Source organism: Micromys minutus (genome assembly GCF_963924665.1).
Source record: "Micromys minutus genome assembly, chromosome: 30".
Classification (NCBI taxonomy): Eukaryota; Metazoa; Chordata; class Mammalia; order Rodentia; family Muridae; genus Micromys; species Micromys minutus.
Window position 1 is genome coordinate 1561053 of NC_137965.1, and position 555949 is coordinate 2117001.

The following is a 555949-nucleotide window of genomic DNA, read 5'->3' on the forward strand; positions in this document are numbered from 1 at the left end:
AGTGTTACTGGAACAGACTAGTAGATCAGACATGGGGTAATGTCAGGAGATATGAAGAAATGAGATCTCTGATTCCTGTAAAATGTGTCATTGAGTCACCCAGAAATCTTTCTGTGGCTCGATGGGCAAGAGTGTAAACAAGAGGGATGCTAACTCAGCCGCCTCGGAGGCTCGGAAGCACATTAGTCCCAGCTTCTAGCCCGCCATTCTTTAAAAAAAAAAAAAGAAGTAAAGGAAGGGCTGAGAGAAAGCCGTACGGAAAGATGCCATCTGTCTTCTGCACCAGGAATGATCTTAGATGGTAGCCACCTAGAGCTCTTTAAAGTCATCCCCTTTAGCTAAAGAAAGTGTAGACAGCACATTGGACCTGCCCTGACTTCACAAATGTCCCCAAGGCTGTGTATAACAAGTGCATGTCTTCTAGAAAATCTAACTACTTCAAACAACCATGTTCATTTTCCAAAGACTACAAAAATACGGAGACTGGGGGTCCTGGGCATGTCACGTGACCAGCCACACCCTACGGAAAGCTTGCTGACACACCCACTTCCCTGGGAGGACCAGAGAACTGGCTTGGCCTGCTTTCTGCTATTTAAATTACATTTAGAAGACTCACTATTGATGTGCTAATTTGCAAATAATGCCTTTGTTCCCCTTATAACATTGAAAATTGTCATCGCCTTTAGAGAAAGAAAATTTTCCCCAGTGCCAAAAGACTAACAGTTTTATACACATCCAACACTCACATAACTTTGGTAGCTACTGCAGCCGCCAAAACGCTCTCAGAACATGGAAAATAAGATCTCGAGCCAGCCAGTTGGCTTCATTATTTGGCCACCTGCTCCTCCCTCCCCACTTCTTTCTTGCCAGGGGCAGGTCACTAGTGAAGTCTCTGTAACAGGATACTGACTGTGGGGTCCACAGGGATTGGAGCAAACAACCATAACTGTCTTGTGACAATCACATGTATGCACACGCAGGCACACACCTGGAGCTATCCACAATGATGGGTGTCTTTATGCAAAGCAACGAGGAACTCCCACCCAGAGATTCCTAATTTTGGCAACAAGTAGATGGAAAGTGGAATATGGAGGCAGAGTAGGAATTCAGCACAGATGCCCACCAATATGTAACTCGCCAACTCAGTATTAACGCTGCCTAAGTCCAATAGCCTATTCCGGAAAAGTTCCCCGGGCCTCATGGGCTTCTTAGAGAGGCTATCATTGCTGATTCTGAATTCCACTAACCCTAGGAGGAGGGGAAAAGGGAGAGAAGGAGGAAGCCACTGTACAGTATCAACAAGGTATTTTTAAAGAGCGCTGGACAATCTGAAAACTCAGCAGAAGGTATAAAAAGAGCTGCTGCTGCTGGTTTGGATGGTTCTTCAGCGCTGGGAATGAAGTGAGGGCCTCAGGCATGAAAGGGGAAACACCCCACCACTAAGGTTCACCCCAGCTCTGGGACTGCTTCTTTTTGCAACAGCACACCCCAAACACTACACTCAACAGCTACTCTCAAAATGAAGAAAAGACATCACAGTGGGTGATGTGGGAGGAAAAGACATCACAGTGGGTCCCTAGACCTTATTCTTGAATAGGCACTGCAGGAGGATGGAAGGGAGCGAGGTAATCACACGGAGGGAGTACTCCCGTCGTTTCTAGTATAACACTAAAAAACAAAAACTCTGAGCACTAAAGGGTTAGATTGTTGTCCACATCAATAGATCCCAGCTCGTGGACACCACCTTGGAGAGACTGGCTGGACTGTCAAACTGCAACACTCCCTGCACAGTCCCTTGTACAGGAATAATTCCAGACCATGAAGCTCTTCCTGTTGCCGCTGGCTCTTCCGCTAACTTGTCAGTGTGGATGTGATAGGACCCAACACAGATGCTCTTTGACCCACAACTGCATCTCCAGGGATTTGACACACAAATCTGCATACAAACCATTATTGGGATGTGGGGATAAATTCTACAGGGATGACCCAACTATCTCCATCAACAGACAACAGGTGGCCACCCAGGGATTGAGTCAATAAAGCTGTCTTTTCTGCTCTACACTATAGAGCCCCATGGGGACATGAACAAGCAAGCTACACCCTGCTGATGCACCCTGCAGCGTGAAGTCGCTGTGGGAAGTGTTCTTGCACAAACCACACAAACCAATACACTCATGATGAATACCCACATACCTGGGAGAATGAAAACATGGCATACACCCACAGAGTGCACAGCAGCTCTGAAAGGAAACATGGGACCTTGTAACCACAGTGACCTTTACAGAGCGCATGGTGAGAGAGGACATGGGGGAAGACTATTTGTTCTTATTGCTGTGTTTATGTGCAGGAATCCAGCATGCTGCATTGTGATCTGATAGGATGTGAGCAGCCGTTCTGGTCCTTCTGCAGTTTCAAAGAGTTGATTGGTGAGATAGGCTGCAGTCTGGTAAAGAAGGTCCACAGGGTGGGGAGAAGAATGTGCATTCTACTTCTGTAGGTGTCCGTCAAATCCATCTGAGGGTGGGGCTTAACTCTGTGGCTTCTCTGACTTGAAAATAGGGTACCATGTCATGAGGAGTTGTGTGGCCTTATTTTATTCCTGTTTCTCAAATAGCTGTGTTGCTGCTTCCTGGTTTAGCTGTGTCTTCTGGTTTGGGGAAATAGATCTTTTTATTGACTAGCCTACTCCATTCAGGTCAATCCCCAGGACCACTCAGGAACTTAAAAATCAAACTGCTATAACAACATAATCAAACCATACAAGATATAGAGATACATTTAAAATCAGTTAAAAGAAATGGAAAGAGGGCTGAGCAGTTAAAGAGCACAGACTACTCTTGCAGAAGATGCAAGTTTAGTTCCCATTCCAGGCATCTCACAACCACCTGTCATTTCAGCTCCTGGGGATCCAACGCCCTCTTGTGGTCTCTGTGAGTAACGTCACTCATGTGCACACACTGACACATAGATACAGACAGATATACACAATTAAAAGTAAACATCTTCCTAAAGATCTACTACTGCACACACGACCATAGAACTAAAGATAGCATGAGTACTGTAGGATAATTGAGAGTTATGCAAGGTGATAGGGAAACAGTGACTACATCAGATAAAGGAAAGGGGAAGGGAGAGAGAGGGAAGCCATTCATTTATGCATTGAGGAGGCAGAGGCAGGTAGACCTCTGTAAATTCAATGTCAGCCTGCTACATGTAGCAAGTTCCAGGACAGCCAGGACTATATAGACTTTGTTTCAAAACAAATAAAACAAAACAAACAACAACAACAAAAAACCCTGCTAAATGTTTAGTCTTTTTATAGTGGGGTGTACCACAAGCAAGTGGCGGGGGAAGGAAATGCCTTCTTTCTGGTTCTTTGGACACTGAGACTGCTGGTTTTCTACTAGAGGGAGGGTCAGAAGAGCTTTGTGCTCTTCCCTATGGTTCATACTGTTGCTAGGTCGATACTGGGAAAGGGTCTGGTGCTCACCAGTTGTCTTCACCACCACATTTCTTTTCTTTGCACAGCAGGGGTCTCTCCTGCCACATTTAGATTTGCAGTGTGTGAGCTGAGCAGGTCCTCTCACCCTTACAAGACCCCAGACCATAAACCCTAGTGGAACTAATGTTTCAGCTGAGGGCTGTCTCCCAAATGTGTTGAGAATACAGGAAGCAGCCACAACACTGAGATAATGACAGACCTGGACGGGAAGCATGGATCCAGTTACAACCCAACTGAGTATATCTTAACTTTGACTAAACACTTGAAAATCACAAGCCAAGCCAAGTGAGCTTTCAAGGTGTTTTACTGTGTGTCTATGACCCAGGTACCTGGAGCATAAGAATCGCAGCTGTAAGTAAAGGTAAGATGGTTCCCTACATGCACACCGCTGACATCTGCATGTGCATCTCAAGTGTGTGCGTGGCAGTGGAGCACCGAGGCATCCGCAAATGCAAAACTACCGAAGAGACGGGGCCAGGCTGGTACCCGGCCACTTTCCCAGCTATGCAGGAGACTTGGGCGGGAGGAGCACAAGTTTGAGGCCAAGCTACACAAGATCTGGTCTTAAAATTAAAAGTCTTCAGATTGTATACATGTAGGTAATATTATATGAACTGAGAAGGTTGTATTTGTTTATTTATGAGAGAGAGAGAGAGAGAGAGAGAGAGAGAGAGAGAGAGAAACAACAATTAAAGGAAAAGAGTCCATGCGTTGGGAAGAGAGTTCATGGGAGGAGTTGGAGGGAGGAAAATGAAGAGGAACAATGACCAAAAGATTTAAAAATTACTCTAAAAATGTTCTACTTGTCAGAGAAGACAGTTCCAGCATCTGCATAGTGTGCACAAGGTCCTGGTGCAAAAGAAACAGACACCGTGGGCACTGGTGTGAAACGCAACTGTTTGATGGTTTTTTGTCCTTGAGGTCATTAATATCCTATGAAGGGCAAAAGAAAATATTTCCAGTATCAAAATAAAAGGAAAAAAAACAGAAGTATCCTCTTGGATTTGTCTATTTAATAAAAGAGGATCAGCACACTGAATCATATATGTGTCTACAAAGAGAAGAGGAGCTGATGAGACATATCAGTGGGTCCAGATGCTGGCCAGCCTGTAAACCCAAGTTTGGTCCCTGAGACCCACACAGTGTAAAGATTAAACCAATTCCCTCCAGCTGACCTCTGCTCTTTATATGAAAACCATGGCGTGCATACCTGCACACACACACACAACAATTCATATAATGTTATATACACATACCTACACAGCTCAGTCATACAGTTTTTATAAGGAAGGAAGTTGTTGAAGACAAAGAACAGTGAACACCTTCGTGATCCGATGACACATTGCATGTGGTTCGATGTAGAGACTGGCTCTCGGACCTCATAGCCATCCAGACTGCCAACTGGCCTCTCCCTGAGACTCCTGAACAGAAGAAACAGCCATAACAAAAGTACATGAGCTCATTTTACTGTTTGCTGTGTGGCACAGTTGTTCTATTTTTTTACGGAGGGTCTTGCTGTAAATTGCAGGCTACCCTTGGTCTCTCGAGCACTGGGACACAGATCATGCACTACCTGTCATGTCAAAATGAGCTCACACTAAAAACAGAAGAACGACAACAAAAACTGCTGTTCTGCCACACGACACAGCATCTGGTGGGAGAAATGTTCAAAGAATGATGAATTCCATAACAGGTTTCATTCACTCCCCACTAGCCAGCAGTAGTGTGAGTAACTTATGAAATCAGAGAGTTCTGGTGCAGACAGTCCATCGATGGCAGAGAAACTAACCTCTATGTACTGTACTTTCCGGCTGCTTCTCTAGTGACCAAATCTGGCCGTAACGTCCAACTTGAATAGAAAACAACAGATGGGTATAAAAGTCTTATGTGCATCTTAAAGTATTGTAGGAGGGCCTGAAAGACAGCCTGTTTGGTTAAAGCATTTGCCACCAAGCCTGATGAACTAAATTCAATTCCTGGAATCCTCACGGTGGAGGGAGAGAGCCAACTCCCATAAGTTCTCTGGCTTCCACAGGTGCACTTACACACACACAATACATAAATACACATACACACACAATATATATATATACATATATATATATACACACACACACACACACACACACACACACACACACACACGTGTGTGTGTGTGTGTGTGTGTGTGTGTGTGTGTGTGTGTGTGTGTGTGTAGTAGGGAAACAAACCTATTTATGATATAACACTAAAATAGCTTTTGGTTTTAAACTTTTGATACAACCAATCAAGAGTATGTTCATCTTTAAAATGTTACCTACCAGCTGCAAACCGTGGGCCCAAACACCTATCCAAGCAACATAAGTTGAACCATATATTGAATGACTTCAAAGGTACTATGAGTGATTTACTGAGATGTGACATAAATGCCCTAATTAATATGAATATTTTGCAAGTGTTACTCTGAGGTAGGGTTCATGCTTAGCAAGGCCCAAAGTTTGACCTCTAACGACACAAATATTAAAATGATGGCTGTACCTGGGTAATAACAGCACTAATATCACTCATGTATTTTTAGACTAAAACATAGTGATAAAAATATTTAGGGGAGTAGTCTTTAGAATTAGAAATGCCTTCAGAAGCAGGGAGTGAAGACTAGAGTTGGCTCAGTACTAGAATATTTACCCAGCAAACATATGGTCTTGGATTTGTTCCCCAGCACAATAAGGGAGCTATAAATGCCTCAGTGTCCAACTATAACACCTGCTTAAAATTAACTAAAAATAAGCCACTCAAAAAATCATGCCCATGGTAACCAAATATACTATCTATCATCCCATTCACTCATTCCTTGGGTTTATCTCTTGCATGGCTATTTTCAAACATCCTCAGAAGCCAAAAAAAAAAAAAAAAAAAAAAAAAAAAAAAAAAAATGACTCTCTTGAAGTTGTTCTCCAGAATGTGAGGAGGCAGTTCTTGGGTACACTCTTCCATGACACAGGAGCAAAAAGAAAAAACCCTGGACTCACTCAGCAGGACTCTGGTCACTAGATCTGGTATGGTGAGCAGTGTTAACCATGACCTCATCCCCTAGGGCCAGCTTGTGTCTCTGGTCACAACCAACAGGCCATCCCATGGTCTACAAGTGAATGATTCCCATAACACTGACAGCCTGAAGGCCTTAGGCAATCCCCGTCTAAATCGTAGCTGGAAAACGCTCACAGATTTGAGCAACTAACTCACATTATATTTTTTACTTCTTCAGATAAAGTCTAGAAATCCTAAGTGTAGTGGGATTTTCTTTCTTTAAGCTTATTTAAGCAACAAGATGCTTGACTTACAGAGAAAGCCAGGATTCGTTTTACACCCCTGCTTAAAAGACATTTCCCTACATGTAATAGCTATATGTAAAAATGTTAGTAATAATAAAAAAAAAGCTCTCCTTGGTTTTACAAAGATGAAAACATTACAATTCTCCAAATAAACATGGTATACAAGGATTTTTGTTTTGTTTTGTGATCTGATTTTGTAGTTAAAACTGTAAGAGTGAAGTGACTGTGAAAAAGCAGAGACACCAAGCCACTGAGAAAGGGGCTATATCAGAAAACCAGCACTTGCCTCCAAATGCTTGCACACATATGCAAACAGGCTATGTGCAACAGACTAAGAATAGGAAAGGACTAAGGAGATGACCCATGGTTGCCAGGACGTGCTAGAACCAAACTGTGTCTTCCTAATGGAGAATGTGTTCTTGGTCTATCACAGCATCCTCACAAGTTTTCCCTTCTGTATCACCTCCTGTCTACTGCTGAAACACATCCACACCTTCACCCTCCTCTTCCAGCTATGTTTCAGTGATTGGCTGCCATCAAACTGAAATCTGATCTGCCTCACTGACAAACCCTGTGGTTCACAATAGGCTTCCATTGTCGAAGTGGTGTCTGCCTCTTAAATTTTTTTTGAACAACTTTATTTTAAAAAACAAAGATAAATGTACAAATTTTAAGCATTTTTGCATAAAAGTATACAAACACATTTTTGTCAGTGCTTGGCTTTTTTTTCCCCAAAGGTTTGGTAGTGTGCATTAAGGTCTTACTAGTTACAATGAGCATAAAGTACATGTAAAACAGAATGTAACCCATAATTAGTCAAAGTTTTCTTGGTGTGTAAGGATTAAGCATAATGGTTTTTAAATTATACCACAGACTCATCTGCCCTGCCACCTTTGGAATAATAAAACCACTGTTCTCAGTCTCCAGTCTTTCCATGGGCTTCCTGTTGGCCATGGCCAGCACAGGATTCTCTTTGGAGGCTGCTTCACAAAAGAACTGTGCCCACACTGAAGGAACACACACCACCAGGAACAGCTGCACAAGGTGGCTGCAGTGTGGACCAAGCAGAGGTTGGGCTGGTTGTGCATACGGTGGTGGTGGTTGTTTCCCCCCCTCCCTCAATACTGAGTTGGACCTAGCTGAGTCTCGAGCATGCTAGGCAAGCACTGAGTTATACCCTCAGCCTTCTTTTCACTTGAGACAGTGTCTAAGTTTCCAAACTGACCCTGGCCTCATTCTGTGGCCCAAGCAGATCTTGAGCCTGTAATTGTTCTGCCTCAGCCTTCCTGGTATCTACAACTAGAGTTCTGGGTCACCAGATCAAGTTTGGGGATTTGCTTGTGAGACAATCTCCTGTAGGTTGAGTTGACCTTAAATGCCTGACCCTCCTGCTGACATCTCTCAAATTCACCACACCCATCCTAGGCCCAGCCCTGATGGTTTTAAATTCACACCAAGTCTATTTTAACAAATGAGATGCCATGTGTCAGAAGAGGTCTCATAGTCTAGGAGTGACACGCACTGATAATCAGGCACTCTGGGCTTAATCCCAGCTGTACAACCTGGTCGGGACTGACCTTAGGTAAGCTGCTTAAGTGATATATATACTCCACTGTTCTCATCTACAGAAGGGGGAGAGCTCTTGAAAAGCTATGCTAAAGGAAGTAAATTATACACCTAACAACTGTTGGACCTAGACGGAAGTAAAATGAATAATGCCCAGTTCCTATCCTTGGAAGAACCTGATGAGACTGTGGAGAGTCAGTCCAGGAAGCAACTACTGCCAACAGATGCAGGAACAGAGAACAGCTCATGGTCCCAGTGAACAGTAGACAATGGCAACATGTACCCAAAGCAGAAATAGGGATCCTCACAAAAAGATATGAGGTTGTACCAGTCTGTCCTTTGGTGGACCGCAAGTTGTGTGCTGCTCTTGGGGCATGATTGGAAGACTAAAGCCACAGGGAATGGCAGAGGCCATGAGGTAAGAGTTTCTGAAAATCAGACTGGAGGCAGACCGCCTGGGGTTTGGGTCCTGGCTCGGCAGCTTACAATGGTATAATCTTGGGTCTAGTACTGACCTCTTCATTCCTCTGGAAAGAAAATGTGATGGTCCCTTTGAGGAAGTTATGTGGAGGATTTCACAAATAAAAGTTAGAGCACACAGTATTATGAAAAATATAAGTGTTAACCAGCTGTTAAGATTAGTCATCTGACTTCAAACAGGATTATGGAAGCAGAAACGGAGGTGCTCAGTCCTTTCCAGAGAAAGCTGGCTATAGCAGGCTTGGCACAGGCCCCTAGCTTCCAGCTGCAGAGAGCAGAGCTAAACTGAAGGGTCCTTGGGGAGGATAGCCAGGCAGGACTGCAGGATGAAGCCCACCAGAGGATAACTCCAACACAGCCGACTCCTTCATCACATAATTCCCTGCTCTGGTGGGTAGGTCTAAATTTGCTGATGCCACAGTGAGGGTTAGGAATAACCCAGATGCTGGACTAACACACCAAGGAACATGATGACCTTTTACACAATTCTGATATATGCGTGCACTATAATGCATGTAAAAACTACTCACTCAGTATATGCCATCACTTTGCTTTGATAAAGCTGAGGAACACTTTACCACATTGCTCACAGTAGCCTGTGGTGCTCTCTAGTAATAAAACAGCTATCCGGTGGCTTCACAGTGGGGAGGATCCTTGTGTAATCTTGAATGCTAACAATGCCTGTTCTTGCTTTAATCATCGACTTTTAACAAACATCTGTTTGTAGGCCTGAAAGATGGCTTCGTGGGTAAAAGCGCTTGCTGTTGAGTCTGACCATTTGAGTAATCTTCCAAAGCCCTTACAATTCTTGACAACTGTCCAATGACCTACCCACTAAATAAATAGTATAATTTAATGAAAACTATGTATTTATTTGAATTACCTTACTGATGAGTTATGTAAGATATGGAAATTTATAATTTATGACTTTATACAAACTGCTTGTGCAATTAATATTCAATCTCACCTTGATTTACCAATGACATCTAAAAAGCTGTCATTTGGCTGTGATTAACAGCTGTTATCAACCTTGATATGTTCGGTATTGGACTTCCCTCTAGTGGTAAATATAGAAAATTACAGCCTTAAGGTGTTTTGACTTTCAATTTGTCAATACACTGCTTTTTTTATGCTATCAGTAAACTGAGAGGCCTTCAGTAATAATGCACAGTTTAAATGGGTGAAAATTGTGTTTCTATGTTAGAACATGGGTTAGAAAATCCATCTGCCTGGCTTCACATCATATCTCACCTGAGCTGCGAGGTCCGGGGAGAGTAGATGGACTAGTGACTCCCTCGCCCAGTTTCCCATCTGCTGAGTGAGGTTACCAAAGGCCTACACCCATGTTACTGATGTGGGGACTGAGTCACTCAAAGTGCTAAGACTAGCCATACGCGCATTCAACGTGGAGACCCTGGTGCACAACGGGTTTTCTAAGTTCTTTACAGTAAAATGATGATAGACACGTTAGACGTCTAGGAAAGCACAGCACCTGGCAGAGTGGGCGGGTGCCGACCCCACTGACAGTCTCCACCTCCCTGCACCCTGGCTGCAGCACAGTTGAGACCAAGCAGGGAAGCTTGCAGACAGATGAGGAGACACTGTTGCTGCAAAGAAATCAGGTGTTCCGTTTGTACCCCAAGAAATTCTAACTACATAACCACCTCTCACAAAGAAACCAGGCTTCATAAAACAGTAATGTAATTTGAATTGTTAAAAACTCAACCAAGTTCAAAAGATCCATTTATTATAAAATCTAACAAATGTGTGTGTGTGTGTGTGTGTGTGTGTGTGAACACAAGAGAGAATAAAGGGAACACTCCAGCCGTCTGTGTGCAAAACCAGTTGGATGTGCGGGTGCCTCACTTTATGTGGGTCTGTGCTACTGACAGTGAAATGTATGCTTCAGTGATTTTCCTGCCCAGGCCCCTTCCAGTCGCGTGGGTTGCTGTGATACAGTGTGCTTGGCCTTCTCAACATGGAGACTTTTAGTGATTTCAGCGTGAGGCTTATCCAGGGTCTGCTTCTACGTGCAGTACTTCACAGCCCAATAATGAATTAGCTCATGGAGTTTTAGAAAGTTCAACCCTACACGACTAAAACTCTGACTATCTTAATGAAAAGCAATCGTCATCTTCTGCTCACTAGAAATCACAAGACTGAAAGGGGCCTCGGTAGGAAGCCATAATTTTAGGAAAATCACTGAAGCATGCATTTCACTTTCAGTAGCAAAGACTCACATAAAGTGAGGACTCCACACATCTAACCCTCTTCAGTAACCAGCAAAATGCCACATCTGCCAAAAGCAGGGCCAGTATTCTTAAATGTCTTCCTCAGGCAGAGATGGGTCCTCGAGTGCCACTTGGTCACTTGGACAGGCAGTGAAGGACACCACACGGCATGCCTGGATCTGCCCTTCCAAGTGTGAGCACGGCGTCCGCTTCTGATACCGTGGTAACTGCTTTTATATTATCAGTCCTTCCCTTAGGTCGCTGACTTTCTGTTGGAGAAATGTGACATCAAAACTGAAACAAAGCAAAAGTTTAACACAAAAATTACTAAAATGTAAAACCAAGAAATGGAGGGAGGGAGGGAGGGATGGCAAGAACTAGCGAAAAACCAGGAAGGCAGGCGAGGACGTAGAGGTGTAATTCATTCAACAGCAAACAAGAGCAAGAATGCAGGAACTGAAGACTCGCAGTGAGCAGAAGGTACGCTTTGGCTCACTGCTGCCGTCCACAACTGGCAGCCATTGAGGGGCACGTATCCCATATCAGGACTGCAAAGAAGCGCAAACTATCACCTTCAAAGCAAGCAGTCAGAAGACATTCAAAAAGGGTCTTGCTTCCCACAATTCCTTTGATAAACATGTCCCCTATGACTTGAGGCCTTTACCACAACCCTCCCCAAGTTGGCACCATGCTGTGAGCACAGTCCTCTGGGGAGTACCATCCACATTCAAACCAAAGCCTTTTTAATCAGCAACAATCCCTACATCCAGCCTGAAACCAAGTGCTACTGAAGTAAATAAAAAGAATGCTTCTGAAATGATCCTGGTGAGTAGTACTAAAGCAGACAGTGACTCAGCGGGTACAGACACCAGCCTCCAGGCATGAGGGTGAGCTGAGTCACCAGGGCCCACAACACAATGTGGGGCACAGATAACTTTCTCAAAACTGAGACATACACATGTAATGTTGTTTTTTTAAAGCACAAGAAACAAGGAGCAAGCATCAAACAGCACATTACAACCCAGTGACGCTTTCACTGATCTACTACCACTCAGAAACAGTCTTCCTGTGTACGCTGTAAATGTTCTGTAAACAGCTTAAGGAAAACACAAACAAACAAATAAACAAAAGATGTTTACTGATGCAGCAAGCATTTCTGATATCGCCTGCTTGTCTTCCAAATATCTCCATCTAATATTTGGTTGACTCACACAGGCAGAACACATGCTACAAGGATATCCTTATCTCGCAAGTAATTAAGTTCGACACAAATGTTAGAACTGAACGCTTACTTCAGACACAGTGGCATACTAAAGATGCAACTCGTGATCCCAAAGAGAACCACGTTTGCTTTCTCTGTTTTGTTTGAAGTGTGGGTATTTTGCTAGTTTGTTTTAGGGTCCTGGGCATGTAACCTACCATTGTGTGCACGCTAAACAGGCTTGCTACCATTTAACTAGATCCCTAGCCCGGCACTGTCACAGATATAAAATACCATTATGAGTCAACACCTGATTAAGTGCACGCAGTGGCCTTCCTGAGAGAAGACACCTCCCATATATTAGGCTTTCTGAGCAGCTGTAGGCATTTCAGTTTTCTAGCCTTTCTCTGCTGATGGCATTCTTGAGGGCTAGCTACTGACTTTAGATGCTGTCCCTCCTGCAGACCTGTTGATCACAAGGCTCATTCTTAGGTCTGACCTCAACTAAATGAAAATGAGATGCACCCCCTAAAGTGTAATACCATCCCATGCACCCATACACACCTGTAAAGATCATTCTGACTCTGGCCAGGCACGATGGCACAAGCCTTCAACCTCAGCACTCAGGGTACAAGAGGCAGGCCTGCTCTACAAAATAAGCTCTGGCCAACCTAAGGGGGGAAAAACTATGATCCTTTTGCTTTTTTAACAAACAAGGTTAACATTCTGCTCAATTAAATAATCCAAACCCTTCATATTTGAAGCAAACACACTAGAGTACTGGAGGCTGAACCTATCACACAGCTCTTCTCTAGTCATCCTAAGATTTTAAATGTCTCATCCGTACTACAGACACCAATGTCAACTCAGCACCTACCTAGCACAAACCATCATCTGTGGTTTTCTTTCCCTTTCTTCTTTTTTGGTTTTCAAGACATGGTTTCTCTGTGTAGCCCTGGCTATCTTGAACTCATTTGTAGCCCAGGCTGGCCTTGAACTCAAATAGATCCACCTGCCTCTGCCTCCTCTGCCGGGCTGCATCTGTGTTTCAAATTGAGTTTTTGTTTCATGCTAAGCTAATATCAAAAATGATAATCCTAAATTGGCAAGAAAAAAGTATTGCCATGAAAACAAAAACAAGCTAACAGATAAAGCTGTCACGGAAACTCACAGTTCTACTCCTGGCACTTGAGAGGCTAATGTAGATCTCCCCAGGTTCCAGGCCAGCCTGGGCTACCATGTAAGATCCCTGCTCAAATGAATAATAGAAAACAATGTCTATCGTCTATAGAGACATCAAGAGAATCTGTATGCAAAGCTCAATCACAAAGAACATACTTGATAGAGTTAATGCTTCAGTATCACAACTCACCCTGGACGTTTCTGGACTAGAAAATGGAGAACACTCCCAAGATCTGTTTTCATTGTCAAAGGAATCATCTTGAAATGCAAACTTCTGTTTCAGTGCATTAGATATTAAAGACACTGGATCCCACTGTGAACTCTGTCTTCTCCTCTTCTGAATGGGTCGACCACCTGGTGACCTATTTGTAAATCAAGAGAACCAAATACATTAGAACTGATGTAATTTTAGCTCTTTGGTCCTAAACACAGCAGGAATGTGAGCATTTAAGAGATTTCTGCCATGAATTAAGAGATCTAAAGAGGGGCTGATGAGATGGCTTAATGGTTAAAAACTCTGGCTGCTCTTCCAGAGGTCCTGAGTTCAAGTCCCAGCAACCACATGGTGGCTCAGGACCACCTGTAAAGGGATCTGATCTCCTACCATGTAGATGTTCATGCAGACAGAGCATTCCTACATTAAAAAATAATAATAATACATAAAGAAAGGAAGGAACAAAGAATCCACATCAGAAAACCAGGAGCCACATGATGGCGCCTCCCACTTCCTGTGAGAGCTTGTGTGATCTGAGTTCCTCATTTTCATTGCTCCCGACCTCAATGTGTAACTTTCTAATTTCCCACTGTAGCATTCTGTAGGTAGACCAAGCTGGCTGGTCTTGAACTTGTGAACCTGCTTCTGCTATCCAAGTATAGGGAATATGGGCGTGGACCATGATGTGCAGCACTGAGAGAATTTACAGAAGTCTTTAGGAATGTTTGAAAGGACTGGATTCATGAAGAAAAAGATCATTAATCTGGTCAGTGAATCCATCTCGCTGAATTCCAACATTTAATCATGCTACTTCTGGAACTTTCCACTAAATGGTAACCAAACTTAGAGAAAGCAAAGTGTTGGGTAGAAGGAACGACTGTATTCCTATCCTCCACAGCACAGAGTAAGTATAATTAACAGATCAAAACCCAGTGACGTACAGTAAGACAACATTCAAAAAAAGACCTAAGGGTGGTTGTCCCCTGAAAGAAGGATGGCCACCATAGGTGAGGAAGAGGAATACATCAACTCCCGTAAACAATTTCTCTGAAAAGCTGATAAAATTTCCTCTCCTCTCCCTAATTGCAGTGACATACCTTTCCACAGGCCGAAGTTCGACCTTACTCATGTCCTTTAGAACATCTAGCATGTTGGGAACATCACTAACTCTCTGGCCGTCATGGGTCTTCTTAATGCCTGAGAACTGCCTTTTCATTTCAGTAGCCAGATTATCTACGTCATGAGCATTAGCAGATCCAGGCTGCATGGTAAGAGAACTTGGAGGCTGAAGGGAAAACTGAGGAGGAAGAGGTGGGGGAGGAGGAGGAGAAAGCACCACACTTAGAACGTGGTCTGGTTCCACACTCAGCCCAGCGGTCGCCAATGATGGTGGCATTTGCTCCATGCTGGGTCCATCACTCAGGTCAATGAAGCCTAAGGAAAGAAAAAAACAAAACCACACACAATCCCCTAGCATAATATACAAAGCCAGCAGAGTCAAGTCAGTAACAATCCTGTGATCCTGCTAAGTACCAACAAGTAGCCAAGATAGCAAGCAGAGCCATGTTAGTCACCCCAAGGAGTATCCACCAGAAGTTTCAGTTCACTTCTAATCCAGTTAGGATGTGTCAGGGTGTACCCTAAAGGGCACATTTTAAAGAGGAAATACTGGTTTCTAGGAATCCATAGAGAATCTCAACTTCGCTCTCCAGTTTTAAAAACAAAACATTAACATGTTAGAAGTTAGTTAGATGTTCTCACATTGACGTGTCTACTCTAAAATGACATTTGAAAAATAGGCCTATGGCTCTACAAAATGAGTAACTTTCTCATAAATCTGCTCCTGAAGAGCTGGGAGTGAACATACTTGCTTAAAAACAAAGAGTGTATTTATGTATGATTGTGTTTCTGTATCTCTATAAAGTATTAGGTGATTTAACTATATAAATTATAGTGCACCTATATGCTGCCTTTTAGTGTACTGTATAAGTTATATGTGCATTATGAATACATAAATATATGTAAAATTGTAGCAATCATACTTCCACATAGCTCCTTACAACCAAATCTGATGTGAACAGTTCTCAGTACCTACATTCCTTAAGTCTCACGGCTTTTAAAAAGATTTGACTTTTACTGCTAATGATGCATGAGAGGTATGTGCATGAAAGCGCGGGCGGTGACTTGGTCACAGAAGAGTCCCCTCAAGCTGGGGTTATAAATAGTTATGAGCTGCCCAACATGAGTACCAAGGACCAAATTCAGGTCCTCTGGAACAGCAACAAGTGCTCTTAACTACTGAGCCAACTCTCCAGACCCTAAAACTTTTATATTTAAAACAAGATACATCTCCAAAAGCTTAGAAAAAGACATCTGGAAAATATTGTTCACCTGAACTCAGTGAGAGTACCATCAAAAACTACAGCCAAGCTGAAGAGCAGGCTCAGCAGGTAAGAGCCCCCCAGGTGGCAGCCCACAACTGTTTTAACTCTAGTTCCTGAGGATCTGATGTTCTGTTCTAGTCTCTGCAGGAACCAGGAATGCATACAGTGCCCATACGTGCAGGAAAACACATACAAGTAAAAGAAAATAATTTTTTAAAAATTACCTAAGACTAGGGGCTGGGGAAACGGTTCAACTACTAAGAGCACTTGTTGTTCCAGCATCAGGATTCAGCTCCCAGTGACCATGTGGTGGCTCACAACCACCTATAACTCCAGTTCCAGGAGATGAAATCCCTTTTCTGACACCTGTGGACACCAAGTTTATACATGGTGCACAGACATACATTACAGGCAAAATATTCACATACTTAATCAAAAACTAGACTATAAATATACATGGTCTCAAACCTATTCTGCTCTTCAAACCATGCTTTCTTTCCTTTTTAAGAATTCTGTATGGGGCCGAAGAGATGGCGCAGTGGTTAAGACCACTAGTTGCGGTTGCTGCCTGGGATTCAAAGGCGAGCACCTCCTCTCAGAGATCTGGTGCGGCCACACTTGCGGAGCTGTCACCATGCCTCTAGCTAGAGACCTATTACACCTTTCCTCAGAAGAAGGTTAGGGTTAGGCTGGTTCAGAGCCCAAATTCTTACTTCATGGATGTGAAATGTCCAGGTTGCTACAAGATTACTACAGTTTTCAGCCATGCCCAGACAGTGGTTCTTTGTGTGGGTTCTTCAACTGTGTTGTGCCAGCCCGCAGGAGAAAAAGGCTGTTCATTTAGAAGAAAGCAACACTAATCATCTATAAAAGTTCCTGAATTTGTGCTTTTCACTGAAAGCCTGATCAACTTCAGTTACTCTACCAAGACAATGTAATGATTGTTTGGTTTTATAAAGTCTACAATAATGATCTCCTATTTTGGTATCAGTTTTTCAATAATTATGGACAAAAAAAAACAAAACACACAAAAAAAAGAAACACTAGTTGCTCTTCCAGGGGACCAGAGTTCAATTCCCAGCACTGATATAGTTCACAACTGTCTAACTCTAGTTTCAGGGAATCTTACAACCTCACAGAGACATTGATGGAGGTAAAACACCAATACACATAAAAAAAAATAAATCATTAAAAACATTTTAATAAAAATTATTTATTAGTTTGAGCTATCTTGTATTAGTTTTTTATTTTGTCTTGTTTTGGCGTTTCTGGGAGAGGTTTTCATCTAGTCCAGGCTAACCTCAAACTCTGCTGCTGCAGATGATCTTGAACTTTTAATTCTCCTGCATCCACCTCCCAATGCTAGAATTAAGGTGTGCCTTTTATGAGACACTGGATTTAACCCCAAAGCACTACATCCCCAGAACTTACCTTTGAGCTATGGTTTCACTCTATAGCCAAGACTGGACTCCAACTCAAGGCGGTATCCCTGCCCCAGCCCCTAAGTGCTGGAGTTACAGCATGAGCAACCACACCTAGCTCTAATTCCCTGCTGAAGACCTGGAAAGCTTACTTAAATGTCATGACTTTTATGATGCGGTCCCTGCAATTTTACTCAATAGCACGCCAGTAGAAACACACTGACTACTTACCAGTCTCTCTGCTGTCTCTCAGGCCCTGCATTGCCACAATCGCGGCAATCTGAGACCGGAGAGTAGTCAGCTCATCTTCAAGGGCCGCTATCTTTCTAATTGCAGCTTCACTCACAGGAAGATCATCGGCTGCTGTTTTGTTCTGTCTTAGAGCAGGTGACAATGGATGAAAAAGAGAAACTTTCGCTTCCTCCTCCTTTTTCCATATATTATGTCTGTGGGTGAAAGGCCAAGTCTCCATTTAAGTATCCTAACATGTAAGTTAGCACTTCCTAAGAGTATAAATATATCCCAAATTTGAAATACAGCCCACTCCAGCATTCATGAAATCGTTTGTTTCAGAAACCCTGTAGACACCAAAAGACAGCGATGCTCAGATTCCTGACATAACCTTTGACCTGTGTATAGTCTTCGCTTTTTATGTATCTCTAAAGTACTTAAGGTGTTCAGTACAAAACTTCTGTCACTTTCACTTACAGACTTGCCATAATACCTGAAATACAGCAAATTCAAGCTTTGCTCCTGGGTAACTTCTTGACTTTTCTCCCTAAATATTTTCTATCATATCTGACTTCATCGTGTGGAACCCGTGTGAGAAGCATACAGTACAAAGCACATGTGGGTACTATGACAAAGAGCTGGATGCATACACCTAACATTTACTTTTAAATGTTTTATTTATAATGCAGAAAAAAATTAATATGACCATGATACCCTTTTGATAACCACTGTCCCCTCGACCAGGTACTAGGTTTACGTGTGCACAAAGCAGCCAAGAGCTCTGCTGACACCTCAGTCTCATCTCACCCTTCCTGGGACACCTTGCCCAACTCCTCACACTCGCCTTCTCCAGCAATTCCGGGACTCCCCACCTGCTCTGAAAACAGCATCAAACACCCACTCAACACAGGGAGGCTACAAAACTTCCATCAGCTTCCCAACCTCTACTCCAGATGCTCAAGACCCCATTGCAAAAACATAAACCATATGAAGAATCGAGACAATATGCCCCGCAAAAGATATCACTGGTCCTATAGTAACATTCCTCAGCAAAAATAATTCAAATGAATCTCAAGACCAAATATTTAAGCGTTCAATGAGTGTTAAGAAGAAAAAAAAAAAAAAAAAAAAAAAAAACCTGAATGCAGTTAAAGAGAACAAGAATAGAGTCCTCACTCAAGTCCAAGAACACAGATGAGAAAGAATTCACAGAGAGTAAAACAGTGAAGAAAATACAAATACAAAAGATAAAAATGAAAAATTCAACCACTCACTCAAAAGACTCAGTGGAAAGCCGACAGAATGGACCACACGATCAAATAGAATGGTGCATTAAGGAAAGAAGCACACGGGACTCTGGGACACCCTGAAAGGAGAGAAGCTGTGATCATGAAAACAACTTCAGCCTAAAGGCACAGATCAGACATTCAATAAAATGACAGGAGAAACTTCCATGTAACTAAGTAACTTCCCCACTGAGAGCCAAGAGGCACACAGAACACCCACTGGACAAAAAGGAATTCCCCATGCAGTAGTATAACCCCAGCACTAGACATTCAGAAAACAGAAAGGACGTGAAGCCCTCAAGAATGAAGTCACAATTTGTGCAAAGGCAAACCCAACAGAATGCCAGCTGACTTCTCAATGGAAGCTTGGAGAGCCAAAGAGAAGCAACGGACTCTTAAGTCCTAAACGCCAGCCTTCCACCGTGTACATGCGGGCAACATTAACTGAACTCAGTACATTTTACACGCCCACACACTCACACACACACACACCCACCACACTCACACACAGCAGTGTGAAATTGGGAAGAAGACAGAGGACGAGTTGGGTGGAAGGGTGAAGAGTGATGATCTGATCAAAATTAAATACATTTATGTACAAAGGGAAAAGCATTTCCAAAAATTAAAATGCAAAAAAGAAAAAAAACTTTTTAAAACAGATACTAAAAAAGGCTAGAAAATGAGATGCCATTAAGCATCCATATTAAGAAAATATCAGGACACAGCAGATCATAAATACAGAACAAAAATGTCCACTCATTAGAAACAAACTTCAACATTTACAAGAATTCAAGCTTTAGGCTATGCCCATGTCCCAAGGCATAAAATTACCGAAATCTGAGACAACTGGCTTCTTCACCATTTGCCACACACAAAACATCAGCCAAAGATGGAACCGTGGATTCATACTCATCAGACTCCTTAGAGTTGACGTGCGGGATCAACTAAAACAAAAACACAAAATAAAGTCAGAAAACCCCATAGAAAATCAGGGAGAACACATGACATGACTCATGTTTCATCATAGTAAATAAGTTAACAGTCCAAAACAGAAAAGGAAAAAAATAAATATTCAAAAAAAAGAAAGAAAAAGCTGGAGAGATGTTATTCTTCCACCTGAAGCACAACAACATCCCCAGCTAATCTCATCCGTCACACAGCCACACAACCAAAATACAAAGTCAGATAAAAGCAAGCCCCAGGCATTCTCTGTACTGTCTTGGAATATAATAAAAAAACACTGTGTCTGTAGAACAAGAGGCCCTTGGCTTACAGGTGCATTTCTTCCAGTGTCCCTGGGAGAACCTAGATTACTTATACACAGGGCTTAAATAATGCATGGTGACTAACCCACCTCAAAACAAGGTCTTCGGCAAGGCTTTAAAGGGAGAATTCTCCCAATAATACGAACAATACTCCGAGCTGACCCATAGTCTTTATTTTGACAAGTCTGCAAATCCTATAAGTAAAGGTTCAAAATAAACTCCAGTTAAGTATGTTTATATATCTAAAAAAAAAATAAAAGAGATGTTAACAGATGTGGTAACCTTTATTTCTACAAAGAAAACATTAATGGCATATACTTAAAAGTATCTTTCTTAAAGAATTAAACCGGCCTTAGTTCTCTTTCCCGTCTTGCAAGATGGCAGGTGAAAAGGCGGAGAAGCCTAATACAAAGGAGAAGAAACCTGCAGCCAAGAAGGCTGGCGGGGATGCTCCTGCCTCCAAGGCTCAGCCCGCTGGTGCAGCCAAAAAGGTTAAAAAGTCCAAGAAGGTGGCGAAGCCCCATTGCAGCCGAAACCCTGTCCTGGTTAGAGGAATTGGCAGGTACTCCCGATCTGCTATGTATTCCAGAAAGGCCTTGTACAAAAGGAAATACTCAGCTGCCAAGACCAAGGTTGAAAAAAAGAAGAAAAAGGAGAAGGTCCTTGCTACTGTCACAAAAAGAGTTGGTGGGGACAAGAACGGTGGCACCCGAGTGGTGAAGCTTCGAAAAATGCCTAGGTATTATCCTACTGAAGATGTGCCTCGGAAGCTACTGAGCCATGGCAAGAAGCCCTTCAGTCAGCACGTGAGAAGGCTGCGCTCCAGCATCACTCCCGGGACTGTCCTAATCATCCTCACCGGGCGCCACAGGGGCAAGAGAGTGGTCTTCCTGAAGCAGCTGGATAGTGGCTTGCTACTTGTGACTGGACCTCTTGCCCTGAACCGAGTTCCTCTGCACAGAACACACCAGAAGTTTGTCATTGCCACCTCTACAAAAGTTGATATCAGCAAGGTTAAAATCCCCAAACACCTGACTGATGCTTACTTCAAGAAGAAGCAGCTGCGAAAGCCCAGGCATCAGGAGGGCGAGATCTTTGACACAGAGAAGGAGAAATACGAGATTACAGAGCAGCGAAAAGCTGATCAGAAAACTGTGGACTCGCAGCTCTTGCCAAAGATTAAAGCCATTCCTCAGCTCCAGGGCTACCTGCGATCTCAGTTCTCCCTGACAAATGGGATATATCCTCACAAACTGGTATTCTAAATTGTTAACAACTCAATTAAACAGCTTCATAGTTTTAAAAAAAAAAATTAAACCTTATCAACATTTCTTGAAGAAACACTAAAGTATGGGGTTAGAAAAATAATTTAGTCAAAGTTTGACGTGGACACATGAGATCCCAAATATAATATCCAGAACCCCTGTAAAAATGCTGCCATGGAGTTACACTCCTGTAATCCCAAAGCTGGGAAACAGAGATCAGTGGATTCCCTCCACTTGGTGGCCTCTCAATTTCTTTTCCAAAGTTTTCAAAAGAAGGTTACTGATACCACTTCCCTCCCTCACCACACATCCTTGACTTTTCCAATCCAATCTCCACCCACAGAAATTCTGTCTACGGGCAGCAGTAAAGCACACCTTTAAATTCAGCTTCCAGGAGGTTGGGGAACAAGAAATCTCTGAGTTCAAGGCCAGCCTGGCCCACAGAGTGCTGATAACTGGCTTGCCCCACCTGCTTTCTTATAAAAATTAGACCCGCCTGCCCAGGGGTGGCACCATCCACAATGGGCTGGGCTCTTCCTCATCAATCACTAATTAAGAAAATGCTCTACACACTTGCCTATAGCCTGACCTTATGGAGGCTAATCAATCAGGGTTCCCTCCTCTCAGATTTTTATAGTTTGTGTCAAATTGAAATAAAACTAGCCAGCACAACTCCTCAGTCACATTTCATCACTGAGGGAAGTCAGGCAGGAATTGAAGCAGAAACCCTGGCTCAGGCTCAAATAGCTTTCTTACAGCTCAGACCTCATTTTCCCAAGAATGATATCCTCCACAGGGCTGGGCCCTACCATATCCATAAACAGTAAGGACAATCAGTATGAGACAGGGTCACAAGTCAACCTACTCTAAGTCATTTCTTGAGGTTCCCTCTTCCCATAGACTCTAATATCAAGTTGACAATAAAAACTAATCAGGGCAGAGAAGACGTTCAAAATGACACACCAAACCCCAACTTATTGGTGCACATCTGTAATCCCAGCCTTTGGCAGGTGGAGAGAGGAGGATCAGGAGCTCAAAGACAGCATGAGCTGCATGACATCTTGGCTCAAAGAATAATAACAAGACCCAAGAATATCAGCAAAATCTAGACTTTTAGCCTAAGCTACACGATACATCTCAAAACAATGACAATAATATGAGACCCAAAAATAAAGTTAGCAAAATTAATAAAAGACATTTACCTGGTCCACAGGAACACCAAAATATGCCAGCACGTTTCTTAATATATTCAGAATGAAAGACATTGGTGAAGCAAGTTCAAGAAAGCAAGTTCGTTGGTACCTTTGAAGAGAAGTTATCAATTATTACTCTTGATAAGTAACTGCCACACAGACCGGACTAAAGAAACCTCAGAGACCTTTCATGACACATTACACTATCAAGTAATGGCTACTGGGGAGTTTTTATTTTAAAGAAAGAGGAAGAGAAAAGACAGTGCACCCAGAGGGGAGGGGTGTTCGCGAGCATTAAGAAACTTTGCTATATTACGTTGCTATCTTGCCCAGTAAGTGTAAAGGGATTCCGACGGACAAATGTGCTACCCTGGAGAGAACCGCCCCGCCTCTCTCTTCACACCGCGAGGAGCGCCGGCGGCCGACCGGAAGCCGAAGCAGGACGGAGCCCGAGCCACTCACCGTCCCGTTGCATTGCAAGCCGCCAGGCGGCCGGGGAGACTCGGGATGCGACGCCGGGCGGCCAGACTGCAAACAGCTGCCAAGCAGCTTCTTCCCGAAACAGCTTGCTACTTCCGCCTCCAGCCTCGACTCTCAAGCTTCGCGGGCCGGAATTCCGGGCCTATCCCCATTGGACGAGGCTAGAGGGCGCCGCCTGAGATTGGAAGTCCGAGAGCCAATAGCCGCACCAGGAAGGCGCATGCGCAGCGTGAGCCCAGCTTTCGTTGCCGAGTTGTGATCTGCTTTTGAAATTTGTGCTTCTCTGGTGCTGGGATTACTCGTGTTGAGCCACAATATCCAATCTAGTTGTTTACACGTATTTAGTGTGTGCACACCACACGGGAACATGCCATAGTACCCGTTTGAAAGTCAAAGGACAATTTGTATAGGATCCAGTGATAGAACTTGAGACTTCAGGTTTGGTAGCAGGATGTTTGAGCCTGCTGGCCCCTAAGGCTTTTTTTACACCTTTACCTTTCAAACTTATGAAAGCTGTTGAAAAGCAAAAAGGTTCTAGTTAATCAAAAAAAAAAAAAAAAAAAAAAAAAAAAAAAAAAGTTTCTTCATGGACAGTAAAGATTATGAGAAGCCGAATGCCGAATTAAACACACTGGCCGTGTATCTATACTCACCATAATTCAAAAATTGATAATTCATTGTAGTAATGTATTTAATTACAAAACCTCACTCAGTTGAATAATTCCAAAGATTCGGCATGCCATGAAGACATGGGCATAGTTTTGAAATTCTTAAATACATTTTTGTGTTTTCTTAGGAATGTTTTCTTAACCATTGTAGTTGTTAACAATAAAGCATCAGGGAGCTAGAGAGATGGCTCAGCAGTTAAGCACTGACTGCTCTTCCAGAGGTCCTGAGTTCAATTCCCAGCAACCACATGGTGGCTCACAACCATCTGTAATGGAACCCAATGCTCTCTTCTGGTGTCTGAAGGTAGCTACAGTGTACTCATAAACAATAAAGCATCTGATGTGTAAGTGAAACTGGCCAAGTAATCTAGAATAAGAAACCCAAACTAGAAAAAGTTCAGAATAAATACAGCACTTCTGAAAAGAAACAACCAAAACTGCATAAACTCTCTGGAGGAATGTGGGGGTTGTCTGTTTGGTTTGGTAGTAACGATGTTTTGGCTTCCTGGGACGTGATCTGAAATTATCAAAAGTTGGCCTTAAAATGCTGCCTTTGCTTCATCTATGGGTCAGATCAATACAGTTCCTCAAGTCTGTTCTAAGGATCTAAGACTGAGGGAGTCTCTTAGATCCAACTGACCAACAACTTGAAGGGAAGTTTCTCATGCCCCGTACTGGATTTTTCTTAGTCTATGGCTCTTATGGGGAACATTATCATTCCAAGTGGCATAATTTCATTTAAACTATATAGGTGTGTATCCATATACTTACTGTATCATATGTAAACTTCATAAATATATCATTCCTTGTGGCTTTTTCAAATGTTTATTATGTATCCCTCCTCCATCCATGTTTCCTATTCCTCCCTTCTGATCACCTCTATCCTGTCATCTCCTAAATTCCGAGGGAAGCAAGCAGCCAAGGAACCAGAATTGGGAGCTGTGTCTGAGCCACTTTTGCTGACTGAGTCCTTGGAAGTGAGGGCTCTGTAGGCTGCAAAGTCCCCCAATAAAAGTAAAAACTATCAGGGTTAGAAAGATGGTTCAGCAGGCACACAGGCTGTTCTTCCAGATGATCTGAATTTACAGCTCATATACAGAGATCTCCATAGAGATCTAATCCCCTCTTCTCTGTAGACACAGAACACATACAGAGCACAGGTGTACATAGCCATGGGGGCAGGGGAGGAATAAAAACCATCTCTGGTGGGTGCAGAAATGGCTCAGTGGTTAAGAACACTGGCTGTTCTTCCAGGACTTGGATTCAATTGCCAGCACCACATGGCAGTTCACAACTATCTATAGCTCCAGTTCCAAGAGATTTCTCTTCCTTCTCCCACGAACCAATGCACATAAACTAAGTGTGATGCATATGCTTGGCCCAGGGAGTGGCACTATTAGGTGTGCCCTTGTTGGAGGAAGTGTGTCACTCTGGGGGTGGGCTTGGAGACACTCCTAGCTGCCTGAGGATGTTCCTGGCTTCCTTTGGATAAAGATGTAGAACTCTCAGCACTTCCTGCACCATGATTGCTTGGATACTCCCATACTCCCACCTTGATGGTACTGGACTGAACCTCTGAACCTTTAAGCCTTCCCCAATTAAATGTTGTCCTTTATAAAACTTGCATTGGTCACGGTGTCTGTTCACAGCAATAAAACCCTAAGACACCATGTTACTTTAAATTTCTCTAGATTTGACAATGTACAAACGCTTTGCATATGTGAATATGTGCCATGAGTATGCCTATTGGATTCCCTGGAATTTAGTTTATTATGAGCTACCTTGTGGGTACTGGGAATTAGAATTCTGGTCGTCTGCAAGAGCAACTGTTATTTAGTGCTGAGCTCTCTCCAGCCCTCACCCCTTACAATGAATTATACCAGCTATGTTCTCAATTACAAGCAGATCTTTTATTTTAGTAGCTAGGTACTAACACAGGCGTATAATTCCAGCATCTGGAGTTAGAAGCAGGAAAGAGATGAAGGCTCTCCTTATGTCACCTGGGGTCCACTCTGGGCTACTGAGTCTGTTTTGTAGTGTATGTACACACCTCACTATGTAGTCCAAGCTGGCCTCAAACTCATGAACTTTTTACTCAACTGTTATCAGCTGTGATTACTTACCAGTCAAAACAGTCAAGGAATGAAGTTCTGAGAATACACCAAAGTCTGTGACCCATTTCTACAGAACACAGATTTGTTTTTACAATGTTTTCATGCTCCTCCCAAGTGTAGCGAATAGATGAGTTTACTTCAGATTATAATCATTATCACTTGCTGCTGTTATTCAAATAAATGTTTGTGCATCTATGGGACACTGTTTTTGGTATGAGTGGTTTCATCCCAGTGGTTGCAGACAGCATAACTGTTGAGAACTTTACTCGTGATTTCTCTTAATCATAGTAAATTTTCTAGTGCTCAGAATAAACTTGGTTATTATGAGACCTTAGTTGGCCTCATTTATAGACCCAATTCTCCCAAGTCCCACTGCCTGAAGAGCAGTGATACCACCTAATGATGGGGACAAAACTGGGCCTCAGTATTCTGTCACTGAGTAAGGAAGAAGTTCGAGATGCCCTGTCTTTCCTTGAGGATTTTATGCAGGCAATTAAAGAGTTACGGGGAAAGAGAAGATTTTCCTCAGTGGAACAGCCAACTGGTATAACTGTCCCAAGCTCCTGTAACATTTTTTAATATTTTGTGTTTATATACACGATACCAAGTGCTTGCAGCAGCCCATGCCAGATGAAACAGATCCTTCAGAAATATAATTACAATGATAAAAAAATTATGGATACACAACTGTGAGTCACCAGATGGACAGTAGGAACCAAACCCCAGTCTAATGCAAGAGCATTAAGCTGTTAACCTGAGCTTTCTCTCCAGTAATTTTAAACCCACTGGGGTACCCTGGGGTATATCAAAATTCCTTCACAGCCTTGAAAATCAACACCCACAGTCACAGTGAAAGTAAACAGCTCAGTAAACATGACAGGGTAGAATGAGAATAAAGTGCCTTCAAAGCCTCAGGCACAGAAAACCCAATATTTCATTCTCTGGAGATTTTTTTTTCTCATACTCAAGGCTCACCCTTCTTCAAAACTTCTGCTAAGACTCAGAGCAAATTTCTATCTTCAGCTCCATGTTTCCCTTCACCAAACATGCAGTTGCCTCCATATTTGAAACTCACCAAAACTATTTACCTGACTTATAAGACACAGTAATGCTGTATTACAAGGAGCCATGCTCTTCCTGCACTGAAAACAGTAGCAAGACAAATTATAACAGATCATCTTATTGCAGACTCAAAGGAATAGACCATGAATTGAGCCAGCCAAGGTGGTAACTTAACTGTACCAAAATCAACTCAACTATGCCAAGTAAGATCATTACCCAATTCCCATTCAAATACAGCATATTAATAAAGTCCCCTTGTATTCTGTGGTAGCCTAAATGAGACATGAGCCCCAAGTCTCAAACATTTGAGTGCTTGGGGAGGCTTGATGGAGGGGCTTGATGGAGGAAGCATGTCACCAGGGTCCGGCATTGAGATGCAAATGCCTCAACCTCTGTTCACTGTTTACTGTGTGTAGCTCAATTTTTAAGCTCTCAGCTCTCTGGTGGTCTCCATGATTCCCTGATGCCAAGCTTCTCCACCTTGAGTGTTAGACTTCCATCCCTCTTGAACTGGAAGCCTCAAATAAGCCCTTCTGTTTGTTCTACAATGCCTTGGCCATGGTGTTTTAGTACAGCAATAGAAAAGTAGCCAATCCAGTACCAAGTGATACTGCTCCCAAGTCTGTAAAGCATGTATCAGTATCTATTATTCAGGAAACTTCAGCTAGTCACACACATATATCCCTGGCAATCAAGTGTGTATTTCCCTTCTCTATTTAGACTTCTTGGAATCAGAAAGCTGGCCAGAAATCTCAGCACCTCAAAGGCTAGGCTACTGAAGTCAGCCTAGGTGACAGAGGCAGCCTCCATCACCTTGGGTTCTACTGTAAGAGCATCTCTAAAGAGCCCAACAAATGGAGCTTGCTCTTGAATAAAACATTCATGTACATAAAAACTACTCAGTTTTAAATTACTAACAATTTTACATAACACTTTACAAATGCAACCAGTTTCTCTGATATTTTAATTTTCCTAAACTAAGCCAGGCATGGCGGCACACATCTCTAACCAAGACCCCCCCCCCAAAAAAAAAGCAAGCACCCAAAAATTTCAAGCCGGCTTGAGATACATAATTAAGACCTGCTTCAAAATTTAAGGCTATAAGTTATTGAAAGTTGTGCATTCCTGAGCCAGCAAGGAGGCAAATGGAGAAAGGTGATTCTGATCAAACTAAAACAACAGGGTGGGACAAAACTGTACCCTCCAAAAGTTGTGCTTGGATCTCCCTCCACACTTGCACATCACACACAACTATACACATAACACACACAAAAAATGGAGAAGTGGTCAGTTCTTCAGAATAGGGAAATGGCTCATGAGTTAAAGGAACAGTTCCCAGGACCCACATAAGGTGGTGCACAACTCTCTGTAACTATAGAGAACCCAATGCGCTCTTCTGGCCTTTGTGGGCACCACCTAACCCACCTCCGTGACCCCCCCACCCCTTCCTCCCCACACAAACTTTCTTTTGCATTTCCAATAACTTAAGAGAAAAATTTCAATTGTGCCGGATCTTAAAGAGAACAACTAACTCTTCAGTTACTGATTAGCTGTACTTTTCAGAGGAGTGCTAGCTAGGGATGTGAATGTTTGCTCAACATGCAAAGCCCCAGGTTCAGCCCCAACACACAGGTGGAAGCAGAAAGATCAGACCTTCAAAATCATCTTAGCTATACACCTGAGTTTAGGGCTAGCCTTGGCTGAATGAGGTTCTGTCTCAAATCAAAAAAGGAGTCCATCAAAACCTTACAAATGACTTTTCTTTTTAAGACATATACAGCTCTGACTGACCTCGAACTGGGCTAGGATTCAAGTTTGGCATCTATTCTTTTCAAGGACCTCTCTTCTTTGAGGACTACCAATCTGGAATTGCTGTGCTTTTACGAATGTATGCATTCTCATCTTCCCAAGAAGTCAAGAAAGCAATAAAAACAGTTTTAAAGAATTAAAAACATCAAACCACATATCAAATATATACAAGTTGATATTCCAAATTCTAGAAACAGGCCATAGAAATCAGCTGGGTAGAGCTGATTCAACCAACAATAGCCTCAAAGTCAGGTAAACAGACACCAGCTATTACCACTTAGGACATTTTATTGGCATGTGACAATTTACAGGGGTCCCTGTTGAAATATACACCACACTGAGGAAGAACTGTTTAGCCATCTACATTCATTCTCATTAGATATTTTTCCCTCAAATTATAATTTAACTCCCAACACTGATTTTAACTGTAACAAAAGGGAACATGACAATTCTTTGAAATGGAGTGCAACTGGGAAAGTCTTTGCTTTTTGTTAATTCCTAAGATGCTGAAGCATACAAACCTAAGAATTGAGTCATGGCCTTCTAAAACTGCTTTCTTAATGTTTTTCTGGGAAAATCCTTTGGTCCGTTTTCTTTTCTCTGGATAAAGGAAGTATGTGTATGCAGCACATAACCCAAGGTGTGCAGGCGTGACACACAGTGTGCAGTATAACAGTTCTTTTTTCCTGGCACTTGTAACCCAGCAGCTTTATTGAGAGGCACTGTTCAGCTTGTGTAACATGTCATCAAACGTGTAGTTAAATGATCATCTCAAAGAGTACATACAGGCTGCTTTGTGCTTGGCTCTGAGAAGGAGAATATTCACAGTGGTATTCTACTGCCATTCTTATAACAATCCCTTGACTAGGATGTAGGACTATAAAATGAAGTAACCACAGGCACAGCACTTAAGTATAGCCTGTTACTCCCTATTTAATAAGTTTCAACAAATATACTTTGTTGTTGGAAAGTAAAGCTAAACAGGTACATATGTGAAGATTCAGTATTTAACCAAGTAACTGTGAAAATAAAAGTTGTGTATTCATATAAATTAGAAATGATAGGAAAATTATTGATGAATTAAACACATGTTGCTTTTACATTTAAGTTAATCTGAACTATTATTTATAATAATTATTGTAACTACTTATGTCCAGATTGAAACAATAAAGTTGCTTTGCAGATATTTTCTCTGATTTACTAATTTCACAGTGACAATTAATGGGGGGAGCATCATGCAATACTGACTCCTGAGTATCTTATGATAAACACTTCACACGTTGACTTTGGTTTTAATTTTGTTGCCAAGTTTTTAGCCAATGCCACCAGCTATTCAAGGTCTAAGACACTGTCAAATCAAACTTAAAAGCTTGCATTATAGAATAAGCATTTTCTTTAAATGCAAAATAAACAACTAATCTGCTGCACTGTGGCTAGTTTTACATTTTCTTTTTATATTAATTCTTAGCACTGAAGTTTACTTTATTCCTTCGAGATGTTAAACATATAGTAAAGAAAGATTATTTACCTAAGAATAGACACCAAGAAAAAGGCCATTTTATGAACTAAAATTGATGGCATGTACACACAATTAGATCAATATGAGCTTCCTGCTAAAATCCACTACTGGCAAGTAAGAAAAAACAAATTAAATACTACTCAACAGCTTATTGCATTTATTTTGTACTTAAATTATGGACTAATCTACAGCTGCTCGAAACATCCAATAAATATGTAATCTATCCAACCAGGTACTAGATAACTGTTCATCACATCATGCTGCAGGATAATCTTCTCTATATGAAAAGGACCCAAGTGTTGTAGGTTTGTTATTGTTATTTTTACTACAATCAGGTCTATGGAATTAGGATTTTACTTACACGAATGTTACAAACCAATTTCTCTCTGGCAGGTAGATGGTATGTAAGACCATGACTCAAACCATGAAATGAGATGGAAGAGAATAATCAGTTTTGAATTCATACTGGAAAGTCCCTTCAAGTGATTTTGTACGCCTTTGTTTGCTTTCAGTAAAAAAAGAAAAAAAAAAAAAAGAAAAAAAAAAAAAAAAAAACCAAAAACACAACTCTCTTAAATCTAACTTAATTTGTACTTTTTAGCTGTTAATACAGCTACTTGTCCTCCTTATATATTTGCTGAAGTGTGAACCTAGTTTACCATAATAGCAACTTTGTCGTCATCTTCAAAAATTAGTCACTCTACTATGTAGGGTTCAAATTTTAAAAGATGTTAAACTGATGTGTACAGTTAAAAAAAAATAATTAGTATGGTCACTATAAACAATTTTTGTTCAAGGATTTGTGTGGACTGGTGTAGAGTTAACCTTCACTTCAGAATCAAACATCAACAGGGAGGTGAGTTAAGAACTATCAGAGATGTAGTTGACCACTTCTTGTAGACAAAGCAGAAATACAATGCATATAACAAAAACAGTCAAAGGTTTTTAAAAGTTGATAGTTACAAATATGATACTGAACATTTTCTACTTTATTTCAATACAATTTCAACATACAGTCTACTATTTTTTCAAGATATTTGAAAACTTAAAGCAAAATTTCTAGACTACTTGCAAACAGTACATTTTAAGTAAAATGCTTACATTCTTATTTGAAAACAAAAATCAGGTTTAAAAAAATTTAAGTGTCAAGTTCTGCTCCCTGATGCAATCTTGAGACTATTCCTAAAAAGGGAAAAAGAAATCAGAGGTCAGTAAAAATCTGTGAGTCGTGAATATTAATAATATTTCTAAAAGATGATCAACTCATTAGCCAATTTCATACTAAAATGTCTACCTTTTCTTCTTTACGTCTGTCCTTCTTCTCTTCATTATTTTCCATGGTCTCTTCTTCGTCCTCAACAATCCCGTCTCCTTGGTATTTGTCATGAGTCCATTTTGGACTGCTACCTGATTTTTTGAAATTAAAGCGCCCTCTGCCTCGTTGAAAAGTACCACGACCTCTTCCTCTTTTGGCCCAATAATCCACACCATCATCTCTGTCATCGTGCTATAAAAAGGATTAAAAAGGAATGCATCAATAAAGCAGCTCTCTTGTAAAGATTTCGATTCTTTAGTCATACAGCTGGTAATAAACTTCAAAAAACTTTGAAGAAAAATCATAAGAATACTGCAAAAGTCACAAACTGTCATTATACTATAAATAATATTTATCACATCATGTAAATCATGCCAAGCATAAGAGATTTAAAATCCTACACTAAAATTTAAATATACATGTGAAAGAAAATACAGTCTACAGGTTAGAAGTTTCAATGGCAAATCGTGACAGCACAGCCTGAAGGCTATTTTCTTTAACAGTAAGTACTGACTGAAACTAATACATTTCAAACTTAATTTCTTAATAAATATACATAAACAGATTACTCCCCAACTTACAAACTATTCTATTAAGTAAAAACCAGCTCCGACGCTGAAATTTGTAAAGTATTCCCATTCCAAAACACAGTACAAAAGGCTTAAAGTCTCCGTTCCATTAACTCATCACATCTGCCCACTGTAAGATAGCAAGTGAGGCAAAGCAATGGCCTCCACAAGGAGACAAACACAGCACACGTGTAAGTAATGCTACATTGCCTTTCAAGTACTTGTAGTGAGCAAAAACTCAGCTCACTATTGTAATGTGTCACAAAGACTTTTCAAAACAGAGTATGTCTTTGTGCATAAACATTTATGCAGATAAACTTCTTATATAATTTAAAAATTACAATTATACAGGCAGGTATTAAGAAGCTATTTGAAAGAAGGAGTTCTCGGCTTTTAATATCTTGTATCTTTTGACACTGTTACCAAACAATGAAGACTGCAGGTGGGATTATGCATGATTCCATAAAGAACGACTTCTGAGAGTACACAGAAAGTACAGACTTCCATACTCAGTTATTGTTTCATGCTTCCTTGTAACATTAACACCCTCTTTTAGAGCTTTGTTTGGTGTTATTTGAATTTTTAGAAAAAGGCAAACAAGTTCTAATAGACAATCTAGAAGTAACACTAAAGATTCAGTAAAATATACTTGGTCCAGTCCCTGTCAAGCAAGAATTCAACAATGCTGTGGATACATGTAATTAATTACTCATCCAATCTTTAGAATCAGGTATACTGTGACTATCCTTAAAACATGGAGAATCAGACAAAACTAAAACTAAAACTCTTACTGACCACTACCTATTTCCCACAAATCCCAAGGGCAGTAAATGAGTTACCATTATCAGGGAACTCAAAATAGAACTGTAAAAAGCCAGTAGCAAAGCTAGTTGCCAGTCAGATTTGTCATTGCTTTTAGATACACATTCATCTGAAATTTTAAGTAAAAAGAAACTAGAACCACAGGAGACTAAGGTAACAGCAACTATGTGAAACGCTGAGTGGGTACTAACAATAGAATTTTTCTCTTCCCATTTTCCTGTATGTGGCATATGTATGGGTGTTTGTACAGGTGTGTGTGCATTCCAGTGGAAGGCAAGACTTAAGGAGACACTCTTGATTGTTCTTCACCTTGTTCAACAGGCTGAAATAACAGGCCACGGAGACCATGAGCCTGCATTTTTGTATGAGGTTCTTGGGAATTCCAGTGTTCTAACCACTGAGGTGGCCTCAGCCATTGGAAAACAGTCTCAAATTTCAAATTCTTACATTCAAATTCTGAGTCTCCTAGTTTTAGGAATTAATTTTCTCACAGATGACAGTTAAATATTTACCTAACAGAATGGCTACTTTTCTTTTTAAAAAGAAATCTATAATGGACTCAAAATCCTCAGCATCTGTCATCTCTCCATTAAACACAATTAAATCAACTTTCTCCATGAATGCAAACCTATAATGCTAACATTCAGCAAATAGGAATCACCCCTTCAGTGTTAGCCTGGCCTATAGAACAAGATCCTGTCTTAATCTCCTCCAGTTAATTAATAAATTTATCAAGTATCGAGTTTCAAACATAATTTTCAAAAGTTAAATTCTGAGTGTTAGTCCCCAAGTCTTAACTCTACACTACTCTACTGTGCTCTGAGAACTTGTTCCAACTCTTCATATTCATTTCTCAAGATCTACCGAATATTGGCATCTTCCTAGAACTCTATTATCACACCCTTCCACGAGGCCAAGGTTTATGAGAAACTGAAGAATGTAACAAACACTCATCATTATTTTTCAGGGTAGAATAGAGATCACAAATCAGAAATTTGGCTTGGAGTGCAGCAGATGGTATTAAGTACGAACCCATTCGTACTAGCTCAACAGTCCAACTACAGTAACTGAATTAATTACTGGTCATCTCAAAAGAAATGAGCTTTGAGTTTTGTTTCTGTTTTTTTAATTTTTTTTTTTTGTTTGAACAAACTATAATACACTAGTATTAGCAAGTTTAACCCAGTAGAATTTAATGTTTAGTAACATTTAAGCTGGCATGTTAGTTTGGCTCCTATCTCTACCTCAATACTATCTAAAGTCAGTATGCACATAAAATGCACGATATGTCTGATAAATGCAAATAGCCACTTCAATTGCTCTTAAGAACAAAAATAATTTAGCCAGTCTGTGATTACCTGTAAACATATATTATACAGACCAAAAATTTAAAATTAAAACCCACAGCCAGTGATGCACAGCTTTAAAAAAATAAATAAATTATTCATTTAATGTATGTGAGTACACTGTAGCTCTTCAGACACACCAGAAGAGGACATCAGATCCTATTACAGATGGTTGTGAGCCACCATGTGGTTGCTGGAATTTGAACTCAGGTCTGAAAGAGCAGTTAGTGCTCTTAACCACTGAGCCATCTCTCCAGCACCAGGTGCCCAGCTTTAATTCCATCACTCTGGGAGGCAGAGGCAGGCAACCTGGACTAAACATAGATACTCTGTCTCAACCCCCCCCCCAAAGAAAAGAGCACACAAAAACAACAAATTATTATTATTACACTTGTTACATAACTAAATTCTTTTGGGGAGGAGTGGAAGGGAAGACAGGTTTTCACTATGGAGTCCTAGAACTCACTCTGTAGACCAGGATGGCCTCAAACTCAAAGATCTCACTAGCTCTGCTGCTCAAGAGTACTAGGATTAAAAGTGTGCATCACAACACCCAGCAAACAACAAAATTCTTAAAATAACACATTAATAAAATTAATGTAAGACAACCTAAAATGTTTTCTATATAAAGATCTATGAAAACAAATCCTGACAACTAACAGAAACTCTGGTCTAAAGTCTATCTCAGGTCTACTGTTGTTCTCTCTCCTAGTCACTTTAAGAAGCATACTGATCCTTTCCAAACAACTTCACTTCAGAATATAACTTTATTCTCTAGTTAAGCAGCCTGTTTTGGACCCTCAATCTGATCACTATTACTATTTACTGCCTTGCTTAAAATTTTCAAACCTAACCTCAGAAACATGACTTTCCTGAAAAGCTCTGATTAAAAACTAATATTCTGGTACATTTGGGTAACTTAATAATCTCCCCCTATAATATAAAACATACAGCCCATTCCCTATGCCCAACTAAACAAGATTACCACCCTATCCAGATCCTTCAAGACCCACAACCTCCCATTTTAACCCTTGCAAAACAATAACAGGAAAAGCATATCCATCACAACCAAGGACCAAAACTAGTGTATCTAGCAATTGCATTTTCAATACCTAGTTTTCCTATTAGTCCAATGAATTTGAAACCTTGAGATCCTTCATAACAAAAACCATGAAGAACATCATTTTCCTTGTCTTTAAATAGCTAGGAAATAAAGTACAATTTAATTAAGAGGTTTCTAATGTCTTCTAGATAGATATGAAAGATGTTAAACTCACTACAGTATGGTTTTTCTCTCTGAATGTGGCAATCAAATCAGGCACTTTTTAATTTACCTTGAGCAGCCCACTATGTGATGTTAAGTTTAGCATATAAACTAACGGGTCCCATAAATCAATTTAAAGTTTCAAACAACTTAAGTAATGATGTTAAAAAAAAGTGTTTGCCCAAGTTACAATGAAAATCTCATAATGGTGAACATCTGTACTGGAATGTATTCACCTAGGATGTTTGGAAAATCAACACAAACCAAATAAAACATTTCTAACACCCACCAAGAAGTACTTCTTGCTCTTTGGGGTATATTCTGGATCCCATTCCTCTTCCTTCGGTCTCTTTTGAAAAGTGGTATTTGAGTTGTTTGGACCAGGGTTTGTCCCAGCAAAACCTCCTCTGGCTCTTCCTCTGCCTCTAATTCGGAACTGATTAACATTAACACAGTTGTTTAGTAATGCAATCAAAGGTGTTTAGTTACATGCAAACTCTAGATCTTACTGCAGTAACAAAAACAAAGTGTGTGCGGTGTGTGGTGTGTCTGTCTGTCTGTCTGTCTTCACAGCCACCGGAAGATGGAACAGGTGGCCATTTTATACCACAAGCCTACTGGAAGTTGAGTAGATGAAGAAAAGTAATATTCTGAAGTATTAAAATATGTACTTTCATGGCCTGAAACTAATATTTTTAAACAGTAATATAGAAAGGTCCCCCTTTTCACTAGCCAAAAGCTATGTAGTTCCTGTAAATTATACCAATAAAGTCTCAAGTGTCCAACCATATCTATTACCCTGAAAGAAAAGCCCTTCTATTCCCCCAAAATGACCTAGTGACTATAGTAATATCCAACTAGATATAGCTAAAGGTTAAAGTATGGACCTGAGAAAATGCACTGCTTTTAAGCCTACAGTTACAGTAACTTTGTAAAAGCATACTACATTCTACGTAGACTTAGAAAAGTTGTGTGACTGGTACACATAAGCAAGAAGCTAAATAGGCAAATAAAAACAGCAATAATAGAAAGATAAGTCAGTTTTAGTATTTTTAAAACAGGTTTTTCAAAATTAGAGAAAATAAAAATTAAATATAAGTGAACTTTTGCTCTTGAAACACTGACCTGAAAATTTTTTTTAAAGTATCCAATTTATATAGATGCTTCAAAATCTCAAATAGAATGGCATTTCATTTTATTGACAAGATAATATTTCAAATACCATTCTACTACTGGAGACTGATTCTTTGGGAAAGATGACTAATAATCTATTAAGGTATATTTGACTTCCCCTTTGCACACTTCTCCAAGATAAAGCCTCGGGAATGATCAAATGTAACTGTTACTTACAAAGGTTCCTCGTGGTCTGCTAACTCCTGCAAATCCTGAGTAGTCTTTCATCTCATGGTGAGTTTTAAACTCTTCTTCTCTTTCTTTCTTACTCTCTTTTTCTTCTCGAGAACTGGGTGAGGAAGGTGATGCTGAAGAGGATGATGACCGAGAATGATCTTGCTCTCTACCTTTATGTTTGCTGAAAAATAAAAGAAATGTGCTATTTTTAAAGATAAAATATTATTTAAAATCTTACGAGGAATGATTTTAAGTTTTAAAAAAAAGCACCCACTTAAAATTATTTAAGTAAAATTGAGTATATACTCTGACACAGTCTGTTTCCAAATGTCTTCATTGACTGTTTTACATAATTAATATACAACATCCTACCAGCTAGAAACTGGTAGTTTGCAAACTTCAATGATGTTCAGTTCTTCATTACTTTAACTTGTACACATTTGTTATTTTAAGGAAAGAAAAGGGAAAAGAGTGGGTTTGTTTTTTTGTTGTGGTGCTGGGGATTGAACCCAAGGCTTTACATGCTAGGTGAGCATGCTACAACTAATCTACAGCCCCGGTCCGAAATGTACTTGAGTCCAAGTTTTAAAAAGACTGCAGTTTATATGCACCCTGAGTGAAAACAGTCTGTTTGGTTTGGGCCACAATATCATGATAGAAATAAAAGGCATGTAACATTATAAATAGCAGTCATAAATTTAAAAGCACAAGTAAAATCCACCATTTACCTAATGAACATCAAGAAAAAAAAACTTCTCTATAATAACATTTTATTCCTACTTATTTGACTCTATAAAGATAAATTTACATCATTCTAATGCAACACCCGAAAAGGTCATACCTGCAGTAACTCTTACCAATGCTAACAGTATCCAGGGAAATATAATTTTCAAAGACTAATGCGCAATAATCCTACTTCCTGGTTTTCCTCCCCCCATCTCTCCCATGTTAAACCACTAGACAACACTGTAACAGTCTTGTACTCTGGGTGTTATGAGTTGAAAAAGTGCGGAATCAAGCATAACGAACCAAAGTTCTTACACAAACTGTTTCTAGAAATGCACTGCATTGAAGTCCAACCTCCTGATGTAGCCTGGATAATAGGACACATTAATTTGTCATTTTTTTTTCAGTGTTAGCTTGCTATTCCAAAGTTTTTGTCCTCATCCACCATAAGCCGTGTAAAAGACAAATACATTTTTGCTGTAAAACAAATAATTTTAATTGTTTAAATTTAAACATTTGATTACATAGTCAAAATTGAAAGCAATTAAGCTGACAATTATTAAAGGCTAATTAGAAGCTAAAGCCTAAGTCAAGACAATTTTAACAATCACCTGTCATCTTTGTAAGATTTGTATTCTTTGTAGTCCTTTGGTGTTTTTTCTTGCTTTCTTGATCCACTAGATTCTCTGGAACCCTTGGAATCTCCCCGCTCTTTACTTCTTTCTTTACGGCGACGGTCAATGTCATGCCGAAGATCAGCCGAATCACACCTTAATTTTTTATCTCCCTGGAAAAACACATGTAAAATACAGATTTCAGGGAAGTAACAGAAATTTATACAAACGTATAGTTATATCCCAGCAGATTCTAAACAGGTATATTAGTATCAAAAAACTACTAAATCATGTACTACCACCACCCTTGGAATTTCTTTTAAAATTACATTTTACTAAGCATATTATGTACATATACTAAAACGTCAAGACACTAATTCTTTTTAGTTTTATGGTATTTATTCAAAGAAATCCATAATAATAAGCTTTCATTCAGCAAAGTGATACATCTTTCTAATCAGTGAATCATTATTAACCCTCATTCTTCCAAGTAGCTTGAGATCCTTAGACAGTGTTAAGTTACAATCTATAGATACAATGTAGTTTTTGCTCTATAATCTCGAGATCCTGGAGTTATGGGTCTCATTAACTAAGCCTCATTAACATCAAGCTCTTCCCAGATAAACTGATAAACTTTAATTTTCATGACATGCAAGTGGAATTAATAAAACTGAGGCTGAACAAAGGTCAAGTCAAACAAAGTCAAATAGGCACTATTCGCAATCCTGTACTCAGTATTTGGGGCTATATATTGCCCTTTTTCAATTCAGGTATTGCAACAGACATTAGTTTAACTGGGTCACAGTTCACCTCCTCCTTGTTCCATTGCTTTTTTCAAATACTATATAATTTAGGAGTTGAAAAGAGGCATCTAGGAATGAAGAGAAATTATACATCAGTAAGATGCTATGCAATGTGGACATCCTTGAAATTATTCAACAGTGAGAACTATTCTGGGACATCTAACTATAATATTCATAAGCATGAACAAAACTGAAATATATGTATCTCTCAATGTTAAGTGTTACTTACCAATTTGGCCCTAGAGTAACAAGTCTAACCATAAACAAAACTTTACTAATCCCCTAGTTATTATTGACTCCATAAGAAACAATGTATCTAAGTGAAATTACTTTGTAAATCTTGCTAAGCATGTAATTTCATATTAACACATTAATTATTCATTAAAGACAAAAAGATAACAAAGCCCAATTTTCATGTCTTCCCAGTCATGACTTCTCTCTCTGACCAAAGACAAAGTGAATTGTTTGAGAAATCAAACACAATTAACCATTATTAATAAGCTTAAGGTATTAAAGGCAAAGTTTTTTTTTTAAGTATTGAACTGTTTACTCCTCAGACTGTTTTCTAAAACTGTTTTCTCCTGTGCATAGGCATCATCTTACCCGACTAAGCTCAGTTAGCAGCACACCCTACTGAAAAATGTGTACATTGGCACTGTCAATTCCTATTTATACAAGTAAAATCCAAACTAGCCCAAATCTTCCACAACTCTAAAAAATACATTTTTATTATTTAAACTAGAAAAGCCAGGGTTCAAGAGTTATTTTCCAAAACCCATAGAACTGAGCCTTGCCACCTCTACTGAGTATTTTACTCAACACTCATAAACAGCCGTGTGAACTAGTGTACTCAGTAAAATACAACTTCAATCACCATGAAGTACCTTATGACTGCACTATAGTCTCACCAAGCCTCTGGCTTCTTCACCTTATCTGTATTATCTAAACAGACTTTCAAAGCCAAATTCCTAAGTAGTACAATAAATATGAAACATGTTTTGTTCCAAAGTTCACTTTGCAAATCAGTTTTTAGAATGCCTATTCTTTTCCTTCTCACAATGTAGCCACATCAGGCCTGGAACTTTTACAGATAGCTCAGGCTGGCCTCTGCCTCCTGGGTACAGGAAATAAAGTTGTACCCAGCCTAAAATGCTTATTTCTTTCCTTTTCTTCTTAATTCAACATAACATATTTTCATACAATATATCCTGATTATATTTCTCCTCCCTCTACTACTCCCAGTTCTCCCCCACCTCCCCTCGTATCTGGATCCACCCTTTCTGTCTCTCTTAGGAAACAGGCATCTAAGGGATAATAAATAGTAAGATATAAAATAAACTGAAATAGTACCAAAGAGAAGGTAAAGATCACAAGTTAAAAAAAATGTCTATTTCTTAAACCACATAAAAATGGGCAATAGGCAGGTATGACGGTGCACTTCTGTAAGCTAGGTACTCAGGAAGCTTAGGCAGGAATATTAGCATGAGTTCATAGACAGTCTAGATTGTCAAAACTTACTCCCTCAAAAGGACAGCACTAAGGTAACTTCTTTGAAGAAGCAGAAACACAATTAACTTGAAAAGACATATTCAAACTCATCTCCAAACCTCATAAAAACCATATAATTTATATGCTATTTATAATCTTTTGTCTACCCACCAACTCCCTATCCTTAGGACTGACATTTACCCCTGACAAGCATTTTCAAAAAGGTATTCTTGGTTTAAATTAAGATACACTACTATAAACATTATGTATCCACAACTTTTAAAAAATGTGATCATTTTGCCTAAGTAAACGATGTTTAGTATAGTATCAAGTTGAGTTTCACATGAAAAACAAGTACATTAAAATAAGTAAAGACTACCTTTTGAATTTCTTCTTTAAAAACTCTCTCCTCTCCTGCTAAACGGGTATGCTTCCTCAGAGCGCTTGGAGAGATGTCAATCCTCCTTAATATAAAATAAAGTGTATTTGTAGTTATATTATTTTCATTCTGATTCAAAAGGAAAACCCATTGTTGAGAAATACTAGACAGTTATGTCTCTCCTGAGAAACCAATCTGGCACAGTTAAGTCTACTGATTTAATTACTAAAAGAAGAAATAAAAATCGTATGCATTAAGAGAATTAATAAAAAACTGGATACGGTGGCAAATGCTTCTAATCCCAGTATGCCACATGTTAAGACGAAAAAAGAAAAAAGGAAAAAGAGGACTGCTTTGAGTTTGATGTCCACATAAGCTATGTAATATGAGGCTTGAGAGAACTTCACAGCAAAATCCTGCCTCAAATACAAAACAAACCAATTAACCAATTAAAATACTTAGGGTAGATCTAAATGAGAAAACAGACCTTTAAACACTAAACTTTAACCATAAAAAAATAATACTTTGTTATTTTAAATATTAAATCACCATGCAACTAAAAGAAATTAACTTAAATAAAATATCTATTTAGTTCATCTTGTGTCTGATTCTGCACCTTTCCATTTCAGGCTTTTAATAGTTAGAAGATCTCACAGCATTCTCAGCAGTCATCAACCACCAGAATACACGAGCAACTAAGCACCAAGTTAGAATGTGAGTCTCACCACTATCCTGTAGAGCAGTCTGCAGATGAAACACTAATGTCTAGGTCTTCATAACTGGTTTCCAGTGCATGCAAGCCAGAGCAGACTGCGACACAGCAGCTGACTTGACTAAATATCTGCCCTCTCTCATGGCAACTCTTCTGGTCCTCACCAAGCATTTTACCTCAGGAATTCATAGTTTTCTTCAGGTAGTCACTCACCAACCCAGGCCCTCAAAACTTACAGCTATTAAATTCCACAATGATTAAAGGTAACATATTGAAGTTCTAACAATTTTAAACTAAGTAAACTAAAAATCGGGGAAAAAATTAAAATTTTACTAAACTTGAAGATACAGTGTTTCAGTCTAGGAGAAAGCGTACAAAGTTTATGTCATGATGACAGCATACTCCTCATAAAACATTAAGCACCTTTCATTAATAACATTTTATATATTATATATATTTTATGCAAACTATATAAATATATAAATAAATATATATATTATGCAAACTCAGTACTATACATACCTGTGTATCTCAGGGCTCTTTTGCCGGGCACTATGTTCTTCAGTAGCTTTCTGGTATGACGTGAACCGCTCATTTAGGGTCACTGCAGGTGACTTGAAGTATTGCTCTGTTGATTTAGGAGAAACACTGTCGAATTAGGGATCTAATTTTAAGAGGGGATTTTCATTTGTGATAGAAGGGCATGTAGCAGGTGAGAGAAAACAAAAATACTCAAGAAACCTAGCAAAAGAGAATCAAGTGTTAAAATAAAAACTCCTACTCTATTACTTCCTTGTACCTCAACACTGATTGCAAAGGTCCTCACAGGACCCTGTCAATAGTAACTATAACCCCAACACAATTAATAATCAAGACTCTAACTCCACGGTAATAAACTACTTCCTCAAAAAGGAAAGCTAGGTGGTATATCCTTAAACCCTGTCAACTAAACAAATGTTCATTTCAACTATCATTTGCGGTGAAACTAAAGAAAATTACAGATAGTTTGAATAAATAATAAAATTACGTTAACTATGATGACACATCAACAGAAATGGCTTTACAAAAAAAGTGAATGCTGCACTTAATTGGGGGGGCACTCTGAAATTGATTTACATTCACTAATTTGTCCAAAAACTCTGGCATCTTGGCAAACCTGACAGCACACATGATACTGTATCTTTCTTTAAGCAAATTTTAAATTAGTAGTAACAATATTGATTAGTTTCTAAACCAGTTTAAGATATGCCGTAAATGTAAAATAGACGTATAAAGTCACGAACTATGAAATGTTACATTATGAAGCGAGCTATCTGCTTAACAGGTCAACATACATCTGTGTCAACTTACCGCCCAGTATCCAGCACATGTCTCATAACCAATCATTAAAACTTGAAACGGCCACTACCAGGGTAGTGCCTCAATCATAATTCCATGAAACCCAGGAATTTGAGCTAGCAACTCAGTTTTTATGCCATTTTTTTGCCAGGAAGACAGAAGATTCAACTTTGCCTGTATCTTTCAACAGCTATTTTACTTTGAAACATGGATTTTGGCATTTCAAAACATATTCCAGGACCTAGTTACAATGAAAAAGAAAACATCACTGGGCATTTTCAGCTCTATATAAAGTAAGAGCTGTTCAGATCGGTTGCACAACACCAATTATGAAACATAACTACAGATCCTCTAAAAAAGGAAAAAAGAAAAGGAAAAAGGAAAAAATGTATCAAAATCTCATCTCAAAATTCAACAATAAACTGTAAAGTGTGGAGACAGGTCAAAAAAAGATTGAAAAAAGTAAGAAAAAATGTTAATGCTTCCTTAATTTTATGTGCCACAATACTATAGCTATGAAAGTCAAGATATGGTTCATAAGCTTCTCTAGAGCCAAATAGCAAAATGCTATTGTTACCATGCTAACTAGAGCCAAAAAAGTTATCCAATGCATAAGAACTGTGACAAATTTCTGCTATGAGTTGTTTGCATAACTATAAAAAAAAAAAAAAAAAAAGACCAACAGCCATTGAGTTTCCTGGGAAAAGAACCTGCTAATCACAAAAATAACCAAAGCAAAACTTTCCTACCTGCCCCAAACAAAATCATACCCCAAAGTATTTGAAAATTATTAGTAGTTTTTAAACTATAACAATATACTGGTGAAAATATGAAATGACTTTAGCTAAAATAATCCATTTATTTCTAGAACCTAAAGACATAACCTATTATTATAAACTCTCAGTAAAGCAGCAGTAACTAGCCTAGAGTTGCTATAAACTCTATGGTTGCTATGAGTAACCAAGTCATAAGCATACAGTAAATTAAATTTTACATGCAATAGGATATTTAAATTTTCAAAATTAAGTAAATCTGTATATTTCTATGTGATACTGATTTCTACACTTTAACTTCAGTCATCTAATCATCATAGTCTTATATTAGTCTCAATGCTATCTCTTACCTTCTCAAAATATTTTCCAAATATTTAATATTTAATAGTACTGATATACCTACCTGCAAGCTCAGTTAATATAGCTATTATTCTTAACTATTTTTTATAGCTTAACTACTATTTTTGCATGCAAGAAAAATTTAATACATGATACTACATTTCAAGCATACCTTTCACATGATGAACCAAGGATACAATGTGTTGTATAAATGACTCTGAAGTGCTTTTGCTGGCCTGAGGCAACTTAATGTGGTCAAAGATGGATCGGAATTCTTGCTCTTTCTTGACAGAATGGACAAGCGTGCTAGCAAGTAGCCTGTCTTTAGTCAAGGAGGCAGGTCTAGAAAATATCAAAAATAAACACACACACACACACACACAAACAAAATACACACCATTGGTTTCAATGTGCAAACTCCATGTTCAGAAGAGTAATGTCATCACTAAGTGCCCCTACATTACTTACTAGGTACCACTATGGAATTACCTGTTGGAATCGTCGAGAGGAACAGGTGCCATTTTGAGTTTGACTTCAGGACGGTGAGAGTCACTGGCTATCATTTTGATCCTCAGCGGGCTCTCCTCTCTGAAGATGGACCTTTCTCGTGCGTCCAGACTCTTGTGTAGAGGTGGACTGTAATCAAAGAGCTCTTTGAGCTTTTCAGACTTTACCTGCTCCGGTGACTGCACTTCTTTCTTCACGGTGATTCTGTCAGAGCCTTTGTCTTCTTCCTTGTGCTTGTCTTTCACAGTGCTAGGTCTTTCCACTATGTATGCAGTCTCTTTCAGTTTGTAATTTTTTTCTTCTCTAAATCCATCACTTTCTCTAGTGCCTTTTAGTGAAACTTTAGACTTGTACTTGGGTCCTTCCTCCTCGGTATTCCGGTGAGATGAAGTAGCAAAGCTCTTCCCCTGATCTGCCAGGACTGATTTCCTAAACTGTCTATAATCCTCTGTCTCCTCTGTGTCATCCCCTTCAGAGTCATGGAATTTTTGTTTTGCAGACTCCTTATCACTAAAGTAATCTAAAACCTCTTGATCATCCCAATCTCCATCTGCCCTGCCTTTCTCTGGCCCCTTCTCCTTCGGAGCCTCTTTATCCCTGACACTACCCCTGTCAAGCAGGAATACTCTAGACTCTTCATCTGTGAACCTGTGAATAAGCAAAGAGGACAGTAACTCTGGATTGCATTCATTCTAGATAACTTGTATTTTTAAATGTATAATCCAAAAAAAAAAAAAAAGTTACTCTACTGAAACCTAACCTTATTTTTAAAACCATTAAAAGCACTCACATAGAATTTATACTTCCTAAAATCATGCTCAAAAACCTACGCTATGCAGTTACCTGCCACAACTTTATACTAATACATTCAGTTTTTAAGAGATCCTGATATACAATACAGCCTAAATTTAACTCTTTTGAGGCTAGAAACCTCTAATAGACAATACAAATACCTACTAAAATTTCAATTTATATTTATGTTCAAATTTTCAGATTTCATTTTTTTGTATTTTGCAGTAAAACTTTCCAGGTTAGCCTCAAACTCTCTAAAGCAGGCATTCTTGAGCCTTCTGACTCCACCCCCCCTAACACTGGGATTAGAGTTATGTGCTAGCATATTTACCTCACAGAAATAGACTTGAATAACATAGCCTTGGTTATTTAATACTCTACCTTATTCACAAAATAGTTCATAAATATCTGCTCTAGAAGACAATGACTTCTGGTAATAAGAGAAGCTAGTCATCAGTTCAGTGGAAAAATTCCAGGTTGCACAGTAGGAACATCCTAATCAGCATACCTGACCACTTACTAACAACCTAATTTTCACCAGCTTGCTAGCATTTCTTTCTGTAATGCTTGAAACTAGAATTTAAACCAAGTATTTAAAACGTCATTAGACTCACTAAGAAATAAAGATGTTTATCCCAAGTCAAAGTCCTACAGCTGGACTATATTACACACCACATGTAACATGATCACAGTTTATGTAAGGTACATTCTAAAGCAAAAGGAAAAAAGTCTCTCTAACACAAAACTGCTCATGTGTTTAATATATAATATTGATTATCTTAGGGTTTTAGTTTTTCCTTGTTTATAACTGCTAGTTGTGAACTGTTTGAAAGTGGTTAATAAAATAAATAGAAACATCAAAACACTTAAATAATTTAAAACAATTTAGAAGTATCAAGCAGGAACAAGTAGAAACAGTTAAGTACATAGAAAAATGTTATTTTAAAATTAATGCTATAATATAAATGCACTACTTTGGATTCTTACCTTTTCAAAAACTTTCCCGTTTTTGCTGTTTCCTGATCTCCTCCATCAGGATAAAAAGATGACCGCCCCCTAGATTCCTCTCTTGGAGCATTCTGTGGTGTGATTGTCTTTGCAGGGCTTCTTCGTGATGGGATATGATGAATTGGACTATTCTGGGAAGGACTATATCTACTAGACCCATTTCCAACAGAACCAGATCCAGACCTCTCAGGACTGTGCTGAATGGAATGTGAATGCTGAGAAGGGGTATTTTTGGCAGAGTGGACTGTACTAAGCATGGGGGCATCTGAGCATGATGAACTCTGACTAGGTGGTGTAGCAATAGGTGAAGGACTATGAGGTGACCTTGGACTATTGTCATAAGCTGAAAGGCCAGGCCATATATCACCAGATGCAGCAGATTTATTAAACTCATCAATAGATTCAGATGGATCATGTTCAAAAGTATCCTTTGGTTCCTCCTGTGATTTGCTTTTCAAAGGACTCTCTTCTTGGGGTTCCCCTTCAGCTTTTTTGGTTTGTTTTTCCTGAGACCCTCGTCTTTTAGAGACAGGAGATTTGCTATATGGGGATGAAGAACGAGATGATGATGATCTTGGAGACCTAGAGGATCTGTATGACCGGCGAGATCTGCTTCGGGATCTTTGAGAAGACACGGATCTTCTTTTTGGACTCCTGGACCGTGACCGACCTCGTCTAGGACTCCTAGAATGCCTTCTATTCCAGACAGGTCTATAGCCACCTCGGTGGTATCTACCTCCTCCTCCTTGATAATACCCTCTACCCCTTCCTCTGTACCCATAAGGTCGTCTCATTCCTCTATTATTCCTGTAATCTCGGCGATAATCTCTAGAATAAATACGATCTCTACTACGAGACCTTGAATATGTTCTGGAACGAGACCTAGAACTAAAAATGAAATAAGTATCAATTTAAAAAAAAACAAAGTATTTCATTTTAACATTTTAGATACATCTGGCTGAATAAAACATATACATCATTTGTTTGAAAAAGTTTACTGTTTCTGATATGTTTAAAGCTTTTTTCCAAGGTAAAACAATGAATGAGAGGCCTTGGGAAAGTAGACACAGGAAATGGGGGAGAGGATATCAACCTATCCAACACAAGACTCTAGCACTAATATTCATAGTAATTTAAATAGCACCATATACTGCTAATAGGGAAAAGTAGTTACATGGAATTACATAGAGCAAAATGCCACTGATATTCAGCAAAGCTGATTATATAAAATACAGAAAAATTACAAACTAGTATTAATTTACAACAGGCTCCTATTCTCTGTGCTATGAACATTATTATTTAAAGAAAAAAAAATCATTTGTTAAACAAAAAAGGAATGGAATTATCCCTGAAAGAACCAGACTCAGTAAAAACCAGAAAATAATATGACTCAGTGCCAAAGAAAATCTTATAATATTCAGTTTATCTCTTAAGATGGAAAGAAACAAAGAAATTCATCATGTATTAACACAATACAGTAAATCTCAGATCGTGAGTCGCAGTTGATAACTAGATTACACCTTAAACAATTCTTAATTTCAATTCTAAATGATGACAACAAATCCAAGTCATGGAGTTTATTGAGAATGGTACACTAATGATGAGTACAGTACACTATATATATATATTTGTATACACAGACACTAATAATTATTAACTACTATTTCACTATTAAAAGCACCAGAAATACATTAATTCACCTGTATCTCTTCTTTCTAGAATGTGATCTTGATCTTGATCTAGAACTAGACTGGGATCTAGACTTGGATCTTGAAGAATGGGATCTAGAATTGGAGCGGCCCATTTCTTTTCTCCTAATCAAATAAAAGCAACACCAATTAAATTAATACAAAAAGATATTTTAAAATTTACTTATTTCCAGATATAAGCTGGTTTTACAAGTCATTCTTTTCAAAGTAATACTTATAAAACAGACCTATTACCCCTTAAAAAAAATCTATTTTCACCTGTGTAAGATACTAAATACTTAAGATAAAACATTTCTATGGACTTAACACCTATGTGCCTCAATCCAAAGGCACCGACCAACTACAAAAGTTAGAACAACTTCTGTGTTAGATGTTTTTCTGTGCCCAATACAAAAGCCTATTTAGCTTGCCGGTAAAAAGATGTAAGTACTACAGAAAAACCTGAAGAAAAGAACATTATCAAGAGGCATAACACAAACTAGAGATGGTTTGGTGGTTTAAGAGCACTCTCTCAGATGGGGTCCCAACACTAAGAAGGAAGTACACAAAGTTCCACCCTAGCCAAGAAGCTATCTGTAAGTGATAGCAGGAAAAGTCAATTTTCTCCAACAGAATCGCAATAGCACACCCCGTTCAGTGCATGCCCCATACACACAGAGTACTTAGCCAACACAGCATGAACTCAGTGGTATTTCTGTAAAGTCTAGTGTAGACTTTTTGTCTCATTTAGCATTGTCTGGCTAATTTTTTTTTTTGGCTTAGTAGTTTCTTTGCTTGTTTGATTTGTGTTTTTATGGAAGTGTTTTGTGTTTGTTTGGTCTTGTTTTTAAAAGCAATAAGAAATATAAGTTAGAAAAGTATAAAGGATCTAAAAGAAATTAAGAAAGAAGAAAACCATAATATGCTATAAGAAAAATTTCAATTGAAAAAAAAGCAAAAGGCACTGGTTGTTCTTCTAGATGACTGGGGTTCAATTTCCAGCACCCATGTGGTAGCTAACAATTCAGAATTCCTGTTAACAGGATCCAACAAACATGCAAACAAACACCCATACACGCAACATTTAAAAACTGGCACAATGCTTAAAAATAAACTGAAAAGGAGCCTTCACAGCTGCTATCACCGTGCTGTATAGATTCAAGGCACTAACCTGTTCCTCCCGAATAAAGCCTCAATGTGAACTACACAGTCTCCTACAGGTAAAGTGACTAAAAGCCTCCCAAAAGTGGAATTGCAGGGCAATGCCAAGCTCACCCAACAACAGATAAAGGATTAAAGAGGTCAGATGAAATATCAGAACTACAAGGAAAAGTTGGCACTTTTCTAGACTCTGATATAGTTAGATCTCACTAGGTGCTGATAGTAATAACAGTACTGATTTATAAAATGTGCTTCTCCTGAAAAAAATCTAAATATGATAAATCATTTCATGTACACACTAAATGTCACACTTTTAATTTTTTAGTGATTCAAAAGAAAAATAATATGGGGGGAGGGGAGGGTACAAAATAAATAATGCTTTCTTTTGCCATATAAGTTGAATCATTAACAATAGGCATCACGAACAATAACCAACATGTGGTCAAATTTATATACAACCAACCTCTGACTGTTCCAAACTTAAATACTATACCTCAGTGCTGACCAAAAAAGCCTTACTGATAAAATTGGCACATTTTTTATAGTTATGCTGTATGCTGCCCACACTCCCAAAAAGCAACGCAAAATTGATGAATTTAAACGGTTCACATGAGGTTATCAGCATTACATTAAGTGGCTGCTCACCACACACACTTATAATAGCAACAGAAAGTAATTGTGAATTATAGTATATACCAAAGTTAATGAAGTCACTATTTAACGCAGTATCTCTGTATGCTTTTATTTTTCTATAGCAAATGAACCAGTGTGTTGCATTCATAAAATTTAACTAGTGTATATTTTATGGTGTTAAATTATTTATGTATTTACATGCAAGTGGCTTTTTAATTTTTTCAATCATTTCTTATGGTCTACAAATTTTTTCAAACTGCTAAAAAAATGTTCAAGTCACCCACATAGCTAGCCCAGATGGCTGACGAGCACTTACTCAGACGACTGAAATAAAAGTATCTCAAGTTCAAAACCTACAAAGGCTAACATGAGTTCAAGAGCAGCCTGAGCTTCTTAGTAAGACCTAGCTAGTATACAGAAGGAAAAAGGAGACAGAGGGTTAGTGATACATGCAGCAGCTCTGTAGCATAAGTTCATTTCTCACAGTAAAATAAATAAGAACTAAGCATGGAATTGCTCCCCATGTATCAGGTACAGAGTTTGTTTTCCAGCACTGAGAGGGAGTAGAGAAACTGAAAACTAAAAGTCTTTAAATTTTTATTTTATGTAGTGAATGATTTGCCTGCATGTGTGGCCACACACATGCCTGGTACATGCTAAGGCCAGAAATGTGTGTGAGGTCTCCTAGGACTAGAGTCAAGGTTGCTGTGAGCTGCAGTGCAGATGCTGGGAGTCAAACCCCATGTCCTCTGGAAAAGCAGTAAGAGTACTTTTAATGGGTGCTAGAGAAAGGGCTCAGCAGGTAAGAGCACTGACTGCTCTTCCAGAAGTCCTGAGTTCAAATCCCAGCAACCACATCTGTAATGAATCCTGATGCCCTCTTCTGGTGTGTCTAAAGACAGTTACAGTGTACTTATATAATAAATCTTTAAAAAAAAAAAAGGGGGGGAGTACTTTGAACTGCTTTTTTTTTTTTTTTGAACCATCTCTTCAGCCCAATTTATTTTCTAGTGTGGTTATATGTGTTTAGATGCAAAAAAGCCAGTCTACATGTGAAAACTCAGACTATAAAGTCTATGAAGAGTTGGCTCCTCCTCCTCTTCAGGAGAATGGAGGCTGTGAGGTTTTGCACAACAAGTGTTTTTAATGCTAAGCCCTGTTGTCAGCCTCAGTTCAATGTTAGGCAAGAGCCAATTGTGGAATTTTCCAAATTTCTAACTTATTAGTCAAAATAAGTAACCATGTCTGTAAGACTCAATTTATTAATTTTGTGAAGACCCGTGTTTCTCACTAAGTAATTCTGAAGGTACTTATTTATTTAAAGTTTGAGGTTATATTATAAAGTAGTACTAAAGTACTTTAGGGAAGATAAAAAGTTAAGCCAAGAGTGATGGCACAAGCCTTTAACCTAATACTTGAAACACAGAAGAAGCAGGTGAATCCCTGGGAGTTCAAGGAGAGCCTGGGCTACACAGGGAGTTCTAGGACAGTCAGGTGTATAGCCCCAAAAACCGAAAATAAGTGACTGACCTGGACACAATGAGAAAGGACAACAATCCCAGTACTAGGTATTCATTAGGGCTACACATCAAGACCTTGTCCCAAAGGATGGCAGCTATGGTTGTTTTGTTTCTAAATGGGATTTTGTGTCCTGAGTCTTACCTTTATACAAGTGGGGAAAAGGCAATGTACAATGGAGAAACGGGAAGAAATCTTTAAAACTAACTCAAAATCCTAGTTTAGAGAAGGTAACACACTCCCCACCAAAAAGAAAAAGAGAAAAGTTCCAGGCAACTTTATTAGTACTAGAGGCTGAGCTTAGGGCCTTGTGCATCTTAGGCAAGCACCCTACTTCTTGGGCTATACCTCTAAGGCCAGTTTATAACACTCTTAATCACTTCATGTGATTTAGGTGGAAGTCAATTTCCTCAATTTAGTCAAATGTAAAATCTAGAGAACATAAAAGTCTTTTACCTTGGGCTTTATGCAGGATCCAGAAGTCAGTGATGTCTTTAAAATACTGCCAAGATTCTTCTTGTAGAGAATGTTATGGGAAATTAAATTCTAAATTCAAATTCCTAGCAAAAATTAAATAAAAACGAGTTTGAGTTTATGGTAAACCAGATATACACTGGTCATAATACATATATTGGGTATACCAATAAATTATGTAGCCCAAACTGACTTCTTCCACTCTGACCTCTCCAATACTGAAATTAGGAGCATGTTCCTTGCCTGACTTGAGGAACAATAAATGTTTGATCATAACAATTCAACTAAGGTGATCACAGCAGCAAACAATCCTAGCTAAACAGGAGGATAGTAATTTTGAGTTTAGCCTAATTTAAGCTATGATGTAGCAACAGTCTATGCGACAGAAGAGGCCAGAGATATGCCTCATCAGTTAAGTGCACTAGTTGCTATTCTCTCCTGAAACTGGTCAATTCCCAGAACCCAGACAGTCATTCACAGCCCCCTGGATCTCCAGTTCTAAGGGATCTGACATCCTCTTCTGACCTCCAAAAGCACCAAGCAAGAACCTGGTACAGACCCACATGCAGATAAACATAAAATAAAATAAGCAATCCACAATAACACCAATAATTGACTATTTAGGGCAAGAAGGCAGAGAATCAGTTTAAGTTCATCCTCAGCTATACAGTGAGTTCAGAATTCCTAGGCTATTGGGCTGGAGAGATAGATGGCTCAGTGGTTAAGAACATTGACTGCTTTTCCAGAGGTCCTGAGTTCATATCCTAGCAACCACATAGTGGCTCACAACCATCTGTGATGAGATCTGATGCCCTCGTCAGGTGTCTGAAGACAGCTACAGTGGTGTACTTATATATAATAATTTTTTTTTTTTAAATCTTTAAAAAAAAAAAAAAAGAATTCCTAGGCTACAAGAGATCCCACACAAATGTCAAAATAAATAAAAACATTCTAGTCACAACACAGCTGAGTATCATGTAACTCATACCTGAATTTTAACTGCAGTCACCTGACCTTAAAAGAACAAATGTCATTCCAACCTACAGTCAAAATTCGTAATGCTATATTTGTAACATCTACAACAGCTTAATACTCAGCTCATTTTCTTGAAACTTCCTTTTATCTAAAACCAATTTTTAAGAATTCCTTCAACTGCAACCACAGCTAACAAAAACAGTCTTACAAAAGTATCTGGTTAACCATCTAAGAAAAAGGCAGTAATGAAAAGTCTATAGGGAGTTAATGCTCCTAAGTTAATTGGCCATTACTATGTAAAAGAAAGTCAATACTATGCAATTATCAACACTGAAAAGGTTATATTGCAAATAATATTCAGAGATTATCAGTTACAGGCAAAGATAAAAAACAGAACAGAAATTAAACTTAAGACTATATAGCTGAAATAAATAAATATATATATATATATATATTTCTCCGGTTGGTGGAGAAAGAGAAAAACCAAAACCAAAATCAAGACTCCAGCTGTAAACAGAGAATAAGTTGCCTCAAGGAACTCAGAACAAAAGAAGCCATGCTTTGTCTTTAAAAATAAAGCCCATGCAGGGTTGGGTGGTGGTGCTCACCTTTTATGCCACCACTTGGGAATCAGAGGCAGGCTGACCTCTGAGTTGGAAACCAGCCTGGTAAGAGTTCCAGGACAACCAGGCTACACAGAGAAACCCTGTCTCAAAAAGCCAAATAATAAATGAATGAATCCATAAATACCTTAGAACCTGTTTTTGGAATAATATGTAAGCGTAGCTAGAAAACAAATGAGTAAAGAAAATGTCCTTCAAGCTTGGTGACACAGGCTTCTTCTAATCACAGCATTTGCGAGGCAGAAAAAATAATCAGCCTCAAAAAAATTAAGAAAAAAAAATTAAGGCATTTTATCACATCTATAAATCCAGTCTTCTGTCCCAGGACTCAAAAGGCAGAGACAAGAGCATTTCAGCAAGTTCAGGCCAGCTCAGTCTATATAGCAGGTTCTGAGTTACTTGGAGCTATCAATTAGACAAGTCTTTATTTAGCAATATTAGGACCCAAGTTTAAAGCAAACTACCATATCTTTTAAAATAGAAAGAAGATACACTGTAACTAATACTCAATTAAATTAGGTTCACATCTGGGCTCACTCATTAAATGACAACTCAACATTAGGTATGTTAGTCTCAATCTTTAATTTCTTAGGTATTTACAAGTTTATGGTTAGATAATAAATAGAAAAGGCTAAGCTGGCACATGGTGTGTGCTCTGAAATTAGTTATTTCTGGTTAGCCTTGTTACAGATTTTCTACAGGCTATCCATAAATTTAAGCTTACTCCTATGTTTATTTATTCATTGTATGTGAGTACACTGTAGCTGTCTTCAGACACACCAGAAGAGGGCATCAGATCTCATTACAGATGGTTGTGAGCCACCATGTGGTTGCTGGGAATTGAACTCAGGACCCCAGGGAAAGCAGTCAGTGCTCTCAACCACTGAGCCATCTATCTCTCCAGCCCACTCCTGTTTTCAATACAGAATTAACAAGTATTCTATAAGTCATTCCAGGAATATTTAATAAAATGTTTGCAAGTTTGCTTTAAAATGTATCACAGAATGAAAAAAACAGCAAAACACAAAGTTATGAAAATAAATGAGCAGATATGGGAATCCACCTAATTATCTTAGCTGCTCGTTTATTTGTTTTTTTGAGACAGGGTTTCTCTATGTAGTATCCCTGGCTGTCCTGAATTCTCTATATGGACAGACTGGCTTCAAATTCACAAAGACCTTCCTGTCTGCCTCTGAGTGCTTGAGATTAGAGGTTAGAGCTGGCTACTTTACTTCTGTACCAAAAACTTTCCACAATGAAAAGCAAAATAGATTAGTCATACACTTTTAGTTTGGTCCAGCTACTTATCACCCTGTTTTTCTTCTCTTTTCTTTTTTTTTAAAGAATGAACTAAGAACCACTGCACACTCTAAAGCAAGCTATGCCACTCCCTGGCTTATTCGGTGTAAAAACCTTTTGGGGCTCTACCTACAAAAATAGAGAAATGATGAATTGAGTAAAATTGATGTTAGAAAGCCCTAAAATAGGCTGGAGAGATGGCTCCACAGTTAAGGGCACTCACTGACTGCTCTTCCAGAGGACCTGAGTTCAATTCCCAGAACTCACATAATGGCTCACAACAATCTGTAAGGGATCCCATGCCTTCTTTTGGTGTCTGAAGACAAACAGCGTACTCATATACATAAAATAAATAAATCTTAAAAAAAAAAAAAAAAAAGAGAGAGAAAGCTCTAAAACATTAAACAACTCCAAGTTAGTACTATTACTTATAAAGTTCACAGACTGAGTTTCAATCTTGAGTCAAAAATATTAAATGCCTATAACTAAAATAGGCAGTCACTTTTAAAATTAAGAAGCTAGATACCAATAAGGCACAAACCATAACCACTTAAAATTACTACCCAGAGATACACTGATCTTCTAGATTTTCTTATTAACCATTACAATTACTACCCAGAGATACACTGGACTTCAAGATTCTCTCATTAACCAATCATGAAAATTATACAGATTTCAGATAGTGGATAGTATTCCATCAATGATTTCAAATACAGTTCCTGAGAATTATCAATCCAAAGATCTATAAACAACTGGAAAAAGCTCTCTCCACTTCTTTCACATCAGAGATAATATTATGCATCTTTCAGTTTGCTCCCCAGTTAAGTCTTTCAACAAACTCAACTAGATACTAATCACTGAGCAGTGATTTTTTTCAGATATCTTTCAAGTCCTAAAATTAACTATTGTTTTCTAAGACAAAGTCAACTTTAGGGCTTCTAGGGCAGGAGGTATGCTCAGCTGACAGCTTTCCTTCCAGCAGGCATAAAGCCCAGGTCTGATTCTCCACACCACTTAAACTGGATATAGTGGCCGGAGCCTGTTATTCCAACACTGGACATCTCAGTTGTTTACTATTAACTACTTTAGAGACATACTTCCCCCATTACACTACCCTGAATTTGGTTAGAATCACTCACAAAAATGCAAATAAACTGGTAAGTCTTTTAAGGGTCTTTACTGTCTATCAGTACAAACTATTCCAGTTAGGACTAACCTAGAATGCAAACTCATAGTGAGAACATTTTGTTCTGCGTTTCCCTTTTAATATAAAACAAAGATAGATGTGCTGTACCAACAGAATATATGTGTGAAGTGACTAACGATTTTCATCACTCAAGTAAAAAAAAAAAAATGTAAAAAGTACTGATCCTCGACTTTGACCGTATAAACCTAAAATTTGTTAGGCATGAGTTTGCACATCTATAACCCAAACAAGTACATACATGGAGAACCCGTAGTTCGTCTGGAATACAGAAATCCAACATTCTGATCACTCTCCAGACCAAGAAAACAAATCTTAAAACTCAGCAGGGGTCCAAAGTAGTGACGAAAAACTATTATCCCACTACTCCCGAAGCTAAGCAGAAGATTAACTGGGAGTTCGAGGACAGCGCTGAATAGCAGAACTATAGCTTCAACTTACCTTCCTCACCCATTTACCCCACCAATCACCGCTGCCAATATCCTGAACTTCTAAGGGGTGCCAACTCTTACTGAAAATAGGTGTGTCAGAGCTTGGATTACTGAGAAAGGGTCCTGCTCAGACGCACTGGTAAAGACCCAATTCCCGCTAGAAACAGTAACTACGCACCGACTGATTGTCTAGAACAGAGTGAGTTGATAGGGAGCCAAAAGGAAATACTTTGGCGCCCAACACCCAGGTGCTGGCCGGTCAGCTACAAGCAACAGATTTAAAGCTTCCATCTGATTAAACGGGGCCTAAACCCACATATGTACCCTGTTGAGGCGAGGAAGGCAGCTTAACCGCCACACACTAAGTGGGTGATCCGCTCGCCTAACTTTGTCGCAGGTCGCCGTTATCTCATCCAAGCCCCAAAGGCTAGGCCAGGAAGTAAGACACCTCCCGTAGGGCCAGCGACAAGCGGACTCGGAAGCCAACACACGCGGCAGCGTTGCCATGGGCAAGGAAGAAAGGAAAAAAGCACGCCTGCGCAGAGCCCCATATCGGGCGCGCGCAGGAGTCTCCACAGAAGCCGTGGGGGGGAAGGGTGGGAGGGAGGTTTGCGCACGCGCACGCGAAGGCCTCAGGGTCTCCGGACCAGAGCCAGGTTCGCAGCCCTGCCCGCTGTACGCGCGGCTCCCCATCCCCCCAACCCTGCGGCCCGCGGCGCCTTCCAAACCCGAGGAAGTGATGATGAAAACGCACAAGTAACGGCTCGGGGGTCTCCCTTCTCGCCGCCGATCCGTCACCACGCACGAGAGCTGTCAATCCCCAACCGTCCTGTCTCATCGAATTTTTTTCTTTTGAGTGCAGCGCAAGGCCTACCTGACACGCCGAAGCACAATTTTCGGGATTTACCTCCGTTGTAACTACACAGCGGCCATTTCCCGACTCCAGAAGGAGAGGAAGACCATAGAGGTGGCCTCGTCGCGCTAGCTCGGCTCCGTCACTTCCGACTTGGGGCGTGGCCTTCAGTGCCGCTAAATATCTAGGCAGGCCCCTCCCACCCTCTGGCCCAGGCGCGGCCCTAGAACTACTGTTGAGATGTAGCCCAAGGGTTTCTGGGAAGTCACGTGGCCGATCTCGCGAGAAGATGCCGTCGATGGGCCCCGCCCCGAGTAGCGTTTTCGTCCACTGGCGGCTGGGCCTTGTCCTAAGGAGAGTAGAATTTTAAGTGTCGCCCTACTTTTGAACTGCAAGTAGCGAGCCTAGGTCATTCTGAGAGGGCGGCCCAGAGCACGTCAGAAGCACTCTCACTGAGGAAAAGACCAGAAAACCAACGACGCAGCTGCGTCCGCCCGGAAACGCCGCGTTCCTCCCACACTTAACCCGACTGGTAAAGGACTAAACGCCCTGGACCCATTCGGCCGAGTCCCGAGTCGCATCGTGTTAACTCGGCCTCCGGACCGGTCGTGAGACTTAAGTCATCTGCGTCATGGGTGGCTCCTAACTTCCCGGACGCTGAAGCCATGGGCTTTCCCAAGGTTGGCACCGATCCGGGAACTTCACGCCCTAACTGGATCTACCAGAATCAGGCTATAAATAAGCAAGGATTGAAACAAATTGCAGACCTTCAAGCATTTTTACTTGCTGTTCTTATCACAGCGGAATTACTTAAGGGACAAAAAAACGTTATTACTGTTTGATATTTTAGGACAACGTTAAGTTCCTCGAAGGATTTCAAAGTTGTAATTAGCAACCTGTCAGTTAAGTTCAGCATTAGAGTTTGATTCTGATCTTTAACCCCGCTCAGGGCAGTCTGACCTCAGAATCCAAATCACCACACAGTGGAAGTACCTGACTTTCTTTGCAGTGAATCCTGGTTTTGATAGCATTTTAATTGGGCAATCTGCTCCACACCCAGCTCCCACTCTCAAAGTGAAAGCCATGATCTATGCTGTATGCTGGACCCGGGTAGGTCTAAACCACTGAGTAAGTAGGAGCTCAGAAAATATTTGCCAAGTAGGTGAGCTGCATTTTAATGAGGCAAAAGGCATCACAACACTCCTGTTTTATATTGAGACAGGTACCAGTAGCTCTTAATCTATTCAAAACACCTAAACCTAATCACTTTACAGCAATTAAGACCTGTGCAATTCTAGTATATGTTGTAAAGTGATCTTTTCATCTAAGACAATATAATTTTTCAGGGCATCGAATCCCCAGAGATGGGAACTTAACCGGGGCCTGCCTGGTACATGCTACACAATTGCTTAACCACAGAAGTGCACCTTCCTATCCTAACTTTGACCTCAAGTAAATCAGTGTGCTACCAAAGAAGTAAGACATTGAAACAAATAAAAGAGTGTCTCACAAACAAGTTGGGGCCCCATAAGGAGCTCAGCCAGTAAAGGAACTTGCTGCCAAACCTGATGGAACCTGAGTTTAATCCCTGGGAACCATATGGTAGAAGTGTAATAGGGCCCAAGACAACTGACTTCATGATGGAAGTTCCACTCAGGCTGTAAACCCAGCATGCAGGCAGAACCATGCCAAAATGAAAACAAAGACCTAGTTCATCAAGGTCTATAAGTATACGTGTCCTAAGCTTGCGTTCTGGCTTCTGTAGTCCACTTCTAGTTAACTTCTTTTGTTAAATGAAGTATGTCAACCCAGAACATGTTTTTTTGTGATTAAAAGCTCACCCTTCAAAAAGCCGAGGACTACACATTCAGATGTGGAATGCCCAGCCAGCTAATAAAGACTCCCACTAGCCTAACCCTGTGTCCAAGCTTTCTTCAGCAAAAATTCCACAGCAGAAGGAGAGAACAGATTCCGAAAGGTTGTTGTTTGAACTCTACAGGGAGTTGTAGGATATAACCAACCACTCCACACACTTTGTAGGATATAACCACTCCACACACTTTGTAGGATATAACCACTCCATACACTTATGCAAACAATAAGCGAACCATTTTTTTAAAGAAAAAAAGGATGAGCTAGATTTGTTTGATATGTGATACATTTCATTTAACCATGTTTCAAGGTTCTTGTTTAATATAGACTATAAAGTTGTCAACCTTACTAATACACCAAAGAATGCTGCAGTAATGTTTTATGACTAACAAGTTAGTGAATTTTTGTTTATAGTGTCTGCTCATTAGCTACACAAGTTTGTAGATAACCTGAGTCCCATGAGACCCTGTCTCAAAATTTTCAGCCTAGTCCATGAAGTGACCATTGATATTAACAAACCCTGATAATTTTAATTAGAATATGATACACCTCAAGATTAACCTTAAGAGAATAACCCTATTATTTTTAAAGGCCACTGGAAATGGAATGTAACTCAATGGTAGAACATATATGCCTAGCATGTTCTAGGCCCCAGCACAGAGATGGGCATGTGTTAGCCTCTCTCCACACAGACACAAAATTTGTAGGGGTTAGCATAAACACTTAAGAACCAGTGATTTACTGAAACCTATTATCTGGGTGTTAGAAGTATATTAGTCAGGGTTCTGTAGAGTGGCAGAACTTATTAAATAAATATATTTACATATATTAAGGGAATTTATTATAATGGCTTACAGGCTGTGTGGTACCACCTAGTTCAGCAGTGGCTGGCAATGAACATAACATCCCAGAATCCAGAAGTTGGTCAGTCTACAAGACTGGATGTCTCAGCTGGCCTCCAGTAGATGCTGGAATCCTGAAGAAGTAGGCCCTAATGCCAGGGAAGGAATGGGCTTGCTAGCAAGGCAAAAGAAAGCAGGCATAGAGCAAAAGCTTCCCTCTTCCAGGTCCTTATTAAGGCTTCTAGCAGAAGGTGTGGCCCAGTTTAAAGGCATGTATCTTCCTACTTCACGCTCTGGGTCAGAAGTAGATCCTCCTACTTCAAAGTAAGCAAGAACCCCTCAGAGGTGTGCCACCAGTTCCGAATCTCAGTCCAGATGTAACCAAGTTGACAACCAAGAATAACCCACATGAGGGTTAGAAAACAAAGCATTCCTACTTTTGAAACTCAAAATCTAGCTTGCAGAGATGAGTGTGGCTTCCAGAACAAAGGGTGGGAGACAGGCAACGGTGCCAGAGCAAGTGCCACTGGTAGAGGAGGCAAGAACGAGCTGGTAGAAGGAAGTATAAAGTTGACACAAACCACCCATTGCAACTACTTACGCTGGGAAGGGAAACCAAGCTCCCAGACCCACATCACAGCGGTGAGAAACACACATTTGCAGAAGGGTGTGAGTGAAATGAAAGTGTATGGTAAGGTCTCAGGCCCCATGTCTTATTCTTATAACAAACATCTCTGAGCATGGTGGTCCATTCCTATACTCTAGTTCTCAGGAGGAGGAGGCCGGAGTATCCCATGAACTCAAGGCCAGCCTGGCCTAAATAGCAAATAAGACGTTAGTCAGGGATTCAAACAAATCATGAGTTTGCTTCAATTTGTTTGTCTTGATTTAAGACAAATTTTCATTGTAAATTAAAATATAGAGACCTTCCCAATTAACTCATAATCCTTTGGTAAGCATTACTTAAAGAAGAAATAAAAAATTAAATACAATCAAAGAAAAACTCCCATGAACCATAAAAATAAATATCAAAGTAGAAAAAAAATCTTAAAATAGAATAATCAGAAAATCATGAACTCATTCTATACCTTGAGAATAGTTAAAAGTGGAAAACATAAAACATACAAGGCATACTTAACCAGTAGTAATATGACAAGCCTTTAGTTCCAGCAATCAAGAGGCAGAGGCAAACAGATCTCTGTGAGTTCAAGGCCAGCCTGGTCTGCAGAGTGAGTTCCAGGACAGTCAGAGCTTCTCAGTGAGACTGTTTCAAAAACAAACAAACTCAACAGTAAAACTTGTTGTATCGGTATCTGGCTAATCAATATTTTAATTCTGTTGTACATTTTATTAAATTTCCAAACTTGTTTTTGTAAAACATGTACAGTGATTCATTTTTGAGACAGAGTTTCTTGCATTCTAGCCCGGACCTCACTGTGGAGCCAACACAGCTTTGAGTGTCATTCCTGCCACACCCCGTTAGTGTTAGAGATTGAACCCAGGGTTTTGTATATGCTAGGCACACACCCAACCAATTGAATTCTCCCACCAGCCTTAGGCCACTGTGCTCGTAAATATGAAAGAAAGTGTAACTTTGCAGCAGTATGTCTTCCTGCTCCGATGCAAAAGAATCCTGAGACTCTGGAGCCAAGGAACCACACTCTGAGAGGAAGTCTCAGCAGAGGCTTTGCAGCGCTCAGAGAGGGATCCTCAGCCCTGCTTCTTCTTTGCTTCTTGGCTACTTCCAATGAGAAAGTCACACCAGGCAGCAAATCTCACAAAAGAGACTTATTGGAGAGACCGATCCAGGAGGAAGAGGGATGAATCCAGGAATGGCTGCCTCTGCTCCTTTGAGTGAACAACGGGGAAGTGGACAAAGACAGGGCTTATGTATGATTTCTTTGGAGGCTGAACTTTTCAGGGCAGAGATGAACAGAGAGCTTTTCTGTTCAGTGATTGTTGGGAGTTTTGTGGGAAGCTCAGAGACCGATGGGTTTTTCTGCTCAAGGATTGGTGGGTTTTTTCACCCCCTCTTTCCTGCATTGGGTTCATGGGTTAGAATGGTAAGACCTGGGGGGTCGGTGAAGTATCCCAAGATGGCTGGGCGTAAACTTGCTCTAAAAACCATTGATTGGTTATCTTTTGTGGAGATCATACCCCAAAACCAGAAGACAATTGGAAATGCCCTAAAGTCCTGGAGTGAGACCCTCCACACCAGGTTGGCTAGTCTGCCTGAGAAGCCACCAGCAATTGACTGGGCTTACTACAAGGCCAATGTGGCCAAGGCCGGCTTGGTGGATGATTTTGAAAAGAAGTATAATGCCCTGAAGATACCTGTGCCTGAGGATAAATACACAGCCCTGGTGGACAACGAGGAGAAGGAGGATGCGAGGAACTGTGCTGAGTTCGTGTCTGGATCTCAGGCCAGGATCCAGGAATATGAGAATCAGCTGGAAAAAATGAGGAACATAATTCCCTTTGACCAGATGACCATTGATGACTTGAATGAGATCTTCCCAGAAACCAAGCTAGACAAGAAGAAGTACCCGTACTGGCCCCACCAGCCCATCGAGAACCTATGAAGCAGCTCAGGGGGGAGCCCTGGCTGACATGAAATAAAACATTTACATTGTGAAAAAAAAAAAAAAAAAAAAAAAAAAAAAGAATGGTAAGACCTTCCTGGCTGCAGGCAACTTTGGCTGAGGCTCCATCACTGAGCTGCTTGGAGAGGCTGGAGAGGAGGCGCTGGCGCAGAGGATAGCTCCTGCAGTGGTACCTCAAGACTGAAAAGGAGTTGTGGCTGCATTTTGACAGCTCCTTCGCCATGCCACATTCTGTGCATTTGTTCTCATCAGGAAGATGCTCTGCCAGTGGCACATGAGTCGCTGTGTTGCCCACAAAGATGCTCATGGCTGGGAAACAAGTCCGCTTACATGCCTAAAGTTTGTCCCGAAACAGGAGCTGCACAAATACTTAATTTTGGTCATTTATGATTTAGTTATACAGATCCAACTGGCAACTGTCTGGTACATATGCTGAAAATTTGAAAGCAGAAAGTAAAAGTCACTGGGAGAAACATAATTTAGTTCCCATGTGTCTCTGGTATAAATTAAGACCAGCTCATTACCTACTGGAGACATGACATATTTCTCTTTTTTTTTTAATAAATTATTTCTTTTATATATTCGAGTATACTGTAGCTGTCTTCAGACACACCAGAAGAGGACATCAGATCCCATTACAGATGGTTATAAGCCACCATGTAGTTGCTGGGAATTGAACAGGACCTCTGGAAGAGCAGTCGGTGCTCTTAACTGCTGAGCCATCTCTCCAGCCTACATGACATGTTTTTTAATGCCAGCTACACACTTATGGAATCTTAACAAAACATGTAAGTTGGAATTTTACTTTAAAGCATTTATTAAAGCCAAGTTTGGTGACTCATGTCTGTGATTCCAGCACTAAGAAAGCTGAGGCAGAAGGATGGGTAAAAGGCCCACTTGAGTTACATAGCAAGACCATGGATCAACATACATGTACACATACACTCAAGGGGAGGGGGCTACTAACAAAGATCAGAAAATAAGTAATCAGATACTAATCAGTTGGTAAACATATACAGTATTGGGAAACTCTGATATAACAGATGAACACAAATATTATCCATGTGGAATAAAACCCTTTTCTCTCTCACTCATTCCAAGGTACAGGTACTAGTTTGATAAGTATTTTCTTCACACAGTGATTTGTACCCTAAGCCATCTTGTGATCCTTCATCTCACAGAGTCCATGGACAGAGTTTAAAAGTTCATCTACTGCTAAAGTATCCACAGATATACAATGATGTCCACCTGGTTATCAATTTGCATCCTTGATAACAAGCCTAAATTTGTGGCATGCATGGGACTATATAGTTTTATGTAGTAGACCCAAGTGTCAAGCATGCATGCTAGCAAAACATCCCACCAAGCAAGCCACATCCCAGACTCAAAGCCAAAGTTGTGTTTAGGTTGGAGGGGAGAGGCGTTTGCTTGTTTGTTAGTGTGTTTGTGTGTGTGTTTGTTTGTTTGTTTGTTTTTCAAGACAGTGTTTCTTTGTGTAGCCTCTGGCTGTTCTGGAACTCACTCTACAGACCACGCTGGCCTGAAATCCAGATCTTCTTGCCTTTACCTCCCAAATATAGGATCAAAGGTATGCACCAACACTGCCCAGACCCAATGTTTTAATAAATACATAATTACTATATTTATAGCTCAATCACAGAATTATTTATAATGCAATATTTCATTGTGCACACATGTAATTCCAGTCTTTGGGAGGCTGAAGCAGGAAGATCATGAGTTCAGTACCAGCCTACGTTATACTGAGGTCCTGTATCACAAAGCAAAAGAGAGATAGACCGTCTTCATAGGACAGTTCTATCATCACAGCCCTTGAGAGGTTGAGCCAGGAAGATTGCCAAGAGTTTGAAGTAAAGTTTGCCTACATAAGTTCCAGGCCAGCCTAGGCTACAAAGTAAGACCTCCCCTACCTTAGATGAAATAAAACAAAACAAAACAAAAGAAACCGAAATAAAAAGAATTAACTATGCTCAGCATTTTTCATCCATATGTATTTTTTTTGTCTCCCTGTATGTATAAACACCTGTGGGTGCATGTCTGGGGGGGGGGGAATACCTGCAGAGACAAGAAGAGGGTATCAGATCCCCTGGAGCTGGAGTTACAGGCAGCTGTGAGTTGTTCACTGTGAACGCTGGGAACCAAACTCAGGACCTATAGAAAACAAGTTTCTTTAACCCCTGAGCTGTGCTCTAGCTCCCGATGCTTAGCATTCTTTCAGTCCTATTCAGTCCACATCAGCCTCTAGATCTCATTCTCACACCTACATAGTAGTCGCTTCTGGCCGGCCCCTGTCATTGCAAACCCCTGGCACTCATGGCCTTGTATCTCCCCTTCCAGTGAACAGAACGTTGCAGAAGCGACCAGATGTTGTTTACAGACAGGATTATAAAGTTCTGTGGGTTCTGTGCCTTCACCGTTACCCTGCTCAACACTGAGTGAGAGTTTCTATCCAAAACTACCTAGGTACACCTATTTTAGACTCCTTTTAAAAATATATATTTATGTATGACTATACTGTAGCTCTTCAGACACACCAGAAGAGGGCATCAGATCCCATTGCAGATGGTTGTGAGCCACTTTGTGGTTGCTGGGAATTGAACTCAGGACCTCTGTGAGAGCAGTCAGTGCTCCTAACCACTGAGCCATCTCTCCAGCCCCCAGTGTTTAGACTCCTAGGGCTGCTGTGTTTGGGGGGTCATTTGTGATGAAGCTATAAAGCCCAGCATATTGTATCACTAACTTGCTGTGATACTCTAAATAAGAAATGTTCCCTCCATAGACTGGAGTATTTGAACACTTGGGTCCAAGTTGGTGGTTGTCTTATGGTTTCTATTACTGTAACAAAACACCGTGACCAAAAAGCAAGTCAGGGAGTAAAGGGTTTATTTGACTTACATTTCTACATCATAGCCTATCATTGGAGGAAGTTGGGACAGGGTTGGAACCTGGAGGCAGGAGCTAATGCAGAGGCCATGGAGGGATGCTGCTTACTGGGTTGCTCTTTGTGGCTTGCTCAGCCTGTTTTCTTACAGAACCCAGGAACTGCAGTCCAGAGACAGCACCACCTTCAATAGGTTGGCCCCTTACCTTTGATCACTAGTTAAGAAAATGCCTTACAGGGCTGGAGAGATGGCTCAGTGGTTAAAAGCACTCACTGCTCTTCCAGGGGTCCTGAGTTCAATTCCCAGCAACCACATGGTGGCTCACAACCATCTGAAATAAAATCTGATGCCCTCTTCTGGTATGTCTAAAGACAGCTACAGTACAATAAATAAATCTTAAAAGAAAAAAAGAAAGAAAGAAAAGAAAATGCCTTACAGCTGGATCTCATAGAGGCAATTTCTCAGCTGAGGCTCTTTCCTCTCTGATGACTCTAACTTGTGTCAAGTTGACACATAAAGCCACTGGTCCCTTGTCAACTTGACACACAAACACTAAGCTACAACCCTTTCTTCCTTATTCACCACCAAGATCTCACATTAAAAACATGAATAACTTTAAAAGTCCCATGGTCTTTACAGACTCAAACACAGTAAAATTTTAGTCCCTGCAAAATATCCTTTAGTATGAATTTTGGGTTATTTTGAAAAATTATTATATGTTCTCATTTTAATCCCAGGGGCTGCTTCAGATTGCCCACAGCAGCGGACTATGACTTGCCTTGTGCTCTGGCAGGGGCACGATTTTTCCAGCTGCAGATAGTTTCTGTGATTGTGTGACATTTGGAATTCAAAGGACTTTTGAGAGGGCATATAAAATGCTAGGACACTGAGAGGCGTTGTAGTGGAGGTGGGGTAAGGGGGCGTCTGATGCTAACCCTGTTCCCCAATTGGTCCTTGATTTGTCAATAAAGAAGGCCGGGGACCAATTGCTGGGCAGAGAGGTGGGATTTCTGGATCCTAGGAAGTTTGCTGTGTAACAGGTATCATGCTGTAGGTACTAAAGAATAGAAGACAGCCAAAAACAAGACAAGATTACTGCAATCAACAACAGACGTGTGTCTCCCATAAATTCTCATGGTAATGTAATGATATATTCCATTCGCTGCTTCAGGGTAGAGATTAGCTCTTGAGAGAGGCTCGTTCATGAGTGGAACTCATGTCTTTAGAAGGAAAGTCCAGAGAGCTAGTGACTTCTTTTCGTATGTGGGGCACAAGAAAGCAGCAGTCTAGAAATCCGAAGGGGAGCACACGGGAACCCCCTTCTCAGACACGCCCGCTCCAGAACTGAGCAATGCGTGCCTTCCGTTTAAAAGGATTGCAGCATATAGTTTTTCTAGCAGTCCAAACTGACAAAGCCAACTTACGTTCTCAGAGATTTAAAACTGAGAGAAATTGGTTAGTTACGTAAATCCATAGTGATCACCCCCACAGAATATCGCAACATACGTAATTACAGGGAGTAATTAAAAATAATATGCTAACAGCAAAATAAATCACGATTATTATTTTTTTAATGGCAACATGCCTTGGGCTAAAAACATGAAGTTAAACTGGAATGTCAGGCTTTAGTTGGTAAATAGGGTAGGAGTCCTGCAGGGGTCGCATACTAAGCCTTCCCAGCATCCTTGCATCCACAAAGTAAAGATGTCCCTTAAGGTACCACAGGAAGTCTTTAGGGAAGAAGCTGGAGGGGGAGGGGAGAGTGACAACAATTATTCCTCTTCTGTTGAGAGAACTCTTGAAAGTCTGTCATAGGGTTCCCTACACACGGCACCACCCCTCCCGTGTTTACAGGAAAACGTCCATCCCCTAAGCTTCCAAGGCAAAGGTAATGGGGAAAAAATGCATACCAGGAAGTCCTCCAGCATCTCAGACCGAGATCATTTAGGCTGTCTGAATCTCAGAGGTCTTTGAGAAGTAGGCAGATATGTGGTCTTCGGCAGCTCCATCGTCAGTGATGTGGCCATGAGCAGGCAGCCAGAGTACAGGCTGGATCATGTCTCCATGAGTCCCAGGCTACAGATCCTGGTGAAGTATGTCATCTCCATGGGCTCCCTCCTGAACACCTGTCACCCTTCCTTAGAACTTGAAACATTTTTAGCTGACAAGATTATACAGAGAAACTGTCAATTTCAGAACATTCAATACCCATTATTTTACAAAATTTTCTAGACAGGGTCTCACTGGGTAACCCTGGGTCATCTCAAGTAGCCTTTGTACTCTATCTTTCGCTGAAATATCCTACGTTCCTTGTCTCAAAAAATGTAAATAGTTACCCAGGTCCTATTTAAAGAAATGGGGGAGGGGGGCTGGAGAGATAGCTCAGTGGTTAAGAGCACTGACTGCTTTCCCAGAGGTCCTGAGTTCAATTCCCAGCAACCACATGGTGGCTCACAATCTGTAATGTGTTCCGATGCCCTCTTCTGGTGTGTCTGAAGACAGCTACAGTGTACTCACATATATAAAATAAATAAATAAATCTAAAAGGATAAAAAGAAATAGGATTTTTTTTTTTTTGAGTTGGTCTTCAAAAGAATATGGTTGACTTTAGGAGAAGATAATGCTGCTGCTTCTAACTACAATATTTTGTTCTGTGATAGGGAATCACTTCCTCTCTCTCTCCGCCAATGTTATTAGAAACAGTCCTCAAGCCTGGCATTTTAACAGACACTCTGCTGAGTCCTATTCGGAACGCAAGTGTTAGCGATGTAACACGCTATACTGAGGAGCTTCCCTCCTCTTTACCCCGCCAGCAGCAGCCTCATCTGGGAACTAAGAAGCCCAGGTTCCTGGTTCTGCCATTGAATTATTGAATCAGAAACCCTGAAAGGCTGGGGAGTGTTTGCCTAGTCCACAGAAAACCCAATAAATTAGAAACCTCAAACACTGAAGGCTGTTCTGTCTACCCATAAATCCCACAAATCCCCACTGCAGCAAGAAAACAAATTCTGGGGAAAAGCCTGGGTGTGCTTGATTTAATAGATCCTATAAGTGGTTGTAAAGCATCCTCATTTTAGAGGACCTCTGAAATAGACCCGGTTCTCTCTGGTCACTGGGCAGCGCAGATTTTCTTAGGGCTAAAATAAAATAAAGGGCATTGGGAAATCCACGAGAATATTCACATAAAAGGTCAATTCCAGGCTCTGGATGCTGCCTTTACTGAGTAGACAGATAACACCTCAAGGGCCAAACCAGCGGGCAGCCTGCTTTTGTAAATAAAGTTTTATCATAACACAGTTAGGCTTATTCATTTGTGTATAGTCTACTTCCTGGTCCTGCAGCCTCAGTATTAGTTCCTTTGGCACTTTGAATAAGAATGGTCCCCGGGAAGCTTCAAGTATTTGAATGCTCAACGAGGGATTAGGAAGGGATTGGGAGTGATCAGGAAGTGTGGCTTTGTTGGAGGAAGTGTGTGTGTGTGTGTGGGGGGGGGGGTTGAGGTTTCAAAAGGCCAAGCCAGGCCTAGTGTCTTTCCCTTCCTGCTGCCTGTGGATCCAGATGTAGAACCCCTAGCTACCAAGTCTGCCAGCATGCCAGCGTGCTCCCCACCATGAGGATAACGGGCTAAACCTCCGAAACTACAATACAAGCCTCAATTAAGTGCTTTCTTTTGATTAGAGTAACCAAGGTCACGGTGTCTCTTTACCGCCACAGAGCACTGACTAAGACACTGGCCTTTACAGAAACAATTTGTTTGCCCTTGCCTCATAGTATGCTCTTAACTCTTGGTTTTGGAAGCCACCGTAGTTCCACCATTCTCAGAGCTGTTCTCTCAGCACAAGGATCCTGGTTACACTAGGGTTAGCTTCTGGAGCACCCTGAAGCCCTAGATTCCCTAGGAGGCGGAGCTTTAGGTAAAAGGAGGATTCTGTGGGAGCAGGCTCTAGTGCCCCAACCCCTTCCTGTCCCACTCTTCCCTTCCTGGCTACCAGGAAGTAAGCAGCTTTGCTCCACTGTATTTTCTCCGACTAACCTTAGGCCTCAGTTGACAAAACCAACTGACCATGGGCTTTGGTTTCAGATCCCAGGACAAGGGACTGAGGTGTATATTTTACACACCAAAGCAGACCTGGCCTCCAGGTTTTCCCAGCATCCTCTAGTTCCTACCTGGCATGTCCTGCTCCTGACCCTGAACTTTCTAGACCAGGGGCTGAACTGCCCTTTCCCCAGAGACTCTTCCATATATAATCCAGACATTTTGGTCTTTCTGCTCTCTTCCTCTTTGCCTCTCTTTCTCTGTCTCTGTCTGTCTCTCCCTCTCTCTTCTCCTGACCACATGCTTTTTCTCTCTCTCTTCCCCCTGTTCTATCTCTTCCTTCCCACAGTGACTTCTCTGGCCTCCTTCTTGGGGGATATTGAATTTGCTTGAGAGCAACTTCCCAATAAACCTGCGTGTGTGTTTGTGTGTGTGTGTGTGTTAAATTTGGCTTGTTTTACCTCGAAGAATGACTTATCATGTAGATTAAAACCTATGGGGCTGGGGAGATGGCTCAGTGGTTAAGAGCACTGACTGCTCCTCCAAAGGCCCTGAGTTCAATTCCCAGCAACCACATGGTGGCTCACAACCATCTATTATGGGATCTGATGCCCACTTCTGGTATGTCTGAAGACAGTTACAATGTATTCATATACATAAATAAATAGATTTAAAAAAAAAAAAACCTATGAAACATGAACCCAAGTAAATCTCCCTCCTTCCAAGCTGATTATCTCAACTGTATTTCTTGTTTGGTCCACACAGAAGGCTAACTCATACCCACTAGTTAAGTCCCTGTTTCCACCAGGTGAAGTGCCTGCCTCTCCTTGCCTAGGTTCTTTCATTACATTAAACTCCACTTGAGATGCTGGAGTGATGGCTCAGAAGCTATGAGCACTTGCCCTTGAAGACCCGCTCTGTTCCTAGAAACACTATGGTGGCTTACAGCCACCCTTCACTCCAATTCCTGGGCATCTGATGATGCCCTTTTCTGACCCCCACACCCACCAGGGATACGTGTGGTTCACATGAGTACATTTAAGTAAAACTCTTGTAAAACAAATACGTCTTGCAAACTGATTTAAATCCCACTTGGTGTTCACTTTGATTGCGAGAGGAGAAGCACCAAGCAGCTGACCCATGTTCTGCATCCCTAGCCACTGGCAGTAACAATACAGACGGCCTTGTTACGGTGTGAGTACAAAGCATTCCTCATAGGCTCGTGTTCCCAATGCTGGGAGCATTTTTTTCAGAAAGTGGATCCCACCTGGAGGAAGTAAGGTCACACAGGATGTGCCTTTGAAGGACATCCTGGGTCCCTAAACCTCCTCCTTCTTACTTCCTCTTGTCCAGAATGAGGTGTAAGGTGTTCCTCTGGCACAAGACCCTGCACGTGGAGCTTGACACTTACAAACCGGGCACAGCAAGGCAAAAGTCACCCACCCAGCGGGATAGTTCAGTTCAGCCTACTCTCTTTTTTTTTTTTTTTTTTAATGATGTCATAGGAACAGTACCATTTAGTAGGAAGCCGTGCTTCAATCTTAAGTCCATCAGTGACGGATGTCTCACCCTTTCTTTCGATGCTGGCTAACAGCAGTCAGCCACAGTCCCACTCTGACCTGTTGTCACAGGAAGAGGAGATGTTCTACAGTATATAATGTGGCCAGTCTCCTTTTGGATGCAGAGAGCCAATAAATTACATGAGATAATACTTTATCTAAAATGGGCTCTGCATCAGAGGCTGATACTGTAAACGAATAAGCATATTCGGTGCAGGTTTAAAGTCCGTGGGTAGGCCAAACTATATGATGTTTGGTACATTATACAAATTAAATGTATATTTTGCCTGTATATATGGCTGTGTAGCATGTACATGCATGACCCACTGAGGTCAGAAGAAGGCACTGGATCCTCTGGAACTGGAGTCAGAGACGGTTGTGAGCTGCCATGTGGGTACTGAGAATTGAACCTGGGTCCTCTAGAAGAGCAACAAGTGCTCTTACCCACTGAGCCATCTCTCCAGCCCCCTGTAGCTTGTTTGCTTTTGCTTTTGTTTTTGTTTGTTTTAAAGGCAACAACCACACACTAACCACAGTAAAAAGCTGAATTCCCTCTACCTCACCTCTCACCTTTCAAACTGACCCTACTTTGCACACACACATAAGCCTGACTTTATACACCTTTTGCTCTATGCGATGGTTTGAATACAGTTTGTATTTCCCACCAAATGCACACAGGAACTTAATCTCCAAAGTCACACATTAATAGTATGAAAGGGTAGAAACTTAACCCAGCAGTGGCTAAATAAACTCTATTCTGTACTATAACATCCTGTGGCTGGTGCCTCAGGGGAAGGGATTCCCAACATGGGCCCCCCAGAGGCATCTCCCTTACCCCCAGGCCTCACCGCACCTCCATGGGCCATATGCCCCCCAGTCTCTTCATCCTTTTCCCTACCGTTGGTGCCGAAACCCAGGATGTCATCTTCTCACAACATTGGTGCCCCGTCATCTTTTCCTTACAGTGGCACTAAGTGGTCAGATCTCTGAAAAGTGGTTAAATTTAGGTTAGTTCATAGGGATAAAGCCTCCTTGATTGAATCTGAATGACTTTTTATGAATTGAGAGAAACTAGGCACTTAAACTAGACAGGCATGCTCCCTGACTCTTGGCCTTGTGACACCATATGCTGTTTTAGGACTCAGACAGCAAGAAGAACATTGCAAGAGCTAAGCCAGTGTGAGCAACATGCCCTGGACGTCTAAAACTGTGAGCTAAGACACTGTTTTGTTTTCCTCCCATAAGCAATGTTCTTCTGGTATATCTGTCGTGGTCACAAACAAGGCTAATGAATCATATAGACACATTTATGCAATTCTGCATAACTGCATGACTTGTGTGAGGTAGACATATTCATTCAATGTAAAATCTGTTCTATTGCTCCACATTTGTAGAAACTCAAACTCTTTTTAGGGTGGAACATTCTGAAAGTCCTAAATTCTTGTCCTCTTCTGAAAATATTTCAGAGAACCATTTGTTTTCTTCTGCTTAAACCTGTAAGACAACCATGTAAGTAGACTGGGTTTTCATTAATTTTTATATCCCAAATTATGTATGAGGTATTTGGAGTATTATGTGATTTTTAGGAATGATTGGAATGGGTTGGACTGATGCTGCTTATTCTAACTCAAATACCGGCCCCAAGACTTGGCTGTTCCAGAGAGAGTCTGTACTTAGACACAAGTGACAATGTGTGACCTTGCCTCCAAGTTACTTCTGATTGCTAAATAAAGACGCCAACAGCCAATCGTTGAGTAGAAGAGACATAGGCAGGTTTTAAGATTCTCAGGCTTGGGGTTAAAGGAGAACCACGAGGGAGAGAGAAAAAGGTTAAGGGAGGAAGGAGCTGCCATGGGTTAGGTGAGTCGTGAGGACTGGCCAATTGGAGTTAAGAGCAGCCAAGATGAAACAGTAATAATTCGGGGTTATCAACAGGAAAGTAGGTTCTAACAGCCTAGAAGGTAGATATCTGTCCAGCCCTTGTGCTATTTAAGGCTTATTGTCAATATAAGGGTGTGTGTGTGTGTTATCTGGGAACAGAATGGTCAAAGGCAGGATAGAAACTCCAGGTCAAGATTAAAAATTCCTACAAGTGATGTCAGATTTTGTTTTGTTTGGTGAGGTTCTAGGGTTTGGACTCATGGACTCACGCTAGGTTCGTTTGTTTGTTTGTTTTTAAAAGATTTATTATTTATTTTATGTGTGAGTACACTGTCGCTGTCTTCAGACACACCAGAAGAGGGCATCAGATCTCATTACAGATGGTTGTGAGTCACCGTGTGGTTGCTGGGAATTGAACTCAGTGTAGAACGGTGCTGAAGTGAAAGATTCCAGCACATTGCCTTCTGAGAGGAATTAACATCTGAGAGAAATACTTACTGCTCTTCTTTTCATCTCTTTTTTCCTGTCCTCTTCTCTCCCCCTCTCAACTTTTCCTTCCATCTCTCCTCATCTTCCTCCTCTTTCCTGTGATCATACCAAAGCTGTTTGTTCATCAAACGTGTGTCACATGTGAGGCTGTTACACATCAGTGACTATGTGTGTCACATGTGAGGCTGTTACACATCCATGACTATGTGTGTCTGTGCTTCTGCACATGCTTTTTTCATGTCCTTCTCTTCCACTTTAAATTTTTTTTAAATATTAGGGATACTGGACCTTCTGACATATATCATAAATGGAGACTTGGACTCTGTAAGGGATTTGTGCTATGCAAATGGTTTTGTACTCATAACATTTCTGATCTTTAAAGTGGACTTCCAGTCAGTGTCAGAAGCCCTACGGCTGCACCAAGGTAACAATAGACCCAGTCAAGTTTTTTCTGTGATCACATATATGATGTGAAACATAAATCAAAATTTAATCCTTTTTTCTAGATGACTAAGCAGTTGTCTCATTATTGTTTATTAAAATCCACTATTGGTCTCCATGTTTTAAATATCACCTCTCATAGTTAGAGTTTTATTGCTGTGAAGAGACATCATGACCGTGGCATCTCTTATAAAGAACATTTAATTGGGGCTGGCTTACATTATCATCATGGTGGGAAGCATGGCAGCATCCAGCTGTGAGTTCTATGTCTTGATCCATAGGCAGCAGGAGAGACTGGCACTGGCCAGACTTGAGCTTTTAAGACCTCAAAGTGCACCTCCCCCTTGACTCAAGCCACGCCCACTGCAAGGCCATACCTCCTGTTAGTGTTGCTGTCAGTGTCAAGCATTCACACACCAGTCTACGAGGGCCAAACCTAGTCACCACAATCAGGGAGGTCTCTTGGTGTTTGGATTTTTCTTTTACATTTTATATCTTCTTGACTGGTGTGTCTGTATATTCATATGTCAACACAGCATTGCTTTAATTAAAAAGACTCTACAGTACATTTTTCATCTGAGTAGACAAACAAGCTCCTCTCTCTAACCCCCCTTTTCTCTCTCTCTCCCTCTGTCTCGCTCCCACCACCTCTCCATATATGTTTGTGTTTCTATGATTTATTCTTGCACGTTTATTTTCCACATGAATTCGTTTGTCTAGCTTCATATAAAAGCTTGGGGGGATTTGGGGGGGGGCTGGAGAGATGGCTCAGCGGTTAAAAGCACTGACTGCTCTTCCAGAGATCCTGAGTTCAAATCCCAGCAACCACATGGTGGCTCACAGCTATCTGTAATACTGATGTCCTCTTCTGGTGTGTCTGAAGACAGCAACAGTGTACATATATATATATATATATATATATATATATATATATATATATATATATATATATATATATATAATAAATCTTTTTTAAAAAGCTAGGATTTGGTATATGAGAAAATAAATTACAAATTAGAGAGAGCCAGTGTGTTTTTGAGGACAAGTCATTCAAGTAAAAAAGACATCCTTTCTTTCATTAACATTGCCTCTTTCGGCAGACTTTTGAGGTCTCCCTCAATATGTCTAGCTGGTTACTTTGTGAATATATTCTTTTTGCAGAGGTCAAGACAACTAGTGGGAGTTAATTTCTCCTCAACTATATGAGCTCTGGGGTTGAAATTCAGATGTCAGGCTCCCCAGTGAGTGTCCCCACCCATGCAGACAACTTACCATCCCCCTTCCCTTCTAATACAGCCCAGGTCCACAGTTCTGCTCCAGCCTCTCCAGTGCTAGGGTTATGTGCACGGTCATTGAACCTGGCATTATATCCTGTTTGTTATATTGAATCACTGCTAGTTTTATCTTTGTTCTCCAGGGTTTACTTGTATACTTCCGTATCGCAAATGTTTAGTTGTGTTCATGTGTAAATTCTCAAGTAGATTTTAACTTTTGTTTGAAAATGTAGTTAACCCAGGAGAGCCTGAACAAAGAAGAAAATGAATGCAGTGGGGTTCATTCTACTTACGTGTCCTTCCTTCCTTCCTTTCCTTTTTTTCTTTCTTTCTTCTCTGAGACAGTGTTTCTCTGCCCTGGAACTCACTCTGTAGACCAGGCTGGTCTCAAACTCACAGAGCATTTAGTCTTGCTATGAACTAAAGTTTATGCTTAAGTGTGTTAATTATTTAAGTATCGACAAGTAGTTCCCTAACCAGAATAGCTAGCCTAGAGATTGTCCCATGCATGTAGGATCAAGAGACTTCTGTCTGACTAAGTTGGCGGACAATTAAATGGGGAAAGTAGACGGAAATGTTCTGAGCACATAGTGCTGTCTACCAGGATCACTGTGTCCTGGTTAGTTTTTACATCAACTTGACACCAGCTAATGTCATGTGAGAGGAGGGAACCTCAACTGAGACGTGCCTCTATAAAATCAGGCTGTAGGGACACCGATAGAGCATTTTTATCTCAAACCTCATCTGAGATCATTTAGGACAGTAACCTGTGTGATTTACTACAGTTATGCATTTCATTGTAAATGTGTCAATTTGTCATAAGTGGTTGCTTGGAGCCTCCTGATGTGGTTTATATTTTAAACAATATGTATCCCTTTATTATGGGCACTTAAAAGGAATCAATCAGCTGTGTATGGGGCTCATGTTTATAACTCCAGAACTTGGGAGGCTGAGGCCAGCCTAGGCTACACAGTCCTAGACCGTGCAGGGGCACATATGCAGACCCAGTCACAAAACACTAACAAAGGAGGTATTAAAGCAATTGGCATGACAGAGGTATAATGTTCAGTGTCCATTGGCGGCTCAGGTCTGCCCAGCATTTACAGGGGGTGTTTGTTTGCTTGTTTTAACATTTACTGCAATCACTGATGATTCACAGAGATACCTGTGAGGAAACCACGAGACAAGGCCCAGGGCTTGTCGGGAAGCTTGCCTTGCTTCTCAGGAGGACAAGAACTAAAGGCTTTGTGTATCAGAAGGTGAACAACCTCCTGTAATACAGGAAGGGAGTCCGACCTTAATCCTGCCTTCCTCCCCCCCCAGAAACTGCTGCCATTTAAGCCACAGCAGCTAAAAGAGGTGAAGATAATTGGACAGTTTGTACCAGCATTTGTCTGTTCATGCATTACAGGCTGTGAGTTCAGTCCTTTGAAATGAACCCTATTGTTACTGTGGGAAGCTAAAGATCCCCTCTGGGTAAATTGAGTGGATTCTCTCTGAGCGTTGTAGCTTAGATCAGAATTAGAGACGCAGAAGCCCTTACACTAGGCAGCTTTAGTGAGGACTGTGTCTACTGGAAAGGGTTGTAAGCTGGTTCTGGGAGTGAGGATAAAACTACCAGACTCAGCTGCTGAAAACGCTCCTCCTAGTGGCTCACTCGCACCCTCTGCTGGAGATGCAGGGACATAGCTGTGCTGTCTGATTTGGTGTTTATTAATAAATCCTACAGCCATTCTCATAACTGGCAATTAATACTTTGATACAAACAATAACAATTACCATGTTAAAATATCTGGCGGTTAAAAATACTAGGTTCTTTTTTTATGTCATTGTTTTAGAAAGCCAGTTAATACCCAGAGTCCCATTCTGCTCCCCCAACTTCTGTAGTTTAACAAGATTTTTCATATAAGATAAATTACAAGGAAAAAAAAAGCAACATTTCTACTAACTAGAAACTAATTATTATAATGTATGCTGTAGGGTTCTATTTGGTGTTGTTTTTTATTTGTTTTTGAGATAAATTCTTACTATTCAGCCCAGAATGGATTCAAACTCTAGGTCCCCCTTTCTCAACCTCCTGAATGCTGGATTATAGGTCTATGTCACCATTCCCAACAGAAAAGAAAACCTTCTGGTTGTTGGCTCTAAGTGTGTGTGTGTTCACGAATGCACATGCATGTTTTGGTACCATGTGCATGTATGTGCACATAGAGGCCCAAAGTTGATGTCAATGTCTTCTGTGCCATTCTCCACTTTTCACTGAGACAGGTTTCAAACTGAGCCCGGAGCTTGCCCATTCTAGCTAGGCAGCTTGCTCTAGGCAAGTGCTTTATCCACGGAGCCATCTGCCCAACCCTGGTTTTACTTATTTGAAACAGTGTGGTTCAGACTGACTTCAAACTCACTGTGCAGGCCAAGGATAACCTCAAAGTTGATTTTCCAGCCTCCACCATGCCCAGCTAAAGAAATAAACATTAAAAAGAAACCATTTGGGGCTGGAGAGATGGCTCAGCAATTAAGTGCACTGACTGCTCTTCCAGAGGTCCTGAGTTCAATTCCTAGCAACCACATGGTGGCTCACAACCATCTGTAATGGGATCTGATGCCCTCTTCTGGTGTGTCTGAAGACAGCTACAGTGTACTTGTATATAATAAATAAATGAGTCTAAAAAGAAAAAGAAATGGTACTTTTTGTGAACTGGAAGATACAGGGTTGTAAATGTATCAATTCTTTCCAAGTTTGTGTTCAATGTCAACAAATAGTGTATTTTTATTTACGCAGTAATACAGAAAGGAGTAAAAAAGGATTTTGTTGTCTATGAGCATTATGGTTTGGCACCTAAATCCAACAACCTGTAACTACAGCTCCAGGGTAACCTTACATGTGTAGCCTTCACAAGCATATGCATTCACATGCACTCCCCCCCCCCCACAGAACTACGAGTAATGAGAATAAATCTTTTAAAAAGTAAAACAAAGTGCCATAGAGATGGCTCAGTGGTTAAGAACATTGGCCGCTTTTCTAAAAGACCTGGTTTGGTTCCCAGCACTCACGTGGCAGCTCACAACCACCTGTAACTTCAGCTCCAGGGGATCTGATGCCCTCTTCTGGTCTCCTGGGGCACCAGGAAAACCACACACACACACACACACACACACACACACACACACACACACACAATGTAATTCTATATATTTAGGCAAAACATAAGACAGACATAAAGTAATATTAATAAAAATTCTTAGATAATAAAGAAAAGAAAATACACACACACACACAAAATGTACTTCTATATATTTAGGCAAAACATAAAATAGACATAAAGTAATATTAATAAAAATTCTTAGATAATAAAGAAAAGAAAATACACACACACACACAAAATGTACTTCTATGTATTTAGGCAAAACATAAAATAGACATAAAGTAATATTAATAAAAATTCTTAGATAATAAAGAAAAGAAAACACACACTAAGTGCCAACCAACTTGCCTTACAGAACTGCTAAGAAGTGACTCTGTGGTATTCCTTGACCCCTACTGCCAGGATACCTCTCCAAGGAGAGCTACAATACCTTTTGCTTGAGAAACCTCCTCCTGTTGGAAGACCTGCATCACTTCTGTAACAGACGGAACCTCCCATGTTGGGCTGGACCCTCCCCCATCCCATCAATCGATCACCAATTAAGAACATGCCAGCACAGCTGACCTTATGGAGTTGTTTTCTCAGTTGAGGCTTCCTTATCTCGATGGACTCCAGCTGTGTCAAGTTAGCCTAGAACCAGCCAGGACACCTGAGCAGGACTGTGGGGCCCTAAGGAAACCGGCAATCCACACTTGTGGATTCTAAAGCTGGCTCTGGCTGTGATCTGTAGTGACACTCCAGGTTCCTGACAAATTTCACTTAAAAATAGTGAAAATTCAATGAGAAATGAGAAAGATAAACGAAGGGCTTATGGGGTGGGTTTATGGTAGAACACTTGACATGTATTTATACTACATTTAATTTTCCTATTCGGTAAGATATTTATATGTATGAAAGGAGCCCTAAACTTTGAGGTCTGCTCTATTTCCAATGTTACTGTAATTTTTATTTTTGGCAAAGCTAAGAGCAGGTAGAAATGTGATTAAGAGTTAGAGATTTTAAATTCTTTGCACTCAGCGTGTGTCTGTAATCTTGGGATCTGGACGTTTGACACAAAGATTCTGAGTTTGATACCAATCTGGGCAACATAGTGAGGACCCATCTCAAAAAAACAAACAAACAAACAAAACAACAACAACAACAAAAACCAACAAAAAAAGAAGCAAAACTGGGAGAAAAGGTCATCTTTATAAATATACTTACAGAGTTAGGGGAAAAAAGAAAAAGACATTAGTGACTTTTATGGAAGGTTTTGTTGTGATTTCATGATAATTAAGTTTATTACTATTAATATACTTTGCTTCTGGTGCTATCTGCCATTAAATTTCCTGTGAAAAGTGTTTTCATATGTATAGCAATACTTCAATAGACATTGGAGCTCAGAATTCTATTACTGAGTGTGTGTATGTGAACCTGTGAAAGTAATGTAGGAGCAGTTGTGGAGGTCAGAGGGTAACAGGAGGGATTCCGTTCATTCCTTCTACCAGGGATCTCAGGGACTGAGCTCAGGTGCCTTCAGGCTTGGCACTTGTCTGCACACATTGGCTGACATGGAGGTCCCACCATGAACTAAAGCTTTGGTTTTTTGTTGTTGCTGTCCTTTTAAAAGAACAACACAAAAACACCTAAGAGACAAGGAAGGAAGGGAGGCCACTGGGCATATTGGTACACAGTACTTGGGGGCACATTAAAGAGCTGTGCTTTCTATAAGTGTGATTTCTGTTTTTAAGCATCTTTGCTGTGTATAGGAGACAGAACTATATCTCAATGTAAAGTATAACCATACAGATATAAATTAGTCAGGTAAAGTGGCTTATTTCTCTAATCTCAACCCCTAGGAAGCTGATGCAAATGGATTGCTATGAGTTAGAGGCAGCTTGGGCTACGTTCGATGTGGTGTCTAATTAGTCCCAGTGGGGATGGGTGATTTCTGCCAGGTCTGTAGATGGTTCCCAGTCAGAATTGCTCTGAATGAGGTAGTGGATACTCCATCACTGCAGAAGTTTCTTCCTTTCAAACAGACAACACTTGCAAACGGAGAGACTTTTGTATGAAATTTGCACCTCACGGCAAGGGTCCACAGCATTTAGCTTCTAAGGAACAGTGGGTGTGAAAGGGAGAGCCAGGGGAAGAGAGAGAGAGAGAGAGAGAGAGAGAGAGAGAGAGAGAGAGAGAGGACACTGGACAGGGCCTGAGGCTTTTGCAGTGTCTGCCTCTATCTGCTGGGCCTCTCTCAAAGTTTGCACAGTCATATCCCCTGGGTGGTTTGAATTCCAGATAAATTGAGGAGCTGTGTCTCCATGGTAACAGCGGGGGGGGGGGGAGAAAATGGGGAAACAAGTTAATATTTATAACCCATGACCGTTGATGTCTGTGCTGGCTTTATTCATTATGCCGTCACAGGGCTAAGGTAGGAACAGCCATCCAACTTTCCTGGGTGCTTTAGTTCTCGAAACAATTTTTATACGATCTCCTTTCAGCAGGGTAGTGACATTAGTGACAGGGCTTTGTGGCACTGTCCTTTGCTGTGTCTGGTAAAAGGAACACAGGTTCCAGAGCAAATTCCAGCACTGACCTCACATGGTTATCTAAAGTCCCCAATTTCTTCATCTCTGAATAATACCTACCTTTACCAGGGAGGATTCAATCAATGCCCACAGCTTGCCCGGAGTATGCTCTTAACAGAGGCGGCCATTGTGCGTACTGCTGCTGACTCTGCTTAAACACAATCATTCTTGTTTTGGTTGACAGAAAACAACCTGAAGATGTGCATCTGAAGCAAGGGTTGGCATGGCAGCACACACCTTTAAATTAGCACTCAGGAGGCAGAGGTGGAGGCCAGACACCATGGCTACATAAATCCTGCCTCAGAACCTCTCTCAATTACTGCCCCAATCCCCCTCCCAAGGGGGGAAAAGAGAAAGAAACACAGATTTTTTTAAAAGCAGGGTTTAGTGTTATCAATGTGGTTTAAGTCTAGAATTAGATGCCTTCTGGATTATTTGGCTTTAAGAGGCATAATATAGGCTCCTGTTTTCACGGCCTTATTGTACTGCTGTCTGTTTTAAAATATTTTGTCAGGTTGCCGAGCCTTCCCGATTTTACTATTATTTCCAGGCTGTCAGGCATGTGGGTCGTAAGCTTTGAGAGTCACAGCTCAGAATTCACACACACCCACACAAAAGGCCTGGCCAGCTCAGCCTGTTTGCTTTGTTATGGGAACCCTGTCACTTCCATCTGGAGAGTGAGTAATTATGTCATACCAAGAGGGGACTGGGGAACCCTGGGAATCAGGGCGGTGGGAAACTGCATTGTCAGAAGTGGAGGGAGGGAGAGGAGCCCTCAGCATCCGGCCCTCAGCCTGCCTTTGACAAGGAAAGAACTGAAGAACATTATCTCTGTGACTTTAGGAAAGAATGCCCGAAGAGACTTCAGCCTGCAGTAGTCCCTGCTGGTGCTCAGTGAGGCCACAAATGGCTCTCACGGTCTGGTGGCTCTTTTAAGTCCTGGGGACAAAGTGTATCGTGGTCTGGACAAAGATCTGCTGACTAGAGATATGGAAAGATCAGGGCTGTGGGAACCAGGCAGGGGCTCTGGACGCTTGAAGATCTAATCCGTATCCAGAGGCCTTTGAAGAGTAATTGGGTCCTATTAATGTTTGCCCCAAGGGACAGGCATAACTGGGGCTCACTTCAGGTACTCCAGGTGAATACGGTCACTATTAGAGACAGAAGTAAGCACTTCCTAGTTTCTTTCTTCAGGAGGGTTACCATGGATCAAACACAGGGAATATTTGGGTCAAAGTATGAGGTAAAGGTCTTTATGTCAATTTCAACACATCAGCCCTGGTGGAGGTTTCTCTCTCTCTCACGCACACACACACACACACATTCATATACCACACACATTCACACATACACACACCACATATATATATACAATACCACACACATACATCACATTCATATACCATATACATGCCCTCTGACTCCCCAGGCAGACCCAGACACATATACCACACACATACACTGCAGAGAGAGAGAGGCTGGGTTTTAGGAAACACTTGGGATGATTGCTCATACATAACAACTTGAGGTCAACCTTTGCACCATACTAAATGAATGTTTCCAGAAAAGCAGTTGAGAAACTCATCCTGCAGAATCCCAGTGCCAGAGGCGGGGCATTCAGATCAATTTCCTCTCTAAACTGCATTAGCAGAGTGGCCACCAGCCCGAGTGGGTAAGGATTCATAGGCCTCCACTGCCCCCTCACAGTTTCATGTTTCTAGGGACAGTACTTGGCTCTCAAGACTCTCAGTGTACTGGGCCAAGGCTACACAGAGAAACCCTGTCAATGCCCAGCTCTTATCTTCCGAATCCCCTTTCCTGGCATCTCCTGTTAAGGAAAGTCCTCGTAGGGAGGAAAAACCATTGCTAAATCAAGCCAGAACTCGACTTGCTCCACCCTCCCTCACCGAGTGCCCTAGAATTCACTTGCTTCTCCAGCTTCCGCCTGGAGCCTCCTGTGGCCAAGGCTGATGGAGAAAAGCAGTTAGCATCCCTGGTGTCAACAGGATAAGTGGGTGGAAGGACGTCAGGAAATGCCCCAAATATATACTGAAATAACAAGTCATTGTAATTCTTGGGGGAGCCCAAGGGAAGGGTGAAGATTAAATACAATAGTACAATGGTTCCTTTCTGTTTAGCTCACTTGGCATCACGCACATGACAGACATTTCAGTTAAATGCTTATGCCATCAGGGTACTGTAAGAAACAATGCAAGTGGTGACATTTCTGCCCAACTACATTTCCCGATAATCTGCCTTTCCAAAGCCATCTTTCTCATGCATATCAAAACATTGTATCATTTGTTGTACAATTACTCACATGCTTAAGACTTTATCATTTGGGGCTGGAGAGATGGCTCAGCAGTTAAGAGCACTGACTGCTCTCCCAGAGGTACTGAGTTCAATTTCCAGCAACCACATGGTGGCTCGAAACCATTTGTAATGGGACCCAATAATGTGTCTTTAAAAAAATTCATTAAAAAAAAAAAAAACTTATCCAACTCTAGTTACTATGGTAACCATGAGACCATGAGATGGGCATTAGTTTCCTATTTAGAGAGGGAGCACCATTGTCTTCGGTTGCCCTGCAAATCATCCGAGAGCCAGTCAAGTGGGATTTCCTGGCTGCTACTTTTAGTGTATACGTTTAAACAGCAATTTAAATCCATGCTAAATTGCAATTTAAAATTCTTAACTTTCTAAATCTTGACACTAATTGCTAAGTGACTTTATCACTCACTGTATGACCGAGGTCATATCTGTTAAACGTAAAACCAGAGTCTTCAAGGAAATAATTAACAAGGTAATTTACCTGCAATCAACATGAAATATCCCTTCTGGTCACATGATGTGCTTCTCTCCCACTTTCCACTCAATGAGCTTTCTTTGTGTGTGTGTGTGTGCCAGTTACCTTGTTTTTTTTTTTTTTTTTTTTTTTTTTTCAGAGCTGAGAACCAAACCCAGGGCCTCGAGCTTGCTAGGCAAGCGCTCTACCACTGAGCTAAATCCCCAACCCCTTCTCTCCCACTTTCCCCAAGGCTTCAAGGTGTCTCCTCCAAACCAATGAGGTCTCAACCAGGTGTAAGAAGATGACAACCTAACAAGTTCCTTTTTTTTTTTTGGCTATGAACCTAGCCTTTAATGGCTGAGCCACCTTCCCACCTTAGCCTATAGTATTTCTAAGTATGCTTTAGTTTTCATAGTAGAATAAACTCTGAGATCAAGGTTAGCCTGGTCTACAGAGTTCATCCCAGGACAGGCTGGGCTACACAGAGAAACTGTCTTGTGTATGTGTGGATGGGGGCACGGGTGGGGAGGGAGCAGAGACAGGAAAATGGCAAATTTGAGACTAGCTAAATCTTGTCTCACAGAAAGCAATCACAAGAGTGGACTGGAGAGATGGCTCAGTGGCTAAGAGCACTGGCTGCTCTTCCAGAGATCCTGGGTTCAATTCCCAGCAACCACATGGTAGCTCACAACCATCTTTATGCAGATGTGATGCCGTCTTCTGGCCTGGGGACATATATGCAGTAGAACATTCATATGAATTTATTAGTGACTATTAAATGTACTATGCAATAGTTTGAGTTGTGGTGGTTGAGCCTGTAATCGCAGGCTGAGGCTGGACTTGCCATGAGCTCAAGGCCATCCGGAGCTAAATATTAAGACCACTTTAAGGAAACACATTTAACAGTTGGAATTCCAAATTTTGGATGTATGCTGGGTGTGGTAATAACAGGATCAAGAGGCTGAGACATGAGGGTAGGTTTGAGTCTGGGTTACAGTAGGACACCCCATCTCAACAGCACCCCAACTGGAAAACTCTTGTACTAGAGACACATGTAACTTCACATTTCTCTTGCCCCGAGTTTGGCAGAGGAATATTATATTTCTCCTCAGTGAATACTGCTTGAAGGGGAAGCAGTTGCCAAGAAGAATTTGCAATGAAGTCTAAGAATCCAGCAGATCTGGTAAGCTAATGACTTAATGAGAAACTTGCAACCCTCTTCCAACCTCTACTCAGGTTTAAGATGCTGTTGCCTGCTTCAACCAGGGTATCTAATTCACTGACAGTCTTACAGTCAAGATGCTGGTGGGGGCATTTACGTAAGTAGAGGGGACTTTGTTCAGCTCCCAGAGGCTCTGCTTGCTACTATGTATCCATATGAGAAATTCAGTTTGTTTTCAGTAGTGCCAATATGCAGGAGAAACAAAGGTTTACCTTTCTGTAGTAACCAGAGGCTCCTTTTTAAGTGACCCTCTGATTGGGCAATGACCAAAGTAGCCTACACACTGTGCAGTGGTCTATACCAAAAGGCACTCAAACCTCCTGCTGAGGGCCACATTTGATCCCCAACCACTCTATCTAAATGCAGTACGTGCTGAAGGCTTCCTGGGGGCAAGTGACCACAGACTTCAAGGGCTGAACAGAAAAGCAACCGGGTCCTTGTAGAGCTCAAACTCACTGTCTGGCAATGTGGCTCTTGACAAAATATAACAAAGCATTTACACCATTTTCAATGAAACTTGATTTTTTAGAAAGGTTTTAGTTGTTTATGAGCATATCAGCTCCAATATATAAACATAAAAAAAAGACAACTTAGCCAAAATACAGTGATTACTTTGTATTTTAAATAAACCCATTCCATATACGAGAATTTCCACATTCTTGAAAGACGGCAATGAAGTTAAATGGAAAGTAATCTGAAGACTGGGACTCAGTCAGGGGACAGAAGTGATGAGCCTCGTGGCTGAAGGAGACCCTCTGTGCAGACAGATGTGTGTGTGACTGCGTGTATTTACCTGAAGAAGTCAAACCACATGAAACCCTAAGGTAAAACTATGTCAAACATTTTATTTGTATTTTATATTTTTGTAGATTTAAATAAATAGAACAAATTTGTTGAACAGATTTTTTAATACAATAGCTAGATGTACATGGAAAACCAAATAGGGAAACCCCGCAAACTGATGTTTTAACAATGTTTTACAAGCTGTTGGTTAAGATTGTATGCTCAGATTTAAAAGAACCCCAATAGATGAATGGTTTCACATTACATCTTACAGATCAACCAATAGCTCTTTGTATAAAACCAGTATATCATAGTGGGAGGGATACATCGTGGCCCTTGGTGTTCCCGTTTCCATTTCTCATTGGTCGTCTCAGGTGGGAAAATAAAGCTGAATTTATATTTATATTAGCAAATGAAAGTGCAAGTTTGCACAGCTGGGCTGAGCAGCAAGAGTGAGAAGTGACAAGACAGGAAAACTGGTGGTCCTTAGACACCAAGGACAAGTGTGATGGCCCTTGTCCCCCAAGGCCGACATGCCGTCATTTTTCTTCACTGCCCTGAAATGAGCAGAACCAAATTCTTTGATCTAAAGGAATATTAAATATTTATTCCCCCCATATCATTTGTGATCACATAAGGCAAGAGAGAGAGAAGCCCCACCATCACTGGGGGCGGCAGCAGCGTACAGACTTCAGAGAGAGCCCCACAGCGGCAGGTGGAGTGCATCTACCAGAGCGTGTCTGCATCCTGTCAAGTTCTAGTTTATCTATCTGAAGAAAAGCTTTTTTAAATACACCACTTAGGTCGACCGCTGAGCCAGGCGGGGTTGGCACACGCCTTTGATCTCAGCACTCGGGAGGCAGAGGCAGGTGGATCTCTGTGAGTTCGAGGTCAGTTTGGTCTACAGATGAGTTCTAGGACAGCCAGGGCTGCAAAGAGAAACGCCATTCTTCAAGAAGTAAGGGGAAAAAAAAAAGACAGAAAACAAAAAGAGGACAGCAAATTATTTTCTTGTCCTAAAAGAAATGTCTTCACATTTTCGAACTTGTCAGTGTAGTTCTGCAGAAGGGTCTCATGAAGACTGGCAGCTGGTCCGCAGCATGTCGTGGTGAGCTGTTTACCAGAACCAGGTGGCCACCTTCTGCTCCACAAGCTACTTTTGCAGTACTATTTAAACAGTTTTGTTTAAGTGCCCTCCACTCACTCGGTCTGGAGGGCAAGGAGGTACTCACTGTCAAGTATTATGTTGTAAAAGGTGTTTTATTTTTGCCAATCTTATATATTGACGTTTAAAAATGAAAACAAAACAAAACAAAACAAAACAAAAAAAAAAAAAACCCAACCAGATCTCTGTGATATCCAATCCTTGCCAGCCCGTTTCTTTTTATAATTTTAAAATTTCTTTCTTTTTTTTTTTAAAAAGAACACAGAAAAATATTGATTCACTGAGAAGGAACATTCTGAAAAGTGCCATCTCAGGGTGTCAGATGAAGAAGCATTTCTTTCTATTGGTGAAAACGATTAAAAAAACTACTGAGTCTGTTGTCTTTAGCTGGCTTTAATGCGTCTTTTAAAAATGTTCAAGAACTCTTTAGAAAACTGGAGGGAGGTGCTCCTTTGGAGCCTGAAATTCCATTCTTTGTAGAAAATGTTTGCTTTGGTTCTTCAGAAGAAATGCTCATATAACTTCTACATGAGGAGACAGAAAAGAAAACAGATTAGTATGGCCCACCTAAAATGGAATACCACGGCAACATCTTATATTTCTAAAGAGAAGAAACCCCACCCTGCCTGTGTGTATGTTTCATATACGAGTGAGCACTTGGAAAAGTACAGCTCGGCGGCACAGTGCTCGCCTAGGATGCATCAGGCTCTGGGTTAGATCCTCAGCACCACACAAACATAAAACCAGGAGACTGTTGGGGCTCATAAGCATATTTAAGGAGAAATGTACACCTTTCCATTTAGCTTAGGGAGTTATCACTTAGAAACGCCATGATTAGATAACCCAAATCCATAACCTCTAAGAAAACTACATTCATTGGTCCTCAGTATTCATGTATCCTCAGTGTTCAACGCTCAAGGCTCCAAACTCCAAGGGAGGACGAAGAAAAGGATGACTTAAAACACGGTTAGTGAGGTAGGACTCGGGCGGAGGTTTCTTCCTCCCTGCAAATATGGAACATGATAAACCAGGCAGCAGCAGACGCTGCTTTCCCACCAGCAGAGCATGAAGCAGGCTGCTTTGAAGGCGTAGCAATCACCACGAGGCCAGGCCACAGGGGCTGTCTGCTCAGTGTTACAGCCTAGAAGGTGGACTTCACTAAGGCCAATAATACCCTAGAGGAGAAGAGACTGGCTCCCAGGGACGTCTTCTCTAAAAGTTGTTATGGCTTCACCGACAAAACTGTTTCAGTATCGGGAATGTGGCCAGTATGAGGAAATGCTGATGAATGTGATCTGTGGGAAGGCAGGCTTGCTGAGAGCGCGTGAGCGAGCCGGGCCTCTTACCTAGCCCTGACATAGCCGAGATTGTCACAGAGCTGAGTTAGTATGACTGAGTTAGTAAAATTTGATATGGCTCTTTATTTTGCTTCCTAGTAGAGCTACGGTTCTTTGTGCATGAAGACTTCAGGTCAGCTTGTCTTGAGGACTATGTAAGAGGCACAGGCAGGCTCAGCCATCCTGAACAAGAACCGCAGGCTCAGTGAAATCCTGGAGCTCGGTTCTTACTATTGCTGTTCTGTGTTCTTTTGTATTTTAAAAAAGCACTAGTGACACGTGGACCAAGGCTGCCAAACCTAAAATGGGAGAAAGATGGCCAGAGAACCCAAGGCCCAGGGAAGAGGGACAAAGCCCGGTTTTATTTCCAGTGAAGCTGGCCCGGAGGAGTCTATTCCACCATGGGGCCTCTGGTGCTCAGCATGAGTGCGGCTGGACAGGGCTGGCAGGTGTTTGAGACTGAGTGAGAGGACAAGGGAAGGGCTGAGTGCTGCTGGACAGGGCTGGTGGGTGTTTGAGACTGAGTGAGAGGACAAGGGAAGGGCTGAGTGCTGCTGGACAGGGCTGGCGGGTGTTTGAGACTGAGTGAGAGGACAAGGGAAGGGCTGAGTGCTGCTGGACAGGGCTGGCGGGTGTTTGAGACTGAGTGAGAGGACAAGGGAAGGGCTGAGTGCTGCTGGACAGGGCTGGTGGGTGTTTGAGACTGAGTGAGAGGACAAGGGAAGGGCTGAGTGCTGCTGGACATGGCTGGTGGGTGTTTGAGACTGAGTGAGAGGACAAGGGAAGGGCCTACAAGTTGCCCAGAGCATCTTAAAATTCACCTTCCATGATCATGCAAAATATTTCTACGGTGGCTTACTTGTTCCCTCAAAGAACAAAGCATCTTCTCCTGGGCATCAGTTCTGATGATCAAAGAAAGCCGTTGACGACTAGCTCACCTGCGGTCTGTTGTGTCTGCACGCCATCTACCGGAGGTAGGGGCCCAAGTGTCCCTTCGTCATTAAAGGCCAAAATTGGTTTCAAAGGAATTTCTGGGCTCTCATTGGTGACATCTAATCTAGATGCCTTTGATCCAACAGGTAAGTTTATAATTTCTTCAAAATTTTCATTTTGTATGGACATTCCATTTTCATTTGGCTGTTTTTCCAAATCTGGAGAACTGGGGATGTAAAAGATCAAAAATGGGATGAATTAAAATTAAGCTACCTTTAGAACAATTATTTTAAAATAACTTTATGGCTTTGAAGTAAAACAGGAACTCGGGGCTGTAACGATGGTTCAGGAGGTGCCTGCCAGATTATGCCAGTCCTGATAACCTGATTGGTTCCCAGAATTCATACAAAAGTGAAAGGGGAGAGCATTACAAGACTGTCCCCTAGCCTGCACATGTGTGCCCTGGCATGCGTGGCCTCCAATAATAATGATGATAAAGATTATTAGCAAATATGGATGGGGAGCTGCAGCGAATTTGCATCTTAGATTCTAAAAACTTATAATACTTATCAAGGTTTCTCCACACAGCCTGGCTGTTCTGGAACTGACTGGTTGTGCAGAGCAGAATGGCCTTCAGCTCATGCACCTGCCTCTGCCTGGGATGAACTCATGCAGCCACGCCTGATTTTCAATTCTTGAAGAGAAATTAAATTGCATTGGTTTATTTGTGTGTGTGTGTGCATTGACATGGTGTGCAAGAGGAGGTCAGAGGGCAACCTGAGGAGACAGTTTTCTCCTTTCACCATGAGGGGCCTGGAGATGGAACTCAAGTCATCGGGATTGGTGACACTTCTCCCTGCTGAGCCATTCTGCTGGCCCCACCTTTCCAGTCCTGTGTGAATCTGGGCATTGTGGCAGACACCTCTAGTTCTAACACTCAGGAGACAGAGGCAGGAGGATCTCTGCAAATAAGGCTAGCCTGGTCTACACAGGGAGTCACAGGTCAACCAGTGTGAGAACTTGATGCCCATAAAATTCTCTATGGTTTTAGTGGGGAATAGGTCATGTGTAAAGAATATGGGTGAGGAGAGGGCTTAGGGCTTGAACAAGAATCCTGGCAAGGATGCAACGGGCAGGGAGGAATCTTATACATTGTCGGTGAGGATATAACTGAGTTCTCATTGTCTCTGTATGAAGATGGTCTCAATCTGCAGGTCAGGCTAGACTCAATGAAACATAGCCAAGGATAACCTTTAGTTTTGGACATTCTTGTCTTAATATTCCAAGTTCTGGGATTACAAGTGTGTGCCACCGAGTTCCACTTTGTTTTTGTTTTATGTGTTTTTCCTTGTTGTTGAGTTGATGGGGGGAGGGGTCTCAATCTTTAGCTCAGGTTGGCCTCAAATCCAACTTCTGTAATCTCCTATGTGCTGGAATTAGTCACAAACCAACCATCTTATCTGTTTTGGTTTTTAAACAGTCTTGCCATGTATGCTGACCAGTCTCAAGTCTCCAACAATCTCCTGCCTCAGTTTCCTTAAGTCCTGGGGTTACTGTACCCAGCTTTTTCGATGGCCTTTGAAGCACTCAGTACGAGGATGAGCCGACGCCCTTCCTCTCCATCTCGGTTCTAAGCAGACCCTTCTGCTTTGAGCTCTCTGTAGCCCAAGCTTGCGTTTTATATTCTACTTCGGATTCCAAGCCTGCACCAACGAGGCTGTAATTTTCCTTAATATGCACTCAAACCTCACCATGAAGAGTAAGGAAAAAGTGACTTCCCTTTTCTTATTTAGAGTTACAAGTTCTACAAAAAATTAAGAAGACACATTAAAAATAAACCTTCCTGTTAAAACTCTGGCATTCTACCTGGGGTGAACACAGCAGTACTCAGTGACACACACACACACACACACACACACACACACACACACACACACACACACCCCTCAATGAGAAAGGCCTCAGTTGCAGAACTCACCTCTCTGTGGTCACGTTTGATTGCTGTAAAGCGACTCCATGTGGGCTGTCTGCAGCCTCTCCATTTCCTGGAGAGTTCATATGTGGCAGTACAGAGATCTCTGCACACAGCAAGGAGAGCAAACAGTTACTAACAATGAGCCTACCCGCTAGGAACCAGAACTTGGATGTATGACTGTACAGCTTTCTGCCTGTGGGATGTTGGGCAAGTCAAATCCTAATCCTTCCTGGATAACAGTACCTGCCTGACAGGCTACTGAATGTGTTACCACAGCAACATTTTCACTGCTCAGCCAGTTGAAGGGCAGAAATAACTGTTACTGTTGTTCTTGTTTGTTGGACAGATACACTGAAATGAAACCAGCTGAAGATGTGGCTAGCTGACTTGACTGGCTGACACAGAACATGTTACTGAAGGATTCAGAGCAAATCACTGTAGAAGGAGGAAGCCATGTTTATAAACTTAGCCCAGTTCAGTCACACTAAGAAGGATGTGATTTCACAAATGGAGGCCCCCAGTGTGTGCCCCTAGCTTTGCCACCTAAGTTGCTACTCAACATTGGGAGTCCAGCTTAAGGCAACCTTAAGCTGACTCAAACCTAGGGTGGACTATATTGGAAAGTTTTATAGTCCTTGATAGCCAGTATCAGCAGTAACATTCTTGGAAATACGTTATTCAATGGCGCTGGGGGACCTGCTGTACTTGAATTGGTTCAATTCTTAGCAAAGCAAACCAAAACAGAACTGTGACAGGGTTGATGCAGGAGTGTTCTCCAGACAAACACAACTGGAGCACCAGCAACTAAGCAGGAGACTGCCCCTGTTGGAGCCTTACACAGAAACAAAACTATTTCTAGGCGGGACTACAGAAAAGGTTGGTTCCACTTTTATTTAAGCTACTTTTGCTTTCAAGTCTCCAGGAAACAGTAATTTGCCCAGATACCACAGTTAGGAGTTAAAGAGCAAGTTACGATGAAGTCGTGTTTTACAGTGCACTTCTCTTTTGAAGTTGGATTAAGAGAGAGAATCCTTACATCTTTTACTCTAAGACTTGTCATAAATACGAGTGATGAATGTGTAAACTTAAGCTGGGGTAGTAATGCAGGCCTGTAACACTAGCACTTGGGAGGCAGAGGGAGGAGGAGAAGGAGTTCAAGGTTTTCCTCAGGCATGTCCAGAGTTCAAATCTAGGCTGCACTGTAGAATGAGACTCTAGCTCAAGCCAATTCCCCGACAAAATCCTATCAAGATCTGTACATTTGAAGTCATCCATGAGACCAGTGGTTCTCAGCCCTTCTAACGCCGCAACCCTTTCATACAGTAAAACATGCTACTTCATAACTGTAAGTTTGCTGCTGTTACGTACGAATCATAACGTAGATATCTGCTATTTGACCCCTAGAAGGTTGAGAGCCATTTCGTTAGGGGCTGGAGAGATGATGGCTCAGCAGTTAAAATCAGGTGTGCCTGGCAGTATGCCACCAGCTGTGACTGCAGGAGATTCCACACCCTCTCCTGGCCCCGTGCACGGATAGAAAAAAATACCTGTTTCTCCAGAGAGAATTCCTTTGGCTACATCACCATTTCTTTGCTCAGTGGTTTTCTAGAAAAAGAAACCAACACAGAATTTTACATTGAACTTCCTAATGGCAGCTGTAAGGACCTGGGTTTGATTTCTAAGGCGCGGGAGGGGGTGGGGGTGTTAACTGAAGGCCTGGAGCTAGCAGGGCACAGGCCTGCAGTCCCCAGCGTGGGAAGCAAGGAGGAGTTGCAGGATGTTCAAGGTCATATTCTGTGGTCAGCCTGAGGGACACCAGACTGCCTCCCAGAACAAAAGAGTAGCTACAAAAGGCCAAGCCAGCACCTTATCCGCTGTCTCAGTCCTCCTGGTTCTTCTCATAATCTCTTCAAGCCGCTGCAAGAAAGAACACGGAAGAGCGGATGAGACACAGGAAGCACATTCCGGTGATACAAAGTAGCTGATTACTAAAATGTACAAAAGATACAATTCAGTTCTTCATCCCAATTGTAGTTACTAATAGAGGTAGAAACCATTTTAGCTCCTGTGGTAGAATAACTTGCTTTGGGGAAGACGGAAATTCTGGAGGTTTTCTTGGAATTAACACTGAGAGCCGTCTGTTGGCCAAGGGCAGAACATTTTGTTCCTAACCAAAGCACCAATCTCTTGGCTTCAGGCAACTTGAGACCCAGGAAGGAAGCAGAACCCTGCCGGTTCCAGGCACCAGGACCCAGCCCTACCTTCTTCCTCTCCAGGCGCTCCTGCTCTTCTTTCTGGAAATGTTTCTCTCGTTCCTGCCGAGCCCTCTCTGCCTCTTCCCGGGCTCGGGCTTCTTCTTCTTTCTGAAAATATACTGTTGCTACTGCTTATCCCTAGTACGGCAATCCGGCTCCCCACACTGGGCGGGAGGTGGGGGGATGGGGGGGTGGGGGGGTGGGGGGGTGGGGTGGGGTGGGGTGGGGGGGTGGGGGGGTGGGGGGGTGGGGTGGGGGGGTGGGGGGGTGGGGGGGTGGGTGGGGGAAGGCATGCAGAGACTATGAATAGGGTACACAGCACCCTATTCATCTTGGAGCACTCCTCCCCCCCCCCCCCCCAGCCCCTTTGTAAACCCTTTCTGGCCCTCACCTGCTTAGCAGCCCTGTTGGTCTGGGAGCAAACCCCTGTGGAGCAGCTACCAGCTTAGGCTTTGCAGCGCCCCCCTGACGTGCAGACACCCCGTCTGCTTTGCACCTCGCTCCTCTTGTAAGCCCCCCCCCCCCCAACGTCTGGGGCAGGGCCCACACCTGCTTCTGCGCACGCTCCACCTCCTCCCTCTCCCACCGCTCCCGCTCCTCCTCAGCCAGACGCAGCGCTAGCTCCTCTTTCTCGCGCGCCTGCTCTGCTTCCAGCCTGCGGGCTGCTTCTTCCCTGCGACCTCGCTCTTCAGCCACCCGTCGAGCCAGTTCTTCTATCTTTTGTCTGGGAAAATAGGAGAAAGAAGGCACTTCTTTGAAGAGACGCCAGGGGTGGCAAGGTCAGCAGTTGGAAAGCCTGGAGGAAAGCTCCCCACTCTGGGTACTTTTCTACTGTGGACATGGAACAAGCCTTGCTCATCCTCAGCATATAGCCAATGACATTTGGTGGGTGGCTTGCTTTTTCAGAGGGTCTACAATTCATCTTTGAAGGGGAAGACTTGAATATCTGAACATAGATGATTTTTAGTAATTACTATTAATTTTAAGGAATTACACCTTAATAAGAGACCTAACAAACAATAACATGTGAATGGGAATTTTGCCTGTTTATCCCCATATTCAGGCTCTATATGTCTGCTCGATGCCTGCACAGTCCAGCTCAGATCCTCTGGAAGAACAGTCAATGCTCTTAACTGATAAGCCCAGACCCTGGGAAACCCTTTAGAATGAGATTAACAATGTTTCACATCAGGTCAGGAGGAAGGATGGCCCTCACCAAGCCTTAGGTCCTCCCCAGATGTGTCAAGAACAACTGTTACCATTCGCCCTATTAGCCAGGTGGTGTCTAGCTTTAACTACCAATTTGACAGTCTGCAAACCAGAGTCTCTGGGTTGAGGAACCGTCCAGATCAGACTGTAGTGTGGGCATGTGTGTGGGGCACTGCCTTGGCTGCTAACTGTGTAGCAGAGCCTAGTCCACGGCTGGCAATGCGAAAGCCTGTGAGTGAGTCAGAGGGCAGCATTCCTCAGTGGTTTCTGCTTCAAGCAGCTTCTTGAGTTGCTACCCTGGCTTTCCTCACAAATGGGTTCCTGTGTAAGCCAAATGAGCCGCTTCAGGTCAGAGTGTTATATCACAGCAACAGAATGAAACCTGGACAGCGTCCATGCACGGCTGTGGTGTTCTGAGCAGGAATGGCCCCCACAGGCTCATACATTTGAATGCGTAGTCACTGGGGAGTGGCATTACTTGGGAGAGATTATGAGGAGTGACCTCCGTGGAGGAGGTGTGTCACTGGGGGCTTTGGTGTTTCAGAAGCCCAAGCCAGGCGCAGTGGCTCTCTCTTTTTGCTGCCTGTGGGTTTTGAACTCTAAACTACTTCTCCGGCACCACATCTGCCTGTGTGTCGCCATGTTGAGACTCAATCTCTCAACTGTAAGCCAGCCCCAATCAAATGTTCTCCTTCATCAGAGTTGCTGTGGTCATGGTGTCTCTATTTTTTTTTTTTAATTTTATTTATATGAGTACACAGTAGGTGTCTTTGGACAAGACCAAAATAGGGCATCATATCTCATTATAGATGGTTGTGAGCCACCATGTGGTTGTTGGGAATTGAACTCAGGACCTCTGGAAAAGCAGTCAGTGCTCTTAACCACTGAGCCACCTCTCCAGCAGTCATGGTGTCTCTTAACAGTAGCAGAACAATAACCAAGACAGAAGCTGTATTAGGGTATGCAGAGATATTCTTTCTAAGGTGAAGAAATAAGTTATTGCACGTGGCCCCTCCCATCACCAAGAAAGTAGTACAATGTTTAGTGAGCCTATTTGGCTTCTGGAGACAGCACATTCCTCACGTGGGTGTATTACTCTGACCCATATACCAAGTGACTCAGAAAGCTGCTAGCTCTGTGTGGGGCCTGGAACGGGGGAGGCTCTACAACAGGTCCAGGCTGCTGTGCAGGCTGCTCTACCTCTTGGCCATATAATCTAGCAGACATGATGGCACTTGAGGTGTTGGTGGCTGTTTGGAGGCCCTAGTAGGTGGATCACAGAAGAGACCTTTGGTATTTTGGAGGAAGGTGCTATCACCATCAACAGACAACTATTCCCCTTTTGAAAGACAGTTCTTGGCTTGCTATTGGGCCATAGTGGAAACTGAACGTTTGACAATAGGCCACCATGAGACCTGAGCTGCTCATCATGAGCTGCGTGTTATCTCAGCCACCAAGTCATAAAGTAGGTTGTGCACAGTAGCGGCCTATTATCAAATTCGAATGGTACATGCCTAAGCAGATTCTGAAGGCACAAGCAAGTTACATGAAGAAGAAGTTGCTCCAATGCCAATAGTTTCTACTCCTGTTACGATGCCGCCTGCTGCCAAGCATGTGCCTATAGCTTCATGGGGTGTTCCTCATGATCGGCTGACTGAGGAAGGATAGACTAGGACCTGGTTTATTGACAGCTCTGCACATTTTGCAGGCACCACCCAGAAGTAGACAGCTGCAGCATTACGGAGGACAAGTCTGAAAGGCACTGGTGGCGGAACTTCAGGTAGTACACATTTTGTTTAGAAGGAGAAATGGCCAGATACTCAACTACTCACTGACTCATCAGCTGTAGCCAATGGACTGGCAGGAAGGCAAGGGACTTGGGAAAAGCACAATTGGAAAATTGGTTAGAAAGACTGGGCAAGAAGTATGTAGAGGGATGTCTTCAAATGGGCAAAAGACATGAAGATATTGTGTCCCATATGAAGGTAACTTCAGCTGAGGAGGAGCTCAGTAACCAAGTAGATAAGACCTATTCTGTGGACAGACAGCCTCTTTCCCCAGCCATCCCTGTCATTGTTCAATGGGCGCATGAACAAAGTGGCCATGGTAGTGGAAATGGGGGTTCCCATGGGCTCAACAGCATGGGTGTCCACTCACAGTGTGTGCTAGGTCTGCAAACAGCAGACACCAGGCACTTAACCCCAGACATGGCGCTATTCCCTGGGGCGACTAGCCAGTGACATTATATTGGACCACTTCCTTCATGGAAAGGACAATGCTTTGTCCTTCCTAGAGTAAAATCTTATTCTGGGTATGAATCTGCCTTTCCTGCATAGCAGTTCTGGGGTAAATGTCTGTCTTACCTGAAAGAACACATGTATTGGTTTTGCGGCTTTTACTCTGAAGTGTTAGCTGCAAAAGCAGACCTGACAGCTGTACCTTCACTGTGCGTGTGGATCTGGGTGTGTGGCTACACATACATCCTCTAAGCAATCAGAGAACAGAAAAGGCTACTTAAAATGTATGCAACTACTTGAATTAGATATTACACCCCCCTTACCTCTCCAGCTCTTCCTTTTCCTTCCTCTCCCTTTCTTCCCTCTCCCTTTGCTCTCTGGCTAGACGCCTCTTCTCAGCCAGTAGCCTTGTAGCCTCTTCTGGGTCAGTGGTGCCTGCCGAAGTCTTAGGAGCTACAGCTACAGTCACAGTGGATGATGGGGCTGGGGCTGGGGCTGGGTCCGTAGCTGGAGCAGGGGCCAGGGCTGGAGTGGGAGCCGGGGCTGGAACAGCTGTACAAACAGGTACAAGGAGAAAACCAAGTGGAATGAAAACCCAAGGAACAAGACCCGGCATTCCCCACGCCCCGGGCTTGGGACTCATGGTTCTCAAAGAGAAGGGAACATGCACCACTGTGTGTTCTCACGGTTTCACCATATTGTCTGTCTGTAGCTGAGCAACTTAAAACAAAGCTGCATGTGTGAGACATCCAACAAAGCTCACACTCCGTATACATAAATAAAAGTCTCATTTATACAGCAGTTAAATCAGCAACAACTACCGTGTACCAAGGGCCTGTGTCAGGGTCTGTGGGATGCTCTTCTCTGAGCAGAATGAAGGTGAGGTTCTCCATTTGCCTTTTATTACAAGTATCTCTGTTTTGGTGACTTCATTACCACAGTGAAAGCCTTTTAATGGGCATCTTTAGCACTGAGGCCACACCCAGAACTCAGGCTGGGCAGGAGGCACCCAATGAAGAGGCTTTTATTTATTTTGACTAAGGTTTAAAATACCCCCAGCCCTCATTTTTGGACACAGGATTTTTGTGTAGTTAGGGCTTGTTCGGAGCCAGTTCATGCCTGGCTTGGGATCACAAGAGTGCACCGTTCTACTTTGCTAAGTGACCTCTTTTCTCGAAGATGTGGTGGCACACACCTTTGATCCCAGCACTTGGGAGACAGCCTGGGATACAGATGAGACTGCGTCTCAGAAGAATCTACTCAGAGCCATCTTGAGACCTTAGACACGAGGAAGCACTGGCCTTGTTGGGGACAGCCACACTAGTTGCCACACGTCTGGTCCCAAGAGTACTCTGGGAAAATGTTCTTCAGCTGTGCTTAGGTTTAGGAAGATGACCGAGAATGGTACGTGAGAGGTCTTGCCATGACTGTATATGGCAGGTGATACCCGACTCCACTTCGAAACCCTCCCTTTCAAGAATACAGTCGGGTTCAGTCCACAGCTTTCTCCCCCTCTCTCCTTTCCCTTTGGGACTGAACCTACAACCTCATGCATGCTGAGCAAGCACTCTACCACAGCCATGTGAGCAAGCAACACACCCAGCCCTTTGTACACTTCTATTTAGTCTCACTAGGCTGCTCATCTCAGACAGGCCTTGAGATCCATGAACTTCGGCCTCCATTGTCGCTAGGATCACCAGTAAGAAATACAGGCCCAGCCTTTCATTGCATTTTGCTGTTTTGGTTCCTTATCTTGGTTGGCATGAAGCCAACACTGGCTTTCATTCCAACACTGTAATTTGTTCTTGGTTCCCACCCTCAAACCTCAAATTGTATTTTCTACGAAAATAATTTTCAGCAAGAAAATATTGAATTCCTAGTTCCAGGGGACTCCAAACAATACTGACTTATTTTACAGAACATGACCAACTGCTAGGCCTTCGGATCTCTGTTGAGCACTACGCTAAACCAGGGGTCCTCAAATCCATGTGGACATGGTTTTGCCTTTGAGTATATATTCTAATCCAGTAGATCTGAGGTGAGGCCAGGGATTTGCAGTTTGAACAATTCTGGAGGTATCAGTTAATATTTTTAGAAATCCTTTGAAAAAATCTTTTCAAAGACACTGATTAGGCTGGGGAAGTAGCTTGGAGCGCTCGCCTGGCATGCGTAATCAAGTCTAGCACCAAGGGCCACATGGTGCCATCAAACCAGGCCTGAGACATACGCCTGTCATCCTTGGCCACACAGTGCATTCATAACAGAGTGGTCTGGGAAAGAGAAGGGGAGGAGAGAAAAAGAGCGAGAACATGAGTGTCTAATCCCCAGCAGTGGACAAGGAGTTAAACAGAACCATGCATGAACAGGGCAAGCACAGAGAGACAGAGAGCACCAGCCGGTCCATTCTTACCAGGCTCAGGTGGCTTCATGGGTGTCCCCTCTTCAACCGTGACCTCCTCTACCTTCACCAGTGGCACCCTGCCCTTTACTGTGGGCTCGTTGGTTACTTTCTTCTCGGGGTCTTTTTTCTCAGGCTCCACTTTCGCTTCTCTCTTGACAGGGCGCATGTTGCCAGGAGATGAGGAGTGGGCCTGAGAGGACGCAGCTTTGACTGAGCCAGGGGGCAAGGAGGATGAGGGTCGGGGTGCACCAGGCAGGTGAGGCATGGACTTGGATGGGAGCCTGGGCCACAGAAGAAAGACAATCGTGTCAGAACCGGAACTTACCGGAACCCAGAATACCCACACGTGTAAAGCCAAGCAGACATTCAGGGAAGAGCATTTCTCTGTTTGTGGTAAATGCAGAAAAGGAGCCTTTTTCTCCTTTTGCTAAAAGTTAGCTTGCTGTCCCCCAAGTCAAAGGCAAAGGGTGAGGACGGAAGCTAATTCTCCGATGTGGACACTGCCATCCACCTCTTCCACCACACTCACCAAAGGCGGGCCGGAGCTGGTGATCTTGCTTTGAGATTAGATGGAGACAGAGTCCTGCGGCCAGGGGACACGTGGAAGGGGATGTGTTCTCTTTCTCGCTCTCTCTTATGGCTCTGGATTCAGAGAAACTCACTAATTAGCATTTTTATCTTAATGATATCCAACGACAAACTACAGAGCATCTAGTGGTTTTAAGAATGTACGACAATTTCTAAACGATGTCACAGTGATCCACTGCAGGCCGAGGCCCCTGTCAGCTAGCAACTGAACAGGAGATAATCGGGTCACCACAGATGACACGAATAAAGCAGATGTGATGGATGCTTTCATCTGTTTTATCAAAAAGGGTTTGAAGGAAGTAAAGGGAAGGGGAAGTGATGTAATTATAATCTCAAAACAATAAATAAATGACAAAAAAGGTGTACATTTTAAAAAAGCGTCTATGCTTTCTGTCTCACATTACTGGGAATTACTTTACCTTGTCTCACACATCTGTTCCTTTTGTTTTAAATTTTGTAATTTTTCTTTTTGCATAACTGAGGATTAAACCCCAGGCATCATACAAGGCAAGTGCACTACCACTGAGCCACACTACCAGCCCCATTTAAAAAAACCTTGAGGCGCATTTTCTATCTTTCTATTCTTTAGCAGTTTTCTTCTGCTTTGGAAAATGTCATCGCTCAGTCACCTGTTTAAATGTCTGTTATTTCAGACACATGGTCCCCTTTTATGTGGCTTTTGTAGACAAGTCCTTACACAAGGGTCCCTCTTCTCCCCAAGGAAAGTGGGGCTAGGGTAAGGAAGGGTAGGTTATTCTTTCCTAGAAAGGGTTCCAACAGTGGCAGAGACACCAGCCCCCCCCCCCCCCCCCCCCCCCCCCCCCCCCGGCTCCCTAGCGTGCTCAGCCGGAGATCTGGCTGAAGGTATGAAGAGGTCAATAGGGAAGGGTGGGGAGGGAGGGGAAAGGAGCAAGAGGAAACCTGGGTGTCTGAAGAATCTCAAGTGGGGGGAGGGGTCTCAGGAGGGGGAGAAGGAGTGAGGAGGGAACAGAGGCCAGAAAAAGAGAAATTAGAAAGATCTGAGTCTCTGACCTGTTATGGGTGGCAGGGAGGCTGGCCAGGCACCTCTGCTTAATTCAGTACAAGGGAACAAGGGACAGGCAGACAGCACTTAGCAGGGCTGCCAGTGAACAACCATGGTGCTCCCTCCTTCTCTCAAGTTGCTTCTCCCAGCTTCTGGAGCAGTACTGGCTGACTGGGTTCAAGTGGAGGAAACACCTAATGTCTCCACGGTCTTTGCAGAGTTCCTACCACAGAAGTGCTGGGGGCAAAGGGGATCTTTCCATGGTGTGGGGCCAGGTCTGTACCCATCCAGCTGCATGGCCACCCTCTGCCCCACCTGGCTCTTCAAACGCAAGTAGGACCTTGAAGAACAGGGGCCGCCTCTGTGTGATATAAGCTGCAGCCACCAGATAGATGGGTTCCCTCCTGAGAGGTATACAGAGAAGTTCCTATGCCTCGGGAGAACTAGGGTGGAGAGCCTGCCTTTCTTCCTAAGAGAGATACTAAAGTACCAAAGTAAATCCTTTTTTATTGCTTTAAAAATGTTTTAAAACATACATTTATTTATTTCATTATTTGTTTATTCCTTTGTGAGTGTATGGCTGTGTTGAGTCAAAGGACAACTTGTGAAAGTCAGATTTGTTTTTCTCCCTCTAGCACGTAGGCTCTGGGGATGGGAGTGGGATCATCATGCTTGCCAGCAAATATGTATGTATGTGTGTATGTATGTGTGTGTGTGTATGTGAGTGTGTGTGTGTGATTGTGTGTGTGTGTATATATGTGTGAGTGTGTGTGTGTGTGTGTGTGTGTGTGTGTGTGTAGACAGGGTCTCTAGCTAGAGGGTGGCCTTGAACTCAGAGATCCACCTACCTCTGTCTCACAAGTGTTGGGATTAAAGGTGTGTGCCACCACTTGTAGCTTGTAAAAATATTTGTCGTGGCTTAGATAAGATCAAGGACAGCAGAGTAGGAAAGTCGGGAAGAGAAGCACAATGTGAGGCACCTGGGCCTAACTGGGTTTCCTTCTTCATCAAGGTGACAGTGAACTGGTGATGGCTGTGAGAGCCCACATCAGGCCTCCGTCCGTCTCGTACATCCAGCCACCTGTCCGGGCACCGCACATACAGCGCTCTTGTGGTTCCCACCCTGGTGTGAGTTAATAGGTAGCAGCTGCTACAGTCGCCTTTCCTCTAAACCTTTTCGTCGGCACTGAGAGCACACAAGAGCTGCAAGTCAACCGGCTGCCCACCAACATGCAGGGACTTTACAGGGGCTGAAAAAGAACCAACTGGACCACTCAGAGTTCCCACTCTTAAAATCTATTTTAAAGCAGTAACAGTTCAACCAGCACGGTCCCAGCACGTAGACGCAGGCCTGCAGGCCAGTCCAATAGAACGAAGTCTAGAAACTGTAGAGTCTGGGACCAGCCAGCAAGGGAAGGGCGGCCTCAGCACACGGTACCGAGGAAGAAGCACAGTCACACGGTAGCCAGTACACAACAAACGGGCAGTAAAGGGGCTAACATCCAGAAAAGCTTCCTATCATGGGACCTGCTGCTAATTTATAGACCCAGAGCACATGATACCTCAACAAAACAGACACATGAACCTCAAACAAAAATTTCTACAGGTCAAAAGCCACAAAAGACTGAACAGGAAACCTATGCCTATCTGGCCGGGAGCCATTAACTAGAATAAACACATAACTCCGACAATTTGTTATCTGACATAAAACCTTCCTGGGCTGGTGACAGGTTCAGTGTAAAAGCACTTGCGAGTGCAAGGCCCAGACTGGATCATCAGCAACACAAAGGTACAGACACAAAAGCCCTTAGTAAACATCTCTCCAAACACTTTTACCAACTGCCATAGTCTATGAAAAACTGTGCCATGCTACTGGGATGCACATTAAAATCATGAGATATCTCTTGTTTACTGAACTGCCCATTACAAAAACAAATGCAGAAAACTGCGAGTGTGGGTGTGAAGAAACTGGAATCCTATGATTAGACAGGGCCAGTCTTGGGTGTGCATGTATACATGTGTGTGCTGTGTCTATGCATGGATGGAAGTTGTAGGCCACCAAGCCTGTCTACACGCCAATGCTGAAGTCACAGCCATGAGCCCACACTTGTCTTTGATGTTCATGGCTGAACTCCTCACTCTTACACATCAAGCACTTTGTGCACTGAGCCACATCCCCAGCCTGTACGCACTTTAAAAAAGTTAAATCTTCAGTTCATCTAGCTACTCTCCACAGTACAGATCTAACATTATCTTTCTAGATACTTGATCGCAATGGAAAGTCTCGCTGGTCACACACAGGAAGGCATCAATAGAACAACCAAAGCTCAAAGGATGACAGGCTTTCTCTTGGCTACAGTCATCCTTCTACCTTACTTTCCCCTGCTGCGCATGCACCCAAGTGCACATGGTCACTTTTTGCAAAACCTTTGAAAGCAGACATCAGCTTTAGGCACAGCATTGCTCTTTCTGGTACAACTTTGTTTTTAAGGCTCTAGCTTCTACAACCAGGGTCACATTACCATCCCTGCCAGGCAAGCATAGACGTGTTGAAATGGGAACATCATAACTGAAGTCCAGGGTTCAAAGCCACGGAACAAGTGTCTGCATCTTCCAAACACAGCACAGAAGCCCACAGTTTAAAGGATGAAGGATTCTAAGAGACACACAAATGACCTCGCTGCATCTACAGCATGATCAGGGTACAAATACTATCTCCCCTTCACTTTAAACACTTGGGGTATATAGCTCAAGAGAGGACCTACCGAATAAAAATTGCTTCCAAATCCTTCACTGTATTTTAAACATGGGCTGTGGCAAATATACTTGGTTGAGTATGAACCACCTTCAGAGTTTGGCCAGCTTTATGGTTGGGGTAAAAAGGTCAGGGCAGCAAGCTGGGTCTATTTTCCTTCAAAGGCAACCTAGTTTCTGAACTTGAAAGTATTTCCTACTACTTATTTGTAATAAAGGTGCCAGCGGAATAGGCCTGCTGCTCATTTGTGCTTGAGTGAACAGTTTCAAATGTTTAGCAAGAGCAAAACCCCCAGGTGAGAGGCCGTGAGAGGCGGGAGCACACAGCCAGCTGGGTTTACAATGGGTGGGGTGGGGTAGAGCAGTCACCTGACCTTGTACCCAGCGTCCACCTTAGGGCAGAGCCCACTCTGCAGAGACACCACTGGTTCCCACACACCGGCTTCTCCAGACACTACTCACCGCTGTGCCGTGAATGGTCCTTCTTCGAGCTGAGCCCTCAGGTGGTGTTACAAAGAGTTTTGGTCGGTCCACTGGGTTTCTAGAGTGTGCAGCTTTGAAGGGCATGATGATGGGGCTGCAAGATGCTGAACGAGGACAAATGGGGATAACTAGAGCGCAGGTGATTGGTTTTACACACAAGAGAGCCAGAGCAGCAGAGCAAGTGAAGAGAGCCAGAGGAGCAGGCGAGGACAGAAAGAAAAGTGGGGAGAAGATGTTATTACCTAAAGCGCCCAGCCAGAGATCTTAAACCTGCAAACTTGTAAATGCCGGCCGACAGACCTGGAATGTAATACTACTTGTTGGTTTCAGTTATGACTAAAGACTTGTTTATGACATAGAAACTGATTGTGGACAGTCTCGGCCTTGTGTGATTACAGATCAATGGTTTTGAGAAAACACTGTATCCGTGATGCCCTTTTCAAATGAAGACTGGCTTATGGACAGATCTTTCCTAATCACCTCTACAACAGAACTAAAGGTAGAACCAAGAAGCACGTGAGCAGGCAAGTAAGGCCTATGACTGTCTCAAGAGCCAAGCTTAGGAGCCAGTGGGGAGAGGCAGCCGATATATAATGCATCCACTGACCAAGTCTTACCACATGTTTCGGGGACAGCTTAAAAACAGCTGGAAAGGATCCCTGCTTTGTTTGAAGGCAAGCAGATGTAGACTTCTGCCCCCCACAAAGCCAAGCAATAGAAAATATAGGGAGACAGGTTGTAATTATTTAAAATGGCGAGAAGAACATCAGTTGTGTTAGGACTACCACTGTGGCTGGGTCTCAGGGAGCGATGACAGTCTCACTAAGGACAGAGCTTTGAGTCTCAGACCACCCATCTTCAAAGGAACACTGACATATTCTCAAGTCACTGCACAACAACGGGTTTAAGGAAATTTATTTAACATTGCATGGGTGCCAGAATTTCAGATCTCATTAAAAAAAATAATCTTGGTTTTCCATAAAAATATGATGAAGGAAACAGTTGCATGTGCCTGTGAGAGGTGGTAAGATTACTTTATGCAATTCTGGTTCCTGTAGCAGTTCTGAACTTTTATAAGCAAGTTTGCATAGCTCAGGCTAGTCTTGAACTCATTCTGTAGACCAGGGCTGACCATGATGTGGCAATTCCCCCACCTCAGCATCTGGAGGAAGACTGGGATTATGAGTGTGCACTACCACACCCAACTCTGAGGCAAGCCTTTAAAGAAACTTTTATGTAGGTAATTTTTTTTAAAAGATTTATTATGTCTATAGCATTTTGCCTGCATGTACGCCTGTAGGGCCAGAAGAGGGCACCGGATCTCACTATACATGGTTATGAACTACCATGTGGTTGCTGTGAATTGAACTCAGGACCTCTGTAAGAGCAGACAGTGCTCTAAACCTCTGAGCCATCTCTTCAGCCCTATGTGGGCAAACTTAAAAGTACTAATAAAAACTCAAAAATCACTAAGTTTATGGCAATCTTGACTTTTAAAATCATAAATTAAAAAAATCTGTTATTTACAGACAGCTGCATCAGCTTGTATCTCTCTGGGGTCTCTCTGCTGGGGATGGAATCTGGGACCTTGGCTGAGCTGCACCCCATCTCCAAATGCGTAAGTAACAGTCTCACCAAATATCCACAGGGATCTCTGGCTCATAGTCAAGAGGAAGGAAGCTTATGTCTGAATAAAATACCCTTCTTTACAGTGAAGCCAAACCCTGCTGCTTCCTCTGGCCTCCTTATAAGGACATGGGAGTGGCTTCTTTACAGTGAAGCCAAACCCTGCTGCTTCCTCTGCTCTCCTTCTAAGGACATGGGAGTGGCTTCTTTACAGTGAAACCAAACCCTGCTGCTTTCTCTGCTCTCCTTCTAAGGACATGGGAGTGGCTTCTTTACAGTGAAGCCAAACCCTGCTGCTTCCTCTGCTCTCCCTATAAGGACATGGGAGTGGCTTCTTTACAGTGAAGTCAAACCCTGATGCTTCCTCTGGCCTCCTTATAAAGACATGGGAGTGGATGCAGAATTTTTCTTCTGGTCTTTAATGATGGACGGTAGATTTGTACTTTGAGGTAGGAGGGTCTCTTATCTTTACTAGTGGTGACCACTAAGGGAAATAATTGGAAATTAAGTCTTTCCCTTAAGTTTCAAACAAGGTGCTTTCACTTCCCAGACAAGGAAATGGTTCATGAATGCAAAACTCTTCAAAGTTAATCAAATATACGACAGAAGCCGTACCCTGCAAGTTAATAATCAGGAAAAGTGGTGCATAGTGTCCAGGCAAAGCCAGAGGCCATTAATCTTGCCTAAAGACCAAGGAGCCCTGGAAAGCAGGCCCGCTCTGAGACCAAGGCTCACACCGAGAATGGAAGGAGATAGAAATATGATTTCATTTTCCTTTAGTGCAAAGTGAATAATAAATATTTCTGAGACCATCCTGGATGCAATCTAATTTATTCTTTATTGCGGTGCTGAGAAAAGCATTAAGTACAGACATCCTCTTCTCACTCTGTGGCCCTGGCTACACTGGAATTTGCTGTGAAAACCAGGATTGTGAACTCTCTACCTGCCTCTGCTTCCTGGGTACTGGGATTAAAGGTGTGTGCCTCAGTATCTAGTTTAAGAATATCCTTATCTCTATTTAAAAATCCTCAGCTTTAATTCTTCCGAAACCACTTTCTGGCTGAAATAAACATTAAAAACTTCAAAGGTACTAAATTTTGAACATCTAGCATCAAAAACCTGAAACTTACAAACCGAACGCCATTCTTCTGAAGAAACAGTAACAGTGACGTCCGTGTGTCCTCCACCCCTGTCGCACACTCTGTGTCCGCATAGTTTAACTAAAGAGAATGAGAAGTCCCTCGCCACTCCTGGCCGTCGACGATGCAGCTTGAATGATGGGCTCAGAATAGAATGGCAGGGTAGAATGCTAACGTTTATCAAAGGCCGGATGCACACATCTGATTTGTGCGTTCCGACTTGCCTAACCCTGACCTCTGATACTCACACACACGTTCTGCAGGCTCGGGGGGACCATGGCAAGCAATGACCCCACAGTGGTGATGGGACACTCAGAGCCCTACTGCTTGCTCGGGGCTGTGGTGGGTGGGGAAGGATCCTGCAATCTCTGAGCACCTTAAGGGGCAAGGGTCTTAACTGCTATTGTAATCTTGGCTATGGATACAGGTCCCTCTTCTGCCAGTGGCAATTGGGAATAAGAGGAAGAAAGAAAGAAAACTAAAGAGAAACTAATAATTCAGAAGGTACCCCGAAAAATATAGATAGCATATGTCCTGAAAGACAACTAAGATGCATTTACATTAGTAAGTCCACTTGGAAATCTTTATAAAAACCAGGAGTCTTTAATCTCATTAAATATAAGCCATGCCAACGGAATAGGTAGCAATAACCCAGAGAATGCAGCGCAGACTCAAACTCTATGTGCAGTTTTTCATTAGCCTCAGTTGTACCCCAACTAAGCACAACAGGGAAGGGATGGCAGACGGTGAAGGAAAGGAAGGGCAGCGAATAAATGGTGTGGGAAGGACAAAGGTCAAAGCAGAGAAACAGCAGAGAAAGACATGTTCCTAGCTTTGGAACAAGACAACACACATCACAGGAGTCAGGTGTGTGATGGCCACGTCGAAGTATCCACAAGACAGGGTGGACAAGCAGCTTGGAGGATTCAACACGCAGAAGACTGCTCTTATCACTTGCGAAGAAGTATGAAGTTCTCGACAGAAAACGGTACTTTTTCCTTCAGAAAAATCCCAGATGACGTGCTGAGAGGGACAGGTGAGCACCTTAAAATTCTCTAAGGGGCCTGGGGTCAGCACTTACTGCTGTGCTGCTCATCTCCAGAGAGAGAGAGAGGTGTTGAAGATGCCGTGACCTCGACTGCCTCACGCCTGGGTACCACAGAGGGAAGTCCATAAAACTACCGAGAGGTTTGTTTGTGCAGCCGAGTAATGAGCATGAAGAAACAAGGCCTTTTAAAAGGGAACCTTTCAAAGAGGGTGGTTTTCTAAGTGCAGAGTGAGGGGTGGCTATGGTGCTTCCACAGACAGACAGGCCAACTGTGCCCCGAGAGAGCTGGGAAATCCAACCGTGACATCAATACAGAGATGTCACTCAAAGCCTTACCAGCTGGATACATACAGTTACTTTCAGTTTACTCCGTTGGTTCATTCAGGTACATTTGACATTGAAAAAGTTTCAATGTAACAGCTAAGATTAGGTATGTTTTATGTTTTCGGTGAATGTAACAAATGCATGTATTTCAAGTAACCTCAGCGCTTCAGACCTTATTAGGTTCCAGGTTATATAGGGAAGCCTGGCTCTGGAGGGGGAAGCTGCCAGGGTAGAAAACTACATGCTTAAGTCAGAGGAGTGTGATGACTTATTTCCAAGTCTGCTTAGTGGTATTAAATTACATTCAAGACCCTTGGTCATTTGCTGACATGGGATAGAAAGAAAAGTAGGTTTAAATGATACTTTTTTATTTTCTTCTCGTATTCTAACAGATGGACAGAGGCCATCTGATCAGGTGAGGGATGTCATCCGTCTGCCTGGCATCTGGTGTCCAGGTAAGATGTTAGGGTGGATATAAAGAGGAAACAATGCCAAGAGTATAAAGCCAACGCAGACAGAGAAGCACGTGCCAGGATGAATGGAGGCGGGGTTAGACGAAGGTGGGGAGAGCAGACAGGCTTCAAAAGGAGGGCTTTGCCTCACCAGAGCTCCGTCTGGACGGCTTTACCTGTGTCTCCAGACAAGGCGGCCGCACTTTTGCTTCTGGCCAGGAACGAGTGTGTGGGCGTCAGAAGTCTGTTAACCACGCTGCTCTCCCAGGGGCTGAGCTGCAGGCGGCGAGCTAAATGTCACCACATAAGCAAGATGTTAGGGGCATTCTCTCCCGGGCCAAGAGGGTGCTGATCATCACTATACCCAATACCTCTGCATTCTGGACAGACCTTTGAGACCGCTCAGACTCGGGGGGGGGGGGGAACATGTGGCCATAAGTCAGGGCAACCAGATCCCCACCAAGGGAGCAGCTACTCCACAGACTGCCTCTCCGTGAGCTATGCTTACAGCAGGCTCTAGAGGGGCAGCTGGAATGCATTTTTTTTTTTTTTTTTTTTTTTTTTTTTTTGCTGCTCTGCACTTGTTAAGCAAACAGCAGGTCTTGAAATGGAAATACCATTTTAATTACAGAATACTATTATCGGTAGCTCCAGGGTGTACCTCTCAGATGGGCATCACCTGTATATCTTTACCAATCAGCCTCATTGGGGCTCACACATGAAGGCTAGATTAACAGAGAACTGCAAAAGCTTTGTTAAACTCAAGGATCTCCACGGATGGTTCAGGAGAACTGGAGGGAAGAGCCACAGAAATCCACGGAGGACCCGTGCAAAGGTCACTTGGCGAGCTAGGCTCTTTCAGGTCCCTGTTTGGCACAGTATAAAACTTTCAGCTGAGGATCAAGGCTAAAGCTGAGGGAAGACAAAATTAAGCAGAAATGCCAAAGTGCAGCTATAAACCTGAAAATGATCAGTGGTGTCCGAAGATCTGCAAACAAACTCCACACAATGACATATGGGTCCCAAACTACTGCGATTTGGCAAGGCCGTGATTAGAAAATGTATGCCAGTTAGGAATTTGTGTTTTAAGCATCTGGCGATGGTGCACCAAACAGAAGTGAGTGAAGAGGCTCTGTCATACACACAGGTCATACGCCACCTGGTAAGCGTTCCCACATCACCCAGAGCCTTTGAAAACTATCTAAACCTGACCAAGCCACCTCTGGTCTGCACTCATCAGGTGTAACTTACGCTGGTCCTATAGCCATCATTTCTTAGAGGAACATAAAACTGAAAATGACTGGCCCCTGTGCAGGGAGAACAGATTTCCAGGAAGCCCTTCAACGACATGACTATCTTAAAAGTGATCAACACTTTAGTTAATTTAAGAATTGATGAATTTCCCATAGATTTTCTGTTCATTAGGGAGATCTCTACAGTTTATCATCATCATCACCACCACCACCATCATGGTAATTGACGTGACAAGGTTGCACGCTGAGGTTGGCCTCATACTGGTGGCAATCCAAGTGCTGAGATTACAGGTTACAGGCTTGGACTACTGTCCGTGGCTTCCATGGCTAAATATTTCCCAGCATTAGGACTTACTCAAGCACGGAGGCAGCAGTGAGCGCTGTTGGGCAGCATCAGCATGAGCAGCTGCTATGCACACGGGCCACGCAGTGTGGCTGCCTAAGGTAGTAATGTAGCACTCAGTGTGGCTGCCTAAGGTAGTAACGTAGCACACAGTGTGGCTGCCTAAGGTAGTAACGCAGCACACAGTGTGGCTGCCTAAGGTAGTAACATAGCACACAGTGTGGCTGCCTAAGGTAGTAACGTTGCACAGCCTGCACCGGAGCATACTGCTCAACAGAACAGTCTGGTCAAACCACCAAGGGAGCGAAACAGAGCTGTGTGGTGGCTGGGCCTCAGGACTGCAGAGCCCTACAGCCTGTGTAACAGAGACCTGGCTGTCCCCAGCTCATGCTGCAGACCAGCTGGCATGGGACTCACAGAGACCCAGCTGCCTACTTCTGCCTCCCAAATGGTGGGACTAAAGGTATGTGTGCCACCACACCTGGCCTTAAGCCCCCCAACACCCCCCCCAGGAAGTTCAATTCTTTCGAGTCGTCAGGGCGTCAGTTAGAGAAGCTGCTTCACAGGCAGATTGTTTACCAACCCCAGATAGTCCCACTTCTATCCCATTCCTGACTATGTGAGAGGGGGATGGAGAGACTGAGCATCTGCTGTAGACAACAACCTTTTCCTTCTTGTTTAATGTACTGTTCTTCATCTGAAACGCTGAGGGAGCTTGACGTGAAATGCTGAACATGGTGAGCAGAGACCACTCTGATCATCATAGGCAATCTCAAAACAAATTCCGGCCCATGGCTAGTCACTCACTGCCACTGTGGTCTCAGGGTAACTGAACTGAACGATCTGGGCTAAAACAATGCTATATAAATCACCTTACCACACGCCACCTATGAGCACAAAGTCAACTGCTGAGCACAAGGTTTCAGGGTCACGGGTGCCAGGCAGAACTTAGATGTTGCTAGATCTTGACCGTTGGCAGGAGAATACCTAAGTGCTACCTGGAACCATCCATAGACATGTTCATTAATGCAAATTACAGCGAGAATGAAAACGTATGAGTTTAGGCTACAAAGTGATTCTGGGCAGAACTCAGCTGATATCTATCACTATGTCCTATGATACAGACTGAAGGTGAGAATGTATAGACTCATTTGTATTTACTTTAGAGACAAGGGCTCACTACTTACTACACAGGCCAAGGAGCCCTAGGTGAGCACGCCTGGGCTGTCTAGACTAACTCTAAGATAAGAGTAGACAATCCCATGCTTCCTCTTTTAAAGTCCCTTTGTTCCTTCTTGAGGAAAATCTGCTTATGTGGATGGCTTTAAAGATGAGAATATACGCTAGAGAGAGAGCTCAGTGGTTAAGGACACAGTCTACTCTTCCAGAGGTTCTGAGTTCAAATCCCAGCAATCACATGGTGGTTCACAACCATCTGTAATGGGATCTGATGCCCTCTTCCTGGTGTGCCTGAAGACAGTGTACTCACATACATGAAACAAATCCTTAAAGAAAATGAGGATATGCACCTTTAATGTAAATTCCCAAATGGCAATGGTATCAGCTGTAGCACTTACAGGAACAATCAATGAAAAATTATGCACTTCTGGGTAATTTTATTAGTCTGTGAATAATAAAGCCTGGCTTTCTTTTTTTAATTTTTAATTAGTCTGTTACACAATTCAGGTGTACAAATAAAAGTATTTTTTCCTCTGTGTTCCTGTTTTGTGGATGTGTAACACACACACACGGTTATGTATATATTTATGTATGTAGGTGTAATTACATGTTTATATGTGCGCGCACGTGGAGGCCACAGGTTAGTATCTTCATCAACTGTGGTCCATCTTAATGGTTTTTATTATTATTTTTTACTTAAGTGTATATGTGTAGGTCTGTGAATGAATGCTGTGTGTGTGTGTGTGTGTGTGTGTGTGTGTCTGTCTGTCTGTCTCTGGGCTAGAGGAGCTGAAGCTACAGGAGCATCAGGCCATTTGACATGAGTTCTGGGAGCTGAACTCGTCTGCTCTGGAAGAGAACAAGTGCTCTGAACTGCTGTATCTGTTGAGATGTGGTCTTCTGTCTGAACTTAGAACTCACTGATTAAGCCACATAGGTTCAGGGAGCCTGAAGAATCTCGTCTCTGACCCTCCAGTGCTGGCATTGTCATGCCTGGCTTTCTTTTTTAACTTTTAATTTATTTATTTTTAATTGCTTATTTTCTGAGACAGGGTCTCACTGTATAGCACTGGCTGTCCTGGAACTCACTCTGTAGACCAGGCTGGCCTTGAACTCACAGCTATCTACCTGCCTCTGTCTCCTAAGGGCTAGGGTTAAAATCGCTGTGCCTGATTTCTTTAAGTAGGCTCTGAAGGCGCTAACCCATGTGGTACTCACAGAGCCATTTCCCAATCCTTAAATCACAAGCGTTTGAAGAAGGTGGGTCACAGTAGTTGTGGCAGGCTCCCTTTGCAGCGGCTGGGGAGCACACTGGGAGAGGTGGCTGTTTACTAAGTGACCTGACGACATTTCAGTTCATTATATAACCAGTAGAACTGTTCAGATGCATTCCAGCCATGAGGAGTTTCAGTTTAAATCAGCTTTAAGGAATTACTGCCACAGGTGGGAGAAATCTCAACTTAACACCGAGTAGTGTTTATATATATTTGTTTATTTTCTAGTTTATTTTGATAAGAACTCTCCCTATGGAGACAATAAGGTGTGACTAGTGTTCAGAATAGATGGCAGCAGAGTTCTCTTACAGAAAATTGTGCTTAACCAAAACAAATGAGCAGACAAAGCCTTCTGTAGCACCGGAGCCCCTTCCAGGCTCCTCGGTGTTAGATGCTCCTTTGACAGGGGCAGGGGAGTGGAACTGACTTCAGGGCTGGCCCTCTCATGCTGCCAGTTAACGTCAGTCTGTGAAGTCGCAGACTCAAACTCCTTAGTGCTATGCCAAGGGGCAGTTTCCTGGCTCCAGCTACAAACTAGTTACTGAGATTCTACTGGTCTTCCAGCTCCTAACTCCACTCCTGATTCAGCCAAGAATGCATAGCCCATGGCAGCAGTGCGCACTGTAATCTCAGCTCTGATAGGCAGAAGGCCAATTTTGTCTGCACACCCAAACCCAGACCAGTCAGGGTTACAAAGAGTGAGACTCCCTGTCTTAGAACAAGAACAGAGATAGCCCATGTACACAGCTGGGCGACTGGGGGGAGAGGGGCCGCTACCCCAGCTCCCAGTTCATCACCGTTCGGGCCTCTGAGGGGCTAACTAAATCACTAAATAGAATAGGTGGGCTAACAATAGATATTATTCCCAAACCATGTTACCCTAAGAAATCCAATCAGATACTTCATACAAAGGGTTTAAATGTACTTTTATTTCTAACTGACAGTGAATTCAGCATGTTCAATCCTCAGAGACTGGTGAGGGCATCAGCTGGTTTACAACCCGTCTCCTTATCCTCATCTTTACCTGGGACTGTAGTAGGCAGAAAAGCAAGGCTTAACATAAGAGCATTATAAGTCCTTAACTATGGTTTGTCTCAGACCCAGGCTCTCAGAAGTATGACATTAAAATTCTAGGTAAGTGATCACTTTAAAAGGAAGAGGAAGGGAACAGAGAGCTGTAGGAACAACATTCACACCACATCTATATTTTATGTTCAGTAAAGGAAGGGGCTTGAAGCACAGGTTTTCCCTTCCCCCGAATGTACTCCATCTAGTCTGCAACAAAGCCTATTTATGAAGGAAAATGTAATAAATTAACATGAAAAACCTCTAAAACTTGATTACGTTCTAGTATCAATACTTTAGGCAAATTTAGCTTAAAAGAGAACAGTGTGGGTAAGCAGACAGTAAAAACTGTTCAAACATTTACCACTTTATAGAATTTACAATGGTACCACAATATAAAGTACAAGACATATAAACTGACACACACAGAACATGCGTCCATTACAGTCTCATTACAGATTATAACATGACACTTTCTAATTTCTTAGAAACATACACAAGGACACCATAACTTGTTATTTTTAAAAAGTGTGTGCTTTGCATTACATGATAACTCTTTGGTTTTATTTAAAAGTCATCATAGTTATTAAAACAAGTAGCTTTTCTGAAAAGCTTGATTGTTTCATCCATGGTATAAAACAAGACTTCCACTTGTGAATAACTAAATATTCATGTACTGTAAATCCATAGGATACATAAATCAAAACTCCATTAAGACTTTAGTTGGAGGACATGGTGAAGAAAGTCTTACGTGAGGCCAATCCCTCAGGACTGAAATGAATAGACACCAAGCAGCATCACACACAGAAAGGCCATGAGAGATGTCTGACCAAGTGAGAAGCAGTTGGTAGAATTAAACTGCCATCGCAAGTCATTTAAGGTTCTCTTTGGAAAGCTGGGCCTGGAACTCCCAGCATGTGGACGACCAAGAGACAGGACGGTCCAGAGCAAGTTTATGTGCATTCTGGTGGATAAGGGGTGACTTCGTCGCTAACCGGCTGAGGGAAGCACCGTGTGCTAAGTGCACCGTGTGCTAAGTGCATTCTAACACGAGAAACGCTCTCGTCCCAAGGCAAGTGGTGCTCAGCGCTTACACTTTTTTACTCTCAGGCTTTCTTTTCTTCCTATTTAAGAAACGTAGGGAGAGCAGCTTCAGATGCTTTTCCCATCCGTACACATCCAGGAAAGCAAACATTAGTGAGGCAAGAGAACAGGCTTTGTTTTCCTTTTGACTGTACCTCTATCTGGAGAGTTTAGCAAAGTTGCAGATGAGGACGAGAGCCGCTTGCTAATGACGGGATCAACATGTTTCGAAAGATTCATGGTGGAAACTGACCGCCTGTCTGGATCTAAAACAAACGGAGAGAATGCTAATTGACAGCGGCATGCAGGGTCGCAATTCCTAGTTCAGTGGTGGGACAAGCAGGACTGGAGGCCATTGACAGTGTCTACATCTTCCACAACAGCACAGTTCTCTAAGTGGATGCACTAGAGGAACTTAAAGGTTAGAAATAAAACTCGTTCTTCTTAAGAAACAATATAAACATTTAGTTCACCAGTTTAAACTCAAGCCTGTTATGATACAAGCAGATGAAGACAAACCTAGGAGCAGAGAAAGGCTCCTGGGCTGATGCAGACCAACTGTGAAGCAAAGAGAAGCTTGGGACAGTGGGTATGGTACTGAGAAGCTGCAGTGAAGTGCACACCTGGGGGTGGGGGGAAGGGAGGGAGAGAGAGGGAGAGGGAGAGGGAGGGAGGGAAAGAGAGAGGGGGAGAGAGAGAGGAGGGGGAGAGAGGGAGAGAGGGAGGGAGGGAGAGAGGGAGGGAGGGAGGAAGGAAGAGAAGGAGAGAGGGAGAGTGAGGGAAGGAGGGGAAGAGAGAGGGGGAGAGAGAGGAGGAAGAGAGAGGGAGAGGGAGAGAGAGGGAGGGAGGGAGGAAGGGAAGGAGAGAGGGGGAAGGAGAGAAGAGAGGGAGGGGAAGAGAGAGGGGGAGAGGGGGAGAGGGGGAGAGAGGGAGGAGGGAGAGAGAGAGAGAGAGAGAGAGAGAGAGAGAGAGAGAGAGAGAGAGAGAGAGGGGGGCAGGCTCTGAATCTCAGTGGATTCAGTCCATAAACTTGCTTAGCAGAACTGACAGCAATATAAACCAGAATTCAGCCAAAGCCAATGAGTGTTACTGTTCAACTTATCCTGAAGACAAATGTTAAGGAAGACTTAGGAGTTCAGAGTCTTGCTCACCAGTAAGTTCATGATGCCTGAACAAACTACATGCAATAAAAACTACCAGTCTCACTGCGTATCTGACCATGATGGCTGGGGTTAAAGATGTAGGAGATGTCCTCCATTATTGGCTGATGAGAGTACAACTTGAAATGCTCTCCACAGTGACAACTGCCTTTGCACATTTTCCAACATGCTGAATAACTTTGTCAGTCAGCATTTTTGGTGAATTTTTCCCTGAAGTACAGCCATTTTGACTATTATCTACACCCGGCTGGTAATAAGTCTCATTAATGAGAAATGGATCTTCAACTGGAAACTTTTAGAGCTGACATTTAACTATGTTTTCAAAAAGAAAAACCAATGACCCAGTGTGATTCCTGTGACTTCCATTTACATTTATCTGGTGAGGTTTGGGCAATGAGAAAAAAATACAAGTCCCGAGGGAAACAGTACCAGGAGCACCCCAATGCTGACTGTGGGCGGGTGCATAAGGGAGGCTGGCAAAAGCCGTGGCCACGAGGTTCTACGGTGACACATTTCCTGACATTGCTCATGTACTAAGATTTAGCTAGGAGCACCATGTCTATATTAAGCCTATCTGCAGGTTTTTGTCAATAGGTTACTAAAAACACTTAGATCTATTTCCACCAAAGTAGTGTGAATGGCAAAGTCTACATTTCTGTGATGGGCAGTTGAATCCATGGAGGCAAGCCATGGTGTGCGGTGCTGTCTGAGACAACTTTCCTCCAGTTTTTCTCACTGAACAAAAAACAATTTCGCAAAAGGACTGGTGGGCTTACAAATAAAATGGTTTCCATGGTAACACTAGCTAATGTACCAGCAAGTCAGACAACTTTAATGGGACTGTTTCTAGGCTGGGAGGTCTTAGATTAACAGGGTTAGGTCAGGGCTCCGGTGAAGGAAGGTTCCAGGGAGCAGAATGGTTGTCTCTCTCAAGCCCGCAGCAGTCATTTCCTAGTCTTTGAGAACTTGGACCAATTCCAACAGTTTCTCACAAATGCCTCTTTTTTAGTGGACCAGTAGTTTGCTACAACCCAGTCACTGGATTTTATTTAACGGCTCATAAATGCATCCCTGGCTTTACTGCTCTGAATAGCAAAGTGGAAAGCAAGAATTAAGGCTAAGTAAAGTTATTGTTTCTCCAAGGTGCTAGACACTGTATGGTTATAAAGACATTTACCGCGGCCATTTTTCTTCACAGAGCACCCATGGAAACTATCCGATGAAGTGCACCATGTCTTTGTGGTGGCAGATTTGGTGTGCATGCCATCACAGGTGGTAGAGGGCCATGGGCTCAGTGTCACAGGGAAATAAGCTGCTTTTACTTGCTTAACTTAAAAAGGGGGGAAGGGACGCTGTAGAAAAACAGTAATGAGGGGCTGGAGAGGTGGCTCAGTGGTTAGAGCACTGGCTGCTCTCCCAGAGGTTCTGAGTTCAATTCCCAGCAACCACATGGTGGCTCACAACCATCTGTAATGAGATCTGATGCCCTCCTCTGGCATATAGCATACATGCAGATAGAGCGTTCATATACATTTTAAAAGAATCAGAAAATATAATTAAAAGTAATAAAAACACACAGCAAACATGCAAAGAAAAATTCAGCTGTAAAAGCTGATTCCGAGTAGTACTGGCGGCCATGGGGGCTGCCAACCTGGACGCACTCTGTTAGGTAATTCTTAGCTGAAAGACACTTAAGTGGGTTTTATTAAAAATTAAAAATTACTTAAAGAGAAAGCTAATGTGCCAGTCACCTGACCTTAAGAACACTTAAGGAACACGGTGCTCGGTCCAGGCTATGCAGCAGCAGCGGTGACTGGGCTGGTGATGCTTCAGCAAACCATGGCCTGGTCCTATGTCTGGGGTGCTAGCTACAAAGCAGGCAGTCGGCAATGGCAAGGATGTACGCACCACATTTGCTGTGATGTGGCGGTCCACGCCTGCTAAACCAAGGACAGTGATGACGCAGCAAAAACACCTGAGACATGAGTTTTCAAAAAGAAAAATGTGCAGCTGACATACCGTGTCAGCACTGAGCTATACTGAATTCACAGTACACACACACACACACACACACACACACACACACACACACACACCTCCTGCTAACGTCCCATGTCAAGGTAACTTCATGTCCATTCAAGGAGAGAGAAGTGGCCTGGACGGTTTCCGCTGTTTCTAGTCTGAGAACAACATGGCCGTTTGGTCAGAGCACACAGCTCATGGGACAGACTGTGACCCAGCTGTACGGCTGAGGTCCTTCCAGAGCAGAGAGTGACCCGGGATCACATATCCCATAAGCCACGCAAACCTTATGCAAATAGATCCATAAAACAGTGAGGCTGTTGGGTTCAGAGATGCTGCATTGGTTTCTCTCTAGGGAAAGGAGCTCATGCAGAGGCAAAGAGCAGACCATGGGCCTTTCCTTCCCTCCATTACCCTCTGGTCCTCAAATCGTGGAAGCATCATTTAATTATAGTTTAGTGATTTCAGAGAGATTTCTATTTTGCAACCAGAAATTTAGGGGAAAAAAACAGAAACAAAAACCAAATGCATTCTTACTGTCCAGCAAAAACTACAACCAAGCTCAAAGGACGGGCTTGAAAGAGGGGTCTGTACTTACCTGCACTGTGGATGCTAGGGCTCCTGTGGAGAGGGCTTCCCCACGACCACCGGTTATACTTCTGCTTTGGCTTCTGGCTCCTTTCCATCGTCCGTCGGACAACAGCCTCATGGCGCTCCTTATGTAGGACAGAAGAGCTGGAGGTTAGGTTTCGATGTTTGAAGGTTCTGCAGCTTAAGCCAGAGTACAGTGGACTACCTAATTTTTCGCCCTACTATACTGGTGTTCTAAACCATTTCCTAACTTCTGTGCTGTAAGATGGGAACAGCGACAGTCTCGGGTTGTTTCTGCAACCATTAGTTCCCAGTTCAAAAGTCCTTGAGTACAACAGATAAATAAGTGCTTCCCTCCTGGGTGGGACGCCTCCCCCAACACTAGTACAGCCCTCACGCAGTAAACTGATGCTCAGCACGTGCTTTGTTTATAGTTAGACATGTTATGTGTCTCAATAACCTCAAACTTGTGATCCTAGGAACTAGGTGTGTATCATTATGCCTCACTTAACTGATCCACATGTGCATGTGCAAGGGAAAGGGGGTGGTGGTGCCAGGACCTCATGCAAGCTAGCAAGCACTTGCCTATAAACCAGCCTCATTTAGTCATATTTTAAAAATAAAAATCACAAAGTGAGAACACAATATTTTTTCTGTCCCCCAAGCAGAGGACATATTAAGGAAAAGTGAGAAAGAACGCTCAAGAATGGTACAGGGTCTAAGAGAGAAAAACTTTTCTTTGAGGTTTGGTCTTCATTGACTATCCTTGAACTTGTGACAATCCTACCTCACCTGTTTTCTGAGTGTTAGGATTACAAGCACACTCCACCCTCCTCGCAGGGACACTCACAGCTTACTACTGTATTACCTTACTATTTCGAGTATAGCTGCCCCTCCATCTTACATAACACTTAACTGCTGAGTGTGAATGAAGTAAATATGCAGAAATATTTACCTACATGGAAATGTTCACATATGGTGAGGCCCTACGGAAGCCCCCTGGGTGACTTTAGCCCTTCAGTACAGCTGAGTAAAAGCAGTAACGAGAGACATGGGGACATGGGGACTCAACGTTCCAGCATCACCACTAAGAGCCAGTCAACTTCTTTGACCCCCAGCCTGTGCCCAACACCTGCAGCTGTCTGCACCCCAGGATGGAACACGGGAGCACTCCCCACACCTTGTCCTCCTCCAGCCTCTGTCTCCGCTTTTCCTCCACCGCAGCCCTCCTCCGCTCTTCCTTCAGACGCTGGTCCTCCAGCTTCTTCTTCCGCGCCTCCAGGTGCCTCTCATAGTGCTGCCGGGCTCGCTCTTCTCTCTCCAGCCAGACGCTTTCTCGCGCAGCTTTGGGGAAACACAGGGAGATCCAGCACAGGCCAGCTTAGCACTTGAATTGCTCAATGAGGAAAGGCCTTTCCCATTTCAGGAGGCAAACTTACCTTCAGAGCTACTTTAATATATGGAGTTTCCTCCAACCACAATAACTAAAAACCCATGTATTATTAACACTGTATGTGAGAATGTCCAAAATTTGGACCATAAAATCTTTAGATTTTTTCAGCTAAAATCTTATGTAGTCCTTAAACTTGCTATGTATTTTAGGATGGCCTTGAATTCCTAGTCCTGCCTGTACTCATAAGTACCACCATTACAGGTGTGCCCCACCACACTTGGGTCACCATTACAGGTGGGCACCACCACACTTGGGTCACCATTACAGGTGTGCCCCACCACACTTGGGTCACCATTACAGGTGGGCACCACCACACTTGGGTCATCATTACAGGTGGGCACCACCACACTTGGGTCACCATTACAGGTGTGCCCCACCACACTTGGGTCACCATTACAGGTGGGCACCACCACACTTGGGTCATCATTACAGGTGGGCACCACCACACTTGGGTCACCATTACAGGTGGGCACGACCACACTTGGGTCACCATTACAGGTGGGCACGACCACACTTGGGTCACCATTATAGGTGTGCACCATCACACATGGGTTACTATTACTGGTGTGCACCACCACACTTGGGTCAATGCTATCTGCAGCATTACCTATATCTAAAGTTAGTATCCAGTTTGCCTGAACTCCTTGCTCCACTTTCCAACAATGTTTTCCCTCTCTACTCCTGTGCGGTCTCTAGCTAATCCACTTTAGAAGGCAGTGACCTCACGATTGTCATGCATACCACCATAACCTAAGTCTGGGGGTTAAAGGGCAAAAGCATCTAGTTAGAATCAAATCCATGGGCTCCAATCCTCACGTTCCAGGCTACTAGTAACAGTGGGATGCTTGGTTTTTAGTTTTTGTGGTCTTGGCATAAGTAATTTCTATTTCTAACAAACCTGCAGGTAGAGCTGAGCTAAGTGTTTACAGAGCCCTGCCACACTGGTCTTCTGCAGTCACTTTTTGACATCCGACACGTTAGCATTTCCTAAGCTCTGCTTTCTATGTAGGGAAAAAGGTTGTTTCCCCATCTGCCAGAGTTGCAACCACTTGAACACATCCAAACATCTTAATAATGAATACTTCCTGGTCCACTGTGAACTACTGATGGCCGACTGGTCTTGGTTAAACTACCTGGAATGAGCTCTAAACCAGACCAAGTTGTGGGGAAACATAGGACCGGTCATGCTATTCTGAGGATTAAGCCGTAATTGTACATCAAGCAGTGAGAACAGATCTCTGGATACAATTTCCACCTCTGTCACCAACGTCTTAACTAGGAAAATTAAAGGCTCTCTTGGGGTTGTGTATAAACCACATGATTTACATTATTTAAGTGGTTAATTTTTTACAACAAATATCCCTTGAAGACCCTTTCTTTGAGGAAATTGGGGCTCCTGGGGATGGCCTGTAACCCTGCATACCCATGTCAGCTAAGCACCCCCTAAGGAGCTACAATCATGTCTCCACATCTGTCTTTAACAGGAAGAGGAGATTCTAATGCATGGTGTTCCCCCTCAAAGTACAGCAAATATCTGTAAATACTCACACAGAACAGGCAAACAGTGTTGGAAAAACAAATACTACTTTTTGGTCATTGTAGCACCTGCTGGTGAGCCCTCAGAAGAGCTGCTCAGCATAATTCCTGTGACCTTCTAAAATATTTTAAGAATTGAAAGTTTATTTATTATGAACTTTAGTAATTTAAACTATTAACCCAGTTTTGAGGCCAATTTTTTTTTTTCCGGCAAGAATTCTGAACATGAAACAAACTGAAAAACAGAAAACCAGCCATTGCTAAAGACTAAAGGATGTCCCCTGACTCCAAATTCCCATGTTAAAGCTCTAACCCCCATGACTGTATTTGGGAGCAAATCCTTTAGAAGGTAATCAAGCTTGAAGTAGCCAGGCATGGTGGTGCATGCCCACAGCCTCAGCACTGAAGCTAAGGTAGGGAAGACCCACTGTTCCAGGCCACTGGGCCAAGCAGAAGACCCTGTTTCAAAAGGCAAAACTATAAAACATAAGAAAAAGATCAAATGGGTCCCTAAAAGGTGGGAGGGTCTCATTAGATAGGATAAGTGTTTTGTTTTTAAAAAGATACAACAGTGTGTGCGCTCTTTCTTCCTGCCTCTCTCTTACACTGTGTGCATGATGCTTGTGCACCACAGTGTACACATGGAGGCCAAAAACAACTGTTCTTCCGTCTTTCTCTGGCTATGTGGAATTAGGTGCAGGTCTCCTGGCTTGCAGCAAGTGCGTTTACCTGCTGAGCCGTCTTCACGGACCCATTCTCTCTGGATGCCTTTGCTCTGAGGAAAGCCCTAAGCAGCCGTGAGACCAAACACTAGTCTGGGGGCTTCCCTGACTCCAAAGTGTGAGAAAATGTAGTTCTGATGCTGAAGCCACCCAGTCCATGAAATTCTGTGAGGGCAGTGGCCCTAGATGGCCAATAAAACTGGCTACATCTTTAAGTCCTCATTAAATTTCATGAAGATGTACCTATGTAAGAGAAGAGCGTGTCCAGACAAATCATGAAACACTGGGAATGTTAACCTTCCATCCTTTGAAGTTAATTCATGCCTAGTTCATAGGTTCTTAAAAAAAGACATGGACGCCACCCCCTGAGATTCGGTGACAGACATGAGCAAGTAAATCAGGCTCATCTGCCACCAGGACGTTCTCATGGAACAGTAACGGTAACACGCTGGTGCTGTACAACACTGAAATGTGCTATCAAACTGGATTCTGTATAGAAACACAGTGCCTGTTTGTCAGGGGAACTTGGAATGAAAAGCAGGTACTGGGGTAGACACACAGCTGCACAGGAACTCGAGCCTACAGACCAGCTATGGGCCAGTGAACAAGTCACGCCGTGTGTGGATCTTCTTGAAATCACTACAGCACTGACTTCCTGTCAGGACTGTCGGTGAGCTCACGGTAACACCCACAACACTTGGTACAGTGCCACGCTCTTCTGTGGGGGCAGCACATGGAATAATGGGCTGTGTGTTAATCCTGGTGACTCCTGTTCTACGGCCAGACAGAAGTCAGCTAATAGAAGGTGCAGGTAGGACAGAGAACTCGGAGTGTTCGCTCGCGGGCTGGGTGGACACCCACCTACACCCGTCCCAGTCCGTGCCTGTCCTGGTCCCGACTGTGTCTACACAGGTGGAGGGCGTATTCCACTGCTGGAGTAGAATAAGTAGAGAACACACGGATGCCATCAACTTCTGAAAAAGTACAGTTTTGCCCCCTTTTGTTCGTTTGTTTTTCTTATAACCTTATAATCTGCCACTAGGCTAAAACTTCAAAGTAAGGCACTGAAGCATCTCTAGCAGCACCGAGTACCAGAATAGATAGTACCACCACCAAGAGTCTATACGGTGGTCCCTGGGAGGCTGAGCAAGTGTTTGAGTTCAAGACCAGCCTGCTCAACATCCTGAGACTTGTTTCAATCCCTACCATATCCTCACCCTTCCCCCAATGGTAGAAGGACTAAAATCAATCCTATCATAAGACTGAGTTGACTTATGTTGACTACCCAGTGCCAGGTGTGCTGTTTAAAAGTCAGAGTCTAATTACCACTGACATGCTTGCCTAGCATTGAGGCCTGGGAGTTGACCTCCACCATAGGAAGCAACAGCAACCAGAGCCATGAGAATAATGAATAGACCCCATGGTGTGTCACTCTGTAGACCAAGCTGGTTTTGAGCTCTGGGTAATCCTTCTGTCTCAGTGTCCCAAGTGCTGGGTGAACAGTCTTTCCCTTTAACTATAATTAGAGTTCTGTAGAGCTGTTTGGCCTGGCCTTGTAGGACACCCACACTGCCTCCTGTCTAAGAGGCCTTCTTACTTCCCTGTGCCTGAAGGCTAATGGAACTGGGATGCTGGGACAGAGATTTACACATATAGAAGCCCTGTGGTACCCCTTATGTGTGGGGAGGTCTTGAAATAAGAAAGCAAGACCTTGGAAGAGATAGAAACTTCCCAGAATTCTATGTGAACAGAGTCACTGCTAAAGCAGTGGAGTCTGGCTTGACCAGTGAGTGGGCTCTTTTCATGGCTGACCTCCCTAGAAGCCTCCCAGCCCCCAACTGCTATTTCTCAGCTCAGAATTATCAGGCCTAGAGTTCCAGGCACTTAGTCACCTGACTGGCCACATGCTCCTGTATTATCACCTGGAAAGAGTCTCGGCTCACACTGCATGCTGACCCCAGTCATGGACAGGCCTGAGAGACAGGGAAGTGAGGTGACTTCTCTACATCTCAGGACATGTGAGTGGCAGAGCTGGAGCTTAGACTCCGGACTGTCTGACTCTGGAAGCACAAAGAACCATTCTGTTAAAACATCTGGGCTGGAACCCTTCCCAGTGACTAATGTTCCTCTTCCACATGGGGGAGAGGTAGGGAAGGTCCTCATTACTCAGTGCCATGCCCACAGGATTCTTACTGTTGAGGGTTAGAATCTTTATTTTCACACTTACAGGCAAAGTACGTTTAGAAGTAAAAAGATAGTGAGTTTGCCACTTATTCATCTGATCCTAAGACTTCATTCAGACCCTTCTTACCTAAACCACCCACAAACACATTCAGTCTTCCAACTGGCTGACTCATGACACAGCGGCTCTGGTGTGTGCCCACAGGATCCAGAGCTGCCTCTTCCCTACCCGAGGATCTAGGAACTTCGTTAGTGTGATGTCCCAAGTGCCTGAGCAGGGAGGGCAGGGCTAAGACTGGTCACAGACCTCAATCTGGATGAGATGTTAAAGTTTCCAAACTTTTCCTCAAAAGAAAACCGTATGTAATCAAAGTATGAAATGGGAGGAGCTTCACTCACAGCGAGGGCCAGACCATCGCTGGTTGTTACACTGACTTGAGATGAACATCCAATACCAGGTTGAAATGGTTACTTCTCTCTTTATTATACTCACCAATACCACTGTCCCTGAATCTATAACACATTAAAATTAGAATGGAAAAAAAAGGCAAAGCAATAAAGCTACAGCTGGAGGGGCCGAGTCTGATATAATCACCTCAACTAATTTAACAGAAATTTATTCCAAGGCCAAAGTCCTTTTCATATTATTGTGTTATTTTGAAAAAAACATTCTGAGAGATCTCTAGAACAGCTTTAAACTTAGCTATGAAAGCCAACACAAGCTATTAAAGATTTAGAACGTAATGAGATCTGTATCAATTACATCTACAAATATATATACACTGTAATGATCTTTCACCACTAACATTTTAAATTACATTTTTGTTTTCTCTGTTCATATATGTGTAAGTATGTGTGGGTGTCAGGTGCCTTGACACACTAAGCTGTCTACATCCCTCTCCCATGATTTTATAGAACCCAGAAAAGCCCAGACAGTCCTAACTGGGAGTAGAAACACAGTCACAGAGATTTGGTCTCAGAGGGCTGGGAGTGCAGCTCAGTGCTACACTGTTACTACAGCATGTGTGGCCCTGCAGAAACCAGGAACAACAGCAACAGCAACAACAGCACACATGCATGCACGAATAACACAAGACTTTGTATTTGAAAAAGATAAAATAAGTAGGCATTTACCAAAAGTATGCTGAAACATTTGGAAAAGTAAACATAACACTTTAAATTATTTCTATATTCTTAAATCGATATTATTTACCAAAAGAAAAGAAACGAAAAGAAACAAAACTATCTCCTGAAATGTGGAGGACTTTTAAAATTGTTGTTACATATTCCTTAAACATTCTCTTGAACTTTGTCAAAGTATTGCAGGAGTAGTAACGGCCATGAGGTCGGTAAGACTCAAATGTTCTACAGATTCTCTGTCTTTCTCATCTGAGCCTCTGGAGAAGCTTTAAGATTTTAGCACCATGTGACAGAGCTACAGTCAAATCAGGCACTGCACACCGGCCTGCAATACCTGCTGCTTAACCTGAATTAAAATACATAAGACTTACTTAATATTCAACAATGAACTGCTGAATATTTACTATGCACAAGGCTATTCTAGGTTTTTCTGTGGGCTTTGGAAATTGAAAAACCCTTTTCCTTTGTGTAATGTGCATCCTAGTGAAGGCTGACTAACAGGAGATAATTTAGGTATATACCTGTTTACATGAGGGGGGAGTTCTGACTTGAGGGAGTTGCAAACCTGAGTAGTCAGGAAATACCCCACTAAAGAGGCAGTATTTCAGTAATTTGAAGGGGGACATGAGCCATGTAGGTTTCTCAGGCTGTGTGTTCTATTTGAAGCCAACAGCAACTAGTAAGGTTCTGACTCAAGGATGTGTCCAGTGAGTTTAAGGGACAGGAGGCAAACCACAGAATTCTGGCTTCTACTGGGTGAGATAGAAAGCCACCTAGAGGTCTGAAGCAGAGGTGTGCTATGGTAGCCATACTCTATCTGGGTGGTGTTGACAGCTTTGTACAGAAGACAATCTGGCAGAAAGTCCAGGAAGTATGTTCCAGGTAGGGCATTTACTGACACAGATGCTACCAAGGTGAGTCAGTTTTGGTGACAGATGGCAATGTATCTGTACAGAAGCCGAGTTTATAACTGAGTGTGGTGTCTTTCCCTTGTGATCCTGGCACTCAGAGGGCTGACACTGGGGAAGAGCTATGAATGAGACCAGCCTAGGCTACAGGGAAGAGACCTATGTTAAAAACTCTAAAGCAAAACAAGTTCTATCTCAGACAATAGGGAGCCACCTGCTGCCTTAGGACTAGCTGGAGAAGTGAGAACTGCCAACAGCACCCAAGGGACAGAGTGTCGGGACAAATGGTCAGGACAGAAAAGAAAATTTCCCAGGGTAAAGAACAAAACCCAAAGTTAAAGCTTGGAAGTCAGCAACGGGGAGGAGGTGGGCGGCAGCCTGGACTGGTCTGCGTGGAGTGAAGGGGAGAGACCACTTGGAAAGCTTCTAAGACAGAAACAAAAGCTTTTAGATAACATATGCCCTTTGTCCAACCAATCCAGAGAACAGTCTCACACAGAAGAATTAGGCTGGATTTATATGAAAAAAAACTGGAGGAAAATATGGGAAGAACATCCACATGACACACCACAATCTGACCACCAAAGCACGACTCAGATTAATAATAACAGAAAATAACAGACCAGGCCGATCTGCTCAGCAGTACAAGCACACGATACTGCCAGATGAAATGCTCACTTCAAACTACACTCAACAGAAAAAAACCACAATCACTGGCCATTACTTTTTAAAGTTTGCTAATAGTTGAAACGTTTCCACACGTGTAGCTCAACAAAGTTTGAAATCAAGCACAGCAGCAGTTGACACTCCCAACTGCTTCTTGTTTTTATACTGTACATATTTTAAAGGTTTCCTATTCATTAGCCCCTCTCCTTTTTTTTAATACTCCAGTGCTGGCCACCGCTCTAACCAATATTATGATGAGGGCACATTGTTCACAGGAGGAGGTCAAGGCCCCAAGGCCACAGCCAGCATGCTTTCCAGGAAACGCCTGTCTGCAGGAAGCCTGGCAGAAGCAGGAATCATTGGTTCTAGGAGGAAAGGGCAGGCTCAGCAAACAGCAGTTTCATTATTTCCCACCAAGTTAGTGAAAATGTGTTTAAAACGTCAGCCGCACCAGGTACAGTGCACCATGCCTGTAACCCCAGCACCAAGAAGGCAGATGATCCCAAACTTGAGGCCAGATTGGGTATGTCAGTAAAAGTAAAATCAACAAAAGTGGCTGAGGAGATGGCTCAGTGGATGAAGTGATTTCTTAGCAGAAAGGGTTTGCAGCCCCATGGGAAGAACAACATTATCAACCAACCAAACCCTCCACACAGCTCCCAGGGACTAAAACACCAACCAATGAGTAACATGGAGAGACCCATGGCTCCTCTGCATATGCAGCAGAGGATGGTATTGTCTGGCATCAATGGGAGGAGAGGCTTTTGGTCCAGTGAAGGCTTGTTTTCCCAGTGTAGGGGAACGCCAAGGCGCTGAGGTGGGAAGGGTAGTTGGGAGAGGGAGCATCTTCATGGAGGCAATGGGAGGGGGAGGAGGGGGGATGGGATTGGTGAAAAGGGGATAACACTGAAATGTCAATACAGAGAATATCCAATAAAATTTTTTAAAAAATGATGAGCAATTCACAGCACACTGCTGGTACTGTGTTTAGAGAGCATCCTGTCTGAACACTGGAGGGATTCTAACTATCTGCCTTCTGCTTTTTAATTGTGGGAGCTCAACAACCTGCCAGGCATTGTACACTTGCCAGTCCTATGGAATTCTGAATTAGTCCTCAGTAAACCACAACCACTTATTGTGAAGCACCATCAGTTCATGCTGAGGGCCCAGGACACATTTAGGAGGCCACAAAACTGCATTCTCTTCATCGAGTAAGAAGGGAATAAAATGAATGAATAATAATTAAAAAAAAAGAAGACCTAAATTTGATTCTCAAAATCTACGTAACAGTAGGAACAGTGAACCAACTTGTTCTCTGGCCTACACACACACACACACACACACACACACACACACAATGGCATGGGGACCCACATATATAAATCACATACATATACACACACATATACACACATACATACATATATACACACACTCACACACATATGTACACATACATATATAACATATATAAACACACACACAAAGAAACATTTAGGTAAAAAAATGAATGAAGGCACAGCAGAAAACACAAATGACATCTTGCTAACGAAATGGAGTCACCTCGGTACTGTAGCAAGGAAGGGAAACAGGCCTGTGCAAATGTCACTCGTGCCACACAGTTGGGATCTTGACAGGAACAGTAAAGGAATAGGGTAGAGAGGCTGGGTCGTCCCACGGATGAACTAACTCTTCTAGACTGGCAACTTCAGCAAAGCATGGGCCGCTTCCTGCAAAAACCTCAGGTCCCAGCCTGTCTTGGTTTCAAAACATCTGAATACTTCAGACATGCTAAGCGTTCAGTGTACGAAGGACCCGTGTAGCGACCTGACTTGGATCTCCTGGTGAACTGTACTGATGGACTCTGAGGGAGGGGCAGACACTGTCTTTAGTTATGTACCCACTGAGGAGCTGACTGTGCACAGAGAACTGAACTTGTACACTTGAGTGGTTTTATGGCTTCAACTGAACAAGCATGTTCTGCTTTACTTTTATGTTGGGCAGTTTCATATAGAGAACACTTTGGTTACTCTCACCCTCATTCTCATGTGTCTCACACCACTGTTGTTGGACAAACAAAAGACCGTGGACAGAAGAGGGCTGGGCACTGCGTCCTAGCCAATGTTCTAGAACAGGGAAACTGCTCACCACTTCCTGGTAGGCCAGTCTTGTGACTCAGCTTGCCAGGTGGCTTCGGCAAACACTGGAGGGAGCTGCTGACCTTTCACAAGGGCCTCTGGTGACAAGGGAAAAGCAGGGACCTTGGCATCAGGTCTCTGCCTTTCCTGTCTGTAGAGCAGGAAGTGCAGCAGTGTGGAGTCTCAGGCCTTTGTGCTTAAGAGCAGGGACTGTGTTTACTCTCCTTATGCTCTCTCTCCTTTCGTTTTGTACACGGTCATTCACTGCTGGTTTTGCTTGGATCACACACAAGGCTGCTTCACCAACCACCAGCCAAATACACAAACACACAAGAGTGGATGTCACAGTGCTGCCTACTGAGAGTGATAAGTGTCTCTGTCTGAGAGCTGACAAATTAGCCTTTCAACAAGGCGGTCACTGAATGACCAGACACAGGCAGTGCAGGGCTTGGACTACCTAGCTGTTTTTCTCGTTCCTCCCGGCGCTCTCTGGCCAGACGCTGCCGGTCATCAACCCGCAGCACAGGTGGGGGATCTGAAAAGAGACAGAACACAGCAGAAGAGTTGATTTAAGAAAGGCATACATTGGTATATCTTTTGTTTAAAATGTTTGAGTGAGGTGCTGAAGCAATGGCTCAGTGGTCAAGAACGACTATTTATTCTTGCAGAGGACCCAAGATTGCTTCCCAGCCAATCATCAGGGGGTTCACAACTACCTGCACTTAAGCCCTAGGGATCCTACGAGATCTTCTGGCCCCATGTTCATACCCCATACAGACACACACATGCACATATGCACACGTACACATACCCCATACACACATGCAGATTTGTAAAGATTTGATTGAAATATTACTATTCTTATGGAACTGCTGTGTCTGCACTCAGTGCTTTGCTTTGTTAGTACGCTGCTGAGAGCTCCCAAGTGTTTTCCTTCTACTATCAGAGGACAGGAGAATGCTGCTCAGTGGCAGGGCTTGGCTAGCACATGTGAGTCCCTGGTTTTGATTCCCTGTATTGTGAGAAAAAAATCGATAAAAATAACGAGGTAAGTACGAGTGGCAGGGCAGAGCCAAACACTCCTAAACTCTTCTTTTAGTCTGCCATCAGCATGGGAATGAAGTAACCTCCCCCTTCGCAGGTAACTGCCGGTGTCATACCTGGTTTATTTCCTGAGGGATTGCTAGTTTGTCCTGAAACTGTCGAAGTGGGGCGGCTGGGGGCAGTTCGCTTTTCTTGTACTTTGCAGCCATCAGATGCTACAGAACGAGACAAAAAGACATTTCAGTTGTGTAAAATGTATCCCCAGGCACTCAGTGGTTCAACATTCACTGTATAGCAGGGGTATAATACACAGTAGCAGTAATGACTCCCACGTCCGAGGAGGGCGCAGCTCAGCAGTGACTGGTCCTGTGTGAGCGGCTTGCTCCAGGGCCCAGAAGATTACTCACCTTTCTGTTAGAGTTCACAGAAAACTAAGTCTTTTTGTTGTTCTTTTGAGACAGAGTCTTGGTAGTAGGTATTGGGCTACCCTGGTGCTTACCATGTAGCTCAGGATGGCCTCCAACTCACAGAAAAAGTACCTTCCGCCTAAACTCCTGAGAACTAAGATTATAGCAAACAGTCCCTGAGCCCAGTTCTTAGACAGTCCAAATGTTAGGAATTTTAAGAATCCCACAAATGGAACCATTTGATCACCAAAAGGGAACCGAGAGAAAAAATGCCAGGAGGAAGGCCCAGGTGCAATGATTCATTATTCAGGGCTGGGCACTGCTCACACCCGTGGGCAGTGGGCTAGTCGCTGGCACTGATCACTCACACCCGTGGGCAGTGGGCTAGCCAGCTGCACCCTCAGTGCAGCAGAGATGCTCAGATGCACAGAACTGTATCTGTCTTTCCAGCTAAACAGGCCCAAGCCCACAAAGTCATCACTGGCTTCTCTCTTTACTCCCTGCATTTAATTCACTAGACTTTCTGTTCTGCCGTAAAAGGCACCTGACCACCACTTCTGATCATCCCTCCTCCAAGTCTTCGGTCACGTAACTAATCTCCCTGACCGCCAGGCCCCCTTCCGTCTGTTCTCACATCTGTGACCTCATAAGAATGCCTCATGCCCTCCCTCTACTCAAAACTCTGTAGCGGCACCTCCCATCACAACCAGAGGGAAACCTAAGGTCTCTACCCAAGTCCAGAGAGTAGAGTGAGTTTAGTTCTTCACGGGGCTCAACTTCCCACTCGTCTTTGCTCCAGGAGAACCAGCTTCCTCCAGACTCCATCCTAGACACTGAGCCCATACCCAAAGGCTCTTGTTCCAGATGGCAGTGGGGTCTCTGCTCAATTGTGACATCAGAGTTCTCCTGAACTATTTACAAATGGCACTCACCTCTCTCTCTAGCCTACACCACTTAAGTGGTAGTCCTTACCCACAGACCTTAAGATTATTTCCTTTTCTAAGGTGACAGATGGGATATTATTATTTATTATTATCATCATCATCATCACTATTATTTAGAGAAGAGGGCTCCATCTGGTAACATGCAGAAAGACAACCCTGTTGTCTTGCACTCAGGTAAACTGGCTTTCCCTCTCCTCAGAGCTTTTGGGGGAAGGAAAACCTAGACTACCTTGGGGGCAGTATTATTGGTGAGCAAGCAACGGATGTGGCAGAAAAAAGACTGGGGTTCTCAAGCCCCAATCATAATAATATAAAAATAAATTGTTAATTTTTAGTTTAATAATACAGGGAATTTCGCCAGATAAGGACATCATGGGGTTGGAGAGGTAGTCCAGGAGTAGGGTGCCCTACCTGCCATGCATGAGACCCTAGCTTTGGTTTCAGCATCCTCCCACCAAAACAAAACAAAAAACCAAGCAAAACACTCTCACCAAACAACAAAAACCAAAAATTTATCTTTAGCTTTCCAAAATTAAAAAAATTTAAACTCTTAGGAAATTTGTAGCTAGGGCTACATATATCATCTTTAAATTTGTCAGTAGAAAAAAGAAAACATTTAAAATGATATTCCAATATTGTTTACTCGAATCTTTTCCTTGTGCTCAAATAGAACTAAGACATACGCCGTGATGCTAAGTTTTTGCTCGCCCTAAGAAACCCTGAGTGATCTTCCTGCTCCCGTAAAAGCACTGTTCCATTAGTGTCTAAATGAGCACCCTGGAATAAGGCCAAAAGGAAGCACACAGACAGATGCCTCCTGGGCAGCCCGGGGACAGTTTTTCTGAGGCACTTAGAGTCAAAATACAGAGGCAGCACTGGAGGCTGCCTGCTAACTGCTCTGCTCCAGACAGCTGAGAGTGAGCTGTTCCTGGTCCACACGGCTGTGACCTCCACCATCCTTGCTGTGGTTTCCCTTCAGAGGTCCTGGGGTCCCCACTGTATTACTTGGGTACAAGATGGGCGTGCTGCCCCATGTCCCCAGTGCTGACAGAACTGCTCTAACTGCTCATTCGGTCAGAACTCCTTGTCTACGGCACGTTGAAAATGAGCTGGAGAACGAACCTAGGGTCTGGTGTTTGTTAGTCAAGATCTCCACCACTGAGATAAATCTAGACCTGTCAATGGAACTGGGTGTCAGGCTAGCTTTGAACTCCCAATCCTCCCGCTTTATCCTCCCTACTCATGGGATTATAGGAGTAGAGCATTATGGGTTTAGTTAGGGTTTTAATATAATACAGGTTATGAGCTGGGTGGCAGCCAAAGCTTAGGAGTCAGTTCCTCTTTCTGCACAGACATCCCTGCCCACCACTTGGTTGGTGTTGTAGACATACAGCTTTGGGGTATAGCTGAGAACACATGACATCACGTTTTATCATAGTTGGATATTAGCAGGTCTTGTTTAATCTGACAGTTTCAATACACCTGTTGAAAAAGTGAATTAACACACCAGACACTGTTTGCCTCATTTACATATAATTGTTCCTCATAACCATTCACTCAATTTCGCCGTCCATGATTATTTAATGTTTTAATCATAAACACCAAGTACCTAATTTTAGTTATGAAACCTGCATTACATGGAGAAATAAAGCAATAATACCTACTGTCTTGACTATTGAGAACCTTTCCTTTGTTTAACTTTTGAATCACAATCATCATGAGTTTGTGTAGCAACAACAAAGGTTATAGGAGTGGACACCAGATAATTACACACTTCATCCCACCCAGCCTCAGTTCTCGTCCTCCTTCAAACTGTTCACAGCGCCCCACTAAAACAGGACACCAGAGGCTGGCTGTCACAAGCAGCACCATAGGTTGAGGAGCCCTCGGAGCTTCGAGGGAAAAGCAGCCTAGGCTCACATGGTGACAGTTTTCCCAGGGAGCAAGCAACAGATGCAATATTGTGTAAATATAGCACGGTATTATTACATTTATTCTGTACTGTGACAGTCCATTCTCTAGTAACTGTCGTCTCTGAGGCTTATCTCCTCAGTTGGCTAACCTAGGCCTAGTCCTGGAGGCTTCAGCCTCTGTACAATCTAATCCAGGCCTGGAATGTTTTCAGCCTCTGAGACTTGCTGCTGAATAAACTCACTCCTTCCTAGTTCTTCCTGAGCTCTGGCTGCCTGGTCAATTCAGCTGTTCTGGCTCCGATTCCTCATTACACAAATCAATTCAAATGGCTTCTTTCAGCCTCTGCATTGCTCTGCTTTGGCTCAAACTAACCTTTGGCAATGACTCTATTATATCTTTTGGCTCCTTCTCGTTCTCTGGCTCGTTCTGTCTTCACCAGTGTCAAGCTTGTTCTCTCTTTAGCCTGTCTCTGTAAAACTGTCACCTTCTCTTTCTCTCTTTCTGATCTCTTACATAGCTTTCCTTTTCCCCTCTCTTCTCATGAGAGTTGGGAACACCCTATTCTGTCCAGTCTTTCTCGGATGTCACGTTGCCATTCAGACATCACTTTCAAAGTACAGGTGCTTCCTTCTACAAACCAATGTTACCTCCATTGTTTGGGATTAAGAGTGTGTACTAAGGGTGTGTGTGTGTATTCCAACTACAGGGATTAAAGGTCTGAACCACACCACAACTAGAAACACATTTTATTCAGTAAAGAACCATGCTGGGGTTCACAGTGTGATTAAATATCCTGCAACAAGAATGTTTCAGATTTGGGCATTTTGGGGGATTTCAGGACATTTGCACATACACAATTACATACCAGGGGGTTATGATGCACACCTCAACAGGATATACACGTACATCTATCCTGAAAGTAATTTAACATTTTTTTTTATGTATACCTATTTTGACTGAAATGTGTCATCTGCGGCCAGATGTGGAATTTTCTACTTGTGGTATTATAAGCTCAATATTTTAGCAGACAAGACTCAAAACCAAACAGCCAAGCAAGTATGTGAGGAATCACAGAGCCGTTGTTCTGTGTGGGGGGAGTCACGTGACTGTTAGTTTCAGCTGACAGCACAGGTAAGAACAGAGACAGGCCTTTCAGCCTCAGAATTTGCAAATCTCATCCTCCCCTGAAAATTTATCAAATGTGTTTTGATAATCTGTTCTAAAACAGCCCAAGAAATTGCCACTTTAGTTGAACAGGAAGGGGAGCTTATCTTAAAACGTGTATCCAGCATATTAAGAACACTAAATCACCCGCTAAGCTGCTTGGTTTACTGAAAGCACCCCCTTGTTCATCTTACAGCTCTCAAGCACAGAAGCAACAGGACTTTGTACACTTTACATTTAATCAAGAAAACTTGGGAGTTGTTTGCTTGAGACAGGGCTCATGTATCACAGGCTGGCCTTGAGCTTGCCAGGAGACAAGGATGGCCTTGAACTTCTAATCTTTCTGTCTTCCTTTCTCAAGCTCTGCAAAGTGCTGGGACTAAAGGTGTGCACAACCACACACTGCGTCGAGAGGGTTTTTTAAAAGGTTACTTTAAAATTGTGTGTCTGTGTCCATGGACATGAACGCAGGTGCCTGCCGTCCAGGGTGCTGGCTTCCCTAGAGCAGCGGTGAGCCACCCGATGCAGGCGTCAGGAGAGAACCTAGATTCCCTGCGAGACAAATACTAACCACTCAGCCGTTTTCCCAGCTCTCAAAAATGCTTTTATCTTAAAACAAACAAAAGGAAAACTTTTCTTCAGTAGAGGACAATCCTCTAAGTAGAAAATGTCGTATTTTCTCCCGATTGTACCATACACCGTCACAGTGTTGGTGGCCACACACAATATCCCTGTCCCTTAGGAAGTGTGTTTGACTAAGCACAGTACAGAGTACACAGAGAGGAGGGAAGTCTTATCAATGCAAATGGTTTTCAGTTTTCCTGAGAAATGGTAAATCAGAGATTGTAATTACTACCCAGCTAAACGTCAACAGCTGGGCAGTTATAAAATTAGATTTAATCAATTAAGCTCAGTCTGTAATTAGAAGAAACTAAATAACTTGGAAAAGAAAAATTAGAATTCAAGTTCATTAGATTTTGCTTAATTAAAGTAAAGGGAAAGATTGTTTTCACTCCAGCAAGACAACAGATTACTTCATGGAAAATTAACATAAATAGTGTTACTGCTTTACAGACTCATGTTCTGTAACTGCAGAACAGAAAAGCCCCCACACTTAAACGTGAAAGTTTAATCAAAGTGAAAAGTGTGTAACTCCTGGAATACCCTAAGTAAATAGTAGATGGGGTTTAAAACATTAGTTGGAAAAAATAGAGCAATGTCATTTTAATGCTGAGTGCTAGCTGAAAGCGTTTAATCAGTGAGAGAATGGTTGCTCACCACCAATAATTGTTCCTTTTCTACAGTAAGTCAGTAAAATATTGTAGAAATTCTCAAATTCCACATAAACGTCCCTGAGTGACTGGTATGCACTGAAAGACAAATTTCATCCCAATTCATGTTGGTAAGCTTTGAACTTAGGCTGTGAAATTATATGCCAGCCATTCCTGTGCCTGCCACCCTGCTCTTTCTGCTCTCACGGGATCCTCAGCCTCAACATTACCCCATTAGCCACATTTTTTTTTTTTTTTTTTAATGGCAGGATCTCAACTAGGCAGAGAGCATGCCTTACCCATGTTCCGCACTCCCACACTAAAGTGATAAGTCTTCAGCAAACCTCCAGGGACGTCACCAGCATCTCACATCCACACTTTACACTGTGGCTCACTGTTGGCACAGACTCACAGTCTTTGTAAATGTGATTTGTATGGACTACTGCAGCCACACACAGAACCCCATCCGTTTACCACAGTTCAGCTCCATCCTCTCATAAAACTGCTCACGCTCTTAACACTACCACTTTTGACTTTTACAACACGGCTGTCTTGCCAATACCACCTGATATTTTAAAATAATGTGTTGTATTGATTCTTTGAGGATATGATAATGTTTTGTATTGATTTGTTGAGGATATCATAATGCCTTGTGTTGAATCTTTGAGGATATCATAATGCCTTGTGTTGATTCTTTCAGGATATAATAGTGGTTTTGTATTGATTCATTGAGGATATAAATCATGCAATGTTTTTTAATCATGTTCATCTTCTCCCAACTTTTCTGAGATCCATAACTTCCTACCTACCTACTTTCATGTTCATTGCCTAACCCCACTAACACAGAGTCTTACTATGTAGCCCAGGGTATACTGGAATTTACACTGCTGGTTAAGGCAGAAATAACAGAAGAAACATTCGGTTACCTTCAGTTTTGATGCATAATTGCCTCCTGGTTCCTTTCCCGTCCCACTGGCCTACACTGTGCATTCTGTGACTTAGCATTTCTGCTTTCTTCCAGAGTCAACACCCAGGAGCACTGCCCTGGGTACCGAGCTGGATGCGCTGTGAGGCTCATTCAGGCTCCTGTGGACACCACGCAGGACAAGAAACAGACTTCTACATGGGACGTGAAAAGGTGGGGCCATGAATGGCCAGTGCTTTCCTTTAACAATGGCTCTTGTAGACCCAGGCTGACCTCACTATGTAATTGAGGATAACCTCAAACCACATTCTGGGATTGCATGTATATCCTTCTGTGCTGGGTACCATAATGTTTACTTTTGAGACTTTCTAGAAGACAACAGGCCTCAGGTTCAAAGGCCAGAGAGAAGACACACTGTCTGGGTTTTGTCTTCAGGTTTTTAGAGACAGGCCTTCACTACTGAGCAAAGCCAGACTGGAGCATTCTTGCTGCCTCTGCCTCCCAAGGGCTGGGCTTACAATTATGTGGTTGCACATCTGCTGCTTTGCTTTTTCTGGTAAGAGAAACAGGACTTGAGTTTTGATGCTCTGTCCTGTTGACAACTTCCCTCATTTGAAAGGCTTCATTCACTCATAGTATTCACCTTGTTCACTGATGAACACATAATAAAGTCACATTTAACTAAGAACCAGAGAGGTCTAGATTTCTGTGGGTCAGGCGATAGAAGCTAGGGTGTCATTAAAATAATGAAAACCCACTAAGAATGGATGCTCTCTCTCTTTACCCTTTCACCTTTGCCCCTGTCAATTATAAGAATCAAGATGGAGGGAGAACAACAAAAGATTATCCCAGCAAGTCGAGAAGCCACTTTGACTACCAACATTCAGGCCACGTGCATAGCTGTTCAAGCCTGTGGCAACATGCTTGTCAGTCTTGAACTCTGTTGACTTCTGTGTTTAGTCAAAACGAGTCACAGTGACTCAAATTCCTAAAACGTATACACGGTGCATGAAGTGCACCAGAAGCCCCCAGCTCTTTGGGTAGCCACACCAATGCCTCTGCCCTCGAAACTCACTTGGTTGTCATGAAGTTTCACTGGGAATTCAGGAGAGCTTGGGCTACTTAGTGAGTTCCAGCCAGTCTGGGCTAGAGTGTGAGAGACCCTGTTTCCTCTTGCTACCAAGAACAAATTGGGGGTGGGAAGCAAGGGAATGAAGGAAGGAGAGAGAAGAAGAGGGAGAGAAGGAAGGAGGGGAGAGAAAAGACAGCTTCTGCGGTGGACTTAAGATACTATTATGCTAATAACTGAGTAGACTTAAGCAGACCCTTCCGCTCTCTCCAGCCTTCATATCACAGACCTGAACACTGCAGTCTTGGTACAATGTAAGCTTGGGGAGCAGAGCTGACAGAGAGTTGTGGGGAGTGGTCAGCTCAGTGGTCACTCTGAAGGGTGGTATCAGGCTGGTGGCTCAAGGAACAGCATTCAGTCACTTAGTAAACTCTGTTAGGATGGCCTGTGAATCAGGCTGGGCAGCTCAGCTCAATTGGCTAGCATAGGAGCTGGAAGGCCAAAGCTCATGTTCCATGCTGCCTGGCCAGCTGTCCTGTCTGGGAAGCATACAGAGAACAGTGACAGAGGGGAGGAGAGAGCAGTGCAGTGAGCATGTATGTACACAGTAAGAAGTGCAGTGAGCATGTATGTACACAGCAAGGTGTGCAGTGAACATGTATGTACACAGTAAGAAGTACAGTGAGCATGTATGTACACAGTAAGAAGTGCAGTGAGCATGTATGTACACAGTAAGAAGTGCAGTGAGCATGTATGTACACAGCAAGGTGTGCAGTGAGCATGTATGTACACAGTAAGGTGTGCAGTGAGCATGTATGTACACAGTAAGAAGTGCAGTGAGCATGTATGTACACAGTAAGAAGTGCAGTGAGCATGTATGTACATATAAGCAGCTGAGGCTTGGCACTGTGAGAGGTTATGGAAGGGCTATTTGTGAAGGTGCTACCTCAGATGTAAAGGATTTGAGACTTGGCACCATGGAGAGGGTCTATTGGTAAAGTCTAGTTGCAGTGGAAGATGCCAGCATATTGGAGATGCCAGTACCAAGGGATGGCCACCAAGAACAGCAGCGGCAGTGAGTGGATCAACCTGAGCTTAGAGTGCTACAGAGGGCAGAGCTGGAGAAGTGACGTCAGCCCTTTGGAGGAGCCCAGATGATCATGTGTGGATCCCAGATATTGAAACAAGAAAGTGTAACACTGAAGTTGTCTTGGATACCCCAAGGTCTTCTCGATGCCAGAGCTGTGGGCCATCTGCTGAGGAAAGCTGCTAACAGGGAGTGGAACAAGCCCAGGAGAAAAAAGGTTTGTTGCAGCCAACAAAGATAAAAAAGGAGTTGGAGACCTGAAGTTGGCTTTGACATCAGACATGGAGATGCAAAGTTTGAAGTTTTCCCAGAGCTGGTTTCCTGTCTTGCTTTGAGGATTACAGCTAAATGATTAGATGGATCTCAGAAGAGACTTTGAACTTTGCACTTTTAACATTGTTGAGACTGCTATAGACTACAAGAACTTTTGAAGTTGGATTACATGTATCTTTCATTATGCTATGCTTAGGTATGGCCCCATAGACTCTTATGTTTGAACAAGCATATGGGGGCCAGGGAGTGGAATGTGAAAGTCTGTATATGCTTGGGCCAGGGAGTGGCACTATTAGGGGCTATGGCCTTGTTGGAGTAGGCGTTGTCACTTAATACCCTAATACTAGCCGCCTGGAAACCAGTCTTCCACTAGCAGCCTTCAGAACTCTCAGCTCCTCCTGCACCATGGCTGCCTGGAAGCTACCATGACAATAATGGACCAAACCTCTGAACCCATCCCACAACCACAGCTGCCCTCCTTCATGCTCAACACCATTCCATCCATGGAAATCAAACCCAAGACTGCATGATCTGACCGCCATCTCATTGCCATCCAACAGAGGAACCATTCTTCACGCAGTTGTTGAAGCCGCAAACCTGAGGATCCTTGATGTTTCTCCACCCTAATTGGCATCTTAAACCACACTGGGATTCCAGAAGAAAGAGCGCCCTCTGGCAATCAGGGATGCACTGAGGACGCCTATGAGCCACGGAAACACCGACAGTGATGGAAGGGGCAGAGCCAACTACATGAAACTGTCTTTCCTTCAGCCTCCCTTCAGCGGTGCGCCAGAGTGAAGAAGGCCTGCCCGGGGGCTGGGCTGCTGTCAGCCTGGAAACACGAAGCCCACCAGTGTAGCGATAGGATAGGCCCTAAGAAGATAAAAAGTTCCTGGGATATCGATGGGAGAGCCTCTAAAAGAAGGAAAAAATCAGGGGATCTTAAGGAAGCCAAGTTACAGCTAGAAATGCTGAGAGGTCAACAGCCAGTGCTACCAGTCTGAGCCATGTCCTGTGCATCACGAGTGACAGTGGGGACAGAATCTGTGCTGTGAGGCCTCTGTCAGTGATATAGATGGTCGCCTTCCTCCAGCAGAGAGCCACTCCAGCCCCGAGGTACACCACCTACTCTGAGCCCCTCTCTGCTCCAGACACTCGAGAAAATCCCGAGCTGGCCAATCCCAGAGCCAGCCAGCCCGTGTCCCTGACAGGGTAGCCAGGCTGGAGTCTGAGTGCCTGGAGCACCAGGGCCAGCTTGTCATGGAATAACAGCTGCCAGAACGTAGCAGGGTGTTGCTCACAAACAGTTCTTAGGCCAGTGACAAAACTGAAGAGGGCTCTGCAGACACACCCGGCACTCAGATGCACCCCTGGCTGCCAGTGTCTGTGGGTGAAGGACCCTCTGCAACTGAGCATCATCCTGCAGGGGAGCAGGCTGGGATGGTACTTCTCAGGGCTGTCCCTCTTTGCCAGCAGATGTGAGCTTCCACACTGACAGCAGAGAATTAGAGCCAGGTCAGCAAACAGCTGTGGAAAGCTGTAGCTGGGATGATATAGAAATGGCAGAGGAATTTGACGAGTTGCCCACAGAAGCTGTCAGTTGTATTAAGTAGAAAGGTTCAAGCTCTCACAAACACAATCCTGAGCAGAGACAAGAACCTCTGTGCATCAGCATCACTGTGTGCACAGTAGAGAAAGCACAACCATCTGCTTTAGACTCCCTTGAAGAGCCTCTTCCCGGGATGCTGGTCTTCCCGTCACCCGGACAGGACCAGCAAGAGCACCCCAAGCTGAGTCACCCAGCACCATCGGCATCACAGGCCAGCAGTGCATGTGAGGAGAAAGGTGCCTCTGTGGGAGGGAGCACCTTACAGCTGCTCGAAGCAGCCACTTGTAAGAAGCAGGTATCTCAGGACTTCCTGGAGACCAGGTTTAAAATCCAGCTACGTCTGGAACCTCAGCAGTCCATGGCATGCCTGCCTCACCACATCATGGTGAAAGTCTTTAGGTTGCTCCTTACCCCGAGCTTAGCAATTTTTAAATGTACCTGCTGCTGCTTCAGGTCCATTATTGGATATTACAGCATCAGGCCCCTAGATTCTCGGTGGGTCCGAGACCCCCGCTGTAGAGAAGACCCTTGCAAGCCGTGCAAGAAAGAATGTGAAAGGGGATGTGTCCATGTGCCGGTTGCACCCAAAACCCTATTGCCAGGCATTGCCTTATGGGCCTAGGCCTTGGATGTGCGGCCACCAGTCTCAGAAGGGGTTTCCTTCATGACAATCACTGGTCACCTGCCTGCCACAGCTTCAATTGGGCAATCCATAAGAAACAAGTGGGAGTGACCGGAAGAGGAGGACTGAAGTCCACAGAGAGGTGACAGGACTGTGAAGCACCTGGTCAACCTTCAGCGGTGCGACCTTGCTGGGCCCCTCTGGATCTCTGCTCAGATCGACTGCCATTGCTCAGGCATTTCAAACTGTTTCCCAGCGGCAAAAGAAGTAAGCGGCATGATTTGCTATAGTGGTGCCTTACATTTAACCTATGCAGCTGTGAAGAGCTCAGGCAGTTTTCCTCCATCAAGGACATTCAGGGGTCGACAGTCTCCAAAGGGACCTGAAGTTGTCCAGCACTGGTTCTGTATTTGGAGTGAGTGAGGAGAGCTAACCTTTGAGAATTGTGCCTCAAAAAGAAAAGCCAGGCACCTTACCCTAGCCCTAGTATGCTTGTTCCTGTGAGAACGGTGCCTGAGACGGGTGTGCCCTGTGGTGTTTGCGGTGTATATAATGGCTGTGTTTGCATCGGGCTGGGAACCTGCACGTTCAGCCCGAGCGCCTTTACCTGGGGATGAGTGCTTTAGCCCCTCTGTAAATAACGTGATTAAAATTCAGTATTGCATATTATGAACGGCTGACTAAACATAATCACCACAGAATAAGACAATATCATATAATAGGTTAGAATATTCTACATCCTTTTGTATGGTTAAATTTTTTTTAAACCTTCAATAAAAATAAACATTTTAAATGAAAAAAAATGAAAGGTTATTGCCTTTCCCCGTTCTTTTGTTAAAATATTGATCTTTTTTACTTGCTTTAAGAAGGAAGCTATACAATTTATGTATTACACACTTGCTGCTTTTCAATGTTAGGATATGAGAAAAAAAAAATCTTCAAGTTAAGATCCATGAAGCATTACTGTGGTGAGTCAGGGCAGAGACCCAAGAGACCCTTTCTGTTACATGCAAAAAAGGAAGCTCAAAATAACAAGCATTGATCTGAAAAGTTTTTAATTTCATTAGAACAATTAGGAAGAAGTTATATACCTGCTTCACAGGGTAGGGAGGAAGGGGAAGTAGGTAACTTGATGGGCAGTCAGTGATTTCGGGTAAGACGTTTAAGGACCTCAAAAGAAAGCTGCCCACCTGTGACAGCATCTGGGTATGGCACCAGCTCCTGGTTAGTCTTCCCTCCTTTATCAGAAACCCATTTTGAAGGCACAGGCCCCAGAGGCCTGCTGGGGGAGGTCCGGACACTGTCAGCGGCCTCCCTGTGGATATTAAACCTAGAGAACTCTACCCGCTCTCCCGGCCCTTCAAGGCTATCAAGGGCCCAGATCAAGACAGCCTGTTGGTTTTGTCATCTTTGACGGCCGGGCTGGAGCAGAAGCAACCAAAAAAAAAAAAAAAAAAAAAAAAAAACAAAACAAAAAAACTGCATTGTATGGTATTCGCTTTGATCTGAAGAGTCCACAGACCTCAAGGCTCAAGTTTGCCAAAGCCAACACCAAGATGGCCAAGAGCAAATCCCACCAGTGTCCACCATGCCCTAGGAGCACACTTGATCACTCGGGACCCTTACGACCTGATGGGGGCTGCTCCGATTCCTGCATCCCCAGAGGCCTGGGCTCCCTACCCTCTCTGCACCAGAGCTGACCCCAGCCATGTCACCTACCACGTTCACATACCTAGCTGCCGCCCTGCAGGCTCAGGTGTCCCTCCTCTGATACCACCCAGCAAGAATGGGAGTGTCACCAGTCCTGTTAGTATATGCCCCAACTGCCACCTAGGCCTGTGCAGAACAGCTGCTTCCCTCTAGACACCGTGAATCTGAAGCCTGACTCAGTGGATGGCTCTTGTTTCCCTCCTTCAGAAGGACCCGAGGCCTTGGATGCCCAGGTCCAGCTTGCAGACCTCACTGGGACCCAGAGCGGCTTGACCTTCTGCTCAAACGTATCGTCAGATCCCCACCAAGGAGCAGGGACGTTTAATTTTGCATGTTTATGAATTGTGACACTTGTGCATAGGTGTGTTCAGTTTGTTCCCACACTGTTGCTATAGCAACAGGTCTTGGCACTGGAGGCTGATCTAGCCTACTCCTCTCCACTCCTAACTCATGCACCCACCCTGCTTTAGGGGGTCCTGAGCCTGTGGTCATTTACACACACACACACACACACACACACACACACACACACACACACACACTCCGTTCTCATCCAGCAGTAGATCCACAGCCTTGAATTGAACTTCAGATCAGAGTCCTGCATGGTCTTCTCCAGGCCTATCTAAGAAGACTTCCTTGCACCTTCCGTGTTCCCCACTCAGCTGCTCATTCTTCCTGAACTGGGAAACCAACCAAACGGGAAAAGTGTCTCTGTACCTGGGTGACAACATATTCATGGACCATAAAGGGTTCTTCATGTGTTTACCATTCATTATTGACGAGACCCTGTTCAGCCTGTCAGATATGTTTCATGTTTAGTTTGGAGCATGAAGAAGAAAAGGGTTTCCATTCGTTAGCTGTCAGCCTTTGTAAGAAGAATGAGATGAAGGATGCCTTGTGCAATTTAGTTTTATTTTACGAGCATGTCTGTGTTTTACCTTTAAAGCTCAGCTTGGGTGTCTGGCTACTTCAGAAGATGATGTTTGGAGGTGGCTGTTGTAATGAGAGACCCTGTGAGCATGTGAAATGCAAACGAAAACCTGAAGTGACAAAAAAACCCAGGAAAACAAAAATACAAAAACAACTTGTTGGCAGGCAGCAAACAACCGAGAAAAGCCACCAAACCCCTAATGTAGGCTGGGCCTACAGATGCCTTGGAGTCTCTGCACAGCTGGAAGCCGTGATCCAGTGTGGACAGTTATCAGATCGGGATGTCAGTCGTCAGGAAGAGAAGTTCCGTGAGATAGCCAGGAAGCTGTGTGGTCATGGGGGGGACACTGGCCAGTTGAGCAGATGCTGGAAAATGACCTTGCCTTCTCAACAGAAGGAGGCAAGTGCAGTGGAGCCCAACTGGCCTATGAATGGTCCAGAAACATTTCTTCTGCTTCTGTTTGTTTGAACAATAGGATGAGAATGGCAAAGGAGAGGAAGAGAAGCAGTTAAGTCTAACAGCAAACTCTTACCACCTCAGAAGCCACCCTTGTTCACTTCCAGAAGGATTTTTTAAAAATTATTTTTGATGAAGGGCTTTATGATTTTGTCCCTTTCAAGTTCTAAAGGAAACAGGAATACATTCTAATCATCTGTGAAACACAGCTGTGAAGGACCTCACTTCCTGCAGAGAAGGGGCTCTGATGACAGAGTTACTATCATTTACAACATCAAGGGTGACACCCTAGATGTGCCTAGAGTGCTACATGCTGTCTAGCTCTGGTCTCTCTGGCTGTACTGAGAAGCATCCCGGGTCAGCAGTTAGATCCGGATTCTTTCTCACAGTCTTCCTCACATTTCCTTCTGCCACACTACCTGAAAGGGACCGATTAAACAACAGTCTCATTGACCTTGGGCAAACACAGGAGCCATGTTGCTCTTGGGCCGGAGGCAGACGCCCTTCATCATCTGTCTACTGGAGCTGGAGTCCTGGGGTGAGACAGTGCTACTCCATACATCAGTGAGCTAAAGTAAAGTCTTCCAAACAAAAACCAAAACTGTATGTATCAGTATTGTGTGTGGGCTTATGTGTGCAGGATCTATGACTGCTGGTACACGTTCTGCACTACACATGTGGAGGTCAGAGGGCAGTTCAGTGGGGTAGCTTCTCTCTTAACATGGGCTCCAGGGATCAGACAGTAGGCTTGGTGGCAACTGTGTAGCCCACTGAGCCATCTCCTCAGCTGTCCAGGATCTTTCTTAAGTAACAACATATAGCTAGCTTTGTGATACTAAAATACAGTGACAGCAAAATGCTGGCCTCTCCCCGAAAAGCAAGCCTGGGAGTCAGAAGCAAGTGGCTATTTGAGCCTACCAAGGAGTAAACTGGTTCTGGGAATTAGGTAACAATGCTCTGTGGTTCCAGGAAAAGCACAGCACATGAACCTAGCTTGAAGTGAGATCCTTTCAACAACATGGTTATATAAATGTCTTCACAGTGACTCCTGCTTCTTAAAGAGGCTATAATTATTTAAGGATTGGGCAATCTTATGAAGGGTTCCCACTCTACAACACAGTATCATAGCAACACTTGACAGATACATGACCCAAGGTAAAGAAGAAAGAAAACAACAAGCCTTTTATTAGTGGCCAATAAAAAGAGTTATAATCTTTGAGAAAGCTCCATGTATTGAAGGGCGACTACAGGAACCCTCCTCATAGCCATCTACTCGAAGAGCACTTAGACGCCACATGGAAGGTGTGGGCCACGGTGGTGAGCGGAAGCAGGCAGTAGTGTTCTCACAGGGCGCCGTGACGACAGGACACAGGCTCTGATGCCACGAGCATCCACCCTACAAAGGGGCTTCCCACCTTGGCTGATGAGTACAGCTCTACAGAAGACCAACAGAACAACCAAGCATACGGTGCTACTGGAAGCCTGTTACCATGCCAGGGCTTTTGCCCTTCTCAGAGACACATGCTAACCAGAAACAACTCACAACCCAGTATTTATTTCATGGAGCTCTTCACGTTCTTAAACTAGGCAGAAATTTCCCTTTATGATATCATAAGTATATATTGAAAACAATGTAATTTCTACAATTAAGCAACTTCTACCTATCTGGTCAAAACACTAAACGTTTACTAATACTGAACAAATTGAATATTTTAAATATTATTGTCATCTCAGTCATCATGACCACCACCACCTTCATCACCATCTGCAGTAGGGTCTTCCTAAGCTGTTGAGACTGGCCTCAAACTCTTGGGCTCAAGGAATCTCCCCTGGGTAGCTGGCACTGCAGCCCCTTTGGCCAGCTTCTAAGTCATCTGTAAGAAGGACTTTTTGATATATACTATACTGTTTCAAAACAGTGGCTTAATTTTCTGAGAAGAGGAGACATCTAATACTATAAACCAATATCCCATGTTCTGAAGGTGGCTGATGACAGCATTTAGGACACTCCAAGCCAAACTCTGTCAGAAGTAAGAATATACATTCCCATGTTTGCCTTTTTGGCATTATGGTTATTAGAGGTAAGATTATGCAGTCCCGGGTCTGCCTTTTTGGCATCATGATTACATTGAACTGATACTTTTGGTTAGTAGACCCAGAAAAGCTCTAGAAATAGGGGAGTTTCCTTTTAACAAGAGATTACCCTCTGAAGGAAAGCCGCACACTTAGGTGACTCTTCTCTGAGCTGGAGATGCACCTCCTGACAGTCCAGCCTCTGCCTTCCCACTGTCCCTCAGCTGAGGTCCTCAAACTACTGCTTAGAGCATAATGTTTGATTTGCAGTTCACCTAGGGATCATCCATGCACATGAGCTGTATGTGTTAGAAATGCCTTATTTCCTGTTTAATCTCTTTTGTTATAATGAACTCAGAAAGGGAGAACAAACTACATTTCTTTTCCTGTATTGCCACGGTAACAAACAGCTCAAAATTCATGGAGGTAAAAACCTCTCTCTCTCTCTCTCTCTCTCTCTCTCTCTCTCTCTCTCTCTCTCTCTCTCTCGGGTGTAATTTCCAGCCATCCTGATGACAGCTATTGGCAGTCAAACCCGTGTAAAACATTTAGCATATTTCAACAATGTTAATAATTAATGAACATCCTATGTCATTAATTTATAATAAATCCAAGCTGCTTCTGCGTTTTTAAATGCTTTGCTTAGATTCTACCCTACGGTCATTAGTCGAAGCTGACAGACTTCGGATGCCTGGGTTTGCACTGTCATGGCACACCTTCTGAGAACAATGGCTGCTGTTTGGTGAGAGTCTGGGGTCTTAGGAGACCTAAGTACTTTCCATAATGTGTAAACAGCTTTTCTCACCCTTAGAATTCATGCTGGAATAAGGAGGCTGCTTTTGGCAAGTGACAGGACAGCAACATGTCGTTATAATGACATATAATGACTGGGCATTCCCGATGCATGTTAGTGAGCAAGTTTGCTCTTCCTTATGCTGGCTTAGAGGTACTGGGTACTTAAATTATTTTGATAATTAGTTAAATACTATGAACTTAAAAAAAAGCAACTAACATTAAAGAAATAATTTCCAAGTGCTCACTCTGTTTATTACTAGTTCTTACACTAACAAATACAGAACAAACTTAAGTTTTGGTTTGTTTGTGTCCTGAGACAGCGTCTTGTGACATTCTCTCCTTGCACCCAGTATACAGTTTAGGCTGGCTTCAAACTCAATCCTCCTGCCTCAGCTGCTAGAGTGACAGGATTATAGGTCTATGCTATGTCTCCATACTCAGCTCAGATAAGAGATTTTGTTTTATGGAGAGAACTCCCTCTTCTTTTTGATCTGTAATGTGTAAACATGTACGTCCTGTTCATTGTTTAGAACTTTGGAGATGAGCAAAACTGTTACTTTTCAATATTTTACCTGTGTATTTGTGCAGCAGCTTCGGGTAGTTCTCTGTCTACCTCGCGCAGAGATCTGAGGCTCTTCCAAAACTGCCAGAGGCTCTGTCAACAGGTCCTCTGGTCTACCTAGTTCTAATTCTCAACTACAAATGTTTAGCCATTTTCCACCTGTCAAAAGCCACCCTTGGTTTGATCAATTAAGCCCACCACAAACAACTGTTGATACAGAAAACTCGACCTTATTCACACATCTATTCACAACTTGGAAGATCATTCCTTAGTCACTATTCAAAGAACCACTTACAAGAATTACAGATATGAAATTTGGCACAAGGTTGGCATGATGGCTCAGGCAGAAGTGGTACTGGGAGTTGTAGTTCAGCCTGGGCTAAAGTGTAAACTCTTGTATCAAACACACAAACAAATGCAAAAGATAACTGGTCTGTGGGAGAGATGTGACTTATATGCCAAAGGCACAAATGTTGGAGGCCTGGTCCCTACACAGCATTAATGACAAAAAAAAAAAAAAAAAAAAAGACATTTTGTGTATGTTCAGTGAAAATGTATTTGGTTGAATCCTCACACGCAGAATCCACAAATACGGAAGGTCAAGTATCTATGAAGTAATTCCTCCAAGCCACACGGAGATGTATTAAAACCGTGGTTTGATAGCATCCCATACTCAGGACTTTGTTTTTAAAATAAAAATATCAAAAATGGTCATAAAGATGGAGAAAAACTAGAACCCTTGGTTACCACTACTGCTGGGAAAAATTGAAAAGACAAAGACCAAAACCAAAACCAAACCAAACTAACAACAAAACCTAAGCAAGCAAGTGCTAGGGCCAGAATTATGGTTCAGAGGAGTTGAATCAGGACCTCAGAGAGCGCCTCTTGATCAATTCTCACTACATACATGCACGTGCACACGTGCACACGCACATATCCACACACAGACACACACAAGGGTACACCTCAAACATCCAGTTAGTGCTGAATGGACAAAGAAAAGGTGTATGTAGCATACACACAAAAGTCTTAAAATAACACTCCTGTTAGAAGGAAGCAACAGCTCGGGTAAGCTCGGAAGAGATTCCATGAAAAATGTTTGAGTCACAGGCCAAGCTGCAGTTTGTGGTGTAGCAAACTCACAGAAGCACACCTGCTTCCGGGGACCGGGACCAGGTGGGGAAGGAAGAGCTGCTATTCATCTGCAGGGACCCACGGCTATTCAACATGAAGAGCACTAACACGGCATTACACTGCAAAGCATCAGGGGCAGATCTTATGTTAAATGTTCATTCCACAGTTTAAAAACACTGGCTGAGAAAGGCCATGGTGGCAAATTTACCTTGGACTAGGTTCATCATCAGCACAACAAATAAGCAATAATCAAAATTACAGTATGTTAATAAACAGAATTTAGTAATATCTATCCAGACTCTAAAAAGTTCAAAATTAGACTCTACAACTCCTCTTCTAACATGTTAATGTAAACTAACCTGAAGATAGAACATGTTTTTATATCTGAAGATGATGTAGTCAATGGGGACTATCCCGCCGTGGATTATTTAAAGCACACAGAGGCAGCACTGTGGCTCGGCAGTCACAGCTGTGCACATCAACGCTGAAGTAAGTACATGAAGGCTATGCCTTGGGGTGACAGCGTTGTGGGCAATGTTTCTTTTGTGTTTCTGTCAAGTAATAATACTTGTGTAGTACTAAAGTATATTTTCATAACCTAAAATAAATCTGAGTAGTGCTTTAAAGACAATGGAAAAATAAATTCACCTTTGCCTCTTAATAAACTTAGCTCCTTCATTTCATATCTAAAACTCACTCAGACCATAAAAGGCAAAACTACCCTCGTGGCTGTGGGAAGTTTTGTTTTGAGACAGATCTTGCTAAAAAGCACAGTCTGGCTTTGAACTCATGATCTCCCTGCTGCTGCAGTACAGCCCAGTACTGGGATTGCAGGGGACAGTATGTCACCTCACCCCTCTGCCGTTTGTCATTTGGAAGGACTGTCCAATCTCCTGTAGGTTAGAGGGATCTTTTGTGCCGCCCTCCACTATAGAAGAAGCAAGGTTACAACCTGCTTGGTAGTAAGATGTAGAATCTGGTCTCACCCACAGTCACGGAAGAATTTAGATCATCTATTGCTACTGGCTATGAAATTGCTGAGTAGATATAAAGACACACCCCAGATCTGTTTGGGGATTTAAATTTAAAAGGATTAACTGCTGTAAGCCGGAAGCACACTTAACATAATGAGGAATACAATCCAATGCACTGAGAACGCATTACTGATTTCACACCCAAGGTGAACGTGACACGTAGGCTCTCCTAGAGGACTTGGATCAGCTCAAAAGCAAAGTCCATATATATGAAAAGTCTAAAACACTATGTTCGTGTGACAACTACTCAAGGACATGAGACCCCTCTGGTCACTAACACTCATTTGACCCTCAGCTCCATCCCTGAGACAGGGTTTCTCTGTGTAGATGTATCTGTAGACCAGGCTGGCATCGAACTCAGACATCTGCCTGCCTCTGCCTCCCTAGTACTGGTATTAAAGGCATGTGCCACCACTGTCCAGCCATTAATACCTATTGTATACCTTTAAACATATTAAATATGTCTTTATGAATCTGTGACGAATTCTCAAGACTCCTAGCTCCACACTTGGTGAGGAAGAAATCCCACATCTAGAAAACGCACATAAAACTTTCTAGTTCTCAGTGATGTCATTTCACTGTGATGTAGCTAACATCTCTGGATGGAATATTTATTTGGCTTTTTATATTGACTATGATTGACATCACACTTTTCCTTGGGTTTGGGTAACAAAGGTTTCATGTAACCCAGGCTGGCATTGAATTCTCTCTCATCAAGGATGACCCTGACCTCCTGATCATCTTGTTCCCATCTTAGGTTGGGAATTTTGATTATCAGGAAAATACTACAAAATCAAACGACTCAAAATAAGAGGCTTCCTTACTGGTTCCAGGGATCAAATCCAGGGCTACCCACATGCAAAGTATGTGCTAGACCCTAGCCTTAAGACATCTTAAAATGTTCCATAAAAATGTTAATCTTTAACCTTTTAAGGGCTGTTACAGAAAACCACGAAACCTTTGCATTGTTAATGTTAGATCAAATCAAGTAAGCAGAAAGATTAAATATTAACTTTTACTGTCTTGGCTATTTGTCATTTATTTGCTCTTTGGTCATGTATTTTATTCTGTTTTGAAGACATCAAAAACATACTTGTATAACCTAACAGGTTACAGTGCAGATATGGTTTGTGGAATCACCCTTTAAAACTGAATAGGAAAAAAAAAGAAAGAAAGAAAACTGAATAGGACTGAAGAAAAGCAATTTCTCATTAATCCTGATTTTTTTTTTTTTTGAATCCCTGTGGATCTTTCAAATTAAGATATAAACCAACAAACCTAATTTGTGTCACGGAATCTATACACATGCACTGTTCTAATACATGATCAAACATTTTAGATTTCACTGAGCAAAATGTCTTTGGATTAAAAAAAGCACAACTCACTCATGCTGAGTTGTCACGTGCTCGCTGTTCATGAGTGTTAAAAATCTGAAGGGCTGACAGTCCTGTCAGTTTACTTTCAGTAAAACCTTCGTGCTTCATGACACTCTGATATGAGACACAGTACAGAGTCAAGATCTTACCGCACTGGGGCCTGAGATTTAATGCTACAATTTCATTTGAGAGAATAACTACTAAATACCAACTCAGTAAAATGACACTGGAATATTTTAGTGGGTTTAATTGAGTGTATGATTTGTACCTTAGAAGACATATGTTAATTAAGTCTTGTAATGAAACATATCATATAACTTCAGTTTATGTGACAACCCGTGTTATTAAGTCTCTGTCCCTTTCCTTTTATGCGATCTCATTTGCAGAACACACTCAGAGTTTTTGGTTAAGTCCAACATCTGTGGCTGGAAAGTTGGAGGACTGATTCAGGGGCAGCACCCTTCCCCCTCCCGGTCATTACTTCCACTGAATATTTGGGTATTTGTTTAGGAGAAGCTAGTTAAATTACAGTTAATCTAGCATACTCTGAAGTCTTGGAAGATACAGGTCAGTGGATGTTGAGGTCAAACTCAGGACAGTAAGCACAGTGGACAGTGTTCTCCTCCGGAACGCCACCCTCCACACCTCAAATACACTGTGTGTGGAGACCTACATAAAACATGCTCCAGGGCAAAAAGAACCTGGAAATTAGTTAAGTTAGCAAATCATACAGGAGAAATTTTAATCTGAGATGATCCCATTGAACAACACTGACAGAATACACATTTTTCTGTCTTTCTCACTGCATTAGTAAATTATTCATCCCAGAGTAAAGTCAGAGTTAAAAGGCAAACAAAAAACAAACCTAAAAGCTACTTGAAATATGCTGTCCCAATTTTGTACTTCTTAAACCATAAAATATAAATAACAATTACTCAAACTGTGAGTCCTAGTAGTTACTAGAAATTGATAACTATATAAAATTAAAGTCTTTCCCATAGCAAGTGTTTTATAGTAAATATAAATAATACCCATTAACTATATTTAAAGGAAAACAAGTTATTACTGCAAAACTTACGCTCAATGAATGTCTACCAAAGAAACTACTAGAGAAGAAAACAAGGTGACAGAAATAACTCTTCAAAAGTAGCAGCTAAGAGCTTATGCATGAAGTTTTCTCTGTAGAAAAACATGTAGATTTTTGTATGACATCAGTGTTTGCAGGTCAAGACAAGGAAAGCATTCCAGTAGGAAAAGATGAGAGGGAAATGCAGGTTGTGTTTCTGAAATTAATGGAAAGAAAAAAGGGAGGAAGAGAAGGAGGGAGGGAAGGAAGGAAGGAGGGAAGGAGGGAAGGAAGGAGGGAGGGAAGGAGGGAGGGAAGGAAGGAGAGAGGGAGGGAAGGGAGGGAAGGAAGGAAGGAGGGAAGGAGGGAAGGAAGGAGGGAGGGAAGGAAGGAGAGAGGGAGGGAAGGGAGGGAAGGAAGAAAGGAGGGAAGGAGGGAAGGAAGGAGGGAGGGAAGGAAGGAGAGAGGGAGGGAAGGGAGGGAAGGAAGGAGGGAGGGAAGGGAGGGAAGGAAGGAGGGAGGGAGGAAAGGAGGGAGGGAAGGAAGGAGGGAGGGAGAGGAGGGAGGGAAGGAGGGAAGGAGGGAGAGGAGGGAGGGAAGGAGGGAAGGAGGGAAGGAAGGAGGGAGGGAGGGAAGGAGGGAAGGAAGGAGGGAGGGAGGGAAGGAGGGAGGGAGGGAAGGAGGGAAGGAGGGAGGGAGGGAAGGAGGGAAGGAAGGAGGGAGGGAAGGGAGGGAAGGAAGGAGGGAGGGAGGGAAGGAGGGAAGGAAGGAGGGAGGGAGGGAAGGAGGGAGGGAAGGAAGGAGAGAGGGAGGGAAGGGAGGGAAGGAAGGAGGGAGGGAAGGGAGGGAAGGAAGGAGGGAGGGAGGGAAGGGAGGGAAGGAAGGAGGGAGGGAAGAAGGGAAGGAGGGAAGGAAGGAGGGAAAGGAGGAGGGAGGGAAGGAAGGAGGGAAGGGAGGGAAGGAAGGAGGGAGGGAAGGGAGGGAAGGAGGGAGGGAAGGAGGGAGGGAAGGAGGGAAGGAGGGAGGGAAGGAGGGAAGGAGGGAGAGGTGCAGGGGAGGCAGACAAATACCTTCTGCAAACTACTTTTCATAGAAACGCTGTCATCTCCACGTCCACAGGCTGAGCAAGATGAAGGTGGAATTATTAGGAGTAGTAAGAAATCATCAACAAATTACATGGCAAACTTTTCTTTGTACAACAGCTTAACTGCATGTGTGGCCCGCTGTGGGCATGCAGTCTTCAGGAGACACTATGAGTAGTTCGGGTCTTCTTTGTGTTTGTCACAAGCAAGCAGCAGTGGCGTGGACACGGATGACAATGCCACACGCTCTAGGACACGCCAATCACACTTCCATACAGCACAGTAAAGATAACGTAAATCCTGCTCTGCCTTCTAAAAAAACAGAACTAAAAGGTTTGTTCTCCTTTTAGCAAACACATCTAGTAAGAACTTGGTGACTCTCTTCCACCTGTAAGAATGTCATTGTGTCAAGCTGGCTGAGCAAGCACTAAATTCCTATCTGAAGTTCTCACAACACGCTTGCTTGGTTAACTTACATTCCATTTCAGCATCTTCCATGCTAAAATCCCTTCTTGAGTGTTCGACATATCTGCATGTCTCCTTGCTCTGTGTCCCTCAGTCAGGCACACACCAAGTGGCTAACGAGAGCATACCGTCAGGCTAAGATTCTTCAGCTTCAGGTACACTCGGGAGAAAGCAAAGGGGTGACAGATTTCTACGCAACCCCACAGCCTGTTTTGAAATGGAAGCCCTGATCACTGAACCAAGTAAAACTTCTGTTCAAAAGAGTCAGTGAAGCTTGAAGGAGTGTGGGCTGCAGGCTGGGAGGGGTTAAAAAGATGCCTGTGAAAACAGGGATTCACCGGCCAGGGCCTCCAAACAGGCTGCGAATGAAGCACACACTGAAAACTTAAACTGTTGTCTCTCCAGGCTCTTTTACCTTTAGGGGGTCCAACAACAATGTATTTTCGTCCTCCAAGCTCCGACTGACTCCTCCTGAAGCAGAAGCCACCACAGGCACTCACTTGGACTCATGCAGAGGGACCTCAGTTCTTTCTCTCCTCTGCGGCTGAGGACAGCCATTGAGAAGCTGCAGTTAGTAAAGCTTAGAGGCTTTGTTCACCAACGTGCTTTAGCAGGTTCTGAGAAATGGTAAAAAGTCTTCAAGAGGGAACACAAGGGCCACGTTGAAGCTCCAGAAATCACTTCTGCACTGGTTATGTACAGGTTCCGAGAATTTACCACTTTGTTAGTGGGAGTCACAGGGAACTCTGGGCTCAGTGTTAGGAGGGTCACATGGGACTCTGGGGCCAGTGTTGGGGGGTCACACGGAACTCTGGGGCCAGTGTTGGGGGAGTCACAGGGAACTCTGGGCTCAGTGTTAGGAGGATCACACAGGACTCTGGGGCTAGTGTTGGGGGATCACACAGGACTCTGGGGCCAGTGTTGGGGGATCACACAGGACTCTGGGGCCAGTGTTGGGGGGTCACACGGGACTCTGGGGCCAGTGTTGGGGGGTCACACAGGACTCTGGGGCCAGTGTTAGTGGGGGTCACACGGAACTCTGGGGGCCAGTGTTTGGGGGTCACACGGAACTCTGGGGCCAGTGTTGGAGGGTCACACGGGACTCTGGGGCCAGTGTTGGGGGGTCACACGGAACTCTGGGGCCAGTGTTGGAGGGTCACACGGGACTCTGGGCTGTGTCTCTGCCATCATGTTGCTTTACCTTTAAAAGGGGTTCCCCCACTTTTCTTTTTTCAAAAGATGGTACTGTAATTTCAACACTTCCCCTGTCTCCCTCCCTGCTCCCCTTTAAGTCGATGGCCTCTTTATTACCTGGCACTGGGCACATAAATGTTACCTGTTTGTATATTCCCAGAGCTGACCATTGGCACGCTGTCCTGCTCATTTCTGGGGAGGGCCACCTCTCTTTCTCTTTTACGTGTGTGTGCGTGTGAGTTAGTGTGTACTGCCTGTGGGCAGACTGTCTACAGAGCAGCTGGAACTCAGTCCTCTGCAAGGGCGGTATGCACTCAACGCTCACTACGTAGCCAAGGCTGGATTGGACTGACTTGCTGTATAGCCCAGACTCACCTTAAACTCACGAAATCCCTACTTCTGTTGACCCAGTGCTGGTCATAGATTTGAACCATGCTTCTGTTCTCTAAAGGGCTTTTGTGTAGATTCACAATAGAAGTCTTTCTTACACATTAGGTGTGAGGCCCAGAAATCTTTGATTAAAGCCAATTAATCTAATGAATTTCCACTAGCTACAGGCCCAGCTTCAAATAGAAGATTCAGGATTTAGAAGAAAATATTTGAAGTGTCCTTGAATGACATGGCTGGCCCCAGGAAGAGGTTGGGCACCATAGTTTCTACAATGGTGGATGTTCAAGCACACACTGAATCCTTTCTAAAGCTCTTGGGAGGAGCGAATGGAGTGTGAGCTTCAGCTGGTGCACCCCAACACCCTCAGAACTCACCACCACAGCTGCTGGGCCACCCTTCCCCAGCTTCTTACACTATCCAAACAGCTTGCATGATAGAGACACGCTGTCTGATGTAGGGTTTTACAACCCTGCTGCCATTGATCTTTAGCCTGGAAAAATCCTGTTATAAGTAGCAGTTCAGATTTAATGATAATTTATTTGGGGTCAATGCTATTCTGAGAACTTTGCACAGTGGGTTGATCTGATATCATAGTAACTTTATGATGCTGATTCTGTGGATGGGGTTCCCGGGCAGCGCAGAGGTGGACACCCATTGAAGTTAGGTTTCTTTTTTCTTCTTCTTCTTAAGTTTGTACTTTGCAAAAAGTCCTTGAGGGAGAGGTGTGGAGATGGTAAGAGGAAAAGGGGACGAGGAAGAAGCTTGCTCATGGGCATCAGGCAGATGCTAGGTCCAGGTAAGCGCAGTAAGGCCCCAACATAGCAGCTGCACAAAGCTCAGCTGAGTGGCCTGAGAGCGTTTCAGCCCTGAGACTGTTGTCACCTGATAGGCAGCTTCTAGCCAAGGTTTCAAAGGAAGTGGACTTCGGCCAAGCCAGGGAGATGGCCAGCAGTGGTAAGGCTACTGGTCTAGGAGCTTCAGGATGCTTTCCTGCTCCCTTGGGTTCCTTCTTGGTGGGGGTGCGCTTTTTCTGCCGGGCAGCCATGATCTTATGGAGGGCATCCATGACCTCACTGTCTGCCATGCGGACTCGCTGCCGTAGCTCCTGCCGGCTCACCTCCTCTTTTGCCCACCTCAGCAGGTCATGCTTCTTGGTGTGGTTGTGTGCACACAGTGCCTTCAGCTCAGCATGCCGTTTGCGCAGCTCAGCAAGGACCTCATCCTCTGGGTCCTCAGACTTCAGCAGGCCCTGGGCAATCATTGTGAGGTCCTATGAGGCCTTTCTTCTTGTCAGCCCCAATCTTCTGCTTCTCTAGCAGATGCTTCTGGGCCCAGCGCTGGGAGCAGTGTTTCCCTAGTGGGGGAATCTTATAATGTTCAGCTTCATCTTCTGGGGGCTTCAGGAGCTCCTCTAGTGTTCGTACCTTCTCACTGGTGATGTCGGCACAACAGGACTCCACAGAGGCCGAGAGCCCGTGGGGAGCACCATTCTTGGGGATCTGAGGCACATCAACTGGGTCATCAGTAAATTCATATTCCTGGATCTTGGGCTGAACACTTTTGGATTTGGGTCATTCTGAGCCAGGGCCTGGCCCATGTCCTGTCTTCCCTTCCAGTTCCTTCTTCTTGGGCTCCCATGTTTGGGGGAGTACCAAGCTCATGGTCTCGACCGAGCTTCAGGAATCACCTGTCACCTTTCTTATCCTGCCAGTCAGTCAGCATCTGGGTTTCAGCTTCCAGCACATGCTGTCACCTGCTGGCAGAGGACAGCAGGGCCTCAAGCTCCATCAGGGTGTCCAGCTCCTCAATACCAATGCCATCGTCCTCAGAGCGGGCCAGCACTGTCGTGTACGGGGGAGGGGAGCAGACCTTCAGGTGGTCCGCAGACTTGAGCTCACTCGGGACCCTCCTGGAGTTTCTGAGGATTAAGTGATGCTTGTTAAGTGCCCAGTTCAATGCCTGGCACAGAAGTGGCGAAGTTAGTCTTAAATCCACAGATTTAACCAATTTCTGGTCAAGCATACCATGGAACAATTGTATCTGCACTGAACAGTGCTGCTCAGCAGTGCAATCTGACAGCTGTTCATTGCATTGGGTATTGCAAGAAGGGGAGAAAGGATTTGGAGCACACGGAAAAGTGTGCATGGAGATTGTGCGAATGGCTACTAAGGAAACGGGCTGAAGTATTCAAATGTGGGAGCACTAGGGCTCTCCCGGGGCTGGGGGGAAGGTTCTCTGTAACACTCAGTCTCTACACCATGCTCTGGTGCAACAGGTGCTCTCCAAGGAGAGAGGCAGAGCACCTGGGAAGCATTTAGGCAGAAGGGGCTGCTGCTCAGACATGACTGGTACCACAGGGAGGGATGAAAGGGAAGGACAGCGAGGACATTGTGTGGACACAGCGCTCCACTCTTTCCTGAGAACAACAGTTTTAACCGAACGGCGATGCATTCATGCAGGACAGCTGACGACTGACAAGAACAACGACAAAGGGTTTCTATAAGACATGTGGCTCAGAAGATGTCTGTGCCCAGCACACAGGCGAGGGGTGCTGACTCATCCTAAGCTTCGGGACACAGAAACTCTCAGGACGAGGCGCAGTCCTGGCTGCAGCTATCTTCCTTGTTATCCTCACAAGCTCAAAGCCCTGGCTTTTCATTCCGTATTTGCTTCAATTTTGAATGTTATTGCAAAGCTATATTAATGAATGATACTGGCAGCTTACTATCTAAATGAATGCAAATCATTAAGTGAGATTAAACGCACACAAATCCCAAAAAGCTGTGAGGAAATAAAGGTGGGTCGTAGGTAAACACCACTTGATAATCCCTGAAGCATAGCAGCAGCTGATGGACGAGAAGTGACTACAGAGCAGACGCCAGGAAGAAAATCTAAGGCGCTTATGTGCTTCCTTTCTATGCACATCCTTTCTATGTGCTCACCATTTCCTGCCCACTGCCTACCTGCTCTCCCTCAGCTGTAACTGGTCTCAAGGTCAGGACCGACAGAGCTCTTCTCAGTCCCCAGCCTGCATGCTTACATCGCTGTGAGAAGAAATGGTGAGCTGTGAGCACAGCCTCGTTTCCCCACCTTAACCTTTGGCTACTGCTATACTGGTTTTTATGCAGCAGGAATTCCAAGTGATCACGAGACATCCACCAGCATTTGTTATCCCCACCCCTGGCTTTCCTGTTGTGTAATTGAGAGGCAAATTTGTACGTTTCAGGTGTATAACATAATAGCATGCTTATGCACACACTAGAAAATGATTACCACAATCAAGTTAATTAGCATCTCCATCGACACCGAGGGAGTCTCCTATCGAGCTTCCAGTGCAGTATCCTTGGTCTTTTGGGATCTCACTGGATGGCAGGTTCCCAGAACTAACTCAGTCTGTTCCTCTGACAAACCTCTCCCCATTTCCCTGCCCTCTGCTTGTTTGTAACTAAGTTTCACGTCTCAGAGACTTGAGGGGATCCTGCATCCATAGAACAGAAATGAGAGGGGTTCAGGGACAGGAACAGCTAAGAAACATGTAAAAAAAAAGAAGACAAAGACCTGGTTGTCTTCCTAAGTGTCTAGGTACTGGGTTTTGTGTGTGTGTGTGTGTGTGTGTGTGTGTGTGTGTGTGTGTGTGTGTGTGTGTTAGAGGCCAGAATGTAGGTAGGTCCAACTCCATGGCTGCATTCTTTAGAAAGGGAGCTGTGACATGCTTGGTTTTTGAAATCCACACACACATTATTCTGGACTCCTACATGCAGACTTCAAATTCAAAATCCAATTTCCTTCATGTCTGTACTTGACAGTAGCGATCAAAGCTAGCCTTTCTTTCTATGAAACAATCAGCTGTTTTTAGGATACCTTTCTACCATGTCTCATGCCTCTCAGTCTTCTCACCGAGGTTGCAGACTTACCATGACCTCCAACGAGCGGTTTTAAGGTGCGTGTGAGCCTTACAGCGGTCTAGGTATAATTACACTGGAATAACTTAGAATGTGTATGCATTATACAGACTAAGGAGGTTATATTTGGGTATATATACACAAATGTTCATGTAACAATTAATGAAAAAAAAAACAGCCATGGACTTGAAGCAAAGATGGGTATATGGGAGGGTTTGGTGACAGAAAGGGGGATGGAAAATAATGTAATGATAATCCAAAGAGTAAGAGAAAAAATTTCAAAAAACGTGTACTCTGGAAGCCAAGCAGCTTACAGAAGAACTGAGGAAGGCAAACTGCTGAGTCAGCGAGCACTAAGTTGTAACGGAAAGACTTCAGCACCTCCATCCCTTCTCGCACGCACCTCTGTGGGTGTGAACAGGATATTATGCTGGAGAGCTCTACTTTGGTGTCCACTCTTTCAGGTTAATTGTGCTGTATTTCAGAGGGGATTTTGCAGAGGATTAGTTGGCAGTGCCTGACAGCTGGAGTCCCATGTTAGCCCAGACACAGAAATGAGGACCATGACCTACTTTTTGTTTTAAACAACATGTCCATTTTTAATATTTGTACAGTTTTATCTTTATATTCTTGTCTGGGAAAATATGAACAAACCCAGGTTTACCATGCTGAAATAATGGTTTAGCCAACTGCCATAAAAGTGGCTCATACAGATTACAGAGCTGACTCCTGTCCTTACATCCATGATTACTGAGAGGCCTGCCCCTGCCCTTTGTGTTTTATTGTATATCTTAGAATACAGGAGCAGCTCATCACAAGTCTCACTAGCGCATTAGTGATGGACTCCGAACGCAGCAGGCTCAGGATGAGAGGCCTCAGAAGTCTGTTTTATGCTTCCTGCTCTGGATAATTTAGGATTTTGCAGTATGCCTGATGTAAACATTGCTGCTGTTTGAAATAAACCTTAAATGCTCCTTTGAAGACAGCAAAAGCCATTCCACCCAAGATTGTCCTCTGTAAATTTGAGTTAACACTACTAAACTTAAGAATAGTTTAGCAACTTTTGTCGCAAGAGTAGGAAAGACAAGGGCTCCACACGAAATTCTAGTAGCAGAGACATAATCTGCTAAAGGGTTAGCTTCAGCTGGAATTCAAGGAATAGGACAACCAATCCCTGGAAATACACTGTTCAACATTTGTAGTTTATTTGAGTATTTGCACCATAATCCGAGCGCAGTCCTCCCAGGAGTCATTTTGTCCTGTATCAGCATGGCACGAAGTCCGATCACAAGAAATAAAGGGTCAGCTGGTTCTATAACATCCAACCCTTCTTTATCTCCCACAACCTGTCCGGCATCTGTGGGGGCTTGGTCTGGCATCTTCTGAGCAGCCCCGCTCAGGGCCAGGCCACAGGACAGTAGCATCAAGAGGGGGCCACCAGGGAGAGAGGAGGAGCCGCCCAGGGTTCCGGTCCATGGCCGGTCGGGGTGATGGATTGCTGCTGGCGGAGGAGCTACCTCTGTCCATGACCTACTTTCAAAAGCGCTGGCTATTCGTTAATTTCTTCAAACACCAGATTTTCCCTTCTGTACAGCTGTCCCATCCTGTGCTTCATGATTCTTTCCATGATACTTTCTCCCCAGCCATCTCTTTAATCACCATGTTAAACCTTCTGGATGCTTCCAGTGCTCAGCTATGGCAATCTCCCTGCAGGACACCTACCTCGAAAAGCAGCAAAGGTTCTCCCTCCTTTGCAAACCCAGAAACACAGCCATTAATCCTCCCTAAGAGCCTCAGCGTGGAAAAGCTTTACTCCAAATTGCAAAGGCCTATTATCCAGTGTATCTGTCAATTTCTAGTAATATGGAGATTTATCCAAAAAAAAAAAAAAAAAAAAAAAATCAAGCAGTAAATGTAGTATCAAAAATAGAAAATGTAAGTGAGCACATAGCTTACAGTTTCAGTTTAAGAACAAACACCACAAGCATTTTAGTCTATGCTCTTACAGAGCTTTTTCAAAGACTACATTCCTGTATATGAAACAAAATCCAGAATCTTTATGTAATAGTATCTTGAAATCTACTATTTGGATATCTTCTGTGTAAAATAATGTTCCCTTTACTAGTGGCTCCACAATACTGAACTGTGGAGCATCTCGTTTCTATAGGACACACCGTAATTTTATATTTGTGATTTTATAAATTGCATGTTGTAGACAAGGTTGCCTGTTGAGCTGTGAAAATTTGAAAGCGGCTCACTAATCAAATGAGAGAACCTTGGCATAAGATTACATAATTAAAAAGAACTAAGAGGAGAAAATCTTCATCAGTGCATACTGATAAAAATGAAAATTGAAGGGGAGGCAGGTCTTATGGCAGAAAGCCAACTAGTAAATGTAGAAGGAATGGTGGGTTAGAAAATCTATTTGGCATCTAACAGAACAGTAATTGCTTCAGAATAATTGAAGCTAAAACTCACGGGTAAGCATAAGAGGAAAGTGAGCACATTTACGAAGTTTCAAAGAATCTTCCCACAATACAAAATATAAAATCAAAACAAGATCTAGCCAGTATGCCCTAAGCTGGTGAAGATGGTTACTGTCACCTGGGCTGGCACAAATTCTGCCTCCTGATATAGCACATGCAAAATCATCGCTTCTGCAGCACTCCTGTCCAAAATACAAAACCTAGATTTAACTGTCCATTAGTCAAACCCCAAACAGAGATGCTACCACAGAAAAACTGGCTTAAATGCTTCCAGAAGGTTAGTGTTAGTAACTACACAGGGATCTGTCATTCCTGTGATTCTTCAGCTTTTCCTGAGACCTGAAATGATATGAACTAAGCTCAAGGCAGGGCTACCGAGTCCCTATTGCTGATCTTAAAAACATGAATGCAACCGTGGGGCTCCTTCATGTATATACAGGAAAGCTAATGAAAATAGAAATAACTAAATGCAAAACTCTCAAATCAACTTTGTTCTAAGACAGGCTAGAACAACTCCAAAAGACAGAAGAGGAATTAAAGTTTCTCATGTGTTCCTTTCATTTCAATTCCGAGCAACTTGTTATAACTTCCAGAGAAAAGGATACAATCTTTTCTTATATACATAGTAGATCCTTTTCACAGGTTTAACTTTTTCCTTTACCAAAAAAAAAAAAAAAAAAAAAAAAAAAAAAAAAAAAAAAAATCAGATGAGAAAGTTGTGCTTCTTAATTTCAAGCTATCCAAGATTAAGTATGAAAAGTAAGCAAAAAGCTACAGGAGTGGGGACTGCCCGGCCTGAGGGAAGGTGGGCCCGTCCAGTGAGGACGGGGCACAGGGGCTGGAGAAGTTCCAAAGGGCAATTCCCCCATGAGGCATCAACTGACTGGAGAATCTTATTCTATCTCAGACTAAACCCTGGGAAGACACGCCTCTAGAAAGGTCAGTTTGCTCTCCTAGAAGCAGGATGGATCCCATGGTAAATCCTTGAGCCAAGTGAAAGTCTGGCACTGTTCTAACACAAAAGCAAAATATATATAATGCCTTTTTTTCTGTAGAGTAAGATAAAAGCTGATAAAATGTTCTTACTGAAGAACAGTAATCCTCAGAACTGGGAAACAAGCGACTGCTGGCACTGGAGTCGCACATCACCATGTTATGAACTTCAATCTCATTGTTTTTGCCTGATTTTTTTCCTTCTTTTCCCAAATAACTATTCCAGTTTGATGTGACTAGATGGTGCATTAGCTGCCTTCTTTACTAAGTTATTAAGCTGTCTAATAACTGCTGAATTCCTTAGCTTCCCCACCATCTAGTACTAAAGATCCGATCCAGTTCCCTGAGCCATAAGACAGGCAAGCCTCGGCTTTCTTGCCAGTGTTTGCACAAAGAACCATATTAGGCTATGTTTTTCATATGTGTCTTTATTATGGAAGAAATCTAACCAAGAGCAATGATTCCTGAACTGTGAGCGTAACAAAATGCACTGACTTATCATCTACCAAGCATGTGCTCTGCTCCTAAGGGGAAAATGGTCCTACTCATTTCTCCTCTCTTAAACGTGACAACTAAATATCAAAACTTGGACAGTCCTTACGGCAGGTAGTTTTATGACTTATTCAACTGAGCTCTTTTCTCCCTAGTACTGGCTTGACTGTCCTGAGTAGTTATAGCAATCCGATGATGATGATTTCGAGTCGGGGCCTCCTGAGACCATCCTGGTTTTGATGGCCCTATGTACTGCTGGCTGGCCTGAAACTCTTAACTTTCCTCCCACCTTTATTTCCTAAGTGCACTGTTTACAGACATGCACCGCACCCACTTTAAAATATATCTTAAATTATATCATTTACGAGAGTCCCTTTTAAAACTCCATTTACATTATATAGTTCCAACATGATTTCCCATAAAATCAACACAACACAGCAGTAAATTCTCTTCCCTACTCAAATGCATCAGCAGAAAGCACAGTGATTGAAAATTTAGGGGAAATCTAATATAGAGAGTCACCAAATGAAGGTAACTACATTTGATGACTTAATCAATTCCTCTTGCTTTTTTGGGCCTTAAATATAAATCCATAATGCATTTTTAAAGATGGCAAAAATAGATATTAAACTCCATTAACAGGCTCCATAAGTCTGATGTGGACCAACAGTTTTTCCATCTTCCTAGAACTTTACGAGGCAGAGTAGGTCTAATGGATCAATTAGGGTGGGAAGCCATCACTGTCTGCCCCCCTGTGCCTAAACACACTGTTGTAAAAACATGTTCTTACAGCAAAAGCAGATGCTCTCTATGCAGACGTGCACACAGCATCTGCTGTCTGCACAATGGAAAAAAGTCTGCAAAGGCACATAAAAAAATCAAGGTCTTTAACTTAAATAGATTAGCATGGAGAGAGGAAAGAAGGGAACCCACTGGAAGCTTCAGAAAGAACTTGCACCTCAGTCAACAGGAGGTGGGCAAACCCCAGAGGGGCAGGAAGCTCCCAGAAGAGCTGGAAGCTCCTGCAGACAGGAGCTTGCTGAAGTCTCCTATTTACTGTCTAATCTTAGATGTTCTGCACATAATTTTACTAACAGCAGCCATATGGAACACATCTGTAGGTTTTCTCAATTCTAAATTTTCATAAGCAGAATAAAAGCTGATAAAAAAAACAGCGCAGAGCCTGGCAGCGATGTTGCTGCAGACTGACCCCATTGGGACTGGCGGGCGGGTGGGTGGGGGCAGCGCATCTGAGCTGGGGTAATCCTGCCCCAGCTCCCAGGCTTTAGGGCTTACCAGCTCTTAGCAGTTTACAGTTTATTAAAGGTCATTTGCTGTTTGGCCAGACCACCGAGAGCCATCCCAAATCAACTCAGATGACAAACACGGAAACAAAACTAACAGTAATGCATAGCTAGAGAACTATTCATTGAGGAGAAATGGACAACACATGTCTCAAAAGGAAATGGCAAAGGGGCTGGGGTGCAGTTCAGTGGTAGCGCTCTTGCTCAGCAAGTCAGACTCAATGTGCTTGACCCCAGCACTGGCAGAAAAACAAACACCAGAAGAGAGAAACAGTTGTGGAAGATGGAAAATGCCAACAAGCATATAAAGTTCTTATATTGCATTATGACTTTAACAAGAATAGATTTTAAGTTAAGGCCTTATCTCCAGTTTCCAAGGGCAGACTATCATGTTTTATAAGATGAAATTTCAGAATTTATATTACTCTCCCAGGAAGGGGGAAGAGAAAGGGAAGAGTAGAAAGATATCAAAGCATCCTGCATTGTCAGGTAAACATATGTTTACCCATAAACTGAAAAGCAACTCAGAGACAGGGAGGGGGAGAAGGGGATGGAGGGGAAGGAGGGAGGGGGAAGGAGAAGGGGGAGGGGAAAGGAGAGGGGGAAGGAAAGAGAACAGGGAAGATTGGGGAAGGGGAGGGAGGAAGGAAGAACAGAGAGGGGGAAGGGAGAGGGGAAGAGGGAGAAGAGAGAGGGAAAAGGGGAAGAGGGGGAAGGGAAAGGGAGGGGGGGAAACGATGAGGGGAGGGAGAAAGGGATGAGGGGAAGTGGGGAGGAGAGAGTCAACATCAGATGTCTTCCTTGTTTGCTTTCCACCTTACTTTTGGACAGTGTACTCATATAAATAAAATACATAAATCTTTAAAAAAATGAAAGCTCACAACCCATTCACTGGTCACACCTACCTGGGGTGGATATACCCATGGGGCAGCGCACGCACAAACTGTATGTGTGTAATAAGGAATAAGTTTGGTACATATAAAATGCCTTTAGAAACAAAGTGCTGTTTATAGACAGCCATGTACATGTGTCCATCAACTGGAATGTATTAATGTGATAGAATTTGACCTCAATTCTGATCAAAGATTCCAATTTATTAACATAGTTAATAAAATTCATTAACATAAAGCAAGGAATGTGAAAATCACCTAGAATAGAAAAGTAAGGCTTCAGTCAATTTGGAAAAAGCTCCCAACAAACATAAATTCCAGTGTTTTCAGCAACTTCTCTGGTCAGCTCAGCTGAAGAACCTGAGTGGACTGTAACGGTACAGGAAAGGGGGTCTGAACTGCTTGTCCTGACGCACAGATAAGGGCCAGTCTGTCTGTTACACACCTTAGAAAGTTGCACAGAAATAAGCACATCTGAGCAGAGATCGATCTGCAGCAAGAGCACTGGCTGCTCTTCCAGGGGACTGAGTTCGCTTCCCAGGCTCCACATGGAAGCTCACAATAGTCCCAAACCCAAGTTTCCTGGGACCAATGCTCTGTCTGAGGGTATGTAAATGGTGCACATACATACATAATACATATATATATATACACATACACATACATGTACACATAAAGAAAAAAATACATCTCCGGATAGGAGAAAAAGGTATGTGCTCATCATACTGGCTCACAGGTCTGAGATAGTTCCCACCAGTGTCCCACGAATCACAACTGTGATATGCGTTCGGTCATGTTCATTAACAGCTGTGAAAAATGGTCCCAGTCACAGATTCTGCTGAGTCACCGCCTTCTCTGAATTGGACTGGCCACCCTTCCTACCAGGACCTCTTTTACTTCCTTAATCAGTACTGGAATCAACACACTTGACCCTGTACTGTTCAGGTCAAAGGTAACCAGGAGCAACTTCCAAGGATAGGCCTCAAGGAAGCACCGGCTGGCTGCCACTCTTCTGGAATGTTTGTTTCCCTGAGGGGACAGAGGTCAGAAGGCCTTGAGGAGGAGGCTGACTGTTAGCAGGAACTGCCAGGCAGGTAAGACCACCACACTCAGATGGCACAGGCCGACTAGGTAGAGAAGCAATGCCCCAACGGACAGACTGTGACACGCCTGGGTTTTGGTGCATAGCAATAGTTAGCTGATGTGGCTGGCACTGGCAGAATTTGCAGCCAGTGTTAGGTGGAGAAGCTGTGTTTCCTCTAGGCCTCCTGATGTGTCACCTGATGATGTGTCACCTGAATGGCACTGAACCAGTGGAAGAAACCCTCCAGGTTGGCCAAGTGATGGACACCTCCTTGTGGCTCAAGAGATGACTTACAGACGGACTTCCTGAGTTTGCAATTCTAAAAACATACTCATTTTTTAAAAAACATGTGACACATTAGGAGTTAAAAAAAAGTTCTCTGACCCTGTTCCTCCCTTCTTCCCCTCATTTATTTTGAGCCAGGGTCTCACTCTGTTGCTTAAGCTGGCCTTGAGTTGTAACCCAAGCTGGCCTAACTTTCAAAGAAAACCACCTGCCTCGGCCTCTGGGGTGTGGCTATTACAAGTATGCACTATTATGTACAGCTGTGAATTTATCTTTTAAGAACATTTATACCAGGAGGGGTGGTGCAGGTGCAGTGAAGACTTGCAAAGGTCTCAAAAAAACTAAAATTATATCTGTAACTCTCCTCCCTCCACTTCCTGGTTCATACACCGACAGCCATGTGCCAGGGATGTCGAGCACTTAGCCAGCCAGACAAAATGTGCAAAAACCTTGTTGTTTGTGATTTTCTCTATTCAAATCCAAGTGAAGGTACTAATGGGACTAAACCAATTTACTGTACATCTCCTTAAAAAGCCGATTTATACACAGAGAACTAAAAAAAACAAATCAGGATTCGCAGGGACTATGAGCTAAAATCTTACTTCCCAGTACCCTGGGGCCTGACTATAATTAGAAACAGTATTTCAAAGAATTAAGGTCAAATAAGGTCCTATGGGCATATCTGTTGTCCTTATCAGGGGACATGACACAGAGATGAGCAGGGCAGAGACCACCACTGGCACATCACCAAACAGGCTTCCATAGAGGACATCTCTGCAGACTTGGCAGACTTCTAAGCCTCTAGATGAAGGAAACAAGTTCCTGTTACAGCCGACTGGTATTTTGTTAGGGCAACCCCAGAGCAGAATTCATCCACAGATATGCCGCCACACCTGGACAGCATTCCCATCAGATCTCCGAGTAGGAAAGACCTGAGGGCGCCCTCTCTGCCTCATACCTGCTCTCCTCCTCTGTGTAGACCAGCAGGGGCCAAGCTCACACCCTTCCCTCCTCAGTCTCCCTAGTGCCAGGACCACAGGTACCTAAAGCCAAGCCATGTGTGTTGTGACATTTTCTTGGCTCTGGTCTCCTCAGCTCTTCTGGGTCTTTCACTTCTAAAGAGACGGAAGTCCCTGCATTGTCTGAACACACACATGCCATTTACATCAGTTTACTTGCCCTAACGTGTGTAGATTCACACTTGTCCCTTTGTTTAACTGAAGATAGTGCTGTTATCACCATCTGACAGGGTTTGAGGGAAACAGGTTCAGAGGTCACATGACTAAAGTTACAAGAGCAACAGAACCAGAAATGAGCCCAGTGTGTCCTCGCTCATTACGCTCGATGATCTTTCCATCTACATGGAAGACCGGGCAAGGCTTAGTGGGCCTGGGCTGTAGGGACTGGGCAGTATGTTATATGTCAGGCCTGGGCTGTAGGGGCTGGGCAGTATGTTATATGTCAGGCCTGGGCTCTCAAATAGTCCATAGATGCTCCTCTATACTCTGACTTTCAAATGTAAAAAGCCATATGTGGATTTAATGCTACTCAGCTGCACACTCTTCCCCTTGGATGCAAAACCAGAAACATCGGATGTGGCTGCACAGGTAACCTCTATCACTGAGAAATTCTTATTAGCCAAGGCTCCCATGATTTAGCCAAAAGACACAGTCACCTTTGCATGGCTGTTGAGAGTCAGAAGGCTACTCCAACTGACAGAGAAAGGTGAGGCCTGCTGTGGCTTCAGACTTACTCCTGGCAAGAGGAAGAATTTGTCCCTCTTCTCTTGGGCCTTTACGTCTAAGGCCTGGTGTCAGTAGCAAAGGGGAAGGTGTCCTGAAGTCCTCCTGTGCTACTGTGGCTTGTGAGATAAGCCCACCCCAGGGCCTTCCTCTTTCTTTTTAGGGATGATGGGAAAGGACATTCCACACATGCTGACTGAAGCACAGGCCTACCAAGAAGCTGAAAATGAGTTGTAGTTCAAAAGATAAGATAGTTAAAGAATGCTTCAAAGATAACCTAGTCTCTTTGTTGTAACAGAAGCTAACTCGCCAGTCTGGAAACAGATGGAATCAGCCTCTTTCGTGTCTCTATAACAAATTACCCAGGGTAGGGTACTTCATAGAGAAAATGGTTATTTGATTATCTGGGGGCTGCAGCATCCACACAGCATACTGCTATTAGCTATATAAAGGATGTGTTACTTCGTAAGAGTTTGGTCAGGCATTGCAAGCCCCGCCGAAAAACTGCTCTGATGACAGTTCTAAACTCAGCTTCCACAGGTGTTCTGGGAGAGGAAAATTATCCCTCACAGCCCTGCACTGTTTCCTCAAAACATCTTTTAAACCCTGCTTCACGGAACACTGTTACCATCGAATGGCTTAGTCTCTCACACATTTATATAAGGAGCGAGCACGGTGTCATGTAAATACCCTTTGGTTGACATGGAATCACTCTGCAAACCATCTTACAAACAGTAAACTCCTCTTAGGTCATTCAGTAGTTAGAGATACCACCTTCTTGGGAGTGCACATCACCCCAGTATTCTGGAGGTTCACACAGGACTGTGATGTCTGGGCCAAACCACATCTGGCTACACAGCGAGACACTTTCCAAAGGGGAAGGGACACACACCACAGTATAGTGCACACACTACAGGACACACACGACAGGACAGGACACACACTACAGGACACACATTACAGCAGCACAGCTCTGCGTGGGTCGGTAGTGTCCTGATGCCGGCACCGACTCTCCTCCCTTCTCTGATAAATGAACTTGATTTTGCTTCTTTTTTACTGGCTCTGAAAGTCTCTTCTGTATCCCAGGAGCAACCCCCTTCAGACTCCTGAAGCTCTGGGGGAGTCTGGGAAACTCGGCCTCACAGCAGAAGTGGTGGAGCAGCCTTGAGCGTCACAGGGAAGGTGGCTTATGGACGAGACTATACACCAGGACAACAGTAAGGGACCATTCAGGGTTTTTACAAACAGCACAATGGAGCAAATTTCCGGGATATTATTTCATAAACACAGTGCAGAGGGAGCAACCTAACCGAGCAGACTTCCAACAGGTTCTGCTGGTTCTGTGCGTATTTCTAAACATTCAGAAAAGTGCTGCTTCGACCTCTTCTATCTTCTTTGGGGTTCTGGACAGAAGTTAAGACTTTTCAGGTACTTTGGGCTTCCTTGCTCTCTAATCTGCAATGCCTGTCATGTCAGATCTGCACGCTGGCGCTCTAGCATTTCTGCAGAAAGAGTGCCCTGGAGAATCCAGCAAGGAATGCAGCAGATCTCAGAGATTTAGTGGTGGTGGTCAAGAGAGACAGAGACAGACAGAGAGAGAGAGAGAGAGAGAGAGAGAGAGAGAGAGAGAGAGAGAGAGGCCATGATGTCAGGAACTCTTTAAAGGGTGTGCATGCAGCATTTGGAGGCTAGCCCTGAGGAGACCCAAGGCAGGCTGTGGAGCCCTGGCTGCTAATAAGTACTTAAAGCGACGTGCCTACTTTCTTCTCTTTTCCTCCTATGGACTGCTGATAAGATTTACACTGTTAGTGCCCTGGAGCCTTTGAAGACTGGTAAGATTATCCTAGAACCTCTGTTCAAGTCAATTCTTAAATTATTTTATGAATGAGACTAAGACTCAGTATCATCTGGCACCCAGATGGGTCACCCAGACGGGACACCCCAAAACTCACAGTAACAATGTGCACTCATTAGATATCCCTAAGGAACACCCAAACTTTGGGGCCAGTAGTTTGCAGAGCAAGAATCAAGGTGACTTAAAACTATAAAGCACGCGGCCATTATCCTTGGTCTGCCATGGTTATGCTTAGCACAGCTCCATTCCAGGAATTCAGATTGTATCTTACTGATACAGAGACCACAGAACATTGATCCCCCCACCCCTCCGGCAAAGCAACTTTCTTTTTCCAGGAAAGTAAGGCAGTCAGTCAGACATGTGTCTCTGGACTGAGAGGGAGGAACATTGAGGCCTTCAGACTAGCTGTCTACACATCTATGCTTCCTCTTGGTTACTAAAATAGCCACCATAATAATAAAGAAACCCTCAGTCCCACAGAGCTACCTCCCGGCTGTTTAATTATTCATGTTAATGCTTGGCATTGGTAGAGTTTATACTTTACACATGCTAATCAAGCCCCAGGACTGCATGAATAATGGAACCCCACCAATGATCAGCAAATCTGATTTTAAGCACTGTTTTCAACACATGCTCTCCAGAGATCTCCAAAGGCTTTTCTCCTCCTTTCCACTTAACATCCTTCACTCTGAATGAGATTTTGGTACACGTAATTTGATCAAAGCCTGGCTTAATCTGCCTACTTTGCAGCTTCTCTGCTCACCTAGTAACAGTGAGCTGAACTCAAACAGGAAGAAGTATCGGACAGAAGTTAAAAAGGCCCAGGTCCACATTCTGGTTCCGGTGGCACTATTTGGAGCAGTGACCTGAAGTCAGCTCTGACCAAAGCCACCAAGGAACTGCTGTGAAAACTGCCCCTCCAAGTCCCCCACACCTCTCAAAACCAGCAAGCCTGAAAGGCAGTACCAGTGCAGTGGCTTCTCTTGCCTTCTTCAGAAGGAAAAACATCAAGGGCCCTGCCATTTCTGTTACTAAAAAGAATTTACAGGAGTTAACGCCTCCTACCACCTGATTCCTGAAAATCAAAGCGTCTTACTACATCAAGTAAGAGGATGTGGGGAGATGACTCCTCTCCTCATGCCCAGACACCCCTGACGGCTGCTGCATGGAGATTTATAGCAGCGGCAAACCTCTTCAACTGCAGGACTGCAGACATTAGACATTACAGCCCGCCACATTACAGAGCTCCAGGCAGCGCTCAACACTCTAGACCAGACACTTTAAAACCTGGAGGATGTGGGAGGAAGCACAAAACTTCAAATGGATAAATATGGTATTTATAGATATGTGCACATATCGAAGACACAGAAACAGCCAGGAAGGGTACATATTATCCCTCCCTGGGAAAAGGAATTGGGGGCGGTGGAGGCAGATAGAAGTCCTCTATGGAAGGATACAGGGGCAACTATGACACTAGCCATCAGGTAATATGTACACACATGTGTACACATCACCCCCACAGTTCTACTATAAAATGTTTTAAGTGTGTTTAGTGGCCGAGACCATGTATACGTGGGCATTTATTACATTATCTTTTCTAGTGTTTTCTTAATTCTTCTAAGACTCCTTCCCCTCTGAGCATCCCTAACCTCCAAAGGTTGAAATTTGAAATGCACACAGATGTGGATTCCCAGGGGATGAGGCTCTAGGCCTGCCTGCAGGAATGGCACTCACATACATGGCCACATGTAGCACATAGCACAGGACAGACACACCAGTCTATGGCCTCAGTGATTGGACAGGCTCAGGACATTGTAGGTGGAGTGGAAACAACCCTGAACTGCTGAGCGCCTGCTGAACTGTGTGGGGCTGAGGCTGTGCAGCTTTGAACATGTCACTGTATCTCTCTGTGCCGTGGGGAGGGGCGTGGAACTAATGGGGTCGAGAGAAAATATTACCAAGCTGGTTGTTGTGTCAAAGTGTGATAAGTGGCTATTCTGGAGTTCTGTTCATAGCTTAAGCTACTATTACTATCACAGCATTCCAAACTGGGTAAACTGCAGGTCAGTGAGTACCATCACATGCAGCAGAGTCACAGACAAAATCAGCTGTGATAAATTCATAAAAGACAACGGTGGCTCTCCAAGCAAGCCTAGGGTAAATACTCCATTGCTGAGCGTTTGAAACCGAAGGTTTCAGCAGCCACCTCATGTCTTTATAATGCTGACGAAAGGTCTCCCCACTAAGAAACCTGTTTTTCTAGGTCTAAAAGAAAACCTGAGGCAGAGAGGGCTTTACAGGGAGAAGCATAAAAGCAAACTTCTGAGGGCGGCTTAGTGAGATGCCCTGCTGTGTGTGGGTGGGGACAGTGGGAGAGCAACTGGGTGTCAGCTGGGTTTTACTAATTTAGCAGCAGCCCCAGGTCTCTAAGATAATTTCTGATGCACAGGAGTGGGGGAGGGGGGCTAAATTACTATGGATTTCTTATGTAACTTTTCTCACTAGCTTACACTTAGGCTTTACAAACTTAACAGTGAATTTCAGTTAGAAAAGGAAGGCATACGCTAACAATAATTCAAACCTGGTCACAAGGACTACACTTCATAATTAGCTCTGGTCCTTGGATATGATGGCAAGAGTCTTGAGGCCACAATGCTCTCCAGTTTAACCGGAGTTTCGCGTTCACATGAAGGGTAATGGGCAAAGGTCTTTCATACAGAGCCCCGGTTGTGACAATGCTTAGGGTAATGATCTATCTAAGGATTCTGTCTTTTGCCAGGTTCAGAACAAAGTCCCAGCCCGGAAGGTTCGAACATTCAGAACTGACTTCCTTGGCTGCCCTCCCTCATCCTTTCTGGCTTGCAGGGCTCCCGAGAAGCTAATCTTGTACTTCTACACCCAAAACCACCACAGACCAACAAGGCCAGAACTCTGACGTTTTCCTGAAGGCCTTAAAGGAAAAGGAATGTGTATTAACTGGGAAACCGAAGGACATATGATCTGGAGCTATTGATGATAAATGTAAAAGTCTGCTGGATACAACCCTGTTAGCTCTATAATCTTGTATTCCATACCTGCTCACAAAACCGGTATTTAGGGAGCCTCAACTGCACTAAAGCGTCTGTATTAGGGAGCTGGACTGCAGTGTGAACTGAACACAGAATGTCCTCCCCATGCTAGATCTAGTTAGAGGAGGAGACATTGACAATGAGTCAGCAAACAAACGTGTCATTTATAACTTGGCTGGGACAAAAGGAGACAGATTCATGCCAATCAAACCCCAAACCTGTGTTGGGGACATCCTGACGGAAATTACCTCAGGTCCAGTAGGAGAGGGTCAGGAATAGCAGGAGGTACAGCAGATATCTGTGCAGCAGAGGGGAGAACTCTAAGGATAAGACAGATGGTACCTGGTGTCCCCGCTTCAGGATACAAGACTGACTTGTACAGAGCACATGGCATCTAGCTGGTGCTTGACTGTGCGTGTCCAGTACTTCCACTGCTGACTAATGAAAGAGAAGACTGCGACAGAAAAAGAAGTTCTGAAATACAGACTGGTACTGACCACAGAACAAGCCTCTAACCAAACTGGGAGAAACCTGCCCACAGTCCTAGAACGTCCTCAAGTGACAGACACGTGACCATGCCATCATCTGGGTAAGAGGGGTTTGATTTTAAGAAACAAATTCCTTTTGAACACTCCAAGATGAATCACTGATATTGTTCCCTAGTTAAGAGAATCAAGAGTTTGTCACTACTTTTAAGGAATAGAGTATACTCCCTTAATTGTATTTGAAACAGCAAGCAAGGTGATCTGACCTAATGTTGTAATTTACTTCTTTCACTAACACAAGGAAATTACAGGTTATTTCATGAGTAACCTATATGACACCTAATGCTTTTGATCTACATGAATAAACACAGAACAAGGATCCAGTCACATGAGACCATTACAGAGAAATTACTAAAATAGGCCTCAAGGCTGGGTGTGGTGGCAAGTGTCTGAATCCTGGCACTTTAGGACAGAGGCAGAGGGATCTCCGGGTTCAATGCCAGCCTGGTCTACATAACAAGTTTCAGAGCACCCTGGGCTACACAGCAAGATCCAACCAAAAAGAAAAGTGAGAAAAAGAAGGAAGCAGGCAGCACTCCTAGACACACCAAGCAAAGTTGTGAAACAGGCAAGCACAGCAGTATTCCTGTGAAACCAATCAACACAACAGGTCAGAAGTGAAGAGAGGCCAGGAGAGACAGCTCAGTAGATGAGTACACACCACTCTTGTAATGGGCTCAAGTTTAATCCTCAGCATAACGTCAGGCAGCTCACAATGGCCTGTAACTCTGACTTGAGGATTGGAGACTCTCCTCCAGCCTCTGTAGAAACCTACATGAATTTGTGCTTATTCACACAGAGACAGACACACACACATCTACACACAATTAAAACTGAAATAAACCTTACAAAACAGAAGGGAACGGAAAATATTGGCCATATGGTAATGTGATTACAGATCACATTACCATCCATTGTTCTGAGAGCTCAGCTTCATCCATAAGCATGTGAGGTATAAGGTCTCTCTAGTCCCCACATACCTGAGCAGGAATCGGTTCACATCACAGGTGAGAAAAGGCTGATGAGTAAAGTAGGCGCTCGCTTCCTAGGCAGCACCTTTCCTGTTACACCACAGTCTTTTGCAGAAACCTGGCCTGAATTCTAACAACAGTTCACTTTACCTGTGGCCGGCCGCTCAATACTTGTCAGCCTGGCTAAACTATTCCCAGCCATAAACTGTATGTCCCTGAGAGAGGCAGGCCTTGAAACTGCATAGTTCTATACAAGGAACACTTAGGGCATCTACATGAAAACCTTGTTTTAATAGTGCACTTTCTTTTTTTGACTGTGAGCCTAGCCTTTAGCAGCTGAGCCATCTCTCCAGCCCTAATGGTGGATTTTAAAGAGAATATGTGCTAGACTGTTCAGAAAGATCTTTAAAGGGTCTGATAAGTCTCAATTCTCCAGTCTCATTTTAAGCCCTCTCTTAACGCTTGACTCTTGATGTTGGAGATAATTCTGCTAACCATGCATAGGAGGCACTGGTCTGCAGTGTTGTTCCCAGTGGTTTCACAACAGGTACTGTTGCCGAACGCTGGTACTGTAATACTTACTCATACTGAAAAAGACCAGGATCTTATCACTGTAGCCCCTCAAACCATACATACTAACTACATAGGACCGAACCTGAATTTCCATCATTCGTACCCCTAATCTACTTCCACCCCTCATCCCACATCAGCTCCACACTGGACTTATGTTTGCAAACTCTTTGGGATCTCAAAATAACTTACATTTTCACTAACCAACCCATGCTGGAATGAGCCTCAAAAACAGGACTTGAATTCTGTAGTTAGCATTCATGGACTGATGTCCTAGCAAATGCTTCAAGCACACTGTCCTCCGATCCTCTGTGACACACTCCAGGCCTCTGCACTGGGGTTGTTACTTGCCTTCAGTAGTTAAGACAGAGAATATCAAATAAGTTGGGCTCTTTCTAGATATCCAGAGGATCTGAGATCTGAGTTTAGCCTGGGCTACGTAAGGTCTTGGCTCAATAAACAAACTAGCGCACAAACAAAAACCACAAAACCAAATAAACGTGAGGAAGGTGTCAGCAACTCACCTGGAATACTTCCTGGGACAGATTAAAGTTACCCCGGAAGCACTGTTGTTGCCAGACACGAGCGGCTCCGTTCACACAGGCTGTAGCCTACAACCGATAAGCCAGGGCTTAATCCTGCTTGGTTCCTATGATTTGAACCGTTATCTTTTAGCCACTGTTTAAGCCTGTTAGTTTCCCATTGCAAGCCACTTCATTTTATCTGTCTGTAAAATATATTGATTATACATACATGCTGAGCACATCCTCCTGTATGTGATGATGTGTAGTGGCCTCCCCATAACACAGGAAGCCTGGGAGACAGCTCAAGTCATTTGAAAAAGATATAGATAAGACTGTTATATATAATATTGTCTGCTTGTGCCACTTTTTTTTTATTGCTTCATTTTTATTGGATATTTTGTTTATTTACATTTCAAATGTTATTCCCTTTCCTGGTTTCCCTCTGGAAATCCTCTGTCCAATCTTCCTTCCCCCTGCTTCTACGATTGTGCTCCCCTCCCCACCCCCCACCCATCCACATCCCTGCCCTGGCATTTCTCTATACTGGAGTATCAAGCCTCCACAGGACTAAGTCCTTTCCTCCCACTGATGTCCCACAAGGCCATTCTCTGCTACATATGAAGCTGGAACCATGGGTCCATCCATGTGTAGTCTTTTGTTAGTGGTTTATTCCTGGAAGCTTTGAGGGTCTAGTTGGTTGATACTGTTGTTCTTCCTATGGGCTGCAAACACCTTCAGTTCCTTCAGTCCTTTCTCTAACTCATGCATTTGGACCCTGTGCTCAGTCCAGTGGTTGGCTATTAGCATCCACCTCTGTATTTGTCAGCCTCTGGCAGAACCTCTCAGGAGACGGCCTTATCAGGCTCTTGTCAGCATGCACTTCTTGGCATATGGGATGTGCCAACACTTTTTATCAAGTATTTTGAATAAAGATTACATTTAGGGTCTCTTAAGTAGAGGAAGGTGACAAGGTGGCACCAATCAAGACCGACAGTTCTTCCTTCTCTAAAACCCACGTACTGTTTTCCAAAATGGCAAAGGAAGTACCTTGGAAAATAGTCAGTGGTCACGTCCTCCAGATCAAAGGATGAGGGAAGCTGGCGGGGGTTGGGGGGGAGTGCAAGGCACAGACTGGTGCTCACACACCAGGTCCCAGGCCTCTAGCAAAAACACTCACCACAGGGCACAGTGAAGGGCAGGTCACACCCATTGGCAGAGCTTCCCGTGAGGGGCTCTCCCTCTACCGTGTGTGCAGGAAGAGTTCTGTAAAAGGCTCAACAACAGGGGTGGAAGGTCAGCAGGAGGTCAGAACCACTACGTCATGATTTCAAGGGGAGAATTTATTTTACTACAACTTAATCTGAGCAGCTAAAAAAGGGACTGAAGGTATTAACAGAGCAGCGGCTACCCCAGGCAAGTATATGCCTCCATTTCTTACACAGAATCAGAAAACAGCACAGCGGAGCAAAATCCTGGGCTATTATTACATAAACTTAGTGTGGAGCAACCTCTTGAGAGCAGATACTCTCAAGAGTGAGCTTGAAGGGCAGCTCTAATGCTCCTACCCTTTCTTAGAATTCCTATCAGACTTTAGTGCCTGCAGAAGTTACTTTCTATATACTCTGCCCAGATGCAGTATAGAAAGGAAGCATTCAGGCCCTAAGGTCTTCAGTCTAGTGAAGGGCCAAGTGAGGCATGCAGAGTATTTCACTGAGCTGTGAGTCAGGAGAGAAGGAAAATGAGGAACATAGTGGAAGGTTGTCCTTCTGCACCAGGACAGGGAGGCTGGCGGTGACAGGGCGGAGTCACCATGAGAAGGACACAGAATGAGGGGGCAGGGACATGCTGGATTTTGGTGAGCTAAAGCAGAGAGTTTGAAGAATAGAACAGAAGGGGATGAAGAAACTCATGTCCCAGTGTGAGGAGTTTGGGACTTACTAGTTTTTTTATGTCAGGGGTTTTAAAAACAAGTGGCCTTGGCAATGTAGCAACTGAGGTAGACCAGTTGGTGCACATTCTCTTCCAGAAGATGGCTACTGGACGCATGACTGAGCTGTATGGCAGCTGCCAATTAGCTCTTGCTAATTACTGAGGAAGAGATATGGGCAGGTGTGGCCTGCCTTCTAATTGTTAATCAACTTGACAGGCGCCAGGGACATCATCTGAGGAAACGCTCCATCAGACTGGCCAGCTTCATGGTAGGTACTTCTCCCACATTTGTTACTCTTCGCTTTCTTCCAAGTTCCCTCATTCCCTTTTAAATCCCTAGGTTCCTGGCCATATTTGTCTTTCTCTCCTAGACAGACAACACCTCCGAGAGCAAAAACACTCGCTTCTCTCTGCATTGCAGCCCCAAATGACTAAAGCCACAGTGGATATCCAATGAATGTTGGCTTAGAGAGAAAAATGTCTCATTACTTAAGAACATGCCATCCTTAGAAAAACTCAGACGGCACGTCTCAGAACATAGCAAAGGCATTTACTTACAGAAGTGCCTACGAAACCCAAGGTCAGCATCACACAGAGGCTTGGCGTTTGAAGGTAGACAAGCGGCAGTATCAGCCTCATTTGCTCTGATATTATTTAAATAGCAACAGTGAAGCATATGACACACGTGCACTCCAATTTCAATCCCGTGGACACTTGCTTTAACAACTGATCTTGTCTATTAACTAACCAGACTCCAGTCTCACTCCAAGTAACTCAGAGGCCACACCACCTAGGAGTCTAGATGGTGGGTGGCCCATTCATCCCTGTGAGTGCCCGGTGATGGTTACTCAACAGTATGCACACCCGAGAATACAGTACTCATCACTAACCCTGCCTAAGCCTTGCCAGAAGCACTCCACTTAATGAAGTCAGACGGCCAGGTTCTTTCCTACCGATGACAGGAAAAAACCTATTAGGCATGCAAACCAGCACTGTGCACCAAGTTCAGACACGGCTGGCTGATTAGGCCATGGAATGGGAAGAAAACCAAATTTGATTGCTTATCTTAAGTCACACATAAAAGGCAACCTGTATCATCAGGTTCTGTTTTGGAAATAGAAGCTCTGTTAAAAGTTGCAAGAGATGATTTAATACAACAATAGTGACTGTAAGAACACCTGGAGGAGGAGAAGAAGGAGGAGAAGGAGGGGGAAGAGGAGGAGGAGGAGGAGGAGGAGGAGGAGAAATGGACTCTCTGCCCAGGCTACCGTGCATGGACCAGGCTTGGTCATGATCGGCTTTTAAATTTTGTTTTCTGAGACAGGGACTCATGCAGCCTAGGCTTGCTTCAAACTCCCTATGTAGCCAAAGATAACCTTGAACTACTGCTTCTGTAGATTACATGTCATGGGCCACCACACTCAGTTTACAATGTGCTGGGGACTGAACTCAGGACTTCATGCACTCTAAGCAAGTACTCTGCAAACAGAGCAGCACTCCCAGCAACCACTGCTGCCTTTTCTTGTTACATAGCTGGGCCTGGCCTGAACTCCTTGTCCCCGTTTCTACCGCAAGGCCTAACCATGTCTGGCACCAGGAGGTGGTGAGAATGAAGCAGAGACAATACAAACCCATGTCACAGTTCTACAGGCCAGAAATATGCAAGTCTAGAAAGTAGTCCCACGTGGCAACTTGACTTCAGTAAACTAAATGGATCATCCTCTCCATTGTTCTAGCTTTATTTCAAGTGTTCTGCAGCTGCATGTGGCTAACGGCTATCACCCCGGACAGAGAAGAGATGGAACATGGCTGCCTTTTCTATTAGACAGAGCTGGACTAGAAAGTGGGTATCCCTGTTGCTCAGCTGCTTGAAAAACTTAGAATCAAAGCCATAGTACTTCTATTCATTAAGCATAACTGGAGATATCAGCATTATTCATCAGCTCCTTTTGTTTCCTATGTCATAAGTTAGAGACATATAGGGCTGTAAAGAAACTCTGGTCATCCTGATTAGAATGAAATCCTTCCCACACATCCCTACCATCAGGTGTGTATGTGCTGTGTGTGTGTACACACAGACACAAAAAGAGATAAACAGCAGGGGATCAGAACTCCTTGATTGAAGACTCCTGGTACACACCCAAACATCTTTAGAATTACTGACTTTCCCTCCTTTTCTTTAAAGGAACTATCCAATGGCAGCTTTTATTTGGAAGGAAAATTAAAAACAAAGAAGCCAGGAAGGAAAAGTCATGAAAACAAAGAACAAAATGGGTAACTTTCCTAAATGATAATTGCAGGACATTCAAGGAAAGACAAATGCACCACGGTAAGGCGTCAGCAAACTAGCATTAACTTAAAAAAAAAAAGGTTACCAACTCCGCAGAGAACAAGAGTGAGTAGCTGCTAACCAGAGGGGTTCACGGAGAGCAGATCAGACTCGGCTGTCAGCTCAGGAGCAAACTAAGAAGTACCTCCCCTCTACGGCATCGGTGAATTTCTGAGCTCATCTGTTATTCAGACAGAAGCCCCACAACAAATAGAAATAGTCTACAGTGATCAGATTCTTTTCAGGAACGGAAGCAAAACGCACTCCGGAGTTTAGAGAGTTTCCATCAATTTTAGCAAAAGCAACACGACGCATTTTGGAGACAGGAACAATAAAGCACCAGTGAGTGGAAAATCTGATAATGTCAGTGACAGAATATCTTGCCAGTGACAGAATTTAAGCTACAACTCAATCAGCTCATAGACTAGCGAGATTGGTACCTGTCTGCTACAGAACAGCTAGCAGGGAGATGGGAATGCTAGGAAATCCCAGCTAGCAGAATGCTGGGAAACCCGAGTGCGGTCCTGAAAACCCGTCTCCAAAGATGCAAGAGTGGCCGTGAGACACCTCAGAAGGCACAGACCGTAGGACCGAAGCCTGACCAGATGATGCCTGTCACCAGCACAAGGGACACTCCAGCCTCAGACCTCGCTTTCTGTACAGAGTACTCCGCAGCAGTCAGAAGCTATTAGACCCACGGTGCTCCCTTCTCCTCGCCTCCAAGTTTGCCTTCCTTTCCTTCTCCCTCAGCATCTACTTAAATCTGAAAGCATCTGCATCCCCTGTCCATGGACAGTGTGCTTAATAAATCACTTTACCTAATCCATCCTTTTACAGAGAAACTCATTTCATTGAAGTAAATAGAAATGATCTGACGTGCTTACAGGAAAGTGAGGGTACTGTTTCTTTAAACCTCTTGAAACCAAATTTCTTCTCCCTGATGAGGTCAGTCACTGGCCCCTGTTTATACGAAGAAGAGGACATTAAAGACCTTTATACTAGAAGAGCAGTTCAGGTCTTTTAAAAGTGTCTGACCTAAACAGAACAAACCTACAACAATGACTTCCACTCGCTCCATCATCCTCCACACCCTGAGGGTGTGTACGAGTGACCAGCAAGCTCCGTTAGGCTGTGAGTACTCCGAGAAGCAGGCGTTGCGAGCGCAGTTCGGAACCCGTGCAATAAGCAATGTAAGAACAGTGCGGGACCTGGCTCCAGCGGAAGGGCAGGTCTAATCGTACCTTTGGGTCTTCTGGAATTTCCAGTCTTCTGCAGCTCATCTTCCTCATTAATGGTGAACAGAGCAAGGGGAATTGTCCTTGCATGGATCTTCTTCAGTCTCTCTGGTCGGATAGTTGTGGCTGATCCAGGCATAACGCTGCTACTTGTTCCACAGTTATATTAAATATATATGCTTATGTAATTGCAGCTCCCAGGAAGCTGCTAGTACCTAAGCTGCCTGTTCATTTGAGCACTTGTAATAGATCCCCTATGTAAACAGTGTGCGAACAGCTGACAGATACTACCAGCTACTTGGCAACTGAGGTCCTGTGGCTCCCCCTCACCTAGCAGCAGCCCCCTCCCACTTACTCCCCCCAATAGGCACAGGCGCTGGTGAGTAAACACTCTCGCACATGAGCGCACGCGCACGCGCGCACACACCCATTCCAGAAGGCCTCTATTAAAGGCATGCAGGTTCAGATGCCTCCCTCCGACTGCCTAACCTGTTCAATCAGATCCCAGCTTCTTCCGGCCGTGGCACTTTCCTGGTCGCCTTTCTGCAACTGCACAGCAAAACGTTCGGTACATGGCAGAGGGCAAAGGATGACTTGGCGCCTGCTGTGAGCAGTTGCCCTGACAACCCTGACACAGTCTAATGAAGAAGCTCCAGCTGCCCAGGATGCAGAGTCCCTGGAACCCACCAGCAGAGGCTGAACTGCACAGGCAGCTCCTTCCTCCTCTGGGTGGAGCAGGAGAGACAGATAGGGAGAGGGACGTGTGGCAGGAGGGGCTTTGCTTCTTTCCATCCCTAGGTGGTCTATTATAGTGAGTAAAGTGCATGTTTGTATAGCGAAACCTTGGTGGCATCTGCTGTGATGCAGTGCTTCGAATTCGTGTCCAATGTGCCCCAACTCAAGTACAAACTCTCTCAAGACACTGTTCGCTTCACGAGACCCTCCAAGGAGACCTAAGATCAGAGGGGCACTGCCTCTTCCCACTAGAAAAACGATTCCTCTGCAGGCCAGGCTTAAAGGACAGAAACCCATCTGCCTGCTACTGCAGACTGCTGCTTTCCCCGGTGGCCAGCTGTAGTCACTGCAGAGCAGGTGAGCAGGTCCAGGTCTCTGGGGCCGTTCTCTCAGAAGCAATGCAGCCGTATGGGTTCTGTTCTGTTTGCTCATTTTAAGACTTTCCATTTTTATGTTGCTTCAAATTTGTACTTTTTTAAAAAGCCAATAGTTTTTTATAATAACAAATAACATCTCAAAAATGTCAATTGCTAAATGAAGGGAAAAGTTATTTTCTTTTGGCTTTTAGTCAAAATTAAGTCTATTTATAAAGTCAAAGGCAATCCTTCCACCCTTAAATGACTCTCCTACAGTTTCTCACATTAGCCTAGATTCTAAGGCCAGTCTCATTATAAAACATAACACAGCATATGTGCGGCCCATGCCAAGGTGCCCCCCTGAGAAATCACACCAGGTGACAGACCTTTAGGGAAAGGGAGGGGTGTGAGGGTCTGGAGAAGGGGTGGAGGCAGCCAGACTAGAGCAAAGTCATGAGGCAGAGAAATGGGGGACAGAGGACAGAAGAGCCTCCAGCAGGCCTGCTGGGGGGGGTCAAAGAGCTCTTTTTAGAAACGTCACCTGGTGGGCCACCTGCACTTGGCAGCAGGTGATGAAGTAAGTCATTGCTGGCCCCTGGGAGGAGTCTAGTGACATCACCTATAAGTGAACACATCTTTCATAGGAAGCAAACGTTGGCTAGTGAACTTTACTCTTAGTGGCCCAGTTTTCTCTGGACAGCTGGGGTGATGACTATTGTATCAGGTTGGGGGTAAAGGTTAAATGAAGACTGTACTATCACAGGAGGTGGCTGAAGCACACTGTCACTACATCTACGGCACACCCATCGTAACCAGCACAGTGGTTTGCATCTACCTTCAAGGTGTTTTCTTCTCAACTATAAGCCCTCTTGAGACACACCATTCCTTTGCACTGCTGGTATAGTGGGAGCAAATCCCACTGAAATAGAAACATCCACTTTGCCCATGTCCGTGGGCTATCCCCCAATGACAGAGTGGATTCTTCACTCTCTAGCCTGAGAGAGACCATAATATCTGATCTATATCTGTGTGAAAATCGCCTAAGTGATGGCTTTTGCTAACACTATAAACCATTTTTGACAACCTTTACTGGAAGGGTTTTCTGACTGAAGAGGTCAGAAGTCACCTCCAAAGAAACTCTGAGTCTAAGTGTCCAACGACAGAGCAAGAACCTCGCTGGGAACCAGCTTCAGGTTTACCACAGCAGAGGTTGTGCACTAGGCCCTCCGGAAATGTCACAGTGGCAGAACAGCATCAAAACACCACCACCTGACTGACACAGAAAGGCCAAAGTCAAACAGCCAGCTGGGGCACCTGACTCAGGACGCAGGATGCATTTGTCCTGGGGCCTTATGAATCCTGACAGATGCCAAGTTACAGGTCTGTCAAGCTGTAGTCATCACAGGGAAGGAAACAGCCCAATATCACATAATAATAAAACAGTTTCCCTGCCCATGAAGCACACAGTTTCCTATTTTCCTATTATTGACCACTGCCGTGCCACCGCCCATCCTGAGATCAATTTCTTAGATGCTTCAGTTCAATCTTTGATATGGGCGTTTGCTCTTACACAGACCTAAGAATACTGAGACGTAGTCACCTTTCATTTAGGACATACATACATTTGATTCCAGTTTTCTTTCTGGAGTATGTGGGGTGTGGTACATTTATACGTTCATTAGTGTGGAGACTCAAGGTTGACATGAAAACACCTTCATCAATTACCCTCCACCTCATGTTTGAGACGGTCTCGCTGAGCCTGGAACTCACTATTTCAGTTAGTCAGCTACTCACTGGGATCTGCCTGTCTCCATCCTCTCACTGATGGGGTTAAAGACATGGCCGGCTCTTACGTGTCCGCTGGGGTCTGAACTCAGGTCCTCACGCTCTGGTGAGTCATCTCTCCAGCCTGAGATCAGTTTCCTAAGTGTTTCAATCCAGTGTTTAGTGGATGGAATATAGTAGTTTACTCTTTATGTTTATTATTTTTAGTAGATTACTCTTATACAGTTTCAGGGTCCATCTCTCCAGGGCAGGAGGTAACTAACATTTAGTTTTGGACCTGGACAAGAGACTGAGGCGCATACTCTACATATCAAAGCAGACCTGGCACCCAGGTTCTCCCAGCATCCCTCAGTTCCTACCTGGCACACCCTGCCCCCAACCCTATCCTAAGAGACTCTTCTCTATACAATCCACACATTTTGGTCTCCTTTCTATCTCCCCTTCTCCTCTCCCTTTCCCTGGCCTCCTCCTTTGGGGTCAGTGAGTTCACCCACCACTTGAGAGTAGCTACACCAAAACCCTGCATTTACTACGGCCTCATCGGTCTTGAACTGACTCATCACTTTCACTCCAACCCCTTCAGCTTTCAAACCCTGATTCTCAGCAAAGGCAAATATGAGAAGGGGGATGGGCAAGGCCTTACATTTAAATATTCCTTGAAGTAAAATGAGTACCACTTTGAACTCCTGAGCCTCCTCCTCAGCCTGTGTCCCTTTTAAGTAGAGACAGGATCTTGCTCTGTAGCTGTGGCTGGTCTGGTGCTTGCTTGCAGCACAAGTTGGCCTAGATCTCTAAACTCCTCCTGCACACCAGTTGCCCAATGCTGAGCATGTGTACCCAGCACACGTGCACACATGGCCACACAAGGATCACATCCACGCTTCCCAGGCTTCTGTGATGCAAGCAGGTAAGTAGAAAGCAGCCGAGCCACGAATGCACTGGAGAGATCTGCCTAACTGGTAAGAAGTGTAGCTACAATTTTCTTTCTAAAAGCCCAACGAGCTTCATAAAACCGTGCTGCAGACAGAGAAAGCCTAATGTGGGCCATTCAAGGACTGTAGTTAAAAACAGAAATTAAGACTACTGGGCTGAGTGGCCGCCACTGGTAAATTACAAGTTCTATGTGTATGCTATTTACTTTCCAATAGAGCCCAAAAATGTCAAAAATTCTTTCTAATATTTTTACTATTAAATGACATAATTAATCTTTGAATACTACCAGACTTAGTGATTTTTAAAAATATTTGATATTCCCCAAAGTAAGCAGCAATTTCCTTCCAGCAGGGGTTCTTAGAAATCCACACTTGAATGCAAGTATAAAACCTCACATGGCCAGCTAGAGCCTGCAACACGGGATTAAGTCACCTCTGAGGAACAAAGGGGCCTGGTTGGTTCTTTGCCTTTTCATCCTTGAAGTTAAGGGGCTCCCTTGGTTTCCTAGGATGCTTGATGGTGGTTTCTGTGGTAACAAAGGCACAACATTCTGCCACCTTGTATCATCAGAGCTTCTAAGAGGCACAAAGAACACCACATAAAGCTGCTGCCCCCTTGGAAGGAGAATCAAAGGGCAGGTTTTGCTCTGTTCTCTATGTGACCACCTTTTGTTAATGGACATATGAGAGAAGAAGTACTACAGTAGTGGTGGCCAAGCCAACAGCCCAAAGTCAGAGCCCCACAGTGCCTTTTATAACATTTCTATAAATCTTCAGTACACATTATGCACTTCAGTACCAAGAGTGCATTCCCCCATGCCTGTTCTGCCATAGCCGAAGGGTACAGCTGTAATGTATATACTAAGCTGTCTATAATGTATATACCAAAACCTTCCTAAGCCTGAGTATCACTAGGTAGCCTGGGAATATTATCAAATACTGCACTGAACTTTAGCCCACTAACATGAGGCTAGAATGCTTCCTGCCCTCTTGCTCATGACGGTCACAGGTGATACCTCGTGAACACAAATTACATGGACTTCTGAACGTGATAAGAGCTGTGGATCTGGGCCTCTCCTCTCACAGTATCCTCTTCTTAGGACAGATATCCACTTCGGAGGGCTGGTGAGAGGCACTGACGGGTTTATACTGCTATTGCAGTGCATGTAGCTTTGATTCCCAACACTAACATCAGGAGCTCACAACTACCTCTAACTCCAGTTCCAGGGAATCTGATGCAAACACACTCATGTGCACATACTCAAATGCAGATGCACACATCATCATCATCATCATCATCATCATCATCATCATCATCATCAGCAGCAGCAGCAGCAGCAGCAATAGTAATAGTAAATCCTTAAAGGGGTCAACTTCACAGACAAAATGGAGCTGCCATAGCATATCGATGGCCAACAGACTCACTACACATCAACATGAGACAGTAAAAATCTGCACAGTAGCAAAGGTGTCAGCAAGTGTCCAGCATGAAGAATAGCATCGTCTTTATGCTGGTCTTTGTACTACATGGCTCTGAACATGCTTCAGAGTAACAGCACACTTAAGAACTGAGAGGCTTACAAACATCCCAGGCCACAGTGGAGCTGTGGAGGCTTATTGACAGCACTTTCTCTGAGCATGGACAATTCAGGGGTAACAGAACCAGGGTTAATAGATGGAGCGATTTCTAACTCATCTCCCCCTCTTTGGAGACAGGCTCCCACTTTGTAGCCCAGGCTGGATTATTAGCTCATGAGCCCCTTACTTTATACCTACAGTTCTAGGATCACAGGCACACTACTATGCCAGGCAGAGTTCCTACTTCTAATGTAGTTCTGGCAGACAGAACCAATGGAATGTAGCAAGGTATTTTCTTATCACTGAGGGTGGCCATGCACACACGCTGATCTGGGTGCTGATGTTAGAGTAATGTGTTGTGTAAGGGCTGGGCTTTTAAGGCCTCTCAGCCCTTTTCTGACTTGGGCTTCCTACTTGGTGAAGATGAAACCTAGAATTATGTAACCAGGAGGAAATGGCTGAAGAAAAGAACCAAGATCCAAGATCAGCTAAGCCCTCCCTTTGTTGTCACAATCTCTGTGCTATCCATAAAAATGAACCTCACAAGGTTTCCATTTTGCAAGTGGCAGTCCAGTGATTACGCTAACTGAACAACAGAACACTTACTCTCCTCTGGTTAGGAGACAGCTGTACTATGCTCATTTCTGCCCCTGTGATGCACAGATGCTCTCACTCTCTTACTCCATAAAAAAAGGAGGAAGATTCACAGCTCTTCCCTCATTGAGACAATTATTAGGAGTGGATTACTGTAACTCTGTGATGAAGAGGCTAAGGGGTGAAGGGCAATACAAACATTAGCAAACTAGCCCACTTAATTATTTTAAGGACAAGGCCACCTTGTCTTTAGATCAGTGAAGAACTGAGCATACAATGCACCCAACGTTCATTTCAGAACGTGCTGAAACTTCCCCTCAGCACCAAACTCTGCTGCCTCATCACCCTTCCCCATCTTTCTCCTTAAACTCCCTACAATCAAAACAAGCAACAGAAAAGACACTGTTTTCCTAAGACAGTCTTAAGAGCTGAGGATATAGGAAGACCCAGGTTTAGTTTCCATGAAAAGAAGTTTAATGTTCTTTAACCTAACAAATCAGAATGAATTTTCAAAAATTCAAATTTCTCACTTAAAAGATTTGCACAAATGTTGGGGAAAACTTGATTTTCTGAGGGCCAGTGCATCATCCCAAACAAGTAGAAATACAAGTATCTTTGGTTCAACACACAATAATGAACTTATGTAATATATGTACAAAGATCAGTTTAAAGAGAAGTTTAGAAGCTTCAAGACTGCAGCTTGTCAGGCAGGGCTTCTCTGCTGCATTTTTGAGACAGAATTCCTTTCTCAATAAATGTTTTGTTTTGTTTTTGTTTTTGTTTTTGTTTTTTATGCTAAGGCTTACAGTAGAGTAGCAGGTCACGCCTACCCACACATCCAGGGATATCTGTTTAAAGTCAGATGACTGCAAAGGTCTATCATGCCCTACAATGCAGCCAACATGTCAAAGGTCTATGTGTCAGTGGTCATAATCATCACTGAGTAGGATGGCTGCTAGTCACTTAGATGCTTTCCCGATGCAACACTGCTTAAATGATCATTACAATTGAGATCAGAGAGACCTATCAAATCCCCCTTTATCTTTATAAATGCTCTCCATTGAGAAGTCAATGGTAAGCTTAAAAAGATCAACAAAAATCATTTCTGTTATTTGAGAGGAAAGCAGACTGGTTATTTTTCAATATTAAATGGAATACAGAGTATACACACGTGTTCTCTGTCTCTCTCTTTCCTACTACAATGCAAACCCACTGTCTCATTTAGAAACTGAAGCATGCAATTTTGTGGATAGGGTACAGAACAGTCACATTGACAGCGTGTTTTTCACGAAAACATAAAATGTCTATGAAGGGTGTAGTTGGTGAGTGAGCAAGGAGTTTGTACATTGCCATTCTAGCACTTGGGAAGCCAGGGCAGGATGGTCTGAGTTTGAAGCCCTGCCTCAAAGATGAAAAGCAAAAAACAGCACGTGAAGGTTTGAATTCTAAATGTGAACACTTAATGATTTGACAGCTAGAACCATTTCTGACAACCCTGGCAGGGTGAGTCTAGGGCTTGGTCTGCTCTCCTTCCATCAAAGCATCAGTGAGAACCGTGGGCAAGCATAATTATCAGCAGCTACCTGGGACATAAAAAGCCTTACATTGAACTGTAAGAGCTAAGTATGTGTAGAATCAAATCAAAAGCCTAAATACTTTAAAAAATTGCAAATGTAAAGCAAAAAAATATTCTGAATATAATAACTGATCTCAATCAAAGCAAGACATGAAGAATAAAATTCCTACCAACTAGCCACTACCACCAAACCTACCAACTAACTAGCCATTACTACCAAAACCTACCAACTAACTAGACACTAGCACCAGACCTACCAACTAACTAGCCACTACCACCAAACCTACCAACTAACTAGCCATTACTACCAAAACCTACCAACTAACTAGCCATTACCATCAGACCTACCAACTAACTAGCCATTACCACCAGACCTACCAACTAACTAGCCATTACTACCAAAACCTACCAACTAACTAGACACTAGCACCAGACCTACCAACTAACTAGCCACTACCACCAAACCTACCAACTAACTAGCCATTACTACCAAAACCTACCAACTAACTAGCCATTACCATCAGACCTACCAACTAACTAGCCATTACCACCAGACCTACCAACTAACTAGCCATTACTACCAAAACCTACCAACTAAATAGCCACTAGCACCAAACCTACCAACTAGCCACTACAGTCAAACCTACAAACCAACTAGACACTACTGCCAAACCTACCAAGTTGTCACTACTACTAACCAAACCTACCAACTAGTCATTACCGCCTTGGCGGTAGTTTGTTGTTTAATAAACACTCTCTTCGGTTTGACTGAGCATCCGGGTTTTAGGGGGCCTATGTGGGAAGAAGTAACTCCTCAGAAAGAGGCATACGTTGACGACCACTCACTGGGCTCCACTTCATCTCTCAAGTGCTCTCGCCTTTCACAGTCACCATCTAAGTCCAAGCAATGTAACTTTTATTTGGCAAACTTCCTTTTTAAACACCCTAATTGTCCTATTATTCTTTTCATCATAAGGCTAACGGCTACACTGTTAAATCAACTAACTCTTTGAAGTGCGTTGACAACTGTTACACTCCAGCGCCTGTCTGTACAGAGGCCTGGAAGGAACACTGCTTCCTCTCCCCACACCCTTGAAACCAGTCCCTTCAGAACCAGAGAAAGGCTTTATCCAGCTCTTTGGAAATAAGATATTGCTTATAAACAAAGCAGAGGTGTTTACATAACTAAAAGGTGTTTGTTTTAAAATTTTGCAACACTGAAACCTGTTCTGGAATGTGTTTCCGGACAGATACATCTAACACAGGAAATAGAGACCTGGGTACTGAGGACATAGACGGCTCCCTGTAGCACCTGACATGCAAGTGTGAGGTCCTGAGACCAGACAGCTTGCTCTCCTGCTTCTCGGTATATCCGAATACCTCTAATGGCCGAGCCGTACTTTCTCTTGGGTTCTTAATGGTGTCTGTGTTTGACAGTCCCTTACAGAGCACGGGGTACATAGAAGGACTGTATGTTCATACTCTTGGGTTCTTCATGGTGTCTGTGTTTGACAGTCCCTTGCAGAGCACGGGGTACATAGAAGGACTGTATGTTCATAAGGGGGCTTGAAATTACAAAGTCATCAGAAAAAAAAATTCCGGATTTATTTTTGTGCTGAATATATCAGGACATGATAGTCTTCCATTTCCTATAACATACCTTTATTGAAGAATGATACATTTTAATACTTCAAACTATCATGAAGCTTACTTGTCCATCAGTCATTGTCTTGCCATACATAAACAATAAAGGAAATATTCAGAGACGCCAAGACCTCCTTTGAGGAGGCGACATTTTATCTTTGTTAAGTTTTTTGTTGTTATTACCACCAAGTCTGGGTTGCATAAATCATTTCCTAAGGGAAAAATGTGACGACCAGGGCTTTTGCAACTTAAGGATGTTTCTTCTAAAACTGGTGACTTTGAGAAGAAATGAAATCACTTTCTGAAATATTCTGCTTCATTTTGTCTGAAGAAGCCAAACTGTCTCCTGCTTCCCCTGAAGGCCGTAAGATATGAGCTACACAGGTTTCCTATTTTCCTCATACAGGGGGTACTTGAACTCAAATGGGTCTGAGAAGCCCATCCCCATGGTCCAAAGGGAATGCAAGTTTAGCTTCATGGCTTAAACCAGAGTAACTTCTTTAGCAATAATATTTCAAATCACTGTGTAAGATTAAAAGTAAAATAAAAATGAGGTGCTGATGTTGGTGCCTACTTCAAGGACACAACATTCTCTAAGCATCCCATAGACCCACACAGAGTGACCTTCTAATGAACACTGGGTAACATTTTGACAGGTGAAAAGCTACCTTAATGACACCTTTTATCCTGTCTTACCTGGGACAGTGAGATCACACAGCTACAATTAGTTCTGAATCAGCACTGCGTTCCAACGCCCTCACTGTGGTGAGCTCACCAATTTGAGCAGAACCTTGCTTAAGGGAGAGACTCGGCATGTCAGCGTATGCCCATCTTTGCACGGTGACGCAGTGTTAATCCTTTACAATCAACAGTTCCTACTTCACCGTGTCAGGGATTGTTCTCTCTATTAACTCATGTCTTCCTTGAGAAGCTGCTGCTGCCGTGTCTTCATTTTTAAATGGTTGCTTATGTGACTTGTAGAGATCCCACAAGCAGTAAAAGGTAGAGGTTCCAGTGCTCTTGTACCAAAAAAAGCAATTAGTATTATTCCTGAGCAGCTTTACTCTCAAGAGCAAAGCCTTGCTTCATCCTTGCAAGATCAGGCACCACATTAAATTATTTCCAGTAAAAATCTAAGGAGAAAAAAAAATCAAAAACTTAATTTTAGGGGCCGATTTTTGTTATTCTGGTCCTAGATCTATCGTAACATGCACGAGGTTAATCTACCAAGAGAACCATGGAAATCCAGGATGCTGAAGGCTGGCCCTCACTTCAGATTGCACCGGACGGCTTTGCAGATATACAGAAGCAGATACACGGCACAGAGCCCTCTGGGCACTTCAGCACATGAAGTGTTGTGGCGTCAGATATTAATTGAAGGTAGTTTCTGGAGTGTAAAGCATCCTGCAGAGAAAGGGAGGGCACATTGGCCTGATGGCCTCAGCATCCAGTCTCACAGGAGGATCAAAGGGAGCAGATGGAGGTCAAACCCTGTCAGCTATTTTTAGATGAAGAGCCCAGGTCCTTCAAGGCCGCAGGGTCACCAGCAACTTCTTCAGGAACAAGTAAAAAACAACTTTTAACAAAATGTCATCTACTCATGCCGAATTAACTGTTCCTGGTTTTGAGGGGGAGAAGGAAAGCAGAGCACTAAAGAAGTAGAAAAAAGGCTCGTTGTGTTTCATTTTTGTCTAGCTTCACACTTTTATAGATCAGGTATATGAGTGTGCCACAGAGACTGTCCACACAAATGTACCCACACCAATTTTTATATCCATATTCCCTTCAAAAGGTCTTGAGGAGAGAAGTGAAGCAAAGTCTACAAAACTGAGGGTAACAGTGTAAGACTGTCCATGTGGTTACTGTAAGGGAGGTCTACCTGGCACCTCCAAATTAAACCTACCCAGACAGTCAAATGAAGAGCTCATGGTGGAAAGTGGATGAAACCAGCTTTCAGCATGGTCTGCACACAGAGTCACCGGGAGGGTTTTAAGCACACTGCCACCACCTGGTCCCACCTCCAAGACCCTCCCTTGGATAACTGCCTGGGAACCACAGGGGTTCTAGGTCCCCACAGGATTTTAACTCTTTTGCCAAGACTGAGAACCACTGATCTGAACTAACGGTGTCCTAGCAGGTGACGTCAGTAATGGCGTCGACAACATGACCTCTGCCCACGGAGTAAACCCCTCAGACAAGCACATGAGGGCTGTGGGCTAATTTAGAACCTTGTTTGGGAAACCAATCAGCTGGGATGCTGAAGGCAGGCAGTCCGGGCCTGCCTGTCCAGTCTGCCACATGGAAGACTCAGGTCAGGAGCATCCGAGAACCGCCCATCCAGATTAAAATCTTGAGAAGCAGCCAAGCTTCCTGCACTAGGAACCGATCTTGTTCATAACCGATCTTGTTCATATGCAGGTCAGAGCCATCCAGCATGGCTTAAAGGAACAGGGTTCTTTCTAGAATTTCACCTTGAAATGTGAGCTTACCCTAGAGTCTAGCTTCTTTATATATTCAATGTGGTGTCGGCGACCACATTTTACAACTCAAGGTTATGGCATGGTATAGGATGAGTCCATTACCAGAAAGTCAACTTTTAAAAGGAGTTTTTGCTGGCAATTGTTAAAAAGCCAGAGAATTTCAAGACCCCCTCATACAGTAATGTTTTAAACTTAGAACCAGGATTTTTACTAACTGCTTGCGAAGTGCAGTTCACATAGGGCCACCTACTCCCAAGTTCCCACTCCGAATTCTTTAGGTTGCTGTGCCCACCTGCACTATCTGGTTAGCTCTGCCAATCCTGGGCTTTTCCTCGTGCAACCGGGTATTAATACTAACTTAGCACAAGGTAACCGGTTTCATTGTGGCCTTTCCCTATGTATATTACTGTCTTTCTTCATCTTCTGTGCTTGATCCCCTACCCACCCCCACGTGGCTGGTTCCCCACCCCCCACAAATCCCCCTGCTCAGATTGCAGGCTGCGCCCCAGGAATTCAATTACTCCCCATGCCCTCTAGATTTCTTCACATTCACTCTTGGTCTCCTCCCCAATTTCTTGAAATAGGATTTCCAGTAGCCAAGGCTGGCCTTGAACTTCTAACCCTCCAGCTTCCATCTTCCAAGTACTAGGACTGCAGGGGTACATGTAGGCCATGCTTTCATTTTCATGCACACGCTCTTAAATCTAAATTCAATATGAGAGAAAAATATACTTGTCTGAAAATATACTTTTAACAATACTCTATAGTCCCATCCATTTTCCTGCATGTGTTATTTCATTTTTCTTTGTGGCTGGGGGTGGGGGGGATATTGTATACTAGGCTGCATTTCTTTTTTGAGACAGGATTTCTTCAGTGTAACTCTGGCTGTCCTGGAACTCACTGTGTAGACCAGGCTGGCCTTGAACTCAGAGACACACCTGCCTCTGCCTCCCAAGTGCTAGAATTAAAGGTGTATGCCACCATCTCCACTAGGCCATGTTTCAATATCCTTTCACCCACGGATGGACATGTAGGCCAGCTTCATTTCTTAGCTATTTTAAATAGTGCAGCAATAAACATGGATCTCATAACTAGCTCTGTAGGAACATTTAAGAGGAGAAAATATTGAATGTAGTTGAGCCTTGGCTTGTTTTAATGTAGTTATTTTCATGTTGTCAAAAGCATGTGTATTTTCAAATTAACATTTATAAAGTCATTAGCATGGGGTGCAGCTCAGTTTAGAGCATTTGCCTAACATGCAAAACGCCCTGAGTCTGATCCTTTGTAGCTCTACATAAAAAAGAAAGGGTTGGAGAGATGGCTCAGTGAATAAGAGAATTGTGAGGCATTGTGACACCCCAGTTAAATCTCAAGTATCTGTGCAGAAAACCCATGTTGTGAGCACAGCCATGAATGTGTGCTCCTATTCTATATGAGTGTGTGCACCTATTCTATATGACTGTGTGCTCCTATTCTATATGACTGTGTGCTCCTATTCTATATGAGTGTGTGCACCTATTCTATATGACTGTGTGCTCCTATTCTATATGACTGTGTGCTCCTATTCTATATGACTGTGTGCACCTATTCTATATGACTGTGTGCTCCTATTCTATATGAGTGTGTGCACCTATTCTATATGAGTGTGTGCACCTATTCTATATGAGTGTGTGCACCTATTCTATATGACTGTGTGCTCCTATTCTATATGAGTGTGTGTACCTATTCTATATGAGTGTGTGTACCTATTCTATATGACTGTGTGCTCCTATTCTATATGACTGTGTGCTCCTATTCTATATGAGTGTGTGTGCCTATTCTATATGAACATGTGCACCCATTATTCCAGAGCTGTGGGGGTGGAGACAGAAGGATTATAGGAGGGCCTTAATGGTAGTCAGTTTACCTCATCTTTTCTTTTTCTTTAGAATTATTTTATTAAATTAACATGAATATACAATAGTTTAACTCTATACACACGCACTTAATATTTTAAAGAAAAAAATGTTATGTCTTATTACACCATGATCCTGGGTAATAGCTTTTCAAAATTTGAGAAAAATCTTTAAAAAGGTTCCACATGTCACCTGAAACTCACAACTTTAACATTATCAAAGAAGGAATGCTTCTACACTCTTACAAAGACCATTAGAAAGTAACAACAATTAAAAAGCTAAGAAACTGTCTCAAAGGCATTTTTTTTTTTTTTAACAATTCTTCCTCCATAGTAAGGTATTAAATAATCCAGTCCATTCACAAAATGGCTGTGTCTGCTCTGGTGCCCTCTGCCATATCACTGCGTATTAATGCATAACTGAGACAAGAGTTTCTTCAACACTGTTATTCCCATAACCTGAAACTGTTCTGTCACCTTGGGCTCTCATCCTCTGTTTACACAGGGAAGCCCATGGTAAGTGGGAAGAAGCTCCGTATTGCTCCTCCCACCATACCCCCCACTTCCTCCAGGACCACAGTCCCCCCCCCACCATATGCTCCTCCAATGTTCCTGCTACCACCAAAGTTTCCACTCCTCATAGGACCATAGTTAGAAGGCTGTTGGTTATAATTTCCAAAATCACCGATTTCTACTTCCATAATTCCCCCCCATAGCTGTCATATCTACCTCCGTAGTCCCCACCTGATGCCATATCCAGGTCCCCCACCGTAATATCCCCCTCTTCCTTCTCCATAACCAGGGCTGCCCCTAAAACTGCCACCTCCAGGTTCTTCATACCCATCATAGCCACCCCCAAACCCACGGCCACCTCCGTATCCATCAGATCCCCCCCCCAAAGTTGCTTCCTGGTCCAAAATTCCCACCGCCACCACAAGAATCCACAAAACCAAAGTTTCCTCTTCCGCTCCTAGAATTTTGGACTTCCTGTATCTCTTACCTAGACAACACCTTTCTCACTTTTGTATTGTGACCATTTATGGTACCATACTTTTGCAAGACAATGTTATCCACAGGGTCACGGTTCTCAAAAGTAACAAAGCCAAAGACAGGCCAGACCGCCTGTCAGTAACTATTCCAATGGTATCAACTTTTCCATATTCTCTAAGTAATCTCTAAGGTGGTGCTCCTCAGTATCTCCCTTAATTCCACCAACAAACATCTTCACAGTCGCATGGGCCCCTGGCTTTCCAGACTCCTCTCTTCGTATAGCACGTTTCTGCCATCGATGGGATGAGGCCTTGAAGCCACGGCAATGCCAACCTCAGCCGTGGATGAGAAAGTTACAAAGCCAAATCCTCTTGATCTTTGGCTTGCAGGATCCCTCATGGCCACACAGTGTGTGAGCCTTCCCCATTGCATTTCTCAAACTTTCTTCTGTGGTTTCAAAGCTTAAGCCACCAAAAAAGAGCGTATAGAAACGTTCCTTTTCTCTCTCCCTCTGTCGGGGGCTTAGTGGCTCGATTTCTCGAAGCCAAGCGAGATGAGAAAGACCTCCATGGATGAACATACATGGGACTCGTCTGCCGCTGTGGTGAGAGCAGCTGATGGCCGAGAAACTGCAGTGTACGGAGCTCCTGCACACGGAGCACACGGGGCACACGGGGCACACGGGGCCCCTGCACACGGGGCCCCTGCACACGGGGCTCCTACACACGGGGCCCCTGCACACGGAGCACACGGAGCTCCTGCACACGGGGCTCCTGCACACGGGGCTCCTGCACACGGGGCTCCTGCACACGGGGCTCCTGCACACGGGGCTCCTGCACACGGGGCACACGGGGCTCCTGCACACGGGGCACACGGGGCTCCTGCTCACGGGGCACACGGGGCTCCTGCTCACGGGGCTCCTGCACACGAGGCTCCTGCTCACGGGGCTCCTGCACACAGGACTCCTGCACACGGAGCACACGGGGCTCCTGCACACGGGACCAGCGCTGCTGCTACTCCAGTTTACCTCCTTAATCAGTGAGTCCCTATCTCAGGAATAAGGCGTACAGGTGATGGAGCATTATAACCACTGCCCTGTGGCCCCCGCATTCAGAAGCACAGGTAGATGGACCTTACACACTCATATACACCCGAATTATACACGCTATACTTGAGCATATACGTAAATGACGAAAAAGTAAAGTGAAGTAACACCTGATTAAAAAATCTAATTCGTCAACTAATTCTCTAATGTAAATATATATATTTATGAATATATATATGAATAAACCTTAGCAGGAAAAAGCAGTGAAATGCCATTTAAGTTACATTGCAAACAATTAAGCATTAAAGGAAAGTTATAAATCTTAATTTATAATAATGAACGGTGACAGGAGGCACCATCACTAGAGAGCAGAGTCTGAAACTAGAGAACAGACTGCAGGCATGAGGACACTGCATAAACTGAGATTAGCACACAGTATTCATCCTAAACACAGTGAGCCCCGAGAAACAGGATCAGAAGACAAGACTCGGAACCAGTATTTCCAGACGGCTTTTTCTGTTGTCTAGATCCGGGGTCTCGTTCTGCAGCCCTGACCGGTCTGGTACATAGTGCAGACCCATGGAGACCAGCCTGCCCCGGCCTCCCGAGTTCGAGCGTTAGACCAACATCATTGTGCCAGCTATTTACAACTTCCTAACACGCTCCTTCTCAGGGCCGGGGATGAGGGTACAGACGCACCAGAGAGGAGGGGGAAGGGAACAGGCTGCACAGGAAGTGAGAAAGCCCTTGAGGATAAGAGAAAAGGAGACGAAGCCAAGATGAGAGTCAAATAAAGACTCTAGGGCTGGGAATGTAGCCGGTGATCAAGAACTCATCTGGCACGAACCTGGCTCTGGGCCCATTTCCCAGAATCACAGAACAGCAAGACAAACAGAAACTCCATATTATACTGGGTTCTGGGCTCAATGTGACCTCATTCAAGAGACTGCATTTGCACCAAGAATAAAGACATCTCATTGAAGCGACTACAACTTAAACAAACAAACAAAAAAAAAACTGGTGGAATGGCTAAAACCAAAACCATCCAATCAACAAAATCTATGAGGGCTGAAAAGGATGAGAGCAATTACTTCACGTGACGCTCACAGAAAAAGTACAGCCACCCTAGAAGTGGCAACAACTTTACGTGATCACAGCGGAGACACAACAATGTACGCATCTGCCTTAATTGACAACCAGTGAAACCAGCATACGGATATAGTTGACAGTTGTTTCTCCTACCCAGACCTAGGAGTGACCCGTGTCCTTTAGCGGGTGGGCAGGAAAGCACTATGGTGGAGAGCAGGAGCTACCAATGCACGGCACAGTGTGCTCGAATCTCAAATACATCAGTGGAGGGCGGCGACCCCTGCAGGAATTGAAGGGTATGCTTCCACTTAAGACTGGGAAAAGTCAAGGTGGTGAACAGATCAGTGGGTGGGAGTGAGCCTAAGGGAGTTCTAGGAGTCAGGACGCTAAGTCCTGTTGATGGTGATGGTTAAACATCTAACAACACTAACTATCTACTGAAACAACACTTTAAAAAAACCCTCTACTTTGAGGATTTCCAATCTTTTTTTTTTCTGGCAACTTTCATGGAAAGGTCTACTGGGCTATCTCGTCTTCCCAATGCTTGACCTATTAATCAATTGTGACAGGATGCACCCCAACTCTTGGACCAATAACTGAAATTCCTCTGCTATGAGAGACCAGCGGACACCCGAATCCAAAGCAATGGCTTTAATTGACCTTTTTGTCCCTCTTGGGCATCCCTTACTTCTCTGGCTTGGCTATCTCCCCCCACCCCCTCCATTTTGAATGGCCATCTATTCATTCTGTGGTTTTTCTTTCTGACCTCTCCTGGAGTGGCCCTCAGACCTGACCTCGTCTGTTCCTGCGGGTTCACCCTTCCAGTTAACTATTTGGTGTCACTACTGACAGGTCCCCTTTGTTGCATGATTTTTCATGTATAAGTCAACCCACCATTTCTTTTACTAAGTTGTATCCATTAGTATGTTCATGTGGAGTGTGTAAACCAATGAACCAAATTCAGAGTGGAACATCCTGTGTCAACCTTTTCACCTGCGATCCTGACATATGTCTGAGAGTCTCGAACCATTCCCCTTTGCATGCTGGCCGACGGGCCAGTGCCTACGCTAGCTCTTCCAGGGACCTCAAAGTTGAGTTTGCAGACCAAACCCTCTCCTTTCTCTCTCCATCTGATCTACACAGCTGCTCTGAAAAGAAGTCCTCCTTTCCGGTTCCAGAGCAAACAGGTTCCCCTCAGACACGGCTGCCATTGACACAGCTGTCCCAAACGGGCAGGGTAGGGTGGAAAAGGACGTTCCCAGGAGAGTCTGTGTTTGTGTTAAAGGTACAGAGGAGCTGTGAGAACAGGCAATCTAGAGTCACAATTCACTGCAAAGGACATTAATCTGATTAACAACACTTTAATCAAGACACTACCTTCCTGTCCACACAATACTGTTGGCTTGACCTTTGGCCTCACCGAATCCATCATTCCAAACATATTTCCCTGGGCACTTTGAGCCTTTCACATTCGTCTTGTCAAGATGACTGAGCTCCTCTCCACGTGTGCCTTTATTTCCCCTCCTTCTCCACATTAAGCACACATCACTCACCTGCTGTTTTAGGTGCTGTCTGCAGTGTGTGCTCTGGGATGACCACGGCGTGCGTTCCTCCACTGAAGTCCTCACAACCTGCACAAATGCACACACAAAATAAGTGGAATTAAAATGTGCTAAGAGCCAGGTATATTAATGGCTTACACCTGTACTCCCAGTAGAGGTAGGATTTTGAGTTTGAGGTGAAGCTGGGCTATATCTAGTTAAAGCCTAGACTGTACCTAAGACTACAGACTGTCTCAAAAAAACAAAAAACAAAATAAAAAAACCCAAACAAACAAACAAACAAAAAAACAAACCAAAAATGTACTTCACACTTCCTTTCTTTAGCATCCACTGGCCCAGGTGTTGAATGCTAAAAGCAAAAACGGGGGAAAAATGCAGGACCAGAAACGTATGACACACACACATGTGATATATATGTTGGTCATATATAAAACATGTTTATTGGAAATTTAAATTTCTAGGCAAAGATGTGGAGGAATTGTTTACTAGCAGAAAATAATAGCCAATAAATTCTACTTTTAATGGAAAAGAGGACTTCAGGCTGGTGATACGAGTCAATGTTTGCCTAAAGGCACTTGCTCCCAAACCTATGTTTTATTCTCAGAACCCACTCAATGAGTTGCCTTCTGATCTCCCCACACACATGCTGTGGCATGCACACCCCCCCCACAACAAAGTAAATAAATATGAAATCTAAGACGACTTAAGAACACATGGTTGACTTTGCATCCTAACTGGTAAAACACTTGGATCGTTCATTCCTTAACATGATCAGGCACGGGATATACTCCTGTTGCAAGTTCGTTTATGTCTGGACAAGTACCAATGCAGATCTACAAAGCATTCAAGGACAAACCGATGCCTATCAAATCGCTAACATTTTACCCCCAGAAGCTATTACTTCCGTATCCTTGCCTTAGTCACAACCAAGAATGTCCGGGATTGGGGAGCCTGGACAGCTCCCAGCTCAAGTTCCCTAAACTCGGGCATTGCTTCTCCACCCAGACCAAAATAATGATCACCGATCTTTCAAACGCAGCAGACAAAAACAAAATCAACCACTTTTCAGGATGTAGCCTGTCATGGAAATAAATTCAGGACGCGGTCAGGTGTAAATCATTAGAGTTTAGTAGGTACAATCGCAGAGACATATTAGCAAACACTAAGCTCCGAGGGCCTTGCGCGTTAAAAATAAGCACGCCCTCTAAACGAGTGCGTCGTGGTGGGGGTGGGAGGTGGAGCGGGTGGAGCGAGTTTTGCATTTAGAAAACAATCACTTCAGGTTGTGGGCGTACAGAGAGGCAGTAACAGCTTGCAACTGCGGGGTCTGCAACTTAACATTTCTTTAAAATAACAGAAGCACCTCCCGCCCCCACGCCAAGTGTAGGAAGGTACAGGAGCTGCTTACTCGGCCCGGATTAGAACAGGGGGTTAGGAGGGAGGGTATGACTTGCAATACATTCCGCGGAGAACAACAAAATCACGCGGAGGGGAGTGTGTGTGTGGGGGGAATGTGTGTGTGGGGGGGGAGCTGGCTTCACGTTACGGCGAGATGGGTACGGGTGGGAAGACCTTCCGAGGGTGTGAGCTACGTCCCCGCGTGTCCCCGGTGGCCGTGCTGGCGGCAGACTGTCAACACCGAGCCTGAGGGCCGAGCCAACGCTCCAGCCCTGTGGCGTTAGTGGCACAGGAAGAGTCGGGCTCACCGCGCTCGGTGCTCTGGGTGAAGGCCGGGGTGGCGACGGCTCACCCACCGGCCGGATACTTCGGCTCGCACCCCGCTCTCCCGCTCTGAGGCTCCGATTCTCACTCTTTCCCGGACCCCCGACAGCCCCCGGCTCGTCCCCGACTCCCCGGCGCGCTCCCGACAGCGCCCGGCTCGCCCCCGACCACCCCGCGCGTCCCCGTCCTCCCTCCGGCGCGCGCCCAGGCCTGCTTCCACCTGTTGTGGCCCCACGGGCGCTCGGCGGTGGCCGGTAGCGCGGACTCCCGGGGTCGCTTGCTCGGGGGGCCGCGCCCCCGCCCACTCCCGCGACCCCCGCGTCCCCCTCCCGTCCCGGCCGCGCCGTCACCTGGGTCGCTCTGCGTAGCGCCGTCGCCGCCCCTGTGGCCGTCGCCGCCAGCTCCCTGCTCCGCCATGGTGCTCCGATGACGCGCCCGGAGAGCCGCTCCGCCCTCTCCGTCGGCTTCGCTCCCGCCGGGCCCCCGCCCCCCGGGCCCGCGGCCCAGCCAGGTGAGCGGCGGCCTGCGCGGGCGTGGGGCGGCGACTGCGAGGGCTGGCCCGACGCCGCCGGGGCCCGGCGCGCCCCCTGGCGGGCAGGTGCGGCGTGGCAGGCGGCCGGAGCTAGAGTCCCGGGCGGTGAGCCCCAGCCACCGGCGCGCCCGGGCGAGTCAGACGAGCGTCCGCCGGCAGCCCCGGTGCGGCGGGGACGTTAGAGCGCGCTGTTCCCCTTTGAACTCCGAAGCCGCCCAGTCAGTTTCGGCTCCGGCTGACTGGAGTTGGCGGCGACAGTCGCCCAAGGAGCCGATGCCACGTGGAGAGCTGAAGCACACCGGCTGGGATCCGCGCTGGAATCCGGGCCCCGCCTGCGCTTTGGGGAGCCTTCGCCCGTGACCCTAGCTTTTCCGTGTCTGATGGCCCAGCACGCACGTCAGTGAACCCTGCGCGGACTGGCGTGGCGTATCTTACTCTTGGCTTCCGATTAGTAGAACTGTCTTGTGACTATCGTGTTTGGAGGGACCAGAGGCGTGGGGAAGGCAGTTTAAAAAGAAACATTAGCAACTGAGAAACGGATTTCTGCCGGGAGCAGGCAAAATAAACGATAAAGCAACAAAATGCTGAGGGGGTGGTTAAGTAACCTACAGAAATGGAAGCAGACGAACAGAGCAGCCTACCAATTCCGCCTGCTCACAGGCACGTGCACACCCTCGGTTAGCCGGAACAGATCCAACGAGCTCTTCGGATCTGTTTGATACCCCACATAATGTGCTGGGGACAAGAAAAGGGTATCAGAACACAATCCTTATTTACAAGAGCTGTCACTCCAAGCCCAGATTGGAGTGTATCACTTCACTTACAGGTTTTCTGGTTTGTCACGGATTCTCCCAAAAGCACCATGCCGACAGTGGACGTGGCAAACAGATCTTTGATAGTAAGATAGTTCTTCATTATATTCCAACCAATCTTACCACGCTTCTGGTCAATAAATATAAAGCCCCAGGTAAGCTGAGAACGTGTTGTTGGCCTCAGCTTAAGCTCCAGGAAGGATGTTTTACTTTGTGAAATCGGAAGAGTTCAGGACACCTTAACTCACTTAGCTAACAGAAGACTTTCTTAACTGAATGTAGTTAGTTTGACTATTTGGCAGAGCCCTGGAAAAGGAAGGCAATTTGTTTCATCTACCACTGACCCTTATTCCACCCCCATCCCTTCCAGATCTCTACACTAAGGACAGGAGAGGAATGTGAGAGAGGAAAGAGTATATACTTCCATAGGCCACTTGATGCTGATTGGGACGCTGGGTTTCTTGAGGGCAAGTCCAGTCGTAGTCAGAACATCTGGTGAAATAGCTATAACGAAAGCAGCCAGACAGAACAACAGCCACCACATGCCCACTCCCGACTTTCTCATTTATACCTCTCCAGAGTGCTCAGAATTAAACCATCTGCAGCTGGAAAAGATCACACCCCTGCTAGTGCAAGAGGTAGATTCTAATCACCTGCTGAGAAGCATCCTCTTATCCCACACCTGGGATTAAAACACACACACACACACACTCACATAATATAACAGGGTTTTTAAAGAAACCTAAATTCTTACTACATCAACCCACCTAACTCCCTGAGGCAGGAAGATCATCAAGAGTTTGAGGCCAGCCTAGGCTAAATAGTGAGACCCTGTCTCATAAGATGGATGGATGGATGGATGGATGGATAGATGGATGGATGGATAGATGGATGAATGGATAGATGGATGAATGGATGGATGGATAGATAAAGAAAGAAAGAAAGAAAGAAGAAAGAAAGAAAAAGAAAAAGGCATTGATGAGTGCTTGTCCCCCTATTTTTTTAATTATTTGTGTTTCGGCACTCCAAGTTAAATGCAGTAAACCACCCTTGGACAGACTCCTCCTTCCAAACCTAATTTGCAGTGTCTGCTCTACAGTAGATGGTTAGCTGAGGGAGTGAACATCTGATAAATGCCAGATGCCACCTTACTGGCCTTTAGGCTGTAGTTCTTTTTTAAAGATTTGTTTATTTTATGTATATGAGTACACTGTAGCTGTCTTCAGACACACCAGAAGAAGCATCAGCTCTCATTACAGGTGGTTGTGAGCCACCATGTGGTTGCTGGGATTTGAACTCGGGACCTCTGGAAGAGCAGTCAGTGCTCTCAACCTGTGAGCCATCTTTCCAGCCTTAGGCTGTGCTTTTTACTAGGTACAGAGAAGCCATTTGCCTTGAGTTCACACCAAGTTCTCTTGATCCCCCACTTTTCCTTCCCAGGGGTAGAACGGAGCCTCTGGCACCCTGTTTCCTTTCTGCCTCCTTTTCTTCCTATCCCCTGGATGCCTCTCTACCCAAGGTCATTTATAACGTATAGTTTTTCTTGCTCATCCATAGTAGCTTTCCAAGTCACAATAAAAGTTGCTAAGTGCTTTTCTGTCAGTGGCCTCATTTCCTGTCTACGCTGGCTGGCCAGCAAGCCCCCAGGGATCTACCTCCCCGGTGCTGGGATTGCAAACATGCAGGCCACCATGTCAGACTTTTGGTTTTGTTTCTGTTTGTTTTTCCGGGAGTTGGACCCAGGCCCTCGGCTTACAAGGCGCTTTACTGAGTGAAGTACCTTCCCAGCCTATTCTCAAAGTTCTTTGTACAATTCTGTGAGGACATTCTGCTACGAATTCAACGTATCCAGAACATCCAGGCTGAGTTTCTGCCTCCGACTCTTTCTCACCCACCCAGGCTCAGCATTTATCCTGTCTTCTCCCTTGTCTTCACTGCCGATAGTTCCCAAATCTTTACAAGTCTTTCCTAATGATGCCCACACTTCCCATTATCCTGACTCATGCTGGACTCTCTTTCAGGTCGGAGACAGGCTCAGAACCGCCCCATTCAGTTCAGTTCCCCTTATACTGTGTTAGCAGTTTAGTCCTTATGAAACACACGGCCACTTTACACAGCTGTTCTGGTTCAAACCCCTTTTAATAGATTCCCTATGTCCACATAATGTGATGTTAACCTTCCTCCCTCCCTATCCCTACTGCCTGAGAGGTCCTTGGGCCCCCTCCCCCCTTCTAACGTGTGCCACAATCATTTGAATTTCTGCCCAATGGATTTTACTCATTTTCCTCAAAATGTTTCAGATCCCCCTCTGGCCTTTGGTCTGCCCATGTTTTGCCCTTTTCCTGACTTAGTATCACCCCTGAAAGGCCCAGGTTAAGATTCTTGTACACGGATGATGTCTGCCTGCCCTGGCTCTGGGGGTTACCCTCTGAACTTCACTAGTAGCAGCTGGGTAACACTTGTAAAGACTGGAATGTGGGAAGATGTACTGCAAACCCGGCTCTTCAAGCTGATGCACATTTCCGACAGCAGAGGCTTTGTCACCGCTAAGGATTTCCATAAAGTCTGGAACGGTGAGTTATTTGTCCACAGGTTGAAATGTCCTTCCTGACGTCACGTGCCGTATCTACACTTGGTGGGCAGCATTTATTTCTCTTCTATGGTTGCTGCAGCATTTCATCAGAGCCATTTAAATGGGGTTCTGGTAAACCCATTCTCTCTTAAAATAGAGGCACCACCATCCCCACTTAACTCTCTATTCTGAACTATCTTCCCAGGCTCGACTCAGCCTTGAAAGACTTGTCATGATCCCTTTCTGGCTTTTGTATCCACAACCCTTCCTACACTCTTGACGCCTCTCTGACAGTGGAGCCTGGGTAGTAAGAACTACCTCTTACTCATATACCACAGTCTGCATGTACCGGGTTGTGTGTTGGTATGTGTGGAATTTGGCTTGCACACTCATGGGGGCCAGAGGACAACTGTGGAATTGCATCCGTCCTCCCACTCTCGTGTGAACTCTGGGGATTGACAGGTAACCACAGACTTCCAGGCCTGCGTGGCGAACACTTCTACCCACCGACGCAGTCCTCTCATTTCCCACAGTCAGTATTTAATAAGTGCTTCTGAGTGGCGGCGAGCCCAAGATGGGTAGCACCTGAGCTTACTGTAGGCCTTGCTGTCCTCGGTTAACTCGTAGACCCTTTGAGGAAGGCATAGCATTTCTCCACTTCACAGAGGAAGGAACTGAGACAGAGAGGCAATTAATTTGCCAAAGTTAGACAAGATCTCTGGGCTAATGAATGGTCCCAGTCTCCACACTCAATAGTGAGGTAGCCACCTACTATCTCCACCCCACCCCCTTATGAGAGGGGCCATTTCCCACTTTGCTCTTCACAGGAATTAGAAATGAGGTGTGATTTGATCATGTTAAATCACTGGTGGGGGGTTTAAAAGGTGTGTGTGGTGCTCTTTAAGATTTGCTTTAAATGACGCATATGTATGTATGACTCTGTGTGGGTATGTGCATATGAGGTTGGGTACCTGTGGAGGCTGAGGCAGATTCCCCTGAGGCTGGAGTTGCTGGCAGCTATAAGCTGCCTGATGTGGGGAGTGAACTTGGATCCTCGAAGCAGGAAACAATCTTAACCACTGAGCCATTTCTCCCAGCGCAGGGTGCCTTAAGGTGGCAGGCCTTTTTGTTGTTACGTGTAGTGTTGTTGGATTGAACCTGCATTCTCACACAGGGCAGAGCGAGTGCTTGGTGATATTACTAAAGTATCTAGGTCATCGGAACAGGAATCTAGGTTGAGAAGCCCTGGCATACTGATGCTAAAGGCCTTCCTACTACGGACCTTTCGTGAACTTTAATCCACAATGGGATGACGTTCTTGTGTGACCTGGGAAGATAGAGTGGGTTAAAACAGCTCAGAGACAATGGGAACAGACTGTGTGTTATCAAGGCTCAGAGACAAGGAGAGAGAAGCAGAGTGGGGAGGGAGGCAGGCAGACAGACAGACAGACACTGGAGGTGGGGAGACCGAAGGATAAACGATATGAAGAGACGGTTGCCTGCTGCTATGTACATATGATATAAAAGAAGCACATACAACTTTAGAATTAATGAAATGACCCGAGTCTTAATGCAGAGGCAACCGACTGTCTTCAAGACTTCTGCAGAGGATTGAAGAAGCTAATGATCTGACCTCAGAAAAGATCAACCCTGTTACTGTCAAATGAGAAAAATTTCAAAAGAATATTTTATATACTCAGGTGCAGTGTGATACATTATACTTTTATTTTCATGTAGAAATAAAGGCCATTTCTAATTTATTGGAGATTTTTTTTCCTATGGGTCAAATCGACACTCGAATACCTCTACCTTGTTTCCACCCTATGTAGTGCACACTCCTGTGTGTATAGGAAATTAATTTTATTTATCCATCTAGGAGCTTCAGACCTCATCCTGGTCACATAGGAAGGCTCATAAAAGTATAATATTTGGCTCAAAAAAATTTCACCAGATGTGAGAACCACATTAAGGAGACAGAAAAGACTGTGATGGCCGTTAGGATCCTCTTGCAAACCACTTGAGGTATGGTACGGTGTCTTACTTTTTCAAGGTAACTTGGAGTCATGGGGAAAAGACATGGAGTTTAAAACATTCACCACTCTCTTGTGCCCCCCTCCCCCACTGTCCCCAAGAAACCATCTGGACCCTAGCTGTCTTTTCATTGCTTGAATAGAGATGTGTTCTATTTGATGTCATAGCTGAAAACAAAACTAAAAACAGAAAGCAAAATTTAGCCCAGTCATTTAGCGCACCACCACAAAGTAAGAATTCTCTGGACTCTGTCAAAGTAGCACGCCGGCAATCTCTTTACTTCTCTGTAAATATGACACATGGCTAGCTTTAGAACAAGCTAACATCACATGATCCAGGCATGTGCAGTGTACCGGTCAGTAGTACATAAACCCCTCCAACAAACACACCCTAGGCCAGAAACTTAAGTTACACAATACAATCAATATTACAGTGAGTACAGAGTAGAGACCGTCGTTCTCAGATTCTGCACACGTTAAAAAAACAACTCTATACAAGGACTGAAATCTTGAATTTCTGCTCAGACACGCTCAGGCACACTACATACAGAGAACCCGAAGAAGACACGGTCACATTTTGGTTTTGTTCCAGTGGTATGCAGTTCACACGAAGCGGTCTGCTGTCCCCATGGTAAACACTGGGTTGAAATGAATAGCTGCTGACTTAAAAAAACCTCTGCATCAAGATGTGTAGACTAAAACAACCCTCCACATCGCAACTCTGATCAGGATGATTCTGAAAGCCTTTCACGAAGAGTCCGGAGGAATTTTGTAGAAATAGAAGTTAGGAAATTTCAGTGTGTTTTGTCTCTTCCTTCCTTCCTTCCTTCCTTCACACGAGTAAACAAATACTGGATTTAAAGTGCAGCTTCTTCCTCTCCTCCCTTCGACTCCCCCTCCCACAAGGAGGGCAGTTCTATAGTCTCCAGCCAAGGTCACCCTGGTAGCAGTCAGGCACCATTGTTACGAAAGTCAAGGATGGCCTTCCACAGCGTACACAGCATCCCTCCTCTGTGGAAAGACAGAAGAGCGAGCTGAAAAACACTCTGACTCGGAAGTAAGCTTGAGATGGAAAGAGGACTTCTTAGCGGTCTGTTCCCTTGGTGAGAACGTGAGGATCCCAGCCCTATGTGTTACGTGTGCGTAGTATGTTCCCACCACCCTTCACTCCTTTCCCTTCCACTACTAAAACTATCAAGGACAAAACATTGTACATTTTGAGCATTTTTCAAATGTGATGTGATGTGATGTGATGTGATGTGTGTGTGTGTGTGTGTGTGTGTGTGTGTGTGTAGTTTGTTTTGTTTTTCTGTGTAGCTCTGACTGTCCTAGAACTTACTCTGTAGACCCAGCTGGCCTCTGACTCACAGAGATTTGCCTGCCTCTGCCTCCCAAGTGCTGGGATTAAGGGCATGTGCCACCCCCACCCAGCAAATGTGTCTTTATACAGGCGGTTGGTTAAGTTACAGATCTACCTGGACCAGGAGAGAAAACGGAGACAAGAAATCGCACCAGATATTGTTCCGACTATTAAGTAAGAACCATATCTACTGTTTTACCAGAGGACTATGGGCTACATGAACGTTCTTCACGGCAGCTTTAAGAGGATGTGCATGGCTTTGGTCGAAGTCTTTTTTTAAACGACTTTATTTTACAAAACAAGGATAAATGTACAGATTTTAAACATTTTTTGCTTAAAATTATACATTTTTGTCAGTACTGTTTTTTCAGATATTAAAATAATTTTTACATAAAACTATATGAATATTGGTCAAAGTCTTATTTAAGAAATCTCTTCCCATTGATTGTCCCACACTTAGACAGAAATACTGGTTATTAAGTGTTTCCCCAGATAGCCTCGCCCAACTAATTTAGTTTAGTCTGAGGGCTGAAAACCAGACACAGGCTAGAGGCCCTGCAGGGCAGGGGAACCCGGACTTCCTGTTCTAAACCTAGGGTTCTTTCCCTCATGATTAGCAAACACAGAGGAAGAAAGCAATACCTTAGTCTGAGGCACTTCAAATCATCACGCGTGACATAGTCAAGAACATCCATTAGTGTGTAATCCTCAGCCAGAAACTGCAGAGAGAGCAAGGCAGGCACATGGTAAGATCCTGAATATACCACGAGTAAATACAACCTGCCCACAAGGCAAGCGTTGCTAATAATTAAGAATGAACCTAAAAGGAAAGCCATAAAGAAACACAACCACCTTCTGGATTAGCAGAGGAAGCCTTCTGATTACAGACTTAGAAAGGAACATGTCGATGTGACCCCACTGCTTACCGATTAGAAGTGACGCAGGCTTAATCCTGCTTGTTACCACTCCTGCAGGCCACTCACAGCTAGTACCTGCACAGAACAGGCTTAGTTCTCTGTGGCTTTGTTCCCAAGTAGACAGACACTTTTCTTGGGACATTACTGCCTCTGTGTAGTCTCTAAACTTACTTTCCAGTAACAGAGACCTTCCTGTAATTCCCTAAAAGGTGAGTCCTGGGTAGAAATAAAGCCTTTAATTTTAAAGCAAGTGAAAGGGAAGATGATTTAGGGGACTGTGACTTACCCCCCTTGATTGTAATTTGAGCCCAAGAGGATAAAATATTTTGGAGAACTTGGTTGGGTATATTGTTTTCCTTTAGCAAGAGAGTTATTTTAACTGAGGTAGCAGTAAATTATTAAATGTATATTTTTAAGGAGACCCTAAATTTTATGTTGTCCTTATATTGTAAAAAGAAGTGTATTTTAGTTCATTTAAATTTGTATATATAAATCTAAAGACAGTATAGTATTAAGAGGTCCTTTCTAGTACATGGAAAATACATCTTTTTGAAAAGGGGGGAGGTGTTTCTAGCTATGTATAAAGACGTGTATTTGCATATGTGTATGTGCACAGAGTGCAGGCATGTCTGGACTCCAGAAGAGAGCATTGGAGCCTCTGGAGCCACCAGATGTGGGTGTTGGGAGCCAGACCCCAGTGTTCTATAAGAACAGAACACACTCTTGTCTGCAGAGACCTCTCTCCCACTCTCAATTAGCACATCTTAATGTGTAAATATGTGTTACACATGTGCTATTAGGTCAAATGCTTTACACACTAACTGTAAGTCCATGGTGGTGAGAGAAATTCACTTTAATAGACATAATATGGTTTGCATAGCGAGTTTCTGACATAAATTCCAGCCACATCTACTTTTTTCAAGTAGCAATGAATAGCCACTGCTTAGCAGCATTAGTAACATTGCAAAAGCATTAACATGTTAAGACACAGCAGCATTTTCCTCCTAGTTCTGTTTGTTCCTTGCTCTTTACTTTCTGTCTGTAAACAACAGAATCCTTAGAGGTCATGGACAGTCTGGTAGTGTCCACTTCCTTACCTTTGTGCATCTCCTTCCCCATGGAGAACCAACTTCCTTTCCTTGTCTGCCCTGTCCTGGTATACACAGTCGGCCTACGTTACAGTGCATACTCCTTTAGAGTCATTCAGTGCCTCCCAGGAGAACCTTACACATGCACACATGCACCACACATACCACACCCCACATACACCACACACATGCACATACAAACCACACAAAGAGAGCATACCACATATACCAACAAACACACACAGACACACATACATGCATATATACACTACACACATACATGCATATACACACTACACACATACACACATATGCAAACATATACCATATACCACACACCTATACCATACACCACACACCTATACATACACACCACATACAGACAAGCACACCATACATACACAGACACATGTGCACAAATATACACACCACACACATACACACAGACCCCTGAAAACTCTGTCAGAATTTGCTAATGTAAGACATTTTTTTCTTAAATTGGGGGAATTATCTGTCTCTCCTCATGTATGAGTCTCTGTAGGACTGGCTCTGACTTGCTGAGACGCTTGTCTCCTGAGCCTCAGGCACCAGGCAGCTCGTCTGTATGCCGAGAACTGACACCACAGATTGTTCCTCTTTACCCGACTTATAGTGTCCTCGTCAGCCCCATTTTTCCTCAGCCATCCAGCAAGTTCAGAATCTTCAGTGGTCCTGCCAGGAGAGTTCGGGTGGCACACGGGAAACCCAGGGATATCTACAACCAAAAGAGGAGAATCTTTGGTTTCACAGAAGTAATAATGTGGAGCCCTCAGGATCCGTGGGAATTTCTTACTCATCTAAAATTATTAAAGACCGTCAGGGACTAATCGAAAAAACAGATTCGTTATATAAATGACAATATAAATAAAACGCAGGCAAGCTACTCTACTAGTACACGGGAAGTCAGAAGTAGCAGTGTAATGAAATTCACGTTCATATAATTTCCTAGGATTAACTTTGCGAGCACAAACCATGCCTTTTATTTTTCCCTGCAACTGAGAGCAATGGTTAGCAGAGCACTATTCAATTATAGCGTCTTCCTTGACTATTTGTAATAACACAGAAGAGCCAGATGGCTGAACAAGTACCTGTGGATGCTTAGCAAATAAGACTCAGCTGTAAGTTCTCACAACACTCATTCCTTCCTTGTCTCAGTCTATGGACTTGGTTCTTACTGTACACTTGTCCTATTTAAGTCTCTCCAAACTGGACGGGAGAGAAGCTGGAGTGTGCCGAATGCGAACAGAAGAGGTGACACAGCCCTGTCTGATCCTGGCCCCCTCACGGTGAAATCTGCTTCTGTTTGGTTTTGGGTTTTGTTTTCCAGACAGGGTTTCTCTGGCCAGCCATGGCTGTCCTCAAACTTAGAGATTCCCCCCTGCGTCTGCCTCCTGAGTGCTGGGATTAAAGGTGTACTCTCCTACCACCGATGCCACCACCGCCGCCGCCACCACTACCGCCACCACTGTGAAATCTTTACTAGGACTAAAAGAGTGGAGATTCTCGTTTACTTTGATAATGCATGATCTCCGGAAGAGTAACCATGAACATGCCTTTTTGTTGTGCTCACAGGAGATGATCAGTTACTAAAGTTAATAAGGGGATCTTTGGGCTGGAGAGATGGCTCGGTGGTTAGAGCACTGACTGCTCTCCCAGAGGTCCTCAGTTCAAACCCCAGCAACCACATGGTGGCTCACAGCCATCTGTAATGGGATCTGATGCCCTCTTCTGGTGTGTCTGAAGACAGCGACAGTGCTGCCTGCTAGCCTCCCCAGCTTCCTGTGGCATCCTGGCTGAGCAGGCCAGCTGTGAAGTCCTCTGCTGCTTACCAATGGGCTGGGACTTGAGCTTCAGGTGCTTTATTTCCTGGTCCTTTTCTTCAATTGCTTGATGAAGGAGTGCTTGCAACTCTCTCTCTTTCCGAACTAGCTCTTCAAGTAATCTGTGGGAGAGACTCTGGTTGGTTGAGGGGATAATAAAGCAGGAGGTTAACGCGATTTTCCTAAGCGTGGGCTTCTTTCCCAAGCTGTAGCAAGCACTGGGACTTTATACAAATAAAAGACGTGGTCGGTGCCAGGCTACGGTCTGAAGTCGGGGAGTGCGTGCACATGCAATGAGCTGTCGGTAGACAGCCATGTGGCACATCTGTGGAGAACCGTGATCATCCTTCTTAAGCTATGAAAATTTGAGGAATTACCTAGGTGAGGCTACCTTTTATATCTGGCTCAATAAAAGTTAATGATTACTGTTACAACTGAAGTCATTACTGCTATTTTCTTTCTCCCTTCTTGGGATGGGTTAGGTCAGCGAAGCATTTAAAAAGGACAGCCATGTTCCTGGTACATCCGGTTCCTAAGGTGGATCCGGTGTGCTCCCAAGATGCAATGATAAATTCTGATATTCTAACATAATTTTTGCCCGTGGAAAGCCCACTAGCAACTGAGCACCAACCAGTGACCAGCTCATACTGTCCGGTGTGTCTGAGAGGAAACACTGCAGCTCATGGAAGCTGGTGTTCTGGTACTTTAGAAAACTACCAAGTAATTCTGATTCACAGTTCTGCAAGTTTAAAGTACATAACCATTGGGGCTGGAAAGATGCCTGAGCTTTTAGGAGCACAATGTTTCTTGCAGAGGACCCAGGTTCGATTCCCAACACCTACACAGCAGCCCACAACCATACATAACTCCAGTTCCAGGAAATCTAATATGCTCTTCTGCCCTACAAGGGCACCAGGCACATACGAAGTACATGGGTATTCGTGTGACCAAAACACTTATTATGCAAACCTAAAAAATGAAATACATAATTATTAATAAGACCTTTGAGACCAATTACTATATAACCCATAGCTCTCAGCAAGCCAGCTCTGTTTTGTTTTATGACCATCGATAGATTTACTTCAGGACCATCCACAGCCAAGTGTTTGTTTCCGTTGACATGCCGAGCAGGCAGCATGCTGTCACTGAGCGATAAACCTGGACTTGTGGCCTGGCTCAGCCACACACTTCCTGTGTTCATCTTAGACACACCTCCCAGTGCCTCTGCGCTTCAGTTTTCTCCTTTGTTAAGATGAAACGCAAAACGTCTAGGAAGGATTACTGCAAGAATTCCATGAGACGACATATAAAAGTCGGGGGCTCCTGACTTGAGCCCCAAGATCTCCATGCAGGATTAAAGATAAGGCCCTCTCGAAGGAGAAGTAGGCACAGAGGTGGGACAAAAGCGAGGTAGAGTAAGAGAGAGACGTGGGCTGAAGACACCGAAGCAAAGATTCCTGCAGAGAAAATACTGTGCAGGGTTTGACGGCTGGAGCCGGGACTGAAAGCAAAGCCCTGGAGGGAAACTTTGTATCAACCCCTGCACAGTGGAGTCCCAGAATGCAAAGCCAGCTCAGGATAGATTTTCATCTGGTGATTTTTGGTCTGGAATGTGTCTCTGTCTACCCTGCTGATTAACAGACCTATAGAAAATCTCTATTGCCCCCTCAAGGGCACAGTCCCCTTTGGACTTTCAAAGTCAGAACTTTACACTGGAAGCACAGGCTACCTCAACTGTTCCAAGGCTAGCTCAAGTGTTCCAAGGCTAGCTTCCAGACCACTCAGCCCTGTGCAGTTAGTCCATGGGCGTAGTGTCGGCACACGCTCGGTAGGAGGGAAGTAATGAGTAAGGATGACATTGTCTTCCTTCTGTTTCAGAACAGAGTGACATGTCTTCTACCACAGGTACGCACGGCCATTCGGTGGGCAGATAGGGAATTCTAGAATTGCAGTGTGGAGGAGCTGGATCACAAGCTGGCGACATCTGAGTTTAAGAATCCTTGCAAGAATGAGTTTTGAGAACACTTTATTAAGTATCTAGTTAAATATAGGTGACCTGTATGTTAAAGCCATCTGCTTCTCTTCCTGTTACTTAGAATTACAATCAGGAGCTGGGTATAGCTGACTTAGCTCCACCAGCAATTCTAATAATTATAAGTTTAAGATTTCATGCATTGGTATGTATCTCTCTGTGTGTGTGTGTTTGTATGTGTATGTATGTGTGAGTGTGTGTGTTCATGAGTAGTGTGTGTGTATGTGTGAGTGTGTGTGTTCATGAGTAGTGTGTGTGTATGTGTGTGTGTGTATTCATGGGTAGTTAGTGTGTGTATGTGTTTGTGTGTGTGTTCATGAATAGTGTGTGTGTATCTGTAAGTGAGTGTGTGTTCATGAGTAGTTAGTGTGTATGCTTGTGTGTGTATGTTCATGAGTAGTGTGTGTGTGTGTGTGTGTGTGTGTGAATTCAATGTCATGTGTCTTTCTCAGTTGATCAATCTTATCTTTTGTGTCAGAGTTGCTCACTGAACTTGGAACTCACAGATTCTGCTAGATTGGCTGGGCACCAAACCCCAAGGGTCCTCCCCAGTGCTGGGGTTACACACATATGACACTGTGTCCAGCTTTATGTGGCTGCTGGGGACTGGCTCATTCTTGCACAGCCAGCCATCTATCTCTTGTGCTCCTTAGCTGAAGATTTTTAACACCAAATACACCCACATTTCCTACACACACACACATACACACACACTCCGGGTGGGGGGGTAGAGCTTGAAACTCAGGTCTTGTATATGCTAGGCAAGCATTCTGTCACCAAGCTACATGCCCATACAACGTTCAACTAAAGATAAGTACAGGTAATAGTCTCTGTACTTGGGAAGTAGGGACAGGAAGGTCAGGAGTTCAAGGGCATCCTCAGCCACATACCGAGTTCAAGGCCAGCCTGGACTACATGAGACCCGGATATAAAAGGTTTGAAATGTTTTAAATCTTAAGAAATAACATTCACTTGAACATACAAAAGCACTAAGACAGACATGATCAGTCCCTGCTTCATGCTGCTCACTGCTTTTAGTAAACTGTCTGCTCTTCTTCAAATCATGTGTAAAGAAAACACTGACTCCCACTTACTTTTCTGATGGTTAGGGGGATCTGGGGGAGAAATCTAGAAAGGAAAGAGGAGGCCAGTGGTCCTTAGACTTCACAGATTCAATTGATAGTGTGCAGAGAAAACATAAACGTGTAGATTACTACAAAGGGGTAGCTATGTCTGAGCGTAATACGGAAACATGGCCAAACCCTCTCTATAGAGATGGGTAGATTTCAGAAAGCAAGACTAAGGTTGAGCCAAGAGGACCTCAGAAAACACCTGTGAAGGAGACAGCTGGGACCTTGGCTCCTGGAAACTGCACATGTCATAAACATGGTGCTGGAGAGTGAGCTCAAGGCAAAGCAAACGGGCCAAGGAGAGAAGGGAACCACACGTGCTTCTAAGATGTTTAGAGATGTAGGTCCGTGCCCAGGTGGGCTGGCAGAGGTTTGATGGACAGATAAGCAGACAGAGCAGCTCTTTGGTAGCTTTCCTGTAGAACTGTTCTGACCAGAAACTGTGACAGGTAGGGTTGGAACAGCACAGTAATTCAGGAGGCTTCCCCCTCCAGAGACCAGAGCAGGGGTTCCAAAATCAAGAGTGGTCGGACTGAGTGGCCAGGCAAAGCAAAGTGATTGTGTCAGCAGGTGAGATTTAACTTTTAAAACCTTGAACTTATAACAAGAAACAAGTCACCTTTGTCACCATGGTGGACAACTGTCTAAGGTCTCTAAATATTTGAACATCTTTTATTGATTCTCTAAAAAGTTTTCATTGTAGACTCAGAGTCATAAAGTCAGTTTCCCATAAGTCAGCGGGGCCAGGGCAGGAAGCTATAAATCACAAGCATTCAGCCTTTGGACCGTGCCGCCAGCTTCGAAGAACACGAAGCACTCACTGCTTGTTTGATAACTGGATCAAACAGGTTCAGTGGTACCCAATTCTCAGCGACAAACCCAATGTATCACGACGCAATCACAAATGTGGCCAGGAACCTTTAAGCTAGGACAAGGGTTAAAAGAACTGGACATCCCGAGTCACAGGCGAGCTCTGCTCACCAGAAGGAACAGACTGCCTGAGTCTGTTTTCAAGATCAGTCCATGAGGTTCCAACTCAGTTATTATGGAAATCCCAGGGCACTTGGGACAAAGTGGTAGGTAAGTGCTCCACCTGCGAGAGGCAGAAAGCACCATTTTACAAGAGGGCTAAAATCAGTCTCTATTGTTTTATACAGAAAAGCAGTTACCTTTGAGTGAACCATCACATATGGTCTGAGGGTCAGAATTTTATTTGTTTGTTTGTTTTTATACACAGGTTCCTCTGTGGCCTGGTTGTCATGGAATTCACTCTGTGGACCAGGGTGACCTTGAACTCATCAAGATCTGCCTGCCTCTGCCTTGTAAATGGTGGGATTAAAGGCACATACCACTAAACCCAGCCCCGTGGGTCAGACTTTTAAAGCAGACCCACATTCTTCATCTTTATAAAAACAAGGAAAAAGAAAGCAACCCACACCCCCACATTACCTATTAGTTTCGATTTTCATCCTTCCCAGCTGCACGTTCAGCGACCGGTGTGCGTTCTGGGAATCGTGGGACACCGTGGAGCTGAGTGTGCTCACCCCTGAGGTAGCCACAGCATCCTCAATGACAGCCTGAGGCCTCCGCACCGTTTGGTTTGAAGGTGATTCCTCATGCTCGTCCTCAACATCCAAGTCCTCCGGATCCGCCGTGTCGCTTTCTGACGCAAGGCTAAAATGCGGCCTCAACTCTATGTGGCAAAATACAATATTAATAAACGCAACCCGCCGACTGTTCATCTTCACGCCATTAGGATGTGTCAGCATCCCCATGCAATCTGCCCGAGCTGCTCTTTCAAGGGAAGGAGAATCTCCGCATTTGTTCAGCTTTGTTCTTTCAGTGGGAACAGTAAGCACTCACAGGCCTCTAAAGATCATTCTCAGGGCAAGAAGCACCGAACCACCAGTTCTAACGTCCCAAGGCCACCCTTGCTTCCACGCTGAGCATTTCTGCGCCTGCACCACACTTTGAGAAGCAACAAGAAATGCTCAGTGTTCCCTGTGATCTTCAGGACAGCCTGAGGAACTCCTCGGGGTCTCACTCCCACGGCATTCTGTTCTGTGCCATGGAACGGGAGGCTGAACATTTCCTACACTTTCCTTTGGAAACAATTCCACAGTAGCAGAGAAGCTCAGCAATACAGAGTTCTCTTGTCCCCGTCAGAAGCTCACCCTAAGCTTAGCATCTTACATGACTTTCAGAACTACTGTCCGAACCAGGAAATCAACATTGACAGCTAACTCACTCCCCCTTTTTCTTCTCCCTCCCCCTCTCTCTTTTTTCTCCCCCTCTCTCTTTTTCTCCCTCCCCTCTCCCCCTTCACTGTTAAGAACAGGATCCTTGTGGCTCTCAGCATCCTGCCTCATCCTCCCACAGGCCAGGGAGACAGACCCACACAACAGCATGCTCTGACAGAGTGCCCGGGCTCCCCGTAAGGTCTGTCTGTTTCCTGATTGATGTTCCCTCACTGGAGTGAGGCTCCAGCTTTCCTGGCCTCTCCCATTCTGTGACTACTATTCCCGGGCTAACTCTCATGACCTTTGCCCTAGCCTGCCATAATCAGGGCTGCTAGTGCTTGTGTGGTGGAGACTCTTTTACGTCCCCCACCCCTCTACACTTGGCAAATAGAACTTCATTGTAGCCAAGGGCTGACTCTGCTGTATATTTACTTACTCCATTCTTGATCTCACGCTGGACACATCAAGCCTGCTAGAGTTTGGGTCTTGGGTTTTCCCCAGAGGAGAAAAAGGCTCAGTTTTTAGTGCGGCACCACGGGAAGGTGGTGGGACCTTCAGGAGCTGGGGTCATTAAGGGGCATATGTCACAGTGGAGCCTGGTCTCCTGCTTCCCAGCCATGAGCTAAGAGGCTTAGCCCTACCAAATGCTCTCACTAGGACATGTCCCCACAGGCCCAAAGCCCAATCATGGCCAAAATCAACCGTGTCTCTTAAAAACTGATTATCTGAGGACTTTTCTGTGGTGAAAGAAGGGCCAGCACAGGCCTATGATCCGATACTATTTCTGTTTCCTTCCTTTTTGCTGTCTAAATTGTGGTCGCACAGACCCCATGGGAATTTCTTCACGTTGATGCGGCGTCCTTACCCCTGTGCTTCTCGAGGTCCCTCTTGCCTCTTATCACCACAAGATGTCTCAAGCCTGCTTTATATTTCTCCTAAGGCACACCTGAAACCAACCACTACAGCAGGAGCCCAAATCCCACCTGTCAGAGGATGGGGTCTAGGTCCAGACACACTTGGGAATTTAGAGGTAGCAAAGATACTATGTCCACAGCTGCAAACCAAACAAGGTAAACAGAGAGGGAATTCCACAATTTTGAAGGACTCCCATTACTTAAAAACTGGTGAGGTTCTAAGATATTTCATAGTGGTCCTTTTAGGTTTCTATGCCCTACCTTTAAGATGTAGGTACAAAAAGATTAGCATCAGCGCATGCGCCTAACCCATGCACGTGTGTCTCCCTATGGATAGGCGTATAGATGTCTGTCTATGACATCTTCACATACAAGCTAGGCGTAAGAGCTCTGCTTACAAGTCTTGAATACTGAATAAACCTCAGGTAGTTGAGGGGTTTGTCTTGGGGCAGGAAGACACTCCTCACTCGTGTCTCACTGCTGATAGCGAGAGGGTAGAGTTAGGCCAGCGATTTCCAAAGCCAGCCGTGCATTCAAGTGGCCAGAGAGCTGTGCTCAAGTTGAATTTCTACAGCTAGAGTATAGAGGATTTTTTTTTCAGAGCCATAAGAATATTCTCTGTGATATCTAACTGTGGGGAGACGTCTTAGTGAGGGTTTTACTGCCGTGAACAGACGTCATGACCAAGGCAAGTCTTATAAATGACAACATTTAGTTGGGGCTGGCTTATACGTTCAGAGGTTCAGTCCATTATCATCAGGGTGAGAACCTGGCAGCATCCAGGCATGGTGAAGGAGGAGCTGAGAGTTCTACATCTTCACCAGAAGGAAGCCAGGAACAGACGGAGCATCGTCAGGCAGCTAGGAGGTGGGTCGCCAAGACCACCATCATCAGCGACACACTTCCTCCAACCAGGCCACACCTTCTAAAAGTGCCACTGCCTGGGCCAAGCATGTGCAAATGATCACAGGAGATATCATTCATTCATCCAGACCCACAGATTCGACAGCTCTGATGAAGTCTACGTGACTATCATGTGCTTGCATCAACTGTGACCAATGTATCTTTCAGCTGGAACATGCTCATACTGGAACAGGTCACATGCATGTTAGAGCAGAAAACATACAGGAAACTGCACCTTTCCTCTCAATTTTGTGATTAATCTAAAACTTTAAAAAATGTAATTCCAGAAAACTATTGCCGATTGGTTCGAGGTTGGGAGAGGAGCTGTGATTTTTCTTGCTGAACTTGTCAAAGAGTTGGCATTCACTGGTTAAAAACAGTGACAAGGAAACGTACCTACGGGCACAGATACCTACACACTGAAATTCATAACTATCCGGGACATCTTACAGCTTCTAGTTTTTCTCCATGTCCTACTAAGCCGCCTAAAGCAAATCTTCCCCACTAATGGCGAATGTTTTGTTCGGTGTATCCTTGTGTAGACTGGCTGTACTAAATGAACGCTATTTGGTGACTGTGGTGGTTAAAATGAGAATAAAACACACACATCCCCCCATAAGTTCACGTATTTGAGCACCTGGTCTCTACTGGTGAACTCAAGGCTTAGGAGGTGTGGTGGCCTTGTTGGAGGTGTGGCCACTGGGAGCAGGCTTTGAGAGTTTAAAGACCCGAGCTGCTTCAAGTGTTCTGTTTCTGCTTCATGCTTGTGATTTAAGATGAGGCGGCCCAGCTTTCTGTTCCAGCCGTCACGCCTCCCCACCGCGGTGGTGGCGGTGGTGGCAGTGGTGGTGGGCTACTATTGCCCTGGAGCTGAAAGCTCAGATAAACCCTTCCTTCTCTAAGCCACCTTGGTCATAGCGTTATCAGAGCAAACAAAAAGTAAGACAGCAAGTGGTTTTTAAAAAAGCAACAAGTGCTCTCGAAAGCACCGAAGAAAACCGGAAATGAAAAGGCAGAGGCAGACAGCCCAGAATGCACAAGCACCAATTATCTTTATATAGTCAGTAAACAGCTCTGACCTGGGACCAGAATGGTAATGGCTGTCTGCACAGCCTTTCGGATGATACTGTCCAAGGCAAACATCCAGTGTGGCTTGATGTTATGATTCCGAAGAACTTTGTTGACCTGGAAAGACAGTGACCTTTTAGTCTATGTTCATTTCTTATGTTATTCTCCTCCCCCAAGGGTGTGTGTGTGTGTGTGTGTGTGTGTGTGTGTGTGTGTGTGTGTATGTGTATGTATGTGTGTGCATGTGTGTATATATGTGTGTATGTGCATGTGTGTGTGTGTGTGTGTACGAGTGTGTTTTGGTGTGTGGGAATATGCATGAGAAAGAGGAAGGCTATGGTTTTGGAACTCGGCACAGCTGGTGGAAGGCGTAAAAGCAGGAGAGTTAAAGGGTTGTCAATAAAGACAATTCCCTACCCTGCAATGTCTTGACTGCTATTAAACACAGACAAAAGCTTGAGCGCATTCATGATTTAGAAAACTCGAGGGAAGAGAGTACACATTAGCACTGCCACAATCCTGATCTCCTTTTCCTTGCAACTGTTTCGGATGCCTGTCTATACAGGGGAATAATCTGCTAGAATATGCCAGAAAGCCTGGTGTCTGTCTGTCTGTCTGTCTGTCTGTCTCTGTCTCTCTCTCTGTCTCTCTCTGTCTCTCTGTCTCTCTGTCTCTCTCTCTCACTGTCTCTCTCTCTCTCTCTCTCACACACACACACACACATTACTGTGTCACTGCTGTAAAGATAACTTTTTACAGTGACTGGTAAATGTTCTACCCATTTAAGTAGACACACACCCGGACACTCTGTCCTTTTAAAAAACCATTGTGAAGCATGCATAATATAAGACTTCCAATGTTAATCATTTTTATTTGCTCAGGTGAGTTTTAATAATATGAAGTTAACAATTTCAACCACCAGAGGCACTACGTACCCCCATATTATGTGGAGGTCTTCAACAACCATCCTTAGGGCTCTTTCTCACACAGGCCTGGAACTTGGGGCTCACTCAGATCTAAGCTCTTACCCAAGAGTCCTGCATGCCTGACCCTCTTCCATCCCTGTGAACTGTGCTCCAGGGACCTCCCCTAAGCCAGAGGATGAATTGTTCGGCTGTTTTGAGAGACCATCCTTTTTGACTTAGCATGATATTCTTAGGATTCATCCACATTTACAACCTGTGTCAGAATTTCTTTTTTTTTAAAGATTGAACAGTATTCCCTTAACATCTGGATTGAGTCTATTACTTCCCGGTTCCCAATGGCAGGGCTCTGGGCAGAGAACCAGGTGGAAGCAGAGAAATGGTGGCTGAGCTGCAAACCGTGCCAAGAGTCAACAACAGCTGCTCAGTCATTCCCTTGGTCCAGACTCATCGCAACCACCCGGTTTAGAGGAGAGCCAGCCTAAGGACTTTCTCATAACCACTGCTCCTAAGGAAATGAACTACTTCTTGGATTTGACTTGTTCCAGGAAATTCTTTCAGAATGGTTTTGCAGTACTCCCATTTAAAAAAAAATAAATTTAATGTATATGAGTACAATGCAGCTCTGTTTTCAGGCACACCCGAAGAGGGTATCAGATTGCATTACAGATGGTTGTGATCCACCATGTGGTTGCTGGGAATTGAACTCAGGACCTCTTAACCACTGAGCACTAGCCCCCCCATTTCTTAAATGGATCAGCCTGCTTATGTGTCTGGCCAGTCTATCACTGAAGTATTCCAAGTGTGAATCCTTTACAACCATGACCTGGTTCAGCCCCTCATGACGGAGCGCACTGCTCAAACCCTCATCACGCAGCGTAAGAGGACTGGACAGGGCAGGAGTGAAGCGGGGTGAGCGAGGCCCGAGGCCCGGGATTACAGCTAAACAACCCCTACTCTGCACTTTCCAACCAATTCCCTTCCTAACCCCCTGCCCAGAAGCCAAGGTGTGGGCAAGCACAAGCCAGAGACCTCACTTCACTCGATGGCAGACGGCTGGGGTTCCAAGGTTGCAGTGTAAGTGTTTCATAGTGTAAGCAGGCCTTAGCATTTAACATTAGTGACAGGCGCTGCCAGCTGCTTTGATTCTCTATGACCTCAGTCCAGTCAGGAATCTTGTTCCTGTTCCTGATACAACAGAAAGACTGAGCAGTTTCCACTCAGAACACCAGTGCCCGTTGAAGGATAAAGATTTAGTTTGGAATGGAGGATCATTTCTTATTCCAAATACAAATGTCAAGAAACACAGGAGTAATTAACGAGTTAATTTTAAATTTTTAAATAAAACCATATAGTGTGATTTCATATTCACCTAACAGGTACCATCTAGATGCTTTCTTTTTCCTGCCTCCAGAGCCTTGTAAGGGTGTCTGAGGGTGGCTTACAAAGGTGTACAGAAAAGCCTTACTCAAGAAGAGGAAAGGTTTTGAATCACACTTGCAGACTAGCTTCTTGTTTGTGCAGCCTAAGACTGTCAGCGATCTCTCATCAGATCACGATTAATTTCCACTCACCAACAGTCTGTTCTCTGAACTATATTTCTGGTGGGAAAATAGTGGATACTTATGAAATGAAGCTGTTAACTATGCTCTACATGGAAACCAGAGGAAAGGCATGGAGCAGATTCAGCAGTGAGCATTCCCAGGCGTAACAGTGCATTTCTCTCAGGGGCCACTAGATGGCACCTCTTGAACAGCATTTCAAAACAGGACTAAAGGGCACTGTGCTTCAGAGGTCAAAGAGCAACCCCCAACATGGAGAGAAACCCAGCCTTGGGGAATGTCTGTAAGTCTTGCTGTTTCCCTTGGTGGTTCAGGTGTGTGTGTCTCTTATCTTTGAGAAAACTCAATAAATACCTCCCATCTGTCATCCGAAGAGAATGCAGTTTATCCAGTAAGTGAAAGGGAAAGAGAAGTTAAATTGCATCCCGTTTCTACGAGCAGGGTTTGTGGGGTGAGCCTGGCACGCGCTTACCGCATCCTGGAAGCTGAAGAGGACCACCTGCACCTGGTTGATCCCGTGGCTGTCGAAGTCCAGCTCCAGCTTGAGCTTAGACAGCGTAGTGGCTATGATTTTCCGGTCGGTGGACCTCACAAACTCTCTGAGGCTTGAGATGAGGGTTGTGATGTGTTCCCATTTTAGTTTAGGCTCTTCGGCACCCTGAAAATAAAACCCCACAAGGCCTCCGTCACTCTGCACCCCACTCGAGATCACCATACTCAGGGAGCTCCAAGAGGCCTCCTGCTCATGATGAGAACCAGCCTTTGTGGAACCAGCCTTACGCCCACACTGGTCCGTAGCAAGGACACATTTGGGTTGAGGTGATGAGAATCCTGCTCTCGGAGATTTTAATTGGACACTAAGGAGAGACGGAGGCACTGAGCCGCAGAATCTTAATCTCAGAGTCTGCCCACAGAAAGGTCAGGACCCAGGACTGGGGATGCACCCAAGGACACGGGAGTAGATACAGGGGAGTTGAGAATGACAGTGGGTAGGGAAAGGAAGGAGAAGGAGATAGAACAGCACGCAAGACCAGCAGCAGCCAAGCAAGAGCAAAGATGGAAGGAAACCCTGGAGCTGTGTTTCCCACTGGACTCACACAGCAAGGTTCCTCTCTGCCAGGCTCAGCCGGGCACCAACAGACTCCCTCTCTCCTAGCTGTGTCTATCAAGGTGTGCCTGGCGCTACCACTGCCTTTAAAGTCAGTTCCTTGTCATAAAAAGGGGCCAGCTCAGCCACCACCATTGGAAACCTGCCTTAACAATAACTGGGTAATCAGTTATATATATATATATATATATATATATATATATATATAAAATGAACCAAGGAAACTTTTTACATATATAAACATACCTCTCTTTCAAAGTGATTTTTATTTTGTTTTAATGGGAGCAAGGCACACTGAGCCGGTAAAGAAAACCTAATTTAAAGATGTTGTTTATCTTCGTTTAACTTCAAGAACCAACAGAATTTTTATTAAGCTCCTTTTTATTCCATATTGTGATTTCTTACTGTATTATTCAAATTAAGTTCCTCCACTGGGTCAATAAAAGTCTAATCATTAGAATTCCATGAAAAATTTCAAAAACACCCTCACCTTCTTTCTGTACATAAATTCTTGATTGGGAGCTTGGTCCCACGTTTAAGTTCTCGTGAGAAAAGTCTAAACTGAAAGACCTAACGGCTGTCATTAAAGAAACATTTTAAAATTACACTGAGAACAATTACATGCTTTGTGTTTTTCTCACCACGAACTAAATGACAGCCAGAGGGAAAATTCACAGGCAACTTTACAACACCAGGAAAGTACCAGGAGGGTAAACTGAGTCACTCTATTGGCAGGACAGCAAACACTCATTTTTGACAGCAGGTTTGTTTTTAAAACAGCAGCAGCAGCAGCAACAACACGGTGCCTTTGACTTTTGGATGTGCGAGTTGCTGTCCTACACAAGGTCAGTCTCGACCCTGGGAAATGCTTCCTGTCCAGGCCACTCCATCCGCTTAGTCATCAGTATTTCTGTCCTGACTGCAGTCCCTCTGTCCTAACTCAGTAGAGGGCTTTCCTTTCTGAGCAAGCATGTTCTGCAGAGTAAAAGAGCCTCAGAACAATGGCAGCATTTGACGACAAGCCTTTCCCATGAATTCAGCATTCACAGGTCTTACAGCAAAAGTCTTGTGTGCACAGGTATGTGTGTGTGTTATATGCATATCTGCATATATGTGAAGGCCGAAAGCACATATTGGGATCACCTTTCTCCATTACTCCTTGCCTTATTACATCAATACAAGGTCTCTCAACGAACTTAGAACTCAAAACCTCCAAGGGTCTTCCATCCCCTGCCACCCCGTTTTTATATGGGTGCTGAGGATTTGGATGTGAACTCTGCTCCTCGTCTTCACAGAAAGTGCTCTTGCCCACTGAGCCCCCATTTTTTACTCCTTCAGCGGTCAGTGAATTCTGTAGGAGGCGATACAGTTTAAAGGAGTGCCTGGGGCCGAAGAGATGGCTCTGTGGTTAAGAACGCTCTCTTGAAAGTATGAGGACCTGAACTCAAATCCCCAACACACACGTAAAGGTGAGTCCTGTCTTCACCTGCCTGTAACCCCAGTACCGTGAGGCAGAGACCGGTGAAACCTGAGAGCTCGCTGGTGAGCCAGTGTAGCTGAAAGAGCAAGCTTCTGGTTCAGCGAGAGATGCTGTCTTAAGGTTAATGAGTTGGAGGATAATAGAGGAAGACAAAGACCAATCTTCTCTGACCTCCACACAAGCATGCACCTGCAGGCTCACGTGCACGTACCCGCACACTTGCACACTTGTGCGCATGCAGCATACACATCCTTATCTCCACCCCATAACACACTTCATAACACAACACACACACATACAAGATACACACACCCCAAGATTAAAAGAAAAAAAGAGCCTTTCATGGGTTAATATACTAAGGGCCTGACCAATAATCCCCTTCGAATTTGTTCTGTAGTGTAGACTGACATGTAAATAATTCTCTAGAAAAGTTTTAAAACATTAAGAAAATAGTTTCTACCTTGAAGGGATTGTGATCAAGGTGCATGATGTGAAAATCTCAGCAAATCAGTAAAAACATTATGTGGGAGGAAAAGTAAGAAAGTTATTTCTGTCCGGTTGTAGGATAAAAAAAGAAACTAGGTAACTATTATTAGGTTGGCTGGCGGTAGCATTTGTACAGTGCTTTTTATTATGACCTAAATATTCCATGACTCAGTGGCTACTGTTAGCAATCCGATGAGACTCTAACAGGTGAAGCAGCCCAGGTCCTGAGGAGGTCAGAACCAGATGGCACGGTCTTTAAATGATGAAGCCAGGACTCTGACCAAGGCAAATCCAAACTTAATCCAAGCTCCTAACTATGTATCTCCTGGCCACAAGCTGGAACATCGGCCATAGACTGGAGTCAAGACCTGCTCTGCCACCAAGTCACCACGTGGTGTGACAGATGGATGTCCCTCTAAGGAATTCACACTGTCCTGAACAGTGTGGCCCACCAATGTCCTCTGACCATTTGGGTGTGATTCTGGCTGGCAGTGCCTGGTACTCCAGGAGCTTCTTGGTGTCCAAGGCTGACCTGGACGTGGTTCCTCTATCTTTTCTCTCACAGGAAACATTTCAATGGGCAGATATGCTAATCCACCGAAAATAATTTAGGAAAAAAAAAACCCTTTTTAGGGATTTCATAATAAACTATAGCCCAGAGGTAGAACAGGTAGGTGCTTGAGATATTCCAGGCCTGTGTTTAATCCCACAAGTGTATTCAGTGAATCAATTAGCCAGTTATTCAGAAGTTCGGCAGTCACAGGAAGGACTGTTCTGGAGATTGGAGCTTTAGTGAGGACTCAGGTGGTGGAGTGAATGGTCCAACAGGAGGCAAAGAAACAAAACAAAAACTCACAAGACGTCTTCTGTGCTGGAAAACCACACCTCTTTGGAATGTGGATCATCTAGACAACTCCTGACATAAAAGTAAACATCATAAACTTGTGGCCATTGGTGAAGCCTTCATTCCAGCATGGATAACAGTGACCTTCCACTCCCTGCTTTTCCACCATTTGCCAGGGAGCCAGGGCAGTGTGCATCAAACCCCAACTCCATCTTTTGAGGGTGCCTGACTTTGGAAGCTACACAAACCCTCTACGTATTGCTTTCTTCATCTGGAAAAGATGGTTGCTAAAAGGAATACACTCTAGTTCTGGTGTCCCGGGGGCAGAATGAGTACACACAGGATAGTGGCCCCAGGGACTGTTTGCTGTGGTTCAATGTATCTAATAGCTATGAGTTGTTGTTGTTGGGTGGTTATTGTTGTTGTTGTTGGGTGGTTGTTGTTGTTGTTGGGTGGTTGTTGTTGTTGTTGTTGTTGTTGGGTGGTTGTTGTTGTTGTTGTTGTTGGGTGGTTGTTGTTGTTCTCCTTCTCTTCCTCCTTTTCTTCTTCCTTCGTCTTCCTCTTTGTCTTCTCTCCTCCTCTTTCTTATCCTTTTTCTTCTCCTGCTTCTCTTCCTCCACTTCCTCTTAGAATGTCAGCTTTGGAGACACAGAGTTATATTTTGTTCACTATTGTATCCCCTGTGTGCGTGGAACAGACCTGGTGTGATGGTTTATATTTGCTCAGCCCAGGGAGCGGCACTATTAGAAGGTATGGCCCTGTTGGAGGAGGTGTGTCACTGTGCTTGTGGGCTATAAAACCCTCAACCCTAGGTGCCTGGAAGTAGTCTCCTCATAGCAGCCTTCAGGAAGACACAGAACTCTCAATTCTGCCTGCACCATGGCTGCCTGGATGCTGCCATGCTCCCACCTTGATGATACTGGACTGAACCTCTGAATCTGTAAGCCAGCCCCAATTAAATGTTGTCCTTTGTAAGACTTGTATTGGTCACGGTTGTCTGTTCACAGCAGTAAAGCCCTAACTAAAACACCTGACATTCATCAGATGTGCAGTGTTTGCTGAATGACTGAATGAACTGCAAGTCACGCAGCTGCTCCATCCATCCAACCCTGGTCCCTCATATCTCAATTTGTCCTATTCTCAGTTCCTGAGTGACCCCCATGTGCACACACAGCCTCCCTGACAACTACCCTGTTCCCTTACCTAGAGGCTTGCTTGCCTTCTCAGGCCAGAACACCCATTTCTTGGGCCTCACGTTCACTGTGGTCCCTGTTTGAGACAGCTTTCTATCGGGACCAGAAAGTACGGATGGCATTCTCGAAGTTCTCCCGCAGCCCGAGCCTTTCCTGGCACACACACTGCCTTACTTATAAGATCTAAAAGGCAGATCCTTAGGGGACTCCTCTGGTGACAGTGTTCAGGCTCAGGCAACAGCACAGAAGCCTAGTGGGGCTGACAAGATACAGATCAGCTCAACAGTAAGAGCCGAGAGAGAACTTCCCGATGGCCTGATGGAAGACAAGGTCAGGCCAGCTGTTGGAATATTAACACTCTGGTCTACCCGTCCACTCTCCTTGCAGACATTTCCCCAGGAGCAAGAGAAGAGCAAAGCTATATGCAGTCTACACCGCCACAGCCATGAACCGTTCACGGTGATTTGGGGGCACTTATGTCCACAGGGCTAGCAGAGGATGGCAGACACCATGATGACGATTTGCTATGTCTAAGGGAAGAAAGTGAGCTCTGGCCTATCTGCTGGAGCCTATTACCTCAGACATAAACAAGGATGGAGTCTAATCCACCTGGACTCGAGCCTTCATAAGATGTGCAGGAGACACCGAGGTGCTCACGCACAGAGAGCAGGGCATCCTGGGATACCGGGAGGAGACGCTCATCAGATCCCAGAAGACAGTAAATGTGCTGACGCCTTGGCCTTGGACTGTAAGCTTCCGGAACTTCAAGGAAACACATTTCTGCAGAGTGACACACCCAGTTTGTGGCATTTTGTCCTAGAAAGCTAACGTGCCGGAGAAAATGGTTTCTTTGGCAAGGTGTTTGGTTGGCTGGGTTGGTTGTTCTTCGCACAGGAAGTCTAATGCTACCCAGTTGCTCACAGGTGTGTCCCTCCCCCACCTCCTGTGTGAATTTAGTGACCTCATAAGCTAGGGTTCCACCTGCTGGTGCTTCCAGTGATTAGAGAAGCAGCTGACAGGTGGCCTTGTGCTAACATCAGAATCAGCAGCTCATGTGTCTTAGTCCTTGTTTATGGATCCCGTGAATGAACAGCAGACTTGTGTAGGAACTTGAGAGCCTGCATGTGCCACCCAGTACTGTTTGCGTGTATGGGCACTAATTAAGTCACCCTCGCTAACTTGTTAATGAAACAGAACATCCAGGATTGCCACTGAGGTCTATCGGAGGCAAGATTCTATTTCAAGGACTGTAAACACCTGCATCCCATTGGTTCTTCTAAACATACAAGAACAGGAAGTGGGGGGAGCGAAGGGGGAAGCATGGAGAAAGGTATGAAGGATGGATGGATGATGGACAGATGGACAGAGGAAAGAAGGGAGAGGAGGGGGGATGGAGAGCAACAAGTGAGGAAAAAAGTGTACAACTATTTGCATTCACAAACAGTTTCACACTTAAGGTTTTTTTGTTTGTTTGTTTGTTTGTTTGTTTGTCTGTCCCAATGGAGGAGAGTCATTATTATTATTATTATCATTATTATTATTTTGCAAAATAAGGTCTCCCTATATAGCCCAGGATGGCCTAGAACTCATCATCCCCCTGCCTCAGCTTCTCAGGTGCTAAGACAGCCAGCATGTAGGTTTGTCTTATCACTCGGAGTACTACAGCTTCCTCGCACTTCCAGATCTCCCGACAACTCCACATTGTACACACACAGGCAAAAGTCTGTAGCATTTGGCCGGGGTATGGTGGGGGCGGACCTCTGCCCCACTTCGTGGGGGGCATGGTATAAAGATAGTTTCAGCCCAGCCTGGGTAGCATAATGGAAATCGATCTTTAAGAGATTAAACGAGGGCTGGTGAGATGGCTCAGTGGTTAAGAGCATTGACTGTCCTTCCAGAGGTCCTGAGTTCAAATCTCAGCAACCACATGGTGGCTCACAACCATCTGTAATGAGATCTGATGCCCTCTTCTGGTGTGTCTGAGGACAGCTACAGTGTACTCATACATTAAATAAATAAATCTTCTCTTAAAAAAAAAAAAAAGAAATTAAACTAGCCAGGAGGTGGTGGAGGTAGTAGCAGCAGCTGCACATGCCTTTAGTCCCAGCACTAGGGAGGCAGAGGCAAGCCAAGCTTTGTGAGTTCAAAGACAGCCTGCTATACAGAGAGTTCCAGGACAGCCAGGACTACAATAGAGCCCCTGTCTTGAAAAAACAAAAAAAAAAAAAAACAAAATAACGAAAATAAAAAGATTAAATAAAATTTACAAAAGGAAACAACAATAACCACAAAAACTATGTCAATCTTCAGGAAGGGAAGTGCCCAGGAGGCTTTACCTGGGCCAGAGATTCCATCAGGTTCCTTACAACCTTGTCCTGGTCTTCGGTCAGGATCCTGTGAAGGGTAGCCCGCCTCTCGCTATCCTTTCTCAGCATAAAAAAGCCAGAGTCTTTCTCTTCAGGGGACGGGGGCGCACTGTGATCTTCAAAGTTTTCATCTGGAATGCTGTAATGAGTACAACATAAATCAGGGTCTCCTTCACAGAGTGACATCCCACAGGATATGTCTTTCGGCACAAACAAGTCAGCTCTTTACCCCAGGAACAATGTCCGGATCCCTTTCCCATCCTTTTCTCCGCAGGATTTAGCTCTGGTTTTGAAGGAGAAGGGGTCAGCCTTCAGCTCTGTATCAGGAGAAACAGAGCCATACTCGCTACTGCTACTGGTGTCTTCTACCAGGACGGGGACTGGCAGGGAGATGCTTCTAAGGTACTCTGATAGGGGGAGAGAGAGAAGGTCAGAAACACTTGAACTTTACACATACAGGCACATGGGTGAGAGAGACCAGTATCCTTTGTCATGACTGGACACATGCTGATCATGTGATCACTGACCCTGCCTCACTCAACATAACAGAGGTAGGTGGGCAAGGGTTCAGTCAGGAAAGGTTCCCTTGGACCCCGTACGAAGCATCTCCCAGGACAGAAGAACCAGGCTGCAGGCTCAACAGGTCCCGGGGTTTCCATTTTAACGGGTGACATAAATTGACATTCACAGGTCTTACTTCCCACATCTAGAAACAATTTTACATTTTAAAGCTATGTCCTCATGGGTGTGAAGTTTCACCTTAGTATCTGTGGCTGCCTTGGAAGTAGGAAGGAATGGGATGTTGTGGATCTAAGCAACAGGTTCTAACCCCGCTTCACCTAAGACAAACATGCTGAACGCCACATCATGGCACCAGGAGGCACACAAGCAAGCACTCTTTGCTAAGAAAAATAAAGTTTTGGAAACCAAGAGACCTACGAGGCACCCCCGAGTTGCCAGGCACGACTCCCACTGCAAACACAGGAATCTGCTCTGCTTTGATTGGAACTCCCTACATTTCATTCCAAACTGTTTTAAAGACAGTAAAATTTGCCAGAAACATCTTTAATGTCTCAACATTACAGACATCTCTTACTAAAAATAAGGCAAGTGCAAAGTTATAAAAACAAAGAAAGGATGCATGGTTGCTTGGAAACCTCTTTTTATTTAAGTTCTGTTGAGCTGGATTGAGCTGAACTCCCCGGAGTCTCAAAGACAGTGGATAATCAGTTACCAGCGGCTCCTCATCTCCCGTTCCTCACTACAGCAAGTTCATTGTTACAGGGATGCTGGCCACTGGCCACTAGACTAATACCCACAGTGTGATCATCCACTCCCTTCTCTGGTTTGCAAACACCCAAAAGCAGGATGGTCATCCTAGCTTCCCTTCTGTTATGAGAGATATCCCATCAGAAGCTGCCCAGGTGAGAAAGGGTTTACCTTAGTCCACAGTTCTAGGTAAAAATCTATTCCTTCAAGGACCTAGTAAGGACCCAAGCCAGGGCATGGTGATGCTCACGTGGTTGGGTCCTCATACCAGTTGAGGCAGCCTCCTGCAGATGCGCCCAATGGCCAACCTGACCTGACAATTCCTCACTAACACATTCTTCCCGGGAGATTTTAGACTGTGTTAAGTTGACAAGTAAAACCAACAATGGGCCTTGTAGTTTTCCTTTGGCTCCTCCAGGTACTTTTAGGTTGTAGACTTTTACGTGAGTGTGTGTGTGTGTGTGTGTGTGTGTGTGTGTGTGTATGTAAATGTTGTATACTGTGCATGCAACTAAAGAAAATATTTAAAAGCTATAATATTAATGGTAGTTCTTTCTAGAAGATATGATTTAGGGTAAAAACATTTTCCAAATTTTCTACCATAAGCAAATATTTTGTACATGCGTACTGGTATATATGTGTTTGCAGATGTGTGTACATGTGTCTGTGCATATGTGTAAGGCCCAAAGGCAAACACCAGCATTGTTTCCCAAGTACTATATGTTTATATTAAACATAAACATATATTTATATATTAAATATATTATATGAACATATATATTTATGTGTATATGCATACACATATACACTGCCATGCTCCCACCTTGATGATAATGGACTGAACTTTTGAACCTAAGCCAGCCCCATTTAAAAGTTGTCTTTTACAAGAGTTGCCTTGGTCATGGTGTCTGTTCACAGCAGTGAAACCCTCACTAAGACAGGTAGCAAAAGGGCTTCAGTAAGAACCTGATTGAGCTATGCACAGGCTGTACTCTCAGCACTTGGGATACCGAGGCAGGAGGAGGCCAAAACCCGGCAAGGTAGGGCAGGTGTTACCTTATAAATCAGTAAGACTCTACGTTCCCCAATAAAGAAGGAATCAGCACCATGATCAATCAACTTCAAAAGCAGGACAGGTATCTTGGGAACGAAGAGATCGATACTGTTCGCACTGTCAGCTAAGGTTTTGCCTGTGCTTCTGTAAATGCATGCGTGTGGCATGTATGTATGCACGCATGTCTACAGAGAGGGAGCAAGGCCTTAAGTTTTCCTGCTTTTTACCTCTCTGATCTCATTAGGTGGTTTGAGTAACCAGCAATGAGAAAGCATATGTCTGTGAGTTTCAAGGTTGCTATGGATACTGAATGCCTAAAAGGAGGCCTGGGGGGGTAAAAGTCTCACGTTTAAAGGTGGAACTGTCAATCATTTTTAAATGAAAAGGATTTCTGTGGACACTATGGTCCTGGCTCATCTGCAGCCTGAGGAGGAATCAACCCGTGGACACGGTTCTAAATTGCTGCTCTTGTTAAGCCCAGTCTCATGAAAAACCAAAATGCCTCCAAGGTTTCTTTGTTCTCTAAAAATTAGTGTGTGTGTGTGTGTGTGTGTGTGTGTTTACATTTTATGTAATATGTATACACATGTAATACATATTACATAAATACATAACTATTTACATATTATGATGAGAAAGAATACAAGCTGGAGGGGAAAGTCTTTTTAGTAGACAGGGGGTGTTACTTGATTATTTTACCCGCAAAGTGAACAATTGGGTTTGAGTCTGGAGCTCAGAAGACGTTTGGGTCAGAGGTGTGACTTCAGTCATTCAAGATTTCAATGCAGCTTAAAGCAAGGAATGCCATAGTTTAGGGAAAGGTAACACACCCTTTCAGAATACCAAAACTGTACAGAAAGAGGAGAAAAAAAGCATCAGCAATGGGAATGATGAGGCTCAGCCATGGGTCAAGAGGACAGATAAGATGAGGCGTCAGAGAGGCCCACACACGGCAGGGCTGAAACAAGACAAAACAGGCTTTCAGGCAAGAAGGCTCTGAGAACTGGGGAGCTGAGAACATTCTTGTCAGATTTACCTCCACAGGCCCTCCTGGCAAGTTTAGTTAGAGGGTTCAGAGGTCAAGCGGAAGGACAAATAGGGAACAGAACGCAGAGGAGACCTGGGAATACTGAACATGAATGAATCTGTGGCGGCAGAGAAGGCAAGAGCACAGTGCCAGGCAAGGGGATGCCTGAGAAGGATCAGGCCATGACAGAAGCCACCAGAAGCAAGCATGAATGACTTAGACCAGAAGGAGAGGGTGGGCAGAAAGGACCCCTTTGGGCTCCTGGCCTTCAATGCATGCTGTTTGTCATTAGGGCTAGGAAGAAGAAAACGGGTGCTTGGGTGTCCACTTACATACTTATGGGGGATCTATTCTAGATGGCTCAGCCTGCTTTCTCTTGTTCTGGAGCTCTGCTTCCCCAGGGACAAGCTGGCAGGCCTTGAGCAGCACAGATACCCGGTTCCCAGCTCAGGCCGGGACACTTCTAGTCGCTGGCAACCTGACTACCAATGCCCTGCCAAGTCCTACGAAGCCTGCAGCAATCTGAAGAGGCAGAGTGAGCCAGGTCAAAGTCTTAGGGGCTGGTGGAAAAGAGCGTGAGTCCAAAATCCTCTAAAGGAAAGCTTTATCAGAAGGCCACCAAAAGTGGGGATTTGTTAGATGCAACAGCCGTTAACCAGCAAACAGCCATTAGTCCAGGCAGAAGGATCTCAGTCTGAGTCACTTCTACATGCTGAGTATCCAGCACTAACTCCCCTTGTGTTAACTGAATAGACATTAAATAAATAAACTATCCTCCACCCCGCTACGAGGATGATGACCAGTATCCTCCTCCAATATGGTAGCTGGACACCTCAGACGATTATTTACATTAACTAGCATTTAAGTAAAAGACCAGCGCCTTGGCCATAAGCGCCATTTTTGAGACAACCAGTTAGGGTCTGGTGGCTGATGTACCGGATGGTGCTGACGTACAGGACATCTCTGTTATTAGAAAATTATAGACTCAGTGCTGGTGAGTGACACCATTCCAGATCAAGCCCCCTTCCTTCTCTCTGCCCCTCTTTTCTAATTCTTTAGTATTTAGTGACGAGCCCCTTGGTGTCCAAGCCTGAACATGTTGTCCAGCTCTGTCCTCTGCACACATGCTAACCACCGGTAGTGCTAAGCCGCCATGTTCCTGGTAGGGGAGTGTCTGTGCTCTACCCAGAAATAGGGATATGACCTATGAAATACACCCAAGGAAAGGGGATAAAGAAAGGATTTCTGTCACTTAGATGCTCCAGTCATGGTCACAGCTGTAATGGATTGGAGGCACAAAGGTCACAGAAACCCCGAGAACAAGGAGATGGTACTTTTGCTACTGGTTCAGGTGAGAGTGTCTTACTTGCTACTTGGGGATGTAGGGGATGCCCTTCCTTTGAAGGCAACCTTGTTCAGGTAGTGGGGAGATCAGGGAGGGCGAAACTCAACAGAAACCAGGAGGGCTGAGAGAGTTCTAACAGGAGAATCCTGAGGGTCCCAAGGAAAAGAGCAGTGACCTGCAGGGTATGGGAGCTGCTGCAAACAGCCTCTGGGGAAGCAGGTGCTGAGTGTAGGAGGCCTGCTGCAGCAAGGATGGTGTCAAAGCACTTGCATTTGTCACCGTGGTCTCATCTCCTCATGGGCAGGTGTCTAGGCCCCTCCCCTGGAGAGTAAGTCAGGTTGGATGTCACTCAGTCCACAGGGTCTGAGCTTAACACCCATCCACTGACTCTCTAAAAATCTTTTTTTAAAAAAAGATTTATTTGTTTAATGTAAGTACACTATACACTGTCATTATCTTAAGACACACCAGGTGAGGGCTTCAAATTCCATTACAGATGGCTGTGAGCCACCATGTGGTTGCTGGGAGTTGAACTCAGGACCTCTGGAGGAATAGTCAGTGCTCTTAACCTCTGAGCCATCTCTCCAGCCCAAATTCTTAAGATCTTATAATAGCTCACCTAGAGTTAGGTTATAAAGCTAGGTTGGAGTCTACCCCGAGAAGAAGGGGCTGCTTTCTACACCCCGGGATGCCTGAGGAGAAAGGCATCCACATCCCAATCCTGTCTCTCCAGCATCTTAGAGCCAGCCCCCAATTCAGAATCTCAGAAGGAAAACCCTGTAGTGACAGTGACTAGAGAGAGCCCGGTGAACGGTGAACGGGCCTCTACTCTAGGCTCCCTGGCTCTGAGGCGCCTCGGCAGCCTGCTGAGACCTGCTGGCACTAACCTCCTGCTACAAAGGACATTAAAGAGCTCACACTCCCACCAGCCACCCATTTACAGCCATGCACCTCTCCCCATGACTCTTTGAAATGCTTTAGTTGACTTGAGAGGAAACTTCTCGGTCATAATTTTCAAAAGCTAACCCAACGAGACAAAACCACAACTCTCTGCCCACTAGAGAACAGTGTACTTACTGACCTAAGATGCCCAAAGAAGGTGTATGATATTGACATTCCTCCCCCACCCCCAAACGCCCTAAGTAGCCAACTGGCTCCTAGAAAGAAGACACAGATTTCATCCAACCGATGATTTAAAAAAAACGGTCACCACCCTGCACCCGGGGGACAGTCATTCGGGATGTTTGTACAGGAGGGAAACTGAGCCAGGCTCACAGCTGTGGGAATCCTTAGTGCTCACGCCTCCCGGGTAAGCTTTGGGTGAGGAGGAGGAAGAGGTCACTATGGAAAGCATCACATGTACCACACTTGGCCAGTTCTCAGGTCAGTGGGCAAAGGTAAGCCCCAACTCACCATTCGATCCAGTCGAGAGAGCTGTGGGGAAGAAAAGCAAAGGGCAAGTGTTAGCTTTGTGGTGACCAAAACCTGAGCACTTGAAAGGGGTCAATGCCATTTCCTGCTGTTCATCTGCCCATCCATGTCCAAGGTAAACACCCACATGCCAAGGACAAACGGATCTTCCACCCCATCTTTCTTTCTGAAATAAATTATGCAATCGCTGACAAAAATTCTCTTATAATTTACACTTCCATTTTATTTGCTGCTAGCAACCAGACCACCTGTATCCCTTCCTTCTTTTCTCCTTTCTTTCCTCCCATCTTTGGCAACTGTTGGGAAATAGAGAGGTGGCAGACATTTTCTGCAGCTGCCAGTTAAAAGGTTTCATCAACCAGATGTTTGGAAATGTAACAGTTTTGTTACAGCCAGTGGCCTATTTGTGTTTCAACCCTGAAGGCTTTTACACTGTAGCCTTTATGTCCTAGTGTGACAAAGCAGGAGAGAATGATAAAGTAACTATAATCTATGTGCTGGAAGATCATTAGGGAGGAGGCCCCAGTATTTGTGAAGGTAACAGGACTTCCTGACACAGAACCAGATGCCTGAGAGCAATGGCTGCTTACACCGACTCATCACCAGGGACACAGCAAACGGAATCTCGCTCATGGGAACGTCTTCCCGTTTAAATGCTCAAGATTTAGAAGCCGACCCACATCCTCTTTGTGTAACCACATACCTGAAAGTTTGGGTTGTGTCTTCTTCTTTTTGCTGGAAACTTTTAGGAACTCATCAATAAGCAGGTCATTAGCACAGGCTCTCTTGTCAGGGTCTGGTTCAAAACACTTCAGTATGAACGCCTTGGCCTCAGCGGACATGGACTCTGGGATCTCTGGGTGGACCTTAAACATCCCCACCTAAAGCAAAATCAGAAGCACGCTGAGTCTCCGAACGTTCTCCGCCCTCGAATTCCCTCACCTCGCCCCTTTTTCTTTCTCTCCTCTCAGTGGTTCCCGAGGCTTCTCGTGCATCAAGTGCCCTGTCACTGAGCTGTATCCCCAGCCTGCCTGTGGCGTTTCTCCAGCTCATCAGAGATGTGCTTCCTGCAGATGACAGGAAACTTAGACTGTTTTGTAGCTTTAGCGGTGCTGTGGGAAGAGCAACTAGCTGAAGGCACACACGGTGCAGAGCAGTAAGGCATTCTTTCAACTGCCAACTCTTTAGCGTCCACTGCTCCTAACAAAGGAGAGTTTGCTGAGATCATTTTGCTGCTCAGCACAGCTATGTGGAGGCACCGGGCTGGAGTCTGTCCATTTACAGACGTCACGGAACCCTCTCAGCAACCCGATGAACAAACTAACATCCTCCTTACCCCCATGAGGAAAGTAGGCTTCAGAGAGAAGCATCTTGATTTGTCCTGCTGAAGGTCTGTGCTCTTTCCCCTGTTGCATAACTTGTAAGTATGTCCACATCTCAAATCACCCACGTTCAGAAATATTTGAGAGTACTTTGAAATTAAATCGTATTTTATAGTCCAGTTAGACTTCTATTACTATTCCAAAGGGCGGGTGGCATGGCTCATTTATAAGCACATGACAGGCAAGCCTGAGAACCTGATGTTTGGTCCCTGGAGACAAGCTGTCCTCCGGTTTTCACATGCATAACAGCAAGTGTGCACACACACACTCACAATCTCTCTCACACACACTGTACAACTCAATGTTGTTTTCATGTTTTGTTAGATAACAATGTATCCTAATAAATAATAATACATTTGTAATAACCATATTACCCTTCATGTTAAAAATAATTCTAGGTGTTTTGCATATATCATCTCTCATATTCCTCAAAAAAAAAAAAAAGATTTCTGTGAGAGAAACTGCTTTTCTCCTCATTCTGTACCTACTGATAGGGAGGTTCAATAATTTGCCCAATGTGCCAAATATCCTGACCATGCTGGAGCCTGTATCAGAACATGGTCAATCGGTGTCAGAGGCTATGTGATCTAGCCTGAGACCATGAACATCAGAGGCTGCCTTCCAGGGCAGAAGGTGTGCCAGCCTGTTACCGACAAGACCACATTATGGATAAAGAAACAGCATTTCCCGAAGAGCGCTGGTGGTGGAGCTTAGAGTGACGAGAGAACTCAGAGCCTCTATGGGGACTCTTCATTTTCCTATCTTCTTTTCAGCACGTGTCAAGCAGACACACTTGTACAAACCTGGGCAGTACTTAAGTACCACAGGCGCCCTGGCAAGAAGCCGTCTGCAGAGGGGCGAGGGCTGAGCGACAGGCTGAGGCTAACAGTTGTGCTTAGCAGACCCTGTGGTGCAGAGCAGGAACAGGAGCTTCATGGCTGACAGGCAGCCTGGCTGGGAGGGCTGTAGGGCCCCTGCCTTGTCCAGACCTCTGCTGTCCAAATCTCAGGCCTATCTAATCCTGTATCGTTACCCTCTGGACTGAGGTGAGGTAGGGGCGTGTTCTCACTTCCCAGAATCACTTATGGGAAAGCAGACTGAAGGAACAGGCCTGAGAAAATAAAGTTGGTTTACTTAAGATGGTAATTATACCTTTATAAGAATGGATTCCTTAAACATTGGCAGTAGGAAAATGAGGAAAGTAATTTGGTTTTTAAGTAGATTTAAATGCTGCTTTGGGAGTTGTTTGTTTGGTTGGTGGTGTTCTTGAGTGCTTCACACTGTGACAGATAAATCCCCAGCCCCTCAAAATGCTCTTATAACTTTCTTACATGGAAACATCCACACCAGTCCCCAGAGTTTAGAGCCCTCTGTCGTTTATACTGGGCTGTAAGATGCTTGCATGGAATCTTGGCTTAGAATGAAGAAAACTAAGGTGGAGGAGCAGGGGTGGACTGCAGAGGGGGAGAGGGGTCTCTTTGACCTTGACTGGGACTCAAGGTCTCAAGGTTTCCGGAAGCTTCTCTCCTAACAAACTCTGATATTCATTCACGCACAAAGCACCCATTAGCTTTCGTGTGACCTTGAACATGGCTGCTTGTGGCTCTCCTAGTTCATAAAATGGTGGCTTTCCAGTGGCCATCTCAATGATGGTGCAGCCCAGTGACCAGATGTCGGCGGCCTTTCCGTAGCCTCGCGGTCCTTTATCGATGATTTCTGGTGCCATATACTGAAGGGTACCTGGGAATGAAGCAAACGCATTTCCACTTAGAAAGGCAAAGAATGATACCTAATGACCATTTCGAATTTTTCACATAGATACAACAATTTAGAAAATAGGGTTCAGGTCCTGACGCCTCATCTTTCTCTGAGATCCGGCTTTCTCTGCAGTTAGTTGAAGTAGACACGTAAGTGTTCGTAATGGATTTTATCCCCACTACAGAACAGTTTATCAACAGCATCTGGTTACGGGTGGTTTAAGGCTCATGTGCCCCTCTAAGGGATGTGTTAGAGAGTTCTGACTATAACTGGTTTGTTTCTGTTGTTGTTCAGAACAGTAGGAAATACAGCATATATTTCTGCATTCATGTCGGGGGTGGGGGGAGGGGGAGAGACCCATAAGGGCAGAGCCATGGCTCAGGGGCACAGGGCTTACTGAACATGCACATGGGCCTTGACGCGGACAAAAGTAACTATCGCCAGGATCCTGAGAGCTATGACGAAAAAAATAATTCAAAGACTTCTGGTGCATGCAATTCTGTATACAAAATATATGCACTTGCTGTGGTGGATCATCGTAAATGATTTTAATGTAGTGGTTCTCAATCCGTGGGTCGTGACCCCTCCTGGAGCCCAACAGCCCTTTCCTAGGCGTCACACCGCCAATTCTGCCTATCGGATGTTTACATTATGACTCATGACAGTAGCGAAACTGCAGTTACAAAGTAGCAATGAGAGCTGTATGGCTGGGGGGGGGGGTCACCACAACATGCATAACTGTGTTAAAGGGGTTACTGCTTTAAGAAGGTTAAGAACAACTGATTAATAGATCAAGGCCAGGTCATGACCCCCGATTAGAGGCAAGTGATTAGAGTGAACAGGAGTAAACTGAGCAGGAGAGAGGAGGGGGATGCAGAGCCAGGGTGTGGTGTGGTGTGAAGGGGGTGGAGGGAGCCTTGGGGAAATTCAGGGAAGTCTCTGCTCCTGGCTCTCTCCTCAGCGAGAGAGAAGCAGGGTCTGAAAGGCAGTGGGCTCGCAGGAAGGCAGGTCACACCTTTAGCTTTGTTGACTCTGCATGGAAGTCACTGAGGACCCTGGCTGACATTCTGGCTGCAACGTTGAGGGTGGACAGGAGGGGGCAGAAGTGGAATCGAAGAAGCTGTGACAGGGGAGCTGTGGCACCGGGAGGGTGACAGCCCACCCCACTTCCGGACGGGCATGCTTGCTTGATGGTTGGACTGCAGTGTGAGAAAAGGCGTCACTGACAGCCAATGTCTCGAGTGGCCCTCAGTGGAGATAGGGAAGAGTGTGGGTGGGAAAGGTTTGAGGAGAAGGTAATTAATTCCACTTAGCATGTTAAGTCTAGTTCAAACCTCAGAACTATTACTAAACAGTTTTGTGACCTTGGGCAAGTTATTTAAACTCTTTGAACCTTAATGTTCTCACCGTAAACCGGGATAATGATACCTCATAATTAGGGTTTATGTACAAATTTCAGTGTGTATAATGTACTATGCACCCAAGCGAAGTATGCAGTCAGAACACTATAAATGATGACTAACTCCACCTTGCCCCTCACCCCAATCACCAGGGGCTGAAAGAGCACCAGGTCTTTCCATTACATTCACTAGAGGAGATGAGGCCTCTGACCTCTAGACAGTCAGGACTATAAAGCCCACTATGTTGAAAGGACCAAGGCCTGCATGAAAGAGAGATCTGAGTGCATTAGTCATACATTGTACATGTCATCTTCATGTGTGGCCAGCAGGAGAATTACAGGCCCCGGTGAGGATTCCTTCCCTGCAATGCCTTGGGGATTAAAGACAAACTTTTGAGATGAAAAGAAGGCATTAAATCAACATCCTGCTCCCAAACATCGCAAGAAGTAGGAATTATCATCTCCCTGCCAAGCTGAGAGAGGATAAGAAAAGAAACGTAAACGCGGGGGTTGCTAGTAGGTTTGAGTTTAGTTTAAAGTCCATAAATATGGGCAATCCTGTGCCTGAGATCCACTGCGTGGCGTGTGGGCGGTGGCATAGACGGGAGGATCTGAGACATATAGGATCTCTCCCTCCTCCTCCCCACCTCCGAGGCCACCAGCACAGATGTAAGGTGGAGAGGAAGATGGACTGAGGTCTGCAGGCCAATGACAAGAGCAAAGGGAGGGAGGAAACTCTGAGCTCTGCCACAGACAAACCGCCATGACCACTGGGAGATGTCTCCCACCTCTTCCCACCAATGTCTCCATCTGCAAAATGGAGGCATTTCTGTCTACCACAGGGGATTCGGAAATGGGGACATCTGGTCATTTTGCTTTACATTGATTTAATGTAAATCTCTAAATCTCTTGCCCTGCCCTCCTCCTCTAAGAATAACAGAGTTTAAGGCTCCTGGAGCTTAAGAACATGGAACAGAGATACTTTGCAGGCTCAGTATCTAATGGGCAGCCATCCATCTGTTGAGCTCTATTTTCCTCTTGGCCTCGTTCACCTTTTTTGGAAACGTCTCCACCCTCCCAGGACTTTGGATCGGAGGCAGCTCAGTCACCGCGTTGCCTAATTCCTCATCTCCACCTCTTCCGAGTGGATGAGTCACTTCCTCTTTGCCGGATTGAAATCTTAGGGTTATTTATATTGTGGAGCAGAATTGATTCCTGGAGAAAACAGACTAAGAAGGAGGGGAATTGGAGCCCAGATGGGAAGTGGTTTGAATATGAGTAAGAACCAGAGAGGCTAGGATAGGGTATGTTTGTAAACCATCTCGTGAGGGTCAGAGTGGCTGTAAGCCAAGGAAAAAACAGGCTAGGAAACAAAAGCCAGTAGGTTGAGCGTGGAAAGCAGTCTTCAGTGGTTTGCTCACAGGCTGAGCCACTCAGAAACTCAAGAAGACAGAAGGGCAAGTCAGACCCGGTATACCATTTCCCAGTGAACATCAGACAATCTCAGCATCAGCGTTTGTGCGAAACCTGACTTAGTTTATCTCTCACCCAATGCCGGAGCTCCACAATTACATTTTTAATTATCCAAGATCTGTATCATTAGTGGAAAACGTACCTGTGAAGGTTTCGGTACATGGGTTTATGCCAGCAAGCCTCTTGGATGTCCCGAAGTCAGAGATCTTGAGCACGCCGCTGTAGGTATTAATCAATACATTATCACCCTGGGGAAAGAATATTCCAATCAGAACGTTATCTTCTTCCTGCTGCTGTTTGTGGTTGACTTAAGCCTGATAAATGTGCCCTTAGAACAAACAATGGCATTCATACTGCGTTTCTTCATTAACAGTTTATCTCAGCACAGAATTCTTTTCAATACAGAGTTCTTTATTATTTTATTTGCTTTATATATGTGAGTACACTGTCACTGTCTTCAGACACACCTGAAGAGAACATCAGATCTATTATAGATGGTTGTGAGCCACCATGTAGGTGCTGGGATTTGAACTCAGGACCTCTGGAAGAGCCATCTCCCCAGCCCCCTCAATACAGAGTTCTTGATATAATTCTTATCTATATGTTATCAGATATTTAGCATCTTCTCTTCAGGTCACAGGTGTCACCACAGTTTACAGTTAGCCTGGATGACCTGTGGGGTATCTATATAATGACTTCCACTTTCTTCTTTGTGTTGTTTCTTTCTTTCCGTGGATTACGTAGGACATTAAGCTGGCTCTAGCTGCGTGAGCCATAGCAGGTGCACTGGGAACACACCCACTGCACACAGAGTGCTGCTCCCTGTTTAAAAGACACCCCACCAGTTGTTTTTCTTTGTTTGGGCTGACACTCTTGGAGACGTATTTAAGGACAAACAGCCAAACGATCACTCCTGTCCTTCTAGGTGCCGGAAGTAATCTTCACTCATCACCCTTCCACGTTCAACATTTATCCCTCTGCCCCCAAAGTGATCACAGGGCAGACACCTTAAAATCACACGTGCCTAGGCACGTGCACCTTCCAATATGAGTACGTATGGCCAGGCTCCACAGAGTAAAGAAAGAAAGAAAGAAAGAAAGAAACCCTCTGCTTGCTTGCCCTAAACACTGCCCTTCTCTTCATCTCCTGCTGGTACTGCTTTGGCTTTCACCAAAAAGGTGAACTTGTTCTGTTTGCTTACAAAAGGGACAACACTTTAAGAAAGCCAGGCTCTGAAAACGTAGTGAATTTTTGCTAGTAGAAAAACAAAGGCAGTGCCCTCCTTGCAAGATACAGGGATAGAAACAGACTTTCCTGAACAGGACTTCATTTGCCCAGGAGGTAAGCCAAACAATCAACATGTGGCACCTCATAAACTAAAAAGTTTATGTACAGCTAAGAAACAATCAAATCAGGAGGAAACCCACAGATGAGGATGCAGTCTTTGCCAGCTATATATCTGCTAGAGGATTAATATTCAGACTATATAAAGAACTCAAAAACCAGAGTCCAAAAACAAAAACTCAAAAACACAAAGGACCATAAATGGGCTTGGGATCTGAACAGAGTTCTCCAAAAAAGAAATAAAAATGACTAAGAAATACCTAAAATAAATAAATAAGTAAAAATAAATAAATAAAAATTCCTTGTCACCAGTGATTAAGGAAATTCAAATTGAAATAACTTTCAGATTTCATATTACCCCAGTCAAAATGGCAAAAATCAACAAAACAACCAACAACAAATGTTCGAGGGGCCTGGGGAAGCCCCACTGGCTGCTGGGACTGTACACTGGTGTGGAGAATCCTTGGAGAGGTAAACATCTACCATGTGACACAGCCCTGTTGCTCCTAGGCGTATGCCCAAAAGACCTGACACCCTGCCCCACAGACACTCGCTCAGCCATGATTGTCACTTTGTCGCTGCTCTGTTCACAACTGCTAGGAAACAAAACAATCTAAACATCCTTCAAATGACACACGGATGACGAATGTGTGGTCCATACGCATCATGGAACACTACTCGGCTGTAAAGAAAAGTGAAATCATCAACTTTTCAGGTACGTGGACAGAGCTAGAAAAGCTCACATTGCGTGAGGTAATCCAAACCCAGAAAGACAAACGTCTCATGGTCTTATTCATCTGAGTAACCACAGAAACCAGGATGGCTTGGAACTATGGGGCATGGTGGGGAGCAACGGGGGAAGTATCTGGGTGACTGGCTTGCAGGGGAAAAGAGCAGGGGGTGCTTTCTATTGAGACAGGGTTTATCTGTGTACCTGTGGCTGTCCTGATAGTTAGGGACATGGAAGGAGATTAATGAAGCAGGAGAGAAGAGGGTAAAGTAACAGTAAGAGTGTCTAAAACAGTCATAAATAATCACAATTATTATCTAGGTACCGAATTACATATAAGGCATGTAAGCCTATACATATATATACATACAAACACATAACTATACATACATACACACATACATATACATACATATATACGTACATATGTATACGCATACATACATATATATGTATACAGGTACATAAACACACACATATACATATATATATACATACATACATATATACGTACACACACACACACACACACACACACACACACAAAATTTCCCATCTGGGCTGACAATGCTCTCCCCAAAAGCCATACACAAGTTAACAGAAGCCCATACATCAGGCATGAGAATTCTTTTGAGCTAGGTCAGAGCTGTTGAAGAGACTCCCCATGCATGGCTATTGCCTTGGGTGCCTCCCAGAGGCTGAACCTAAGTCTCGATTGCTGCACACAGCATACACTTTAGACACAGACATAAGGGATCCCAGCTAGTTCTGATTTTAGAGCCTCCTCCATGAGGCCAAGCTTCTGTTGTACAGGAAGATTCAATGTAAGCTTCCAAGGGAAGGAAGGACCAGCTATGCCGCCTAGGAACCAAAACCAGCACTGCACAATGTCCTCAAGAGTGAGTAGTGGATGGGCTGGAGAGATGGCTCAGTGGTTAAGAGCACTGACTGCTCTTTCAGAGGTCCTGAGTTCAAATCCCAGCAACCATGTGGTGGCTCACAGCCATGTGTAACGAGATCTGATGCCCTCTTCTGATGTCTGAAGATAGCTATAGTGTGTGTGTGTATGTGTCTGTGTATGAAATAATTAAATCTTAAAAATGAGTGAATATGGTAAGCATATTTACTGGTAGCCAGACAGTTCTCTAATTAGACTTAGGGCCCACTCAACAAGAGGGAAATCAATTGTAAGAGACTATAAAGTCACGAACCTTGAAGGAGAACCACTGTCTACCACTCTACTAAACCAGCATGATTCCATTCTAAACATTAAAACATTCAAAACATATCCTTATGCCCACAGAGAGGTGTAGTTATCATTTTTCATCAAAGCAAACTTCTCCTTGCAATAGACAGAGACCATTAAAGAAAAGTAAACTGATCAAAATGCAGAGACCAGTTACAGTATGACATCCATGCCCATGATACACCTACAACACAACTCCTTCACCAAAGACCCCATGATACACCTACAACACAGCTTCTTCACCAACGGCCCCATGATACACCTACAACACAGCTCCTTCACCAACGGCCCCATGATACACCTACAACACAGCTTCTTCACCAACGGCTCCATGATACACCTATAACACAGCTCCTTCACCAACAGCCACATGATACACCTACAACACAGCTTCTTCACCAACGGCCCCATGATACACCTACAACACTGTTCCCTCACCAATGACCCCATGATACACTACAACACAACTCCTTCACCAACAGCCACATGATAACACCCAAAACACAGCTCCTTCACCAACGGCTCCATGATACACCTATTACACAGCTCCTTCACCAATGGCCCCATGATACACCTACAACACACCTCCCTCACCAATGGCCCCATGATACACCTAAAACACAGGTCCTTCACCAATGGCCCCATGATACACCTATAACACAACTCTGTCACCAAAGACCCCATGATACACTACAACATAGCTCCTTCACCAATGACCCCATGATACACCTACAACACTGTTCCCTCACCAATGACCCCATGATACACTACAACACAGCTCCTTCACCAACAGCCCCATGATACACCTACAAGACAGCTCCTTCACCAACAGCCCCATGATACACCTACAACACACCTCCTTCACCAATGGCCCTATGATACACCTACAACACAGCTCCTTCACCAACAGCCCCATGATACACCTACAACACACCTCCTTCACCAATGGCCCTATGATACACCTACAACACAGCTCCTTCACCAGCAGCCCCATGATATATCTACAACACAGATTCTTTACCAATGTCTCAAGTGTCTTAGCAGAAGAGAGGACAGAAAGACTGTAAGATCCAGAAAGTAACAGGAAGTTTGCTGTGGGGATTCTTCTCCTACACCCAGGAAGTCTCACGAACTTGGTTGCTTCAAGAAGACCCAGACAAGGATGGCATCAATAAACACACTAACATGAAACAGGAAATCTCATGGGGGATTTCTCTAGACAAAGAACTACAGGCAGCTAAGGAATGTGGAGAGTGGAAGAAATAGAAATCTTCTTCAGGGAAGAGTCCCCAAATTGGGTATCTAATATCAAGAGGTCAGCCCTGAAACCAAGTAACATTTTACACACTGAGCAGATTGTATTTACATATGTAGGAATATACATCTCCACAATTAAAGAAATGGAGGTCATAAATTTGAGAGAAAGCAAGGGAGGGTCCAGGGGAAGGGCGAGAGGGGGGGGGTATTGGGGGGGGAACAGAAGGGAAATGATGTAATTATACTTTAATTTTAAAAAAGCCAAGGTTTATTAATTTTGAACTTTCTTTTTCAAAAGAAGCTGATGTTTTTACTTTAGGAATTTGTTAAGTATTAATAGGCCTGACATCTCCTCAGGAACAGGCCATGTCCTGTTTAGCATGGGACTGTAAAATCCACCCTACAGAGCTCCTAGAAAACCCCACAGACTGGCAGCGATGTCTCCCAGCTTCGGCAGGTAAGGAAGCTATAAGACTCTGACATGAACGTAACTGTGGACAGTGGACAGGAACTGGTGGCCCTGTTACTGTTCACAGCTCTTTATTTCCCACTCACAATGGACACTCAGAACACAACCCGACATCTTCAGATAAAATAACTCCCCAGAGAGGACCGCAGGAGGACAAGTCATAGAGCATCCTACCTTTATATCCCTGTGGACTATCTGATTGTCATGAAGGTATTTTAATCCTTCCAATATTTGCTTTGTATAGAAGCCGATTGTTTGCTCGTTGTCTTTTAATGGGCCCCATTTTGAACGAAGGAGAGCAGAGAGACTTCCTGTAAGGTAAGAGAAACGGTGGGTAAAACTCATCCAAGCTCTTCAAAGCATATACATGATGTGGCAGTAAATTAAGCCAGAATGCACTGGCTCGTCACAACAGGCCAGAATCTACTGGATGCCTGGGCTCAAACGAGAATATGAAAATATCCCTGTTCTGAGGGCGGTCATTATCAACAGTCTAAGTACCAGGATGTTATCTTCAACCCAAGTCACAAGGACTGAAGCTAAATAGGTTTCAAAATGTCAGTGCTGTCTGCTGGGCCATGTCACCCATCTAACTGTTGTTGCAACTAGATAAATCAAGACCAAGACTCTTAACAAATTCCATTCAGTCTAGTTCTTCTTCTGGTCTTAGAAATTCACACTTCTGAAAGTAAGGCAGGCACCCCTTACCTCCTGGGACTTGCTCCATGAAGATTTTGATGAAGCCATTCTCACTGAAGGAGCCCAGATACTGGACAATGTTTTTGTGTTTCAGGTGCTTGTGCAAGGCAATTTCTTCATGCAGGGGTTGAGAGTATCTGGAAGGCACGCAAATGTCAGTATGCTAAGCATTTAGCCAGACTTTAGAGTGTTAACTCAAGCAATGCACACTGAAAATGCCAGTTAACCCATGCCCACACATAAAATCAATGGCCATCTGAGGCCTTTCTTTATCATAAATCCTGAGACACTGTAGCTACGGCAGGAACGGGGGAAGGTGTTTGATACTGTTCAAAGCTTTTTGCTTATATCAACTCATTTCTTTTAACTAAATGTACTATTAGGGACACCCATTTTACAGACAGGAGAGAAATGATTAATAGAATGATAACCCAAGATCACAGAGCTAGTGACCGATTCAAGACTTGACCTAGGAGATTAGACCCAATTCAACTCACAGCACTGCTCATATTAGCATCTCGGCCAACTCCACTGGCTTCACCATCATAACCAGGGGTCTCTTGTTCAGGCAGGCAAATATTCCCAACATCTTAACTGATGCTCATCCACACCTTCCCAAAGGTTCTTCAATGCTTTAGTAGGAACCACAAGACTGTTCATGTTCCAATTCTTTTCCATCCACTTATTCAAACCTCTCATCTTCTGAATCCACAAAGTCTGCCATATTCTGATTTCTACCTGACCCTAAAAAACCTCTACACCGAAAGGCCGGCTGTACTCCAGAGTTCAAAATCACGTGCTGAGCGTGTGCAGCCAAAATAAATCATCAAAGTGCTTTATATTTCCGAACTATCGGAACGCTTCATTACGTGGGGTCTTGGAAAGCTTATGCTCCGAAGAACAGCAAGACCCATGAGTACTTAGCAGACACTGCACAGCCTGTCAAATAATAACATTTCAACAAATCAACGTTTAATGATTTAATGGGCTTTCACTGGTGATTCATGACAGCATCTGGTCCAAAGAGACAAGGAGTCAGGACAGGACAGCTTGGGCTTAATGTAGTTTAAGCAGGAATAGATGAGAAAACAACATAGTCAAAAGGAAACTGGATGGCTTCAGGTTATTATTTCTGCATGTATCAAAGCAGGAAGGACCTCTTTATTATGATGGCTTAGACTGTGTGGGCCCCTTTGACTGGACACTATAAATCTTGATTTAAGGAAAGGTCAGACCTTATGAATAAGATTATGTGTAGGTGACATCAAACCTGAACATAAATAATTCCTTTTTGGATTGATCCATTGCAACCTAGAGTGGACAGTTCAAATCAACATTCTTCTATAAGCATTATTTAATAAACTAAAGATTCAATGGTAGTTAATAAACACCCCTCCCACACACACCCTCACTAAGGCTATAGGTATGAAAGGCTCTAACTAAACTAAGGCATATTAAATGAAAACTTGATCTCCCGCTCTTATTTCAGACATACCCTTAAGGAATGTTCAGATCTTTCAATGACAAACCCAACTGAAGAGCTGGGTGCTTTTTAGAAGGACAATAACAAAGAGAAAAATTCAGTGTTAAATAGCAGTGTTTTTGTGAAGCAGTGCAGGATGCTTACTTACTTCACTAGCACTTACTTTATGAAGATCTAAATTCACTTAACTGAAACTTTTATAATCTGTATAATACTCCCCAGAAAGCAGGCAAGGGGAAAAAAAAGAAAATTCCTCTATGTCTCAGACATATTTATTTCTCCCTTTAGAAGTGCTATAGGAATTCAAGAGCAGGTATTAATAGTTTGTTAGTGAGAGACAGCAAGAGAGCACATTGATGCCATTGGTATGATTTGAAACAGAACGAACACACATTAGTACCATAAGACCCTAGGTAATGAATGACTCTCAGCTGTGAAGACAAAGTTACTTCTGGAGGGATGGAAGATACTTAGAGACTAGTTCATGATTACTCTTGATATACAGTAGAGGCACACACTGTCTCCATTCTATAGACTAAGATACAAGCAACTAACTTACTTTATCACCAACTGACCCTCTATACTGGCTGGTTTTGTGTCAATTTCACATAAGCTGGAGTTGTCACAGAGAAAGGAGCCTCAATTGAGAAGATGCCTCCAAGAGATCCAGCTGTAAGGCATTTTCTCAATTAGTGATCAAGGGGGGGAGGGCCCAGCCCATTGTGGGTGGAGCCATCCCTGGCCCAGGCCATTGTGGGTGGTGCCATCCCTGGGCTGGTAGACCTGGGTTCTATAAGAAAGCAAGCTGAGCAAGCCAGGGGCAGCAATCCAGCAAGTAACATCCCTCCATGGCCTCTGCATCAGCTCCTGCTTCCTGACCTGCTTGAGTTCCAGTCCTGACTTCCTTTGGTGATGAACAGCAATATGGAAGTGTAAGCTGAATAAACCCTTTCCTCCCCAACTTGCTTCTTGGTCATGATATTTTGTGCAGGAATAGAAACCCTGACTAAGACTCCCTCTACTGAAAAATCAAATCATAAATGTCTACATGTAAGATTAAAAGATGCATTAGCATCCCATTACATAAGCCAGGGCTAGTTCAAAATGTACCAAACTAATCAAGAGTGCAGCTGAGCTGAGGGTAAGCACTCCTATCCAGTACAGAAAAGGTTATCAGCAATTTTCACCGGTGTGAGTGCCAAGATCTAACTGAGTATGGGCTACGTGAGGGAAAACTGCAAGAGAATGGAATTTGTTTGACCAGCTATAAAAATAGAAAAAATGGTGGCATTTGAGATGCCACATAGACTTAGCTTGCAAAAATTACTCACCTATAAGTCTTCTCAGGCTCAACTATCTACTGTTAATCATCTAGGCTACAATTTTCCAGCAGTTTTTTTTTTTTTTTTTTTTTGAGAAGGGGGGTCTCAATACATAGCCCCAGGTAGCTGTCTTATTAAGCATGGCTGGAATAAATGTTTCTTCAAATATTCCTCCTTTTGTCTTTGGTGACCCATTCATTAGGTACATCTATTTTGTAGCTGACACACAGTTCTTAGATTTTCCTGTTTTCCACTTCCTTTTAATGCCCCTCCACCCCTTTTCAGTTCTGAAAGTTCTTCTCAACACGTCGACCACTCTCCATGCACATGCTATGCCGGGAAAGCGTCTCAGCCGTGTGCCGGAAGCTGTGCTGACGCTTCTGACCTCTAGCAGCTTCTCTCATAGAATCCCCACCTTGGAGCTGCACACAGTGTCTGCTCGCTCAGTCAGAAGACTCAGCATCTCAAATCCCCCATCTGCTAGTTCCAACTAGCCCAGTGTGGCTCTGGTTCTGACGCTATTAACGATCTCCCATGCCTCTGCCATCTAGCATGCCTTAAGATAGTTTTTGAGAGGTCAGTGTGATGTTCTGGGCAGGTGAATCACAGTGGACAGGCCTTTCCTATGGGTAGTGGCGGGCTGTAGTAAATAGGTGAGAATGCGCTCTAGTCTCCTGTCCCAGTCACGGAGGCTGCTGAGCTTCCGAAGTTCCCCTAGTCTCCCACCTCAGTGAGAGAGGGTGCTGGGTTGGAGTCTTCCATGTTCTTTCACCTCATGAGAGGTCAGGCTCTCTGAGAAGGCTTTGATAAAAGAACAAAATCCTCTGATGTGTTTTAAAGTGATCTCCTCTCCTCTCCCTGCCACAAACTCAACGGGGATTTTTCTCTTATATTTATAATGAAGGTGTGGTAGAACTTTCAAAGTAAAATTCACGCAAGTGTGGGGCTGCTCATGTGGGTCCCCTGGAATTTAAAAAAAAATTTTTTTTAAAGATTTATCTATTCATTTTATGTATATGAGTATACTGTAGCTGTCAGACACACCAGAAGAGGGCATCAGATCCCATTACAGATAGTTGTGAGCCACCATGTAGTGGCTGGGATTTGAACTCAGGATCTCTAGAAGAGCAATCAGTGCTCTTAACTACTGAGCTGTCTCTCCAGCCTCCCCTGGAATTCTTTACCCTCTAGACTCCTCAGCCCTGTGCCTCCAGCAGCCTGCTAGTCAGAGTTCAGGTTCGCTAGCCGAAGGTGTTCCCCCGGTGGTTTCTGTTCCAGTGAGTTATGATTGTCTGCATTTGCCTCTCTCTTTCTAGCTCAGGACCAGTCTCCTGTCTTCCTGATGGAGCCAAAGGGGCTGCTGGCTTCTCGGTGTGGTCAGTGATCTGCTTGCTGGAGGAGCAAGCTGTTGCAGCTCCTCATAGCAGACAGGAAAAGCGTGACAGTTGCTTCTCCACCTCTGTTACCAACACACACTCGGCCATTCAGCCTTCTGATCTTTGGAAGCCGTGGTTTTCCCAGCTAGAGTCTTGTACTGAGTTGGAATTAACACGATGGAGTTTCCAGACAGTTCCAACAATTAGACTGCCACCAAGTATTTTCTGCCATGGGGCTAACAACCCAAGCACCTTAGGATACAGCTTTTATTAGCCAGAGTTACCATACCTGCTGTCTCTCTCGGGGATCTCCTTAATGGCGATTCTGACCTGGTTGCTCAGGTCTCGCCCTGCGTAGACTATCCCGTAAGTGCCCTTTCCTAAGGCGACTCTGCCTCCGTTCTCGTCATATTCGTAGTCATACTGTGGGGGAGGGGAGGGGACGAGACAGAAGATCAAAGCATGAGATGAAAGGGACATTTTAAAATACCAGCTTTTAAATGTGTTCGTTCTAGGTAGGGTCTTATAGCCCGAGGTGACCCAGATTTCCCCATCCTCCTGCCTCTGCTTCCCAAGGGTTGGGATTTCTGGTACTACCAAGCAAGCATTAGGTCTTTTCACAAACATCTTCCTTATTTTAACAATGGCTTTACAAATGAAAAAGTAAAGACAAGCGTCTTAGGGGATCAAGAGTAAGAAACATATATATTAAAGAATATATTATATATTATATATAATACATTACATATTATATATAGTACACTATGCAGTATATATGTTATAAATGTTATACACTATATTATATATAATGCACTGTGTAATATATATTATATGTTATAAATGTTTTACATTATATATTATATATGTGTGTATGTGTATATGTGTATGTTTGTGTGTATGTGTGTATATGTATGTCTATGTGTGCATATGTGTGTATGTGTATATATGTATGTGTGTGTATGTGTGTATATGTATGTCTATGTGTGTATATGTGTGTATGTGTATATGTGTATGTGTGTGTATATATGTGTGTGTGTGTATGTGTGTGTGTATATGTGTATGTGTGTGTGTATGTGTGTGTGTATGTGTATGTGTGTGTGTGTGTGTGTGTATGAAAATAGAAGAACCACTAGTGAAGTGGGGGTGGGACCAGTACGTGGGAAGATGAGAGATCGGATTATCCATAAACAAAGTATTAAGTATCTAGATGGTGAAAAATACCACAATGACATCCATTATTTTGTATGCTAACTAAAAATGAATAAACAAAATAGAAAAGCTCCAAAATTATTTTAAGAATTAAAAAACAGACTCTGCCCACACAAGGCAGGCAGGCAGCGTGTTCTTGTTTGATATCACATGTGGCAAATACCACATAGTGAAGCTGCTCCCTCGGGAAACCTCACAGTCCTTCCCTGACTTCCCGTCCACCTGGCGGGACATCTGTCTTTTCTCCCACCTCTAGCTCTGCCCCCCTCTACTTCTCAGCTTTGGGTGCTACCGAAGTGCTTCCCAGCTTCCAGGACAATAAAACCATGGCAGAGCTCGAAGACAAGCAAAGTTGGAGGTCTGAGTAGGTGATGGATAAATAAGGATTATTTATATTTTACCCTCAGTCTTAGAGATGGATCAAAACGAGACGATTTTTAAGGAAGAGAGAGAAGCACTCCCAGGAATGACTATGAACCTGGGAGGAAAGAAAGACTCAAAAGTCCCCAAAGGATCCTTAAAATAGAAAAAGAAAGTTTTTGATCTTTTATGTAAAAAGAAAACATTTATAGTCCTGAGCCTCCAAGGGTCAAGGATTTGGTCAGAACCGCATCCAAGTCATCGGGAACGGAGAACACTTCATGGAAGCCACCTCAGCCCTGGAGGCTGCACATCAAAAGGTGTAGCACACAGGACCAGGAGACTCAAGTCCTGGACAGGAACTTCTAATGATCAAGCTGTGTCCCTGGAGGAAGCCAGTTAATGAGTGAGACAGGAGTGGCCCTGAGGACAGCCCCTGTCCCCAGTCCCGCACTGTCCACAGCTGTCTGGAGTGCAGCTCAGGCAACAGATTTGCCTCAGGGAATGATCTCCACCATTTGCTTTGGAAAAGGAAATGACGTCTTATCCCGAAAAGCCAGAACATTTAACATTAAATATGCTGATGTGTCAGGAGGAAGACCGTGTTTCAAGGACTTGTATGTTTGTTAAGAAAATGATTTTGCAATGTAGCAAACCAGATCACAAATCAGGTTTTCACAGAACAGATTTTTTCCTTCTGAGACAGTCTTGCTGTGTAGCACACATGCCTGCTGCAGCCTCATAATTCCCTCCCTCTGCTTCATGCATGTTGGGATATAGAGCACAGGCAATGTACCGCCGCACCGGCGAATCCTAGCAAAACAAATCCAAAGAAGAAACTCCAGACACAGAAATGGAAAAAAATGTGTACATAAATATACAAGCTGAGAAAATTTTAAAAAGAGGAAAGAATAAAACAGACTGTAAATATTTGGAACAACCAAATGCAGTTTCCAGAAACTGGGCCCTAAATAGGAGATAAAAATAAACTCAAACTCAGATGTTATACAAGGAAAATGGTAAGATACCAAACAAAACACCAAGATCAAGATCATGAAAGATCTTAAAATAAGATAAAAATTATCATTTCCATTAATTTCTAATAATATTAATTATTAATTACTGATTAATTCATTAATTTAATTTAAAATTAATTAAATCAAATTAAATAATTTAATAAAATTTATTATTTTAATTAAAATTAATTAAATAAATTAATTAATACTGTTAATATAATTTCTATCATCAAAAAGAAGCATGAGCTCAGCAGTATGGTAGATGACATAGGGAGTGGTGGGAGCCCAAAGGACCCGAGTTCAGTCCCACATGGAAGAAAGAGAGAACAGACTCGTGAGTTGTTCTATGATCTCCACTCATGTGTGCTTCCATGTATCCTTGGACACACACGCACACTGTCCTGGCTAGTTTTATGTCAATGTGACGAAAGCTGATGTCATCTGAATGGAGGGAACCTCAATTAAGAAAACGCTTTCATTAGGTCAGGCCGTAGGCAAGCTGGCAGGGCATTTTCTTAATTAGTGACTGATGGGGGAGGGTCCAGCCCATTATGGGTGGAGCCATCACTGCACTGATAGTCTTGGGTTCTAAGAAAACAGGCTGGGCCAGCCCTGGGGAGCAAGCCAGTAAGCAGCACCCCTCCGTGACATCTGCCTCCAAGTTCCAGCTCTGACTCAGTTCCATTCTGACTTCCTTCAGTGATTTGAAAGTGTGAGGCTAACACACACTTCCCCATCAAGCTAGAGATGCTCCTAGAGAGACATAAACATGTGCTTCCATCTTTGTTCCTCCTCAAATCTCCTCTTCCCTCTCCATTTTCCTAGCCTTCCCCCCCCTCCCGCAACCTCTCCACTGTCCAATCACGTATCACCTTAACATCAAGTAGAGTTTCTACTAATCCTGGTCCCCTCCCCTCTTGCTGCTTTCTTCTCTCGGAAGATGGTACCCACCTTTGCAACATCCAAAATTCCAAAGCACTGCCACCCCTGTGCTCCCTGCTCCCTGTTTTTAGGGTCAGATGCAGACTCCTTGGCACAGTGTGAATATCCATCAGGTCTCCTCTACCTACTTCCTCCCCTTTCTCCTCCGTCTCTTGGGGGGGGGGGGTGATTCTAGATGCTGCTTTACCCAGGCACAAAATTCTACCTTGTGCTGCAGGAACAGGCGCCTCAACCTGTTGACTTCTCAAGATGAACTGATGTGTTCCGAGATGTTCTGTTCTCTCTTGGTGACTGTGACCACTGTTTTACGAGGACTGACCCCGAGGAGTGTTGTGTGCCAACACTGCTCTACCGAGGAGCTACACTTTGAGCCTCTGCTCACACAGACCCAGTCTTGCCCACTTGTTTGCACCATCATCCCTTGTCTTAGCCCGGTAACTATTTGCTTGATAAGTTAGAATACAGTATAAGAATTTTTAAAAGCAGGTAACAAATCATTTGAAGCCAGTATCAGGCAGGAAGGTTGAGGCAGGAGGGTCAGAGGTTAAAGAGCTGCCTTGCATATAATTTGAGGCCAGCTTGGGCTATAAGATCATGTGTAGGGGGAAAAAAGTCTCATTATCAGTTTAAATTTGGTTGAAAGTATATTTGCCACAGGAATACTGATTTAGCCTGGAAAGAGCATGTATGCTGATGGGGTTAATCGGCTTTCAGTTTCCCGCAGGAATCTAGGCATCCCAGGACGGTTTTTGCTAAACTATGTGTTAGGTATAGAAGTTGACTCCTACTGAAGATGGCAGTCATCAACAAAACACAAAAGATCTTGTAATGAAACCAGAATGATCCAAATAAAAACCATCTCAATGGCAGTTAATGCTTTGACGCTTTACTGCTTATTTTTCTATCACAGAATAAAGACATCAATTAAAAAGGTAACTGGAGGGGGACTGAGATAGGAAGGTGGATGCTGTAAGGACAAGAAATTAGCGACGTGGTGGACAGAAAACTGAGTGCAGAATGGAGCTGAGTGCCCAGGAGGCAAGGGGACGTCTGTTTACTTAATGGCAGCAATGAACATCCACTCCAAGTGCCCAGAGTACCCATATATTAAGAGTGGTGTATATTAGACCACTCTCCTATGCTAGGTGCTTAATTAATCTAAGGATGAAGATGTCCTGGCCAGGGAAGTCTGCCCGAGAGACAGGCATGTGAATGTGGGGAGACAAACAAGAGGGACAATCTTAGCATCTGTTACGCCACAAAAAAGAAGAAAAAAGTGGGTGGAGAAAGATGGGAGGTCTTTTAAAGGTACCACCCTGCTTACGAATCTTGTGTTCTATTTCTATGGCAATAGGTTAGCAAGTCAGGTTGTTGCTAAGGGAGACAGCAGTTGCATTTCAAAGCAGTGACAGGAATATGTGTGGAATCATTCTTTTCTGTTGTCCAGAAGATAGAAGCTGGGCCTGGGAAGAGAGATGGAGCAGAGAATAGGTGTGACAGGGCAAATCACAGATCTGTGATCTCCCACACAGATCCCTAATTCTCCAACAGCAGATGCAGATTCTCCCAAACAGATCCAGATTCTCTCACAACAGATCCATGATCTCCTAAACAGATCTGTGGTCTCCCAAACAGATCCCTGATTTTCCACAACAGAGCCAGATTCTCTCACAACAGATCCATGATCTCCCACAACAGATCCAGATTCTCCCACAACAAATCCAGATTCTCTCACAACAGATCCCTGATTCTCTCAGTCCTTGCGTTGGCAAACGACCCAAGGTGAAAGAACCACCCTGTAAAGTCCTCTGGGACTAAATCGTGTTATGTAAGCAGTCACGGACCTAAACGTATGTTTTATTATTACTCAGTCTATCTTGCCCCTTAAGTGTGAAAATACATTAATAACCATCAATACCACACACAGAGTATCAAATACAATAGGTACAGACATGAGGAATGAAACCTCGAGTCTCCCACATGTCAGGCAAGTGTTCTACCCATGAAGCTATTTTTCAAGAAACTTCCTTATCCCTGGCACCCTATAGCCCACCCCCCTCCAGTCTTGCTTCATTTGTACTTAACACTGAGCACTATCTATTATATATTTTATTTATTTGTGTTATTTCCTGTTTCTTCTTGAAATACTGGCTCAATGACAGCCAGGATCTACTTGTGTTTCAGGTTCTCCGGATTCCGCAGAACTGTATAGTAGGTGACCGCTTTTTTCTGGATGGACAGGTTGGAATCCACTTGGTCCTGACAATGTAGGTGAAGATAAGACAAACAGCAGCCTTAGGGTATGGGTGGAGGAGGCTTTTGTTGACATAGCAAAACCTCCTTTGAAATGGGGGGGGCAAGGGGATAGCATTTTAAATGTAAATACAGAGAATATCCAATAAAAATTAAAAAACAAAACAAAACAAAACAGCTGCTGCAGCTTCCTCCTAAGGGAGTATGAAGTATTCCAATGTAGACAAGAAACTGTATGTCATTATGCTCTGTCCCTTGAGGTCCTAACCCTTCTGGTGCAAAGGCCTACGGCTGCTTTTATGCTAATGCTGAGACAAAAGTGTCTGTAGACCCAAGTGATGCTATGCAACATTGCCCAGAAGCTTTTTCTAAATGGTGAATAAAGACGCTGACATCCATAGCTTGGCAGAAGAGACTTAGGTGGGTTTAAGATTCCCAGGATGGAGGTTATAAGAGCCACAAGGAGGGGAGAAGGCACACACACACACACACCATGGGTTAGAAGTCAAGAGAACATGGCCCTGAGGGCTGGCCCATTGGAGTTAGAAGCAGCCCAGATGAAACACAGAAAGTAATAACTCAGGGTTATAGAAAGGAAAGTTGATTCTAATAACAGAGGATAAATCTTCTCAGCTCTTGTGCTGTTTAAGGCTCATTGTAAATAATAAAAGTTGTCTATCTTTTATTCAGGAAATGAATGATCAAAGGTGGGGTAGAAGCCCCGGATTAGGATTGAACATGTCTACAACAATGATGTACATCATTAATTAACTGATTAATTAGTTAATCAGTAATTAACCCTGGCTGGCTTGGAAGCCACTTCTGGGTATTTTATATCTCCTCCACTGATTAACATTAAAGCTCCATGTCTTTTCCTGTCTACCTTTTCTTTGTCAGTTAACGTGCAGGCCCCTAAGTGCAGAACCTAAATTGGTAGAGGATAAAAGATCAGCAAAATGAGTATACAGAAAGTTGAAGTTGATCTTACACAGCATCTCAGCAATACTAAGGGACATTTTTTTTTTTTTTTTAGATATCTACTGTCGAATTTCAGATAGGTACAGAAATAGAAACAGCATCTTAAAGAAAACAAACCAGTGTGTCACTTGGTTGTTCCAAATCGATTTAAAGTCTCTGTGTACAAGTGTTTGAGAGGCAAGTCAACAAAGGGGTGGTAAGGTCTTTCGTCACACTGCAGGTCTGAGTCAAAGGAAAGTGTCCTTTCTGTGGTACTTGTCCTCACTCCACCACAAGGGCCCAACTTTCTCTTCCTGTTCACTGAGGACAGTGTAGAGACAAGTCCACAGAGCATGCAGCAGGGATGCCTCAGGCCTGTGCCAGTTAATACACAAAAGAGGGCTGCGAAGATGTGAGTGTATGTGTGGGGGGGAGTGAGGGAGAGGAGGAGGGAAAGGGGAGGGGAAGAGGAGAAGGGGAGAGGTAGGAGGGAAAGAGGGAGAGAGAGGGAGGAGGAAAGGGAAGGGGAAGAGGGAGAGAGGGAGGGGAGAGGGATACAGGAGGGGGCATGGGGAGAGGAAGAGGGGAGGAGGGAGAGGGAGAGGAAGTAGGGAGAGGAAAAGGAGAAGAGGGGGAGAGGGAGAGAGGGGGAGAGAGAAGGGGGAGGGGGGAGGGGGAGAGAAAGAGAGGAGGGGAAAGGGGAGAAAAGAGGGGAGGGAAGAGGAAAAGGGGAGGGGGAGGGGGAGAGGAAGGGTGCTATGCTAGCTATTAACAGTCCACAGCACACTGCTGAATAACAGATAATACAGTGGGCAAAGTTATGGCTGAAAAGGTAAACAACAACAACAAAACAGTATGAACACAGAAAACATGAGAAGCAGGAGATGTTAAAAATAATTAAAAAAAATAAAAGGCACCTGAGATCTCAAGAACTGAAGATATGGTCACCCAGTATGATGACTACAACACTTGTCAAGTCTAACCAAGGGGAAGCACAGCACACAGGAAAGACATAGCATTGCTGGACTACAGGGCAGAAAGCGAAGGTTTATAGCTGCAAGAGAGTAGGGTACTGGGCCTGATCTCCCCACTGTGGTTTGAACATGAAGTCATGCCCACTGGCTCGTACATTTGAACACTGGGTCCCCAATTCATAGCAGTGTTTTTGTAAGATTGTGGAACCGTTAGTAACCTGCTGGAGGAAGCAGGTCATTGCTCCAGCCTGGCGGTTTAACAACCCATCATCACTTCCTGTCTACTCTCTGCCTCTTGCTCCCATGGCCGCGTCGTCCTCGCCATGTTGGACTGCATCCCCTGCAGCTGTATGCCCAAATAAACCTTCCTTCCTTTGAGCCTGTCACATCTTTGAGCACAGCAACAGAAACACTGCTAATGCACTCCTTCAAGGAGCTGTAAAAAAGTGTGTAACACCCTCCTTACAGCTTCCCCCTCCCACTGAGGGTCTTACGGCTCCCATTGAAAGGACGGAAAATATAGCCTAACCCCTCCAATGACCCCAAGCTATTTACTCTAAAGGAGTCCTAACTCCTGGTCCTAAGAAGCCCTAAATACCTCAAATTCCAGACCCTGCTCTCTGCCAGCAAATAGGGAAAAGGTCACACTTCTTGCTGTTCCAAGGCCTGCTTTCTGTATGAAAGTGGGTTAAAGGGAGTAGGACAGGCCCTTGGATACTGATCCTGACCTAATAAGTTAGCAGGAAATAAGCTGACTAACTGCTTATCTGGCTTCTGTAAACTGCTCTCACCATAGAAACCCCCCTGCCCTAGTGACCTATCTTAACTGCCATGTGTCACCGCACCCAGGAGCTTGCGCAAATGCAGACCTCCGAGACTATAGGGAACTGATTGGTCCGTGGAGCATGGGCTTTGCTATGATTGGTTCGTAACTCGCGGGCTTTTACTATGAAATGATTGGTTTGTGACTTGCGGGCTTTGCCATGATTGGTTTGTGATTTGCGGGCTTTCTTGTGAACCCTATAAAAGCTGTCCCAATTCTGTACTCAAGGTCTGCAGTCCTCTACCCTGCGTGGCATACGACTGTGGGCCCCAGCATGCTTGGAATAAAAATCCTTTTGCTGTTTGCATCAAGACCGTTTCTCGTGAGTGATTTGGGGTGTCGCCTCTCCTGAGACGGAGTGTGGGGGTCCTCACTTTGAGGGTCTTTCACCATCTCCCACTAACGGTTTTTGTGGTCCCACACTCTCCAAGAAAGAGTGCTTCAACCTTACCTGAGTAGCCCTGGAATGTAGGGCATAGGCCCTTAGATGCAACCCTCGTTGGCAGCAACCAATTTATTTAAAGTCAACTAACCCCACCGTTGCTTACATACCTAGTCACTATCCCTGTGGCCAACCCATTATTAAGTGTATCAGAAATTTTACAAATGGATAGCAGAGGTTGTCTCGCCTCTAGACATAGGCTACCCCAGTGCACTAGACTAATAAACCTCTTGCTTTTGCATTGATCCCTGATCTCTCAACTCATTCATGGGAACCTCAAATAGATAAGACTCAATTTGGGTCTTAACATCATAAAAAACACAGCCTTGAATCAAATGAAAGCAAGATCTTTTTTCCCCCACCCCTCAAGGTCTTCTTGTTCAATTCTAAGGGACGGAATTACCTTTGGTAAGCAAAAGTATAAAACTAAAGCTGTTCACTGGCAAAATTAGGACTGTAGTCCAGGGCTCTGGTCTGCAGTTCAGAGCTCTCAGAGGGTTAGAGCTGACAGAACAGGAGAGGTCTGGTCATGAGGGGCTGTATTCCTCATTACTGGAATCAGAAAGATTTTAACTCCAGCTTCTAGGAAGTTTTTCAAATGCCAGGAAATCTAGGGTTGGCTATGAACTTGAAGCTTATGGAACCACAGTAACATTATCTGTTAAATGCTGACAATATCCTAATTGAAGATAAAAAGCATTAAGGCACATCTCCCGGTCAGCCGTCTTTCCCAATATTTTCATTCTGTAGGACAAAGGAACCAAAAGGCTTTACAAATTGTTCCGTATATTGAAACAATCTGAACTCCAGCTGAAGTATAGACAAAATAACTAAGCATATAAATCCCAACCACCGTTTAAGAGGATCTAATAAAACTCTTCTTATACAGGATAGAGGTTGAGTAGGAAAGGAGTTTAGTTTTGATTTATCATATATGGGCTGAAGTTTGATTTGGTCAGGAAGTGAAGCTATTCATTTTAATCCAGTAGCATGCTAATAAAATAGGAAATGTTGAAAATAATCACCATCAGATAAATATCAGAAAGTTATACACCATGCAAAATGTGAGTCAAGGCTTAATGATTTAGGCACAGTTATGAAAAGACACTGAGAGGAAGGAGCTGGGTGGGCCCTGACATCTAGATTATTGTAACCATTCATGAATGCTATGCTAATGGAACAGCTGTAACATAGTGTCAGATAGGCACTTTTCACAGACTGGAAGACACTTAAGTGAAATGTGTCTGCAGCATACTGCATTCTAAATGGTAATGTTGCTTTGTTGCTACTACTGTTAATTGAAAACAAAATTATCAATAGTTGAGGCACCATGGCAAGTAGAATCCAAACTCATAAACATAAGGTGCTTGAATTCTTGGATGAGGCTGTAAAGCCCACTGAAAATAGCACAGACATCATTCTGTGTCAGAGAGTTTAAACTTTTCCCAAGAGATGCAAAGGTAGACATGTAAGAAAGTTCCCTACCACGGAAGTGTGGCATTCCCATCTTTATTGAGGAATGTGCAGGAAGGCTTTGATGGGTCAGAGAGTTATCGAACAAGCCTACCAGGTTTTGAAAGGACAGCTGATTTAACAGAACCCTCTAGATGTTCCCAGAAAAAGACATTTGCACCCTCTTCTTTATTTAATTGGTCTTGAAGCTTCTGATAGACCTGCTCAGCCAGGAAGGGCCTCTCCCAACACCCACACAAAATGCTAAACAGAGCTCTTTGCAAAGTGAGCTACTGCCCTTACACAAGAGACTGAGGCCAGACAGATTAATCACAAACACTGGAAAAATAAACTTATACCATGCAGTCCATATACTGAAATTAATTTCCAGTCCCCAACTGGTGGTCCAATCCCCAAACCAACCTTGTCTATCTATGGTTATACCATAAACTGGATTCAATACATGCATATTTTTGTCAAAATGTATGTAGTTCCTCAAAGGAAAAAATAAAATAAAAGGTAGATGCTGATGGTTAAAGAAAGAAAGAAAAGCAAGGAACATGTGGGATTGTGAGAGATTTTATGAATTTTCCTGCCTAAGCCTTTATAATTTTACTTTAGTGATGGTTCTTGTTGTTATTTTTACCCTGACAATGGATTTTTATTAAGTAACACTACGTTTAACACACATAAAACATAGATACACTGAAATAGGAGTTCAGAGACCTGGTTCCAACAAAATCCTCTGATCCAAATATATAAAAGTACAGAACGTCAAATGCACACAGTAAGTATTATTTTCTGCTACTCCTGTGACCAGCAAGCTCACTCAGTGAGAACTGTTTTTTTAAAATTACATCTACCATCTTCTTATGCCTTCAAAAGACATAGGCTTCCTTTTCAATATAAAACTTATATAGCCATTAAATAATAACAGAATCTAACTATAGGTGATAAAAGTAATGACTGGTTAGTATATTTAAATTTTTCCTTCAACTGCTACCTCTAAAGAGTAACAGTTAAATTTTGCATTTTCTGTTTATTTCTGAGAATGGAAGGGAATTACTAAAACAATATAAAATTTATATATAATGATTGTGATGGTTTGTATATGCTTGGCCCAGGGAGTGGCACTGTTGGGAGGTATGGCCTTGTTGGAGTGGGTGTGGCCTTATGGGTGTGGGCTTTAAGACCATCATCCTAGCTGCTTGGAAGCAAGTATTTTGCTAGCAGCCTTCAGATGAAGATGTAGAACTCTCAGCTCCTCCTGAACCATGGCTGCCTGGATGCTGCCATGCTCCTTTCTTGAAGATAATGGACTGAACCTCTGAACCTATAAGCCAGCCCCAAGTAAATATTGTCCTTTATAAGACTTGCCTTGGTCATGGTATCTGTCCGCATCATAGGTATTAGTTTATAGTTATATAACCATTAAATAATTACAGAATCTAACTATAGTTGATAACGGTAATGATCATTTAGTATATTTAAATTTTTCCTTCAACTATTACCTCCACCGAGTAACAGTTAAATTTGTTTGTTTGTCACTTTAACACTAGCATGTACATTTCAAAATGGTGGTAGTGTGGCACACCTGTAACCCCAGCACTTAGGAGGCAGAGGCAGGAATCGAGAACTCAAGGTAGCCTTGACTGCATAGAAAGTTCAAGGCCGAATTCATGCAGAAGGCCAGAGAGATTTGATCATCTGGAGCTTTCACTGAGTTTTTTGTTCAACATAGCCAAGGGGAGACTAGGGGGGAAAAAAGAACACTGTGGCCCACACATTGAGGTTAGTTAACACCTCCATAGACAAGGAATAGTTAGTCACTATTAGGTAATTAAAATATGCCAGCTCAGTTCCTCTGAGAACAGTGGTTCTCAACCCTCTTACCACTCCGCCCCTTTAATAAATATAGTTCCTCATGTTTCGGTAACCCCCAAACATAAAATTAGTTTTGTTGCTACTTTAAAACTGTATTGCTATTGTTGTGAACTGTAATGTGTTTTCTAAGGATCTTAGGTGACCCCCGTGAAAGGGGTCATTGAACCCCAAAGGACTCACAGCCCACAGGTTGAGAACCATTGCTCTGAGGAGAACTCCATCAGTGTTTAAATCCATTTTTACTTATTTGTTTCTGTAGGAGCAAATGCCATGTGTCTGCAGAGGCCAGAGGATGGGTGGGAACTCCCGGAGCTGCAGTTACAGGCAGTTGTGAGCTGTTGGACGAGGGCGCTGGGAACTGAAGCCAGGTCCTTTGGGAGAACAGAGTGGGCTTGCTCGTAACTGCCAAGCCACCGGTCCAGTCCTCTCATTACAGAAAACGTAGACTCTGATTGGGTGCCTCCATGCTTCACCCGACCACTCAGAGATGGACTTTCCTTTCCTATCCCCCTCGAGGCCTGCTTTCAATCACTCCTTCGTAGAATGCATGCTTACTTAATTCAGTCATTACCTCCAGGGAGTCACCTTCACAGTCTCCTTCCTCTGTGCCTCTTCCCTTCTCTTCGGTGATGGTATTCACCATTTCAAAGAACCTACAATGAGAGTTGGTATTCATGGCACATTTGTGATGCTGAGGTGCACACATTTGTGCACCGTGTCGGCAAACCCACCACAAGTAGACAATACCTTAGGTGGAAAATTCATTTGGACACTGAACAGCCTGCCTTGGTCTGGCCTGCCTCCAGTGTGCCGGGAGTTTCTGTATCAGTTAATAACTGGGCAGTCACGGAACACAAGCCTGATTTATGAAGAATCAAATCATCCAAGGATCTTAGTGGATACAGTACCTGCATCTGACTGATAGTCCAGCACAGAGTAGCATGTTGTTTGGCCACCCGCTGAGAAGCTACCCGGAACGTGAGGTTTCCTGTGAGTATCACACTCTTAGCTTTTGCTCAAGTTGAAAGATCCTAAGCCCAACCACTGTAAATAAATCTATCCGAAATCGACTTCGGAGCAAAAACGGAGAACCAAGAGTCTTTAGGCAAATAAACCGTCAGGATCAGTGTTATGCGTGTTGGAGTTGTGAGGGGTGGGGGTGGGAATGTGAAAGGAAACCTCAGGTTCATTGGGTTTTCTAGAAATTTCCGACTGCAAATAATATGGAACTAGAACACTGAAGGTAGACAGAGTCAGAAATGCTGAGAATGTGCACTACCCAAGATTACTGGTATCTACGTGACCTCAGGCAAACTCTTCCAGCTCCCCGGGCGCATAATTGTAAAGCAGGAGATAAAGAGTCCCTTGGGCTGGAAGATTCTTAGAGTAATACTTGCAAAGTGTGCACTCGGCACACTGCCTTTGTATTCCAGAATGGATAGCATCTGTAATGTGATCTGTTACCACAACTTTTGCCTGAATACTCCAACACTGTACATACAGATCCTTTAAGTGCTGACTAAGACGCTGATGTGAACCAGGGCGGATGCTTACGTGTGCACAAGCGACAGAGTCACCTCTTTTGATGACACGTTTTAGATGCTATGTGTTATTTCTGAGGTTAGTTTCAGCACCAAGCAAGGTATCTGAGAAATAAATTTGTCCTCTGCCCTCTGAGTAAACTTGAGGCCATTGATTCATATATGATGTATGGAAATTACTCTATACAATGCTAATGGTTTCATAGGCTGCTCTGTGGAAGGCCGACTGCATGGGCAGAGCAGGTTATCATGTGACAAGTTTTTCTATACAACTCAAAACAATTTCTGTACCTCGTTTTATCTGTCCAACCATTACCACTTCACCCATTCAACAATTACTCCTTGAACGTCTAGGGTCCCAAACTGTTCTGCCTAATGGGAACCAACGAACAACCTATTTACAGATTTCCTTTGTGCCCACTGTCTTTTGTTACTGAAAACAATTTTTTTCATACAATAGAGTTTGATGGTGTTTTTCTCCTTCCCCAATTCTCACCCCCCACCCCATCCAAAACTAGGCTGACCTTGAACTCAGAAATCTGACTACTGCCTCCTACGGGTTGGGACTAAAGGTGTGCACCGCCATGCCTGGTTCTCCTCTCCAGTTCCTAGCCCACATTCCTTAGAGGTCAAGGAAATGAAAACAAAGCAAAAATCCCATGACTGAGGAGGATCATGGTAAACTCCGAGTAAGGTTAAAGTTCACGATGAGTTAGAAACAAAAGTAAAATCACTCAAGAACGAAATGTAAGCAAAAGGGCTTTAAAAAAAAAAAAAAAACGCTTTAAAGTTAAACATTAAGACCCAAAATGAAGACACACACCAGGCATTGATGGAAAATGTTTCAGTATGACCATCTTACCAGAATATATGGCACAGATGGTGGCCCACTGTGTATGTCAGGAGCACGGGTACAGGTTCGAATGTGCCTGGGTCAAGGCCCCAATTTTATCTTTATTGGCCATCTGATTTTAGGGTGGTTGCCTCTCAAAAAGTTTTATTTATTTTTCTTCTTTCACTGAAGATGGTAATCATACGTATCTACTGGGATGCGGCTAGAGATTAAAACAGGAATGGATGCTGTGTTGGGGATGAGCATCAAGATCAAAGCAAACCGCTATCTCCCGAGTCAGGATTTCCGTCATTTACTATGGAGGTTATTTGAAAAGCGGGCCTTCCTCAATATTAAAATCCAGACTTGCTTTCATCTGCACTCTGTCTTCTCAATGGTCATCAATCTCCTACCTCACTGCCCATTACTGTGTCCTAAGGGGATATGAAATATTTAACAGAGTAATAGACCCGGGGAGAAGGAGGCAAACATATAGTGAAGTTCACTGACTTGGGGGTGGGTGGGTTATCTCTCCCTGGTACAGATCAGACCCCAGGCTGTGTGACTACCAGGGAATCCAGTGGGGCTCAGGTACGACTTAATCATGGTCACCAGCAAGTCCAACAGGAGGCAGGGTCACAGCTGCAGACAGTAGAGAGTTTACGCTAAAGAATTTGATCGTGGAAAGTTGGGCGCTCATTTCTAATAAGTAAGTATTTTAAGAAATGAGGCACAGTATGGAACAGTTGAGTGGCTGGGTGATGTTGTGTGTAAAATACACCGTGACTAGGAAAAGGCCTGATTTGATAAACAGAAGCTTCAAATCCAATACCACATGTTTACAAAAGAGAATTCAAATAAAGTGTGTGTACAATTGCCTTGCCATATGGGTGTGTATGTGTGTGTGTGTGTTTGTGTGAGTGTGTGTGGGGGTATGTGTGAGTGTGTGTGGGTTTGTGTATGTGTGTGTATGTGTGTGCATGTGTGTGTATGTGGGGTGTGAGTGTTTTTTTGTGTGTGAGAGTATGTGTGTGTTTGTGTGAGTGTGTGTGTTTGTGTGAGTGTGTGTGTTTGTGTGGGCGTGTGTGGAGTGTGTGTATATGAATGTGTCTGTATGTGTGTTTGTGTGTGAGTGCACGTGCATGTGTGTGTAACAGCCTTCCCATTCAGAAGCCACCTGTTTCATTTTACCCGAAAGCATCAATCAAGTAAAAATAGTCCCTTTCACACACAATGACAAACACATACCTTTTACAGTGAAGTTCTGTGCAGAAGTAGATTTGGAAGTCATCAGAATTGTGAAGTACATAAAGGAAACAGCATCGTTCTTCAAACTTGGAGATGCTGAAACAAACAAATAAAACCCCCACATTATTCAGACAAACATCATCACTCCCACTTCTGTTCCATGGAAAATAAACACTTTTTATATCTAACCTGCCACGGCATCTCTGCCATGTTAGAAACAGCACTTTCAAGACCGATAGTCCCCATCCCATGACTCAAACATTATGTATTATTCCTACTCATCTCTGCGGAACAGGGCTGTTGAAACACACTTGAGCCACATGTTGCGTTGGGTATGGCAGTGAGTCCTACTTGACCTGAGAGGGAAGCATACTTCCCAGCTAGCTTGTGATTCTAGGCCTACAGAGATGCTTCCAGAGCTAGGAAGATAGTTCATACAAGTAGCAAAAGCGCTGCACTCCCTGTAGAGAGTTTAACAGAGGGAAGTGAGGTGGACAGCGCTTGAATCAGACATGGCAAGTGCTTTACTTTAGAAAAACACGGAGAGTTTTGAGTTTGGTAAGTCAGGCCATGGTGGTTTACGCTAACAGTTGTCTGTTTTCTGTAATGGGCCTGATAATAAAATATTGTAGGTTCCACAGGCCAAACCACTCAGCTCTGCTGATGAAGTATGGGACCCTTAGCTATATAGAGATTGGCTATTGTCCAACAAAACGTTATTATAAAACGAGCAAAGGCCCCAATTGGCCCATGAATGTAACTTTATCAGACTGCATTCAATCACCTTTGGATTTCTTTATTTTGGAACGCACAGTTTCACCTGGTTTCTGAGAGATGGTCTTCCTATGTGCCTTAAGGTGACCTCACGCTCACTACAGCATCCAGACTGACCCTTGCCCTGACCTCCAGAGTACAAGGATTACAGGTATGTGTGGCCATGCCTAGATCGTATTATTTTCCAGATGTAAAAATAGACTCTTAGTCATCTCTAAGACCGGTTGAGCCTCTTGCTACACTATTTCTGCTCCAGATGGAAGGACACTGGGCTTCTCTTCTCTAACTGTATTTCTGGCACGTCACTGTTCCTCTCACACCGCACTGCTTCTGGTTGTGAAACCGCCTGTCACCCCCTCCCACCCGACTGCAAATGATTCCAGAGGATTTCCTCTCTTGACACCTTTATATCTTCAGCAGAACAGGACTCAATATGGTACACAGCTGGTGCTCAAAAAATGCCACTGACTTGAGCTGGGTTGTTCCTTAGTTTGTCACCCTTTCTTTATAGAGGAAGAAGCCAGGCAGAGGTGGTCCATCTTTGAAGTCACAGAGCAGAACTCAAGTTTCCCAACAGGCAAACCAGCGATCATCGGATGGAGGCCTGCTATATACATGTCATGAGTCACAGGAACTGCAAGGGCTGCCAGGCCTAATTAACAAGGGCCAACTCGTTGTAAAACAGATCTGATTATGCAAAACGCATAGCAACTACCCTGAACATATTGTTGAAGAAGGCGGCAGTAAGGAAGGAGTACCTCGCTAACGAGTGGTTTAGGGATTGAATAGTAAGAGTGTAAAGCTTTGAGAAGGTATTGATTGGAAGGCCATGAATCAGCCGCTTAAGCTCGCTTGCTTCTATTCGATCACCCATGAGGTAACAGGTAGTTCCACCGGGAGAAACTAAAATTATCCGTGACTCACTGTTCCACCGGTTCGGTTCGTGTTCTGACAAGGCCAGCCACAGTCCTTGCAAAAGCAACAGGATGTTGCATAAGCAGCCTGCAGAAGCCTGTTGTCTCCCAGCTCCACCATGTGGGGGGCAAACAGTCATAAACAGAATTTGGTTTGGACACTCAGTGAGTCTAGAAGCCCAGGCTTCTAGACAGCAAAGTTTCAAACACTTAACCTCCAACAACAGATTCTGACCAATAACCTTATTTCTAGTTCCCAGGAGAGAGCTTTTTTTTTTTTCTTTTTCCTGAGCCACTGGCCATTATGACAAGGTTTTAGAACTGAACTGGTTTGTCACAGTGACCTCACAAACGTAATTGCATCAACAGTGACCTTGGGGGAAAATTAAAAGAATTTCCTATTTGTATGTCATCATTAATCCGAGTTGAGTTCCAGGACCAGGGTGTAGCCTGGTAGATGATGTCCTGCAGAGCTTAGGTCAGGAAGCCATCTTACAGCCTTAACCAAGAGGTCAGGCAGCAGGAGAGGACCTCCACACAGCTCCCTTTTAGCCACATGTTGAGTCCAGGCCACAGTTCACATTCACCCCCATTGGTCAGAGAGGCTGCGGAAGAGGCTGAGTCTTTACAACAAAGCAGGATTCCTGCAATGTTTTTCAAATTTAAATGATGACTTAATTGAATAAAATATGCTATGAAAATCTCAGAAGCCTAAGTACACCAGATGGACCAGGGAAACTTACCTCACTCCTCTGACAGAGGAGGCGCTGAAGTCCCACTCATGGATACCTTTCTGAAACACAAGAAGATGAGCAACAATGTGTGGGGGAAAAACCCATCATAAAATCATTTAGCTTTATTATTGTTAATAACAAAGTCATTTTCCTGATGTGTAAATCATCTGACTGAGGCAGCAATTCATTCTCAGCCCGAGAGGATGATGCTTTACTTAACAACACCTGTTCTTCCAGACAACAGCTTCCAAAAAGCCTGGAAGAATCGCTGTCATTAAACTCGAAAATCTTAATTTTAGTTGTAACTACAGTGCTTTAATTTTAAGTGTAAAAACCGGAACAAAATAAAACCACCACCACCAATGATCAAGGTAGACCAACTGCTGTAATGAGCAAGCTCATTTCCTTCTGGTCTAACTCCAGTTATTTTCCATGCAGTCGTGTGTTTGAGCATACATGCCTGGGGTTTGTAATCACATATGTGTGATCACATGTAGAGGCCACAGGACAACCTCACATGTCCTTCCTTGATTTCTCCATTGGCACCTTGTCTTTTGAGCCCCATGGGTAGCTGTTTCTACCTCCCCAGGTTTGGGAGTGCGGACGCACACTACTCTCCTGTTTGTCTGTTTGTCTTTTAAATGTTGGTTCTGAGGATGGAACTCAACCCCTGAGCTTGTACGGAGCATGGTACTGACCGAGCTGTCTCCCCAGACCTGGAATATATTTTCCGAGCAAGAAAAGCAATCAATCTGAATAAGGTCTCTGTAATTATTTCTGAATTACTTTTCCTGTTTGAAACACGGGCCTTATTTGTATAGCTCAGGCTGGACATAAACTTGCCTTTGTCTCAGCTTCTTGAGTGCTAGGATTCCAGAAGTGTACTGCCACAGCCAGCTTGGAACTAACTTCAGGTAAAAATTCCAACCAAACCCCTCTGTCTTTTTATTGTTCAGAAATGTGTGTGTGTGTGTGTGTGTGTGTGAGAGAGAGAGAGAGAGAGAGAGTATGCATGTAGAGGGCCCATTAGAGCTCAAAGGGATTATTAGCTAACTTATGCAAAACTTAATATGCTAATAATGGTTGGACATAAAAATTTGATTTTATGTGATTATTATGTAATACATGGGTGATTCATAAAGTTCATGTTTTAAAAACTTAAAATTTATCTCTCAATCATGACTAAAATATCATAATTATCACATAATTGTTCTTAGATTATTTTCCATATACAAAGATTTAGAAATTTCAACATCTCCCAAACTGACACGTATGTGCAGGATGACCTCTTTACCTTAGCCTACCTAACTGGTCCGGTATGGGACCTCATGCTAGTGCAGCTGGGCATACCATTTACCCTGCCTTCCAACTGCTCCTCTAAGCAAATGCTCCCAGACTGAAGACGGCTGTCAGATACTCTCATCAACATCAGTTTGGGATTTTATTTGGTTTTAAATCAGCTTTATTCAGAACATCCACACTTTTTTTTTTTTTTTTAAATAAAGGCTTTGCTAGACAGGCCTATGAAAATGAGCGGACAGGATTCCGGTTTTTCTTTTAAATTGTCCATCAGATGCTGAGTCTGACTGACTTCCTTTACAAAGCTCCAGGTGACTGTTCTTTATTCAGGAGTCTGACAGCTGCTTGAAGTTGACTTATCCATCTACAGAACTCTGTCTGTCACGGTGGATGATTCTGAACTTACCGAATGCAATGAAAAATGTCTCAAGTTCATCTACCAAACCAGTGGCCTTCCATCTTGTGACTGCCAACAGTGACAACAATCATTTGTCTCGTTAACACCCATGCCAGAGCCTGGCTGTGATTTTTTTCTATGTCTCCCCTGCTTGGTCTCTTGCCCCAATAAGGACATAACTACTCCAATTATTTTCTTAATCATTCCCTCTGTAAAAATTATAATAGACAATGAAAGACCCCCGAATGTTCAGCCATGACATACAATTAACAGCATAATATATTAAACAGCCATGAAAGGAACCCCTTTTCCACTGCTATGAGGCTGCGGTCTCAGCCTGGACCTGAGCTGAGGTTTGTGGCTTTGAGGTGGTCTAGGACTCTTCTGGCAAAAAAAACAAAACAAAAAACAAATAAACAAACAAACAAACAAACAAAAAAACAACCAAGAAAACCAAAACCCTACAATTTCTATTTACAGCTCCATTTTTTTTTCTAGGTCCATGCAACCAAGAGTGTGGACAGTTCCTCTCAAGTGTGATGTAAAACTACTCAAACAAACAGTGTTTGCAAAGTGCACCTTACTGGGATCTGAGCAAATTCTATTATCATGCGATCCAGGGAGGGAGGAAAGTATAGAAAGACCTGATGGATGGCTGAGGGGCTGAAGGGCTGACTGGATCACTGAAGCACGTACCTTGTCTGACTCCTTAGAGCCCATATAAAAATGCCAGGGAGTGGTAGGTCCCATGAAATCCCATCACCGAGGAGACAGAGGCAGGAGGATTCCCTGAGCCCTAGAAATCAACTACTGTCCTACCTGTTGAATGCAAGGTTATTCAGAGACCCTGCCTCAAGAGAGGTGGCCAACACTCATGAAGATGCCACTTGAGATTGTCCTCAGCCTTTACACCCATGCATATATGCATGTGCACCTTCACACATATATGCCTGTATGTGCACACATGTTTGCACGCAAATGTGAGCCATAAACCCATGAAAATGTGTGTATACATTTATATTTTTAAAAAATCAGAAAGGCCACATATAAAGTAACCGAGTACTAGGCAGGAGCAAATTAAAACAGCAGTCTGGAGCCTCTGCTCCCAATCTGATATTGGCTTCTAACATCCGGCAACCTGGGGTCAAAATGTCTACATTGCTATGTGACCCAGAGGCTTTGCTGCAGACCTACATCTAACTCACACACGATGCAGCCTTTCCTCTGCAGTCTGCTACTGAGCTGGGGACCAAGGCCATGGTCTGGTATAAGAGGCTGTGTGGTATGCAGAGCAGCCACTGAGAGGAACCAGAGAGGCGTTCCTGAATAGATGGGGCTGGTTTGGTAGAAAAGAGCAGAGTGCTTCCTGATTATCAGGTTCCCACAGGCTGCTCTGCCTGGACACTTCCCACCACATTGCTCCACAGTGCTCTTCTGCACTGGAGGAGGCCTGACCGTCACCACAGGGAGGCAGAGGTGAGCTGCAAAGTAAAGAACCAGGGTCCGGGATACAGTGGGGGACTGATTAACCCCAGCAGAGCCCACAGCATGGGTACCCATTTGAACCAGCAGGAAGCACCATTCTCTAGGGACTGGTGGTCCACCCGAAATGCTGTGCTCTGGCCAGGGCAGGGACAAGAAGTGTGAGTTAGCTACAAAAGTGATAGTAATAGTTTAATAATCAGATAGTCAGGCCTTATTGCTTACCTGAGGTGACAGCATTCCTCCCTAGCTAACAGTAATGACAGAGGGTTTTTGGCGTTGTGTTGTTCTTGTTGTTGTTGCTGTTATTTGGGTTCTGCTGGGGCAGTGAACTTAGTCTAAAGTGACCACGGTAAGTTCAAGTTCCTTACAGGTGTCTGGCTTTTGTTATGAAGGTTTGGGCTGGATTCTCCTTTCTGGGATGCTGTCTGTGTGAGGCAGCCTTTAGTAGCTGTTTATGAGCATGAGAAGACAGCCAACCACTCACAGAGAACTCAGCTCAGAGCTCTGACACAAAATCCCCCTCAGAAAGAACCCATCTCCAAAATTTCTCAGCATAGGAAATACCATTTCCTTTTTGGTTGAGCTGTTTCACTTGGGAGTTATAACCAAACATATCAAACGTGAGAGACTGACTACCTGGAACTGGAAAAGAATCGTCGCACACTTTACTTGGCCTTTCTACACAGCCACTGGCTAAGAGCTGGGGGGAGAGAGGGCAGGCTGAAGGGTTCCTGCCAGCCACGCTCGCAATTGAGGAGCCATAGCCAAGAACACAGGTTGCTTAAATTCCAATCCTAAAAGGGAGGGAGGGACTTCAAATAACCACACAAAATGTCTTGCATGTGGCTCCTCTCAATCTAGATTTTTCTTCCATGGTACATGTGCAGATTTTCTCCAGGTACTGACTGTAAATAGCCAAGGATATGGAATAGGTACAGGCTGGGATTCATTGTGCCCACTAAGTAAAGAAATTCTTCAAGAGTCCTGGGATTTGGACTGACAGAATGTTTACAGAGAATCAGCTTATAGCCAGAGGGACACTGGTTTGAAAAAGCTTACCTTTTTGAACGTGGACAATTTTACTATTAAGATTGTGGGAAATGGGATACCACAGGCACAGTCCACCCATGTCAAAAGCCACTGGGAGATCTGGCGAGGTAGCTTAGGAGTCAGAGCACTTGCAGAGAACCCAGGCTCCGTTCCCAGCACCTACGGGATGTCTCACGGACATCTATAATCCTAGTTCCGAGGGATCCGGGATCCTCTTCTGATCTTTGTGGGTACCAAAAAACCCGCATATGTTGCACATACATGCGTGCAAGCAAAAATAGATATTTTTAAAAAGACCACAGAGGTAGATGGTGGATAACTCACAGCCTAAACCAGTAACCCTTCCTCATGTACTCATGTGTGCTTTAACATGTGTATCCTTAGCATGCTGTCAAAATTGCCAGAGAGAACACCCTTGCTAGACCCACTTTGCCTAACAGAGAACCCTTCCGAAAGAGCAAGCCAAACATCTAGTTGGAAACAGTTCTCTTTCCAAAAATCTCTGGCTCACCGCCTGCTCTCTTCCTGTTTCCCACAATCCATTGGCCCTGCTCTCATCCTCGGGACTGTGCTCATCCCTAATTCCTTTAGCTGCATCCGGTTCCAAGTGTCCCTGGGTAACCTTGCTCTCTCCGGTTAAGCCTCTGAAGATCTCTCCGTCCGATGTGAGAACATGTCTACATCTACTTTAGAGTGTTGTAAATAAGGCACTGCACTTCAAAGCAATATGATTAGAACACGCAGAATCACACTGATTATGCCCGGTGTTGTCTCGGAACCAATCGCGTCTCGGTAGGTGTTTACATGTCATCAGCTCCAAGTGCCGAGGCCCAAAATGAGGGTCCTCCAGAATTCACCCTTCTAAGCAGCCTGCTGATGTCATCCCTCTCAGACTTTGAACCTCTGACTCTTACTATCTCCACTTAGTTTCTCTAATGAACGACTGGGTCATAGGTTACCCACCCCCCCGACTTTTCTTTTCAAATGACCTGCTACTCAGTAGCTGCCACCCTCCCCCTTCCTGCTCTAAGTTCGCTAACTACTTCATTTCTGGTTCTTTCCTTTAGCAGCCTTTTCCGTTGCCTCTCCAGGATCCAAGATTTCCAAACCCTGATGTCAAGGTAAGACACTTGTTACGGTTACAGCAGAAACGTGATCGACACACGTTCTGTGTGTTTAGTCCTGTGCAGGGGGATTCCTGCACAGGTAATTATCTTATGTACTCTCCTATAAGGTTGTCTTTTCTTCATATAAAAAGGGCTACAGGAAGAGCTACCCAGACTGCCCAGGCCACTCAGCAAGCCACGGGTAGCACCAGCCTTCCCAGCTTCGCAGCTGCACCCTGACCCTGGCTACTCTATGCTGCCCTCTCTCTAGCTCTTAGACTTGAAGTAGCTTCAATGACAGCACATGTCTAAACCTCCTCACTCACGTTGTGGTTTTAAACCACCCTGCCTACCAATACCTTCCCACTGTTCTCACCACCTCTCCCTGGAAAGCCAGGAAGGCTCCTTCACACCCCTGAACACCTCAGGCTCACACTGGACTCTGCTCTATTCCTCTGATCAGAGGTCATTCCTTTCCCCTTTTTCTTCTAGTCCTGCCTACAGCTAAATCCCAGACTCCACGTCCTTTCGAAAACTTCCCAAAGACACCACACTCTGTTCATTGTTCCTCGCCACAGACCAAAGGTCCACAAAGTCTTCCCCACAAGCCAGCGCTCCCACAAGCCACAGAACTCCTCAGAGGGAGGAAGCAGGGAGTTTCACTGCTCATCACAGGCCTCTTCAGGAACACTCCAAGGGAGGACTCACTTCTACACTAGAAACATTGCTGACGTGGTGTGGGCCGTTCTCTCCTTACGAATAGCACAGAGAATGCCTTCGCTGTCATGAAGTTCCTTATCAAGGCAGGTTTTCTTTATGGGTAAGTTAGTACTATAAAAAAGGCAATAGCACCTTCTGGAATGTTCTCCTTAAAGGCTGGATAACTAGGCCTCATCCAAATAACACTCCTAGTGGCCAATTCTAACGTGTACAAGGTGTGTTTTGTCACGTGAAGATCCTTTAGTTATCACAACCCATTAGTGGGCAAACAATAAAATTCCAGTGAAGGGCTGGAGAGGTGGCTCAGAGGTTAAGAGCACTGACTGCTCTTCCAGAGGTCCTGATTTCAAATCCCAGCAACCACACGGAGGCTCACTACCATCTATAATGGGACCACACCTTCTTCTGGTGTGTCTGAAGACAGCTACAGTGCACTCATGTAAAATAAAATAAGTAAATCTTTAAAAAAATATATCAGAAGAAAGAGAATCAGGGTGCTTCAGGATATAGCTGTCCGGTCTCTGGGACAGGTGACTTGCTGATGTTTTGATAGGGGTTTCAGGGCCCAGGCATGATGGACACCCCAGCGCATGAGTTATTCTCCCTGCATTGTAAACGTGCTGTGTGGCTGGGCCTGCTTAGCTTCCGACACTGCTGGCCCACACACATGAGTTCTGACAAGTCGGTGGTACACACAGAGCAGAAATCCAGATTTCAATCCAGTTCTTGTCACCCAAGTACCAAAGGTCCAAGGTACCACCCTTCAAATCCCTAGGAGCCTATCTTAGTCACAAAGTCGAGGAAATACTGGTTCTTAATCAGTGGCTACAACTGAGACAGTTGGTATGTCCACAGCCCTTTATTAAACTTGTTCTCAACTGAGACAGTTGGTATGTCCACAGCCCTTTATTAAACTTGTTCTCAACCACGGCCTCACATCAGAGTCATACAGCGATTTTCCTTCCAATGTATGTGTGTGCGCTAGGACTCACTCTGACTGCCGCACAAAAGATCCCAACTTATAGTTATCCCGCAGGCTCACACAACAGGTAGCTCAATTTGTGTCCTAACGGGTGCTTACAATCTCCCAGATGATACATTTCACATTGTTAAGAGAATAAAACAAGGCTAAATTCTCGGTTCTTAAAAATAAGGACTGGCCCTAATTAAAAATAAAAAGCAGTCGATTTCTATTTACTGTTATTATCCTTAAACCATTCATGTGTTCATTAGAGCAGAGGGCTCTGTGAAACATACTATCTACATCATTTCGTATAATCCTCAGAACAAAGGTGGCAGAGGGAAGGGTTTCTTTTAGCTCTGGTAGGACTGGAGTTCACCACGGAGCTGAAGGTGGCCTTGAATTTATGATCTTTCTGCCTACAACTCCCAAGTGCTGGGATTACAGACACAGCAATAATGTCTCTCACAACAATCTTTGGAGGTGTATGATGCTGTAATAACAACAACAATAATAAATTATAACTTAAAATAATAATAATAATTAAAAATACTTTATCATTTCCATCTGCCCTTATATAGATAAGGACAATTCAGCTTAGGAAATCCATGTTGCATAAGGACAGTGATAAAAATCTAAACATATTCAAGTCTATTAAATTACACTGTTGCAAACTCATACACAGCTTGAGCATTGGTTTAGTTGTCACCACTGTATACACCTGCAGTTGTCCCTCATTGGTTTAGTTGTCACCACTGTATACGTCTGCAGATCTCCAATACTGGCTTAGTTGACACCACTGTATACACCTGCAGGTGTCCCTCATTGGTTTAGTTGTCACCACTGTATACGTCTGCAGATCTCCCACACTGGCTTAGTTGACACCACTGTATATGCCTGCAGGTTGCCCTCATTGGTTTAGTTGTCACCACTGTATACGTCTGCAGATCTCCCACACTGGCTTAGTTGACACCACTGTATATGCCTGCAGGTTGCCCTCATTGGATCATCACCACTGTATACACCTGTAGGTTGCCCTCACTGACTTTTTTGTGATACAGTGCTTACCGAGGACCCTGGTTGGCCTGGTACAGAGCAAGTGCACAGCAAACATCTGTTCAGGGAACAGATGAAGGAGTCACGCTTAAAGGAAATCAAAAGAGTAGCTTGGAAAACAATTATAACACACACACAAATCCCTCAAATAATCTTTCTCCTAAGGCTGCTTCGATTTCTGTTCTTTCCGCTGTTGCTTGGGCAGCTCCTGCACATTTCTGTTTTTGAAGAGTAGTTGTATGAGCTTGAGAGCCGATAAAGTCACTGCAAATTCGCTGTTTGACGCTGAAGCAGGAGGATTGAAATGTAGAGGTCAGCCTCGCCTACATACCGAGACTCTATCTCAAAACAAAACCAAATCTGAATGAACTTCCAACGTGCAAAGGTCGGTCACATGCTGCCAGAGGCAGATATAAGGGGATCTGAGAGAACCTTCTGGAACCAAATGGAAGTGTATCTCCTACCTTATTTTATCCAAACAATGCCAACTCAATGCTAATGTGAAATTTAGCAGCTACTTAGATAACATGCTTTGGACACAGTGGTAATTATAATGGTCCTGGTGTAAGCCTACAAGTAGCTTTAGACAAGCAGAACATGACATTTATAACATACAATTTTAAAGTATTATTTATTTGGCATAATTTTGAAAATTTACCCCTTCCGGCATAACTTGGTTTACAGTATGAAGTCCTATAAACAAAGAAATATCCCAATTTTTGGCACACTTGAAATGGTTATACTTTCTATTCTAAAGGTCTGAATGATGCCAAATTTATCCTGCTAATTGATGAAGTTCATAACTCCAAATTAGCAATGTTGATCTTACAGTATGCACTTCTGCCAAGATAAAGAGTCAAGCTATCTTTTTGCTCATGAACACACTTACGGGGGTGAGAAAGAAGGGCATAAGGTCTTATTTTAATTGCGCATCTTACCCTGTCATCAGGGAGAACATGCCAGATAGATATCGTCTTCTCCTCGACTTCATTGTTGATTGACAGGTAAGAAGGCTGATAGATTTTGGTTGGCTCTAATATTAATACCTGGAAATCATAAGGCAGAGAGACTTGCATTAGAGACAACTGCTCCATGAACCCAATACCATGTGGACGAGGTCATAGGTTCAACTGTTGTAGAAATCATTTTAACTTTGAATGAAGGCCCTAGGATCTTCTGAGTATTTTGTGATATACACTTATCCCAAGGCCCAGCTTTTACTGCTGATGGAAGGTAAGTCATATCTCAAGTTCCACCATTCAGCTAGAACAGGTCCCACGGTGTAAAGGTTAGCACTCTGGACTTCAAATCCAGCAATCTGAGTTCAAATCTCGGTGGGACCTCACTGAACCATAGTTCAGCTATTCTAGGAGAACATAGTAACTGTAAAAAGCTTCATGCTTATAACTATGGTTCTCATGAGGCAAATGATTGTTGCAAGTTCAAAGCCGGTCTAGGTTACACAGTGAGCCCCAGGTCAGCTTAGGCTATAACCCACGACACCTCATTCCCAAGACTCAGATTAATCACCATGTAGTACATATGTTATTTCTATTAAAGTATGTCACAAACGGTAGTGACAATGGTAAAGCATTTCTGGACACCTTAAAGGTCCTATTTCTAGAGCAGGAACTCGAGATCCTCTGCCGACACACTCTGTCAGAGGGGGTGGGAGGGTGGTTCTTGTAGCCATGAAAATGTACTTATAAATAATTTGAGATTTTTGTCAGAAGAGGTTTATATATAAATCGAGATATAGCTATGTGAAATAAAAAAAACAAAACCTTTGCCTCCGAGATAAAGCTGGATTCTTCAATAAGAGATATAAAATTTTCTCATATTTCAGAGATGTCCGAAGGGCATGTGATAAGGGAGTTGAGAAACTATATTGAAAAGTTACACAAAAGAATTTTATTATTATGCATTCTTCATGCCAAGAGAGAATGACACCAAAATACCATGCACTGCCTAATTTTAAAGTTGTGGTAGTTATTTTTGTATAGATCCTTAAAGTTAATTTAAAAAAAATTGAGATAGGGTTGTGGGTGTCCCAGGCTGACCTTCAGCTTGCTAGACTTTGACCCCCTGATCATCTGACCCCGCCTTCCCAGAGAGCCCATGGCTGCACCTTGTTTGAGGTGCTGCTGGGGACGGAACCTGGAACTCATGCACGCTAGGCAGGCATTTTACCTACTGGGCTTCATCTCTAGCCCCAAGACCTATGTTTTTTTTCCAGGCAGTGGAGAATGTTTGAGAAGAAGAAAGAAAAGGCATGACTTCAGGACAGAGAAACTGGAACGGCTCTTTGTAATCTTCTGGATAAAGTCACTTCCAAAGGTAATCCTGAATCCAGCAGGTTTGTCAGATAAAACTGGAGACATGTCCTTCCTAGAGCTGTGTCACCAGAAATAACAGGTTTCTGAATGCATTAAAATGTGCAGCCTGAACAAGGAGGGACAAGGATATGGGTCAGAAAACTGGTTCCTGGCCACATACCAGAAATTCAAAATAGTCTTTTTCCTCTAAATTTACCATCACAGAATGCTTATGTAACTTTATGTACATAGAAAGGGGGCATGAAAACCTTCAGATTTTCCTTTACCCTGAGTACAAAGCAAAAAATCAAAAAAGACCACCTCTACCAACAACAACAACAAAACCAAACCAAAAACAAACCTCACAACGATGCCCAAGTTCTCACTCAGGACTTCAGCGGGTAAACCAAGTCTCCAGTTCCATTCAGTCAAGCTCAGTGCTACCAAGACTGAAGATCGGTGTTCAACCACCAGGATAGAAATGGTGCAGCCTGGGATCTGGGTGGAAGAGAGGAGGAGGGAGGGGGGTAGGATCGAGTATGGGGAGAGGCAGAAGAGATGCCCAGAGGGTAGGAAATGAATTGAAATCTGCAGCTGCTGGGGTGGGGCTGGGGTGGGATTGGGTGTGGTTGGGTTGGATTAGGGGTGGGGTGGGGTTGGGGTGGGATTTGGTGTGGTTGGGTTGGATTAGGGGTGGGGTAGGGTTGGAGTAAAGAGAATCTTTAGGAAGTCCCAGAGACCTGGGATGGGGGAGGCTCATAGGAATCAATGTGGGTGACTTTGACTGAAATGACCAAAGTTGGGGATATGGAACCTGAAGAGACAGACCACCTCCAGTAGCCAGAGAGGACCCCAATGGAGGGATAAGGACACCAACCCACCTATAAAACTTTCTACCCCCAATTTTTCTGGTTTAAAAGAAATGCAGGGACAAAGATGGAGCAGAGACTGAAGGAACAGCTGACCAGTGGTCTTGGGATCTGTCCCATGGCTGAGCAACAATCCCTGACACTATTACTGATGCTATGTTGTGTTTGCAGACATGGCTGTGCTCTGAGAGGCTCTACCCGACAGATGACTGAGACAAACTCACAGCCAATCACTGGACAGATGTCGGGTACCCCTAACAAAGAGTTAGAGAAAGGATTGAAGGAATTGAAGGGGACGGCAAACCCATAGGGAGACAGATAGTGTCAACTGAGCCACCAACCGAGTGTACACAGGCTAGTCACCCCCCAGCACATATGTAGCAGAGGGTTGTTTGTCTGGTTTCAGTGGGAAAGGATGTGCTGCATCCTGGAGAGAGTTGATGCCCTGGGGTGGGGGAACACCCAGGGAAGGGGCCAACCTCTCAAAGGCAAAAAGGAAGGATGGGGGGAAAACTCAGTGAGGGGGGACCAGAAGGGAGGGCTGCATTTGGGATCTTAATTAATAATAATAATAATAATAACAATAATAATAACAGTGCTGTCATTATCTGAATAACCCGGTGTCTAAGATACTTAAACACGTAATACATGACAAAAGACGGGGATTCCCAAAGACCTTCCAAGGTTTCTTCACCAACAAACGAGAATCCTTTGCTCTCTGAATCTACGTGTACAATATTTCAGAAGAGCACAGGCTTGGATCAGCTCTCTCTCCCATCGGACTATGCCTTTATTGTCACTGCTTCCAATAGATAAACTCTGAACTGTGTGTTCTCAACCGGGGACAGGGAACAAAACAAGGTTATCGCTGTCCAAAGTTCCTGGAGCCCTGTGATCTGCCCTTGAAATGACAAGAGGCAGCAGTCAGAAAACCACAGAGGGGATGAGGAATGAGGGGGGAGGAAGGGAGGGGAGGGGAAGGAGGGAGGAGGGAAGGGAGGGAACAGAGACGAGGAGAGAGGGAAGGGGTAAGGAGGAGACAGGAGGAAGAGAAGGATCAACCAAGAAAAGGGAGGCAGCTGAACAGAGTCTGGCACCTGACCCAGCTCACGGGAGGCATACACTCTGGCTTTCACTCTAGCCAACAGTACAAGGACCACAGACTTCACCTATCTGAGCCAGGAGAGCAGGGCAAGGTCAGCAGGATTGCCGTTAGCAACCAGTGCAAATTGACATCTCTAGAGATTCTCAGAGCACCGGGACCCTTCTCCTGACACTAGTTGATGGTCTCCAGGCTTTGCAAGGTGCAAAGCAAACCTCTTCCAACCCCAAGAGGAGGCAAAGAAAGGAGATAAACCAGACTGAGCATAAGTAAACAGGGCCACCCAAACTGTTTCCCAAATCTTCCCCCATCTTTGCCCATGTCTGGTTTTGTACTTTGATCCTTGGATGACAAAGGAGAGGTTCTGAGAAGGAGGTAAACAGAAAAAAGTCCAGTACACAGCTTCTCATGTGGCCTCGCTTGGGTTTTAGTCTTTATAAATGGACATGTGATTGACCATCCGAATCAAGACCACCAAAGCCCCCAAGCACGAGCCACTGAGGATGCTACCCTGAGGACAAGATATTACAGTGAGCAACACAGCACCAGAAGGCCGTTAAAATAGAAAAACTGATTAAAAAGGGGAAAAAAAGTCTTTTAAACCAAGAGTTTATCATCTTACAACTTCTCACGGTTTCCTGGGTTTTGTTTCTTTATTCACTCACAACAGACTAACTTACACCAAACTCATTTAAGTGAGTTGGAAATGGTGGCTCTGTGGGTCTCCTCTCCTGAGGCTTTCTAGCTCATCAGAGCAGCAGCAGACCCTCTTCTTCCCCCACATTTACTGCAACTCACAGAGCACCGGCAAGCCGCCAGCTCACTCACAGGCTTTTGTGTGGTACACAGAGCTCAAGGCTTCACGAGGAAGTCAGGGCAAAGCACATTCACTCCAGCACTGGACTTACCTAATGAAGCACAGGATCCTAGAACTAGAAAACGGGGTTCATAAGAGGAACGGAGAACTGCCACTTCCCACGAGCATAGAATACTGAGATTAGAGAGCGCAAACAAGAGATGTATCACGAGGAGTAATTTGTACACAGAGCCAGCTGCTACCAAGTCTTGGATCGGAAGCCACCCCACTACCTTATGACTTTGAAGATGGTACACTCCACGTGCTGTAGAAAGGGGATGTGTTAACTGTGAACATGAACCACGCATCCTTTAGGATGTGTGAGTGTGTGTGAGTGTGTGTGTGTGTGTGTGTGTGTGTGTGTGTAAGTGTGTGAGTATGTGTGTGTATGTGTGTAAGTGTGTGAGTATGTGTGTGTGAGTATGTGTGTGTAGCTTAGACAGTAAAGTGTTTGCTCTGAGACTGAGTTTAACCCCAGTAACCATGAACAGAGTCCTGCTTGGTGGAATGAGCTCATAGAATCCCAGTGTTAAAGAGCTGGGGACAAATGAATCCCTGGAACTTGTTGGTCAGCCATGCTAAGCTAATCCTAGTGATGGACCTTGTTTCAAAACACAAGTGGATCTCTTGAGAAATTATACTGAGGATGATCAATGGCCACAAACACACACACACACACACACACACACACATGCATACATATGTGTCTATGTTCATTTCTCTGTATCCATGCATGTACACATACACAGATGTGTATGCACAATATTGATGTATGTGTGTAGAGAGACATATATATGCATATATGTTTATGACTATGTCTATGTATCCATGCACACACACATATACACATACAGATATATATATGTACAATATGTATATGTATATAGAGACATACATTTATATATATTTACACACATATACATGTGTCTATGCCTATCTCTGTATGTATCCATGCACACACACACACACAAAGATGTATGTGTACAATATGTATATGTGTGTATAGAGATAGAGACATATATTATGCGTGTGTGTGTGTGTGTGTGTGTGTGTGTGTGTGTACATACACACACATCTGCAAGAAACCAGACATATGGAACTGAAGACCAAACTGCAAGTCACCATTTTCTAGAGTTGAGCCCTGGAAGGGATTGCTACATGGGTGTATATGTGACCACACAGCAACTTTGACCCACCTGGCTTCCAGGGGTTGAGACAGAATTGCAAAACAAGTGAGCTGATAGTTTGGCCATAACAATGCTGATAAGCCTTATGACAAAGTAACAAAACGGCAGCATCCGAGGACATCCATCTGTTTGTGCTCAAGGGCCGCCTTGACCTGACCAAAGCACAATCTCTTCACTGCCTTCTAAGTGTGCTTCAGAGCACACCATAAGGAGCAACTCCGACCCTTGCCCAAGATGTATCCCATTTCTCTGGTTTGGAGAATCCTTGTAGATAAAACAGGCATGGTGGATGTAACTGTAATCCCAGCACTCAGGCTAAGGTAGGGACTCAAGACTAGCTTGGGCTACTTACCCAGACCCTGTCTCAAAACCTATAGCAATAACAAAGCACTGAGAAATAAAAAGCCAACACGACTCAGTCTGTAGAAAATAAATAAGTCCACCAAGCTACACATGCACGCTAGGACACAGGGTCTGAGATTCACACATAACGCCAGACGTTTCATAACAACAGGAAGTAATGGACGGCTGAATGTGCGTTAGAGTACTCACTGGGAATCTAACGACAGTAACATCTGTTTTCGTGGCCTCCACCAGGAAATCCATCCAGAAGTCCACGAGCTCCTGCTTGGCCGTGGTCTGCTCCGTGGTCAGTTTCACAAAGTGCTTATAGATCAAAATGGTTTCCACTATAGACTTGAGGTACCTGAGAGTCAGGGCACAAAAACAGCCAGATTTAGGGCTACCTGCTCCCCTTAGCTCCAGTTTATCCTATAGGCATATTTGCACACTCTAAGGGCACTTGCACTTACCACTGGGCCTCCGTGTTTATCAAACATGCTTTGCTTTATGCTGTGAATCAGGTACTTTCACATGTTTAAATTTCACAAGGATTCAACAGCATAGGTATTTGAAAGATGGGAAAACTCGGGTTTAGAAAGCTTAAGTAAATTGGACCTGGAGCCAAACATCTCCCTAAAATGTTGTTTGTCATGCTGGGGAACAAGCTAGGCCTTGAACACGCTAGGTAAATACTTCAAAACTGAGCTACACCCCCAACAACACTTTAAAAGTGTGTGTGTGTGTGTGTGTGTGTGTGTGTGTGTGTGTGAGAGAGAGAGAGAGAGAGAGAGAGAGAGAGAGAGAGAGAGAGAGAGAGAGATATGAAAGTTTTAAATGCCTATATTAAATTTGAAGACAAGGCAGAACACATTTATAAAAATAAAAATACGCCTCTTCTAAGAAGCTCTCTGGACTAGATCCTTCAGGAGAGATTATTTTCCTTTGAGCTTAAGTATTAAACAAATGTCCTCAAGCTAAAGAAGATGGTGCCTCAAGAGAAAAAGTTAAGAAAAACGAGGAAGGATATAATTATGCAAGACGGGGGCTACACAGGCACTTTGCAGGCCACAGATGCGGAGGTTGACATTACATAATGGCACCTGCTTTCTTGTTAACAGACTCCAGGGTGCCCAAAGCTAGAGCTCTCTGGGCCCATACTTCAATCTCCACTTCTGCCATCACAAGTGTCAAAAAGTTGTCAACAAAGAAACAGCACGTGTGGCTGAACGTAGCACATGCGTTTCCTGGTTCATTTAGCTCATGCCATTTACACGCATGAGATGTCAGCTCAGCCCCTGTCCTCGAGTTGCACACAGTGCCGTGGAGACACATATAAAAAGGTAATAACAAGAGGAATGAAATCAGTGGGGATAAACTGTAAGGAAAGACATCAACATCAACAGGGCCATACTGAAGAATGTCAGAAACAGGAAAGCAGGTGGTGGTCCAGGGTGGCGGTGTCAGGGGCGGCAGCAGTGGCGGTGGTGATAGTGGGGGGTCAGGGGTGGCCATCGAGGAAGTCTGAAGTCAGCATTGGAGTGAAGATGTGATGTGTGAGCGTCCCCCAGGTAGATGGACCAGGAGGATGCACAGGACATCTCTAGGCAAGTGCTGAATGTGAGCACTTAAAAGGACTTGCTGCTCATTGAGCAGCGTGAACCACAGGGCAAAGCAGGAGTCTGGGAAGGCTGAGGGTAAACCTTGCTTGCCGAACCAAGATGGACTTCACCCCTCAGCGGTGATGACTATTAAACCGGACTGATGTAAGGGTTTCTACAGGAAGCAAAGGTCAGACTTGTTTTTTCACAAAGATCAGTGTGGAGATGCCGTGGTGGAGGAATGGGCACTGAAACCATGAACGTGAAGCCCTGTTAGAGGCCACGAGGGTCTTCACATGGCAGGCGGCTCCTGGGATGTGGACAGTGAGAGAGCCTCAGGAAGGGACTTTCTCTTCCTGGCTGCAAACCTTTCACGTGGGTGACCACACGTGACGCAGAATAGAATCAGCATCATTTAAAAAAAAAAAAAAAACGTCTCAAAGGCAGCAATCTTATCTCTCCCATACTGCAGAGACAATAATGAGTCTTGGATATCTTCCAAAGACAGCCCGGGATTTACAAAACACACACATGGAGACACGCCAATGTGTCTACTACACCAGGAGTGAATGGTGGTGAATCCCAAGAATAAGAATTCCCAGGCAGAGACTGGATCATGAAGGAAACAAAGCATGTGGCTTTAGACTGGGGTCCAGAGGGGCTGAGATGAGCATGTGTCTCAGATCCAGGGTTGGGTCAGATGTGAAGGCACAGAGTGTGGCCTATGCAGTTTATGTGGGTGATGCTGGGTGGGCTGGCCAATGTGTAGGAAAAGCTTAAGTGACTTCATCGAAGTCATCAAACTTTTAATTCAATAGTTCTATGAAAATCCTGTTTTTCCCCCCATAGGATGTTAGCCTAAAAATAAACAAATTTCCTATAAGCTGTAAAATTCAAGACTAGTATGAGGCTCTTTATTGAGCTGCACAAGCACAGGAGAGTTGATTACCACGCTGGTGTCTTCAGCCTGAACAGCTTCTCAGATGCCTGAATAACCCTCAGATGGTCATTGGCCAGGACACTGGCTCCCAGAAAAAATCCAACTTCCCAATAGCTCTGGAGTTTCTCCAAGTTCCCCTTTTTACCCAGAAGGCTGCTCAGCTTCACTCCTAGACGATGAACAGAAAGCAGAGAATTATATACAAGGCAGAGCTGACCTTCCACTCAGATACACAATTAAGTTTTCTTTGTCCTTAAAGATCAAAATAGCCTTATGTTTCTGATGACGGATGTGGTTCAAACTCGCAATAAGGACAGTAAGGAGTGGCACTATTAGGCCATGTGGTCTTGTTGGAGGACGTTTGTCACTGTTGAGGTGGGTTTTGAGGCCCTCCTCCTAGCTGCCTAGAAGCCAGTCTTCTAGCTGCCTTCAGATCAAGATGTAGAACTCTTGGCTCCTCCAGCACCATGTCTGCCTACGTGCTTCCTGCCATGATGATCGTGGACTGAATCTCAGAAAGTACAAGCCAGCTCCAATTAAATGTTGTCCACTCTAAGAGTTGCCTTGGTCATGGTGTCTCTTCACAGCATGAATAAGGCAGACACATTTATTGTCTTACTAAACAAAATGTACACACAAGGTTTAAAAATTCTCTCTTAAAACTTGTATTCGTTTTTATGTGTCTGAGTGGCTTTTGGCCACATGAATGTATGTGCATGTCTGATGCCCTGGGAGGTCATAAGAAGGTGGTGGATGCTCTGGGACTAGCGTTTCGGATGGTCATAGTCCACAGTGTGAGTGCAGAGACAGCCTGGCTTCATACTTGGGGTAGAGTGTTTATACTGCTACCAGGTCTTCATCCTGACATATTGTCACCTGCCATGGCTGGACTCCCTATGAGTCGATTGATTATTGATCATTCTGCCAATAACTCAGCAAGGGATTTACTGAGCCATATCCACTAGGTACTTAGTGGGCGTTGGCCTCTGCCTGCTGGCCAAGAAGCATTGGCTGAAAGGCTAGTCATCATGATACAGCATAACAGCAGAAACGGTGTCCCTTACGGTGCACTCGGCTGTGTTCTAGATACCAAACATGTGCTAACTTGCTGCCTCCCCGCCCCCTCTGTTTCAGCTTTGTCTCTCTCTAGCTCCAGCCTTGAGTTCCCAACACCTACCTGCCCAACTCGGTGTTTCATATTTCACACCCATGATGTTCTCTTGTCCAGAGCACCCTGTACACCTTATTCAGCAGACTCGTTCTCAGATGTCCACTGAGGGGCCACCTCCTCAGGAAACCCACTAGAGCCCTAGCCTGAGCTCAGTGTGCCTTGTGCCCGTTCTCAACAACAGCAGGCTGAGAGGACACCCTGAGTCCTCTACAAGAAAGTGTTCTTAACTGCTGAGCCACCTCTCCCACCCCAGAAAAAATGACCTTTAACTGAAAAATCCAACAGTCATCTATATACCACAGTCTGGAACGTTCACGTATCTATTATGTGTATAGATCATAAGATGAGAAAATCCGGGATATTGTTGCATAAACCCCTTTCTTCTCTTGTTATATGCTGGATTATGAAATAATTTGAAAGGGGATTTTCTTGCTATTTAGCATGGAAAATATGTGACTAAACTAAAACATAAGTGTATATTCCTATGTAATGTATAGGCTACTTCTGTATGTGTAGTGTGCACATATACTTACAAACATTATGCACCGCTCAGCTACATCTCCAGCCCGTTACTGTCACTGTCTGACAAGGCACAATAGCATGATTTGTATTCGCCAACTGTTTTATTATAACTGTCTTGTATTATTTTGTACTTTATATTGATTTGCTTAAAATATGTCCCCGTGAAACTGCTTAATTCTACCAGTATCCATTACGACAATTTTTCGAGGCCAGACCTTGTTGCACGTGCCTACAGACTGAATTCAAGACCAGCCTGGAAACTTGCTGAGACTGTCAGAGAGACGAGGATTAAGGGGAGGCTGAGGCACAGAGCTCACTGGGGAGTCCACATGTAGTATGTGTGTGGCTCCGAGTTTAATTCCCAGGACCACAAAAAAAAAAAAAAAAAAAAAAAAAAAAAAAAAAAAAAAACAAAATAAAACTGTTCTTAAAACTTAAAAAGGTAGGTCATAGCATTGTGACAGGCCACGGGGCCATAAGGCTGTTCAAGGAAAATGTAATTACTACTTATTTAAGGTTCATTAATAGGAGTTTACTTATTAACGTGTAAGTATTAATCTGTCTAACATTTAAGTAATTTGTCTCACAAAACATATAAACTCTAAGATTTGTGGCCTGTTGGAACATAAACAGCTTCAAATTCAATCAAGTGTAGATCTCCTTACCCGAATACTTCTTGTTAAATCTTTATTGCTGCCTAAACGGTCTTTGACTCAGACATATAATCTTATTTAGGGTTTTCACATTAAAATGATTTATATCGGTGTCTATTTCATATTTTCTGAGAGTAATAATTTTACCCTTTTGAAAATTGTAACTAAAACAAAATAACCTTTACCTTTTAAAGGTTACTTTTTATTATGTAACTTACTTAAACCATAAATACTTTTGGGGAAAATGGACATTTGAACATTCTTCACATTTTGAGGATAAATTAAAAAGATAAAAGCTTTGCCACCAGACAATTTCTAGAGCTGGGAACAGGTGCACCTGCACATGCAGACATATCACAGATCTTCCATGGATGTGCAAAACAAAATGTTTACAAATTGTGCAGGAAAAACAAGATGCTACAAATGTGTGTACTAGCCTTAGTTGAAAATAAACAACTTTTCATGATGTCACTTTTGTATAAAGACAGTGGTGCCCAGATGAAGTGTGAGAGTCTTACTGCTTAGAAGGAAAGCTGCAACAGGTACAATAAAATTTCAACACTTTTTGTCGTAGGATAGTGATATTTGGCTACATGGCAGAAACTTATCAAATGATCATGACACCAGCCTTTCAACACTTGGAAAAATGTTCTTAAAATTATTTTTACATTTATTTACATGTGTGTGTATGTATGTGTATGTTTGTGTGTATGTATGTATGTGTTTATATGTGTATGTGCATGTGTATATGTGTGTATGTGTGTGTAGTTTGTGTATGTATGTTTATGTGTGTATATATGTATGAATATGTATATGTTCACATGTGTGTGTGTTCTCACTTGTGTGTGTCCACCATCACAGTCAAGCTTATACCATAGTATGCATGTAGATGTCAGAGGACAATGTGAGAGACTTGGCTGTTTAATTCAACCATGTGATTTCAGATCAAATCCAGGTCATAAGGCTTTGTAGCAAGTACTCTCACCTACTGCCATCTTACCAGCCTCAAAATGTATTATTATCCTTAATAAGAAACAGTATTTTAACACATGGGTACGTCGTAAATTACTTACCCAAAACAGATGGGCAGCCATGTTTTATTACGTTTTCGTATACTTAGTTTTGCCTACCCACTCAGTTCCCTCTGAATCACAACGTTCTAAGTGCTGAGTTTTTCTAAGGAGATGAGCGATTACTCCTTCTGTGTTTGCTCTGCACTAAGGCAACACAGCACAGTTCTTCCCCTTGCCAGTTGTGAGAATTTCATATCCATTCAGCATTTCCAATCTTGTTTTATTTTACTGACACATGATCTTATTGTGTACCCTAGACTGGCCTCAAATTCATAATCTTCCTGCCTTTACTTACTGCTGCTGGCACCATAGGTATGTGGATTAGAACACTGCCCCCAACCCCTTTTAAAGCCCTTGTGATTATCGATCTTTTCTTGTTTATTTTACACATGAACTTGTTTGTCCTTCAAATATGATGCGTGTTAAAATATTGGTGTTAAAATATACAGAAGGATTACAAGAACATTCCACCAGTTCATCTTTGATCCTTTTTTGTTTCATTTACATATTGGTTGGTTGGTTTTTTGAGACAAGGGTTTCTCTGTATAGACCAGGCTGGTCTCAGACACAGAGATCCACCTACCCCTTCTTACCAAGTGCTGGGATTAAAGGTGTGTGCCACAACTGTCCAGCTTATTTTGACTTTCACTTTTTATTGCTTCGTGCTGCTGATATTTGAACTCAGGTCCTTGTGCTTGCACGGTGAGTACTTTATGAGCCGAGCGCCTCCCAGCTCCTCCAATGTTTTTATGTTTGTGAGGATTTTCTTTTTCATATACGTTTAATATATTATGGAACTAAAGATCTTAGTATATAAAATTGTACCTATACTTAGGATCTTTCCACAGAAGCTCTCTTTAGAAGTATTTATACTGGGTTCTAGGCCACAATATTTTCCTTCCTAAATGCTAGGATCATGTGTGCCCCGGAACACTTTTAAAGGTACTTATGCATGATTCCTGAGGTAACTACACCGATTATAATTTACCAAGTCCTTACCAGTAGAGTAAAATTTTTTCTATGTTCTATTTTTTTTTTTTTTTTTGGCTAATGTTATAAGCAATGAATGTTGTGTCCTTGCTATTTTGAATAATTTCCCACTATTTCTTTCACTGAATTGCCTGCTTACGTGGTTTGGATTTTAGCACACAGCTCTCATTAGAACTGGCTGACTTGTAAGCGCTGCGTTTTCAATAGTGTACTTTTCATCACAGCGTTTTCAGCTACTGCCTGCTTCTAAATTCAAGGCTATTCTAATGGACAAAGGAGGACACAGAGCTCCGACCAAACACTCACTAGTTGCCTAGCACTGAGCACATTAAAACTGCTGACTCTTCCAATCCACACAGCACAATGAGCGCCTCCTTTTCAAACAAGTCCTGAGAGGCCCGGTAGCTCCCTAAAAGGCAGATTGCAGTCTTTCACTTTGGCTTCCTATTATGAAGAGTTTCAAAGGTACATGAGTATAAAATATTCTATAGTAAGGGAGGGGGGAGCCAATGCTCAGGGGTAGAACACTGACCTAGCAAACGTCCAACACGTGTGTATGCACTCATACACACACATGTACCACTATAAATGACCGGTTTTGTGACTAATGTTAACGTGTTATTATTCCAGCTCCTTGATTATTTTTGCTGAACCTTTTCAAACTAAATTGCAGATATAATATTTCATGTTTACAGATTATCAGGAATCTTTAAAATTCCCCTATGACTATCTTCCCATTAAAATTGTAATTCCCTAATGTTATATACTAGCTTGTCCTGATTAAATCCTCTGCTACCTAAATGGCCCCCTTTGTTTGTCTTTTCATAACCAAGGTCATTTCATTCCATTTGGCATTTGTCACTCGGAATATCTTCCAATCTACCTAATTCAACCATGCTTTTCTTCCTATGACGCAGATGTCCCCTCTTCCCCCACCCAAAGTAGAGGCGCCTTCTTACAGAATGTCCTTGTACTCTGGATCTGTCCACTGGAATTTCCTAGCAGTCCCTAACTTGTTTCATTAGATCTCTGGATTCCTACTAAATGTATATTGGACTTTAAGTTTAGTTAAACATTTCTGGTGAGGATACTTCACAAGGGCACTATATTCCTCTTGAAATGAAGGAAAAAATGTAACAAGGTAACCACTTAAAACAGTGACCTGAGTTTGGTCACTTTGTAGACTCTTTTTCTTCTACAGACACATCTGTACTTCATCTTTGAAGATTTGTTAATGTAATTATTTGTTATGTGTATGGGCATTATATACATGTATATCTGTGTACCATGTGTGTGCGCACGCACACACGTGTGCACACACACACACATATATTGTGATGAGAGTTTCACCAGGGAACAGCTCAAGTACCATGTGAGTACGGCAAGATGCCCACTTTTTAAATAAGGCTCTTCATGTTTTGGCTCTCACTGAAAATCCTCGCCACGGTAACTATTATCATGACACCCTCAGCGGCAGCAGCTTTATCTGCTTCCTACTTTATTAATCAGGAGTCTCCAGGAGAACGTGTCCTCCTTGGGAGCAAACACACATGTAACAATCTTCAAGTGCATCAGGACAGGTAAGCCACAATGTCCTCCTAACAGGAAGGGAAAGAATCTGACCTTTCCCTTCTGAGCTCTGGTTTTCTGAGACAGTGGCCACCTTCATAAGCAGCAGAGGGAGTTCCTCATGGTAGGTAATAAATTGCTTCTGTCTTAATTTTTTCTTATCTTTAGGGACACATGGATCTTCATATTCAGTACTAATTATAATTCATCATTTTTGCTGTTTGAAAGCTTTGTTTGTTCTAGTTTGGTTTGAGGGGTTTTTTTTTGTTTGTTTTGGGTTTTTTCTTTTCTTTTCTTGCTTAATTTTTTAGGGGAAATTGTACAGCCAAGGTTGTCACTGACCTTCTAATTCCCCTGCCTCCTCCATTCCTGGGTTCTGGGATTACAGGTGTGACCACCATGCCACTTAGATGGTGCTCGGGATGGAACCAGAGTTTCCTGTATGTCAGACAAGCACTCTCCCAACATGAGCATTTTAATGTTCAGAAAACATGGGATTAAAATAGTAACTCATCTCATTTCCAGACTCAAGGTTCTTTTTCCTTCATCACCATTACTGATACAGATGCAAACAGTAATTCCGACTCTCCATAAAATGTACCAAAGTCTAAAATTCCCACAGAGGACATGAGAAACTACTTTTTACTTGGCTGATGTTAAAATATATTAATTTTCAAGGCCGTGAAGCTGGAGACAGGCAGAGAATTTAAGATGCGATCCTGTGTTTTAAATGCTAGCTCTAAGTACTTGAACCATCAATTTTTGTTTTTGTTTTTTTTTTTTTTTTTTTTTTTTTTTTTAAAGAAGACCTATGAAGCAATTAGTATAACCTTAAACAAGACCATAACTATAATTGAGAGTCTGTGATGGTTTGGACTGGATTGTGTATGAGACACTTGAGGCTTAGAATAGAGGTACTGGGCAGTATCTCTACCTTTAATAAGCAAAGACTTGTGGGAGGAGGTTAGCTCATGGGAGTGAGCTGTTACACAAGAGCAAGCAAGTCCTCTCACCGATAATACCCGCATTCCTGCACCATCACGAAACTGTTCCCTCTTGACAGCCACCACAATGGGATACAGCCAAGAGGCCCCCAAGGAACTAAACCAATGGGTTCCTAGACCTTGAACTTTCAGCCTGTCAACCTGTGGTTTAAGTAAACTATTCATCCTCTGATATTTTGTTATAGTAGAAGAAAATGGACTTCAGATCCATTTTGGCTACAGATCATAACCCTTAAGAATTATTTCTTAGAGACTTGAAATCTTCAGATTTAGTGATTTTCTTGTCAGACTTTGTTTAAATTTTTTCCTTCATAGAAAGAAAACTAAGAAGATATCATAAAAATGAAAATGATTATTATGATGGTTTATTAATTCAGACTAAATCATGTTTTAAGATGCCAACACAATGAATGGAAGAAGTTATAAATTTAAATTTTTGATTAGAAATTTAAATAAAATAATATATTTAAATATGCCAGGCATAACCATTAGCCTTTTCTTTATGTAATATTTAATACTGTTATATAAGCTTATTAATTTATTTGCCTAAACCATTTTGTTTTTAATACATATAATCTAAACTTTATAAAAATTAGTTTTAGGTCAGCTCAGTTTTGATTGGCATAATTTATGACTAAATACAGTATAACCTAGAAAGCTAAATATCATCGCATGGGTGTGTAGAAATTATAGTATACATGGTAGCATTGTGTAAGCCTGTGTAAGTCTTCATATACATTGAAACTTACACATTTAAATTATTTAATTTTGTGTGTGTGCATGTGTCTTGTGTGTAAGGAGGGTGCACATGTGTGTGTGTAGGGGGATAGTGAGCAAGCTCCTGTGTGGTCCTTCAGCTGCCAAGCATCTTAGCAGTTGTTTACTTTTGAGGTAGCATCTCTCGCTGGCCTAGGCTCACCAAGTGGACTGAGCTGTCTAAACTGGAAGGCCCAGGAAAGATGCCTGACTGTGCCCACCTTCCCAATGCAGAGGACTCCAAGTGGTCCATCACACCTAGCTCTGTGTGATTCGAGCTGAGGGGAATGATGGGTCAAAGTCACATTTCCCTAACTGCACAGCATGCGCTTTTACCAACAGAGTTATGTCCCCAGCCCACTTCTCAAAAATTTTAGTTAACTTGGTTTTTGAATGCTCATTTAACATGTGTTGTGAGTTCTTCTTGGGATAAAATGCAGTATTTACTTGGCGAAGTTACATTACAGTTCTCCCAACCTCAGAGCACTGACTGGTCTCATCTACACGACACTTAAAAACGAGACCAGGAACAAGTACATTTCCAAACCGCTACGACAGCTCAACCTACAGATACACATCGGCGTCAAATCCCACGAGGACTAAAAGGCTCCCATAAAGCTTCACTTTTGTGTTCTAGGGCACAGCAACGAAAATGTCTGGACCACCGGTAGAGCTTTTAAAATTGAGATAGACTGTTTTAATATCATTTCTAAAATGCCCAAGTTGATGTTTATTTTTACTTTCTGATTTTCAGTTATGAACTGAAAACTTATTTCACTTGATTTTAGAAGAAAGGGTGGAAGAAGTGATCTAATTAACCAACATGTGACATCAGGTGGAGCTTGGAGTGTTAAACAGAAAAGTCTGGTGTGTTTATTGTTAGTGTTTGGAGTTGGGCTTCCATCAGTCCTTCAGCCTGGGACTCTATCTACCCTCAAAAATGTCTTAGAACGGTGCAGGATAAAACCTTCAGAGCCCTTCTCAGATGATGTCTTTTTTAAAAGCATAGGATTTATTTTTTTCTTAGAGACACCTAAATCATTTTCAACTTTAAAATATTTTTTAAAAATTATTTTACAATGAATAATTTAATTAATAAGTGGTTTTTTTTTCTCCCTTGCAAAAATAAGGCCAAAAACTTCTGTGGCTGTGGTAATAATTCCTCCAAGAGCTGGGAAGGTCTATAAGGAGGTGTTTAGCCATTCACTGGGACAAAATCTGGGTTACCACTGAAGAAAGGCCAGGATCTGGAAGTGAGTAAGAAGAATGCTATCAAATCCTAAATTACCGCAAACAGATTCGAAAAAAGGTGAACAGGAAGAGAGAAGGGCATGTTCTATCAAGGGAAATACTTCAGGAACACTGGGGGAACAGGTTACCACCAAGAGTGTCACCCAAGTTACTGCTCTTCTAGGGACTTTGCAGACTTCACCCACCACCAAGAAATCACAGGGGCAGTTGTGTTTGAGGCAAAAACAAAACAACCCCTCCCAAATTCCCCAAAACCAAAAAGAACAGAAGTGAGCTAGTCAGCTAGCCTGCCTGTGGTCCATCCATCCTTCCTTTCCCTTTCTCCCTCCTCCTTTCCCTCTCTCCCTGCTCCTTCCTCCCCCACCCTTCACTTCCTTTCCTTCCATTTTAGTTTTGTTCTTGGGTTGAGACTCAGTCCCACACAGCCCAGGCAATTCTCAAACTCACCACGTAGCTGAGGGATGACCTCAAACTGTTCTTGGAACTCTTGCCTCCACCTTCTGAGTGCTGGGCTTACAGGTTTGCACCACACACCCAGCTGTCGACTGATTTTGGTTTCTCTTGAAGGCACCAGGAACCCACAACCTTAAACACGCCTTGTATTCCACAAAGCTAACTGCACCCGGGGACTGAACAAAGAAGCTGTATCATCAACGTGAGTTTGAGTTGTAACAATATGAACCAAGGACTTTAGAAAACGTAAAAGTGTGAGCTATATCCCGATACTAGAATTCTGTACAAAGGTATGAAATTCTGATCCAGGGACCTTAGTAAAACACCCTGTCACACACAAATTTAGCCGAGATATAATAAAAAATGCAAGGCTCATCTCCTTTGTACCACCAATTCTGGGTCCAGTTTCTTGATTTTCTTTAAAAATGTTAAGCTGCAGTTACCAACTTTCCGAAGCTCAAAGGAAGATTCAAACTGGTGCCCGGCGGCCAGCAAGAGGACTGCGTAATTAATTCCTGACTGTAGTGTTGGCTCAGACTCAAATGCCTTTTTGAACCTAAGGGGAAAAAATACAAGTTTACTTTTTTAATCATGAAACCCTGGGTATGCAGTAACTTCTGTTTGCATAAGTTCCATGCCCAAGCAAAAATTATTCCATTGGCTTTCGCCCCAGAATCCAGTGTGCTATTAAAATTTAATGCTTACGTAACTGCATGCCCATGACTCCACAGCTCTACTGGATCTGATACTTAACTCATCCCCAACCTACTGACCCTATCTTTTAAAAACTTTCTTATTTTCAACCAATTACCAGAAACATAGGAATGTGTATGACTGATGCTTTAAAAACGAAAACACATGGCATTTTCATTTTGTTTTGTCCAGGAATACACAAAGCTTTCATTGAGCAGTGTCCAGGCTATGCCCTGAAAGGATGGGGGACCCAGCAAGTGGTAGGACAAGGACAGAAGGCCAATTACAGGAAGAAACTAAGAGTCCAGGGTTGGGCTGCTGCATGAGTTTTGACTGCAAGCGCACAAAGCCGGTTTCTGGATGCAGATGAGCCTGCGCTCCAAGCTTAAAAGGCACACGCAAAAGGACCGGGGTTTGGATATCTACTACAGGGCTTTTTGTTTTAACAGCACTGTGCAGCTTATTAACCATTCAAGTACAGCATCAAAAAGAGCAAAACACTCTCAGTTTCTCCCCTTGAGCATCTCACGGTCTGGATCTACCTATACATCAGCTTTTAGAATATTTGTCAAGAGGGGAAAAGTAACTGACAATGGCCAGTACAGTCTTTGGATATTTAGGAAGGGGTCGGGGAGAAAGTCAGTTCTCAGGACAACTTAGCCTCGGTCTCGTCCGCAGGGTCTTTGGCTTCTTTGTTCTTCCATACCTCTTCCATGTGCTAATCCTTCTCTCACAAACGCTCCAGCTGGGCAGCCATTTGCCCCTCCTGGTTCTCTGTTAGCCTCCACATTGTGGGTCAGTTTCTCCTCTGCCATTTTGCTGAAGTTCTTGTTCTCCTCGGTGGCTTTCTGGAACACTTCTTCTTCATGCTCCCGATTCTCAGCAAGCTGCTTCAAGACATCCACTTCCTGAGGCTTGCATCTTTCTTCTGCAGCTTCTAATTTCTTCTGAATTTCCTCCAGGGAAAGATCCTTCTTCTTTGAAGGGGAAAGGGGGAAATCGGGGACAGAGTCTTTTGACCGAGGGCTGAGAATCAGCTCAAAAGCCTGGCCTGAAGCACGCTTCTCCAGCTCTTTCACCTGAGTATGGGAAGATGCCACGTCGAACAGAAGACAAGAGGCTGGCCGTACACTCCACACAACCCACTGGTGAGGAAAGCCCTGCTCGGCCCAGCTGCCTGGCCGTACTCTCTTCTACAGGTTTTAAGGTAACACAGGCTAGGGGCAAATTGAGGGATTCCACACATGCACTAAGCAGGAAATTATATCAATAATTATTTCCTTTGAACACATGAAGAAAAAAAGGGAAAATATAAACATTCTGGTCCCCAACAGAATCTGCTTGAGATGAGCACATGAGAAAAGGGAATCTCTATTCAAAAAGAAAATCAGAATGAAGAAAACATAGACTAAATTCCTAGTAATGACCATTTGAGGTTATATTAAAAGAAGATTACAAAAGGAAAAACATCATAGATTTCATTTAAATCATAATTTAAAATTTACATCATAAATATATGATTTTATTTAAATCATAGCTAAAACATAAGAAAAGCAAATCTGTGGTGGAAGGCAGACTATTCTATTTATATTCTTGGCTTTCATATGTACTTGATATACCTCATAATTCAAAGTTAGTTAGACATTAAGCAAAAACACATCTCTCTGGATATTGGCTCTCTTAGATAAATTTGCCGATTACTAAAGGAAATCCCAACTAAACAAAATATTTGTACCTCTTTGAGAAATATGGGTATTTCCATTCTTAATGGAAAACCAAAGTCATACCAAGGACGTCATAACTTTATGTCTTAAGGATCTTTTTGTTCACGGGCAAGTGGATGCTTCCGATAACAAAGCATGGGAAATGAAACTTTCTTTCCTCACATCATTTCAAACTACACAATACTGTTCAACAAGAAGCCAATGAGCATGGAGTATCTCTCCCATGATGGACTGCAACCCTCCAAACCGTGAGCCCACACAAGCCCTTTTCCTAAGTTGTTTCTGTCACGCATTTCTTTCACAGCAACAAGGGAAGTAACCAACACAAGAGGGAAGTGTGTACAAGCTGAACTTTATATACGCCTGGAGACTGATGTACGGCAGCACCACCACTGAACTAAAATGCTAGAGAAAAGACAAATACTGCATGTTTTCCCTTCTTTGTGGAAGCTAGCATTCAAGCGCTTACGAAGGTGAGGCACAACGCATAAACCACAGAGGACAGCTACACAGTAAGAGGCTATCGGGCAGGGGAAGTAGATGATAGTTATGAAGAGACAGGCGGTGGGTACTGGAGTGGGCACACTAAACAGGGAGAAGGGAGAGAAGCAACTAACACTAAGGGCCATTTGAGGGGTCATATAGAAGCTTACAACTGGAGAAGCTTCTTAAAATACATACATAGATGAAAGAAACGTAAATAAAGCCACCCATGGACAGTGAAGCTTTAACTACACACCTTTTGCCAAGTGAGACTTTCAGTGTCAGGAACTGATTGCATTGAGCTGTTGCAAAGGGCCAACAAGGAAACCCCCAAACATCTCAGGGTAATGCCAAGGCTATTGTATGCTCTCCACAAATGGATGGTGAGGCCCTACTGCTGAAGACATTTATCCATCTCATTCATCACAGAAGTCAGCTGGTACCTACCAAGAACTTTCACTCCTACGGACTAATGCTCACAGTCCTGGAAGGTACTGTGTGTGTTACCAGAGGAGAAAGGTAAACACTACTGCAGCTTTGAACTCTACCATATACAATAGTAACCTGCATGCATGGTGTGCTGGTGCGTAAGTGCTGTGGGAGCAAATAAGGTGGGTGGGTGAGGAAGTTGGCAGGGGGGATCTGAAAGAAGTTGAGGGAGGGGGAACTGCAATTGGAATATACTGTGTGGAAAAAAAGTAATTTTTTCAATTAAAAATGATGCCACTCCAAAAATCGTGAAATTTGCCTATCTCTAAAGTAAAATAAAATTCTAGAGACAGAAATGTTCTTCTAAAAAGAGTTGGCTTCTTGTTGATCATAAGATCAGGTTCTCTCCCTGATATAAACAGAGAGATTCTGCCTGTTTGGAGGTCTGTTTGGGAGAACTGAAACTCATGAAGTACTTGATAACTGCATAGGTTGGAAATTTAAAAGAGCCTCAGACAATACGGCTGACCTTTTCCCCATAGGATGTGTTGAAGAACCGTCTGGGTTCTACAGCAGTCTGGGATGGGGAATGCTTGGATGGCGGAGAGAAAATGTACGCCTCGTAATGTTCAAGTCCCACTAAGTTAACATCTCCTTAGGCAAAAGAACCTGGACACAAAGGTCTCAGTCAAAGGCATTTCTGACGTTGGGGAGATGCGTCAGCAAACATGAAAGCTGAGTTTGGTTCTGCACCATCCGTGTGAAACTCTGGGCACCACAGCACACACTTATAACTGGAGTACTGGGTAGTAGAGACAAGTGGCTACCTGGACCTCATTAGCCAGGCAGGATGGCTGAGGCAGCAAGTTCATTGAGAGAGTCTGTCTAAAAACAAATAAGCTGGAGAAAGATTGAGGAAAACACCCCATGGTGACCTCTAGGCTTCGTAATTCGTACATTATAATGCACGTGAAAGAACTCATACAGACACATGAACATGCAAATACACCCCACACATAAACACTGAAAGAAGAGAGAAGAAATTATGGTTTAGAGCTGAAGAATAAAAATGCTTGATCCCAAACCCCAAAACGTGGACAAGAAATCTCCCAGTGTTCAAGGGATCAAGAGGGGAACCTTCCAGGCTCTCTGTCAAAAGTCAAAGATGGTCACAGCCCAGACATGGACAAAACAGACAGATCGGCTCCACCCAAGCTGAACTCGGACACAGTTCAACTCTGCTGCACTGGCTGACCTCAGCAGCCTTCTGACCTATGTGCTCTATGAGAGAAAGCACTAATTTTACTACTAATATAACTCTGAAATGCAAAATGCTTTGAGTACAATGAATTATGAAGCACGGAAAGGGGTGACCCGAGAGAACCACTAGAGAAGAAAGAGTCAGCTCGGGCAAGAAAGGCGGAGGCGCACGTTTATCTAGAAGATAGAGTCTTTAGATGCAGCCTTTAAAATACACAAAGGGAAAGAAAACGGGAGAAGATAAAGAAAATGAATGAAAGGAACAACTTTAACACAGAGTTGGAGTCTTAACAACATCGAATTATCTGAACCGAACACACACCATATCGAAAAAGCAAAGAGGGCTTAAAGGCTAAACACAGGAGAAGATATTTTTGGCAAAGTAAAAGCAAAGCAAAACAAAAAAATAGTAAGAGAAAGAGATAAGACAAATGAACACAGTGGCCGTCCTCCTCCGTCTCTCTACAGGTATGTATCACCCAACCTAGTCTAGGAGAGAAATCTTGACCTTGGCCAGAGGGAGCTACAGCAGTCCTTAGTGTAAGAGCCATTATCAAATACGGCTAGAGCCCGGAGTCTAACCATCAGCCCCGAGAGAGGAAGAAAGGGGCAAAGGGTCAGAAAAGGAAGATAGAAAAGAGAGGAAAGTCAGCCAGAGGAGGATAAAGGCATAGCACCCTCAAAAAGAATCAATAAAACTGAGTTGGTGTTGGAATACAAACAATGGAAGACAGGAGAAATATGACTTCATCTTTAAGGTAATAAAACATGTTTTGAGACAAACAAACCCTGACACCCATGGCCAGTTGTTCCACACCACAAATACCACACCACAAATACCACCACAAAGAGCATTTTCAGAGGCAGGAAGACTGATTTGAGTTGGTGCTGAATTGCCCGGAGACAAACATCAAAATGGTGGGTATAGGACTACATATAAAGTCAATTAACTATAGCGTTTTCAATCTATTGACTATTTAAATTAGGTTTCCTGATACAATTTAAGATACTACACATAATTCGAGGACACTCTTGTGATTACTGATCTTGGTTATTAATTTTACTATCTCTGGAACCTATGAGGAACTGACTGACTCCTTCCGTCCCTCCCTCCCCCACCTCTCTTTGAGACATGTTTTCCCTCTGTAGCTCCTGCTGTTGCTATGTAGCCAGAACTGGCACAGTAGAGCAGGCTAGTCTCTAACTCAGAGTGCAGCCTGTATTTGCCTCCTGGGTGTTGGGATTAAAGATGTGCACCACCATGCCTGCCCTGTGAAAGATTTTCTTGATCTAGTTATCTGAAAGTCAAGACCCACCCAACCTTTGCCACACCTTCTAACAACAACAACAACCTTCATAAAAGGACAGGGAAAAATAGAAGCGCGCTTGCGCGCGCGCGCGTGTGTGTGTATGTGTGTGTGTGTGTGTGTGTGTGTGTGTGTGACAATTTCATGCACATATAGATTGAACTAACCACTATAATCCTATCCCCTCTAGTTTCTTTACACCCTTATAAATCACCCTCCTGTTTCCTCCCAAGCCTTGTAAGCTTCTCCCTACGATTTCCTTCCCAAACATTCATTCTTTTTAAGATCTATGGAGTTCTCTTTTGAGATTCACACCTGATAAAAAAGGAACCACAGACGCTGAAAAACCAACTCTCTGCACACTGCTTCACGGTCCTAACTCAGCATGAGCCACATTTCCACGTGGTGCACTCAGCAGATGGTCTGGTCTGTCCTGCTCTGTTCTGCTACCTGAGGTCAGCCTAAAGGAGCAGCCGCTGGTGGAATGACCAGGAAAAAGAAATGCTCACACTAAATCACAAATGATCTTACAGCATAGAATGCACATCTACCAAGACATGTACCCAGCTTAGGGGCCAGAGGTAGAAATGTGCGATCTTCCTACAGAGAACGTCTCTGTCATCCACGAGAGAAACCCGTGCTTGCTGGAAAATGCTAAGAGTACAAAAGCAGCCATCTCTGATTATTGGGTTCTTAGGCAGTGACAACTCTATGTTACTCATGGGGGCCAGTACTTATAAACCTGACAACTGTTAAAACCAGGGGGCTTTCTAACAATATGAAAACGGAAGCACAGAAAAGGTAGCCGTGTGCCGTGAGATAGGCAAGAAGGGACCTGACTTTGCTCCCTGGATTCCAAAGAGTGAGCCTTCTCTATCTCTATCACTCTCTACTCCTGGTTTGTTAAAAAGTATTTTATTTGCTTTTTTTTTTTTTTTTTTTTTTTTTTTGGTCACAGGTGTGTGTGTGCTCGCATGTGGGTGCACATCTGGAGTCCAGAGGTCAATGTCAAATGTCTCTAACCGACTTCATAAAATGGCAGATCTCCCTGGATTAATTCCCAGCCCCCATGTTTGCCTTCCATCTGCCACTGTGTCTGCTCCCCAGAAGGGCCCTGGGGACTCGAATTCAGGTTCTCTTGCTTATGTAGCAAGCGCCACGTTCAGTTCCTGCCTCAGGTTTCCCTTTGACTTCCTAACTTGGCTTCCTTCCATAATGGACCCCTTGATCCTTTAAGTCACCCTTGGTCACACTGTATCACAGCAATAAAAGAAAAAAAATCAAGACAAGTTTATTTGGGGGGGGGAAACCTTAGCAAAAGAAATAAATGTTCATGTATAAAGAAAATTCCAACAATATTTGAGTAATAGCATGGCGCTGCTTCCATTCCTGCCATTTTTGCTTTGGCACTAAATAAATCTCTGTCGAAAGGAGCTTGTAGGGTGTACTACACTCGACTCAATGTCAGGTTTGAGAAATGGTATTCTGCATCTAAATGCAGTTATATTGTGATTACATTCAGAACAAATCGCTTCTCATTCAAACTTCCAGAGTAATAAATTTTGTTCAAGAACGTTTGTTCATTAGCACCGTTTTCTGACATACTGTGAAAGAGCAAGGCCTCCCGGGTAAAGTGAGTGGTGTGTTCACAATAATGACCGTGTGCACACTTTCACCCTGGTGAAGACAGCTTTCCATCCTGGAGAAACTGGGCTCAAGCTCCATTTTGCTGTTCCTTCCCTTTGTTTGCGTCCTAACGGCTGTGGTTCTCCCAGTGACAAGGGTGATTAACTCAGAATTTCATGCCCCTTAGTGCCTCTACAGACTCCTGAAAATATCACCCATGAAAATTTCAAAGGCAAAGCAGAGAAGCATTTTTAAAAAGTAGAAAATGAGCGTGGGGTTACTTCCTGATGTGATCTGGTGACCAGGGACAGCTCTTCTCTAATTCCAATCATGTATATGCTGGCTCCTCATGTTAATAATAAAAAATATCAGAGCAGGAATTGTCAAAGTCCCGAACGCAATTTATTCCATCCTCCATTTCTACAAAATCTTTTTTGGAGAGAAAAACCATGCTGTTTTATGATCTGCCTTTAAATTTGATATATCATGATACATCACCAGAAACATTTCCCCCCAGTGCCACAAATGTCTCCCGAAAAAAATGAAATTGAGATCTCTAAAGAGATCTCTATACGGCCATATTCACAGCAGTTCCTTTATAAGATGCCAAAGATGGAAGCACCAACATGTCTGTGGGTGAATGCAGGGATGAGCAAACTGTATATACACAAAAATGTGGTGTACACACAAAATGCGGTATACACACAAAATGCAGTATATACACAAAGTGTGGTGTATACACAAAATGTGGTATACACACAAAGTGCGGTATATACACAAAGTATGGTATACACACAACATGTAGTACACATACAAAGTGTGGTATATACACAAAGTGTGGTATATAACAACATGTAGTATATATACAAAGTGTGGTATATATACACAAAGTGTGGTATATACACAAAGTGTTGTATATACACAACATGTAGTATACACACAAAATGTTATATACACACAACGTGAGGTATACACACATAAAGGACCGGTGCTCACCCTTTAGAGGAGAATGGTGCTGACACGGGCTATCATATTTCTAAACTTTGAAAATATGGTGTGAAGTCAGTTAATATAACCACAAAGCAAATGTACCTGCAACAGAGTGACAGAAACAAGGAGGAGGATTGCAAATCCCAGGGGCTATGGGACAAAGGCTAGTTATTTTAATGGGTAGAGAAATTCAGGGCTACAGGATGGAGAGAGGCCTGTGCATGGAAGGTAGTGACAGACAGACAGACAGACACCTGTATGGATGTGCTTGAAGCTACTGAACTGTCCTCTCAAACTTGGTTACCATGGTAAACTACTCTTGAGGTATATTTTGCACCATGATTGTCCAGACAAACAACACAAAGAAACCAGCCCCACAACTTTGAATGACTGATACTCCATCTTGTGAAGATGCTATCCTTTATTTTTTTTTTTAAAATTAACATTTAGGTTTCTTATTTCTTGTTAGCACAAGTCCAGTGCGGTGACTGTCATTGTAAACAAACCTTTGATTTGTAGCTGCTATTTCTTTAGGATAGGCTCCAAATGGCTTGATTCCAAAGAACATGAATTATTTCAGAGCTCTGGGTGCACAATGCCAAACAGTGTCCCAGACAGATCCAGCCGATTCATAGCCCCAAGATCACTGTGGAGACACTTTCACAAGCACCCAAGCCCAACTGTTCTCATCTCTTTCCCCCTTTGCCAAGAGATAATGAGAACAAAAAGATGTCCTGATCCTCTGACAATTACTGAAACCGAGCGGCCGCTGTTATTAGCCGGTTAGCACAGCAATTGCACCTGGTTATGGCAAACACCTGCCTCTGCTCGGCCAGTTGACATCGAGAAACAGCAAAACACTTCTACCAGGTACCGGGGCTTCAGGCAGAGAAACGATTGTACTGGCCTGTATGAACTGCACATGCCAATCCAGCACATCCAAGTTCCACTTGAGCGTGGCAATTTCACTGGAGAATATATAGCTCATCCAAAAAAAAAAAAAAAAAAAAAAAAAAAAATACACCAAGCAAAGAACTCACAGCAGATGCATACCTCCCTTTAGAATCACACGAGAAACACGAAACTATGGAACTATGGCAACACACGTGCTCCAAAAATTACCAGCCCACTAGCAGATCATCTAGTGAGGCTGAATTAAGGAAGTCCCAGAGAGCTCAGATAATCAAAGACACAGACAAGACAGTGCCCCAAGTCAGTTGTGCCAGGTGAAAGTTAAGTGTAACAGTTTTATAGTCTCTTCATAGATAAGGTCTTACAAGAGGCACAATGACAACCCTATTAATCCAAATTTCTGTGGCTTTCAAGTGATCTGCCCTTATTCACCACGCCAGAGGTCCTCTAGCCAGCATGGCACCCTGCCTGCCTCCCCAGACTTATTTAGCATCTGTGATTTTTAAAAAAGGCATACTGTTTTCATTGAACCACAGTCTAATCACATAAAGGTGAAAGAGAGTTATTTGGAGGGATTGGTCCATGAAATGTGTGGCTTGGAAACATGGAGACCCGAGTTTGCCGTCAGGAACCTATGAAGAGAAGCCCTTGGCAGCAAGCACTTGCAGTTGGCACTTCGGAGATAGATTCAGGCAGATCCCTGAAGCTCACTGGCGAGCCAAACTCCAGTACTGGATGAGGTCCAGGCCAATAGAAGGGAGGGAGGGAGAAAGGGAAGGAAGGAGGGAAGAAGAGGAAGGGGAAGGAAGGGACAGGAAGAAAGGAAAAGAGCTAGGGAGGGAAGAGAAAGAAGAGGAAAGGGGGAGGGAAAGTAGAGGGGAAGGGGGAGGGAAGGGAAAAGGGAGGGGGAGGGGAAGGGAGGGAAGAGAAAAGAGGAAGGGGAAGTAGAGGGGAAGGGAGTGAGGAAAAGAAAAAGAGAGGAAGGGAGGAAGACAGAGGGAGGGAGGAAGAGGGAAGGAAGAAAGGAAAAAGAGAAAGAGGAAAGAGAAAAGGGGGAAGAAGGAGAAAAGAGGGAGAGGGAGGGAGGGAAGAAGAGAGGAATAGAGGGAAGAAAGGAGGGAGGGAAACAGGAAGTCATGGTACCCGAAGAATGAGACCCAACGTTGTCCTCTGACTTCTACATGCATATACATGAATCAAAGTGTGATTTGCACACACGTGCGCTCGCGCACACACACAATTCTGCAATCTCAACCTAAACTATAAAGATCTCAGTACAGAAATGCAACTGGACTTCCATATCTGTGGGCTCCCCATCACAACATTCAACACGTGATAGGTTGAACATTAGGAAAATATTGTGTATATACTGAATTAGTGCAGGCACTCTCTTGCCATTATTCAATAAACAGTGTAACAGTTCTGAACACAGAGTTTACTGTGTATGAGGTACCATAAGAAGTGTGGGTGTGCTGGGTACATGCAATCACTGCTTCCATGGGTTAGGTGCAATTACCATCCACTTTATCTAAGGATTTGAGTTCCCATGGATTTGATCCTTGGGTGTCTTATAACTAACTCCCCATGGATACCAAGGGATGAATGTGGTGAATGTGGTAACATTACTCTAGCCAACCTCAAGAGCTTCAATGCACAAAATACCTAAGCCAATGACCACGGCCAGCATGTTCAATAACTGTTCTTTTCTAATGCTTCAGTCAGCGTTGGAATGAACTCGTGTATTCAGTCCAACCTTACCTTCTGTGTCCCATCAGATTCAAAACTAAAAGTCTGTCGTAACAACGGATAATAGGGAAAGCTACAGGCAAACACGTGAGTGTGAGTGTCCGCAGGACAGTCAGAGGATGCCCTGCATAGCCTGTATCAGTGGCATAGAGGAGCAGGGACTTTCACTGCCCACCCTGGGGCAGGAACACTGGACTTATTAGCAGTATTTAAAAGGGGACTTGTAAAAAGGGCTACATGAGCCATGACATCACAACCACTGTGTTTTATAAAATGGTGGTGTGGTGGTCTTGGCCAGCCCTGCCGAGACCTCACCCTGAACAATCAAGGCATGCGACAGGCCTAATAGAGAAGAAAGTTTATTTGGGACCTGGAGGAGGGGGATAGGGGCAGAGGAAAGAGGGGGACAGAGAAAGAGAGGAGAGAGGAAGAAAGAAGGGAAAAGGCTGGCTGGGGGACACAAGGGGAAGAGAAGGGGAGAGTTGAAGGAGAAAGGAAAGATGGAAAGAGAGAATAGGGAGAGAGAGAGAGAGACAGAGACAGAGAGAGACAGAGAGAGACAGAGACAGAGACAGTGAGACAGAGAGTCAGAGAGACAGAAACACACACACACACACACACACACACACGGGGGGGGGGCGAGGGAATGAAGAGGCCTTTTTAAATATGTAAGCCAGGCTCTTCCTGGTACCCCACAGTTGCTAGATCACTGTGGGCAGAGCCCAGGGATAATGCTAACAACTGCCTGGGGTGTCTTTTCTGTTGAATTGAAGCTTCTGTCTCTAAACTTTCAGTGGTGCATGGATCATAGTTTCCTCAAACACTAAATGATCCCACACTATGACTCAGGCTCTGGGGACTGTTTGCTGCGACACTGCATTTTGTTTTTCTTATCCCAGCACCTGATGTTGACAAGCAAAGACTCCAATGACTATGCCTCAGAAGAGAAGGTCAGTTGAGACAGCAGGTTGGGATGGAGGCCCCGGGCAGATATGAATGCCGGGCATGTTTGTCAGATGAGGTACTTGGGAAACTCAGAAGTGCCCTTCGACATCAGCACCCCAGTGGGGCAGCTTTATTCTCTCATGTAACAGAAAGCTAGGCGAGGGTCAATGCTAGTGAGAATAGGGCATGCCCTACAGGATGGGCTGAAACAGTAAGGAGAATGCAACAGCTAAATTAAGTAATTACAATTAACTTACATAAATTAATTAGAATAAATTAATTAAGATGACAAGCATTAAAAACAATGCATTTAAAATGGGGCCAGGCTTAGTGGCTGGCAGGACAAACAGACGCGACAACTGTAAAGTTATAGGCAGGCACTCTCTGGTGAAGTGACATTTGTCCACTGCTAAATAAGTCAGGAAATGATAGGAGATCCATTCCAAGTTCTCCCGTGGAGTCTGCTGATAGGCTTTCCTATCACTAGAAAACTCAGAGCTATCTTGGAATGGAATCATAACAACACGAGATGTCAAGACCTGGATCATAAAGCTTTTCTGAAGACAGTTAATCTTGAACTGAACAGAAAACATGATAAAGGAACCAGTAAATGAAACCAAGCCAGAAAAAGACAGAAGAATCTCTGCTTTCCTTAAATAGACCCAACACAACCGTGGTCTCTCTTGCCATGGTCCAAACTCCTGTTCTCAAAAGAGGAAACACATCTATTCTACACACATGCCCAATGCACGTGACCTTTGCCAGCACATTTTCCACTTGAATTCACAGACTTTGAAAGTCAGGTGTCTGGGGCATGACCAGCCCACTATCTCCACCCTGTCCACAAACAACCTATTCTAATCCCCTACAATGAAGAATAAATAGTCTAATGTGCAAACCTCATTATAATAAACATGCTGTGTCATTATACTACTCTTTTGTAACAGGAGAGAGGGAAAGAAATTTACTGTGTTAAGAGACACAACAAGACTCATTGGAGGAATAATTTGAGGTACAAACTCAAATTTTGAACCGAAGCTTCCTATGAAGGACACAGGAAGTCACTGTCCGTAGTCTTACCCAGGCTCTCCACGATTGCTGTGTTTCTGGTCTTCCTCTAAGCTACTAGGATAACACAAATTGTAAATATGATCATTTCAGCTCACTTATAAACAATGTGTTATCACCTATCAGGAACTCCTGAAGAGTCACTTTCTTTCTTTCTTTTTTTAAGATTTATTTATTTATTTATTTATTTATTTATTTATTTATTTTTGGTAAGGAAATTTTTTTAACAACTTTATTTTACAAAACAAGAAAAAATGTACAGATTTAAAACATTTTTTGCTTAAAATTATACATTTTTTGTCAGTACTTTTTTCAGATTTTAACATAATTTTTACATAAAACTATATGAATATATTTTTTAGTCAGTACTTGATTTTTTTCAAGGTTTGATTGTATGCCTTGAAAACTTAATAGTTACAATGAGCTAAAGTACATGTAAAACAAAATGTAACATGGAAATAGTTAAAGTTTTCTTGTTTTGTAAATATTTTTTTTGTTTTGTTTTGTTTTCTTTATTTCTTGGACTTCATACAGTCTGTGAGTTGTTTCTGGGGGAGTACAAGCCTCTGGGGTTAGCATCCCACTATCAGTGACTGCATATTATGTCTGTTCTTTTGTGACTGGGTTATCTCACTCAGGATGATATTCTCTAGATGAAGATTTATATTTTTGATATACAGAGTTCTGTCTGCATATATACTTGCACACCAGAAGAGGGCATCGGATCCCATTATAGATGGCTGTGAGCCACCATGTGGTTGCTGGGATTTGAACTCAGTATGTCTAGAAGATCTTAACCGTTGAGCCATCTCTCCAGCCCGAGTCACTTTCTCTAATAAACAGACAGACACATACCAACATAGCTGTACACAGGCAACTATACATTAATTGGTCAATATTTCGGGGCTAGTAAGACATGCAAAAGGACAATGTAAACAGTGCTCTGATACAGGCAACATCCAGAGGTAGGATGAAGAATATAAAATATAATTAAACTGCAATGTGAATCATATGACTTCTTCCCCTCTACTCCATTACACCGATTTGGGGATTATGGTACCCACCCATGCTTCGATACCAACACTTTACACAGGATACCTAAAAACCCTATAAATAACATAGGAAATTTCTGCCTGTTTATGTAGGCTGAGGTCAAGGTGATACATGTTTGGACAGTAGAGAGAGGGTAGGAACAAAGTTTTGTAAAGCAGAAGAGGAGGAAGCATAGATTTAAGATGGAAGACATGGATGACCCATCTCCCTCTGCATGGCTCTGAGTAGCCATGGGTAAACGTGTATACTTTCTAGGGATAGATTTCCATGGGCCAATTTATTTTATCTAGGTGGGAGGGTTTATAGCTTTATCAACTGGCTGTAAGCCTAATGTGTGGAGAGATTGTGGATGGAGAATTTAACATATAAACATATTTGATAAGTTGTTGATTGTTGAGTTGTGTTTTTACCAGGCTGTGGAGGACAGTATGTGAAAGCAATGGCTGAGAGCAGTTCCAGCTCTGTTGCCCACCCGAGGTGAGGGCGTATGGGAACCATGGAACGCGAAGGGTACCAGGCTTGGTAATTAACCGCCAAAGAGACTGTGCCTGGCTCCACACTGGAGTGGCTCCCCAGTGGGTGGCTTACTCAGCTCTCTGAACTTGTGGGGTCAGGATGCACAGAATCAAGCTGGGGTGGCTCTCAGCCATTACTATGCCTCAAATTTCTCTTCTTGAACTTTAAATTAAAAGTTGTGTCAGATGCAGCACACAGATCGCTGAGATGATTCATTTCTTTTTCAATCTTTTTCTTCCCTCTGCTCCAATCTCATTCTGAATTACCTCTGCTCAAGGTGACCTTTGCCTATATTATATCTGACCTATGTGCGATCAGCCCCACCCTATGGTATTTAACTTCTAACATGGTATTTTCTTTTAGCTCTAGAATCTTTGTTGTTCTTTTTCAGATCTTTCCATCCCATAATCCCTCACACTACTATTCATCATACCCATCTTTTCAAGTGTATTTTTAACATCCTTCCTCCCTCTCGCTCTCCCTCCATCCTCCCTCCTTCTCTCATCCCCTCTCTCTTTTCCTTTGTCTGAAATGGGAGTCTCATGGAGCCTAAGCAGGTCCCGACCTCACTGTGTAGCTGAGACTTCCACTGAATTCCTGGATCCCCTCCCCCGTCTCAACCTCCCAAGGGTTGGGATTATAGGCAGACACACATATACCACATGACCAACCCCACGGATGTGTCTCCATGCCTGACTTTTCTCTTGATCATGGATCACACTTTTTCATACCTTCAGTAACTTTTCATGGAGTGACAGACACAGAAAATATGTTGCAGGGTCTGGATTCTCTTTTTTTAAATTACGAGTTTGGCCACTGTTCTATTGCTGTCAAGAGACATCATGGCCAAGGCAACCCTTATAAAAGAAAGCACTTAACTGAGACCTTACTTACAGGTTAATACGTGATCATCATGGTGGGAAGTAGACAGGTATCGTGATGGTGCAGTGACTGAGACCTTGACACGCTAATCCATAAACAGAAGGTAGGGGTCGGGTGGGGTGAGTGAGCAGCCAGACCTGGCCTAGCCCAGCGACAGACTTCCTCCAACAAAGTCACATCTCTCAGCCCTTCTAATCGTTCTGAGATAGTTCCACCCCTGGTGACTAAGCTTTTTAAATATCCGAGTCTCCGAAGGCCATTATTCTTCAAGCCACCTCATTCCATCACCTCACCCCATCGGCTTTGACCCATATCGCAATGCAAGATCCATTTCTTTCAACTTCCAGACTCTCCAGAGTCTTTCACGGCATCGATGGTGTCCAAAAGTCTCTCAACTGCGACCCATTGTAAAGTCAATGGATAGAAAAGCAGATCGCACACTTCAAACACACAACAGCACAGGATAGACATTAGCACTACAAAAGGGGATAAAGGGAGCAACAAGAAGAGATACAGGACCAAAGCCAAGCATGAAACCCAGCAGAGCATGCTCCAAATTCTGTTATTAGACTCTTCCAATCTCCTTCCAGGTTTGTTGACTGCAACACATTCCTCTCTTTTGGGCTGGTTCCACACCATCTTCGCCATCTTGGGATCTCCAACACAATCCAGGCTTTCCGCTCCCAGCCCCACACAATGGCCTCTCCAAGCACCCATGCAGGGCTCCCCTGAGCTCTGCGCCTCAGTGGCTTTCCTCAACAAGCATTTTACTCCTGTATCCTTATAAACCCTAAAGTCAGATTAACATGGCCAAAGCTGCCAAATTCTTCTGTTTGCTAGGGCTGGAACCTGCCTCCTCCTTGAATTACAGCAGCACAAGTGTTTAGGCCTAGGAGATCCCTCAGAGCTTGGCCTCCTACAGGTTGCAGGGCTGGTTGGGCGTGGTGTTGCCCTGAGGTTACTTTGTTACTTTATTCCATTTAGCATCAGCCTTGGCCCCACGGCGGCATTCCCTGGTGCTCCTTTTTCTCTTCTTTTGTATTTCTCTTTGCTTTACTTGTTGCTTCTCAATGTAGAGACCATGGGACACAGTCGATGCTAGGCTGTCTTGAAATCTCCTCTGCCAGCCCCATTAAATTCAAAGCTCTTGAGTTTAGTCGAGGGCATATCTTTAGGGAGGGGTGAAAGGTAGCCATATTCTTAGCCAAAATGTCATAAGAGTGGTCTTCAGGTGAGCTGCTAATACTCATCCCCTCTGAAGCCTCTCAAGCTGGGCCTGCATAGTCCAAATGGTCCCCAAAACCACTGCTGTCTACATCCATACAAGGACGGCCCAGTAAGCCCCACTTAGAGAACTCAACCTCTTTGATAGTCCAAATTCCCTAAGTCTTCCATATTCTTCTAACAAACAACATGGTCAGACCTGTTATGGCAATATCTCTATCCCTAGTACCAACTTCTGTCTTGGCTACTGTCTGCCCTATTGCTCTGAGTAGACACCATCACAAATGCAAACATAAGAGAAAGCAATTTAAATCTGAGGGGGGGGGGCTTGCTTACAATTTTGGAGATTTAGTCCACAATCATCATGGCAAGAGCCAGATAGGTACAGCACTGGAGTAGCTAAGAGTTTTATATACTGATCCACAGATGGTGGGCAGAGACAGAGAGACAGACAGACAGACACTTGTCCTAGTGTGGGGCTTTGGAAATGTCAAAGCACACCCTCAGTGACACAATTCCTCCATCAAGGCCACCTTTACCCCAACGAAGCCATATCACCTAATCCTCCTCAACAGTTCTTCTCCCCGGCGATTAAACATTCAAATACGGGAGCCTAACAAGGCCATTCTTATTCAAATCAACACAAGTTATATATAAGAGGCAAACAGAGCATCAGCCATTTGTCTCAGCATATGGAGGCTGGTTTTTATTTTGGTTTAGCACAGTTCTGAGATGGTTGTAACTTACTGTACTCCCTTTACCCTAAGGCTTGGCCTTTTAGAGTTTGAGTTAAAGGTTTAAGAGTCTCTAAGTCAATGACTTCAGACTGAAAACTGTGTCCTCTGCAGTGGGCAGCGGATGAAACTTCTGCGCTGCGCTACAGCCTTCCAGCTGCCATTTTACTTGGAGGTTCCTTTACCCAGGAGGAGTTCATGTGCAGGTCCTTTGTCTCCTCCCCCTCACCCCCGCCGTGGCCAGTTCATAACTCAAGGGTTATTACTAAGAACTCTGTTCACCTAGCACCAGCAACTTAGGTCATTAAGATTGTGACTTTTTTTCCTTTCTTTCTTTTAAAGATTTATTTATTACATATAAGTACACTGTAGCTGTCCTCAGACACACCAGAAGAGGGCATCAGGTCCCATTACAGATGGTTGTGAGCACCATGTGGTTGCTGGGATTTGAACTCAGGACCTCTGGAAGAGCAGTCAGTGCTCTAACCACTGAGCCATCTCTCCAGCCCAAGACTGTGACTTTCTACTTGAGTCCAGAGAGAGATCTGGGGCGTTAACTCCATGTTCTTCTCTTATCCAAGCCCACAAACCTCCCCAGGTTCTGATTATCTACGACTCAACCCTACTCTCTAACTCTTCCCAACAGTTGTAATTGTCATCAGCAGGAAAAATCAGCACAACCAAAGCCCCTCTCTCTCACCAAAAGCCAGAAACTTAAGGAGCACCAGCACATTTTAACAAAATCCATTCTTGAAAATCTTTTGGTTTGTTTGTTTGTTGTTGCTTAGGATTTTCTTGCTTGTTTCATATTTATAGGCCTCGTTTAAAAAGATTCACCCCTAACCCAAAGCCATAAACATAATTTTTCAGATTTTATGCTAAAATATTTTCCTTAACATATTTTTTATTTTCATGTTTGGATCTTTCAACTCACTTAAAGTTAAACTTTTGCATGAAGCTTAAGTAAGAGATCTGGGGCTGGAGCTGGGGTTGCAGCTTAGGCTTGGCCTGGTATAAACAAGACCTGGATCTAATACTTACCTCCAGAGAAAAGTAGCAAACTTAAATAAGTAAAATAGAGATTCAACTTAATATTTACTTTTCTGAGGAGACAAATCCATTTCCTAGTACCACTGCTAAAGCGCCAAACCTTCCTTTGGCTAATCTCTTCTCTAATCACTACCCGTACCCTGTCATATAAACAGTCTGGTGAGGAGAAAATATTGTGCTACAATGTTTCATTTGCCCAAGCCAGACTACAACCTCCTGAGCTTCCTCTGTAGAGCAAGTTCCTCCACCTTTTCCTCAAAACCGCATTGCCTATTCTGCACCCTTTAGTCTTTCAAATAAACTTTAGAAATCAAATCACATGAAAAGCCTTTCTGGAACAATTAAAATAAAAGCTTGGGTTATCCACAAGCTTGTGTATTTTCTGACTTCTTGAAATCTGTCGATAGTCTTTCTATATTTTTTTCCCCTCACAAAATTGTACTTTGCTTTTCACGGTGCACATTTCAAATCAAATTACATTCATAACTTTTCTATCTAATTTATGGAAATGTACCCTTCCGTGTTAAATGAATCTTATCAAGTTACATACTAAAGTTAGAAAAATCAAAATTTGGCTCAAGATACACAAAGGAACAGACACAGTCTGAACGCTTGCATCCCTTCTCTGGTCCACACAGTCTTATGCGTCACGGGCTTTGGGAGAGAGGACACTTCCCATCCTCCAGTCTTACCAAGATGCTCCATGGTCCCTGCTTTCAGTGTCAGTGAAATTTGAATCCAAAAACATATCTTTGTAGATTCGGCCAACGAGACAGTACATATCGGAAGCAACCTGTTCTTCACTTTGTACCATGGGGATCATGATGTCAAGAGCCTTGGCTCTGTCTCCAGGGAGATTTCTCCTAAAGTAGAAAGCACCGTTTTCATATAGATCACAAAGTCCATTATAAGCCAATCGCCTATTTCATGTATTTGATTTGCATCAGTAAAGTTTGGCAGAATAAAAATAACTGGATTCTGAGATTCCTCTATGGACTCCGTCCTAAGCTTTCTTATCCTGATGTATGTCCACTGAGTCTGTCAAGGATCTCTTGTGAGGTGTGAGTGGTCAAGGTGATCTCCCTGCTGCCTAGGAACAGGCTCAAGATGGTGGAATTCTATGGATTATGCACCCTGTGATCTTGAATGGTGCAGAATCTACTATTATAACACTATGATATTATAATACTATGATGTTAGTTTTCGATGGCTTTTGTTGCAAAACAATGAAAAAATTATCTCATAGATAATTCCAAAATTAAAATCCATCCTAGAGTTGGCTGGTTTCTCCGTGTGGCTAAGCATCTACAGAAGTAGTCTCGTGTAGTTCTTACGGTACAGGTCTCAAAGATGAGACCTCGGCAGGGCATGTTAGGCAAGTGCTGTACCACTGACCTGAATTCCTGCTATTTTTCTCGACTTGAACTTCAAGACAGGAACTCACTGAGTTATCAGGACTGGCCTTGAACTCCGTGTAGCTTGTTATTATTAAGTGATAGGTGTGGGTGGTTCTCAAAATCATACTTTATGTTTCCCCAATGATGAAAATGTTATGCTAAGTGAAAAAAAATAAAATCACGAAAGAGGCTGCCAACAGTATGATTTCCCCTTATGGGAAATATTTAAAACAGAACAGTCAATACAGACAGAAGCACATTCGTGTTCGGCAGGAACAGGAGGATCTGTGTGGAACAGTGACTGTTAATGGATAGAAGGGTTCCTTACAAGGCAAAAATTTACTCTGTAATTTGTGGGGATGACAGCTATATAACTCAATGTACTAAAATTGAGGATACATGATATTTTAAATGAATGAGAGATGTGAGATATATTTCAAATAAAACTTTTTAAAGTTACGTGTATTGTCATATTCTCAACTATTATTTCACATTTTTTGTTCATAAGTTCTATCTCTACCTAAATGTCTTGGGTTCAGAATATTGCTTTACACAAATGTGCTTTTCATTCGATCATATGCTACTTTTGGAAAGAGAGACAAGACACACGAAGTAAAATTCTAAGAGATTCATAGGCTTTTTCTCAGTTTGTTCCAAAAGACATTTTACTTAAGGGAGGGGGGATGTGTTTTACAAAGAGCAGGTAAGCTCTGGAGGTCTTATCCAGATCTAGCAGATATAAAGGATGCTTAATCAACAAAAGACAAAATGGCCTTCTGTCTACAGCCTACATCTGTTGGTAAAGTGGGCAAGTTCTCCAGCTCTGCTGGGTAGGGGAGGAAACACATCGGTTCTAGCGGAACACCATGCTGGATTTCTAGGACAGCACAGGTCCACTGGAGTCTTCAGGGACAACCACTCAGCCTGTCCAATGTGCAGAAGCTTCAGCTATAAAATGAGGGAAATTATGACACCCAGCGAGTTCTAGATAAATTAGGTGTCTTTTCCTTTCCTTAAAACAAGTAGTTTTCTTCTGCAGCAACCTGTCTGCGTACCCATCTTACTGCGAAGGAAAGAGTGGCACAGGTAAGTATTTGGACCACTGAGGACTCTGGTCCCACCTGGGGTCAGAACACAAATGAATGTAGTGGGAGGCCGCCCTGACGTGTGCTGTGATGTAGACAGAAGGCACAGTGGGGACTCAGACAGGCTCACGGGCACGCGATGTAAGATGTCACCGGCAGAGTTCTGGTCATAACTAATCGTGCTCACAGCAGTTCTGGGAAGACTGTCTTTGGATGAGAAAACACAGTCACTTCCTCAGAACTGTCCTCACACTTCAGTGAATCAGCATGTGAAGGGCCAAATAATACTGAGGTTGTGAATTCTCAGTCAGGGTTCAGTCAAATATGCACTGAAAATATTTAGGGAAATGTCTATACTAGGCATGCACAGATTTTTCCCCGAACAGTTAAAAATGACAACCATCTACATAGCATTGTATTATATTAGATATCATGGCTATCTAGACAGTGCTCTAAATGTAGAGAGAATGCTTGATTATTATAGGAAATCCTGAATCATTATATAAGGACTTGAACATCCTCAGATCTGGGTACCTTTAAAGAGTTTGGAACAAATTTTTAACAAACACCCAAGGACAACTATATCTGCTTAAAAGCATCACACTGATAAAATATTGGATGTTATAAAATATAAACACCAAACACAAGCTCTGTCACAGAAACAGAAGAATTATAAAAAATTATAGCCACATATAACATTAGGCTTTTACTAACAGAGAGACAGAGGGCTGGCACACACACACACACACATGCTAATAATAATAACAGCCATCAAAAGACAGATGTAGGAGAATCAAAAACTCAAGTCTGCATGACTTATACAGCAAGACCCTGTCCCCAAACAAACAAAAGCCAGAGAGAAATGAGAAGGCATGCTTATGGTACTTCCTGTGGGCTGGGGTAGATACTGTGCATTTGGGAGCTGCTGGGAAGCCTATAGGGGAGTTGGTCAGAGTTGAATCATCAAGTCAGAACACCCCCGGAGGGAACCTCTTACCTGTTCAGTGCAAACGCATAATGAAACTTCACGTGGTGGTGCGAGGCCAAATCGAAGGTTGGAAGTTTTTCTAAAGTCTCTACCAGCTTCACTATGGAGTCATAGTCCTTTCAGCAAAACAAGCAGCACAGAATTAAACCCTGAGGAGAAATCTCCAACAAGACAGCCCCGAATCTAACACCGAAGAAGGGATTAACAGCAAAGTTAGAATTGTTGAGGGACATAAATCGTGTCTGTAGAAATTCTCCCCAACACACATGCACTTACATGCACACTCGCAGAGAGAGAGAGAGAGAGAGAGAGAGAGAGAGAGAGAGAGAGAGAGAGAGAGAGAGAGAGAGAGCGCCATTGAAAAAAACTCTTTAAGAGTTGTGATAAGGATGCTGAAGTGCAGCTCTTCACAGCTGATGGCTTCTGGTAGGGGTGGGGGTGGGGAAGACTCAGTTTTCTTTAAGGGACTGGCCACTGGGAGTTTGACCATGCTCCAGTGAGTATGTGGGTACTACAAATTGGACTTAGTATATTTCTTTTCTTCTTTTTTGGAGGGGGGAGATCACAAGGGCCGGACCTGGAAGGGCTAGGAAGTGACTGTGGTGTATTTCATAAAATTCACAAATATTCAATAAAAGTATTACCTTAGGGGGAAAAAAAACCTGTTGAGACCTTTGGAAAAGCCCTAGAAGCAACAGCCGTGTTTCTCCTAAATTCCTATTACATGGATTAAGGCATGAAAAATCAAGTTACAGTATTTGACAAAAACCCAAAGAAGCAAAACAAGCAAACCACAGACACATGACTGGGCTCTTTTCACATAGTTCCTGGTCTGCAGGCTTCCATCAAGAACCTTAAAATGATTCTGCCCAAGGACATTAAAAGTTTGAAGGTCACGGAGCAGCTGACTGAAATTCTGTCCTAAGTATCAAGGTGATTTCATACCACGTTAAGTGGGTTTCCTCTCACCACCGGCTGCTACCGTGGCTCTTTGTGCAAGGAGTCTCTCTCATGGGCGAAGTTTTACAGGGTCAAGAGGCTGGTACAGGAACAAGAAGCCAGGAGTTCCCCAGATTTATGATAAAACTCTAACTCCACACCCCTCACTGAGAGGTTTTATTCTACTTGCTGGATCTTCAAACGGCTAAGACCTGGCAGTAGTACCGCTCAGTAAGCCATGGGTCCACCACTGCTTTACGAGGAAACGGTGGCACGTTTCTTGCTCCACCAGTGTCAGCGGTATAATTTCAGGAAGTCAAAGTTACATCCAGAAAGATCTAAGAATCTCTGCTGTTTGCCAAAACAAAGCTCTCATTGGCTGACTGACAGATGTGCCCGAGGTTGGCTGAGCAAATCAGCCCTCCAAGAGCTTGAGCATGTAAGTAGTTCTTGAGGAAGAGTAAATGTGTCTCTCTGTGTGTGTGTGTGTGTGTGTGTGTGTTTGTGTGTGTGATAATCCTGACAGTTACGCCTGTGAGCCTCTTCCGTTCACCATGAAGTCAGAGTGGAAAGGAAGCAGGCAATTCCAGGCAGCACCAAGGATTACTTCTTCCCTGGCTGAAATTCAATACCCTCGTCCCTCCCTCCCCTCACCTGGATATCTCTGTAGGAAAGCAACAGGTTGATAACAATGTCTGCTGTCAGAACTTCAATATTGTCTACGCGCTGCCGGATCCTCGCCAGCTCAGCCGCCAGCTCTTTACCAGTGTATAGATTCCGAGCTTTCCTGATATCATTGAGGATAGATTCCCGGAAGTACTGGCTAGTGAAAAACCACACATTTCAAAGAGTTAGCTCTAGAGAAATGATTCATTGAAATATGGCACTTTTATGAAGAAATGCATGACATTTGTCCACAAGGAGTTTTTGACCCATTAAGATACACTGAAGGATATCTGGCATTGTTAAGAAATTTGGGGGGTGCGGTGGGGCTGGAGAGATAGCTCAGTGGTTAAGAGCACTGACTGTTCTTCCAGAGGTTCTGAGTTCAAATCCCAGTAACAACATGGTGGCTCACAGCCATCTGTAGTGGGATCTGATGCCCTCCTTCTTCTGGTGTGTCTGAAGACAGCTATAGTATACTTATATATAATAAATAAATCTTTTTTTAAAAAAAAAGAAAAAGGAAATTAGGGAGTCCACGAATTTCTTTTAGATTTCTGCCATATTTTAGAAAAAAATCCAAACTTTATTTTTCATCTTACTAGTTTGAGTGCAAATTATTTCAAATAATTTAGATAGGCCCATGATCTGACTACAGTACAACCTTAACTCTCTAGCTCAGTACCATTGCCCACCAACATAAACAACTGATCATTGCTTTTAAAGTAACTGTACTTGCTGGTCACGTGCTTTTAAAGTAACTACACTTGTTGGTCACATGCTCATCATCCCAGCATCCAGGAGGCAGAGGCAGGCGAACCTCTGAGTATTGGAAGCCCACCTCCAAAAAGACTTGGAGAATGCATAGAAAGTTCCAGGCCATCGAAAGCTACTCGAATCAAGAGTGTTATTTTACACATCTGACTTTGTGTGTGTGTGTGTGTGTGCATGCTTCTGCGTGTGCCAGTGGTGGGTATGACGATTGAAGGCCAGCTCTATAGGGTTCACTCTTCTTCTGCAGTGTGAATCGGGGACTGAACTCAGGGTCTCAGCATCCAGTAAGTACTTGCCACCGAGTGATTTCGCTGGCCCAGGGATTATTCTTAACTATGTTCTTAGCAAATTTTGTGAAGTTTTAGCCCTTACACTAAAAGTCCGTGGACATTTATTCTGATGTAGCCATAACTGCTTGTGTGTGTGTGCATATATTCATATATATTTATTTATTTATAAGTATATATGTTTATAAACAATAAGATTATATATAAATTTACTTAAAAATAAGTAAAAGAAATATACATATAAACATACATATACATACATACATACATATGTGTGTGTGTGTGTATATATATATATATATATATATATCCATCCTTGTTATTCTTATAACAGAATTAATAGATTGGCGTCATTTTTTAGTAAACCAAGTGAATGAGGTTTAACTTATGAACTAAAATCACACACATACACACACACACACACACACACACACACACACACTGACTCAGAAGGTACTGCAAATCGTTCCCTGGCTGGTAGGTAGGAACATGTGAGGAGATACACAAATAACACAGAACAGCACTGCACGCTCATCACCCACTGGTGCCAAGTGTTACCTGGAACTCGCTTGTGCCACCTTCAGAAGCTGAACGAAACGGTCCACCAGAGGCAAGCAGATGGGACCCAGCAGGAGCTCCAAGTTGGGCTGCATGAGCTCAGTCAGGCCCTTCATGAAGCTGCTGTCACAGCAGTAGACCTTGTTGTGTGGCGTCACCATGTAAGGGATGAAGGTGTAGTTCCCAGTGCACACCTGTGGGGACAGGAGGCACCAGACAGTAGGGAGCTTGCCTAAGGGACACCACAACACACTGACAAAAAAACAAAACAAAACCCTGCCGGGTCGCGGTTCAGCGACTCAAGTTATTATTTTCCATAATAATCCAGAGTGCAAAAGGGGAACAGGAGAGATTCATTTCTTATTGATGACCCATGAAAACGGAATTTTCCAATTTCCTTAATCGCTTACTTTAGCACAGTAAGGGCTGGCCCGGGATAAAGCATCCGATCGGCCGTTAAATATGTATGCGCTGTCACAATACTAGGGCATGTGCTAACTCGGGAATAATTTCATCATAACGTCCAGCCTCTGGGGAATCAGGAATCCAGTCAGGCCCAACAGAAGGAGGACAAAGTACTAAGAGCCTCAGAGCTTCCCTGGGAGTTAAAGGGCTTCCCCAGGAAGAACACGGCTGTTTCCCTCCAGACCCACACTACACGTGTCCCATTCAGTAAAACCTGAGACTATCACTGCCTTAGCTCTTCCTGCTCTACATCTTGGATTTACATCCCTCCTCTCTGCTAGCAGTGAGGTCCCTACCCCTGCCTGCGTCCCTGCGATGGTCCTGTTCTACTCTCACCTCCACACTGACCACCGGCCATCCTCTCTCTACCCAGCCCCCAGACAGTCTTTACCATCTGCGGATATGAGTTCCTACGGCTGCACGAAGCTCCACAGGAGAGCCTGTGGCAACTCGGAAGCTTACGCTGCGGTCCACAGGCTCCTGACCCCTGCCCATCCTGTCCTTTGCTAGCTGCAGCCGGTGCCCTCTCACTTTAGCCAGACCAGGGTTGGCTGACCTAGCAGTTTCCAGATCGTGCCAAAGGAGGGGATATTTGTGCCAACAAAAGCACCGTTGGGGAGATGACAAAGGGAACTGGCATGGAGACCGCCGGGGGAAGCAAATCTGACTGCAGTCTGGGGCCCAACGAAGAGACCAGAAGGCAAACTAAAGATTTTCAACTACAGAATCCAGAGCGGGGAAGACAAAACAACCATGGCTGTGCACTTTGGCATTCTGGGTAGACAACAGGATAGACTGCAAGAGCAAGAGCCAAGATTTAAGGAAATGAGGCAGAAAGCTATGTGGCACAACCAGACCAGCGTTGTGGCAATGCGAAACAGTAAGTAGCTATGAGCTCAGCACCCAAAGCAGAATCACCCGAGTCTGGGAGACAGTCGCATGCACGGGACGAAGGAGAAGGAGCTGGAGGTGAGTTCAAGTGGGGCTTCTTTAAAAGGAACATCAACACAAAAGCAAGAATTCAGCCTGCAAGTCCAGCCTCACTGTAGCCATGCTAGGAGGAACTGCAGTCAACAAACCCCACACAGAACCCCATCTCCAGCTAAACTATGCGAAGACCTTCAAGAGACGAAGACCTTCAAGAGACTGAAACTTGAAGTGGGTGGGAACGGAATGCTTACTTGGAAGGAGTATAGATTTCCTTCAAAAGGCTGGGAGGGATTTGGGGTGTGTGGGAATGTAAACACAGATCAGGGTGTGATTTGGTATGACTGAATGAAATGTCAGGGACCTCTAGGGACCTCTAAGAGGAAACCCATAAAGAAAAACATGCAAATGGCTGAGCAGCAGACTGGACATGTGCCTTCTGGAGGCACTAGGAGGCCCAGCCTCAGGAGTACAGGAGTGTATGTGCTCTCTTATGGTTCTGTCCTGACGGGCAAGAGCAAACATTAACTCAGTACTTGCACGGAAGAAGAGAAGCAGGGCTTTACTGTCACCGAAACCTTGGTGCTCCTCCTGGTACCACTTTACAGGCTTGGTGACAGCAACCTTAGATCAAGCACCTGGCTTTCTAGCCCAGTGCTTTCTCTGCAGAGCATGTCGTTGCTGCTAGGGATGAATTAACCGTCTCACATGACTTTTGCAGAGAGCTATACTTGCTCTCCTACCCAATATCACCTTCACAGGAATCTGCATGAACTACAGACAGCTCACTGCGAGCATGAGATTTTACGGTCAGGTATAATTATTTATGAGCATGTTATGCTTCGAAGCACCTGGGTGTCAGCACTGAGCAGGAGTAGGAGAAGGACTTCCACAGGTAGAGGTATGGGTTTTAATCAAACCAAGTTGCCCTTCACAAAGTGATGGGGGGACCAATCAGGAAGATTGACAAGGAACTTGTTCTTCTATGATGCCACCTGGATCTCAGAGCATCAATGACCTAACTTAATCCTTGCATGTTGTCTATCTGTCTGTCTGTCTGTCTGCCTCCCTCCCTCCCGCCTCTCTCTGTCTTATGTATGTGTAAAATCCCGAAGCTCAGAACCTAAAACCTATGCTTGATCACACCCAGAGCACAGAAAAGCCTCCAACATCTAGTCCTAATCTATTAAATTATATCTTTGCTGTTTTAAATATCAATAATGCTGACCTTGCTTTTCAGTCCGTAAGAACTATGTGAAGGAACAAAAGTCTATGTGGAGAAGGAATCAAACATCTGGAAGGGAATGGCCACCGTGTTCAAACATGCTGAAGGAGGGATGCACAAGTCAGGGTTTTTAAAGGGCACCCAGTCCCCAGATCACAGCAGAAGCTAAATCAATATCCCAAAGCATGAGGCTCCTCTTACCCTTCCCATCCTTCAGGCCTAGGGAATGCTACCTCCTTTGGTGGACTTTGATATAATGATGGCCACCATCTCCGCAGCAGGTCATGTGCCTTAGCTTCCTAAAAATGTGTCTAATTATTTGTTTACTTGTCCTGATACACAGCTGCATACAAAGCACCCTCACCTTTCATCTCACACAAACAGTTATGGACATCACCATTTTTGTTCTCAAGCACCAGTGTGAGTTTCCTTGGTGGGCGCCAAGCCCAGGTCCTGGCACACAGCTCACGTCCAACTAACACCCGCTGAATAAAATGTGTTATACTGCACTGAAGCATGGGATGGAAGTGTGCATTTCCCGATGAAATGGGAGTGAAATCTCAAACCTACCGACAATGTTAATCTCCCCATCTCCTGTGGAATCACTCATGGCCTTTTATCATATTTTATCACTCTGAATTGTAGATGTATCTCTGTTTTAGGGCTCTTAAACACTGCCCTACTTCCCAAGATAAAATATACCACCGACCCATAGGGCTGTTCCCATTTCTCCGGTAATAGTTCAACATTTTTCATGCAGTCTTTTAAAACTGAAAATATTAAATATCTCTCTGGTTTCCACATTAATCTAATTTCGTATGAGGGGTTAGTGTTCTGTAGTGTGATCTCAAAGAAGGATTTCAGTGCTTCGAGAAAGGGCTTGTGGATTTAGCTCAGTAGCAGGACACTTGCCTAACAAATCCATGTTCATGAGTTCAGTCCCCAGCACCACTGAAAACATAAACAGTCAATCTAAGAATTTGACTGAATGCCTCAAAATAGTAGATAATAATAAACAGAAACACAAACAATATATATTTATCTATTGTATACATATACATATATGTATATATCCGTATATATCGACATGTTATAAATTATATATTATATACGTATATGTATATGTCCACATATATTATAAATTATATGTTATATACATATATAATATATGTGCATTATATATTGTATACATATATAATGTGTGTATTATATTATATACATATATACATATATATTTATAGTGATAGATATTGACAAATATGTGGATAATATACATACATACATATATTACTTGGTTATATGCTTTGATATTGCCAATTAAAGTTCTATAACATTGAATGTACTATGAAAGATTTTTTCTAAGACACAATTATATATTTGAAAAGTAGGTATTAGTGTTATCTTCCATTGTTATAATATTTCACTATGATGAGTTAGTTAGAGAACATAATTGTGTTTATACAGACACATGGAAAGCCCTGAAAAGGAGCAAAATAAATAAAAATTGACAATCTGTACAGATTTAAAAATAACAGATTAATTAACGAAAAAGAAAAGAGTTCAAAAAAATTTGGAAAGTTAAGTCAAATACTCACAGTATTCTTCTGGCAAATGATTTCCTAAAAAGAAAAAAAAAAGAGGAAAAGCAGTCTTAGCAAATGTTATAACAAAAGCCTGTGGCCCTTACTAACCACTTAACCACTGTATGCAGGTAAATTTGTATTAGCAATTTATATTAGCAATCAGAAATGTCAGAGGAACATTGTAAAAGCATTTATGTTTGCAGTCAGAAATATACATTTAACTTTCTGCATACGAGAAGTGTGTAAGAGAACACAAAAGTGTAGAGTTCAATAGTAACAACATAAGTATGCACAACAACACAAGCATACACAACAACATAAGCACACACAACACAAACACATACAACACAAGCATGCACAACAACACAAGCACCACAACACAAGCATGCACAACAACACAAGCACCACAACAACACAAGCATGCACAACAACACAAGCACCACAACAACACAAGCACACACAAGCACACACAACACAAGCACACACAACACAAGCATGCACAACAACACAAGCATGCACAACAACACAAGCACACACAACACAAGCACAACACAAGCACACACAACACAAGCACACACAACACAAGCATGCACAACAACACAAGCATGCACAACAACACAAGCACACACAACACAAGCACACACAAGCACACACAACACAAGCATGCACAACAACACAAGCACCACAACAACACAAGCACGCACAACAACACAGGCACCACAACAACACAAGCATGCACAACAACACAAGCACCACAACAACACAAGCACACACAACACAAGCACCACAACAACACAAGCACACACAACACAAGCACACACAACACAAGCATGCACAACAATACAAACACCATACAACACAAGCACACACAACAACACAAGCACACACAACACAAGCACGCACAACAACACAAGCACGCACAACACAGGCACCACAACAACACAAGCATGCACAACAACACAAGCACCACAACAACACAAGCACACACAACACAAGCACACACAACAACTCAAGCACCACAACACAAACATGCACAATAATACAAACACCATACAACACAAGCACACACAACAACACAAGCACACACAACACAAGCACGCACAACAACACAAGCACGCACAACACAGGCACCACAACAACACAAGCATGCACAACAACACAACACCACAACAACACAAGCACACACAACACAAGCACACACAACAACTCAAGCACCACAACACAAACATGCACAATAATACAAACACCATACAACACAAGCAAGCCTGTACAAATCCCGAAACAGAGTGCCTGAAACGCACTCTAGAGAGAGCAGTTGCTCCCTAAGCACGGGCTCTCACAGCCTGGGATAAGGAGCGGGCACAGCTGCCGATAATTGAGAGCATGCTGACCAACGGCAGCCTCACACATAGATAAGACCATCTGACAATAAAAGTGGGTGTCATTTAGATGTTTTTTATGAGACGTGTAATGGGATAAATACACCACATGGACAATATCCCTGTTCCCTAGATTGTAAGGAATGAGCTCAGGAAAATGAGATCCGAAGCTTCCCATACCAAAGTTCTTATTAAAACGTATCTGCTGCAACTCCTATTACTACCAGACATTAGAATAACCAGAGGCGCTGGGGAGAGAGACGATGTGCAAAAGCTGTGGTGTACCAGCTTCACTGGTTGCTGAGGGGATCGTAATTGAGAAAATAGAAAATGAGACTGCATATTAGGGAAGATGGTGTGTATGTTGCCATGGAAACAGGAAATGTAAGGCATTTGTGGAGTCTTTCTGGAGAGTCCATCTGGCTAAGGGGAGCAGCCAGATCCAGCAAGGTGAGAGCAGAGACACAGAACCCAGCGGAGACCAACACCCGACTGCTAAATGGACCCAGGGGGAGCACAGAGATTTGCCATACATTTGGGATAGCCTGAGACACACAGCAAGTTCCTGACTATCCTGGGCATGAATTAAGACTTTGAAGCAAACAAACATGTTTACAGTTTTAAAAGAGCACACGTCTGTGTGAACATGGAGGCACATACGTATCTGGTTATGGTTTGAGTGTGAAGTGGCCCCTACTAGCTCCTATGTTTAAACACTTGGTCTTTGGGGATGGTAGTGCTTCAAGAGGTCTTAGGAGACAGGGACTAGATGGAAGAAGTCAGTCATTGGAAAGTGAGTCTTGGGGGCTACATCCTACTCTACTCTCTGGTATCTATCCACCCACCTGTTTGTCTAACATCTTCATCTTCATCATAATCTACCTACCTACCTACCTACCTACCTACCTACCTACCTATCTATCTATCTATCTATCTATCTATCTATCTATCTATCTATCTATCACCTATCTGTGTTTCTATTTTTCTATCCCTCTCTGCCCTTGCTGTGAGACTTCCCAGCCCCACACTCCTACCACCATGAACTTCAGCAATGATGGGCCATCCCCTCAAATCACAAGCTTACCTAAGTCTTTTCTCCCACAATTTGCTTCTTGTTAGATTTTTTTTATCACAGCAACAAGGGCACGAACAACTATAAATCGACTCACATACATGTTATAAGGCAGGGGGAAGATACAGATGGTGTGAGCTACAGTTTCTCTGAGATGATATTCTTATAGAATTGGAGGTCAGCTACGAGGGTGGGTCAACAGCTGAGCCGGGCAGAACAGAAACTACAAAGGTGGTATGGGAGGTGGGTGGGTATTCTGCCTGGAGACAGACGGAAAGGAGGGGCTCACAAAAAAATCAACGAATGCTACCTCTGGGAACCAAGGAAGGCAGTTTGCTTAGAGCCATATAGAGAGAAGAGAACCAAAGAGCTATTTGAAAAAGAGCTTCAATACCATCCCTGATCTAAAGCAAAAAGTTCATTTTGACCCAGAAATAAGGAGAGAATGTTATTTTGGGCCTTAGTGGAAAGCCTTTGAGCGACAAAGAACCATGTTCTGTGACCACTTAATGGTCAAGTGTAGTTTGTTTCTGTCTTTTCGGACAGAATCTCGATGTAACCCAAACTGGTCTCAGATTGACTATATAACTAAGGATGGCCTTGAACTTCCGGTCCTCCAGCCTGCACTTCTGGACTGTGCTACCACGTCCAGTGTGTGTGGCGCTGCTTGTACGTGTGGATAACTGCTCACTCTGCTGACTTAGCTACACTCCCAGCCCCTTCAAGAGTTGTCATGCTGAGAGATTTTGGGACACATTGGTGTGTAGGAGGAACAGCAGTAGCCACCTCTGCATAAACATGGGGACCGAGCGGCCACAAAGGCATCTCCTGCATGAGGACCTAATTGAAGACTAACCGAGAGACTAAGGATTGTTGACATAGACAATGCCAGCCAATCAGGAACTGCTGCTTGAAGAGATGCTTGCTTGGGACCAATGGGACGTGGGTGGAGGGTACAAAGGGCACCTCCCCCACCAAGGATTAATAAAGGAGCTTGTGGCAGCCTTCTTACAAGCTCGCTGCAGCAGCGCTTTCTTACCTGCTCCTCAAGTATGAGCCATTGATTCCAAGCCATTCACTTCCAACCCCCAAGGGCAAGCAAGGTCGGTCAGTGGGTGTTCCAGGGCAGAAGCAACATTGGTACAGTACGAAAGCAGAGGCAGGGAACACCTTAGCTGTCTATCACTTAGAAACTGGCTGAGTGAACCATGATACATCCTCACTTCCCTAAAATAGGAGTGGCTATTGTCCCAGCTCAGGTATACCAGATACAGAAATGGAGGGAATGGGGGAGAGGAGGGATAGGAAGAACAGAGGAGCCAAGGTTCTGTGGCATCACCACAGCCTCGGGCGACTGGAGCCACCGTGCTTTCTTCCTGCAGAACTGTTCTTACACGTCTTCTGTAACCACTCAACACCACACAAGCACTGCCATAAACTATGAACTATTCACCCTGACCCTCACTAGCTGTGTGCCCTAAATCATGGACCCCTGCACTAATTTCTCAACCCTAAGGAAATCTTTTCTATCTAACCCCCAGAAAGTGAGTACCTAACTTGTTTGCCTCACTAGATCATACATTAAAACTAACATAAATGTGTGATGTCAACTCAAAGCCATGTGCCATCTGAGGTATTGACCACCCCAAAGCAAACAACTTAAACCAGGTCTGTGGACACGGTGCATCTGTGTTGTTCATGGTTAGGAATAAAGCAATAGGAGAAAAGTTTTAACTTCCACTTAAAATAATGTGGCTCAAAACTCCAGTTCTATTACACCAAAGCTAGAATCAATCATAAAACACATTCTGTGCTTTCTTTCCTCCTCCTCCTCCTTCCTCCTCTTCTTCTTTTTCCCTATCATTTGTTTCATGTTTAAAAAATAACCCTTGGTGGGAAAACTCTGCTGTTGGTAGATGCACTCTTTCCGTTGGGTCTCACGAGTAAGGTCTGACCCCCACAGCACCTACAGCCTCTCCACACCAACTTCCAGTTGTACTGTGTTACTATCACTAAGTTTCTTTCTTTTGCCACTAAGAATCTCTTCCAGTAACAATTAAACCAAATTATTCTGGTGGACATTTTCTTTAAAAGATATAGTGTTAAAAGTTATAGGTAGATGATTTTTTGTACAGAGAGTCACCCCTGACATAGGAAATCGCAGGTTATTTCAAAGATGAGGAACCCAAAGATGAAGGGTTGGATTGTCATAATGATCCGATTCCACAGGAAGTGCCATCATATAATGAAATACAACTGTTAATATCAAATATAACTAATGACAGTGACGGTGTCAACCCAGGGATATAATGGCACCTTCCAGGTCCTGTGCAGCCTGCCTTTCCTTTTCCCATTGACAAATGCCAATCAGAGGCTAGACGGAGTGGGTGGGTAGGTGGGGTGGGAGGGGATGTTACGAGAGTCTGTTTCATTCACTCTGCAGCTAAAGCTTTACAAGATGCAACATTGCCGATTTCCTATCGATATGAGATTCTTAGAAAAAAAAAATACTCCATAAAACCCTGGCATGCATGTGGTCTCTCTGCTCCTCCCCCAAATTGCTTTTCCCCAGTTTGATAAGGAATGATTACAACTCAGATGCAAGTAATTCTGAAATAAGTAAAATGACACCCATCACAAGCATATGACACAGAGAACTTCTGTGACATCCATTTTAAGTGTTTGGTATGGAGAACTTCCTGTGCCATACGTTAAGTGCTTGACCCAAACCAGGTCCAAAAGATAAATCTTAAAACTGCTGGTCCTAGGTAAGAGCTGGTGAACATGTTAGAATATATTTGAAAGGTCCACAGGCAGTGCTGTTTAAAGGGGTGGGGCTCATGCTTCCGGCTTACTAATTGCAAGAGGATTTTACAGGGTCATATTTTAAGTGGCTTTAAAGAGGTTTTAATGAGTGAGTACTTTGTGCCCTCCACAGGGTTGATTAATTTAAAGGGCTGGGGGGGATCCATTAGTAAAGCTAAAGAGTCATATGCTTTGGAAAAATTAAAATTTGGTTTTAAGTATAAACTGAATTTTTAATTAAATTCCAGAAAGGCAAAGCTTTAAGAGAAGGAGGAAGTATTGCAGGACTGTGGTAAGGGTGGGGCACGGGGGGGGGTGGGCCTGGGGGTGGGGAGGATGTTTTTATAAATTTAAAAGCATCTTGAAATCTGAGTAGCTCTACATAGCACAGGTAGATTTCAGTTTAAATCTAAAAATACTTGTAACAAAAATTACTCTGATCTTCTAATTTACTACAAAGTAGCATAAATACTGAAATGTTTAATATGGATACCATAACTCCAAATAATGTCTATTTGCTTCACTTATATAAAAGCATGTTCTGAAAACCAGATTTAACGTCCAACTTCCTATATAAGGTTTAAAGGAGATGAAGTCTGTTTTAATTTCGAAGAACAGAGTCACAGGTCAAGGACAGCACAAAATGGCTTGGAAGAAGAATCACAGTAACTGACCAAAAATCATCCATATTGCAGCATGTGGCAGCATCTCCTTCATGACTGACTAATATTCCATCATTTGTACGGAACCCCCCCCCCCCACTCTCCATCAACATTCCTCTTCGTCATTCCCACATCTCGGCTATCCACGTTTCCTAGAAACACGGGCACACAATTATCTCCTTCGTGTCTTGCTCTTAGTCCTTTTGTGTACACAGCTAGAAGGAAGAATGCTGGATCCTGCTGGGAATCTATTTTTAATGTCCTGAGGAAATGCTCTGCCATTTTTTATAGAGATGACTTAAGGACACTGTTACAAATCTGGGTTTGTGCACATGAGATTTCTAGTGATGCTGATCAGATGCCGACCAGAAGGAGACGGTATTCGGGGCCAATGCACATCCTCCGTATCTAGGGCGTGGTAAATGCAGACAAGCTGCCTCAGACAACGGTCTGTGAAGAGAGGCCCATCTGCAGACTGCCTTCAGGGCAACAGCTTAAGAGAAAAACACAACCGATTTCTCAGCTGAGGAAGAATCAACATCACCATCACGTGTGGCACGCACTGCTTTGCCGCCGGCCACGTGCACGCTCATCTCTGGAGCTGCGTTTCCTCTGCAGTGGAGCAGACGGGAGAACAGCAGATGCTCATTCGGAAAGCCGGAGAGATGCATCTGAGACTCTCAGTCACAGCCAGAACTCGAGCGAAAAGAAACTAACACGATTTGGGAGATGTATGGCCCGGAGACGTATGCAAATGTATGCAAATGTACACAGCTATCCTGGCGTACAGAGGCATATACAATCATTTCCTTCAGAAAACGTCAATTATCAAGTAGTTTAAGTATATAAGATGTCTAAAATATCAGCATGTATCTCAACTATATGCCACTTAAACTTACATTAGAGATCACCACTCCTAAAGGTGATTATTCTGAATGTTGTTTGTAATTCCCAAGCACAGGTCTATCCGTCCCTAATGCAAATGTGTATGGTGCGTAGTCATGCACATCACATTTTATATAGCTGGTGTGATACCTTAAACATATGCCGTGATTCCACATTATGTCCGTAAACTATGCTGTACATCCGTAACATTCCCGTTGTTCTTCCCAAAGAGCTTTATAGTACTTCACTAAACAACTACCAAAGGCATTTAGTCTCCTACCAGGTATTTACTATTTGCTCTACAGAGAGGGGGAATTATAAACTACATTACATAAAACGTCTTGATGTCCTTAGCCATGTGAACCATGTTTTCTACGACACATACCCAGGGTCAAAACTGTCCCATCTCAGGATCTGTCACTGCCAAACTGCTGTTGTAAAAGTTGTGCCAATATATCTCCCCGCCAGGAGTATGTTCATGTCCCAGTTCCCACAGCGCTGCCTGGATTACCAGTGGTTTTCTGGGTTTCAGTTTTGGTTCTGGTGCAGGGCTGCAGAGGCAGCTCGAGGTAAGTGGTCCACACCCCAGGCATCCACACGCTCCTTTAGCTCCTAAGCATCTGATGTTGCTCAGCAGCATTTATTTCTTCATTCTACTCTGTGGTGTGAGCAGATCAGATGTGGGTGGGAGGGGTCCTCTGATGGAGGGAGGGAGCAGGAGAAAGTCAGCAAGCACAGGAGCTACGGGTTCGGGTTTTACCTTCACAGAACTGCTCCTGATGAAAGCAACGGTGGTTGGGACTCAGAGAAACAATGTCACAGAGCAGTACTGCCACACTGGAAACTAAAAGGTAGTCTCAGGACCAGGGCCTCTCTGGCCTGTGGGTGTGTGTGTGTGTGTGTGTGTGTGTGTGTGTGTGTGTGCATTTCTGTGTCTGTCTGTCTCTCCCCACCCCCATCCCCACTGTCCTTATCTATCTAAAGACCTGATCCGCTACACGACCAGGTTAGTTTAGTGATCAGGAAGAAAGTATAGAACTGAAGCCACATGCCACGTTCAGAGCCCCGGTGAACTATGGCCCAGGTTAATGTCTGTTCTTGGACCTATTTATCACCCCTAAAAACCTGTTTCATTCAATGCCCAGGATGTAGCCCAGTGATAGAATATTTGCATGGCATCTGGCCCCGGGTTGAATGTCTTGCACCTAAAACAAAACACTAACAACCGCTCCATGTAGAGGAGAGGTTAAGGGTTAAAGCGCTTGCTGTGTAAGTGTGAGGACCCAAGGTGGGATTCCCCCAGGATCCTACGTATGTGCCAGGTGAGTGCGGCAGCCCACCCGTAACTAGTCTCTAACTAGTAAGACTGAGTCTCACCGAGACACCCTACCTACCACAATGACAAAGGTATACATCATCAACTTTGGGATTCTATGTGCTCACTGTACCTATATGTAAGCACCCAAATACACGTGCACAATGTAAAGATATGTCTACATACCCAAGCATCAGCATCACACACACACACACACACACACACACACACACACACACACAAGCATGGAAAACACAAGCCCATAAAAGCACAAAATTGGAGCCCACAACGTATAAGCAAAAGTCTAGTGAGAGGAAAAGAAAAGTCCAAAAACACCCACATGGGACAAAAAGTCTACACAAATACCACTGAGTTCATTTTGTTCTGATTGTCTATGGCTGGGCGCCGGGCCTGCACTTGAGTGTGGTTATTATACCCATGAGAAATAAACTATTTTTAAAAAAATCCTTTTCACTTTGAGAAAGGGAAGTTGACATTCTCTGGGACAGGAACAGCATTTTCACAGTTTTCTTTAAATACCATGTGAACTTCTAAGTACTGACTAATACTTACAGGCAAGACTCTATGCTGAGAGTTACATTTTGTCAAAAATCGGAACGCTAAAAGCCATTAGCTTCTGATGTATCTCCTGCATTTAAGATGGTCTGGGATCACTCAGTGTGTGGAGGAGGCCAGGATGCCACTGGCTGACTGACTCTGGTACCTCAGAAGAAGTCCCTACTCCTCCCCAACAGAGTGGTAACTGAGTCTTCCAAAAGAGAGAAAGAGGCAGAGAAAGATTGCAAGAAGAGCCATACACATCTGATAGCGTGCAACCACTCAGGATCACACAGAACGTAAAGTCAGAGAGTGTTAAGAGATGAAACTTAAATACTTCCTTTATGGGAGAGAGGGGAGGAGGGGGACATTTTTAGTTCTAGAGGTGGAGTGGACGGGTTTTGTCTTTTGCTCTTTTCCGTGTGTGTGTGTGTGTGTGTGTGTGTGTGTGTGTGTGTGTGTTTCTAGTTTGTTTTGTTTGCCTGTCTTCTACAGTGAGAAGGAAAGGGTATGGAGGTGGGTGGGTGGGGAGGTAGGGAGGTATAGATTTATGTTAAGTTGATACGTGATTGGACAGTGAAGAGGTAGGTGGAGAAAAGGTAGGAAAACGAAGAGGAACAGAGATTGGGAGAAATCAAGATGGAGCCAGGGAAAGCAGACTTAGATCCTGGTGGCTGTAATTGGACATAGGTAGATATAAATATTTAAAGGGATTCTATAGGTCTTTATCTCATATGGAAGGGCAGTTAGTATCTTTGTCTATTGGATGTGATCTTATTGTGTAGAGGGTTTGTGAACTGAGAATCTATTATATAAGCCTGTTTGAAAAGTGAGCAGGTTTTGAAGTGTTTGTGATGAGAGGTGGAAGAAAGAAGGCACTGGGGTGGTAATTCCACCTGGAATTAAGGCAGTCAGGCAGGCGGAGTGAACGGCCTGGGAGTGGGCGGCTAAAGGACAGAGTGACAGAGTCTGTGCACACAGCTCCAGACCAAAAGTGGTGTCTGCGGAGTCAAACCTCGGGGGAGGGGGGCGAGATAAAGAGATAAGCTTTTTTATATTTAATATTTACTGCAACAGGGAGGAGCTAGAAGGACTTAGGGGGAGGAAACAGAGATCAGGTATACTGTATAAAAACATTATTTTCAATAAACATATAATTATAAATTGCCCACAAACACATGACATGATTAAAACAATTCAGCTGTTGATTTTAAAGGATTTTTGCAGTTTCAATGCAGGAGTAAGAAAAGATGAAGCAGGCTCAGCTGCGCTGTCCTTGGTGTTCAAGGCACGCACAAGTCTAAGTGAAGGTCGGGCAAGGGGACCGTGTCTCGTTTGTTTTATGTGCCTGTCTATGACGTGCTGTTGTAAACGGCTGCTTTTGTTCACCTTGGCTCTCCTTTCTGGTGGGAGACAGTGGGACTAGCCAAGTGACGCTTATTACAAACTACAACATAAAGAAATAAAATTAGGCTGCAATCAGCCCCTGCACAGGCACCAGCTTTCCTCTGTAGCACAGAGCTCGGGAAACCGAGGCCACGGAAACTGCTCTGCGCTATTTCCACCCTTTGCAAGTGAACGACCTGACTAGAAACAGTCGGAGTAAGAAATCTGCGTTGTCATGGTCACAGTTCAAGCCCCAGAACTCATGAAAAAGAAAAAGAACAAAGCCAGGCGTGATGTTGTGCTATTGTAATCTCAGCACTTAGGGAAGACAGGCTCATTCCTGAGGCTTGCTGGAGAGCCAGCCTAGGCTACTTGGCAAGCTGTAGGCCAGTGAGAGATTGTCTTGTCGTGTGTGTGTGGGGGGGTTGTGTGTGGGATGATGTTTGTATGTGTGTGGTGTTTGGTGTGTGTGTGTATGTGTGGGAGGAGGTTGTGTGTGGGAGGGTGTTTGTATGTGTGTGGTGTTTAGTGTGTGTGTGGTGTTTGGTGTGTGTGTATCTGCCTTCCTCCCTCCCTCTTTCTTTAAGGTAAGCATTCCCTGAGGGTACACTGTCCTCCACAGCAATGGTAGCCATCAGATACTTGTCAAAAATGTCAAAACACACTGAGGAAAATACTACAAGTATTAACAAATGTTAAAAAACAAAAAACAAACAAACAAAAAAAAAACTGAGTGTCCACAGGTAGAAAAAATAAATTCAGTTCCTATCTACCACACTCCGACAAAAAAAGTAAATCCCAATCGCCCAAAGTGCTCAGTTTAAACCCCACGAGGGTTTGATCCAAAGACGAATGAACACCGAGGGTGAATGAGACTATCCGAGGACTAGAGAAGCGCAGGTGCCGATCAGCACGCACCCGTTCAAAGCCAGCCTGGAAGAAAACCGAGAGAGGTTTAGCGAAGGACTAGTGGGGTGAAAGTAGAGCTCGCCAAGAAGGTGAGAGTGTCTTAGGGCTGAGCTGGGCTATGCCTCTCAAGTCCAGAACGGTCTTCTGGCAGGAAGTGAGATGTGTTTGCTCGGTGAAGCTGCAGGCCATCCAGAGGAAGGCACATCACGCATGCCTCAGTGCTCAGATAGAGGCAAAAGGAGCTAAGATGTTTGCGTGGATTTCTGGCTGGAGACTTTCACAGAGCTGCTAAGCCGTGTTGGGTGCTAAGGCCCTAAGCCCCAAGGCTGACTCTGATTTGGAAAGTGGAAGATGGAAAGGATTTTGAAAAGACCTCCTGAAGCTCGATGCCAGTTTCATGAAGGAAATGAGTGATATCAGACACCACACTGGCTTTTTACATACTCCTTTCGAAGAACTGTCCGGTGCAAAATCACTCGCCTGACAAGTACCCCTTGTTAGTCTTTTTTCCTGTTGTTTTTGAAACCAGCCCTCGATATGTAGTGTCCTGGGGATGTATATATAGCCCAGGCTAGCCTAGAGCTCAAAGAGAACCAACTGCCTGTGCTCCAGAGTGCGGAGATTAAAGTTGTGTGCCACCACACACTCACGGCAAGAACCTTTCAGTCAACCATGTTGGATGGAGGAAATGCCTGTATATCGGTAGTTGCCTAGTAACAGAGAAAACGATATTATAGTACTTTGGATTTTACAGGGAAAAAAAAGTTTCTGTTGCCTTCTGCCATCTTAGTTGAAATTATGTGCATTTTCCTGGGGATGTGCAGTGAGAACCTCCACTGAAAGCACTTTCAAGAAGCAAGCAAACATTTAGCTGGAGTTCTGAGAAGTCCCCGGTGGCCCAGCTAGGCCTAGCATATCTCATGTGGGCTTTCTTTCTAAGGGGTATGGACCAAAGGCTTCCTGTTGTGAGCTTTGTTACTCTAGGATGCTTGTTTTGATTTTGGAGTTTTGAGACAGGAGCCCATGCTGACCTAGAACTCACAATCCTCCTGCCTCAAGATGTTACTAGCTGAGATTCAGGTACATGCAAGGACCCCTTAGTAACAGTCTTATGGGCTGACCTGGAAATCAGACATTAACACTAAGTGTTTCTACTTGGGTATGATGGTAGGTCATTTCTCTGCCAGTGAGATGAACTAATTCAAGCCAGATTAGAACACATTAAAGGTAGGTTTACTGAGAAGCTGCTCTCAGGAGAGCCCACTGGCTCCGAGGAAGGAGGCCAAGGAGTAGGGTGCGGTAGACAGAGATAGAAAGGGGATAGGCGGGGGAGGGGGGGAGGCAGAGGGAGAGGGGAGGAGGAGGAGAAGAAGGGGATGGTCTGGAGGAGCCTCTGGGGAAGGGCAACCCAGTGCCTGGGCTGGAAAGTCCAGGGTTGGGGGCAGGTTAGCCAGGTAGGAACTGAGGGATGCTGGGAGAACCTGGGTGCCAGGTCTGCTTTGATATGTAAAGTATGCGCCTCAGTCTCTTGTCCCTGGGTCTGAAACCAAACCATTCATAGTTTTTTATTCAATTAGACCTCACAAGGTGAACGGTCTTCCCTGCCCAACTATCCTATTGACCAAAGCGACTTTTCGCAAATGTAAGCTGCACGTCAAATGTTCTGGAGGACTCTAGTGTGGCCTCACTGCTCCTGTGGAGGGAAAGCCATGGGGAGCAGGGCATTACCTTCAGGGACTGGAGTGAGTCGGAATTGGTGTCACAGTAAAGGATGATGTTGTTGGCCATGCTGAAGCTCTCTCTCACTCCAAGATGGTAAAACAAGGAGGGCTGCCGGAAGGCGTCGTTCATCTCCACCACGGCGATGTCTGCAAGCAGAAAACGAAGTCACCCAAAGTCAACGCCATACCTGGGGTTTCGGTAACTCAGTGCTCAAACGGGGAGAGGAAAGGGATTGTCCCTCTCTGTTTACCGCCGAACTTAGAATGCAAGTGGTTTTTTAAAACTCAACTTTTTTTTTCTTTTTTTTAAAGAGAGAAATCAAACAAATACAGCAGAACAAGGGGAGGCTGCAATGATTAGAAGCCGCAGCTGGGGCTCTGTTAAATGTTAGTGTTACAATTCGGTAAGTTTACAAGGCAAAATCAAAAAGTTTAAAAGATCCATAGACTATTACAGTCATAAACATAGCTTTTAAAAAATATATAAATTCATTAGTCTGTAACTATCTCTAATATTAATTATTAATTACTATACAGCTACCTTGTGGAAAATTATGATCAAGGAAAAAAAATGAGGCATAGAACAATATGACTGTGAAGAATAATATATTCACAGATGCAAATATTCCAAAACTCCATGACACCTCATATCAAAACCCCCACGCCAGAATTGGAAAACACAGCACAGGAATAAAACTGAAAATTACTCTCCAACTCATTCATACATGTAAAAAAATGTGTAAGAGAAACTAACTTGATGTACTGAACATGTACAAAGGGAGTGGTGAGGGGGAGGGAGAGGGGGAGAGGGGAGGGGAAGGGTGGATGAGGAGGGGAGACACAGCGATGAATCTAGTCTGAGGTGGGAGGCTGCAGAAGGTGGGAGGGTTGAAGGTCACATGTGACATAAAACAGTAAAGGCAGTTATGGGGTCGAGGCAAGGGAAAGGAGGAAGGGATGGGAGTCCTGCAGGCAGAGAAGACATGGGGATGATAAGCAACAGGAACAAAGTTCATTTGAAAACTGCTGTAACAAAGCCTAATGTTTTATGTGCTAACAGAAAGTCAATTTAAAAGTGGCTAGATGGGTCCTTACAGAACAACAAAGTTGCCTATCACACACATATGTTGACAATTTCAAGCACATGTAGCCACCAAAAACCGAAGACAGAAAACTGCTTAGAGGTGGGGAACATCCCAGTTTTAACATTCTACAGGTGTATTCATGTAGATGGAAAAGTAGTCAACGTATACCCCGCAATGTAAACCATGGTAAAACCTTCTGCGTTTCACGTTCCCCATCACTGTTTACCGTCTTATGACCACCAACTCGTAAGTTAGAAATTCACCGAGACTGGATGTGAAGACAGGAAATAAAACTAAGGTTCTCTTTCTCTTTTCTGCGGTGCTGGGGATAGAACCCAGGGCCTCAAGCATGCAGACTGACTTACCTAGTGAGTTGAAAGATGCATATTTTACCATTTAAAAAGCTTTAAAGCCTCCTCCTTCAAAGCTAATGCTGGATGCAAGAACAGTAAACCATGTCTTTCCTTTGGGGGTTCCTACGTAAAAATCAGCCCAAGAAATAAATGGATCATCAGATTCCATCACACACACATCTTCCTCCTGACCAAACAAGACTTCTGCCTCCCCTAGGTACCTGCACTCAACAGTCAGTCACACGCGGAGCCTACAGTGGCAGTAGGGCTGAGGGAAGCCAGACAGAATAATGGGTGATGGAGAAAATAAGAAATTTGAAAAGAAAACAGAATAAAAAACTAACATAATATAAGCAGAGGGGAGCTTCCAGACAAAGACTCTGGAGTTTGGCGCTAAAATGAGATCACTGCAGTAGGTTTTCAGATGAAGACGAGAACTAGATATCAAAGATAAATGATGTAAGTAAAATGGGGCCTATTTATTAGATCCCAACACCAAGGAATGAAGAGATCCATCTGGAGAAGCTATCCAAGACATTAAGAAGTTCTTACTGGATTTCAAAATCCAGTAATACTAATAAATCCTTCCCTCCAGCTTCTCTCAGTTTGTCCCTTTGCAGTTAGTGCTCCAAGCCAGTGGCATCTCCTGGTGACTGACATCTGATTACTGACCCTACAATGTTCCCTTTTCCAGAAGAGAATCGAGATGAATCAGACAGCTCATACCATTTGGGTTTGGCTCCCTTCACCTAGCAAGATGCATCTGAGATTCATCTCTAGACGTCTGGTCACTGGTTAGAAGGCATTTGGATTGTCTCCAGGTGGGAAACATTGAACAAAGCTGCTATTCTTGTACTATAAGACTTTCTACAGTTGTGCTTCTATTTGTCTTGGACAAACACCCAGAAATTTGGGCCATATGGTAACTATGTGTTAACTAAGTAAGGAAGTGCCAAACCTTCCCCCAAAGTATTCTTTGGAGGCAAACAGGTCACAAGTTACAGCAGACTGCCCCAGTCTCCAATACTCCAACCCTAACTGCCCAAAGACTGTTCAGTGACTTCCAACGCCTTGTGCAAGCGTTAGAGCCGAATCCCTATGACTTGACACTTCAAATGGCCAGTCTTTAGAAAGACAAGCAGTGATATGAAATTTACTTCTGAACAAGATAGTGAGCCCCACACCGCTTATCTTTAAACACTGACCTCAAACTAATGACCCATGAGGTAAGACTGACGGTAGTCTGATTCAGGATGGTCCCCATAAGCTCATGTTTGAATGTTTGGTGTCACAATTAGTGGAACTACTTGGGAAGGATTAGGAGGTGTGGCTTGACTGAAGGAGGTGTGTCAAGCCAGGCCAGGTCTGTTTTTCTCTCTGCCTGCTGCTGTAGATCAGTATATAAGCTTTCAGGTGCTACTCCAGTTAGTTCCATGCCCACTGCCATGCTCCCCATCAGAATAAACATGGCCTAACCCTCTGAAACTGTAAGCAAGCTTCCCATTAAATGCTTCCTTCTACAAGTCACCCTGACCATTGTTTTAGTTACTGCTCTGTTGCTGTGAAGAGACACCAAGTCCACAGCAGCTCTTGAGAAGAAAACCTTTCCTGGGGGCTCACTTACGGTGTCAGAGGTTTAGCCTACATTGTTATAGATCATCACAGGGAGGCTGGTGTTAGAACGAGAGCTTAGACTTTTACATCCAGTGGTGTATTTCTCCAACAAGACTACAATCTCCTAATTTTCCCAGTGACTGGGCATTCAAGGGCTCCTAAGAGACCATTCTTATTCAGACCACCTCAGTCAGGGTATTTTATGACATTAGTAGAACAGTAACTGAGTTCTAACTGCTAAATCTCCTATTTCCTTGCAGGAGGGGGAGTCCCCTTTTCTTTGAGAATTCACCTACTATAGTTTCTACCTCTCCTACTATGTGTTTTTTAAGAATCTCTGTACCCAAATTTATGAGTGCCTACATTGTCGGTGCATATGTAGAAGACTGGGGCAAAGCTGGGTGCTGGTCCTCACCTTCTATCTTGCTGAAGAGTCTCTTGTTCAGCAGTGACTACTCCTGCCAGGCTGACCTGTAAGCTTCCACGGAGTCTCCTGGTTCTATTCCCATCCCACTGAAAGAACACTGGGACCATAGATTTGTATCCCCCCCCCCCCAGCATGTCTGGCATTACATCAGTTCTGGGGAAAGGAAACTCAGGTCCTTAGACGTGTGTGGCATATGTACCTCCCACTGAGTCATTTCACCAGCTCCATCCAGGCTTCATTAAAACTTTGTATCAATCCTAGTCTGGTAAATACATTTGCCACCATGCCTTGAGCTCCTTCCCAGCACATATTTTTGTTGGCCTCTCTTCATCTCCCTTGACCTCCCTACATTCTGGTGCTTCTAGCTGTCTGTTGAGCAGAAGCAAGACAATCTCTGGCTGGGACATCTCAGTAAGATCAAAAGTCCCTGGAGCTATGAGTCGCCTATAATCTTATGAGATACCAAGTTCTCTGAAGGAAAGCCTTACTTCCCGGAAGGTCCCTCGCAAAGACAGGGCCTGAAGGTACTAGAGAAAGGAAGGCTGCCCAATATAGTCAGCAGGTTAAGGAAACACCTTTCCTTCTGGGAGCCTCCCCCACTCTCTGCATGAGGCATTGAGACAGCCACAGCTCATTCGGGTGAATCTGCACATATCTGAGGCCCTTGCCCCTCCCCCAACTCGCTGTCAGACACTTTCTATGCTCTCCATGGCTGCAAGATGCACAACACTTGGCTCTGGTGGAGCTTGTTATCTGCAGCTCTCCTTGCCTTGCCAGACTCCTGATTCCAGGGACCAAGTACCTGGGCTTCCTGCAGGTCGATGAGTCGTCTTTCCCTCACAACTGACTGGAAGCCAGTTTCAGTCTGTAGCCTCAAGGTTCACCCAAGACGTCCAACCAACCAGACTTCAGTCTGTACCCTCATGGTTCACGCAACATGTCCACCCAACTAGACAGGTTGAACTCTGCAATGAAATGAGGTTTCGCCTTCACAGGATGGAAGGGCCCTTCTCCCTCTGGGTTCTCCCAGAAAGGAGGAGAATGGGTTTCATTACAAACAGGGAATTCTTGTCGCCTACTGTCAGGTTAAACACTGCATCTCAAAGAGGACCCACAATGAGACCTCTGCCCTTTAGCTCACCTCGGGATGTATTTTTAAGAAAAATCCATTTAGGTTTGATCTCCAGACTAGATCATCAAGTATCACCATAAACATGATTGTTTCCTAGTAGCACTAACCAGCTTCTCTTTAGCCTCTGTCTACATAGGAAGCCCTGATCTTTTGTCTTGCTAAACTTTCTCAATGTTTAAGAAAAGACTGTGTTGTTGAAACAGAAGATCCAAGGGGAGTTCAGGTGGAACAGAACCAGAGGCCTTGAACCAGATCATGACTCATGGCAATGAACATTTGCAAGAGATGGGGACAAAGGGGTGTACTGTGGGACACACTGGGACACACTGTAACTTCCAGAGTTTTTTTGGGGGGGGCGGGGGGTGTGAGGGTGAATACAAAGGGACAAGGACATGAATGGGACTGGGGTGCAAAGTGCCAGATTTACAAAGAATTGTAAAAAGTTTTTTTTTAAAAATTGTGTTGCTGAGATACATGTTATGCCTTGTTTGTACTAAGAGTGCCTTTTGATTAAATGCAACTATATTTCACGTTCCTTGAGTTTCCTTCTAGGGCCCTCTGGACAGTTAACCCCATTTAATCCCGTGCGTCATTCTGCCCCTACAGGTCTAGTGTTAGCCTGTGTCTGTGAGTTGGCATTTTTGTTTATGAAAGTTTCTGTCTGTTACCTGTAGGTATTTGTTATGTGAGGTGCTCACATAAAAATATCCCCCTAAGTGCCCTAAAAATCAACTGGTGTACACGCACGCTTGGCCTAAAGTCCTTTTAGTGTGTATGACTGACAGATGATTTGTTTGAAAGTTTTGAAACAAAGGTTTACTTGGCCTTTGTGAACAGTGACACCAAACACGTATAGGAAGGGTAGTTTGTCACCTGTATGCTAACATGCCTAGTTATTTACTATGCATCAAACACAAGATGCTTTCAAATATGAACTTGCTTCCCCTTCAGAATGGCCTCTGGCTGTAATTAATATTAATATGTCAGGGCGCAGGGCAGAGACTCTGTCTGCCACTTCTGGCTAAAACATGGATGCAGCGGAATTCGGCCTCGTGAATGTGGCTCCAGAATTCATGCTCTGAGGTTTTCCCTGAGCCAGATCATGACCTGCAGGAGAGGGAATTCTGTAAGCTTAGAACACAAATGATGTAATTATGGCTGAAAGAGACTGGAGGAGCAAACTATACTCCTGACATGTGACTCTAGAACAGAAGCAAGCCCCCCATCTCTTTCCCTCTCTGCTTCCTTCCTTCCCTTTCCCTCCCTCCCTCTCTCCTTCCTTACCTCCCTCCCTCTGTTCTCCCTCCCTCCAACCCTATTCCCCCACCCCCAGCCCCCAGATGGACTCTCACTGTATATATAGCCCTGGCTAGCCTGGAACTCTTAATATAGACCAGATTGGCCTTGAACCCAGGGAGATCAATGTGCCTCTACTTCCTGAGTGCTGGCATTAAAGGCCTGAGCTACTGGGCATGAGGTGCTTTCAGTCACTGTCCTGTTGAGTTCTAGGGTAAAACAGGAAGTAAAGCTGTCTTGTTAAGTAGCCCAGGACCAAGCCAGTCATGTTAAGTTTAGATGGAAACATAAAAATCTACATGATTTTTACTGAAAGCATACTTTGTTTCCTTGTCCTAACTGAGTTAATGTTAAATGGAGCATAAAATTAGGTTTAGTGGTAGACTATTTGAGTATAATGAAGTTCAGAGCAACAACAAATCCGTTAAGGCCAATTGCACTTTGATCAACATCATTCAGAGTATTCGAGATTTGCCTTTCTCTTCTTTAACTGAATTTTCCTCTCATGACACAGTATCTGTTAGTTAAATATCCAATGAGTCACTGCTGTTTCTAAAAGCCAGAGCAGAATATAAAACAAAACATTAACCCATCATTACTTTTTATCTATTCAATGGAACATATATTATACATTATATATGTTTATTACACACACACACACACACACACACACACACACACACATATATATATATGATCATCAGTCATGACAAAGCCAGAGCCCAAGGACCAATGTTTCTAGTAGGATACAGTCTAGAGGTTGCTGTCCCCCTCCGAAACGCAACAAAGAGAGATTCCCCACCTCCCTATCCTATCACAATGGGTTAATTCCCAAGGCTGAGGTATTAGCATCAATTTAATTTGATAAACATCCTGAGTGCGTATCACATACAGGGCCCTATTACCTGTGATACACTATGGGAGTTAAACAAGAAACATAATTTTGCCTCCTTTGGGAGGGGTTGGGAACACATTGGCAAGGGCTGGTAAAAAGCTGAAGGGCAGCTGCGGCTGTGGAAAAATAAACAGGGGTGCTCACTCAGAGGTTAGAGCATCTGGAGCCGTGTGGATACATGCAGCATGCCTTTGTGAACAGGGCATTATTTGCCTGGGGATTGGAGAATGGTCGGTCACAGAGCGGAGAAAATATCGCAGTCTCGGCCCATGAAAGGCAGGATAGGAGATGGCATGGTCAGAGAGAAATACAGAAAAAACAGCATCCTGGGCCAACCTTTTTCAACGGATGAAGTAAGAAGGTTACTCTAAAGTATTTACCACTCTCCCAATACTTGTTTGATTGACAGAAATATCACCTGCATTCCTTGGCTTTCCGATTTTATGAGCAATCTGAAACAAGTTACAACCTAAACGATCTTATGGGAATTTGTAAAACGTTACTCATGACCTTCAGCCAGCGTCCTACAAGTACTATGAAGAAGACTTCCTGAGGTCCCTCCCAAAGGTGACAAGCATATGATATTGGGAAGCTACACAACTCCTGTTGTCCATGGAGAACATTGGAATCGAGAAGGATCAAAGATGAACGTCAGTCGATGTTCTGGTAAAGTCTCAGCTATGGGTAGTAACGGAAGTAGTGGGTGTAGAAGAGAATGTCAATCCAGTTCTGAACAAAGTGTGAAGGGTTCTAAGACCTGGGACTTCCCCCTCCTTGTTATGTACCCAGTGGAAACACAGATCTTGGTCAATAAAAGACAGGTAAGGGATGTTCAAAGCAGCCCTGTGTGTAAGCCATCAACAGTAGAAGTAAAAAGAGTGGACTATAAACACATGGGGTGACAGTTTAAAGTCATAATAGTGAACACTGTAAAACAACTTTATGTCATGAAACAACAGAAACGTTATTCTGTATTTTAAAGGTCAAAAGTCTAAAATCAAAGTGTCAGGAGAGCCAGGGCTTGTGTTGTATGTTCATGTGACATCAGCCTGCCCTCTACATCTCCTATCAGGATATGTATTTTGGTGGCATTTGGGAGCCACCAAGACACTCCAAGAGAGCTTATCTCATAATCCTTAGCACGATTTCATCTGCAAAAACCCCCTTTCCAAATAAATTAGCATAAGAGGTTCTCAAAGTTTGCTGTAGATAATGCGGCAGGTCAGGAACAATTTCTGTTGGTACGAGCCTTGCAGAGGAGCCTCAAGATGAAGAACTAGAACTCTAGAAAACTCAAGGTGCTGAATGAAATGAGAAGAACACAGAGGAGACTCCAAAGAACAAGGGTCATTTGCCAAGATCTTTGGAAAGAATGTTTAGTAAGAAAATGAAGAGATCTGGCAGCCTTTACGGCAGAAGGAATTTAGCATTGGAATAGTACATCTGAACGCCAGCTAAAGATTCGTAAGTCCAAGAGGGCTAGTGAATGCAGACAGATTATCTGTGTTCTCAGACAAGATAGTTAGGTTCTGTGACAGAGGGAAAAAGTTAATAACAAAGAAAGAATATTTTAAGGGCAGAAAGAGAAATGCTATGGCAAAGGGAAAACTATGAAACGGGAGGAAGGATTCTGAGGCCTTTGACTTCAGCTGATGATTCTTGTTGGGCAGAGAGCTGGGGGGTCCTTCCACAGAGAGATGTAGTCCCCTGAATCCTGGGGGCCTGACTGGAAATCTGGGCAGTGGTGACCTGCTTCCAAGCATTCCATCTGCACTCAGAGGAACCTATCAGTGTTTCTGCCACTTGTGGGGGTGACAACGGTGCCATAGCAACCCCTATACTTTATAGAGTCTGTCTTTCTCTCTCTCTCCCTCCACCCCCCCCCCCCGCACACAGTGAAGTTGTGTAAAAGAGCAAAGGGTGCAATTGAGAAGCTACAGACTAAGCAATCGTGAAGAGCTCGGCGGCCAGAGACAACAGTCCGATCCAGGCATAAAAAGTTCAACCTCACCAATAATCATTCTTAGTTACAGGTGGATTGGGTTGGCGAGGGGAATCCTTCCCTTCCAGCAAAGACGAACCTTGAACACGCAGCTTTTGATGGTAAATGCTGTACCCAAATTCTGTCTTCAAGGACTCCCTCACTCTGGCTCATAAAGAAGCTAATATACTCATCTTTATCTTCTGGTGTGCAGCAAGTAATTTAAGATGGAATGTTTTCTGTGGGTGTGCATGCTTGTGTGTGTGTGGGGGGGTGCATGTTCACATGTGTGCAGACTCATGGAAAGAAGACAGTTCTATATTTAATATGATTTCTTGTCTTAGTTAGGGTTTCCATTGCTATGAAGAGACTCCCATAAAGGACAACATTTAATTGTGGCTGGCTTATAGTTTCAGAGGTTAGGTTCATTATCATCACAACAAGAAGCATGTGAGCATGCAGGTCCATGGTGCTGGAGAAGGAGCTGAGAGTTCTACATCTTAATCCGAAGGCAGCCTGGAGCAAGAAAGTTCTCTTCTGCAATGGGCGGAGGCTGAGCATTGGTGGAGACCTCCAAAGCCCGCCCCCACAGTGACACACTTCCTCCAGCAAGGCCACACCTCCTCACAGCATATTCAACCATCCCACTTAGACAGCCCCATACTGGCCTCAAACGTTCCTCCTTCCTAAGCCTCTTGGATACTTACATCACAAGTTATGAGTCATTGCATCTGGCAAAGAATTTATTTCTTAAAATTATGTTAACAACAATAAACTGAGGAATGGTGTGTAAAATAGACGTGGTGGAACTGCCTATAATCCTAATGCAGGAAGATGGCCATGAGTTCAAGTGTATGTGTTGGAAGGGTGTCAAAATCCTAAAATCCATTATGAGACAGAATCCCTGCTGAGGTTTGGTCTATTGCTGTGTCTTATAACGCCGAATTCTGTATCCAAAGGTCTGGGACTATGAGTGAATTCTCACGTTTATAAGCTTTGGTTTTTCAAACCTTGTTTCTTGATTTAAAACGATTTATTTAAACTTGGGTAAATAAAATTGGCTACAGCCAATTAATTACTGGAGGGATTAGGGGTGGGGGGGCAGGTTGGAGGGACCTGGGGTGGAGAGCTGAGGAGAGAAGAGATGATAAGGTAGAGTTGAAGGAGGAGGAGAAAGAGGAGGGGAGGGGGGTAGTTATTTTATTTGGCCAGGCCAGCAGTAGAAGACTAGATTAGTGATTACAACCCAGTAACTGTCAAAGTCAAATAAAATAACCACTGTCACAATCTCATTTATTTGTAAGCTAGTCAGGGATAAGCTTAAAGTGGTTGTACAACAAACACCATATGCATTAGAGGTGGAAACAGGGTAGAGAGCTTTAACCCTGGTATAAATGTCTACATTAACACCACAAAGTGCTGCTTCATCAGAACTGCTACATTTCCTGAAGGTCTTCTGGGCTTGAATCATCATAAATTCAGCACTCTATAAACTCGATTCTTGTGGTGTATTGCAGCCCTATGTAATTAATCTAACGTAAGACACTGAAAAGTCTAGACAGGCTATTTTAGGAGTTCTGTGTGCTTTTGAGATTGTAGCTAAAGTGTATGTTATTTGTTTCTTGTCTTTCCTCTCCAGTTTTAATTAAATCATCAAATCCCCATCTTCAGCCTCGCTTCAGTGAGGTCTCAAGTGCACAGCGGAGTCTGTAGTTTTAAGAATCTTATGAAAGTACACCCACTCCCCACCAAACCAGGTATTGGCCTCAGTGAATTAGCAGCTGCCTAGGTTAGAGTCATCTGGGAAGATCTGATTGTTTTTCATAGATGTGTTTCTTGAGTAGAATATTATTCTCCATAATCCAAGATGTTAATAACTTATTCACAGAAGGCAGCAGAGAGCAGCTAGGAAGAACTTCCACATCCCTGGACAGTGTTTCTTCAGAAAAAAATAACCACAGCAATTCCGTTATGATTGACTGTTTTGATTGAAATATATTCCAATCCTTGGCAAGGGAAAAAAATTCTCACTGTCATATATGTGTGTTATGTTTACACAACACAGTGATCCAGTGACCACCATTCAGATGCCAGAAAAATATGTGGGAAAAGTGATCTGGTTTTATTTTGTTAAAAAATAAAAAAGACTATGAGGGAGCAGAGAAAGAAATCAGAATTAAAATTTTGAAAATAGAATATTTCATGACATTAAAAATATAATTGTTTTAATGGAGCTGGACCGATGCTCAATGCTCAACAGCACTGGCTGTTCTTCCAAGGACCCAATTCAAATACCAGCACCCACAGGGCCGCTCACAATCATCTGGAACTGTAGCCCCAACGCCCTCTCTGGCCACCAAAGGCATTGTGTGTTTTGGTTCACAGACACAGATATCAGTAAAACACCCATTACACATAAAATAAAATAGAAGAAGAAAAAAAGAATTATTCTAAGTGTTACAAGGTACTGTGGCAGTAAACATTATCTTCCAGAATATAAATATGTAACGTGATAATTAAGCTATATGCATGCAAAAAATGTAAGGCGGCATCTAGGGTGTAGCTCAGTACTAGAGGAATAGAGTCTGGCACACTTGATACAAGTGGAGAGCGAATGAAGCCAAGATGTACACTAGCCGTGTGGCTGAGAACGCTGCTCACCCTGGTCAGCAGGCCAGCGTGGAGGGCTCCCCCTGGGCTTCCAAGCCTAGGATCTCAGAGGTGTGAGTAATCCCTAGCAGCTCCAGACTGTTTCAGGATTCCTAAGGTTTCTCCAGGGTTTCACCTGGTCACACTTCCTTTCCACACCTCATCAATGAATGACTGACACCTAGTCAGATTTACAAAACTTCTCCTAATGGTTCTGTGATTCTCACACCACAGAGGTGTGAACAGGACCCTGCCAGTCAGACTCCATTCCTAGTGTAGTGTTGACATTCCATTTGAGTTTGGATTCTCCGAGGGAGGGTGATAAATGTCTTTCCTGAGTGTCACAGATTAGGCAAATGAATGGAGGAAGGCTCTTCATTGCCAAATAATCTCTTCGTTTTGTTTATTTTGCTAACAGACTGACCTTCCTCGACTGTAACACATTAGTCTTTTTACTCCAAATGTCAAGTAAAATTAAATTGTTTTAAGAAACTCGCTTTCCAAGAAATCTGATATGGTTTTAATTAGAAAGAAGAACACATTCACAGAAGTGTCACTTGAGAAAAAAACCAGCCACATGATGACTAACTGGGAGGAAGAGACCCTTGGTCTATCTCCAGAAGGGCAAAGGGCACGGGTCTATACAACAGACACCAGTCCTGCCAGGGGACCTTTCAAGGCTTTCATGTCACACTCAGAGGGGGCTCTGTAGCAGCCCCGACCACCCCAGTCTGCAAATGCTCCATTCGGCTCTTGACCACCTTGCTTATTAACAAGTTTTTTCCTTTGTTCCGTGAAAGATACTGGGGGGGGGGGGGCCAGTGGTCAAAGGAATCGGTAGCAGCTATTGGTTGGCTGAGTCCCGGGTCTTCACATGAGATGAGACAGAAGGACACATGAGCACAGGGCTAGGGTCAAAGGGCACAGAGCAAGAAGTGACCGGACACAGGGTTAAGTCACGGGAAGGAAGGATGGGTCTCACTGCTCTGTGACCGCATGATCCAGCGTCTTTCTCCACCACCTGGGAATGTGTACACACATCACCCCCAGCTGCTCCAACTACAGACAGTTTGGGGGATTTCTTCCCAGTATGACCCATTTCTCTTAGGAGGGAAGACGCTGACTTTTGCTCACGTTTGAACTTGGTGTTAAGATATATTCTCTCCCTAGACCCATCACCCATATACTCACAGTTCACAAGGAGTTTGTGCTGCTTTCTCTTGCAAAAATCCCTCCCACTGCATGCTACAGAAGTGTCTGCGTGTCTTCACTGGGGGTGAGGGTGGGAAGGCGTAATTACCCGTCTAATCAAAAAACCTTGGAGAAATAGCATTTGCTAGTAAGAGGACAGTTTTTGCTTCACGCTCCCCAAATGAGAGAAACAAACAAAACCACCAACTCCTAGAACCAAAGAAATTCTCCCAGATTTACCCAAAGGCAAGGCCCACACAACACCACCGCACCCACAGAAGGCCTTTGGGGAACAAACTGTAAGTTTTCCAAGGGTATTAACCAGATTAATTCATTTGAAAGAGTTACATGTCTCCGGAACTCTCAGCATTTGTTTCTATCTGCCTAACTAACCATTGAAAACAAAGCAGCTAACAAACAAAAACAAACTGTTGGCATCACTGAGGTGCTAGCTGCGCCCGCATTGGGAGCATTGTGCTCCCACGATGAGCGACACATGTGGACCTGTGTAATCATTTGTTCAACTCATGCTCATTAAATCCCTACTACATGCTGGGCACTGGGATTCAAAATAAACCAAATAAGTGTGTATACACACACACACACACACACACACACACACACACACACACACGCACACACGCACATGCACAGACATACTCGTGCATATATACATGTGCACACATGCACGCACGTGCGTTCCGACCTGTAAGCACAGATCTGGTTAGTTGATGGGGGCTCCCTTGACAATGCCATCATATCTTAAGGAGTTGCAGAAACAAAGTCGTGGAAAGCAATGTGCCTCATGAGTGGGCAGAACTCGCAGGCATTACAGTGGCTAAGGTGCACCTCCTGAAGGGAGGGATGTGTAAGGGAGGTATCAATTCCCTAATTGGTTCTTGATTGCGTCAATAAAGACGGCTGAAGCCAATTGCTAGGTGAAGGAGAAAAGGTGGGACTTCTGGTGGGCAGGAGAAAGGGCACAGCCTGGACCTTTGGCAGTTTGAGGTTGAGGGAACTCTGAATGAGCTCTCAAGAAAGCAACCTTATGAAAATTACCTGCAACAGGGGTTGGAGATTCACTGCAACTTTGTTGCATTTTCCTTGAATGGGCTTATTGGGGTTGGAGATTTACCACAATCGGGGTACAACTGCCTGAAGTCTCGCTGTCTAAGCCCACACTAGCAAGCAATGCCAGGAGCTCTGGTCTTAGACCCTCAAGCTCATACTTTCGTCAGTCATGTAAGAGTAAGGACAGTCCCTCTTGTGGGGAGAGATTATTAACAACTGTCCCTTAGTGACTATTAGTCACTGCCACAGAGTGAACCATGGGTTGGGAGGCACAGGCATACTTTACTGCCTCCACAGGGACCTGTCAACCACAGGTCATAGATGGATTTCTAGCCTCCTCCTGATTACAGGAGCTGTATAATTGGCAATTTCAGCTTCATTCTTCTCGCAAGAACTGGGTGTTCTGAAGAAATCTGTAAAGAACATCTTCCAGAGACTCTAAGTCAGAGACGCAGCCAGCAGTGCAGGTAGGCCTCAGGTCTGGAGAGCAACTAGTTTAAAGAGCCCAGGAAAATGTGAGGATGGCCAACTGAAATACATGTTAGTCTCCTGGGTATGGCTCCAGACGTCTGGGACCCCTTTATGTCAAGCTAGCCACTAACATCTCTAGTTGAGTCTCTCTTCCCTCCCCACCATCCCTGCCAGGTTCTGAGCAATGAGGGCAGAGGCTGCATGGTAAATGCTCCTCCAAGGGGCAGTGGCAAAAGATGCCCACAGAGGCCTAAAGTCTCAGTGAGAGTGCTTTGAGACACTTGTCAGCCACATGCTGGTCACATTTCTCTCAATGACAATCTCCCAGGCCCGTGTAAGAAAGAATATTTCAAAAAACAGTATAGAATGACCTCCGCCGGCTTTTAAATGTCAGGCCTCATGTGCCTTGGGGTAAAAATGCTTTTTGTTTGGTGCAGGCTTTCAACTTGGCCTTGGTCAGTGTCCTCAAGTGGACAGAGGTGGTGTGAAAAGATGCCTGCCCCCTTCTCTTTAATATTCCTTTCCTTTCTTGGACCCTTTGTTGGTCTTCCCCCAAGAGTTTACCTCTGCTCTCTCAGGTTTGCTTATTTTCATCTCTTATTGGAAACACCATGCCAAAGCTAAGGTGTGTGTGTCTGTGTGTGTGTGTGTGTGTGTGTGTGTGTGTCTGTGTGTGTGTGTGTGTGAGAGAGAGAGAGACATCCAGGAGACAAAGTGATTTTATAAGTCAGGCCATGTGTTCCTTGAGTCCTGAACTAAAAGTTCAAAATATTCTTGGGGAACTGGTTTAATCCAGATGGCCAGATCCAGACTGCACTCTCCCCAGCTCTTTCTACTCTTTGTGATTTATTTCAGAGGAACACAGGCAAAGAGAGAAAATAAGGGAACCTGAAATTCCACCACCCATAACCCCATTGCTAACCAAATGGTGTGTTTACTAGGGTTCCTGAGTGTCTTAGTCAGGGTTTCTATTCCTGCACAAAACATCATGACCAAGAATCAAGTTGGGGAGGAAAGGGTTTATTCAGCTTACACTTCCTCATTGCTGTTCATCACCAAAGGATGTCAGGACTGGAACCCAAGCAGGGCAGGAAGCAGGAGCTGATGCAGAGGCCATGGGGGGATGTCACTTACTGGCTTGCTTCCCCTGGCTTGCTCAGCCTGCTTTCTTATAGAACCCAGGTCTTCCAGCCCAGGGATGGCTCCACCCACAATGGGCTGGGCCAGGGATGGCTCCACCCACAATGGGCTGGGCCCTCCCCTTTGATCACTAGTTGAGAACATGCCTTACAGCTGAATCTCATGGAGGCCTTTCCTCAGCTGAGGCTCCTTTCTCTGTGATTAACTCCAGCTTGTGTCAAGTTGACACAAAACCAACCTGACACTGAATTACTCTGTCTCACTTTAGAAGAAGTGTTAAACAAATTGCTTTAAAAAAAAAAAAAAGGTCTGTTCCATACCATTCCTTTGAGCATATCATACACAAGCCAGACCATGAACATGAGCCTGAGTACTAAACAACTGAGTGATTTTCCACCATTTACTTGGATTATTTTAAGTCAGTCCAGGTGCTGAGCTCCTATATTATTATTATTGGAATAGGTACTGTGGTGTAGTTTTCACTCTTAGAACCACTCACTGCTCCGTGGTGATGCTGGGTTTCCAGTAACCCCTTCCCATCTCACTACGGTGTTGCATGTGTGTTCCTGTCAACAACGTGGCTTAGTTCCATATGGAACTTAGTTCCATCATGATGACTGTAGCAATGTGACTACTAAATGCACAATAAGTAAAGCTATATTCAGGCAGATGATTAAAATATAATGGTTTTATGATTAATAAATAGTTCTTAAAATATATATAATACAATGAGTATATTTAAAGATGTGTGATCTTTGACTTAGAATCCTATCACTCAGGAGGCTGAGACAGGAGGATTGCAGTGAGTTCAAAGCCAGCCTCAGCATAGTGAGGTGTGTCTTAAACACACACACTCACACATCACGTCACATATTATGATAGTTTGTTTATGCTTGGCCCAGGGAGTGGCACTATCAGAAGGTGTGGCCTTGGTGGAGTAAGTGTGTCACCCTGTGTGGGTGTGGACTTTAGGACCCTCATCCTAACTGTCTGGTGGCCAACCTGCTTTCTTACACACTCGGGACCCCTGCTAAGGGATGGCACTATCCAGAGCAGTCTGACCATCTCACGTGAATCACCAATCAAGACAGTGCCCCCCGCAGCCATGCCCAAGCCAATCTGACGAAACTCTCCACCCAAGGTCCCTTCTTTCAGGTGTGAAGTTAGCAAGTGAGACCTTAACCACTGCACTGGTGTTATTCAAACTCACAACTTACTGTGAGCCACTGAAACCAAACCAGCACGATGCCAGTGGGAAAAAGCAAACAAAAGCAGATGAATTGGTGAGCGAAAGAAAGCAGAGAGCCAGAAATGAGTTCACACTGAGTGAGCAAAAGGCATTCAACGGAACAAAGGTAGTCTTTCCAATAAAGGAGGGTGTGGCAACTCCAATTTCACATAGGAAAAGAAAATGAATCTAGATACAGACCTTAGCTCTTCAGAAAAACTAACCCAAACAGATCATAGACTTGAATGTAAAATGTAAACCTTGAATCCCCTGGGAAATGCCACAAGGGGATAACCTGGCAGATAGGGTGGTCACCAAAAGCAGGGGCCACAAAAGAAAAAAACTGTTAGCCTGGATTTGAGGGCTGCTGCTTTGACCAGACATGGTGGCGCACACCTTTAATCCAGCACCTTGGGAAGCAGAAGTAGGTGAATCTCTGAGTTCTAGACCAGCCTGGTCTAAACCGTAAGTTTCAGGCCAGACAATATAGTAAGACCCTCTCCACCCACCCTCAAAAAAAGCCTTCTGTTGCCAATAATCAGGCATGAGTCACAGAGTAGGAGATATATTTTCAAGAAACAAATCTGACAACAGAAGTTACGCAAAAATGTAAAATGAAAAAAGCTGTTAAAACCCCCAATGAAACCAACCAGACTGAAAAGTAAAGCAAATGCTTGAACACCTTTAGCAAAGAAGATAAACAGATGGCAAAAAAAAAAAAAAAAAAATTGCATGAAAATGTAATCAATAGCTCCTGCCCCGAGGGACTTGAAAAAGAGACAAAAGGGAGGCAGTGGATGGGCCCCAGCATCAACAGTAAGGAAGCTCAGGATGGACAGCCAGCAGCAACCACACAAACACTCCTGACAGGGAGGGCAAGATGGCACAGCCAGTCTGGCAGGGCCTCACAAAGCATCATTTGTCCCTGTTATCTGGAAATCGTATTCCTATTCATTGATCCAATGCGTTGAAACTTACACTGGCAAAAGAGTAAGCCTGCACACTATGTCCATAACCAACTGTCAGAACTTAAGCAGCCTGAGGAGGTACCTTAAGTGGATGGGTAAACTGAGGCACATGAGAACTGAGTTGTCAGGCTATGAAAAAGATACGACGGAAACTAACGTACGTTACTAAGTGCAAGAAGCTGGCGTACCATACGGTTCAGTGATGAGACCAAAATGCAAAAGGACCGGTGCTCGCCGGTGGCTAAAGGGCAGAGAGATGCGTAGGTAGTATGTAGGACATTTTAGGAGGGTGAAACTTTCCTGTGTGGTGTAGTCATAGTGGATATATGATGTCACGTATCTATCCAAACATGCAGCATTTACACCAAGAATAACTCCTACTGTAAGTAACGGATTTGGGACGATAATAATAAGGCAGTGAAAGGTCTTCGGTTGTAATTAATGTATTATTCTGGTAAGGAAGTTGATAGAGAGGCTGTGTTCGTGCAGGAATAGGGACTCTAAAATGTAATGTATACATTATATTCTAAAAAGATAATCATATATATGTATGTATACTAAAAGCACACATGCACACACACACACACACCACTCCTTCCTGCCTGTCTCCAAATCTCTGATCACTGTGTCAGGGTTACAAGGAAGTCTGATGACAATTTAGCAAAAGCCCAGGACACATCAAGAATGGGCTGAGACCCAGCCAGGCCACCAAGCCAATAGAAGGAAGCTTACTGGTACTTTTCCCCATGCACTCCCGTGTGTAGATGCCCACACCTGGGACTCCTGGTTAGACACGGTACAGTTGCAAGCATGACTCAAGCACAGCCTCATGTGCACACTTCAGTCAGAGAAGCTTGAAAACAGTGAGCTCAGTTCTCACACAGGCGAGCCTGGTTTACTAGGGTGTGTGTGTGTGTGTGTGTGTGTGTGTGTGTGTGTGTGTTGGTTCGTTTTTGTTTTTCAGAATCAGATGACTCTAACTTCCATCAAGGCTGGAAAACACTACAAACCACTGATTTCGCTGATTTGGAATCTGCCTTGAAAATGCCAACTCCCCCAGCAACCACGGGAAAAGCAGGCTGCCTACTTCAGCATTTGGATCCATTATCTTGCTCCTTAGAAATTTTGTTGACAAGTATTCACTTTCATATTAATGGAAATAAATCACTGTCCTTCTAATGAATGCCAGGGTCAGCAGGACCAGGGTGGGGCCTAGTTCTTCCCGTTCACAAGGCTGGCAGGACGGCAACTGCATGCGCTTGCCCGTCACTAACTGGCTTTTTGAGCAATTTAATTGTATCGTCTGCATTTGTCTATTGTGTCCTGTTTTGGAAAAGTCCCTCCAAGTTGGCTGAACAAATGACAACTTTTCTCTCTTTTATACGGATGCATTTTATCTTCACACAAATTTGGGGGAAGGAAAGTGGCTTCCCTGACTTTTCAGTTTTCCCACATAAATACAGTGGTAATTCTGATGGTGCTCTAGAGCTAATGCGGCCTCAGAAGTCTTCCCTGGGGAACACAGTGCTAAGTGAGAAGGCAGCAGGCTCTGGCTGCTTCTGGGTCAAGTGGCTGTTGGGACCTTTTCCCTGGAATGACTTCCTCTCTTTTGTTTGAGCAGAGGACGCAGGAAGGAGTGCCAAAGCGCCCAGCACACCTACAATCCTGACCATGCAAACCACAAAACCTGTTCACCAAGTACACTTTGAAAGAAAAACCTCTTTATTCACAAGCTTGGCTCTTGTTATTGCCCATACCTCATTCTTCTCTTCAAGAGTCCTACATGTTTTGTGCCTCACTCAGAGCTACATGCAGAGAAGACACATAGGAGAGTTCAAATCCACATGTGCTATTGGATAATAAAAACACATATAACCTGTCCTTTCTGTAGCCAGTAATATATATATATATATATATATATATATATATATATGTGTGTGTGTGTGTGTGTGTGTGTGTGTGTATACACACACACAATTTAATATACACACATATATACAACTATATATATATATATATATATATATATATATATATATATATATATATATATATATATATATATATATGGGCTCCCTAGAAAAAGTGAACCTTTCTTCTTTTGTGTGTGTGTGTGCATGTATGTATGTATATGTGTGTATGTATGCACAGGTGCACATACGTACTGCATATGTAGGTGTATGGAAGCCAAATGCCAACCTTCAGGACCGAAAGTATTAACTCAAGAAAACCTGAGGGGAATGTGTGCTAGCCACATGAAGGTCCAGAAGTGCCCAATTACTGAGCTAGGTAAGACATATTAAAATATAAAGACAGTGTGTGTGTGTGTGTGTGTGTGTGTGCGTGTGCGCGCGCGCGCGCTTCTTTAATTTTTGGAGTGATGGATTGTCCCGAATCTGTCATGCTCACACTCGTCCTCCTCCTGAAAAGAGCTGTACCAAGTCTAAGACATGCAGCATGTTTACCCAACTGTCTCCATTTCCTGAGACTCGGCTGAAGAATGTAAAGCTCCTCACTGTTGTTCTTTCAAGAATGATTTACTAATATACATGAGGAATTGTTGAAGTTTCAGATTCTCATGCTATAACTGTTCAACTATGCTTGTCAGAATGATGGCCTGGAATGTTCCTCTCATCTGGGACCCCTGGTGGTTAGAATTGTCTCATAGTTTCTAACTCCAGTGTGTGGCCACCCTTCTATCATGATTTATATCTGACTCCACCTCCTGCATGCCCTTTTCCTATCTTATTGTTTACCATCCCCATCTCTGTCTGTCTGTCTGTCTGTCTGTCTGTATGTGTGTGTTTTCTACTGAAGAAACCAATTCTCCTTTGGTCTGTTTGTTCTTCTGGCTAATGATCCGACAACCCTCATTTAGGCCACCAAAAGACCTATCATCCTGAATTCCTATATATGTTAAATGTTTATTTTGGGATTACAGCATCATCTTTCTGAAGATGAAATTACATACTAGTCAAAAGAACTGAATTCCAGGCTGCCTTGCTACACCCATAAGGAATTTATCAAATTTGGGATGTATTAGCATGGAGTAACCCCTCGAGAAATTATGTAGGCATCTAAAGACAGTCATGAGAACTCAGGTCAAAGCTAGTAATGACTTTTTAACAAGGAAAAAAATACATTCATTTGGTGTGTGCGTGCGCGCACGTGTGCATGCATGCACTCCCACTTGTTCACTCACATGTCAAGGTCAAAGGACAACTTGCATTAGCTGGTTCTTTCCTTCTGTGTGAACTCACAGATCACTTCAGGTTATCAGGCACAGCAGCAAGCACTGTCATCCACAGAGCCATCTCTCCAGCCTCTGTAATGGCTCTTAAAGAAGGGATATAGAGGGACCAGGGGGAGGGCTCAACAGGTATTCACTGCAAAAGCATGAGGACCAAGTTCCGATGCCCAGCCCCCATGCAAAAAAATCTTTACGTGAGCCTATAATCCCAGGTCTGGGGAAGCAGCAACAACTGGATCCAAATGAAGCTCTTTAGCTGGCCAGTCTAGCTGATTCATCAGGTTCAAGGGTCAGTAAGAGACTGTCTCAAAAACATCAAATGCAGAGCAATTAAAGAGATACTCAACATTCACATCTGGCTCCCATTCATACTTGTGTACAAGTGTGCAACTGAACACACACGTACATATACCATAAACACAGACTGAAAGAAATATCCTATAAAGATCTATTTCTTCCTTTGGTCCAGTGAACAGGAAATTACCAAAATGCCCCCAGATAGAAGCAATCAGCCGGCAGTTATAGCCCACAAGTACAAACCGAACATGTCCTTTCTCTTTCACTAAACAATCAAACTGTGATGTGTCATGAAGTCCAAAGATACGGACTCAGCCTAGAAGAGAGAAGAGCAAACTGTCAAGTGTCTTGTCTTCTGGCCTGCACTGTATTTTCCAGCCAGGGCTGGAAGGGATGTGGTTATACAGAAAGTAGATTCAGGCGTGCATTCTTGTAATCTAACCCACTAAATATGTAAAGCATTGAAAACATGCTGACTTCAAAAAGGCAATGCCAACCCACTCCGACTTCCAGGAGGTTGCCACCCTAGAAATGTAGGTGAGTTTTCAGTTTCATGCAATCAATGTGACTATGGCAATCAGCTGGCTGCTAGCTAACTTTAGGGAAGAATCTCTGGAGTCTTTTTTCAAAATCTCTGGTGTCGACGTTTTCAAAAAAGAACTTTACATGTTTCCTTCCTTCCCTCACACATGCCTTCCTCCTTCTCCTCGTTCCTTCAAGCCTTCAACAACAATTTAATAGTTCTCCTGGCCTGAGCAAGGTTCTAAGGACTGTTATACCTGAGATGACCAGACCCTGTGCTCTGTCCTCTGGCCCCAGCTCCACCCAGACCTCTCTGCTCTGAAAGCTCCAGTTCGTCTACTACACCCCTTACTCTTGCTGACCTTAGCACCCTCTTGTTAAGGTCTGTATTCGTGAGCTGTCTGCCGAGGCTCACACGTTTAAATGCTTGACGGCACCTTTTCTTAGAGAGGACGGGGAATTTCAAAGTAACCCCCCCACCCCGTGATTTAAATCGAAAGGGGCCTTTTGAGAAACGTCTACAGCTCACTGGAAGCAATGGAAGGAGAGACGTACACCTCCCTGAAGAAGACTGATGGGAGGTGGGAGGTGAGAGAGTGGGTAGCCAGGAGCTGGTAGCGCATGTTCCAGCTAGGTTCTGGGAGTGTGACTACACTCAGGCAAGAAAAGGAAGGATGCTCCCGGCTTAGGAAAACAGAAAAGCAGAGTTGAAAGGTGCAGGCTTTCAGGGGGCTAGAACAGCAGACCAGAAGACAAGGGGGAGGGAGGGAGGTGAAATGCACAGATGGGGCTTCAGAAGTGGAGCTCTGCTCTCTCTGTCTGGTCCAAGCTCTACCGAGGCACCTGAACTCCACATGCTCATGTGTTTAAACACTTGATCCCCAGATGATGGCGCTGTTTGGGGGAGTCTGTGGAACATTCTGGACATGGGGTCTAGATGGTAGACATCAAGCCATAGGGGCAACTTTTAGAGTTATAGACCAACACAACTTCCAGTCTGGTTCTCTGCGTTTTTGATCTTCTCCATGTGAACACACTATTGCTGCAAACTCCTGCCACCACAGACTGTCCAGGGGCCACCAACCTGCCCTCTCCACTGTGATGGAGAAGTCTGTGACTAAAGTGTTAAATTCACCACAATGTTAGTCACCATGGATTTGCTATCCATCAATCAATCAATCCTTGAAAGGGACCGTTGATGGAACTTGGTGCTAGAGCACCTGACCAGCATGTATGAAGCTCTGGAGATGATTCATTATAGTGATAACTTTCATTAACATCTAATTAACATTAATTGGTAAGGACGATTGCCCAGGGTTGTAAGGATCTTCCACTGAGTCAGTATCATGATCTGAAACTCACTCTTCAGTGCTACAGAAGAAATGGGTAGAAAGGAACCTCAGTTTGCTCTTCCCTAAAGCATGCAGGCCTCACAGTCCAGAGATTTTGAGAATTCTGGCCTGGTTCAGCAGTGTTCTCCACAGGACTTGGAGGCAGAAAAATCGAACAGCCTTGTCTTGCTTCATTTTCTAACTATGTACCTATGACTTAGACCTCTCGCTAAGACTGTGGTGTTCCTTAGCAACCTAGACAAATACAACTTAAACAACCTATCAATTTCAACACAGTTTACAGGAAGAATTTCAGGGTTCCAGAGAAGCGAGGTCAAAGAGATGTCTCAGTCATAGGAAGCAAGAATTCAGAGCAGTATCCTCTGACAGGTCAAGTGTAAGTATCATCTTAGACTGGCGGTTGCTACTGGGTCTACCTATTAGAAATATCAGAGTTCCAATGGACATTAACCAGAAAACCCACTGTACAATTTGGGTAACTGTTTTCATATGTTGCAATATGTGAATGAATTCATTTCAGGTATAAAATGGGGACACGAAAAAGGAAAGCATTAAAAGTGATAAAATGCTGGCATGAATGTTATATAAAGCATCAGAATTAAAGAAACAGTCTTTCTATCTTAAACCAGCAGCCAATGTATGATTTTTGTGAAAAGCCCTTGAGTACATTAGGTTCTTTAGTAATTTAGTAACAAATACTATCTTCATTTCCCTTTCACTTAAACACTGCAATTTAATGTCATTATATCGTAATAAAATCATCTTCAACATTTTTTCTTAGTTAATAATTTTAGAGCACTACAAAAAGTTATTATATAACAAACGCTTGCAGTTTTTCGGCCACTTCCATTATTTTCACCAGTTTTTATTCTTTATGATGCCCCACAACATGTATGTTAATGTCTCAGAACTTCACATGTGTGAAAATCTCACAAAATAAAAACTGTCTTGGAATTTACAATGCCTCAGTGGCTCTCTGAGACGTTTCTAGGACCCTATCTTAACAACAGGAATACCTTTCTTTTTTGTTGACATGGGGGATTAGAGAAAGAGTTTCGCGTAGCTCAGGCTAGCCTCAAGCTTGTTGTGTGGTAGATATCCTGAACCCCTGTATTTCGATCTTCCCCTTCCTACTGTAAGGAGCTGCACCACCATGCCTGATACACAGGGCAGGATCAAACCCAGGGCTTTGGGAAGAACAGGCAAGTAGGTATGCACTCTTCTAATGAGCTGTAGTCACAGTACACAGTAATCACTCTTTAAGAGCTACAGAGATGGTTCGCAGCTAAGAACACTCGCTGCTCCTACGGAGGAACCAAGCTTAATTCTTAGCACGTACTGTGGGTCTCACACAACTGCATCTAACTCCAGCTCCTGGAAAGGTAAACATCTCTTGAGACCTCTGTGGGCATTCACAGAGGCATGTGCATGAATATTCACAGACATACATGAATACAGGTAAATAAAAATGAAACTTTTATTAAAAACTAATACCTATTTCTTATTTTTAAACAGTTATAGGGTTCACCCACCTACTCAATATTTCTAATTGTCATACCAAATAATTTACACTTCGGGCCATCAATCTGGATGCTTAGGTCCTAGAAACAATATAACCCCCCCACCTCCCTTGTCTATGTATCAGAGCACTCAATAAAATAAGAGAGACAATCACAATGGAAAAATTAAAAATATAAGGACTTTGTTTAAATAACCAATTATTAGATTTAAGTGTTCTATCTTTTTTAAAAGATTTACTTATTTTTTTGATGTGAGTACACTGTTGCTCTCCTCAGACACACCAGAAAAAGGCAACGGATCCTATTACAGATGGTTGTGAGCCACCATGTGGTTGCTGGGATTTGAACTCAGGACCTCTGGAAGAGCAGTGAGTGCTCTTAAGCACTGAGCCATCTCTCCAGCCCAACTGTATTCTGTCTTAAGGAGTGAAAATGTGGCAGGCATAGTGGCTCATGTGTTTAATCCCAGCACTTAGGAGGCAGAGATAGGTAGATCTCTGTGAGTTTGGGGCCAGCCTTGTCTACATATTGTCCACAGGGCAGCCAGAGCTATCTCAAAGGAAAATAAGAACTGAAGGAAGAAAAAGAGGAAGAAAATAAAACTGTGATTTGAGAAGGGCTTGGTGAGAAGTCACCAAGGGTAACATCATAAGAACCTGTCCACATGCCAAAAAGTGTTTTGAGCTTTTGGGCTTTAAACATTCACAGCAGGGATCCTGTTTCTGTGTTCCTACTTGCTGCACACAGGCTGGTGAAAGCAAATGGTTGCTCTGTGCAACTACATTTCCTCACTCATTTGATAAACATTTACTGGATAAATATTGTGCACCAGGTATTCCTCTAAACGACAAGAAACAAAAGTGAGCAAGAAGCTACCCACATTTCCATTGTGGGTAAAACGCAGAGGCTGGTGACCAAAACCACAGTAACCAAGAATAATGCCATCCTGGAAAACTCTTGGAAAAAGTTTCATGAAATAATCTTTACCTTAAAACTATGCATAAAGTCCATTTAAAATTCTGGAGACAAAAAAAAAGGAGAAGAAGGAAGAGGAGGAGGAGGAGGAAGAAGAAGAAGGAGAAAAACACACTCTACACAAATTGTCCCCTATTTCTCAAGAACACGTCTGTCTACAATTCTCAAAGGAAATTCATGGAGAACTCAGGCTGGGAATGTGGCTTAGTTGTTAGCAGAGAAGGGGCCTTTGGTTCAATCCTCACCACTAAATAAAGTGGGTTTGTTGATATAAACAGTACTTAGGAGGTAGATGGAGGGAGATCTGAAGAGTTGGAGGCCAGCCTAGGTTGCTGGACCCTTTCTATAAAAAAAAAAAAAAAAAAAAAAAAAATACATGGAGGGAGGTAGAGGGGGAAAGAGGAGGGAGGAAAGGGAAGGAGGTCTTTGCCTAATTTTTCAATAGGCTATCTGAAAGTGCCAAGCAATATAGTAAGTATGTTTCCTAAAGAGTAAGCCCATTGCTTGACTTTTGAATTCTGTTCTTACAGACACAACAGAATACACACAGTACTATTCTATCAGTCCACATGAGTCCTGTCATCCTGTGTAAGAGCAGAACAGAGCCTTTTATTTATGTTCCACATGCACTAAGATACTCAGCAAAAACTAGCTTGCAGTCAATGGCATTTCATTGTTGTGAGTCTGGATTTTTCTTTCTTCCAGAAACAATAAAAGACTTAAAAGTGGTTACAATCTGTAATTGTGCACTAAGCTGAAAGGCACCGTCAGTTCCTATATTGATTAACTTCCCCTTTTCTGGCCACAGCAACGAAAAGAACAAACGGGAAAATATTTCCTGGGTTCTTACATAATACACTGCTGATAGAAAAATCACATCTGCTCGAGGAATTTAATTAACAGTATTATTTGTTAATGTTTACTCAGCACATTACACAATCCCTCATAAACAGAATAAGTGCCCTTATAAAAGGCATACCAGAGAGATACTGTGTCTCCTTTGCTACCTGTGGCTATAATTAGCAGACTGTCTGTGAGGAAGTGGCTCTCATCAGACACCAAATCTTCCAGTGCCTTGCTTGATCTCAGACTTCCCAGTCTGTAGACCGTGAGAAAATCTTATCAGTTTATAAACCACACAGCCTACAGTGTTTTCCTACAGAAGCCCGAACACACTATGACAAATGCTTCAGAGAATCGGGTGAACAAGGACACACGAAGGAACGAGATGGCCCTAACCTAAAAGCACAAGTCAGCATTACGAAACACTGTACTAGGTCCAGGCAGAAAAGGACCCTTTCCAGGCTGCTGTGCCAGAGGCTCATACAATGCTGACCAGCAGGAGGCCACTTGGTCCAGAGACTGCAGATTCTAGGGAGGAAGGAAGGACCAAAGCATCAAGAAAGAACCCTGCTGTTCCCTAAATCATTGGTCTCAGCAAATGCTAGCACAGTAAAACTGCAGGCCCATAAGAGGGGTGGTGAGGGATAGAAAGAACGTGCAGAAGATTTGGGAGCAGGATTGGAGAGACCCGGGAGAGCCATCTGCTCAGGGAAAGGATAAGGCTGGGCTAACCTCCAGGGACCTGTGTGGTGGGCCAGCAAGTGTCCTTTCCATTGGTGGGGAGCCAAGGAGGGAAGCTCAAAGCAGGGTACTTCTTAGAAGGCCCTTTAAGAGTAACAGGAAGTGCTAGGGGAGAAAGGTAAGAAAGGTAGCCACCAAGAGCCCCCCAAGGCTTGATGCACCAGAAAAAAAAGTCTGCAGTGTCTTTGAACCAGCCAACAAATGTACCCAAAATTCAAGACAATTAAAGTCACACAAATACCTTTTGTCTGTCTGTCTGTCTGAGGTGAGGCTCTCTGCCTCATTTGTAACGATTGACAAACATAAGAAAGGAAAATATAGATTGACAACCAGTCTGAAGAAAGAGCAGGGAGTGGGGGGGCGGAGGTGGGCAGAAGGGAACAGCAAAGCCCAGCTCTGACTTTGTGCAGTTCCAGCTGGAAACATCCAGTTCACTAAAGAGAAGAACCCATGCCTTTTCCAAGTGTCAACAGTGCTCTCGATAAGACAGGCAGCCAAGAACTGTCCAGTGTTTGCACATGACTCTCAGGTGTGCCCCAGCCAAAGATTAAGGGGGGGTTGGCTCCCGTTCCTAACTTCTCCAGCCTGCCACTGGGTTGTACCAGGAATAAGGTAGCAAGTGTGTGAGATTGAGGCTTGTGGAGAATTCAGATTAGGAAAAATACTAAAAGGAAAAGAAACTCCTATGTTTCTAAAGCCAAGTGGGCTGAAGCAGGGTTGGCCCTGAGGAACTGCCCAGACTCCATCTTTATCTGGAGACTGATGCTGGCTGCAAACTCCTCTGGGAATTCAGTCTATGGACACACACTTCCGTCTGCACTTGACCCTCAGGGAAGGCCTCTCCTCACTCCCAGACTCCCGAAGTTTCTATCACCATATCTATCCCAAGTCTCTGGAAACCTACACCACCACGTTCACTTTGCCTTTTTCATAGGGAAAGGATAAAGGATAAAAGCTTAGCCCGTCCCCCCCCCCCCCCCCCGGGAAATAAAACAGTATAGCAAAGACACTTCCTAAAGGGGCAATAATCCCCATTCTTCTGCATAATTAGGGAGTTTAAAGCAGTCATTCTCAAGCTGTGGGTCTCGACTCCTTTGAGGGTCAAAAGTCCTTTTCATGAGGGTTGCCTAAGAGTATCAGAAAATACAAATATCCCTATGATTACAATTCATAACAGTAGCAAAAGTACAGTTATGAAGTAGCAATGACCTCGCACATCAGCCAAGGCATGTCACCCAGCACGCTCAACCATAGGGAGGAAGGTCAGCATATAAACCAATGCTCTCCCGGCTTGAAAAAGTCTCACAGGTTTCGATTCCGGCAGCTTGATGGTTACTTTTAACTGTCCATTTGACACAGCCTGAGTTTAGAATCTTCCGGGTGCAGATTTGCAAAGAGAGGTTGTCTACATTGGGTTTGTCTGTGGACAGTCTGTGAGAAACGGCCGTAATTAACTTAATGGATGTGGGAAGACCCAGCCCACTGTGGAAGCAAGGGGTGCTGAACAGTGAGAAGTTGCTAGCTGTGGTGGTGCATACCTTTAATCCTGGTACCTGGAGACAGAGGCCCGTGGATCTCTGTGAGTTTAAGAGCAGCTTGTTTACTGTACTAAGTCCCAGGCTGGCATGGTGGCCTAGTGAGACTCCGTCTGTTGTTACTGTTATTTTGTTTCAGAGGAGAAGCTGGAAAGGGGCAAACAGGCAAACAGGAATCATTTCTCCCTCCCCCGACTGTGGAAGTGATGAGACTGACATTTTTTTTACCCTGGGACTGTAAACCAAAACAAACCCCTTCCCCCACCCCCCAAGTTTCCCTTTTGCCAGGGTATTTTATAACAACAGAAAGGAATCAAGGCTTGATGATAACTTTCTACCAGGCCTACCTACAGACACTGAAAATCCATAGCGGGGAAACAATTTTCCATATTCTGTGACTGTCCTCGGTCTGTTTTCTGAAAATGCAGTGCCTGTTCTAAAAGCCATAACCTCAGACTCTCTCCAAGACACAACAATGAGATGGCCAAGACGGATGCAGAAAAGGGTGGAAGCCATCGACCTGCTGATGAGCCAGTTACATCTGTGCACATCTGGATGACACATGCAAGAACTTCAGAGTGGGGCAAGTGCTTCCAAAGATGGCCACCATCAGTTTCCAAGCCCTCTGTGTACATATGCCCTCTCGCCCACTGAAGCATTTCCCTTCCTTCCTCCAGGTTGGCAATGTGACTGCTCTGGCCAAGGGAAATGCAGCAAAGGAACACTCTTAAAAGGCTGAGATCAACTTCAGATAACTGACAGCTTCTTAATTCCTTTTCCTTAGCACACTCACAGAATGGCTCTTCTCAGAAGCCAGCCTTGTATAAAGCCAGTTGTATAAAGGGCCATATGGCAGAGGTAGGAGGGGTACATCTGAGGCCAGCAGACAGCTGTGTCAACACCCAGTCATTGGAATGACCTCTCTTGGACACTGTAGCCCAGCTAAGTCTCCAGGTGATTACAGACCCAACCAAGTGGGGACACACCCAGGAACCTACTCAACCCATTAGGCTGTGACAGATAACAGGCTGCTGTTGGAAGCCAGAAGGTTTTGTGCAATGACACAACAGGAAAGTGGAACACAGACCTCTCAAAATCATAAACCCACACTAAAAAGTAAATGCCGGGCAAGACGACAGTGGCTTGTCTTTCTTTCCCCAGTTTCTCTCCCTAGGTGTTAGGATGCAGCCTTCCTTGCTGTCAAAAGGCTACAGAAGAGGCTAAACAGGAACTCAGAGAGAGCCCCCTGGTTCTAGACAGCAGGATTCCCCTCACGGAGGGGCAGATGCTGTGATTCTCAATGAAAGAGATCACAATCTGCTTTGAGATCACTATAACAATGTCGGGTCCCTGTGGGACATCCCGCTACCGAATGCTACCTAAAGTTTAAATCTTGAATGTCCTTTGGAGACCCAGGTTTGGAAATCTGGTTCTCAAGCTGTGGCTCTTTTGGGATCTGGTAGAATCTTTAGGAGATGGGCCTACGGGGAGGCAGTTAGGCCACTAGAGGTAGGGTACTAGAACCCTGGACCCTTCCACAGCTCGTCTCTTATTTCCCAGCCACCATCTGGTAAATAGGCTTCCTCTGTGATATGCTGCCTTGCAACAGGTCCCAAAGCAACGGGGCCAATCAACCATGCACTAAAACTCTAAAATGGGCTCAAAACAAACCTCTCTCTTTGCATTGATTATCTCGGCTTTGGGTATCTTTATTTACATAGCACATTAATAAAAATTAGAAATTTGAAATCTGATCCCCCGCAAGAATAATCTTTTTATTTTATTTAATTTGTTATTTAAATTAAAGATGATTTTATTTCATTTTCAGTAGTGAAGGTGCATCAAAAGAAAAAAGAAAAGAAAAGAAAAGAAAAGAAAAAGCTGAAGAGATTGCTCAGTGGTTAAGAGCACCAACTGTGCTTCCAGAGGTCTTGAATTCAAGTCCCAGCAACCACATGGTGGCTTCACAACCATCTGTAATGGGATCTGATGCCCTCTTCTAGTGTGTCTGAAGATAGCTACAATGTACTTAAAATAAGTAAATCTTAAAAAAAAGAAAGAAAGAAAGGAAGGAAGGAAGGAAGGAAGGAAGGAAGAAAAGAAAACCTCCAGGCAGATTACAGATGAGGTAAATTGCTAGATTATAGTCTCAAAATCCTTACTACCTTGGTGGTCCATGTTCTCCAAGATGGCAGGAAAACTCCAAGATGGCACGATCACATTTAACTTCTCAGCTAGCCTGCAGAGTTGTAACTGAATCTCCATACAGTAGAGGAGGAAACTTGGAGATCTGGGACTGAACTCAGTGCCAAGCACTTGCCCAGCATGTGCAAGGCCTTAAGTCTAATCCCTAGCAAAACACAAAGCAGCAAATAGAAACTCAGTGGCTGCGAGAATCAGGAGCACAGAATCAGAAACGGGCAAGGCCAAGGTTCAAAAACCTTCCAAATCCAGCCCCAGAGTTGGTCATTATAGTCTATAACTTCAATTCCTCTACCAACAAGGCTGGTTGGTTGGTTTGCTTGTTTTTTCTGACCACTGGGAATACCTGAGTACACACATTTCAAGAAATAATCTCTGTCCCCAGAGAGCCATTTTGGCCACACTACAGGACACGAGGCAAGCATCTTGATATAGCCCCAAGGCATGGAGACACCTACAACCAACTCCCTACCCTACCCCAGAGAGCAGAGACTCTCTGAACGCCTCGCCTGCTGTAGACAAATACTGTACTATTTTATGTACAGGACTTGGGTGTCCTTGAATTTCAGTGTTCCTAAATGTGGAGGGCTACTCGAACATCACCATGAAGCTGTATTTAAATTTATAATGTTTTCCCACTTTGTAAAAAAGCAGAAGACCTAGTCCCTGCTAAAGTCATCCTGAGGATAGAAGAAACCTTGAGTATTTCTGTACAGCCTCCACCTTCCCTGTGATGACAACAGCATAGAAGACAATGAAGAGCATCTTCAGAAACATCTGTCATGGTTTATAAAAGCTTGGTCCAGGGAGATGCACTATCAGGAGGTGTGGCCTTGTTAAAGTAGGTGTGGCCTTATTGGAGTAGGTGTGGCCTTGTTAAGGTGGGTGTGGCCTTGTTAAAGTAGGTGTGGCCTTGTTGGAGAAATTGTGCCACTATGGAGGTGGGCTTTGAGACCCTCTTCCTAGCTGCCCAAGGACAGTCTGCTCCCAGCTTCCTTTGGATGAAGGTGTAGAACTCTCAGCTCCTCCAGCACCATGCCTGCCTAGACACTGCCATGATAATGGAGTGAACCTCTGAACCTGTAAGCCAGACCCAATTAAATGTGGCTTCTATAAGAGTTACCTTGGTCACTGTGTCTGATGTCAGCCATAAAACCCTGAGGCAAGACAGTGCATCTTTCTTGGTCCCATATGTGAAAAGGGTAAGGATGTTGATCCCAAAAACTACTGAAGAACATGAGAAGCCTGGCTTCTAGGAGCAGATGAAGATAAAACTTACCAAGTGTCTTAGTCAGGGTTTCTATTCCTGCACAAACATCATGACCAAGAAGCAAGTTGGGGAGGAAAGGGTTTATTCAGCTTACACTTCCACAGTGCTGTTCATCACCAAAGTAAGTCAGGACTGGAACCCAAGCAGGTCAGGAAGCAGGAGCTGATGCAGAGGCCATGGAGGGATGTCACTTACTGGCTTGCTTCCTGTGGATTGCTCAGCCTGCTTTCTTATAGAACCCAGGTCTACCAGCCCAGGGATGGCTCCACCCACAATGGGCTGGGCCAGGGATGGCTCCACCCACAATGGGCTGGGCCCTCCACCTTAATCACTAGTTGAGAAAATGCCTTACAGCTGGATCTCATGGAGGCATTTCCTCAACTGAGGCTCCTTTCTCTGTGATAACTCCAGCTTGTGTCAAGTTGACAGACAAAACCAGCCAGTACACCTGCTTAGATATCTCTTTCTTCACCTCCTGAACAAGGCCTACACGTCTATAAACTGAGTCCCAGCTGCAATGAAACCCCAAGCTCAAGGCATCTCATGGTGACTTCAACTATACCAAACAGCACCAGAAAAGCGACTCTATTTTAAACCAATTAACGCTGGAACTAAGTACTCAGGGGGTGTAGCTCAAAGGCAGAATATCTGTGTCATATGAATGGCACCCTAGGGTCAATCCTCCCAATCAAATCAAATCAAGTAAGGGAAGCAGTGACTCTTGGTTGTGCTTGCTACACTTGACAAAATAAAATTAGTAGATTTTATTTAATTTTAAGTAAATTTTAAATAATAATACATTTAATCTGGTTTGTGTACAATTACTACTCTCTTAACCTTGCTCCAAAGTTCTTCCCATGATAAAGTCCTTGGAAATGTGTGTTCTACACTCTGACCAAGCCGGGCACGCTGACCCTGCCCTGTCTCTCAGGCAAACCAGTGTGCTCTCCGCTGGTAGCAGTTTCTGCTGCTCTTGCTAGACCACCTCCCTCCCTCCCCTCTCGGTTCCTTTCATACGTGTCCTTTAATTTTTATATTGCTACTGTCTTCAGTATTGCTCTGTGTGTGAACAGGAAGCATGGGGACAATGGCACAGCACAGTGTTCAGGGCAGAGGTAACTTCTAGGAGTTGTTTCCTCCTTCCATTGTTGGGTCTGAGCACAGAACTCAGGTGGCCAGACCTGCACAGCAGGGGGTGATTTTCCCAGCTGAGTCATCTCTGGGGCTGAAAGACACACTTCTCAAAAGACACACTTACCAGCAGTCCTCAGACGCCTCTAGCTGACATCCAACACTGCTCACTTTCCGGAAATTTCCCTGACCAAAGTTACTTAAAACCCTGTTACGTATAACTCTTCAATTCCAGTTACTTCTTTTAAACATCCATATGGGGCTGGTAGGATGATGGCTCAGCAGGTAAAGGCATTTTGCTGCCAAACACACACAGAGACAGTCAGACACACAGACACAAACCCACTAAATAGTATGCAACAAAAATTACATATATGTAAAAAGAAAAATCCATCTATTAGTCCTCTGCATTAGCCTGACTGTGACTGTATCGGCCCAGAGAGCCACTGCCTTCGGTGCATGACTGGGTTCAGTAACTGTAGAGCCTTTAAGAGGTGGGGCCGAGGGGGGTGTTTTTAGGTCACCACTGCCTTGTGCCTTGAGGACTGTGGGAATCAGCGTTTCTCTCACTTACTCTGAAGCGTATGATATGGACAGTTCTGTTCAGCTTTGAACCGGCCAAAAAGCAGTGGGGCCATTTCATATAGCCTGAAACCCCCCAAATGTGAAGCAAGGCACAAATGGTCCCTCCTATGTGAAGTCTTAACCCCTGCCACAGAATCCTTCACCATCATTTCCTCTCTCAAATCACTTTAAATAATCTTCCAGTGCCACGGTTAAAAGTCTCAGGGACTGAACCCAGGGCATCAGGCATACATAGAAGGCACCTGCTAAGCCATCTCCTTGGCCCTTGTTTTGCTTTTTAAGACAGGGTCTTAAGTAGCTCAGGTTGGGTTTGAACCCCTGCCTCCACTTGCCAAGTGCTGGAATCACTGACCTGTGTCACCAGACTCTGCTAAACAGCTATTTTTAACATCTCACAACACATCAGCTCTAGCGTCTTTAGGGAAGCTAGGGTTTAGAGGGAGTAAAGGCTACTCATTAAAAATGCAACTTAAAGTTACACGACCCTTAAAGGGAAGAACAAACCTAAGACCACAGGGAGTTCTGTGATTATTATTCTTAACTTAAATGGAAGTGGGTGTTAAGGTCACATTCATAAATAGCTTGGTGATCTGCAGGATTCAGGAATTTCCCAAGACCACACACCAGACCTACATTGTAGTTCAAAAGCTGGTTCAGGGGCTTTTCTGTGGGTCAACGAGGGGCTGCAAAGAACAAGTGCTGAAAAGGAAAGTCTCATAGAGAAAAGGTAAGGACATTGGGAGCTTCTACCTTAGCCCAAGCCTCCAGTCAATGTCCCCAAGCTTAGCTCACGTAACTCAAGGGTGGACACACATGAGGCCTTAGAGTCTTAAGATATAGCTTAAGCCGAAGCCTCTTTCAGGGTCTTGGAAAATCTTCTCCAGTAAGATGTGGCTCATCCACTGGCACAGAACTCTCTTTGGAAAACGCATGCCTAACTGTCTGACAAATAAACCAAGAACAATCCGAAGAGCATGGGGTTTATAAACAGAAAAGAGAGGATTGCTTCATGTGTCTGCCTTGCCAGCTAACCCCAGTGTGCCGAGTGGTATTTTTAGGGGAAAGCATGATCAGAATTAGCCGTACTCTGGGAAAATGAAGGAACGCCAATGAACAAGTAACACAGCACAAGCTTGCGTCGATGTTCCCAACACAATGGTAGCTTTTAGGTACAACGTCCTGCCTTCTGGGGCCTCTCCAAGATGACAGCCAAGTGCAGCGGGACATCCCTAGAATCCCAGTACTTCAAGGATGCAGCAGAATTAAACCAGACTGAGTCATTCAGCCTGAAGCTAAGTAATGAGAAGGGCTGATTTAATATCAGAGGGTAACCATCAAGAGCAATGTTCACTAGTATTTGACAAGATCAGCACTACTTGATAATAAAAAGCTTCCCTATACAGAGCCCTGTAAGACTTGGAAACTGAGTGGGGGTGGGGGTGGGTGCGCTCTCTGTTACTAGGTATATGTCAAGCCTTAAGAATAAGTAACAGTACTGCAGGCGACTCGGAGGAAGGTCAGCACTTCATGTTAGTTCTGAATGGATGTAAAATTTTGCTGAAGTAGTCTTAGGCAAAGCTTAATCTTTTAAAACATGCCATGAGTACCCAAGGGCCCCAGGTGATGGCGGTTGCAAATAATACTCCATGCAGGTTTTGTAGCCGGACTCTGAGGCCTACTAATTCATCCGCTGCTTGCTTGGCTTCTGGTGCTTTACCATAGAATTACAGATGGACTCAGCCTGAACCTCTAAAGAGACGCAGGTAAGCCCATCTCTAACCGGGACATTAAAGAACACCGAGGACTCAGTTGCCAACTTTTAAATGCAACTTCCCTTCTTAATTAGTGTGTCGTTTGCAGCTAATTTGTTTCTTCAAAAGAATGTTTAAAGAATTTAATAAACTATGCGTGCACCGTATGTTCCTGACAGTCTGGATTTCTGTCGTTTAAAAAGTTGGTCTGAGGGATTTGCATGATGGAGAAGCAAGTGAGGAATCTCAGCACCTGAATTCTCAAGCCTGGACGCCTGCGCTCAACCCCAGTAACTCATGCAAAGGTGGAGGCCACACTTGTCCTCTGACCTCCATAAGTGAACCATGACACAGACTTTCCCAGCCTCCCTTCTCCTCCCCCATTAATAATAATGATAAATTTAAATGTTTGATTCGATAAAAGCAAGATTAATACTGACGAGGCAAATGTGCTACTCACTTCAGTATACGGTAAATGGACTGGTAAGTATTAGCATGAGTTTTCTACAAATTGACAGTAATAAAATCAGAAGCCTAAGTGTCTGTGAAGTCTTTTAATAATGCTGACAACCCACATATTGGACTTCAAAGGCAGTGAAAAGAGATCTGCTGAACAACATTATGATAAATTCAGAAGGATCAGTGGTTGGGTAACACACACACATACACACACTCACACACATCATATGTTCCGGTTAAATGAATTTCCTACATTGGTAATCTTATAAGACAATGGTTCTCAACCGTCCTAATGCTGTGATCCTTTAATACAGTTCCTCACGCTGTGGTGACCCCCAACCATAAAATTATTTTCATTTCTACTTGGAATTTTGCTATTGTGATGATTCCCAACATAAATACGCCTATTTTCAGATGGTATTAGGCAACCCCTGTGAAAGGGTCCTTTGACCCCCAAAGGGGTCATGACCCCCAGCTGAGAACTGCTGTTATAAGACAAGGAAAGATCTAGAACTCTGCTAGGAACTTAGGCTGGCATTTCCTTTCAGGTTTTATTTCAGACTTCCCGACAGCCAAGTGTACTTTAAGCACAGAAAATATTGGCAGCTTTGCTTGGCAAGAAGAGGTAAGGCAACTATCCTGCCATAGCTCACAGACAAGCAGAACACTGGGCCATGCCAAGTGACTTGTACCCCATCCCTGCTTTACCCACACCTGCCTCCATTAAGAAATGCTTCCTGCTCAGGTAGATGGTCTATAAGCCTTTTTCTTACTCTAAACACTAAGTAAGCCTCAGAAGTTAGGGACTCTTCAAAGAGTCAAATTCTATTGTCTAGAACTGAAGACTGAAATTTTCACTCGATCAACCAAAATTAGTTTCCCAAGACAAATTCTTCCAAACCTTGGCTTTGTCATAGTGAGATCAACACATGTTTACTCTATGCATGTGGTCCCCAAGCAACTACAAATGGTACCAAGTGAATATATCCATAAAGTTGTCCCGGAGACACCCTCCCCCAACTGTGTAAGCTATTCCTGTCCCTCTTGGTTCTCCCCCAGAATTCTACTGCTGAACACACCATGCCAGCAGGTAGTGCTGGAAGGGGCTATATAAGCTTCCAGAGAAGTTCCAGGGTCACCACCAGGCACCATGTTGTGGAGAGCCTTCAGAGGAGTGCTCATTTCCACCTCATTAAAAAGTCTTTATGTGTGTGGTGCATTTGGTTGAACGCACGGCAAGGTCCCTGTGTGAGGGCCAGAGAACAATTCTGAAGAATTAGCTCTTTCCTTTCCCCTTTCTACAGGTTCCAAACTCAGGTCAGGCTTGTGCAGCAAGTGCTTTTACCTGCTAAGCCATCCCACAGGCCCTCGGCCTCATCTTTATGCATAAAATCCTAACTTAGCTGTGACCCAGCATCAATAATACCTCTAATCTGCATTTATGTTTTATTATGTAAAAGGAATTTTATTTGTTTACTACTCTCACTCTGGCCCAGCCATTCAGTAACTTGGCATTCAACTGATACTATCTGCCTCCTAGAGCTTTTCTTTTTAAAAAAGATTTATTTATTTTATTTTATATGAATACACTGTAGCTGTCTTCAGACACACCAGGAGAGGGCATCAGATCCCATTACAGATGGTTGTGAGCCACCATGTGGTTGCTGGGAATTGAACTCAGAACCTCTGGAAGAGCAGTCAGTACTCTTAACCACTGAGCCATCTCTCCAGCCCCCGAGTTTTTTTTTTTTTTTTTTTTTTTTTTTTAAATTGGGTAAGATCTCACATGTAGAGTTCCAGGCACAGCACCCAGCACACAACAATCATATTATTTATTTAGGTATGACTTGCCTAAACTGTAATATGAATTATGAGACTATAATATGAAATTCCAAGGCCAAAGCCATGTCTTTGGCATGTAGAACTTTACAGAAGTTTCAGGCCCTCTGAGTCAGGTTTATTTTCAATCTGCAAAATAAGTCTATCTAAAGCCATGTAGCAGACGAAGGCCATTTGCCGAGGTCTGATCTTCTGAGCATACTGTAATGACAAATCTTTGTCCCCAAGGCCTGGATGGTCCCAAGAATGAGAGAATCCACACGGTACAAAGTAACTTTGCTCCTTAATTTAAAACTATCGGTTAAATAAAGATGCTGACAGCCAGAAGCTAGGTAGGAGAGACATAGGTTTGGGGTTCCTGAGCTTGGGGTCTGAGGAGACCGTGAGGAGAGGAGAGGAAGATGGAAAGAAGATGCCATGGGGTAAGAATACCTTAAAATAATAACCATGAAGGACGGCTAACTGGAGCTAGGAGCATCCCAGACATAACATGTCGAATCGGACAGTGGGGTCACCAACAGGGACACAGGCATAATGACATAGAGGACAGACATCTGCCCAGCTCTGCTGCTGATAAAGGCCTGTTATAAATTAAAGGTCATGTATTTTTTTTTTATTCCGGAGCCAAATACACCAAAGGAGGAGTAGAAGCCCCTTAATTGAGATTAAATCTATCCCACCACAGCCACTGGTTAACTACAGTGGTTTCCCAGCATAATAATGAAGCTGGGTCTGATTTCAGGCTACACAGACCTCATCCTGACACACCCACGGTGGGTTTCTGCCCACCTTTACCTCTTACTATCTCATTAAAACCGTGGGGACTGATATCTTGCTATTCAAATGATACCATGATGCCAATCATGAGGATGAAGATCCTGTTTCACAGCATGGTGTTCTGAAGCCTTATCCTGGCAGGAACGGCTTCAGACAGCAGGGTCAGCAGACAGAAGGAAGCCAACAGTCACTTTAAGTCAGACAGAGCTCCTGCAAGTCAGGTCTATGGATGCAGAGACTGACCAACCTTTAGCCCTGGAAACTCGAAGACATTCTGTGGGCAAGAGGGAGGAATGGACCCTTTCACTGGAGAGCTGGGCCTTATGTCATCTGGGTGTTAATTAACCAGTCTGAAAGGTGAATGTTCCTTATATTGTCCCTCTATTGATTTGGTTATCAGGCAGTTTCAGTGGGTAATGTGCACACCTAACAGAAATACAAATGTTTCCTCTCTATAGAAATACATATGAGTGTCTCTCATACAGATTGATTTCTATCTTATAGGAAAAAATGACCCCAATATTTATACCTACAGACCTGTCTTACATAGTAATAGCCAGTGATTCACCTATTTCCACATTTACCTCTACTTTTCTGATTATATGTGTATCAAGATCTCCTATAATTTCTCATTGATCACTTATATACATATTACATCATTTGGTTTTTCAATTAAATAATGAGTTAGTTGGTCAGGTACGGTGACTCTAGAGACTGAGACAAGAGGATTACAAGTTGGAAGATTTTCTTGGAGTAACACAACAAAACCATGTATCATTAAAAAAACCAAACAAAACAAAACAAAGCAAGAATTAGGAAGATGGCTCAGTCAGTAAAATGCCTGCCAAGCAAGCATGAAGACCTGAGTTCAATGCCTACCACTCACTTGAAAAGCTAGGCCACGTTTATAATCCCAGTGTTGGAGAGATGAAGACAGAAAGACAGGAAGGACCAGCCAGAGGAGCCATCAGCAAACCCAGGTACCAAGGAGAGACTGACCTCCACACACTCCCCCGGCCCAAAAAATGGGAACAGCTCCAGAGGAACAATTCTGGAGACCAATCTGAGGCCTCTCCATACACACACACACACACACACACACACACACACACACACACACGATCTTAACTAAATATTTGATGTACATGTGTAGCTTTGTGGCTTTGTGAGTTTAAAAGCATTAGTTTACAAGAGAACAATGTAGCACTTCCAGAGAAGAAAGGGCTTTTCCAGGAAGGGAGACTGACAAAGGAGGAAGGAGATTGTAGTTTTCCTCCAGAATGGCTCCAAGAGAAATGACACACTCTACCCACAGGTGTAACAGGGGCTTCGTGGATGTCTGAATGGCTACCACACTTTTCTGATGATCTTTTTATTACTGAAACAGTTTGAGTTACATTTCAAGATTGTTTGTTTTGGTGGTGCTGGGGCCCTATCCTGGGCCAAGGCCATGGCACATGGTGGCTCTCCTACTGAGACAGCTCCTGAGGTTGTTTTTTGCTGCTACTGTTGTATCTTGTTGGTTGGATAGGAAGGAATGTGGAATATAGGGAATTCTTGACTTCTTCGCCTCAGTTGTTCCCATGGAAACAGACACATAAACCTTTTTATTCCCAAAGACTTACGCCTCCTGTTTCAAAGTTCTCTGTGTATCTACTGCCTAATGTCATCAATCAGCCTATCCGAACTGAAGGACTAGACATGTGCTATCATTTTAGCGGTAAGCAAATGAGACTTAGGCAGAACTGCTCAGGGAAGTGACAGCGGGCTGTGATCTGCCTCTGTGCATCTTTCCACAAAGAGGCTTCTTCGGTCCATCATCATTCATGATCCATTTGACTCCCTGACTCAGAATCTGACTCAAGGCTTCCCTGGAAACAAAGCGTGAGTCCGAGCAACTGCCAATCAGCATTCGTCTCCTTTGATGGTATTGATTGGAAAATGCCAATTGCTGTTCATAAGTCACTGAAATGTGTTAGCAAGAAGAGACCAGAGTCACTGCTATGGCCACTCTCACAGTAGCTACCATCACGGGCCAGATGTCAGACCTGTGGTTGAAGTGCTGGTCATTGCAGAGAACACGTGCAGTACTTTGGGACACTGCACAACCCCGGTGATTTGGTTGCTTGACTAATACTATGACATGTATATCCTACTTGGATTCTGAACTGGCCATGTGACACCATTTGTGTACCAGTGTGACCAAGACACACGCAGAAATGCCAAGATAGAGGTGAAAGCAGCAAGTGGTGGAAACAGGAACAGCTCTGCTGGTCCTGGCTCTGCAGGTCTGGCTCCTGGTCTCCTGGATCCTGGCTCTAAACTATACTTTTCACAATAAACAAGTTAGAAAGCTTGAATATGACATCAAGAGGCATTTGAGCTGGGTATAATGGTATATACTAATAATTCCAACACTGAGCTGAGACAGGAGGATTGCTGGGGTGAGAAGGGTTACAAAGGAGACCCTTCTCAAACAGCAAAGCTGTGTAATAGCAACCAGTGCTCTTAACTGCATACATGTCAGCGGGCATGTGTGTGTGTGCTGGGGAGGGCGCACATGCAGCAATACATGTGGAGGGCCAAGGTTAATGGGCATCTTCCTTCTACCACTATTTTTGAGTTCTGAAATATGGTCTCTCACTAAACTTGAATTTAATGGTTTGGCAGACTGGTTGGCCAATAAGCTGCAGGGATCTATCTTCTCCCACAAATTCACCCTCTAGCATTAGAGTTATAGAGATCAGCTATCACACCTGGCTCTTCCCTTCCTCCCTCCACCTCCCTCCCTCCTTTCTTTCCATCCTTTCTTCCTTTCCTTAATGTGGGTTCTCAGTATCTGAACCCAGCCAGGCCCTTGTGATTGCACCGTAGGCACCTTACATAAACTGAGTCATCTCCCAACCTCCAGTGAAATCGAGATTTTTTTTTTTTTTTTTAATGAGGAAGGGTTTTCTGGCCTGGGCAGTACTTGGTTTCATATAGTTTGTGGTCAGTGAGCAGATGGACAGGTATTCCCCTATACTCACCAGGGCAGCCCTCCCAAATGTCTGCTGAGCAAGAAGTTCACAGGTATGAAGAGAGCCAAGGTGCTGGAAAGTTCTGAGCGGTCAGAGACGTTTTCAGACCCCCTGTGTAAAGGGATCCATCGTTCTGAACGAGTGGATCATGTACCCAAGGGCAGTAGCTTTTCCCCATTATTGATTACCTACTCTAAGAGAAAACATTTGTTTGGAAGGACTATGTCCTGACACCCTGAGTCTCAGGAGCCTGCCCTGCTACACAGGAAATGGTCTCTACATTTATATCTCTCAATTGCCTCGTGTCTCCCCTAAGACAATCACCACAATGTACTTGGATTTTGTCTCTTAGCTTTTGTGCTTTTATTTTTCTTTTTAAATTACTATAAAAATGAAGGGGATGGAAAAGAAGGAAAAGAAAGGGAAGAGAGTCTTGAGGACACAGGCTGGGTGAAGCACTGTAAAGCATGCAGCTTTGGTTCCGTGCTTTGCGAAAACTTGTATATTCACTGGACTTTAGGCTTGTCAATTTCCCACTGCACCACAAAGAAACTATGAACCAAATGAGCCCCAAACAAGAACCACACAGGGCTCAAACCAGGCCTCTGAAACAGGAAGCAGGGCCTAGTCCCTGTGGCTAGCGCAGAGGAACTGACCTGTGTCGGCAAACTCCCACCAAGACCTCTGGTGAGAAAACACAGTGCAATGCTTTACACATGGGTCGCACCTAGAGAGGGAACCAGTCCTGGCTATCAGATGACAATGTCTCAAACAGGCCAAGCCAGCTACGTTTAGGAAAGAAACCACAACCATAGGAACAGGAAGGAAGGCCAGTCGTGACTATCTGTGCTTGGCTATTTTGGGTAAGGAATGGCAGCTCTAAAAAGGAATCTATTTTTTTATACTGAGAACTTTTCTTTTTAGATTCCTCTTCCCCATACTTTTTTTTTTCCCTTGCAGGGTTTCTATTAAACTTTGTTTAGGAAAATCATACTTCGTTTCCGTTAGCCAGAAGCCAAGAGAGCAGGGGGCAGCACTGTGCTCCGTGTTTAGATGGGGCAGCCAGGGCTGACCCAACAGTAAGCCAGGACATGGAGCAAGCACGTGTGGGTGATCACAGGGGCTAGTCTCTATTTTTGAAGTCTAACTAGACAGAGGTTCTTGGGTTTCAATGAACTTACCAGTTTCTTCTCTTTACTAACATGCTATACTGATTGACAAAGCTTTCACCCGAGGTATTACAGGAAAATAAGTAATACAGACTTTTTTCTATACATTTACTATATACAAAGGCCTATCCTTTATCCCATTCTTCGATTTGTTTGCTTTCCATCCCCACCCCACCCCCTCTCTTGGCCGGGGTCTTACATAGTCCAGGCTGACTTCAAAATTACCATATAGCCGAATGTGGCCTTGAACTCCTGATCCCCCTTCCTCCACCTCTTGGTAAGAGTGCCGGCTTGGGCACACTTAAAGAGGTTTCTTGTCATTGTCCTCCTTTGGTTGTGGTTGTTGGTGTTGTTTGTAGTGCTGGAGACCAAACTCAGATTCTTGTAGATGCTAGGCAAGTCTTCTAGCATTAAGTTAAGCTCCTCAGTGCCTAAATTACCTAAAAATTTAAGTGTGTGTGTGGTGTGTGTTTACCTGTGCTTAGACATGTAGAGGACAGAGGTCATCATCGGAAGTCTTTCTTCATGGGGTCCCTCACTGAACCTGAACATGTCATTTCAGCAAGACTGGCTAGCCAGCAAGCCCCTACAGCCTTCCTGTCCCCAACACTAGGCTAGCAGACTCCTTTGGCCAAACACAGCTTTCATGTGGACTCTGAGGATCTGAACTCGGGCCCTCATGTTTGTAAAGCATGTACTTTACCCAGTGGGCCATTCTGCCCATCTCTTACAAGCTAATTTTTAGTATAAAATATCTTTCCTTTTTAAGAACATTGTATCAAGTTTTTCTTTTTTGCTCTATGTTATAATATCCCTAGTTATAGAAATAAAGTATTGGCAAATACATTTCCATTTCAATTCTGTTGAGTTTTTTGGGCCTTTTTGTTGTTTGTTTTTTTAAACTGGTTCACAGGAACAAACAGTTCATTAGGAATATATACTCCATCACTCAAAGCAAATGATGATCCTTACAAGATCCGGGCTGGACTTGAAAGCAGAAATGCAGAAGTCAGCATCAAGACTTTCAAGAACACAGTCTAGGGCAGACAGGATTTTTAAAAAGGCCATGTTTTATTTTACCAAACAACACTGGAAGTCCTAAGAAGGTGGGGTACAGGCAAATGAGGCAAAGCAGAGGCAGGTCAGATGCCACCCTGGCAATGCCGCGTAAGGACCACTCTCAGCACAAACTCTACACCGCTGAAAGCACAACTTGGATGAAAACTTCAACTAGCACACGCTTCCTTCCGGCTCCTCGCTGTTGCCACGGCATAAAGACCGAGTCAGAGATTGCAATCTGCAGTGAGTCAGCCTAAGAGGAAGGCCCCGAAGACGCAATCATGGCTGGTGGCAAGGAAAGGGGAAGTGGGCAGTGCCATCTAATCCAGTGCCCACCAAGAGGAAGGTAGGTGGCTTTGAGCCAAGCAAGGTCCCTAAGTCTTACATCAGCAGGGAGTGGAAGGCTTTGAGTAGGTAAGGCTGACCGAGATCAAAGTGTTTTGATATCTTGCTGGCTCCTCCTCTTTCTTTCTCAGCACCCTCTCTCTTGGCTGCTACCCCTAATCCAAGTTGATGCTCTCTCCTACCAACGCCCAAGATGCAACCAAAATCTGCATCAGAGCAAAAGCCACTGATACCATCCAAAAAGTGTATCAAAACCCCAGTGTAAGAGGATCAGAAACACTTCCTGAATGCTTAAAGTCTCAAGTGGGTTCTACATACTTGGGTTACCAAGGATTCCTGCAGGTGAGCTCCAGGATCTGCTACCTGTGATACTTGGTTCTGTGGAAGACTATGAAGCTAATCTTAAATCACAAGTTGACACACAGAATTACGGTCCAGTGTTGTTCATATGCAAAGTGCAGAGACAATAAAGGCCATTCTAGCAACGCACATAAAGCTAGTGTCCACTAAGTATTTATTTATTCGTTTACTATATGAGTGCACTGTCGCTGTCTTCAGACACACCAGAAAAGGGCGTCAGATCCCATTACAGATGGTTGTGAGCCACCATGTGGTTGCTGGGATCTGAACTCAGGACCTCTGGGAGAGCAGTCAGTGCTCTTAACCACTGAGCCATCTCTCCAGACGCCCACCAAGTATTTTTAAAAGCTGGAGATGTTGCTCAGTTGGTAGAGTGCTGGTCAATCTCCGGTGCTTCATAAATGGACGACTGTAAACCCAGCACTCGATAGAAGGTAGAGGATCGGACATTCGGGGTCACCTTCCATTGCACAGTAACCCCACAAAGGCAGCGCCCTGCATCAACACCCTCGGCCTTACAGAATACGGCTGCCTACCATGCAAGGAGTGATACTCTCTACTACATAAAGCCATAACCCTCTTTGACGTTTTTTTCATAGCAGCATTTGACAGAATAGGAGAAAGGATGGAAAAAGAAACGAGCCAGCATAAATAATGATAAAATCCACAATTTGGTGAACTCTAACTCTGCCGTATTCTTCAAAAGACATCTGTACCCAAAACAGGCGGAGTTCTAACAATACCAATGCTCTTTCTCCTGTTACTTGCTCTAAGCTGGGCTACTCGGGCTCTGCCCTCCCTTTCATCCAGGCCCTGGGCTGCAGCTGACTGGCAGAGCTCTTGTCTGGCATGCACAAGGCCTCCGGGTGGGATTCCAAGCACAGAGAAGAAATAACTAAACAAGCTCCAGGTTGGGCCATTCTTGCTCCCACCTGGCTTCTCTTATCGCCTTTGAAGCTACCCAGAGTGCTGGAGATCTCCGGCTCTCACAGGCCCTGTGTCACGGGTTCCCACCCCTGATCTCCTCAGGACCGAGGGAATGCCATAAAGGAGCAGTTAAGGATCTCTATGGAATGCAGTGAGTCACCTGCAGGGATAATACTGAGATTTTTTAAAGAACAGAGCACTCCATCTTCTCCTCTAAAAGTCTGAACTAACTCACTCAGCATTACAGAAGAGACTGGACCGGAACCCAGAACCCAAAGCTCTTGCTACAGTCGATGTTCATGCTTCCTCGCCTTCACAGATCCATAAGGGATTCACGGGAATCTCAGATTCAGGTCCCCCTCCCTTTCTGCCCAGGCGAATGTTTCAGATAAAGAAAACTGTACCGCAAGGTACAAAAAACTTTTCTCAGGAGTCTATGGCCCAGAGCAGAACTGGACAAACACTCTGTTCCACCAGGAGGGGCGGTGCCTTTCCAACTGTGTCACAAGGATTCGATCTCCAGATGAGGAAGAGAAGAAAAGAAAGGACCAGCATGGCCCAGGGACTTGCAGTTTATAAGCTAACACCAGCTACTAGTACAGTTTTATTATCCACAGCCACTCTCTCTCTCTTGCTTGATTTAGTTGTTCTTTCTGAAAAGGAGTCCCATTGTGTGGCTCCGTGTGGCCCTTGACTCCCTGACTAGCCCGGGCTGACCTCAGACTATCAACGTACAATCATCTCCTTAGAGACTGTTCGCAGCAGAGTTGGAAACCTGCGGCAGAAACCTGAAAGACTTCAGAGTCTCAAATACTTAACTATCTGGCTTCTTGACAGAAAACAAAACAAAACAAAAAAGCAAAACGTTCGTGATGAGCTTTTGATCAACAGTTGGCCAGCAGTTGGTGGAAGAAGAGCAGTTACTCTCTTAGACTTTAGGGGAAAACCCAAATTGCTCTACTATCAAAACCCAGTTTAGAAAGACAACGGGTTAGAGCAAGTGGTGACATCTTCACCCCCTCACTGCTTAAGCTGAATAAGAGATCTTCCAGCTGGGCAGAGATTAGAACCAATCAATGTGTTGGGCGGATGGCCCTCCACAGGGCACATCCTTCATACTGTTCCTCCCTGTACCTAAATGTCCCTGAAGACCTTTGCCAGCTCTAGATCTCAGGAGCTGAAAGCAGAGAGCCCGTCCTCCATTCTAAAAGCAAATCCGCCCTGCACAAAGGCAGCCAGAGCCCCCTGTGGACTTTTGATGTCTGCACTGTGCCCTGACAGTCACTGCCTATAATCCCAAGGCCAGTACTCTCGTCCTAGGCCTGGTCACAGGACCGAGTGAGATAGAGTTCAAATGTCTGCTCTCTTCTAACCTTTCTCCCCTTTGCAGCCGTGGTGTTTGGAGAGTAACAGAGGGAAGCCTTGTTAGGAAACTTTCCTTCATATTAGCTGAGGGTTTCAGATTTTTTTTTTCATTCTGGACTCCTAAGAAAAATAAGCTTACTCTATCATTGCAATAAAAATAAGCTCAAGTTTTTTATTTGGCTTTTTTCCTCTCATATCATTTGGTTCTTTGAAGCTTCTTCCAAATTATAATCCAAAAATAAGAGTGCTATAATTTTTTGAAAAGTTATGTTTATGTAACTTTTATAGCTAGCCACCCCAAGAATCAAGCTATAATATATTATGTTCATGTTCAGTTATGAAGACACAGACTGTTTAAAAAATACCCACACCAGAAAGTCTTGGTTTATTTAGTCTGGCTTCCTTAACATGAAGTTCTTCTTGTTCTTAAAATATTCAGCTTTGGCTGAATTCCAAAGCCGACATAAGCCTACTTCAGGTGTTCTGAAGAGGCTGGAGGAGAATTAGATTGAAATATAAAACCTTGTGATCACAAATGTAAGAAGCTCACTGTAGTTGAAGACAAAAAACAGGTTTCCCACCACCTTGATTATAAAAATTAGCATGTCAATTTACTTGATCCCATCTGACCACAGTAGCACACTGCCATTCCCAACATTTGCCAACAGATGGCTAATTGCTTCTCTAACAGTTTTTAAAATCTGAAATGGACTACAAGGGGAGGCATCCCTCCTCTGGCAGCCACATTAGTGGCCAACCAAATCCGTCATTAAAATTGCATAGGAACTTTAAAACGATGTTAAATTATAATAAACTTTTCCACCCACCGCAGTATTTGAGGTAATTAAAAAAAGAAAAAGAAAAAAGAAACAGGTTCTTTTGGCAGGATTCTAACAAAGACCACGCACATTTGCTGTATTTCACTTTTGCTCTAGCATGCAGTTATTTGATCGTTTGAGGTGGTAAGAGGACAGGAAATTGAAGCCACCAAAACTCGAAGGTGAAATGAGTTGGGGAAGGTCAAGCCACGCTTTGTAAACTCAAAGGAAACTCTGCCTGCAGCTGGCTGGTTAGCATAAGGCGTTTCTGTGCTCCCAAGACTGCGCGGAACAGAACTTCACCTCAAAGGGCCACAGGTGTGTGCGAAAGCAAAACCTAACTATACACCAAGAAGAGAAGTGATTGAAGCAATGGTGGGAAGTGCTTTTTTCCGAGCCTTGTACTTGGGTCCAGGGGCTTCGCTGCCGGATAGCGAATCAATCAGCGCATCTCGCGCACAAATACTGTCTCTTGCACAAGCAGCCCCTCTGCTAGGAGCAGCCAGCCTGAATAGTCCTGCAACCCTTCTCGCCGCTCCCAAGGTGGGGCGTGATGTAAATAGGAAGCTTGCTTCCCGCCCACGAAAAACAAAACAAAACAAAAAAAAAAAAATCCCCCCCACGAAGACAGCCAGGGGAAACCCGGTGGGCACTCACCAGCGTTGTAAAAACGGTCCAGCACCGCAGTTTCCCCGAAGTCCAGCTTCCCGAAATGCAGGGTCTCCAGAGTGGCGCCCACCGCCTCGCACGCCTCCCGCAGGCTCTGCAGGGCCTCGCTCTCCGCCACCACTAGCTGCCCCTGGCTCGCTTCGTTGATCACATACGCCACGGTGGTACGCCGGCCGCCCCCGCTGCCAGAGTTGCCCCGGCCTCGGGTGGCGCTGCTCCCGGGGGCGTTGGTGGGGCAGCTGGTGCCAGGAGCCGCCGCGCTCTCCACGTTCCAGAAACTGCCCGGCGGTGGCGGCGGCGGCGGCGGCGGTACAAGCAAGGGCTGCAGGCTCGGCTCGCCCTCCGCCGCCGCTCCTCCTCCCCTCCGGCAGCTGCCGCCCTCCGGGATGGTGCAGAAGCCCGCGGACGCAGAGGGCGGCACGGAGAAAGTGATGCCCTCGCCGGCTTCGGTGCCCATCTCTGCCTGCCGGGCTGCCACGGCGGCGACCCTGGGGTCCCCAGCCCAGACGCACCGTCTGGCCAGCCACAGCTCCGGGCTGCTCCGCGCGCGCCGGGCTAGGCAGCTGCCATCGCGCGCCGCGCCTTCGCCGCCCCGCCGCCGCCTCCGCTCCGGAGCCCTGTCCCCCGGGGCCACGCCGCTGCCCGGCGGCGGCTCGCCCCTCCTTGGCGCCTCCGTAGCCACGCCGCTCGCCCGCTGCAGGGTGGAGAGTCCACGGGGTGGGGACGCGGGGCCGCGGCGAGCGGGAAGGGACAAGAGCTTCCTCCTCTTGGCGGGCGGACCAGTCGGCGGCCAACCTGCGCAGCCGGGCGGCTCAAGGGCGCCGCGCTGGGGGAGTCGCGAGCTGTCGCCTGCCGAGCGCGGCCAGGGCGAGGGCGCCCTCTGGGTGCTGCGCTACCTGGAGAACACCTTACGCGCGGTGGGCGGGCTGCCCCGGGCCGCGTCCCGGAACCGCGGTGGCCGCTCCCGAAAGGACCCGCCTCTCTGCTCCGCAACAGCTCCCTTGCACCGACTCGGTCTCCTCCTTCCTTCCCTTCCTTTTTCACCGCTTTACCGCGCCCTCCGAGTCCCAGCGACCGTCTCGCCGCCGCCCGTCCTCTCGGCTGCCCGCCTCTGGCCACCCACTCGTTGCAGCGCGGAGAGCCAGGGCCCGCCCCTGGAGAGGGCGCTGCTGGGAAGCTGCAGCCTGGACCGAACCCACTGCTCAGGGACCTCGGAGAACCGGGAAAGAGGGTTAAAGCCCCGACGGCGCAAAAGAAACGTCTCTATCCGCGCTGTCCGGGTCAGCCCGCCGGGCGTTTGCAGCGCTGGGCGCAGCCACCGTGCCTCGCTCGCACGGGTCCGCTCGTGGGCTGCGCGCACTCGGGCGGTGCGTGGCGCTGGAAGCTCCCTGGTGACCCGCGTGGCGTGCCGAGACGCGGGAGGGATCCAACGAGCGTCCTACAGCCCAGGCCTCAAGTGGAAAATGGTTTATAAGTGGCAGGGGCGCTAAATTTAGAAGTGGTCTGCTAAATTTATCGTGGCAGCCGCTGGTACTTTTTCATTGTAAAATTTCCAGTTGCTTACGCTGTTATCGTTAATGAGTAATTGATTGGCTCCAGTGCTGAATGATTTAATATTCTCATAGATCATGTTAAAGACACCCCTCCCGCAAAATGCCAGATGCCTAAGATAGAAAATACATGGGAAAAACTTATCATCCAGAGTTGAAAGAATGAAATTGATTTATTTCATTTTTTAAAAGTGAATCATATACGAAAGAAATGGGTGAATTGTTTGAGTGTATAAAAAAAAAAACTCCTACTTATTTTGGGGGAAGCAAAATCAGATGTGCAAATTCCCAGAGAACTCTCCCAGAATGCTGTAGGTCATGTTAGGAAAGCCAAAGCAAGCAAGGATCTGGATTTCCTAACGCGGTTAGTACGTCAAATGCAAATTGGATGTCAAGCTCCCCAAAGCCTTACTTAAGACAACATTAAGTAAGGGGAGTCTAGGGGGAAGGGACACATTCAGACCAGAACAATGCCTAATTCTTAAATTGTTAGGGTATGTTATTGATAGTTTCCAAATAATAGCGTCCCTTTTTTTCTTTATTGTACTCTCCTTTAAAATAGTCGCCAAGTTCATTTTCTAGTGACTGGCATGGTAACTTCCCTTTTATAAGTAAGCACACATCACCAGACTTCTTACATCTCCCTGATTAGATGAATCTAGAGGGGGAAAAAACACCCGGGGTCAACACGGACAGAGTCTTTCCCCACCCCCATTACACAAGGTGAATTTTATATCTGTTAAAAATGGAACTGAGTACATAATGCATGTAAGGGCAAGTATACAACATAGGAATGCAAATAACCTCAGGATGAGAATTCAGAAATCTAAAGGAAAGGGGCTGGAGAGAGGGCTCAGTGTTTGCAAGCAGAGCACTGGCTACTCTTCCAGGGGTCCTGAGTTCAATTCCCAGTAAACACATGGTAGCTCACAACCATCTGTAATAGGATCCGATGCCCTCTTCCAGTGTGTCTGAAGAGAGCGACAGTGTGCTCACATACAGAAAGTAAATAAATTTTTTTTAAAAAATCTAAAAGGAAAAATTACAAAGTCAGTAAAATCTTTCCATGGCAAATGTAGTATAGACAAATAAAGTGTTATCTCATACTGATATATCACAATCATGAGTTTCTAAAAATAGGGAAAGGATTAAAAAATTTTTCTATTTTAAGCTGTGTTTCATTTGTCTGTTTGTAGGCATTTGCCTGTGAGTACAGGTGACCTCAAAGAGCAGTGGCTGTCAGTTCCCCTGTAGCTGGAGTTACAGATTGTTGGTAACTAAATTCTGGTCATCTACAAGAGCAGTATGTATGCTTCACTAATGAGCCGTCTCTCCTGCCCCTAAAATATTTTCATTAGAAAGAAACATAAAATCATATACAATTCATGATCATGGGCATATAAGTAACTCTTACCTGTATAGAAAAAAAACTATTGATAATAGAATAAGAAGTACACATTAAATTGTACACTGATATAATCACATTCGCTAAATGTATTGGAAAAATCCTGAAGTCTTCCAACACTTTTTGAGACTGGATGTAAGAAAATAGGCACTCTTATTTGAAGGATTATATTTTTTTTAAACCTACTTTAATGAGGGTTCTTAAACCTTCCACCTCCCGTATAGCCCACCAGTCGGAGGCGGGGGAGGAAGATAGTTAATAGGACAAACGGGGACATGGACCTGCTCAGAAGTAGCTCTTCAGAGTGATTCCACTCTTCCGTATCATCAGTCCACTCAATGGCTCCATCCAGAAGAAATGTTCCACCAACAGGCAAGAGTTTGTTAAATTAGCAAGAAGCAGCTTGAGGGCTGGAGAGATGGCTCAGTGGTTAGAGCACTGGCTGCTCTTCCAGAGGTCCTGAGTTCAAATCCCAGCAACCACATGATGGCTCACAGCCATCTGTAATGGGATCTGATGCCCTCTTCTGGTGTGTCTGAAGACAGCTACAGTGTGCGTGTGTGTGTGTGTGTGTGTGTGTGTGTGTGTGTGTGTGTCTGAGTGTGTGTGTGTGTCTGTGTCTGTGTGTGTGTACATATGCATATACATATGCATATGAAGAAGAAGCTTGACCTCCTCCAAATGTTCCTTGGTGCATTTCTCTCTACAAAGTCACCACAAGCGAAGATCTGTGCAGAAAGCCAGGTGAACCAATGCCAGGTTCTCATCAACATTATGCCAGAGCGTCATCCACTGTCTGTCTGATGGGTTATACTTACTCTTTCCAAACATCACATGTCCACTCAAGCTTCTGCTCCAGCAAAACAGAACATTCCCTTTCACCTGACAGCTTCCAGAAAACCACATGTCTGCTCTCAACAATACAGCCTTTCCTTTCTTTTAATTTTTTGGGATAATTTATGTATTTACATTTCAAATGTTATCCCCTTTCCCTGTTTTCCCCTCTCCCATCTCTCTCCCTCTGCTTCTATGAGGGTGCTCCCCTCCCACTCACCCACTCCACCTCACCACCCTGACATTTCCCAACACTGGGGAAAGCCTTCACAGGACCAAGAGCTTCCTCTCTTGATGCCAGACAGTGCCATCCTCTGCTACATATGTGACTGGAGACATGAGCCCCTCCACGTGTGCTCTTAGGTTGGTGGTTTAGTCCCTGGGAGCTCTGGGGGGTCTGGTTGGTTGATATTGTTGTTCCTCCTATGGGGTTGCAAATCCCTTCAGCTCCTTCAGTCCTTCCTCTAACTCCTCCATTGGGGACCCCCTGCTCAGTCTGCTCTTACATGGAGGCACACACAGGGAAATTTCCTGAACAGAACACCAATGGCTTATGCTCTAAGATCAAGAATCAACAAATGGGACCCCATAAAATTGCAAAGCTTCTATAAGGCAAAGGACACTGTTAATAGGACAAAATGGCAACAAACAGATTGGGAAAAGATCCTTACCAATCCTACATCTGATAGAGGACTAAGATCTAATATATAAGAAGAGCTCAAGAAGTTAGACTCAGGAGAACGAAATATTTCTATTAAAAATGGGGTACAGAGCTAAACAAAGAATTCTAATGTGAATATCAAGTGGCTAAGAAGCACCTAAAAAAATGTTCAACATTCTTAGTCATCAGGGAAATGCAAATCAAAACAACCCTGAGATTCCACCTCACACCAGTCAGAATGGCTAAGATCAAAAACTCAGATGACAGCAGATGCTGGTGAGGATGTGGAGAAAGATGAACACTTCTCCATTGTTGGTGGGATTGCAAGCTGGTACAACCACTCTGGAAATCAGTCTGATGGTTCCTCAGAAAATTGAACATAGTACTACCTGAGGACCCAGCTATACCATTCCTGGGCATATACTTTAAAAATGCTTCAACATACAACAAGGACACATGCTCCACCATGTTCATAGAAGCCTTATTTATAATAGCCAGAAGCTGTAAAGAACAAAAATGTCCTTCAACAGAGGAATGGATACAGAAATTATGGTACATTTACACAATGGAGTACTACTCAGCTATTAAAAACAATGACTTCATGAAATTCCTAGGCAAATGGATGGAACTGGAAGCTATCATCCTGAGTGAGGTAGCCCAGTCACAAAAGAACACCCATGATATGCACTCACTGATAAGTGGATATTAGCCCCAAAGCTCAGAATACCCAAGATACAATTCACAGACCATATGAAGCTCAAGAAAAAGGAAGACCAAAGAGTGGATGCTTCAGTCCTTCTTAGGGAAACAAAATACTCACTGGAGGAAATACAGGGACAAAGAGTGGAGCAGAGACTGAAGGAAAGGCCATCCAGAGACTGTCCCACCTGGGATCCATCCCATATGCAGCCAGCAAACCCAGCCACTATTGCTGATACCAAGAAGTGCTTGCTGACAGGAGCCTGATATGGATGTCTCCTGAGAGGCTCTGCCAGGGCCTCACTGATACAGATAAGGATGCTTTCAGCTCAGACATCCTCTCCTAAGACAGCTTTGAGAAAAACATCACATGACACAACCGAGTCTCCAATGAAACCAGAAATTCCCACTTCACTCATTTCTGGTGGAATGGAAAATGATGAAAACCATGGGAGGGTTGGCACATTCCTGAATTCTTAGCACTTGGAGAGTTGAGCAAAAAAGATCACAGATTTGAAGCCAGTCTAGGCTACCACGTAAGAACTTGTCCTAACAAAACTTACCTACCTACCTTTATACATACATACAACTGTAAAGAGAAATGGTTAATATCTAGCAAATGGAGCTGGAGAGATGGCTCAGCTGTTAAAAAACACTGACTGCTCTTCCAGAGTTCAATTCAACCACATGGTGGCTCACAACCATCTGTAATGGGATCTGATGCCCTCTTCTGGTGTGTGTGAAGACAGCTACAGTGTACTCATATAATAAGCACATCTTAAAATATCTAGCAAAATACATATACATTTATACTTATTAAAATGTATCTCGAGCTGGGGACATACAAGCACCATAACCTGAGTTAGGAGACCCTCTTCTACCCCCAGAACTTGAAGAGTCAGGCACACAGTTTGTATCTGCAATGGCATCACTGGGAGCCAGGAGAAGGCAGAGACTGGTGGATCACTGAAGCTTATTGGCTGGCAGCCCTGGAGAAATTGAAGAGCTCCAGGTCTAACAAGAGACCCTGTCTCAAAAAATAAAATGGGGTGTGGTTGAGGAAAACCCTCAGTGTTGACCTCTGGCTTCTGTATATACTTGCAGATGTGCCTGAACAGACATAAACACATACCATGTGCTCCCATGCACGCATGTGCACGTGTGTTTTCAAATGAGTAGAAACCAAAGCTGTGTCTCCCTTCCTTAAGCAAATGGCAGCATATTGTCTCCATTTTGATCTTTTGAAATATTGTTTTAATTCCGTGACAGTTTCGTACAACCATTTTACATTGTATTCATCCCCTTTGTATTTTTTTTTTTTTAAATATTGCTCTATCAGTAGTGAAGGACAAAGGGAAAGGGGGGAATGAAAGAGACGCACCTCCTGATAAGGAGGACTTTCTAGATAATGATAGGACAAACAGAGGCCAGGGGTCCTTGGGAGAGCTCAGAATGATTAGAATTCCTCTAGGCAGAGGCAGTTAGATTCCAAGAGCAGGAAGCAGAGAGGAATTTCGGGAATGTGTGTACAGGACTCTTAAGTCTTTTGTTGAAGGCCAGTCAGCACATCTATAGGATGAACAAACAAAAAAACCTCTTCAATTAAGGCAAAAGTCACTTCTGAGTGTGGCATTAAGTATCAGGGAGGTCTAAAATGGACCCTTTCCTCAGCTAACACGGAGTCAGGGATAACTAATGTTCCACCCCACCCTGCCTTGGTCAGGGTTGAGACCTTACAGAATGCATGGAACTTTTGAAAGAGATTCCAAAATACCACACCTTAAAAGTGAAACCAGCTCATTCTAAAGAATATTTTAGCTGTAGCCTAGATTAGCTTAAAAACCAGAAAGTTCACCCATAAGTAACTATTTGCTAATCAGAAAAAACAAAAACAAAAACAAAAACCAAAAAACAAATCAGAAAACCTAAACTTTTAAAAAGCTATAACGAGTATTCAGTGGGTAAAACACACATGGCAGGTACCAATCTTACCGGACAACAACAACAACAAACAAATCATGACTCACAACAAGAAGAAAAACTAGTAAAACACGGTCACAGAAATGACCAGATGATGCAGTGAAGACTTTGGTTCAGTTATTAGTTATTGAAAATACGGGATGCGAATGAGGACGTGTGCATATTGAAAAACAAGACCAAAAGGAGGCAATTGGAATGGTGTGGAAACAGTGTCTAAAATGTGTTTGGTTTTGTTTTTTGAGACAGGGTTTCTCTGTGTACCATTTGCTGTCTTTGAACTCACTCTGTAGACCGAGCTAGTCCTAAACTCTGAGACCTGCCTGTCTCCCAGGTGTTGGGACTAAAAGTGTGTACTGCCTTGTCCAAGTTAAAATTTATTTTTAATTAGATACATTAACAACAGATTAGACACCACGGAAGACACCTATGAACTTGAGTGGTAGGAGTAATACATAGATACATATACTTTTACAATGTAACATTTTTACCTGAAGCTCTCTCCTAAGTACAAGATCCACTCAGAGGACTTAAATAGCTCCTCATGTGGTTCTTTCTTATGTCCAGAGGCAATCAGGCACAGACTTCTTGCTAGGAGTTTTTCCAGTGGCACCATGAAAGACAGGATCCCCTCGGCATCAAGTAGTAGTAATGCCTGTGAAGTATCAATGACCCAGAAAGCTCAGAGACTGGGAACCCAGGAGTTCACAAAGATTCAGCACTCCATAAGAAAAAGAGGTGCCCTGCACGAATTGTGCAATTGTGCTCTGTGCACAGTTTAGGCACAGCAAGCTATTTTTAGCAGGGGATGAAGGAAATGCTCAGAAATCCAACCTTGAACACTGACCTTTCTAAAAATAGTAGCCTCAAGTCTGCTATGTTGACTCTTCTCTGAATATTTCCAAGCGGTGCAGCATGAATGTGTGTAGTTTACTGAAGTCACATGGGATTTAATGAAGCTGTTTGTGTCATAAAAGTTGTATGAATAATAATAAAAGCAATAACTGGGCAATTAAAAAACCTTATGCCAGACAAAACATAAGAATAACAGTAATGCACAGAGCCATAGTTTAAAACTTACAGAGACAGAAAAATGGGTTAGTTCTCTATAGTTCTCTAGAGGGCAGGTTTGCCCCAGGATGTGTATAAAGGACTTGTTAATGTGCAGAATTGTCAGATGACTTCACTGAAGTTGTTACGTGGGTGCATTCCCATTTTGCCTATTTGCTGGAGTATACAGTGAGCTGGGCATAGTGATAGAGGTCCCAGCATTCAAGTAGAAGCAGTGGTGTAGAATCACATGTTCAAGGCCAGCTTGTGCTACAATAGTGAGTTCTGGGCAACAGTGAGAACTTGGCTCAAAGTTAATTAATGGAAGTTTGTATCATTCATAGCATGCAAAAATTCAAAACAGTGGGAAGGTTGGAAATCAAGAAGACATTATTATTATTATTAAAACACTATTAAGGCATTAATAATTAACATTTAATTTTATTTTAATAATCTTTAATAATTTAATAACTTAACAAATAGTAAATTAATATTGTTTACTTGTCACTGTTATATTGTTACATTAATATGACAATGATGTTTAATTGTCATACAATTACTATTTTATAATATCAATTATTAATATTTGATAATTAAATAATTATTGCTAAATATTATTAAAGCATAGTCATTACTAAAACATTTCTTATTCTGTATATTTTGGCTTTGGAAATATGATATGTTATACATAGTTTTAATAATAAAAGTTAGAAAAGGATGCTCTAAAAATAAAACAATACTATTAATTTAGGATGTGTCCCATTGATAGGTTGTATCACAAGTCAGTCTGTATAATCATGAATTCAAGACCTTCCAGGTCTACACAGTAAACCCTGTCTCAAAAAGAAAAATAAGAAACGCATGCATATCCCAGTTGTTTCTGAGAGTACCCACATAAAGTTTCTCTTCACGAATGTAGCCTAACAAATAAAGAAAGAACAAATTATCAAATTAAAATATGAACACAGATAGTTTTAAGTCTCTTGTAGAAGGTCATACCACTATTGGCCTATGAAATAGTTTCACTTAAATCGAATAAGAATCCAACAGGTGTCTGGATCAAAATAATTTTAATAGAGGACACAGGAACATGGAAAAGTAATTATATAACAAGGATGCAAGTAAAATTCAAATTTCAACAAAAAGACACATGCCTTAGTTTATTCTGATTTTTGTTATAAAATATTATAATTGGGCCACTAAATTATAAAAATTTATTTATATGTGCATATGCTCTACATACTTATACACTACAGTAAGTAAAAACGTAAATGAAACCAGAAGGAAAATAAAATTGTGTTGAGTATAAACATGAAACAAGATGGCAGGTATTAGAGAACCTAATCTCTAACTAACCAGGAAATGTCTTCCTTGGTGGCTTGCTTTCACAGTGCCAAGAGGCTGTTGGGGTGGGGGGGGACCATCTTAGTTAGGGTTCTACTGCTATGAACAGACACCATGACCAAAGCAAGTCTTATAAAGGACAACATTTAACTGGGGCTGGCTCACAGGTTCAGAGGTTCAGTCCATTATCATCAAGGTGAGAGCATGGCAGTATCCAGGCAGGCCTGGTGCAGGAGGAGCTGAGAGTTCTACATCTTCATCTGAAGGCTGCTAGCAGAATACCAGCTTGCAGGCAGCTAGGATGAGAATCTTAAAGCCCACACCCACAGTGACACACCCACGCCACCAAGGCCACACCTTCTAATAGTGCCATTCTCTGAGCCAAGCATATACAAGCCATTACAAACATCAATAGTCTTACTCTGCCTGGCAAGATCTGTTCAGTGGGGCTATAAAGGCATGGCAGTTATGGGGTAATCAATCACTCTCTGCTCAAATTTGAGGACTGCTCCATAGGAAAGAACTTCATTACTGGTTCTTGAGTCCTAGCCAAAAGCCCATCACTGCGGCTGGAAACAGTTATTGCTACTTTGTAAAATGGTCATGTTATCAACTCACCTTCTAAACAGTTATATTTATAGCTTTAGACAAGGGCTTCTCTCAACCTTGGTTGAAAAAACATCTTTCGGGAGTGGGCAGCAGCCAATGAGGACACACACAACAGTCAAAAGGCTAAAAATAAGAGACTCTGTGTTCAGCCCTAACTGGGCCATCTACAAAGAATCCCGCCCCCGCCAGAAGGAATGTGGGAGCTGTGGGATAGGACGGAATGCTGTAGGATTCTGTCTTCTGGATGGAACACAGATTCTGCAATCATGAACTCTCAGCAGCATCGACTACCCACCTGAGACCTGAGCAAAAGCAAGTCAGCCAAAACCCCAGTGTGGATCAGGTGGGTAGTCTCCAGGCCCCTACGCCTTATCGAGGAGCTGCAGGTAATGGCTGGTTACTGGGAGAATCGTTCTTTGTTGAAAATGTGGTTACTAGAAGATCTTCCATGTCCCAGGAGACGGCTCCACACTCAGGCCCACATGGGCAGCACTAACTGGTCTAGTGGGTTCTTAGAAACAAAAGCAAAGGCATGAAGTTGCAAGGAACATATTTTAAGGCAGTTGGGATGGGATGAAGTAGATATTGATATATATCATATTTCATCGTATACATGTAAGAAAGTCTCAAGAATAAAGACGAATTTTAAAAAAAATAGAAGAAAAGAAAAAGAAATAGCGTTACGTAGAGAAACTCTTTGCTGACATTTGGGTGTATGTCAGGGAGGAGTTAACATACTAGTAGTCTCTCTACTTTTATTCTTGTTTAAATTCCTCCACTCTAAGAAACAAACAAAAATATATAATATCTCTCTGTCTCTCTGTCTCTCTGTCTCTCTGTCTCTCTCTCTCTCTGAGAAAAGCCACTTGACATCTTATGAATTGCCATACGGGAAGCCCTATGTGGTGAGCATCTGGGGACATCTCTGGCCATTAGTCAGAGGGAATCCAGCCAGCAATGATGTGCATGAACCAGGGCATCTCGTCGAGTTTTCAGGTGAGAGCAGAGCCCTGCTTCACCCCTTAATGGCAGCCTTGTGACAGATGGGTTTGTAAGCCAGAGACCCAGCGAGATAACACATGGTTGTTTTCACCTGTTAAGATTGGGGAAACTTGTTACATGGCAACATTTAACTATTGAAATAATCAAACAGCTATTGCTTTAGAGTCTCCTGGGTGCGTTTAAGAGCAATACACGGGTTTTCTTTTTCTTTCTTTTTTTGAATGACATTAATTTTCAATAAACTTGAACTTACGTCCTTTTGCAACAGTTGAAATGTCTTGAGATAATATTTCAAGGGGCAGTGATGTGTGCTGGGGGTAAGAATTTTCGTATATCAGTGTAAGTAAAACTTAGCAAAGAGAATCCTCATTCTGAGTGACAGTAAAAGAGGCTCTGAGAGAACGTGTTCTACAAGGTTCCCTTTCTGTATGAATTAAGGATTAAGATAACCTAGAAAGCACATAGATCCTTCCCATATGCAGCCACTAAACCCACGCATTATTGCAGATGCCAAGTAGTGTCTACTGGCAGGAATCCGATATGGATGCCTCCTCAGAGGCTCTGCCAGAGCCATACTGATACAGAGGATGATGCTTGCAGCTAACCATCGGACTGAACATGGGGACCCCAGTGAAGGAGCTAGAGAAAGGACTGAAGGAGCTGGAAGGGTCTGCAACCTCAGGAAGAACAAAATGATCAACTAACCAAACTCACCACAGCTTCCAGGGACTAATACACTAACCAATAAGTTCTTATTGAGAGACCCATGGCTCCAGCTGCATATGCAGCAGAGGATGGCATTGTCTGGCATCAATGAGAGGAGAGAGGCCTTTGGTCCAGTGAAGGCTTGTTTTCCCAGTGTAGGGGAATGCCAAGGTGCTGAGGTGGGAGAGGAAGGTTGGGAGAGAGAACCTTCATGGAGGCAATGGGGGTGGGGATTGGGGAAAAGAGATAACACCTGAATTGTAAATACAGAGAATATCTAATAAAAAATGAAGGAAGGAAAAAAAGGAAGGAAGGAAGCAAGCACACAGCTAACACAACCTCTGCCGCCTGAGAACTCAGTTACTTACTCCTGCCATGCACTTGACCCTCCCCACCTTTTGAGGTGAGATGCTATCAGGACAGAGCCTCAGGGGAGTGCGTCCTGACTTTGTGCTTCCTTGGAGTTCAGCTCGCAGAGGAGGTGGCTATTGCAGAGGAGGTGGCTACTCAGCATCTCTCCTGCCACCCAGACAAGGCTGGGCATCGTCACATAGGATCAATGGCTGAAAGGAGACCTGGAGATGTCAGACTCTCAATCATAGGACTTGGGCTCAGTCTCAGGTCTGTGACTTAAGCCTTGTTCGCTTGATGCCTTCTTTCTGTAAAGCAAAGGGAAAAATAAATGTATGTTCTGATACACTCACATCGTATCACATACTTGAAACAGTTTGCAACCCCATAGGAAGAACAACAATATCAATTAACCAGATCCCCCACCCAGAGCACCCAGGGACTAAACCACCATCCAAAGAGTACACATGGAGGGACCCATGGCTCCAGCTGCATATGTAGCAGAGGATGGCCTTGTCTGACTTCAGTGGGATGGGATGTACTTGGTCCTGTGAGGACCTCTGAGGCTTGATGCCCCAGAGAAGGGGGATGGTAGAGGGATGAGGTGGGAGGGGGTGGGTAGGTGGAGGAACTCTCTCTTAGAGGTGAAGTGGATGGGGGATGGGATGGGGGCTCATAGATGGGGGACCGGGAAGGGGGACAACATTTGAAATGTAAATAAATAAAATAATAATAAAAAATATCCTTTGCCTTAAGTATAAATAGTACCACACAATTATATACTTATATTTCATTTATAATGTTATTTCCTGTCATAACTGTATTATAGCAAAGTCATAAGAAGGTAGTTTATAAACAACAGATATTAGTTCTCATTCCCCTGGAGTCTGTGATCAAGACACCAGCCCTTGTGTCTTGCCACCATATGGCAGGTGGTGAGAGCTCACTTTTTTGGTTCACAGCAGGTAAAACCTTCTTGTTGTGTTCTCTTAGGATGGAATGGGGAAAGCCGCTCTCTCTGTCTGTCTCTCTCAAATAATGTATATCTATGTTGGGAGGAAGGCCCATGCCACAGAGCACATAGATATCACGGGACAATCGTGTGAGTTCTAAGCATGGAATTCAAGTCATCATGCTTGCATGTTAAGTCCTCCCTCCCCCCTCCCCCCAGTGGTGCTACCTCCTAGGTTCCTCCATCATATTGTTAGCCACATTCAGTATATGGACTCAGGCTGTAACAAAATCATCCAGACCACATCATCTGTCAGTAGTTACTTGGGTGGCTTCTGCCTCTCTGCTCTTGTGAGCAACACAGTCCTAGACTTTAAAGTATCTGAGTTTCTACTTTCAGTTTTAAACATATATCCCAAAGTGGACGTCTTGGATTATGTGGTAATTCTATGTTAATACTTTTTCTTCTAAAGACATTTTCTCACTATGTATCACAGGCTGGTCACCAACTTGTAATCCTCCTGCCTCAGCCTCTAAGTGCCTAGGTGACAGAAGTGTACTGTCATGCCCAGATCTATGTTGAATTCCTTTGAGGAACTGCCATTTTTCTCACTGGCTGTACCATCTCCCATTCCACATGTTCAAAGTCTTCTAATGAGGAAGGACAATGGAAAAGCAAGTGGGGAACGATATAAAAAAATCAATGTAGATAATTATCTCCTAATTACGGAGTCTTGGAGCCTGAAGAGCCTCTGCAGCCCTTTGCCAGTTGAAATGCTCATTATGAATTTGTAGATCATACTCGTTGGGCCAAGATGATGATGGAATCCCCTCTATCAAACATCCATTGAAGGTTCATTCCATACCTAGGACAATGCTGGCCAGGGCTCACAGGAAGAAAAAAATCATCCATTCGGTTTTTACATTTTTATCCTATAATTACCACAGGCAGCTGTAAACATGACTAATTTACTCATGATCATGAGTCACCTGGCTGGGAGCGCAACACTTTTTGATTGTTTTACGTCTAGTCAATCTCTATGGGAGGAATAAACAAGCTCTATCAAAACTACGAGGCTTGGTAAATGTTTGCAATTAGAACGTTTATGAGGTCGCTGTAGAAAAGCAAAACAACTTTAATATGATCGAGTATCTTTTACAGAAACCTGATATGTAGCCATGCCCACCTTCATTTTTTTTTTTTAATTGTTAATTGCTTTCCACAGTGTTGCCCAATTTTGGAAGTTATTCTTGAAGAGGCAATGAATGTTGTTTACACAAAATAGCTGCTATTTCAGGTCAGAAATGCTGAGAACCCTAAACAATAACAAGGAAAGACAGCATATGGCACAGTCTAACCATAAAGGGGATTCCGTCTAAGTGCAGCTGAGGGGTTTGGTTGGAGTCTGGGTTACAGTGGATAGAGGAGAGAGTTAAGTACCCTGATGCGTTTCCTCCTGGTGTGACTTGTGATGAGAATCCCAGTAAGGTATGCAAGAAGACAAACATCTTAGTGTTCTTGGCTCTCTAGAGACGTGGAGACCGACCTAATACCAAGAAACCTTTCCAAATTGTTAGAGCTTGAGTCTGAAATCTCTTGTGGGCTCATGTGTTTGAATCCTGGGTCCCCAGCTGGTACTGTTCTTTGGGAGGACTGTGGAACCTTTGGCCCATGGGATCTAACTAACAAAATGGTCACTGGAGGCTGGAGTTTCAAAGTTATACTGGATTCTGGTTCTGGCTTGAGCACTCTTCTTTTGGGTTGGGCTGTCACAAAAAGCCTCCCAGGAACACTCCATCTTGATTCCCTTGCTGTGACGGATGGTACTTGTCGAAGCCATGAGTCAGAGTGAGCCACTGCCACCAGGAGCCACTCCGACCAGACCGTACCCATGCCGTTTGTCCCTAAAAAGAAAATAAAATAGATACGCCTTCACACTACAGCATTGGGAATGTGTGATTCTTATCCTACACACTTGGAATAGTTTGTCTAACTCTTTTATTAAACTTCAAGATGATTAGATCAGGTTACACTTACTATTTTCAAAGGAAGAAACCAAAGCTGGGATCGGGAAGCAAAGGCAGAGCTGAGGGGTGTAGAGTACAGTGAGACTGAGCTCTGCAAAAGTTACAGCCTTGGTGACTCTCAACAGGATGTGTAAGCATCTGTGTGCCTCCATAGATGACAGACAGACAGACAGACAATAGACAGGTGAAGAGATAGATAATATATAGGCAGACAGATAATAGGCAGATAGATGATAGACAGATGATAGGTAGACAGGTAGACAGACAGATAGATGTACTGTGCAGGAAGAGAGTTAAGATAGCTCGGGGAAATTTTTTTTTTCAAGACAGGGTTTCTCTGTATAGACTTGGCTGTCCTAGAACTCTCTCTGTACACCAGGCTGGCCTCAAACTCAATGATCTGCCTGCCTCTGCCTCCTGAGTGCTGGAATTAAAGGAATGTGCTACCACCCAGCTCAGTATGTGTGTATGTATGCATGCATGTATGCATGTATGTATGCATGTATGTATGCATGTATATATGCATGTATGTATGCATGTATGTATGTATATGTGTATGTATGCATGTATGCATGCATGTATGCATGTATGTATGCATGTATGCATGTATGTATGCATGCATGTATGTATGCATGTATGTATGCATGTATGCGTGTATGTATGCATGCATGTATGCATGTATGTATGCATGTATGCATGTATGTATGCATATATGCATGTATGTATGCATGTATGTATGTATGCATGTATGTATGCATGCATGTACGTATGCATGTATGTATGTATGCATGTATGTATGTATGTGTGTATGTATGCATGTACATATGTATGTATGTATGCATGTGTGTAGGTATGCATGTATGTAGGTATGCATGCTTGTTTGTATTATGTATGTACTTACCGATTTAAGCAGGGTATTATCTATGTCAAGTTGTCCTCTAATGCACTATATAGTCTAGGGTGGGTCCCAGCTCCAACTCCCAGTCTCCGTCTGAGATTTCTAAGTGATCAGATTATAAGCACACATAATAAGAGCAATCCTTTGGGGTGCAGTTATAAATGCACCGGGAACACTTTTGTAGTTGTGAGCTTTAGGTAGTCCTTTCCTTCCTCAGAAACCCTAGCCTCCCAGGACTCCCCTCAGGAAATGCAGCTGGAGGAGAGGGTGGGAAGCACGAGAAGGCAAGAGGCTGAAGGAACGTATTTCCTAACTTTCTAGTTCAATCCAAGTTGTCCAACATGTATCATGTGTTTACCACATAATGGATATTCTTCAAAGTGTCAGACACACACAGACACACACACACACACACACGCACACACACACACGCGCACACACAAAACCTAGAAGCACGCAACTTTGCTTCAAAGTGCCTGGAACCCAGTGTGGGAGGTGGGTTTTAATAGCTATGTGTTTAATTGTACATACTTTAGAAAATCTCTTGGGTAAAATGGATTATTTCTCAATACTATAATTATGCATCCCACATCGAGGGGCAGGTAACATCTTGGAGTGCCAACCCCACTCCACCCAACCTGACTACTTTTATGGCCAGGATTACTGTAAATAGTTTACTCCAGCTGGCCCAGCCTCTGTCCTTCCCAGGCAGACCACGCTAATTTTAGCTTAGATTGGATAAATCTTCCCATACCTCTCTTTGCCAAAGTTCCAGCTATTTCATGCTTGCGTACTTCAATATTTTATTAACCCCTGTAGAGCAAATTCAAAAAGGTCTACAAATTTTCCAGTTTATCCTGTAAAACTGTAGCAAAGCCTTTCAGTGTTGCATCAGGCTATGATCCTTCCTGAAGGCATAAGGCTATTAATCCTTTACATGTCAGGATTTGGTGAGTCCTGGCCGCCGCTGACCTAGCTCACCACGGTTCCTTCATTACTCCTCTTTTCTCAGCCCCATTTCATAGATTACACCCAGAGTCACCTCGTGACTGTAAATGATTGGTTATCTAGTGACTGCGCCCACATTCTGGCTGCTTCGTTATTCCCCTTGTTGATGTGATCTGCTTAGGAGCTATTTAAGGGAAGAGGGATGTAGTGGTGATGTAAAAAAAAAAAAAAAAAAAAGATTTTGGGGGGCTCTGAGACTTTTCCAAAACACCCCACTCTTAGAATGTGAGACCCTAAAGACACAAAGTCAGACTCAGAGATTTTCCTGTCATCCCAAGGCTATGAGATTCCACCTGTGCCTGACAAATAAAAACAGTGGCCCAGAGTAATTCTCAGAAAAAACCCACAGAATATACTGACTGATAGCCAGACATCTGGCCCTCTAGAAAGCCCTAGATAGGGTCCTGACGCATGTCATAGTTAGCTCATGCTCTAATCACCCAATTCTGAGAAACAAAACAAGGACAAAACCCCTCAAAGTTTTGAAATATATAAACAAGGTTCTGAAAATGTAAAAACAAAGTTTTAAATGACTGCTTTAGGAACAGCTCCCCAACCCCTCCCTGTACTGAATTTCAAGGAGAATGCAAATTGTCAACAACCTTACTGCCAAAGTTTCTCTCTCCTTCCCTCCCCCTTCCTCTCCTCTTAAAATTATACTGCTGACCAATGGTAAAATAGTAGTTCACCCCCCTCACAAAAAAGTATAAAAGATGTGTACTTTCTGAGTTCGGGGTTGAGCAACCCCATGTCTAATTGTGTTCTGTGGGTCGAGCTCCTGAGCTAAAACTCCTCAGGGTCTTACAACGGTGGTGGTTTCTGGCTGTCAACTTGACTATATCTGGAATGAACCACAATCCAGAATTGGAAGGCTCACCTGTGATCCTGATCTTGAGGCTGGGAGATACAAGTTTCTGACCTGATCTTGGCATGGAGATCTTGAGGCATCATGGCTATGAACACCAGGAGAGTAAGGCAAGATCTCTGAGTTCAAGATCATCTGGGACAAAGCAAGTCCCAGATCTAGCTGTGGTGGTACACACCTTTAATCTGGGACACACCTTCTGCTGGAGACCTACATAAGGACTTTGGAAGAAGGAAGACACTTTCTCTTTACCTGCTTGCCTTGTGGGATTGAGCAACTAGGTCCTTGGACTTCCATTCACACTGCTGCTGGACTACAGACTGGAAGTCATCGACAAACTTTCTTACTATATAGAGACTACCCATAAGTTCTGTGACTCTAGAGAACCCCGACTAATACGAGGTGTTTACATGGGCTCACAGTTCTAAGGGAGCATTTCCTTGTGGTAGGAAGACATGTCTGAAGGGACAGGGGAGTAGCTGCTCACACTGCATCTAACCTAAGAGTCATGAAGTTTGCCGAGGCTATACAACCTGACCCCAGTGGTCCACTGATTCCAGCAAGCCACTTGAAGCTTCTGTGGCCTTCCAAAACAGAACCAACAGTCAGAAACCAGGTGTTTGAACACATTGGCTGATGATGGATAGCCTACATCACTAGGCACAGGCAAGTGAGGTGGAAGAAAAAGACAGAACATCTGGGGGACATGAGGGGAAAACGAGCCCCTTCTCTCTGGAATCTGATTGGTACTTTTGCCAGAAGCATCACAGGAATTCCTGCCCATAAACCGACTGCTGGGGGAGTGTGTGTGGGGGGGCACTTTCCCCTTTCTATCCACCAATCCAGTTTGCTAGGAATCTCACCAGAAACCTGATTTATATGGAAAGAACATGTACTAAACTCCCTATTCAGCCCGTGGCTTTTGGTTTTCTTTACCCTATCACAATTCTATCACGGTATCTCTGAATACCCCACCCCTGCCACAGATCAAGCAATAGAGAGAAGAAAAGAGGTTTTTCTTAGCAACATTTTGAGACATAACCTGAGAGTCATTGAAGGCTAATGTCAAGATGATTGCTTTCTCTAGATCAGTACTTCTCATCCTCCTAACAACGTGACTATAGGTGACCCATAGCCGTAGAATGGTTTCTGTTGCTACTTCATAACTGCAATTTTGCTACAGTTATGGATTCTAACATAAATATCTGATATGCAAAGGGTCGTTCAACCCTCAAAGGGGCTGTGTAGGTAGTGAGAACTTTAGTTTCTGTAAAAACACAGAAGCGTTATATGAATATGTTTTATCTTGATCCCAGGTGTGGGATTGTCCACAGCAGCTGACTATGATTTGTCTTGTGCTCTGGCGAGGGGTGTGATTTTGGCAGCTGAAAATAGTTTACCTTTGGAATCCTGGGGACTCTTGAAGATGATCTAAAACTACCCAAGCACAGAGAGGCTGTGCCATTTCCTCTCCTGCTGCGCTGATTTTCCAGTTTTCCCGAAGATCAAATTTGCTCCGGAAAGGAAACTCGATGCCCTTAATCGGCAGTAGATTAACAATATTGATGCTTCCCTTCCTCTCTAGCCTTCCTTCTCTTCTACCTAGTGTTGGGGGATTGGGAAGGAAAAGGGTTGGAAGGGTAGTAGGAAAAGGAACTCAATGAAGTAGCCAAAAGTGCAGTTGCAGGGTTGTGACCCACACACAGGTTGAGAACTGCTTACTATACTTGGGTGGGCCTTACTTCCTCAGTCTCCCTTGGGAAGCACACACTGGAGTATGTTTTATGTTTTCTAAGTGCCTCTTTTTCTTAACTCTCAACGTATGCTTAAGATATGTAAAATATATTCCCTTTTTTGTTTTCTTTCTTTCTTTTTCCCTTCCTTCCTATATTTTTCTCTCTCTTTCTTCATTTTTACATCAATTTTGCCCCTAGCCCCCATAGTTCCTTTCCTCCCAGCCCCACCCTTACAAATCCGCCCCCACTTCCTCTTCCCTTCTCCTCGAAGATGCATTAAAATGTATTTTTTACAACCATCAGCTCTGCTTCATAAACTGGTTAGTCTGGAAATTCTTTTTAGTACTCAAAGTCCAAACCTTGGATGGCCTGGGTAGAAGTCTCTAAAAGTGCAGGGTAATTCCTTCAGGCTGCTGAGGATGGCAGTGTGGGGCTGTCTCTGAATCCTGCTGGCTGACAAGAGAGAAGCATCAGAAATCTCCCTCCCTCCCTCTCCCTCCTCTTCCTCTCCCTCTCCTCCCCTCCCCCTGCACCCTCCACCCCCATCTCTGTCTCTGTCTGCATGCTGAGTCAGCTCCTTAACAGTAGATATTCCCAAATCCATATCCAACCATGTCTCCTTACAAAAGGGATGTTGGTAAGATGGTCTGGGAATATAGTTTTAAACCTGGGCATGGGTATAAAAATGAACAATTTTGGGGGGAGGGGTTCTTCATGGGAATGAACAGGAGAGTGGACATTGCACAGACAACAGTTTTTGTCACTGTAATCTTAATTTCAACATTATTTGGTAGCCACGTGTATGTCTTTACATTTAGACAGGCAGTCTGAAGACAAGATTTTAGGAAAACACACTGTGGAAGGACAAGTTTAAGGCAATGTATACAACAATTACTGTACGTATAAAGTGCTTTTTGGTGGTGGTGTGTCTTTTGAAAAAAGAATCATATCCATAAACCCTAACTTTAAATATTAGAACCCATACTGATATTTTTGTTACTGTTTTTGTTCATTTGTTATCAAGACAGGGTCTCACTATGTAGCTCTGGTTGTCATGGAACTCAGTAGGTAGACCAGGCTGGCCTTGAACTCAGTAGGTAGACCAGGCTGGCCTTGAACTCATTGAGAACCCCTGCATCTGCCTCCTAAGTGCTGGGATTAAAAGCTTGTGCCACCACACTGGCTTATTCATTTTAGATTCCGAGTGCTGATTAGCTCTTCTAGAGAACTGTTTAGAACATGTGACTCTCTCTCCCCTCCCAGTTTCTCCTTGGAAATCTCACTCTTAAAGGAGAGAATAAGGATTTCTTGGGAAGGGCTTGTTTTGGGGTCCCACACAGCAGAGTCCCTGAGTTTGGTGACATCAGAATGCCTTTAATTCCTGTCATCTACTCTTTGCCAAAGCAAAAGCAATGGGGATAAAGCAGCTAAGCCAAAGCCCGAGAGCTCGGAGCATCTAAACTAAAGCCAACTCTCAGTTTTCTAATTTATACAACAACGGGTGGAGTATATTCCAGTATTAGCAGCAGCTAACCAGTTAACCGTCAACTTTTTGTAAGTTTTCTGAATCTTTAGTCAGCCAATTTATCTATCTTTGTCCCAGAAATAACAGCATTAAGAATGAGATCCAAATACAAATGAAAGCCTCATTACCTTTCTTCCTTAACTGTACTACTAACAGAAGGGAAATTCCTTTAGCAGTGAATTAGTCAGTTCAGCTACCATAAGAAAGCATCCCAGACTGAGTGGCTTAACAAAAGAGACATGTGCTGTGGCTCAATCCTCTGAGACGTTTCTTCTTGCAATAGATGGTATTTAACGTAGAGATGCACAACTGGACAACGTGGAGATAGCGAGAGGCCTTGACCACCGTCTTATGTAGCACGTCTCTATCAAACCTTCCCCTCCAGGCTCAGGGGTCTGTGCTAAAGAAAGAGATTGATCATAAGGGCCAGAGGTGGTGGATGAGTCAAGGGAACTTTGTCATCCAGACACACTGGACTAATGCACATATGAACTCAGAGACTGTATCAAACATACATGTGACTTGCACAGGTTCAAACCAGACAAACACCCACTACGAAAAGAGAAGGGGAAGTGGACACAAAGTTCCACCCCAGGAAGCTATTTGCAACTGATACCCACTGGGAAAGAGAAAATTAAGTTTCCTCCAATGGAGTGTTACTGAGTGTATTAATCAATCATTCTCCTGGACAGCCTCTAGGCCCAGGAATAGTTAGCTAACACAAGACAGAATCCATGTTTTTTAAAAAGATTTATTTATTCATTATGTATAAGTACACTGTTGCTGTCTTCAGACACACCAGAAGAGGGCCTCAGATCCCATTACAGATGGCTGTGAGCCACCATGTGGTGGTTGTTGGGATTTGAACTCAGGTCTAGAACAGTCAGTGCTCTTAACCACTGAGCCATCTCTCCAGTCCAGAATCCATGTTTTTAAAGCACATTGTGTATGTGTGTATGTGTGTGTTTGTCTCATTGTTTTGTTAGCTTATCTTGATTATCCTTTTTGAAAAGAATGGACAGGAAATTGGGTAGAGAGGCAGGGAGGATCTAGAAGAAAGTGGGGGAGGGGAAAGAATATGATCAAAATGTATCCAACATTAACAAAAATAAGATTTAATTAAAAAAACCCAGGCATTTATTTTTTCACATTTCTGGTAGATTTCCATCACAGTGCCTGCAAATTTGGTCTCCGGTGAAAGGACCCCCTCCTCTGGCTCTGTGGTTGCCTTTGCAAGCCTTTGAAGACAAAACTTCCCCTACAAGAAAAGGAAGACTTTTCTGACAATTCTTTCTCTTGTAATATGGCACCAGTCCTGCTGCATATGGACTGTACTCTCATGATATCACCTAGCTTTAATTAGTGCCACGAAGGCTCCATCTCTAAATACAACTACATGAAGAAGTCAGAGCTTTAATATATTAATTTCATGTAGGGGACAGGGACAGAGTCTGGTGTACGGCAAGTTATGACAATGTATCACTAGTCCATAATAAGTTATGATAATGTATCCCTAGTCCACAATAAGTTATGACAATGTATCCCTAGTCCACAATAAGTTATGACAATGTATCACTAGTCCACAATAAGTTATGACAATGTATCCCTAGTCCACAATAAGTTATGACAATGTAGCACAATGTTCTGTGCCAGGCATAATCTCAGGTTCTTTGCATCTTTGCTTTAGGAACTAATTATTAAATCCATGTCCAGATAAGGAAGTTGAAGGGGAATACTTGACCACATTGTCCTGATGACCAGTGGTTGATCCCACTTTTAAACCCAAATCTGCTTAACCACAAAGTCTGCCCCATAGCAATATTATTTGGGGTAAAAATATGCACATATCCCTTCAAGTACATTTGGAACCTTCTGGGTTGCTAAGAATATATTTGATAAAAATGAGTTGATATGGAATAATACCCAAGATGTATTATAGTTGCTGTGGTGCACAATTAAAAAGTAATAAGAGAAAACAGGGAGTAGTAAGTCTTGTTCAGTTCTGACTTTCATTGTCTCCATTATTCCTACGTGACAATTCACTATTTCCTTCTCAGAAACATTTTATGATTTTAATTTACCAGTAGAACGCACACACACACACACACTCATACACAAACACACAATCATACACACACACACACACACATACACATACACACACACACACACACACACACACACACACACACACACACACACACTTTTTCCCCCCTTGGAAAGCAACTTTTTAAAAGTTTGAAACAAGGTCTCACATAGCCCAGGCTGGCCTCCAACTCCCTGTGTATCAGAGAAGATAGTCACCTAGGTAGGCCACAGTCAGGAGGTGCTCCATCTGCTTAGCCATACTCTCTGAGAGTTTTATATGGTGCTCAGGCTGATATTGGGTCAGATACAGATACTGATAATAAAGGGTTACTGAACAAAAGCTAGCAAAGATGACTTTGACTGTTGGTGTGGACTATTCCATTGCTCTTCAAATCCTGATGTTTTAGACACCCAGTGTCTGCCTGCTGGTTCTGCAACATAGATTTAAGTCTTCAGAGAATTTCCTGCCACACATTGTATTGTCTGGAGAAAGAGACAAGAAGAAAAACATGGCTACATGGTTGGTAACATAATTTGTTCCTCAAATATTTTCCATAGATTGGTTAAATCTTCAAGTTCGGAACACGTGGATATAAAAAAGTTTTTTTTTTTTTTTTTAGAAAATTGGAACTCAAATGTAAAGAATCTGGGAAAGGAAGACTTCTCATTATTTACTGACCATGTATGTGCATTTTTCCTAAAATACATATATGCAAAAATATATACCCTGAATATTTGAATGAATATCTCAAAAACAAGTACTAATTTTTAAAAAAGAAACTGAATGTAGGTCAACATACTTTTCTTTTCTCTTTATTTTTTTTTTTTTTTTTTGTTTTGTAATTCTCAAGGAGCATGGCTTTCAACAATGTTTGCTTTATTGATTAAGTTCCCAATATCACTTCCCTACTGTCAGGAAATGTCACACTGTTATCATGGAGACATAGGATAAAGCTTGGCCACCCTCTGGTGGACTTAGTATGAGTAAAAATATCTTTCCATTTTTTGCTGAATTTTCCTTATAAGAAGCCTTAAAGTTATAATAAAATTTTAGAAAAAAACTTTATACACCACCATCCTTATTTTATAAGTAGGAAAAGACAACCCCAAATGTCCAAGTGTCTTTTGTCAGGACACAGGGTCTTCTTCTATTCGGCTGCACTTTCTCCACTATAAAGCTGTCTTTATGTTACAAACAGTTTTTTAATCCATCAATTTTGCTACAAAGAGGAGATGGTCTATGGTTTGAAAAAAAAAAGATGAAAAATAAGAAAAGCAATTGTAATTCTTACCGATGCATGATGAACGCTTTTTTAAAAAATTAGAAATTCAATTTTAGAGTTGGCTGGAACTTCTGGAAGCATTCAGCCTCAATGGAAAAGCCAGGAGGACAGAGTTTTCTTGTGAGATAGAAAGGTGAGACCACTCCTGGGTGGAGTGAGGAGTAGGTTTAAAAACAAACCAGCAAAAACCACAGTTAAAAACTGTGGCTGCAGAGGCAGAAGAAATTTGTGGGCAAACTGTCTTAGGGAAATGGAGAAAGGGAAATGAATTTTGCTTTTGAGCTTCTTGTATGTTTTCTCTCTGAAAGCTGACAGGAATACCAGTCTCGGGAGAAGTTGGTATATGTCGACGCCAACTTTTCAGTTAACCTAACACTGCCATCAAAAGTTTCATTTTAATGCATCATACTTTCTAAAAATACTGTTCTCCGTTGGGTGGTGCTGGTGCATGCTTTTAATCCCTGCACTCTGGAGGCAGAGGCAGGTGGTTGGTTCTCTGTGAGTTTGAGGCCAGCCTGATCTACAGAGAGAGTTCTAGGACAGTCAGGAATACACAGAGAAAAACAAAGCAAAATTGTTCTGTAAGTCATTATTTTTGAAAAGTAGGGGCAAGTTGCTCTTTTACTCATGAGTTCAGATGGCCTTTTATCTAGTCAGAATAATAATTTAATTTGGAATTGGACTTACATCTGCAAACATGAGTGACAGATATCTTCCTGTTGACACCGATTCAGGATTCTGTAAGCCATCTGTGTCACCTTTGATAAAAGCACACAGGGAGTATAGCTGAAGGGAAGCCACATGCATGGGACCTCGGATTTCCCTGAGTGCAGAGTTCTTAGAACGAACAGGCGTACAGATATGTCCCATGCATGTAAACTTCCAAGATGGCTCAAGTATTACCTGTAGCACACTCATTGTCTAATACAAATGAAATACCACTGCAATTCAAATTTGAATTTTGAGCAGTAAGGCTGATAATTAGTAACTGAAAACGAGCCGACTGCCTCTGAAGCCTGAACTCATACTACGTTACCATGTGAGGGATTCAGGTCTGGTGGTATCCTCTGGTGTAAGCAGGAAGATACCTGTCTTAGTCATGGTTTCTATTTCTGCACAAACATCATGACCAAGAAGCATGTTGGGGAGGAAAGGGTTTATTCAGCTTACACTTCCTCGTTGCTGTTCATCACTAAAGGAAGTCAGGACTGGGATTCAAGCAGGTCAGGAAGCAGGAGCTGATGCAGAGGCCATGGAGGGATGTTACTTACTGGCTTGCTTCCCTTGGCTTGCTCAGCCTGCTTTCTTATAGAACCCAGGTCTACCAGCCTAGGGATGGCACCACCCACAATGGGCTGGGCCAGGGATGGCTCCACCCACAATGGGCTGGGCCCTCCCCTCTTTATCACTAGTTGAGAAAATGCCTTACAGCTGGATCTCATGGAGGCATTTTCTCAACTGAGGCTCCTTTCTCTGTGATAACTCCAGCTTGTGTCAAGTTGACACAAAACCAGCCAGTACAAAATCACATAATGCCCAGGCCTTCAGTTGCACATGAGATACCCTGCATGGGCTATTTTAACAATCTCAGCCTCAGATGTGGATTGTTGCTCTTGGTAGTGTGTTTGCAGAGGGTGTGTGAGGGCATGCTCCTGCTGCCTTCCCAAAACAGAATCTTAGATTGCTTTGGAGCACACCATCCCTTTAGTAGGCCCAGCGTCTGCTTCCACCTTCCAAGTTGCTGACAGAGCTGAACACTTCCCTCTAAATGTGCTTTTATTCTCTGTGATGTAGTTAGCATATGAGAATAGATCAGAGTAGTGTGTGTGCGTGAGTGTGTGTGTGTGTGTGCGAGCGCGCGCTTGAGCGCGCGCTTGAGCGCGCACATTTATGTGTAGGTAGCCATCCTGGTGCACACACAGAGGCCAGAGAAGGATGTCAGATGTCCTTCTCTATCTTTCTCCACCTTATTCTTCTGAGACAAGACCTACCCAAAGTTAGACTGGTAACTAGTTAAGTACCAGTGACCCCCCACTTTCCACCCACATTAAGTTTTAATTAGTATAGCTAGTTGAATGGTAGAACATTTGCATAGCTTGAGAAGGTCTGGGTTGATTCTTCAGCACTAAACAAACAAACCCAACTTCTAAGTTCATCCTTTGAGACTTTGAATAGACATACGCTGACTGTGTCCCAAAAATCTGCTTTGGGAAAGTCACCCCACAAGATTCCTAGGCAGTAGAGAATAAGATTTGGGGGTTTGGAGGCTTGTCTGGTTTATAATTGAGAGGCAGTATGGGCACCAGTCTGTCTGTCTGTATATATTTATTATTACAATGTAATGAATTATAATTGGTCAATATCCTCTAATATTATACATTAATGGAACCGTATGACAATTAGCATACTGTGTTTGCCTATAGTTTCCCCCTCCCCATTCAATTAATTACCCAGAGCCTTTATGGTTATTGGCTCCAGGTACTTGAAGGACTAGCCACAAAGCAGGCAGGGCCTTTGGTGAATAAGAGCATGAGCTGTCCTTGTGGAGGGAGTAATTAAGAGATGACCATATGAGGACAGTGACAGAGGTTGAAAGGAGGTAGTCTGAAGTATGACAAGGGACAGTGATGTTGACTCATGGAGAGCTCAGGTGAGTGGGAGTGCATCTCCTTAACGGCAGGCTGACTGCCTGTGTCCAGCACGGCATGCACATCTGCCTGTCCACCCAGACTCACAGGGGAGCTGTCTGAGAGACCGTTAACCATTTTCCAGGTCCTGTTTTAGTTACTGCAGAGTGAACACCACTCTGACCCTGCCTTTATGAACTCTGTATTCTCGGTGAGACTCTAACTGGTCCCTTTGGGATGCCAAGAAGCCTCAAGCAAGTTGAGATAGAATTCTCTCAAGTTCAGGGGCAGATGCCTGGGTCTAAGGGCAGTAGGGATGCAGAAAGAACAGACACACATCAGGTAGATGGTGATCGCTTTGCTGAAATGACTTAGCCTCAACTTAGAGCCTCAGCATGATTATTACACACAGCACAGGAAGGGAAGTCAGTTTGTCTCTGTAGGGCAGTGAGACAAGGTTTTCTTTGGAAGGAATCTTAGGCACTAAGCACCAGAGAGGCTGAAGCTGCAGCTGCTGGGTTTTTAATTCACTGGTCCAGCATTTATAAACACCCATACTTGCACACACCATCAACATTCACATCAGGCCAGAGGAAGGCTGTGCTATCCACCCTCTGAGCCTCACTCTGGTAAGGCCTAGAAAAAAAACAAAACAAACACAAAAACCTGAGTCATGTTGAACCTTCTGGGAGACATCCAGGATGAAGTGTGAAGCACTGTGGGCCAGCTTTAACTACCACAGATTTCCCGTAAAATAACTGTCACCATATGTACCAAAGGTTTAAAAGTTACCTAGTATGCTTGTTACTGAATATCCAACTTACCGTCTGGCCTGACAGGAATCTGAACACCAGTCTGTGGGAAATGCATCAGAGTACAAATTCAAACCAGGCCAGGTGCTAGGCACACAAACCTTCCAAGTTGGAGCTAACATCTCTAATAACAGAAGATAAGGAAGGCTCATGCTTCCAGACTCCCAAGGCTGTGTGATACATGTGAAACACATTGATTACAGCATCTTAAGACAAAGTATGTGTGGAAATACCATATACTTTTGGATCAAGTGCTGAAAACAGGATTAATATCAATTACTTTCTACCAGTAATGGGTTGTTTTTGCTAAAAGACTGATGTCTCCTTTTCTCCCCCATCTCACACTCTATTAACATCTGGTCAAAGTGAATCTGCGCCTGAACTTCGCAAGGTAAGATGATTAATTACTAAGCTCGCAAGCATACACAACTGTTACTAGAGCTCTAAAGAATTATGCTTTGGGTTTCGGTGATCAGTGACGCGTGCAAAGTGTTAGAGATCTTTCACTTAAACATAACCGTTGGAATAAAAAATAAACTCGAGCCAGAGAGATGAATGATCCCTCACAAGTACAAGACCTAGTTTCTAGTCCCAGCACCCACTTGGCAGCTGACAACCATCAGTTATGGATCCAACACCCTCTTTGAACCTCCTCTTCTGACCGTTAGCAGGCAGTGGGCATGCTGTGGTTCACAGACATACATACAAGCCAGTTCCCACGGGTCTGAGAAACTGATGGTTTTGACCTGGCTGTGCTTCATTTGGAGCTTCCTTAGCTCCCCCACAGGGATAGATATTTAAATTCTTTTGGAAAAAATATAGAAATGCTCTACTTCTTAAACATCTGAGTTCACGGTAGGCCATCCTTACTGGAATGATTTCTATATTTTTATCTAGTCTGTACTTAGCACTGTTATGCACAGATACCAGGCACCTAAACAGATGCTTACATAAGAACTCTGCTGTGTCACTGCCTAATGCAGATCTACTCACTAAGCACCCAAATCTACATCAGAAGATAGTGTGCAAATCCTCCCAGCTTGAGAAATGTTCTTCTTTGTTTTTGGAGACAGGGTTTCTCTCTGTAGCCCTGGTTGTCCCCATGAGAGTCACTCTGTAGGCTATGCTAGCCTCAAACTCAGAGATCCACCTGCCTCTGCCCCAAAATTCTGGGCTTAAACAGTGCTCTTCACCACTGAGTCATCTCTCTAGCTCTAGCTTCTTAAACCAAGTAATAAAAGAGTCTAGAATTCCCATCTTGTGCACCTCTCTCACCTTCCATAGCTTCTCCATGTGGCTGTGTTTCCCCAACTTCTGTCTTTGTCTTCTCATCCCACCATTCTCTCCCTAAATAAAAAATCATTTCCATGGCTTAAATATTATCTACATGCAACCAAGAAAGCTTGCCTAAACTCCATTCTGCTGTATTCAAGTATTATGCACAGTACACACTCAACACATAAAACTAGGGTTTGTTCTTGTCCCAAATTTGCCCCTCCCCACTGGACATGTTTCAATACACAATTCCTGAGCCTATCTAAGCACTCTACTAAGAGTTGGAAACCACTTAAGCTTTGTGTCTTTATTTGACCCTTAATCTCACCTTCTCCACACCTTACCATAATTCTCAACCAAACACTACCACCCCGTCATGGCATCTTTTGCTTGAGCTGTTGCTAAAGTCTGTAACTGGTACTCTACTGCCAGCCTCTAGTCTCCAGTTTGTGTTGCTTGGGAATGATAACTCACTTAAAGATCCATATCTGAAAACGTGTTCAGATCTCTTATTTAAACTGCAGCACAGTTCCTTAGGCAACAATACAAGATATCATGTTGGAACATTTGACTTCCTCTAACCAGGTGAAATCTACCCAGAACGTTCTTTCTCTGACTGAGTCCTGGCAGCTACCATTCCTTATGGTCTTAGGTTTCCTGGGTTCTTCAACCCCCTGATCCCACCATGGCTTCCAACTTTTAACTTAAAGAACATTTATTTGTATGAATTCACCCTAGATTATCTCCTTTCTAAAGCTTTCCCTGCTACCCCACCCTTAAAGACACCCACGTACATTTATCATAACATTAATAGCATGTGATTACACTTAACAGCTTTCATGACTTGTGATCTCTTGAGCTCAACTATGTACTGCAGTGGATCTTTTGAAAGCAAAAGTCTAGCACCGTGCTTGGTATATGACTCGGTCTATGGAGGATGACTGGTTTAATGATTAAAACAATCTCCTTCACTGTTCACTGTTGGGTTTGGCAAACTGCACATTCATCTCTGCACTGCATGTTTGGCAACTGTTTGAACGAATTAACATGCCCAAGTTTTCCTTAATTACCGAAATTTATCTTCACAGTGCAACTAACTACCTAACACCTAGAGACAGCTAATTGCACATAATAGTCCTATCCTTTAACTTCATTGTTGTCTGGATTCAAAATACTTTGGGCCACACAGCACTCCTTTCGTTGCCTCTGGACTCACTAGCTGCTTTCAGAGTTTATTGTGGCTTTTATTTCGTAATCATCAGGAAAATGTCAGAATAGCAAATTTTTGAAAGTTCAAGCAATTAATAAAAGTACAAGATGCCCCGCCATAGAGGCTGCGATGACACGTGGACAGCTGTCAGAAGTGACGCCTACCTTGTATCTTCTCTCTTAGGTCTGAAATAATATCTGGAAGACCAGATGATTTTAGCCAGAACAAATCAGTGAGGCTTTTTGCCCAAAAGAAAAATGGTCTTCGCGGCGTCAACGCCCTTTCTATGTGGACCAATCATAATCTAGGATTCCGGACGTCGGTGTCGTCACTTCCGCCCGGCCTTCGGGGCCTCCTAAGTTCTCCCAAGGAACCGCGGTGGTGCACTTCTGCCTCGAGACCGTTTCCGCGCCCGGGAGGGGTGGCCGAGTGGCGGCGGGCGGGCGGGATGAGCGCGGCGCGGACGCTGCGGGTGCCGGGCCGCCACGGCTATGCCGTCGAGTTCTCTCCGTACCTGCCGGGCCGCCTGGCCTGTGCCGCGGCGCAGCACTACGGCATCGCGGGTGAGCGCGGGCCGCGCCTACTGGGCGGGCGTAGGACGCGCTGCTGAGCGCGCGGTGCCTCCCGCCACCGCCAGAGGGAGGCAGAGCTTGGCCCTCGCTCCTCGGTCCCCCTGTCTGCGTAGTTGGCATTGGAGCCCAGGGGAAGTCTGCAGCCTGTCCTTTCCCTTCTGTAGGAAGGATGCATTTCTCAGCACTTGCAAGGTGGAGCCAACAGATCACGAGTTCAAAGCTATCCTCAACTGAAACGTAGGGAGACGCCGGCCCTTTCTCGAAAAAAAAAAAAAAAAAAAAAAAAAAAAACTAGAAAATTCTGTGCTCGCTTTTTGTTGTCTCATGGAAAATGGATACATGTGCAGAGATGTCTGTGTGCTCCAGCTATTTATTTTACCTTATACTCTATCTTGTTAAAGCACAGGAGCAATATGTGGCAAACCATTGCATAATGTCAGCGATCTGTAGTATTTGTTTTGTTTGCTCCAGAAAAAAAAATAAGATTTCTGAAAAATAGTGGTAAAAAAACTTACTTCCTTTTGACCATTTGTGTTTAGTGCTTGCACGGTTAGGTTTACATTTCTTGGCTACCAGTTGGGGGGGGGGACTTATGTCTTTCATAAAGTTTTCTTATAAATACATTGGTATATTTAGGAATTATTTTCTAGAGATATTTTTTGTGTCTTGAGTTTTTGGCTTGTATGGATGTCTGTGAACCACAGCATGCCCACTGCCTGCTAACGGTCAGAAGAGGAGGTTCAAAGAGGGTGTTGGATCCATAACTGATGGTTGTCAGCTGCCAAGTGGGTGCTGGGACTAGAAACTAGGTCTTGTACTTGTGAGGGATCATTCATCTCTCTGGCTCGAGTTTATTTTTTATTCCAACGGTTATGTTTAAGTGAAAGATCTCTAACACTTTGCACGCGTCACTGATCACCGAAACCCAAAGCATAATTCTTTAGAGCTCTAGTAACAGTTGTGTATGCTTGCGAGCTTAGTAATTAATCATCTTACCTTGCGAAGTTCAGGCGCAGATTCACTTTGACCAGATGTTAATAGAGTGTGAGATGGGGGAGAAAAGGAGACATCAGTCTTTTAGCAAAAACAACCCATTACTGGTAGAAAGTAATTGATATTAATCCTGTTTTCAGCACTTGATCCAAAAGTATATGGTATTTCCACACATACTTTGTCTTAAGATGCTGTAATCAATGTGTTTCACATGTATCACACAGCCTTGGGAGTCTGGAAGCATGAGCCTTCCTTATCTTCTGTTATTAGAGATGTTAGCTCCAACTTGGAAGGTTTGTGTGCCTAGCACCTGGCCTGGTTTGAATTTGTACTCTGATGCATTTCCCACAGACTGGTGTTCAGATTCCTGTCAGGCCAGACGGTAAGTTGGATATTCAGTAACAAGCATACTAGGTAACTTTTAAACCTTTGGTACATATGGTGACAGTTATTTTACGGGAAATCTGTGGTAGTTAAAGCTGGCCCACAGTGCTTCACACTTCATCCTGGATGTCTCCCAGAAGGTTCAACATGACTCAGGTTTTTGTGTTTGTTTTGTTTTTTTTCTAGGCTGTGGAACCCTATTGGTATTGGATCAAAATGAATCTGGACTCCAGATTTTCAGAAGGTAAGGTGACTGACATTTCTGTTGCTGTGATAAGACACCATGGTTAAGGCAACTTATAAAAGAAAGTATTTAATTTAGGCTTATGGTCTTAGGGGGCTAAGAGCTTACATCTTGAGCCATACATGGGAGGCAGAGAGATGCACACTAGGAATCTTTTGAAATCCCAGCCCCCAGTGACACACTTCTTCCCACACTACCCCATCTCCGAAGCACACATGTACTCAGCCACTGTCGGGGTCTTAATGCACTTACATTTTGAATATTTGGAACTAATAGGTTTTTAATTTATGATGTAAAGTAGACGTTTACATGGGTATAGTATAGAAATTATTTTTGCCAATTATGATTACGCCATGTTGTCAGTTAGGTGTCCACTTGTAGGTTATATATATTTAAACTTAAAACGGTGAGCTAATTGGAGTACTTTCTGACATTGGCCCGCTTTTCTGTTTTAATATAATTTAGCTTTCCTGAGGCAAGAGCCAATGCTATTCTGTGGATTTCCCAGTGTTTCGCTTCATACCTGTCTTCCAGGTTGATTGATGGATGCATGATACTTCTATCAGGATTAGTCAAAGGCAGAGGAAAGAGGTTCTGTTAGGCAGCTACTACCAGGCCGGAGAGATGGCTCAGCTGTTAAGAGCACTAGAGGTCCTGAGTTCAATTCCCAGTAACCACATGGTGGCTCACAGCCATCTGTAATGGGATCTGATGTCCTCTTCTGGTGTGTCTGAAGACAGCTACAGTATGCTTACATATAATAAATGAATAAGTCTTAAAAAAAAAAAGAAAGAAAGAAAGCTACTACCTGCCCAGATGAAAGGTTTATGCAGTGAGCATCATACAGCCCAGATGAAGGATTGACTCATGGGAGTATTTGAAATTACTGGTCTCCGTACCTTGAAAGGCTCGCTAGAGCTTGCTTCAAGTCACAGGCTCACTGCAGTCAGCAGCAGGTGACCAGCAGCCCTTCGGTGTGTACCGTGGATGCCGTCTCATCTCACTAGTGGTTGGGAACCTTTCAGTTTTAGCTTTCCAGTTATCTGCCTGCACTTCCTGGAGTACCTGCTGTTTCTCTCTGAGAATGCTGCAGGTCATCTGTGGCGCTGATGTGTTCGGAAAAACTAAGGGAAATAAACCCCAGAAACTATACAATGAGGATTGCTCATTCGCTCCTCATCGAGTGCGTGTGTTTTCCTTTCTGCTATAGCTTTGACTGGAATGATGCCTTGTTTGATGTCACCTGGAGTGAGAACAATGAACATGTCCTTGTCACCTGTAGCGGTGATGGCTCACTGCAGCTCTGGGACACCGCCAAAGCCACAGGCCCTCTCCAAGTCTACAAGGAGCACACGCAGGAGGTAAGAAGGTGATCACTGTGAGATGGCTGCTTTTCTTTCTTACTCTCGGCTCGAAGCCTCTTCCGGGATGAACGTGGGGAAATGCTTTCAGCAGGGTTAGGCTTTAGTGTTTCTTGTGCGTAGTAGATGTCACTTATTATTTCGTTATTCAGACAGACAGTGCTTCTTAGCCTAAGAGAAAGAAAGCAAAGGTCGGGCCTCTCATCTGGTAGTCACAGTGCCTCTAGCAGGCACCTCAGCGTCATTCCCCCAGAGGGCCCCACAAACACGCCTACATGCAGCGCCTTAAGCAAGGGTGGGTGGGCTGTTCACAGACTATCTCAAGATTGTCCTCAGGCCTCAGTAAGACTCAATATATTCCAACAATGTCATCAAGGACCCACTAGGAGGGAAATAAAGGCATACTGTCTTTCAGTTTTTGTGTGTGACTGTGTGTGTGTGTACAGGAGTGGGTGCAGACACTCATGCAAGATAGAGGACTAGGTGTCCCCAGAGAATTAGAGTTGCAGACGTTTGTAAGCTGCCCGCTGTGGGTATTGGGAACTGAGCTAAGGTTCTGCAGTAGTAGGATGCACTCCTAGTTACTGAGCAAGTACTCAAGCCCCCTTAAGCAAATTTAAACATGCATCTAAATAATGACTTTTGTGTGGTCTGGACTCTGTGTGTGTGTGTGTGTGTGTGTGTGTGAGATGAGGTACAAGAACTAGTTTATACTTTGGAAGTACCAAAATGCATTCATACATTTTAAGGAGTGTGATGAAGTCTTCCTGGTTTCTTTACCTTAGCAGTAGAGCCTTCCCATCAAGACTTTCAAATGTGCTTTCAAGCTTTTACCTACCCTAACCCTGCCTCATCTTAGGCCTTTGACAAGTATTTACTACATGTTTTCAAGTGTTTAAAACATCATTACTGGTTTGTGAAGAAAAAACAAAACTGAGTTACATGAACATCCTAGATAACATTGTATAATTATAACTATTTTTAAAAACCCAGTAGTTCTATAATTAGTCTAAAAAATAAAATTACTTTCCTGTGTTGGGATAGCTCCTTGGATGATACGGTTGTAAATTACCGTGTTTTTGGAAAATCACTGGGTAATGGCAGCTTTGGTAAAGAGGGACTTAGATTGTTTGATGAAGGAATCCCTTCAGAGCAGCAAGTCAGAATTCAGATGGTGTGGCACCCCATCATTCTTGCTGACTTGTTGTTCCTGTGATGTAGGGGCTCTTGTATCCCAGGCCGGCCTGGGGACCACTGTGTATTGAAAATGAAGTTGGACAGTGGCTCTCCTGCCTCAGTGTCCCAAGTGCGAGGGTTGCAGGTGTGAACTACCAGTCTTTGTTTACAGTCTATGATACCAGAGCTTATTTTCGCTGCTTCGGTTTACTAGGGTACAGGGAAAACACTGCATGTTTACTCTCCTTACTGAACAGCAAGGCTTCTCCATTGGTAGAATCTGTCTCTTCCACTTCTTTTTCTTGCTCTCTCTTCTTTCTGACAGTTTGGCCCTGACTAGTTCCTAATGTAGCCGAGGATGGTCTTGAACTTCCTGTCCTGCTTGTAACTCCCGAGGGCTAGGGTCACAGGTCTCTCTGGGCCTAGCCTATGTGCTGCTGGACATGGTGCTCATGTCCCAGAGCCTCCTGCATACTAGTCAGACACACGCCACCAGCTGAAAATTGGATTCCACCCAGCTTGGAATTTTTTTCTTTGTCCAAGATGTGTAGTTTTCAAGTTTCAGGTGCTTATAAGAACCAATCTTTGAGTAGAGCATGCTGCTATTCATATTCCGTCACAGAGGAATTGTATTTATTTATTTTATAGTAATAACATGCTGAATGATTTATGTTTTTACTTTAAAATTCGAGTTAATAATGTATTCTTTGATAAGGATAGAAGCTGATACATCTGTATCAATGAATACCAATAAAATATTACTATAGAATGATAGTCATGTATGTGACATTAGTATGGTCCCTTTAGATACACAATTATACCTAAAATACCATGAAAGATTTCTCTACTAAAGGGGTTTTTCTTTTTGTCCTCTTTTGGTGATGCTTGTGATAGAGCCAATACCTTCCGTGTTAGGGAAACTCTGCTCTGAGCCATACTCCAGCCTCTCTGTTTCTGTTAAAGGGTTGTAATAATTATAGGAAAAAATCAGCACAACATACTTCCTTCTGCATATTTAGTCGCAGTCAGCCATTTATTTTAGAGTAGATGACTGCAGGCATATTGTAGTATACTTTAAAATGGCAGCTTAAAACTCTGTGACTATGCAGAAGACAGTCTTCTACTTAGCAGTGAACTCATTGATTTCCTTTGTTTGAATTTTACTGCCAGTAGGTTGTACTATCTGCCACCACTGTTAAAGGAGTACCATGTAATATTTTTAAATCTGAGTTTGTATTAAGAGCACTAGTCCTGCTGATGCTGCTAGCACAGCTGCTAGCACATGCTATGCACCAGGCATGCATGAGACTTGTATGCCGATCTCCAGTATTCCGGGACATGCAGACAAACAGAATCACTTGGAATGATTGGAGCATACAGTATGTGTGCTACTTTGTTGGGAGAGGGAAACCGTAAGGGTCATTTCCCACCTGCCTGCCGGCTACCAGCTGCAGAAGCTGATGAACAGTTCTCAGTTAACTGCCTCAGGTGGTGGCTGTTAGGAATACTCTACAGCGCAGACATTTGGAATCTCCACATTTAAGATGGGAAAGAATGCATGCTACCTGTTTCATCTCAGTGTTCTCTGACTTTGCTGAACGCTAAGCATTGTCTAGGATGCATTAAACTTTCTTTGTACTTAGGTTACACTGTCTGAGGCTTGGGTAAGTTGTCAGGGTTATCTGCAGTCCTAGAGGACTCCAGTGTATAGCATCGTGTGGAAAACCATTGCTTTAACTTCATAGGCATTTAGTTCCAGTTGTCTTGATGTATTTGCTGTCTAATGTTTTGGAGATTATAACAGTCACTATGTAAATTTAGAGAATTTTTAATGTCTGTGCTGGTTAGTTTTAACTATCGTCCTATTCGTGAGGAATTCTGTAGATCAGGTGGGCTGTTGAGGATTATAGAGAATCCAGCCCTGTGGGCAGTGCTGTTCCTCAGGAAGGGGGTGCTGAGGGATGTCAGCAAGGAGAGCCGCAAGCCCCGCACCACGCATCGTTTGCTCTTTGCTCCTGACTGTGCCTGTGAACTGAGGAGCTGCTTGAGCTGACTGCACCCTGCACCTTAGGGTGACAGACTTTGCAACCGTGTTGCTTTTTGTCAGAGCAACAGAGACAAAACCAGAACAATAGCTTTACCTTGGGTAGTTGTTATTCAAACCCAAACTCTAAATGGTGGTTTGAAATGTGTAGAAATACAGTGTTTACTTAGAGAAGGATTTTCATGCATGATCGTTGCTACTGTATCTGTCATCTTGGTGTGGGTGTCAAGACTGTGGCTGAGAAAATGGTCACTTTGTGCAGGGGGGACATTGTCATTCTTTCAGCAGATAGGTGTCATTGGAAGGTGGAGAGAAACAGCCAAGTGGGAAGGGGCATATCAGCCTAGAAGGGACTCAACAGGCACAACTAGCTGCAAGTGACATTGTTGTGGCAGTCAGACAAATATATATTACTAGGTACCCTTAGGGAAGCCATTCTTAATATTCAAGGGATGGATATGATCTGCACTAATGATAAAGGAAGTCCTTGTCTGCTAGGTGCTTAGGAGTGAGATGATCCGCTAGAGCCAGTGCAGGCAACAGCTAGTGACAGGGAACAGTGGGAGGAACAAAATGGCAGCTACTCTGCATCTTCATGAATACTTTCAAATCTCCATAGTGAAAAAGGTTTACAAGTTTTTCTACAGTGAAAGAAATAGCCCTTTTTAATCACTGAGATTAAAGATCGCTGTGCATTTCTTTTGTATTCATGCAGGTTAAGTGGAAATTATTAGCAAGTTTCTATTTGACCATTTTTTAATTAAGTAGGTCACTTTACAAAAGGGCACCACTTTAGGGCAGATTAACACAAGCTCTTTGGGAATTGGTTTGTGTTATCAAATGCGTCTTCTCAAACTGGTTCTGATGAAGTACAGCTTTGCTAAAGTGGCATAGATACTGCCAATGTTGATTTGTTCTCTCCTCTATTTTTCTAGTTAATTTTATTCAGTGCCAAGAGTAACCTCATCATGGCACCCTGCCTTGGAAACTAGCCAGGTACTGCACATTGTTTCTTTGTATTCAGTCTGACAGTTTGAGTGTCCATTCTTTCAGTGGTCCTGGGCGGGGGTACTGGAAATAGAAATGATCAGCACACGAAGATCGAGATGTGTTTTCCATCTAGTTTGTTGTGTGTTCCTCTTACCTCTGCTGTGGTGCTACTGAGCAGGTCTGCAGTGAAGGAGCCATGGCAAGGGCTGAGAGTGGACACAGTTCTTCAGTGAGGAGACTCTTGGCTGGCATGGGACAGGAGGAGCATCTTTGATTCTGAGGCAGAGTATGAATGCAGAATGAGGCCAGAAAGTCAGCAGTGTGAGGTGAAGCAGAGTACCAGGAAGGCAAGGGCAGGAGGAAACATGGAGATCTGTGGAAAGGCATTGCTGATTTGTAGGATTGTTAGGAAATATTTTATACATATACGTGTAAGAGGTAAAAGTGGTACATTGGACACTCTAATATTTACCATGTAGCATAAGAAACAAAGCATTACATGCTCTGGAGTCTCCTTCTATCTCCCCTTTGTCTTTCCTTCTTCAGCTTTCTGTTTACACTTTCTTTGCTTGCATATGTATGTGCTCCAAAGGCATGCATAGTTTTGCATGATCTTGACCTTTGGGCAGTACAAATCATTATGGATGAATCTCGTATAACGCAGAGCGAAGCTGAAAAGCTGCAGAAGCCACATCATGTTGAAAGGCTTTGAACAGGGCAGTGATATTAATCTGTATTTACAAATAAGCTTTCGTTCCAGCTGGAGAGAGGCCATATTGCATAAGAACAAGCAGGGGTGGATGGGGAGGGTGGTCAGGTTGATGGCAGTGATCTGAGAGGAATCACAGCAAACTTTAGGCATTGCCTGTTTCTTTTCTTAATTTTGGCTCTTGTGTTCCCCGGTAGAGGGCAAGCTTGTCCCTTGCTTCAAGTCTTTCCTTGTTCTCTCTCCCCAAAGGCTAATATTTTATAATGCACGCTTTCTCCTGAATGTATGGAGAAGTAACTGGCTGTCCTTGTTAAGTCTTGTTCTTTTGTTTTCCTTTTCTTCATAGATTGAAAGGGCAAAGCTATGAGCGCTGGTCTGTCTGCCATTCCAAACATTTCACCTTCATGCCCTTGCTACTAAGTATTCAGTTAGAGTCTGGTCCCATGGAGCCCTGGCTTCTCTTTCCATCCCTGTCCCCAGGCTGTGAATTGTTTTTCAGTTTCTAAAGTGTGGAATTCTGAACTGTGAAATGTTTAGAATTTGGAGTAGTTGCCCATTTGTTCTAGCCACTCAGAAAGTGTATTGTGTCATAGTATCTTCTTTCCTCCAGCCTCCCACTTTTTTTTTTTTTTTTAAGATTGTAATGATCTGACTATATTTTACACTAGGTAGAAAGCACAAAGCAATCCTCTTTAATCAAGCTGACAATTAGCTTCACTTAGAGCATTTTAATAATGCACATTAAAAATGAATACCGCCCTCACTCACAGTTGCCTGAAATCTTGCATGTTCCCAGCCCCAACCCCTGGGTACTGAATCTCCCTTTATATTTTTCCCCCATATTCACCTTAGGCTGATACACCTGCCCCACACTCTTGAGTACTGGTTCGCAGGCATGTGCTACCACACGGAACCTCGTCTGTGTCTCTGGTCACTGACTCCCTCTGCTTCGTAAGCCTGCTAACATTTTGGTTAGTTTCAAGTCCTGCAGGAACATGGTCTTCCAGCATAATGATCCTTTCCTACTTATGTCTGTTTTAAACTTAAACTTGGTTTAATGTGTGTGTGTGTGTGTGTGTGTGTGTGTGTGTGTGTGTGTGTGTGTGTGAGCTCATGTCAGACTGATTGCACATTCACTTAGAGCCAGAGAACAATCTCTGGTGTCCGTCACTTTCTTGTTGTTGGTTTGTTTTCTGCTTATTGGATGTGGGCAGCAGTGGGAGGGCAGGATTGGGGTGGAGTCTGAAGCACTGGGAATAGTCTTTAGATACAATCTGTTTGTTGGGAATCTGAGATGTAGTCGCATGTAACCTTGGCTGACCTTGACATCACTCTATTCACCAAGTTGGCCTCCTTTCCACCTCCTAAGTGTGACATCACACTTAGCACAATGGACATTTTAACAGATAAAAATATAAAAACATCCTTGATGTACAAAACATAAAATATCTATTAGCTTGTTTCTGGAACTTTAATAATTTACACCCACCAATTTCATTAATGTGTAGGTAAAAATTTTTTTAAAAATTGTATTTAACACAGAAACAGTGTTTGTGAGTTTTACCATGGTCCACTGATTAAGTGCTTAGTTATGATTCCACAATAAAGCTGATTAACTCTATCATCACTTAATATCTTGTGTGTGTGTGGAGCACATTTAAGATCTACTTCCTTAGCACCTTTCAGGCAAATGTAATTATTAACCTCATATCTCTAGAACGTATTGATCTTATAACTAAAAATTTGTACCATTTGGCCAAAGTCACTTCTGCCTCTACCTGCGGTTGCTACTGTTCTAAGTTTGATTTTTTATTTGTTTTGGATTCCATGTCTGTCTTAGTCACTGTTCTTTACTGTGAAAAGACACCATGACCTAGGCAACACTTATAAAAGAAAGCTTTTATTTGGGGGCTGGTTTATAGTTTCAGAGGTTTAGTTCATCACCATCATGGTGAAGAGCATGGTAACATGCAGGCAGACACTGAGTCAATGGCCGAGAGCTAAGTCTAGGGTCTCTGGGCCCAGATACCTCAAAGCCCACCCTCAGGGACATACTTCTTCCAACAAGGCTGATCCCACTCCCCGGTAAATACGCATTCAAATATACGAGCCTAATGCATGTCTAGACTGCTCCCATAAAGGATAATCAGGCACAAATATCACCGGATGCAAGTTATGGTCGGGATGTATATATGACTGTTGTAGAGTGGTAGAATAATGGTGTAAGCTCTCAGACGGCTTCCCTGAACTGGTGTGCTGAGACAGGGGAGTGTGCACTGCTTCCTATAAACTCTTCTAAGGAAGGCCAGGCGGGATATTAACTGAATTTTAATGCTTTCTGATGAACACGGAGGAAGCAAGTTTTTAAAGATGACAGTCTTGTCTGCTTTGACATTTCTCTGTGGCGCTGTAGTAGTGATCAGCTAGTAGATTTAAAAGTATGTGTAACTTGTCTTGGTGAAGGAGGTTTGGAAACTGCAGGGATAGAGAGGGTCACCTTTCTGCCCTTTAGACATGTAGAACGGACATGCTTCGTGTTTTTGTAGAGTGCATTAGTTACTGGCCGTCCACCCTGTTATAAAGAGCAGAAGTGTAGTGTTTAACTTGGTGCTGTTTGCTTCTTAAACATTAAGAATTTATTTTTTCAGGTGTATAGTGTTGATTGGAGCCAAACCAGAAGTGAACAACTTGTAGTATCTGGCTCGTGGGATCAAACTGTCAAAGTGGTATGTAGTCCCACTGCGTTTAAAGCAGTTTCCTTACAAGCTTCCATTGAATTTTTCTAAAATATTATGTAGCATTAAGTGTGATCAATTAGTTTTCTTTTCAAATGTGTATATTAAAATGTTTATCAGAATTTTTAAAAAAGTAGTTTAAACCTAACCAGAATTTAAACCTAATAATTATTTTGTTCCTTAAAGACCACCTTATTTTATGTAGAAATAAACCTTAAAATATTTTTTAAAAATATACACCCTATATCTATATATAAATAAATGTGTATGGTATTTGGGAGAAATATGTGTTTTTTATATATATAGTGCTACAGAGTATACATAAAAGTGTACATTTATGTTTACCTTTGTTGATTAATTGATCCCATTTGTTTTCAGTGGGATCCAACTGTTGGAAATTCTCTGTGTACCTTTAGAGACCACGAGAGTGTCATTTACAGCACAATCTGGTCTCCCCACATCCCTGGTTGTTTTGCTTCAGCCTCAGGTAAATAACTTTGGAGTTCCCAAAAGCCTTACTTGTAGTGAAGGGTGACCTACGTTTTTACCATTAGGTGGCGCCCTGTACTCTAGATTCAGAGAAAATGGGGGAGTGTACATATTTTGTGCTCTTAGGATATTTAATTTTTCCTCCTAACCCATGCTGGAGGATGAAACCAGAATCTGTACTCTCCCACTGAGCTAAAGTCACAGCCCTCAGGACCTTTCCTTTTCTTCCCTGCCTGTCAGCCTGTTGGCAGACATGTTCAGAGGACTGAGTCCCAGACTGTGTCTCAGTAAATGTAGCCCTTTTAACAATAAATGTTAGGGCTTTTTTCCCCCTTTGGTATGGACAGATTTTTGATTTATAATGTCATAACATGATTAAAAATGCATTTTAAAGAGATTTGCTTTTATTCTTGTTTTGCTCAACGACACTACTGAACCTATGAGGCACAGTGGGTCTTCCAGTGAGTAGGTTGAGATTCATGACTTGGTGAATAAAGTTGTGTCTTTGGCTCACAGTTGCTTAGCTGAGACTGTTTCCATTAAGCAGAGCGTCCTGGGAAGACTGCAGAACACACAGGTGGAAACGCCACAGCCCTGAGAGCCACATGACTCACAGGCAGGTCTTGTGAATAATGTTCTGTTGGAACACAGCCCCATCAACTCATCTTACAAATCAGCCGTGGCTGCTTTTATACGGTCCTAACAAAGTTAAGTAGCTGCTGGTACAAAAACCTGATAGCCCTCCAGGCCAAAAAATTTACTTCTGGCCTTTTATGATGTTTGTTGATCCTGAGAACTTTGGGGAGACACAGAGAATTAGAAGTTCTTTTGCCCTGTTCAGAGGCAGAGGCAGCAGCCAGAGAAGAGGCAGTGAGTTTTCTAATCACTGTCTCCTTATTTAACAATCCAGCCAAAGACTGCAGCGTCTAGGCAGGGCCGGTGTCACTTTCTCGGTAAGTTGTATCCTGAGCTGCTGAATTATATTCATATACTTAAGTGGGTCATAGTAAAAATTAGAAATCCTTTGCTAGTTTCTTATGTTTTAATTCTGAAAATGAAGAACTAGTCATTTCCTCTAAATCTTCAGTTGTTGGTTGATGGAAGACAACTCAAAACCTTTAGGTAATTTGTACACAGAGTCCATTTAGATTATGCAATTTTTTAGATTCTAATAGTATTGGTAATACCTATGTGAGAAATTATTAAGCAAGAAATGCTTTTCTTTCCCTGATGAAGATTACCAGTATTCTTTTCTGAAATGAATGCTGCCAGCTTATCAAATTATCTGTAAAATTATCTCTAAAACTTCTGAGCTTTAATCCTAGCTATTTGAAAGTCTGTGATTGGAATTAAATCTTTTCCAAACCATCTTTTTTTTTTTTTTTTTTTTTTTGTAATGAGTTAGTAATACATTTTTTCCCTGGCTCCACTTTCTTCCCAGGGCTGCACAGTCACTAGGCAAGCAGTCTGCCATTAAGCTACGCCCCCAGCGTCTTTCCTTTTTCTTCTTTTAAAAGGCAGAGTTTAGTGTAAGCCCAGCTGGCCCTGCACTGATTCTCCTCACGGTGCCAGGTTTTACGTGGTGCTGAGGATCAAGCCCAGGACTCCTTGCATGCTAGAGCTGTCGTATGGAGGACAAGCTCAGCTCTTCAGTTTCCTTCTGGTCACCTGAGTATGGGTTTTTATCTCTCTGTGGCTTGGTGTATGTGCAAAGTAAACGGTAGCAATTATAACGCACTCACTGTGCAGTCGAACGTATAGCCATGCATATAGCTTGTTCCCTTTGTACTTAATGTAAATGTTACAGGTTCATGCTTTCTGTGAAACAAGTTGTAAGCTGACCACAGTTCATCACCATTGTTGACAAGTCCTGCCATGGAGGAAGTTAAAACTCTTGTCAGGATGGAAGTTGGGTTGGAACTGGCATGTTTTCCCTCTAAGAAGGACTTCTCTTGGCCGTACATTCTGTGGTTTTAAATCCGGAATGAATTAGTGACACAGACTATACCTTTCTCAGAATGACCTGAAACATGCCTCCCTTCCACTGATTATGGGGATGTTATTAATGCTCTAATTGTGTGTGTGTGTGTGTGTGTGTGTGTGAGAGAGAGAGAGAGAGAGAGAGAGGGAGGGAGAGAGGGAGAGAGGGAGAGAGGGTGTGTTTTTGAGTCAGAAAGTCTTACTATGTAGCCCAAACTGGCGTTGAGCTTGCACTCTGCCTTAGTGTTGGGATTACATGGGTGTGCCACCAAATATGACTACTTGTTTTTATGTTTCCTACAGCATCTGTGCATTTTTTATAGCTAAATGCCTTTTTTATAGCTAAATGGCTAAACACTAACATTTTTATTATTCGTACATGAAATATGGACTCTCATTTATTAGAATTTAAAAACTGTATTTAGGATTCATTTTTGATTTTTGAAACATTGTTAGCGAATCCATAAGATAGCAATTGAATGTCCACTGTTGATGGGCACTGGGGATTCAGTGATGGCGGATGGCGCTCTCTTGTCCTCCCTGAGCTCTCTTTAGTAGGAAAATTGCTAAGAAAAAAGAAGGAAGGAGAAGGAGGAGAAAGAGATGGAGGAGGAGGAGGAGGAAGAGAGGGAGGAGGAGAAGAGGGAGGAGGAAGAGAGGGAGGAGGAGAAGAGGGAGGAGGAGAAGGAGAAGAGGGAGGAAGAGAAGAGGGAGGAAGAGGAGACAATAATAACATGGGATGGTAAACAGTGTGACATTCCTTTGAGTATCAGGAACACGGACTCTGGAGCATGGCTGCCTGGCGCCCAGTTCTGTTTCTTCACTTTGACATGGCTGTCTTTGGCTACGCTGTTTAACCTGTATCAATCTCTCCATGAGTTCTGAAACAGTGGTGATGATGGTAAACGTGTCATGAGGTTGTTACGATGGCTAAGTTAATGTGCCTCAGACTTAGACACTGCCTGTCTGGATGCAGAGCGAGGACCCTGGGAGTGAGAGCTCACACTCTGGAGACAGCATGACTCCTGGGTTGGCAGATCTGGTAAGGGTGCTCTCCTGAGGAAGTGGTGTCTGAGCCACTGCCTTATAACATGAGTGAGGCGATGGAGGTGATAGGACATGCAGGGCCAGGACTACCTGAAGAGCATCACCTCAGCCTTTGTTGTTCATAGCTGCTACCACTGAGCAGCCAGCACCCATCTGACAACAGTGTTTAAAGTAGCTGGCTCTAGAATTTGAGTGTACTGTTGGGTGACAACTTGCTAGCCTAGCGATTCCAAATCTGCTATCATCAGAATCATTGGGGAAGCTTAAGTCCTTAGGGAGGAATGAGTTTGGGGTGTTTTGTAGCTGAATCAGGTGTTTAACCTGATTTTAGAAGTACTTCCTAGTCTTGGAACTGCTCTGTTGGAACTGCTGAATTAATGGTCTATTTCTGATGATGTATTGGGAGTGGCCATGGAGATGTTTCTGATGATGTAATAGAAATGACCATGGGTCTATTTTTGATGATGTAACGGGACTGGCTGTGCTGCTGTTCATAGACATGCATCTATCTATCTGCATGTTACATGCCCACAGAGCAGCTTCAGTACTGAATCCAGAGAGAACATTTTTAGTCTGAAACCCCTTAAGTTATCTCCTTTTCGTTTGTGAGTTGTGTTATAGTGTTTAACAAGTTGCTTTGTTATCTGGCTCACAGATAAAGCCTTGCTAAAACAAAGCAAAATCTCTCATAAAAATCATCTCAATCACAAAGCTTAGGCAGTGAAACCCTAAGTGATGAAATATTTTTTAGTTGGAAGGTGATAAGGTGATTTCCTATCGTGTATACGATAATCAATCATGGTTATTTATATCTAATTCTGGCACACAAATAGATCATTCAAGTGTTCAAAATAGCATGTTTTAAGATAGTATATAAAAACACAGCATTTAGGGAGGGTATTCTAAGAATTTAGTCACCTTGAGACTTGGGAGATGTCTTAGTGGATATGATGTTTTGCATATGCTTGGCCCACGGAGTGGCACTATTTGAAGGTGTGGCCTTGTTAGAAGAAGTGTGTCTCTCTGGGAGTGGGCTTGGAGACATTCCTCCTAGCTGCCTGAGGATGCTCAGTCTGTCCCTGGCTTCCTTTGGATGAAGATATAGAACTCTCAGCTCCTCCTGCACCATGTCTGCCTGGATGCTGCCGTGCTCTCACCTTGATGATAATGGACTGAACCTCTGAACCTGTAAATGATGTCTTTATAAAACTGGCATTGGTCATGGTGTCTGTCCACAGCAATAAAACCCTAACTAAGACAGTGTGTAAGAACACTTGTGCATGCATGAGAAACTAAATTTGAATTCCCAGCACTTATGTAAAAGAACAGGATTGGCTGAGCCCGACCATAGCCACAGCACTGGGAGAGTGGAGATCAGTGGTCAGTGAGGGATGATGTCTTCAGTCAGTAAGTCACTGCTCCGACCTCTGCGTGGGTGTGCACTGGTAGTACACCTGCATACTAATGTGTGTCCACTACCCTCCCCCCCACACACAGGGTGTGTTGGAAGACTAGTCACCTTCAAAGTTGTGGAGTATTTGTAAATATAAAAATTTCTTGCTATTAGCTAAGTTAATACCAAAAGGGAAGAATTATGAGAAAGCTTTTGTCCCATAGCAGAGTTCTTCTCTAAGGATGTTATTTTTTTGTGTGGTTTGTGATAGTTATACTAACACAGAATTCATGTTTATAAACTATGTGGAACAGAGAGGAAGTTGCAGGATATTTGCACTATCTATATAAAAAGGATTCATATGAAGTAAACTTTCTTTTGAACCATGAAAACTAAATTATTGTTATTGCAGACTCCATATAATTGCATAAGTCATAGCCAGGCCTGAATGTGTGGGTTCCAGCTGGTTGGTAGATAAGCCTCATTTTACTTTAAGGAAAAGTCATATTACATTTGACAGGCATCTGGTGTTTCAATTAAATTAATTTATTTGGGGTCCAAAGTACTCTTTTCATGCTCTGTTCACCTCATACCACACTTTCAGACCGTTTGCAGCCTCTCACAACGCCCCCATACTTCCTGCAATGTAACAACACCTCCCCTTCTCCTGGGCCTGCAGTCAGTGCTGGCCCACAACTAGGAGGTACTGGGACTCGTCTCCTGTGGCACCACCTTAACATCCTCATAAATGGTACTGAAAGACCAACTGTCTGAAAATACCATTTTTAAAAGTCAACCAAACGAAAGCCCAGTATATGTCCCGATGGCTGGAAGACTTGGGCATGTCATTGCACCTTTTGGCTAGGAGGCCCTTCTCTTACCCAGAAGCACAGTGACAAGGACAGAGTGCCAACTATCCAGCAACTACCCAGCAGTGGTGCAGGGCAAGTAAGGAGAAGCCTACCATCTACAGAGCAGCCTTCTAACTGCAGAGAGGTTCCTGGGATAGAGGAATTTATGCAAAGGGGCCATTTCTACAGCCTTTGTTGTTTTCAGTCTTTTTTTCTTTGGAAATTGTGTAACCTTAAGCCTGCAACTTGATACTCTTCATAGCACATCTTTGTAAGCAGCATTAGTATCAAGAAATAGAATTGCACCAGAGGACCCTTGCTTTAGGCACTGCTCCTCCCCTCCTGCCCCAGGGTGACCATATTTGCCTTCTCAGGACAAATACTCCTAATGTGCAGGCTAATGACTTCTTCCCTGTGCTAAAGTCACTTCATCTACTCCGCACTCATTGTAACGTGCTGGTCCTTGAAGTCATTTTACACGTGCAGATAAAGTAATTATCCAGGGAATACAAGCCCATAGGACTTCAGACAGTCTTACTCACGAGGTAGTGAATGTATGGTTTCCAGCCTCAGTGGTAGATAGTTTGCAGAAGCTAGTGAGCATCACCTGGCATGTCATATGATGCAGTAAAAGCCTTGAGCTGAATCAAATGTTTTCCTCTGGGACTTCACATTTGTAGAGGCAGAAATTTTGGGGAGAATCCATTTTACTGTGTCTGTAGTGCTGTATTTTCTTTCCTGCACTTATAGAATATAGCTGTCCCGGGTCTTTGTGAAAGCTGCTGACAGCTTCCCTCAGAATGAGAACTGACTCTCAGACCATACGTTTGTGGTGATCTTTTCCCTGCTTCATAATTTCACTCCATAGCCAAGCTTTGTACATGTGGTGAGATGCTTGGTTACCAGGAGCTTCCAGATGTTATGCTTGGTAAACTCTGTTTTAAGGCAGAGGATTGTGAAAAACTTGTAAAATAATATTGTATGCTTGTGGTCAGAACAAGGAGAGGGGAGGAGGGCTGGCTGTTTTCTCTTTATCCTATAGGTTTTTTGTCTGTTTTGTTTTGCTGTAAGTCGTCGGTTGGTATGGAGGGGAGGGACCTACTGTTCTTGGAAGAAGGTGTGGGTAAAGTCCAGACACTGGACTACTGTAGACACTGAATGCTGAGAGGCCACAAGAGATTGTTTCATCCTGGCTGTTCAAGATTCCGAAACAAATTCTACTGGCTGGTGATTATTTCTAGGGCCATTGAAGATAGCTCCGTCATGTACCAGAACTATTCCTATTTGGTACGTTTAAATTTATTCTTTTATCTCTACCATTCTTAGATCCCAAAATATTACTTACTTTCATCTAACAACATGACTGTTCATTTAAACAATGCCAATCTTATTTTAATAATGAAAAATATAATCTTTATAATTTTTTTATTTATTGTGAGACAGGGTTTCTCTGTGTAGCTCTGGCTATCCTGGAACTTACTCTATAGACCAGGCTGGCATCAAACTCAGAGCTCTGCTTGCCTCTGCCTCCCAAGTGCTGGAATTAAAGGCCTGCACCACCACCCAGCTATTCTCTAAAATTTTGAACTTGTTTTTCCAACAAGAAAAATTTCCTTCAACCATCTCATAAAAGCTGTAGTACAGTGTGTGAGTCTCCTGCTTGAGGCCCTGAGTTCTCTCTTTAGTACTAATGCACACAACAAACAGGTACTCCGAAGGGTTAAAACGTCTCCAATTTTGACATCTCATCATGAGAGTCAAGTTTTCCTCTTTGATGTAAAACCACTATTACGGTTTTACTCTCTGTTGCTCATCTCTGTGAGTAGTTCTTAGGCTTTACTCTCTGTTGCTCATCTCTGTGAGTAGTTCTTAGGCATTGTGATGGTTAGTAAATGTCAAGGTGGGCATCCTGACATGTTTCCACTTGACTTGCCATGAGCATGCTCCTGCACTGAGCACCCAGGTAGGGTGTGGGGCTGACCAAGCCATTCTTTTCTATCAGGTGACCAGACTCTGAGGATTTGGGATGTGAAGACCACAGGCGTCCGGATTGTGATCCCAGCACATCAGACAGAAATCCTGAGCTGTGACTGGTGTAAATACAATGAGGTACGGCATGTGGTCTCATGGAGAGAGCTCTTCTGAGTGTGAACACGCCCTTCATCTCTCTGTGGATGCTCACTGTGGTGGTGGCTCTGGACCAAGGGTTAAACTCAGCCCCTGCCACTTGTGAATAAACGACTGACCCGCATTAGCGTTAATTGGACTTAAGTGCTCCTAGAACAGGCAAAGTAAGGACCAGGCATTCTTAGAAGTTCAGCAGTGCAGCCTTTCTTGTTTGTTTTGGGAAACTGCTTTACAATATTTGTAATTTGTGTGACATTGCTCCTAACCCCACTACACCATGTCATCGTTTGCTTTGATTTCTTCCTTGTGTGGCTGGTCTGGCAGCTGAACTACTTGTAACTCAGTTTTCAGTTTAACAGTCCACCTGTTTTAAGAATTTTGTTTTATCTTCCTTTTTAAACTGAACTAATTTTCATACTTCTATAAGATGGTGGTGCCCATGTGAAACTTTTTGTAAAGCTTCAGCTAAAACATCTGAGTGTAAGAATTAAGAACAGGAATAAATAATAGATTAAGTGTTTTAATATGCTGTCTATATGCCTCAGCAGGCTTCTAGCTGAAAACTAAAGTACCTACCTTGTTTTCCTTTTCCTAATTTTAAATTAACTTGTTAAAGTTAAAAGAAAACCACATTGGCTGAACTCTTTAAATAAAAAGAAAGAAAATATGTATATTCAATAGAAATATTTAGGCTTAGAAAAACTAACAAAACTTAACTAACACTCTGCTTTTTCAAATAACTATGAATCATCTTGCAAGGGGTTCCCCCACCTACGTACATATGTGTGCCTGCCTGCATGTGTGTGTGTATGTGTGTGTGCGCGTGTGTGCTTGTGTGTGTGCGTGCCCGTGTGTGCTTGTTTCCTGAGTATTGGACTCAAATGCATTCATACTTGTTAAGCAAGCACTCTTTTACTGAGTGATATTTCCAGCCCAGCAACCTGCTTTTTAATGTCTGGTAAGACCTCAGCGGGTTTTAAGCCTTTTAAAAAGAAAGATCAGCTGATTTGTCCAAAATGTTTTAATCTCTCTGTGTGTGTTAATATTTGCAAAGTTAAGTTAGCAAATCTGAAATGCTGTTTGAGGCTTTGCATTTCCCTGTGTAGTGCTCTGTCATATACATTGAACATAGTGAGTGTCTTTCCTCTGGAGTTACGTGTTGCTTTGCTATGAAGTGACTATTTTGGTTCCTTTCTAAGCTTATTATGCAAGTTTTAAAAATAGATCCTGGGTATATATTTCATTACTAAAGTGTGTCATGGTTTCTAGTGAGAGATTGCAAACATGTCACATTTTTGTTTTGCTTTTTTCTGAATTGTTTTCAGAACTTGTTGGTGACAGGTGCGGTTGACTGCAGCCTCAGAGGCTGGGACTTGAGGAATGTGCGACAGCCTGTCTTTGAGCTTCTCGGTCACACGTATGCTATCAGGAGGGTGAAAGTAAGTCTTTGTCTTTATTGTTTATACCCAGAGTGAAAACAAACACTAGTTGGTGAAACATGGACTGAGGTTTTATAGTGCTGGGGGTTGAGACCGGGTACTGCTCATCCTAGGTGAGCACCCACCACTGAGATACACTGTCACCCACCACTGGGATACACCTTCACTCACCACTGAGCTACACCCTCACCTACTACTGGGCTACACCCTCAGTCAGCTCTTGGGTTTTTGAGACAAGTTCTCATTGTATACGCCAGGGGACTTTAAAATTATAGTGTGCCTGCCTCGGCCTCCCAAGTGCTGGCATTATTGATTCTTATATATGCTTTTATTATCTAATTAATAATGCTATCAGAAGCTAAAATTAGGTTATATAGTTGAATAAGCTGGAATGATAGAAAATTTCACTACTTGTTAACTAAAAACAACTTTCTCATCTTATTATCAGTTGATTATTTCTTTTAACATTATTTTTAGGTATGTTAGTTTATACTTAAGGTTTTTTATTTCATAATGGCCCATTCGATGAGAGCGTGTGTATGGAGAGATAGTAATTTTTATCTCTAACATGACAATGTATATAAAAGCTAAAAATGTGCAGGATGTAGAAATATCTTAGTCTGTGAACAGAAGGTGAGCTGAGTTTTTAACAGTGCCTCCAATAGGTTTGCCTCCATTGAAGGGAGCTTAATTTATCCCCTCAGCTTCTAGTCAGGTGACTCAGCCGTGTCACTAAAAACCTCCCTACACAGTGACAGTTCCTGACTGTCAGTTTGTACATTAACAGCTATAAAGTACTTACCAGTGTTTCTGATATGATAGTTGTGCATTATCCCTATGTACATATTTCAGGTAGCATTAAATTAACATCTTACATTTTAGTACTCAATATAAGTTTAACTATGTGGCACATAGTAGATTTAACTTTTACTTCTTTGAGAATTTCATACATGCATGCAGAGTACTTGCTCATAGCTCCTCTTTCCTCGACTTCACCAAGATCCTGGCACATCCCTCCCAGCTTCATGTCCTCTTTCCTTTTTCTTTCTTTCCTTCTTAATAATCCCTGAGCCCAGTTAGAGCTCCCTTGCACATGGCTGTGGAAGCACCCACTGGAGCCTGGGTGTCCTGACAGGGGAAACTGACTCCCCCTCCCTTGTGGCCACTAACTGTCCTCAGAAGGCAGCCGTAGCTGTCCCACAGCAGTCATCCCACAGCCCGCTCTTACAGTCCTCCATTGTCCTCCTGTGTCCCTTTGTGGAGGGCCTGAGCATCCTCAGTTACAGGTCTCCTCACCCCAGTTGTTGGTTTCTGTGAAAACCACCATCTTCTACAAAGAGAAAAACAAGCTTGTATGTTTTTAATAATGGTCTTATAAGGACAGGTTTCAGTAGTAGACAGGTTTTTTTTTTTTTTTTTTTTTTTTTTTGTGGGAACAAATTAAGGTGATATACGATACAAAGTACTTTGTAAACTGTGTGAAGTGCTGTTCAGATGTGGCTAGTGGCGTGGGCATGTGACTTAGCCATAGGTTGCTTGCTTAGCATAGAGGCCTGGGTTTGATTCCCATTAGCACATAAAACTGGGTGGTCCATGTCTGGAATCCCAGCACTTGGAATGTAGAAGCTGGAGGATCAGAGTTAAAATGACCCTCAGCAAGGCTGAGGCTGGCCTAGGCTTCCTGAGACCCTCCTCCGTTGAATGTATGCTTTTGGAATCTGATAAAGCCTCTGATTAACCTCAGAGCAGAGTGCTTCACAGAGTTCATGAGGCCCTGATCAGTCCCTAAATGTGAATGATATAAGTAAACACATATACACAAAGTGCGACTGAGACAAACACCGTCAAATGCAATTGCAAAACAGTCAGTCGGCCGTCTATCATTTATGTTGACAATGTTACTGGATATACTGATTATATTTCTTTCCACTAAGACAAAACATAGCTGCAGAACTTACTTAGGGAAAGCAGATGTACTTCACAGAACTCTGGTTGCAAGGCAGGTGGCTTGGACTAGCTTGGTCTTGGACTGTGTGGGAGCAGCTTGCCCACATCACCTAGAGTGGCATCAGGTAAACTAGTTCATAGTCCCCATGTCTCTGTTATACCCCAAAACAGACAGTGAAACCCATTGTCCAAAAGATCACACAACCCCCCAAAACAGTCCTGCTGACTAGGCACCAGCTCTTCCAATGCATGAGGCCAGAAGGGACACTTCACATTTAAATTGGGACACTGGCTTAACATTTGCATTTTTATCCTTGATATGACTTTTCATGAGCTTTATATAATAAGTAGCATTAAATTATTTAAAAATTTGTCTGTAACAATTAAGTGATTATTTTCCTGAAAATGTATGACAGTCAAATGTATTCTGATAGTCAGCAAACTCTGTAATTGTTGCCTATCTATAGATAGCAGGCTTTATTTCCTTGTATTTATAGTCCTGCTTAGGTAGCTAGTGTGTATTTAATTTTTTAAAATAGCAACATTTAGGAATACATGTTATAAATCATCTCTATGAAGCTTGAGGGATTTTCTTTGGAGAATGTAAAAATAAAAGATTTTCCTATAAATGGCTACTTGAAAGGTCAAAATAAGTATGTGAGGCCCAGGAAGGCACAGTTGTAAGTGATCATGGTTGTGTTTAGAGTGCCGTGGAGTGGCAGCCCGTGACAACTCTGACTTTTCTCTCCCACAGTTCTCACCATTTCATGCCTCTGTGCTGGCCTCTTGTTCCTATGATTTCACTGTAAGGTACAGAGATTGTTTTAAATCATTTTGTGTGCAATACCTCATAGCATTTGTATGTGTGACTTTGCTGAGACTTAAGGGATTGTTTTACTAACAATATGTACCGTTCCTACCTTTAACTCTTCTTTCCTCCTAACTGGTAACTTGGAAGCCACACCCTTCTGTCCTTTGTGCTTGACTGGTTGTCCTTGTCTGTGTGAGGACACCAAGTGTTGAGCCTACATTGTCTCATTGCGTTAGCTACCCAGAGCTCTCCTTCTCAGAGTCTGGTCTGGCAAAATGTCTATGACTTTTTTTGTGTAATGTTTTCTTCTGGCAGAACAGATTTGAAGTGATGTCTTAAGAGGAGATACATGTCTCTGACTTGCTTTTCTGGAGTGAGTCCATGTAAGAATGCAGACAATTGGGGAATAAACTCACAGAACAGCCAGGTTGCGGCTGAGGGTGACTTTGGACTCCTGATGCTCCTACTCTCCCTCCCTAACACTGGGATTGAAGGCATATCCAGCCACGTTTTGTTTTTACAATACTGTGTATACAGTAAGGAATGACAGGAGTGTTTTTAGTCTGCAGTGGTACTGGAGTTTTTAGAAGACAGCTCTCAGGAGTGGAAAACTTGTAGCTTGCCGTCCACCCAGACATTTCCAGGCTGGGATGCGGAGCTGTAGGTTATCTGCTGGCCATAAGAGTTTCGTGTATTAATTTATTGGTGATCAAGTGTGCAAGAGTGAATACACTAAGTGGAGATGAGTGTGAAGAGAGCTGAGCAGGATGTATTTTTATAGACAATGTTGGTGGGACCACAGTGCTCTCCACCAAAAGCAGGGGCAAAACCCAGAGCAGTGTGCCACAGAAGCTGCTAGGAAAGGGTGGCGGAGTGCGTCCGGTTCCCCAGCTGTGCTGAGCGGGTGTGGAGGAGACAGAGGGTCTTCTGTGCACACTCTTACCGCTGTGTGACTCAGAGGCCAGATGATCTGGACGGTGGCTTTCCAAAGTTTTCTGCTTCTGAACTGATCACTTGTAGATGGTTGTAGGATACCGTTAGTATTTTAACGTTAATTCCACTTCCCCAAGAAGTGCTGTCTAGTCACGTCTCAGGACTTCATCAGAACTTTCCCGTTTTAATTAGTAAAACAAAGACGAGAGCCGGTGATTGGGCAGGGGAAGGGAGGTGGAGAGAGGGTCAGAGGTCAGAGGACAAGGGAGGACCAAGAGTTAGTTCCAAGATGGCCATTGGGAAGGATGAACTGGATCCAGGTGGGCTTTATTGGTGTTAGGTAGCTATAAACATTTTAAGGATTTTATAGGTCATTTATCTCATATGGAAGGGTAGTTTGTATCTTTGTCCATTTGATGTAATCTTACTGTGTAGAGGGTTTGTGGGTTGAGAATTTGATATATAAACCTATATGAAAAGCTCTCAGGCCTTAGAGTCATGTTTATGCTGGGCAGGGTGGTAATTTTACCCGGGTTGAAGAGAGTCGTGTGCGGAGTGAGATGGGGGCGGCGCCCTCGGAGTGAGACCTCGGGTCGAGATAAGCCTTTTCCCTTTTTAATAATTACTGCAACATTCACTTTACCGGCTGAGGCTGCATGCTGATCTTTTGCTGACCTTGTTACTGTCCATTATGTTGGAACTGATGATGTGTGGTACTTTAGTATGTAAAATGTCGTATTTAAGTATGTGTACCTCATATCTAACAGGAGCTATAAGTCTTACTTGTACAGTACATCATGTTTGAGTAAGTAATACAAATTCTAAAGTGAATCTATAATCTCATATTGTAGACTATTTGCTGCTTGTTTTGGTGCCTTAAAATTTGTTATTACATTTATTCATTTATACTTGGGGGAGGATATGGATGCAGAGGTTAGAAGCCGCTTGGGGTTCCTAGGAAGACCAAGGGGTCAAACTCAGGTCAGCTCATCAGGCTTGGCAGCAAGAGTCATCTCAGCAGCTCTGCCTTGTTGTGAATTACTGAATAAAGCTGAAGTTGAGTAAAGCCTTAGGATCTTATTTTAACAGTGGTTGAGCTCCCTTTAGTGAATAAACAGTGTTTTTCATAGAGATGTGCCTTGACTTACGCTGGTTCTGCTTAAGACTTTGATTATGTATGAAAGCAATGGGTCTTCAACAAAAACTGTAATTTGCATTTTGATCTTTCCCTGGGCTAGCAGTATGATCTAATACTGTTTTTAAAAATACTGTCTTTTTAAAAACTTAATTAAAAATTAATTTTAGCAGCAATCATTTTTTAATTAAAAATTTCTTAAATTAAAATATTTTTATTTTAATTTAAATAAATTTAAATCACCACTACCTCCTGGTGATAAAGACTTGTTTAACTTACCGTTGTGATGGGTTTGCCAGGTTGTTATCCCATTGTGATGTCATCTCTTTACACTGATTCTACATTTCACTCAAGATAACACCAAGTCTAAAGAACTGATAACAGGACTGGTGGGATGGCTCAGCAGGTAACACTTCCACCGAGCCTGATGCCCTGAGTCCTGCCTCTGGGACCAGAGGGTAGAGTGAGAAACCTGTCCTTTGACCTCTTCTCACAAGCCATTCCCAACAAATAAATTAATTAATATGAAGTGAAATGTTTCATAGTGCATTCTTGTGCTCTATGCGTGTTAGCATGGCAGACTGCAGCACGTTACCTTTTCCCATAATACTCTACTCTGCATGTTACCATCGAAGACTGCAGCACGTTACCTTTTCCCATAATACTCTGCTCTGCATGTTACCATCGAAGATTGCAGCACGTTACCTTTTCCCATAATACTCTACTCTGCATGTTACCATCGAAGATTGCAGCACGTTACCTTTTCCCATAATACTCTGCTAGGCTAGTTCCTTATCCTGCTAAGCCATGTTTGCTGTGCTAACAATGTATAAATGTGGTTTGAGTTGCAAGTGCTTATTTTTTGTTTCATACCGAATATATCAGACATCTCATTAATAAATTGAGCAAATTAAATGTGTAGTATGTGTGGCAACCTTAAAAAAGCTATTCAGTAATAATTGTTATTAGAAAGATCAATATGCTGCCTTTTATGTTGTAGCAAATATGTTTCAAGTAGTACAGATAAAATTTTCATAGTTGATAAAGCTAAAAATGATCATTTTAGCTTCAGTTAACACTTCAGAGTCTTGATATTTTTCATAGATATTGTAACCTTTATAATGTTTTTATACGTGGCCGTTGGTAGTAACAAAGCAACCCAGAACCTAATTTTTTAAGATACATATTTTGGCAAGAAGAATATGGTAAGAATTTAATGCTATTGATACCAAACTGCGTGTGTCCATGTTCTACATGAAGTCTCTCTTAACCTAGCTGTACCAATGTTTCAAGTCTATTCAGTTACAAAATTATATGGATGGTGTGAATGGTTCACATTGTGTCTACCTACAGTCCAAAGCTGAGACAGTACAGGAAGTTCCTGGGGCTAAGAAATGGTAAGGCCCTAGCAACCCTCTTACTCCAGTGAGGTCCTACTTCAAGACCCACCCGGTGTTAGGGTCCAAATGTTCAAACATAGGCACCTACAGGGGACAGTTTACATCCAGACCATGGCAGGGAGTGTTAAAAAGGAAGACTGGAGAATCCTCTCAGTTTTGTTGGTTTAGCAAGGGATGCATACAGGTAGAGAACCATTAAAGACACTCATTAGAGTCATTAGGGCCAGCATTGGATGCCTCAACGGAGGCAGGGTGCGTACTGTTACTAGCCCTGTCAACTCGAGCAAGTTACCTGCAAACTGTGTGGCTCGTATTCTATTGGTAAAGCAGAGATGCTTGAGCACACAGCATGAGATTGTTGTGATGACCCAGTGAGCAGATACACAAATGCTGGCACACTGGGTGCTAAGTGTCCTGTTATTGTCTGCCGTAAAGGCGGAATTGGCGGTAACTGAAGACCTTGTCTTTGGAATCTTCTAGGATGAAGTAGTCACTTTTATTTTAGAGCAAGAAAAGCAGTCAGCCTGCACTTGGCCTTTGTTGCTCTCTTCCTCTTTGAGTTGGGAGAGAAGTGAAACTAGGGGCAGGAAGGCACCGGGACGAGACCTGTTCCTCCACATCCCTTACTCGTTAGAGAAATTTGGGAGCATTCTCTGGGCTGGACATATCTGAATGCTTCGAATATGTGGACCTTTTAGTCAGTTGACTGGAAGTGAAAGGCTGCCCTTCTACTTGCTAGCCATGGGTAAATGGAGATGGTGCCTCCTTTGAGGATGTTCAGAGGTTTCAGTGAAGTAGCACCCAAAATGGTCTTGGCTCATAATTAGTGTCTGAAAAATAGCAGATGCTCTAAAATAGATGCTAATTGTAATGTTTTCCTTTTAAAAATGAAAGTACTTCAGGGAGACTTGAGGTGTTAATCATTCTTGCTTTACCTAGCATTACATTAATAAGATAATTATGTTGCTCAAAGCCACTGAGGAGCTGTGTGAGTAGGAATTCGTATTGCCCTGTGAAGGTGAGGTAGAAGTGAACCGAGCAGAACAGGCCACCGCAGCTGTGGATATGGGCAGCGTGTTGTTCATATCCACAGCTAAGTGACCCTGTCTGTGTGTCATAGTTTGTACTTAGTAATATTTATCGCATATTTAATATTTATTTGTGTATTTAAACTACATACTCAGTTATTTAATCAAGTTACTTTAATCTCTTGTGTCATGTATCTCATTTAGCCTTTTTTCCTACATAATTTCTATGACATTTAAATGTAATTAAATAGAAGTGTTCACATCTTTTCTGGCACTATAAGATATTCAATACATTTTAGTTTTCTTTTTAAAATTTTGTACTTAGGTACTATTTCACAATAAATTATATCTAATATTTATGATTAAAATTTATAAAACCTAGAAAAATCACAGACAATGCAAAATGTCTAAAATGTATTTTTAAGTGATTTAGCAAAAGTATTATAATACATGTATGTAAAGAAGGAAGCTAAGAAAATATTGTAAATTTTTAATGGTGAAATAGAAGAAGGATATCTGGTATTATTTCAGTCTTTGAATTTTTGCATGTTTGCATGGATTGATAATTTCAAAATAAAATTGTCATGAAATAGTAAAATATTTAGTCATGCTAAATATGATACTAAAATGTTTCTTAGTAAGGCCTTTTAATGGTGTGACTTGATATTTAATTTGAAGTAAGATAAGGATCAGTTATTTTATTGCAAAGTAGGAGGATGATTTTTAATTGGATTTTGCTAACTTAGAGTCTGGACAAATGGATTGTCAATAAAATACCTTCATCACTGTCACATTTCCCCATGGGATCTGCCTGTCTCGTGTCTTAGCTCTGCTGGGGTTGATGAGCTTTTGATCCGTGTGCTTATTAACAGAGATTTCCACAGGCAGATCCTTCTTCTTCTTCCCCTTCCCCTAAAAAAAGGTCAGCCAAAGTAAACATATAGTACAGCTGGGTATGTACTTTGTCTCACAAGCCTTCATTTCCATGGTACCTAGCCCCTTCCCCACAGAAAGGTCAGTGAGAGTAAACAGACAACAGAATGGCTGAGCTGCAGCCACGCAGCCTCTCATCACTGTCTTTTAAGACAGTCTCTGTTCCTCTGCGGCTTTCTTCCTGTGCCCAATGGTATGATGCTAATTGTTAACCTTTTCAAGACCTGCAACCGAATTAGTAAAATGAATGATCAAAGATGCATCCAAAAGCTACACCTTTGAAATATATTAAACACAAGCATCTTTGTCAGCCAGGCATATTTTTGTATGCTGCTGCACAGTTTGAAAATATCTCTGATATTAGGAGGGTATCTCAGTGTAGTTGTCTTTGGCTTTCTTTTTAAGAAGGGTATTTGTTCCCATATTTGTTTAATTCTTTCAAGGACACTTAATTTCAAATTGTTTTATGTTAACAGAGCACATCATTTGGTCCCAGGATAGAACTTGTGTATTTCATTGTTTGTCTCTATCCACTGGGGTCTGCTAAATTGATGTTTACAAATGTAAGTAAAATTACATTACATGGGAAATTATGACAACTTTGGTTATTCTAACTATAAAAGCTCAAAAACATAATTTCACTTTAGATATGTTTGAAGTAGGCATTAAAAACCTGAATTTAATGCATCCTGCTCGAATGAGAAACTGTTTTTAAGAAGAAATTGGTCTATTTTGATGAGTAGAATAGCCTGAAACCCTTGGGGAAGTTGTCCTGGGGTCCCCATCAATAAGTGGGTCACATGTAGATATTTTCAGTTTGTTTTTCAATTAGTAACATGTAAATGCTGTAAATTGTTAACTGTTTCCCAGATGACACGTGTAAATCCTGTATCAGTTACTGCTATATTGGAGAGATCTTTTCATGAAGGGAACTATAACTTTGTAAGTTAAATGCCATGTTAAAACAATCAAAATAATTTCCCACAAACTGAGAGAACATTCATTAGTTAAAGAAGAACTTGTGAGGCTTACTGATTTTAAGTACAGAACATTTTCAGAATTCTTCAGTGAAACAGTTTTCTGTAAGAATCCACCGGAGTGCTCTGTCGTGGAGTCTAACGCGTGGAGAATGGGTGGAGAGGGGGTGGGGCTGAAGCCTTGGTTCAGTGCAGTGTGAAGCTGCTTTGAACTCTGAACTGTGCTGATTAGTTCCAGGGCAAAAGTTACCGATTTTGACAGCTAATTTGCATTATATTTTTGAGAATTCTATTTTGTTGTGTGTTTCTTTTTTCTTAAGGAGATGTTGGGAGTAAAAGGCGTATCTGAAAATCAAAGATGGTTCAGTAAATTCTGAGTGTATTATTTAGGAAGGGAGAGTAGTAAAGTCAGAAGCAACAATGAGAAGATTCTGAGAGTGACTACCAAGAACCAGGCTGTGGAGAGCTGCACTGGAGACTGCGCTCCCTTAGGGACCGCGTCTGTGGTTACACTTTTTAAGAGCTACTGAGGGAGTTGAGCAGAAAACCTTGGTCTTTCCTCCTGTTCGCTATTTGCACAAGAGTGAGCCTGTTGACTCAGATCAGCTGGGTTCTACAAGTCAGCTGGTCATCGTTTAATATGCTCCAAAAACTCAGGGGTAAATAGTTCACAGTTGAGGTCTATCCTGAAATTCCTGCCTAGAGTGTGGATTCAGTTAATGGAACGGATTAACGGATTATACCGAGCGTATAAACAATGATTTTATCTGTTTTTATTTTACACTCAACAGTTTCTTTTCTTTTTATTGTTTAGGCATGCATGTGTCTGCATGTGCACATGTGTGTAAAACAGAAACCCTTTGCAGTTAGTTTAAAGGGGAGACGTTTCTCAGGGAGGAACTGAGCTTTACCCTGGGTGCACACTGCTGCTTTCAGCGCCTCCTGGGGGCTGGTTCCTTTCTTCTCATCACACTTTCATGCCTGTCACAAGAAAAGGAGCAGCGTTGTTGGTCTGCTTTTTCTGTGTTTCTCTCTCCATCTGTCTGGCTCCTCATGTCTCTTTCCTTATCCTCTGACCGTCTCCTATCTCTGTGCCCAGTGCCTGCTGAGTAGGAAGTTAAGGTAGGAGAGGGACTGGCTATAAGCTCTACAGTCTGCCACCAAACAGCCCTGGTGGATGAATTCATGGACATTCAGCTTCAGAATGAGGACATTAACTGTTTCGTGTGCTATAGCTAAGAAGCAGTCAGAGCACAGCTGGGCAGTGGTTGTAAATTTAATGGGTTTTACTATTTAGACATGATGCTTTAAAGCACACTCGCTGGAGAGTAGCATCTACTTGTCTTCTGCAAAGTTCTCATTAGCTCTGGGTTCCACTGTCCCATGGTAATTACCACTCAAATGTGCATAGGCTGTTCTTAAGACATTATTGATGAAGATACTGATAGTGATACTATTTCATAAGTGGGCCCATGACGTCACCATGAGCCTTTCTGTTGGATTTTATGTACCATTAAGCAATGAACTTCTTTTGTTACCACAGGCATGTCCAATTTCTTGAAATTCACTTGAAAAATAAAATTTTTCCTTTTTTTTTTACTAAAACATTTATTTAAACTTGGATTGCAAAAAGGTTTCATGACCCTTTGTGCTAGTAAACAATGAGCTTCATTGGAGTATTCCCCTTACCGCCTCTTGTTGAGATGGGTGTTCTTTAGACATCATCCTGTGTGCCTGTGGACCGTAGCCATGAGCGCTCCCAGAGCCAGCCTGCCATCAACCTAATGGTTTTCTCTCATTCATCACGGGCTCTAGGCTCGATGCTTGCTATGATGAATTCAAGCTTGCCTCTTGAAAATATTGATCTGATTAAGGTTTTAATTGAAATATTATAATTAATTCATCTTGACAGAGAAGCTAAGTCTAGAATTTTTATTATTTCACCCTGAATATTTGTAAGCAGGGAGTCACTTCTGAATGTTTGTAAAAGTCATCTTCCAAAACTGTCCAGTAGTTTCCCAGAATTAACCATTAATTTGTTTTATATTATCAGACAATTAGAGCTTTTCAGTTTTAAACTTAATTTTTGTTACAGTTATTAGCTCCAGAATCAAAACAAAACAAAACAAAACAAAAAAAAAACCCAAATAGCTTTCCATTTGTGCAAATCAACAAGCATTAGATACTGATAAATATGGATGAATCTTAGCTCTTTGTAAAATTGTTTTACTAGGCTATGATTTTTATTTTTAAGCTCCTCTAAGACTGGTAAGAATTAAACAGTGGGCTCATGATGTCATTGTGAGTCTTAGTGTTGGATTTTATGTGCCATTAAACAATTGACTTCTTTTGTAACCACAGGCCTGTCCAGTTTCTTGAAATTCACTGCAAAAAAAAAAAAAAAAAAAAAAAAAAAAAAACAGTGTTTGGTGTCAGAAGGAGCTGAGCAGTTAGCTGAGCTGATGCCAGTTAGGAAGAGACAGTGCAGCAGCCAAGAGGACCAACTGTCATGGAAGTTCACATTTATGTTGGCTCATCATTTCCTTAGGGTGTTGGCTTTGAATGTAAGTTATTTGACTAATGGAGTTTTGGCATGGGCTTTAGCGTATGGAATTTTCTATGTTGGAGAAGGTAGGGAACTGAGTTGGTGCAAGCCTGTTAGAACCCCCAGAGTGTTCATCAAAGCCAGCGGAGAATCACAGATGGTGCCTGCACACGATCTCCAGCTTCCGTGAGTGAGCGCAGAGGCAGTGGGCGCATGGTGTCAGTAGACTACTTTTGAAGCTGCTGCTTGCTCAGCAGGCATGGTGCGCAGGATTGCAAGATTTTCTCTAGCCTCGTCCCTAAGCTGAGAAACAGACTTATACATCTGTATGTACCAAAAACAGATTTGTGCGTGTTCACCAGTGTGCGTGCACATGTGTCTTGAGACGCATGTTCTCAGTGGAACCTGGTTCTCTGAAATAGGTTAGCATGGCTGCCATTGAGCCCCCTGTCTTTATCCCCTTGGGGGATGGGTTGCAAGCACACACCACCATACCATGTCTGTCTGTTTACATGGGTACTGGGGATAGAACTCAGGTCCTTATGTTTGTATGGCAGACACAAGAATGATGAAGCTACCTCCCCAGACCCTCAAAAGCAAGTTTACAAAACAACATGAAAGCAGCATCCACTGTGTTGCATGAGCAATCTTGCTGACGATAAAATGGACACTCAGTCTTGGGTCATTCTTATTGTTTATTACTGGGAAGAAGGAGTTGACATTGTAAACATTGCTTTCTGTTAATAATGTATGAGAAAGCAGCCTGAGGGGAAGATAATTCACATGAACTAACAGTTACTTGACCTCTGGGACTCTGTCTCTAACATATTTGTCCCTCTGCAGAGTTTTGCTGGAGTCACGAGTGTGAATAAATTCTCACCTGGGGCAGTGATTCCCACAGGACTGTCCTAGGACATCCGCCAACCAGCGCGTAGGACCCGTTTCTTCCAAAACTTCTTGGGCAATTCCAGAACTTTTGAATTTGTTTGTAGTGAGTCCTCCAGGTGATTCTGATGCGAGTTTAAGTTTGAAAACTAAGAATCAGTGGTTCAGTTGTTGGGTAATGGCCTCTACAACCGGGACTCAGACATTGAATCTTTTTACATTTCTTCTCAGTTGATTTCAGTGTAGCCAGGGTTAAGAACCACTGCACTATTAACTTCGTAAGCTTTTTCTTTCTGCCTGAAAGTGCTATTGGTCTACGTGGAGAATATTAACTCTGTGTCTGTTGAAATCTACTTAAGAAGCATTGCTTTAGATGGTGGGCTCAGCTCACAGGGCACCAGCGTTTCCTGAGATCAGCTTTCCCAGGCCTGCCTCCCAGTTGGAATTTTCAGGCACAGATTTGAGGGATCTGTTTGTTTTGTTTTGTTTTCTGGATGAGTCCATGGTCCTTTATTTAGGGATCTGTGTGTGAGGCTGGCTTTCGTTTTCTGGCACACGCTCAGTGCGGTCATTTACTTTTCCATCCACACCTGGGCATTCTCTGGTGGGCTTCGGAGCAGACACTTTGTTTTCTCAGTGCTAGGGATTAAACCCAGGGCCTTTCCCATGCTAGTCTAGCGCTCTCACTGAACCACATGTCCAGCCCATGTCAGACACCCTTATACATGTGAAAATACAAAGAATAAGACTCTGTCCCTCAATTCAAGGGGCTTAGAGGCCACCGGAGGAGGACAGACTGTAAATTAATCCACAGAACTGGAAACATGAGCTCATTCTGAGTTTCTTTGTTCATTAATCTTCCCACTTATTCAACTTAAATACATCTCCAACCCATTGCGTCTTTCATCACTGCTCCCCCCAAATGAACCCTGCACGGTGAGTTCAGTGTCAGCCTAGGCTCGAGAGACGGCCAGACCATTGGCTTCTCATACACCACCTTTCTTGTCCCTGAATCAGAAAAAAGTGACATTTTCTGCTCTTTGTTCTAGAGACTTAGCAACACAAGTGGAGGAGGCTATGGTGGTGACATGTATTTCAAACTGTGAAAACACAGCCCCACCTGACACTCTCGCAACACACTGAAAATAGCCAAAGCAGGCAGAGTTGTGAATAGATGGCTAACTCATAGGGAAAGGATGGGTTTAAGAGTGCTTTAAAGTTTTTGCTAAATTCACCTGTTGCCTAAACTTCAAGTGTTACTGTAGATATTTCAGATTATATCTCAGTAAAACCAAGTAGCTTCTGCTTAATCCTTAAAATAATGTTGATGTTCTATGTGTACTTGCCTTGTTAAAGAACAATGGAGTCAGAAGGCAAAAAGTACCTTGTAATGTGATCTCCAATTTAAATGAAAAATGTTCTATAGTTCTGTCATATTTTAATCTTTGGAGTCTTGTCCAGTATTTACTTCCCATCAGGGAGCTTAAATAGTCGGTGATTTTATCAGCCAAGAGACAAAAGGGCACCAAGTGGTACATACACTGCTCTAAAACAAACGTTTCACTGGAAAACAATGTGCCTTATCTGCCCAGCTAATGGTGTCTCTGGGCGGCTTCTACCAGAAAAGAACAGCCTCAGCTCTGCTGTGGTGAGTCCGGAAGGTAGCAAGGAAGAGCCAGCTGCTGCCTTCATTGTACAGTAAGGAACCCAGAGACTGCCACTGATAACTCACTTCTGCTGGTGGGCTGAGTGGAGTGGAGTGTAACCGTTCTGCTGAGTCAGAGGCACTGAAGGACGTGGTACAAGTGTGTCTTCTGTCATAAAAACTGTACAATTTGAAGAGAAATTATAGTCTGCTGGCACACTGCCTAGTTTGTTCAGTTAACTTAGCTTATGTGATTCACCACATTTAGTAATGTTTTAAAAACACACTTTAGTACAGAAGTGAGGTATAGCATAGCATACCTGTCATCCTAGCACTTAGGAGGCTAAGGCAGGAAGATCAGGAGCTTAAGACCAGCATATTCAGTTCAAGGCTATCCTGAGCTACATGAGACTTTGTCTCAAAAAACTGAAGGGAAACAAAAACCTGGCAGAGAAAAGAAATGAGAAGCTATAGTTCTCATTCCACTGTTGGCCACTGTCCCGTTTGCTCTTGAATTACAGTCTCTCCTTCATCTTCACCTCAGGATTTCTCATGTGTGCTTCTGGGATGCTTTGGTGATGGCAGCTTGCTTTGGTGTTTCTACTTTGAGGCTTTTAGTTTTTAAAATTGTAGGGACTTTTAACATGAATTTTGAGTTTTGTTTTTTTTTTAATAAGCTCACACAAATACTTGATTGATGTCTTGGTGGCAGTGACTAGGTTGGAGCTCCGAGGCCTTTGGGCTCATTTGGTTGCACACTGAGCACATTCAAATGGACTTTTAACACTATTATTATTTTTATGTGGATAGTTTATGTCGGTACATTTCAAATGTTATCCCCTTTCCAGGTTCCTTCTCCTTGCTTCTATAAGGATGCTCCCCCTTCCACCCACCCATTCCCACCTCAACACCCTGGCATTCTCCTACACTGGGGAAACCTTCTCAGGACCAAGGGCTTCTCCTCCTATGATGCCAGACAGTGCCATCTTCTGATACATATGCGGCTGGAGCTATGGACTTTCAAAGTCCCCCCCCCCCCCCCCGTGCTGCACACGAGTGTCCTTGTCTCAGGCCTTTTCATCATGACGCCCACTCTTGTTCTCATGGCGCGTTGCCTTACCTGACTCACAACAGCAATAACAGAAACTGTATTCTTGGATCCTGTTGCTCCATTATCCACTCTCTCGAAATGAACCTAAGTCCACAGTGAAATCTAAGAGCCGATTATGTCAGCTGACCACTAAAGATTCTTTGGATGTGCCATTGACTGACAAGTGGCAGCTGTTGGCACATCTCTGTACTGAAGGGTCTCAGTAACATTTTTCATTATATAAACAATCTTCGCAAAAGAGTTTGCTTCTGAGTGAGCAGTGAGCAGTGTGCTTACGGATGCACGTCCAGGGCCTGCTGATGTGTTTCTTTCCTGGGCTGCTAGAAAGCTTAGCATCTTCAAGCTCCTTCCTGTCAAGCACATATGACTTTATGGGGTGTATTGTTATTTATTAATCTCATTGAAGGGAGGTTACTTCCTTCCTACCTTTAACTTTCTCTTAATTCATTTTTGTCATACTAAATGCATATTTTAAAAACCATTATGAGTGGTTGGAACATTTTAGATACATATGCAAAATCATCTGATTATCGTCTCAAATAATGCAAATCAGCGTATAACTAGTTTTAGAAACAAAGCTGTACAATTACAAGTTTACTTTTGCTTATATAAACATCATTAAGATTCAGAAAATTTGGTTTTGGTACCATTCACTGTTTAGAAACAAGTATGCAAAAACAAGAAAACTACCATTAGCATTTCTGAGAAGGTCTTTGGCTTGTATCCTCAATTTATTTTGAAAAGATAAAATTTCAAAAGCAAAAATCCTCTCCCTAAATATTCTGTAGCTCTCAGTAATCAGATAAATGAGCTATTTGTTTAGTATCTCTCTGCTACCCACACAGGAGATCATCCATAGCAACAGTCCCTTTCAAAACTTAATAAGGCCAGCACTGTGTTTATTAGGGAAATAATACCACCAGGTTAAACAAACCGTGACTGTTGGTTCTGTGTGTTTGCTCTCTTTCAGAGAGGCCAGCCCAGCCTCCAGCATGTTCCACATTGTACATCATTAGAAAAGCTGAATTACGAGATGATTCCTAGGACTCTGAATGTGCTATTTTGTAGTGTGTTTAGAATAAATACAAAGATGTTAAGCAGACAAAGCTTTAGAAAGCTCAAGTACTCATTTATGTATTGAAAAAAGAGAAACATTTTCTGAACAACAGAAATCAGAGCTGTATTATGGTAAATATTGTCATTCTCAGTTTATAAAAAGAAGTGGAATATAAAATAATGTCTTGACTCTGAAAATGACATTGATGGGGAATCTCTAAGAAAGACTGTGCCTGAAAAGAGAGGTTCAGAATTTACAGGGATATTCAGAAGAGAACGGATTCATTTTAAAGAATTTGAATTCCTGTTGAAATGTAAATTAAACCTAAGTGCTTTTCATATCACTTGTTTAGAAATGAAATAGAATTTAAAAATCACAAAATTGTAAGAGTTCATCTAATCCAATATTCTTGTTTTCCAGACACGATTGCTTTGGGAAACACCTAGGAAAAAAAGCACTGTTCCTCATCCCAAATGCCCTTCAGAGTTTAACAATTTCTTTTCTGAACAAAAACTTTCTAAGCTTTCATTTTGTAAGCTGTCAAAATGAGAACACTGTAATTTTTTTAAACTTGGCAGATTAATACTTCTATTTTGTTCTTCGATCTAATAGAATGGGGTTTTATGCAAATCAGTGGTGCGACGGGCATTTATCAGTTAGTGGAGCCTGTTGTGACAAAATCTTTTCTATGTTTTAACACTTGTGTTTTCTTTTCTCCCCTCCCTCTTTTCATTGTCACAGATTCTGGAATTTTTCAAAGCCTGATCCACTTCTGGAAACAGTGGAGCATCACACAGAGTTTACTTGTGGCTTAGACCTAAGTCTCCAGAGCCCCACTGAGGTACTGGGTACATTTTCACGGTTTCTCCACTTGCACAGTTAGTAGCCAGCTCTGACATGGAGCCTGTGGCCCTTAGGGGACCCGCGCAGCTAACCTGACCTCTGCATGCGAATGACCATGAGAGCCTGAGCGTGCAGGGACCGAGGAGAAAGCAGAGTGGCTCAGGTCCCTTTCAGGTCTGTCCTGTGTGTCGTTGATCATCCACGTAGTGAGTGTGGGGAGGGAAGGTTTGAGTTCTCTACCTAAGGCAGGAGGAAGAGGAAAGGGGCACATTCTGTCCCCAGAGCTTGGCAGCAGCCTGGAGCCTATAGTCCCCCTATCAGCACAAGGCATCAAGACAGCTGACAGATTCTCTCCCCCCCCCCCCTCTCTCTCTCTCCCTCTCTCTCGACTGTCTCCTCATCCCCACACCCCAGGCCCAATGGGAGGCCTCAAACAGAACAGAGCAGGAGAAATTTTCTGTTTTAGTCAATAAACTAACATTTCCTCTTCTGTCCTCTTGAGAACTTGAGTTTTTTTTCAGAGTTCATTAAAAGGCTGTTTTAGTGTTGCAGATTGTTAGGTCAGGTCGGAAACACATGTGTTGGGTAAGGTGCTCGACCACGCAGACTGAAAGTATAAACAAGACATGCTAATACATGGGATTCTAGGCTGATTAGACTTCTGCTTCTATATTCGATTTTAGAGGTTAAAAAGAAAATCCAGTTTCCACTGCTGTAACTACAACCTGAATAACCACACAGCCTTATTTTACTTTAGGGATTTAACAACACAGTTCTGTTTAAAATAGTTCCAGTAAGCTTTTGAATATTCACATTATCAGTAAAATAATTGTTTTAAACTGGCTTAATAACCTATCAAAAAAGAAAACAGAGGAGAATTGTCTTTAGTGTAAATATATTGTGCCTAAAATGACCTAGCTCTCCTTTTCTGAGAGACACTGGTCATTGGTAGTGGAAGAGAAGGTCGTCTCTGTTACTTACTAGCCTAAGTGTGAAAAGGCTGTAATATACCGTCGAGACACAGGTAGTAGTACCAAAGGGTCAGACACAAATGTACAATGAGAATCCACTGATACATAACTTCACTACCTGTTCTTTGTGAGATGCCTTCCAGAACTCAGGTGCCATCCTCTGTAAATCCTCTGTGTCCCTGCTTGTGATGGTTCTTCATGCCAGCCTGAAAAATATCCAGTTTCCTAGATCTCCTATAGACCGGGGTTATTAAAACTGACCAATCAGAGGTATATTACTCAACTAGAACACACGTCCTTAAACAATAGGAGATTTTATTGCAAGGCCATTTATTTGGAGCCTGGCAGTTGATGTATGTCGATAACATTTGATTAACCAAATTCCATTTGTACTAAGGAAGTGTATTATTGAGAGCATCTAGGAGTAGAGAAGCAGGGACTCTTTAATATGTGCCAGACAGGAAGCCACAGAAATGGGACTCCTTCCTCTCATACGTTCCTTCAGCATTCATACGTAGAACCTGTGGAGGTACTGATTGGAGACATTTGAGGATTAAAAATAAACATGTCTCCTGCCATTATAAAGAAGTTAGTCTGTTAAATCAGATCATTGGGTGACTGTGATAAGTCTGGGAAGGGAATATAATCAGAATGGGTATTTGACTTGAGATCCAGAGGAACTGAGGCTTATCTTAGATCTGGTTGAGTGAGCAGATACGAGGACACGAAAAAGAGAATAAGTCACTGGCAATGATAATAGTTTGCCACAGACCCTGTGATAAAGGAGCAGCTAGCACAAGAGAATGAAAGAATGCATAGCTTCTTGACTTACAGTATTAGGTTTTAAATGCTATTAAAAATTTTGTATGGACTTACTATATTTTTTAAATGCTGAATGTGAGACAATTAACAGAATTTTATATTTTCCCTATATTAATTTGTGTTCAGATTGTTAAAACAAAATACCACAGGCTAGGTAGTTTTATTTTTGGTAGACCAGAAGTCCTAGCTAAAGAAACAACAAGGTCAGTTTCTGGTGAAGGCTCTCTTCCTGACTTGGTGGTCACCTTGTAAAGAACAAGAAGAATGTCATTGTGACTGGAGCCTAGAGAACAAGATGGAAAATCGGACCCATGAGGAGACAAAATTGTATAGGGTGTATTGACCACATTGGATTTGATAAAACAACAGAAATGTGTAAACTTTGATTTGTCTTTAAAAGACAGTTCTGGTCACTGTAGGTAAGTGAAAGCTAGGAAGCCTGCTTAGAGTCTCCTGAAATTACCCAGAGAAAAGGGTGTTGGTGAATTAGAGTCCTAGAGATGGAAAAATTGATAATGTATAGACTGAACTGTGTTCTACATGCTGGGTCTTATGAATAAAATGAAATAAATAGTTCTCTCACCATAATAACCAATAAGAGACTGAAAGCACCTTATCTCTAGTTAGGACATGATAGAGGATGACCACCCTTACAGTTTCTGTTTAGAGTAGTTTTGCAAGTCTTAGCCAGAGGAATTAATCAAGAAGAAAAAAAAAAAGAAAAATACTGGGACTAGAAAGACAGTTCAGCAATTACGAGCACTTGATGCTTTTGCAGAGGATCTGGAGTGGGTCCCAGCACCCAAGTGATGGCTCAGAACCACCCATAGCTCCAGTTCCAGGGGACCTGATGCTCTTCTAAACTTCAAAGCACCTGGTCTACATGCGACACACATGCAAACACTCAGACACAGTACTCAAACATAAATAATACATAAAATAAATACAATATGTAAATGCAAAAAGAAAAGTAAAATTATCTCTCTCCCAGATCATTGATACTGTATGTAACCCAGTCACATGGACAACTGTGCTGTAAATAGTGACTGTTCCACTTAAGGGCACATTAAAAGCAAGGGGATGTTGGAGAGTTGTTTTGGGTTAAGATTGAGACTTTTGAACTATTAGACTTTCATTTGAAGATTGTCCAACACTGAGTCCTAAGACTCAGTTACATTCTGTCTTTTCTTTCATGTTCTTGCTGTACTCTTCACTGTAAGTTTATGCTTTTTCATTTCCATTTTATTTATATTTGTTTTAGACACTAACCTTTCCTTCCTTTCAAGCTAGGATGAGGATCTCAACCAATATTTGTCCTTTTTTCACATATGTAACTTTAGTAGAGTTAGAACACATTTGGTTTTCTTCCTCTAAGTTCTGCTGTGGTTCAAACCCAGGGCCTAACAAATGCTGAACTGTGGGTCTCCTCACTTGGGGTTCTGAAGTCCTGTGAGTGCCTATGGTGAAAAGCTCTCATCAGGACCAGCTCTCAGGAGGCAGTCCTTTGAGTCAGCTTTACTTAGGCTTATTAAATTTTGGGGGAGTGAGGGTAGGAACATCCAGGGTGGGCAAAGGCCATTGGCTGGGGGCTTAGGGTATCTAGAATACCTCATTAGCATGGGAAAGCATTTCAGGAATCGCAGGTACTAGCTGAACAAGTTTTGTCAGGAGAAAGGAGATTGATCCTGTAATATTATTGAGGCCACCTGACATTCCTCAGGTAGCTGTGTGTGGGTGGGCTTAGGATTCCCCACACAAAGTCAGAAGGAGAAGTTCCTCTAAAAACGGGAGTCTCTCATATTGCTCTGAGCCCAGAGGCAATTCAGTCGTGGTGGATTGACCTTAATTAACAGAGTTTTCCTACACTGAACAAGCTCTCCCTTTCCTTCCCTCTCCCCTTCCCCCTTTCTGTCCTCCTCTTCCTCCTAACAGTTTGATTTTACTAGGTAAACTACTCCACTGCTTAGTGGCTTAAACCAATTAGGCTATTTGCTCACAGGTTTGTGAGTCAGCAATTTGAGCCTATCATTTCTTTGTGTTGGTTTCACCTGGGGCCCTCACATGGTTCCTGACAGCTGGCAGCTTAAATAGAGCAGGGTGGCCTTACTCACATGTGTCTGGCTGCCATATTGGCCATGAGTTTTGGAGAAAGCTCAGTGTCATCAGCCATTGTGATCTTCTTAGACAGCAAGTGCAAAAGATGCAAGGCAGCTTGGGACTGACCTTGGAAGTCACAGACCACTCTGTCTTTGAACTTGAGCTTTAAGAAGCTGGAAAGGATTTGTAGTTAAGTAAAGTTTGCCATGTTCACCAATGTTAGTGGTTTTGATGGTTTAAGTTAGTTTTAATGTCTCTTAATTGTCCTTATAATGTGTGAGCAAATTCATTGATTGTAAGCCAGTGTAGTTTTACCCTTTGTTCATATTTTATTCTCTTAGAAAATACCTCTCACCTCTTATTATCTTTCATACTCCAAAACTTCCCTGTAATCTTAAAACCTTGCTGGTATTATCTGCGGACTGTCCGAGCCTCGTATTTATCATCCTTGTCCTTTTTGGTGTCTCCATTCTTAAAGATCTGAGAAAATAGGTCCAAAGGCTTTCTTACACTACCTTTCTTCCTGACAGTGTTAAGATCTTCTTTAAAGGTTTAAAACCTGACAAATAAAATGTCTGCAGTCACTCTTTAAGGATAATTGCTGAGAAAAACTCTTCGTCTTCCTTGTTAACTAGCTTAGTGACCTGCACTTAACACATTTTTTTCTTTGATATTTTTCTCTCTGATCATGATTCATACAGCCCTTGCTATTTCTCTTTCTTCTTTATCCTTATTATGTTTAAATGGGAGAGTCCTTTTCTGTTGTGAGGTCTGTGATACTTGGCCTGTAATATGCCCACTTATATAACTGAAATTCCTTTTATATCTTAATTTATCTTAAAATTCCAGACTTTTTGTGCTCTGTGACATTAGTCCTGATCTTTTGAATGCTCATTGATTCTTAGTTCACAGAGTGTAAGCCAAGTGCAGATTTATGTATGTTTCTTTACACATTCCTTCCACAGTTCTGTTTTGGGGAACATGGCCATTATTACTTCATTTTACCTTATCATCTCTACATATATTTAATAAAAATTAATTATTTTCTCATAGTGAAATTCCAGCAGTTGCATTTGAAAGATCCATGTGGTCTCTCTAGAAAGCACTGTTACATAAATGGGTTTTTAGTAGTAAAAAAAGATTTAAACTTTGAATTGAGTATAAGCTTTCTAATTTAAAACTATACACATTTACCTCACAAGCATGAGATCTAGAATTCAGCCCTCCAAATCAACAAGTTAAAAGCACCTTGTTAAAAACATGATCTAAGTGTTTGTGATACACACCTGTAACATCAGCTTCCAGAGCAGAGAAGCAGGAGGTTTGCTGCCCACGAGTCCAGTCAAGATTACACCTGAGACCCCGTCTCAAAGCCAGAGAACTAAAGTGAAAACATACCTCACCCCAAGAAAAAGATCCTTGTTGTACAGGAGCGATCCTTTGCCAATAGGCTGTTGAGTGTCTTTCAGCTGAACTTAGACAAGGATTAGCTCTCCACTGTCACTTGGGAGCGTTCCTGCTTTGCCTGCTCAGATCTTCTGCTGGCCACACTCAGCTTTGCAGTCTGGGATCTGGTCAGCTTTTCTGTCTTCCTGGAACTCCCCCCTGTGTAAACCTTGAGGTGGCTTGTGGTCTAGCTGGTGCCTGTGTCCTGTGTGAGTTGGGAGTGTGGGAAGCAGACAGCACAGATCTGTCCTGTTGGACCTGTCTCCCTACTTCAAAACCCAGTGAGCATCAAACACCTGGCTGGAGCTAAGGATGTCAAGTAGCCTGTGGGAACTGACAAGTTCTCTGTCTCTTCCATACTAAACTGCTGGATACGGGGCTCCAGCTTTTGATAAAATACCCTGCTGAGGATTTTTTGTTTTTTTCAACTTGACACAAGATAGAGTCACCTGGGAGAAACCTCTGTTAAGATGCCTCAGTCAGATTTCCTGTATACAGTCTGCAGGGCATCTTTTGGATTAGTGATTAGTGTGACAGGTCCTGTCCAGCTGGGTAGTGCTACCCCTACTCGAATGGTCCTGGGTAGCACGAGAAAGCTACGCTACAGGGAGCAAGCCAGTGGGCAGCATTTCACTATGGTCTCTGCTCAGTTCTTTTCCTCAGGCTCCTGCCTTTTAGTTCCTTCCCTGACGTCCCTTCATGCTGGACAAGCTGTAGGCGACACTTCTGGTCAGTTTTCTGGGGAGCTGGGCGGAGGTCGAGTCTGCTTGCGAGCCTGCTTTTTGCTGGTGTCCCTTCAACTTCCTGTCGCTCGTGCTGTGGCGCTGGGTGCTCCTGTTCCTCTGAACAGTCTAGTTTTCATTTTCCCGCTTCTCGTTCACTGTCTCTTGTGGAGGCAGCTTCTCACCTTAGCCACAGTCTGTCCGCGGAGTCCCTCCCAGTCTCCCATTTTTTATTAAAGGCCACCATGCTAATCTTCCTTTTGTCTTTAATGCACTTCCAGTTTTTTCCTTACTCTCCTTCCAGAAACAGCTGTTGACCAGTATTCACAGTTTTCCTCTTAGTTAAGGAATAACTTCACCTTGGGACTGTCATTTAATCCCATGCTAGGGATTATTGACCCAGTCCTCCTGTCCCTTTACCTTGTAGTCTTGCTTTGCTCCAGCATTCCTGACCTGGCCGGGACACTTGATTGCACAGTGGCATCATCTAAATTCGCTTGATTCTTCACACCCCCGAATTCAGCTGGGCCTCATGTGTCAGCATGCAAGATGCTCAACCATGAAGCTCTGGTCTAACTCAGCACCAACCGAGCCGGACTAAATCCGCAAATCCACACCAATAAGTTGTCACTATGTCGTCTTTGCCCAGAAACCTTCAAAGAGAATCCTCAGAATCTTTTAATTTTTGCTTCTATGTTATAAATTATGTTCCTTTCTAATTTGGGCTCTTACTTTCCTTTGCAGCTCTGTTGCAGATTAATTACATTTTATTTGCTATTCCCAAGTTCCCTGACTGTTCTTCACCTCTCCCTGTAACAGAGTATTTCTGCCTTTCGGCTTCAGGATGATACTGTTCTCTCCTCCATTTCTTCCCTTCTTTACTTTTTAACCTAGAAATAGTTGCTTTAAATTTTAAAAAAATATTTTGACGCTAGAAGCTACATAATAGGATAATGTAAAGGACTAGATCATGTGTGGTATGTATTATATAAGTGAACAAGTGAATGGGTGAATGAGTGAATGACTGTAGAGAATTCTTCAAAATATATTGGTCAACTGTTTCCCTTTGCTTTGATTGATGTGAGGCATAAGGCTGGGCGTCTCTTTCTGCCCAGTCTTGTGCAGAAGCCTGGAGGAGGCCTGCAGGGCCAGTCCTCTGTCTGGGTGGAAGCCCTAAGAAGCTAGAGGTTCTAGTAGCAGCAAAGGGATGCAGCAGCAGCAGGGCGAGCTTGCCAGAGTGTACACAGCAGGCAGAAAGAAGCCCCTCCTCCTTATCTGGACCTGGACCGCCTCCAGAAGGTGGTGGACAGACCCCATTGCGTGCTAAACAGCGATGGACCTGACTTTTTAAAATGTAAAGGTGACCGTTAGTTATTTTTCCCCAGAACCCCTTTCTCTACATCTTTCTGTTCTCGTCATCCTTGCTAAAGAGGCCATATGTCATGCAGGTAATTGCAGTAGATTGAGCAAGTTTCCCAAGGGCAAAGGCAATTGCCCACGAAACTGAGAGAAAATAGTGTAGTGATAAGTAGAAAATAGAAAGCTTGTCAGTGAAGTAAATCTCTTCATGGGTCCCTGGCCGTTCTTTGTTACAGTGACCACATTAGTGTGTTTGAGATGAACTGCTGCGTTAGCAGCAGCATGTGCAAACATTGTTAGTAATTAGTAAAATCGAGGCAGAAACTCACCTCCTGTTGTGCATGTTTACTGTCCGCTATTTTCAGTTGTCTCCTTCTCCACAAGCTGAATCCTTACACACTAGTGTTACTTATGCCCTCGGGCTTTAATTACTTTACTTGCTTGTTTATTTAAATGTATAGAGATGTGTTGCCTACATCTGTGTACCACACGTGTGCTTAGGGTCCACAGAGGTCAGAAGAGGGCATCTGATCACCTCTGTTTCAGATGTGGCTAGCTGCTGTATGGTGCTGGGGATTGAACCGGGGTCCCCCAGAAGAGTAGCCAGTGTTGTTAACAGATGAGCCATCACTCCAGCCCCTGTTCTCTGATGTTTTATTTCATCTGCCAAACATGGGTTTTTGTTATAAACTCTATTGAACACATTTGTTTCATTAACATTATTGGGTCTGGGTAGCATGTTGCCTAGTAATTTGCACGCAAAAGGCGCTGAGATATTCCCCAGTGTCACGGATCTCAAGCATTCCATCTGTGGTGACAGTGTGATAGATATATATTACACACACACACACACACACACACACACGCCATAGCTGTACTTAGCTAGTTTTGATAAATAATCCAGTTATAGTCTGTTTTTTAATAATGTTTCACTGTATGTTCTAAGGAAATTGACCATTTAGTATAAGAGTGGGTATTTTGTATTTCTATAGTGTACAGATTTTTAAAAATTAGGAATACCCATTTTAATGTATGAAAGTATAGAAGATAATTTTTAAAGATTTATTATTATACTGTTCTGCCTACATATATGTCTGCAGGCCAGAAGAGGGCACCAGATACCACTACAGATGGTTGTGAGCCACCATATGTTGCTGGAAATTGAACTCAGGACCTGGAAGAGAGGTCAGTGCTCTAACCACTGAGCCATCTCTCCAGCCCCAAGAGAAATAAATAAAGTAGAACTTATATGGCATAGACCATAAGCACTTTAAATTATTTTCACATCCTTGGAAAGTTGTAGGTTTTACAAATAATGAAAATGGATTCTCCCCAGATTTTATAGTAAATACAAAAGTGGGCCATTTTGACACATCACCATCTAACCTATAATGTTGATATCAGCATATCAGTTCTGAGTTCTTATGAAATGAAAGTCACAAATGCTGGGGGATGACCACGCCTCAGTGGTTGGCAGGTTAAGGAATATATCTCCACTTGAAGCCCTGGAGCTCTTGCCCGTGGGTATCCACATGCACAGCCACTATGTCAGGGAAGCGGGTCACAGAGACAAGGTTGGCAGCCAGCCCTCAAGAAACCCTGAAGCACAGTCAGGAAAAAAAGGCCTCATGTCCAGTATCTAAGTTTTTCATCAGAAGATTAGTTGCTTACGTAAAGCTGGAGTCTGGGCTCTTTAAGTCTTTCTAGCCCCCTGCCCAGCATCTTGCCCCTTTTCCACTGTCCCTGGCCAGCGGACGCCAGCGGACGCCAGCGGACAGCTACGTGTGCTTTCTGTCTTATCCACATTCAAGTACAGCGTAGATAGTGTATGCCTGTTATGAGTGTTGTTCGAAACTGCCATCTGTTCTTCAGCGTGTTTTTGTTCTCTGGCTGTCACATTGTGCACGTCTCGTGATGTGCTCACTTCTGTCTGAAGCTGGAATTTCCTCTAGAGCAGATTTTGGGGTTTTTTTGTTTGTTTGCTTGTTTGTTTGTTTGTGTTAGTTTGAAACTGAGTTTGCGAAAATCATTTTATTTGAGGCGTGGGTTAAAATACAAATCACCACAGGGCAGTTAGAACCCAGCAGGGCACATTATTATTACATAATAAACTTCAAATAAGATAAAAACATTAACTTGTTGTAACTTAAATTATTGTTAGTAGCAATTGTTAGTGTAGCTTAAATACTTGGTATTGCTCCCCCGCGTCTCTGAGGACATTTCCTGGATTTAGCTTTTGTAGAATAGGACCAGGAAGACTCATAGCCCATGGTTTGAGAGTGCTGCAGGGAGGGTTTGGGATTTTGTGTGCTGACTGTGCTTTTATTTATTTATTTTTTCCTTTATAAAGACTGAAACTGGGGCTGGAGGGATGGCTCAGTGGTTAAGAGCACTGACTGCTCTTCCAGAGGTCCTGAGTTCAATTCCCAGAAACATATGGTGGCTCACAACCATCTGTAATGGGATCTTGGCGCCCTCTTCTGCTGTTCAGGCAGATATCCAGGCAGAACACTGTACCTAATAAATAAACATTGAAACAAAAGACAGACTGTAGCATGCGGGCGACCATTATATTTGCAGTCCTCTACCCGGGGTTACGGGTCTCTTTACCAGGCTGGGATTTTAACGAGCATGTGTTGTTCCCATCACATCAGTAATATCTGTTGGAAGGGAGCCAATTCTTTTCTAATTCTAATTCTGCCAATATTTGAAGCTGTTGGGGAGGGGATATACTTTGTTTCGTTTGAAACAGGGTCTTCCTGTAGCCTGAGATCTGGGCTTTAGCCCAGAGTGTAAATAGGACGCCCTTGATCTTCCTGCGCACCTCCTGAGAGATGTCACTATAGACCGGAGTTGCCATACGTAGCTCCCAGGTTTGAGTTTCCTTTAGTTAACAGCAAAAAGGTTTTACAAATAAGGTTCTCTCAAAAAACTTCTGTCTTATTTAGAGATGCCAAAAATCCGTTAAGAAAATTGTTATACACTGTGTATCTGAGGTTTTCAGTCTAACTTCATGTGACAGTTCTACAAAGGATTTTAGTGTTCATCTGGAGAATGTTCTTCATTTACATTCTGAGGCCAGGAGTTGATTCTTGATTCCTGCCTCTTGCACACACACACACACACACACACACACACACACACACACACACACACCATGTTTCACTTACTTACTGATGTTTGAAACCTGTATGTCAGCATAAGTGAGGCTGATTCTGGGTTAGTACAAGGCTGAGTTATGAGACCAGCTCTAGAACCCCATCTAGTGACCCATGCAGATCCTGTGTGTGCACGCCACCACAGTTCATGAGAGTTCATATGTACATCAGCCCTGTGTGCCGAGAAGGCCCAGATTCCATTGGTACATTCTCCATACCCTTGGGATCTTACCTCCTTTTCTCCTCCTCCTTTGCAGTTCTCTGAGCCAGGAGGGGAGGGATTTAATCCCTTTTAGACAGAATGTTCTAAGGTCTCTCACTCTTTGCATAATGCCTGGCCCTGGGTCTCTGTATTTCTTCCCATCTGTTGCAGGCAGAAGCTTGTCTGGTGATGTGAGCATGGCACAGACCTGTGCATCTAGCAGAGTGTCAGTAGGAGTCTTGTCATCGCTATGTTCCCTTAGCAGAACAATGGTGTTTGGTTCCCCCTAGGTCCCTGCCTATCGACTGTCAGGCTCTTGGCCACCCACGAAGCGTGGGTATGGGATCCACCTCATGGAGTGGGCCTTACACGGGTACTGTTTAGAGACTCCAGACAGTGGGCTGTGCCCACTGCACCAGCATATCTTGCAGGCAGGTCACCCTTGTGGTTGAAAGGTTTGTAGCTCATTGGTGTTTGTGTTTCTCTTTCGGGAGATGCTCTGTTAGGCACCAGCTTGGCTTCTCCATGTTCAGAGAGTTGAGTAAATGTCTTCAGCACTAAGGCTTTGCTGGAAGTTTGTGGAGAGCTGCTCACAGCCTTGACAATGCCCTAGGTTGTTTGGGGGTCCCCATGAGACCCCTCTGGCTAAGAACTCAGCTCGACATTACCCATTCCTGTTTCTGAAGCTTCATTTGGCCGTGAGAGATGTCCAGTTGGGCTCTGTCTTCCCGCTGTTTGACAGTTTTATTTAGACTGCCTTCATGTGTGTTGGTTATCAGAAGCTTGTGCTGTATTGTGGTTCCATACCACCCCTCAGCTGGGCTTAGCTCTCCCTCCCTCTGTCCCGCTGGTCTCTCCCTCTCACCCGCCCCACAGTCCCATCCTCCAGTCCATGTCTGCCAGCCTTGTTCTAAGCTGCAGTAGTTCCAGGCACATCATCTGTCTCTTGAAGTCTTTTTTCTCTAATGTTTGTCTTTTTGTCCGCTTTTATTATGAGCAGTTTTAAAAACATTCTTTAGGTTAGCCACAGATAAGTGCTATGAGACCGTAAGATAACCCTCAGATGACTGCAGTCTTAGGGATAAAGGGAAGCCATGCTTCCTGCAGCCATCCGGCTGTTGCCGGTGACTCATGAGGGCTTCCACAAGGCCCATGTGTCCAATACCTTTTCCTTACCAAGAGGCCACTACTGTACCGTCCACGAAGATTCAAGGGCTTCTTTGGTTTTGTTTTATTTTAGTAAAATCCTGGAATTTTAAACCTTATTTTTATTATAAACATGTTTCACTTTACAAAACTTAATAAATGGTTTAATTGATAGAGGAATGCCATGATTGTTTGCATTAATTTGGATAATAGTCCTTATCTTTACATTTTTGGTCTTTTCCTATATTACTTTTCAAGTATAGTTTTCAGAACATCTGCTCATTCAGTGGCCTTGATATTTGTTGATTGTTGTAAATCCTGACTAAATAAGAAAGTGGAATTGAAGAAGAATGGCTTGATATTCCTAAACATGATTTATAGATTCCTTGTATTAAAAACCTAAGTCTCATTTCTCTGAATATTTTCTTTGTGGTATTTAGTGTTCACCGTCAAAGTCCCAACATTTGAAAATACACACTTAAGTGAATTAATATTTGTGCCCAACAGTGTAAGTTTTACTTCCAAGTTAGGCACGTAATGGTTGACAGTTCGCCTTTTTTGAAGGACTGTTTTAGTGGAGTGTGGTTTCAGCTCTGGGCCTGTAGCTGGAATGCCGTAGCTCTGTGATGTCTTGATGCTAGCCTGTGGGATATGCTTAGGGTCTCTGGAGTATGTTCTAGTCTAACCTCAGGCAAGCCATTTTGTGATTCGAAGAGCCACACCTTGTCCATCGGTAACAGCTAGTGGACAGCTTCTGCCTGTATCCCAGTCTCTGTGAGAACTGTGCCCATGATGCTCTCCATGACTCTCACTGTTTACTGACAGCCAAATGTTAAACTGCCTGTTGAACGGTCTCATTTCTCAGGCTGCCACAGCCTTCCAGCATTGTTTCCGGAGACAGGAGATTTTGTACCTCCCCAGTGAGGGGAGGAAATGTGCAGGCAGCTTCAGTCAGTTGGAAACAGTCCCTAAAATGTTTCATCAACAGAGAAAATAGCTTTCAATCAAAGCAGTACCCCTGTGTGTTGTATTTAGTTGTACTTACTCTGTTCTGCATGTTCTTCTGACTTTGTGTTTTGTAGGTAGCTGACTGCTCCTGGGATGAAACCATAAAGATCTATGACCCTGTTTGTCTCGCAGTTCCTGGTTAAGACACGCTGCTCTAGTCAGGACAGATGCTGACTGATGGGCTACTTAGCATCAAAACATGAACTACTTGAAAGGATAGAATTGCTGAGATTTCAGAATTCTCAGGCTTACATCGAAATCAGTTTTGAAGCATTTAATAAAGACATTGTATCATATTGCAATCCTGGAACATAAGCCATGTTTTCTAGAATCCTAAAGAATAATTGTTATTATATCTTGTAATGTCTATTAAAATGTTATCTCTGCACTGTAAAATGACATAAAATATGGGATGTTAGTAGGTTACATGGGCAGTAATATATTTTATTATTAACTTGTCATTTTCTGTTGATAAAAATCAAAATAAACTGTATTTCTTGATCATATATTATTTATGACACATCAGTGAGGTTGCCTTTTAAGTGTATGTATGGGTATAATTTTATATTCCATGTACATAAGCTGATGTTCATAAATGAATGCTAACAGATTTCAGTTACTCGGACGTAACATGCTGGACTGTCAGCTGTACAGTGAATGCTGGGAGTTAAGTTTATTCCGAATGCCGTATATCCACATCCTTTCAGATACTGGACCAAGGCTTCTCTCTCCCAGCTCTCCATTATCAAAACTTTTATCTGGGCATGGTTTCACCATCTGTAAGCCTTGGGAAGCAGTTGCAAGAGGATAAGTCTTGGGCCAGTCTGGGCTACCAAATGAGACCTGGTACATCCCCTATCCAAAATTAATTAATTGATTAATTTTTAAAATAGCCTGTTGAACAGAAAGCTTTTGGTCCTACTAAGGCTCCCAGTAGACCTTTAGAGTGGCTTTAAATTATACTTTTTAAACATTTAATGAAAAAATTACAAATATTGACTGGAAATGGTTAAAATAGAAAAATTAGTAGAAAAAAACATTTTATAGCACTTACTTGTATGTTAAATATGCTTTATATAAATGGCAGAAATTCTAATCCTTAAGCGTTTGAGAATGTTTTGTTAATATTTATTTCTAGTGTGAATGTATGTGTGTGTGGGTGCCACATGAGTGTGGCCATCAGAGGACCTTTCAGGAGTTTCATCTCTGAGCCCGCTCATAAGGCCTTAAATTAGGGATTGGAAAGACCTCCCATGTTGGATTGGTAGAGTTAATATTGTCAAGGTGACCATCCTACCAAAAGCAGTTTGCACATTGAAAGCGGTCCTATTAAAAAAGCCCATGACATTCTTCACAGAAATAGAAAGTTCTGTAACTTGCCACTGACTGAACCAAAGGTTTGCTCCTAAGCTTTCCAGACTCATAAATGGAAAATGTCAGTTATGCGGCTCAGTGCCACGGTCTGAGGGCCATACTGTCTCATCACCAGACTTGGCACGTTTGTTAAATGAGTGACCCAGGGAGGGACTCTTGGTGTTTTGGATCCTGAATCAGCAATACTAGTTCCTTTTGAAGTGGACATTGCTTAACAAGGGCAGCAGTGAACAGGGAAGCTCAGCTCTTCTTTACGGTTGTGCCTGGAACTGCACGTCGTTTCCTCGTCCTTCCCCACAAGAGCTGGCAGCACCTTAACAAGGTGTGTCTCCATAGGAAAGGTCCGTGGTGGGCACTTTGTATCAGCAGAGCCTGTAAAGGACTAGTATTTATTCTATTTTTAAAGGTTTATTTTATGTGAGTACACTGTAGCTGTCTTCACACACTCCATTAGAGGGCATCTGATTTCATTACAGATGGCTGTGAGCCACCATGTGGTTGCTGGGAACTGAACTCAGGACCTCTGGAAGAGCAGTCAGTGCTCTTAACCACTGAGCCATCTCTCCAGCCCGAGACTAGTATTTATAACAAATGTAATTCTTTTCCTTTTTGGTTATGACAGATTATTGTAACAAAGTAATAGACCTTAGGATTTAAAAACTGCTGTTTCCCCCACTTTGCTGAGCTACTGATTACATTCTGGGAGGGGACAGTAATTGTCCTCAGCCGTATTCACTGAAGAGCCAAACGTGCTACAGCAGATGGTTCCAAGTTCCTGCTGATACCATTAATCTCAAGAACAAGTGAATGTGGGGTGTAGTAGGGAGAAGGGGTAACGGATGGGAGGGAAGTCAGCGGGGTTTGTAGTAATCAGAATGTACATTATTCACATACGAAGTTATATAACGAGCTTTCTAATGATTTCTCCAAGTATGGCGGTGTGCACCTTTAATTCTAGCACTTGAGAGGCCACAGCCAGAGGACGATGCCTGGGCTGCAGTGAGTTCGAGGCACCCTGGACTACAAAGTGAGAGCCCGGTTCAAAAACAACCGAAGAACAACAAAAAACCCTAGCATCTCCCTTAGTCGGTCCTCCCACCCCCCACCCCATTAGTCCATTCCAGGCATGTGAGAGATGTCTAGACTACCAAGTTGGTTTTAGAGCCACTATCAGAATAGAAAAAGACCCCAGCTGGAGTCTGCTCAAAAAGCAAAGGTGCATGTGTTTTGAACTCTTGGTACTTTATGAACTCAATAGCTTCTAGGTGGAAAATCCTTCTTGGGGGCCATCAGCACAAATCTCCTGACCACCTGCTGTTAGTATCCAGGATGCCTGTCAACCTGCTGTGACAGGACAGTGTGATTGAGTCCATGACTTAACTTGTCATCAGGGTAGTGTCCACATATGCGGGTTTGTTGTTTGTTTCATATATTTCTTTGTTGGTTTTTTGTTTGTATTTTGAGCTCTGGCTGTCCTGGAACAATGTAGACCTATGTATGGCCTCAGACTCAGAGATCCACCTGCCTCTGCATTCCCAGTGCTGGGATTAAAAGGCACATCCAGCTAGTATGCAGTCTTTTTTAATCTTACTTACCTCCTCAGTGCCACTCCACTTTCTAAACAAGGAAGCCAGGATGTCAGGAGTCAAAACGCAAAAACGCACAGCAGGTAATAAAGCTGAATTGAAATCGCTAACTCAAAACCTTTGCCCAGGTAGTGGATGGCCGGGTCTTCCAACACCACATGACAGTCTACTCGTAGGATGAGTTGGCTTGCTAAAAAAGAATTGGGATGTGAGTTCTGCTGACTAAATCCCAGTGGTTCTGAGAGAACTACAAAATCGCATTTTTCAGCCCCAAAAGCAAAGAAGCTACATCTGCGCCTGGGTGACCCTACAAAGCCCGTTTTTCTCTCATGGGCAGAACCACTGGGTTTCCCTCCCATAAGCCCATGGATCCATTTTCTTTCAGCCGAAATCACCTCGCTCACTAGTCGAGCTCAGCTGCTTCCTCCAGTGTGAGCAAGGAAGAGTCAAGTGGAACATCCTGAAGACCTACACACCAACCCGTAGCCCCGTCCCAACATTCACTGCATTGGTCAGTGCCCTGTCCCTTCACCCCTCCACCTAAGCACCACTGCCCTCGTTCCTGTGAGAAATTGCCACCAATCTCTGAGTAACTTCTAGTTCTGTACCTTCAGAGCCATCCTCCTGTGTGCTGCTGCCAGAGACTGGGCCCAAGTGTAACTGGAGTTGGCCAACTTCACTGTAAAAGCCTTCCTCTGCTTGTAGGAGTGCGCAGGGGAGACAGTTCCATTTCCTCACCAGACAGCTCAGTCCTAGTCCCCCCATTGCAAGGTTTCTACAATACCAACAGAACGTTCACAAAAGCCCGAATCATGCAAGGTTTCCTTCCATTCTGTCCTTGTTCAAGCTAGTGCTCCTTAGGTGCCCTGCCTTTGGCTTGGCAAGTTCTTACTCATCGTTTTAAGCTATGCAAAATGACTGAAGAAAAAGATTGACAGCCAGCTCTGAAATAGCAGTCACACGGCAGAGCTAACGGGAGAGGACATGAAGGGTAGGCCGTCAAGTGTGTATTAACCCCTGTTGGCTAGTGGAATTTATTATATGTGTGTGAATGCATGTCATGTGTAGGCCAGAGTACAACCTCCTCCTTGGTATTTTAAGGAGTCTGTCAGTGGTCTGGACCTCGGCCAGCAGGGTGAGTCTCCCCCTCCCCAGTGCTGTGATGACAGCTGCACACTGCCACATCTAACTATATTTACATGGTTCTGAGGACCAAACTCAGGTCTACATGGTTCAGGCAAGCATTTCACTGACGGGGCTGTGACCCCAGCCCCAGTGCCCAGAATTCATAAAGAACCCTTTAAAATCAATAGACAGGTCGGAGTGGTAGTCTTTCTCTTCCAGACAACATATGTTTGGCTCCTGGCACCACTTTGAGATACCTGCCCATAACTCCAGTCCTACGGGATCCTGCACCTTTTTCTGACTTCTTCGAGCAACCAGATGTTGTCATAGACACACACAACTACACATAAATGGAAACAATGAATCTTTTAAAAACATTACTAGACAACAGAACTCAGAAGTAGACAGGATAGCAATGGAGAGTTCACAGAAGTAGGAAGGCAAATGTTTGATGTGCTTCAAAGTGTTCGGGTAGACTCTTCCACACTGATGACAAGGAAATCCTAATTAAAGCGAGGTCACTTTCCCTGTTTTCTGCATATTGCTTTGACAAGCATTTACAGTACTGACAAAATCCAATGCTGGCTAATTTGAGGGCGTGGTTACACTCTGTCTGGGTAGGTGATGCGGCAGCAAGTCAGCATGTTCAGCTTCTCCACAACCCACACTCCCAGGGTCCTCAGCAGCCTAAGGGATATATAGCTCAGTGGTAAAACACTTGCAGTCACCGGTACAGGAAAGAAGAGAGGAAGAGGCGGAATATCAAAAGGGGGAGGAGAAGAGAAGATGAAGAGATCATATTTCTACAGCCCTTTAAGAGAAGAGTGGCTGACCGTAGGCTACAGTCACAGCTCAATTGTGAACCATAAGAAGATGGATCCCACGTAAACATTGGAAATGGTGGGGCATGCCTGTAATCCTACCCCTGGACAGGCAGAGAAAGGGGGACTTAATTGGCCTGCCACCCTAGTCTAATTAATCTTCAAGCTCCAGGTACCAGAGAGAAATCCTACATCGGAAACTGCTGACTGGACTGAGGTCAAGAGCATCAGTTCCCAGAATCCACTTCAGGAGCTCACAACTTGCTAAAAGCCCATCCTCAATAGATCCCATGCCTTTCTCTGGACTCTGAACAGGTATGCATAAACATACCAACACACGTGTCCACACACATATTAAAATTATTAAAGATTAACCTCCAGTGTACCTGCTTACATCATAAACTCTCATTTCAGACATGGGAAAATATGTTGCTATTAGGGTATGTAGTTAAAAGCCACATGTACTGTCTTGCTGTCTTGCAGTTCCGGCAGTCAGGAATCAGAAATGATTTGGCTGATTTGTTCAGCCTTAGGTTTCCTCGTGACATTTGGATAAGCGGTCACGTGGTTGTTAGTAGGTCTCTTTTACCATGTGAACTCCCCATAGACCATGTGAAGTGTCCATATGAGAGGGATTGGACCTTCCCAGAAGTGGTAAAGAGAAAATCCAAGATTGAAGCTTCCAGAGTGACATACTCGTTTCTGCGCTGCTCTACTGGTCACCAAGACTAACATCAGTCCAGTGAAGAAGTGCACAAGGATGTGAATAAGGAAACGGGACCTCACTGGGAATGGAACTCTGGTGAAGGTGATTACCACAGAGTGCTTTTAAAAACAAGCTTCATGTGCATCTAGAAGATCTCCCAGTTTCACTTTTTAAGAGGGGTTTGCCCATGAGTCCATGCACAAAGACTAAAGGGTAGCCAGCTGTGAGCAGGGTGCGGCCTGGAAGCCTTTCTCTGCTCCCTGTCAAGCTGACTTAATTGCCTTCCTAGGTGTTCCCTCTCTTGCTGCAAGACTTCCTGGTGCTTCCTCACCCCCACGTGTGCTCCCCAAGGGCGAGCTGAGTGCTCATCCTCTCCTCGAAGCCTCCCCCTAACAGACTACCAAGCATGAAATATTTGCTCGATACATTTGTTGAATGAATGAACTAACATTGATTTTATGCCACTAATATTTATTGAGTAGCTCTAAAGATAAAAGAGCATGTGTCTAGACCTTTGGTAACTTGATTCCAATTGGTCAGATGGTTTTGTGACTCATATCCAAGTTCTGGTTCAACTGATCTTTCTAAATATACTATGATATTTGCCTTTTCTTGATTTTCTTTAGGACTTTACCTAGTAACAACTTTTGTTAGAGACGGGTTGATTTGTTAGGTCCTACTAGGGAACTATATATAATACAGCAGAGAAAACTGCCATTTCATACCTCGTCGATCAGAAATACTAAGCTAAGTAGTCTTGCTTAAATGAGAAGGTAAGGTAGCTGAGTCAGCCCCCAATCTTCCACCTAATGTTAGTATCAAAAATGGGAGTAATTGTAATTGCTGGCAGACATGAATCATTCCAAAACCAGGACTGTACAGACGCTTCTTTATAATGTTCACTTATAAAAGGATGGCTTGCAGCAGCGGCCCTGTAATTGGAGTGGTCAGAAGAAACAGTAATCTCCTGTCAGAAATCTTAATTTAAAAAAAAGTTCACATTCAGTCTTGATTTCTATTTGAATATACCCTTAAACTATACTTATAATTTGTATGGCTGCTTCAGCCTTCCCTAAACCCTTGTAAACCAGAGTCTCTTAAATAGCTAATAGTGTGCAACCACAGCTAACAGTAAAAAACAAAACACACACACACACACACACACACACACACACAAACCCTGAAGCGTTCCCAAGAGAACCAAAGCCCAAGAGCTACTGGGGGAACAAGAAACTCAGCGCAAGGCTGTGAGGGGTTATTCCTACAAAGTCAGGTTTGTGGGACCCATACTTACAGGAGTGCACACCTGTCAGGAACACAGTAGGTGCAGTACTAGGTGCTGGACACTAGCCTAAGTCTAAGGCAGACTCAGATGGTGAGCTCTCTTGCTAAAGCACTCACAATACAATAACTGGCCCACATGAGAAACTGCAGTGAACCTGGGATTCCTGCTCTAATTTTTATCCCCTGCTGAGCTGATAGATAATCCATACTCTATGATTGGGTTCAGCATAGAAGTGTAAAACTGTGATAGATTTCGAGGAAATGTACCCATGTGTCCAGGCAAGAAGATGTGGTGTTTAACGGTTTGGAATTCCAGTCCTGAAGAGGTGAGACCCCAGTGGCTAAAAGGGACGCGATTCAGAGACCTTAAACCCTCAGCTTCCCAGAGGAAGCTGGGCCAATAAAGGGCTGTAGCTGGTGATAAGGAAGCCAAGCTAATGGTTCTGCTCTGCTGCGTTTCCTGGGGGTCAGAACACAACTTCCCTGCAAGTGAATTCGGATCAAAGCCTCAACAGGGGATGGGGGGGGGGGGGCAGTCACAAAAGGAGAATTAGATTTCCTTTTCTTTTAGTCAAAGGGAGGAACACATGCGGACATTTCACAGTGCTGCGGGGCAGAGGAGTGCTCTCTGGCAAGGGAAAGTGGTACCCACACAGTCCTACTCCCCAAAGCTGCCCGCGACTGACTAGCAGGCTGAAACCGGTTCTCTGCAATTCAAAAAAACCGTTGTAGGGAACATCTGGACAGGGTGGAGTGTCTGTGGCTCGTCCTTGCCACGGCCACGCACACCTTCTGCTTTCTCCCTTTCGTCTTTTCAGCAGCCCATCTATCTGCACCTGACCTCTGGGGCTCCTTCCCCTCCAAGCCCCTTTACTGCTGGTACTATCGGCTTGCCTCCCACCCCCGACCTCGCGCCCCCTTAGTTTCTGCTTTTGTCTATTTTAACTCATTGCCTAAATTAAGTGTGTCCCTCCATTCCCACGACTCGCTGCCCAGACGCCACTCTCCAGGAAGAAGCTCCTGCAGTGCCACGCAGGATCCCAGGACATTTTCTGGGAGGCACGCGGGATCCAAGCTCGCTGCCTGACTCCAGAAAAGGCCAACTTCGGGGCTCCAGGGCACTCCCCAGCAGCTGGTTCTATTAGGGCGCTGGAAGCTAACATCAGGTGACTCGCCGCCCTCCAGCACCGACGTGTCTCGTTTCCCGTGCAGCGCTGGGAGAGACCGTGGGTGGAAAATCCGCTGCAACTCGCGGGCCACCGGGCTGGGGGCGCCGTCACTTGTTGCGACCAATGAACGGTGCTCAATGCTGGAGCGCTGTTGTTCCTAACACCGTCTTTAGCTGTTCAGGGGATCCCCCAGCTCGCACCCCACGGCTCTGCCGCCGTGGGAGGGGAGGAGGTACCGCGCCCCGAGACCCGACCCCGGTGTGCGCCGGGTGCCCCGGGTGGGGGCGCAGGCTCCCTCCCGCCCCGCAGGTCCAGCCCGCACTCTGCAGAGCGAGCTTCTGACCCGGGAACCGCGCGGGACTCAGCACATCGGGGTTCCTCACCTACTTCCAAGTCGCGGTCGCTAGGATTCCCGCCACTCCCCTCAGACCCGTCCCCCACCCCTGCCACTTTTCGGAGTCCCCCGCCCCCGCCTCCCGGCAGCTGCGGGGCAGTCGCACGCGGAGCCGCCGAGCGGGGAGGACGCCCGGCCGGAGCAGCCGTCCGCAGCCGAGCCCGCACTCCCTGCCCTCCGCTCCGGCCCGCCCGCGCCCCCGCCGCCCTCGCTCCGCGCCTCCCCGCCGCCCTCCCGAGAGTCCCGAGCTCCGCCACGGCGGGGTGCGGCGGGGCCGGCGCGATGCGGCAGCTGTGCCGGGGCCGCGTGCTGGGCATCTCGGTGGCCATCGCGCACGGGGTCTTCTCCGGCTCCCTCAACATCCTGCTCAAGTTCCTCATCAGCCGCTACCAGTTCTCCTTCCTGACCCTGGTGCAGTGCCTGACCAGCTCCACCGCGGCGCTGAGCCTGGAGCTGCTGCGGCGCCTGGGGCTCATTGCCGTGCCCCCCTTCGGCCTGAGCCTGGCTCGCTCCTTCGCGGGGGTCGCCGTGCTCTCTACGCTGCAGTCCAGCCTCACTCTCTGGTCCCTGCGCGGCCTCAGCCTGCCCATGTACGTAGTCTTCAAGCGCTGCCTGCCCCTGGTCACCATGCTCATCGGCGTGCTGGTGCTCAAGAACGGCGCGCCCTCGCCCGGGGTGCTGGCGGCCGTGCTCATCACCACCTGCGGCGCCGCCCTGGCAGGTGAGCGGGACCCGCGCTAACCCCCCACCCACCCGGTAGAGACCGCGGGGGACCACCCGCTGCAATGTCCTCACTGCCAGATGGGGATACTGAGGCAGTGAGGCGGAGAGCTTCGGGTGGTCCTTGGGCTCACAAAAGGGACTTCTCTTCTGAGACCCAGCTCAGCCTTCCTCGGCCTTCCAGCCTCCTCCATCAGCCCTCCCCCCTCCAAGGTGCCCCAACTTCCGCCCCCCGCCCCTCTTTCCTCCGCGCGGCTCCCCCACCCGGGTCTTCCTTGTTCAGCCCCGCACTGAGCCGGAAGGAAGGGGGCCGGGAACTTCCTCAGATCACGCGGGGTTGGGGAGCTGGAGAGATGGAAGTGAAGCCCGAGCGACCTGGGCTCCGAACCCGGGCGCTGGGCAGAAGGAACCGGCCCAGGGCTCGTGTGCGGGAGGGGTCGGGAGGACCCCGCGGAATCCGGCTGCGGGTAGAGGAGAAACTCTCTTTCCGGGGCCGTGCCCGCGCTCGGTTGAGGCCACTAGCTGGGGTTCCCTGTCCCTTCCGGTGCCCACGGGGCGGGAACCACCTGCCCAGGTTTCTGTGCAGGCTTCGGGGATGCCAAGGCGCCTACCCCCGAGAGCATCTGAGCACTCCCTAGCCTTCGTCCTGCCTAGAGGAAGAAGGGGTACATTGGCTGGGCTTGACGGTCGCATTTTGACACAGAGATGGAGGCAAGGGAGGTTTCTGTTGGGCACTTGGAAAATTCGTGGGCAGAAGTGGGATGCTAAGGTTTTTTTTCCCCCAAGGCGACATGCTTCCCGGAGTGGGATACCCAACCCTGTGTCTTCTCTTTTTCTTTCCCGCGCTGGCTCTGCCGTCTTGGTGCGCTCAGGAGCTGGCGACCTGACAGGCGACCCCATTGGGTACGTAACGGGCGTGCTGGCGGTACTGGTGCACGCAGCCTACCTGGTGCTGATCCAGAAGGCGAGCGCAGACACGGAGCACGGGCCTCTCACCGCACAGTATGTCATCGCTGTCTCGGCCACCCCTCTGCTGGTCATCTGCTCCTTCGCCAGCACCGATTCCATCCATGCCTGGACCTTTCCAGGCTGGAAGGACCCGGCCATGGTTTCCATATTCGTGGCCTGTATCCTGATCGGCTGTGCCATGAACTTCACCACACTGCACTGTACCTACATCAACTCTGCTGTGACCACCAGCTTCGTGGGCGTGGTGAAGAGCATCGCCACTATCACGGTGGGCATGGTAGCGTTCAGCGATGTGGAGCCCACCTCTCTGTTCATTGCCGGCGTTGTGGTGAACACCCTGGGCTCCATCATTTACTGTGTGGCCAAATTCCTGGAGACCAGAAGGCAAAGCAACTATGAAGATCTGGAATTGCAGGCAGAGGGAGAGGAGCCCCAGCCAAGTGGGGACCGGCTGCCTTTCATAATGGAGGAGCTGTCCGCCGTTGGCCGAAAGAGCGAGCCAGAGAGTGCGGAGGGGGCAGGTGGCTCCCTACAGCAAGGTGGGCAAGAGTCAAGTGGCAGCCCGAGAGGGGTCTCACTAGTGGCTAGGAGTTCAAGAGCAGAAGAGAGTTCTGATGAAGGGGGTAGGAGGTCCTTAAAGGACACTTACTTGGAAGTGTGGAGGCTAGTCAGGGGAACTAAGTATATGAAGAAGGATTATCTGATAGAAAACGAGGCATTACCCAGTCCTTGAAATAGACATGCATGTATGTACATACGGTTGTTTTCCATGGCAGAAATAACGTTTAAGGAAAGGCCTCCAGTTTTATTCTGAGGAGTCAGGGGAGGAGACGCAAAAGCTGAAAGCGACCAACAGAGACAAATTAGCACCTGTTTATTATTTATTATTTATTAAATGGGACTTTGCCACAGAAGGAAGAGATCTGTGCGGGTGCTTAGCAAAATCAAAAGTGATTTCAGCTTCAGACTCCTGGACATTCATTTTTTGTCTTTATAATCATAACCAAATATCTGCATGTTCCGAGAGTCCCTCAGCCACCCCTTCCAAAGATGGCTTGCCGCAATGATGTGTCACTTACTAAGTTCAAAGGTCACATTCAGGGGCACATTTCTGATTACAGAACTAGTTTTTATTGCCTGTTAGGCAAAGAGTATATCGTTGAAATGACGTTTATAAATACACTGAATTGTTTACTCTTCGGGTCATCTGCAATATTGTGTTTACTCGAATTTTTCTTCCTTCATTTTTTTAAAAAAATGGGTATTCTATATATATATATATATATATATATATATATATTGATAGGAAATGTTGAAGCTATTTTGAAGATATGTGTTCTTAGCTTTGATTATGAAGTCTAAAGTTTGTTCTTTGTAATTATATATCCTAAAGGCTGTTTGGGTTCCTGGCTTTATAAATATTTATTATTGAATGCTATAACCTTTTAAAAACCCACTTTCCCATGTAATACTCTTTCAAGGAAATGCGGTGTCTGGAATATATTCAGTGTTGATTGTAGATCAGCCAGAGGGAGACAGACCATCCTGGTCTGCACCGCACACCCCAAACTGTTACAAAAAGAGCAACTGCTATATTCGCACTGCGATATTTTTCTATCTTACATTTGTTGAGAATAAAGTGTGAGTCTCTATCTGTAAAGAGATGTTTGTTTCAGTCGCATTGATCTTTTGTTGGGCAGTTGGTGCTGCTGCTTTTTATGTATGGGACAGTAGTGGCTTTGTCATACACCAACCATTGGGGACTTTCTTTTTTTTCTTTCCTTTTCTTTTTTTCTTTCCTTTTCCTTTCCTTTTCTTTCTTTCTTCCTTTTTTTTTTTTTTTTTTTTTTTTTACAGTAATGACTTTGAACTTCTGATCTTCCTGCTTTTCCCTTCCTAGCTCTGAGATCACAAGCATGTAATAACTGATTAAATGTGATGCCCTGGACCAAAGCTAGGGCTACCAGCACTCTAGGCACACACTCTACCAACTGAGCCAAATCCTAGGGGCCACTGGGAACTTCCTAAATCACCTATGGCAGTTGAATTTAAAGTAACAAAACAACCAGGCAGCAACAAAGAATTTCCAGTGAAGAAAACGAGGTAAAATATCATCTCATACTGAAGAATGAAAGCCACCCTTACCAGATGTCTGTACACATAAAAACTGAGAGAGAATAAATGGGGGTGGGAGGCCTGGAGAGATGGCTCAGTGGTTAGGAGCACTGACTGCTCTTCCAAAGGTCCTGAGTTCAATTCCCAGCAACCACATGGTGGCTCACAACCATCTATATTGAATCTGATACCCTCTTCTGGTGTGTCTGAAGACAGCGACAGTGTACTCACATACATTAAATAATAATATTTTTTTTTTTTAAAAAAGAATAAAGGCCACCAAAGGGACACAGATTCCCTGACACGGAGAGATCTCACCAATGGGGTTGTGGTGGTTGTTAGTCTTGTGTTATTGCTTTTCCCAGGCAATCAGTTGCTTCCAGGAATGCCACCAAAATTCAAGGGCCTCATACAGACATGTTAGAAATGGATGGTCAGAATTACAGTGTCTTTTTGAAAAAATAAGATTTACAAAAAGAACTGACTTTTATATCTATCACACCAATATCAAGCTGAGAATTGATGGAAAGCAACGAGGTTGAAGGGAGCTTGGGAGTTCTTCTTATTCCACCACTGATGAATAATTGTGTGATAATTGTAATAATTGTAATAATAACTGAACAAAACTCCCCTTTGGTCACAAATGTGGGTTTGTACGTATTGTGAAAAGATAAACCCTTTCTTGCCAACAAACTTGATGAAACATTCGTTTAGATTTCATTAGAAAAATAGGAGTTACCAAGGATTCATGGCTGTGGGGATTGCTAGTCTCAAATCTGTGGTAAACTCAGGCATGGCCCCTTCGAAGTCTTCAGGCAAAATTCCTTCCAGAATTCTCCCTCTTTAGAAAATACTTACTTTATGTATGTGAGTACACTGTAGCTGTCCCCAGACACACCAGAGAGGCCATCAGATCCTATTACAGATGGTTGTGAGCCACCATGTGGTTACTAGGAATTGAACTCCGGACCACTGGAAAGGCAGCCCAGTGCTCTAACCACTTAGCCATCTTTCCAGGCTTCTTCTAGAATTCTTAGTGTTGTCCCTATGGCTCAAAACTAACTGGAAGAGGCCTATCTATGCCAGTTTTACTCAATGTTTACTAGCTTTAAATGTTAACTATATATTTAAAATCTCTCCATATCAACACTGAGACTGCCAATTAACCAGTCTAGTCAGGCTAGAGATTATGCTGGTAGGAAAAATCCCGAAAGATCAATAACAAAAGTTCTGTCACAGTCTACACAAACCTCGGAAGTCTGTGCTTAAGGTCTCTCACAAAGAGCAGACAGCACACAAGAGAGGACGGGTAATGTAAGCAGAGGGAAGGAAACTAAGGAAGGATATTTGAAAACAAAAATACCTAGCATGACAGAAATGAAGAACTCCAGGGAGAAAGAGCGTCAGGACCACAAGTTTGTGCTGGGACTCATTCCCTGGTCACTAGCAGATGGGAGTCTGGACCTGACTCCCCAGATCCCAAGATACAGAGGGACCCTGCCTCACACTGCTCTAACTAGTCTCTACAGCACATCTGGGTGTCTGAGTTTCCCAGGGCTGGCCTTCCTCACTATGAATACCATCTAGCTCTCAAACCAATGCTTGCAGCACATGTATGTGCAGCACACGTGCTGAGCACAGCTGAGGAGTGACCTAAACTCCCGTGAACGAGCGGCCCCTCCCGTCACAAGGCCCGATTCTCTAGGTCCTTCATAGCAATGCTCAGTAAAAAGCAAGAAATTCACTAGCCCCAATCTAACTGACAGAAGGGGGTTTGGGGTTTTGTTCATTTGTAATATTTCATTTAAAAGTATTTTTGGGGGGATTGTTTATTTACTTGGAGGAGGATTATTAATGACTTTGGGGTTTACTTATTTATGTTGAGAGGAGCTTCTATATAGCCAGACTAGTACTGAGTTCTTATGAAGCTGAATCCAGTCTTAAATGCCTTACTCATCACACCAGATTTCAGCTTAGATTGGTTTGTTTGTTTGTTTGTTTGCTTGTTTGTATGTATGGAGCCATCTGCAAGTTCACAGACTCTTTTTACTTGAGTTTAGTCTGGCTGATGAGCCAATCAGAAAAATTCTTCATTTTTTTTTTTAATGCTAGGTATTTTTGTTAACAATGCTTAGCATTTCTTTTTGATCTTTCCTTAGTTTCTGGCCTTCTGCTTCCTGTATCTGTTCTTGCAAACTATCTGCTTTCTACATAAGGGAATCTTAACATGGTTATCGACAATTCCCCCTCAGATAGTCCTAAAGCCTGTGCCACACATCTGTGAATCCAGTTCAAACACTTGCTCTGGCTCTTTACACTTTTTACACTCTTTACACTCTGGCTCTTGTCCCTTGCACACCTGTTGCTCGACTTTCCCCGAGGAGAAGTGAACAGACCCATCTCAGATAGGGCACCAACCTTCGGCCCAAGAAATTATTCCACCCAAGCTGTGGTGGATGGAATATGCTTGGCCCAAGGAATGGCACTATTAGGATGGCCTTGTTGGAGTCGGTGTGGTCTTGTTAGAGTAGGAAGTGTTGTCATTGTGTGCTTTAAGACTGCCTGGAAGCCAGTCTTCTGCTAGCAGCCTTCAGAAGAAGATGTAGAACCCTCAGCTCCTTCTGCACCATCCCTGCCTGGATGCTGCCATGTTCCTGCCTTGATAATAATGGACTGAACCTCTGAACCTGTAAGCCAGCCCCAATGAAATGTTGTCCTTTATAAGACTTGCTTTGGTCATGGTGTCTGGTCACAGCAGTAAAACCCTAACTAATACACAAGTGTGTCTTAGTGAACTAATGAAGTTTGGGGGGCTTCTTACATGAAGCAAGAGTGAGGGGTTATGGGAGCTTGACCAATTCAAAGATAGTTGCATTGCCAAAGACTCACCCAGGATGGCTGACGATTCACAAAGTCCCATCCCTCAAGCTTTCTGCTCAGCTTGCAGCTGCTCTTCTCAAGAGCATCTTCTCCCCTAGCAATTATTTATTTCTTATGTAAGCTCAGGGAGGAGCCTCATGACGTATAACTTCCTTGTGAATTTCAGTTCAGGAGGTTCCTCACTATCCTTTTAGGAACAAGTGCCCAACAATACTTATCGTTTTTCTTATTGTGAAAAAGCAGATGATGGCTAGATACCCTAGGGGATAGGAGCAGAGTCAAACAAGCCTTTAAATGATAAGTGTAGTGTTCACAGGGCTAGAAAATGTACTGTTTGCAGCAACTGTAGTGCCCCCAAACTTCTCTACTGTACTTATTTTCTCTCTATTGTCTCCAGCTCTTTTTTATTGCAGTCCAGGCATTACAGTGGATCCCTCTTGGTGTGACTATGAGAGATATGTTCTACCATAATGTGCAGGGTTCACATTATGGTAGATGAGATTTCCTTCTTGTCCTAGGTATTTTTTTAATATTTATTTATTTACCTATTATTTATTTATTTATGTTATTATATAAATATAATAAATATATTATTTATATAAGTACATTGTAGCTGTTTTCAGACACACCAGAAGAGGGCATCAGATCTCATTACAGATGGTTGTGAGCCACCATGTGGTTGCTGGGACTTGAACTCAGAACCTCTGGAAGAGGAGTCAGTGTTCTTAACCGCTGAGCCATCTCTGCAGCCCATCCTAGGTATTTTTGATGACTTGACATAGCCCAGAGTTATCTTGGAAAAGCCTTAAACAAGGAATTACCTAGATCATATACCTGTGAGTAATAGTCTTGATTATCAATTGTAGGAGGAACTAAGCCCACTGTGGGTGACACCATTCCTTAAGCAGGTGGTCCCAGGATGCATAATGAAACTATCAGAATGAGTCAGTGAGAGAAACAGCCCACTATGGTTCCTGCCTTAATGTTCTTGCCTTTTAATTCCTGCATTGAGTCCCTTCAATGGTGGACTGTGACCTGGAAGTTGACCATGACCTGGAAGTAGAAAATGAAACAAACCCTTTCCTCTTCACAGTTGCTTTTGGTAAGAGAAGTTCATCACAGTAGCAGCAGAGAATATAGAACATTTTTCCCTATTCATCATTTCTTTGTGCTGAGAAATATCAAATTCCTCTCTAGTTAGTTATGCGATGTATAAGTTGTAAGTGATGGTCACTGGAGACCCTTAGGATTCCCTATTTAGCTGTACTTTGGTATGTGATAAGCAGCCCCCTTTCCAGGGCTCTAAGTTACCACTGCTCCACACCTCAGTTCTAGGAATTTAACATTTTTAGCTTGCACATTTGAGTGAGAACATGTGGTAATTGTCTTTCTATGCCTGACTTACTTAACCCAGCATTCTCTGTTTCTGTCCACGGTGCTACAAGCAAAACGATTCAATTTTTGAATTCTGAATAGTATTATATTATATAAACCTGACTTTATCTATTGTTCATCCGTTCATGCATCTATCCTTCCATTCATCATCCGTCTCCCTCTCTTCGGGAGAGGAGATTCTTTATTACAGAAAATGCTCTGGGCTTGTCTCACAAAAATTACTCTTTACCTTTTCCTGCCTGAAGGCTAAGGATCTTTTTGAGCCCTTTTCCAATTGTAGAATTCCTAGATGTCAAACCTCTGAATGTATGAGTTTGACCAAGACTGTGGCTCCAAGTTACTTATTCATCGTAGTCATAGACAGGCAAATTTACCTATAAATTATGAAAACTATCAGTTAGATCTTTCCACCTAGTATAGCTGCAGGGGCTTCTGTTTCAGGTAAGACCTTAATTGTAACTTTCTAGATTAATTTAGCCCTCCAGAGTTTGGGGTGGCGATTTGATCCTTGTCTTTAATTCTCAAACGGGTCCACAGCAGTTATTGATTTTTATTTATTCATCTTTTTTCCTGTGAAGATAGGAATGACAATTTTAAGAAGAAAATTGTGTGTGTGTGTGTTTGCAGTCATGTGTGTGTGTGTGTGTGTGTGTGTGTGTGTGTGTGTGTGTGTGTAGAATTCTGAATTCTGTTTGTAAGTGACCAGAGAGAGTTGAGGCACTCTGACAAAGCCAAGTAGAGAAAAGAGCTCAGTTAATATTATAACCCAGCATTTGAATCAATGGCTCCTTTAATAATTAAGTTAAACTAACTCTTTCACCTTTTCACCTTCATGACTTTAAGAAGTCCAGGCCTTCACTGGATTTTCCAGCATTCCTGACACACCTCCCTTATACTGCCATTATTCAACGATGTGGATGGCTTCTTGTGTTGATAATTTAAAAAAAAATTTTAGAATACAATCAAAATACATTAGGCACCATAAAATTTCTCATTTTGAGTGCTCATCCATTAGGCATTAGCATATTTACATTGGTATATTAGTACAGAAGCTCATAGTGTATGATCATTCGTTACCTCTAGTTTTTGTCAGTTTGACACAAGCTGGAGTCATCTGCAAGGAGGAAACCTTAACTGAGAAGTTGTCTCCATCAACTGACTTGGAGACAAGCCTCTGGGAGCATTTTCGGATTAATGATTATAGGGGGAGGCCCAGTGCACAGCAGGTAGTTCCTCTCTTGGGCAGTTAGAGAGTGGGCTGAAGCTGAGAGGGCTGGAGATCAAACCAGTGTTCTAAATCGTAAGAAGCCATGCATCCATTGCAAGAGACTCTTTTCCACCCAATCCTCCCCAGCTCTGGGCAGTTCTCACCATGCCTGTTTGGAACGATGCTTTCTTGTTCTTGAGAAATTACTTTTCAGATAGCTTTCTTCTTAACCTGCTCCTGCAAACTTGTTCTACCGAAAAATGGTGCTGACACAAAGCTGGCTTTGGGATGCAATGTTCTGAATACTCAAAGCCCCCTAGGACAAGCGCGTTTCAGTGGTGGAAATGCAGAGTCGACGTCTAGACTCAGCAGCCCGTGCTCTGAATTTCCTGCTTCTCGTTGGGCCCTCCCTGCTGCTACATGGCTATTTCTTCTACGTCAGAAGAAACCTTTGCTTCCTGGTCACCCTCACTGTGACCTCAAACCCCAATTTTCTCAATATTTGTTTCTTAAGTAGTAACCAGAAGGGTTAGAACACGTTCTCTAAAATGGAAGATAAGACTTACCTCATCTAACTCTTTAACCAGCCTTTGGAATGTTGAGAGCAGGTGCTCTGTCCATAGGCTGGTGTTTTGAGCCTGAAGACTCTGTCTGGTGGTCCTAATTTAGAGACAGTGGAAACTGGAAGATGAGTCCAGATGAGAGGAAGTAGGTGGCTAAGGGCAGCCTCTTGGAGGTATTATCTCTGGACCTTCTTGGTGGAGCTCTCTGATTCCTGTGGTGAAATATGTGCGGACTGCCTTCCTGTGGCACTGGCTTCAGCAGCCATGATGCTCATGGACTGAATAATCTGGAGACAGGAAGCAACATGGCGTGTTCTCTCTTTAAGTAGGTTCTGTAAATATCTGTTCACAGTCATGGCAAAGCTAACTTACACTATGTCTCTCTCATATGTCACCCCCTTACCCCTCTTCCCCTACTGCACCAATCTCACGTAGAAAGTTGTCATGGGGAATGTTACAACATGCAGAGTCGCTGGTCTATCCATTTGCTCTCTCTCCTTCCCCAGTTTTCTTTACACAGGAAACTGACGTTGGTTCGGTTCCAGCCCCGCTGTGCTTAGGGAAAGGCAGCAGGCTGCATCACCTTCTTGTTAACCAATCATGGAAAATCAGTGTCTCTTGGCCAATGACTGGGTTAGGGGAAAATACCCGTGACCAAGTTCTAGCAGATGAAAGGACAAGTGTGTGAGGGAGAGGCTTTGGAGTGGTCTTTTTTATGCTAGGAAGAGGCTACCTTGATTTTGATGTGAGGTCTGAGAGTTCGAAACCTGAGAGACAGTCACAGGATGTGCACTATGCTGAGGGTAGCTTCCAGGAATGTGGGGAAAAACCTGGATTCCTGATGCCTTCAGTGCCATGCTAAGTAACAGGACAGGACTAATGACAGTATCATTGGTACCTCTCCCTGCTATGATGACAAATATGTATGATGCCTTTCTTTCTCTGTGTCAACTCTGCTTGGTATATAGAAGAGAGAAAATTTGATTCCAAATACCTTATGCCAAAATGTCTGGATAAAAATCTATTCATTTTCTTGTTTGGGTGCTTAACATGGAAATTTTAATATCTGAACCCAATGACCAAATTTGCTGACTTTTCTTTTGCTACCAGGCTTCATGTAGAGTGTACGTGTGTGTTTCCTAGCATTTAAAATTGTTTAACAAACAGGGGCTGGCTTCCCGGGCAGTTATGGCTAGAGTGCTACTGTGTGCTGTAGTATAACACCACCAGCTATAAATCTCTTCTCTGTAGCACCACATCTTGAATTCACAGCAGTGAGGACGGTCATGACTGGAATCCAATAGCCCAGTTATATACAGAGTGCTTTTCTGCTGATTGACGGGCTCTCCAGAGGACTCCGGTTCTTCCTCATCAATAATTGCTTTGCCTAGGTACCTTTACAGCAGTCTATAATAAGCAACTCAGTCAAAACTACTAGTCTATGTCCTTCCTGAAGGAATAGTAATCGATTTTCTGATGAACTGTATAAGCCAAAAGGAAAAATAAGTTACATTTCGCATTGCACCCAGTGGCCGTCTTCCAAGCTCTTCAATATACTCCGTAGAAATTATTACCGAGTTGGGAAGCAGCCATTTCTGTAGGCACTTATTGTCACTGCCATGTACAAAGGGAAATCCACTTTGCTTAATATTACCTAAGCCTTCCAGAGCCCTGCCGCAACTGCAGGACAGCGCTGCCTTTCTTGGTTGATGAATGGCTTTGTAAGTAAAGATCTTCGTCTTTAATTTCATAACCGTAAGAAGAGAGAATTGTAAAAAGAGTCAGAGGCCAGACAGTAGTGCTTAGAAAGGCAGCATTCCATCTTCTTATCGGCACTCCCACTTTGTCTGCCCGCCGCTCTTGGACCACGGTCTAACCCTCAATGAATATATTAGTTGGCTGACCGACAAAAGAGAATTCCAAGTTATGAAACGAAAGCTCAAGTTCAGTTTTCTCATTCAGTTGGAACCCATTATGGGTTGCAAAACTCCTCTTTGAAATTGCCTGGTAGGTAAGTCTGGTTTGCCTATAGTGCCATTCTTGGGAAAGCAAATGCAATAACTGAGTCTGATGTAGGGACCTGGCTGCTTCAAGACAGCCAAGCAGGATAGCTTGGGGCAGACTACACTTGCACTCAGCCAACTTCTCCCCAGCATCCTGGCGCCCTGGGGCGCACTGCAGTCAGATTTTAGACCTCCTTTGACTCAATTTAATAAAAATGTTCATAAGGAAACTTTCTGAAGGGCTAGGATGCCCAGTGTTAGAAAAGCAATACAGAACATTGTTAACAATTCAGACAGGGAAGGTAGAATTAGGTCAGACAAAAAACAAAGGGTGAAGTTGCCCTGGCCTTTCTTTTAATCTCTGAACAGTATTTGAAGTAGCTCTTGGCAGCTGATTTTTTTTTCCTGTAAAATATCTGTGCCAGGGTTTCTGTTATTCCTCTGGGAAGGCAATCGATATAACTAATAAAAGGAAATTATTAGACTGGATGTATCCAAAGCCTCCCTTAATGTGGTCCCACTCGAAGCTATCCTGGAAGGACTGCCTAACAGGTCTAATATGGGGGCAGGTTGGCCTAATTAGGTAGTTAGCAGTCACTAAATTAACAAGGAGTTGTGTTAATGGAGGTAGGCAGTATGTAAGGACATGGCAGTAAAATGAATAAATGAATGAATGAATGAATGAATGAACTAGCAATAAAGTGAACCGAAGGAAGAAAAGGCCAGAGAAGAGGATGAGAGGATACAAGGCGGGGGAAATCTCGGCCTTTCCCCCTTCTCCCGAAATCACCGCCTTAGGGTTACTATTGCTGTAAAGGAGCACCGTGACCAAAGCAACCTGGGGAACAAAGGGTTTACTTGGCTTACATTTCTACACCACTGGTCATCATTACCAAAGCAAGTCAATTGGCCAGAAACTGGGAGGCAGGAGCTGATGCAGAGGCCATGCAGGAGTGATGCTCACTGGCTTGCTCTTCATGGCTTGCTCAGCCTGCTTTCTTTAACACTCCGGTGCCACCTGCCCAGGGATGGCTCTATTCACAGTGGCCTGGGCCCTCCCACATCAAACACTAATTAAGAAAATGCCCTACGGGTTTGTCTATAACCCTATCATATGGAAGCAATTTCTTAATTGAGGTTCTCCTTTCCAGATGATTATAGCTTGTGTGAAGTTTGCATAAAACTAGCCAGCATATCCTCTCCCCCCCCCCCTCTTTCTTCTCTTCCTCCTCCTTCTGCTCCCCCTCCTTTTTTTTTAAACTGGAGATTGGACCTAGTGGCTCATACATGCTAGACTAACATATATCTCATTTATTTTCCCATTTTTAAATGTTGAAACTGTCTCAGTAAATTTCCCAGGCTGTTGCTTGTACACAATGCACAACCCAAGCAGGACTTAAACTTAACTGTCCTCTGGCTTGTTTGTGCTGCTTGGCTTATCCAGGGGAAACCTCCCTTTAAGAACATCGAGAGGATGAGCCAGTTTGACCTTAGTGCTATCTAAGATAAAATTAGGAGTGCCACGGAGCATTATCCCAGGACCAACCCAATTTAAGTCAGAACCAGGAGACCCTGTGACTAGAAAACCATGAGAATGAAGAAGAAAATGTGGCTCACCCAACCGCAACAGCACAAAGGTTGTGTGTGGTTAGAGGTATTATTTGAAAGTCTAATACAAGTTGTTGGTCTGGGAGAATTTGAAGTTTAATAGTCCCATAAGAAAAGTTGAAGAAGTAGCTTCCTTTGGAAGATAGCCAACCAACTGCTGACAAAGGTATTAAACCTAATGACCAAGACTGCTGTTAATACTAACAGGAAGAAAAGAGTTGGATGGAGACCCTGAAGCCAGGAGCTTTGGAGAGTTTCATTTTCCTCTTTGAAAATCAAGATCCAGAATAAATCCTTCAATTAAAACAAAAATATCAACTATATCCCAACTGCTTTTTAATTCTATATTCTTTTATATTTTACTGGAAATTTAAACCAGAGCCTTTTATACCTGAGTGGTCTACCCCTGAGCCACACCCCCAGCCCCATATACCTGAGTGGTCTACCCCTGAGCCACACCCCCAGCCCCATATACCTGAGTGGTCTACCCCTGAGCCACACCCTGAGAACTCAGCTCTTCATTTGAAGTTAAAGAATAATCATTGGCTGGGCAGTGATGGCGCACACCTTTAATCTCAGCACGCAGGATACAGGCAGATCTCTGAGTCTAAGGCCAGCCTGGTTTACAAAGTGAGTTCCAGGCACTCAGGGTTATGCAGAGAAATCCTGTCTCCAACACCTCTGCCCTCAGCCCCAAACTGATAATTGATTTGCTTAGCAGAAATAGTCTAAACACGGTTTCTTTAAGTAGCTATTCTTATAATCTAAAAACCTGTGCCAACCTCCTCTGGCTTTTCTAGAAGAGTTTATTAAATGGACTTTGGTATATATTTCTGTATTTGTGTTCCCATTAGACGGAGTGGGCTGGGGACAGTTTGTGTTAGTTTTCCTGTGATTTCGGTGTTTTGTATCTGGTTGGTACTAAGAATATGCATACTGAATACACAAATCTCATCTGATGCATTCAACATTTATTTAGACTTATTGTTTTCTAAACCTTTTAAACTCCCTGGGCACATTCATTAGGAAAAGTTTAAAAGAGGCAATTTGTTGAAATCCACACTGAATTTTCTGTTTGGGGATTGTTGAAAAAAAAAAAAAAAAAAGAAACAACAAATTATAGCACAGACAATATCTAATTTCTCTTTTCATTAAAGGAAATTCTCTTGATAAGGTTATCCTTAAACCTGGGCGAGAACTGTGTTACGTAAGTGGAGAGTTAGAGACTCATGAGTTTTGTTGTTTGGCTTTGTTTTTGGATTCAGTAATGAAAAAGGTCCTCGGGGACATTTGTAAGACTAGACAAACAGGAAGAGCCCCTGCTGTGGAAGACCAGCTAGGGTGGCTCTCTAAAAGTGGCCTCTCCAACACAGCTACCCATGTGCAGCTGAGGGTGTGTGTCTAATAGTCGTTGGCACTGGTCATTGGTGAGAAATAGTGACGGGAATCATCTTTATTGACCTAACTTTGAGGATTCTCCCAAAGCTGGACCTACTACAGTTCAGTCTGAGGATCTTTTAATTAACAAACACCCCTAAGCATTGGAGAGATTCTCCTGATTGAAGACACAGCACAGAAGTGTGATGTACCCATTAGATAATTATTTAAATGAGGTGCTGCACACTTGGTTGAGCAGACATCTTAATGAGCAAAACAGATATGTGCATATTTTGCATTTGAAATGCTCGGTAATACCAGTATTCAAGATTTATAAAGGGAGCTTTGTCTGAGAAGGTCAATGGAATTCCTACCTCGTTCATTTACATGTATCCTCAAGTAGCTTCCTCATTTCCCTCCATTCAGTGGCTCCCAAAAGCTGCTCCAGCAGGGGTGTTGTCCTCTGTTAAGGGAATAATTGTCACTGTAAGATATGTAAAGTGACATTTTTCTTGAGATGCTACAAAGTTGTAGAAGCTGAGTACAAGAATATAATCCGGGATGTTTTGTTGGGGACCACTCATGCAGGATGGTTCTGTTATCTATGCTGGGGCAAAGGTCTTTGGAAAAGAGATGGAGCCTGGGTCTCCGCTGAAGAAGCTGGGATTGGGGTTCTCAGAGGACCTGTGTTGCTCTCTCTGACACTCAGCCTTGCTGGATAGTTGTTTTGCTTGTGGCACGACTTTCGGGACAGTACTATAACTGATCGCCCAATTAACACACATTGATTAGTACTATACTGTGGATGGAAATCTAAAGGAAATATAAAACTCTTTTTTCTTAGAAAGAACATGAAAATTTGCTAAGACTCAGATGGTTGTTTGAGACAGAGTTATGTCCAAAGCAAGCTTATCTGTGCCTTGTGAAAATTAGCCAACCCTAAGGCAAAAGTAGATAGCTGGTAGTTGACAGAGATTGGATAGCTAAAGAGTTCCATGAGGAGGGTCTGCTTATTGGACTCCCCTCACCAAGGGTCAGCTGAGTGGCTGGCCTGTTTGTTATTCAGAGTAGACTTCTTTTGGATTTTGAGATCAATCCTAAAACCAGATTCCCTAAGACACAGAGAACCAGAGAGGGATAGAGACAAACTTAAAGGTAGAGGGATAGGTGGTAGATGACACTGAAGTAGATAACACAGCCCTCAGTCAGAGGCTTTGGGAACAGGGGAGTGGCTCTAACTACATGCCTGAACCCTTACAGATGATGGTTACTTCCAGTGATGGGATTATAACTGCTTCTGATATTTATTGACTGCTGTCCTAAACCACGTCACTATTTTTAAGTGCTTTTGACTAATTTTTTTTAAAAAAGGATTTTGTTCCTGCTTTCAAAAGTTAACATTCTTAGAAAGACAAGAAACACGGACATAGTAATTGACTTAGGAATCTAAGATTAGCGACTAAGACAGAATCCAAAGCAATGCATCCTCATCTTTTTAGAGGAGAAGAAAAGGAACAAGAATCCCTTGAGGTTATGTAAAATGGCCAGATTGATCAACATAACTATTGAAAAGAGTGTCCGTGCCAGAGCTGCACAAACAGACCCAGTTTAAGAGATTAAGTGTGTTAATGTCAAGCGTGGTGGCGTTACACATCTTTAATCTCAGCACTCCAGAGACAGGCAGTGAGGTTTCTTTGTGTTCAAGGCCAACCTGGTTTACATAGCAGGGCCCCAGAGTCTTAAGAAAAGTGAGGGACAGAATATCTGACAAAAGCAAGTTAAAGGTGAGGAGAGGGGGTTTATTTTGGCTCACGGTATGAAATGGTACAATCCACATGGGGAGGAAGGCTAGGGCAGGATTGTGTAGCTGGGAATCTACATATTCAAGAACTAGGAAACAGAACTTGTAAGAAGCAAGCTGGCCTAAAAACCTCAAGCTTTTTCTTTTTGGCCTGGTGTCTGCCATTCAGGCCCCATGACCAAAAGTCCCCACAATCTTTTGCAAACTGGAATATATGTTGTGTTGACTTTTGTTCCAAACTTCATTACTGTTTTAAGAGATTTTTTATTTTTGTTTTTTTTTTTTTTTGTTTTGTTTTTTTCTTTTTCTTTTGTAACTTCTCCCCAAACAGTGCCACCAACTGGAGACCAGGTGTTTAAACACATGAGCCTATTTGGGGGGAATGGGGGGACAAATCATATTCAAACCATGACAGAAAGGGAAATAATCCTTCAGGTTGTGGATACAAACAACAAAATTGATACTGGTAATGCTAAGGAGATCTTCAAGGAGTATCATTACTCTTTGGTTTCCATCTTTATCCTATAATACCTGAGGTACCATTGACTTCAGTGTGGGGGGTGGGGTATATGTGCACGTGTGTGCACACGTGAGTGTAGAGGACAAGAGAACCTCAGTGTCATTCCTCAGGTCCTGTCTATGTGCTTTTTTGTTTGCTTAAGCTCCTCAGGTAGCTTATCTGGTTATCTGGCCAGCAAGCCCCAAGAGCCTGCCTCTCCCTGCCTATCCAGTGCTGGAACTGCAAACATGCGTGATCTTGCCTGGCTTTTTCCATGAAGGTTCTGGGGGATTAAATGTAGGTTCTTATGCTTGCAAGGCAAACCATCTCTCCAGCCTACCACTGAGTCTGGGCGTGGGAATCCTGTGTCGTTCGTTCATTCGTTATCCTTGTAGCGTATGTCAGGGACTCTGTTCTACCATTATAGCCTCTTTATCTCATCCCTACCCAGGGAGGCAGGAGAAGCACTAGTTGCTAAGGGCATTACTCTGGTGTTGAGCCCAGCTGAGCTGTTTTAAGCCTTGACATTCCTGGCTACAAACAGCAGCCTTGGGTAGCCCACAGATGAATGTAGTATTGAATCAGAATATACTGCTCTCTACAGAGCAGTGCTAAATGTGTGCAAACCAGGGATGAGGCTGGCGACCTGTGGCAGCTGAGGACAGGACCAACTCACAGTCCACGGTGTTTATGGTGAGACAACCAATGTTTCCAACACAGAGCTTTGCATTGCTGGAGGGAAGGGAAGGGGTTGACTCAGAACATCTAAACAGGAATATTTTAGGTAACAAGGCACCCAGAGTTTAAAAATTCTCAAGTCTCTGTTAAGTCGAATTTCAAACACATTTTCTTCTGTGATTTGCTAATGAGGACAGTTTGACATTCCCCCAGGTGAAATAATTTCAGTAGAAACCATGTGACATTATAATCAATTTAAGAAGCTCTCTACCTACTTCAAGTTTGTCAAAGTGTTTTACATTTAAAGCTATAATTAGCTAGCCCTTCTAAACTCACTCTGAGGTCGAGAGTTGAATTACCAAGTAAAGCTCTATAACCATGAGAAGAAAGAACAAATAATTTTCCAAGAGATTCAGTCACTCAGGTGCTGTTTCCTTGCTGTGTTCAGCTTGTGAAAATTTAGCAGTGAAATACTCAGACGTGTTCAATGCTGCACAACGAAGAGCAAAAGAAAGCTAAGATGTAAATTATTCATTTATTTGTCTTTTGAGACCGGGTCTCATATTGTCCAGTCTGGCCTCAAACTCACCGTGGAACCAAGGCTTCTGATGCTATGCTTGTTTTATTGTCCTGTGATCAAACCCAGAGGGCTATTTTCTCCTTAAACGTCTTTTTACTCTGTAGCCCAGACTGTTCTAGAACTCACTGTGGAGTCCAAGGTGGCACTGAACTCCTACCTTGTCATCCCAAGCTCTGAATATACAAGTATAAGACACTATGCCATGCCCAGAAAAATTTAAATATTCTAAGAAACCTGATATAAAGGGAAAAAAGGAATCCAAAACTCTTTATTGGATAAATTCTTCTGAAACTGCTTAGGAAAGGTGTTGTGTCCTAGTGACAAGACTCCAACATGCTGAGCCAGCCACTTATGGTGCTAAAACCAACCCATTTCTTCCCAGATTTAAATAGAGTTTGAAAAGAATAGGATTGTGTGCTCATGTGTATAGCTGGGAATTAGGAAAGAATTCAGATAGATGGATTTTTTTTGCACAGCCTAATTATCAGCGGTTGCCTTTCACACTTGGCTACTTAGCTCTAAACTGCAAATTGTACCAAATGCATCTGAGATGGAGGCCTCCCAACCTAGCTTTGACAATTTACTAATGGAAAACAGTCCTCTTTGGAGACGTCACTGCACAGCCCACTCCTCACCTCATGATAGTGGAGCCTTAGCTTCAGACAGACTTAGAAGGAATACAGTGGTGTGGTTCAGTGGTAGAGCACGTATCTATCACACGCAAGGCCCTGATCTAGCCCCAGCACCTGCCACTAATTTTCTAGAACCACGTTCCTACTGTATAATTGTCATCAGGAGGCTTTAGACAAACCAGAGACTGTTTCTGACTCAGTTTCCCCTGAAGCCTGAATAGAGGCAGAACAAAAATGTTCCTGTGGTAAGATTTATAGCGAGCATAGGGGGAAATTCCAGCAAAGCTTCTGATGTGTTGTAGCGCAGCTGGGAATATTGATTCCTGGACCACATACACCAGGAGTATTGACTTCTAAATCATATACACTAGGAGTATTAATTCCCAGACCACATGCACCAGAAGTATTGATTCCTGGGCTTCATACAGCAGTATTTGCTATTTTATCTGAGATTAGATTAGAGCCAGAGTTCTCACTGGACAGGAAGTAGAAGAACATTTAAAAAAATGTGTATATACACCTATTAGTGTGTATCTGTATAGTAATTTCCTTTTTCAGTACTGGGGATTGAACCCAGGACCTCCTGGGTGCTAGGTAACAAACACATTTCTGTAAGTCAGCGGCTCTCAGCCTATGGGATCTCAACTCCTTTGGCAAACTTCTATCTCTAAAAATATTTACATAATGATTCATAACAGTGGCAAAGTTAGTTATGAGGTAGCAACCAAAATAGTTTATGGTTGGGGTCACCACAACACGAGAGTGTGTGTTAAATGGTCGCAGCATTAGGAAGGTTGAGAATGGTATGGCCCATTCTCAAAATCTACCTATCTCCGTCTGTCTGTCTCCCTTACACACACACATACACACGCACACATGTATACATGCACCCACATCACACTTTGCCCGTTAGAACCGGAGTCTATATCCATGTTTCTTTTCAATTTCCCAGCTTCCCTTAGTCTGAACTCTGGGTTCTACCCGGCCAGCTTGGCTATGGCTGGGATCTCCAGGGCTCTCACGATTTTCATCTACCTAACCTCTTTTGTCTGTTTTCCAGAGTCCCTTAGCTACTGAGGAGCCTCTGTATCACCTCTTCCCCTGTGACTTCGACACTCCAGGTAGCACACCCTGTGTCTCTTTCTACCCAGCTTTCTAGTAGAGTTCTACTTTTCTGTATAGGCTGTCCAAAGGATATTCCATCCACGAAACGCATCCCCACCCAAGCTGTGCCCGCTCGTGCCTCGCCCCCCTTTCCTCCTCTCTGACACCCTTCTTCAGAGTCCCAAGTTGTACGATGTCTGCCGTGCCATGCCTCAGCTTTCGCTATCTGAGTCTTAAGCGTTCTTTGGTCCTCACATGTAGGGGTTTCAGTGCACTCGTTGTCCCTGCTAGGTGGACTGGAGTTACTTGGAGAGGAAGTAGCAGACCAGGCTGCGCACGGCACAGCCATGCTACTGTTAATGCGAACCCCACACGAGTTCCCTTAGCGATGCTAACAATGGTGTCCCACCCATCCCAGAATGGAACCTCACACCTTCCTCGAAGCTTTGGGCTGGTCTCTCTTTTCCAAACCTCATTGTTCTGTAGTATAATCTTACATCTAGGAAAACGCAGCCAAGACCGTCAGCGATGTCTTTCCTTTTCCTGAACTTCTGTCCACCTTTCTATGTGTTGTGAGCCATCCGCCATTGTTGGGATTCTGTAAAACCCACCCCTCAGTTACTTGGCAACAGCCAGGTCTGCTCTGCCCCAGTTACCTGACACTATAAAAGGGACTGCTTACCCCCTCCTCTCTCTCTTGCTCTCCCTCCTTGTCCCTCCTCTCCCCTTTTCTTCCCCCCTCTCTCTCCACGAGCTCATGACTGGCCTCTATTCTTCTACTTCTCTATTCCTCTCCCCCTCTCTCTGCCTCTACTACCCTCTTAACTCCCCCATACCCTGAATAAACTCTATTCTGTACTATGTCGTGTGGTTGGTCCCTCAGAGAGAAGGGATTCCCAACATGGTCCCCCAGGGGCACCCTCTTACCCCCAGGCCTTGCCGAACCTCCATGAAGCATATCCCCCCCCCCATTCTCTTCATCCTTTTCCTAACATTGGTGCCGAAACCCCAGATGTCATCTTTTAACAGCAGCCACCTCCTCTGGGAAGACTGCTTATGCTGGGTTAGGGGCCTGGCTCAGTCAGCTGACTCCCTGCATGTCTTCCGTATTTATTAGTCTGACTTCCTCACTAGAGGCAGACAACCTTCTTCTTCCACATCTTCTTGGGTCATGAACATTGTGACCACACGAACCAGTCCCTCCACACACACCACCTGAGTGAGCTGAGCTGTGATTTGGGTAAAACAAGTCCTCGGGAAACTTGGGCTGAGCTGTGGAGGAGTCAGGAGGGTTGAGTGAATGTGAACTGGGTAGTTTATCAACGCCGCTGCAGTCTAGAAGTAGCTCAAAAGTAATTTAAATTAAAAAAGAACGAGAAACTAATTTTTTTTCCTTTCCCTAATCCTCCCACATTATCATTCCCCAGCTACCCGGGAGACTAAAAACCATATAAGTTTCTGTTGCTTGCATGACCGTGTCAAAAGATCTGAAACATGTCAGCTTGTGAGCAGCCTCTTGGGGCTGCCACCCACAACCTCAGACTCCTCCCACCCTGCTTTTTCTTAATTCTTCTCAAACTTATGACATATGCCTGGGAGCTTTTTCATCTCTGGAACAATTCATCCCCTTCATCTTGTTCCATCCTCCTGCTCCTCCATTAAACCTCTGTGGATAGGACACAGTTATTGATTTGAAAGAGTCTTTCTGAAGTATGTAGAAGAAAGGCAGAGAATGAGATTTTAATATCACACTTAAAGGAGACAACAGATAATTTGAATCTCTCTTTGTAAATGCATCAAAGTGAAATGTGGAATTCGAATCCCAACTGTAAAATAGAAAAAAACAAAACAAAACAAGAGAGTTTATTAGCATGAAATGGAAGCCAATCAAGCCCTGCCCAACAATTGCGCAGCAACAATGTTGCTTCTTCCTTTGAAGCAGTATCAGTAAACCCTAATTGTGATGCCTTTGAGCCCATCTGTTTCCCTGTAGAAGGACTAACATAAACCAGAAGATAAAAACTCAAAGCCGAATGATTAAGCTTAATCTTATCTTTATTAATAACCTTCTTCATTGCTATTCTACATCAAACTCTAGACCCACTTAATTTATAAAAGAGTATCTAATCCATGATTATGTGAGGCTGGAAAATCACTGAGTTAAAAAAAAAAAAGTACAGGGTGGGTGAGCATACAGCAGGGAAGGGATTTTGTGCCTCTGGTGGCAGTCAGTCTCTGAAGCAGCTTCTAATAAAGGCTCACTTTGCCTAGGTGAGAGACATCTCTTGCAGGTGCTTTTTAACCGGTCTTTCCCCATTCTCGACGTTTTACGGATGCAATGGGAATCAAGGATAATCACTTGAGCAGCTCCTCCCTTTTATAGATAATAACCAAGGTCTATTTTCCCCTACAAATCTTTTAAACCAGTAAACTCGGGCATCAATTCCTCAGCGGTGACCTATCTTTTATGGACATGCCACTATTGCTACTGAGACAATCGAAGAGAGAATAACACTGAAAGTGCAAAGTCAGCCAAATTCCTCAGGGCTACTGGCCTCTCTGTCAGATCCTAGCCCACCCATAGTCTCCTTCCTCTCCAGAAGGTGGTCTTCCAGCCTCTGTTATCCTCCGACAACCTCTTACCCCACAGCCCTTGGCACTGATGTCTAAACAGCAGCCATTCGTGGGGCTCTTGCATGCTGGGTTCACCAGTGGGTTTCGTTTCCGGGGAAATGGAAATAACGAACTCTCTAGGAGGCTGGGTTTCTGAGATTAGGTGGTGATGGAGACAACTTCTTGTTACTGGCTGAAGAGGACATTTTCTTTGGAATATTCTGTTTATCAGGAGTTTAGCCTTATACTCTGCATTGTGTTGATCTGTACAAGGCCTTTTTTTCTGAAAGGGAGATCAACTGAGTCATTTATTGGGGAGGGGGAACTACAGCACTCTGCATTAATGGGAAATTCAGAGAAACTATTTCCAGGAAACCTAGTAAGGGATTTATTTTATGGGCATCCAAAACCTCAGAATCGGAGGAGACTCAACACAATGCTGAGGGAAAAGAATGAAGTTGGAAGACTGTCATTACTTTAAAATTTACTTGGTGGTGGTGGTGGGGGAACTAGGGAGACACACACCTCCCAAAAAAAGTGCTGATTAATGGCTAAAGAGTGGAAAGGAAATCGGTCTTGCACAGAGGATATTTAGGGAGATGAAATTGCTTTTTATGATACTGTGTGTGATGGTTAGGGTTCACTGTCCACTTGATGGGGTCAAGTATCATCTAGGGGACAACTCTCTAGGCACACCTGTGAGAGGCTGTTTATATATTGTGAAGATTATCAAGTTTAGGGTATTTGAGATAGACTCTCCTCAACTGTGGATGCCACCATTCCATAGACATGGGGGGTGGGGGCAGGGGAGTGTCTGAATTAAAAACAAGCCAGTGAGGAACAAACAAAAGGGACAAGGACCCTAAGTTTGTCTTTAGGGTCCTGGTGTGAGGTTTAGGTTTAAATAGAGGCCAAGAGGTATGTGTGACCAGGAAGTCCTGGCCAAATTCTCATCCATCACTGGCAATCTAGCTACAGACTCTCTTCCATGGTCCAAACGTTTAGTACTGTGTGAAACCTCTTCTTGGAAGATAAGTTTCTCTTCTGGCTGGCACCAGGCTTTAGTGAAAGCCTTTTTCTTTCCTTCAGCATCAGACTCCTAGTCTATCCTAATTCCTTGATCATTGTGCCAGTCGTCTGGTGGCTGACTGTACTGAAGTAAACATTACTGGTTTTGGTGGAGACTCAGTTGTGTCTGTGACGTTTTTCTGGAAGCAGTCTTATGAGAAGATGGTCTGCTGAAGCAGACACACTGGGGGTTGTTTTGTTGATAACAGACATGTGTGTTTTGTTCTGGAAGCTCTCTGGAAAAAGCGAATGGGATGTTTTGCTCAAGCAGACTCTTGGGAGGACATGTGAGGTTTGGAAAGGGTATAAGCCAACAGACATGGATGACATGGTCCACCTTGCTGGTCTCTATTGAGTTTTGCCTTTCTGGTCTTTGCTGATGATGCTCTGACATTGCTTCACCTTGTTTTCATCTCTGATCTTTGCTTGCCGTAACTTTGTAGAGAGAAATGCACCAAAAAACAAAAAAAAAAAAAAAAAACAAAAAAAAAAAAAACCCAAAACCCAACAAACAAACAAACAAACAAACAAAACCCTAACAAACCAAAAACTCTGGGTGGTGTTCCAGCTGCTTCTTGCCGCTTTAGCAGACTTGTGCCAATGGGCATAGCCTTGAGTTTTCTTCTGGATTGAGCCACTGCTGCTGATTCAAGTGGAGTGTACTTCTGACAACGAAAATTGGAATCTCCCCAAATAACTGCTTCTAAACAGGTCCATGTCCTCCTTTTCCTGTTGGCTAGGTGAGTCTGAAGTGCTTAAGAACCCTTATTAAAGTAGGTTTTGGAAAATAAAAGCCTAGAGGGACACAAGAATCTGTCTTGAGAACACCTTCCTTCTTTCCAGTGTAAGAGTCAAATTGAGTCTTATCTATTTGAGGCTCCCGTGAATGAGGCAAGAGATTGGGGATCAATGCAAAATCAAGAGGTTTGTTAGTCCAGTGCGCTGGGGTGGCCTATATCCAGAGGAGAGGCAACCCTGAGTCCTCCATCAGTATGGTTTTTACACACTTAATAATGGTGGACTACAGCAATGGTGACTAGGCATGCAAGCATTGGTGGGTTTAGTTGACTTTTAAATCAATTGGCTGATGCCAACGTGGGTTTCATCTAAGGACCTATGCCCCACGTTCCAGGGCTACCCAGATAAGGTTGAAGCACTCCTTGGAGGGTGCAGGACCACAAAAGCCCTTAGTGGGAGTGGGGAGCTGTAAGGAGGGTGTGAGACCGTGAAGGACCTTGGGGTCCCTCACCAGGATAGTTACAGGTTCAGTAAACAATTAGTACCCATGTGACCCTGTAAAATCAAGCACCAGAGGCAAGTATATTTGGTATTGTTAAGCTGGAAAGAGAACAAGTAGACAGGGATGGGTGGGTGGAGGATCAAATATGTCCTCTAAACGTCAGTGCAAGGGCAGGAAAGGCTTGTCCTTGTATTTCCTCACTTGGTATATCCTTTTTCCTGGAGTGTTGCCCTGAGCACTTGTGTTTGTGACTGGAAGTTTGTGGGTGGGACTCACTGGTCCTACAGGTGGATCCTCACAGTTGGCAGAGAGTGAAAGAGGTTATTAAATCGTCCCTAGACACACAGCATATTTATGTACTGGGCTCACGTCAGGCCCAAGCTTCCTGAGACATTTTTTATTTCCATTCATAACACTGCTTGGGGAAGCATGCTGTTAGGTTATATGGCACCATCTTCAAGTGGTAGCATATTTTCAAAGGAAGATATGCAAATGACCATAGGAATACATGGAAAGTTGTTCAACATTTTTTAGCCTTCAGGAAAATGCAAACTAAACTGAAAAACGACATTGAGATTTCATCTCACTCCAGTTAGAATGTTTATTATCAAGAAAACGACAAATGCTGGTGACGATGTTGTGGGGAGAGAGGGGGAGGCGAAGAAGTTTTATGCACTGCTGGTGGGAAGGCAAATTAGTGTGGTCATTATGGTACTGTGTGGACGTTCCCCACAAAGGTGAAGGGAGATCTGCTGTATATCTCTGAGATTTGCCTCAGGGAGAGAGGGAGAGAGAGGAGAGAGAGGAAGAAATCAAAGCCAGCCCAGTATAGTTGCTCACAATGTTTACTGCTGCTCTAGAACAGATAGACACAGTAGCCAAGTTGTGGGATCAATAGATAAAGAAATGGGGGTCCCCAGGCTCAGAGAAAATAAACACTGACAAGGAGTTTTATACAAATGGAGTTTTATGTAGCCATAAAGAATGGGATTGTCACTTGAGAAAGAGAGGGAGATCTGGACATCATCATGTTAAGTCATCGTAATCTAACCAAGCCAGACTTAGAAGGGTGGCCCATCTCGCTTTTCTACCAGGTATGTAATCTGGTGGTGGGAAGAGAATATGAAAACAAAGGGGGCAGAGGGAAAAGGAGAGGGAGGAGGGTAACAGAGGGGTGCATACTTTATGAATGATGGAAATGTCATAAAACCCCCTGCTTTCTGCAACTAATAAAAATAATTAATACAAAACAATTAAGACCCAATTGTGTTTTACTACATTACATTAGTTCTTATATTAATTTACATTATAAAAACATAGTATGCCTATATTACATTTTTATCTTATAATATGTATTATATACTATAATGTATATATTCATATATGTGAGCCTTTATATCTACATGCATAGGAAAGAGAGTTGCTTGTCCTTTAGTATTTGTTTTGAGAGGGAGGAACAGGCATGAGTCAGTGGAGGTGGAGGAGAGAGAGGCCACCAGGAAACATCAGGAAGGTGGGGCCTTCAGAGCATGCTAGCCCCAGATATGATACCTTGCAACTGAGAAAGCTGTGTGAGCGAAGTTACCCTCACCTTCTCCTGCCTTTCTTGAAACATGGCTGTAAGGGGATTGATTCTTTTACTCTCTTTACCTGAAGTAGACCACTGGACCCTCATCCCAGAGGAGCCCCGTGTACACACAGAAGCCGCTCAGGAGCTGAGCAAACTAGTCTAGCTAAGACCCCCAGTGTATCACCGTTAGGCCATCCTTCCCTTTCTGGTCAGTCTTGCTTTTATGTAAATGCCACTTATTAAACCCAAGAGTAGCAATTCAGTCTTCCTCAGGGTCTTCAGGCTTCATTTCTGAGGGACTTGGTTCCACGTGAAACATCACTTACATTTGCAGGATCATCTCTTGTAAATCTGTCTTGTGCTAAGGAGAGAGCCATGAGCCTGGTCATGGGTAAAGAAGATACTGCTTTTCCTCCCCTGAAGGCAGTGTTCATGGTCAGTCGGGTGGCTACGTATGGAGGGGGAAGAAGGGAGGGAGAGGGGCATGGGGAGGGGGAGGAGGGGAGAAAGGGAGAGGGAGAAAGTTCCTCCTGGGAACTGTGAGTGGAGAATGGAACTTGGCCTAGCCTTGACCTGAGGCGGTGGGTGTAAGGCTGGCAAAAGCTCCTAGGGTCCTTCAAGTTCACAGCCGCAGAAAAGAAGATCCAAATGTCACTCACTTTCCAGCAGCCCAAGACCCTACGGCTCAGAAGCAGCTGAAATATCCTCGAAAGAATGCACCCAGGAGAAACAGGCTGGACCACTATGCTATCATAGTGATCCCACTGACCACTGTCAGCCATGAAGAAGACAGAGGACAACAACACGCTTGTGTTCACTGTAGATGTCAAGGCCAACAAGCACCAGATCAAACAGGCTGTGAAGAAACTCTATGACATTGATGTGGCCTAATGGACAGAAGAAGGTGAATGTTCACTTGGCTCCCGATTATGATGCTCTCCATGTTGCCAACAAGATTGGGATCCTCTACACTGAGTCCAGGTGGCTAATTCCAAATATACACCTTTCTTCACTATAAAAGGAAGTTACTTTGAGTGTTCATGGCATAGTATTATTGTTAGTGAGAGGAATGGAGTTGCTCTCACAGATGTAAGTGTTGAGGAACTTTATCCACTAAGGTTAAATTGGTAAGAATGAGAAGAGCTTTGGCTACAGGCAAGGTACTCACTCCACAAGACACAGACAGACACCCACGGCAGTGGTCCCACAAGGTTATGTTGCCTAGTAACAAACCAGCCGTTCTTTCTTCGGTTTTGGAAGTGGCTGTGAGGTAGGAGCATGGAGAAAGGCAATGTCAGCTGTCAGAGGAAGACTGCAAACCCTTTCTAACTGAACTGCTTGCAAACAGCAGAGTGTGTTGGTTAAGAGCCCTCACTGCGTTCACAGAGGACCTGGGTACTCACATGGTGGCTCACAACTATGTGCCATTCAGTCCCAAGGGATCTGACATCCTCTTCTGACCTCCACAGGTACCAGGCACACATGTGGTTCACATGTATGCATATAGATGTAGACAAAGCACTTAATATTTATAAAATAAGATAAATCTACAAACAGACAAGCAAAACCAGAGCACATGCAAGAGAAACCCAGTGATCAAGTCTCACAGGACAATGTGCATATGTTTTAAATGACCTATGAAGAAACAGGAGTCAAGGCCCTGAGCCCTTTCCAGCTCTCTACTTCCCTTCGTCGAACTGCCTTTATCTTCCTTACCATCTTCCTTTCTCCATGTCTCACCATTTATTTGTCCCCTGGTCCAATTCTTTGCTCTAGGACAAGAGCCTGGAAATCTGAGTGGGTCTCTATAATCAGCTCTGTGCCTATAACATCTGTGGTATTAGCACAAGGACACATTGGTCAAATGTTACCTTTCTCAGGATGTATCCATCTTAATGTTCCCCACCTTAAACCATGCAAAAGCACACATCCTAACAAAGTCACAGTGATCCACAAGAGGGATTGGATGTCACACAGCAGTGACTCACTCACAGGCTCAACACCAACACTGAAGTCAGCTTAGACCCAGACACATCTAGACACACATTAATCAAGTTCTTAATTTTTTTTTTAATTTGGTGGGGGGGGGGGTGTGGACGCGGGGGAAGCTACCAGAATTAGTTCAGGGATGGTTTGGAATTGCCTTTTAGAGAATAGAGCTAAACTCTCAGAAACCATTTAAAGGGTCAACGATGTTTAGGTCACATCTAAACCCACCTAAAGAACATGTAATCTGTAAACAGCTGTGACTGTTTACAAAAGGACCACAAATTCTTGTTTCTGAATATCTTACCAACAGGCAGCTGTCCCCCTTTTCTTTCCAATAAACTTTACTCTCCGCTGATACTAGTGGCCAATTTCAGTGTCCCGCCCCTTTGTGTGTGTGTGTGTGTGTGTGTGTGTCTGTGTCTGTGTCTGTCTGTCTGTCTGTCTGTCTGTCTGAGTCTCTCTCTCTCTCCCTTCCTTTTCCTCTTCTCTCATGGCCTGTTTGCTTGATGATTGAACAACAGACCTTTCCTTCAGATACTATTGCTTTATTATTTGATATTTATTGTTTGATATCAAACACAAGATTTTAAGTTGATTTCATTCTGGACAGCTCTAAGGGTTTTAAGCTCTGAGATAATACTGAAGCCTGGTGATGTAAAGTTGGCAGGTAGGTGCCCATCAAGGACCAATTCTCCTTCATAGTTGGCTTTGGAGGCCACCTCTGTTTCTCCAACAATGTCAGAAATAACAACTTCACAGTCACCTCTCCTTTGGATTCAAAACACAGAATAAAAAGGGGAAAGGCTCTGTTGGGTCCATGAACTGTCAGAAGGATGGAATCTGAGTTCCACCTCTGGCCCTGGGTAGTGAGAAACTGATAAACTGCAGAGGCATGGACAATTCATACTGTCTCCTCTCAGAATTAATCCATATAGGCCTAACAGTCCCCTGGGCAGAAGACCACCCCACAGGAAACCTGACTCCCCTAAAGACATGCTGGGGAGAAGAGAGGGATAATTATTCCCCTTTAATGAGATACTGTACCCGCCCCTCCCAGGTGCCCCTCGCAGCTGCTGACAGAGCTTCCGGCAGCACTGCTGAGCCTGTTTGCTTTTCTGTGTTCTGACTAAAAGGTATGACCTCATTATTTATTATTTATTATTATTATTATTATTATTATTATTATTATATTTCATTATCAGATACCAGACAAAAGCCTAAGCATGTTTCCCCAACATTCTGGATTCTTCACTGTTTCTGTGAAGATAACCTTCTATACGCCTTCTCCCTCCAGATCTAACTCCAAAGCCCCAACTTTCCCTTTTTTTTCCCTCTGGCTCCTTCCTGGCAGCTTGGGGATTTGCAACTTGCCTGCCCTGTTGTTTTTCTTTCTAATAAAATGGTCCTTGAGCTCCCTTCTGAACTAATTTTAAAACCCCTTGATCAATGAGACCAAGAACCCACAGAAAAGAATCCGGGATTTCCCAGTAAGACTGGGCCGGATGATTGATTCCCCTTTTCTTCTGGTAAGGGTATTGGTACAATAAGGAACGGGAACAGAAACCCTACATGTTCTCTGGAGAGTCTCCAGAACATCAGGATCACAGGTGGTTCTTCATCTCCCATGACTTTACCAAAAACACCTTAAACTTACGTAGACTTGTAGGGATCGGCAAACAGATTTTTGTAACGCTACCCAAGGAGCACTGGAATAGGGATGGTGGACTTCAGTGAGAAAAGGGGCAGACTGTTCTCGAGGTTGGGGACAGGGTGTACAGAGGTCAAGCAGGAGGGAGAAGGTTGAATGAGTCAAGTAGAAAAATGGTCACCTGAAGGGCAAAGAATTCATTCCATTTTGTGTGAGGCCCCTCGGTATTCACTGGCCACTGACATGCGCCACCAGATAAGACTCAGAACCCAATGTTCTTGACTCCTATGCAGAAAGACAGACCAAAGAAGCCTGTAGAATAATGGACATTTGACTGACAGACACACACTGGAGAGGTTGACTTTTATTCCAGGATTTATTGAAGAAAGGAACTAAGATGGTCACTAGAATGGGGTTCACCAAGAAGGTCCAGGTCAGACACAAAAAGGGGACTCATGATCCGGGCCAAGCAGGTGGCTTCTGTGTACTTGGTTTCTGTCAGCACAGATTTATATGGGGATGTTGCTTCCTCATCCCAAATTAAATTAAAATGCCCTTTGAGCTGGAGTAATCCATCCAGTTCTCTCTCAGCTGGAAATACGATCTTTCTTCATCTTCAAAACTTCTGTCTTTCATTTGCATGGAACCTGATTTCCAGGGTAACATATGTGATCATTTCCGGGGGCATTCAGAAGCAGGCTGAGATCCTGGCCTGTCTGCTCACTTGCAGATCGACAGGTCTGTATTAATTCAGGGCAATGTTTACTTTGGATTTACATTGTTAGAGATGTAATTCAAAATCAGCCTGGTTAGGGTTAGGCTCCAGCTGGAAAATCAATTAAACTAATATTTAAAAACCGTCTCTAAACGAGAATGGAAGCAAAAACAAGATTTAAAATTTAAAATCTTTGCTTGAACTCGAAGTCAACGCAACTCAGTTGTTAACTGATTCTGAATACATGATGTCAAAGTTGAAAAAGAAAATGAAAATGAATTTCTCAGTTTTTAGCATAACCTTTAGCTGTGCTCCCAGAAATAAACCACTCAGTGGCTTTTTGCTGAAATTCTGCTAACTGTGGCTTTTAAGCACATACACACACACACACACACACACACACACACACACACACACACATTGTACACACGCGCACACACACCGTGAGATGACACGGTGCTGGGATATTCCTGGGTGGGCAATGGCTATTTAACCAGAGGACTCTGAAACAACTTTCTCTCCTTCAGCGAAGTCACCTGTTTCCATCCGGCTCCAACCAGCTCGTACCCGAAGTGATAATGGAGGAGATTCTTAATTCATAAAGTGGACAGGAGAAGACTTTTCCATTATTCTAACAGCTTTCCCCGCGCTCTTCCCAAAGACAACTCATTAGCAAATGCCACCTAAGTGGTATTTCCTTTGTGGCTTTCAGCTGTCATTGCTAGACATTCATCAGCCCCAGAGTGCCCTTCTGTGTATTTCTGGAAAAGCTATTTATCGGCTTCAGTTGAACAAATGGAGCCTGTTTAAACCGTTAAAATACAGTGCCATAGTCATTTGTTTGTGCGTTTTCAAGTTGCATTTAAATGAAAGGTTCAGGCTAATTGGTTCTAGGAATAGTATCAAAAAGCAGTCCTAGAGGGCGGTAATTAAACGCCTGCATTCTGGGCCGCAGACCGACCTCACTGGGAAGGGCATCTTGTCTCTGCCTATCTCTTGTAGCTTGGTGGCTACACGGGTGGTGGGGGTCGCAGGGGATGGGCTGCAGGCAGCTGGCGGAGACGATAAGGAGTTAATTATAGGATAGTGGGTATAGAGGAGTTCCGGGAGGATCCCAGGACAGTCTAGTCTGCCACCTGGACCTGGAACCAGGGCAGATCCTGGAGACCAGTGCCCAGCCAGAGGCTCCTGTACCAGTGTCAGGAGCTGCTTTGCAATTCTGAGCAGTTCTTGATTTTGAGTGAAGTGCTTAGCCTGGGGCTTGGAGCCCCTGTCCTCCTGACCCCTGGGATCCCACCTACATCCTTACCCCTTCTTCCCTCAAGGCAGGTCTATGCCTGTGCCCCCAGCATTGTGACAGGAGCTAAGAAACGAGAAAATGCTAGGAAGGAAGGGAAGGGGTGAGAAAAATGTAGGAAAAGAACACCCCCCCGCCCCCGCAGTAGCCTGGCATCTTTGTTTTGCTGTAGGGGAAGCCACATTAGCTTTCTAAAGCCAAAACAGTGAGATGCCAACATCGTGACAATGTCATCAAAATGCCCAAATTAAGGCTGCCACATGAGGTGCTTGAAGCGACAGTGATAAGCCTGGAGGTGTGGGATTGGAGGAGATCTAAATTTCTTTTATTTTAGACAATGCCTCATGAATCCCACGCAAATCTGGAACTTGGTACTTAGCCAAGGATCACCTTGAGCTTCTTTTAATATTATTATTATTATTATTAAATTTATTTATTTATTCACTTTACATCCCAGTATCAGCCCTTCCTCTCTTCCCAGTACTCCCTCATGCAAATCTTTGCCCCACTCCCTTCCCCTTCTCTCTTTTGAGAAGGATAAAGCCCCTCTGGGTGTCACCCCACACACATCAAGTCACTGCAGTACTAATTCCAACCTCTCTCTGTGGTCAGACAGGGCTGACCATTTAGGTGTGCAGGATCCGCAGGCGGGTGGGTGGGTGGGTGGGCAACACACTCAGGGACAGCCCCTGATCCAGTTGTTGGGGGACCCCGTGAAGACCAAGCTACTCATCTGCTATATATGTGCAGGGGTCTAGGTCGAGGCGCATGCTCACTTTCTGGTTGGTGATTCAGTTTCTGGGAGTCCCCAAGGGTCCAGGTAGTTGACTCTTGGTCTTTCTGTGGAGTCCCTGTCCTCTTCTGGTCCCTAAAATTTTCTCCCAACTCTTCTGTAAGACTCCCTGAGCTCCATCTAATTTTTTTTTGGGGGGGGGGAGGATAAGACTCTGCGGAGAGTGGAGCCTCTCAGAGGGCAGTTATGCTGGGCTCCTGTCAGGGACTGGTTCTCGCCCATGGGATGGGTCTCAGTTTCGGGTAGCCTTTGGTTGGCCAATCCTTCGGCTTCTGCTCTATGTCTGTCCCTGTACATCTTGTAGGCAGGTCAGACCTTTAACTTCTTCTTAAGAATTCTTTAACTTCCAGAATGCTCGGATTAGTATGTGGGCCCCACCAGTTTGGTTAACAGCCTTGGTTTGCAGAGAAATTGACTGCTGTGGGGTTCATAAGCCAGACGGCGTGGTTCGGTTCTGTTTGGTTAGTCGTGGGGTTCAGGGGCTGCTTTCAACCACTCAGTGCGCCCGCACCACATTTGTGAATCTTTCATTGGTTTGCTTTTCCCCATCTTCAAACTTACTATAAAATTATGATCCTAAGAGTTGAGGTTTTTCAGCAGTAATGTTTTTATATCGTTTTCTTACAAAGTATTTCTTCCTTTACTCATGGCAGCTGTTTCTTACACAATAATATCGATTGTGTGAATGCTTAGTCTTAAAAAATAAGTTTTTAGGGCTAGAAGCAAAAAAAAAGTGAATGAATTAATTCTCTGGGAGCTGAAGACTCGTCTATATGTAGACAGATATGTGAATCTTAAGGTGGCAAAACCCTTCACCATTAAAAATTGAGGAAAACATTTCAATCTGCATAGACAAAAGGTTAATGTTAATATATAGGAAAGACATTACAGTCAACAAGGAATATTCTAATACTCCATTATACATCAGGGAAAATCCATTTTCCAAAAAAAAAATCAAATTATTATTTTTTGAAAAGTTAATGTGCTATAATGACATCCATTTTGCAACATCAAAAGCAGCAGAAATACTGAATATAATTTGATTAAATTATAAATACTGAGATCGACTCTGCACATCGAAATTACATTTAGGCTCCATGAGCTGACGGCTCGCTAATGGAGATGAAGTGTGAGCCAGCGAGGTCAGCGCCTGCCCCATCAGTACGCCCATTCATCGGACTTCATGTCCAGGTAGCTGAGGATGTTCTGGGCCAGCCTCACAGCCTGTTTCCTGGCAGCCTTACACTTCTCATCTCCCTGTGGGTCAACAGCACCCAGAACCAGCAACTGTTTGGTCAGTAGCTCCTCCAGACGAATGTAGTTCTTATCAGTTCGGGTTCCAACAAATGAGAAACCTGGATGTCTGACAGGTTTCCAAGGACATCCCACACGGCCTTATGTGGGTGGCGGGGGTTCTCCTTACATGGGAACAGCTTCCTCTTCTCCAGGGCTTCCTTCAGGTCCAGGTATGTGATTAGGGTCTGCACCTCAATCACCTCTTTTCCTGGCTTCTCTGATGACGGGGATTTTCTCAAGACCTGCTTCATCCAGATGTCCGATGGAGCCCTGCAGTTCAGTCTTGGACCTCAGGTACAATTCAGGAGGCCTCTGTACCTGGAGAAGCTCATTTAAAAATTTTTCTCATCCTTTTGAGGACATTTTCTTTAAAAATCAAATTATAAATGATAGTTAATTACCAAAGAAATGTTCAGGGCTGGAGAGATGACTGCTCTTTCAGAGATCCTGAGTTCAAATCCCAGCAACCACTTGGTGGCTCACAACCATCTGTAATGAGATCTGAAGCCCTCCTCTTCTGGTGTGTCTGAGGACAGCTACAGTGTACTTATATACACACATAAATAAATAAATCCTTAAAAAAATAAAAAATGTTCATAGAGTTATAAGTATATACTTAAAACGTTTTCATTTCTTAAAATGACAAAAAAAAAAAAAAAAAAAAGAGTGTTGGTGAAGGTTGGGGAAAGTCAGACATTCTCTCGGACTAGAAGTTGCTGGGACATGTTAGGATCAGCCACTAGACCAGTGGTTCTCAGTCTAACATGGTGGCCCTTTAATACAGTTCCTCATGTGGTGAACCCCAACCATAGAACTACTCTTGTTGCTACTTCATAACTGTACTTTTGATACTGTTATAAATTGCAATGTAAACATTTGATACGCAGGATGTCTCATGTGCGACCCCTTTGAGAGTATCGGATTGAGAACTACTTCACTAGACTATTAAAGAAGGAAAAGGCTTTGATCTGGGGGTTTGCCTTGAAAGGAGTGATCCCCCCAATCATGGTCATAACATCCCTGTGTTCACAGGGATAAGGATCACCGCTGTTTATAATAGTAAGAAACTGAAAAAAAAATTAACCCAGGGGGTTGGTTAGATCTATAAAAACAGTTGAGAAATGCATTTATTTGTAAATATACTTACATTTTTGTAAATAGTTATTGATAGAATACTACCAGGATTATTAAAAATAATTTATATGAATGTAGATTAAGTACATAGAAAATTTATATATTTATTTAACATAATTCTTTTTGCCCCTGTGCTGAAGTCAAGTGTGCTAGCCACGCACTGTGTGGTTGAGTTACAGTCCAGTTCTGTGCTGTTTTTAGGTGAGGAAGGCTGGGGCAGTTTGGGAAAGAAGCATAGCATAGTGCCTTCGTGCGTGAAGTCAGACTGATTGACGGAATCTACACCCTTACTCGTTGTAAGACATCTTCAAAGCTGTTGGGTTCTGAGTGAGTTGTGTGGTACATGGGTGAAGGGGAGAAGTACAGACTGTAGAAGGTAAAGCTGGGATCAAATGTAGCTTAGTTCTGGGTAAAGTCTTATCCAGTGGCTTAAGCAAACTAAGGGGAAGGGACACAGAGAGGGGGGGTAGATGGATACGGAGCAAGATATGGGAGCCTCTTTGCTGTAAGTACTTTTAAGAGAGGGGTTTACGCTGCTCACGGCCTCTGAACCCCCAGCATTTAGCTCCACATCTGGTACTCGATGGATACAAGTAGATGAGGAACAGTTGCAAAGGTCTGACACAAGAGGAGACAGTCTTAACAACAGAGCTGTGGGCTCGGTCCTCAAATTTATAATCAAATGAATGAAGAAGAACAAAAAGACAGACAAGGACAGGCTGTAGCAGAGATGTGGGGAATGTCTGTGAGGGGCTCTGGTCCTCAGACATGTGAGTTCTTCTCCTGAAGGCTGCTCCAACTGTTTATTAGTGGCTCCTAGGTTTCTAATTAGAACCCCGCGTTTCCTTCTGTTTCCTAAAGGGTTGGAGACATGTCCTCAGGGCTTGTCACCAGAGGCCTTTCGCCCTTCTAATCAGCCAGATGGCAGCTGCAGGAAGTGGCTGTCAAAATGACAGTCACAAGGTGGTGTTGACAAGTTGAGGCCTCAGTTGAGCTGAGGGGCCATGAGGAAGCTTCTGCCTGGAGCTTCTTATCCTAATGAGAGCTTTGCTTGGTGGGGTTTCCTATGTGATCTGGAAATAACCAGACAGGGCAACCGTTTCACAAGGAAAGCCGCCTTGACAAGAGTCCCAGGTAAACATGTCCCTGTGGGGAGGTGGGCAAGTTGTCCTGGCTCTTGAAAATCTTAAAATCCACCCACTTTGACGGTGGCCTGGAACATGCATGGTGCTTGTGCTGTGTATTTATTTACAGGAAATACTTTATAAGAAGAAAATAGATGCTGAGTTTTCCGGAACTCTCTCTAAATTCCAAGATCTTTGGGGGAGGGGGCAGGGACCAGGGAAATATATCTATTACCAGGGATTTTTCTTGTTATTATAGTCATAAATCTCTTCGCTTGGTTCTGATGTGTCAGTGGAAAGGAAGCAGAGTCTAATAAAAGTACCACAGAGCCCTTTGGAAAGATGGTAAACAGAGGGCCCTGCCTACGTGGACTCCGGCTATAGACCTCACCGGGCACCTGCTCTTAGAACTGGGACAAGGTCCAATCCTATAATTGCTGAAAGATGTACACCTGCCACTTAATTTCCTTGGTGCCCACAGTGAATTATACCTAAAACTAGACAGGATAGATGCCGGTCCACACTGCTTTCTCTCTGTTTGCCCACCCACCCACTTATCTATCACAAAGACAGTGTGATTATTTGAAGCTGAACTTAATAGGCTGCTGCTGTTGTACAAATTCTCTCCTGGGGAACTAAGATGGGGCTAAAAAAATTGCAACTTCCTACCAAATAACATTATTATTGGCAGGCTTGAATCAGTTCAAACTTGCAGGAAATTTACAAGGGGGGGCATAAAATATTTGCCAGACAAATTCAAATATCCCTCGCCAACCTAGCCCTAAACTGTGAGGATGTTTTAGAACCGAACTCTGAAGGTGAGGACATAAAGACTTTTAAGAGAACAAGGTAGTTACTGTTACCTACGTAACTCAGGAAAGTTAAGGTGGCAGTGTCTTCCCTCCTCATATCTGTTCTTTCCTGATCCCCAACTCTCTCCCTCCCTTACTTCTCTCCTTCCCTCCCTCTGGTCCTTCCCCATCATCTGCTTGCCTACCTGTCTGTCTACTCACGAATTCCAAACAGGAATAAAGAAAGCACTATCCACCTTCCCCACAAAGGTTTGGAAACCGAGCCTCCTGAAATGAGCAGGGGTACATGAATGACCTCACAGGGAACGGAAATGAGCAGGAGTACATGACCTCACAGGTAACGGAAATGAGCAGGAGTGTACATGACCTCACAGGTAACGGAACAGCCATAGCTTAGCGACACCAGGAAGATTAAATGTCCTCTTTCTAGAGGAGGGAAACAGAGGATATAAGCAGCTGGGACAAGGCACCTAGGGCCCATGAATGATCCTGGGCATACCTTAGTCTGTGATGAATTCTCCTGTGCTCTGGTGTGCTGTCCCCAACTAGCTTTTCTTACCATTTAACCCCCTGGAGGATCTGCCCTTAGAGGGGATCATTAGAGAAAGCTGGTACTTACATTTAAGGGAAGAACAAGGTGAAAGTGATAGGAATATGGGGTGTGGGAGAGCATCAGAGAGGACTTAGTTGTGAGGTGGTTATTTTAGTTCAAAGTTCTTCGCATGTTGATGTCTCAAACTTTGAAGTATCGGCTCCTGACCCTCAATATGGCCTATCTGTCTGTCACTTCGTTTAATCATGGGACCAGAACATACATGTGCATATGTCATAAAGAGACATAGCCATAGTTAATGTGTTTAAATGAATGCCTGGCAAAAGTAAATGTGATAAAAAAAATAATACATTTAAAAGTGGTATGCTTTACCAAGCTGTGGCGGGATCTGATGGGAACCTCATAGAAGCTTGCTATTTCTAACGACATTGTTCTCTGAGCTGGTAATTACATAGACTCAATGACTGACTGGCCTGATCTATAACCCTGTCACCCCTCTTCCTCACCCTGGGCAGGGTCTGTGGCTCAAGGGACATCCCATCTTCTTGACTTGGAGGTAGTTGAACAGGCGTCAGTGCTTTCACCCATGGAAGAAGGTGTGAACTCAGGCCAGGCACGTAAGAGAAGAGGAGCCAGTGGCAGAGGAGGGGAACTCCAACAAGGAACCTTCTATCTTGGAGTAACTTTCTGGAGAGGAGATTGGGTCAGAACTTCATTCTCTGGGGCACCCCAGCAAAGCCAAAGCCATGCCGTTCCTTGTTTGAGCACATTAAATGTCTCCCTCGTGTGCCCAAGCCTTGCATGTACACATAGATATAGACTTTTGGTTTCCTCCTCCCTTCTTCTGTCCCTCGAGGACATGACACACAGCCTTCCTGCTTAGCGTGCGAGAACAGTGAGCACATGTGTTCAGAATCTCTGACTCTAAGGTGCATTATGTACATTATATACGGTAGGAGTTGTCAACCCTGGGGTCTCTACCCCATTATCACGTGCCTAAAGAACCTGCTTGAATTTTCTTTTCTGATGCCCTCTCTGAAAGTGGGACAACATAGACACACCGTACATCCATGTGCACGCGGTATGTGTACTGGATGCAGAACCATGCTTCATGCAGTAGAACAAGATGTTCTTGAGTGAGTGGAGTAAAGGCAGTGTCAGGAACAGGATGCCTTGAGGAGGTGAGTTAGTGTAAGAATGGGGGTAACTACTCAGAACAGGGGCACACATGGCAGCTTCCTCTCCATGACACTGCTACACACACACTTATCTACAAAGTACCACTGTAGACTGTGTTTCTTTCTCTTCTCTCTTCACACTGCAGACTCTCGTGGAGCAGCAACATCCTGGAGACAGAAAGTTGAAAAGAAGCAGGAAGGGCAGTGTGAGGTTCGTGGGACAGGGGACAGGGGAAGCGCTGTGTCATAGGCTCTGGTTTCCCCTGCAGTCCCTTATTTTTCTGTCTCGGCTCTGATGCATCTCTCCAATCTTCTGTTTCATTTCCTTCGGTACCACCATCCCTGTAAGGCGGTGTCATCTCTGGTCTGGGTAATAATCACTTTTACATATTTATTTTGTCTTTCAGGCAGGGGGAAAGGAATGAGAAAGTTTGACACATGGTCTGTCCCAGCCAGACATTTAGATTGGTTGAAGGTAAGGGTGAGGGGATGTTCAGAGGGAAGGAGGAAGGGAAGGAAGGAAGGAGGGAGGGAGGAAAGGAAAGAAGAAGGGAGGAAGGGAAAAAGGAAAGGAGGGAGGGAGAGAGGCAATAAGATTCTGAAACTGTCCCACACTCCAGTATGACTAAACGCTGACCTGTCCTTGCTCCCCTGTGTCAGGGGCTCCTCTAAAGAATGTGTTCTGGTATTATAGAGGCTGAGAGGAAACCAGCGATGTGAGCAGAGAGAAGGAATCTGGGTGAGTTTTGTTTTTGTCAGGTGTTTCCTTGATGTTCTCAGTCTCTTAGACTCCTAAAATGAAAATCTGCTCCTCAGCCGTTGGATGGTAGCCCCTCCGTCTATACATAGACGGAGTATAGCAACCGCCACACGGTGGCAGCAACATCTCTGGCTGTTTAGCCTGGTGGGTAATGGCTTTTTCTTCTTTCTCTTTCCCACTCCATCCCTTCAGAACAAAGTTTCTTTGGGAACTGAGGGGGCATTTGGAGTAGATATTTCAATGGACTTTCTTAATGCATCTCTTTACTTAAGCTAAAAGGTTTTGAAAACATCAGCCAGTACCTTTGTCATCTTTTCCTAATAGCCAGGATTTTAAATCTAACTCATCAGATAGTGAAGCCGGTGGTTGTGCCACAGGGTTGTGGGGACCAGGAAGGTGACCAGATGTTCTAATTGGTTCTGGCAGTGGTCAGCTTCCCTGGGAGAAGTCCCAGGCAGGCTCCACTGTGCCCGTTATCTGAACCGAGCTTATGAACTGGCCTACTTCCAGAGGAGACTGGCCAGAGCAGAGGGATCTGAAAACCAGGAGTGACAGACAGGGACGCACAGAAGGGAAGGAAGGGGTGCTATGGCAGAGACATTTAAATGTTGGGGATGCTGTCACAGAGAGGTGCTTAGAATCCCTGTGCTTGGAGAACAGCTTTGGAAAGGATCATAGAAATCCCACTAAAAAGCTTTCCCGTTATAAAAGAGGGAGCCAAGGGCCAAGAAGGCAACATGTTTATTGTTACAGGATTAGCTGCCAACGGACAGACCTTAGACCACAAATAGGCTGCTTGGCTAAGCCTAAATATATTCATCTTTCATTTGAGCAGTCAAAATGAGTAGCGTGAGGCATGATGGGAGCAACCTCTGTTGAGGGCCGGCGGCAGTTGCCCATCCAGAGAATTTCTGACATGCACCTTGCACCGGTTGCTAGCCGCAGCCTAGCCATTGGACACCTGCTCACTATAGATTCCCCACATATCAGTGTGATTGGTGTTTGACCCTGAACGGTGGACAGTAGCTCACAGTGACAAAAAGCTGAGTGTGCACTCAGAGATGGGGGAGAGTTTGGAGAGTTTTGGCCTTGGTTCAAGTCCTCCGAGTGGGTAAACAAAAGCTTCTGGCCCAGGACTCCTGAGTGTGTAAGATCCTGAGAGTGTGATCATAGAACTTGACTAGGCTTTGCTTTTGTCTTACGTCTGCAGAGCCCTTCTGAAGCAATACAGATGGAGCATCCAAATCTGGAATGTTCCAAAATTCAAAATGTTTTCAGTACCCACATGACACATGACATCATAAATGGAGAAGTTCCATGTGTGATCTTATAGGGTTACAGACAAAACACAGGTGCACTGGAAACAATATTTTAATAGCCTTCGGGCTGTGAGGACAATGTGCACATGAAGCATAAATGAATTCATGTCTAGACTTGGGTTCCATCTGCAGGGCATTTCCTCATGCATATGGAAATATCTCACCTCCACCCCAATCTAAAAGCGGAAACGCTCTCAAACATTCTGGGGAGGGGATAAGCAACTGTCAAATGATTAAATGTGCTGTCACCTGTCCACACTGGTGAATTGCTTCTATTGCTGTTCCAGATGGGATAAGTGTGGTCTGACACATCTTGTGTAGCTTTGATCTGGATAGTAAGAAATGGGTACAGGCTGTTTCCTAGGTACCAAACATTGCAGTCATTAAGCAGCGAATGGCTGTGGCTGTCAGATGGGTAGGAGAGATAGCATGTTCACTCCATTCTACCGGATCACAGCCTGCTAGTACTGGAAGGAAGGATGGTGATTTGGCATTGTACATGGCAAACTGATTTTAGGTAGGCCATTTTCAAGTGAGACTACTATGCATGTATCTTCAAAGTGTAGTAAACACAGTGCATGTGATAGTTCTCTGTGCACATGAAGCATAAATGAATTCATGTCTACACTTGGGTTCTATCTGCGGGGTATTTCATCATCCATATGAAGATATTCCTCTTGCACCATGCCTGCCTGGATGCTGCCATGCTTCCTGCCTTAATGATAATGGCCTGAACCCCAGAGCCTGAACCTAGCACATTTATATTTATGTAAATAGCATGTTATATTTCTTTGCTTATGATGAGCTAAAGAAACTACTTTGCTAAATGTGGATCAGAGATAACAGTTATTACTCAATGCTTTGTACATACTTTCTCATTTAATATCTAATTCATTGAACTCTGTGTTTAAGAAAACCTGAACTGAAACAAAGGAAAGTATTTGTATACATTTATGCAAAAATGCTTAAAATTTGTTCTTTTATCTTTGTTTTTTAAAATAAAGTTGTTCAAAAAACTATATGCATGTATAAAAGAAAAAAAGAAACAAAGGAAAGTTGTATAATTCACACACACACACACACACTCACACACACACACACATATATAAGAGAGAGATGGAGAGAGAGAGAGAGACAAAAAGAGAGAGAGAGAGGGAGGGAGGGAGGGAGGGAGGGGGGGTGGGTAAATCTGCTCAAATCCAGACAGTTTCAGATGAATTGAATTGAATATTCAGATTTCCAACGATCAGAGAACATGGCTCTTGAGAACTAAATCATTTCTTGGATAAGAAGTTTTGGGTTCTCTGGGTCCCAGGACATAATAAGTCCTCCTTAAGTTTTTGTTGAACGGTTCATTTTGGACTGGATATTGGCTTGGTGTGTGAGTGTACAGTGACTATGGGAACTTTTATCAAATGCTGTCCTGTTTCACTGTCCACTTGAAATAAATGATGGTAAAGAATTTAAAATCATGTAGAAATCAAAGAGATATGTATAATGATCAATAATATTTAGACAATGGCATCACGGAATTTGCAGGCAAACAGATGGAACTGGAAAAACAAAATCATCCCAAGTGAAGTAACACAGACCCAGAGAGACGAACATGGTATGTGGTCACTGATAAGTGGGCATTAGCTGCCAAGTATGAGCTTCAATCCATGTACCCAGAAGGGCAAAGTAAAAAGGAGTGATCAAGGGTGGACTCACAGAGAGTGGGGAATAGAATTTTATGGGTGGACTGGAGGCAAGTGGGGATGAGAATGGGTGGGAGATCATGAAGATTGCTGTCTGTAAGCAGGTGAGGGAAGGTAAAGACAAGGCTAGAGCCTGTGATTGGACACTAGAAATGGAGGGTGGGCACAGAGTTTTCGATTGGTGGGAGAGATAGGAGAGAAGGGGGAAGAAAAAAAGATGGAGAAAGAGAAGGACGACCGAGATCCATGTGGCTTTAGATAGCCAAAGGTAGTTATGAATATCTTATAAGGGAAGGATAATTGCAGGACAAAACAAACAAGAAAACCCAGCGGTTTCTAATGGCATTCTGCTGTATTTGTAGATCGGTACCTAACCCAGTTGTCATTGGAGAAGTGTTATCCAGCAGCTGATGGGAGCAGATGCAAACCCACAGCCAAACATTAGGCAGAGCCAGGGAAATCCTGAAGAAGAGGAAGAAGCCAGAGGGGTCTAGGTCATTACAAGAACATAGCCCACAGAATCAACTGAGCCAGGCTCCTAGGGGCTCATAGAGACTGAAGCAACAATCAGGGTGCCTGTGTGGGTCTGGCCTAGGTCCTCTGCATATATGCCATGGTGTGTAGCTTGGTAATTCTATGACACTCCTATAATATATCTATTCTAGAAATACTGTGATATTTCTAGATCAACTTTGTGGTGATTTGAATAGGAATGGCCCCAATAGACTCATATATCTGAATGTCTGGTTCCTGGTTGTGGAACTGTTTAGGAAGGACCTTGTTGGAGTTGCTGTGCCACTGGTGGTAGACTTTGGGGTTTCAAAAACCCATGTCCTCAGTGGAGGCTGTCTCTGGCTTTTTTGCCTGCTCTTGTGACTGGGTCACCTTACCCAGCCTAGTCTTACTGAAACTTGTTATGTCATGTTCAGCTGATATCGCTGGAGTCCTGGTCATTTTCAAGAGCAAATACAGGAGGAGTGGATCTGGGAGAGAGGAGAGTTGGAGTTTGGGAAGGGGTTTGGAGGACTGGAGGGAAGGAAAACTGGTCAGAAAATGAGAGAAGAACAAAATAACTTTTAAAAAGTTTTCTTTAACTATAAATATACCTTTTTTTCCCTATGGTTTATGTTCTAGAAATGTTACAAAAACATTGGGTTAAATTTCTAGAAAAGAAATAAATTGTTACACTTAAGCTGACTTTAAAAGTTGCAAGCATATTTTTATGAAAGAACTTCAGGTTTTGTTGTTTTGTATAATCTTGCACCATAAACTAGTTTTTAGTGCTACAGATTGAGCCCAGGGCCTCATGCATGCTTGGCAAACCCTCTGTCAGTGGTTCTCAACTTCGGGGTTTCAAAGCCTATCTATGCCAGACTCAGTCAGTCTATCTCCCACTCCCTCTTCCCCTCCCTCCCCTTTCCTCTACCTCTCTCCCTCCCCTCTCCCTTTCCTCTCCTTCTCCCTTCTCCCCTTCCCCTCCCCTTTCTCTCCATTCCCCCACTCTTTTCCTCCCTCCCTTTACCCCTCCATTTCCCACTCCTTCTTCCTCTCCCCCTCCCTCTTCTCCCTCTCCCTTTCTCTCTCTCATCAGAAATGATCTCTCAGCTACTGCCCCAGCACTGGACCTGCCACCATGCTTCCCACCAAGATGGCCATGGACTAACATTCTGAAACTGTAAACAGGTACTCAATTCAGTTCTTCCCTTTATAAAGTGCCTTGATCATAGTGTTTCCTCATGGCAATCAGTCACTAAGAGAGACTTCTACGATGACCTACAAACGTTCAGAAGAGACCACCAATGGTACTAAAGTAAACCGTGTTACTCTTAATAAAATCAGAAGTCGCTGGAAGGGCCCCAGGGTATAAGAAAATTCCCCGAAGGTTGCCGGTGATGTATTTGTTTCCTTTGGCTGCAGTAAGGAAATCACAGCAACAATGTAACCTTGTCTTCTGTTTTTCTAGGGGCCAAAAGTCTGAAATCAAGAAGCTGGCAGGGAATAGACTCTGAGGTTTCCCAGGGAACAGGTTTTCCGGGGACCAGTTTCTTTCAGCTTCATGTCAGTTCCTAGTGACGCAGTTTCTGCCCGTGTCTTCCTATGGCTGTCCGTCTTTGTCCCATTGCTACTGTGCTCACCTGGATCTGTGATATCAAGACAGTCGTCTGGATTTAGGGCACACCCAACTCTCTATGGCCTCCTTCTCAGCCATCACAATTGTAACAACCCTATTTGCAAATGAGGAAAAGGGCAACACTTCTCTCTGGAGGACACATTTTAACCCACCATAGATGCTATCCTAAAAATAGAAGGAGAGAAACGGTTGCTTAACAGATGATTTTTTTTAATTATTGGAGTTCGGCGAGTGGATCCTCAGTGTAAAATAGGTTTTGAATGGACACTGCTGAGTATAAAATATGAAATGGTAAAAAGGAAAAGGAGGCTATTTACTGTTTCTTAGGAAGTTGGTGACTGTCTTAGTTAGGTTTTCTATTCCTACACAAAACATCATGACTAAGAAGCAAGTTGGGCAGAAAAGGGTTTATTCAGCTTACACTTCCACATTGCTGTTCATCACCAAAGGAAGTCAGGACTGGAACCCAAGCAGGTCAGGAGGGAGGAGCTGATGTAGAGGCCATGGAAGGATGTCACTTACTGGCCTGCTTTCTTATAGAACCCAGGTCTCCCAGCTCAGGGATGGCTCCACCCACAATGGGCTGGGTCAGGGATGGCTCCACCCACAATGGGCTTGGCCTCTCCCCTTGATCACTAGTTGAGAAAATGCCTTACAGCTGGATCTCATGGAGGAATTTCCTCAACTGAGGCTCCTTTCTCTGTGACAACTCCAGTTTGTGTCAAGCTGACACAACAGCAGCCAGCACAGTGACTCTAACTGCTAAATTGATAGACTCTTGCAAATACCTACATCAATAAAACCCCTAGGAAAGCTGAGCTAATAAAGCCAGGGACAGCATACACAACTCATATCACAAACACATGCAGTGTTCTTTGAATTCAGTATGAAAAAGCCTAAAGCATCGATGGGAGACGAATGCGTTAGAAGTTACTGATTCCTAATTACAGGCAGTAATCATCACTAACCTTCCTCTGTGTCCCCTGCTCTTGCCAAGGCCTCTGGTGACCTGCACCTTCCTGAATCAGCTCTCCACTTTCATGTTATGTTCCCTGTCAACAGCATTTATTCTTGCTGGTCCCATGTTCCTTTTAAAGTCTTCTCCTCACGTGGACAGCCCTGTGCTATGCTCAGCTCATCCCCACCCCTCATCCTCCTGAAGGCCATCCCATCTTTGTCCATATCCCGTCCTTAGCACTGGTCAAACACCTAGAGGTCACCACTGCTGTCTGGTGATCCTTCAAGGCTACATCCAGCCACTAGCCGGTTCTTGGTTGTCAGAATACATCGAATCTGATCGCGTCAGCAGCCACTTCCTCTGAGGTGGAGCTCTACTCCCTCCCCCAGGCTGCTGCATCCATCCGACCTTGTTTTCTAGAGCGAAATCTTCACAGCAGCAGCAGAAACTGATCATCTCCATTAGGAGGATGCGTATGCAACCTTCATAGCATGAGTTATACCAAAGAGGGTAACATTATCTATTTTTCTCTTTCTACCTTCCAGATCACCAGATTTTTCTTTTCCCAGATGCAATACAGTTTCTTGCATTTTTTTTTTTCTGGACTTACCCTATGAATTCACCAACAAGTTCACTTCCATCCAGTGCTTGCAACTTTTGTTAGAATAGTCCCCCATCTGATACGCTCACTATACGCAGCATATATCTAAAGGAATCTCTGTCTGTCACCTAGAATGACCCACCCAACCCCAGAAGGACCTCGTCACACCAGAGACTCCTGGCAGTTCTTGGACAGAGAGTTCAGTCTTTTCTCAGGATATTAGCACACACTGGGGATGTACTTATCCTGTTTTCTCTCTGCTTCCCTGAGGCTTCTGCTTAGCTATGACCTTAGGAGAGGCTTTCGCTGACTCCTGTATAAAATGCCACTCTGACCTATGCCCCATGGTATCAGCACCTACTGTACTGTTCTTAGATCATCTCCCCCGGAACTGTATTGTTTGTTATTTATCTGCATCCTGCAGTAGGTACAGTCTATATACATGAGGCATTTTCCTCACTACCACAATCTAGATCTGTGTGTGGCATATGACAGCATCCAGTAAATATTAGCTGAATAAAGAACATGTATGCAAAGGTACAAAAAATTTGTTGTTTATTTCATGTGAAGTTGGCAAGCTTTAAGGATTATAAATGTTGCTAATCAAGATGACAGGAGTTATTATGACTTATAAACTGTTACCATTTTGTCTATTGGGTAACAATGAAAATTACACATTAGAAGTTTCTGTAGCCAGCCAAGGTGGTTTATACCTGTGGTCTCAGCACTTTAGAGTCTGAAGTGTGAGGATCACTGAGACTCTGAGGCACCCCTGTGAGACTCCGTGTCTAAGAAATAAAAGCAAAACCTAAAACTTCCTAATCTATGTGCCTTACCCTATGTATTCAGGAACCTTTCCCAGGGAAAAGTTTTTGTTTTGTTTTGTTTTGTTTTTCAAACCCACACCAATGTTGAATATTTGAACCATCATCACCTGCATAACTAGTTAAATAAATTATCTCAGATATATAAAGCTATTTATAAAATTATTAAATAATACTGACATAGGAAAATGGATTTCTCTGTTAGGCAAAAGTAGATATAAAAACACACTGGAATAAATATTGGGTACTTTTTATTTTCCAACTGGTGCTGCTGACAAAAGCAAAGGCTTTGCCAGGAAAAAGAACCTTTACTGAAATCAAGTGAACATTCTGGTGACGAGAAGCTGACACCTTAGAATAAATAATTTGATGACTAGACAGAAACTCAACAGATTTTCTGAAGTGATAGATCTGGGAGATTGTGAACAGAACAAAACAAAGGAAAACAGGGAGGTCCAACGTGGAAACAGCGTCTCAAGCCAGAGCACCCCCATTCCCACTGCTGTAGCGCCCAGCACTAGAAAAGTGACTTTGTCACGTGGCCAGGGCCTAGTCCAGTGGGAAATGACTGTTCAGCCCAGGAGTTTGTTCCCCTGGGAAAGCAGAGAACTTGGCAGCACTGTAGATGGGTGGGTTCCTTCTAAACTCCCAGGAGGAGACAATTTCTCCTAGACAAAAGGTGTGTACTTAAGAACCTGTGCCTAACTGATTAGGTGACCTGACACAAACCCTCTATATCCATCTTTGCCTCCGTCTGTACATTCATCCATCCATCTGTCTGTCCGTTCGTCCATCTGTCTCTGTCTAGCCACCCTCCCCTTATGTTTTCTCCTCTACTTTGATACCCATCCCCTCCTTTCTCTTTCTTCCTCCCATTTGGCTTGTTTTGTTTTGTGTTGAGACAGGGTCTCTCTATAGCCCTGGCTGTCCTGGACTTGCTTTGTAGACCAGGCTGACTTTGAAATCACAGAGATCCACCCGCCCCTGCCTCCTGAGTTCTGGGATTAAAGGTATGTGCCACCATGCCCCGCTCTCATTACATTTTGATAATAGTGTTATTGAACTTGCAAAGTCTCATCTACTCCACATTTAGGATGATGTAATAAGCAGATACTGGGCACCCCAGTGATTTTCCTGACTTTCCTTTCCTCTCCTTCCCTTTCCTTCTCTCCCTTCCTCTTTCTTTCTTTCTTTCTTTCTTTCCTTCCTTTCTTTCTTTCTTTCTTTCTTTCCTTTCTTTCTTTTCTTTCTTTCTTTCTTTCTTTCATTCTTTCTTTCTTTCTTCTTTTTTCCTTTCTCCCTTTCTTCTTTCTTTCCTTCCTTTTTTCTCTCCTTCCTGAGCCCAGGTCCCACAGTGCAGGGGAAGCTGGCCTGAGATTCACTGTGAAGGTCAAGCTGGGGTAAAATCCTCCTGGTCAGTCTCTCAGGGGCTGCAGCTGGTTTCCTTGCCTTATTCCATCCTTTCAGGAGATCCTAGAATCTCTTTATTCAGATTATAACAACAGCACTCCTACTGAGTGGGACAAGGACCCAGCAGGTGTGTTTTTACTGTGACAAACACACACCTGAGAAGACATATGCAGGACACTGAGTTTTGAAATAGATCGTGATGAAGAAGCAGGAAAGCTAGATCTGCGTTCCTTAACTGTTCTCCATGTGAGCAACTGCTTTTTGATTCTTAAAATTAGGTCAGAGTTTTGTCTTCCAACTAATTCCAAGCTCAGAAGGAAATTGGAATGGGTGGGCCCTACATATATACTGTCTGACTTACCCCTAGCACAAGTCTCAGCTACAAGGTCTAAGAAAATTTCTCTCTCCCCCTTCCCCTCTTCTCCTCCTCCTCTTCCCTTCCCCCTCTCCCCTCTTACCCTCCCCCTTTCCCTCCTCTTCTCTTCCCCTCCCCTTTTCCCTCTCCCCTCCCACCCTACATCTCTCCCTCCTTCCCTTCCCCTCTTCTTCTCTCCCCCTTTCTCCTCCCTCATTGTATTCCCCCTCCCCTTCCCCCCTCCCCCTTCTCTTTCCCTCCCCTTCCCCTTCCCCCTCTCCCCCTTCTCTCTCCCTCCCCCTCTCCCCCTTCTCTCTCCCTTCCCCTCCCCTTCCCCCTCTCCCCCTTCTCTCTCCCTCCCCCCTTCTACCTTTCCCCCTTCTCTCTCCCTCTCCCTTCCCTTGCTCCTCCCCCCTTCTCTCTCCCTCTCCCTTCCCTTGCACCTCTTCGTTTCTCTCTTTCCTCCCTCTCTACTTCTCTCCCCTTTCCTCTTCTCCCCGCTGTGTATATGTCCCTATGATGTGTTGTATGTGCAGTGCATGCACACGAATGTGTAGGTGTGTGTGTATGGAGGCAGGAGCAGGATTTTGGGCATCTTCCTGTACCTCCTTCAGTTTCACTGTCTTGACACAGGGTCTCTCACTGAATGGGAAGCTTGCCCCCCCCTTTTTTTTTTTGGCCAGCAAGTTCTAGGAATCTGTCTGCTTCCACCTAGATCCTGGGGTTGCAGGCACTCAGTCTTGGCTACCTTTCTGTGCAGGTGTTGGGGGCACAAGCTCAGGCCTTTGGGTTGCACATCAAGTGCTCCTAACCTCTGAGCCGTCAGTGTAGCCCCCAGACACACCTTTCTAATTAGATACTCTAATTTCTTCCTAAACTTTCTACTTTCTCACTGTAACTTCTATCTCCAACCCTCTGAATTCCGAGGGAAAATTCTATTTTGTCTTGGTTTCCTTTCTTGTTGTGATTAAAATATCCCGACAAAGCACCTTAAGTGAAAAGGGGTTTATTTGGTTCACAACTCCAGGTTACAGTTCATCTCTGTAGGGAAAGTCAAGGCAGAGGAACTTGGCATAGCTGGTCACATCATATCCAAATCCAAGAGCAGACAGCAATGGTTGGATTCATGCTCTAATGCCCAGTTCCCTCTCTTCCCTCCCAGCCAGGGCAATGGTGTTGCTTATGTCCAGGATTTGTCTTCCATCTTTCCTCCTCAGTCAACCCAATTAAGAAAATTCCTCACGAGCCCATTCACAGGCCAGAGTGAAATAGACATTCCTCACGGAAACCCCTTCCCTGGTGACTCCACGTCAGGCTGACAAAAGCCCTCACTATCTAACTTCTCCACCCACTGTGGGTAGCAGAAGCCACCATCATAACCCTACTTCAAATTCTATACAATTTCTGTGTCCAAGGCCCTCATTCTCGATATCACGGGCTCCCAAGTGCCTCCTTTACCTGTGCTGCTCTGTGTGTGTCAGGTCCACACAGTGTAGGGTGGTCACGACAATAGGGAAACATTTTTTTCTGTTACAAATCACATTCTTGTATATCCCTGTTCTCCTGGACATCAACCATGCTTGTACACCGCCCCCGGGGAAATCTGGGTTTTGGGTTCTGTGGGTTCGCTGGAGAGCTGATCTAACTAATCTGCCGGGCTCCTGGTTCATTGAGAGACCCTGTCTCAAAAAAGCTAAGGTGGAGTAAAGAATGAGAGGAAGACACCGCCCGGCATTGACACCACATGCTCACGTGTGAGTGCACATCCCTGTGTACAGGGACACACACACATACATATAATCACTCATTCAACTACCCATGCATGTGCATGTGTGTGCTCATACACACACACACACACACACACCACACATAAACACAAGAGTAATAAAACATATTACTCACAGAAGACATGACTGAATGTGTATAAGAACTTCAAGTATGGATGTACAAACTATCAGAATGCATACGTTGTTTTCGCAAGTTTGTTAGATGCATATAAGTGTATGATTTCTGAGAATTATACCATTGAGCTGTGTCCCCAACTCTCCCTTAGTTTTTTAAGTGTGTCTCACTAAGTTCAGGCTAGCTTTGAAATGATTGTGCAGCCCGGACTAGCCTTGGATTTACTATGTAGCCCAGGATAGCCTTGAACTTCCAATTTTGCCACAACCTCCTTAGTAAATTTATGCTTCATCGATAATGAATTGCAAATGGATTTTTCTCTGTGCAGTATGTAGAAAAGGAGCTTAAATATGAGAAATTGGCAGTGGATTTCAGAAACATCCTAAAAAATAGAAGAGAAGGAAGAAGAGGAAGAGGTAGTGGAAGGAGGAGGAGGAGGAGGAGGAGGAGGACGAGGAGGAGGAGGAGGAGGAGGAGGAGGAGGAGGAGGAGGAGGAGGAGAAGAAGAAGAAGAAGAAGAAGAAGAAGAAGAAGAAGAAGAAGAAGAAGAAGAAGAAGAAGAAGAAGAAGAAGAAAGGAAGAAAGAAAGGAAGGAAGGAAGGAAGGAAGGAAGGAAGGAAGAAAGAATTCTAGAAATCACACGATTTTGTTAAAAACTGACCCCTTCTTTTGCCCAGAATACATGCTCAGGCAACCAAAAGTCTTGGCAGAGTTCAGGGACAATTCTTGGTGGGAAAAAGTGGGCTTCGTATCATTAGAGGACTGAGACTAGCCAGGTCTTGTGTGTGGGCCTGCTCACAATGAACTAGAGAAGGACTCAGCTGCCACCCCTTTCTCCTATGGAGAAGCCAATGGCCAGCTCGGGGGTCAGCTTTAAGCACTTAGACCAGTGCTCAGCAGTGGTACCTGTACCCCAAGACTGTCCACATCCCTTTTCCCGAGCAGATAAAGAGGGACTCAGGTTACCAGATAAACTCCTCCAGCCTGGAAAGGTAAGAACTTGTAACCCCAGTTCTCTCTCCTTCTGTCTCTTCTACCTCACACAACCCCAGAAGGTAAGAGTAAGGCACATTTGTTGTCTGTCAGTAAAATGTAAAACTAACAACCAACCACCCACACAAGGTGTTGGTTAGAGAGAATGGTGATTATTGCTGGAGAAAGGTTACATAGTTTTGTAACTTTAGTTTAAAGCAACACAACCCATCTGGATACAGTTGCCACCATTATACCACTGTTTTTTGGAAATATGAAAGAACTTCCAAGTTTATTACTGTCTTTACTCTTCAGAACCTGAGAGTACCCAGTCAAACATCACTGCCTCTCATGGAGCATTTGTGTGTTTTTCATAGCTGCTTTACTTCTGGTCTGTGATTGCTTTCTCACTGCACCTGACTAGTTTTTTTTTTTCTTCTTCTGAATGATATCCTATAGACTAAGCTCTGTCCTATTATGTCTGATTTCTTGGATTGGCAAAATATGAAACTGCTCAGTGCTTGTAGCATCATCTTCTGCTGACATCCAGGAGAAATGAATCTAATATCTTTATAGTTTTCCTCTTCTGTATGAAACTTTATTTGGCGGTGGGAGGGGAGGCACAAAGAAATAAAACAAAAGCCACAGATAACAAAAAATATTCCACCTGAAACTAAGACTGTAAACTATTTTCTGTGGATTCTTTCTTAGATCCTGATAATGAGAGGTCTAAAGACATTGGGAATAAAAAGTTCCAGTCCCCTGGGAAGCATTCTGGGCTCCTCAGAGGGAGTCACTTTAGTCAGTGGTGACCCTGACTTAGGGACAGTAAGACTGGAGCTGCTGATTCAGCTCCTGGGACACTTGGCTGGAGGAAAAAATGAGGCCAGAACTGAGATGGTTTCCAAACAAGGTCTCACCAAACATAATGAACACAGCAACCAATCAAAATGGTACTAATGTCACTGTAGCATTTCAGAGACTACCTAACCCCTTCTGGAAAACTCCCCTAGACATGTGTAAAAGGGATCTTCGAGTCCCTCAAGTTACCACTATTTTGATGAATGGTTGACTCCTAAATGCTGGTACTTTGTACAGAATAAACGCTCTCTGCCTTTGCATATGATCTGAGCCTGGGGTCTTCCTTCACTTGGACCCTAACACTTACCTGTGTCATATAATGTCATAAACCATTATCTTTCATATTTTCTAGGTAATTTCATTGTTTATGATCCTCTATATTGTAAGGGATGTAGGGTAATACTCTGTTTACATAAATATTGGAACATGTGTGATAAATTCTCAGTAATGGTGCATGATACCCCATGGTAGGTTTGAATGAAAATATCCGCTGTAGACTCATATACTTAAATACTTAGTCCCCATCTGTTGGCACTGTTTGGAGAGGCTTAGGCAGTAAGGCCTTGTTGAAGGAAGTGTGCCATTGGAGATGGGCTGTGGGAATTTAAAGACTCATGTATGAGGGATTACTCAAATATACCCCATCTAACCGACATTTTCCACTTGCCTCTCTGTCCTTGTTTCTGAAAACCTTTTTTTTCTCAGCCTTTTTGGTGTCATCATGTAATAATTGTAGGAGTTTCTCAGCTCATTTTGATCCATTAACTTTTCAGTGGAGGCTGAATCGGCCAGTCCCACCAAGCACTGCACTGGGCAGGGTGGATGATGGGTTGCTGCAAGGCTGCAGGCAATAGCAATGGGAAGCAGAAGTGACAATAGATGACCTCCACTCTCTCAGGTGGCTGCAGAGCAGACTCACTGGACACCTAGGCCTCCCCAGCAAGAGCAGACTGTCCATGAAACAGAGCAGTCTCACAGAAGACTGGCTGGGACGGCTTGCCAAAGAGATCTCTAGCCTTTCCCTTTCCCCTAAACTACATCAGGGAAGAGTCCTTATCTCTCTAGCATGGTTTTCACGTGAGGTTTTCTGAGGAAGGGGTCTGGGATAAGAAGTCTGTTATGTAGTAAAGTAGACAAGAGATCTTATTAATCCAGTTGTATTTCAGAGTTGTTTGTCCCTATGATTTTTTAAGTCAAGTTTAATTTCACAAAGACTTTTTTTCTGAAATTACTTTTGGGGTAATATTTAAAATGAGAGACATTTTGTAACCCTGTAAAATACATAGGGAATATAACATTCCAATGTACACAGTGAAGGCAAATTCTTTAATCAAATAAAAGAGTATTATAAAATGAGATGTTTACTGGATTCTAACTTTGAGTTCTGCTTGGTGATTGATTCATGATACTGTAATAGGATCTAGAATTAAAGATTAATGGTATGTTTTTTTTTTAAAGTAAAAAAAAAAAAAAAAGACTCAAGGCATTTCCAGTGTGACTCTCTCTGCTTCATGCTTGACATTCAAAATGTCACCTCTGGGCCCTGGTTCCGGCAGTCATGTTGCTCCTGCTCAGCACTTCTTCTCCCTGACGAACTCTTACCACCCTGGAATCAGGAGCCTAATAACCTTTTTCTTCTACAGATCACTTCACGGTGCTTCATCTCAGAATTAGAAAAGTAACTGATACAACACCTTAAGGGTTTTGGTAAATAATGTAAAAATGTACCTAGAGGTTTTACCAAGGTGCGTTCCTGAAATCACTGCAGGGTCTGTGGCCACACTACCCTGAGCCCATTTGATCTAATCTAAAATCATTGCAGGAGACTGTGTATTTAATCTACACAGACCGTGCTTGGAGGTTCACGTGCTTTAATCTTCAACTACTTGGGTATTAATATCTCGTGAGACATCTTTATGTATAAATAAATGTTTTTGAATTCTCCATCCATTCTCCCCCCACTGGAAGCTAATAAAAGAAACCACCTTGTAAGGATTCTTTCTAAACTAGAGCTTCTTCTCGTCCATCACAAATTTTAATAGGCGTACAATTTCCCCCTTTTAATGGCACTTTTAGACAGACATGAGTAGCTATTGAATTTTATCAAACACCTCATTGGTATCTGTTGATAATCTTTCTTGTTTTGAAACCCATACATGTGCTATGCTGCTGCAGAGATAAATGATGTGCTGAGCTACTCCTTTATTGATAAATGCTAGTATACTTCATACAACATAATTTTGTAGACAGTATTTTCAGGGAAACAAACCATCTAAGCCTGTCAAGTTGTCCATTGCTTTCTGTCACAGAGATTTTGGATGTTAAGTGGCTCTCCCTTTTCCAGCAGCAGGCATCAGGTGGCTGATAGAACTGAGCTCCTGACCTGAGGGTAGGGAGCCAGTGCCCAGGTTGGTTCCACATGAGAGAGACCAATTAGGTTTTTCTCTTGAGGGGTTAACTTATCCAGTCAGTACGTGATGAGCTCTGGAGCTGAGAGCTCATGCCAGAAAGACCAGATGGCAAGCGTGTTGGGCCATGTGCAAGATGAACGTGCAGATACGCAGGAAGCCTGATGTTCCCGAGCAGAGCAGGGTACTCATGACTTCCTGGGGGGCTTTTGCTGTTTCTCACGTTTCCAGTGAGTTCACACGTACTCTCTGTCCCCAGATTCTCTGAACAGAACTACAGGGTCGTTTCTTTTGCACACTTTGCTTTTCTTTATTCAGGGTTCCTGGAGTAGGTTGCTGATAATGTGATAGAAGACCCTTCACTGGCAACATAGCCACCTTCTTACTCACTGCAGATCAGGGCAAAGTCTGTGGCTCCCTGGTCTCAGAGCGGCAGTGGGAGGGGCTCACTTGCCTCTTTTTAAAATCTGAAAAACATTGAGCTCAACATTAAGTGAACCCGAGGTGGAAGATTCCTCCCAGCTACACAGTTCAGAGAATCTTTAAAATTAATGAAACTTTATATTGGACTTTTTTTTTTTCCTAAACGTAGCTTGGAGGAACTCTAAATTAACAAAAGATTCAATAAAAACGTAGGAGTCACAAGGCGATGTATTATTGAGAAAGATCTCTTAAGGCAGGAAGAACTTTTCCATTTTAACAAAATTATTTCTTCTTCAAACCAGGAGTATGTTACCCTTGTAGAATTCTTTGCTTCCTAAGAGGTGCCTGTGTGTCTTTTCACTAAGCCACCAGGCCCTGGCAATGGCAGGTAATCAAGTCTCTTCAAGAGAGGATGAGACTTCAATTCCTATCTCAGACCGCAGTTGGGCACTGCTGCCCGGAGCCCCAGGGGCTCACTTTAGATTTTCTGAGTTTCCATGCCTGAACAGGGCATTATTTTCAGTGAAAGTATTAACTTAGGTCTTTAGACAGAGTTACTAGCTTCAGCAACATCAAGATATGTAACAATATCAAGATAAGACAGATTAACTCTGCAAATAAAACTTCTTGGTTCTGTAGGAGCTGGCACCATGCTGGGAAGTGCCTTCATAACCCTGCTCTCAGGTGTGAAAAGGAGTCCCTCAACCAACAAATGTATGTTTTGTAATCTCTGTATTTCTTTCTTCCTGTTGGCATGGTAGTGACATCTATGCTCCATCGTTTGCAAGATGGAGGAGAAAGACCCTGAATGTGAGACCAGCCTGAGCTACGCAGAAAGACTCCGTCTCAAAACCCGAAGGGCAAGGAGCCTCGAGGTCCACTCTTCTATAAATTACCTTTGGTCAATCCCTGCTAACACCTGTTCCACACACGTATCCTCAGGATTCGGCTTAGGTTGGGTTTCCAATGAGAGATGCAGAAAACGAGGACTCCCTCAAGAGCAATGTATAGGGGATGTACCCTCGAGAATGAGGTAGGAGGCAGAGAATTAGGAAAGCAAGCAACTGTGTGAGGAAGTAAAAAATGTAAGGCTTAAGGACTCCATAACTTAACGGAGGAAGAGTCAGAATAGCAGCCAGAGGATGGGAATTCTGGGAGTTTGTAGCCTGAGGCCTTTCCTAGACTAGAGAGGGGTAGGAACTGCTGGGCAGGGCTGGAAGCATCAAAGGACAGAGATGGCAAAGATAATGTGACTGGAGACAAGCTGTAAGCTGTAGGGCATCTGAGTCAACACTGCCCTTGGCTGCAGGGAATAGAATCGGGAGGTAGAGAGTAGCTGAGATGTTTCTACTGTAACTCCAAGTGCAGAGAGTGTTGGCAGCTTAGGCTTTGCAGAGCAGCTCCTGACGCTCCCAGGGAAGGTGTTCCAGCTCTGTCTTCTCAGGGTGGCAAGATGACCCTTCGGCGTCCAGCTCTGTCTTTAGAAGAGGAAGGGGAAAAGGAAGAAGGCGAACAGTTCCCAAAATCCTCTAGCGGACCTCTGGACTTCTGCTTGAACTTGCCACAGCTGATAATCACATGCTTTTGAGGCAAGGCATTCCAGGAAGGTGGCAAATGCCCCTTGAGAAGAGCCACAATTTTTAAAAAGCCAAGACGAGAGAATCGGTACTCTCTGGGCCGATAGTGGTAGCTACCCAATAGGGTTTCCCTCCCATTTTCTACTTCCTTTTCTTTCTTCTTTTTAAAAAGACCGTTTTTATGAGTTCGCAATGGAGAAGGCAAAGAGGGCTTGAGATGGTAGTGACCTGGCCAATCAGAAGCTGAGAAAAGACCGTCACAAGAGCTTTGAAATCAGAAGGGTCTCCTTGTTTGTCCGAACATCTGCCATCTTAAAATTAAGAATCACTTCACCTTTGAGCTTTGGTTTTTTGTAAGTCAGTCTGATTGAACGGTTGTGTGGTGGCGCTGCATGTAAGTGGAACACAGCTGTGGCTTAGGCCGTGGCACTGTGTGGGCAAAAGGAACTTATTTCCTGTTTTGTTTGAGGCAGGGTTTGATGTAGCTTGGAGCCAGGCCCACTGTAGGGCTAAGGAAGGACAAGATAATTTGAATTCTTGAGCTTCCTGCCTATGTCTTCCAAATGCTGGGATTTCAAGTGTACAATACCAAACCTGATATGGTACACCGACACCGACTTTTAGAGTTTTAGGTATAAACCATTTCTTTCCTAGAACTGGCTCTTCCCAGTTGTGCAATTCAGGGGCTTCATTCATGAGGCAAGGAGTCTAGAGCGCTTTCTTTCTCTCATATTTTGAGACAGGGTCTCACTTAGTTGCTGGGGCTTAGATTTGAATTTACCCTAAATTTCGGGTATGTCTTGACCCTTTGACCTCCTCTGCCCCACCCTCTCAAACTGCTGGGATTATAGGCCTCTACAACATGATAGCTTCAAAACTGATTTTCAAGAGAAATGGTTTCATTTTGCATCTAAAAAGGAACAGCTGATTTTTAGATTTGCCTTTTTATACAATTGCATACATTTCAAAGCACCTTGTTGATCATTTTCAGAGTGCAGAGAAAGGAGCAAGAATAAGATTGAAGGGACTCTCTGGACATGGCAAACACAGCTCTGCAAGGCCTTCCCCTTCTCCCCCATTTTTTCTGCCTTGTTGAAAACCATTAGATTATATTCCTAAAGTTAATCCCAAAGATCTGTTCCCTTACATGACCACTTCATCCTGAGGCTACTAGGGTCCAGCTATCAAAGTATTGAAGTCCAACAATCAAAAGCCACCTATTGCTGCTCTAACTAACATATCCAATTAAATTCAACACCTAGTCCTAACATTAGGTTTTCCCTTTTCCCTTTACAAGCCACCATTTTCCTATGAGCACATGTGTCTCCTCTCTATCCAGAGGCAGTTCTTTGATCTTCCATCCTTCGTCTCCTTCCCCTTCTTCCTCTGTCCCCATCTTTGTTACTTATCTTTGTCCTGTTTCTCTAGGGCAAAGAAATCTCTTTTGAGTAGAGAACATGGTTTTAGGGTGTCTACAGATGACTTTGAGTTCCCTAGAATGAAATAATGGTATAATGGAAAGATAATAATTCATTTGAGGAGACTGAATTACATCAGGTTTAGGATTTTGTTGGGAATACATCAGAAATACTAATATAATCAAGAGGATTGTGAATCAAACAATGATTAATCATTATAATAGTGAATTTTAATTGTCAGCATGAAAAAAATCTAGAATGATCTAGGAAGAGAGCTTGGGTGAAGGATTGTCTTTCCTATGTTAATTGACATGAAAAGACTAAGTCCACTGTGGGTGGCTCCATTCCCTAGGCAGGATGCAATGGCTATTTACGTGTAGAGTGCAAACTGACCATGAATAATACTTTTATTCTCTCTAAGCTCTTTAGCTCTTGTAAGTTCTTGCCTTGACTTCCCCACAATGCTGGGCTTAACCTGGAATTGTGAGCTGAATAAACACTTTCTTCCTTAAAAGCTGATTCTGTCAGTGTATTTCAGACAGAGACAGAAATAAGACTAAAACAATCATCTTTTCAAATCTTTAAGGGTTTTTTTTTTATTTTGATATCAAATCTGCTAAGCTTAATATGTTATCACTTTTCAATCTTTGATATACAGATATATTTTCTTTAGATTCAAACAAAAAGCAAAAGAATTTAGCAATGCATCTTTTGCCCTGGCTCAGGTTGATGATGATATTGGTGTCATCATCATCATCATCATCATCAGCAGCAGCAGCAGCAGCAGCAGCAGCAAGGCACTGTTTTCTATGTTGCCTCTGCCAAGACCCTGCCCAGAGACAAGTTTGCCAGTCTGTCTCTAAAGCACACGCATACATCTTATCTTGGTAGCCGATAACTGGTTATTCTTGGCAAGTAACAATTTGCTATCAGATCATTACAGAATAAAAATGTGTACACCGATGTTGTCCCGAAGTCTTTCGGGGAGTTATTAGGATTCCTTCTGCGTTTAAACTTCTGGTTTCAATAATTATCACAACATTTTGAAAGACATATATTTGAAAACTTGGAAATGGACATCTATTTTCCTTAATTTATTTATACATGGATTACTGTCTCCCTGTACACTTACCTGCCAGAAGAGGACACCAGATCCCATTGTAGGTGGTTGTGAACCATCATGTGGTTTCTGGGAATTGAACTCAGGACCTCTGGAAGAGGAGCCAGTGTTCTTAACCACTGATCCATCTCTCCAACCTCTGAAATCAATTTTAGAGAGGAAGTCAACTGATGAAATAGAACTTTATAGATGAAGGCTCAGACAACTCAGTCACTAACATCACAAGAAGTTTTAAATTCAGTTTCTCTTGCAGTTAATGACTCGGTTTAAGCAGATAAACAGAAGTTTTGATTATACACAAACTGTGATGTTCGTTTTGTGAAATCCCCCAAAGGCAGAGAAAATGTAAAAGGAAGCATTAAAATACAATTGTACAAATTTGCATTTAAAATCAAATTCAGGCTGATGTGAAACTGGTTTATTTATCAAATCAAATTTATGTAGAATATTCTTCTGCATTAAGGTTAGTTCTGGATTCACTTATGTTTTTATTTCAAAATAATCCATCAGAAATTTACTCGGTATGGTCCGCAACTCATAAAATGCTCTTAGCGGTTGAATCGAAAGAAATACCTTCCTCAAAATTAAAAATTACCAAAAAATGCTTGTAATCTTTATTTTCCAAGAGAAACTCATATTACTTTTAATTACAGTGATAGAAAGTAAAGCTTCCAGAAGAATACATTTTGATGACTTAGTGTATACCTATGCAGAAATTAGAGATAAAAGTGAGACATCACACAGTGAGGACTAATCAAGACATCACACAAAGTGTTATTTAGTATACAAGAATATGACACTGAATGCTTTCATTGATTAGCTGTGGATGAGTATTTCCTTTTGTTGTGTGTTAACAGAACTATTTTGAGTCTCAGTGTGACTGATCTGGAGAAAGGGTCGTTTATGAGGTAACCAGGATTCAATGAAACTTCGTGGGGCTCTGGTCCAGTAAGACCTCTGCCCTTGTGAGGGACTGAGGCAAACTTTCAGAGAGCACTTGGGACAGCTGTGTGGGCATACCGAGCGATGGTGAATGTTGTCTGCAACCTGGGAAGAAGGGATACAGAACAACCAGCTCTTGACACCATCTTGACAGTAAGTTCTGCTCTCCAGAATGGTGAGAAAATACAAGTCTGTCATTTAAGACATTGAGCTTGCTGCGTTTCATTGTGGCAACCCCACTAACCAGCACGTAGTCTGTATTAGAAGTAAAGGAAACCATTAACTGTAGAATCGCTTGGGGGTTTACTCATTTTTAGTTAAGGGTGTCTAAATTTACTTTATCATGTGTGTGTGTGTGTGTGTGTGTGTGTGTGTGTGTGAATGTGTGTGAATGTGTGAGAGTTGTGTGTATGGGTGTATATGTATGAGTGTGTGTGTGTGTGTGAATATGTGTGAATGTGTGAGAGAGTTGTGTGTATGAGTGTATATGTATGAGTGTGTGTGTGTGGTATGTGTGTATGTGAGTGTGAGTGTGAGTCAATGTGTGTGTGAATGTGTGTGTGTGTGAGTGTGTGTGGTGTGTGTGTGAGTATGTGTGGTATGTGTGTAAGTGTGTATGGTATGTGTGTGAGTATATGTGGTAGGTGTGTATGTGAGTGTGTGTGAGTGTGTGTATGTGAGTGTGTGTGTGTGAGTGTGTGTGGTATGTGTGTGAGTGTGTGTGTGTGTATGAGAGGGGGGGGACTGAACCCAGGCTGGGCACGTGCTTGTCATAAAAATATAGTAAGACTAGTGGCAGGTGTGGTGGTTCTGCAGACACACACCATGGCGTGCACAGGCAAACAATAACAAACAATAAAGCTGTAGTTAGTCCAAGACTCCTGCCATGAATTTTCACAGGCAAATTTCAAAAATTTCTGTTAAAATGAAAGTCAAACATTAGAATCACGAACACTAAAAAACTCACACAGAAGCTTACTTTAATGACCTAGAAGTGAATGTCAGCTGCAACCTGGACCAGAGCCATAGAACAAAACTCCCTGAGCCACTGAAACTGCACAACATTGATGCATTGGAACCCTTCGGCTTTGCTGTATGTAAAAGAGGGGCTCTCTGAATTCACACTCTTGATTTAAATATTGTCCAAATAAGTGTGCTGATTTGGTTCACTAGCTCATGGCAGATGAAACCTACACTTTCTTAAGTAAAGTGGTGCTTTTAAAATATTGAGGGTGATTACTGATATCTTTCAAAGAAAAATAAAATTGCAGTAGTTTGGAGACAGCGACATGTATCCAGTCGCCGCTCTTGAGTACTTGCAATAACTCTGACTTAAGGGTTTGTCCTCAGCCAATCACAGTGCACACTTCCAGGATACAACAGTCATGGGCTTATGACTGAGCAACACGCTAAAATACATTTAAAGTGGTCCCAGTGAGAACATTAAAACCCTGGATTAAGATGGTAGCCATAAAATCAGAGAGTGGGTCTTCAACTCCGTTTTTCTGTTCTGGTGAGTTAAAAACTGTGACTAAGGCAGCTTACAGAAGAAAGAGCTGTGGGCTCATAGTTCCAGAGAAATCGAGTCTAGGGAACAGTGGGGAATAGGTAATCCAGCTAGAACCGCAAGAGCTCACACCTTAACCCTAAACACAAAGCTGGTAGTTGGCTGCACTGCTTTGGTTCCCTGCTGCCACACATCCACCCAGGAGCTATCTGTATTCCTGAATGGAACACACACACACACACACACACACCAGTTAATTTAAAAATGCCTTGGCTAGCTCAAAGGCTGGGCAGTTCTAATCCTCCCAGCGGCTAGCACACATTTCCCTCCTGTAATCCTGGCTTAACGCCTTCTAATTCTATATTTTATCTTGTTGCCCTGGCTTCTTCTGGGTGGCTCCCTAGTCTTTGCTGCCTAAGACATTTCTGGGCAGCCCTTTGGGGGGGGGCACATTCCTTCACACCTTTTGGATGGTTTTTCATCTGTAGCTCTAAATCTGACCGTTTCCCTCCACATCATGGTGATTCTCTTGTCTCTTTTTTTCCTCAGTTCCTAGCCTGCACAAATCCAAAGGTCCTGCCCTGTCTCCCTCTGCCCAGCTATTGGCTGTACCGCAATTGCTTGTTACCAATCAGAGCCAGCAGGGGGCAGACTTCCTTTAGCCCACGTGGGGGACCCTGGGGTAACACAGCAAGAGAACACCAGCTGCTACACAAAGCAATGAGAAGGAGCCTTTAAATGTTCTAATCCTGCCTCCAGCAATTTATTCCCTCCAGCGAGGCGGCTCCTTTAAATCCCCTCTAACACTATTCCCAATCGGAGACCAAGTCTTCAAATACACAAGCTTACGGGGGAACACACTTCTACTCAAGCCTTCCAAGTGGGTAAGACTTGAAAGATCAAAGACATGAACAGGATTTCTGGTGAGGCTGAGAGACTAGATGTGAGGAAGGAGAAGGCCTAGGACATGGCTGAGAGTTTGGCTGGTGTGAAAGTGTTTGTGACCACCGACTCTCTAGAGAGCCTTTCCCATCTAGCTGACATTTGAAATAGAGATTCGGAATCGCCGAGTAAAGTTCAGAGAAGCACAAACCCATTTAGCAGTGACTTTCCTGCCAGGGAAAGAAACATCTCATTTTAAGTGGCTGGTGCACAGAGAGCCTAGAACGTTCCCTGAGGGCAGGACACACATCATTGATCCAACATCCTCAGTGCCCAAATATGGTAGATACTTAATAATAATAAAAAAGCATTTATTTGATTCCCAAAAGCCAATCAAAGTCAGCTCGACCTTTTCTCATCTCCCAGTAGCAAGTAGAAAAAGATGAAGAAGCATGTGGATGTCTTTGTCCCTTAGCCAATAGCAGCACCCTCATACCTTACAGGATCTCACCAGCTCAAACTGGCTTCCAAGTTGCTACACAGCTAAGGCTGCTCTTAATCTCATCTTCCACAACCCGAGTCAAGGTATGCACCACCACACCTGACCATATTTTATCTCTCAACGTGTTTCTCTTTAGGGCATTGAAAGGTCTGTATTGTCTAACGGGACAATTTGTGACAGCACCCCGTTCTGTCTCTTCTGACTTTCATTGGCCTGGCTCAGCAGGAGCCAGGAGCCCTGAGGGAGAATCAGAGCTCAGCCTCGGAGTGCTGCTGGCACACTGTGTGCTTAAAAATCCAGGTTGTCACCCCTCAGGAAAGGACGTTTCCCTCTTCCAGATTGTCGAGCAAATTGCCCCCCCCCCCCAAACTTTCCCGATCCCTAGAACATTCTGGGATGCAGGGAGAGGTCATCTTTACCTGCAGTAGAATTACGGTGTACTAAAAGGAAAAAAAAAAAAAGAGATGTACTAAAAGGAAAAGATCTGCATTAGGTCAGGTTTGGATATAAGAAAACACTCCAGATGAATTACAGAGCTCCTTAAGAAAAGAATGCTTTCCCGATTTTAATTACTGACCTCTACTGTGGCAATCTCTACTGTGCCAATCATGTTAATCACCCCAACCCCCCGCCCCAGTTTGGATTAGTTTTCAAGTCTGACAAATGGAAGCATTTTATCCTTTATCAAAAGGTCCTGAGACATGAGTGATGTAGCTGGCCAAAAAAAAAAAAAAAAAAAAAAAAAAAAAAAAAAAAAACTCACAAAAAAACAAGATCAGAAAGCGCTCTCAAGCATGTTCATTCTTGCATGTAATATATCAGACCTCCAAATCTGTGAGGTTAAATACCAGATTTTTCACTCCCCAGTCTCTGGTTGGCAGCATCGCGGGCAAGCTGTTAAAAACTACAACAAAACATGGGCTTATGTCTGTTGGCCAGAGAGCGTTCTTGCTTTATCTGTTCTCATTTGAATCTTTCACAAACAGCAGTGATTTCTAACAAACCTGAGGTGAGCTATTTTCCCCCTTAGCTGCGCCTTGCAGACAGAGAGGAGACTTCTAAGGCTGTGTGGGGCAGACAGAAGGTGTTTCAGGAGCTAGGACACTTGGGTAGCTCTGGTTCTTCCCCAGTGAGGAACCATGAGGATTTCCACAAGAGCCAAACTGACCCAGAGTCAGGGAGTTAAGCGGGAGGCACAGGGGGAGGGTGGGAAGCGGTGGGACACCGACTAGACTCTATCCCATTTCCGGAACGGGGAGGGGCGCGGACATTGCCATCCCCATATCAGGAAAGGCTCCGGGTGATCAGGAAGGACTCGGCAGAGCTTTCTGAGAAGGCTGTACGATCAGATGGAGTCATTTTTGGATATAAACGCAGGCTTCCCCTTGCGCACTTCAGGGAAGACTTAATTGCTGCGTTCTGCCTTCCTGCACTCCTCTCCCCGCAGTTAACCACCCACCTTCCAGTAGCACATCTGCAGGCTCTGCAGAGACATGGCAGGCAGCCACGATTCTGTCCCACACTGAGCGCCATCCAAATGCCAGACTTGCCGGGATTCGGCATGAGAACAGAAGCTGCCTGAGCAGTTAGAGGAAAGTTCTGTCAATGACTGGGTGCAAATTAAAACTCGGGACCTTCTGTGCTAGAGAGAGGCTGAGTCCGTGCATTTTACAATAAGTGAAAAGGTAGTTCTCAAGACTGTTGTTCTCAAGACGTACGTGGTTTTGGTGCTGGGGACTTGCCCTGTTTCCAAAATTTAATCCCAAAGTCTTCCATACTCAGCCTGGGAACGCTAATCCAAACCAGAAATTGTCATATTTACGTTCTCACTGGGCATGTAAGGTCATTTTAAAATCCGTGCAAACTTTGAATCCTTAGTAATTTTGTCTTCTTTGTAATGTGTAAGGTGTGGCCTCAAACCAGATTTAACGGGCTAAGATATTTGCTTATACAATTATACACTTGTGTATTAGGGTTAGAACTAAGCCCAGCACAGTTTTCCTAAGAGAACTTTTGCTCAGGATTTAACTTTAAAATAGGAAATTCACACTTCTACCCAGTTCACACGGGCTTATTGACACATTTATTTACAATGACAAAGACCCAGTCTATGGTCAGGCAAGCCCTCTCTCTGTCACTGAACCACATCTGCTAGACAAGGGTCCTCAAAAAGTGGGTCGCGAACCCCGGACTCAAACCACCCTTTCACGGGGACAGTCCGAGACTATCAGAAAACAGATGTTTACCTCATGAGCCATTTCCGTAGCACAACTGCAGTTAGGAAATAGCGATTCAAATACTATTATGGTGGTGGGGGGGTCATCCTACCGCGGAGAACTGTATTGAAGGGCCGCAGCATTAGGAAGGTCGAGAACTGTTTTAGAGGATTTCAGCTGAAGCTGAAGGGTTGACAGCACTTCCCCTGGCTGAGATGAAGAACTACCATGGCTCTTACTGACAGCAGTAAGCTGATGTTTACTTCAGGATTGTTCACATCAGGTGTTATCACCCGGTGTCCTTATTCTAATGCATTCTGAATGGTCCTGTCGGCTCCTCTGACACTTTACCTGCCTCTTTAACTGGCTGGAAAGAGACGCTCATTTAAATCTCACTATTATGTCTTCACAACTTTCTCTAGAAGCTTTGGTCCTTAAAGATGCAGTAGCCCCAACACTTCTCTGTTCCCGAGGACGGTACCAATCTCAGGTTAAATGTGTTTCTAGTAGAATTTCCGCTGTTTCCATTTCCAAGAATCCCAGATTTCAGTGGGTAAGAATGCTTGCTTCACATGCGTTAAGACTTGAGTTCAAAATCCGTAGAGCACATATGAAAATGTAGGTGTCGTCTTGTCCTGTGTCTATAACATCAGTCATGAAAGTCTAGGTGTCATCTCGTGTGTCTGTAACGCTGGCATTATGGGAAGGAGGAGAGACAAGATAGCCATTGGGTTTGTTGGCTGTCAGTTCCAAGTCTGAGAGCCTCCTTCTGAAGAGGATAATGTAGGCTGAGAGAACTGGGCACCAACATCCTCCTCTGGCCTGAATATTCCTGTATGCAACCACACACACATGCAAAACACACTAACGCCAAATAAGGACTTTCAAAATTCACAAGCGATACACACCCACTGTTAAAAATGGAAACAGAAAAACCATGCACTTACACGTGTCTATTTAAAAACATGTATTATAAAACATATTTATAAAATATGATGTGTCCCATTGCCTCGAAACGTTTTTCCATCTAATATATCGTGATTTTATTTTCTTTCCCGCTCAAATGGCGGCCTAGTTCTGCCTTGCAGATTTGCGATGGAATTGGTTTAATTGTTCTTTTATGCAAATTCTTTTCAGATCTTTGCTTCAGTGGATCCAGGGATGGGCATCTCAGAGTTTCGTGCCTGAGCAACTGCTCCGTGCTTTTCAGAGTGTAACTTGCTAGACAGTTTCTTGTTTAGCACAGCTCTGCTCATGGCCTCAACCTGTCTGCATCAGTGGGAGCTGCTTCTGTTGATTTGGAAGGTGGTACTGCTTTATTGAATTTTCCATGTTAGTTACCCCGGAGTAGACTTTTCATTCTGTGAAGATGGTTGCTATGCTCCTTGGGCCAGCGGCTGCCCGAGTTGGCCCGAGTTATCATGTTTCCAACATCTCTCGGGTTCCTGCCCATCCTTGTCTCCTTTTCACACATCTCAAAGCTTAACTTTCCTGCACATGAACCATGCTTCATTTTACTACTTTAGGTATTGGAAACATGTGAGTGAAAGAGAAAAGATGTAAACCATTTTCATAGCGGAAAAAGCATTGTCACAAAAATGATACACAGGAAACAGCAAGAGTCCTTGTCTTAATAAAATTAACGTTGGGGAAGTCAGGTGATGTGTTATATATTGAAACAATTTTAGTTACAACTGTGACTTATAACTGTTGCCCAGCTAGGCACTGCTCCTGCTCTTAGTGCAGCTGCTTGTCCATCACAAACTCAGGTCGGCTGTTGCACATTGTGTAAGAAACAGAAGCTATGAGCACACAGTAGGAGGTATGAACACACAGTAGGAGGTACAGGGGCTATGAACACACAGTAGGAGGTACAGGGGCTATGAACACACAGTAGGAGGTACAGATGCTGTGAACACACAGTAGGAGATACAGGTGGTATGAACACATAGTAGGAGGTATGGAGCTTATGAACACACAGTAGGAAAAGCACACAGTCCTATCACCTTTGACTCTATGTTCACTTTTTATAACCTGTAGAGAAAAAGCACAGCAGTTTGATTATTCAGATGTCAGACCATGAATACAGTAGAAAATGGGGTCCTAGTCAAGCTATATTTAACAATGTAGCCATAGTCTAGTAAAGAAATCTTTGTTCTAGTGTTAGTGATAATATCACTGTGTCAAATATCTAAAAGAGTCGAAAGAAGAGATGGTTTATTTGGGCTCATGTTTTCAAAGGTGTTAGTTCATGATCAGTTAGTTGTGTTGCTAGGGGTCCACAAGAGGCAGAAACATTGTGAGGAAAAGCTACTCACCTCATGCCAAGTAGAAAATGGGGAAGGAAAGACAAAGAAGTCAGGCCTGGATACTCTTGAAAGGCATGACCCCAGCGACCTCCTTCTTCAAGGCAGACCCCACCTCCTCAGCAGCCCCCTTGGTATAAACTCAGTGCACTAACTCATTGATGAAGCTACCACCTTCTTGATCCAGTTGCCTCTCTGTATTGCTACTACCCAGGGACCAAGGTGTCTGCACACAAGCCTTTGGGGAAACATTTCATATCCAAACCATAACTGCCTTTAGGGTATTCTGAACAACCAAGACAAGAACAGAAAATGTTCTTCAGATTGAGGGGAAACACAGGCAGTTTCTGGCAACTTAGGTCTATGATTTATTTGTACTTCTAGAATTGTGGCACTGTAATGTCTAGACAGTATAAAATTTGGAGATTTGCGAGGACATAATGACTTCTTTGCCAATTTATAGTCTTTCCTTTTTTGATAACTCAAAAATTTTCTTTGGGAGGAAGAAGCAACAATGGAATATGCTCAAGCATGGGAAATTTAGGAAAAGGTACAGTGGGCAGTGGTTTCTAGACCTTTCTACAGTCATGCTAAGATCTTAGAAGGCTGAACTCCGCTGCTTGTCAGGTATATATTGTTTTACATTTTATATTAGATATTTAGAGGTAGGAGGTCGTTCAGAGACCATCTATTTTAACTCTTTACCCTTTGGGGGATGTCTCTCTTCAAAGGTTTTAGTAAAACTGCTCGAAGCTTCATGCATTCAGTGATTAAAAAAAAAAAAAAAAAACCTCATCCTCATGTGGTTAAGAGATATAATTCCCAGACCATATGAAGCTCAAGAAGAAGGAAGACCAAAATGTGGATGCTTTAGTCCTTCTTAGAAGGGGGACAAAATACTCACATGAGGAAATATGGGGACAAAGAGTAAAGCAGGGACTGAAGGAATGGCCATCCAAGAATGCCCCACCTGGGGATCCATCCAATCCAGCCGCCAAACCCCAACAATAATGCTGATACCAAGAAGTGTTCGGTGACAGAGCATGAATGTATCCTGAGAGGCTCTGCCAGAGCATGGATGCTCACAGCCAACCATTAAGCACAGGGACCCCAATGGAGGGATTGGAGAAAGGACTGAAGGAGCTGAAGGGGTTTACCAACCAGACTCTCCAGAGTTCCCGGGGACTAAACCAGCAACCAAAGAGTGCACATAGAGGGACCCGTGACTTCAGCTGAATATGTAGGAGAGTATGCCACTGTCTGGCATCAATAGGAGAAGCCCTTTGTCCTGGAAAGGCTCAATACCCCAGTGTAGGGGAATGCCATGGTGGAGAGATGGGAGTGGGTGGGTGGGAGGGGGAGCATCCTCATAGAACAGGGGAAGGGGAGATGGGAGAGGGAGGAACCTGGAAAGAGGATAACATTTGAAATGTAAATGCATAAGATATCTAATTAAAGAGAGAGAGAGAGAGAGAGAGAGAGAGAGAGAGAGAGAGAGAGAGAGAGAGAGAGAATGGAGACCTACCACTTACTTATTTAAAGTTCCTCCAGATGTGGAACTGAACTCTGACTTCTAGCCACTCCTGTGTGTCCTAAATTCCATTCTCTGACACTTCAGGCTGTGTCTAATGTCCCCTTCACTGGAGAGTTGTTGCCTGTGGTACCTGTTGTAGTGTCACTAAATTATGGATCCATTCTTCTCTGTACAACTTAGACTCCAGATCCCTTTGAAACAGCTTTTGGGCTGGTTAATAATCTCGCTAGAGTGTAATGCTCAGAAGAAAGGACTCCTAGGCTTTTAGGATAGGATGTAGCGGAATGCCAGTGGATGCCTTACACTTAACTGCACTTCTGTTAACACAAATGTCTTAATTACACTTGCTTGTTTTATCCTTTCTCCATTTGTTTTTGCAAAAGGTAAAATTTCTAAGCTCCTTTATTATATGTGGGTTAAATGTGTTTCTACTTGAAAGTATTGTTTAGATCATAATTCTGCAGTCTTCATTTTGGAGGTCAGTGGCCATAAGCTAGCAGGGGATATGGGAAACAGGATAAACTAGGTCATTCTATTCAATAATGGTCACCGAGCATCTGTAACTAAGGCCAACTTAGCACAGAAGAGATGGTTCCCTGTATGTAAAGGCTGCACATTCCGACATCTTTCTTCCTTACACACTCAAATCTGTTAACGGGGATCAACCACTAGCTCCTTCAGAAAGAAGGGATGGTTGTGTTGGTCAGTGGGACTAGATGTACTTGTTAACTTACCAATACCTGTGAGCAGCACACAGGTCCCTGCAGGGCAAGTCTGTGTGAATCACCACCCTCATTTCTTACATGGCTCAGGTGTTCCTTTCTTGAATAACGATTGTTCTTAGGAGAGCCCTGATGCTCAACTCGTGTTCTTCAGAAAAGAAACTCAACTCACCAAATGGTCCACAGCTCTTTCTTGTGTGAAATTTTAGACGTGGTCCAAGGCTTTGCAAGTACAGTATGACCCTAAGCACACTCACTTCTGACTCAGGAGAGAAAACAGCAGCCTTGTCATTCCAACTGCCTTGACCAGCATCATGGAGCCAGTAGCTAGTAACAGAACATACACAGATGCCATTAAAGTATACCAGGGGCTTTGGGGCTTCATTCTTGTTCTATTCAAGCAAGTATACAAATATTAGGGCACACATGACACATTGACTTTGAAGAAAAATAAGAAAAGGAACTTTGTACTTTGATGAGGAGACTATCACAATTCTAATGACCCCCCTCCTGCTCTGTCCTCTGATTCTAAAGGAGAACTTACTCAGCTCTTTACCTTTTAAAATATTTTTGCTACTATATTCTTTTAAAAAAAAACAAGTGTCTTAGTTAGGGTTTTATTGTTGTGAACAGACACCATAGCCAATGCAAGTTTTATAAAAGACAACTTTTAATTGTGTCAGGCTTACAGGTTCAGAGGTTCAGTCCAGTATCAAGGCAGGAGCATGGCAGCCATGGTGCAGGAGGAGCTGAGAGTTCTACATCTTCATCCAAAGGAAGCCTGGGACAGACTGAGCATCTGCAGGCAGCTAGGAGGAAGGTCTCCAAGCCCACCTCCAGAGTGACACACTTCCTCCAATAAGGCCACACCTTCTAAAAGTGCCACTCCTTGGCCAAGAATATGCAAACCATCACAACAAACCAGTGAATTAGAGAGTCAACCTCATACCTCTTTTTGTGGGGTTGGGATAGAAATCTCTGTGTTTCCCCTCTCACATCAAATATCCTGAAATGTCTACATATCAAATCAGCCTAAGTAGCTTTAAATACATCCATCAATCTCTATCTAAAAGCTGGGGATATATGGGGAGGAAGCCTAGTATGTGATCTATCACAATTATATAAGGTCCTTCAGAGCAGCTTTTCTGGAAATCAGCTTCAGAGACGCAGACGGATGGTCGTAGTTCTCCCTCCAGTTCTTCTGTCTCAGTGGTCTGTGCATGGAAGAATGAGCATGAATCAGATGTCCAACTCTGGTGTGTTACACACACACACACACACACACACACATCTGAATACCCAGAGACAACAGATTCAGAAACAAAGAGACCTCTGTTTAGCAGCATAAGGCAGGCCATGACTCCTGTGCTTCCTTAGGCAGTAAAAGGCAGACAGAGGGAGCCTCACCTACTGATGCAGATACTAACATGAAGTTGTCGTACGATGCAGCTGACATTCAGGAAGGACCTTCATTTGGATTTTTACCAGAATTAAAATCAAAACGAAAACCAACCGGAAAGCTTACTAAATATTTGAATGCGAATGTAGTATCAAAATCTTGTTTGCTGCTCCAGGCAGGGAGGCAGTGGGGACGTCTGAACAGACATGGCTGCCTTCAATCACCTGTCTGTCATGAAGGTCAGTAGTCCTTAAGAAGAGGGTAGCAGGACCAGAGATACCCTCTGTCCAGTAGTCATCAGGTCCCCGGGGAGAGGTAGTGACCGACAAGAAACTATGCTTTTAGAGTCCCGGTCATAGTGAAAGCACACATCCTGTATGTTCCAGAGCAAACAGGCCCCGGCGTTTGAGAATGGATCCATGTCTGAGAGCTAGGAAATGAGGCAGGCAGACTCAGGATGGGCACTATGATAGATTAGGGGCTAAGTGACAGAAGCAAGGTCCTGGGAAGCAGCAGGAATGGTAGATCCTGGTGTTCAGAGGAGAAGCAAGAGACTGATAAAGTGGTTGAGACAAGGTGACTTTATCCAAGCTGCAATGTACCTGGTTTGTCTTAAGATAGTATCAAGGACATGAGGAACTTTCCAGGTGTAGACAGAAATAATCTCCATTATGCGCAGGGTAATCATTAAGTTCCACTTGTTATGGTTTGAATGTGAAATGTTCCCAGAAGGCTCATGCATGTGAACTGTTAATTCCTGGATGTGGTGCTGTTTCGGGAAGTTGTGAAACTTTCGAGCACAAGCCCTGGAAAGTAGACAAGAGGTTGTAGAAGTGTGGCTAGCAGACTACAACTTGCCTGTCTGGGCTTCCTGATCTAGGGCACTATAGCAGGCCACATCACAAGCTTTCCTCACCCTGGCTAGAGACACCGAGTCAGGTCTCCTCTGCCACGGACCCGTGAGCTAAGTTAAATTCTTATTTTGCTAAGTTGCTTCTGTCAGGTGGTTTTGTTCCGGGGGGGGGGGGGGGTGTTAAATATATTATTGGTTTATTTCTCTATATTGGGAGATTATGTGGTAAATGCAACCAGGGGTACTGCAGGCAGTGATGACAGTTACAGCTCAGATTGCTGCAGACAAGTCAAACGGAATCCTTACAGACCATAAAGAGCCACGCCCCTTTGAGAAAATGGCCTCATATAGCCTAAGCTGCCTTCAAACTCATATAGCTAAGGTGAGTCTTGAACTCCTGATTTTTCTATCTCTACCTCTCAAGTGCTGGGGTCACAGGCATAAGTACCATGCTTGACTTATGAAGGACTCTCGATAGCTACAATTTTTTTGGTCACCATCTTTTTTTTTGTTATTTATAAAACTAAAGTATTGGGCTCAGAAAACAGTATGTCATTTTTCACTATACTGCTACATTCTGCTATTAATAAGGCCCGTACATCAAAAATGCAATTGTTAGTTAAAATAGTTCATTAGACTTTTTTTGGGTGAAAGGAGCAAGTTGCAGGAAAGTTTAACATGATCTTCATCTGTTATATGTATACATGGAAGTATCCAGAAGTTCTATGGCAGGACTAATTTGGGTGGGCTTATTATAACAAGCACTTGTTTGTTATAGGGACTTCTTTGAGCAGAATAAGCTATTTAGTGATATTCCCTGATTCGGTCTCCACTAGAAGCCATTAGATGCCTTCCTCTGACATAACAGTAATAAAATAAAAAAGGCTCCAGCCAGGTGTGATGGCACATGCCTATAGGACCAGCCACCGAGAGAGCCTATGGCGGAGGAAACTGCTTGAGCCCACGTGTCTAACAGCAGCTTAGGTTCTAAACCTTTTTCCTCCAGGTAAACGTGGGCTGCATAGTGAGAGACTCCGAGCTTCAGAAACAAAAACAAAGTCTCCAGACATTGTCTGTATTCCCTGGGGGACAGAATGGTCCCCAGCTGAGAGCAATTTGCCTTCTCTAATAGTATAGTGGTTAACTCTGTGTTGGAATCAAAACCATTTCCATTTCTAGTCGGCCTATCATCTATATGTGCATATTTCATATAATAAAAACGAAAATTAAGGCACCCAGAGTCATTCTACTATTATAAGTTACAGACACTTTAGAAAAAAGCGTTTAAAAACAACTATAGCTAGAAGTTACGATTGGTATAATATGAAAAACCAGAGAGGGGAAGAGAGAAAAATAATCCCAAGATAATTTAGCTTGAATTCATCTGGAAGATGTGGGGGTGGTAATGTGTGGGCCAGAGAATATGATTTATGACACAATGCACCCAGCCACGTTGATCAGCTCTGTTTAATGGTCTCATTATGTTTATCACACTGGGCAGGCTTGCGCTCTGGGCTGTGCAAAGAGGTTTTCCTTGCTTTCCTGATTTCCTTGGAGCTGAGCACAACCCAGGACATCAGATCTTTCTCCTGTTGCTGGCTGGAAGACAAGTTCTCTTTAGCCATTCTCATCCATGTGTAAGCTACACTTGGCTTCACTCACTTCCCAGTGGTGGAAATATATTCTTTCATCAAAACTGTTTAATTTATTTTTTTATGTGCATGGGTGTTTTGCTTGTGTCTGTGACTATGTACCACATATGTGCCTGGTGCCTGTGGTAGACAGACGAGGGCATCGGATCCCCTGAAACTGGAGTTACAGATGGTTGTGAGCCTCTGTGTGGGTGCTGGGAATTGAACCTGGGTCCTCTGGAAGAACAGCTGGTGCTCTTAACTCTTGAACCATCTCTTCAGCCGCAGAGGTGGCATTTGACAGATTAGTTGTTTAGGTATTATGGGCTGTGAGTATAGATTCAGTGATAAATATCTTCACGAGTAAAAGAAATCTAGAAGTAGTAGAAGCAGTAAGCAGCACGCAAAACCCTGGGCTTGACTGATGACTAATGATTTGGTTAATAGCATTAGTCAAGAACCCTGATACTTCACAACTACACTTCATCCTCAGGGTTAGACTCTCATGAGGATTGTAGAGAAGATGGTGGGACCTGCCCACAGAAGAAGGGACACATGGCAGTTGCTTCCATATCTCAGAAATAGTGACATTCTCTAACCAGACTCGTTTGAGTGTATGAATATGATTTAAGTAATAAATCCTAATAATTATGATATTAACTAAATTAATAATTTAACTAATTCACTAATTAATCCATCACAGATTGAACACGTACCTTGGAAATAAATTTAATATACTGTAGTACTTTCACATGCTCATAATAACATTCTTGGCACAGGCTACTCACAAAGTAATGTTGATCTTTGGCTCAAAATTCTGGGGGTTTGAGTTTAAAAACCTGGACAGCTTCTTGTATTTGGGTCTCTTTAAGGGTAGTGTACTAGGTCAAGAGTGCACAAGGGAGCCCATGGACCTAGGTCTTACAAGTTCCGTCAAGGGCACATCCCCAGTCACCTAAGTCCCTCCTACTAAGCCCCACTCCTCTGAGGTCTAGAGCCCCCTTTAATAGCACAACCCTGGAAACCATTCTTTTAACATGGCCACGAGGAGACACTCACTCAAAGTTTAACACCACTAACATAGCTAACATGCAACTCAGTCCACCATAAAGAGGTTTCCCCTTTGTGACTGTCGGGCTGACTGTGAATTGTGACTCCATGCTACACCCCAGCATTAACAGGAACAGTGACATCCCATTCCACTAGACAAAGGAGCAGTCAATTCTCAAAATTTGAGGTGTACAGTTTGTATAGAATGTATATACTGTTCATCCCATGAGCAAGTTGAAAAATCTAAACAGAATCCTCTTTACGTCAGGAACTCTTGTTTGTCTGCCTGTCTCTCTGTCCCTGTCCTCTCTGTGTGTATGTTCACATGTTGCAAGATACCAAAATGCTGAATACTTCTGATATGCTTAGAGTGACAAGAGACAGAAAGACAACCCAGAATTAGAATCTACTTCACAAAGGCAGAAAATGTGGTTCAACACAGAAAGATTTCAGCGAAGGCATGGAGTAGGAAGCAAATTACTATTGTACTTTTAGGTGAGAAAAACAGAGGTAGGCAAAGCATACTTCTGCATCATTCTTGTATGTCAAGATGGCTCCCATCTCCGATGCTAAGCAACAGATTGGCAGAGACTAAAGATGGTGTCACACAGCTATCATTCCGGGCCTTGCCCGCTGCAAGTATTCCCCATTGTCTAGATATTTTCACCCTTATAACAATGATAAGAAAGTTCTTATTTGTATTTCACAGATAAGGATATTGAAAGTCATACTAGGCACCTCATAAATAAATAAATATTTTGTGAATGAAATTAATAAGTCAAACTATCAATTATTTTCCTGTTTTGCTCTTAAAAACAACCTATACTCTCCTACTCCTGAATTTCATTTCCAGTTTGTATCATAAATCTGTTCTTCCAAGCCACCAGAATTATTTCTACAAAGACCCAGAAGAACAGAACACTCTGATTAATAAAATTATGCTCTAAATTAAACCATTAAATCAGAAACTGTTTGGATTTGTGGATAATTTCAAAAGACCATGACCCCAGAATCCATCTCTTTTACCAGAGCTGTCTGCTTCTGCCAAAAACATGGCTAAGGAAATAGGATGGTATCTGTCTTCCTGAAAGAGTCTCTGTGGACTGAGTTCATAATTACGCAGAGGCATAAAACGCCGATGTTTCTGTAGGTCTAAAACATTGAAACATCTATCCCTTTTACATAGTTCAACTTTATAGTCTTTCACATTTAATGCATGATATAGAATTTAATTAAGTGCAGAAGAAGGTGGGAGTAGTTACTGGAATCACTAGGAAGGTGTTGTTTTACAATGTACTTTAGTTCCCACAGTAAAGGGTGTCAAACTTTCATAGACCCTCCCTTACATATGCATGTAACTTGCTTCTTTTCTATGCTCCCTGTTTACTTACTACTAATTTTACTATTATGTGGAGAGGCAATATTCATTCGCACATTTTCCTAAGAGACTTCGCACTATTGCCGGTCCCTGCAATTGTTATAAATTCAGTACGTCAGCTGTGGGACATGCCTTAGTTTTCAGCTACCAAACAT

The 555949-nt window shown here is 43.7% G+C and overlaps 8 protein-coding genes, 1 long non-coding RNA gene and 6 pseudogenes across 21 annotated transcripts; 7 read left to right on the forward strand and 8 right to left on the reverse strand.

The window, feature by feature from the left end:
- Positions 1-11378: 11378 nt before the first annotated feature.
- On the reverse strand, positions 11379-22819 carry MTFR2 (mitochondrial fission regulator 2; the record flags this gene model as incomplete). Its single annotated transcript, XM_080941723.1, has 7 exons — positions 22742-22819; positions 20364-20468; positions 19841-19953; positions 17724-17938; positions 14785-15121; positions 13664-13835; positions 11379-11384 (listed from the first exon to the last, which is right to left on the reverse strand). The coding sequence occupies exons 1-7, from the start codon at positions 22802-22804 to the stop codon at positions 11379-11381; spliced, it is 1011 nt and encodes a 336-aa protein (XP_080797849.1). The 5' UTR covers positions 22805-22819.
- LOC308439651 (small ribosomal subunit protein eS27-like) lies at positions 16706-16931 on the forward strand (annotated as a pseudogene). Its single transcript has one exon. The product of its transcript is annotated as a small ribosomal subunit protein eS27-like (transcript).
- On the forward strand, positions 20648-21573 carry LOC308439650 (large ribosomal subunit protein eL6-like). Its single transcript, XM_080941563.1, has one exon. It carries the CDS (start codon positions 20652-20654, stop codon positions 21537-21539), a length of 888 nt encoding a protein of 295 aa, XP_080797689.1. The 5' UTR covers positions 20648-20651; the 3' UTR covers positions 21540-21573.
- Positions 22820-29164: 6345 nt separating the features above from the next.
- BCLAF1 (BCL2 associated transcription factor 1) lies at positions 29165-57526 on the reverse strand. 6 transcript variants are annotated; one of them, XM_080941555.1, is made up of 13 exons: positions 57410-57526; positions 51986-52089; positions 48230-48343; positions 46509-47411; positions 44712-45377; positions 44395-44564; positions 42295-42400; positions 41061-41145; positions 38388-38563; positions 37051-37231; positions 35990-36136; positions 31679-31891; positions 29165-31566 (listed from the first exon to the last, which is right to left on the reverse strand). In XM_080941555.1, exons 3-13 carry the CDS (start codon positions 48331-48333, stop codon positions 31561-31563), a joined length of 2757 nt encoding a protein of 918 aa, XP_080797681.1. In that variant the 5' UTR covers positions 48334-48343; positions 51986-52089; positions 57410-57526; the 3' UTR covers positions 29165-31560. The 6 variants fall into 6 exon arrangements, 5 of the variants coding, with proteins under 5 accessions (XP_080797681.1, XP_080797679.1, XP_080797683.1 ...); XM_080941553.1 differs by having other exon boundaries at positions 46509-47417; XM_080941557.1 differs by lacking the exon at positions 35990-36136.
- A 4655-nt stretch (positions 57527-62181) lies between these two features.
- On the forward strand, positions 62182-62742 carry LOC308439626 (ATP synthase subunit d, mitochondrial-like). Its single transcript, XM_080941514.1, has one exon. The coding sequence runs from the start codon at positions 62199-62201 to the stop codon at positions 62682-62684; it is 486 nt and encodes a 161-aa protein (XP_080797640.1). The 5' UTR covers positions 62182-62198; the 3' UTR covers positions 62685-62742.
- Positions 62743-87148: 24406 nt separating this feature from the next.
- On the reverse strand, positions 87149-202605 carry MAP7 (microtubule associated protein 7). The gene is made up of 19 exons (XM_080941696.1): positions 202589-202605; positions 200508-200585; positions 130616-130714; positions 129913-129990; positions 119892-120055; positions 118719-118836; positions 115094-115204; positions 108918-109031; positions 104132-104256; positions 99833-99945; positions 99313-99584; positions 97226-97454; positions 94006-94180; positions 93463-93564; positions 93068-93118; positions 92749-92806; positions 91205-91304; positions 89232-89452; positions 87149-87480 (listed from the first exon to the last, which is right to left on the reverse strand). Exons 6-19 carry the CDS (start codon positions 118804-118806, stop codon positions 87470-87472), a joined length of 1770 nt encoding a protein of 589 aa, XP_080797822.1. The 5' UTR covers positions 118807-118836; positions 119892-120055; positions 129913-129990; positions 130616-130714; positions 200508-200585; positions 202589-202605; the 3' UTR covers positions 87149-87469.
- LOC308439782 (F-box only protein 34-like) lies at positions 140629-141930 on the forward strand (annotated as a pseudogene). Its single transcript has 2 exons — positions 140629-140765; positions 140980-141930. The product of its transcript is annotated as an F-box only protein 34-like (transcript).
- On the forward strand, positions 142061-143595 carry LOC308439783 (RNA-binding protein with multiple splicing 2-like; annotated as a pseudogene). Its single transcript has 2 exons — positions 142061-142203; positions 143047-143595. The product of its transcript is annotated as an RNA-binding protein with multiple splicing 2-like (transcript).
- LOC308439784 (transcriptional adapter 3-like) lies at positions 157285-158197 on the reverse strand (annotated as a pseudogene). Its single transcript has one exon. The product of its transcript is annotated as a transcriptional adapter 3-like (transcript).
- LOC308439785 (heterogeneous nuclear ribonucleoproteins A2/B1-like) lies at positions 196317-197400 on the reverse strand (annotated as a pseudogene). The gene has a single exon. The product of its transcript is annotated as a heterogeneous nuclear ribonucleoproteins A2/B1-like (transcript).
- A 5831-nt stretch (positions 202606-208436) lies between the features above and the next one.
- MAP3K5 (mitogen-activated protein kinase kinase kinase 5) lies at positions 208437-389877 on the reverse strand. Its single transcript, XM_080941715.1, has 30 exons — positions 389297-389877; positions 341034-341173; positions 328347-328370; positions 324135-324328; positions 322507-322675; positions 320923-321029; positions 318136-318306; positions 299245-299357; positions 289369-289528; positions 287032-287185; positions 281089-281196; positions 272086-272135; positions 269655-269750; positions 266605-266686; positions 254011-254144; positions 249550-249677; positions 249016-249152; positions 243938-244043; positions 240748-240905; positions 238487-238664; positions 237766-237786; positions 231887-232064; positions 231628-231796; positions 224653-224838; positions 221707-221812; positions 218020-218263; positions 213418-213530; positions 212191-212303; positions 210187-210263; positions 208437-209195 (listed from the first exon to the last, which is right to left on the reverse strand). Exons 1-30 carry the CDS (start codon positions 389763-389765, stop codon positions 209135-209137), a joined length of 4146 nt encoding a protein of 1381 aa, XP_080797841.1. The 5' UTR covers positions 389766-389877; the 3' UTR covers positions 208437-209134.
- On the reverse strand, positions 300141-301293 carry LOC308440066 (stathmin-like; annotated as a pseudogene). Its single transcript has 2 exons — positions 301282-301293; positions 300141-300687 (listed from the first exon to the last, which is right to left on the reverse strand). The product of its transcript is annotated as a stathmin-like (transcript).
- A 20804-nt stretch (positions 389878-410681) lies between the features above and the next one.
- Positions 410682-420075, reverse strand: LOC308439654. Of its 2 annotated transcripts, none has more exons than XR_013975624.1 (3): positions 419966-420075; positions 418592-418663; positions 410682-410906 (listed from the first exon to the last, which is right to left on the reverse strand). It is a non-coding gene; the product is annotated as an uncharacterized lncRNA (long non-coding RNA). The 2 variants fall into 2 exon arrangements; XR_013975625.1 differs by lacking the exon at positions 410682-410906 and adding an exon at positions 412728-413077.
- Positions 419973-471597, forward strand: PEX7 (peroxisomal biogenesis factor 7). Its single transcript, XM_080941567.1, has 10 exons — positions 419973-420364; positions 421937-421994; positions 423205-423355; positions 430923-431000; positions 431388-431496; positions 438772-438878; positions 440222-440335; positions 443037-443092; positions 457484-457583; positions 470591-471597. The coding sequence occupies exons 1-10, from the start codon at positions 420088-420090 to the stop codon at positions 470657-470659; spliced, it is 1119 nt and encodes a 372-aa protein (XP_080797693.1). The 5' UTR covers positions 419973-420087; the 3' UTR covers positions 470660-471597.
- Positions 471598-479257: 7660 nt separating this feature from the next.
- Positions 479258-481397, forward strand: SLC35D3 (solute carrier family 35 member D3; the record flags this gene model as incomplete). The annotated part of the gene is made up of 2 exons (XM_080941978.1): positions 479258-479696; positions 480568-481397. The coding sequence occupies 2 exons, from the start codon at positions 479258-479260 to the stop codon at positions 481395-481397; spliced, it is 1269 nt and encodes a 422-aa protein (XP_080798104.1).
- Between the last annotated feature and the right edge of the window lie 74552 nt (positions 481398-555949).

Bases quoted from the DNA above. Each gene is read 5' to 3' on its own strand.
- BCLAF1 (XM_080941553.1), bottom strand. From the start codon at position 48,333: ATGGGCCGCTCCAATTCTAGATCCCATTCTTCAAGATCCAAGTCTAGA. The intron at 42,401-44,394 runs GTATGCTTGAAA...CTAAATCAACAG, and splicing joins CTTGGTTCATCATGTGAAAG to AGCAATACTTCAAGTCACCT. The intron at 37,232-38,387 runs GTGATTGTTAAA...TTTATTTTTCAG, and splicing joins AAATCTTACAAAGATGACAG to CAAACATAAAGGTAGAGAGC.
- MAP3K5 (XM_080941715.1), bottom strand. From the start codon at position 389,765: ATGGGCACCGAAGCCGGCGAGGGCATCACTTTCTCCGTGCCGCCCTCT. The intron at 287,186-289,368 runs GTAATCAACTCT...CCTGACTCTCAG, and splicing joins AGGCTGAAGACACCAGCGTG to GTACCTCAAGTCTATAGTGG. The intron at 209,196-210,186 runs GTATTGCTTTCT...GTCTTTCCACAG, and splicing joins TTGAAGTGCCTCAGACTAAG to AGGAGGGATGCTGTGTACGC.
- LOC308439626 (XM_080941514.1), top strand. From the start codon at position 62,199: ATGGCTGGGCGTAAACTTGCTCTAAAAACCATTGATTGGTTATCTTTT.
- LOC308439650 (XM_080941563.1), top strand. From the start codon at position 20,652: ATGGCAGGTGAAAAGGCGGAGAAGCCTAATACAAAGGAGAAGAAACCT.
- PEX7 (XM_080941567.1), top strand. From the start codon at position 420,088: ATGTGGACCAATCATAATCTAGGATTCCGGACGTCGGTGTCGTCACTT. The intron at 420,365-421,936 runs GTGAGCGCGGGC...TTTTTTTTCTAG, and splicing joins GCAGCACTACGGCATCGCGG to GCTGTGGAACCCTATTGGTA. The intron at 443,093-457,483 runs GTACAGAGATTG...TCATTGTCACAG, and splicing joins TCCTATGATTTCACTGTAAG to ATTCTGGAATTTTTCAAAGC.
- MAP7 (XM_080941696.1), bottom strand. From the start codon at position 118,806: ATGGAAAGGAGCCAGAAGCCAAAGCAGAAGTATAACCGGTGGTCGTGG. The intron at 115,205-118,718 runs GTAAGTACAGAC...CGTTTGTTTTAG, and splicing joins CCCTAGCATCCACAGTGCAG to ATCCAGACAGGCGGTCAGTT. The intron at 92,807-93,067 runs GTGCTGGCTTGG...TTCTTTTTCTAG, and splicing joins GGACTGAGACAGCGGATAAG to AAAACCACTGAGCAAAGAAA.